This window comes from Lissotriton vulgaris, chromosome 7 (genome assembly GCF_964263255.1).
Source record: "Lissotriton vulgaris chromosome 7, aLisVul1.2, whole genome shotgun sequence".
In the NCBI taxonomy this organism is placed as follows: Eukaryota; Metazoa; Chordata; class Amphibia; order Caudata; family Salamandridae; genus Lissotriton; species Lissotriton vulgaris.
In genome coordinates, this window is record NC_141695.1 from 1732016454 (window position 1) to 1732500697 (window position 484244).

At 44.9% G+C, this 484244-nt stretch overlaps 1 protein-coding gene across 1 annotated transcript; it reads left to right on the forward strand.

Annotated features, from left to right (window-relative positions):
• Positions 1-167913: 167913 nt before the first annotated feature.
• Positions 167914-455280, forward strand: LOC147706487 (alpha-2-macroglobulin-like protein 1). The gene is made up of 35 exons (XM_086929620.1): positions 167914-167996; positions 168179-168371; positions 175192-175354; positions 192651-192703; positions 204119-204139; positions 206948-207107; positions 213921-214005; positions 238023-238134; positions 240655-240772; positions 242142-242251; positions 250675-250842; positions 253992-254222; positions 280043-280106; positions 290339-290484; positions 291557-291706; positions 299349-299519; positions 301004-301100; positions 304098-304221; positions 309191-309416; positions 315867-315993; positions 316100-316212; positions 318222-318273; positions 324291-324374; positions 347655-347831; positions 348629-348710; positions 361302-361461; positions 372796-372870; positions 381700-381862; positions 387648-387862; positions 393337-393552; positions 411609-411733; positions 428898-428988; positions 437865-437933; positions 451462-451564; positions 455234-455280. Exons 1-35 carry the CDS (start codon positions 167914-167916, stop codon positions 455278-455280), a joined length of 4374 nt encoding a protein of 1457 aa, XP_086785746.1.
• Positions 455281-484244: the final 28964 nt, after the last annotated feature.

The window sequence follows — 484244 nt, forward strand, 5'->3', positions numbered from 1 at the left end:
TATTAATTTAATGATTTTCATTCCCTAAATCTATTTCCCTAACTGACTCACTTCACCTAGGAGGGGAACATATAAAGTCATTAGCCCTGTTAATGCTTACATGAATAAGAAGTCCATCAGCATGTCATCGTCTTTCAGGATTCGGGAAGTGCGAGGCACGCACACTTGTCAAGGGGCCATTTTTTATACCTTTTCTAACTAACTAAGTAACTAAATTCTAAATGACACCATAAATCCAGCTTCATAATTGGCTGAGCCATGTCAGTCCACCAACGTGTCACTCGTTCGTGACCAAGTCCGGGGCACAGCATAAGCCCTTATTGTTCTTAGATTCCATCCTTCCAGTTTCCTAAAGTTTGCAACATTAAACTAGGCAGAAGAACATTCACTTCGTGAACTTGGCAAGCAAAGCAGGCTCACTGTCCTTGGCGCACTCCAAGAACACGTAGACTCAACCGACAACAGTCCTGCACATTATTCTTTTGTTCTGGCAGGATACATTCTTTTTCAGCATTTGAGTAAAAGCTTCACTCTGGTCAAGTCTCGTCCTTAACAGCACAGCCAGTCAGCCATTTTCAAGGAAGGCCCACACGAAAACTAATATTTAAACAAACACAAGACAGTAATTAATTAGAGAATTAAGACCCATTCTGTTACCCACCCACCAAAACTAAAGTTAACCCATTAGTCTATGTTGTCTAGCATAAAGCACACTTAAGCAGCGAATATATCTACCATTCTCCTTTTAGATCAGCTGTATTTTTCACAAACCTGTGTAAAAATAAAAAGACATGACACAGACAAAAGCACATATAAAATAAGCACATGCCATTAATTAAACAGCCGCATTAATATAGACGAAGACATTAGACAAGGTTAATAAATTATTTTTCAACATACTTGCAGATGCAACATAAAGCAGGTAATGTTAGTCCCATGTGTTTTTGTTCACATTTTATTCTACGTTGATTAATAAAAATCATGCACAAACACATTAATATAATTAATAGTTATGGAAGTATAACTTCACGAGTCAGAATAAAATTATTTCTGAAACTCGCTCCATCAACTCCCTCATCTGGTGATTTTAAAATCACCAAACAATACCCAAAAATGTAGCAACATTTTAAACCAAGTTTGGAGACATCATTTTTTGAACACTCTCTGTGTTAGTTTCCCTAAACCCCTGTCTCAGCAGTTTGTCTAGTACTCTCATATTGTGCTCTCCGAAACTCTTCTAATTCAATCTCCTTCTCCTGTTCCTTTCTGAGTTTATATATCCTTCTCTTTTCCCTTACATGCTTCTTTCTTTTGTTGATCATGCAACTAATTTGTAACAAAAGTATCACCATGACTATGATTATTACAGGAAGAAGTACTTTGCGAATGATTGAGCTGCCAATTTCTTGAAACCATTCTTTAATTGCTGCAATCTTTTTGCCCAAACGTTCAGAAAAATTCTCATCTTCTAAGGGTTCAATTTCCGAATTAAATTCTGTAATGTGTTTAATAAGCGTTTCTATATTCTGACTCTTATCTGGGATATAGTACAGTAATGCCGGACATGTAAAATCCCACAGACTCCTCCCTCTTCCATTAGCAGAATGTCTAAAGCAAGACGATTCTGCATTACCATGCTCCTAGTGGCAACAAGTTCTGTGTTGACTAATTGGAAACCACTTGCAGTGTCCGTTGACAATCTATCTACAATTGTGGAAACCTTTCTGATTTTGATTGCATTCAGGGTTATTCCTACCATAGGAATGATTGCGCCAAAAATGACTCCCATGATTTCTGAGAAACTTTCCCTCTTGTACCTGTTCAGGTGTTCACCAAATTCAAAAGAACCCTTTGCATTTCTGTCAACATGAAAAATCTTTGGAAAAACTAATCCAAGATAGCACGTCCCATACCAATGGTCTGGGAGGCTAAAGTACGCTTTGTTACCACAAACAAAATAAATTCCAGGAAAAATTGGGTCTTTACCACCCTTAAATCCCCATCCCCCTGTGATAAGGTATGTATCCTCACATTGAATAGCACCCACAAACAAGCACTGGCGTTGCCAATAGGTTTCGCATTTGGAAAGTTGGAGCTATTGGTTTTGTAAATGACATTTTATATTTATATATTGATCTTGACAATGCCAATAACGATATATAAATATAAAATGTCATTTACAAAACCAATAGCTCCAACTTTCCAAATGCGAAACCTATTGGCAACGCCAGTGCTTGTTATCCGTAGAAAGAGCCACTGAAATAGCCTGATCTGACCCGAAGAACTCACACGAGGCAGCTCTGAGGGGCGGCGAGCGAGGAGTGTGTCTGGAGGTGTCACGCTGTGAGAAGGCTGTCCCGGTTTGCCAGGGGCTCCGCAGCCTCAACGTTGCGCTGTTGAAATCGCCTGATTTTTGCCACTAGCTCTGTCGCCTCCCCGAGGCAGTTCTGAGACACGGTGATCAAGGTGAGGAGCCGAAGGGATCGCGCTGCTGGTGAGAAGGGTTATCCCGGTTCACCTCGGTTCCCTCGAGACCCCAGAGGCAACACTGAGGTGCAGTGTTGGAGAATAGGTTCGGGAGGGTCATGCTGCAGAGAGCAGACTGCCTGATCTGCAGAAAGCGAGGAGACGCAATTAGGGGCAAGGAGGAAGGCTTCTGGAGAACTCTCCTGCCTAACTGCAGCTATCGGCGGTGAGGAACAGAGAGGTCGCGCTGCTGGGGGTGGGCTGCTCTTGATCTGAAGAGGGATCAATTGGAGCCAAATTAGAAGGCTTCTGGGGGGGTTTCTCTCGCACAGCAGCAGTCAGAGCGTTAGGATACGGCTGCGCTCTGTCTGAGCTCAAATGAAAGAGTTTTAAAATTGTGATGCAATAACAGTGGTTTGGGTGGTGAGTCAGAGCGACATGACGTGTTTAGCCAGAGCGGTGGGAATTGGGAATGGAGGCGCAACCGGGGAGCACTGGGGGTTGCTTCCTGCAGATGGCAGGAAAATTAGAGTCAGAAAAGAGGGAGAAGAACAAGCAGGTAAATACTGTTTTACAGAGCAACAGACCGAAAGGGCTGCTAAGATTCATTTGGGAAGGACCTGATTTGTTGCCCCAGACATCTTTCCTCCCCATATTACCCTCAAGAAACAAAATGGTGGGGGCGTGGCGTGCAGCCACCGAGAATAGCTGCTGCCTAGGTTAGCTCCAGTCTTCCTGCGTTGCATTCTACAATATCTTATGCCATCTGCACCAAAACGATGGTTGTGCTGGTGTGGGACTACCCCCTCTTACTGGTCGATGCTGGCGATTATCAAGACGGCTGTGCAGAGATTGATGCCCCTCTCTGCAAGTGACGCTGTAAGGGCTGTAGTGGCGGCCTCCTGAAGCGGCGGATCAGGCCTCAGAGGTGGGGGCGGAAAACTGATCCGGGAGTGCCTGGGGGGGTCTGGAGTTGGCGTGGACTGCAACGGAGGCTTGACGGCTGGAGTGTAGTGAGTGGGTCTGAGCCGCGAGCACAGTGGAGGCTTGTGAGGTCTGGGCCGGCCGGCGAGGGCTCCTAATTGAGGCTCCGGCTTGCGGACTGCCGGAGCCACTCTGCGGAAACCGGAGGAGTTGCTGGGCCGGGAGGTGCCTGTGTACAGGTCCGGTGCCCCGGACGCTCGACAAAGCTGTGGGGAAGAAGCAGTAGGCTGGCGGGTGATGCCGCGCAGCTTTGTGGCGTAAAGTGAAGCAAGAGCTGAAAGAGGACTTAGAGGAAGAAATGCAGGGGGTCTCACTGCCCCGAAGGCGCAACCAACTAGGCCCCGGGACCATTGCAAGGAGGCTGCGGTCAAGGAAAAACTGGAGGCGGGAAGGCCAGACGTGCCTCTTTGACTCGAGGCAAAAGGTAGTGTGGCTGCCTGTGATACCTGCGGCCCCAAGTGCAGGAGAAGCGGCACATACAGCAGCTGAAGGCGGGGTCATATCGAACAGCCTGAGGTGTGTGTGATCCTTCGTGGAGGTGGCTGCTGTGTTTTGATATGAACCGGAAGAATCTAGTTGAAACAAGCATGGCTGACGTGTAAGCAATGGCACATATTGATTGTGCGAAGATGTTTAGAAAAGAGCCTGGTGGTGGGGGGGCGGGAATGTGAGCGAGGGGAGGAGAAGTGTGGCAGGCGGAGTAGAAAGATGCACGTGCTTGTGTGGTCACGTGACCCGCTTTTGTGGTCACGTGACTCACATGCACTGTGAGAAAACCGCAGTGGTTTGACCAGTCTATCGAGCACTTGAATTTTCGCATATTACATTCGCAAGCGAATGATAATAGGCGAAACCTAAAAAGTTATCATATAATGTATTATCTCTCCTAATGCAAAAATTTCCACTAACTGGCTCATCTATGTGAATAGCAGCATTTGTATTTACACCATTGATCTTTTGATCTTTAAGCTGCCAAAATTTAGATTTAGCATGTTTCAGCATCTCATTCCTTTTATAAATTGCTCTCCACTCCTCAACCATGTTTAGGAAAGTTTTCTCTTCAGCTCTCATTTTACATGTTAAATTGTTTCTGTAGGCATATTCATATGTTAGCTCATTAGTCACCAAAAAGAATTCCCTCATCTGTTTAGCAGGTCTAACTTTGTTTAAGCTATTTATAACCTTTAGGTTAGCAAATATTTCGTCATAATCAGAGTAAAAGTACTCCAGATGACCTGTTTGATAAAATAAACTAGCTATAACACTGCATGTGATGCCATAAGTAAGGGGTAACATGTTATAAGTAACCCCCTCTGAAACATAAGCAGGAAGCTTTACACAAACATAACAGTCCTTCACATTCATGACTCTTACATATTCTGACAAGAGTCTGGAAAAAGAATTGCTAGAAAAATCACCAACAGATCTATCTTGATGGGTCTCTGGTTTGTGCTTAATAACTCTGTTAGTTTTGCCAACATGTTTATCTTGTTTAGTCTCTACTCTACTTGTCATATTGACCTTGTATTTCTCCCTGTCAATTCCAAAAGGGTAAATGACAGCTAAAATGAACCAAACCAAAATTATTAGAATCACACAAATAGAAGACATTTTGCAACATCTTCTTAGAATAGCACATCTTGAAGTGCCGGAGCTAGGCATTTTTAGTAAAATCAAAAATCAAAACCAAAAATTTTAAAATGTAAGTAAGTAATTAGATAGTACTTATTATAATACCTCCCCTTAAAATTTTTTTTTTTAGTAACCCTCTAACAGCTTTTCTTCAACCTTGCGACACATGAATGTGTTTCTCCAGCTAACACAATTTCTTCGACCTTGTGTCACCTAACACAATTTCTTCAGCCTTATGCCAAAAATAAAACCTCAACTTGTAAAGAAAACAACCTTAATTGTTGTCACTGGCTTCTTCTAAATCCTCCTCCTGATCTTTGTACTGGGGTGAATGTAAGACATTGTTCTGCATTCTGTCCATCAACTGTGTTTTTTGCAATTTTCCCCCCGAGTGGGCTGGGTATGCTCAGACGTGAGTCCCAGGCTCTCCACATCACTGGAGTCAAGCTATCCAGGCTGAAGAAGTATAGTAAAGTGAATAGTGTATTCTTAGAAGAAAAAAATGTTTGCAATTGTATGTTTAATTAATTGGGACATATTCATGAGAAAGTTTATCATGTAGTTGTATATACAAAGGTTGACATTGCATATTTCTCCCTTATGTTGATTCATATTACTGTGGAACCACTCTGTGCTTTTAAACATTTCGCATTTTTAAATGTCTGCATATTGTAATTTTTCATTAAGCGACACATTACCGTTTTTTCACGCATTTATAGGTTATTCATCCAAACACCATAGGTTAATTACCACTTCAAGATGGCCACATCCTCCGTGCTATAGGTTGGGGCCCTCTTTTGTTGTAATTACATCTTGCGCTTTGGGCGCGCTTGATCACACTCGATTGTAATCACACACAATTAAGTACTTGTGCTTTAAGATACAGATACTTAGAAGCCCCATTACTTTCCAATAATAACCGCTGTTCCGTGTCATCTACATGTATATACAAATTATTAAGCAATTATTTACCAATTGTTGTGTTTATTATTTCCTTGAACATCAGTCATTTAAATCTTTCATTTAGGTCCTTACATGTTAAGAATTGACCCAGTAATCTCACAGTTACGACTACATTCAAAGATGGCAGTTACTCCCCTTCAAAATACCTCTACCCTTGATTTTGTCTCGCTGTCTTTAATATCGCGATACCTCTAATGAAGTATCGCACAAAAGCGCGTTCAAGTAGTTCAAATACCCCATACAAACACTTGTTCTGGTGCAGCAGTTCGGGTATGACGGGACTCCGAGACGGCCTTATTCTAAGTAAGTGAGGACTCTACCACCTAAACCTACAGATATGGGCTCCGGCAGTATAGTTATTCTTGCAGATGCTGGAGGGTTTTTAGCCGATGGTTTACATGGCCATAGACTAAGACGTGAGTGGTACACACCAAGTAACTATTGCACACGCCACGAGTAACCGTAGGTATAAATACTTTTTCCTGTTCTTTTACTTGTTATATAGACAGGATTGCACTAGTATTACTCTATGTTGCCTGCTTAACCGGCACAGTTCTAGAATTACTTTTTATTTTCCGAACGTGGTTAATATTAAACTGCCGCTTTGTTGAAGATATAATTATCTGCAAAAGTCGTATACCAGTAAGACATCCTCTTCCAGGAACGATCAAGTCCTTACATTGTGTTTATCTCGTTTTTCTGATGCAGCAATCTGCTTCACTGTGCTATGTAAAGACGTATAGCCACCCGTCTGAGCCGTGACATCCTCATACAAGATTTTCAAGTAGGTGTCATCTGTTTATAGGCTCCGTTTTTAGTGGATAGTATCCCACGGGGTTTAGTATGTTTATATTCCATTTTACATTTTGGCAGATACTCACATATCTCGTCAGAACCTGACATAAGGGGAGCAGCGCATACCATACTTTTGCACGTGACGTGTAATTGAAGGATTCTTCTTCTATCAGAATAGACTACTCTACAGGTACTATTGCTTCATTTAGAGGTTTTTGTATTAAATAGATCAATAGACAGACTCTTATGACCATTGAATTTTCGTTATTTAATTTCTGCTTTAGATTTTAAAATTGTCCAGGATCCTCCTGAGTTGTCGCTATTCAGATACTGCTCATATTTATCACGCACAGAATACCCAGTAGATACTTAAGGTACGATATATTACAATTCAGTTATTCACAGTTAGCTGCTAGTATTCTGCATCATATATTAGGCATCAAACTGCAGACATTTAAAATTAAAATTACTTCAAAATGTGCGCTAAGATTAGAGCCTTTTGAATAAACATGTAATAAGGCACACACAGAGAATGTTGAATAGAAGGATAACATAAAAATGTTTTGTATTTAGAATGTACATATGTAAATAGTGACATGTATATGTTTAATGTAAATATGTAGATATTGATGTATATAGATAGAGCTTGTAATCATCTAGGGTAGAGGGTTTCCGGCACCGGGAGAGGGTGCCCTTGAACATATTACATAGTAGAGATTACTAGTGTAATATAGGTATAACTACTGTCACATGTTGTCTATTATAGATTGTTTCATCTTTGAGAAAATTTAATTGAGTGTTTTCTACTATTTTAGTATCAAACCAACGATTAAGAATACAAAACTCCTGATGAAGGCGATTCGCCGAAACGCGTTGGATCTAGTTTTGTATTGGGCACGGATAATCAGTTGTTGACATATGTATTAATGTATGATAAATCATTGTAATTAGATACATATCTATGCTTAGAATTTTGTATGAATTGTAAAAAAGTACACTAACGATTATTTATATATACAAAAAAAGTAAGAAAAAAAGGGAAAAAAAGCCACATGAGAGAAAAAAACAATAATTAAAAAGAAGTTTTATAAACACATATACCATGGTTGTTCAATCTATTCAATAACAATGTGTGATAGAGTATAAGAAATACACACATAACCCGGTGTACAGGTTAGCTTTCATAAAAATGCATTATCCCTACTAGGGTTCATCCATTTAGGTAGGGGCCCCCTTCTTCCATAATAAGTAGAACGGGTAGCACCTGTATCCACAAGAAAAGTGACATCTACATCATTCACTTTACCATTTACAAATGGACCAGCTTGATCTTCCTCAAGAGTGGCTCCAAGCATACACTCTTCTTCCTCTCTCAGGCACCGTCATGAGTAATCTTTTGAAGAATCACTTCCCTCATTATCTTTCAACCAAAATTGTTGAGAAACATTTGACACATTGACTTTTGGCGACCTGTTTACCTGATCTCCTCTGCAGAAACCTGTTTCAGGGGTGTATCTCTGACCATTCATACAGTTTGGAAAAGGTGCTTGTGGAATCTGGCTCTGCTGATTCACTACCTGTCGCTGTAGCTGTCACTGCTGACTTAATTTGTTTAACTGCTGCTGTAGCTGTTGCTGCTGATTTATCTCATTCTGCATCTGTGGATTCAATGATGTATTTTTAAAATTTCTGGGCGGATTTTTACACTCTCGCTTCCAGTGTCCAATTTTGCCGCAATTAAAACATGGGAGCTTTTGCTTAAGCTCTTCAATATTCACATTAAATTTTGGTTTATTAAGATTATTTCTAAATTTGCCTTGATTCTGGTGTACATTTTTATTTTCTAAAGCTATCTGCTGTTTTGCTACATTCACCTGTGCCCACATCGCTTTTTCCTTGAGCTTTTTCTGCTTCGCATCAACCTCATCACTGCAGTATTTTGCCTTTCTCAGGATGTCATCAACTGAAAGTGATTGCCAACCTACAATCCTGTTTCTAATCATTTCACCTATTTCAGGTCTCAGGCCATAAACAAATCTGGAATTAAAGTGGCTCATGTCCTTTTCACTTAATTTTTCATAGCCACTGTATTGTTTAAATACCAGCAGTAACCTTTAATAAAATGAATGTACTGACTCTTTTGGTTCTTGGTTAGTTCTGTCAATTTTAACCCAATCTACTTCTTTCGGGGGAATTTTGTTTTTCAACCAATAAATTACTTAATTATATAATTCCATAACATCTTTAGATGGGGCACCTGTTATTGTGTCACGAGCAGGTTCTTCTTTGGGCCAACTTACAGAAATTTTACATTCTGTCCAAAGATCTGATGGGACAACAATGTCAAAGAATCCATCCAGATCAATCCACAGAACTTTAGAAACTTTGATAAATCTGTCTACCTGACGATACCATTCTACTGGCTTTTCTCTCAGCCGAGGGAAATCATTTGTGAACAACAGAATGTCTTGTCTTGTCCAAGGGACAGGGACATACCCTCCGCCAGCTATTTCCCTCATAGGAAATTCAGAAACTGTTTCTCCTCTATCTCTCTTATCCTGCTCTTTATTTTTAGACCATTTCATTCTCTATTTGCCTAATTCACCTAATCTTTTCAGGAAAATTATTAATTCTTTAATATGGGTTATCCTTTCTGTAGTATTCAGGTTATCAATGTCTTTTTCAGAAAAATACACTCTGTAATGTTTTTGCAAATGTTTCTGCTTACTTACATCAATTTCTAATTCAGCAGCTATTTCTTCTAACTGATCATACCTGTTTTTCGTTTTCCACTGTATACTCTTACAGATAAATAGTAATTCATCATCCTGATACAATCTTAAACTGTCAGTACCAATTGTGCCAATTATTAATTCCTCCAAGTCAGCTTTTAATTTTGCAACATCAAGCTTTTTAAATTCAGGAGCTTGTGGGGACAGTGAAGTTTGTGTTAAATCTATTTTATTCAAGCTCTTTTCTGAAGAACCAGAATCAGAATCTGCAACAGATGGTGTCTGACAACCTGACAAACTTTGATTAAAAGTTAGATCTAGAATCATTGATTTTTCTCTGTGAATTTCTGTTAATTCTGAATAACATTTTTCAGCTACCTTCTGAATATCTGCATTTAATGGGACAGTCAGAGCTAAGTGTCTATTTTCTCTTTGATCAAAAACTGGTACAACAGGACCAATTGTTACTGGTACTGTCACTGCTTCCATGTTTTTAGTTAGTTGCTGAATTAATTCTTCTTTTGCTCTATTATAATTCGAAATTTCTGGTACATCACCTAGTCTTTCTGGGTTTCTCAGGAAATCATTTCTTTGTTCTGGAATTTGAGGAAAATCTCTGTTTTCTCTTGGTGTATTATTTCTTGTTTGAAGAAAATAGAGAGAGACCCCTTTGTGAACCAGGGGAATAGGGTACTACCAAATAGTAGAATTCAACAGTTTCCTTGGTAAATTGTCTAGAGAATTAGGCCAAAATATTGATCTTGGACACAAGACTCAAATTAATAACAATATAAACATAAACAACATTATATATAAAAAAGTAAAAACCTATAAAAATCCGACAGACACCGCTCAAACAACCCTAACAGGGAGTACAAGGGCAACAGGGAACCTCAAATGTGGGTCATGTTCGATCTGCCCAAATTGTATTGTTGCTAAAAAACTGACATTCAACGAAAAAACAATAGTGTCAAGAAGTCTCAATAATTGCAGGAGCAAAAATGTAGTGTACCTTCTCGTCTGCCCCTGCGGCTTAGGGTACGTGGGCGAAACGGGCAGGGAGCTCCGAACAAGACTCCAAGAACATAAGTCAGCAATAAAAAATAGGAAAGAGAATGCACCACTGACACAGCATTATCAAGAGCGCAATCATGGGTGCGAAGAATTCAGCTGGTACATTTTAGAGAAAGTTATTGTAAACAGACGAGGGGGAAGTGTAGAGGCAAAAAGAAAAAAATGAGAACAATGGTATATCTGCCATTTAGACACCATAGAAAAGGGTCTGAACTCCAGGGAAGAATGGACTAAAATAATATCCTTTATGTAAAAACAAGTAAACTAAAATAAGAGCACCTAGAATGCTAGAGCGCAAACCTGGCATTAAATCTCACACCAACCCAGTGGGATGGTAGATGGTGAGATTGTAATCCACACAATAGTTTGCCTGTGATTTTGATCAACAAGAGGGCAAGGACGCTAATGTCAAATAGTTCAAACAAAACAAAATAAAACCAGTGGGTAATAAGAAAGGGCATCTAATTTGTTTAAAATAATATGAGTCTAACACAGCCCTGTCGAGCAGGGGCAACAAATTAAACATATGATCGGAAAAGATAGGAGACAACTGACAAGACTCGCAGTGCGAGAAACCAAAACGAGGCTTGAATCCGGAAATCAGAAATAAGCACAGGGACTAGTTAGAGAGGCGTGGAACGCGGAAGTAACAGAGGATGCGTTCCACGCGTATAAAGATACAAATGAAACTGACACAGCTGTAATTAGTCAGGACTAGCCAATGGGAAGAGAAATCTCCCGCTAAAAGGACATATCCAACAGCATTGCTAAATCAACACTCCCTGATCGAAAGTGAGGCAGACGAAGTGACGCGGTCGGGTGCAGCGAACATACCACAAACAACTAAGGTAAGGAGTCTGAGGCGAGGGAAATTTAGAACCCAGAAGAGGGGGGACCTTAACAAACGGAGTCCAAACTAACGGAGCCTCCTATTACTTTATTTTTGAAGGGAGGCTAGCCGAATTTGGTTTCAGTACGCAGCACGCCCAGCATTCCACCGACCCACCCCAGGATGCGATAACAACAAAGACCGGGTAAGGGAGCTACCAATGCAGTATCATATCGCAGTGAAGGTCCATAGAAAATATTATAGTAGCAATCATATATTTTATCAAACCAGTCCCTAGATTATAACGTGCGGCTCAACACACAAGCATAAGACGAGGTGCTGAGTGGGGCGGAGTATCGAAATCAACGATCGAATACATTTTTAGAAAAAGGTAAATGGAAAAATAGTAACAGCAGATAGGAGAAGCTGTACCAATCCATATTATAGGATATTTACAAATCATTCAACTATTTCCAGCTGGAGGCAGATACTCGCCTATTATCCTCTTGAAGACTAGAGGTGTGTCTCAAGAAACTAAGGGACGTTTTTAGAAAAACAGGTAAAAAACCAACTCAATAAATCTTAGATTATAGAGAAAACGTCAGGTACAACCACAGGGTTATAATAATTTTACCCCTTAATAACATTTCCAGATCCAACCGCAAACATAAGAGTGAGGATGCAAATATCTTCCCACAACAATCGTATCAGAATGAACTCTAGAAAGACCATGCAATAAGGTAACAATGCAGCGCAACCAGGCCAGCTAATGAGCGGGAGATTTGGGTATGGCTAACATGGGTAGGCAAACTCACAGTAATCTCCACCACTCTGGGGGCGCCATCATAAGATCCTTTGTTTTAAGATATCCCATAGAATGAAAGCAAACTCACAGTAATCTCCACCACTTTGGGGGCGCCATTATAAGATCCTTTGTTTAAAGATATCCCCTAGAATGAAAGCCCACACATTGGTATGAGCAAAGACTCTGAGCAAACTATCAAGAGATGTACTCTAAAAAAGACAGTATCAATGCAAAATGTTGGTAAATAGAGGAGCATTGACGGGAAGCGAAGCTGACAAAAGTAAATCTGAACTGCAACAAGACCATTGATATGTACTGTTGAATAATATCATAAGTGATGTACTGATATAAATATATCTACCAACAGGACCGCAAGGTAGAGGCAACCATCCAGTGCCTTTATAGGAGAGAAGCACATTATAAAGTCTTGAAAAAGATGGCTAACATCCAATGAGTCCATCGAAACGCGTCAACGCCCTTCCTTTGCACAATTTAAAAACCCAACTCATCCCATGAACATTGAAAAAACAAGACAAGTCTGGGTTTGAGCTATATTGCGGGCCTTAATGGTCATAAACTGTATGACAAATTGTGAATGTCTGTGTCTCCCCTTCTCTCCCTTTTTCCTACTATCTCACATTGGATGAATTAGAGCTTGTGTGTAGACTCCCTTTCCCACATTGGTGTAATATTGCTGTTTAGATAGGGTGTGTATGAACTATAGGACGAATATTTAATTATGTCCAAAGGAACAGTGTAAAGAGTGACAAACTCTATTTTAAGTTTTGTGTATGTGGTTCTTTTAAACTTGTGCCAATATTGTTTTAATAAACTTTCTTACTTTTTTATATATAATGTTGTTTATGTTTATATTGTTATTAATTTGAGTCTTGTGTCCAAGATCAATATTTGGGCCTAATTCTCTAGACAATTTACCAAGGAAACTGTTGAATTCTAGTATTATTTCTTGTCCCTACTCTTTCAGGTAATTTTAAAAACCTGAGCGAACCTTCATCAGTTTCTCTAGGAGGTGCACTTGGAGAGGTTCCTGAAGAAACTCTGGGGGTAGACTGTGAGTCTGCTTGATAAGGTGGCGGTTTGCGTTTAGTTGAATACATTTCTTCTAAAACTGCATCATCTAATTCTTCATCAAGATTATTTTTCTTTTGGGTACTCTTTTGACCTGGTGTTTCAGTAATCATTATTCTCACTGGGTACAGACCATCATACATGTCTGCTTTTCTCCAGCGTCTCACTTTATCTTCATGAGTTTCTCTATTTACATTTAATTTTGGACCTCTAACTAAACCTCTGGTTTCTCGATCAAGTTCCATCATTTCAACCTCCCATTCAACTAAAGCTTCAAACTGTGTAGGTCTAGGCTTTGGCATAAGAGCCATCATTTTTTCTCTCAGGTTTCTTAAAACTTTCATATTAAAGGACCCATCTTCCGGCCACGCTAATACACCATCATTTTTGGTATATTGCATCCAATTTTCAAACCAAATGACAGTATGATAACCAAATTCACCTTCCATATATGCTGCGGGTGTCTTATATTTATGAAGTAATTTTCCACCACGCGTTTCAATTATCTTGTCTGGGTTAAATATATTTTTTATTTTCTGATACCATGAAGGCTTCTTTTCCTCTTTTCCATACCAATAACTCATGATTTTGAACTATTTCACTAAATTCGGAAAAGAGCGTAAGTATTTCCTTGATGTTCTGCTACTCTAGCCGATCCGTGCGCGAAAGTCACCAACAAGCCAATCAGGTTAAGCCACGTCACCACTTGCTCAACCAATAGAAATACTATTTTCAGAAAGGACCAATCAGCTATCAGCTCGTTTCAGTCACGTGAACCAATCAGTGCGCTTGCTGTGACGTATGCTAACCAATCACAGTGCGAACCCAGTAACGTACACTGCCGCTGCAGCGAAGCTGTGCGTATCACTCCGTAAACTCACCCCTCCTTTACAAAATATTTTCCCGGCGCCATTCAACAATACTTTTCAATGAATTTCAATTAGTAACTATAGAAAAACAAACCATTTGTCTATTTCGCTAAGTAAAGCGATAGTTTTTATAGTCATTCAGAAATTCTTTCGCATGAAATACACAGCGCTATTTTCACAAAATCATTTATGCATTCAAACGGAAAACCTAATCATACATATATGAAATCTTGGCAGGACTTTAACCAACCATAGAAATCCTGAATCGCCAGTAAGAATAGACGACGCTTCCTTGCCCTTCACTCAAGCTTGGATAAATCCTATTACTCTTTTCACAGAGAGTTTTAAAACGGGCTCCAAGTCCCTATACTCAAAGCTACGATTTCATAGGCAATACTCGCTATTCATTTATCCTAACACACCTATGGTCCCTAAACTTGTGTTGTACGCCCACAACACTAGTGATATATCAATACCACTATTTTGAAACAGAACAAATGCACTGTGTAACTTCACCTGTCACACTGCTATACTTCTGGCCAGTATAACTAGAAATTTTCTCACTGCTGGAAAAGACCTTTCGACAACATGTAACAAGTGAACAAACTTAACATGTTTTAGACATGTATCCTATGTAACTACCATGTAGCATGTTCGTTACCATAGTAACCATCCTCTGCTACAAGAGAAATTGATCCAGCGCCACTAAAGAAATTCTGTCTCATTAACTCTACCTAATACCACAAAACTCACCATTAATCATGAACTCTCACAAGGCCCATAAGTAACCAAGACAGATATTTGGCAACTGAATCATGTGGCCTAATTAATCAAACCTATCTATAAATTATATACACATTATATACAACTGCAGTTTATCATCATTATAACCATGGTAAAATAACGGAAACATTTAATTAAGCCACACAGGTCGATAGAATCAAACTGATGGTAATTAAACACAAACAATCAAGACCAGCTTGACATTTTTAAATCTATTTTATTTTTCAAAGAATGAGCATTTTAATAGGAAACTTTTATTTATTAGCATTAGCTGTTTGCAATTTTATTAAGAAAAGGCACATTGAACATGGCAATTCAAAATCATCAGAAGCATGAATATTAATTAAATGATATTCATTCCCTAAATCTATTTCCCTAACAGACTCTCTTCACCTAGGAGGGGAAAATATAAAGTCATTAGCCCTGTTAATGCTTACATGAATAAGAAGTCCATCAGCATGTCATCATCTTTCAGGATTCGGGAAGTGCGAGGCACGCACACTTGTCAAGGGGCCATTTTTTATACCTTTTCTAACTAACTAAGTAACTAAATTCTAAATGACACCATAAATCCAGCTTCATAATTGGCTGAGCCATGTTAGTCCACCATCGTGTCACTCGTTCGTGACCAAGTCCGGGGCACAGCATAAGCCCTTATTGTTCTTAGATTCCATCCTTCCAGTTTCCTAAAGTTTGCAACATTAAACTAGGCAGAAGAACGTCACTTCCTGAACTTGGCAAGCAAAGCAGGCTCACTGTCCTTGGCGCACTCCAAGAACACGTAGACTCAACCGACAACAGTCCTGCACATTATTCTTTTGTTCTGGCAGGAAACATTCTTTTTCAGCATTTGAGTAAAAGCTTCACTCTGGTCAAGTCTCGTCCTTAACAGCACAGCCAGTCAGCCATTTTCAAGGAAGGCCCACATGAAAACTAATCTTTAAACAAACACACGACAGTAATTAATTAGAGAATTAAGACCCATTCTGTTACCTACCCACCAAAACTAAAGTTAACCCATTAGTCTATGTTGTCTAGCTTAAAGCACACTTAAGCAGCGAATATATCTACCCTTCTCCTTTTAGATCTGCTGGATTTTTAACAAACCCGTGTAAAAATAAAAAGACACGACACAGACAAAGCACATATAAAATAAGCACATGCCATTAATTAAACAGCCGCATTAATGTAGACGAAGACATTAGACAAGGTTAATAAATTATTTTTCAACATACTTGCAGATGCAACATAAAGCAGGTAATGTTAGTCCCATGTGTTTTTGTTCACATTTTATTCTAGGTTGATTAATAAAAATCACGCACAAACACATTAATATAATTAATAGTTATGGAAGTATAACTTCACGAGTCAGAATAAAATTATTTCTGAAACTCGCTCCATCACTGGCATTCCAGCCGTCTTCAGCCCAGCTTGCTTGAATCCAGTGGTGTGGAGTGCATGGGACTCACGTCTGAGCATACCCATCCCACTCGGGGTGACAAATGCAAAAACCACAGGTGATGGACAGAATCCAGAACAATGTCATACATTCACCCCAGTACAGAGATCTGGGCCTAAGTCCATCGTTTTTTTGCACTCCATACCACCTCAGTTCAGACATGGCCATATGCAAATCAGTCTGACCCTGTGCCTCATGGGAACAGTCCAGCCTGAACTGCCAAGCCATGCCTTTCCTGGACCGGAAACAAGCTTCCGAGGACCGGTTTCCGGCATTCCAGCCGTCTTCAGCCCGGCTTGCTTGAATCCAGTGGTCTGGAGTGCATGGGACTCACGTCTGAGCATACCCATCCCACTCTGGGTGACAAATGCAAAAACCACAGGTGATGGACAGAATGCAGAACAATGTCATACATTCACCCCAGTACAGAGATCTGGGCCTAAATCCATCGTTTTTTTGCACTCCACACCACCCCAGTTCAGACAAGGCCATATGCAAATCAGTTTGACCCTGTGCCTCATGGGAACAGTCCAGCCCGAACTGCCAAGCCATGCCTTCCCTGGACTGGAAACAAGCTTCCGAGGACCGGTTTCAGGCATTCCAGCCGTCTTCAGCCCGGCTTGCTTGAATCCAGTGGTGTGGAGTGCATGGGACTCACGTCTGAGCATACCCATCCCACTCGGGGTGACAAATGCAAAAACCACAGGTGATGGACAGAATGCAGAACAATGTCATACATTCACCCCAGTACAGAGATCTGGGCCTAAATCCATCGTTTTTTTGCACTCCACACCACCCCTTTTTTCTACCATCCTGATGTGCCACAATGTTTCTGTACGATGCCCTTTGGAATTGTTGGTGGCGGAGGTCTGGTGTCCGCTCTCGTTGTTGTCGACGTCGTCTTTTGATGCCACCAACCTTGTTCTCGTTTTGCGTTTTTGTTTTGTAAGTATGTCCTCCAGTTATCTGTCTCAGACATGTACTGTCTTTTTGTTCTCTATCTGTTTCTGTTCCTTACTCTTTCATTTCCTCCTCTCATTTTCTTTCCTTTCATTTCTCCCTTTTCTATTCCTCCTTCTCTCCTTCTTTCCTCTTTCATTTCATCACAGATTCTGCATGGTTCCTTACCTTTCGCTCACTTTGATTTTAGCGAGCATAATGTTGCTACTTGCTTTTTCTGGTTCTTAAATTCCGTGTTACAACCTGGAATGTTAAAGGATTAAATAATCCAATTAAAAGACAACGGGTGTTGTCACACCTCGCCAGACTTAAAACTGATGTTGCCCTTCTTCAGGAGTCACATCTCTCCGAAGCAGAGGCCCTGAAACTCAAACGTTGTTGGGTAGGTCATGGTTTCTATTCTCCTACTGTTGAAAAGAAAAACGGGGTTTTGGTTTTGTTTCACAAAAAATTGAATGTTTCTTCGTTTTCTTCTGAATGTGACACTAATGGTCGTTGGGTAATTGTTAATTTGTGTATAGATACATCCCTCTTGTGATTTTTAATATATTTGCTCCTACTGGAATTGATAAATCCTTTTGGCCCCCCATTTCTGATAAGCTAACCTCCCTCTCTAATGACTACATCATCTTTGGAGGTGATTGCAATCAAATTATGGATCCCTTCCTTGACCGCCATTACAAAGTTAAGTTTGCTCCCTCAAAAATGCACTCCCAATTCACCAAGACTATTCATAATACTGCTTTAATCGACATCTGGAGATTATGCAATCCTGATCTCAGAGAATGCAGCTTTTATTCTCCAAGCCATCATTCCCAATCACGCATTGATCCCTATTCCTCAGTAAACCTTTAACTCAACACGCCTTACACTCTGATATAGGCTTCATTTTGATTTCTGACCATGCTCCTGTCCTAGTGGATTTTGACCTTCTTCCCTTTTCCCCTCATTCTGGCAGGTGGAGATTTAATAACGCTTTACTTCTTGACCCCACTTTTTGTTCTGAATTCACTACTTCTGCCAATTAATTTTTCCACCTTAATCATACTCATGACTCGCCTTTTGGTATAGTTTGGGATTCTTTCAAAGCGGAATCTAGGGGTTTTATTATAAACTTTGTGGCACAAAAGAAAAAACTTAGAGAAGCTAAATCTGCCCAAATTCTTGCTGATATCAAACGACTTGAACTCATTTATCACTCCTCTAATTCGGTTTCCTCCCTTAAAGATCTTATTGATGCAAAAATTTCCTTCAATAAAACTACCTCTGAAGCTGCTTCTAACCTTTTGTTGAAATGCAATTCTAGATACTACTGTGGTAAAAATAAAATGGGCAAACTTCTTGCTAACTATTTGAAAATTAGGAAAGAACGTACCAAGGTTGATTCAATTAAGACTGCCTCGGGCGAATCTCGTTTCAAGGATAAGGACATTCTTAATGAGTTTGTCGATTTTTACAAGACTCTCTACACTCCAGAACATGTCCCTACCCCGACAGATCTTCTTTCTTATTTGCAAGCTATTCCTTCTCCTCCTTCTTCCCATGTAGACTTTAGTCCTTTAGACTCAGACATCTCACTAATGGTAATCTCCCATGCCATTTCTAAATTGCGTCACGGTAAAGCTCCCGGCCCAGATGGATTCACTATCGAATTTTATAGTCATTTTGCCTCTCTTCTTTTACCAAAACGTATACTTTTATTTCAATCTTTTACTGCCGCTGGCTCATCAGGTGGCTCCTTCCAACAAGCTTTAATATGCCTAATTCCTAAAGATGACAAAGATCATTCTTTATGTAAGAACTATCGTTGCATTTCTCTTGTCAACACGGATTATAAAATATTAGCCAAGATTCTAGCTCTGTGAATGGACCCTCTTTTACCTGACTTAATTGTACCTGAACAATCAGGTTTCGTGAAAGGTCTTCTGTCTTCAGACAATTCCCGTGTCTTTTTTAATATTCTCAGTAAGGCATCTTCTTTAGATATTCCAATAGCCGCTATATCCCTCGAAGCTGAAAAAGCTTTTGACCGGATTAGTTGGGACTTCATGTTTCAAGCTCTTATATGGGCTGGGTTTCCTCCCAAATTCATCTCTACTATTTCACTACTCTACTACGGCCCCCAAGCGTCCATCTTTGTTAACGGCATGACATCGGATTATTTCTCCTTACAGAGAGGTGTTCGACAAGGGTGTCCATTATCCCCTTTATTATTTGTTCTGGCCTTAGAACCCTTTCTTACTAAAATTAGTCAAGACGACAACATATTGGGCTCTCAACAGGTCAAACTTTCAGTATATGCTGAAGACATCCTTTTTTACTGCTCTGACCCCCTCACCTCTCTCCCTTCTTTCCTTCAACAAGTTTCTTCCTTTTCTGCGGTCTCTGGTTACCGTCTGAATGCAGATAAGTGTGAGATTCTTCCTTTGAACCCCCTATGCCAACAGCATTTCTTTGTCCACTCTGGTTTTTCATGGCAACCCAATAAAATAAAATATTTTGGCGTTTGGTTTGCTCCTCTTCTATCCGATACCCTTAAAATAAATTTTGATTATTTATCTAAGAAAATGGACACTGCCATTACTCGATGGAACCCGCTCTTTTTGTCTTGGTGGGGTTGTCTCAGCTCTGTAAAGATCTCCCATCCTTCTTTATACTTTTTCTATGATTCCAATTCGCATCCCGGTCTTCTATTTTAAAAAAAAGATTGACTCCTTATTACAAAAATGTTTAAGGAATGGTAAACCTCCTCGTATAGCTATTGTCTCTCTACGGAAGGATAAATCTCAAGCCGGCGTCCGTTTCTCTGACTTTAAAGCTTATCATCGTGCTTTTTCCCTGAAACAATCTGCCTGATGGCTCTCATCTGATCTTCCTTTCCACCCCCTATTTAGTTAAACATAGAATCCTCCTTTATTTCTCCTTTCAACTTTCGTGAAATTTTATCTTTTACTTCTAAATTAACTCGTTTCCATACTCCTGTCATTTCTCATTCCCATAAACTTCTTCTCCTCTTTTTATCTTCATCGTATCCCTCCCGACCTTCGATACATGAACAACCGATTTGGTACAACATTAAGCTTAAGGTTCGCAATCGCACCATTTTCTGGAAGTCCTGGAACTCACATGGCCTACGCTGGATCTCCCAACTTCTTTCTCACGATACCCCCCTTTCCTTCCCGAAACTTCGATCCAAATTCTCGTTACCTGCCAGTTCTCGCTCACAATATAGTCTGTTGTATCCTACTCTCATTCTCTATCTTAAGTAATTACCAACTTCCAATGACATTCCTCTTGAGCTGAGATCCATATCTTCAGTACTTGACTCTTCTCCTTCTGCATCATTTCTTTATAACTCCTTTCGCCTTACTGCTGACAGATTAAAAACTAAACAAGAGCTTACCTGGGAATCTGATTTATCTCAAGTCTGGTCGATTCCCCTCTGGGATAAAATTTGGGCTAAAGTTCATAAGATCTCTAGAGCTGCTAATACCACTCAAACCCTTTATTTTATTTACAACAGAATTTTATTTACTCCAAGCATGTTATCATCTTTTTCTCCTGACTCTTCCTCTACTTGCTGGTCATGCCCTCACCCATCAGCTGATTTAAAACATATGCTGTTTGACTGCCCTCCGGTCTCCCAATTTTGAAATTCTGTCTGGTTTCAAATCCAAAATATCTTCCACCTTCAGATTCCCTTTTCTACCTCCAACATTTTTCTAGATTCTCTATCCCCTGATCTCCCTCATCCTCACCAACACTACCTACTCAGTGATCTTTTACTAGGTGTCGCCTTTCACATAATTACCTCTAATTGGAAACAAGCTCCCAATGTCTCATATCGCTCATGGTGGAATGCAGTTTGTTTTCATCATCGTTTAGACACTAATTATATTTCCCCCATCAACCTGGCAATTAAAAGAGACTTGCTCTGGCTCCCTTTAGTAAATTACCTTTCTTCATCTGTCCCCACAATCACCATCCCAGACCCGGATTCAGTAGAAGTACGTAAACCACCTTCAGTTTTCCCCCTTTGCCTTTGCCTTTCCTCTTAAAATGTTCTCTTGTATGCTACTTTACTATGTATTTACTTATTCAATTATTAATTATGCTTTGAAGTTTTTTATTATGCTTGCTATTTTACCTGTTATATGATTATATTTGCGCTATTATTCTCTTTGTTATTTTTAAAGGTAATAATTATTCCCCCTTATGATATACCTTATGCCATTTCCCTTTTTCTGTTTTCTTCATTTCTCCTCCTATGATCTTTTTATTTCCTTAATAAACTCAAACATAAAAAAAAGAACGCATATGGTCCTTATGAAGAAGGTGTAGCCCTTGACTTCCACATCAATAGTTTCTTAAGGAACACTTCTTACAAGTGAGTTTTTACTTATGCATTTCGTGCATTTATTTCCTTTAGAACAAACCTCTGTTTCAAAGATCAAGCAATATCAAATGACAACTTAAATTAAGGTGCTCCCATTGGGTGACGGCACACTGAAAAGTGATGCAGAGAAAAACAGTGCACTGTTGCTATATATCAATACCATTTAAATGTGTCTGACAGGGATAGTATTGTTTTGTTCTTGCATGGGACTAATGCAAATAGGAGTATAGCTAATAGATACACTGTTTTACGTTGATTTGTCGAAATTGTTGAAGAGTGAAAAGTCGTGTTGGCAAGCTGAGAGTTGCAAGTAATAGAAACTGCTGTTTTTCCCTTGTATGGGATTGATGTAAATAGGTGCTAAGCTAACATGCACTGTTTCACATTGATTTATGGAATCTACTGGAAGCCTACTATATTTTATGAAATCGTGGATGGATATATTTTCCATGAGGTCTTAAGGTGAGCCACCTTTTTTGGAATGTGATTATGGTGCTACCTTTTTTGCTTGATGTAGAATAGCTGGTACAGATTAAATTCTATTTTAATCCTTTAGTGAACCCTGGTCGGGGTCCTTGTGCATATTTTGTAACTATTGATGTTGGATACATGTGGTTCCTCTGGTAGGACCCTATGGTAGCTTAGAGGATTTTTGTTCTCGTAAATCACACATCTTTAAGGTGAGTCACCGCAAGGCATCCTCCTTCTTCCTTTGATTTTAACCATTGTACACACAACATACTAATGTAAGGTATTTTTCTCTTACAGGCTGTCCTTTCTTCTCTTTAGTCCTGAGGAAGACCCACTGTGATGCTTAGTCATTTAACACACACACATAGGGTCGAAACATCAATGGTATTGCTAAATGCTACATGTCGTCTGTCAACTATCCTAAAAAAGTTTATAAAACAAGCTGAAAGGATAGTTTGAACCTTGAATCTAAGGAGAACATATATTTCAGTTTTTCTCTTTGTTACTTTTATGTTCTCATATATGTTATGTTGTTAATTATTGTTGTGTCTATATTGTAAATATTCCTTTTTTCACCAAGCACTACAATGTCATGAAGTATTGTTATTTGATTTACAATATATTTAGAATGTGTTTTGGGTAGCTTATAAGAAAAACATTAAGAAAAGTAAATAGGTTTTGCTTGATACAGTATTTGATATATGACATTGAATATACCAAATCAAAAAGGATTTTTCTGTTGTGTTGTGTTTCTTCCAATGAGATGCTGTACGTGTTGTGTTAATTTGATGACAGGGTATTAATAAGAGTAACACCCCTCTTGTATCCGATAAACGGATTGTAATTTAGCCCTTTGTTACAGATGTTGAACGTTCAACATTATACACAATTTTTTTGCTAATTAATTTTGCTATCTAACAGAACATATTGTAGCTTATTATTCTATACCCAGGTTCTGAGGGACACAGGGCAACCCCATTATATTTAATTGGCTAACAGAGCAGGTGCATACCTGCAAGGGTTTTTGACCTTCATACATTGAGCATGTATTAATTGTTTTAAACTATGTCCGAAAGAGGAGCTTTGTCCTATAGTGAAGAATACATCAACATACTCATACAAGACAAAGGAGACTGTGTGTTTTTAGGAACAGGTACGATACTCCGAGATACCACTTTAAATTATAATCTTTTCAAATTGCAGAAACTGGAAAAGAAATTGGTACGCTACATGGCCATCTTTTAACAAAATACTTACAATCGAACAGCATCCCCAAAGGGTTGCAAGTTTGGAATGAACCCACAATTTTTGTGGATATTCCAAAATTTTGGGAGGGTTTTAGCTTTGCGGCCAATAATTGTTCCAGGCATTGGATGGTGTTAGGTGTGAAAACAGCACATGAGTATGTTATGAAATTGACAAAATAAATAGTGGATCTGAAAAAAGAAATCCTGGAAGACAGTGTAATAAGGAATGCTAAGGAAGCTCCAGAGAGGGCAGAATAAACTATCATTGAGATGAACAACATAACACAGGCAAACAAAATTGGACAAGCTAGGGAAAGACTTAAAAGCATAAGATAAAAAATTAAATTACCCTTACCTAGGTGACTAATATTATCAACAATACAATCAGGAATACTACACTAACAGTGGACGACAGGGCCCTAGACCCTCAACACTTTTTCAGATTAATCGGTGGGAAGTGGTTTGGACAGTGATTTAAAACAGTCAGGACAAGCACAGGGGTCGGCTTTTTTAGTGGACGGTTCATGGATGCCCACAGAGGGAAAGGACAAAAGTGGGACGAAACACCTAGATAGGGAGGAGAGGAGCCAGGTTTTTCCCACAAGAGAATCACAGGGAAATAGAAACCCATTGACAGGTTTTCAGATGGGAAGAGCACCTGTCATGATACTTGATGGTGATACTAGTCAACGGGGTAATAAGGCCCTTCCAGAAACAAGACTAATTGACTTAACCAATCCCTTTATCAATCTCTCTTACTACACTCTGACAGAAGGAGAGAAGAGCCTCCTAGCAAAGGATCTCCCTTTCTTACCTACCACACCTCCCAACAGCTTTAATATAAAGGTTGAACTTCAACAGTTCTTTAGAAAGGTACACCTGAGGCACTTTTTCATCAAGAACCCCTTTCGATCCATGCACAATGCCAGACCTCCATCCACTTTCAAACCATCATCACACCTAATGCCACATAAAGTCTTTGCGTTTGAGCAGATTGTACTGAGGAAAGTCACAAACCTAGTGGAAAACAGAGAATGCATTAAATAAAATATTTCCAAGGAAGAGAGAGAGTTTGGAGTCTTCGAAGAATAACTCTGAAGTATTGATAAAGGCAGAAGGTAAGAGAGGATTGATGGTAATACAGAACACTGGAGACTATATGAGTGAGATCAAGGCCCAGTTGAGTGTACAGGAAAGCTATCACAAAGTTAATAAGGACCTGAACCTAGAAGTTGTCAAACTGATATGCAGACTACCACAAGAAGGTTTGGACAAGAGTTTTTGACTGAGCCAGAATACGAATTCTTGAAAAAAAAGTGTATTAGGATCCCCACCATATACACTCTTCCCATTGTACATAAGAGCCTTGAGAAGCCACCAGGGAGACCCATTGTCTCAGGAAGTGTCTCTGCCATGGAGCCCCTTTGTAAATACATAAACACTTTTCTGAAACTCTGGGTGATTGAGATACAGTCATACATAAAAGACACAATGGAGGCCATTTGCATGGTTGAAAACCTTTTGATCCTTCACTTAGTTCCTGGCGACTCTGGACGTAAATTCCCTATACACCAGCATACCACAGGATCAGGCGTTTGATGTGGTTAGGGAGATACTGAACAAGAGGGCCAAACAAGTTTGGGTTCCAACCGAGTTCATAGTTGGCCTTTTGAAGATTGCTATGAGCCAGAACTAGTTTGTATTCCAAAATGAGTTCATTCAAACCAAGGGAGTGGCCATGGGAGCTGGGTTCGCTCCAAATTTAGCGAATCTGTACATGGACAAATATGAAGGAACCCATATTTCTGATTTAGATAACCCATTTTTAAACACTGCCACTATGTGGAAGAGATACAGAGATGATGTACTCATGATTTGGACTGGGAGTGAGCAGATGCTAAACGATTTTTTTAACTGGCTCAATGAAAAATCACCTGATATAAAATGTCCCATGTCTTACAGTCGAAACGAGATTAGTGTCTTAGATCTCACCCTAAGAATAGAGGAGATGAAAATATATAGGGCCATATGTAGGTAAATACTATTTACCGATTCTAAAATACCGAATTTTACCGATTCGGTATTTCAGAATCGGTAAATGGTATGTAGGTATTGATTCGGTAAATTTTACCGAATTGGTAAAATTCGGTAATTACCGATTCGGTATTTACCAATTTGGTAATTCCCATTCATTCCTATGAATGAATGAGAATTACCGATTCTGTAACTACCGAATCGGTAATAGGGGGAAGACTTACAAGGGTGGCAGGGTGTCACATCCCTGAATAGTGCATGGGTGCACATGTGGCACACATACATGTCCTAAGGGCATGTATGTCTGCCACATGGCACTTTTGGAAATGCACAAATTTGCTTTTTCAAAGGTTTTTAATATTTACCACCAGCTTTTAGTTGGTGGTTAAGATCGAATCCTTAACTCAGAAATGCACTCACTTTAGTGCTCCCTACTTTAAGGATTCCGTAATTTACCGAATCGGTATTTTAAGGAATCAGTAATTTACTGATTCCTTAAATTTTGCCCCTACATCTTAAATGCCGAAATTCGGTAATTTCGGCATTACCGACCGGTATTGGGCTACCTACATCTGGCCCTCAGTATCCTAAACAAACAGAAAACCCTGTTAGTGAAATTCATTCCTTAGGTATAGTATTCATCATCCTAGAAACCTTAGGGACAACTTACCCTACAGGCAATTTCTGAGGCTCCACAGGAACTGCTCACGTAGAACAGATTTCTTTTTTTAAAGAATCTGACATACTGAAGAAGAGACTATGGGTCAGAGGGTACCCCCAATGGCCTACTGCACAGGGTGAGAAAGAGGGCTTGGTACTGCCAGAGGGACAGTCTGCTAGAATTACAAGAAAGGACATCGGAGGAAAGGTTGGTCGGCGTCGCCACTTTTTGCACTAAGACCAATGTGATTAAAAAGGTGATCAACAAATACTTAGGTTTGGTGGCAGATGAGGTGGACTCGGTTGAGAAACCTCTTTTTGCATTTAGGAGGGGGGAAATGTGAAAGACAATGTGGTCAGCTCCCGCCTAAAGACCCCAAGCACCCCGGATCTGAGAACACAATTAGGTCTACCCCCCATGATGGGACATTACAGATGTGGTCACTGTACGGCATGTGAATTCAAAGATTTTACCCACCTGAATGGGAAATATGTCTTGCACCATCACACTAACTGGAACAGTGGAGAAGTCATATATGCCGTACAGTGCCCGTGTGACCTACTATATGTGGGTCAGATCACACAGAAGGTGAAGGCACAAATTCTACAGCATTGCGGTAGAATCAGGTGCCAAGTCCACGGAGCGCCTCCGGTTGAGCACTTACACACCATGGGACACCAGGTGGAAAGTGTGAATGGTGGGTGCTTGAAAAAGTGAGCTGGAACCATAGGGGCGGGGACATAACATCCATACTGTCTTTAAGGGAATGTAAATGGACTTATATTTTTTACACAGGGAATCAGGGACTTAATGAATTTGAAGAGATCAACAGGCAGGCAGAAACACTCAACTATGGTTAGCTTGTGGATGTATTGGACTCTGTGGGTCTCAATTATGAGGCTGTGCGACACTTTTACGCCGCTGGTGCGTCACTTTTTAAAGAGCATCAGCAGCGTAAAAAATGTGCCTTGTTGCACCATATTTACAAAGTGACACACCTAGGTAGATGTGTCACTTTGTAGACCCCTGCACTACATTATACCTACGCCAGGTATAATGTATGCAGGGGGGGCGTTCTGATGCAAGAAAAAGTCATAGAAGTGGCGCCGTGAAATCTATAAGATTTCACTCCGCCACTTCTAGGACACAAATACGTCAATTTCTTACGCCTGCCTCACAGCAGGCATAAGACTGACGCAGACCCTTTCACATGGGGCTTGCCCCATGTGAAAGGACACATTGCTGGAGTTGCGTCACTTTTGTGACACAGTCCAACAATGCGTCACTTTTGCGCCATACAGATACGTCAGTATTTCTGTAACTCCTTGCGCCATGATGCGTCATACTGTAAATATGACGCATCATTGGTGTCGCAATGAGGCCCTGTATGTTTTGCCACGTCTGAACATGTATATCAAATCATACAACATGTAATGTTATCTTTTAAATTGCAACATATTTGTCGGGTGGAATGTGAGGTTGAAATATGCTGCAACCTTATAACATGCTCATAAGTACACATGCATTGTTCTAGCACACCTGCAGTCATCTCAGTGCTAAACATGAGTAATGTGTTCTTAATTGCTTCAGTCGCACAGGGAATTCTATGGCTCGTTAGTCCCTCTTTTAGAAGCGAAGTTTGAGCCAGGATTGAGAGTAGGAGCCACACACTTTTTAGCGAGCACCATTGAGACATGTAACAATACCCCAGCACTTTTGAATTGTATATGTACGCGGCGTTCTTACATGTTATTTTATTTCATGATTATTTTTGGCATTTTAATCACGCAACCATCAGATTTTACAAATGTAGAGCGCGTGAATAAGACTCACAGCTGACTGATAGCATCGCAATAAATACAAGGGGGCAGATTTACAAGCCCCTTGTGCCGCTTTTGCGTCATTTTTAACATGGGAAAAATGCCGTAAAAGTGGCGCTAGGGGCTTGTAAGTCTGCCCCAAGGGTTTTGCTTTCGGTTTAAGCTCACACGTAGCCTTGCTCTCCTGTGTTTTCGTTATTGCCTTCATGTCAGGAAAGGAATTCAGGGGCATATTACCAACAAGTAGCGATATTTATCGCTATATAGGCTTAGCGACTATTTTTTTATCGCTGAGCATCGCCGGAATTTATCGCTGAGATAATGTGCTATTAGCAACATTTATCTCCAAAGCGATAACTTTTCCAGCGATAGCGACGAAATGCTCTTGGCCATGTTATCCACCTCCCATTGGAAAACATGGCTAAGAACTGGTCTAAGCAGGCGTTAGTTTGTGGAGGTATTCTCGCCTAGCGTGAATATTTCCAACGCTACGCCTGTGGTGGTAATAGGCGATAGCGATGTTAGCGACGGCTGTCAGTCGCTAACAGGTTGGGAACGCCCACTTTGCATGTCATTAGCGATAAATATCGCTGACATGCAAAGCGGGCCCCAAACCGCTCGCTATCGCCTAAAAGTTGTCGCTAACTGCTGTTAGCGACAGTTTGCTAATAGGCCGATAGAATTATCACCGCTTAGCTGCCGAAAACGGACACTAAAGTGGCGATAATTCACTATCGCCACCCTTGATAATATGCCCCCTAGATCCTGATAGCAACACGCATTTCTAAACATGCACACTGATGCACCAGCTGTTTTAAGGCTGAAGGTGTCCCGGGCTTTGCCAGTAATCCACGACTGAGTGAAGAGTCGTGTTGGCAAGCTGTGAGCTGCATCATAGTTGGTGAAAGCAATAGACACTGCTGGCTTTCTCTTTTATGGGACTGATGTAAATAGGTGCTAAGCTAATAGATATACTGTTTCACATTGGTTTATAGAATCTACTGGAAAGATACTATATTTTATGAAATCTTGGATGGATATATTTCCCCATGAGCTCTTTAAGGTGAGCCCCCTTTTTTGGAATGTGGTTATGGCGCTACCTTTCTTCGCTTGATGTAGAATCGGTGGTATAGATTACATTCTATTTGTATCCTTTAGTGAACCCTGGTTGGGGTCAATGTGAATATTTTGTAACTATTGGTGTTGGATACGTGTGGATCCTCTGCTAGCTCCCTATCGTTGCTTAGAGGATTTTTGTTCTCGTGAATCACACATTTTGCAGGTGAGTCACCACATGGCGTCCTCCTTCCTTTGATTTGAACCATTAAGGCAAATTATGTGGCATAATGCAGAGCACTTTGTGATAGTATTGTCTCATGATTTTGTCATTTCCCTAAATACATCAATAAGCAACAGAAGGATGGCCAGTTAACGCTTGCGAAGGGCTTTCCAGCGTGCAGGAACACGTGTTTCTGCGTTTTTAGTAACATTTTGAGATAGAAACAAAGGGCCTCTTTTATGAGAAATGACGCATCGCTGTTTGAAAGCAGTGATGCGTCACTTCTCAGTGCGCACTCCTTGCGTCATGATTGATGCGCCATATTTACAGTATGACGCATCATGTCGCAAGGACTTATAGATACGTCAGTATTTCTGACGTATCTGTAGGCGCAAAAGTGACGCATTGCTGGAGTGTGTCACAAAAGTGACGAAACTCCAGCAATGCATACTTTCACATGGGCAAGTCCCATGTTGTTAGTGCCTGCGTCAGTCTTACGCCTGCCATGAAGCAGGTGTAAGATTTTGATGCATTAGCGGCCAAGAAATGGTGCAGTGAAATCTCATAGATTTCAGGCTCGGCCGCTGGCGCACAATCCAAACGCATGCGCCAGCCTTAGGTTTGATGTGCGCAGAGTCCATGTGACGGAGCTCTCGCAGACTGACAAGGACCCGGCCACAGTATGATGGACGTCTCCTCCCACAATAAATACCGAGGCCTGGGGAAAGGGCTGCTTTTCAGGAGCACAGTTAGAATTGGTCAACTGTGGGAGATGAGGAGAAGAAGGGGATCTACAGGAGATGGGGCTGTGGGGTGGAGGGCAGCTGGGAAGCAAGGGGGCTTCCATAGATTGAGCCTACGCGAGGAGGCAGCCAATAGGTTCAGGAAGGCAGATCTTGCATTGGAGGTTGGAAGACCAAAAGTGTTTGGTGAGGCACCTGGGGAGTGACTGGAGTGACCTGTGGGTGATGGAAAGGGTCACATCTTAGAGGGGCCTTGAATGTTCCTCTTCTGTCCGGGGCTCAACAAACCCTGGGACGGGCCCGGCTTCCCACCCTGTTCATAGCTGGATTCTAACAGTATACGCTGCACGGCTTCCCTTGTGCTGTGAGTCTATGGTGTGGGTTCACGGGCAGGATGCGACGTGCCAGGTCACAGACTAGTCACAGTATAGAATATTTTCTTCCTTTTTCGTTGAGGAGTAAAAAGATCCTTTCATTGCCAGGATTTTTACAATCCATTCCTGCTGCTACTAAACTGATCTGGGCCCTGCTTAGGAAAATGCCCCTCATTGAGGCATCTCCAGAATGTTTGTCCCTCATCGCTGTCAATTCTATCTCTCTTTCTCTCGCTCTCTCTCTCCTACTCTCTTACTCTCCCTCCCTCTCTCTCTCTCCCTCCCCCTCTCTCTCTCTCCCTCTCTCTCTCTCCCTCCCTCTCTCTCTCCTACTCTCTTTTTCTCCCGCCCTATCTCTCTCTCCCTCCCTCTCTCTCTCTCTCTCTCTCTCTCCATCACGCTCAGCCTCTCCTTCTCTCTTTCACCTGTCTCCTGTGTCGGTCTTTATCTCTTTTTCACTAATATTCACTCAACCTTCTTAAGGCCTGAAAATAGTAGGGTATTAACAAGCTTAGACTATGGGCTGTGACATCACAGGACGTGACATCATAATGAAGTGATGCCACAGTCATATTGTTCCCCTCAAGTTAAATGGCACGGGGGGAACAGCGTTTACAATGCAACTTTTACCACGCAGTATCTTTACCACGCAACTTCTACAACGCAAGTCGTTACAACGACTTGCGCTGGGGGGCGCTGTAGGATAGGGAATAGTTTAATTTACTATCCAAAACCTTCCCTACTATCCACGGGGACTGGAGTTGGAATAGTAAATTAAACTATTCACTATCCAGCGCCCCCCAACGCAAGTCGACTTGCGTTGTAAAACCTGCGTGGTAAAAGCATGCGTTGTAAAAGCATGCGTAGTAACGACATACATCCTGGCACGGGCCTCTTTCAGTCAAATCTGAGAAACAATCTTTGCTGCACAGGATAAATGCATGTAAATGTATGTGTACAAAGTATGTGTCACATGCAAACCCGACACATGTACATTTATTTGTTCTTTGTGAATACAAAACAGCCAGTGCTTCTTGGTAAAAGACGAACCGGCATTGCAATAGTAACGCATTAATTTATAAACATTTCATCAATTGCATATTATGAAATAAACAAAATGACATACCTGCTGTGAAATTAAAAATAAATTAGTGAATGTAGTTCTTACTTAGGAAGTTTTGTCATTCATTTATATTCTGAACCCATCGGGTTGATATCAAGGAGGATAAAAGGAAGTAAATGGCTATTATATGTGGTTGTTTAAAAATATGACATTGTGCAGTACTCTTTGTGGCCTTTTCCCCTCCCTCCCGGGCCATTTTCGTGGAAGAAGAGGCCATTGCTTGAAGGCTTAAAGTGCACTGTCAGGCTGCCGTGCGTGGTATGCAAAGGCACGCGCTGTTTGCACGTGCCAGCAGCCGGATGCAGAGACAGGCAAGGTGAATCCACAAGGCTTGGGCTGACACTCAGAGGGTAACTGGAGCCTGGCAGCACTTGCAAGGGGAGCAGTGCCACACCTCAGACTGCTCGAGCGCAAGGAAACTGGCAGAATGCCTGGCTGCCCTGCAGATACTGGGATGGCTGGGGTGGTCCAAGGGGCGCTGACGTCAGAGGTTTACAGCTGTACAGGCAGCAACCCTCCTGAGATCAGAGACTGAAGACTCAACGGAAGTTGTTTAAGTGATCCCAGGACATCATGTTGCTTCTTTATCACGACTCGCTATGACGGGTCCCTAATGCCCCAGGACAGGGAGATGCTACGAGATCTGAAAATGCACTTCTAGCCTGACCCGTCTTACAACACTGCATCAGGACTGGACGACCCACCAAGCTGCTGGGAAGCACTTCAGGTTTGACTCTCATTGTGATGTTTATGGTGGGCGTCTGCATAGCCTATGTCCTTCTGCTGCAACTGCCCTTTCTAACGCTGTATTGGGTGTTGTGATTGGTGCTGTACTTCTTGAGTTTACCCGCCTCAAAGGCTTCAGCTCTCTCTTTATAATAGTAGTATGGATATGGATTAATAAACAGCTGTTATGCTCGTAGGCAGACAGCGCCACCATGTGGTAGACTGTCATAACAGCCGGTGCAAACATTTAGGTGCCAGAGCCCAGCACTGGAAACCATGCCCATATGGGTTTTTTTGATAACTGAACAATGGCTTTCAAAAAGTTCAAAGGTCGCTTCCGCTGGTGTGTTGAACAGACTCAGTATACTGGTGATTGACAAAATATTCAATTTTAAGTACATGTTTGTCACAAATTAAAAATAATCAGAGGGTGCCGGATACAAAGTGGGACAGACAAGTAAACAACTTCCGCATAGATAGGGACACCTATTTTAATGCAAGTTTACCTATCTATGCTGACGTCTTTTGATACTTGCAACACAATAAGGTTTGTGTGAGGGAGACTTTATCAGGAGCTGACCATGTTGTATCTATTTTTTAATGGACTCTATTAGGTTATGTTTCTTGGAAGCTACGAACACCCTTGGGGAGCCTCTCAAACCTTATTTATAAATCAGTTAAATTGTATTCCTATTTATAGATAAATAACAAGCATTTGCAATGCAATAGGTCTCGCATTAACGAGAGCTTAAACTGTTGGCAATGCAATTGCTTAAACCCTCGCAAATGCAAGACCTTTTGCATTGCAAATATTTGTTTTTTTACGAACGCCCATGCGGCGCCTTCACGTTCACGAAGGCCACGTTCCTTTCTGTAAACAAGCCGCATCTAAAGAAAGGGGCGTGGTCGACATTAAAGTGAAACCGTGGCATGGGGGCTTTGACAAGAAAAAAACCATCTGTTTGTCAAGTTCACAAACAGATGTTTTTTTGGGGTAAACGCCCATGTTGCACTTTCACTTTGATGACGGCCGAGTACCTTTCATTAGACACAGTTTGTGTAAAGAAAGGGGTGCGGCCTCTATGAATGTGAAAGTGCCGCATGGGTGCTGGTAAACTAAATATATAAATAAACATATAAATAAATAAGTAAGCATGGCCACTAAATGCGGACCGCCTGTTAAAATAAATACATTTAAAAAGCGGTGCTATAGTTAAAATGGACTGCCTTTGTTAAAAATTAAAATAAAAGCAGGCGGCGTGCTGCGAGGTAGTGGGTGGAACAGAGGAAGAACATTAAATTAAATAGTGCTCACCGACTTATAAAGCAGACCATGTTATGTCCAGTTGTTATGGGACGTAACAAATGCAGACAAGGCAGTACCAAGGACGGACTAACAAGCCTAATGACGACTCAGAAGCCAGCATTTAGGAAGGACAATGACACAAGCCAGTGAAAAATATGGGCGGAGAGTGGGTTGGGCTTCAATGCCATACTCCACTACTGCATGCCTCGCAGCAGCGCATGCGCTGCCCAGGTTCGACCTAAATATGGAAATATTCTATTTAGTGCCCCCTGCTGTCTCTCTGAGTGTAAAGCATGGAGATCATGCATGTTTATCATTTTTCTATTTGAACCTAACAGTGGGTGGCAATGTTAGGAAATGAGACTCCCCCTCTTGCTGTGATGGCAGGGTGCCTCTAGGGTCTCATTTTGATATTTCTATAGTGTAACCTGACAACCATGCATAGCTCTAATATGAGGCGCTGGGAAACACTGCTGTGGAGATGTAATATGTAATACAATTTAGTAAATATTGATTTGAGTCAACATTTTTACTCAGTTTTATAGAGCAAGTTGTGGTTTTGTCTGTTCACCACTGAAATCAAAGGTGGCTGAGAACTTTTTCATATGCTGGGCCCAGGGAAAGACATGTTGACCACCTCACTGGCTGCAACACAAGCCGGTTAACAGTACAACAACGTCTTTGCCACTTCATTTGCCTTCTGTGGCTGCATTGTATTCCTAAGTCTCCTCACTAGTGTTACCCACTCTGGGCTTGACTTCTCCAACGAGTGGCAAATCCACTTAGGAAGTAGTGATAGAGCGCGCAGGTCATCCAACTCAGTTTACCATACTCACCTGGGCCCATAAAGCAACACAACTTATACGTGAGTTTAATCAGGTAACCTGTGCACTTTTACTCTAATCAGTGATTTATAAATTTCAATTAGGACCTATACCATTGTCATATCAATCCTCATCATTGGTACCTAAAGTCCTAAGGGATCAAGGTGTTAGCATAATATGTAGAAATAATAACATTTGCACTCTTATAATAACCACAAACTCGGGAAAGGTTTAAACTCTTTATCTAAAATTCTTTAAATTGTCATAATCCAAGCATTGAACAGTAGAAAATTCTCAATTACGAAAATAATGATTAGAATGAAAATATGCAGAGATTTTATAAGGCAGTCTTTACGCATTTGTCATTAGGGTGGGAAGAGAGAAGCAATCAATACAATGACGTACCCACATTTACTTATATTTAGCATCAATGGAGTGAAGAGCTAACCCTGGCCACGGGTCAGTCAAAGGATAGAACCCCGAAAGTGCAAGTGCCAGCGAGATAACAGGTGCCGACCAGAAATCAGGACAGGTGCAACCAGATTTGGATCAGGACAGGACAACCACAGGCTAAGACCGGCGCCCACAGTTAAAGTTGCTACGCCAGCGCTACAACCCTTTCTGCAGCTAACAGCCAAAACCCCGATTGGGCTATCGAATTCTCCGACAGAGTGCTCCACCAGCACCCTTACTCCGAACCCCGATTGTGTTATCGAATCTTCTGGCAGAGTGCTCCGCCACATCTCTCCTCACGATCACCTATTGAGTGCGTTGGGTCAGTGACAGGTCAGCTATTCGGACAAGTCAGACAAATTAACTAGCTAAGCCTACTCTAGTTATACTATTTTCCAGGTCAGTGTACCACCCCCCAATGTTGCAAGTGTAAAGATCCCCAATTTTGATTGAACAAAAGGACGGGGAGAGGTCATCACACCACACTAAAATGAAACTTTTCGAGATGAATATTAATGTTTGCATTCCTGCCCATCAATTTTATTTTCCCATGTATGTTTTATTCCACCCAGCAATGAATGTTCCAATATTTGTTGCATTTTAGTCCATTTGAGAATTGTGCTGGCTCCGTAGGAGTCAGAAGTTAAGGTTTCCACAAGCATCTTCTAGCAAGTTGGCTCTTTGGCAGCATTTCAAAGGTCATTCTGCTTCATGGACTTTGTGATTTTTGCGCAGTCGCAGTTTCTCCAAGATGGAGTTCAGCAATAGGCGTCAGGCCCAAAATGATTTACATGTAAGAATAGAAAAGAAACAGCGCGTCTGTTACGTGAGTGTGACAGACGCATGCGCAGTAAGAAATCCCGCGTAGCAGCGGCCATTTTAAGGTAAGCGGATTATCGTTAGTAAAAGCACATATGCAAGCTTCACTTAGATGTCGTGTAATGCAATATTAATAAGACAAACATGTTGATTAGTATATTACGAGTTATTAGAGAGGGTTGATTACGAGCAAGTCGCTTTACATACGCAACCTTGCTCGATCATTAGTAGTAACAAAATGCTAGAGAGGTCCAGCTGCCTTCCTTTATCCATCGGACATGGGATGCGAAGGGGAAACCAGAGGAAACGATTCAGACAAAATGAGTAACTAAGTTTGGAAGGCACTTTTCCTGATGTCCATTCATTATGTATTGCTTTTCCAAAGACTCATAACTGCTAATGGAATAATAGCTACAGTGATGTACTCCAGCTGAGGGATTCTGAGCCCTGGCATGCGATCTCTTGAGGTAATGCGCAATGAGAGCATGAGAAGGGTTTCTGTAAGCTGATATGTCATGGAAGACAACTATATGAGCACTACAGTACGATTTTAGTAAAAAGAATGTTGACAATATATGTTTTGTTGTCTCTTCCCTCAAATCAGAATATTGAATGGTGGGAGCGCTATTGAAAACAATGGAGTGATCTGTGTTTATAATGGCTGGTCAAAGCCCGGAGCTCCAACATTCCAATGTTTGTTCACCCCCTCAGGCTCCATGAGGCCTTTGTTTTATAAATTAGAACATTCTGACCTCTAGGGGTAGAATGTTGTAATAGCCTTAGAGCCCCCCCTTAGCGGGCTCTACCAGTCATCAAAGGCCCACTCCCTTGTTAAAGGTCCAAGGGGAATGCAGGAGCAGGCCTTTAATGTTTAATGTTTAGCCCTACCCAGTGTGTACCTGTGTGTTTTTTGTATAGCACAAACTTGCCAGCAAGTCAGTTTAGTACTGTACAGAGTCCAAGGAAGAGTAACAGAAATCGATTCTAGACGGTGTGTGCTGGGTTCTGGGTGAGATGTGTGGACTATTAACTGTGTTGTTATGTAAATAGTCCACCAACTGCTACAAATGGGAGACAGATACAATGAACTATGCACTAGTCTCTGCAAAGAAGTGTTGGCCATGTTTCTGTTTAATTTCCCACTTTTCTGCTTCATTCTTTTATAAGGCAGCTCTGCTGAAAGGTGCATTATTAGCAATGTGTCATTGAAAGTACTGAGAAGTTCTGGCTTTGTCCATTACTAGTATAACAGCTTTGCTTAGACGAAGCAGTTGTGGTTGCTGCTGGTACTGTCCGTTACTAGCATAATAACCCTGCTAAGAAGTGTTTCCACTGATCTTCACTACACACAGAGCGGAGGCATCCATTACAGGGATTTGTGTTCTATCCCCATGCACACAGGATTGAATAGCAGCAAGCCCTCTCACTCGTTCATCCTTCCGAAGCAAATATTATAAAATGCCATTGAATTTGGTAAAATGCGCCAGGGATGTCCTCTTTCCCCATTACGGTTCCCCCTATATCTTGAACCCTTCATTCAGGCTTTACTTCCTAACACAAATAGTATGCCACAATGTCCAGGACCTAATGAATTAAAAGTTAATGCTTATGCAGATGACATTGCTATTTTACGACAGTTCCAGGTAAATCTTTAGAATTGATCATGCATGAGGCAGGAATATTTGGATCTTTTTCTGGCTATAAACTGAATCCTAATAAAAACTGAGGTGATATTGAACTTTGTACCAGACAACCCTGTAAGGGGAACATGTCCCAAAGTTACTTATTTAGTATCTGCATTTCATCTCAGATTGAACGTATAATTAAATTAAGTTATGATGCTTTACTCCATAACGTTATGAAAAAGCTAAAGAACTGGCATAAATTACCCCTAAGTATAGGTGTAACATTATAAGACGACAATTCTACCTAAAATGTTAAATTTATTTCGCTCAATCCCAATGAGAGTTACTATATATATATATTTTTAAACTGGATGGGGTAGTAAGCAGTTTCATATGGGGGTACAAACATGCACGCCGAGCAATTAAACAACTAAAATCTCAATTTAACCAAGGCGGTCTTCAGCTCCACGACTATAAATTATACTACTGGGCAACTTTTATGAATAGGTTACACAGCCTTCTTTCTAATAGTGGTCAGGATTTTAATCACAAACTTCTGCTAGGCCAAGATTGTTGTAGATTTCTCTATCGATTTCATGACCCGAATTACTTCAAGAGGGTACGCTTTAAGACTCTCAGGGGCTCAGTCTTTATTTGGCGGGAAATTGTTGCTAGCAACTCTTTACCGAGATATTAGAATACATTTCCTCTTTGGGATAATCCACTCCTCCCAGACATCTTTCATGACAGTGTAGCTAAACAGTGGGCTAAACTTGGCATTGACAATTTCGGAGATCTTTATGATTGTAATGGTTTTCAAAGTTTTCAAAATCTGCAAGACATTGTCTTAATGCCAAGCCAACACTACTATAAATACCTACAACTGAGAGATTTATTTTTAGAACACAAGGTCTTAAATCAGTAGAGGTACATGGCTTATTGCCATTTTTACATGAACCTCCTCAGAAGCATGCAATACGCGTGGCATTTAAGCATTTTTGCCGGGAGAGAATTGACCCGTGTCTACATATAGCCTTAAAATGGAGTACTACCCTGGAGATCGAAACTACTTCTAAAATGATTGAGGATGCATTTACAACATTAAAAGACGCTGTGTGGTCTACTAAGCTGAGACTACAACAATTTAAGACAGTGTGTATGCTGTATGACACTCCTGAAAAGATTGCTAGTGGGGCGCAACCAAGAACTCAATATCCAAGCAACAAGCTGAATTGCCCTAAGTGTGGAGTATATGGCGCAAATATTGTACATATGTTTGCCACATTTTTACAGTTAATAGCATTCTGGAAGGGAGGTACACAGGCCTGTAAATCCGTCTTGGATTAGTTGTGGTTTTTACTACACGGGAGATCATGTTGGGTTTTAAGGGAGATGCCAGCCATGCACGTTGTGCATTACTCTCTATAATCTTGGTTGCTGCCAGATTAGCTATTTCTAGGGCATGGATTTCTGCTAGGCCCTTTAATGTTGTGGAGTGGTGGGCTATTGTTGTGGAAGTTTTTGAAAGGGAAAAGGCCTTGGCTAAAATTAGAGGCTTAAGCACTATGCAGAGAGGGCCATATGTATGAACGCATTTTCCCATAGACACAGAATGGGTAAAACCCTTTGATACATATGGCCCTTAATGCAGTTTGAGGAAAGCCTGATCATATATTTTGTGATACACCATTCTAATTTTATGTCTGTATGAACTACACATACTTTTGTTTACTTCTTCTGTGATATGATGTGTATCTGTATTTGAACTAGTATAAGCTGATGTATATGTGTTTGTTTTGACTCCATAGAAAAAAAAATGAATTTGGGAAACTGAGAGATTTGATTGCCTCAAGCAGAATATCGAATTGCTGTGCACTTACCGACAAGTAGACATTGGAAGCACTGCAGGCTGCCGCATTGCCTGATGATGTCAGATGCTCTGGCTGTGCGGTTATTTGCTGCGGCTGAGTATTGGAGTTTGCAATGATAAACAGAGGCTGGGACGGTGCATGAGGATGTTGGTCTGGGTCCTGGAAGCAGGGTGCACACATTACAATTTTCTGGTCTATCCCTCATCAGGGTTCATCATTCAATCAGGGCAAGAAGAAGCTGTAGCACAGCTCAAGATCCTAAAATTATTACTTTCTGTATTGTTGACTATAGTAGGTATTATATACAGTGTGAGGAAGTGGGGTATTACATGGTGTGCTTGTGTGGCCTCACAGTGTAATACACTGCCAACCCCTTTAGGACCCTTACCTTTCGTTTGTCGAATCTTCAGTTCAACCCTAGGTAGCTGTGGCTCTGAGCAGCAAGACTTACACAAAGGAACAAGTGTAAAGCATTTAAACTGCACCAAAACAACTGAAGAAAAAAACAAGGCACCAAATAAATTCCAAACCAAATTGCAAAAATAGACAGTATTTTTAGGACGTTTTAGATACAACAATGAAAAAGCAATGGAGGGTTCCGGAGCTATGGATTTGATAGTGTATAGTAAAACCCAGCATTTCACTCAACCGCAAACAAGCAATGACAAATTCAATGAAAATGACAACTGTAAACTTTCTGAGTAAAACTTGCAGTGCGGTCGGTTAGAGTTCCTTGGGTGACCAACTCCAGCAGGGAGACAGTGAGGGGTCCCGCAGGGCCCTGAGAAACAGTTAACACCTCAGAAGGAGCCGTCTTTAGGCAGTTACAGGTGCTTTATCCTCGTTGAATGGATTCCTTTGGAAGAGGTCTTGAAGCAGAGTTTACAGGATGCTTGGAGATGCTCAAGGATGCGACACAGCTGACGTAGTCTTCCTGCAGAAGCTCCTGGGTTCACAAAAGTGATGAGGGGGTTCTTGGCACAGGTTTCAAAGTCCCATGAGGTCTTCTATGGTCAGGCCATAGATCAGGCACCACTGGACTACCAGTCATCCGGTGTCCCATTCACAGCCAAATCTTTATATGGGCTGAAGTTTACCTTATGGGCAACCAAGCTGTACTCCGATGGCTCTCCCAGGTCCAGTAGACTCAGGTGCAGCTTCTGAGCATCGGCTCCTGGTCCCTGGTACTGCACAACGGGTGGGAGCAGTGATCTGGGCTATCACTCGCCCTTATCAGGCTTCTTCAGCTGTTGTGTCCCTGTGCTGTGAACAGCTGGCCAGTTGGCTAACCTTGGAATACCTTACCAGAGCTTTTAAATGGTAAATGTTGGCTAGTAGTTCGAAACTGCCCTTCCAGTCTGCAATGGTGAACTGGGAGACTCTGTTTACTCTTGTTACCCCCAGAGTGACTCAATCAGTGCTGCAATCCCTTGGGGAACCTCTCTAACTTACAGGTAAACTAAGGACTTACAGCTAAGTCAGCCTATGCCAATCTGGTATAGCCAATGTAACGTACTCGTTTCGGGGCCAGGATACTGGCACTGAGGTCTGGATAGCAGGCCTCAGTACACTCTGAAACAAAAAACCAGCAGCATCAGTTGAAAAACCTAGGGTTGATCATACAAAAAGAGGTATTTCCTTAATTATAGCAATGGGTTCGTACTTCTAAATTCACTTTCAGATTATACCAGAATTTGGTTATAAACTTTCCATACAATAGATTTTTTCGGAATTCTTTGTTTAAAAAATTGTTTCAGGAGAGCAGTTTTGCTGAGCGCATAGTGATTCACTCACTGAGCCAGGGTATTTTAGGTTGCGATTGCATGTGACTGTATTTCCATATGCAATCACAGCTGTTTGCAAATGGGTAGGTAGTTGGTGCACTCCTGACATATCATGACTGCATGTTATTTAAAATATTTTTGATAAATAAACTAGACATGAATCTGCTTTAGCAACTGTTGCGGAATTTTATCAATCTTGCAATTATTGTAGGGGTCTTAACTTTAATGATGTAGTTTAGAGGATGTTATCAAAGTCAAATATCATGTGACATCAACTGCTGGGTAGAAATCGTGCCCTATGATGCCACTTCCTGTGGTAACACTGGGATAAAAAAGTGTGTGATGTAATTTCCGCTACCCCTGGCATTTTAGTGAATTTGACATCCATGCAAACTACCCTCTCCACCAAAGCAAAGCTCTGCCCACCTCATTTAGAATCATGCAGAACTTCAGTATGCAAACGGCAGCGTATCTATCACCTACATACACATCCAATGGCCCAACAAAGTAAGGGCATTCAGAGGTTTGGCCAAGAGTCATTCTTTATGTTCTGCAGTTTCTTTTGGAGCTTCTGGGTGGTGCCGGCATAGAGTGTGTTGCCGTAATTGAGTCTATTGCAGACAAGAAAATGGGTGACTGTTTTCCTGGACTCGGTGGGGATCCACTTAAAGATCTTACAAAGCAGGTGGAGCGTGTGGAAGCAGGAGGATGAAACGGCGATAATTTGTTGGTTCGTTGAGAATGAGAAGTCTAGGATGATGTCGAAGTTTCATGAGTGGTCCATGGGTGCAAATCTTGTATTTTCATTGATATGGCCACCGAATGCCCTGCTTTTATATTAATAACAGAGCTTTGGGCTATACCATTTCATGCTGAAAGGCAATATTTCTCTCCCTGTGTTCCCATACCTGGCGTGTCACGTAGTTTGGTGCTTACTTTCCCTCCATGTTAAAGAACAGTAGATGGTTCAGCACCCAGGCTGATGTGCTGCATAGCTAAATACATATAAGGTCCTAAAGGCGAGACCGATTGCATTGCAAATGCTTGTTTCTTTACTGATCGAAGGTGACAGGTTCTACGTGGATTGGTAAAAGAAAAATTTGATCTGAAAGCGCAAAATAAAAATCGAAAAGGACCATGGGGGTGGCAGGGGCAGTCGAGGAGTGGAAAGGTCGGTAGTTCGTCTAAAAGTGAGCAGTGGAAGATCAAAAGATCATGGCGTAGAGCTATGCTCGAGGAGAAGAATAAACAGGACACAAGCAAGCCATCGGAAAAAAGCAAACGCATGAGAGTGACAATAAGGCCAAACTACAATCATCAATTGGTGGGATGTGAGTTCATAGTAGGGCATTCACAATACACAATTTGCGCGCACTGGCAGGCGAGACCTAAAAAGCGTAGAGCCTCATTTATGAGGTTTTGCCGTAGGAAAGCGCGGCAGGCCTTCCTGCTGCGCTTCCCTACGGCAAAAGAAAAGGGCAGGAATGCGCTGTATCTATAAGATACGAAGCATTCCTCATTTTCCCCTGCGCCGGCGCACAATGGGCTGCCTGCGCCAACTCAGGCACCTTTGCACAATGGTGCTAGGGTGCCTACGTTGCGGGATGATTATTTTTGAACAGGAAGGGAAACCTTTCTGTACAAAAATAATCACAAGAGGCTTTTCCTCTTTCTACGTGTGTTGCAGAATGCAGCACACATAGAAAAAAAAAGAGGAGAAATAAAGATATTTCTCCCTGTTGCGCCTCCCTTACGCCTCCCCTGGCACTGCCTCAGAAATACGATTTCTCATAAACCTGGGGCAGTGTCAAAAGGCCATGGATATTGCTGGGAACGCCCCCAGCTACACCCATTGCACGCCCTTTTAACGCAGGACACTGCGTTAAAGGGACTGATATTTACCAGGCAGCTTTAAGACAAAAAAAGTGGCTTAGTGCTGGCTGATAAATATCGCGCAGGCTTCTGCGCCACGGAACGTCACAAAAAGTGACGTTCCGATGGCGCAAGTGGCCTCATAAATGAGGGCCGTATTTTTCATGAATTATGAACTCAATCCTTCGTTCGCTAAGAATAATCTGGCCTTTCATTTCTGAGCCAACACTGCCACCCAGTGATCATTTTTAGTTACATCATAAATGCAGTCAGTAGATACCAAATATATTGCAGGTCTGCTTCCCGTCGAGGATCCAGGAGAAAACTGAAGTTATCAAAGAAGTAAAATAGTTTATGATGTAAATAAACCCCTTCTCTCACTCTAGTACAAATGCAAGTTTAAGAAGCTTGCACCACGGTGACTCCACCTTTCCCGACGCTAAAAGTGAAACTGTTCTAGGAGCGTGGAGGTGGCTGGGGGCTAGGGTGACCAACCGTCCGTAAATTTCACGGACAGTCCGTAATTTCGGCCGTCTGTCCGTTGTCCGTGAAGGATTCTTTAACGGACGCCATTTGTCCGTAATTTTAACCGGGCACGGTCGCACATCCCTATAGCAGGCACAGCTTCCACTCACCTCCCTTCATGACGTGACATGACGCATTCAGGGCTGTTTGCATCTGAATAGATGCCCCTGCTCTTGAAGCTGCAGCCCCCACCCCTCACACCTCCAGCCCTTGATGACCTGTTAAGAGGTGCTTGAAGGTGACTGAGAGGGGAGGGGGGGGGGCGCAGCTTCAGGAGCAGGGGGCATCTATTCAGATGCAAACAGCCCTGAATGCGTCATGGCTCTGCAGTTTGTGTGAGACATTCCCTTTCTGCCCAGTGCCACAAACATTCTACAACCGTCTGGATTACACCGAGGCAGCACGTGGTTCTCTTCACAGCACAGAGCTTATTTACGTCACTAAATTGTAAACAAACCTCGATTCTTCAAACATGAAGTTTTTCATGTAATAAAATAAAGAAATGGCACAATCGCACCCACACTAACAAAGTATGGAGGATAATCGGTTAAATTAGTTCTCTTGGAGTATCTCCTTTAAGTACTGTACATCACAGTGGCGGATGACAAAAGTAACACTTTGGAAAGAGAGACTGCCTTTCTCATTGTCTTGTCCAGGAGGGGGTGAGGAGCCCTACCCCACCCTGGAAGAGACCAAGATGATACTAGAATACCGCATGCTCACCCCTGTGCCCATCCTGGTGGATCCTGGTCCCCCTCCTGCCTACCCTCCCCCAGTGATGGCTCCTGTCCCTCGCCCACCCACCTGTGGTGGATCCTGTCCCTGCCCTGGGTGGCTTCTGTCCCAGTCCAGGAATGGCTCCGGCAGCTCAAAAAGGCTCAGCTCAAAATTAATATGAAAAGGTGGGCGAGTGAGTAAGTGAAGGGATGGGTGGATGGATTGCTGAATTAGTGAAAGGGTGAATGGATGAATGAAAGATTGAATAGATGGATAATAAAAGAGGATGGGTGGATTGATGAGTGAGTGGTGGAAGGATGGAAGGGAGAAAGGGTAAATAGCTGGATGTATGGGTGGAAAGGTAGCTGGATGGGTAAAGGGTCGATGGATGAGGGAAAGGATGGATGAGTAAAAAGGTGGATGAGTGAGTGGGTGGGTGGATGGATGAGTAAAAAGATGGATGGATTGATGAATTGATAAGTGCAAGGATGGATGGATGAGTGAAAGGGTGGATGTAAGGATGGATGAGTGGGTGAAAGGGATGGTAGATGGACTAAAGGATGAATAAATGAGTGAAGGAGTGAAATGATAAATGGATGTGAGAAAGGATGGATGAGTGATAGGGTTAATGGATGGATTCATGAGTGGATGAGTAGATGGATGGGTGGGTGGATGGATGGAAGGAAGCATGGCTAAGTGAAAGGGTCGATGGAGAGAGAAAGGGAGGATGGATGGATGACTGAAAGGGTGGATGGGAGGGAGGATGAGTGACTGAGTGGATGGATGAGTAAGTGAAAGGATGGCTGGATGGGTGAAAGGGTAAATGGCTGGATGGATGAGTGAATGGATGATGGGTAGAAGAGTGGATGAAGGAGTGTACAGATGGATAGGGTGAAAGGGTGGATGGATGGATAATGGATGGATGAGTGAAAGGGTGGATGGAGGGATGGATGAGTGAATGGATGGATGGGTAGAAGAGTGGATGTATGAGTATACAGATGGCTAGGGTAAAAGGGTGGATGGACGGATAAAGGTTGGATGAAGGGATGGATGAGTGAAAGGATAGATGGAAGGATGCATGATGGATAGGTTTGCAAATGGTTGAATATGTTTGGATATGGCTGGGCTTACTTATATACTATTGCGCGACCTCTGACGTGTCTGTAAAACTTATCCAATTGTCCTGAAGTTTTGTCCTGAATTTTGACCTCCTGTCCTGAATTTGTGTCCTGAATTTTGACCCTTTGTCCTGAATTTTTACACTCACCGTCCTGAATTTGCACCAATGCCAGTTGGTCACCCTACTGGGGGCACACGGGGCGGCAGCTCTGAAGGGCACATGTGGCATCGTGTTTAATGCGTTTAATGCCCTGGCACCCCCCTCGCACCGTGCGGCTGCATTCCATCCCCCCACGCTGTGACTGCCCCTGGCCTGGTGCCCACACACCTGGCCTGGCACTCGGACTGGGCCGTATTCATTCTGCATCCCACCCACCCCAGGAGAAGGAACTCCAATGAGGTTGGCCTTCAGCTTGCAGAGATATGTACTGGCTAAGGACACTTTCATTCACCCCTCTTGTCTTTGCAATGTATAATAAAAGAGCTTCATTCTTTGTGGAAGGTATAAAGGGGTGTGGCCGATGTAATTAAGGGTGTAACCTAAAACACGTAAACTGAAAATCTGTGCTTAGCATAGTGTGCCGCCTGACTGGTATTTTGCTGCTTCTGTCATTGCATCCAGATATATAATACAACAAGTAGCATTACACCTACAGCAAGCCAGGACAATTGGCTTTGTCAATGGTTGTTAGTTGCATAAGATAAATAATCAACCACTATTGCTTTGTTGTGTATAATATTCAAAATGCCTCTGTTCTGCAATGGTGGGACTGTGAAAGAACTATAAGGAATCTCTTTTAAGTTACATCACAGGCAGTGAAGGGTGGTGCTGATGCAGAATTAAGATGTATTTTTTTCATCCTGAGCGTGAGGGCAAAAATGGAGAGCCAGATAGGCACACATCACAAAGCCTGCTTTTTGGAACTGCCGGTTCTGAGCACCGGCAGGACCCGGCCCACTTAAAGCCCTGGTAACTGGACTGTTCGCTCATGCATTTAAGTCAGCTTTCCTAGTGTTGCTGAACCTCAAACTGCGTATGGCCTACACTGTTCATTAGGGGATGTAACTGTTCTCAAGATCTTTGGTTTTTATGAAGAATAACTGCCCTCACACTTCCAAAATTCTTCCAACACCCTCCCTCACCCCCCTCCCTTCACCATCCTTTCTTGATCAACTCATCTGGCACAATGTTTCTATTCTACTTCATAACAAACCCATTTTTTTGAAATCCTGGAGACGACGAGGCCTAATCTGGGTACGTCAACTATACGCTCACAATGAGCTTCTTCCGTTCTCACAGGCCGCAGTTTCCTTTGCTTTGCCAGCCACTTTCCATTCTAGGTATTCTATCTTAGCAGATGCAGTTCACTCTGTTACACGCATATTACAAATTTTCCTCCAACTCTTACCCTGAACATCTACATAGGCTAGCTCTCCGACCTCTGTTATCTCTTGGCACTAGAGCTTCTATAATTTACAAGACTCTAAATGGACCTTCTTTTCCAAGGACAAAATCTAAGGTAGAAACTTTGTGGGAGGAAGACTTAGCAGTAACCTGGCCTGTGGAATTATGGGACAAGATTTGTCTCAAAAAGCGGAAATCATCTCGAGCTGTGAACACAACACAGACACTTTTTTCATTTACAATAGACTTTTGCTTTCTCCGCTTGTTCTTAACAAACGACACCGATCTCAGATCGAAAGACAAACGTCTCCGATGTTTGCTTGACATGCTCTTCAGAACATGCTGATTTATTACACTTGCTTTTTAATTGTGACCTTGTTTAGAAGTTTTATGTTCAGGTTTGGTCCCAGATTAATTATATTTTCTCTTCCAGCCATCCTTTTTCCATTTTCCATATTTGTTTAGGTAGCGCATCTTCTACCTGGGATGATTGTGACTCCAATACTAAGATAATTGATCTCCTTTTAGCAGTAGCTTTCCAACAAATTACTAGGAACTGGAAAGACTTCACCAAACTATCCTACCAGGCATGGTGGTATGCTATTTGCTATAATCATAGATTAGATACAACATATGTCTATCCCCCACATATGGCATTAAAGCGAATAGACCTTTGGACACCCGTCACACTTTTTTATTCATGCCAGTGCCAAGCGTTCTATGTCCCAGACTCCTCTGCAGCAAGAAGTAGCTAAACCCCCATAACTTCCTTTTTCTACTGTTACATTTTGGCTCAGTTTTATTCTACTTATTTTTCTTTTGTAAATTTATCTAATAAGTTAGTTTTTTGATATTACTTTGTTTCTACTTTTTTAACCATGTATTTCTCTGATAAGCCAAAATTGTTTCTTTTTCAAATTTATTGTATAATTATTAATCCTGACTGTTATATTATATTTATTTTCTCCTTTGAATTGATGATGTACTGTATTAGTTCTACTATTCATTTGTCTTAATAAACCTAATTTGAAACCTAAAAAGAATAACTGCCCTCAAAGGCACAGGCTTTTCCAGGGACCTACTTGATTATCTACAGGTTCTTCAGATGTACTAATGGTCACTGGCGTCAGGCTCTCAGGCAGCAGGCGCTCTGAGGCCCCTGAACAACTCACCCACTGTCTTATTGTTGGTGTGTTTCAAATGTAACCAGTCTGCTACATTAAAAAATAAGAGGTGGCTGCAGTGTTGACATGTACATGTTAAATGCTCCTGCCACATGTATAATGCCCATCATGCTGTGTAGTGACAATAGTGCTATTCATACACAGAAGTAGTGAATGACATTTATGTATTCAAATAGAACCAATCTGGTTACTTTTGTTTAGGACAACCAGGGCCTCATTTACAAGCCGACTGCACTGCCGCAGAGTAATTTTGTTTGACGTACCAGCAGCGCAATGGGCATTGTCATATTTACAACGCCACCTAAAGTCACCCTTCATGGCTTTTCATGGCCTGTAAATATAGTCCCCTTTCACTCATTACTCTGCATGGAAGGGGTGTTCCTTGGGTGTTGCTGTGGGTGTTGCCATGCAACATCCATGGAACCGGACACGTTCCCAGATTTATGGTTTGTAAAGCTGAGAATGTGTCCTACTCTTCCCCAGGGGAGGTGTCGGAGTGGTGCAAGGAGGAGAAACACATTTTTTTCTCCTCTTTCAATGCGTGCTGCCCATAGAAAGTGGAAAATGACATAAATGATTGTTTTGTGCAGGAACGTACAACTTCCTGCACAAAAACAATCATCCCGCAATGCAGGCACCCTTGCAACATGACACAAAGGTGTCTGCATTGGCGAACGGCTGCTGTTTCTGCGCCGGTGCAGGCGGGAAGGACAGGAATGTGCTGTATCTTGCAGATCCAGTGCATTCCTGCCCTTTTATTTTGACACATGGCAGCACAGGAGGAAAGCTTGTTGCTCTGGCGTGCGTCTAAATATAGTAAATGAGGGCCTTAGTGCGTCAGCCATCTTGAGCTGCGCATATTTATATAAACTGGACGATGAGTCATGCTCACCATTGTGAGGGTTGCCGGGAGAGAGGAGGGCCCTGCCTGCTGATCCTGCCTAAAAATCCCTGGTCTTTGGAAATTTGAAACTGCTTTCTAGGATTCTGGGGGCGTGGCTTGGCGCCTGAGGCGTATGGCGGCACACAGGTGAGCTCTCCGGTGCGCCTGGAGGTCGTCGCCGAGCCAGCCTGCATTCACTGACAATGGAGACAGGAATGAACATGTAAAGGCTCAGGGCACATTTCCACACTACTGGCCAACTTTTTACTGCTACACTTGAGGAGGAATTAACTGCAGTAAGTCCAAGCGCAGCTTCGTTTCGTCGCGGCCACCATTTTGTTTTTTTGCACTGATGCGCGTTTTATTATCGTTTTGCTGCAATGAAGCTCTCGCTCATATGAACTTTCACATATGCCTTAAGACTGTATATTGGCTGGGGTTGGGATGCATCTTCTGCTAGAAATAATATTTTTTCGAGGATAACTTCAACAGTTGATTTTCCTGAGGCATTTTCTTACACAGTGCAGGACAACCATTTTGTGCTCACCACAACAGAATCCTTACAACGTTTTTCCATATGTTGAATTGCTGCCAGCCCTGCACAGCATTTGCCTTCCTCTCCTCTAAGCATGTTTATGACTTAGTCATTTTTACCTCGTATGCCACTGCCACTTCAGACAACAGTGCTCATCTTTTCTCTCATACCTCATACCTATATGACGCAACGTAACACTTTCTGCTATGACTGAACTCATATATCACACGGCTTGGATTTCATATATTCTTCATTGTACAGGATGTATTTACGCGTTCCATTATTTTCGTCTACTGAAAGAACTCTCACTTATTGGCGCCAAATTGCTTCTCTTTTTTCACGACCTGTATTCACTCGGAAAGGAGCATTCTGAGTGACCTTTATGGGCAGATTAAGAGCGTCAAAATCCTCATCTCTTAACGCAAAGCACAAATTTGTCAAAAACTCAAAGATTTTTCTGAGTTTGCTAGACTGGAAGATTCTTTAGGGTTTTCTTCTCAGCGCTTTGACCTAACAATGAAACCCTCTTCAGCTGTCTCAGGAAAACCTAATACCAAACGGCTGAAAAAGGACCCCCCTCGCCACCTAAGTCAGCCTCGTTTGTATCCATGGAGCTATTACTGGAAGAAATCAGGGTCCTTCGACCCTTCATGGAAGAAACCAACACCAAGCTGCAAATACTAACAGACAACTGATCCCAGCTCAAGACGAGGGTCTCCTCAGTGGAGCAGAGTGTTTCTTCCCTAAAAGAAACATGCGTCAATGTATCTAATTTTCACTCACAAGTCTCCACGCTTCAAAGGCAGGTGGAAGACCTTGAGAACCGCAACAGACGGAGCAATCTTCGTATCTACGGCCTGGTAGAAGGACTTGAAGGGTTGGACTCACTTTCTTCAAGCCATTCCTTCCTTAATTACTGCATATGTCAGAGGGAACTGTCCTTAATATCCAATGTGCACATTGTTTGGGTCGACCCGCATCCCATGCGTTGGTATCACAAAGGCCAAGAGGAGTTATTCTATACTTTCTAGAATACACAGATTTATTGAAGGTGCTATCAGCGGTCAAAGCCTCTCCAACAATTACATGGTCAGGTTCATCTCTGTTTTTGGAGCAGGACCATGCCAAGACCACGGCTAACCGATGCAAGGCTTTTCTAAACATGAGAGCAGATCTACGTGCAATTGGGGCTTGATACGGCCTTTATCACCCATGCCTCTTCAAAGTTACTCTTAACAATAAGACAACAACGTATGAAGATCCTATCCATTTGCAAAGCTTCATAAACTCTTGTAAGACAACTAATATGGAATCTTCAGGCCCCCCCTCTTCATTTCCTACATGAGGCTGTGTCTTTTCCTGTGTAGGTTTTTTCTTTTTTCTAGGTATCGTCCTTTCTTCATAATGTTTAACATTTTATAATTTGCTATGTCTAATTTTTTCAATATTTGTTTCATTAACTGTTATCAGTATGTTGCTGATTTTCTTTATGTAGATTCGTTGTTACCGATAGTTTGTTCCTGTTAATGTACTTTTCCCGTAATTATTCTTAACTTTCATTGTTTTGCTTTCATAGATCCAATAACCATGTTTCGTGGCGTCCTCCTGGTTTTCCGTTGGCTGGATCCCGGTTGTGTCGCTTACTCCATGTGGTTCCACCCCCTCCTTGTGTTCTCCTGATCATATCTCCCTCACTTTCCTTTAGTAGGTATGTTTCCCTTTTGTATTTTTGCTCTTTTTTCTACTTGTTTTTTCCCCATGTAGCTATGTTCCTATCCCCCATGTCTCCTCCTCCCCAGTTCCTTCTCCTCTTTTTTCTTGTAATTTATCCTCTTTTTCACTATTTAGGTGTCATTGATGTTCTCTTTCTTTTTGATTCTTTTTATCACACAATTCTTTATTCTGGGTCTAATTTTGGGATTGCTGTTATTTTTCCCCAATCTCTATTTTTAACCATTTTTATTCTTTCACAAATCCCTTTCTCCCTTCTTCATCACTGTCATGCTCTTTGCTACCTTCCCTTTTACCTATTGCTTCTCTGTTTCTTTCTCTTCAAACTTCTTCTCCTTTTTTTACTATTATTCATATACATTTCTTTGCTCTTTCCAGCTATGATCACTATATGTACGATATTTTGTTTTCCTTATATTTTTCTTCTCGGCTTGATTTTTCTGATTTATTACTGCACGTTTTTGTTATTTCTTGTTTTTTCATACTTTATTATGCCGTTAAAATTGGTTTCATGGAATGTTGGAGGGCATAACTCTCCCATTAAACATCAGAGAGTATTATCTCATTTGGCTAAATTAAATGCAGATATAGTGTTCCTGCAAAAAACTAATCTTACAGCAGATGAGTCATTAAAATTAAGAAAGGGTTGGGTGGGTGAAATATTTTACTCTAGCGGTGATGGTAAACGCAATGGTGTCATGATGCTGTGTCGCAAGTCCCTAAATTTTAAATTCCTCTCACAAGATTCTGACGCAGATGGCTGCTGGCTTAAAGTTAAACTGTTGTTGCAGGATGCTCCAGTCTCTTTTTTCATTGTCTATGCCCCTACTGGTGGTGACGCTTCTTTTTGGTTTTCAGTAACTCAACAGATTACCCTTCATATGGAGGATAATTTTATTTTGGCAGGTGATTGTAACCAGATTTTTGATCCTTTCATAGATCGAAATTCTAAAGTGTCATTTATCCCTAACAACACACATAAATCTTTTATCCATACAGTTGTACAACATAAACTTTTGGATGCATGGAGATTATGTAATCCGACTACGAGGGAGTACACTTTTTATTCCCTGGTGCATCACTCTCAGTCACAGCTCGATTATTTTTTTGTTTCGCATAACCTTTCACAAGCACTTACTAATGCGGAAATTGGCCCTATTTTATTATCAGATCATGCCCCTATTTCAATTGATTTAGACATTTTACCTAAATCTAATGGCCCCAGGAGATGGCGATTTAATAATTCTTTACTCTTAGACCCACAATACTCCTCCTCTTTTAAAACTTTTTTTGACGAATACTTTATTCTAAATCACACCAATTCCTTACCCCCTTCAATGATTTGGGATGCTTTTAAAGCTTCCGCTCGAGACTTTATTATAACTTATGTAACGAAGAAGCGTGCTATTGCTCGCAATCGTATGCGTTCTTTACTCCAAGAGATTAAGAGACTGGAGCATTCTTTTTACACATCCAATTCAAGGGATGTCCTTAATTCTCTTGTAAAGGCTAATTTACAGTTTAACAAGGACTCTACAGATAACGCCTCATTATATTTATTGAAATCGAGTGCAAAACTTTATGGTGGGAGGAACAGGGCAGGAAAACTTGTGGCTAACTATTTAAAAACGAAACAGAATAAAAAGAATATTGATTCTATTTTTGATGATAGCTCGACTTTAAAGTTTAAGGATATGGAAATTTTAAATGAGCTTGCTCTATGTTATGAAAACTTATATTCCTCCGAAACAGACCCCACAGACCATCCGCTCTCGCACTTCTTTTCCTCCATACAAAGACCACGCCAATCTTCTGATGATTTATCGTTACTGGAAACTAAGATAACACAACAAGAGCTATTGGATGCTCTTAAACGTTTAAAAAAAGATAAGGCTCCTGGCCCAGATAGTTTCACTGTTGAGTTTTTTCTTCATTTCTCCCATTTATTAATGCCCAAGCTACACCTATTAATAGAATCCTTCCAATCCCAGGGAAAATCTGGTGGTACTGTTTCAGATGCTCATATATGCTTAATACCTAAAGAGGGAAAGGACCCGAAGTATTGTAAAAAGTTTAGACCCATTTCCCTTGTTAATATCGATTACAAAATCTTCTCCAAAGCATTAGCACTCCGTTTAGATAATTACCTCCCCAATATATTAGACAAGGAACAATCTGGCTTTGTGAAGGGGTGAGTTATACAAGATAATACCAGACTCCTCTTCAACATTTTATCCAAAGCTCCACATTTGAAGCATCCCCTTGCAGCTATAGCACTAGATGCTGAAAAAGCATTTGATAGAGTTGAATGGCGCTACTTATTTTATACCCTTAAATGGTTTGATTTTGGCCCAAACTTTATCTCTTTAATTTCACTATTGTATTCTAACCCTCGTGCTGCTGTCTTTGCTAATGGTTTAATATCACCTTTCTTTGATCTGGGCAGAGGGGTACGTCAAGGTTGCCCCTTATCTCCATTTCTTTTTAATTTAGCCTTTGAACCCTTTTTGTCAAGAATTCGTCAAAATGCATGTATACAAGGCTTTCAGACCTGTACGACTAATATCAAACTTGCGGCATATGCTGATGATATTCTGCTTTTTATTTCAAACCCCAATGAGTCGATTCCAGCCTTTTTAGAAGAAGTTCGATCTTTTTCATTAATATCAGGCTACAAATTAAATAGCGATAAATGTGAAATCTTACCTTTGACTAAATATACCTATAGCGCTGATTTCATTTCAACTAATTTTACTTGGAAACCATCCTCTATTAAATATTTAGGCTTAAATTTTACATCAACAATAAACGGCACAATTGCACTGTGGATGAATAACTGCATTCAAAAGCTTACAGAACTCACCAATAAATTGCACCCTCTTTATCTTTCATGGTGGGGCCATCTGGATACTATTAAGATGATGCTCTCCCCCATAGTTTTGTATACTATCTCCAATATTCCAGTCTCCATACCCACTGAGTTCTTTAAATCAATCAACTCAGTGTTATCTTACTTTTTATGGAATAAAAAGAAACCACGTATGTTTATCTCTAAGTTGTCTCGCCCTAAAGTTGAAGGTGGAGTTAATTTTCCATATTTATTGGCATATAACAAAGCATTTCTATTATGGCAAGCTTCATACTGGGTAACTAACTCTACAGAGAATTCTCCCCTCTGGGCATTAGTTGAACGTTTGTTTCTTTCTCCCTTTTAATTTCGAGAATACCTAAACTTTTCTCGTAAACCCCAAACACTATCCACTCCGTTATTTAAGTTTACTTCTAAATTATTAAGCCCCATCTTCCCCTTATAGTATGATACTCTTGAAACCTTTTTGACCTCACCCATCTGGCATAACAAAAATATACTCATTCGTGCACAACCCTTTTATTGGAAAACTTGGAGGCAACGTGGCATAATCTGGGGGCATCAATTATTCTCTAATGCAGAATTTATTTAGTTTTCTTCGTTGTAACAGCTATATGCTTTACCTACCTCATTCTATTCCAAATTTCAAATTCTTCATCAGGCTGTGCTTGATGTGTATATACAATTATCGAGCAAAACTAGCACCAGTCCTATCATTCCTATACATACTGAATTGTCCAACCTTTTATACACTTGTCCCAAAGCATCAACCTTATATGTTTTTAAGCAATCTTCACCTACACCAAGACAGAAATCAAGCGTTAAGGAGGCTTAGGAGAAAGAATTTAACACAGTATGGCCCCTCACTGTATGGAATAGTATCTGGACCAAAATACGCCAATCTTCACATTCAGCTAGCTTAACACAAACTCTATTTTATGTTTATAATAGGCTCTTATTATCCCCTCAGATTTTACACAAAAGATTTTCTAATGTACCGGACACCTGTTGGTCTTGTACCTCTCTAAATGCAGATTTGCTCCATATGTTGTTTTCATGTCCTCCAGTTTACAGTTTTTGGAAGCAGGTCTGGTCTCAAATTAATCTAATTTTCGGTACTCATGACCCATTTTCTGCAACAAACATATTCCTAGGTAGCCTCTCCGGTTTGGAATACTATCTTAACTAACATTAAAATAATTTACCTACTATTAGCAGTTGCTTTCCAACAAATAACAAGAAATTGGAAGGATTTTACAAAAATTTAATTCAAGGCTTGGTGCTACGATGTCTGTCATAACCACCGATTGGACACGTTTTCCAATTCGCCCACTCCCATAACTATGAAAAGACTCCAATTATGGTTGCCGGTTACGATTTTCTTTGACAGTTGTGCCAAAACACATTCCCTGTTGACACCTTCCCAGCAAGAGGTACTCAAACCTCCATAATGCCTCTAACTTTCCTTTTGTTGATTTTATGATATGTTTCTTACATTTTCCTGGTTTAATTCTTGTAGTAACGGTATCACTTGACTGTTTTCAAATTTTAATGCTGGATTATAAATGTATTTTATTCTTTAAAGATTATTTCTGTGTATTGTACTTTGACACCTCTTTACCGCAAAATAAAGTTCTCTTTCAAAACAAAAAAAAACTGCTTTCTATCCTGACCGTGACTGGATAAGGGCCCCACAGGGCCAATAGGAGATTGATTTGCATATGGCTATGTCTAATCTGAGATGACATGGTTGAGAAATGAACAATGGTTGGAATACTGTCCTAAGTGATTGATGGTGGTTAGATTTATTAGAAGCATCCTCCCATCACATTTTGTGTGTTTGGTGAAATGCTTTAAGTGGTCAACAGTATGCCCAGACATGGGTCCCATGCTCACTGTGCGACTGGAGCCAAACTACACAGGACTGAAGAACACCAACCAGGGCCAAACCAGTCTTGAGTTGTTTGTGTTCCGGTTGACAGAGGACCTTACTTGGGGGTTTGGATTGCACTGTTCCTATTGGAGCAGGGACAAGACTGATTTGTATATGGACGGGTCTGAAGTGAGGTGGCATGGTGGGCAAAAGGACAATGGGTTGGAACACTACCCAGAGTGATTGACAGTGGCTGATCTATTACAATCATCCTGCCATCGCCTTTTGTGTGTTTGATGTAATGTCTAAGTGGCCAAGGATATGCCCAGACGTGGGTCCCTTGCTCACTGTGCCACTGGAACTAAACTACAATCGACTGAAGAGCCCTAATCAGGGCAAACCCGGTCCTTGGTTGCTTGTGTTCCTGTTCAGAAAGGACCAGACTTGGCATATCGGGCTGGACTGTTCCTATTCAAGCAGGGCTGAGACTGATTTGCACACGGCTGGGTCTAATCTGAGGGGGCATGGTGGGCAAAAGAAGGATGGGTTGGAATGCTACCCTGAGTGACTGCCAGTGGTCATTGTGTGTGTTTAATCTAATACCCAAAGTGGCCATGGGTATGTCCAGGTCTTGCTGACTGTGCCACTGGAACCAAGCTACACTCGGCTGAAGAGCACCAGATGAAACCGGTCTTGGGTTGCTTGTGTTATGGTTCAGAGAGGACCTGGCTTGGCCGTTCGGGCTTCTATCCATTTTGCCTAGGCACCCATGCCCGGTTACAAACAGAGACCCAGACGCCCAGAGGCAAACAGGTCCTTAGGATGCGCACTTATAATGCCCCACCTAAGGGCAGCCCTCCGGATGGTGATAAGTTGGTCCCATGGATCTGCCAGTCATCCACCTGACAGGCGGGTTCAGATACTTACTGCACTCTCCTGTAGGGGGATCTCTGTCCCCTATTTCAAACGAAGGCGCTCTGACTTTCAGTGAATATGGTGCCCGCAGGGCAGGAGCGAGTTTGCGGCTGCCCTGGGAGCAGGTATTCATGCTAATAGGGCACAGTATCCCTGTCTACGCCAATCGAATCAATTGAAAGTTGCATTGTGGCCCAAACTGGCACAGTGAGCTCTTTGTAAAATACGGTCAGAAAACATGATAGCAAATCCTTTGTAAAACTTAGTGGTCGAAAGTGTGCGACATAATCCATCGAATGCTTTTGCCTTCCAACCATATCTTTAATAACGTAAAGCAAGTGAGCCATTTAACATCTCTAGTGCCAACAACATGACCTCAGTGTTCTGAACAGGGAAATTCTTCAAACTCCTGTATTGCAAGAGAAAAGAGTCGGGTGAAGTGAAGGTTTAATTAGGACTAATATTCAACTGCCCCTTTGCTGGTCCAAAGCTGTTGGGACACTTTGAAATAATTTTAATTGTCTTGTCTCCATCACTTATACTGGCTCTTACATGTAATAAAATATGTAAGATGAAAATGTTTTTATCGGTATTGCAAGATTATTTTTAAAGGGGTTTATAAGCAATGTCCAATTATGTGTTTTTAATTGTCTCAGCCAGAACTAGAGATTATGGTAGGGCTGTGGAGAGAAACCCTTCCAAGCAGAATATAAATGCTATTGTCTACCGGGCCATGGGCCCGATTCACAAAGGTAAACTTAGACTTTTGATCTAAACTTAGGCCAAGCATCTTTGGGAATTCACAAAGGGCATTTACGAGTGCTGTCTTCATGTCCTCACTCGGGGCGGAGATCCAGCCCGAGTGCGGACATAAAGCTAGTACTCGTAAATGCTGTTTGTGAATTCCCAAAGACGCAAACTTAGATGTTTGGCCTTAGTTTAGACCAAACGTCTAAGTTTACCTTTGTGAATTGGGCCCAGTGTTTATCTGATCTTTGACTTGCTCTGATTGTGTCTCACATAAATTCTGAGAAGCTTCTCTTGCTGGAGCAAGTTTGCATTTGAATAAGAATGTTGATGCCTTCTGTCTCCTAGTGCCTGTGAATGTGCTGTACTTTTAACCCGTTGGCTGCGTCGAACGATCAGCTCCAGTGCTGAAAATGGGTGGGGCATCGTCGGCCAACGGACGTGCGCAGGACTACCAAGGTAGTGCACGCGACGACCGTTGGCCGACGGGTTAAGAACTATTGATGTCTTCTTTACCCTAAGCTGATGGATGGCCTTGCCAGAGGAAGTACCTTAGGTATTCTTTGGCTATCAATGGCTTGGTCTTTCACATGGGCAGTGGGATAGAGGAAATAAATAATTGAGTGGGTTCTGATTCTCAGCTTAGTGATTAATGATTTTTAATCAGTAGGCCCATCTCTCTGTGCAGAGGCATTTTAACATTGGGATTGCCAAAGAAAGACATGAGTATCCGGCAAATAGATGAAAGTGCTTGCATGCCCACACTACTGCTAGACTGCTTTTTTCAGCTTGAGAACAAACCTGTTTGGGGTTTGTAAATCCGTGAAAGGCTCTTGCAGGGATGCAACAAGGAGCTTCCATCTCAGAGTCAGTCTGAGCTAGGATGGCACAGTGCCCCACAGGGCTAGCATCCACTGTGACCTGTGCGGGAAGCTTGTGACTGAAATTGGCCAAGCAACTGATCTCACTGACATGGGATCTGATGGTCTCAAACTCCACAGGACTGTGCAATGATTGGGAGGCCTGACCCCTCATTGTAAGATTTTGTAGGTTTCTACTGAAGGCAGCGAAGTCTGGAGACAATGCGACCATAAAACGTGAGCGCGGTTCTTTGAAAGTCAGACTTCTTTGTTGAGCCATGTATTGCACAGCATCCCTTCACCTGCTGGGCCTCTCGTATCTCCCCAAAACTAATATGTCATCATGGTAATTTAGACAATTCGGGGGCCCGAAACGATGCACTGTATCTCAGGAAAATCCTCAGCTGTAGAAGAAATTTTAAAGCTGAGCAGCTTATACCGGGCCCAGATGTTATGCTAAAGTGATGTATCTTGAACTCTTTCAAGCATAATTCAGAGACAAGTGTTGCTTCGATCAACTGGTGGATCCAGTGTTATCTTACAGATTCTTGGGGCCGGGGGTCAAACATATTTTGAGGCCCCCTGTTTGTTATAACTTGGAATTTTACCACACACTTTTGTGTTAATTCTAGTCCACATGATGCCAAACTACTGGAAACGGGGTTCACACAAAAACATTTGGAATATGTCTTTCCAAGAACCCCCCAAAATCCTTAAGATGACACTGGGCAAAGAGCGAGAGAGAGAGAGGGAGAGTTATAGATAAGAAGAGGGGTTCAGATATAAATAAAGACAGAGGCGAGACAGAGAGAGATAAAGTTTAAACAGGGCCCCCTTGGAAGGTGTGGGCCATGGGAAATTGCCCACTTTGCCCATGTCTTAAAACATCTCAGGGCAGATTGTGTCTTTAACACATGGAGAAAGCGGTCTCTCTTTTTGTATGGTAATCTGTGGCTGGCACATGTCTACACACATGAAGATTCTGTATGTGGATTGCTAATTGGATACAGGCACAATAGGAGACTCCCAGGGAGTCAGCCCTTCACCTGTTCCATGATGTCTTCTTTCAAAACATTGCCCTTGTCTTCTTAGACTTGTTTCTTTATATTGAAAGGTACGCACCTGGATCGCCCCGCCGCCTCACCGCCAAAGCCGCGATCAGACCACCCACCGGATAAAAAGTTTCCTCCTGTGTGGCAGGCTGTTTTTTGGCGGTCCAATGGTGGCGCTTCTAAAAATGGGCACCGCAATGGTAACGGCAAAAACAGTTCCTGCATGGCTTGGACTGAAAAGTCAATGTCGTGCAGGAACTGGGGCACATGCACACTGAGGGGCACATTTTTTGCCCCCTTTTGTGCATCCCAATGCGGAGGAGCCCCAAGGGCCCTGCAGGGCCCCCTTTGTTTCCTCACCGCCACTGTGCTTATGGAGGACGAACCTCCATGACACAGCAAGCGGAGAAGAAACTCGTAACAGGCTTGGCTGGAACACGGCGGTCGAGCCAAGCATATTGCGGCCTCCTGACTGACACAACACCACCAGGGAATGGCGATTCCCTGGCAGCTGCGACGGAGCTGTTGTGGTCCCACTGCCTGACTCATAATTGGGCGGTCGAGAGACCGCCAACACCGCGCCCGTGCTGTGATGTTAATGTCTGTCAATGGAAGCGACGATGCAGCAGTGGATGCCACTACCAGGTGTGAAAGTTGACCAGGTGGACGTACAGGGAGTTCTGATCATATCTGCTCTGCGACCGCCATTGTGCAGAAAAAACAGAGGTGTCAGGGGCAGTAGTGAAAGGAAGAAAATGGGCCTCACTGGCTACAGTTTATATTGAAAAATGAAGCAATAATCAAGATTTGGTGGCCCCTCAAGCCTATGGGCCCCGGTGCCGCTGCACCTGGTGCGTGAATGGAAGCTGCATCCTTGACAAAGAACGCTCTCAGGTCGAAGGTGATGCTGATCCGTTGCAGGTATATGAACTGTCGTCACTTTATAAAAGGTGACAGGATTCCCTGTGTCTGCGTGGCAGAAAAAAGGATGAGCCACCTAGTCAAAGTCTCCTCTGAAGAAGAGGGTCCTCAGTCAATTGCAGAATTTAAGGGAAGGGATCACATACTTCAGGGAAACATCTGTAAAAAGAGTTACTTAGGCCTCAAAATGTAGGATATCTTATAGGTGAGCAAGCCAGCTAATTAAAAGGGAGCAGAGCTAAGGTTTTGGCTCGAATCTTAGAGCCCGTGCATGAGCCGAGCCCTGAACATATTTGCTCTGTTAATCATACAGTAGTCAGCATGTAAAATTTGATAAAGTCCCTTCAAGCGGCCAGTGGCGCGCTCACCTCCCGGATATCCCTTGCACAATATTACACATAATACAGGCTATAATGCATGTAGAAAACAGTGGAAGAGGCAAAGTTAAGATTGTCGTACAATGAAAGTTTGAAGCGCACCAGTATCTCTGTATAATATATGTATTACATTTTTTTCTTTCTACCTATGGTACCCCCCCCCCCCCCGCATTTCAAAGTGCAACATGGCAGGCACCGCGTGGTGCCTGTCATGTTGTGCTTTGAAATGCAGAACGTGCATTTTTACCATTGTGGCGGGCGGCGCTTTCTGCACCGCCCGCCGCAATAGTAAAAATACAGGATGCGCCCGTCAGTGTGGCGGGCGCCAGATGCGCAACTAGAGCCAAATTTCGGGGGGGCTAAGAAAAAATTTCAGGGGGGGCTGAACCTTTATTCAGTAGGCAGAGTGGGGCTGCAGAGGCTCTTAGAAGGGGTGCAAGGCCTAATTAACATTCAAATGGTCTTTTAAAGACCTGTTAAACGTTCGGGTGCGGCTCTGTGTGTGCCCGGGATCTGTCTCATCCCGGGCTGCCACACACGACGGGGGGGGGGGCTGAAGCCCGGTGAGTTCAATGGGTGTTGCGCGCCTGGCGGGCGCATCCTAATGCTCAAGGCGGGACCGCAGCTCCTATGGTGGGCGGTCCCGTTTCGCACAAGGATGGCGGGCGAGCAAAGTCCGCCCGCCATCCTAATGGTGGATCTAAGTGTTCTGCTCCGATGTTCTTCTTTTCGATGAACTGCCTCTGAGCACACCTTTGTGCCGTGAAGTGCCTATAAATCCTCTTTCTCAGGTGTAAAGTGCCTTTGAAAACACCCTTGTGCTTTGAAGTAACTGTGATGACTCCATTGTTCTATAAAGTACATGTAGTCACACCTTTGAATTGTGTGACCTTCCTGTGATAAATCTGTGTATGTGCTTTGGGTCACACCCCTGTACTGTGGACTGCTTTTGACAGTGTGGTCCCCAAGGGCACATGAGAGTGCGTTGAAATCTTACCTCGCTGTTGAAAAAAGCTGGTAGTTGAAAAACAGTGCACCGGACGAGTATATTACGGCTTAATTATTTACTCTTAGTACGTCTTATAGGTTGTGTTCCCTAGTTTTCTGGATTGCTAGTGCCCTTCTCATCACAATGACAAATTGTGCTTTATAAAGCACATAAACACATACTATTAATAGAATGCCCAGTCTTCTCAAATCACCACCTGTTTAGGTCAGGCTATAGAGGAGCTGCTCTTTTATCAGAATTATCATCCATGGTTAAAACAAGTTGAATAGATATACTGATAGTGGGTATCAGGGCTGCGTCCGTCAGCCATTGGGTTTCATATGTTTTTCACGCTTTGCCGTTGCCTGGATTGATTGTTCATAATGGCAGTGGCTTTTCACGGTTCATAATATTGTCCCATTGGATTTTGTTCTTGAAGCAACAAGTAGTCTTTTTGTTAGACTGCAGATATGACAGTTTTAACCCCTCCTATGCTCATGACGAGGTCAGCTCGTCATGACCACGGTGCTCGTGTGCTCATGACGAGCTGAGCTCATCATGACTGTTGGAACGCTCACACTCTGGGCTAATTCCCCTGCCGTGCGAACGTTCCACGAAAAAGGGTGCGGCCGTGACAAGCTCAGCTCGTCATGAGCACACGAGCACCGTGGCTCATGACGAGCTGACCTCGTCATGAGCACGGGGGCGCTGTGCGCGCCCCGCCCCCCCCAATTGCCCCCCAGCACAGCGGTGGAAACAGCCCCACAGCCAAGGGGTTAAGAGCCAGTGGATGCTCTTTGGTGCCTTTCTTTTGCTCACATGACATTTCGATTGCTGATTTATGTTTTTATGGAAATGCATGCTGTTTGTGGGCCTTTGCCTTTCATAAGGACGCATTGCTGTGCGCTAATCACCTTTGCGCATTAATTTCTTTATCTTTGCTCTCATGATATGTTGAATATACAGCTCTTTCTCACAAGGGTGTGCACCCACCTTAGGCTTTAGTGAACAATATGCTGGGTTGCACACTGAAGCCAGAGTTCCCCACCCTCACCACGGCGTTCATAACCGCAGACCTGGATTCTAAACAAGACAGGGACCTGCTGGACCTCCTGCTGACCGCGGCAGTTAAGATGGTGGTCTCCAAATGGAAGGAAACACACAAGGCAACATTTAAGGGGTGGCTCAACTGGGTCACACACCTTAGAGGAGCAGACAGTACAGAGCTACGTAACTCACCCTGGAGACCAGCAACCAGGGGCATGTGGGCAACACTCGACGAGTACCTGGGCCACTTCGAACCCCCTTGACGAGAACCAAGAAGGGCGTGAGCCCATAAGGCACGCTCCTGCTGACTAAGATAGAACCGCAGACAACAGCTCTCCATGTGCCTCTATTGTTTCTTTACCTCTTTATTTCATCCCCCCCCACTCTCTATCATAGTAGGACAGGCTAAAGGGGGTCATCCGACCATGTAGACAAATTACCTGTATACTCTCATGTAAACCTAGAGGTGATGACACCCAGAAAAGTGTAAGCAATGCTAAATGTATATGTAAAAAAAATATATTTTAATAAAATACTTTGAAATAAAAAAATAAAAAAAGATGCAACAAAAATACAGCCCTGGTGTTAATAGTATATACCAGGCAATATTACATATATTTCAACACAAACTTCTGACTTTTTCACAGCCAGCTTCTGTGAGAACACAGTTTAGCACTGCTATGCTAATGCAGTCTGTTCACCAAAGGGGCCCTGCGACCTGCTTCCATATTGTTGTAGATCATAAGGTTGCTTTTAGGAGCTGGGCACAGAGGCCTCGCCACCTGCACCCAACCAGGGCTGCCGGTGCTTGCTGGTTCTCCAAACCACCGTGGGCTGAGGCTTGTGCCCGAGACTGCAACTCCCAGGATGCACCAGGGCGTTGATTGATAGACCTGAACTGGAATGTGGCACCTGTGGGGAGAGGGGGGAGGCTGTCGTCGCTGTCTGAAGGGGGCCGGCCTTTGGCCTGCAGCTGGTTAATGCTGGTGTCTGCCCTCCGATATTAGACAGGGCTGTCATTATTACACATATGTCATATGTGATGCGCCTCCCATGAGTCTGGTAATGTGCTATCATGTCCAGTCTGGAGAGGGCCAGCTCTGCCCTGCAGCTGCGGACACGCCTCTGCAGCACAGATGTTTCTTTCTAAAGATATTCTGGCCTCTCTAGAAGTCTGCTGATGTGCAGATTTTTTCGTGCTACAGATGTGCAAACTTCTTTCTTTCGTCAGATGTGCAGACGTCTTTCTCTCCCTTACATAAGCACCGACCGCTCTCTCCTACAGACATGCAGACAGACGTCCTTCCACAGATGTGCACTTTTTTCATCCTACCTTCGTGGAGAGCCGTTGTCCCATGTACAGATGTGCAGCTCGACCTCGCTCGTGTAGATGTCACATACGCCTTTTCCTAATGAGCTGAGGCATCTTTCCTCCTAGGAGGTAGGATGGCTCACCGGTTTAACGCTCACTGCTGACGTCTGCAGTGGCCAACAGTGAGCAACACAGCCTTCCATCCTTGCGAGGTCTTAACCCGAGTTCAGTTGACTTGTGTAATAGTAATAACAGTTGTGTGCAGCACAGATGTGCAACATGAACTGCCATATTTCAAATAATCACGTTATTCCAGACAAGCATTGCCATAGCCAATAGGTCTCGCTTTTGGAAACTTATAAGTGTTTATTTATGCAGCACAATATCCTTGGTGCAACATCAACTGTTGCATGGCTAAACACTTATAAGGTCTCAAAGGCGAGACCTATTGGCTATGCTAATGCTTGTTTTTTAATGACGAGACTCCCTTGAGAAACAAAACGTGTCCAACACACTGATATCTTCCCCCTCAGGTGACACAACTTTTTACACAACTGATTTTGTCTCAGGAAGTAATATGCCACTAAAGCTACAGAGCTGTCAGCCTCACGCCAGAGACGATTTAAGGCATAGGCAAAGTGGGCAATTGCCCAGGTCAGGGCCCGCTCCCTGTAAGGGACCTCCTGTAATGTAATCTTGTTCCCAACTCTCTTATCTTTGTTGATTTTTCTATCACGTCTGACTGTATTTCTCTTTTATCTATCTATCTATCTATCTATCTATCTATCTATCTATCTATCTATCTATCTATCTATCTATCTATCTATCTATCTATCTATCTATCTATCTATCTATCTATCTATCTATCTATCTATCTATCTATCTATCTATCTGTCTGTCTGTCTGTCTGTCTGTCTGTCTGTCTGTCTGTCTGTCTATATATCTATCATCATTTGACATTGACGAGGCTTGAATTAGCAGAAAATAGGCAATAAAATCCAAAGTAGTTCGGGAAAGAGGCCCCAAAAATGTGTCTGGCCCAGGGCCCCACAAATTCTTAAGATGACACTTGCTCACACCTTACGTTGTACAGCCATACATTGGGGTACATAGCATCTTGTGCACAGGCCACAGAAGTAGAGCTAGATATTGGTGTTAAAAAGCTCTCCAAGGGCTTAGCTGGCAGACTGCAGAGCTATCCCTCAGGTTACAATCTATCTATTGGTGTACACGGACATCCTATTATCCACACCGAAGACAGCAGAGCTATGACAAGGGGTTTACACAGCTCCGTAGGTCTCCAACAGAAGAATCATACTTTGGGGGATTACACAAGCTTGGACTCAGGTGTGTAAGAGATATATCTTGATACAGACCGATTACCCAAGTTCAGGCCACAGTTAGGTGAAGTCTCATGCTCCTACCAAAAGGTCTTGACCAAAATTATAAACCCCATTCATTGGATATTGATGATCTTGCAACTCCAACCAATCTAGCAAATCAATTTCATTCCTCTCAATCCTATCCAAGTATGCAATCACCACAAGCAACAGAAGACCTCAACCATGTCACAAGGGTCCCACAACACTCCTCTCTTAAATGTGTGCTACACAACTTGTAGCATTTTGACCCAGCATTTTCAGAGGATAACGCAAGCAGAACTGATGAACATTATAAATAAACTAAGACCTTCTGTACATTTCTAAAGCTCTGTCCTGGCCGAGACAGTGAAGGACACCGGTCCATCCCTCATTCCATACCTAACAAATGGGACTTGAAAATTGAACAAAACACCCATATATTTAAAACAGTTGGAACCCAGAAGATATGACCAATTTTCAGCCTGTGTCCAACCTGCATTTCCAAGTTGGGGAGTTCTGTGAGCAACACAACTAAATCAGTTAATCAAAGCAAATACACTCCTTGATAACCTCAAGATCTGGTTGCTGTATATAAACTGGTATGCATCAAATAGTAGATGACGCACTCTTTACACCTTCAGCAAAGGTAAGACATGCCTACTTATTCTTGTCGACCTTTCAGTAGAATTTGACACGACAAACCATTCCAAACTTTTGGAAACTACGGAACAACAGATCATAATCAGTCTCACAGACCTGAGAAAGTTAAAATCGTCCCTAACTAATGGCCCTAAACAAGCAAAACGGGCAAGCACCTTTTCACTACCGTCTTCTCAGGAAGTTCCCAATAGTCTATACTGTTCCTGACTCTACAGTTGATATGTAGAGCCCCTCTGCTTCCTTCTGAAATATTCCAGCAAATCCATTCACCACTTTGTTGACACCACACAGCTGTACCTGAAAGTCACCCCATCAGAAGACATTGTTGACCAAATATGTGACCTAAAAGTCCTTATGTAGACAAATAGTGATGTCTGGAATGCTTGATTGATTTAATCTCAGCCACTGGTAAGGACTCGGGGACGCATCCGAGTCCATCATTATTTTGCACACCGTGCCACCTCAGTTTGGGCCCAACCATATACAAATTAGTCTTGACCCTGCTCCAATGGGAACAGTCCATCCTGAACTGCCAGGTCCTCCCTGAGCTGGAATACAAGCAACCTAGGACTGGTTTTGCCCTATTTAGGGCCTCATCAGCTACGTACAGCTTGATTCCAGGGACTTATGGGTTGGATGACTCAGCATCTCCTCAAATTGAACATTATGAAGTTTGAATTCCACCTCGTCTCTGCCTGGAAATGCTTCACTCCAGTTTAAACTTAATTGAATGCTGCAAAGTTGCTGGACATCAAGCCCTCTATTGTGGAAAGGGCACACTCTTTACGCTTCACCTTAGACAAAACACCCAAAATGGACAACCAGTTCAGCACACCAGCCAGAGGAGGCCATCAACAAATCAGACTCTTTTGGATAGCACAGTCAGTTTTCCCAGCAGTTGATTTCAAATCTTTGGTACAGGCATCCGTGTTCTTAAGGGGAGACTACTATGCCCTATCCCGTCTGATGTTTTTCAAACAACAGTGGTCCCTCACAAGCAAAACAATACAGTTCAATAAATATAGCCACAATCGTTTCTATATTGAGGTGACATGTCCAGCCGGACAGAGGTCCAATCTTTACTATTGAAAGATATGTGAGAAAGATCACTTCAACAAAGTGGGGCACAAGCCTGTGCCCTACTAAAACAAACACGGGAAATACAATAGACAACGTGAAACAAAAAGGGCTTTTTAGGCAAAAGCTTGTCGTTTCTTCAATTTACAAAATTCAAATAAAAGAACAGAAATCTCAGCATGCACCTTTACATGTTAAATGACACATAGTACATAAATGTATGAGGTGCGTAATTAGAGTCGACGGCGTTTCGATCCCACTATTTAATCATGGGGATCATCATCAGGACATTTGTTTAATGCCTAAATAATGCAAGCCTCATCTGCCTATGGAAAAAGGGGGGAGAAGAGAAGAAAAATAAGGGAAAATGCAGAGCAGTTTAAGGAACTGGTTTAGAACAGTTGTACCAACCGATTGTGAGGGTGAGCCGATGTGAAGTGCTACAACAAGCAGGCATGTGGTGGTTCGTACACAGGAGCGGCTAGTGCGGCGAAAAGACAAATTTGTCTGGAGCAATGGTTCGGGTGAGACAATGCGACATGCTACAGATGACACGCTACGGTGGTCTACATAGAGGAGTTGCTGGTGCAGCGAAAAGACAACACAGTGGTTTGGTCACCGTGAAATACTGGCTAGTAGCGGAGGTGTGGACAGGATAGAGCTCGTGCGGTATGGCAACGATCAACGACATGCAATGGTCTAGAGCGGCGGCTTCGGCAAAATAAAGGTGTTTGGAATGAGACAGTGGTTCCGGCAGTCCGATCAGTTACAGTGGAGCGGTTACAAAAAAGGACTCGGTGTCCGTTTCAAGAGGCTTACAGAGGGCGCTCTATTAACGGTGATGATTGCAGTGCACGTACGAATGAAGGTATCCTATAAAGAAATGGCTATCAGTAATCGTGGTAATCTGGAATTGATCTTGTGGCAACAAGTGAATCGGGGGCTTACCAGAATCGGGTACCAAAGTGAAGTATCAAGGAGGTTAACGATCGCTTCAAGTTTTGCAAACTTGCCTAAAGGGGGTTTAAAGCAACAATCAATAAGGACCTACGCTTCGTATGGGGTAGCCATAAGGGTTACCGTGTGAATAGACTCACCGGGGGTACTGGAGCAGTGTCAGTCAGTCACGATGGAGTGGTGTGCCGGCCGAGAGCATGCAGCCATATTTGTAAGTGAATGGGCGATTCTGATTGGTTGAGTGAAAAGCAAGGGGTAATGAAAAACATACCTCTAATGTACCGTTTCCACGACCATCCTAAGATGGCCACCTATTCTCCCACACTCTGTGTCCTTTCTCTATTTTCATTACCTCTAGTTTTCATTACCCCTTGCTTTTCACTCAATCACTTTAAACTCCTCCCACCACTCTGAATGCAGACTAGGCCTATTCAGGTGCAAGCAAAAACTCATACCACTACTCTGAATGCAGCTCCGGTCTATTCAGCCCAACCCTGGCTCATTCAGGGAAGGCAGGACACACATTACCCCCCTAGTGGCCATCTGAGGGATTGCACATCCCCAGCCGCTGTCACTCCAAAGCCAGACAGTCAATCCAGGAACCAGTACAGGCACACATGATGGCTAAGCAAGAAAATACCCACTTTCTAAAAGCAGTATTTTGAGGCAAACAATATAAAAGCCATCTTTACTAAAGATGCATTTTTATATTCTGAGTTCAAGCATACTAAACTCCATTTTCCTATCTTGTCCCAATGGAAAGTTAAAAGATGTTATAAATAAACTCCCATTCTATCTTATAAACAGCAAGCCTTTCCATAGTGAATAAACAAAATGAACTGTAATTCACTACCAGGACATGCCACACACAGGGCTACTTCTGTGGGTGGCACAACCAGAGCTTCAGGCCCTCTAGTAGCATTTGATTTACAGGCCCTGACACTCTCCGTGCACTGTACTCGAAACTTACCAGTAAATCATATATGCCAATCATGGAAACACCAATCCATAACGTAATTTACATGGAGAGCATATGCACTTTAGCAATGAATAGCAGAGGTAAGTTCCCAGAGTCCTAAAGCCAACAAAAACAGGGTCAAAAACAGAAGGTCAAAAAATAAAAAGTCTGGGGATAAACCCGCTGAAAAAGCCAATTCTGCTAACAGCATTCAAAAAATTATTCTCTAAATGAAGCTTTTTGAAGAGGTGTCACCAAAATCTAGAACTCGGACCTGCCTTCCCCCTATTAGGACTATTCCCACTTACAACTGAGACAGGAGACAGCTGAAACCTTGTTCTTCCAGCACGGGAAATATCGTTTACAATGGATGCAATACATTGCTTGCCATTACAACGGCTTGCTGTAGGGCGCAGATGGTGTTGAATTTGTTTGATTTTCAATCCAACACCTTCCCTACTGTTGCACACACTGGAGTTGGAAGAGTAAATTATACTATTCCAAACTCCAGTGCCCCCCCCTACAGCAAGTCGTGGTAACGACTTGCATTGTAATGGCATGCAATGTAACAAAAAGTCGTAATGACTTGCGTTGTAATGGCATGCGTAGAAAACACATGGTAGTAACGAGTGCGATGATGGACTGATTCTGGTAAGAGACAGTGATGCTGCCACTCTGTTCTACTATGACGGATGTGAACCATCACTTACCTCTTGCTCTCAACTCCTTGGTCTGTCTACTGAATGAATCCTTCTTCCTCAATACTTAATAGAGCGGTCCACGACTCAACGTGGCTTCTTACCTATGCTTCAAGGTATTGATATCACTTCCACATGATAGTGGTATTTCTTTTTGCTGTCACATCCTATTAATGTATGTACTACTGAAAATTGTGACTTGATTTAGTTCCCTAATGGGTCAGATATGTGTTATACATGATTTGAAAGAATTCATAGAAATTATTGATAGTAGATAGGGATGGCATCACATATTTCAGCAAAGAGTGATTTCCAATTTTTTTTTTTAAAGCACTGGTCTTCAAACTGCAGGACGAGAAACAATTGGGTAAATAAAAAATGGGCAACACCCACCTCACAAGTAACGTAACAATGCTAACATGTTTAACAGTGAAGGGTGTAAAATGCCAGCATCGCTTGAAGGCATTGAGGAGGGTTTGGTAGGTGCTGAACACAAAGACTGCACAAGAAGGAAAATCTTCAGTAGTGTTTGGCCCCTTCCTGATCATCAAAATTTATTATAAAATGCCAAACAGTGTGTAGAGTGCAGGAAGCAGTCAGACCCCCCAGGAGATAGCGGCATGGATTGGCAAATTTAGCGGCACAAAAATGAAAATTTAGCGGCACAAAAAGGGAAATTTAGCGGCATTTAGCGGCATTTTATTTTGGGTTTTGTTCGACAACAAACACAGATATCTTATTGTTTGAGTTATTTTACAACATGAAGCTATGTACATTTTGTTTATTAACAATTCAGCCCATTTGTTTTGGTTAAAAGGCATGTTAATCTTGACCATGTACGTTCAGTTCTTCTGAGCACTCTAAATCTAGACCAGTATTGTGCTGCTGGCCCAGATATTTTGGACAGCAATTGAAATATATATCATATCAATTTAAATTTGTAGTCAGTAGAAACCAATGCACCCCCGGAGAACATTGCAAAACCTGCACAAATTAGAGAAAACATACCAAGATCATGCATCAAATTTCAAGATGTGGTAAATACAAGTCAAGTGTTTCAAAATCAATCCACCTAACACCTACAGTTGAAAGTGGTGGAGAAATAATACTGATAAGCCCCTGCACAGCTAAAATATGAATTAATCTGTGGGCAACCCTGTGACAAAAAGCACCGGTAAGAAAGAAAAATGGACTTTGGGCCCCAAGGAATGCAATGTGGGCCCCCTGGGCCTGCCGCGTGCCCAGTGTGCGGCTGGCCCCACCGGAAATTAAAACAAACTGACTTTGGCCCCCCGGGGACCGCCGCGTGCCCCGTGTGCGGCGGGCCCCACCGGAAAGTAAAACAAACTGACTTTGGCCCCCCAGGGCCCGCCGCGTGCCCCGTGTGCGGCGGGCTCCACCGGAAAGTTAAACAAATTGATTTTGGCCCCCCCGGGGCCCGCCGCGTGCCCTGTGTGCGGCGGGCCCCGCCGGAAACAACAACAACTGTAATTTGGCCCCCGGGGCCCGCCGCGTGCCCCGTGTGCGGCGGGCCCCCACAGTAGCACAGTAGCAGCAGAAAGGTACGTACCTGTACTCGTCGTCGTCGTCCCGGTCCTTGCTCCCTCCTGCGCTCCCTCCTGGCTCCTGCTTGCTCCCTCGCCGCCGGCTGCCGAGGAAGGTACCTGTACTCGTCGTCGTCGTCCCGGTCCTTGGCCTCCTCCTTGCTCTCCCTTGCCGCCGGCTGCTGCTTCCACCTTCACCTCTTCCTGACCTGGGTGTCCCGCCCTGGGAGTCCCGCGAAATCCTGGATCGGAGAGAGAAAGGAGGCAATAAGAAGACGAGCGTGGCCGAGAGCAGAGCAGTTTCTATTGGCTCTCCGTGTGTGCCCAATGAAAACGGTGGATTTCGCGTCCGCTTTGCCAAAAATCGCGGGATTTGCACAAAGCTGCAGATTTCGCGATTTTTTTGCAAATCGCGAAATCGCGATATCCTGGGGGGTCTGAGCAGTGCAAGATTCCCTCACACACAGAACATACAAAGCACAGCCAGGAACTGCACAAGTGACCATAACACAAATGAACAGATACAGCTGGAGCAGCAGAACAGGCACAGCAGAGGCCTCATCAGTGCAGTCCTTGAAAGAAGAGGCAAGGCATGTGCAGCAGGCAGTCAAGCGCGGTTGGGCGCCCACTGTTGGCAGCGCAGAGTGTAGGAAAATAACTTACTTAGAGTATCGGGGCATGGACCTGGTGATGGGGGCTTTCTGTCACCCACTCTGCAGGCGATCTGGTGCTTTGGACTTCTGCTGTCCTCTATGACTCCATCTGCAAGCAGTAATCTTCTGATATATGTAGAGGGCCCTCAGATTGCCATAATTGATTGCCTTTTGGTTCTCTTGATCCTGTAGAAAGCCATTACTTCAGTCAGCCTCAAAGGATCTCCTGCCCTTCATAAACCCCAACTGGCTCTATGACACCATAAGTTGGCCCTTTGTCACCCTTAAACTAGTTGTCAGCCTCCCTTGCAAACCTTCTGCCAGTATTTTTATGTCTTCAGCCAGCTTGCACACGTTCCTCAATAACTAATGTAGGTTTTCAGAAATTCTCAGCTCACACCCAACACTGTCACTGGCCCTGAGGCCCCGCCATTGACCTTGAGGCCTTAGCTTCTAATAGTACCCAGGCTAACTCGATCTGGCCTCAGACTCTGCCATCTACCCTCTACCTGGCCTCAATATTTCTATAGACACTCTAAATGTGACCCCCAGACCCTGCTGGCCTGAGGGAACCAAGCGACCTCGAGTCGATCCTAAGAGACCCTGACCTTAGGAAGCCCTTAGCTCAAGGAATCACCCTACAGTTACTTTAAGCCTTTCTGTAAGAACAGTTAACAATGAGTTACTTAGAGATTGGCAGAGTACCCTGTCCACCAAATTGCCAAATGGTATGTATTAAGGCAAAATAAGGAATCGCAAAATTTGTGATTCCTTATTTTGCGATTGCATTTAAGGAATCGCAAATTTTGCGATTTCTTAAATGCAATTTAAGAAGCACCAAAAAAGTGCAATTTGGCCTTAAGGAATCGCAAATTACCACCAACTTTAAGTTGGTGGTAATTAGCGATTTCTTTGAAAAATGCACTTTTTTTGCATTTTTCAAAGTGCAATGTGAAGCACATACATGCCCTTAGGGCATGTATGTGCGCCACATGCGCACCCATGCTTATTTCAGGGGTGCATCAGGGTGTCCTTTTGACACCCCTGCACCCTTGAAATTATTCTCAATTTGCGATTCTCAAATTGCGAATCGCAAATTGAGAATAACTTCCCATTCATTCCTATGGGCCTCCTATGGGCCTCCTATGAGTATTCCCTAATTGCGATTCGCAATTTGCTAATCGCAATTAAGGAATATTAAGAAATCGCTAAGCAATTGCGGTTTTTTACATACATCCCTATTTCCAATTCTCAAATAGCGATTTCTAAAAAAAAATCGCTATTTGAGAATCGCAAGTCAGGAGGTTGATACATATGGCCCAATATCTTTTGCAAGAAACATGCTGAGGGATTTTGTGCCATTCCTAGCTCCCTCGCCTTGTTTCTAGCAGAGGACGCCAGGGCACCGTAAATCTTCAGTCCCGGTGGCCGGTGCTTATGCCCACGGGCTGTGTCCGCACGTCACACGTGGAAGACTTCTCTTGTTTCAGGGCAGCGGCCTTTTGAAGCGTGAAACGTGAGACGTGCTGCCGTACACAGAGGCGTTCAGTGGAGCGTGCACGCTGCACGGGCGCCCACAGCACACCCTGCAGGGAAATGTGTGTTAGTTTAAATACAGTGATGGTTTGGTCGTAGGGAGAGCAGATAAGTATGTTTGACTGAGCGCATAGTGGTGCGAAAGAGACCCCCACAAGTTGCTGCAAAGACGCCTGGTTGAGGAGCCCCGTGTGCTAATGTTTTATTTACTTTTCCCGGATCTTCTAAGCTGATCTCAAATCGCTCCTCTATCTAAGACACTTTCAGAACTAATACTGTCATGCTCAAGCCCCTCTTGGAAGTTCACTCATTGTAAATGTGTACATTTTTATTTTTTCCCCCTGTACTTTCCTCCCTCCTGCGTGCTTTGTTGGACTTTGTGTTTATGTAACCTTCATTTTTTTAGTTTGTAATGTTGTATTGTGTTTCCACTGTTCTCTTGTATTGTAACTGGCTCTATTGGACAGCGCTCCGACACCTTCGGGTAATGTCTGCGCTTTATAAAAATGCACTAAATAAAATAAAATAAATAAATACTTTGGCCTTGAATTAGCGACATTGTCACTGAAAATGGAGAGGGGGGCGGATTGAGGGGGCAGAGGGAGCAGCAGTCATATGTCAGGAGGGAGAGGGTGGGGTCAACGTGCTTGGAATGATAGGATAGGCCGTCTGCTGCATTTAATCCCCACTACTGTAATTAAACAACATTTGTTTTTATTGAATAACCCAGTGATGTACGGATATAGGCATTGGTGTTGTGACCTTTTGTAATTTTAACCCCTCCCCTGCTGGTGACGGAACCACTCCGTCATCCGCTGCGGTCGCGCTGTGCTGATGACGGAGCGGTTCCGTCACGGCACGCTCAGCACGCCTGCGCGGCGCGGATTCCGCGCCTGCGCTGAGCGTTCCATTGAGCGGGCGGGGTCGTGACGGAACCGCTCCGTCATGAGCACAGCGCAACCGCGGCTGGTGATGGAGCGGTTCCGTCACCAGCATGGGCGCGCTGCGCGGCCCCCCTGCCCCCTTAGCATTGCGGCGGAATAGCCGCCGCAGTGAAGGGGTTAATAGTGCACAAACCAGCTCGTTTCACTGGAGAGTGCAAAGGTGCATTACACAGCGGGTGAATTCGAGTTGGTGAAGAAATGTTATGGCCTAGCATCTCTTCACATTTTCACCTCTTGTGCATCTGTGATGCAGTGGACTGCACCTACAGGCGCATTGCATCAGGCGATGTTCTATTCTGCTGTCATGTGATGTTAAGAACTACATTACTACAAATAAAGCGTTATGAAGTGGTTAGAATTGACAGCATCATAACACTTTTATTTTCTTTACTCTCAGGCATGCTGACAGCGGCCGCACTGCTGTGCAGCATGGTTAGAAACACATTGACAAAACCAAGAGATCTCTTATAGTTGAGGCCTATTGGCTTTGCCAATGCTTATTTTTATGGGGGGACGGATGGACAAGCAAGGACCGGGGAAGGGGTTTGGGTTACGCAAGCAACGAGGATGGGGAGATGGAAGGGACGATGGTAGCAAAACCGGAAAGGGTTGGGATGGGAAGAATGCACTGCGCACAAGGGGAAGTGAGAGGGGTGAAGAAGAAATAGTACCTCAATCCTAGGGCGAGCAGCGGATGGGCTTTCATTTAGTTGCTTCAATCTGTGCTTGGTCTATACGCCACAGAAAGGAAAGGAATTGATGCGTGCCACGCCTAGCCAATTAGGAGGCAGAAGAGCATAGTGACAATGATGCCAACAAATGGTAAGCAATGGGCGGGCAGCAAGCCCTTTATTGTAAACAATACCCTCGCGAGTCAGAGCGCATGCAGCACATGCACTGTCGGAGGCTGGACTTGAAAGGAATGGCTCTAGATGCAGTCTGAATGCATACTTACAAAACACATCTATTGCCTTCCTCATTCACAGTGCTTTCTTTCACAGGTTTGGACCTCTTCGCACAATAAATATATAACTATTCCCCCAGTGCACCCACCACTGTTCAAATCTGTGACCTTCCAGATAATTTAGCCATGCCCGCGAGCTTTAGCTCACACATATATATTCCTGTCACACTTGGGTGCATACTTGGGTCTCCACCTTTAATTCAATTAATTACATCTTGTTTGTCCATGTTGAGGTTTTCACAGTGAGTTCCTTCTCTTTGACTCCTAGATATAATGATTGTTGTGGTTATTGAAGTTGGGGCACATATCTAGTTTGGGTCGTCAAACCTGCTCTTGGACCCTCTTTTCTATATTGAGGTTGTTGATATCCCTAAGACTGCCCCCAAAGAACAGTGGCCTAAACATTTTGGCTGGCACTAATTGCTGCGCAGCTGGGAATGAAATAAAGACCTGGGCACTCAATGTGTCCTTGGAACAAATATGCCCATCTCGCAGTAGCTGCCTGCGCTGATGCGGTGCAGTCAGGAATGAGGTTAAGGGGGCCTGGCACATCTGTGCCCCAATGTTGGAGCGTCCCGCAACGGTGGGTTCGCTCATGGCATATAGGCTTTGTGCCTTCACTGGCTGTTGGCACCAACAACCTGTGCCCAGAAATGCCCCCAAGCCCCACTGCGGGACTTTGTAAAGAAAATGGCCCCCACTTGTAGGAGCAGCCCGCTTCCTGGCGGGACAGCTCAAGGACCGAGAACTCACGCTGTGCTTTGCTTGGTACCAACTAGGGAGAAGCCCTGCTCACCGGGCTCTGAAGACTCTCTGGCGGGACTCCTCTCTTTGCTGCGAGACCTTCGACATTGAAAGGCCTTGAGGCTCCGGTCAGGCCTCTCCAAGCATTGCAGGTCTCTCCATACGCTCAAGGGGGCCCTGCTCAACATGCGCTGACCTTCGTCTTCGGAAGGCAGAAATGGAGCCCGTGAGGCTCCAGCACACTTCGCTTGCCCTGTTCGCAGTCAGGCCAGGCCGCCTGGCTTCCCGGTTGGGCCGACGGCTTGGATTCTTGGCAACTGGACGTGGGTTGGGCACCCGCAAATAAAGTAAATCACAAGCGGGGTGGGCACCCTCCATCGTAGGTAATATTAATGCAGGGTGGGCACCCGTGGGAATAAAGAAAAATGCGGGGTGGGCACCCGCAATCAGAATACTCATAAGACGGGGTAGGCTCCCATAATTGAATAAAAGCACAAGCGGCGTGGGCACCCGCCAACAGCATCACAGAGGAATCCCTACGATGGGTATTCACTCTCAAAGGGGCTGCAGCAAAGTGCTGCGCAGCCCACACACTCTTCTGGGGAAAAATAAAAATAAAGCTCTCACAAGGCGCTATAAGCAGCACAAAAACCTGGATGAATCAAAGACAGGAAAGGTCCAAGCAAGAAGTCCTTCCAGGTCCCTGGGGCATAGCTGGGCCCAGGGCGGCCAGCACACAGGGCCCTCCAGCAGGGAGGTAAGCCCCCATGGCGGTTTCTCCTGGGTCTCAGCAGCAGCAAGCCCCCAGCATAGACCAACTTCATGGGGTCACAGTGACTATACTGATACTCAGGATTCCTTTGTCTGTAGTGCAGGGTATGGGGGAACCAGATGCAACTGGTTCAGGGGGGATTTGGAGCACTTTATTTTGCAAGCTCCTCTTCCCCTTTGTCAGGTGGGGGCTAGGTGATGAGACACACCACAAGGGTCGGAGCCAGCATTCACTACGGCAGGCACCATCCTATTCAGAGTCAGGGGATTACCCCTCCCACTACTCCCAGCCCAGATGTCCTATTCAGCCCAGCGCTGACTCGTCTTGCCCCTCCTGGAGCCACACACACCGCCCAGCCCCTGTCACTGACAAGCCAGACATGCAATTCACATCAGGCGGGCAGACACATAGCACACAGAAATGCCAACTTCTAAAATGACATTTCTCCAACAGTCCTAATAAATCGGCGCACACCACTCCACAGCATTTATTCTCACAATTTCATACATGCCAAATTCGACCTCGCTGCTCCTCCTTTACCGTGAATTACCACAGACACACACTGATCAGGGAATCTCCAATGCATTCCTATGGGAGGGCAGGCCAACCTTACTAAATGTACACAAAGAGCACACACACTTTGCACTGGACCACAGTGCTAAAGTGCCCAGAGGCCTAAAACCACCAACACCAGGTCACAGAAAAGGCAAAATATTTAGGGGGGGACTTGCCAAGAAGGGCCAAGTCCAACAGTTCTGTATTGCATAAGATAAACAAGCAGCAACTAGGATTTCATTGTATATAACATTGGAAATGCTTCTACTATTGTGGGTGAGGTTGTGGCTTAAGGCTAGAGCTGCAGACTTTCAAATTGAGAAAACAGGTTCGAGTCTCACTTCGGCTCACCATCCTGTGATTCAAAATATGAATATGTCCTTGTGTAAGGTAACTTGTTTGCTCCAAGTTTGTGGTATATAAAAATTGAAAAATTAGTCTCTTTGAAGTTACATCAAAAGCAGTGACAGATGGTACTATTACAGAGGTAACTTTTTTTTCTTCCACCCTGAAGGTAAAAATGCAGAGCCTGATAAGGACCCGTCTCGGCACCTCCTTTTAACAACTGTAGGTGCTGAGCACCAGCAGGACCCGGCCCACTTTAATCCCTGCACTTAAGTAAATGACCAGAAAGTATCCAGGGAGCCTCTATACTTTAACAGATCCACACAAGTCAGCAACAATGATGCATTATGAAGCAACCATTTTGGTCTCACAGATCTCCTGCATCGGTGTGACTTCCATCTCCACCGCTTCCTTATCTGCCTCACCCGACAGCCCCAGCCTCCGTTCTATTGCCATCTTTAATCTGAAAGAATGTGTACCAGGTTCACATGAAGGCAGGACCAAACCAAGGTGCTCTTGCAAAATCCTCAACCACTGATCACTGTAAAGAAGAGATCCATCCACATGAAAAAATCTCCCACTCCCTGTTGTAAACTTGGAGCCAATAGGTCTGCCACCGCTCAGGCGGGCCAACATTCATGTACAGCAGGGATGCTCAAATTACGGCTTTGGACGGCTTGCAGCCCTCCTTACCTTTACCTGCGGCCCTCTGGTAAACAGCAGCACTGGACTAATATTTACTTGACAGACCACTAGCACTCAGAAAGCTGCTAAAGTGGCAGGCCTTTATTTACACGTTAACTAAAGTAAAGGGAAAGAAGCAAAGAAGCAAAGATGCAAAGAAGGTGCCCTCCACCTCATTTTTAGGAACACATTCTTTTTTACAGATGTTGTGCAACAAATATGAAAATATGATAAATTCTCTTCAAAATCCAAAGAGTGTATTTCATCAACATGCCTAAGTGTTTCACCGTACTACATCAGATTGTACCACTGCATTGAGAGACATTAATTAAAAGTGATATTTTTCAAACATAAACTTCGATACAGACAAACATTCATGCCTCCACCGCTCCCAACAATGCCATTAGTGAACCAAGAGGTAAATCATTTGTAAAGTCTACCCTCTGGCCCAGGTTGTTATTATATTTGGAACAACATAATAGTTTTGTACAGCGCACATCCTGAAGCCATGTATCTCAAGGTGCTCTCATATGTGATAATGAAGAAATAGAAGGCAAAATAAAACAAAACAGTTACTTAGGATAACACAAGTTGATCAAGTGAGGAAGGCTTTCTGGTTTCAGATTGCTCAATTCAGCCACTAAATGGGTACCTCTTTTCTGATCATGTTTTACATCAAACATTAATTTTTGGTCTTTAAGTCTTGGTGTATGAGTTAGAGCGTTGGTATCACTCAATCAATCAATCAATCAATCAATCAATCAATCAATCAATCAATCAATCAATCAGAACAATTGTAAAGCACACTACTCACCCGTGGGGCTCTCACAGCACTGGAGGGCGGGAGAAGCTGCTACTGCTTGAATAGCCGGGTCTTGAGGAGTTTTCTGAAGGTCAGCAGGTCCTGGGTCTGCCGTAGTAGGATGGCGAGGGTGTTCCAGGTCTTGGCGGTGAGATGGGAGAACGATCTGCCACCGGAGGTCGCTCTATGGATGCGCGGGATGGTGGCGAGGACGAGGTCAGCAGAGCGGAGCTGGCGGTTGGGGGTGTAGAAGGTGAGTCGTCTGTTGAGGTATGCTGGTCCGGTGTTGTGGAGTGCCTTGTGTGCTTGGGTGAGGAGCTTGAAGGTAATCCTCTTGTTGACGGGGAGCCAGTGCAGGTCTCTTAGTAGGGTGTGATGTGGCTGTGGCACGCGATGTCGAGGATCAGGCGTGCAGAGGCATTTTGAATGCGTTGAAGTCGTTTCAGGAGTTTGGCCGAGGCACCTGCTTAGAGGGCGTTTGCATAGTCCCGCTTGCTGCTGACGAGGGCCTGGGTGACCGTTCTTCTTGTTTTGATGGGGATCCACTTGTAGATCTTGTGGAGCATGCAGAGGGTGTTGAAGCAGGAGGACGAGATGGCATTGACCTGCTTTGTCATGGAGAGAGTAGAGTCGATGATGAACCCCAGGTTGCGTGCGTGGTTGATGGGTGTTGGTGCTGTTCCCAGTGCAGTCGGCCCATAGGAGATGATGAGGTCGTGCAGTCGGGCAGCGTGGGCGAGCGGTGCCGTGTAGATGTTAAATTATGTAGGGCTGAGGAATGAGCCCTAGGGTAAACGGCAGATGATCTCAGTGGATTCGGAGCGGAAAGGGGGGTGGCGGAGGCTCTGGGTTCTGCCGGAGAGGAAGGAGGTGGTCCAGTCCAGAGCCTTGTCTCGTATCCCACCGTCGTGGAGGCGTGTGCTTAGGGTGTGGTGGCAGACTGTGTCAAAGGCGGCTGACAGGTCCAGGAGGATGAGGGCCGCGGTTTCGCCATTGTCCATCAGGGCTCTGATGTAATCTGTCACGGGGATGAGGGCAGTTTTGGTGCTGTTGTTGCTGCGGAACCCGGACTGGGACGGGTCCAGGATACTGTTCTCGAGGTAGTGGGTCAGTTGTCTGTTGACGCTCTTCTCGATGACCTTTGCCGGGAACAGGAGCAGGGAGATGGGCCGTAAGTTCTTGAGGTCCTTAGGGTCAGCCTTGGGTTTTTTGAGTAAGGCGTTGATCTCGCATACTTCCAGCTCTCCGGGAAGGTCACTGTCTCGAAGTAGATGTTGATGACTTTCTGGAGATGGGGTGCAAAGGTGGCTTTGTTGAAGATGTGGTGTGGGCATGGGTCTGAGGGAGATCCCGAGTGGATGGTGTTCATGATTTTGACGGTGTCGTCGTCATTTATGTTGGTCCAGGAGAGCAGGGGGTCGGTGTGGATCCTGGCCATGGGGACGGAGGGCTCAGTGGCTGTCGGGCGGTCGTGAAGCTGTCGTGAATGTCTGCTATCTTGCGATGGAAGAAGGTGGCAAGGGAGTCGCACAGGTCTTGTGAAGGTGGGATGTTGTTGGCAGAAGCCAAATGAAGTGTTGGTTTGGTTAGTTTTGGGCTTGAGAATCCAAGAGAACCTCGAGTTCAGCCAGAGCCAGGCATCTGTAGCGTACCTGCCTGTACTACATAATGGCAATCACGGGGGCAAAGGTAGTAGAAATATATAATTTGACCCTCAAAATAACTCCATGATTCATTGTTCAGACTATGTACATGCTTCGCACTCGCTAAGCCAACTTTAAGCCACCCTGACCCTTACCCTGTAGAATCAGTGTGGTGCTCAGCCATGCCATAAGCAATACTTTTGCCCATCGGAACATTTTTGCGAGTACTCATGATGAAAAGGATATAAAAAAACAATGCACTCTCGTGCAAACAGCATGGAACACCAAAATACTACATTAAAGCATCTCCTTTAAGACATCCATATCAAATGCATAGCTTTAGAATTATTCAGAAAATACACCAGGAAAAATAGGAACAAACTTTAATTTTTATTAAATAAAAAAGTGACAAAAATGCAAACTTCATACTGCCAAAGTGCTGGTGAAAATGTGCTGATTGTGTTTCTGCCAGCTCCTCAACCTTTCTTAAGGAAGATCACCAAAATCATCATGTACAGGATACAAACCTGGAAGATCTAGTAGGTCCTGTCACACCATGCTGGCTGTAGATCCACCTGTGAAGGAGGCTAGAAAGGGAGGAAGAACTTTTAGGTACAATGTGGCTAAACTCTGGAACACCTTGCCCCTCTCCCTGCGAACAATTGTTAATGAACTGACCTTAAAAAATGGTTTAAACCCTTTCAGTTTGTGAAGTAACCCCGGGGAGTTTAAACCTAGTCCGTGTTCCTCAATCAGTGCTGGGAAGCCTTTGGGTCGCCAAATGCTATACAAATAGCTTTAACATAACATATCTTCTCAAATTCCCTGCCTTACCTTACCCCTTCTGATCAGTTTTGTATTTCTGTAACCATGCCTATAATATGTCCTCCTTCTCAATGACATCAGTTCTCCAAGGACTCATCCCTCTCCTACTCCTTAGCAACTCTGATACCCCTAAAGGCTCCAACAAATCTGCAGTATTACTGTCAAAACAAATCCTATGTAGAATATTAATTGCAGCAAAGCTATTGTAACTTGCCTCCTCACCAGAGTCGCTCTTATAAAACACCTCGTCCAGCCCTCCACAATTTGCAAGCCCATTTCACCTGCTGCCAACTCTTATTTCCAAAACAATCTATATATATAAAAACGAAAGTATGTCTGTTTGTCCTTTATGTATTACTACACCATTCATCTGATCGCCATGAAACTTTGGGAAGATGTTGAGTACAATCCCGCGAAGGTTTCTGGCAAATAAATAAATAATTTGTTAAAAGTTGTTGAGTACAATCCCGCGAAGGTTTCTGGCAAATAAATAAATAATTTGTTAAAAGTTGTTGAGTACACTCCCGCGAAGGTTTCTGGCAAAAGAAAAAAAAAAGAAACATTTGTTAAATATCGACCCCCCGGTACCCCAGGGCCTTCATAATCTTTCCAATACTGAACGTTTACAGTTTACTGTGAGACTCACTTTTGCAATGACCATCAACAATGCACAAGGACAATCGCCGCAAGTGTGTGGACTAGATTTGGAGAATCTGTGCTTCTCACATGGACAACTGTATGTGGCCAGCTCATGCGTCGGAAAACCTTCTGATTTATTTGTGTACGCACCAGACGGAAAAACAAAAAATACCGTGTATCCACAAGCACTCGAATAAATAAACAGAATTAAAACAACACTTTAAAATGTTTTCCATATTAAAATGAATAAGTTTCAATAAAAATGACACAATGTAAATTGAATGTTATCATAACAAGTTTCCTTAAATTTCCTTTCTTCTGAGATCGCAGCAACGCGCGACGGGTAAGCTAGTTGACCATAAAATGCTATGCCAGCAAGCTTACCAGATATAGTAACATGGGAGAAAGCCATAATGAAGGCCACCATGTCACACTTCTGATTTCAGATATCTCTATCACCCTGAAACCTTCACTTGTCCCAGTCACCAGAAACTCCAATTACACCTGTCTGTAAAATGGCCTAATTGAAGAAGCCAAGGCCCCTTTAATCAACTGTGCCCCTCCTGCATATCCCTCTTGGTGTAAGACCACAGAACCCCCTCCACTGTGAATGAGACAAGCCATCCACAATTTTATTGTAAATTCCCGGTACATGCTGAGCTCAGAACACAATATTGCACTGCAGACAATCCCAAATAAAAACCTGTAACAGCTTAAGTTAGTTTACATCCCTAATGGACTGTTTGTTCGTTCACAATGTCAACTATTTCTATATCATCCTTATTGAAGGTAACTCTCTTGTCGTATTAAATCACTAGTTTCTTGTAATGCTATAACTTTACTTCCATTGCAAAATAATTATTCACGATACCCAAGAGCATCAACACAGTTGCTGGCCCCCCATCCTCTCAGGTGCAAGCAGAAACCTCAAGTCAGCCATCAAACCCCTAAAATTGGCATGCTCTGCCTGGCACATGTCAAACCTCTTTGACCAAATAAAGAATAAATCATCCATATAAGGTGTCGCATCTGTAAACCCAATCAGAAAAGTAGATCACCATTGTGAATATGTACTTAGCAAACAAGAAATGCAACACCCCATAGGTTGGCTTCCAACCTGTTTCCCTTACAAGTTGCACTCACATGGTTGACCTGACAGGTAAGTGAAAAGCTGACTCTGTCACATTTATTCATTAATCTCACAGGGCATGCTGCCTTAACAAGCTTGATTGCATCATCTACAGAAGCTTTGCGAACCATGCCTACTTCTATTGTTATTGAATAATTAACAGACTGTCCCTCCCAGCCTAGACTGGTACTTTATCAAGCAAAACATCTCTTTCTCTTTCTTAGGTACAACGTCTATAAGTAACACTTTTAACCTCTCCAAAGGGCCATCATTAAAGTCCCTTCCATAATACCCTCTGCCACTTCTTTCATCCACTTTGCCCTGCTCCACCTGTGGCGGATCAAGAGCAGAACGCAGGTTCTCAGCAAATCTGCTAGATCTAGGTTCTCGATGACTAAGTTACTTGCCTTTGGTAACGCTCTTTCTGTAGATAGTTTACTAGACTCTAACCTCAGATTCTTTACCTTTTGAATATTCTCCAGGTATCAGACTGGATCTGGAAATGTTTGAGCAGTGCCTCGGCGCACCTGTAGGTGGCACCATGTGGCTCTGCACTGATGCCGTTCTCTCAGAAAAGTATTTGTGGAACCAATAGAGGCGTCACTGGCGCACGCTGACGCCAGTTGCTTTCGAGGCTGTCCATGACCCAGATGCAGAGCCCATCATCTATTTGACTTTGAACAGTGTGTAGTTTCCTAGATTTGGGATCTTATTAATGGATAGAGTCCAATTCACAGAATGGGAAGGATCGATGAGGAATCTGCGGTTAGATAGAGGGGCAGATTTACAAGCCCCTTGCGAAACATTTACGCTGCTGTTGCATCACTTCTGTGACACAGCGGCGGCGTAAACCATGCGCCATGTTGCTCCGTATTTACAACGTGACGCATCTAGGGAGATGCGTCACGTTGTAAAGCCCTGCACGACATGACACCTGCGTCAGGTTTCATGTGGGCGTTCTGGCTCAGGGTGGGCATTCCCTCGCAGGAACACCTTCTAAAAAGGACGCAGTGAAATTTACAAGATTTCACAGAGTCACTTTTACAGCCATGCTGCGTCAAAACCCTGCACCTGCTTGAAGCAGGCGTAAGGAGTGACGCAGCATGTTAGGCATAGGGCGCCCCTGAGCCTTGCTGGAGCCGCGTCGTGCTTGCGACGCGACTCCAGCAATGGGCCGCCTTTACGCCGGGGCATGCAACACACATCTGCCCATCCGTGCTCCACGGCGCGCCTCATTGTAAATGCGGCGCATCTGTGGTGGCGCAAGGATGGTTTTGCGTGTCGCAAGTGTTCTGGTGCATCCCTGCTGATTTGCAGAGATGCTCCAGACCTTGTAAATCCGCCCTAGAGTCTGCACCAGAAAAGGCGTTACTGAACATAAGTAACTTATTCTTCTGATAGACTTCTAACCACAGATTTCCCACCCATTTGACTAGATACCAAAACAGTACCTATTTGGAGGTGTGTCTGTGGAGGGACTTAAACCAAATAGTCCTGCGGAACAGAGAGGGCGAAATGTCCCTCTCAGCGAACTTGGCTGTCCAATCAGTAGTGCTTCATAAGCATATGGAGTGAGGCCCACGCAGCTGCCAAGCAGATGTCTAGGACTGGATCTCCACATGTCAGTGGGTGGAAGCAGGTTTGGTCATGATAGAATGAGCTTGCAGTCCTTTCTGAGGCTGCTTTTTGTCCAATCTGTACCAGATCTCATTGTAGAGTCCGATCCAGCAGGAGAATTCTTTTTTTTGCATGGCCTTGACTATTTTTTCGCTCCCCTGAGCCCCACCATGAGCTGATTGTCCATCAGGTGTGCTCCTATACAATTTATGTAAAAGCTTGGTGCTTGTTTAGTGAACAAGCAATGGAGTCTCTCCTCCTTGGGGGAGTGAGGCATAGTATGTCGGTAGGGTGATATTTTGACCTACTTGGAAAGGGGTCACAACGTTCGGGAATAATGATGCTTGTGTCAGCAGAACCAGTTTGTCTAGAAAGATGATGGTGTTTGGGGGGGTTGACCCAAAGAGCTTGAAGCTGACTCATTTGCTGCACAGATATTATGACAACAAGGTACACTGTCTTGAGTGTGAGAAGCCACATAAGGCACCTATGAAGTGGCTCAAAGGGAGTGCACATCAAATATAATAGGACCAAGTTAAACTCCCACTGCGGCAGGACAAAGGGCGAGGGCCGAAACACATGTTGCAGGCCTTTCAAAAAACGAGTCACAACAGATGACTTAAATATTGAGAGCCGGTCCGGTAACCGTAAAAAGGCAGAAAGAGATTAAATGTACCCTTTAAATATGCCCAAGCAAAGCCTTGCTGTACGAGGGACAAAGTAAATAACAACACTTCTGATAACTTTACCCATTGGGGGTCGATTTGGCATGTGCCACACAATGACACACATTTCCTCAACAACAGGCGTATACTATCTTTGCTGTGGGACACCTGGCTGCCAAGATGACATCAACCAACTCTGGAGGAAGGTCGAAGATGTTTAGTTGTCATTGCTCATTCTCCAAGCATAGAGGTTGATATTGCGAAAGGCCGTATGCAAAGCCCTGCTCCAAAGCTGCGACAGAAGATCCCCCAAGAGGGGCAGCCTGATCGATGGACAGATGCTCATGCCCAGGAGTTCATGATTCCATTCGTTCTGTGCCCAATCAAGGTGCACTAGGATTACATGTGACTGATCATCCTGATCTTCTTCAGAACTCTTCGAGGAATAGGTATCTATGGAAAGGCATACAGGAATCCAGAATTCCACCATAGGCAGAATTCGTCTCCTAGCGCTAGACCCTTTGGAAATTCCAGTGTGCAGAACTGTTGATATTGCACATTCTCGTTGGTGGCAAATAGATTGAACCAAGGTTGTGTCCATTTTGCAGAGGAGCTAGCACCACCTCCAGGTGCATCTACCACTCATGATTTGCCAGGCATCGATGACTGAGTTTGTCCGCCCTGGCATTCAAAGATCTGGTCTGATGATTCACCGGCAGGAAAATTCCTTAATGGCCCAGCAAATTTCCAGGGCTTTAGTGCCTACTTGCACAGGGTCCGTAACCCCACTCCGCCCTGTTTGTTACAGTATCACATGGTAGTGGTGGTGTCCATGAACACTCGTACAAGCCTCTCTTTGATTGATGGATGAAAGGTTTTCAATGCCAAACAGATGACCATCAGCTCCAGAAGATTTGCTGTGGAACCCGGACTCTGTGGGAGACAAGATTCTTATGATCTCCTTCTTTCCCCGGTGGCCTCTGCAACCCAGAAAAGGTGTATTGGTCAATCCTGTCAACTCTAGGGAAGGTGTAGGGTAAGGGGGCTGCTGCTTTTTCAATCACACCCCAGTAAACACCAGTGCAGATCTTTTGCAATTGCGTTCAAACTCTAGATGTGGCCGGAGCAGTCCCCTTAATTTTGGGCCCACTGAGACTTCAGATCCAACAGCAAGAGCCTTCATATGCCACCTGCAGTTCTGTATCGGTAGGATGCAGGAGGTCATCAGTCCTAGCAGCCGCAAAGTTACCCTTACTGAAATCCACGGCAGAGCCTGAAAGATCAGGATCGTACCCTGAATGTCCTGGTCCCACCTTTTCAGGGGAAAGGAAGGAAACTAAACCATGTCCAGAATGTATCAGATGAAGGGGAGCATCTGAGAAGGGGTCAGTTGAGACTGTGGCACATTGAGAGTGAACCCCAAAGATGAGAAGATGTTCACAATAGTCTGGAAGTGGTTGCCTTCAACAGCCAGTCATAGAGTTAGGGGAAGACTGGGACCTCTGACTTGCAAAGATGTGCTGCTACCACCACCATCACTTTAGCAAACTCCAGAGGAGCACCGGTGAGACAAAAGGGAGTACAATGGACTGAAAATTGTCCTGTCCCACCACAAACCTCAGTGCAGATGGGCCTGCAAGAATGGTAAATGGAAATAATCATCTTGTGGGTCCAAAACCATCATCCAGGATTAAGGGCAGAGAAGACCTGAGCCGGGGTGAGAATTCTAAATTTGTTCTTTCAGAGGAAGGCATTGAGAGGGTACAGGTCTAAAATAGGTTGATTGCCTCTGCCCTTATTTGGCACTGGAAAGTAGCGGAAGCCACAACCACAGGCACCCTCTCAGTAGCCCCTTTAGCCAGAAGGGTTTACACTTCCTGCTCTAAGATTGACAGATGGTCCTCTGTCAGTCATTCTGGGGATGGCGGAACAGGCAGTGGAGCGGCCACAGAAGGTACGGCACTGACAATTTGCAGGACCCACCTGTCTGATGCTATTGCCTGCCAATCCGTAAAAATCATTGAATCCTGCCTCTAACTGGGTGGCTGAGTTCCACTAAGGGCAAGGTAAAGGGGTTTGGCATGTGGGGCAACAAGGGCAGAGGAGGGAAATTAACTGACTGGCATGCTGTCCTGACCACAAAACGGCTGGGTACCTTGCTGAGGCTGAAGTGGCTGTCTGTATGGGGTGCCCCCGCCAAAGCCACTAAAAGAGCAAAGGGATCAATGTGATTGGTGTGGTCAGGCAGTCAGGCCCAAGGAGCGAGCTGTGACCCTGCTTTCTTTAACCCTTTCCATGCTAGTGACGGAACCACTCCGTCACATGCCACGGGCGCGCTGTGCTCATGACAGAGTGGTTCTGTCACGCCGCGGCCGCTCCGCCCATGCGGTACTGATTCCCCGGCTGTGCGGCGAATTAGTGAGCGGGCGGAGCCATGACAGAACCACTCCGTCATAAGCAGAGCGCGCCCGTGGCTCGAGTCGGAGGGGTTCCATCACAAGCATGGCGGCGCAACGCGACCCCCCTCCCCCCCAGCGCCGTGGCGGAATTACTGCTGCGGCCAAGGGGTTAAAATGCTCCAGCTCAGATTCTTCTCTGTCACCAAAGAAGCAAGTACACACCAAGCTCTCAGGAGAATGGTGCTGAGACAAAAAGACAAGATCATGAAGGCAAGTTGGAGTCATCTCACAACTTGATGGTTTACTGGTGGCCTCAGGCCCCTAAGAGGGTGTCAGTGAAGATTAGCAAGGGCTCAGTATCAGTTTGCACCAGCTCGAGGACTTCATTCAGGACATCGGTTTTGAACTTTAAGGCAGGGAATTGGAGGTCAAGAACTTCATCCGCCCTCTACAGGACCATTGGAAAGGAAGCACTTTCTTCAGTGGCAGGACTTGGGGGTGAGACGAGATCGGAATCAAGAGAGGTGTCAAGACCGCTGGAATCGAAGAGGTCATCATACCAGTTTTCTTCATTGTAGGGTTCGCCAATTTCATTACCTGCATCGTAGTCATTATATGAGACTGTCCTAAACAGGGTATGTAGTGTGTGACTCCTGCCTTACAGTAATGAGACATTAAGCAATATTCAGATGGAGAAGATTGATTTTGAATGGAAACCTGAGTCGAGGTTAGTGCGGCACCGTCTTGGAGTTGGAGGGCACAATAGACACCTCATCCTCCGTATGTTGGTGGTCTTGACATGAGGGTCAACACTCCGGGATTCGGTGTGAATCGTAATGCTGGAGGTGAGTTGTATGGGTGCCAGCAGTGGACCTGTAATAGGTTCACAGGTTTGAAATGACACCGAGGATGAATCCCCCAGTAGTATCCCAGATGGAGAATCCCTCACCTCCTTTGGAACTGTAGACTTGCCTGAGGGAGTCAGAGAGATTTTATTAGTCAGAGCATGGCCTCGTGGAACTCCTGGGTTTGCCTCAGTGTCACAGATGGCCTTGGAAACTCAGGTTGTGCCGAAACAAGTTGTGGGATGGGCTTCGACATGGACCAATTTCAGGATTGAGATTGAGAGGCATGGTGACACACTTTTACCTTCTCAGGTGCAAGAGAATAGCAGAAAGGGGTTGAGTCCTACTAGGATTTTTAATGTTTTTTATTTCAGCTACTCAAAGATTTAGAACACTACAGCAATCAACCCCAGGAATAACTCCAGTGAAACCTAGACCAGGAACAGGACTGAGACGACCCATGCACCTGTGTTGATGTTGAGTATTCTAATGCTAGGCGACGTAGGGTTTCACCACGCAGTTCCGTAAGGCCTCCGGGTTTTAGAACACAAAGTCACTGCACGTCTCAGAGTTGTGACTCAACTGCAGTCACCACAAGCAAACCGGTTGAGGATCTGTCACAGGTATTTGCTTGCTATACTCCTTTTTAAGGTTTAAAACCTGTTGGTTTTGGAAGTGGCATTTCTCTTGATTGCTGTAAAATTATGAGGTAAAAGAATTAACAGCATACGGAAGTAGTGCCTATATTGGCTGCACGTGTCAGTTCCAAAGCTGAACTGTGTCAGTGCGGAGCCACACAGTGCCACCTACCAGCACACATAGGTACTGCTCAAATGTTTACATATCCAGTCTGGAAAATTTTTAAAGGTGAGGAATCTGCAGTTAAAAGACTCTAACGGAAACACTAACCTGAAATCTGGAACTAATCGTTCAAAAAGTCATGTTTCACCGCTGTGCCTGTGGTAAAACTGCAAACGGTGCTACAAAGCTTCCAAATTAATTTCCAAACAAGCCCTTTCCTGTCTGCTCCTTGCTGAGTCCCCCCCTGTCTCATTGTGATTGCCAAGACCAGGCTTGACCCCGTACCACCCTCCCAACTTGGTAAATACAATGGATAACTGGACACCTGAAGCCCTCAATGTCTAAATTTACAGTATTTCCTCTATTAAAGGCCCAACATGCCCCATTGCATTACATGACCTATTCCTTATCCACCAACCAGAAATGGGTGGCTGCCCTTGAGTCGCAAAATATGACTGGTGCACTGTTTGCTGTATACTCTTCAGGAGCCAGCCTCTGAAAAAGTTATTTGTTTGAACCTCCTTATTTTATTTCTTGTCTTTATTTCCTACAGCCCCGCCCCTCCCTTCTCTACTGCGATCAATCCATCCGACAATTTACCCTCTTCAACCACTGTAATCCCCTTCTCAAACGCAGTCCCTTTATCCAACATTTATCCAAAACTCAATTCAAACAGAAAGGGCCTGAGAAGGGCTTCATTGATGATATGAATTCTTCAAATTCTCTGTGGCCATCAGTGTATTACTATATACAAGATGCAAACAACATTGCTTCAATGAATGTGACAGTATATAAAACATAAATACAAGACACTATACAACCTAAGTCTGATAACAAACCGACCTAGCATAATACTTTGTGTAATGGTGAGTAACCTGTCTCTTTGCATATGAGACAGTGATCTCTCCGGTGGAGACAGGGCCCTGCTTGCACACATTGCTCAATTAGCATAAGCGTATTAGAAGTTTAAACACCATTTTGCCACTTTGCAGCTTTTGCACACAACTCTACATGTAACTGTTTGTGTAAGTTTGACTGCTTGGGTTCCGCGCATGAGAGTGGTCTGTTTTTCCCATCCCTAGACTTACATCGCAACCTCAGACTGTACACTGCGTACAGAAATCTTCAAGGTCACCATAACAATGGATGCTGGCATTCAGGTTGATCGGCCCCCACTCTAGACACAACATGCACACACCTGCAACCAACTGAAATTCTAGTGCCTTTAATATTGCACTGCATGCATGATTTGGGCACTTGGAGAAAAACCTTTTCCAGTGAGAGTGCTTTGCTGATCCTGAGATGTGATTCACCTCTGCTGATCTTGGAGGTATGGGTTCCCTATTCAAGCCTAAGCGACCTTATAATTATAACATTGGATGGAGTGGCAAGCATACTTTACAAATTACATTGATGCCCTGGATGAAGCTGGAAAAATGTCTGCTGCCCAGAAGAAAAGACTGCTTTTACATTCTTTAGGACTTGTAGGGTTCAAAGTATTCAATGAAATGACCGAACCTAACATTCCAGGAGATTTAAAAGTTTATGCATTGGCTCTTATTCATCTTGATAATTACTTCACACCTAAGGTTTGTATAGGAATAACAAGGTTTAAGTTATTTTCTAGGAAACAGATCAAAACAGAAACTGTTGACCAATATGTTTCTGATCTTAAAAGATTAGCCCTAGATTGCAAATTTGGCGCTATACAAGATGATTTGATCAGAGTCCAGGTAGTAATGCATACCTGTAATCCAGTAATACAAGACAGACTCTGGGTTAATGGAGATGCACCATTAACCCATTGCTATTCCGATAACCTTGCTATTGTGCAAAAAGCAGAAAGTTCTAGCAGGTGTGCCAGTGTTCTTAAATAAGACCATGGAGTTAATGAGGTTGTGAGTAAGGTTGGTGTTCACGTAGACAAAAAGAAATCTCTTGCTACTGCCATGGATAACACAAATGTTAAGTTCCTATCTAAGTGTTACAGGTGTGGCAGCGTTGAAGATTTAGCATATAGTAAAAATTGTCCTTGAATACAAATGTAGTAACTGTGGCATCAAAGGTCATTTTGCCAAAGTATGTAAGAAGAGGAGAGCTAATGTTAGATTTGTAACCAGTGCTGATGAAACTGACAGGGATTTTACTGGCAATGAAGACTGTGATGAGAATACAGGTGATACAAACATTTTAATTATGAATGTGTGCAACAACTTGGTGCTTAACATTTGTGATGAAGCGTGCAAAAACAAACCTGTATGCTGGATGGAAATTGGGGGAGTTGGTATCAAGATTTATGCAGATTCGGGCTCGCCATACACTATTATCAATGAAGAGCTTTGGCAATCGTCTTTTGTACAAAGAGTGGGTAACCAATTATTGGAACCGGATATACTTCCGGAAGGGTATTGTGATGAGACTGTTAATTTGTTAGGTTATCGTTGGTTCTCTTTTAAATTCAAAGGGTGAGAGAGTAGAGGGAAATGATATATTGCTGAAACTGGTCCACCTGTTTTAGGATGGTTTGACCAGAAACAACTACACATCGTTTTAGACCCCAACAGCAAAGAACAGGTTTTGGTACTGGATGAGTGTGGCACTGTGGGTGATAACATTTTAAAACAATTTCCTAAAGTCTTCAGCAAAGTTTTGGGTAATCTCCAATGATTCAAACACAGAATAATTCTCAAACACGATGCCACACCCAAGGTACACAAATGTCATAACATTCCTATACTTGTGAGAGATGAAGTTTCGAAGGAATTAGACAAACTGGTTGCTTCACACATTATAGCCCCTATTGAAGCGTCTTGTTGGGATTCTTCCATTGTAGTGGCCATACGGAGCAATGGTAAGAACAGGCTCCGTGTGGACTTAAGACATTTAAATATTAACACTGTGGTTGATAGGTTCCCATTGCCAAAAATCAATGAAATGGTGACATGTTTGAATAAAACAAAATGGTTCTCCATGGTGGACCTTTCATCCGCTTATCATCAGAGCTCCTTGTCACCGGAGTCGATGAAATTCACCTCCTGTATCACTACGTTTGGATGTTTTCAATTTAAGCGGATGCCATTTGGGTTAGCTTCAACTGCCGGGGTTTTTCAGGGGTTAATGTTTCAACTTTTCAGCAGGGAACGAGTGTGTCACCTTCTTCCAAGATTTTAGAAACAACAGAGGTCCCCAAGAGTAAGAAGATCCACAGTCTGATGAATAATAGTCCACAATGGGAACTACATTGGCCACTGTCCAGCCGGACAGGGTAATTTATTTTTTCAATGATATATATACTGGGGTATGGAAGGGCACAGTCCTGTACCGTTTCCAGGAACAAACAGGGGGAGTTTTTAGGCAAGAAGGAGCATATTTGGCCACTTATATTGCAATAGACATTGGAAGTAGTGCCAAAAAACAGTGCTAGACACAGCATGGATTAAACATAATAGTAAGTCTGTGAAAACACTCAAAACAAGTCGACGTTTCGATCCCATATGCTCAGTGTTGCGGGATCATCATCAGGACTAACAATACATATATTTGCTTGCCTGGTAAACATTAAACACACAACCGCCTAATAGGAACCGGGAATAAAGAGACAGGTTGGGAAACAAAAGAAAAAAGAATAATAAATATGCATAAACCCCTTTGGTTGTACTCTAAAAGAAATGACACTGCATTATACTCGGAACCGACTTAACGTGTTCATCTAACGCATGCAGGTGGTATCATTGGCATTGGAACACGTGGTTGTTGTATTGCGTGTCAATAACCTTGATTCATACAAGTGGTGCAGTGCGTGACACATGTATGTGGAAGATCGTACTGTAAAGTAATTATCGGCTTTCTTTAAGATTTATATACATCGGCAGATCCACTCGCATTTCTTCCGTTTTTTGGCCATTATCTCATGCATTTTCATGCTCATGCAATCAGCACCTCCTAATGTGAACACTTACCCATATGGGTCGGAGGGGTTTTTTCAGGGATTTTTATATATATAAGAGCGGGTCCTCGTTTTGATATCAGTATTTGCCTACAGGAGGATAACCAAAGGTAAGCCATAGATTCATTTGACTAAGGTTTAAAAATGTGCATCATAATGGGCTGTTACCTGTATAGTGCAGGTCGCACCGTTATTTCCACCTCGCTGTCCGTTAATAGCTATGGAAATTAAGGTTTGCTATCAGTCAAAGGGTTTACTTTCAAATCAGCCGTTAGTACAGAAAAACGGAGGGTAAAAGCGACGGTGAGCTTACCTCTCGGGGGGGAATCGGCCTGAAAGGTCCGTATGTAATCAAAACGAGTCTGTAATACAAAACTACGTTTTAATATCGGCGCATGTGGCCTGCTTAGAGTTAAATGCCCATTAGTTTATAAGCTTACCGGGGGGAGGAAATGCCTCCGCGGTGTCTCTGGTCCCTGGGTGCCCTGCCGGATCACAGTCACTGGGGCCCGGGGAGTCAGAACGCTAGATATGCGTGCGCTTGGGGAAATAGAAAAAGGACTATGCGCACATGGGCGCCATCTTGGAGTGGAGTGATATTGATTACAATGGGATGCCGGGAATGGTGTGGGACGTGAAATCGTGCACAAGTAATCACAATTATCGGCGCAGTGACAAAGTGAATAGAGAAAATTTTTTAAAAAAACACATAGGTTATTTACACTAAATAAGGTTCGTTGATTTACATGTATACAGACGTTTCCATATACAAAGAATCAGTAGCCATAGGACAAAAACATTTCCTCATTCATAGTTAGTTGATGTCCTGTCCTTTGTGATTTCTGCTTTTTTCAAAATAGAACATTCACAATAAGGTTGTCCAGTCCTCCGCACGGTTTAGGCCATTGCGGATGGTGTTGAATTGAATCATAATACGCAGTTCCTCTCTGTTGAGCATCTGGCTGAGGTTACCACCTCTTGGTGGTGGTTTGACCACTTTTAGCACAGTCCATTTGATATCATTCTCGTTGTGCCCTGCTTCGGTGTAGTGTTGCACCAGCGGTGCATTGGCGGTGTGGCATCTGACTTTACTCCGATGTTGGCAGATGCGGGTCTTCACTTTTTGTGTGGTCTGACCCACATACAGTTTGGGACACGGACATTCAATGGTGTAAATTACGTTCTGCGTATTACAGTTTGACAAAGAACGCCTTTCATACGTGATACTATTGTGGGTGAAATCTTTACCCTCCACCGTGAAGTCGCAGACAGTACAGCCACCACACTTGACATGTCCAATGATAGGCGGCAGTCCCCATAATAGGTCAATGGTAGGATTAAGGGCTGGGGAAGGTAAGGCCGCTCTTACTAGGTGGTCCCTTAGATTTTTACTCTTTTTAAAGGCAAAAAGTGGTTTTTCAATAGTCAGGGTACCTACATTTAGCGTTGGCCAATGTTTTAATACTGACTTCCTGATTTTATTGGAAATAGGTGAGAAGGTTGTCACACATGCAACAATCTCTTCACGGATTTTTTCTTTAGGGAATAATAACACCTCCCTAGGGCAATACCATGCACACTTTAGGGATTGTTTTATGATCCTTTTAGGGTAGCCCCTGTCTTTCAATTTAATCGAGAGGGTTGCGGATTCCCTGAAATAGTCTTCTCTACATGAGCAGTTTCTTCTTATTCTTAGAAATTGCGAATATGGTAGTGCATCCCTCAGAGCTCTTGGATGATTACTTGTATAACTTAAGAGGGTGTTTCTCTCTGTCGGTTTTCTGAACAGTTTTGTAAGAAGCTTGCCTTCTGAATGGTATATGATGAGATCCAGGAAGGGTATAGATTCTTTGTCCCACGTTGAGGTAAACGTCAGACCACAACAATTATTGTTTAGCCAGTGGAGGAACTGGGTAAGTGCTTCAATTGGTAAGCTCCAGATCATAAAAATGTCGTCTATATAACGCCTATAAACCCGGATTCCCGGGTAGAAGGGGTTAGAATCCGACAAAATAGAGCCAGTCTCAAGTAGGTCCATAAAAAGTATCGCCAGGTTTGGAGCAAAAATAGCCCCCATGCTGGTCCCCTTGATCTGTTGGTAATAGGTGTCATTAAAAAGGAAAAAATTCCTAGTAAGGCAGAGTTCGAGTAACTGTAAAATGAACAGGGTCGGTACTCTATGGGGACGTGGTCGTGTGTCAAGAACCTTTTGAATAGTAAGTAATGCTGTAACTTGTGGGATATTTGTATACAATGATTCCACATCCATTGTACACAATGTCTCAAGATGGGGATCGAAATCAAGATTTTCAACTAGATTTATCATCTGCATACTATCGCGCACATAGCATTTGGTTGATTGCACAAATTCTTTAATAAAAAAATCCACGTATGCTCCTAAAGGTTCTAGAACCGAACCACAGGCAGAAACTATAGGTCGGCCTGGCGGGTTTTGCAAGTTCTTGTGTATCTTCGGTAATGTATAAATAACCGGAATGCGTGGTGACTTAGTATTGAGGAAATGGAATTCTTTTTTGTTGATGAAACCATCAAGTAAAGCTTTTGATGTGATTTCACTTATAGTGTCTTGAATTTGTTTGGTGGGGTTACCTGGCAGTTTCTGATAATGGTCAGGGTTGCTCAATTGACGTTGAATTTCAAGTTTATAATTGTCTATCTCTTGGAGGACGATTCCACCACCTTTATCTGCGCTCTTTATGACAAGATTTTTATTGGTTTTTAGTGTTGAAATAGCCTTCTTTTCATCAATGGATATATTGTATGGAATATATACCTTGGTTTTTTCGATGGTATCAAGGTCTGCTAGTACTAGCTTCTCGAAAGTAGTGACTTCGGGAGGGATCATTCCTGCAGAAGGAGAGAATGTGGAAGGTGGGCGAAATGGAGTGTTGGGCAGTGGCAAAATACTTGGGTGTAATTGGAAAAAAGCCTTCAGACGGATAGTTCTGAAAAATCTAAGAAGCTCGGTCCGGAGTTCCATAAAGTTAGGAACAATAGTAGGGACGAATGACAAACCCTTCTTAAGTAACTCAAGCTCAGCGTCCAATAACGTGTGATTTGAGAGGTTAAAAATAGGAATTACCTCTGGGGTAGTATTGGTTACCATTGGTAAAAATTGTTCCTTGTTCTCCTCTCGCCTGGTGGATTTTGCCATCTTTGTGTGCGCTTTACTTTGCCACGTTGGGGAGTGTTGGGCTTGCCTCTGCCTAAAAAATTAGGCTGTCCGCCGCCTCTTTTATTAGGGATACTTGATCCTTCACCTGGATCTGAATTTTCTGATGAATCAGCCGAGGTGTCTGAAAAACCAACAAGATTTTGTCGGCGATTGAATCGGCCCCAAGGTCTATTTGATTGGGGGTAGGAGTAGGCTTTATTAGTGTAATAGTCTTTTTGAAGGTAGGGATAGGTGTTTTCCACGCTATATTGTTTAATGTCCTTTTTTACCTTATTTGCCTTTTTGTTTTCCTCGATTCTGTGGTAATCTGCTAAGCTTTTTTCAAGTTGTTCTAATAGTTTTTTGCACTCACTTGTGAGATCAGATTCACCTAGTTGCTTTTCTATATCTTTGATCTCTATATCCAATGCTTTTAGGGTTTCTATCGCTGTGTCTATACCCAATACCAACCAATGCCTAGAGCAGGTGGTGCTGATATAACTGAAATTGGTAATATACTTAGGATTGTCGGTGAATATACCTGGTACGTTCCTAACTTGGAGCCCCAGAGGGATTACGTCGGCCTTGAGATAGTCAGTGAGCATAAGGACCATCAACTTCAGTCTGGTCTGTTTCTTCCTGAGTTTCTCTAATTGCTCAGGAAGTGGACTGGGGATTGTCCCGGGTGTTTCGGTGGTGTTGGAGAGGAGGGAAGGGCCTAGGCATAATTCTTTAATATAGTCATCAGTATACAAGGGTGCGTGTGCAGACATAACAGAGCACAAACTGTGGGGTAGCTGAAAAGTTTAGGGAAAATAAGAGGAGGGAGAAGTGAGAGTCAAAGGTTTGTTCGTGTTAAGTTGGTGAACAAGGTACTAGGTGAGCCAGCCCTCGGCCGGGGGCTAGAAGCGTTCTCTTGGAACCCTTGCAATCATGCGATTGCGCTAAAGTCTATATACAACAACAAGGGAACCCAAACGGTTATCTGGGGACCGTGGGTAGCTATAATTTTAGAAACAACAGAGGTCCCCAAGAGTAAGAAGATCCACAGTCTGATGAATAATAGTCCACAATGGGAACTACATTGGCCACTGTCCAGCCGGACAGGGTAATTTATTTTTTCAATGATATATATACTGGGGTATGGAAGGGCACAGTCCTGTACCGTTTCCAGGAACAAACAGGGGGAGTTTTTAGGCAAGAAGGAGCATAATTGGCCACTTATATTGCAATAGACATTGGAAGTAGTGCCAAAAAACAGTGCTAGACACAGCATGGATTAAACATAATAGTAAGTCTGTGAAAACACTCAAAACAAGTCGACGTTTCGATCCCATATGCTCAGTGTTGCGGGATCATCATCAGGACTAACAATACATATATTTGCTTGCCTGGTAAACATTAAACACACAACCGCCTAATAGGAACCGGGAATAAAGAGACAGGTTGGGAAACAAAAGAAAAAAGAATAATAAATATGCATAAACCCCTTTGGTTGTACTCTAAAAGAAATGACACTGCATTATACTCGGAACCGACTTAACGTGTTCATCTAACGCATGCAGGTGGTATCATTGGCATTGGAACACGTGGTTGTTGTATTGCGTGTCAATAACCTTGATTCATACAAGTGGTGCAGTGCGTGACACATGTATGTGGAAGATCGTACTGTAAAGTAATTATCGGCTTTCTTTAAGATTTATATACATCGGCAGATCCACTCGCATTTCTTCCGTTTTTTGGCCATTATCTCATGCATTTTCATGCTCATGCAATCAGCACCTCCTAATGTGAACACTTACCCATATGGGTCGGAGGGGTTTTTTCAGGGATTTTTATATATATAAGAGCGGGTCCTCGTTTTGATATCAGTATTTGCCTACAGGAGGATAACCAAAGGTAAGCCATAGATTCATTTGACTAAGGTTTAAAAATGTGCATCATAATGGGCTGTTACCTGTATAGTGCAGGTCGCACCGTTATTTCCACCTCGCTGTCCGTTAATAGCTATGGAAATTAAGGTTTGCTATCAGTCAAAGGGTTTACTTTCAAATCAGCCGTTAGTACAGAAAAACGGAGGGTAAAAGCGACGGTGAGCTTACCTCTCGGGGGGGAATCGGCCTGAAAGGTCCGTATGTAATCAAAACGAGTCTGTAATACAAAACTACGTTTTAATATCGGCGCATGTGGCCTGCTTAGAGTTAAATGCCCATTAGTTTATAAGCTTACCGGGGGGAGGAAATGCCTCCGCGGTGTCTCTGGTCCCTGGGTGCCCTGCCGGATCACAGTCACTGGGGCCCGGGGAGTCAGAACGCACCCAAGTATTTTGCCACTGCCCAACACTCCATTTCGCCCACCTTCCACATTCTCTCCTTCTGCAGGAATGATCCCTCCCGAAGTCACTACTTTCGAGAAGCTAGTACTCGCAGACCTTGATACCATCGAAAAAACTAAGGTATATATTCCATACAATATATCCATTGATGAAAAGAAGGCTATTTCAACACTAAAAACCAATAAAAATCTTGTCATAAAGAGCGCAGATAAAGGTGGTGGAATCGTCCTCCAAGAGATAGACAATTATAAACTTGAAATTCAACGTCAATTGAGCAACCCTGACCATTATCAGAAACTGCCAGGTAACCCCACCAAACAAATTCAAGACACTATAAGTGAAATCACATCAAAAGCTTTACTTGATGGTTTCATCAACAAAAAAGAATTCCATTTCCTCAATACTAAGTCACCACGCATTCCGGTTATTTATACATTACCGAAGATACACAAGAACTTGCAAAACCCGCCAGGCCGACCTATAGTTTCTGCCTGTGGTTCGGTTCTAGAACCTTTAGGAGCATACGTGGATTTTTTTATTAAAGAATTTGTGCAATCAACCAAATGCTATGTGCGCGATAGTATGCAGATGATAAATCTAGTTGAAAATCTTGATTTCGATCCCCATCTTGAGACATTGTGTACAATGGATGTGGAATCATTGTATACAAATATCCCACAAGTTACAGCATTACTTACTATTCAAAAGGTTCTTGACACACGACCACGTCCCCATAGAGTACCGACCCTGTTCATTTTACAGTTACTCGAACTCTGCCTTACTAGGAATTTTTTCCTTTTTAATGACACCTATTACCAACAGATCAAGGGGACCAGCATGGGGGCTATTTTTGCTCCAAACCTGGCGATACTTTTTATGGACCTACTTGAGACTGGCTCTATTTTGTCGGATTCTAACCCCTTCTACCCGGGAATCCGGGTTTATAGGCGTTATATAGACGACATTTTTATGATCTGGAGCTTACCAATTGAAGCACTTACCCAGTTCCTCCACTGGCTAAACAATAATTGTTGTGGTCTGACGTTTACCTCAACGTGGGACAAAGAATCTATACCCTTCCTGGATCTCATCATATACCATTCAGAAGGCAAGCTTCTTACAAAACTGTTCAGAAAACCGACAGAGAGAAACACCCTCTTAAGTTATACAAGTAATCATCCAAGAGCTCTGAGGCTACCATATTCGCAATTTCTAAGAATAAGAAGAAACTGCTCATGTAGAGAAGACTATTTCAGGGAATCCGCAACCCTCTCGATTAAATTGAAAGACAGGGGCTACCCTAAAAGGATCATAAAACAATCCCTAAAGCGTGCATGGTATTGCCCTAGGGAGGTGTTATTATTCCCTAAAGAAAAAATCCGTAAAGAGATTGTTGCATGTGTGACAACCTTCTCACCTATTTCCAATAAAATCAGGAAGTCAGTATTAAAACATTGGCCAACGCTAAATGTAGGTACCCTGACTATTGAAAAACCACTTTTTGCCTTTAAAAAGAGTAAAAATCTAAGGGACCACCTAGTAAGAGCGGCCTTACCTTCCCCAGCCCTTAATCCTACCATTGACCTATTATGGGGACTGCCGCCTATCATTGGACATGTCAAGTGTGGTGGCTGTACTGTCTGCGACTTCACGGTGGAGGGTAAAGATTTCACCCACAATAGTATCACGTATGAAAGGCGTTCTTTGTCAAACTGTAATACGCAGAACGTAATTTACACCATTGAATGTCCGTGTCCCAAACTGTATGTGGGTCAGACCACACAAAAAGTGAAGACCCGCATCTGCCAACATCGGAGTAAAGTCAGATGCCACACCGCCAATGCACCGCTGGTGCAACACTACACCGAAGCAGGGCACAACGAGAATGATATCAAATGGACTGTGCTAAAAGTGGTCAAACCACCACCAAGAGGTGGTAACCTCAGCCAGATGCTCAACAGAGAGGAACTGCGTATTATGATTCAATTCAACACCATCCGCAATGGCCTAAACCGTGCGGAGGACTGGACAACCTTATTGTGAATGTTCTATTTTGAAAAAAGCAGAAATCACAAAGGACAGGACATCAACTAACTATGAATGAGGAAATGTTTTTGTCCTATGGCTACTGATTCTTTGTATATGGAAACGTCTGTATACATGTAAATCAACGAACCTTATTTAGTGTAAATAACCTATGTGTTTTTTTAAAAAATTTTCTCTATTCACTTTGTCACTGCGCCGATAATTGTGATTACTTGTGCACGATTTCACGTCCCACACCATTCCCGGCATCCCATTGTAATCAATATCACTCCACTCCAAGATGGCGCCCATGTGCGCATAGTCCTTTTTCTATTTCCCCAAGCGCACGCATATCTAGCGTTCTGACTCCCCGGGCCCCAGTGACTGCGATCCGGCAGGGCACCCAGGGACCAGAGACACCGCGGAGGCATTTCCTCCCCCCGGTAAGCTTATAAACTAATGGGCATTTAACTCTAAGCAGGCCACATGCGCCGATATTAAAACGTAGTTTTGTATTACAGACTCGTTTTGATTACATACGGACCTTTCAGGCCGATTCCCCCCCGAGAGGTAAGCTCACCGTCGCTTTTACCCTCCGTTTTTCTGTACTAACGGCTGATTTGAAAGTAAACCCTTTGACTGATAGCAAACCTTAATTTCCATAGCTATTAACGGACAGCTAGGTGGAAATAACGGTGCGACCTGCACTATACAGGTAACAGCCCATTATGATGCACATTTTTAAACCTTAGTCAAATGAATCTATGGCTTACCTTTGGTTATCCTCCTGTAGGCAAATACTGATATCAAAACGAGGACCCGCTCTTATATATATAAAAATCCCTGAAAAAACCCCTCCGACCCATATGGGTAAGTGTTCACATTAGGAGGTGCTGATTGCATGAGCATGAAAATGCATGAGATAATGGCCAAAAAACGGAAGAAATGCGAGTGGATCTGCCGATGTATATAAATCTTAAAGAAAGCCGATAATTACTTTACAGTACGATCTTCCACATACATGTGTCACGCACTGCACCACTTGTATGAATCAAGGTTATTGACACGCAATACAACAACCACGTGTTCCAATGCCAATGATACCACCTGCATGCGTTAGATGAACACGTTAAGTCGGTTCCGAGTATAATGCAGTGTCATTTCTTTTAGAGTACAACCAAAGGGGTTTATGCATATTTATTATTCTTTTTTCTTTTGTTTCCCAACCTGTCTCTTTATTCCCGGTTCCTATTAGGCGGTTGTGTGTTTAATGTTTACCAGGCAAGCAAATATATGTATTTTTAGTCCTGATGATGATCCCGCAACACTGAGCATATGGGATCGAAACGTCGACTTGTTTTGAGTGTTTTCACAGACTTACTATTATGTTTAATCCATGCTGTGTCTAGCACTGTTTTTTGGCACTACTTCCAATGTCTATTGCAATATAAGTGGCCAATTATGCTCCTTCTTGCCTAAAAACTCCCCCTGTTTGTTCCTGGAAACGGTACAGGACTGTGCCCTTCCATACCCCAGTATATATATCATTGAAAAAATAAATTACCCTGTCCGGCTGGACAGTGGCCAATGTAGTTCCCATTGTGGACTATTATTCATCAGACTGTGGATCTTCTTACTCTTGGGGACCTCTGTTGTTTCTAAAATTATAGCTACCCACGGTCCCCAGATAACCGTTTGGGTTCCCTTGTTGTTGTATATAGACCTTCTTCCAAGATGACATTCTTGTTTTTGATGCTGATGAGGAGGAACATACATCAAGACTAAGGAGAGTTTTCAGCATTTTGGAGAACAAAGGGCTACCAGGAGAACATTCTAAATGCAAGTTTGCAGAGAGAAGCGTTACTTATCTGGGTCATGTTATTGATGAGTCAGGTGTTAAACCTAAACCTACTGTGGTGCCTGCCATCACTGAAGCCCCTGAACCCACTTGCAAGGAGGATGTTACATTATTCTTAGGGATGGCTGAATTCTGTTCAAAATATGTTCCTAATATGGCAGAAAAGACATTCAACATTCGCAAATTTCTCAAAATGAATTGCACTTTTGATTGGTCCTTGGGATATGACAGTGATTTCAAAGCTATTAAATAGGCTATTGCCAATGCTACAGCCCTTCGCAGTTTGTACCCTTCTTTAGACAGTGCCATCACTACTGACGCCAGCAACAAAGGGTTAGGCGCCTTATTATCACAGATGGACAGTCAACGAAAGGAAAGTTTAATTGCTTATGCTTCCAGATCTCTTCCTCCTTGTGAAGAGAAATACCCAATCATTGAAAGGGAGGCATTATCTTGTGCATGTGTCATATAGCTACTTATTTTCCACATACTGTGTTAAGTTAGCATGAGTTTATTAAATGTTTGCACGCCGTTTTCATTCTTGCTTCACTTTTGCACATGACACATAATTGTTGTTTTAGCTTTCAACCCAGAAAAGCTTCGTGATTTAATAGAGAAATAATATGTTATTGCTCTGATTTCAGTTTTGTTCTGCACTCTGTCTGCACAGCGAGTGCTGAAGGCTACACAGATAACTTAACCCAGTGTTGTTGTAAGGTCTGATCCTTGCACCCCTATATACATAACACACATGTTGCTGCCAAACTCTAGCTCTAGGCGAGTTTTATATTGTTGTGCTGAACGCACAAAAACACACTTTATATGCTTCGCATGCAGAGAGCTGGTGGAAGGTGATGTGATTGTCCTGCCACTGAGACTTTAAGGTATGAGCCCACCCTGCTAAAACCCAAGTGAGACCTTCATAGATATAAAATACTATGCTAAATAGGGAGGTTGTGAATTAGACATTGTTAATTTCTATTCATTCCAGCATCTTAGTATGCTGTCTCCATTCGCCTTTCATGGACTAATAACTATGCTGATAGCTTTGTTGCTTATAATATGTTTGCTAGTATTATACAAGATACTGCGTTTGAGAACCTTGCATTAGTAAATAAATATTTCAAACATGCACGTGTCCTCTTTTACTCCACGTTCTGGTTTGTGATGATTATATAACGAAAGAGTGTTCATGTGTTCCACGATTCCTGAGGTACTCTAAGTTCATGTTCTGGTCTGTCTAAGCATTGGGAGTTTGTTATGACCAATGAGACATTGTAGCTAGCTCGGTAAGGGGATTTTGGGTACTGAGGTGAGTTTTGGGCCATCCTAATTCAACGAGGTTCCAGGTCTCTATACACAGTTCTGTAGGAGAACGGAATTCCCGCTTTCGAGCCTTTCAAGTCTTTCATTTGGCGGAAAGCTTGTACTCTTTGTTGCGACCACAAGCCTTTAGTGAAGATTCTAACTACAGAAGGTGATATTACTGCTTCTGCAAGACTCGCAAGAATTTCTATGCACATGCAAAATTTTGTTTAAGGGATTATTTATATGCCGGGCAAGAACAATGTTGTGGCAGATTTCTTTCCAGGATGCCTGTGATGCTAGAAAAGTGTGAGGATGGAGAATGGAATAATTTACAAGTGGCCCTTATCCATGATCAAGGGTTCTCTGCTGTTGGTAAAGCTGAGTGGACTGCTGAGTACACCAAAGATCAAACTCTCCAAATGGTAATTTCACACGTTTTACTTGAGTGGCCTAAAAAATAATTATTGGGTCCCTCTATCAAACCTTTTTGGAATGTCAGATTTAAATGGGCTGTGTTGGAGGGCACTTTATTAAGATGTGAAAGGGTTGTTCCACCTGAAAGATTGCACAACTGGATTACTGAGTTATGCCACAAAGGCCATTCAGGTATTATTAGGATCAAATCAGTTATTAAAAGGCTGTTCTGGTGGCCTAAGATGGATTCTCTGGTTGAAAGAATTGTACGTGATTGCGGTGCTTGTTCCACATTTGACAAGTCCTTGCGAACCTTTCGCCCACCTACAAGTGAAGGGTTGTTACCTAAGAACCCTTGGGCGACTATTGCAGTGGACATAATGGGTTCTATTGGAGAGTCTCATGAATACTTACTTGTTCTTATTAATTTGTTGTCTAGATGGCCTGTAGTCAAAGTTGTTAACAGCTCTGATATTGATTCTGTTTTGACATTTTTAGATGACGTTTTGGTCTCTGAAGGTATTCCTTCAACCATTCTAAGTGACAAAGGCGTGCAATTTTTGTCTCTTAAGACCAGGGCATATTTTAAGAAGTTAGGCATTAACCATAAAAGAACATCTCTTTATAATCCTAGTGGCAATGGAATGGTGGAGAGGTTTAATCGAGTCGTTAAGGGAACCATTCAATTGGCAATAAAGAGCAACCCGGATTGGGCCACTCAGATTGGCAAAACTGTTTGGGCGTACCGGGTCACGTGCAATAATGCCACTGGTTTACCTCCTTTTGTTTTAATGAGAGGTAGAAAGCCTCAATCCAAGTTGACCCCTGGTTGGTTATTTCCTTCTGGCACGGAGTTTTGGTCCATGGATGAAGTGCGAGGTTGCATGGGGACACTGCACAATAGGAGTAAGGAGTACTATGACGCTAGACATGGTAATAAAATTCCAGAAATCAACATAGGTGACTGAGTGCAAATTAAGAAACCTGGTTGGGTCCCTAAGGGTGAAAGCCAATTTTTTGAAAATTTAACAAGTTGTTGAAGTTTTACTTAATGCGGTGAGAGTGAAAAGTAGCAAAGTGTGGAATTTAAATAGAGTTGCAAAAAGCAAGACTTCTTTTTGTGGTCAACAAGTTATTTGTGATTGGATGTTGGATGACCTTGATAACAACAGCAATGGAATTGTAGAGGGAGTAAATAGGTAATGCTAATTATTTTTTTCTTTTGTTGTTTTAATTTTTTATAATTATGTTTTTTATTTTTTTTATTATTTTCTTTAAGTAATTTTCCTTCTTCTTTTGGAAGAAAGGGGGATGTGTTATGTTCTTCTTTGTAGGCAGCAATTTAGAATAGGCTATGATGACTGATAATAATAATAATGATTTTGGAGCTTCATGACACAATGTTATGTATTTTGTCGCCCTATGCAGGGTCCGCCGTAATTGGGGACCACAAACTTGGGGGCTCATTAGGATGGCCGACAGACCTGCGTCCGTCCGCCACGCCCGAGGTGGAGGGACCGTCCGCAGGGGCAACGGCGGTCCCTGCGGTGCAATTAGGATGTGACCGCCACCCTGGCGGTCACATCCTGTATCTTTAACCTTGCGGCGGGTGCTGCTTGAAGCAGCACCCGCCGCAAGGTTAAAAATGCATGTTTTACATTTACATGCACAAAGGGGCAGGCACGCGCGTTGCCTGCCGCTTTGTGCATGTAAATGCTGGGGGTACCGTGCACGCCCCACCTCCCGACAACCTGGGGGCCCGCAACGGGCCCCCAAACACCAAAGACCACATGCTTTTCCACGGCGGAAAAGCCGCCGTGGAAAAGCATGTTTCAATGCACATCCTAATTTGGCTGACGGTGCCTTGCAGACACCGCCACCAAATAGCCCTCCACACCCCGCGGACCAGCGGCGAACGGACCTGCCGTCCGCCGCTGGTCCCACCGCAATCCCATCGCCATCCTAATCTGGCGGTGGGTGTTTTCTGTGGCTGCGCCGGTGAATCCCCATCCTCTAGGCCGGCGGGGGCTTCTGCCGGCCCGGAGGATGCGGATTCACCACCATCCTAATCGGCCCCTTGATAAGGAGGAATCACTGTATGGAGTGGCTCTGACATTGTAAAGAATCGCGAAATAGAATTGCGAAAAGAACGTGTATTATCGGAGGATACATCTGGAAATTAAGTTCAGGTATATAAATGACCTCAACTTCTTTGTATAAATACTAGCAGCCTGCCCCAGCGTTGCCTGGGGTAGAAGGGGGCTGGGGGCTGCATTTCAGGTTTGTGTGCTCTCCCGCCCAGGCCCCCGCCCGCCACGACATTGTCTGTGTCCCGGACAATGTTGTGGCGGGCGGGGGCCGGGGCGGGAGAGCACGCAAACCTGAAATGCTGGCTTCCCCTACCCCCGGCTGCCCTGACATTCCCCAGCAGCCCGTGCCCCGTGCCCCGCCCCGACCCTGGCTGCCCCGACCCTGGCTGCCCCGGATTCTTACCTTGCCTCTGCTGCTCACACCGCCGGTCCATATTTCTCCGCTCCGCCACTCACCACCTGTCCGCCGCCGCTCCTCCCCGCGCCATATCCGCCTCTCCGCACCGCCGCTGGCCTCACTTCACCGCTCCTCCCCTGCGCGCCATGTCCGCCGCTCCTGGGACGTTGCTCCTCCCCTGCTCCTGACGTGACGACGCACAGTCGCGGCCGGTGCTACTTTGGGGGAACTACTTTTTGTAAAAATGTAACTTTTTATATAACGTTTATTTTTAACATTTTTAAAGCCTATGACCATCTACACACCCTGCCGATTTCAACGGTGTATCGGGTGTGTAGATTGGCGCTGTGGTTCCCGAGTTTACCTTGCCTAAAGGTGCAAGTTCTCTCTTTATAATAGTAGTATGGATGCGAAAAGCCCTGCAGCCCCACAGTCACATAACTCCAGTGGGCCTTCCTATAATTCATGAAAGGCAAAGGGGTGTAAGAAGGGGACTGCTCAGTGACCAAGATCCCCAGAGAGCGAGGCCACCTTGAATCTCCACACTGCTTTGCAGATTGCAACTACCTGCACTGTAGCATGCTTCTGATAAATGTGCGCACACGACTCTGGGTGCCTGGAGATTAATGTTGTCTGTTTGTGTGAGAGAAAACAATTGCATGCTTCCAGTGACGCATCCCTTTTACGGGTAAAAAGCAATTCACAGTGGTCTCCAGCTGGCATGTCCTTGACCCTCCCTGTACATCCCAGCAGAGCCACAGAGGGATTATCTTTCTGCCACCTTTGGAGGGGGCGGGAAACGTGCGCCTTAAAAGGCAGATGTGGGCAGAGAGCGAGGAACGGGAGACCTTTTCTTTAGCTTTTACTTTATTTGACGTCTGAATTTAGACCCGGGCTCCGGACCGTGTGTCATCACATTCGTGCACACATTCTCCTTTAATAATGCTAATGCAGAGATTTCTCCAATCAAAGCTTGGCCGCTCTGATACCTGACGCCAGCTTGCCTGAGAGATTGAGTCGGTCGCTGAGAGTAGCCCTGTCGATCTTGCTCGTCTCCCCTCCCTCCCTCTCTCCCGGTCTCTCTCTAGACCCGGCAGTGGTTCCCAAACTTTTTTGACCTGCGGCTCCCTTGACCTAATTGCCCATTGGCCACGGCTCCCCATCATATCACTTTTTCTTTTAAAGGGATGTAAGCCCTACCTTGGGAGTACTTCCAGTTTTCTCCCTGACATTGTGATGAAGCTGATGAAGGTATTATACATATATTTATAACAAAATAAAAATATTACAGTCATTTAATGAAAAACTTTTAATTGCTTGAGTATGTATGTTATGTTATGTTATGTTATGTTATGTTATGTTATGTTAAATTGCATTTTTATAGCGCGCGGCTACTCTGAAAGAGTGTCCCGGCGCTTTCCACAGGCAACTTACAGTGTATGATCAACATAACAGATAAAAACAGACCCCGATAAAGAAGAAAAAGAAAACCACCTAAACAGAGAGGTTAAAAAGCCACGTCTTCAAATTCTTCCTAAAATGAAGCAGGTTGGGGGTGCTACGCAGTGCCAAAGGGAGCGAATTCCACAACTGGGAGGGCTTGAGGCTGAAAGAGCGCCCCCCAGTGCGTGCCTTCCTCACGCGTGGAACCACAGCAGTGAAAAGGGATTCTGAACGCAGTGAGCGAGCCGGGCGATAGAAAACTAGTCTTTTTCTCAAATATCCAGCGCCTGAGCCAAATAAAGCCTTATGCATCAGGGTCATAGATTTAAAGACAATCCGCTTCCGAATTGGCAGCCAGTGGAGCAACTGCAGCAGCACAGAAGCCCGTGCTCGTCTGTGCAGACCGAAGATTGCCCGGGCTGCCGAGTTCTGTGCCACCTGCAGACGCTGGACTAAATAATCCGGAAGGCCTAGAAAAAGGGCATTGGCATAATCAAGCCTAGATCCGATGAGCGCCTGCACCGTAATCCGTCTGTGCTCCGCAGACAGTAAGGGAAGAAACTTGCGGAGCATTCTGAGGATACCGAAACAGGTGCCGGACAGGCCCAGGATGTGCGCTCTCAGAGATAGTTTGTTGTCGAGCTTAACACCCAAGTTCTTGGCAACCAAGGATGATTGTGCCGGAGGACACATGGCAGCCGGCCACCACTGCCGCCACTCGGGGTCGGAGGCACAGCCAAAGAATAGAACCTCCGACTTGCTGGAGTTGGCCTTCAGACAATTTAGCTGAAACCAGCTGAAGACCCTGTCCAAGCAGTCCCGGATTCTCTCCCCATCAAATGTCTGATCTTTTTCACAAGTGAAGAGGAGTTGTGTGTCATCGGCGTAGGACACGATCTGGGCTCCGTAGGCCTCAACCATAGCCGCCAGAGGGGACATTACGATGTTGAATAATGTCGGGCTCAGCACAGAGCCCTGTGGAACCCCAACACCCAATGGCGGCATCTCGGCTGAGCTCTGGGATACCCAGACCGTCTGGCGGCGGCCCTCCAGGAAAGATGTAAACCATCTGAGCACCGTCCCCCTTAGGCCGATGTCATATAGCCTGGCGAGCAGCGCCTTATGGGGGACGGTGTCGAAAGCCGCCGACAGGTCCAACATGACTAGCATGGCCTTGCCACCCCCATCCAAGGTCTCCCTGATGATTTCAGAGACCTCCACCAGCGCTGTTTCCGTACTGAAATTCGGACGGAAACCGAATTGGGATGGGTGGAGCAGATTGTTAGACTCCAAGAAGTTTGACAAGACGCCATGAACATGTTTCTCGGTGATCTTGGCCAAGGCCGGGAGAAGTGAAATTGGCCTGTAATTGGCCAAAACCTCGGCATCAAGACCAGGCTTTTTCAGGAGGGGGATCACCATCGCCCTCTTCCAGGAGCGAGGGACACTCCCCTCACTCAAGGAGGCATTGAGGATCGGGTTGACCAGGGGATTCACCACTGCCGCCATCCCAGCCAAAAATTTGGCGGGGCAGGGGTCAAGTGGGGATCCAGATTTAAGACTGGCCAACAGAGTCCGGGACATGTCACTGGAGACAGATGGAAAGTCCTCCAGGATAGCCACAGGCGTGGCCGGTGTTCCAAGTCCTGCCCCAGGATCACAACAAGCCTCTACCGTGCTCTCCGAGAAGGAGGCCTGAATAGCCGTAATCTTGTCGGTGAAAAAGATGGCAAGATCACGCGCCCACACATCGGGTGACACAGGCGGGGGTAAATAAGAGGAAGGAGAGGTGAACTCCTTCACAATCGTGAAGATCTCCTTGCAGGAGTTCACTGATGCCTCAATCCTCCTGGCGAGGTATTCCCGCTTGGCAGCAAGAATATCGCGATGATAGGCCTTCACCGCCGATCGGTAGGCAAGTTTGGCCTCCCCATCATATTGATGGCGCCAGGCCCGCTCAGCAACCTTACATAGGCTGCGAGCCATGCGTAGCGCCTCTGTGAACCAGGGCGCAGATTGCCGTTTCACCGAGGACCGGGGGGTTACCCTAGGAGCAAGGTCATCCAACCTCTCAGTCAGCCATTGCTGCAAGGCCTCCGTGTCTCTTTCCAGATCTCCCGAGAGAGAGCAAGGATGTTCCGTGAGCGCCTGCTCTAGCATGGCTGGCGTCACTCTATGTAATGCTCTCGATGCCGGTCTGGGCACCAAGGGGGCGCAGATGTCAGACCGTCCCACCTCTAACACAGAGAACCCAATCAGCTTATGGTCCGACCAGAGCACAGGCCGCGTTTCAATGTCGACAATAGGGACAGAGGAAAACACTTGATCGAGGGTATGCCCTTTCTCATGTGTAGGCCCCGACACAAACGGTGCCAGACCGAGCGGTGATGTAATATCCAGCAATTTTGCCCCATCCGAATCGTCCGTGACATCTAGATGAAAATTGAAATCGCCTGCCAGCAAACAATGCTGTGCAGACAGCGCCAGCTCCGAGATGGCTGTCTGTAAGTCCTCCCAAAAGGAGCCCACCGGACCAGGAGGCCTGTAAACTAACCGACCCTTGAGCGCCTGGCTCGGAGACAGTTTAAGTATAAAAGCGAGGGACTCAGAGCCCCCAATGGAGTTCACGGGAAGAACAGAGCAAGAAACGTTCTTCCTAACCACCACCGCGACTCCGCCTCCCCTGCCCTTTGCTCTGTCTTGGCGGAAGATGTTATAGGTATGTGTGCTTGTCTGTGTGTGCACACACACCTATGCATTTGTGTGTGTGTGTGCATGAACATTTGATGTAATTTCTCTTTCATTCTCTTCTGGGGATGACATAACCTCAGTGTCTCAAAGGTTGAACTAATATGGCAGAACCCCTGCAAATGAGTGATTTAGTTTAGAAACTGAAGGGCCCCACGTTGAAAGAGGAGAGCATGTGCTGAGCAAATTAGTGACTCATCATCACTGTTCATGGCATACTCTTTTTCAGAGTCTGAGGGTCACTGCATGGGCCAAATGGACATCAAAAGTCAAGATAACTATCCCCTTTTTCCCCCGTCACGTGCAAGGCAGAGACTGATAACATTTACCACTGTAAGTTCCCAGTGCAAACAGCAAACAATTCTTAAAGTCTAAGGGTGAGCAGCGGGTCGGGCTTCTGCAGCGATGCCAGTAAGTGCCAAAGAAAGGCAAGCCAAGTGCTCCACCCTGCATTTTAATTTACATGTCATTGAGGAAGTTTCAGTGATTAGGGCCGGCTGCTCGGCTCTGACGATGACAGCTCTAAGAAGTCGTTTACGGCCTAACCCTCTTCTTAGAGCCGTCATCTGTCAGAACCGAGCAGCCGGCCCTAATCACTACCTACGGCAGTCTTCCTCAAACACATGTAAGTTAAAATGCGGGCTGCAACACTTGACTTTCCTGGCTTTGGCACTTACTGGTCTCGCTGCACAGGCCCCGCCCACTGCTCGCCCTAAACATGCTTATGCAGCACGGCCAGCAAGAAAGTGCCAAAGCCAGGAAAGTCAAGTGTTGCTGCCCGCATTTTATTGTACAAGTCATTCATATTTTTTATTTCTATCAACGACGAAGCGCATGGGTGACCTACTTGTTTGTAAAGAAGAGGGTCTCGAGTTGCTTGGCATCTCTGAATGTGCGTCGTAGTATGCCTGGCCCGCCTAAACTATGTGAAGCACGGATGTGGGTATGGCTGTTGTACTGTTTGGGCTAAAGCACGATTCCTGATTTAACAGGGGGCACTTTCAACTCCCCTATATGCTGCGCTGCAGCTGTGCCAAATCAAGCTGTCTCACGGTCCCGGTAGAGCTTTAAATTCCCCCTGTAAACATTACATACTCGGTCCGAAAAAATACAGGATTTTTTAATGCTTCACATTAACAACAGCAGATATTTTCCCTACATTTGAAAGACGTGCGCAGCGCCCCTCGCTGGTCCTAATGGCGCACCGGGGCGCCGCGGCGAGGGAAGTCATATCAGGGTGGGGATCATTAGCTGCGAGCATCCCAGCTGGGATCAGGGCTGAGAGCGATGTGTGGGGAAGGGGAGGCGGCACAGGCGCGGCGAGGAGATGGACGCGCGCGCAGCTCAGGCAGACTACCAGGTTAATGAAAGCATGAGGTGGCTTTGAGGCAGCAGCTGGCGGAAATGTGGACATGCTGGCAGGGGCACGAACGAGTGGTTAACCAGCAAGCCGGGCCTGCCGCTTCTGGAAACCCAACTGCAGGTCACTCACGTTCCTGGACGCCGCTCCTTCCCTCGCTCCTGACGTCAGCACGCAGGATGCGGCCGGCGCTACTTTCAAGGGACTACTTTTTTTTTAATGTAAATTTTTTAAATAACGCATATTTTTATACTTTATATAGCCTATGTCCATCTGCACATCCTGATGATTACAATGATGTATCGGGTGTGTGGACTGGCGCTGTGATTCCAGAGTTTACCTGGCCAAAAGGTGCAAGTTCTCTCTTTATAATAGTAGTATAGATTGTGAGGTGGATATAGGCTTGGGATTGTAATCTATACTACTATTATAAAGAGAGAACTTGCACCTTTTGGCCAGGTAAACTCTGGAATCACAGCGCCAGTCCACACACCCGATACATCATTGTAATCATCAGGGTGTGCAGATGGACATAGGCTATATAAAGTATAAAAATATGCGTTATTTAAAAAATTTACATTAAAAAAAAAGTAGTCCCTTGAAAGTAGCGCCGGCCGCATCCTGCGTGCTGACGTCAGGAGCGAGGGGAGGAGCGGCGTCCAGGAACGTGAGTGACCTGCAGTTGGGTTTCCAGAAGCGGCAGGCCCGGCTTGCTGGTTAACCACTCGTTCGTGCCCCTGCCAGCATGTCCACATTTCCGCCAGCTGCTGCCTAAAAGCACCTCATGCTTTCATTAACCTGGTAGTCTGCCTGAGCTGCGCGCGCGTCCATCTCCTCGCCGCGCGCTCCATCCCCGAGTGCCGCCTCCCCTTCCCCACACATCGCTCTCAGCCCTGATCCCAGCTGGAATGCTCGCAGCTAATGATCCCCACCCTGATATGACTTCCCTCGCCGCGGCGCCCCGGTGCGCCATTAGGACCAGCGAGGGGCGCTGCGCACGTCTTTCAAATGTAGGGAAAATATCTGCTGTTGTTAATGTGAACCATTAAAAAATCATGTATTTTTTCGCACCGAGTATGTAATGTTTACAGGGGGAATTAAAAGCTCTACCGGGACCGTCAGACAGCTTGATTTGGCACAGCTGCAGCGCAGCATATAGGGGAGTTGAAAGTGCCCCCTGTTAAATCAGGAATCGTGCTTTAGCCCAAACAGTACAACAGCCATACATACATATGTGCTTCACATAGTTTAGGCGGGCCAGGCATACTACGACGCACATTCAGAGATGCCAAGCTACTCGAGACCCTCTTCTTTACAAACAAGTAAAGGAAAGCGCGTCACTTAATCCGGGAGTCTCCTGAGGCGGAAGCCGGGAGTGAATCTGCTCATCTTTTAAAATTGTGTTGTGTGATACTCTGTACTTTTAAAACCACCTACCTGTGCACTAAAACAGCGCTCCTAGCGCTGCAACGAACGCTACCTCTTCGCCATTACTGAGGGCGAGGCGCCACGGCGGACACGCCCACCTCAGCTGGCCACACCCCCATGACTCCTCTCACACGGATATAAAAGATGTGTCTTGCTAGGAAGCGCAGCGGACGGGCGTAGCGGGCGCGCCGTCAGCGCGCCGAAGGCGCGCCAAAGGCAAGCCCGTCTGGGCCCGTCCGGGCCTGGACCGGGCCTAGGGCCAGTCCCCCTGCCTCCTCCACTAGCCCCGTCCGCACCTGCTGGACCCGGGCCCAACTTCACTTACTTAATACGCGCCATTGCTCGACCAGCTCTCGCTGCATCCCAAACCACCTGGAGACCGTTCAGTACCATTGCTCGCAATGCAACTTCACCCTTCCGCCCTACCAACCTTGTCATTCCCCATGTCCCCCACTACAGCTACCCTCCTCTAATCAGCGCACCCTGAAAGCAGGTTTGATTAATTGCCGCTCTCTTCCCCGGCATGCCAATGACATCTGGATGTCCATCTCGTCTGATGAATGGGATATTCTCTTTCTCACCGAGTCTTGTATCACAGACTCCTCCTCTCCGGATATCTACCTGGCTATCCCCCCAGGGTATGATATAAAATGCCTGAACCGGGTTGGTGGTAAGTCTGGAGGCGGTCTAGCCGTCATTTTTAAATCCCTTTTCCAGCTGACTCTCACCAAACTCACTAACATTGGTACAATTGAAGCCATGTACTTCTCCATCTCCGACTCCGCGGCAGTTATCCTGACTGGCACACTAGTCTATAATCCCCCCCCGTCACCTCCCCCTCCCTCACTGCCCTCGTTCACCAACTGGCTGATTTATCTCTTAAACACCAATACTTCATTGTCTTGGGCGATTTTAACCTCCACATAGACAACCCGCTCTGTGTGAAGGCAACCAACCTGTTGGAAACTATGGATAGCTTCAACCTCAAGCAATTAGTTGTAGGTCCCACTCATGTGGCTGGCCACACTCTGGACCTCATATTCGCCAATTTTCCACTTATCACTGTCCTCCCGCCTCTCCCTCTTACTTGGACTGATCATTACCTCATTCCATTCTCTCTCTCTCCCAAGACGAAAATCTGCCCCTATGGCCCCTAGGAAGGAGCTGGGAAGAAAATGGCACAAGGTCACATGCGCCACCTTGGACCCGCTATTCCATTTTCAGTCGGAGTACCTCTCCTCGGACATTGATGAAAATGTCTCTAGGTTGAATACTACCCTTGTTGAAGCAATTGATTCTATCGCCCCCCCAGAAAGTTATCACCTCCACTAGGTCGCGACCCGCTGCTCCCTGGTTTTCCACCTCCCTCCGAGAGGAGAAAAGCAGATGCAAGGCTCTCGAACGCAAGTGGAGATTAAACTATGACCTCGAAGCCAAACTTCTATACAAAACGGCCCTAAAAAAATTCCTTAAACAAAAAAAAAGCGCGATGAAAGACCACTTTGCCTCTCAAATTAACAAAGCTAGAAATTCATCTAAAACGCTCTTTAGCATTGTTAAAGACTTTATTAACCCTCCGGCCAGGACCCCCCAGAACACAGCGAGTCAGGCCCTTTGTGAGGGACTCTCAGACTACTTTCTCGAAAAGATCAACAAACTCTGTGTCTCCTTCCCTACAGGGCCTGTCACCTTGCCCTCTCCCACTAATCCCCCAGAGTCACCATCCTTTCCTTCATTTAACAAACTTAGTCAGGAAGAGGCTATCAGACTTCTCATTCACTGCAAATCCGGTGCCCCCTCTGATCCTGTCCCCGCAAAAATCATGGGAGAACTGGCGCCTTCACTCGCCTGCCCCTTCCTTTCCATCTGGAATGCCTCCCTTCACCATGGCTTCTTCCCCACCACTTGGAAGGAGGCCTTGGTAATCCCTATCTTAAAGAAAGCAGACGCAGACCCCACTGTTTTTGCTAATTATGGCCCCATTTCCCTTCTTCCTAAACCCGCCAAAGTTCTGGAAAAAGCCGTGCAGCTACAACTCACGGAATACCTAGAAACCCATTCTCTGCTGCATGGATCACAATCCGGATTAAGAGCCGGATTCAGCACTGAGACGGCCCTGCTGGAGGTATCCGAAACAATTCGAGAATGCGTGGACAGGGGCGAGGAGGCCATGCTGGTTCTCCTCGACCTGTCCGCAGCATTCGATACGGTCTCTCACCCTATCCTCCTCGACCGACTGAAGCAGATAGGCATTGGTGGCACTGCCTTCAGCTGGATCGAGTCCTTCCTCTCATCCAGAAGTCAAAGGGTACTGCTGCGTCCCTTCAAGTCTGAGAAAAAACCTCTGTCATGTGGGGTACCGCAAGGCTCCGCCCTCAGCCCCCTGTTCTTCAACGTTTACCTTGCCCCCTTGGCCGACGTTGTGGAGTCCTACGGAGTCAGGGTGGTCTCTTACGCTGACGACACACAGCTGGTGTTCTCCTTCAGGGACCACTCGGACTCCGCATTTGTCAATTTTCGCCAATGCCTTAACAACATCAGTGTCTGGATGACCGCGAACCACCTCAGATTGAACGCAGATAAAACGGAGGTTCTGTTTTTTAATCAGAAAACCTCCATCCCCTCCTCTTGGTGGTGGCCCACGGCACTTGATCCCGCCCCGTCCCCCGTTCACTCGGCTCGGAATCTAGGTTTCCAATTTGATGACTCCCTATCATGCAAATCCCAGGTTAATAAAGTCACCTCCGCCTGCTTTATGAAACTACGCATGATAAGGAAAATCCTTCCCTATCTCCCCCTGGATTCCCGCCGCACAGTCACCCAAGCCCTCATCACGTCCCACTTGGACTATGCTAATAGCCTCTATGCTGGTGCCCCCCAGTACCTGATAGGCCGGCTGCAGATTGTCCAGAATGCTGCAGCCAGACTGATCGGTAATATCCCGTACCGTCAATCTGTTTCTGCTTATCGGAGGGAACTCCACTGGCTCCCAGTGGCCAGCCGCATTCAGTTCAAGGTCCTTACCCTCACCTATCGAGCCGTCAACGATTTCGGACCTACTTATCTGAAAAATCGGGTTTCGATTTCCCACTCCACCAGATCCCTGAGATCCAATGACCTCCGCCTCCTGATCTCGCCCCGTTTTAGATTATCCAGAACTGGTGGCAGAGGGTTCAGCGTCATTGCTGCCAAATTGTGGAACTCCCTTCCAATTGAGCTGAGATTCTGTCCCTCTGAATCCATCTTCCGTGCCAAACTTAAAACCTGGCTCTTTTCCGGACTTTAGTCTCTCCACTGCTCCCCCTGTTTCACTCCCCCTTTCCCTTGGTTACTCTGGATTTTAGCGCCGGGACACCCCTTCGGGGGTAGCTGCGCGCTCTACAAACTACATAAAATAAATAAATAAATAAATAAATAAATAAGTAGGTCACCCATGCGCTACCTCGTTGATAGAAATAAAAAATATGAATGACTTGTACAATAAAATGCGGGCAGCAACACTTGACTTTCCTGGCTTTGGCACTTTCTTGCTGGCCGTGCTGCATACGCATGTTTAGGGCGAGCAGTGGGCCAGCCTGTGCAGCGAGACCAGTAAGTGCCAAAGCCAGGAAAGTCAAGTGTTGCAGCCCGCATTTTAATTTACATGTGTTTGAGGAAGACTGCCGTAGGTAGTGATTAGGGCCGGCTGCTCGGTTCTGACAGATGACGGCTCTAAGAAGAGGGTTAGGCCGTAAACGACTTCTTAGAGCTGTCATCGTCCGAGCCGAGCAGCCGGCCCTAATCACTGAAACTTCCTCAATGACATGTAAATTAAAATGCAGGGTGGAGCACTTGGCTTGCCTTTCTTTGGCACTTACTGGCATCGCTGCACAAGCCCGACCCGCTGCTCACCCTTAGACTTTAAGAATTGTTTGCTGTTTGCACTGGGAACTTACAGTGGTAAATGTTATCAGTCTCTGCCTTGCACGTGACGGGGGAAAAAGGGGATAGTTATCTTGACTTTTGATGTCCATTTGGCCCATGCAGTGACCCTCAGACTCTGAAAAAGAGTATGCCATGAACAGTGATGATGAGTCACTAATTTGCTCAGCACATGCTCTCCTCTTTCAATGTGGGGCCCTTCAGTTTCTAAACTAAATCACTCATTTGCAGGGGTTCTGCCATATTAGTTCAACCTTTGAGACACTGAGGTTATGTCATCCCCAGAAGAGAATGAAAGAGAAATTACATCAAATGTTCATGCACACACACACACAAATGCATAGGTGTGTGTGCACACACAGACAAGCACACATACATACTCAAGCAATTAAAAGTTTTTCATTAAATGACTGTAATATTTTTATTTTGTTATAAATATATGTATAATACCTTCATCAGCTTCATCACAATGTCAGGGAGAAAACTGGAAGTACTCCCAAGGTAGGGCCTACATCCCCGCACCTTTAAAAGAAAAAGTGATATAATGGGGAGCCGTGGCCAATGGGCAATTAGGTCAAGGGAGCCGCAGGTCGAAAAAGTTTGGGAACCACTGCGGTCTAAAGAGAGACCGGGAGAGAGGGAGGGAGGGGAGACGAGCAAGATCGACAGGGCTACTCTCAGCGTCCGACTCAATCTCTCTGGATTTGCTACATTAGCAGGCAAGCTGGCGTCAGGTATCAGAGCGGCCGAGCTTTGATTGGAGAAATCTCTGCATTAGCATTATTAAAGGAGAATTTGTGCGCGAATGTGATGACACACGGTCCGGAGCCCGGGTCTAAATTCAGACGTCAAATAAAGTAAAAGCTAAAGAAAAGGTCTCCCGTTCCTCGCTCTCTGCCCACATCTGCCTTTTAAGGCGCACGTTTCCCGCCCCCTCCAAAGGTGGCAGAAAGATAATCCCTCTGTGGCTCTGCTGGGATGTACAGGGAGGGTCAAGGACATGCCAGCTGGAGACCACTGTGAATTGCTTTTTACCCGTAAAAGGGATGCGTCACTGGAATTATGCAATTGTTTTCTCTCACACAAACCAACAACATTAATCTCCAGGCACCCAGAGTAGTGTGCGCACATTTATCAGAAGCATGCTACAGTGCAGGTAGTTGCAATCTGCAAAGCAGTGTGGAGATTCAAGGTGGCCTCGCTCTCTGGGGATCTTGGTCACTGAGCAGTCCCCTTCTTACACCCCTTTGCCTTTCATGAATTATAGGAAGGCCCACTGGAGTTATGTGACTGTGGGGCTGCAGGGCTTTTCGCATCCATACTACTATTATAAAGAGAGAACTTGCACCTTTAGGCAAGGTAAACTCGGGAACCACAGCGCCAATCTACACACCCGATACACCGTTGAAATCGGCAGGGTGTGTAGATGGTCATAGGCTTTAAAAATGTTAAAAATAAACGTTATATAAAAAGTTACATTTTTACAAAAAGTAGTTCCCCCAAAGTAGCACCGGCCGCGACTGTGCGTCGTCACGTCAGGAGCAGGGGAGGAGCAGCGTCCCAGGAGCGGCGGACATGGCGCGCAGGGGAGGAGCGGTGAAGTGAGGCCAGCGGCGGTGCGGAGAGGCGGATATGGCGCGGGGAGGAGCGGCGGCGGACAGGTGGTGAGTGGCGGAGCGGAGAAATATGGACCGGCGGTGTGAGCAGCAGAGGCAAGGTAAGAATCCGGGGCAGCCAGGGTCGGGGCAGCCAAGGTCAGGGCGGGGCACGGGGCACGGGCTGCTGGGGAATGTCAGGGCAGGCGGGGGTAGGGGAAGCCAGCATTTCAGGTTTGCGTGCTCTCCCGCCCCGGCCCTCGCCCGCCACAACATTGTCCGGGACACAGACAATGTCGTGGCGGGCGGGGGCCTGGGCGGGAGAGCACACAAACCTGAAACGCAGCCCCCAGCCCCCTTCTACGCCAGGCAACGCTGGGGCGGGCTGCTAGTTGTATATACATTTGTGACCAGCCTTTTATAGATCGAAGACTTGAATACCCTGACAGGAAGATAATAACAGGAAGTCTTGAGTTTATGTCACGGACATCACATAAGGGCACCCGCAGCGGGCCAGTCTTTAATAGTTTTACAGAGGTAATATATTATCATGAATCAGGAGACCAAGAAGATCTAGATAACCGATTAGGGTTTAATGCAAGCCTGGTATTGTTTTATAGACGGTGGCTGTGGTGTAAGAAAACATTTGAAAAACCTTTTTGCGTAGTGACCAAACTCCGGTACTATTCAAGTTTTATGGTATGTGAACTTATGTTTGGATGGATGTTGGAAAGTATGACCGTGGTCTAGACAGAGTGTGCCTTTGTAGAATCTGTTCACAATGGTTATGAAAACAACCACTATAATGCTCTCTAATAACTATGGGGCATATTACCAACGAGTAGCGATATTTATCGCTAACTAGGCTTTGCAACGATTCTTTTATTGCTAAGCATCGCTGTAAATTATCTCTGAGATAACTTGCTATTAGCAACGTTTATCTCAGAAGTGATAAAAATCCTCACGCTAACTGCCAAATGAGAGATTATCGCTGGAAAACCAACGATAATCTCTCGAAGTTTGGCTTTAGCTTGATGATAGGGGCTCACAAACGTACCCATGATATCCACCTTCCATAGGTTATCATGGCTAAGTCAGGAAAATACCAGGTGTAAAAAAAGCAGCGCTAACCGCGGTTAGCGCTGCTTTTTTTTATCACTAACAGGGTTAGCGATATCCTTGATAATAGGAGAAATGTCGCTTAACAACATTTCTCCTATTATTTTTCTCCGGAACGCCCCCTTTGCATCTCGTTAGAGATGCAAGGGGAAGCGTAGAGAAAAAGGGTGCTAACATGCGAATTTGCGTGTTAGCACCCTGTTGCTGATAGGGAGATAATTTTATCTCCGCTTTCTTGGCTTTTAAAGCCAAAAAAGCAGAGATAAATCCCTAAATAATATGCCCCTATATGTTAAAGTGCGAGGATCGTGGGGCAATGGTTAGTAAGATAACGGGCAAGAAATATAGTGTATGATGCAGAAACAATGAATTAGCTGTAACTCTGTCATTTGTTATGTTGAGTTTTTAAAATGTTAATTTTTAACTTGTAGGCTAAAATAATAAACACATTAAAGTGATTATGAGATGTAATGTGATGCAGTACAATGAAGAAAATAGCATGAATAATGTCTATAAATCAATGTGTAATATTGTTTTTATTTCTTGTGTTTTGTTTAGATCAATATAAATCAGAATATTGGTTGAGAAAGAGACATTGAGCAAAACTAGTCTTGACAAAGGTGGTGCACATAGAACAATACACCGAAACTCGTCGACGCCTTTTTTCCAGTTAAATTGAAGGAATGACTTGTCAGGACGGGTCTATGTGATTCTGACCTAGTTGTAAAGATTTCTATGAATTATCAATCCAATGTGTTGAGTCCAGCATTACGGGCTTTCAGTCTCTCTCCCTTTTGTATAGTGTGTATAGCTTTTAATAACATGATGATTGCAGATAATATGATTTAATGTATAAATTGGATCGAAATGAAGAACTTTTTAATGTTGTTTTTATGTTTTTAATTGATACATGATCTAATAATAAATTCATACGTTGTGATAATAGACTTTTCAGGTTTTCTATGATAAAGGGGTGTTTGTATTGATACCCACTGTGCTCTTCTTTGGTATGTCATCACTAATGACAACAGAGGGATGTGTGGATCAATGAACGTGATTGAGACATTGAGTGAATTCAAGGGAACATTTTTTGTTTATCAATTGATGGTACCCTGTCCCTTGGATAGTCAGGCAATCCCCCCCCTGTTTTGCATACACTTACATATGATGTAGCGTGTACTAGAATGTTTTACATGTCATCGCAGAATGTATGTGTTCATGTTGGCAGTGAGTTACGACTTCCATACAGGAGCTTAGGGTCATGCTCAGCCTTTGCTCCTCAACTACAATAAAGGAATTACTTCTAAATCCTGTTTCAGGGTTCTTTACAATAGCCTATCACACTTCTCTCTGATTCACTCCATTCTTCATCTCAGCAACAGTTTCACCAACTCTTCTAACATAGAGCACTCTCCTCTGGACATGCACAACTGACTCACATATCCAGAAGTGCTTTGAAGGGTGGCATGAGGTGCTTTCACTGAAGCCACACACTCACTTTGGGCCTGATTCACAGAACTAACTTAAGACAAAATCCTAAACTTACTACTTTTGGTATTCACCGAAGTTAGGATTTTGTCTTAAATTTGTCTTAAGTCAGTCTTAAGTTTGTCTTATGTTTGTCTTAAGACAAAATTCTAACTTCTGTGAATACCAAAAGTAGTAAGTTTAGGATTTTGTCTTAAGTTATGTTTTAAACAAGACAATGGTTCAATGTTGGCCACAGTGGGTCCAGGGCAAGAGGTGAGACCCCCAGAGGGATACTGAGATTTAAGCAAAAAAAACAAAGCCATTGGTCATACTGGGGAAGAAAGGTAGGGTAACATATATAGTGTAAAATCAATAGTTTATTTCTCACATGATTTTCCTCTCGCTCCTTGGACCGGTTGTCAAAGGCTCTGCCCTCCCTCTATTCTTTTCCTAGTTTGCGTAAAGGCCGGGCCCTGGGCCGGGTGGCACAGCCCAGAGAGGCCGAGGTCCAGGCATTGTTTTATTCGAGCCTCTGACTGGGTCGCCCTGACACTGCTCGGCCGAGGGAGCACTAGAAGAGGGTGGCGGGGGGTGGCATGCCTTTGTGTTTGGGTGCAGGTGGGAGGGGGCCGCAGAGAGCACCCATTGTCCCGCGCGCCATCAAAGCTGGCCACCGTGCCAAGCCAGTGCCGCCCACCCCGCACCTCAGAGCCCCCGGGCGGGGGGAGCGCGTGTGAGGGGCTGACGCGTGCCATCCGCTGGGGGCGTGGCAGTGTGCGGGGGTGTGAAGGTGTGTCCATAAAAGCGCAGCAGGTGTAGACCGATGGACCTTTGAGGGGCAGAGACAGGCGAGCAGAGGCAGCAGAAGGCGACTCAGCAGCTTCCAGCCCTGCCACCCCCAGAGACAAGCCCATCCTCGCCAGAGAAGAGGCGCCCCGCCCCGGGCACCATGCGGGCCCTCTCTGCCGTCGGCGTCCTCCTGCTGGCCTCGGCAGTCTCGAATGCACAGATGTGAGTGAGACATAGCACCGGCGCCTTTACTGTACTGGGTACTGCTGCTGCCTGTGGGTAGGGGGGCGTCGTGGGTGGGCAGCACCAGGCTGTGTATGCAGAGAGGGCATGGAAGGAATGGGCATGCTGTGCCCCTGAGGTACAGCCAGCACCCGTGCGGGGGCTGGCGTTACCATTTGCCCCCTGTGCCAGGGATACTCCCGCACCTGTGCATGAGCTGGCATTAAGGACCCTGCAACCCCTCAGTCAGAGGCGTCATGCATCTGTGTAAGAGCTGGCATTACTATGTGCCCCCTCAGTCACAGGGGCCCCGCACCTGTAGGAGCTGTAATTACCCAATGCCCACCGAGACACTGACATCGCGCACCTGTGTCGGAGCTGGCAATAACTACCCTGTACCTGGGACGTCCCCGCACCTGTGTGATGTTGTCATGCCCCGTGCACCCCCGGGCAGTAATATGCCATACTTGTATAGTAAGGCATGGCATCACCCTACGCCCCCTGATGCTGTGGGGTCCCGCACCTGAATAGAAGTTGTCTTTACCCAGTGTCCCTGATGCGGTGACGTCCCGCACCTGTGTCGGAGCTGGCAATAATTACCCTGTCCCTGTGACGTCCCCGCACCATGTGTGATGTGGTTATGTACCGTGCACCCCCGGGCAGTAATATCCCATACCTGTATAAAGCATGGCTTTACCCTGCTGAGGCATCCCGTACCTGCGTAGGAGCGGTCAGTACCTCTTTCGCAGCTGTCGCTGTGCCTTGCCCTCCAGTAACATCCCGCGCACGAGCTCACAATGTCTCCTTGTTCTGCCCACCGAGGCGAGGGGGCCCGTACCTGTGGCCCCCGAGGGGCAGCGTGCGTCTGCGCCCGTACAGGACCTGGCATTCAATCGCTGTCACTCTTAGCTCCACTGTCTTCCTGTCTGCCCAGCGCACCCCTTCCTCTCTGTCACTGCCTCCTCGTTAGCCTGTCGCGCTCTCTTTATTCCTGTCACAATCCTGTCAGTGGCAGTGCTGTACAGAAATATACGCGTAATAGGAGTGCGCTGGGTCACTTAGAAGACTATGCCCGGTGGCGCTGCACCTGTTGCACGATTGATAACTACACCACTTGCCTGTCACAGACTGCACAGTCACATCGTCCTTCACAGTAACCTTTGCCACCCAACTCTTTTTTCTGCCACCCTCTCCTCAACTCCCCCTCTCTGGGGCATGTCACCTGTACCCCGCCCACTCCTCAGCTCCCCCTCTCTGGGGCATGTCACCTGTAACCCCCTCCTCAGCTCCCCCTCTCTGGGGCCTGTCACCTGTACCCCCACTCCTGGGGGGCCCTTAGCTGAAATGCCTCTGTGAACGTCCTCTTCCCTCTTACAATAAACTTCTATACGCGAAGTGACTTCTGGGAAAGAAAATTCAACACCCCCTAATCCACCAGTGCTGACGAGCTGAAAATCAGCTTTCACGCGCCACATAACTCCATCCTCCACACAGTCACGTCACAGAAATGACAAAAAGATAAACTTCTTCACAAACATAAAATGGTTAATTACTTCCTGCTGACATTGGGAAGCACGAAGCAGAGACATTTCCCTGTCGCCACTGAATAGGTTTGAATAGCGAGCGCGCACAATCCTGTGTCAATAACAAGCGCCTTCATATGTCGAGCTGTGGTACCTGTAGTGCCTGGTACCTGTAGTACCTGGTACCTGTAGTTTTGCATATCTGTAGTAAATGCACAGGAAATCTGCCGTGCTTAATGCACCTTAAACATTTAAGGGCATATTTATGAAAAGTTAGCGTCTCATTTGCGCCCCGCAAAGTGGAGCATGCGTGACGCAAGCCTCTAAGTCAGATTTATGTAGTCACGCGAAGCCACTTCGCCTGGCTTTGAAAATCTGGAATTAGACAGCTCGGCGCTTCAGGGTGTTCCCACGCCACTCCCATGGCTTTTTACGCATTCTCAGACTTCCAAGAACTTCCAAACCTGGGAACGGCCACAATCTTACGCCTCCCCAGGTGAGGCGTAACAAGGAGGAAGAACTTTATTTCTCCTCTTTTCCCTCTTTCTACACGTGATGCAGCACTCATAGAAACGGGACAACGCCTCTCAGGGTTGTTTTTGTGCAGGAAAGTGCCCCTTCTTGTGCAAAAACAATCCTCTATGCAACGGAGACAAGCTTGCAACATGACACAAGGGTTCCTGCGGTGTCCTTTGGCTGATAAAACAACAGCAGTGCAAGGGGACTGGACAGGAAGGCATCGTATTGGATACACACATCCACATTATTCCTGTCCTTTCTCTTCGTTGCACTCACCTGGGGAGGCATACAAGTTCAAGTTTAATTTATTTGCATAGTTAATTAAAACCATTGCAATACAAAAAATATACTCATTTAAAAACTGTCATGTACATAAATAAAACTCTTGTATTTAAAAAGACATATAGTCTGAGTTCTCAAATCATATACTCAGAGTGTTCGCAGACCCCTTGCATTTATACAAGTGATATTTCTGGTTAGGTTCCTGTTGTCGGTATTTCTGGCATCTTGCTGCCGCACAGTCTCAGATATTTTACTGTTCCGCAGTTCAATTGTGGGCCGCTCGGTTCGAAACATGCTAGCAGAGCTTGCCTCCTGGTGCGGACCCCTCGTTGATTGAAAGGTTGTTTTAGAAATTTCTTCCGTTCCATTGTAAGTTCTCTACAGGAGCATAGTAGGCGCCGCATGTCTTCCTGAGCCGATCCACATAGACGGCACGCAGAGCCAGCTTGGATCCGAACCCAGGGAGGGAGATGCCCGGCACAAGGGAGCAGTCCTTGCCTATATTTCATAAAAGCAATTTTTATGTGTTTGTCATAACCCAAATTGAAGTAGGTTTGTGTGCCCGGCTTCGTATATGTATTCAGGATCATCCAGCCGTGGGATCTCTTTGATAGTGAATCCTTGTCCTCCAGCCATGAACGGAGTTTCACAGTCTTCCACACACATTTTTTGAAAGTCGGGGTGGTTGTCGGTGTGGGGAGGCATACGATTTTGGCACATTCCCAGGTGTGCAAGTCCTTGTTAATTTGGGAATGTATCAAAAACCATTGGAGTTGAGTGGGAACTTCCACGGAACACCCGTGGAGGCCTCCCTTGTGCAGAGTAAGGCACCTCAGCGATTTGCACTGCGTTGCCTTATTGCAGATTTTTAAAGGCATTCAAACCCACCAAAAATGGCTTTTTGCGTGGCTTCATAAATTAGACTTACAGGCTTGCGCATACATGTAGCGCTTTGCGTGGTGCAAACGTGACACACGCCTCTCATAAATACGCCCCTTAGTCAGGGGAAGTGAGAGGCAGGATCCACTCAACCATAAGATTATTGTAGTGCCTCCAGCAGGGGGCGCCAGTTTACACCTTTTAGCTACAGAAACAGTCATATTGCAGAGAGGGAGGCAGCATGAAATAGGCAAACCGATATTTTGCCTGACGTGGCAAAAATCCCAGCAGTGCCCTTGCTTAAACTGGCACAGGTGAGCGAAGTGAGCCACAGCACTATGGCAAACCCTTTACCAATGTTGCTGGAAATATGGGTAAAGTAAAAAATGAGTTTCAAAGGCATAGGACAGAAGGCAAAGTATTTCAATTCAGAAACAGAAATGCAAAAACAAATATCTAACATATAACAGCTTGAGATTTATGCTCTATTAAAGGGGCAAAGGGGGATTTAACAGGCACTGACAAAGGCAGTAGGACTGACTTTTGGTCCTTGGGAGATGTGTGAATGTTGTAAATGTTTTTTGATTTTGTATATCATTTATTTTGTGACACCAGAGCACAATTGCAGTAGGAAATGCACAGGTAAAAATACTGAAATTGTGGGGATATTTTTTTGTTTACGATTTTTTTGTATTTATTCTTGCTACAGTGCCATTTTGTGCAATGTGGACTTCTGATCCATATATTTATGCAGCCTTGCAATATGCAGACAATACTGTAATTCTGGAATATGCACAGCCGGCCTTTCAATCTTCATAGTTACAGTGACCTAAAGCGAAACACATCAAAAACCAAAATCACCTCTTTTGGAGCACATATAGGGCAGCGCAACTGAATAATCGATGGAGAGAGAGTGGGAGAAGTCAACACGTGTCAGTACCTAAGGGTCTGGCAAGATGGAATCATGACCCATAGACAGGGCCACTGGAATTATGCGATTCTGTGGCCGCAGAGGTTTTCCCAGAATTACGTATTTGTCATGTAATCCATCATGCATAAACTGCAGATTTTAATTTAAAAAACTTGTTTCTAGCTCAAACGTATCACATTTTAAGAAAAACATATGGCGACTTAGGTTGCTGTGCACCAGAACCCTTTTCCCAAAGTTTGACTGGTCATCTTTTAGTTGCTTATTTCTGCATTTGGCTGTTAAATTGTTACTAATAAGGTGACCTCTATTCCAAGACACTATTTCAAGGTGTAAAAATGGCAAAATAATGAAGTACTACTATCACAAAATGTTCCACATTATGCCGCATTATTTGCTTTTTCGTGTCGCAAAATTTGTTTAACCCTGCCACATAATTTGGTTCACCTCTGCCACATAATTCCAGTGGCCCTGCCCATAGAATGCGGCATAGAGCCACTCTAAACAGAGCTGTTTTTTTTGCCGTGCCAAATCTGCCAACTCTATCTAGAGCTCAGGCGAGTCCATACTGGAAGTTTGAAAATGTAAGTTCTTCTCGGCTGTCTTGTATGTCTCATCCTCTTATGACGACATATTCTCCATATCTTTGTCGAGTTTGTTGGCATAACTTATGGCAACAAACTGGACAAAGATCTGGAGAATATATCGTCAAATGCTATCAGTCCATCTTGGGTCTCCCAAACTGCACTCCAGTCTACCAAAAAAGGCTAGAATTTGTCATCAATAACCAGGGGCGTGGCTTGGTCAGTAAGGTGTGGGGGAGATGGAGGGGGGGGACTCACGCTGACATATCCTGTCAATCATTATTTGAGACAATGTGATATACACTTGCACTCCTGTTTGATAAGGTGTAGTAGTTGTGGCGTGCTTCAGGATCTGCTCTCCGTTGAGTACTTCAATTAAATCATATATAAGCGTGCCCCTTCATTGGGGAACGTCCCCTGGTCACAGCTCTCTCCCCTCCTGGTGTTGAAACAATGTTCTCCCCAAAAAACTTAACACATCACTTTCATTCCAAATTTTTGTTTTATTTCCTTATGATCCAGTTAAATTTCACTCATTTGTTCAAGCCAGACTGCGATGAGAAGAGACGCGGTTTACTTTTTACAAATCATAGTTCCCTGATGAAGGCTACTTGATAGCCGAAATGCATTGGAGACAGGAGAGTGATAATACGATGCATATGGAAAATTAAGTTGAAATGAACAAATGAGTGAAATTTAACTCTGGATCATAAGTAAATAAACCAAAAATTTGGAAAGAAAGTGATGTATTTTTTTTTTTTTGAGAACATTGTTTCAACCCCAGGAGGGGAGAGTGCTGTGACCAGGGGACGTTCCCCCATGAAGGGGCACGCTTATATACGAATCATTAAATGAGAAGCAGCGCATGAGTGGGCTTAAGGGCGAGTGGAAAGGGAAAGGGGTGCGGATTGTGAGGGCTTCTTAAAACACAGTATTTTGTACAATACCCATGTTGTAAGACCTTCAAAACCGAGACAAGTGTGTGTGTGTGTTTTTGTCTGAGTGAGTATTTAAAAATCCCAGGTAAAATCCGAGAGTCACCTTTACGTATCCAACTATTTATTAAATAATACATTTATTAGTGGGTGTAACACTCCCCCTGAAGGTACGCCCCTGTCAATAACTGCGCCAGACTGGTTGACCTACTTCCTATAAAATGCTGCTTAAGACAAACTTAAGACAGACTTAAGTAAATACGTTAATTATTGTCTTCAATAATTAAAATCATCAACAATACAAAGACTGAGAACCAAATCGATTGAAAAACACAGTATAAAGTAGTACTAAAAAACTTATAGAAACATGGATTAAACCCCTTGAGACTGTGGCATTGCGGGGCTCTGCATGATTAAAAATTATGCAGATGGCAACTCGTAGCGCTAGGTGACTTAACAATGAATTGGAAATCTTAACATGGAGCGCTATGCAAATGCTGCATAGGGTGTATCTATAGGAGCGAGTCATTTGCTCATATATTGTGTGCCCTTATAGAGTCCAAGGACTCATCTCCCTAGGTCCTGCTTTTTGAGACTGACTGCTCTGACAACCATTGAGGCAACTACTGCCCGCGTCATGGGCCTCGACGTGCATCTTATTTGCAGACTAGTTACATTTCCCAAAGTGGCACCGAGAGCCTTGGAAAAGGCAACCGTCCAATCCCACGATAAAGACTGTAGGGAAGGCAGATTGAAGGAGCACTACAGCCCAAATCCTACCAAAATTCTTGAGCGTACCATGGGCCTCAGTGAAGACCTGGTCTCCTAGGGCTTCAAATCACATATAATAACCGCAATCTAACGTCGCACCTTTGTAGAACGCACATTGGGGGCCAAGTGAGTGTCAAAATATTACATACTACCAGAATGTTATGCAGTGCTTTTGTGGTATATAGAATCTTAATTTTATGGAATTTGTAGCCTTCTATATGTTCCCAACTTGCATGGAATTTTATTTTGATTTTTAATTATGCAGAGGCCCCCAATGCCAAAGTGTCTAGGCATTTAATCAATGTTTCTATAAGTTTTTTTGTACTATTTTATACTTTGTTTTTTAATCAATTTGGTTATCAGTCTTTGTATTGCTGATAATTTGTATTATTCAAGACAATAAACAACTTATTTACTTGCTTATTAAGTTCATCTCTACTCCAGCATTTTTCATAAATCCCCTACATCATGTGGCAAGACCACGAGCTCAGTTCAATATGCTGATCGATATGAAACATGTATTCATTTGTGGACTGAGTTATAAATATCGATTTTAAAAAAGAGCTGTAAAAGCATGCCTTATAACAGATTATAATCAAGGGGGTTATTTAGAGTTTTGGAGATGGCCCTTATAACCTATTCTGAGGGCATCTAAGCAAAATACGGTGGAGTCGGATCTAGGTTACTCTGTTCTCTGTTCTTGGAAACTACACTTGAGATGATAATTTCTCTACAACTTTTAGTTAGGCCGACCATTGTATGAGGCGATGTGATTACCTGATGTCCTACGCCTTCTGAACCTATTGGGAAAATTGCAGAAGGCTCCTGATTTAGGATTTCTACTCATTCTCCTTGAGATTCTCTCTTAGTCAATATGAAGAAGAATGGGTGTTCTTTTTCTATGTTTCATCCTGATGAAGATATCTAGAGAGAGAATACCCCACTACCACCAGGGATCAGGGTACAGTGACAACCAGTCTGAGAAAAATCCCTGGGTACACACTATCATAAGAGTTCACTCTATTTCCATACCCTATCAGTCTAGGTATTCATACACTCTTGCTCCCTCCAACACAACCCAATCAATCGCAGTGATGGTAAATGGTTAATTTCCACACTAAAATTGAACGTTCACAGTCTCTTTAATAAAAAACATAAAAAGATCTATACGCAGAAACGAATTAAAATTTCAAAGAATAATCTTTGAACATATACATTAAAAAAACAGATATTCATAACAATTCAATATAGACATTAGGCAAGCACAATTTCATTTATCTAAATTAATGCATCAAAGTTGTAAACATGTTAAAAGCAAATATAACAAACAGAAATACTATTCAATCACAAGAAAATCCCCCTACACAATATGGCCTTTGAATTCCTTCGCCACTCTAGTTTCTAGATCCAATGGTCTTTAGTTGATTTACAATTGGTATAGTCAATAGTACCCTAAATGTGTAAGTATCTATTGCTTCCCAGACCCTACTTGGATTCTACACAAAACAAAGGAATGCGTTGACGCGTTTCGGTGCTGTGGACACTTGATAATGTAGCACCTTCTTCAGGACTGCCGTTTCTTTGGGGTCACCGGCTTCAAGGACTACTACTTAACACCCTCTCCTGTGGGTGTAGGTGAATATCCCCTGCGAATGTTTTGTTTGGTCTACCACCTCAGTTCGTGGCTTCTCGTGTGGGGTGAAATTCTTCCTCTTCACTGGTATATGGCTGAAGTAAAAGGTACCTCTCCACTTCCTTGTAGATCTATAGAGACCCTTCCACTCTTCTTATTGGGCTGTGTATGTCTCTTAAAAGTCAGTAAAATTATTTCTGGAGGGGCATATGTCAGCGTAGTTCCGTTGATCAACTGGATATATTCTTGTTTATTCGGCGTTCGCGTTTCTGCCTCGTCGTCGTACCTTGTACGAGGACGAGGAGCAAGAGTGTATGAATACCTAGACTGATAGGGTATGGAAATAGAGTGAACTCTTATGATAGTGTGTACCCAGGGATTTTTCTCAGACTGGTCATCCTGATGAAGACCCTGCATTAACAGAGGAGTCGAAACACTGTTGACTTCATAGACAATTAGACCAGAAAAGTTTGTCTGGAATAGATTAATTGGGCATCTTTGTAAATAGTTGTTGTTCTACATTCCCATGATTTTTTGTCAGTTCTTATGGGTTTTTGACACTTTGTATTTTGCTTTTCAACATGTGATCACATTTGAGCACTCAGCATCATTTTGCTTGTTTTTGTTGAATAAGCAATGCTAATTAAATATATTTTTCTTGTGTTCAAAATCTGTTGTCTGTTCTATGTGACATTTAATTGGTGATTTTTTTAATATGTAAAATAGATGAATCCCATCATTTTGATGACTATGACCTTCTGCGTAATTATCATTTAAATTATGCCATGGTGGGCCATTATTGCCATTCTTAACATTCTTAATTGGGCACTTCCACTGATCTTGGGAAACTGAAGGCTTCCATGACTAACAATTCTGCTTTATTTTTTGATTTCTATCTCTTAAGGAGGCTGGTATAAAAAGAAACGTTGCCTTGGCTAGATGGTGCAATGGTTAATTTATTTTTTATTTGTTATTCAAAGTGTATGCTAAAACGAGCAGCAGGGAAATAAAGGAAATATGTCCCCTCCCCCAAATATGGTGGCTATATCCTTTTAAGAAAGAAGTTTACATGTAAAAATAAATGAAATTTGCATATAATTTTAATTAAACTTTATGGGTACGTCCTAACAAGTTAATTTATGTTTCTTTATAGAACATACATAGTTAAATAAAACTGCTAATGTAAATACAAAAAAGTCAGTAAAATTAATAGTGTCAAAAAGGAGACCTCCAGTGTATGACAAATTACTTTTCAGGGTACATTTAGATAAAAGTATTTCTAGCAATTGTGAAGAATACGATCATATCAAATACTATCTGAGTAAGGCGAAGTCGCTTGCTAGTGCTAGTAGTTGACTATGTAAAGTTTGCGGAAAAGACACTTTGCGCATGTATTGTCAGTCTTTAGAGTAACAATTCCTCCTTCCCTAAGCTATGCTTGGGAGGTAATAAGCATGAGATATTGTATTTCATTGATCTAATCAAAAGACAAGTTTTACCATCAGATGTGCAGTCTGAGCTCCATGGCATTCCCATATGTTTTATGTCTGGAGTTTGGACTCTTGACAACTTCAGTTACAGCCCTAGCATCATTTTTGAGGTGGGGAATTGCCGGCTAAGTGGGGAAGTTGTGTCACTACGAGCCGCTTTGCTGCATGAAACCTTACCTCAAGAAAAGAAAAAAGTGTATTCTCTTGTTCCTTTTTAAAAGCTAGCGATTTTTTTCGGGTTGCATCATGCTAATAGTTTTCCTATGTCTAAATCCTTTTTAAAAAGCTATTTAAACCAATTTTCTTACAAGATAAGTTTGAATCGGATATGTTATTATGTCAGCAACACAATAGAAATGTGTTTATACAAGAAAGCTGTCTATGGAAAAAAACACAACCTTCTCTTATGTAGACTACTCCAAATGGAGTACGGAAAAAATGTATTGTTGAGATTAAACCCAGGCCGGGGAAGCAAAGCCGGACCCAATGAAGGCCCGGGTGAAACGCCGTACGGGGGCGGGAAGCCTCGCATCGCCTCCTCCCCAGCATTTACATACAGGCTAGGCCAGCGGGGTCTAGGATTGGCCCCCGGCAGGTGAGGCAAGCCCCCCACAATCAAGGGGTGAGCTTAGTAGTGCGAGGGGGGGATAAAAAGGGGGCAGCGTCCCAAGTGAAGCACACCCCAAGGCTGGGAAACCACTGCGAGATCCTGTAAACTACCGCCCCATAAGCCTGCTATCCGGCCTATCAAAACTCTTTGAAAAAGTTATCCTCGCCCGTCTCGTGGACTTCGCGACAAGCAACAATCTCCTTGCTAAAGAACAGTTTGGGTTCCGGAAAGACCACTCAACCAATCACCAACTCCTCAGAGTTGTGGACATCATCAGCCATGGATTCAACATCAACAAGTCCACCGGAGTAGTCTTTCTGGATGTAGCCAAAGCATTTGACCGAGTATGGCACGAGGGACTGCTTTACAAACTTATCAAGCTCCAGTTTCCCAGCTACCTGGTCAAGCTACTGTCCAGCTACCTGACAAAACGGACCTTTCACGTGGCGGTGCGAGAAGAATGCTCATCGCCACGCCCAATTCTCGCTAGAGTGCCTCAGGGATCAATCCTAGGACCATTCCTCTTCAACATATTCACAAACGACAACCCCACGGACCTAAAGAAGACTGATCTTGCCCTTTACGCAGATGATGTTGCAGTCATCTCTCAATCCTTCAGCGACAAAGAAGTGGCTAAGAACCTGGAGACATCGCTCTGCAGACTCTCCGAATGGTACAGCGACTGGCAGATCACCTTGAACACAGGCAAAACCACTGCAACATTATTTACCAGGAAACAGAACAGGAAACACCCACAGATCCTCCTCAATGGGGACGAGGTCAAATGGGAAAACAGCAGCTCCTACCTGGGGGTGACTCTGGACTCTAAACTCAGCTGGAGAAACCACATAGAGAAGGCCTGCCAGAAAGCAGCATCCAAACTGGCTGCATTATACCCCCTCCTGAAGACGATGCCCATGCAAAGCAAGGTGCGAGTAATCACTGCAATAATTCGACCAACTATGACATACGCTTCACCAGTTTGGAGTGGCTGCCGCCCACAGCTTCGGAAGGACCTACAAAAACCACAGAGTAAGGCCTTACGGATTGCAGCAGGTGCTCCCATGTTCACACGAACAGCAGACCTCCACAGAGACCTAGGCATCGAGATGTTGGACGACCATCTCCTCACACTCAACAGGACGTTCTACAATGGACTGGATCAAAAAGAAAACCCACGGATCAGGAAACTTGCAGATATCTCTACAAACCCATTTGACCGCTACCCGCGTCCCATTGAAGCGCTAACCTTGCAAAACTGAAACAGCAACGCAGCATCCAAAAACTCATCACTGCCTGAAGGCAAACGCAGGCAGATACTTACCGCTGCCCTGATGGCATAATAGCCTCGGCAAGCAACAAAAACCCGCTCACTGCCCGATGGCATAATAGCCGCGGCAGGCACCCAAACCTCAACACTAACAGAATGTTCTAGATGGACCAAGACGAGACTCTCTGAGGAAACATGCTGACAATTCTGCAAACACTACTGACCGCTACCCGCGGCCCATCACTGAGCTGACCATGTGATACAACCCCAACTGTGACAAAGCGTCACACACCAATAAGACAACCTAAACAGCGACTACAAAATTCTAAATGAATATGGAGTAATGAGGCTATTGCCTCGGTATCCAAAAACTCACCACTGTCAGAAGGTATCTGACAGGAGAAGACAAGAATCAGGAGAAGTGAAGCATATTGACCCCCTCCCACCTCCCCCCTCGCTGTAGGAAGGAGAAGAATCCCACCCACCCACACCTAAGATACGGGGGTCACAGCCGCAAGGGTTCGGGTTAGAGGAGCAATCTCAACAAAACTAGTAAAAAAATACAGAACGTACTAGAAGGTAGATGGAAGGCTCTCACAGTGTCCCTGAGATGCCGCACAACAGGGGCACTAAGGGAGTCAAGGGGCGTCGTGCCGCCATAGAAAATAATAGAGGTAATGCTCCCGCAGGACCCATGGGATGCCCCACAGCAGCGGGACAGAGGGAGAAGATGGCAAGGACTCAGCCTCAAGAAAGATTGAGTAGATGCTCAAGTAAGGTCCTTGGACAGCAGGGACCCCCGGGAGAAGGGAGGGCCCACTAAATGTACGTACCCCCATGGTGGCTGCCTTACTACATGTATGTACCCCCAGGTGACTGTTTTACCACAAGTACGTACCGCCAGGTGGCTGCCTTCCTGCATGTATGTACCCCGAGCTGGCTGCCTCACTGCAAGTATGTACCCCTAGGTAGCTGATGTTCCTCCATGTACGTACCCCTTCGTGGCTGCCTTCCTCCATGTACGTACCCGCAGGTGGCTGCCTTTCTCCATGTACGTACCCGCAGGTGGCTGCCTTCCTGCATGTACGTACCTCCAGGTGGCTGTCTTTCTGCTTGTATGTACCCCCAGGTGGCTGCCTTCCTGCATGTACGTACCCCCAGGTGGCTGCCTTCTTGCATGTATGTGCCCTTAGGTGGCTGCCTTCCTGCATGTACGTACCCCGAGCTGGCTGCCTGACTGCAAGTATGTACCCCTAGGTAGCTGATGTTCCTCCATGTACGTACCCCTTCGTGGCTGCCTTCCTCCATGTACGTACCCGCAGGTGGCTGCCTTCCTCCATGTACGTACCCGCAGGTGGCTGCCTTCCTGCATGTACGTACCTCCAGGTGGCTGTCTTCTTGCATGTATGTGCCCTTAGGTGGCTGCCTTCCTGCATGTACGTACCTCCAGGTGGCTGTCTTTCTGCTTGTATGTACCCCCAGGTGGCTGCCTTCCTCCATTTACGTCCCCCCAGGTGGCTGCCTTCCTCCATTTACGTCCCCCCAGGTGGCTGCCTTCCTCCATGTACGTACCCGCAGGCGGCTGCCTTCCTATATGTAGGTACCGGCAGGTGGCTGCCTTCTTGCATGTACGTACCTCCAGGTGGCTGCCTTTCTTCATGTATGTGCCCCTAGGTGGCTGCCTTTTTGCATGTGCGTACTTCCAGGTGGCTGCATCCCTGCATGTGTGTACCCCCAGATTGTTCTTCCGCTTCTAGGGGGTGTCTGTGTTCATTTAGAAGTTCTGGGCAGATACATATTACGTGAATTGATCTTTCTTTCATTTTGCCACAAAATCTAAAAATGTTGGTGTTATCCACTGGGGTAAAGTGTCCGGAGTGGCCACAGTGCCAGATTGGTGCCCCATGAATTGCTTTTTGAATGCTGTGAATAGCACAAGTTCATATACAATGGCGGTCCACAAGAAGCGGAACTAGTTATGCTTTACCAAGAACGCCGTTTCGCTAAGGTATTCTTTTCCCCCAGCTTTGAGAGCCTTCTAATTACTTTGTGTTATTCTTTTTTAAATTCCTTACTTAAGAGTGAAAAGACCCAGATGTCTGATGCTTGGAGTGTGGGTAAGGAGGCTTTTAAATATTTCCTATACGAGGATTGTTAGAACTGGCTATTTCTGGTAGGCTAAGGCTGACGCCAAAGCCAGGCAGAAACCACCATTCTAGTCAGGGCAAGGAAGTCACACGCCAAGATAACCTCTGCTCACCCCCTTGGTAGCTTGGCTCAAGCAGTAAGGCTAAACTCGGAGGCAATGTGTAAAGCATTTGCGCCAGCGCACAACAGCAACAACATACTAGGCACACCACAGAAGAGACTCCACACAAGGTTATTATAAAAATAACTTTTGTATTGTAAAAACACATCAGATAAAATCACACATATACATGGTGCCAACTGGCACGGGCAATATTCACAGGGATTATGTACACAAGACAGGGCCACAAGGGTCCCTGTCATAGTCAGATATAGCACTTCTAGAATAAGAAATAATAAAACATAAAATGGTAATCACAAAGATAACAACCAGTAACCACTGGTAACAGGAACCAGGACCTTACTAGGACCACCTGTACTAAGAAAGAAGAACCACCTAAGTATCACACAGCATTAGGGGTCTAAGAAAGAATACATTACTCATGATGCAATAAACCTACATTCAGAGGAGTAGAAAAGACAACCACCTAAGTATCACTCAGCATTTAGGGGTCTAGGGAAAGGACGCATTACCCATGATGCAATAACCTACATTCAGAGGAGTAAGAATAGAGCACATGATGCAATAAACTACATTCAGGGGTGCAGCGCAAGAAGACACATGATGACTAAACATTCAGAGGTGCAGCGCATGGAAAGGAAGACACATAATGCATAAACATTCAGAGGTGTTAGGAATAGGGCACATGATGCAATAAAATACATTCAGGGGTGCAGCGCAAGAAGACACATGATGACTAAACATTCAGAGGTGCAGCGCATGGAAAGGAAGACACATAATGCATAAACATTCAGAGGTGCCTAATAAATCAATAGCGCAAAAACACACAGTAGGCAATTACTATTTAAAAGCATAGAAATCACATTGCGCCTACACTACATAAGCCACTACCTGTGGCAGTCCCTAGGCCAACTGGCCTTGATGGGGCAAAGATGCCCTGAGTCCAATGTCAGGGCACGCTGCCATGCAGCGCCAGTCCAAAGTACAACAAAGCCTAAACGTTGCAGCTGCCCACAAAGTGCTGGACAGCTGGGATCAAAAAGTTGTGGCAGGGCTCTCAGTAGCCCCCAGAACAAATCTGCGCCACCTGAGCCACACAGGCTCTAAAAACCATGATGCCCCCACGTTGCAGCCTCTCAGGCTCTTAGAAAACAATTGCCCCTGGGGAGCCTTGTGGGCTCTAGCCAATGTTGGGGCGACCCACTGCCATCCGGGGCCGCCCTAAATGCGCCATAGTTCAATATGCCCCTACGAGCCTCAGGGCTCAAAGAAAGACTGCCCCTGTCGTTGGAGTCTTCCCGGGGGACTCGGTATCAAGGGAGGCCCTCCCCGGCCTCCCAACACCCAGGCACCGGTGCTGGAGGAGAGGGGCGGGCACCGGCAATATGCCCCGATGCCCCCTCTCCCTCAAGTCACTCACCGGCTGTCGGCGGCTGCTGCGGGGGCGGGGAAGCACTCACTGCCGGTCTCTGCTTCGCCCTTCACCCGGTCCCCCATCTCGGGACCGGGACTCTACGTGGAGCCTTCGTGGCTCCAAGGCATTCCGTCTCCTCTCTCGCCAGCAGCGGGGGCCGCCTCGGGTCCTTCACTGCTGCGGTGCTTCACCCGGGCCCCCTCCTGGGACCCGGGGCTCCTCCATACACCACGGGATCCGGCAGCCAATCGGTGCGCGGCGGCGGGCGGGACTTCCTCCGAAAACCGGAAGTCCCGCCCCGTGTCAGGCAGAACGATGCCTGGCCTCCTGATGGCGGCGCGAAGGGGCCGCGGCGGTGATTAACAAGGGCAAACCGAGGGGTGGACACCCTCGAGACTAGAATAAAATAGGTAGGCGAGGTAGGCACTCGCAAAGGGCGCCATAGTCGGGGTGGCACCCGCAAATCCGATAAGAGTGCACACGAAGCACTCGGGCAGTCACAGGGCAGGAGCGCTTTCCCCCACGGGATAACCACAGCGCTCTGCCAGCAATCAGGTTAAGAAAGCGCCCACGAGGCGCTGGGGAGCCCAGAAAGCACCAAAACGCCCCAGAAAGAACCCCCACAGCAAGGAGGGTCCCAGCAGCTGCAGGGCATTACAGGTTAAGGCTTCCAGGGCCAAAACAAAGTCCAGCAAAAAGTCCTCAAAGGTGCAGCCAGGCAGGGGGACAGCCAGGAAGAGTCCCCCAGCAGTCCATCAGAAGTCCAGGAGCTGGGCAGGGCCCAGGGATCCCCCTGAGCCCCAGCAGCAGCATGCCCCTGGCAGATTCGAGTTGAAAACAAGAACAATTTGGAAGGGGATACAACCCCTTTTTATACAGTGCAAAACCTTTGAAGTCCTTTGAAGCAGGCAGTGTGAGAACCAGCTGGACTGGTTTAGAGGGAAGTCCCCTTCAGTATCAGGGACAGAGGTGTCAGTCGCCCAGCGGGAGGTGGAGCCAGCTTTGTAGTTACACAGGAACAGCCCTTCACTATCAGGTGCCATCTCCTCCCACTTCCCTGGCAGCAGATGCTGCCTTTCATCCATGGGCTGACTTCAGACAACCTCCTGGGCTCTCCAGCCCCTGTCATCCTCAAACCAGACAGTCAATCCACAAGCAGGCCCATGCACTCTGGGCCAGGCTCACCAGCCAATCACACGCTAGCAACAACCTACACAAATATGCCAACTTCCAAAAGTAGGACTTCTAGACTAGACACAGCCATGCTGCATACATCATTTTGCAGCATTCATTCTCGCGAGTTCTCTCATACCAAACTCGCCCCTGCACTCCCCACGCATCAGGAACTACCATGGGCATACAGATTCCCCATTCATTCCTATGGGAGGGCAGGTCACTCACCATTCATTCACAGAGAGCTCAAGCACTTTACACTGTACCACAGTGAAAAGGTGCGCAGAGGCCTAAAATCACCAATCCCAGGTTCCATAAATAGGCTAGGAAAACGCAAAAAGTCTAGGGGTGAACCTGCCTAATGGGCCGGGTCCAACACAACCCCCTTCCAGCCAAAACGCAGGGTAGACCAATCACACCACTGATGGGCTTCACTGCTTTGGGCGACAAAACCACGGACACGGCCTCGCACAGCAGGGACACCGTCCAGTTTTTCGCCACTCTGAACCTACATGGTTTCCTCCAAATAATAACTCTCTGACTCAACTAGGGTACCCCACTGGTACACACTAGTCATCCACAGCCAAGACCAGGCCATAGGCCATCCAAATCACAGGTCCTAACTAATCCACAGAGTGGGGGGTAGTAACCCCTGGCATACAATAGCCATTCTCCACTCTCTCTCTCAGTGTAGCTACAACTACCACTGATCCAACAACCTAGGGACCATACCCTCAAGCTGACCAGAGGTCACGGGCAAGAATGCCCCACCCTACCTCTACTTCTGGGTTTCCGCACCCTCACAGAAAAGCACTTCACCAGAACACAATTCTCCTACCAGATCAGGACCTCACTCCATCACTGGTCTACCACCTGGAAACTATTCCACTTCTGAGGTACAAAGCACACAGCACAGTCCCTCTTCAAGCAGGTGGGGGGACACAGCACACAGCAAAGCCCCCTTTCCTCTACCTTGGTGGAAACAACAAACTGCAGGTGAGCCCCAGAACACACAGCAAGGGCAGCCCCCTCAGTCTCTTCAGCTGATCCACTTTGGTAGAGATTCCTCTTGACCTAGAAGTTTCCTAATCTCCCAACCTAAGATCTAAACCCTCAGGTTACACCGGGGTCAGAAGTAAGGACACCGTCCCTCTGCACCCCCTTCCAGTTCCAGTATGTCTCAGGCTAGACAGAGCACACGCCAGCGGCGTATCAGCGACACACTCTCCTCCAGTACTCCCTATCAGGTCAGGCCACACCCCAACCCGGCTTTCCCCCCTCCTCGGGGAACGACCTCCAGAGGCCCCACAAATGGTCAAGCGCTCTAGACGGTCAAATGCTCAGCGAGCCAGGACTTCTGCACCCTCCACTTAGGAGCGGTACTGCCCAACACTAGGACCGCCGGAGTTCTGGTTACAGACACTCCCCGTCCTCTAGACACAGGAAGATCCTCCTCAAATGACCTATGTACAGCTTAGGCCCCTGACCTGGCGCTCCCTTAAGGAACCCTCCAGGCCCTGAGATAGGGTTTCAGGCCAACGTGGGACACACCGTCCCACACTCACTCTGCCTCCACTGAGACAAGGCGTGAGCCCCTACACCCCTACCATACTACTGGGACCAAGCTGGGTTACACATGAACCTCTTCCCCTTTACAGGATCATCAGATACACAAGCCACTCCTTTTGGAACCACTCCCTAATGCCTCTGCAAGACATCTAGCACACCACCAGACATCCACCTTCCTGTCCAGTTCTTCTGCAGGACCTCCTGCACACCACCAGAGGTACACCTCTCATGCAAGCTCTTTAACAAAAAGAAAACTCACACCAACTCCTCCAGTTCAGCACATCATTCGTTCGCACACTCCCCCCCCTCGGACTGGTAAGGCAGTTTCCACCACCCCTGATCACTCAACCTGACCACACGTGACACAGGTACCAAACTCTGGGAGCGGGGAATGGGAATTAACACACTGGACACATTAAAGCTGCCACCACTGGATCCTACCACACTGGGGAATCCAGACACACACACTACACTCAGGGAACAACCACCCTCCTGAGCTAGTCATTTCTCCTCACACTCCCTCTCTTCCATCTACCCACACAGGGACAGGATTTGGGATTGGACACGGGACCCAGCAAGGAATTCCTAATCTATGGGAACCTCCCCCTCTAATGGCGTCCCGCCCTGTCAATTTCTCTCATCTGCCACTAAACATAAAGTGCAGAAACACATTTGAAAATGACACTCTTGAGGAAAAAAATCAAAAACAATAATCCCAAACATGTGACTATCTGAAAAAAACAATTGCAGAGTTTTGTAATGTAGCCAGTTGTCGCTATGGCACTGCGCAAACACAAGTCCAAAATCCGCACCGCTGCCACCAATGTTAGAACTGGCTATTTCTGGTAGGCTAAGGCTGACGCCAAAGCCAGGCAGAAACCACCATTCTAGTCAGGGCAAGGAAGTCACACGCCAAGATAACCTCTGCTCACCCCCTTGGTAGCTTGGCTCAAGCAGTAAGGCTAAACTCGGAGGCAATGTGTAAAGCATTTGCGCCAGCGCACAACAGCAACAACATACTAGGCACACCACAGAAGAGACTCCACACAAGGTTATTATAAAAATAACTTTTGTATTGTAAAAACACATCAGATAAAATCACACATATACATGGTGCCAACTGGCACGGGCAATATTCACAGGGATTATGTACACAAGACAGGGCCACAAGGGTCCCTGTCATAGTCAGATATAGCACTTCTAGAATAAGAAATAATAAAACATAAAATGGTAATCACAAAGATAACAACCAGTAACCACTGGTAACAGGAACCAGGACCTTACTAGGACCACCTGTACTAAGAAAGAAGAACCACCTAAGTATCACACAGCATTAGGGGTCTAAGAAAGAATACATTACTCATGATGCAATAAACCTACATTCAGAGGAGTAGAAAAGACAACCACCTAAGTATCACTCAGCATTTAGGGGTCTAGGGAAAGGACGCATTACCCATGATGCAATAACCTACATTCAGAGGAGTAAGAATAGAGCACATGATGCAATAAACTACATTCAGGGGTGCAGCGCAAGAAGACACATGATGACTAAACATTCAGAGGTGCAGCGCATGGAAAGGAAGACACATAATGCATAAACATTCAGAGGTGTTAGGAATAGGGCACATGATGCAATAAAATACATTCAGGGGTGCAGCGCAAGAAGACACATGATGACTAAACATTCAGAGGTGCAGCGCATGGAAAGGAAGACACATAATGCATAAACATTCAGAGGTGCCTAATAAATCAATAGCGCAAAAACACACAGTAGGCAATTACTATTTAAAAGCATAGAAATCACATTGCGCCTACACTACATAAGCCACTACCTGTGGCAGTCCCTAGGCCAACTGGCCTTGATGGGGCAAAGATGCCCTGAGTCCAATGTCAGGGCACGCTGCCATGCAGCGCCAGTCCAAAGTACAACAAAGCCTAAACGTTGCAGCTGCCCACAAAGTGCTGGACAGCTGGGATCAAAAAGTTGTGGCAGGGCTCTCAGTAGCCCCCAGAACAAATCTGCGCCACCTGAGCCACACAGGCTCTAAAAACCATGATGCCCCCACGTTGCAGCCTCTCAGGCTCTTAGAAAACAATTGCCCCTGGGGAGCCTTGTGGGCTCTAGCCAATGTTGGGGCGACCCACTGCCATCCGGGGCCGCCCTAAATGCGCCATAGTTCAATATGCCCCTACGAGCCTCAGGGCTCAAAGAAAGACTGCCCCTGTCGTTGGAGTCTTCCCGGGGGACTCGGTATCAAGGGAGGCCCTCCCCGGCCTCCCAACACCCAGGCACCGGTGCTGGAGGAGAGGGGCGGGCACCGGCAATATGCCCCGATGCCCCCTCTCCCTCAAGTCACTCACCGGCTGTCGGCGGCTGCTGCGGGGGCGGGGAAGCACTCACTGCCGGTCTCTGCTTCGCCCTTCACCCGGTCCCCCATCTCGGGACCGGGACTCTACGTGGAGCCTTCGTGGCTCCAAGGCATTCCGTCTCCTCTCTCGCCAGCAGCGGGGGCCGCCTCGGGTCCTTCACTGCTGCGGTGCTTCACCCGGGCCCCCTCCTGGGACCCGGGGCTCCTCCATACACCACGGGATCCGGCAGCCAATCGGTGCGCGGCGGCGGGCGGGACTTCCTCCGAAAACCGGAAGTCCCGCCCGTGTCAGGCAGAACGATGCCTGGCCTCCTGATGGCGGCGCGAAGGGGCCGCGGCGGTGATTAACAAGGGCAAACCGAGGGGTGGACACCCTCGAGACTAGAATAAAATAGGTAGGCGAGGTAGGCACTCGCAAAGGGCGCCATAGTCGGGGTGGCACCCGCAAATCCGATAAGAGTGCACACGAAGCACTCGGGCAGTCACAGGGCAGGAGCACTTTCCCCCACGGGATAACCACAGCGCTCTGCCAGCAATCAGGTTAAGGAAGCGCCCACGAGGCGCTGGGGAGCCCAGAAAGCACCAAAACGCCCCAGAAAGAACCCCCACAGCAAGGAGGGTCCCAGCAGCTGCAGGGCATTACAGGTTAAGGCTTCCAGGGCCAAAACAAAGTCCAGCAAAAAGTCCTCAAAGGTGCAGCCAGGCAGGGGGACAGCCAGGAAGAGTCCCCCAGCAGTCCATCAGAAGTCCAGGAGCTGGGCAGGGCCCAGGGATCCCCCTGAGCCCCAGCAGCAGCATGCCCCTGGCAGATTCGAGTTGAAAACAAGAACAATTTGGAAGGGGATACAACCCCTTTTTATACAGTGCAAAACCTTTGAAGTCCTTTGAAGCAGGCAGTGTGAGAACCAGCTGGACTGGTTTAGAGGGAAGTCCCCTTCAGTATCAGGGACAGAGGTGTCAGTCGCCCAGCGGGAGGTGGAGCCAGCTTTGTAGTTACACAGGAACAGCCCTTCACTATCAGGTGCCATCTCCTCCCACTTCCCTGGCAGCAGATGCTGCCTTTCATCCATGGGCTGACTTCAGACAACCTCCTGGGCTCTCCAGCCCCTGTCATCCTCAAACCAGACAGTCAATCCACAAGCAGGCCCATGCACTCTGGGCCAGGCTCACCAGCCAATCACACGCTAGCAACAACCTACACAAATATGCCAACTTCCAAAAGTAGGACTTCTAGACTAGACACAGCCATGCTGCATACATCATTTTGCAGCATTCATTCTCGCGAGTTCTCTCATACCAAACTCGCCCCTGCACTCCCCACGCATCAGGAACTACCATGGGCATACAGATTCCCCATTCATTCCTATGGGAGGGCAGGTCACTCACCATTCATTCACAGAGAGCTCAAGCACTTTACACTGTACCACAGTGAAAAGGTGCGCAGAGGCCTAAAATCACCAATCCCAGGTTCCATAAATAGGCTAGGAAAACGCAAAAAGTCTAGGGGTGAACCTGCCTAATGGGCCGGGTCCAACAAGGATGCTTAGCTGGTGGTGCTTATTTCTTGCCAGATTAAACGGTCCAACATACCTGGCTGAGCAACTTTTAGCCAGTAGCATAACCTAAAAAAGGAGACATGCCTGGCCAGGTTTTGTTTTAAAGGCCAAATATTTTGGAGGAAGAAGGGTGTCCAATATGTTGACGCTATTAATCGGTCTAAAAGTTCTGAGCCTTTCCCTCATTATTTCACTCTCATAGGTTAAGGTGGGACTCAATTTTGTGCCAGAATGGGACGTGTCCTAGAGGTTTATTCCTATCCAGGGCCTTGGTTCCACGACTCTCACACGTCATCCCGGAGTCCACGTTGGCACATCGCTGATGAACGCTAGTGGTTTCTGCCCAGGTGCTATAATTGTGTCCGCTCTTGCGCGTAGCTCAGCGTCCTGTCAAGGTCAGCGTGTCCTAGACCAGCACCCAGGTGCGTCAAGCTCGGACTACAATGGAGCTCCCACCGCGCCCTGGCTCCAAGCAATGGGATGACAAAGGGAGCACTCTTTGAACAGTGCTTTTTGGCATCTTAACAGCGGATCCTCTGGGCACTAGATTGATAGTTATTTGGCCACAGATCTGCTGTGTCGGTTGCCTGTTCACTTACCTGTCCGGGATGTGAACTCGTCCCTCAACAAGGCCCTCCCTTTCCTCAGGGAAATCTTGTATTTCTTTGAGGGACACAGCCAGGATTCGACTGGCCATTAACCTCATCGGACAAATGACCAATAGTTGTTGAGCTGCATAAAAGGCTCCAGAGCTACTTCCTGCTAGTTATTACAATTTTGATCTATGAGTCTCTTTTGTACTAACTTCCAATTATTTGCACTATTATTATGATGTATTTTGTTTTTATTGAATATGTATGATTTTTGCTGTCAAGAAGTACTTGTTTGACTATTTTAATGTATCATATAGTTTTGACTATTGTTCTTGAGTCTCTATATGATTTTTAATTACTGTTAATTAAATATATATTTTTACATATACACTAGTTTCTTTGACAATTCCTTTTCTCCACTGGTCCCAGCCTTCCATAGTCACTTACCTTGTAGATGGCCTAGGATTTTTTTACTCAAATTGGTTTAACCCTGCCCTAGGAATCTGTAGATTGTCGATACCCAGGGGGTCCTTGTTTTCTCACACTTGTGCAGGTATGCCACCATGAGATAAAGATGCTGCAAGTGCTTTTACAGGAGCCCCTGTGACATTGCGCCTCATCAAAATGTATCTTGGGCCTTGTGTAATACTTCTAGCCCCTATTCCCGCACCCAATGCTTCCTTAAATGTCCCATGTACAGCAGGGGTTGACACTATTATTACCCCTACCCTCCAGTGACACTTTACCCGTCATGGGTGGTGGTGGTGGTGGTGGGCATGGTGATGGTGGACGTGGTGGATGAGGTGATGGTGGTGGACATGGTGGTGGTGGACGTGGTGTATGTGGTGGACGTGGTGGTGGTGGACGTGGTGGTGGTGGTGGACGTGGTGGGGGTGGACATGTTGGTGGTGGTGGATGTGGTGGTGGACGACTATTGGGTAGGTGGGTGATGTCAGAATTCAGAAGGAGAGGAGGCACATGGGAGAGCAGAAAGAGACCGAATATTAGAAACATACAAGCGCTGAAGAAAAGAAAAGCGCACGGCTGCCATTGCTCACTATTCGGCTTAGGAAATGCAGCTGTCGCGCTGATTTAATAAACCTTAAAAAGCAGTGACGGAAGAGAGGCAGTGACAGGAGGAAGTGTTTCACTACGTAAACAAGCGGTCTTCACTGTCTTCACTTTTCAAGCACTCGCACTCATGCTTGTGGCGGCATCCTCATTGCGGAAGCGGGGAGTGGCCATATGTTTGTAATTAACGTGGCCGCGCCGCTGCTTGCTCCCGCAAGGTGGATGCCGCCACAAGCACGAGTGCGAGTGCTTGAAAAGTGAAGACCAATGGCTAAAGGCCCTCCTAATGCAACGCATGCGCGCTGTCTAGGCGAGACCTAAATAGGACACATGCCTGGCCAGGTTTTATTTTAAAAGGCCGATTTTTGGGAGGCAGAATGTTATTCGATATGTTGATGCTATCAATCGGTCTAAAAGTTTTGAGTCTTTCCCTCATTATTACACTCACATAAGCTAATGCGGGAATCAATTTTGTGCTAGAAAGGGATGTTTCCTAGAGGTTTATTCCTATCCAGGGCCTTGGTTCCACAACTTTCACACGTCATCCCAGAGTCCACGTTGTCACATCGCTGATGAACGCTTGTGGTTTCTGCCCAGGTGCTATAATTGCGTCCGCTCTTGCGCGTAGCTCAGCGTCCTGTCAAGGTCAGCGTGTCCTAGAACAGCACCCAGGTGCGTCAAGCTCAGACTACAATGGGGCTCCCACCACACCCTGGCTCCAAGCAATGGGATAACAAAGGGAGCACTCTTTGAACAGTGCTTTTTGGCATCTTAACAGCGGATCCTCTGGGCACTAGATTGATAGTTATTTGGCCACAGATCTGCTGTGTAGGTTGCCTGTTCAATGCCCTGTCCGGGATGTGAACTCGTCCCTCAACGAAGCCCTCCCTTTCCTCAAGAAAATCTTGTATTTCTTTGAGGGACACAGCCAGGAGTCGACTGGCCATTAACCTCATCGGACAAATTACAATTAGTTGTCGAGCTGCATAAAAGTCTCCAGAGTTACTCCCTGCTAGTTATTACAATTTTTAGCTATTCTCTTCCAGCAAAAACAAGCATTTGGGTACAGGATGGGTAGGCACATCTCGAAGGATTTACTACCATCCTGGAAAGGTACTTACAAGACGGAGCAATGTCGGCTATGTGGTTACAAAACAGAAACCGTAGCCCATTTTCTCGGTGTGTATGTTCGGCACTTACGGCACAGAGGCTACGACTTCTGAAACCCACTATGAACGAACTAAAGATCCGTTCCTGTAGACAAGCCGTAACAAGTTGGTTGGGAGGCAGTTCTATAATTCTGGCGTGCCGGGGAATCAAATTTCTGGCAGAGGTGAAAAAACTTCTTAGCCAAGGGGAAGGCCAATGAGGCAGGACATTATGGCCATCGTACCTCCAGGGACTGTAAAGGAAATTGTGAACCTGCAAAAACAGACTGAGAACTCTAGACAATTGGATTGTCTCTGGATGAAAGTTTTAAATATTGTTTCATATTATTTTCCAGCTGTGCGCAGTAACAATTTTAGTAAAATGTTTACATTTTGTACTATTATTTTATCATGTGAAAAATTGTAATAATTTTAATTAATTACGCAATAAATCTCTTTGTTTGTTTGTTTGTTATGCTTCTTTTGAACAACTGTATGCATAAAATAGGTGCTGTTATGACACAATAAACTGCAGATTTCTGTAGTAAAGTTTCATATTCATCAATGTGTGGCTCTTTCGTATGACTGTCTGCAGGAATCATCTGATGTTTGCATGACCGATGTAAATCTATTGCTTTCACCCTTGTTGTGGTTTTGGTCTCACGTAGCCCGGTGCACATTTTTTAATTCTGTTCACCCTGCTCGCTTAAAGCAACACAATTGTTTTACTGCTCAAGTCTTCACTGATGTGGTCGGTTGTGCCACCACTGGATTATATCTTCCAGTACATCTTTCCCGATCAAACCCATACTGGTTTGAATTACAGAGGTATATCTTGCAACCCCTTCTCTTTAACTTTTTCCATTACATTTGCTTCGTGTTTGTGCCGCCAATCTGTGTTCTGTAACAGGTTTGTTAATAGTACAAGCCAAGAGATATTTTCTTAAACCGGGGCAGCTTTTTTCCAATGCCAGACAAATTTCAAGGCCAATAACAGTTTGTTGCACAAATTGCAAATAATTTTAATAATAATTAATTAATAATTTTAATTGCATGTACGTACCCCCAGGTGGCTGCCTTCCTGCATGCATCTGTCCCCAGGTAGCTACCTTCCTGCATGTATGTGCCCCCAGGTGGCTGCCTTCTTGCATGTACGTACCCCCAGGTGGCTACCTTCCTGCATGAATGTGCCCCCAGGTGGCTGCCTTCCTGCATGCATGTGCTAATAGGTGGCAGCCTTCTTGCATGTACGTACCCCCAGGTGGCTGCCTTCCTGCATGTACGTACCCCCAGGTGGGTGCATTCCTGCATGTGCGTACCCCCAGGTGGGTTCATCTCTGCATCTGTGTACCCCCAGATTGTTCTGCGGCTTTTAGGGGGTGTCAGTGTTCAGTTAGAAGTTCTGGGCAGATACATATTACGTGAATTGATCTTTCTTTCATTTTGCCACATAATCTACACATGGCACTATCTGCCGGTGTTGTGCACGGGGTAAAGTGTCCAGAGTGGGCACAGTACCAGAGTGGTACCCCATGAATTGCTTTTTGAATACTGTGAATAGCACAAGATCATATATGATTGCGGTCCGCAAGAAGCATAACTAGTTATGGTATGCCAAGAACTTTGTTTCGCTAAGGTATTTTTATCCTCCAGCCTTGAGAGCGTTCTAATTACTTTGAGTCATTTTTTTAAAATTCCTTACTTGAGAGCGACAAGACCCAGTGGTCTGATGCTTGGAGTGTGGGTAAGGAGGCTTCTAAATATTTCCCATACAATACGGGGATGCTTAGCTTGTGGTGCTTATTTCTTGCCAGATTAAATGGTCCAACGTACCTGGCTGATCGGCTTTTAGCCAGTAGCATAACCTTAACAAGCATTGGCATACCCAATATGTCACGCCGTTGGGACCATATAAGTGTTTAGTTATCCAGCACAATATCCTTGGTGCAACAACATCAAGTATTGCATGGCTAAACACTTAAAAGGTCCCAAGGGCAAAACCTATTGGCTATGCCAATGCTTGTTTTGAGTGAGTGGCTTGTGCAGGTATGCCACCATGAGATAAAGATGCTGCAAGTGCTTTTACAGGAGCCCTTGTGACATTGCGCCGCATCAAAATGTATCTTGGGTATTGTGTAATACTTCTAGCCCCTATTCCCGCACCCAATGCTTCCTTAAATGTCCCATGTACAGCCGGGGTTGACACTCGTATTACCCCTACCCTCCAGTGACACTTGACCCGTCATGGGTGGTGGTGGTGGGCATGGTGATGGTGGACGTGGTGGATGAGGTGATGGTGGTGGACGTGGTGGTGGTGGACGTGGTGTATGTGGTGGACGTGATGGTGGTGGACATGGTGGTGGACGTGGTGGTGGTGGATATGTTGGTGGTGGTGGATGTGGTGGTGGACGACTATTGGGTAGAAGGGTGATGTCAGAATTCGGAAGCATAGGAGGCACATGGGAGAGCAGAAAGAGACCGAATATTAGAAACATACAGGCGCTGAAGAAAAGAAAAGCGCGTGGCTGCCATTGTTTACTATTCGGCTTAGGAAATGCAGCTGTCGCACTGGTTTAATAAACCTTAAAAAGCAGTGACGGAAGAGAGGCAGTGACAGGAGGAAATGTTTCACTACGTAAACAAGTGGTCTTCACTGTCTTCACTTTTCAAGCACTCGCACTCATGCTTGTGGCGGCATCCACATTGCGGAAGCGGGGAGTGGCCATATGTTTTTAATTAGCGTGGCCACGCAGCTGCTTTCTCCCGCAACGTGGATGACGCCACAAGCACGAGTGCGAGTGCTTGAAAAGTGAAGACCAATGGCCAAAGGCCCTCCTAGAGCAACGAATGCGCTCTGTCTAGGCGAGACCTAAATAGGAGACATGCCTGGCCAGGTTTTGTTTTAAAAGGCCGATTTTTGGGAGGAAGAATGTTATTCGATATGTTGATGCTATCAATCGGTCTAAAAGTTCTGAGTCTTTCCCTAATTATTTCACTCACATAAGCTAAGGCGGGAATCAATTTTGTGCTAGAAATGGATGTTTCCTAGAGGTTTCTTCCTATCCAGGGCCTTGGTTCCACAACTTTCACACGTCATCCCGGAGTCCACATTGTCACATCGCTGATGAACGCTTGTGGTTTCTGCCCAGGTGCTATAATTGTGTCCGCTCTTGCGCGTAGCTCAGCGTCCTGTCAAGGTCAGCGTGTCCTAGACCAGCACCCAGGTGCGTCAAGCTCGGACTACAATGGGGCTCCCACCGCACCCTGGCTCCAAGCAATGGGATAACAAAGGGAGCACTCTTTGAACAGTGCTTTTTGGCATCTTAACAGCGGATCCTCTGGGCACTAGATTGATAGTTATTTGGCCACAGATCTGCTGTGTAGGTTGCCTGTTCATTTCCCTGTCCAGGATGTGAACTCGTCCCTCAACAAGGCCCTCCCTTTACTCAAGGAAATCTTGTATTTCTTTGAGGGACACAGCCAGGAGTCGACTGGCCATTAACCTCATCGGACAAATTACAGTTAATTGTCGAGCTGCATAAAAGTCTCCAGAGTTACTCCCTGCTAGTTATTACAATTTTTATCTATTCTCTTCCAGCAAAAACAAGCATTTGCAATGCAATAGGTCTCACATTATCAAGAGTTTAAGCTATTGGCAATGCAATAGCTTAAACTCTAGCAAAAGCGAGACCTATCCCTTATCATATATGAGAGCACCTTCAAATGTGAGTTCAGCACGACTGCTCTACAAAAAAAAACGAAGTTCATTTTACAGACCAACATTTTGCTTTATGTATAATAAGAATCTTGCCCCTAGGGGGTGTGGCCAGGAAGGTACAAAGGACGGAAGCTTCACATGGAGGTTCCGCTTCTGGTCAGGCCCAGCATCTTATTCTGCAATTGTCTTACAGCTGTTGACTTCCACGACTGTCCCGGCTTGCTCTACATGCCGGGGGGTACTGTGGGGCCCGCTGTGACTGCTGTGGGAGCTGAGACCTCCGGTGACCACAGAGTGGGGACTGTGGTTGACATGGGAGATAAGCACTGCAGCTTCAGGCCCCAGCACCATCAGAGGTCATTTCCGTGATCCTTGGCACTGTAGGTGCCCAACCATCTGGCAGCCTCTTGATGTGCCCTCGAGTGGCTTCCTGCCCTGAACTGGTGTTGCCGTGATACGCCGGGGCTGCTGCTGAATACATCGACCGGATGTCTGCAGTCGGCGCAACCGTAGCAGTGTGGCCACAGCTAAGAGCCCTGGCATATCAGAAGGTCCTGGCCCAGCGTGAGGCAGCTGCATGTACTGTGGACTCAAGCCTGGGCCACTGACACACCCCTGGGGGGCTCCAAGCCCAGGGTTCCATCCAAGAGTAAGCACACCTCTCCTCTTTGCAGCGTGTGCAGCCGGAACTGCAAGCTCACCTCCGGCCAGCAAGTGATATGCACCGCTGCAGGCCACCGATGGGGGAAGCAGCACCACTGCTGAGCAGTGTGCACCTGAAAGAAAATAGTGCTTACTGACTACATAACGCCGACCGTGTAAAACCGCAAGTAAAAGGTTCAGTTGTTATGGGCGGTCACAAAAGGAGACAGGGCGGTAACAAGGATGGCCTAAGAAGCCTAATATTGAATCAGAAGCCAGTGTTTACCAAAGATAATGACACGAGCCAATGAAAAATATGCGTGGAGAGTGGGCGAGGCTTCCACAGCACTTCAAATCATACCCTACTACAACATACCTTGCAGAGTGAGCAGCGCATGCGCGCTGCAATGCTAGGCTTGACCTAAAAAAGCAAAAGTGTTGCTAAGCCCAGTTGAACGTGATGCCTACAGATCATCTGCACCTCTCACCTACAGTTATCCATGACTTCAGGTCTAAACTAATGCTTCATCTTTAAGTTTACCTTTGTGAATCAGGCCCTTGGACTTCAGGTCTAACCTTAGAATTCAGGTCTTAACTTAGTCTTAAGGACTAGGTTTACCATTTGTGAATTGGGCCCTTTGTGTTCTGTGATGTTGACATCTTTAGTCTTTTCACCAATATGGATTCCACCTAATACTAGTCACTTAGTTGTGTTCTCTAAAGCAAAGTCAGTTAGAAGGGATCTGGTGGTGAAATGAGAGGAGAGCTTCGGAAGGGTGAGAGCTCGGACTGCTTTAAGGAATGAGGAACCTGAGATGAGACCAAAATGGACAGACTTCTAGGCTGCTTGTGGGGTAAGAGTGTTCTGAGCTCAGATCTTTATCCAGGGTTTGCAACAGGGTGGACTGGAGAAGGGCCGGTGCCGAAGGTTCTGGCCAGAAGAGAGGGGTTCAGAGATTGGATGAGAAGCTGGCAGACGCCATCTAAGATTTTATCTTTTGTCAGAATTTCTTTTGATTTCTAAGGGCTTGATTCACAGAACTAACTTAAGACAAAAGCCTAAACTTACTACTTTAGGTATTCACAGAAGTTAGGATTTTGTCTTAAGACAAACTTAAGACAGACTTAAGTTTGGGATTTTGTTTTAAGTTTGTCTTAAGTTTGTCTTAAGACAAACTTAAGACAAAATCCTAACTTCTGTGAATACCAAAAGTAGTAAGTTTAGGATTTTGTCTTAAGCTAGTTCTGTGAATCGGCCCATAGATGTCTAGACGCAAAGGTGAAGCCATCACTGGGAGCCAGGAAGAGGGGGGGGGAATGTATCATGGTTGTATGTCAAGGTTGGGACAGGCATAATCAGGATGAGTTAGTTTAAAAGTAGTGACAAGTGGCATACGCGTAAGCACTATACTCTAGTCAAGGCGCTGTAAAATGTAATGCTTAATTTAGAGAGGGTTGTACATTTCTAACAATATCAGCAAATAGTATAAGTACTACATTAAAAATTATGGTGAACAAAATAGAGGTTTCTCAAATATGTATTTATAAATGGCTCCTTTGGAATCTTTCAGATATATCATGCCTTTGAACAATTGTATGCATCTCATAAGTACTGTTATGACATAATAAACTGCAGATTGTTCTAGTAAAGTTTCAGATTCATAAATGTGTGGTTCTTTCGTATCACTGTCTGCAGGAATCATCTGATGCTTGTATGGACGATGTAAATCCGTTGCTTTCTTTTTTGTTGTGGTCTTGGTCCCACATGGTCCGGTGCACATTTTCAAATCCTGTTCACCCTGCTCGCTTAAAGCAACACAATTGTTTTACTGCTCAGGTCTTCACTAATGTGGTCGGTTGTACCACCTCAGTCATAAAAAAACCCTTTGTATTATTTGACACTTACCACACCACTTATACACGAGGAGCCTTACACCAGTAGGATGACAGGATGTAATCAAAAAAGGCAAATCTAAAAAAATACAAATTTATTCACAGATAATAGGTACCATATATATCACAATGAAATTTAGAACAGTCCCAAGCCAGGAATATACAGTAATATTAAAAACATCAGCAAGAGGACAGAACATTTCTTTTTCTAAAAACACATTTGTACACAAAACTGATTATAGTAAACAAAATTGGGAACACAAAAAAGGAAAGAATGATTCCTATTTCCAGAGAAAACCACTAAATAGAGCATGGATCAATTGTAGCAGCTGTAGATATTTATACAAATGCTTTTGTCCGATACAATTGTCACCACAGATTTTACGTAGTTTTCTTCAAAGGGCATCAACGCGTTTTGGTGGGCACTAGTATAAGCCCAACACCTTCTTCAGGAGAATTACATAAAATCCCAATCATAGAAAAAAGTCTGTTTATCCTGGCTATGCCTGGGCGAAGCACTATGCTATGCTCGCGTAGTTTGCGAAGTTTGCGCAACTTCGCACTATGCGAGCTGCACGTAGCACAGTGCGAACACGCGTAGCGTAGTGCAGCAGTCATTTTTTGCTTGCTCGCCGTCCTCAACGTCAAGTTGGCGATCGCGAGCAAGCAAAATGACATCCTGGCGAGACTTTTTCCTCGTTCGCGATCAGCAACATCAAGTTGCCGATCGCAAGCGTGGAAAATAAACCTCCCTCCGAGATTCTCAACGCGGGGAGGTCTGTTTTCTCATTGCGAGTGGTCGCGTATGCTCGCGATGAGAAACTACCAGTCCGCGTTGAGAAAGTTGCCACTCCAGGAAAAATCTCCTTGAGCAGCAGAAAACTACAGCTCGCACTGTGCAAGATGCCATTTTCAGTGATTGCACAGTGCCGAATGTTGTCCGCACTGTGCAATCATTGAAAACGGCATCTTGCACAGTGCGAACATGCTACTACGCAGTTCGCGTAGTGGTACGCGTAGTTCGAGTAGGGCGAAGTGCCCTTCGCGTAGCTTCGCAAAGCACTACTTCGCAAACTACGCCAACCCTAATCCTGGCACACACAAGCCTCCAGAGCAGAACTGCCAACTGGTACTCCAGACAGTCAGTACCTTCAAGTAGATGTTTGTAACGAGTATCGTATCCTGCTGTAACTGGTACCCAATAGGCAGTCACTATATTTCAGAAAGGTCCTCCAATACCATATGTGGAGGGAGATCTTTAAAAGTTCAGTTCCTCATGCACGCGGTCCAAAGCAAATCCGCAGGTAAATGTTAAAAACAGTCCCGAACAGGATCTGTATTGTGTTGACTGTATCACACGAGGTATATGCCTCCGGCAGTATATGTACCACCACTGGAGCTTGGATGCTCAATTTTATTTTCCAGTACATCTTTGCCGACCAAACCCATACTGGTTTGATTTACAGAAGGTATATCTTGTCAACCCTTTTCTTTAACTTTTTCCATTACATTAGCTTCGTGTTTGTGCCGTCAATCTGTGTTCTGTAACAGGTTTGTTAGCAGACGATGCTAACAGATTTTTCCTTAACTTAGGGCACCTTCTTTTCAATGCCAGCCAAATGTCAAGGCCAAAAATTGTTATAAGGAATGCAATTAAACACTAAGGGGCAGATTTACAAGCCCCTTGCGTCACTTTTGCTCTGTCGTTGCATCACTTTTGTGTTGCACCGGTGTCGTAAAAGTTGCAGCCCATATACAACGTGACACATCTAGAGAGATGCATCACGTTGTAAAGCCCTGCATGACATTATATCTGCGTCAGGTATAATGTATGTAGGGTAGGCATTCCCGTGCAGGAAAGCCTCGTCAAAGTGACACAGTGAAATTTACAAGATTTCACTGCGTGACTTTTAGGACGCCACTGCCTCAAAACCTTATGCCTGCCTGAAGCAGGTGTAAGGAGTGATGCAGTGCATTGGGATTAGGCCACAACACGCATTGTTGGAGTTGCGTTGTGCTTGCAATCCGACTCCAGCAATGAGTGACTTTTCTGTTAACAGATGCGTCAGAATTTCTGACGTATCTGTCAATCCTTACGCCATGGCGCGCCATATTGTAAATACGACTCATCCATGGTGACGCAAGGGATTTGCATGGTGGCGCAGAGAAAGTTATGCATCTAACAGATGCGTCACTTTCTTGTAAATTTGCCCCTTAGGGGCTTATTTACAACCCTCTTGCGCCACTTTTGCGTCACATTTAACATTGGAAAAGTGACGCAAAAGTGGCGCAAGGGGCTTGTAAATCTGCCCCTTAGTGTTGTTTTTAAAAATCAAGTACAATAATTTATAATTTTATGTATAATTTGACTATAAAAGGTTATCTTAAAACATGAAGGAATGAATGCAACAAAACAGCTACCGTCTGGTAATACTCTGCCACATCCTTGCCAAGTACATCACCAATTTCACTGTGCAAAGCACTCCGAAGACTTATTACGTTGAGAATAAGGCCCTTGGACTTCAAGTTTAAACTTAGACTTCTAAAGACTGAAGACAGATTAAGTTGGGAAGGAAGGACACGTTGAGTCTGTAATGATACTAAGGGAAGATGACAAGTATCATTAACAAGAACTTTGTCTGCCACTTACTTTCTTTAATAATCCAGCCATCTCATTCAGAAGGCAAGAATATGAGTCTACTGTTGATGAGAGGGATCAGATTTTCGTACACAGATCAGTTAACCTCTATATGAAAAGTGTAATGATGTTCACACTTTCACACTACACTTGTGTGAAAGGGGTATGCAATGGGTGTTACGGTGGGCGTTCTGCCAGAACATCCATTGGTTTTGACATTGCCCCCTATTTCCAAGGGTGGCATAAATAGGAAGCAGTGCCAAAATTAAGACCAGGTAAAACCTGGCCTTAACACAGCAAAACAAGGAGAAATGTTTCATTTCTCCTCGTTGTTGCTGTTTCTATGTGTGCTGCATTGTGCAGCACATTTAGAAACGGTACAAAAGGGAGTGGTAATGGACGGAGCATCTGAACCAATCAAACACTCACACCCAGTCAAAAGATCTGGGTTTAATCCATCACCGTTCTTTAGCCCACTCTGCCACCGCAGTTCAGACATGGCTTTATGCAAATCAGTCTGACCCTGTGCCTCATGGGAACAGTCCAGCCGGAACTGCCAAGCCATGTCTTCCCTGGACCGGAAACAAGCTTCCGAGGACCGGTTTCGGGCATTCCAGCCGTCTTCAGCCCGGCTTGCTTGAATCCAGTGGCAAAGTGAGCAAGGGACTCACGTCTGAGCATACCCTGCCACACTTATGGTGGCCAAAAGCAGTTTTTGCATTGGTTTTTGCACATTTAGAAACAGCAAATCACCATGAATTTTTGTTCATGTGCAGGAAGGTGTCCCTTCCTGCACATAAACACTCATTTAAAAAACGATGCTTGCAGCACACATAGAAGTTACAATCCGCCATTCAGGATAGTTTATGTGCAGGAAGGGACACCTTCCTGCACATAAACAATAATTTCCCTTATTTTATATTTATTTATTCAATTTTGATTTATAAAGCGTGACTTATCACCCGCAAGGGTATCCGGTCACTGAGAGCCTTCTCGGGTGGCATCAGTTGAATAGCAAGGTCTTGAGTCTCCTGAATTCCTGAAGAGAGGGTGAGGTCCAGAGATGGAGGGGGGGGGCCATCCAGGACTTTGCGGCGAGGAGAAGAGCGTCCTGCGCTGTTGTACGGCGAAAGGGGGGGGGGGTGGCCAGGGAGAGGGAGACGGAGCGCAGGAGTCTGGAGGGTAGTTGTAACTTTGCTTGACTCTGTTTTATGCAGTTAGAAGCTGACCTTAAAATGATCGCAATCCACTGTTTAAATGTGTTCAATCTGATTATCAAGATTAAAGCCATACACATTCAGATGAGGGGACAATACCTGGCATTACCACTGTGTTCAATGAAATGAAATAATGTAACAATGCTCAAACCAACAGCTGCAGAAAAAACAGCACCATAGACACAGTGAGAATGCAAAGCACAAGCCCCAATCTGGTTCTATCACTACTGCAAACTCTGCCATTACTACTGCATGAGGAGATGAGTTCTACTGGTTACACCCATGGCGGTCGACACATAAGAATCTACCAATGGGAAATGCAGAGCACACAAAAAAATAACATTTCCACAGGCATGAAGGAACTGTACAGAGAAGCTCATTCAAGTGCAAGTTACCCACTTGCTGCTTTTAAGTAAATTGTATGTGCGTTTCAAGACTTTTAATTTCACATTAACATTGCATGTGTGACCTTAAACAAATCCTAGCATTCAATGTGCTTTTGGGGCAAAAAGTAAGAACTGGCTAAAGGTTTCACGCCTGGATTGTGGCCACTTACAAGCAGATTTGTGCCTTGTAAAGTTATTTTATTTGTGTGCTTTTTGATTCTAGTCCAACAGATCCTGGACGTCAATGAAAGCATGCCAGAAAAAAAAGAATGAAAGAAGGGCTGAATTTCACCTCCAGAATGCCCTTAGAAATAATGAATGTGCTCTGGGAGACCCTGAGACTGCCCCTACCCCGCTGATCCTTCAATGATCCCAATCAGCCCCCAGAGACTGCCGGCATGCCCTACTGAGACCTGAGCCCGTCTCCAATCACTCCCGGCTGGTCCTAAAACTCCCCAGCCAGCCTTTAGACACCACTCTGAATCCTCGGACAGCTTCAGTTGCCCTGCAAAAGACCCTCATTTCCCCACAGGGAACCTCAGTCGAACCTTAGAGCTCACCTCCAAAAACCAAAAAAACAAGCCACTCTTCTGAGAGCATAAAACCTCCTTATTCAAAAGTTCAGTTGGCCCTCATAGTCCCCCAGAAATTCAACCATCAGTTGGCCAAAATCTTCCTAGTCTTCAGGGATGGAGGTGGGTGGCAGGTTTCTCCTATGCCTTCCCTGCAGTTATTCCCCTGTCAGGATGTTGATAAACCAGTTGTTGAAATCTAACAGTTTGTTGCACCGATTGCAAAGAATTTTAAGGAGGATATTAAGGGTGTCATCTGAGGATATAAAAAATGTGAACCCAGTGAATTGGATGCCGGTGGTCAAAAGTAAGGGGGCTAGTGGGCGAGAGAACAGTTGGCCCCTTCCATTGCTCTTTTACCTTCTACCCTAACTCTTCCATGGGTGAGCGGCAACATGAGGCTGGCAGACCCCTTCTGTGTTCCTTGATGTGAGTGCATGAAAGAGGAATGATGGAGGCCCTACAGTGTCTAGAGCAATTCTTAGGCATTGTAAGTGCAGTAATGCCATTAAGAGTATTTGATGCTGGGAATTTGTCATTATGAACTCCACCACACAATAATGGCTTTACTGAAAACTGGGAAGTTTGGTATTAAACTTCTCAGCACATTAACCCCACACTGATGCCAGTGTGGGATTTAATGAAAAATAAACTCAGAGGGAATCTTAGAAATGCCCTCTGAAAAACAATCTAACTCTAGTGTCCTGGCTGAGTGGCTCCTCGCCAGCTGCCACCCCTGGACATGGACCCCTGGGTCGAGAGCCTACTACTCTGGGGGGACTGGAACAATGCACATCCTGGGACGAGGTGCCAGCCTCCTCCCCCGGAATGGGTAGGGTCCACAAAGGGGAAGCTTCAAAGGCTTTATGCCTTTGTGGGCTACTCCAGCCATTTGCTGCTTCCAGAAACTGGCCTCCACTGGTTCTGACCCCCACTTTGAGTGGGAGAATCGGTGGGAAAACCAAGTGAGGAATGGAGGTGTGCTCACCTTTGCCAACCCCATCCCTCAGGTGGGGAGGTGAAGTGAAGCACAACTCTCAGTCCTTACCATCTTGCAGATGGGTGGACTCAGCCAACCAAAGAGAGGCATTTGCCCCCCTCCCACTAGAGGGTGGCAAATAGGGGGTTCACCCACCCCAAGAAAGGGACCGATTGATCCCGACCTTTACTTACCTGTAACACCCCTAAATCTAGTATTTAGGGGCCATGCTGAACCTTGCCTTCTCAGATAGAGAATTGAGAAGAAGAAGAGAAGAAGAAGGACCGAAGAAGCCGCGCTGAAACTAAGAAGATGAGGGCGCTCACTGACTTGGCCCCAGCCCTACTGCATGTCCCAGCGTAAAACCTGCTCCAGCGATTCCTGGTTTGTCCTGCAGCCACCAGCCTCAAGAACCTGAAGGACCTGCCCTGCCTTCAAAACCCAAGACATTGTCTCCCGTGAGCACCGGATTTGCTCACCCACAGACTCTACTTCTAAATCCGCGAGTCTGCACCACTCTGCACCCGACACCCACGGTACAAGTTCGAGTGGCTCAACAGCACAAGGAAGTCTCCCCAGCGATCCTGGCCTGAGATCTGGTGATCTCTGACCTGCCTTGACTCTCCAAATGATGCATGCAGCCTCTTTCTGAAGGATGTCCCCGACAGCGACCGTAGCTGGTAAGAAAACCTGACGCCTAAAGACACCCCTGCACTCGACGCCCCACGGCCTTTTAGTGGCCCAACCAATGGTGTCCCAGCATCCCCAGGCATCCTAACTTACCTCTCCAACCAGTGGTAACCTCTAGAAGATCTTGGTCCCCGAGCCAGCAGTCTTTGTTGAAACTGGAGAATCCCCATTGAAAACAACAGGTGACCCGACGCTAAAGTAGCAACCTGCACCCAGCGGGTGTACTTTGGGTGCTAATTAGGATCCCCCTTTGCCCTGAGCCTAACAGCAGAAGCTTTGCCTCCACAACCTAGTAGCCTTCTCGTGAGCAGCCGCCAACTGGAGTCCCCCTGTCCCCATTGGATAACATTGGGTCTCAACACTATGCACGCAGCTGCCCTAGTGCCGCTGAGGGTGCATTGAGAGAGCATCCTTGACCCTGGGGGAACCCTGCTGCTAACCTCAGAAGACCAACTCCCAAACCTAAGTACTTACTTTGAAACCGATAACACATTTCTTCCCTTAAGACGGCATTGACTGCTTTCTTGTAAAAATTGTTTAGTGTGGAGTTGGATTTGTATGAGAACTTGAAGAACTACAAATATCTAAAAACTGCTTTACTTACCTTTTCTCTAGGAAATGTCCTAGTGTGATGTCTAGGCTAATCACACTGAGTAGAAAAAGTAATATGTAAAGTTATCAAAAGTAATCTAACAGTAATTTCAACTGTATTCAAAGTATGTACAAACCTGTAACAAAATCATTTTAATTCAGCTTGCTTGTATTGTTCAACCTGCTTTGAAAAGTACCATTTACACTTATCTGTGCTGTGCCAGGCTTGCTTGGTTCTAGGAAATAAATATAACCAAACAATATATGTATACAAACAAATTAGTCTGAGTTCAGACTTTGAGTGTGTGACATCATTTCATGCCTAAGTGTGACCAACTAATTCTTAACACAACTCTCTGATAAAACCTTACTGCTCGCCCACACTACCACAAATAGAGAGTAAGGTGCTATCTACTTTAACTCTTCCTAACTTTGGGCTTCCATTGAACTCTGCGTACACTATACCTCATTTTCATATAGCATATACAGAGCCAGTTTCCTATAACAACACAAAGGGAAAGTGTAACGATCATAGAAATAAGATGGATAATGAACAATGGCCTTCTTGTTGGTACAAGATAACAAATAAGAAAAAGCATGCGTAGAATGAAACAGACCCATGAGGATTCAAATACCAAGTGAGCCACGTTAAGGACAATGTGAGGGTTTGTGCTCCTACTGCCCTACTTCCTTCTTATTTACTTATTTTCCCAAATTCCAGCTGATATGAACCTAAAGAAGGGAATGCAGTAGATGCTTACGTTTTACCAGGTTGGCTGGTGATGCTGGAGGACCTCCAGCTGGCGCATCTGCAAATTAGGCAACTCTGGCTGCACAGATGGGACCAGGAGCAACAGGGTGCAATATACGAGCGGGCCCGCAAGATCAGTAACTGGTAGCACGACTGATGACGAAGATTTAGAGGACGGAGGGCACTCATGATTACAGACTGACTCGACAACGCAATCCCTATCAAGGCTATGTGTCTGTTTGGTCCATGCTGGGCTCCAAGCAAACCAGTCCAGCTATTACCAGGGATTGGCTGAGGTGCTCTGTGAACCAACTAGTTGGTGAATCACTACATCTTGCCTGTGAGGGTCCACACACATCATCCTCTAGTGATGTCGACAAAGACAAACGTTGAGAGAACACCCCCTCAGCCCTCCCTCCCCTAAGAGATTACCCAGGTCTTGGACAAAAAATGGTCATCCATGTCCCCCCTGCAGAGCTAAACAGTTCTCAAATATCCATGAAAACCCATTGAGATACAGTGAGGTGTGTCAGGCTGTGTTTTAATGTCTTTGTAGGATACAGTGAGTGTGACATCCTCCTCAGTTCTTTATCTGATTCGGAACAAGCTTCTCATTCTGGTTAAACTCAGGAGGCCAGTGTTATCACCATCACCCCAAAGAATAGTCCAGTATTATGTCTGAAGAAACTAGCCTAAGCCTGGCTGCCAGAGACTGGTCAGCAACATTGTCCCTGTCATGTGATACACTTCAGATAGACTTTTTCATTGTAAAGGACTCCATGGAGCTATTTCAGGATCTCTCCGGTTTGGTTTTTACATTTTGTTCCCAATGTATGAGATTGGACTGATTATCTATGAAGTTCAGCCCATCGCTAAAGTTTTGGTGGTAGTAGTGCTCTTGTTTAAGACTTATATAAGGTCAGTTAGAGACCCTGAGGACTGTCATACTACAGACCAGGATGGCTCTAGATTATGTCTTTGTGGCCAAAGGTGTGGTGTGCACTGTAATTGGTGCAGAGTGTTGCGTCTTTACTTGTAATAACTCTCTCAAAATCCATGAATAAAGAATCATATTGGAGACAGTGTGAAGGAACTTCATAAAATAAACAGTGGGTTTGATTTATATGGTGATAGTATCTCTTCCTGGTTGGAAGGTATTGTTGGAGGATGAGGAATAACGATTCTTGAAATTGTGCTTGTTGATTTCATCCTCCTGATTCTTATTTACATTTTTATATGAATCTTCAAGTGTTCTGTACATTGTCTCACCAATAATAAAGGTTCTGAGCCTTTTTTCCCTTGACTATTCCTGAAGATGATGATAGCTAAAAGTTGTCATGATAATGAGCTGAATAATGAAGAAAACAGATTGATGCCCGTCAATTTGATATAGGTATTGCTTTAGGTGGTGCAAAATGGTGGGATTGTGAAATTCCAGGAAATTACTTTGATATCACGGTAACAGCTGACCCTATGTTGATTCGTTTGCTGCTATTTTGTTTGGCCATGTTGTGTGTAGCCTTCGTTGTTTTTTTGCCTTTGACATACTTAGCCTCAATCTTCTGCTTGGCACTGCTAAATGAGTATTCACAAATGACAAACACAGCATGTGTAAGTACTTCCCATGAGAAAGGTGTGCACCGGTTAATCTGAGATTCAGGGCCCAATCCACAAAGGCATACTGAGATGAAAGTCTAACTTTACAACTTTCGGAATTCACAAAGGGCATTTACAAGTAGTAAAGTTAGACTTTTGTCTTGGTTTAACATAAGCTTCAGTCTCAGTTAGACTTAAGACCAAAACTCAAGTTTAACTGAGACAAAAGTCTAACTTTACTTCTCATAAATGCCCTTTGTAAGTATTGAAAGTTTGTAAAGTTAGACTTTCATCTCAATTTACTTTTGTGAATCAGGTCCTCAGTGTCTGTCATGTGTACTTTCACTTGAAGTATTTCTGAGGAAAACCTATGCAAATCAGGTACATAAATTGGGGAGGGTTTAGTATTAGATGCTGACAGGTAACTGAGAGGAAATGTTGCCGCTTTACATAGCGGTGTCGCATGTTGCTTTTTATACTTTATAAACTTGTACAAACTTCACGTAGGGACACACGTAGTCCCTCTTATGTGTGACGCACTTGAGGAAGGTGAAGTTCCAATTGTTCAGGTAGCCATTGGCTCATCATTGCCAGGGGCAGATGAAGAGCTAGCACCAGCAGAAACCCTGGCTGATGAGGGACTCGTGCAAGTGGCCCTGGATGGCAAGAAAGGCCCTGTTTCAATCTTGGTAATCCTGCAACTGCAAGCCTTGCAAGTCTTGCATGTGACTACCAAGACACCCATAAACTTCGAATAGGGGGTACTATTGAGGGTGAAAGGGCACACTGCTGAAGGTGTTTGAGTCTTTGCTGTTGCTCATAATCTGCTAGTGACCAGGATTGACATGGAGCTGATGAAACTAGAATGGCAAGAAAATGATCTTTGTACAGCTCACTCTTTCTAAGTTACTTACGGTGTGTGCTTTTAACACACCTACACTTCATCCCGCCTCAATAGCATTATATCATTGTGATCAAAATATCCCTGAGAGCCCTTCTCAGTCAAGGTATAATTGATTTCAGTATTACTTAAATGTTGTTGCTCATTCCTGGGCCAAGGGGGAGGGTGCATAAAGGAAGAATGCTGACAACTAGCATCTCTCTGGAGCTTTATTTTCCCTTTACTTCTCTTGTCCAGCCTACCCAGTTCCCCTTGCTGAGACCACACATCTGCCTGTTTCACCTAATAGTCTCCCCTTCTGAAGGCCTACCAAGTCATGCAAGGTTGCACTCTCTCACATCAAGACGAAGGACCACGCAAATGAGCGCCACTGGTTGCCCCTCGGTCAACATCTCCTTGTCCTCTCTGTGAACTATTGACCATCTCTATCCTTCTGAAAAAAAGAAAACTCCTCCCTCTATATGCAGACCAACCTTGGGCTTCACCCTGATGTGCATGGAGACAACAGACCACATCTGGGCTTCACCCTGATTTTAACAGAGGCCAATAGGGCAACTCTGAGCTTCACCCTATATGCATGAAGACCAACAGAAAAACTCTGGGCTTCACCCTATAAGCATGAAGAACAACAGACCAACTCTGGGCTTCAACCCATGAAGACCAACAGACCAACTCTGGGCTTCAACCTATATGCATGACGACCAACAGACCAAGTCTGGGCTTCACCCTATATGCATGAAGACCAACAGACGAACTCTGGGCTTCACCCTATATGCATGAAGACCAACAGACCAACTCTGGGCTTCACCCTATGTGCATGGAGACAACAGACCAACCCTGAGCTCCACCCTGTGTGCATGTAGACCAACAGACCAACTCTGGGCTTCAACCCATGAAGACCAACAGACCAACTCTGGGCTTCACCCTATATGCATGACGACCAACAGACCAAGTCTGGGTTTCACCCTATATGCATGAAGACCAACCGACCAACTCTGGGCTTCACCCTATATGCATGAAGACCAACAGACCAACTCTGGGCTTCACCCTATCTGCATGAAGACCAACAGACCAACTCTGAGCTTCACCCTGTGTGCATGGAGACCAACAGACTACATCTGGGCTTCACCCTATATGCTTGAAGACCAACACACTAACTGTGGGCTTAACCCTAATGTACACAAAGACCAATAGAAAAGGGGTGCCCGTCTAACCTGAAAAGGAGCAATGTTCCCTCAAATCCTACTGATAATTACCTACTACACTGAGCAGCTGCACCAGGCCCTCCTACCGAATAGAAATGACTGGAGAGAGACATTAGTTATCTGTTGCAGCGGTACAGTTTGTAGGGCATCTTAATATTTCAGTTTGGGCATGAACCAGCGCTGCTTCCTCTACAGAGCATGCTCACACATTAACTGTAGGGAAGATAACTCTGAGTAGCCACAGGAATCATTACTGGTATGCGAGACTGCATTGTGGCCCTCCTTCGTAGGGAGAATAGGTACTAACTATGAGCATTTGGTGGTTATTTGCTGGGTGTTGTGACAGTCCCTATGAGCTGCAGTCATGCACCCACCACCACTGGTTCTGGTGTTGCAGTAACAATGGGCCATCACCTTGGTAAGTGCCAGTGGTAGGAGGTGCTGGCAGTGAACCTTTACAAGCGGAAGCCTAAAAACCTTATTTAGTTTACCTTCATGGTGATGTTGGTTTACATGATAGAGCCGTGTGGCTACTGGAATGGCAGTGATGCTTAATATATCAAAACATTTATGAATACTGGAAGGGCAATGGTGTTTCACATTCTGGCAGGCCATGTGGATGCTGGGATGGCAGCAGTGTTTATTTTCTAGACTTGGTCCAATGAAATGACAAGAATGCTTTACAATCTGAAAGATTTGTTGATAGTTGCTACAATTTGAATTTAAAAACATTTGTAAAGCACGCTTTTACCTAGCGGTTTCTTGGCGCTAAATGTTCATGTTGCTTTACATACTGCTAAACCAAATGGGGCCTTAACTTCTGGGGATTTTATGGATAGCCGCATGACAATGGTGATTTACATTCTGGGTCAGTGATTGTTAATGCCATGAGAATTGCACTTAAAATGCTGAGGGCTGAGGGCAGTGCAGAGCATGGGTTGGCAGTTGTTCATTTTATGCAAAAATATTAGAAGCAATGTGAATGAGTGGCCTGGCAACAGTGTTTTATATATTGGGGCAATCCGATTTCGATGTTTGCATTGGTACTTAATACTTTTGATCAACTGTAAATATTGGCATGATAATGATACTTTATGTGCTTGGGGCAGTGCAAGCCCTGGCAATATACTCCACAATCTAGCGATAATGTAGGAAGTATCTGTGCATGGTCCATAATTACACTGCAGAGGCCACATCCGTAGGATCAGTAATATAAGTGTAATAAGTACCCATGGGCAGTCTGAACAGTTCTCCATACAACACAGACAGCCCATATCAACATCAGTAACCACCCTTCACAGCTTGGCACATTGAGTGGAGTGATACCTTTTTGAGCATCAGGGAAGCATGTTGAATGGTATATTTGCATAACCCTGAATATTTGAGTGATACTCACACATGTTGGAGGTGCACTATTGGGTAGGCAGCGCTTCTCCTTTTGCACAAAAATGTACTTGCTGTCCAACCTATATTATTTTCTAGTGTACTGTGAAGGATCTCAAGAGGGGACTTTACAAGAACAAGTGATGCTGGCAGCCCCGCAGAATCCTCCACAGATGCACTAAAGTGACAGCCACAGAATGCTTGGCAGTCATTCTCTTTGGCTGGCTTATTGTTATGTGAATGCACATGCGGCGGCCATCTTGCAATGCTTTAAGAAAAAAAACATTCCAAGACTGCCGCTCCACATTTTCGCTTCAGGAATGGATTAAGGTCCATATAAAGATGGTCGAGAGAGGAAGCAAGTTATGTGAGTGGGAAACGCAGGGACACATAAAAAATAGTCCCTCATTCAGTGCACTGCAAGTTTAGGAGGAGTGGAAGGATACAACTCATTCAATCAAAACACGATAAACCAAAAATGCATCTTAGGCGAGACAAATGCATGAAAAGGAAATTAATTAAAAAAAAGAGAACCTATATTGAGATTTTGTAAAAGAGAGGTGTTTTCATTGCTAGATATAATTAACTATGACAGTGTCACACATACTTGCTTTTTAACAGTGGAAGTTCTTCAATGTTATAAAAGCTGATAAGAGAGTGTTCCAGGGTTTGATGCCCTCAAAGTGTACAATATGCCAGCTGTGAAGTATTCAAGTGTTAGGTGTGATGTTTATGGAGTGAGGTCAAGCCTCATTTGCATATGCCTGGGTCCAAGCTATGGCGGCATTGTGGGCAAAAGAACGATGGGTTGGAATGCTGCCTCAAGCGATTGTAAGACAAATTGCAAACATGTGTTTGAGGTATTGTTTTGTGTTAACAGAGATACAAATAACCTGTTCAATGTACTATCTGTGCAGCAGTGATGGTGCTTGAGTGTTAGACCTACTGGCTATGTCTCTGCGTGAGAGCGCTTCATGGTTTACTGTAGTTACTGTTTAATAGTGAATTTGTCTCCATTCAGCCATCTCTTTCTTCTTCACAGACAATACGTGGTTACGCTACCAGCCGAGCTCCACTACCCATCCTTAGAGAAAGTTTGCTTCCACGTTGTAAGCAGCGTGGCTTCCTTGCGCTTTGTGAAAGTTGCCATCTCCCTGGAGCGCCAGGGACCCACCCTCAACCTTTACCAGAAGGATGTCGCCCCAAGTGAACCTTTCAAGTGTGTCCCAATAACGGTGAGTATCCAACACCACTCTCAGAACCCCATCCAGAGGTTCAGGGGCAAGCAGGAGTTACTGGGCTCAACAGGGGGGGTTGAGGTCTTCTACTCCTGACCGGCTTACTGTGAATCCTGAACAACTGGGCCAAGCACCCCTTCAACACTTGACTCTTGGTGGTAGCGCTGGTTGCACGGTCCAAGGTTCTTGTCAGGGAGGTAGACACAGGGGGGAAAACAGGCTCACAACTCAAAATACACACAGCAGCAGCAATAAATGACACCTAGTCAAACACTTTTAAGAAAAAAGGAGTATTTATATATGAACACAAAGAAAAATATTACTTTCACAAACAATACACAAAGTCCTCAGAAGTCAGAACTATAGTTTTTGACAGGCGGGTCCCGCAGTCCTACTCCCCTCTAGCTAGTGGTAGTGGTTATTCCCGATTCACAATCGTCTACATTCAGGTTAAGCCCCACTAGTAGTCAGAGTCTCAGCAGTCCCTCTCTGATTCTCGATTAAAGTCAAAAGTGTTCCAGTGCTGCAGCACTAGCTGTCAAACAGGTTCCCTGGGGCCGTCTGGCCTGACAATCAATCTTATGCATACCAGCAGGATCTAAGCGACTAGACTCTCCCGGTGCGCTGCTTTTGTAGATGTTGAAGCTGCAGCTACTGCCTCGGGTGGCCCAGGAAAGCTGCTGTCTGGTATCCTTGATTTCCTCACACGCTCTCTTTCACTGGCCATGGAGGTTCTCGGTACTCCTCCGATGCCTAGAACATTTTTTGGGTTCTTTCTCACTGACTGGGGTCAGGGGTGGAGAGTGCGACAATCCTTGTGCTGGGTCTAGGTCACGGCTTGGGCTCGCTCGGGTTACCACAGTCGCCTCCTTCCTCTGCCGACGGTCTCGACCAGACCATGCTTCTTCCTCTGTCCTGGCGTCCCCACTCCAGCATATGGGGTCACCATTCCTCCACTGCACACAGCTGACAATTTTTGGGGACTCAAGCACCCCTTCTTATAGCTCATTTCCAGACATCACATCTGATTTAGTGTCTGAGTCTTTGAAGATTATGTTGGGAGTATGCTTCCTTTTGAAGTTCCCTTTGTTTTCTCTTCCTCCAGAAAACAGTCTGTCACTGTAGGAACAACTCCAAAGCTGATAACACCACAACACTGGCCATATGAGTGATTCGAGGCTCACACCTGGATGCCAGCCACAGTGATATGTGTATCAACGGTTACCTCAGGGCCTCAGCCCTACTCTTTATGATTCTCTTGTCAGCCCCATCCCCTTCTTGGATGTGGCCATGCCACTTCCTAGTCTCCTCTCTCTGAATCAAAGAGCGCACTTTAAAGTATAGGAAGAGCCTGGTTCTCCTTTCTGACAATGTGTCCCACCCAGCATACAGGAATGTAGCAATAGACAAATGTGTCTGCGGGGATTCCTGTACCTCCTCTTTTCATGCTCATCCAGTCTGCCCTGGGTCTCCCAAAATGGGACTCAGAGACTTCCATGTAGTGTACCATTGACAGGCCCATATCCACACAGCACAAGCAAATAGCATACGCGCATTGCACAGTACTACACCCTCTACATAATATACCATTGCCAGCCCATGCATATAAAATAAATGCACTACTCAGCATTGCATTATCCCTTTGCTTTACCATTCACAGGCAAACATACACCCAGCACATGTATATCACACATGCACACTACACATCAAACCAATGTAGGCAAAGGGAGAGTTTAGCACACAGTAGTGGAACTTTAAAAAGACCTGATGACTCCTACGGATCATGTTGTTGCTACCACCGGGCTCATGCTGCTTAACTCTTGGGAAAGTCAATGGTGCTTTGGGTGCCCTGCCCGGTCTAATAAAACCACAATTCGAGAAACAGACCTATTTTATGGCGTACACTCATGATCCATGTATGTCGATGACAACAAAACCAGCATTAGGGATCCAGACATGAGTACAGTTGGGGTACTCAGAGCAGGAATGTACGTCCATCCCCATGCAAAGGACTTTTCCTTCCCAACAGACACCCTTCCTAGATCAAAACACCCTGAACCAAATCTCAACCTGGAGAGGTTGGGAGTTCATATTGGTAAAACCGGCGGGAAAGTCAATCAACATTCCTGTAGCTCAAGCCAACTTTTGGCTTATAATTTGTTTGTACTAAAAACCTAGGTCCAAAGAAGTAAGACAGGAACTTTCGCTAGGTCCACACTATGGAAAAGCACTTATTCTCAATAGCCACCCAGTTCTATTCTCTGGGTAGTAACATCCTACTGATAAAGGTTACCGGACGCTCTCGACCTTTGTCGTCTATTTGAGCTAACACCTCTCCAACCTCTTTGTCAGAGGTTGGCTTCTGTTCAATGAAAGGCTGATTATAGTCAGAGGCTCTCAGTACAGGTGCAGTGCATAGTGTCTTCTTCAGTTCCCCAAATGCTTTCTGACAGTCCAAATCACTTTCCCGGGCTTTTTCTTGGAGGTCAAAGCAGTCAATGGGGCAACTATACTTCCATAGTATGTGTGAGAAATTTGGGTGTTACTGACTATGGTGTGAGCTCTGGTCAGTAACAGGCATCTGCTTCTTCCAACGTGAATTGCAAAACGTCACAAAATAAACGTGTGCTTAACCCTGGGTAGCATGGCACAAAAAGCAGCTAGGCTTAACTTAGAAGCAATGTGTAAAGTATTACTGCAGCACACAAACAGTAATAAAGTGAAAACACAACACAAGGAAAACCCTAAATCAATTTAGAAAAATAGATACATTTTAATAAAAATTTGGACACCAAAACAGCAAAAATTCAATAAGTTGAACTGGAGTTATAAATATTTACATTTTAAGTGTCAAAATAGCACATAAAAGATCAAAGCACCAACCAAGGACATCTAGTCATGGAAGACCAGGAAAAGTCAGAAGCTAAGGCCTAGTATGATGGAGAGCGGTTCAGAAACACGCAGCGGATTGTGCCCGGTCAGTGCTTACCATTGACCTTAGAATTTTTTTTGAAGAAAAGTGTCAGAGAAGGTAAGGTTTGCGGTGAAGGTGTCTACATTCAGACTTAGTCACATAAATAGAAGTCAAGAAACTCCAGAGGTACGAAGCAGAGGGATATAGACGAAGATAGTTTCACAAGGTCAGATACCCATTTGGCAAAGGACCGGTGAAACATTTTTTTTGCTGAGGAGAAGAATGAAGCAGGGCAAGTCGCAAAGTCAATCTGACATCCGATGCACCTCGGGTGGATAGACAAGCAGGTTGGTCCCCTTCTCCTGTTTTGTCTAAGTTCCTCAGTTTTGGAAATTGACGATCTGGACACATTAAGCACCACAACCAAGGGTCCAGGACTGATGGACACATATTCGGGGTTCAGGACTCACTCAGGCTGGGTCCAGATGTAGGTTCAAGATGGTGGGAGTTTGTTATGTCCCTGTGGCTCTGAGCAGGAGGCCAGCAAACTAGCCTTTCTGGTAGTCCTGGGTGCAGGTATAGCTGCAGGGCTCAACAGTAGGTCTGGTCTCTGAGGGTTGAAGGCATGCTCCAGGCAGCAGAGCAGTCGTCCCAGGTACAGCAGCAGTCTGGTACAGTGCGCAGCAGACCACAGCAGCAGGTAGTCCTCTGGAAGTCCTCCCACAGGTCCCTTGGGGACCCATTCCCCTTTGCAAATGGGTTACCACCTACTTGAAGTAGGTGGTAATATGCAAATGTTTTGCAACTGCATTAACGGTCACAAAACAATCATGCATAACGTTAGGATTCGGTATTTGGAAGGGACCCCCTAAACACGCCCCATCCAAATACTGAATCGCAAACCCATTTTGTGATTCGGTAACAGGTTACTGAATCGCAAATTAGGGTTTGCTGTATCTGGAAAGCCTTTCTTGCAAATTGCCCCATTTGTGAAGGCAAAAATGCATGATGCATGTGCCCCTAAACATGTTAAGTTACATTACTCGTGTTAACACATTTGGTTGGGAGACTCATTTAGAATAATGATTATTTGTTATTTTCCTTTGTAGCAAACATTTTTATTCATGCTTTTCATTACTAATTTGTTAAAGTGGTAAAAGTTTTAATTCATAAAAATGTCATACGCATTGTAACTCAACCTTTTCTATTTCTACAAATCCAACCACACTTTTACAGTGCTGGTACTTTAACTTTAATCAGTTTCAATGTTAGTTTCTAAACGTGAGCAAAGTGCACATTCGTTTTTTGTTTGTCATAATTGTTTTCATGTCATGTAAAGATCAAGCAGCTTTTCTGCTGCATCAGTGGCCTTCTTCATCATAGGGTCCCCACCCAAGATGCCTAGTGCATCTGGGTGTGCTTCAACACCTGATTTACAGCGGAGCGGGTTGGTCTTATATTTTTTTTCTGGGATCAGGATAATTAAAATTTCCTCAAGGTCTCCCAGCTACGGGAGTTGACGTTTAATGATGGGAACGTTAGGTAAGGTTAAAACAAGATTGGATGTGAAACTAGGCTCTTCTGATCTCTCACATCTTTGGTCTACATGTTTCTGCCATTTGTTAGCTTCCCTGCAGGGTCAAATTACGTTCTTCAGGACCGATCGATCCCTTATATCATGTCTCTATCATATACTAGTGTACACATGCGTGCGACTACTTGTGCATCTGTGCAGTTTTCTCATGACTTACGATCTCTGTTAGGATTCAACATAGGGTAGTGTCCTGCGAGTACATGTTAAATGGTGTTGTCCATACCATCACAGATATTTAGAGGTGGGAGGATACTGTAGTCACATTTTTGCCAAGGCATCGTGCCTGTTATATACTTCTTTGGTGTCCTCTCTGGTGTCCTCTGAGCTCTGCAGAGTCACACCCATCTCAGTGGGGAACGACTTGACCTCAACATTCACGCTTTAGCATGCCCCGACTGCCTTGTCTTAAAAAGCTCCACAGTGATACTAAGCGCCATATGAAATAAATCGTAGTCCTTAGAGGTTGACTTTTGGAGCAGGTCTTCTTTGTGTTTCCATAGCTGACCTGGTCTCCCAGACCAAGGATATCTTTATTGCTTCTTCTGACCTTTACTTCTATTTCCATTAACAAGAACTTCTTCAAAGTGACCTTTCAATTGATGTGTTGTGCAGAAGGGAGCAGCTCCATTAGACTGTACATTATAAAACACTTCTTTTGATCAGGGCCACCTCCATTGCATTTACCATCTCCAGTGTGGGACCTTTTTGCTGCTGGAAGGGAGACCCTGGAGTGAACAGTTTTGTTAATTTGCCTGTGATTTTATTTCTGTTTTGCTTAGGGGGCAATAAGACCTCTCAATGATCTAACCCACTCAGCCCTTAGTATATTTCCTGATGTTTACTTTCAGCTCTCCAAAATCACCATGGGAACCAGTTCCCACTGCAGCATTAAATTATATAATATATCAATATTATATAATATAATAATATTAAATATCGGAGGGTCATTATCACTCATCAGGGCAGCTTGTCAAGAATTCTCCCTCTTGCACCTACCCTTCCAAGCTCTTTGCTTGCCATCACTCCACAGCCCTCTCTGGCACCATTACTGCATGAAAGGATGCAATTGTTCTTTGCAACTGTGATTTATCATAGGGACCTCTGTAGTTACACTACTTGCCCCTGCACGCGTGTCCGTGTTTTAGGGTCCATGCTACGCTCATCATTTCCTGTGCGAACAGCCCAGGTAACGCAACTACCAACAGCCAAGCCTGTGCCTGGTGCCAGGTGGGGGTATAGTGAAACAACCTTAACATCCTGCAGGGCAACTGAGAGATCTCCAAAGACTAAATTAGGTTCATCAAGGGCACCACAATTAATCATTTCCAAAACTTTCCCTCCAAAAAAGTGCTAATCTTTGCTACCAAACAGAGCATTGGAATTGGAGCTGCGCAGAAGCTCCAGGCAATACTAGTACACTTGGGGACCATACCACTCCATTACCCTATTTTGTCCTTTCTGTTTACAAGCATCTTTTTCTAGTACTCTGGTAGGCCCACCTGAAGGGATCCATGAGACTTAAATGATTGTTTAGGAAAGGGACAGGATATATCTTGTAGCATGGATTCTTCTGGTAACACTAGCTGTGCCCTGCTAGTGAAATCTCAGCATCCTTGCTCTGTGTGCTGTTGATCAGACCACTTTTTGGGGATTTTTTGCATTTATTTATTTATTTCATGCGTTTTTATATAGCGCGACTTTACCCAAAGGTGTCAGAGCACTTCACAATAGGAACAGCAATGATACATGAGGAGAACATTTCAAGTGAACAAATTATAAAAGCAAACGGTGAGTTACATGAGGCAAAAGTGACAATTGTGAGCAAACAAAATACAAGAGGTAGCAAACGGTACATTACAGGAGGAAAAAGTGATATGTGTGCAAGTTACAAAAGCGTACAAAGTACAAGTAGAGGTATAACATTGCAGTAAATGGCAGACACTCAAACACAAGAACACACGTTACATAGGCAATGGTGGCACTTGTGCAAGTACCTAAAGCAAACAAAATGTAAGAGGTAGCAAACAGTGTGTTACAAGAGAAAAGTGACGTGTGCATGTTACAAAAGAGTACCAAACACAGGTAGAAGGATAATACTGCAATGAATGGCAGACACTCAAACCACAAGAACACACTGGGAAGGCACTTCCATAGTCATGGGGGTTAGAGTTTACTATAATGGAAGGTCTTCCTTCAGATAATAGAGAGGGCTGGAATTAAATTTGGAAGTGTCTTTGAAAGAGGAGAACTTTGAGGCCAGTTAATCTTGTCGCGTTTCTCATACCACCGTCTGCTTTCTTGCCATACAGGTCCCAGCTCCAAATGGGGGTATCCAGGAAGTGGCCACAATCAGGGTATCTATTCTAGGGCCTGGTGTCAACTTCACTGAGAGCAAGAAGGTCTTGATCCGACAAATCAACAATGGGATTTTGGTGCAAACCGACAAACCTATCTACCGACCAGGACAGAACGGTAAGACTGAAACCCGCTTCCTCCAACCTGGACATTGCCCTGAGTATGTTTTTTGGCTTACACTGGAACAGGAATGTTTAAAGTTGATGATTACATACATGCATGTTACAGAGTCTTCCATAATATCCCCAAATAGCTTTAAATTGATTAGACCATCGATAAAAAATTAATTCGCTAAAAGCATTTATTCTATTTGAGAATTTGGCATTAAACCTTTATAAAAAATGTCTTAGATGGGATTGCTTCTGTATTATCTTTTTATTTGCACCTTGGCTAAGAGGATAAAGTTACCAAGATCAGGTGGTTTCAAAAGTCCTATTCAAAATCCAGTAGGATTTTATTCCTGACCACTGAAGTAAAGACAGCTGATAGGATTGACTGAGATCACTTGCGAAGAGATGAATCAATCAGTCAGGTAAGTCCGGTAAGATTTTTTTTGCGAGGAAGAGAAAAAACACCTTCAACTTGCCAGCGTCAAGACACCAGTCTCACATCCAACATTCTAACTCAAGCTCCCACCCAACATTCTAAAGGGAGAGTCTAAGAGGGACAGAGAGGGGGGGGGGGGGAGGAGGGAAGCACCAAGTGGAGAAAATCAAAACAACTTGCCATGAACTTAGGACAGAATAGATCCTGTTTGTGAGCTTGGTGTAGATCTGGTTAGTGGAAATTACATCATAAAAAATGGCTAAAAGACGTTTGAAAGGGTTCATTTTATTGAGATCTTGACTTTTAAGTTTGCAAAACAACATATATTTTCCACCAAAAACCCAAATGTTATTGGCTCTGAAACTACTTTTCTGATCTGTGTGTTCAGGGTTTCTGAACTGGACCAAGCAGTTCTTGAATCGCAAAAAGCTGATTCGCTGGCAAACTTAAACAACTTTGGGCCAGATGTGGGTAGCCCAATACCGGTCGGTAACGGCCGAAATTACCGAATTTCGTCCGTTACCGACCGGTATTAGGCATTTGAGATATAGGGGCCTAATTTAAGGATTCGGTAATTTACCCAATCGGTAATTTAAGAAATCGGTAAATTACCAAATTCATAAATACCGATTCGGTAAATTACCGAATCCGTAATGTAGGGAGCACTCAAGTGAGTGCATTTGTCATTTAAGGATTCGTTATTTACTACCACCAACTACAAGTTGGTGGTAAATATCGAAAACCTGTGAAAAAGCAAATTTGTGCTTTTCTAAAAGTGCCATGTGGCAGACATACATGCCCTTAGGGCATGTATGTGTGCCACATGTGCACCCATGCACTATTCAGGGGTGCAACAGGGTGTCAATGTGACACCCTGCCACCCTTGTAAGTCTTCCCCCTATTACCGATTCAGTATTTACCAAATCGGTAATTCCCATTCATTCCTATGGGCCTCCAGGCCCATAGGAATGAATGAGGAATATCGAATCGGTAAATACCAAATGGGTATTTACAGCATTTTACCGATTCGGTAAAAATTACCGAATCAATACCTACATACCATTTACCGATTCTAAAATACAGAATTGGTAAAATTCGATATTTTAGAATCGGTAAAAAGTATTTACCTGCACATGGCCCTTTGTTTCAGCCGCCAGTACATTATGGATGTGATTTGAAAACTGCAAGTGGTAAACTTCCTAAACAAAAAGTATTATGGGAAGCCTGTGGGATCAAGAGTGTCAACCCCTAAACTTGGGAGGTGGGAAGAATGCGAGGAGAAAAATCAGAAGGGTGGAATATCCCCCTCATCAATATGGCTCTACCCACCCACAGCAAAAGCAGTAACATACAGAGCAACAGCACAAAAAAAGAAGGTGGTGATTATTATCCGCAGACTCATAAAAAGAGGGGAGGAGTTTAACGAGGGGAGTGCGATTGAAGATGTGAACACCTACAAATACCTTGGGGTTTGGTTGGCAGCAGGGGGCGCACTGCTCTGCATTTTCTTGCTCAACAGGCGGGGACAAATGTGGATTTTTAAAGTAAACATGTAGAAAAGTCAGAATTTTATTAAAGACATGGAGGCGAGTATTATGGTTTTCTTTCTTGCGTTTAATTCAATAGCAGCCAGGTAATAATGGTTAACAGAAAGAAAAGAAAAATATATATACCATCAGACTTAGGTGATGGACTACAGATGGAGGCCACACCGGTGTTTCATTATATTCTCTATGGACAGTCCCTTTCATCAGTGTCCTTCCACTTTCTTGCTGCTAGCAGTCAGTCGTTTAAGTTCTTTACGCTGTCATTACATCCGCAAACTCCTTTGGTATTGACATAAAAACCATTAACATGGGTAACGCCCTCATAGATAAGTTGGCAACTTGGTTGGACAGAACACAGTCCATTTATGGTACAAAAGGGGGTGGTGATGGACGGAGCATCTGAATCAATCAAACACTCACACCCAGTCAAAAGATCTGGGTTTAATCCATCACCGTTCTTTAGCCCACTCTGCCACCCCAGTTCAGACATGGCTATATGCAAATCAGTCTGATTTCAGATGCTCCATCCATCACCAGCCCCTTTTGTACTGCTTTTGGCCGCCATAAGTGTGGCAGGGTATGCTCAGACGTGAGTCCCTTGCTCACTTTGCCACTGGATTCAAGCTATCCTGGCTGAAGACGGCTGGAATGCCAGAAACCGGTCCTCGGAAGCTTGTTACCGGTCCAGGGGAGACATGGCTTGGCAGTTCGGGCTGGACTGTTCCCATGAGGCACAGGGTCAGACTGATTTGCATATGGCCTTGTCTGAACTGGGGTGGCAGAGTGGGCTAAAGAACGGTGATGGATTAAACCCAGATCTTTTGACTGGGTGTGAGTGTTTGATTGATTTCAGATGCTCCCTGCCCCCCAGCACAGCGGGGGAATTACCCCTGCAGCGAAGGGGTTAAGCCGGGCCTTGGCTCGAAAAAAGAGCCCTCATAACCTCTTTTCTTTGATCTGAAGAACAAAGGCTAGTTTGAGATCAGCCGAGCGAAGTGACCTTGTTTGAAAGTATGGTAGGAGGACTCCGGCAAGAATGGGAGCTCCGTGTGAATGCACAATCCTATGTGCTATGCACATAGTTTTAAACTGTACACGTTTCGCTATGGGGAGACAATGGAGTTTATGGAGGAGTCCAGAGGCTGGACAGAATTTGGGAAGAGAGAAAAGCAGACTGACTGATGCATTTTAGGCAATCTGGAGCCTTTTTGTAACTGGTTTATTGACGCTCAAGTACAGAACTTGCAATAATCCAGATGAGGCGAGATTAGCGATCGGATTATCGTCTGCCGGATTGCAGGGTCCATAACAACAATGATAGGTTTAAATCCTCTCAAAACACCAAAGCGGGTGCCCACTAGTGATCTGAGTTGGATCTCACAGGAGAGAGTATCGTTCATCCATATGCCTAAGGGGCAAATGTAGAAGAATATGCAGGAGCGCGGTGTTATGCCAAATTTGGCAATGCCCTCTGACATTTTCAAAACACAGGGATGTTCCATATTTACAAAGATATGGCACACCGCCTGTGTTTCCCCTAGCGCTGGTGCTAAAAAAGCAGCCAAGCGCCAGAGCAAGCACCATGCCGCCATGTTGCAAGGGTGCTTGTGCTGCAGGGGTAATTGCAGGAAGGGACACCTTCCCGCACATAAACAAACAGTGATGATGATTTGCTCTTTCGATGTGTGCTTCTGCAGCACACATCGAAATAGCAAAAAACATAATTTCTCCTGTATCACCATTCTAAGGCCAGGTTTTCCCTGGTCTTTGCTTGTGGCATTGGCCCAGCCTTGTAAATATGGAGCAGCGTCAAAAAGCAATGGGTGTTGCGGTTGAACTCCCACTGTGATACCCATTGCACGCCCCTTTGCCGCAAAGGACTGCCTCAGAAAGGGACATATTTACAAGGTAGCGTTACGCCACGTTCAGTGGCTTAGCGCCACCTTGTAGATATGGGGATTGCCGTTTTGCCACCAGAGCGTCAGAAAAAGTGATGCTCCAATGGCGACAGGTGCTTGCAAATATGCCCCTAAATTCTTTATGACCCGTTTGGGCTTGGGAGGAGGCCCAAGGCCTTACGGCCACCAGTGATCGCCCCAAGTCTGGCTGTGCTTTCCCAGCAGGAGTATTTCTGTTTTGCTAGTGTTTTAACTTTAGGCAATTACTATTCATCCAACCACCGACAGCAAGCATGAACTTCTGGGAATTGACGATATCTTGTGTTGTATCAGCTGAGAGCAAAAAAATAAATCAGGTAAAATCAGCGTAAGAAAACAGTGAGATCCCAAACGATTTTACAACCTGAGCTAGGGGCTGAACATAAATGTTAAATAAAGTAGGGCTCAGTGAGGAGCCCTGGGGGAAGCCATGTTTCAGGATTTGCTGATGCGATGCGAACGGAGAGAATATTACGTGGAAACAGCGAATACTGCACTGAATGTCCTGGAGGCACAAAAGATATGAGCAAATAATCTTCCTGCGCCCCTAACATTGAAATTACTGATAAAACAAGCTAAAATAATTTTAAGAGAGAATGATGCGCAGGAACTAAAAGGAAACAGCGCATGGCACTATAGCATTAATGCTCTATGAACCCGGTGTTCTGCCGATCTATCGCTCATCTCTTCGCAAGAACTAAATTACTAAATTTAATAGAAATGGCCATATATCCTACATTGCTAACATCTATGCCTCTAAGGGGAAAGACCCACAATTGTGGTCAGACAACTCTCTCTGACCTTGCTGATAGCATTGGTCTTGTCTTGGGTGAGGACTTCAACCTCCTACTTGACACTGCCCTAGACATTTCCTTAGATACATTTTCATCCTGCCTTTACATTCCAAACAAACCTCACAGGCTGAGGAACCATCTTCTCAAATCACTTAACCTGACATCTCCTGGCATCTCCACAGTCGCAGAGGAAGTCAATTCATATTCTACTCACACAGCCACAACACCTTTACAAGAACGGACTATATACTGACCAATCAGTACCTGACTTCCTCGCTATCAACCCCAAGATTGAACTAATCCTAATTTCTGACCATGCATGCAAATCATTAGATTTGAACCTCACCTACAATGCACCTACTGAATAAATCTGGAGAAGGAACTAGGAAATGCTAGACGATGAGGATACAAAAGAGCTGATCATGTCCACAATTAATCGCTTCTTTGAAGGACATTCTTCTGACAATTTATTCCCTAAAATTCTTTGGAATGTCATGAAGGCCACCTTACAGCGGTTAATGATTGGACTCATGTCCAAGAAAACCAAAATGCTGAATACCAAACTCAAGTCTTTATAAGCAGGGATTGGTAAACTAGAAAAAGACTTAGCACACACCAGCTTTTATTTAAATTGAAACAATTGAAGTACAAATATAACAAGATTCTAAGCGAGGGGTCACACGCTTAGGTAAATAACATAAAAGCAAAAAAATTAATATAACATTATAAAGTGGGAAGGATACTGAATAACTGTCTCTAAGCTAAGAATATAAAGATGAATGCATATTGCAGAAATCATAGACATAACAGGTAATAAATAGAGAATTTAACAAAGAGATGCAGGTTTCAGAAATTTCCAAAGCTATCCTGTTATTAAAAGGTAGGAAAGCCCCAGGCCAGAATACTTTAATCCCCCTTCAGCATCTCCGGGTAAATCAAAGCTACAGCTTCAGAGGCCAGGCTCTAGCACTCCTCAAAGAAGGGTAAGACCCAGTTGATCCAAAAAACTGCAGACCAATATCATTATTGAACATAGATTGTAAAATCTATGCAAGAAAATTATCTTTAGGGATAGGAAAAATCCTCCCCAACATTATTCACATTTCTCAATCAGGTTTCAGGGAAATATGCTTCTGAAAATATCACACTGTTTGCTCATGTCAATGCGATTGAGCGCCTTGCAGCTTTTTGTCACTGATAGAAGCTGAAAGGCTGTCTTGCTGCAAGGCGCTTCAGCAATTTGCGAAGAATAAACATTATGAAGATACATTGATCAAAATATTTTTTCGGTGTTCTATAAGAAATGGATAGACTATGATTTAAAAAACAGGTTTGGATGTTTATGAAAAAATATTTTTGTTGTGATTCCATCACCTCCTAATTGCATCTACTGTTGGTGGTTATGTGCCTCCTAGTCCACCCACCCCTGTTCGTAGAAATAGAAAGAATTCTAAACCTCTAGGGCCTCATTTATGAGGCTGTGTGTCACTTTTACGCCGCCGGTGTGTAGCTTTTTGTGACGCACCAGTGGCGTAAAAAATGTGCCTTGTTGCACCATATTTACAATGTGACGCATCTAGGTAGATGCGTCACTTTGTAAACCCCTGCGCCACATTATACCTGCGCCAGGTATAATGTATGCAAGGGGGGCGTATTTACGCAAGGAAGGGTCGTTGAAGTGACGCAGTGAAATCTATGAGATTTCACTGCGTCACTTCTACGTTGCGTCAAAATCTTGCGCCTGCCTCACAGCAGGCGTAAGTCTGATGCAGGCCCTTTCACATGGGGCTTGTCCCATGTAAAAGGACGCATTGCTGGAGTTGCGTCACTTTTGTGACACACTCCAGCAATGCGTCATTTTCGCGCTTACAGATACGTCAGAAATACTGACGTATCTGTAACTCCTTGCGACATGATGCGTCATACATTAAATATGACTCATCAGGAATGTCGCAAGGAGTGCGCACTGAGATGTGACGCATCGCTGTTTTCACGCAGCGATGCATCACTTTTCATAAATGAGGCCCCTAGTCTTTATAAACACTCTGACTACATTATACGTAAGGGGCCCACACTCACTCAATACTCTAACAAGCATTGGCAATGCCAGTAGGTCTGGCTTATGAATGAAATAGTCTTAAGTGTCATCGGTAGGTGAGCCGCTCAAAAAGTCACCATGCACACATTGTGCCACTCAAATTTGCACTTGTGCATCCATGTATCAATCCTCCGACTCATCCCTCCATTCACACTCATGCAACCTCAATGAAACACACTCAAACTCAAAAACATGTGCAAGATAAATTAAGAGAAAGCAAGTGGAAACAAGAGAACATGCTGCCTTCTAAATATGACTGGTATATGTGTGGAATAACAAACCTAAACATAGCAGCAGATATCTGTCTTGCAAAGGTATTGTAAATAGTCTACAGTTTAAAGATTCAACCACGGTTGCCACATTTGGAGCCAACATGTTGGCCATCTTGCAATGGCAAAACATTTATACACTATGGACAACAGCATTCCACCATGATCACCTGCTATAGAGGAAGTGGCCACGTGGAATGTGTTCCCCTGCAGATGAAATGAGTGGCAAACAATGAACACATTAGCACTGCCTGGAAAGTTATACCATCCTCTTCAGAAGCAACCAAATAAAATCTTTTGTGGTCCAACCAGCCATGATACTGAAGCTCATTCATTCTCAGGTGGCTGTACATATGTGATCAGAAAATTCATAACTACCAGGCCAAAAAAGCCAATGACTGCTGCTTACTGAACCATTACCCAATGCAGTTTGTTGTCATGGATGGAAGAAGAGTGCATATGACACTCAGACAGGCCAAACACAGCACACAATGACCCAAAGACCCTCTGATGTATCTATAAGGTATACATTTATATGTATGCATGTATGCACTATTTAATGTTTTTTTGTTACAAGCAAGATCCAGCCAGGCAAGAAGAGGTTCTAGTAAGAACTATTACAGTGTAAATCTTTGCCCCCTAGCTTTGAAGAAATCAAAAAAAGGTTTCTAGGGGTCCCACTGATACTTGGTCCTTTTAAACCAACAAAGAAGAAATTGGCACAGAAGCTGAAATATAAAAGAACATCTTTTTTAAACTCAAATGAGTGAGACTACGTCACACAGAAGCCTTAGCAACTGAATGAGGCAGTCTGCGGAGTACAGAAAACAGAGGCCTTATATATGCTTAAGGTTACATAGTAAGCATATGACCAAGGGGCAGTCCTGGCTCATGTAAGCATGCAAAATGACCAATATGGGTACACAAGATCTACTTGCTCAACGAAGTGGGAGGAGAGTTACTTCTCCATACAGCAGCAAAAATAGCCTAACAGTTATACTAGAGAAGCAGGTGCATTCTACTAGCTCGGCCCTTCTGTGCATGTGCAAAGGTGGAAGATGCTGAATATAGTTTGTCTCTAGGCAGATTTCAAGAGCAGTTAACAGAAAGGTAGGACAGAGCACATGGCGAGCACATGGCAAACAAAATGGCTGCCAGAAATACAAAATGGCTTTCACAAAGCGGATACGATAACTTCTAAATACAGGATGGCTTCTGCTAATGCTAACCCATTGCTGCCAATTTACAACAGGTTTTGTCAGGGGCTGTAACTAACACCAAAATCATTCCCTAAAAAACAATTTGACATGTTGTGTAACAACGTACACACCTATGGGCTTTAACACAGACAAATAACATCCACTCTCAAATGCCTATTAATTTTAACATATTAATTTGACAATCAGCATATCAAGCTTAATGTATTTATCACATATTTTCATAATAGACATACCAGACCTATGGCAACAGAAATAGTTTTACTAGTAAATCAGATGTGTATCTGTCATTAATGGATTGTCAGAGTAAGCAACTGAGACTTTCTATACTGAAAATAAGCTTACCCACAAGGAAACCATCAGGAAAACAGTCATAAAATTAAAATAGTGTACTTAATCACAAAAAACAGCTTTTTTGTCAAATTTTCCTTAGCTCTCATAGTCCTCAAATGATTAGGCAACCTTGTGCTTGGATTAGAGAAACTTGTAATATATATAGTTTGGACCTACATAATTTTTTTCGTTTTTCCTGTAAAATCTCTTCACTCAATATGTATATACACCCAGTCACCTTCCTTGACTTGGACACTTAATTCACTGCATATTGATGTCACCTGCGTCTATTTGATGATTTTACAAAGATTTATTGACATTACAATTGTTCTGATTTGTAAAGAAATTTTCGTACCCAGCAGAAGCAATTGTTTTCCATGATAAGTCCCTCCCTCAGCAGGACTCTGAATGTTATTTTATGTTGATCACATAAGTTCAGGTCACAGTTGCTCTGTCAAGACAGACCTAAAAATACACATAGGTTATTAGCCTGAGCTCCACCTATCTGTGCTGCAGCCAGAGAAAAAACATAAATTATCTAGTTATCTAAAACACTTTACTAGCATTACAATGGCTTGTGTGCTACTGAAAATGTCCAAGCGTAAGAAACTGGATAAATAAACAAAATTATCACAGCTGTGTGGAGGGCTAGAGATTTTTGAAGGAAACACAAAACTTCTGCTCAGTCAAAATAGGACTCTTGATTCGCGACATGTGGTGGAGTCAAAGCCAATCTCCTGGTGATTCTCGCCTAGTTGTGGTGCGACAGCTGTGCTGTCAAGCCAGAAGGTAAAACGCTTAGTTAACCTGTTTACCACGGCGGCAATTCCGCCGTGGTGTGGGCATTCTCTTGCGCGGGCGGGGCCGCGTCGGCCAACGGACGTTCGCAGCACTACCAAAGTAGTGCTTGCAACGGCCGTTGGCCGACGGCAGCACTTAAGGGATTGTCAAATCTTTAACAATGTTTTCCCAAAAAACTGAGGGGGATCTCTTATGTCCTTATTATTGGTAAACACTATACTAATATAAAATTGGACAAAAAAGCAGAATGCACACAATCAGAGATTTAGCACAGAGGGATGGAGACGACTTTAACATTCACTAAGCTGGAAGATCAATAAAACCTTTCTGATATGGATTTATATAAATTGATAACAATCACTGTTGCACTGGGTAAATTAAATAGTCCTCAAGCCTTGTACTGCATTACAATTTTGGATAAAATATCAGAACATGACCATGTTGGAAGTAGGTGTTATGTAATTTTCGAGGAAGTAAACATGAATCTAAACTCAGATTGTGTTTCATTGTAAACTATTGGCTTTGAATAGATTTTACTGGTGCCCAGAGAGACTCTTCACTCAAGGTCCATCAGATTCATCATCATGCTGGAGTTGGGCAGAAGAAACAGCAACTCTAGACCATATGCTTTTTCGCTGAGGCAATGTTAAAGCGCTCTGGGCATAGATCGGATACACCTTAAACAACATCTTCCATTTAACACTATCTCTAACCCATGCAGTATCATCTTAGACTCATGGTATAGGACACTGTTCCCCAAACTTGCCGAACCTGCTTTTCTGTCACCGGCCTACTTTTAACAATAGGCATTTTCTGATCATATCACACCTGGTGGACCTAGGTATGCTTTACAAGGAGCGCGGATAATGCTGTCTCAAACAACAACTTCAACATCACCTCTTCAACATGTCTTTGGAATAACCTAAGAGGTTTATATACTAAGTTTTAGCGCAGTGTTTGTGTCAGAAAAGTGACACAATACTACGGTAAATCTTTTTTTTTACTAATTTACTCTAAAGTAGCGCAAAGCAGCGCATAGCTCTGCTTTGCATTACTTAGCTCCGAGGGGGCGTACCATGGGTGTTGCAGGGGCATTCCCATGCAACCGCCCAAGGTTTTTGGAGCAAAGCCCTATTTACTTAAAAACGTAGACAGGGTTTTGCTGCAAAAAGCAGCGCTCATGTCAGATAGGCGCTATCACAGAGACATGCTTTTATTTCTCCTTTCTTTTCTGACTTTGGATGTGTGCAGCACTGTGCAGTACACAGACAGAGTGGGAAACGTTTTAAAGTTAGTCTAAGCATAGCTCTCCCGAGACACATTCGCACTGAACCATCCCTTGTCAAATTTCGTAAATGTCTTACATTTTTTCTTTTTCCCAAAGACCCTTAAAAACTCCTGCCCCCCTTAGAGCTTCTTATTTTTGTCAGGTAGCGCTGGGACGCTTACGGGCAGCCATGCGCTTTATAAATCCAATTTCATTTCATTCATTTCATAGCATTTTGTACTGGACTGTTATCCTTCCAGTACTAAACCTATGCTAGACTCACACAGACGCCCTTGCAGCATGGTGAAAGGTGTGTCCATGGTGCACAGCAGCAAATTCCTGTGCCTGCAATAGGGAGAGGGGAGCACAGTGACATATTTCTGTAAATATAGTGCTTTCCTGCTCGCTCCTTCTCAGGCAGCGCAGCATTGGCTGGTGCTGCACTGCTCTGCGTGACAATCTATCTGGCAATTCTGGCCCTAGATCTCTAGCTACAAAAATCTACCCCCCTAATGGCATATATAACCCAGCCTAATCACCACACTGTAAATACACTCTCAGCAATAGCCTCCTTCCCAGCCCCTCTACCTCTCCCCACACTCTGTCTCTTTCTTTTCTTTTCTGATTTGCACTCCACTTCTTGGACTTCTGTCCTCTGTATATACCCTTTCCTTCAAATTATTTCATCGTCCTTTCCTAATATCAGTATATCTGTTTCTGCTGCACCCGTGGTAACAAGGTCTGTTAGCAATACATAGGCAGTCTCATAAGTTACTTATTATGTAATTCTCTAATATGGCGGTACAAAAGGGGGTGGTGATGGACGGAGCATCCGAATCAATCAAACACTCACACCCAGTCAAAAGATCTGGGTTTAATCCATCACCGTTCTTTAGCCCACTCTGCCACCCCTGTGGAGACATGGTTATATGCAAATCAGTCTGACCCTGTGCCTCATGGGAACAGTCCAGCCCGAACTGCCAAGCCATTCTCTAATATGGCTTCATGGTTTTATATGTTCCTGATCGACTGTACTGCTGGTTTTCCATACCAATTCTCCTTTAAAAAATCTGTAAAACCTTTTGAATGCTTTATCCATTTTAAAGAGTTGATCTTAAAAATACCACTCCCCAAGGGATCTACAGTTCCCCTCTATGTAATTGGTCAGGAGTCGAGTTACTACATTATTCAACCCTCCCCGTAAAGCCGTCCATTCAGGGATGGCTCCTCCATTTGAGTGGAGGAGTGTTGCCCTACAAGCCCCAGAGCGGAAACATAAAACAGTGATAAAGTTTATTTATTACCTTTTTATTTTTCAGCAACCCAACCCGAACTAAGGGGCCGAATACGAAACGGCCCGTAAAGGTTCAGAACCCAGATCGTAGCCTTTAGGGTCACATCGTAATCGGCTGCTCAGTTTCCTTTCCGACTGCCTTATTATGTTGGAGGCGGTGGGAAAGGAAACCTATCGGTCAAACTCTATTCAGGAGATTAGCTGGATCCAGCCACCAAGCCAGTTCCTACCTCCTCTTCTCTGACAGAATCCTTATAGACATGTGGTGAGATACAGGATATCAAGGGAGGAGAATGTATTACATCAGTTTGCTCAAACGGAACCTTGACCAAGTTGCCAGGAATAGAGGGGCATATTACCAAGCAATAGCGATAATTATCGCTATTGCTTGGTTAGAGACAAAAATTTACAGCTGAGCTGCGGCGATTTTTATCGCAGATAAACCTTGGTATTACCAAGGTTTATCGCAAATACGATAAAAAACGTCCGCAATGCATGAATATTGCTGAAAAGTCAACGATATTCATGCATTACCGAGCTAATGCTCTTAGCCATGTTATCCACCTCCCATTGGATAACATGGCTAAGAACTGCTCAGGGCAGGTGTTAGCTTTTGGAGATATTCGCGCTTAGCGCGAATATCTCCAAAAGTTGGTAATAGGAGATAGCAATGTTAGTGACTGTTTCCAGTTGCTAACATCTTGGCACGCCCACTTTGCATGTCATTAGTGATAAATATCACTGACATGCAAAGTGGGACCCAAGATGGTCGCTATCTCCTACTAGCTGTCGCTAACTAGTGATAGCGACAGCTAGGTAATAGGGAGATAATTTTATCTCCGCTTTCTTGGCTTTTAAAGCCAAAAAAGCGGAGATAAACTCCCTTGATAATATGCCCCTCGTTATTTATGATTAAGGCTCCCTGTTTTCCGTTTTTATGGATTTTTACAGATAAATACAGACAGACAACAATGTGTTTCCTGTCTGCATTTATTTTTTAAAAGTCGATAAATACAGAAAATGGTGCTTCTTTTAAGTGACTCTCCGTGCTGTTTTTTTATGAATTATAGGCCAGCAGCTGAGCAGATGGACAGCATGGGAAATATGGACAGCATGGGAAATTAAAACAAAGGATTACATTTCTTTAAATAACAGCATATGTTAACATACATTTGTGGTGTAATGGTAGTGTTTACCATTGGATGTATTGTTATATAATATTTGGCAGCATAAATAGCTAAAACACAACAGACATCAAAGTATGAGTGCGCTCCTATCAGTTAAATAAATATGGAAATGTACAGTTTTACAACTTCATTTATATACAAAACACAAAATAAATATTGATAAATGCAGAAAAAATTGGCCAAAAATATATGTGGATAAATACAGACGGAAATGGCCAAAAAATAAATACCATAAAACCGGGAGCCCTATTTATGATAAATCTATGACTTGTCAGCATATTCAGAACCTTGGGTACATGCATTAGCTGAAGAGATTATGCGAGGACAAGACAATCGTCCAAATAAAGTTGGACATATATCCCCTGCTCGGGAAGTAAGGCCATCAACAGCGCCAACATCTTTGTGAACACCTTTGTGATCACATAAGGGGAAGAATTTAGCTCAAACTGTAGGACTTTGAAATAGAAGTGTGAGTCTTATACAGCAAATGCCAGAAATGTTTGATGAGCCGGATGAAAATGCACATGCAAGTAAGCACCCTGTGAATCTACTATAGTCAGAAAGTCTTCATTTGATTACAGAGGAATGACCTCCTGCAAAGTGAGCATTAGAAAATGTATAATCCTTACTCACTAGTTAACCCTCTCCAGATCTAATACTGGTCTGAACTCCCCCCAAAACCTCTTGACCAGAAAGGAAATATATGATTCACCCTGACTCCACTCCTTCTAGGACAGAGGAATGGCTGCCCTTGTTGGTATTTGTGATGAAATTCCTAACTAAAAGGCCTCCCTCCTGTGTAGATCTTTGGGGACAGGAGTAGGGCTGCACCCTGTATTCGGAGGCACTCAGTCAAACTCTATAACTTAACTGTTCTTGATCAGATTCTAAGTCCATCAGATAGAATTCACAGGCATGCTTTATCGCATGCCTCTTGTATGAATATAAAACCTATTTTGTGAAGCATATTCATAAGTAGCCACACAGTCGCCCATTCTTTTTATAGGAGGTCTCTTCTATGCACTTCGAATGTTCCTAAATCCTTAGGCACTGCTTTGTCAATGATAGAAACCTCTGGGGGACTACAGCTGGCGGCTTTTCCGCCGTGGAAATGCATGTGGTCTTTTGAGTTTGGGGTCCCGTTGTGGGCCCCCAGGGTTTCAGGGGGTGGGGGTTGCACATTGGGAGTACCTATGGTACCCTCCTGCATTTACATGCACAAAGCGGCAGGCACCGCGCGGTGCCTGGCGCTTTGTGCATGTAAATGTAAATCACGCATTTTTTAACCTTGCAGCGGGTGCTGCTTGAAGCAGCACCCGCCACAAGGTTAAAGATCCGGGATGTGACCGCCAGGGTGGCGGTTACATCCTAATTGGCAAGGAGGGACCACCGCTGCCCCTGCAGACGGTCCCTCTACCTAATGACCCCCTGAAAGATTACAACTTCAAAATAAAACTTTGTCCCAAGAAAATGAAATGTCACAGCAGACTGTTTATCTTGCCTTCTTGTCCCAGACAACTCTCCCAATGGTCTGAACAAAGAAAAGATCGGTGTTATCTCTGCCAAACAAGAAGTAGGTTACATTACAGATTGGGCTGAGGCAGAAGAGGAATGGGCGGAGGCCGCTCTCAATGACAATGGTCCAGAAATATAATAATAAAGGTTAACCTTCCCAAAAACGATTGCTCAGTTCCATGAATGTTAATGGCCATGTTGCAGAAGAGCTTTTCCCGGAATGAAACATATCAAAGAGGAATGGTAGATACGTTCCCCCAGTGGGAAGAAGGCAAACAATCCCGAAGCATGGTCACCTGAGTTGAATGAGCAGTTCTGCATTACAAAAATGTACTGAGGATGCACCGTTGGTGCCCTGGCATGGACTTGCAAACCAACAAGAGAGTTAAGTCTTGGGACGTTTGCATGGATCCCGATAAGAATGCAAAAAATAAGTTTTGGTCTATGACACCTCTTGAGTAGCCATCTTTTCCATGTCAGAAGGTGTTTCTGGATATTTTAGGCTTGTTCTTGACCAGCAATCTTATATGCAATTTGCTTTAGTATTAATTGACTACCATTTTAAGTGACTCTGGAAGTTAAATTTGTGCAACATGTACACCCAGAATCTGTCATTGAATTTGGGTTAGATGGATGCAAAATGGAAAGTTTGCCTGAGTCCTCAATAATTAGAGGCAGTTCTGTTCCGAAGAAATTAACTTTTTTTGGAGGAGTATAACATTAAACACATAACCTCAGCATTATGTTATCCACAATGCCATGGTCAAGTAAAGCATTTTAAAATGTATCCTAAAGACAGTGTGAAATTAGGCCTAAGTAAGGACCAGGCTTTAGCTCAAACCATCAGAAACAGGTTATTGGCTTATCCTATCAAACCATAGGAAGGGCCTCATGCCGATGGCTGTCATCGTTTTGGGCACAGGAACGTTCGACAAGGAGTCGGCGGTCCCAACCGCCCAATTACAATACGACCCCCATGCAGGCAGTCATAAACATGCCTTTGTCTATTGCGGTTTGTGCTTAGGCCCAGGAAATGGCCGCAGCACAAGACACAATAGAACATGGGATGTTTCCAAACATCCATTCACCGTGTGCCAGGCACCATGTGGTGCCTGGCACACTGGGCATGGATGTTTGGGGGCACCACATGTGCCCCCTCTGCCCTATAGCCAGGCCCACGGGGGACGGGGGCCCTGTTAGGGGTCCTCAAAGTCCCTTTCCATCTGCTTTTAGATGGTATGTGAAGGCTGAGGGAAAGGGACATCCTAATCTCTACGGCGTTCCTCCACAGGCAACGCCCCGTTATAGGGTTTAAGCTCCCACTGTTGACCTGATGGACTCCTTGAGCCTGTTGGAGAGGGCAGTCTTTCTCTAGCCCAAATTGCGCAGACTGACGGCATTGTAATCCGGCGGTTGAATTGATACTCTGGATGTTGGATGGACCGCCACTGACAGCCTGCCAGTCACCGTCCGCCCGACATCCTAATCGGGCCTATAGTCACTGGCACATCTGCCTTTGCTATGTTTAAGGAAAGGATTCCAGCTTCAGTGGTGAATCCCTGGTGGATAAAACAAGCTAACAACTTGAGCAAGCTGAGAGATCATGTCTATTGGAAACAACTAAGATCAAAAGAGCTCTAAGATATCAAGATCAAATTACATCCGGAAACCGTGAAAGTAGATTAGGCTGATGAATGTAGTAAGGTCTACTCTTGTACTTGGAAGGAACTTACAATAAAGGATCTTACATAGACCGTGGACTGTGCATCTTCCTTTACTACAATGTACACAAACCAGGCATGGTACCAAAAGGCATTTCTAACTTTGCCCGTCTAATAAAAGCAGTAGAAGTCAAGAAGGGTATTGTAATAACTTCAGATGGAAAATGTTGGAACATTGGAAGAGTGGGAGAATGTTGTGGCAATGAAAATTCCAACATCAAAAAGGGCAGCACTGAGAATGGATTTGAAGAGGATCACAGTGACATCTTGATCATGTAGAGACAGTTTCAAGGGCATGATTTAATTAATGAAAATGTTAATTATTCACTGCTCCAAGATATTTCTCCACAAGCCTCAGGTATCAGCAGACCAACTTCGAAAGAATGGACGATGCTGATTCTGTAGCATCCAGGAGCGATAGCCATGCTCGACTGCGCAAACCAAAACTGAGATTTGTAGAAGTGTTTTTTCATAGGAGGAAAGATGTATTATATGTTGAATTCCATAAGACTAGGTTAATGTATCTATGTAGTTAGCGTAGCTGTTCTGTATTGTATTCCCTTCATATTACATTTCACCTTTCCCGTGTGGACTCTCTGTTTCCTGTCCCCCCTCCCCCCCCTTGTAGTGTTGGTATGCTCCGAACCTTCTGCCCTGCGGATTCCAAACAAAAGTTTGCCTGCTCCTGAGTGGGTGCTGAGGCCATGAGATTTTTCCTTGGGCTCTCTCTTACGTTAAACTGCAAATTTAGATATGACCAGTGCAGCATCTTTGGTTATTATAGAAACCCATACCATGAGAATAAGAAATAGTAGAAGGACTATTCATCTCAGATAGCAAATGCAGTAGGATTTGACTGATTTCATTATCTTCTTTGTGTTTTCCAGTGAAGTTCCGAATTGTTGCTCTGAAAGAAGATTTTGTCCCCTCGTATGAGAAGGTAAGTGGTTCAGTCTGGCCAAGTGACAAATTGCAATTATTGGCATTTCAGCACGTGACCTTCACAGGTTTCAGCCAGCCGATGACCCCTGTAAATTTTCTAATCGTCACTGCTTGGGGTAACCAGCTGAGTTCATATGGTATGAAAGTATGACATTACAACGTGTACTGATACCAAGCATGCCATTACAACGTGGGTATTACTACGCAAATGCCATTACAATGAACTACCATTACAAACTAAACTTCTACCACGCATATGCCTTTACAACGCATGCCATTACAACGCAAATCACGTCTGGTAAAGGGATACCCGTGGTAAAAATGTTTATGGTAAGAAAAAATAAATAAATATATATGTGACTGTGTGTGTGTATGTATATATATATATGCATGTTTATATACACTCATATTTGTATATGTGTATGTATATATATATATTTTATATACATTAATTTTTTTAACCCCATACCCCCTTAAACCCTAAAATTACCCTTCCCACCCAAAAAACGAAACCCTCCCTGAACCCTAAAATCACCCTACCCACCCAAAAATCCCCATATCCCCTCAAACCCTAAAATGACCCTTCTCACCCAAGAACCCAAACCCACCCTGAACCCTAACATACAAGTGCACTTCTATTTCTCCAACTCAGCTGTATTCACATCCGGGTTCCAGAAAAGCTACAAGCCACATAGCAGTGTTTGAGCAGCGGAGCAGGCCGCTCAGACCAATCCACTGCTGCTCTCGCAGCAGGAGAGCAGTGTCAGGATTGGCTGAGGAGCCGCTGCTTTCCCAGAGACTGCTGGGAGAGCTCCAAGGCAGCCAGAGGCTGCGGCGAAAGGTAGTTAAAAAAATGATTACTTTGCTTTTCCCGTCCATGTTTGCCAGCCCGTCCATTCGTCCCTCGCCACCCCCCCCCAACCTCATGTTGTGGCAGCCGCCACTGGAACAGATTAAAAGCTACAACAGAAGGAATAGAGATAGGAAGATGTATGTGGTGGAGGGAGGCAGGGGGAGGCTCCACCCTCGTTGGGGATGGGCCAATGGATCCACTGGAGCGAAAGAAAACAGTCATAGAGAAAGCAAATAGGTCTGACTGTGGCAAGCGGGTGCACTGATTTTTTTTGTTCTTGGAAGCATATGCTGTAGAATAAAAAGAAGATTAAAAAGAAACTATGCCGCCACCAAATCATGGAGTTCATATGCTTATAGTTACATTTTGCTTTCAAAAGGAAATAAACCATTGTGTATAATGTTAACAAGACAGTGCAGGTGCTAACTAGCAGGCAGGGGTACTCAAAAGATGTGTCAAACCCTTTTTTAGTTTTGATATAAATAACATGAAAATATGATCATTATTGACTCAAGGAAAAAAACACTACTTGGTTTGAAATACAGTATCATGAGGTCCTAGTTTAAACACAAAAGGGTGACTTAAAATCAACCGGAGAGAAAAAAAAGCATTGGTACCAAATAACGCAATCCTGTGCTCTGCCTCTTATTGAGTACCTGAGGCTGACATGACATCCCAAGCTGTCTATACAACAGGCCTACAAAAGAGTAGGAATTGGTCACAGTAGGGCAAATCTGTATTAAGACATGGCCTGCCCAAGCTAATGTTCCATTGTAAACAGTGCAGGAGCTGTGAATCTAGACCTGCATTGGCCTCAGGGGCAGGCGCGGCTGGGTAGGGTGGGAGCTCACAGATGGCAGATCATGGCATCCTTATGCATGCCAGTGCAGCACGTGCCACTCCTTTATGTCCGGAAAACAGTGGGCATGGCCCTGGGCACAGCCATCCACCATGAACAGGAACAGGAAAAAAAGGCAAAGTAGAAAGAGATCCAGGGAAATGTACACTTACAAACAACTGGAGTTATAACCATGATAACACAAATTTAGACAGATGAGAAGTGACTTCTTGCATTCTTAAGGGAGGACATGAATAAAACAATGTATTGTAGTGAGCATGTGAAGGGGCTGTATGCCAAGCAAAAAAGGACTGAGTGGCTGAAATGTGCACAGAAGCACTGAACTGTAGCACCTTGATACCCAGTGATGCTTTATCGACCCTTTTACACTTCCCAGAGGTGTGGGTGAATCTAAGGGGGTCTAACCTGTCTGCCAGTGCACTAATAGAAAAGAGAAAGCATATTAATTAGGTATAAATTACATTAGCCGGAAGCCATTCACCATTGATAACAACGCTTAGCTTATTATTATCGTGTGGTCCTGTGCACCTTTTTGTTGTGCATCCTGAATATTCACTGAGCCAGATCTTGAATGAAGATGGAGAGAATGATGTGGGGGTTCCTATGTTGGAATTATGCAACCTAACAGTCCTCTCTTCTGTATATCTGCATGCTTTCAGCAAAAAACTGAATCTCTCCCCTACAGCAGAACCTATGCCCCACATCCAATGTGTTTGTCTATTTCTGTGTAGTCTATTTCATAGATAACAAAAATCAAACATTTAGATTGAAAAGAAGAGAAGTATTGAAATTACAATTCGCTTCTTCGTTTGAATGTTGTTGCAAACTCATTGACAACAGTGCCACCAAGTGGTCAAAAGGAAAACGGGGCAATTTCAAAAATATTGAGTGGCAAAAAAAACTGTGGGTCACTGAAAAAAAAGTAGTACAGGAGTTCTATTCATGTACTACAACATGTTATTCTAAAGCCTACAAATGGGGACGACTGCCTCCACCATACCTATCTTTTCTGTGGGTAAATCTCCTCCAATGTCTAGGAGCTCGCGGGACACAAGATATACGATTTAGGTGTAATTAGTCAGTCCTGGGTGAAAGTTAAATTATGCTGGTATTATTCGCATAATTTTGAGAAAACTTCACGTTAGTTGGCGTGAGCGGCTGTTGTTCGTGGCACCTTTGTTTAAATGCATCTTCAAGCCATTAAAGTGATACAATGACTCAGTTCGCACTAAAATACAGCACACAATGAAAGATTTGCCTTTTGATCAATTACCCAACTTTTTGTGAAATTTTGCTGTAAGTTTACAACATATGCAAACTTCACACACCTTTAACTTTTAATTACATTTACAAAATATTAATTGAAAATAAAATGCTAGCGAGGGTGGGATTTCTGTATTTTCTTCAAACAGTAATATTTATAATATAAATACACCGATTTAAATGATGTCATTATTTAATAAAAAAAATTCAGAGTTAATGTGCTAATATATTTTATATAAGCTCTAGGTTAAGAACATTTTTTGTACATTATTTTATATTCATATTTTGCAATAAAATATGTTCTTTTTTAAATTAAGAATATTAAATACTTTCCCATAAGGAGTGTTCTCTGCTCCAGTGGCAGAGATCCCCACGATATGTGAAAAGTTACAATAATAAACTTAGTTTTAGATAACTTCACCTCCTGAACTGAAAGGTGGATAGATGTAAGTCTACACTTATTTGCCAATCTACACTTGGAAATGGTGAAGAGCACAAAAGTGTACACTTACACCAAGGTGTAATAGTAAATATACACTTCTATATGTACCTTTGTGAATAGGTTCAATTGTGCTTGGGCAAAGTGCATTCCCTCACACAGAAGGGAGTGAGTAGCTGAGGTGTTTGGCCCACTGCTCCATGCTGTAAGCCGCAGTGGGCAGAACTAAACGTTAATGACATTTAAATAGACCAGTGGATGAAGAGGTCTGACTGAAAGGGGCTGTATATGTGAATGCATCTTGACAGTTCTTTTTAGTGAGAGCAGAAATGCCTTGGTAAAGCCAGAACAGAAATATGGGAGCGAAGAGAGGACAAGCATTTACAATGCAATAGGTCTCGCAACTGTGAGCTTTGGAGCTATTGGCATTCTAAATGGCAATACCTTTTGCCATTGTTATTTACAATACCAAAAGCAACACCTATTGCTTTGCATAGCGCGGTGTCCGTGAAGGCGGTGCTGAGCTCATGAAAGTAAAAAAAAGAAAGAAAAGCAAGTATTCTTTGATACAAAGCTATTTGCTGTAACACTGTTTATATAAGAGCAACTCCTCCATCGACCTGCAGAGTCTATGGTGTTATACAGACATGGGTGCTAACTGTCCCTTCGCATTCCAGCAGAGGCTGCGAATCCTGAGGCGTGCTCTGTGGAGTAGCACTCAACTGTGCAACAGGTGCACTGGCACCGGGCCCAGTAAACCACACATGTGGCTGTAATTACAAGCAGGGGCTGCTTGCACTGGGGTCCAAGGTACGCCCCTGGGTGTGCTCAAAGTCACCGACAGGGCAGGGCAGGTTTGCCTTTTGTTCCACGTGTCCTGCTTTGCTTTGATCTTCTCCTCCACCCCATGAACCAACGAAAAGTGCATATTTCCGTTGAGCAATAAAAATGTAATATTTCCTGCGTGCATAACCGAAAACAGACAAACGAGTAAACTGCATCACTGACAAACCATAAGCGTGAACGATGAGGTCGGAACAAAGACCATCTACTGATGAGGTTCCCTATATCCTATATCCCTTTCATATACAGTGCTTAATTTGTAAAACAAGAAGTGCCAGGGCTCTAGTCAGCAGGCCACTTCCTCTTGCACTTCCCATTGCTGCTGTCAATCACAGTACCAGCATAACTAATAAATCACACACCTACAAGTCTGACAATTCTGACAATTTCAGTACCCCAAAGTTGAAAGAATGGCTTTGGCAGCAGGCATTAGTCATTATTAATGTATATTGAATTAATAAACAGCTGTTGTGCTCATCTCTGAATGTAAAAAAGCGGCGCACCATGGCAGACTGTCATAGGTACCGGTGCTGACAAATAACTGCTGGTGCCGAGCACCGGAAACCACCGACTCAAATTAAGCACAGAATGATGTATCTGTGCATCTTGCCCACTTAGGCGAAAGACAATGCTGATGAGAAAGCAAATACGGAGCCGGAGAGCGAGTAAAGACTAGAATGCTGCACCGTTTCGGAAAAGGACCCCCGGAGGTCGTTAAACAAATGCCATATTTCTTAGGTCTCTAAATATATGCATCTTGACACTGATCGCGTGTGCGCAGCATATATACATATTTTCATCTCAGTAAGCCCATTGCATTTCACAAATGAACCCATAATATCAGTGCAAGTGGGAACGCAGTGCAGTAAAAGCCACAAAATCTAATACTTGCTGCTTTTGAATTTACCATCCCTAACAATCATCATGAGCATAATTTTACTTTCTGCCTCCAGGTTGCCAAATGAAATTCGTAATAGAATATTGTATGAACACGCCCCATATTATCCCTACAAACTGGAAGAGCTTCCACCTTGGCACATGTCTTCCGTTTGTAGGATAGCAACGTGTCTGTATAGTGCATCATGCCCCAAGTGTTGCTTCCAAGCGCTGTAAGTACCGGAAGTTACGATGACTCAATTTATGGCACTCTATACTTGTGTGTCCACTTTGAATACATCTATGCATCTACACAAGGTCCTTTCTTTACACAGGACTGTCTTAATGTCTGGTGAGTACATCTAAGTACCGACGGGCTAATCCTTAAATGCCCACACGTAGCACTCTCTGCTGGCTTCTAGGCACTACAGTGAGCTTGGTGGTTATGGTGACAGTTGAAAATAGGTTATTTAAATCAGAGGGTGCATCTGGCATTATCCCAATTACACTCTGAAGCCGATCTGCATTTTTCCGCACAAACGCCCCTCCAACTTTGCACCAGAATCTCTCCCCACCTATCTATGCAGCTCGGGCGAGGAGCAGCAGGCGCCGGGGGGACTCCGGGGACCATGGCGCCAGGAGGAAGAGAAGCCGGCGTGTGTGAGGCCGAGCGGAGCTTAGAACCTGAGCACCAGTGAGAGGGACGAAGGCAGGCTTGGTCAGAGGGCTTGTGCTTTTGCTTGAGGGGACGGAGAGACTGGGGGTGTAACCTGAAACCCCCTCTGTGGTGAAAACTCTTTTTGGGGCTAAGGGATAAGAGGCGGAGCTAGGTTGGGGTGCGAAGGGTCCGTGATAGGAGTTTGCAAAAAATAATGTAAACTTTCCCAAGTCCACGACCCCGTTCTCCCGCTGTGCTCGCCTCTGTCTTTTGAAAATCACATTAATTTCGCTTCACCACACACCTTAATGAACCTTTTTCCACCAGGACAGCCCGCAGTACACACATATTTATTATGCACCTAAAAAGTAATTCTGCCTAAGGGGTTAACCCTCCGACTGCAGCCTGGCCTGCACGCCCTGGGTGCTGAAGTAAGGAGATGAGGGTGGGTGTTTACAGTGGCTGCCGGCAGACGCTGGGAGGGAGAGCCTGGCCGGGGTGGGTGGGAGTAGAGCTGCACTCCCCGTGACCCAGTGCGCCTCTGTGCTCCGTGCCTGCTTCACAGCTGTGGTGAAGAATGTTCTTATCTGTTTGTTAAATAAACAAGCAGATAAGAAAAGTCTTTCACGACAGCCGCATGCACGTGCGCATTTGCGAGGGGTAGACCCGAGCTATGACAACAAAATGGCGTGGGACTGTCCACTGTCCCACGGACACACGCATGCTGCCTTCATTGGACAGATGGCAAGAGCAGCCAACTTTGTACATGCAGACGTGTGCATGAGCCCACGGGGAGAATTGATTCCAAAGGGTCCTCTCTGGCAAGAACAGCGCATGCATTGCTTTCGCCATGTGCTGCTTTCGCCAGGCGAGACCTAAAATAGGAAGGAAAGGACAAGTTGCAGGATGATGAGGAGAGAGGGAGTCAAGATAAGGAAGGAGAACCTGGCACCAGCTGTAGTGGAAGGGCTGGTGGGGAGATGCTGACTGAGGGTCAAACAAGAAATGGCAAAGGCAATAGGTCTTGCACTGGATGTAAGTAAAAGATCTTCTTTGCTTTGATATTCTTGTGCAAAACATTGTGCTTATGCAAATATCTTGCCTAGACTTGGTATCCACGTCAAAGGTTTGTCTGGCTTTATTTAAGATGAGTTTTAAGAGGAACTGCACACCTTTTATTGTTGCATGCCCAAGGTCCAGAGGGAGCTGCTGTGGAAGGCAAGAGTAGCTGACCAGAACTTCAAGCAAAGCTGGGACTAAGCAATGCTTGTCCGACCTCACTGGGGCAGAGGCAGCAACATATGCAGGGGCGTTGAAGTGTTGGGTGGCTGTCGGGCTGAGCTGCACCTCATTGGGAAAGAGCGGGCAGCAGCTCACAGGGGGACTGCAGAACAGAGACAATATGCAATGTGGCTTTGCGTGGCTTCGTAAATGGGACTCAGTGCTTTGCTTCATGCTTGTTCCACTTTGTGTGGTGCAAATATGGCACAAGGCTCGCAGAAATATGCCCCCAAGTTTGTGTGGTGCTAGCTATTTTTAAACTGCAATGTTCATTGGGCTATTTCTGCTATAAATATGGCCGCTAGACTAACCTACAATATTTCCTGGGTAAACCACTACTGAAAAGAGCACATCCTACAGAAACCAATATAGAAAAGTAAGGCGTCCGGGAGCATCCAATCCCTTGCAACCCCACGTATCCTCTCCCTTGTAGATTCACTCCACGATTGGGAACTTCTTTTCTGCAGCACCAGTGCTTAATTTCTAAAAAAAATAATTGCCAGGGCCCTGACTTGGAGGCCAATGCAGCTTGCACCTCCCATCGCCCCTGTCATCGCTGCCTAAAAACTACTAACCTTCTCTCCCGCTGCAAGTGCGAAATTCAGATTATTCCAGGTCCCCAAAGCTAACGGAACGGCTGGGGAAGCAGGTATTCGTGATTTTAATTGTATATTGTAATCATAAACAACCGTTGTTCTGCTCATCTCTAAATGTGATGAGCAGCATCACCATGTGGCGGATTGTCATTAGTGCAGTGTTTACAATTAAGTGCCGGTGCAGAGCATCAGAAACCACCGGCTCAAATTAAGCACTAGCATTGTCCACCCTTCTAGTGCAGCTATGGACTCATTTTAATATGCAGTAGCCATTGGTTATGCTGTAGTCATGCACTCTCGAAAGGTGTAACTTTAAATGCAGAATCGTCTCCCGAAGTTGCCCATTTAAAATAGTTGTCGATGCCATCTCCCCCTTCGAATCCACCCCGAAATGGAAGTTGTTAGGATCTGTCCCATGCAAAACAGTGCAGCCATCTGCACCGAACTTTTATAATCACTTTGTTAACAACTTAATATTATCAATTGTAAAGGGAGTTCGCAGTACTGTGTTAACTCTAGTTGAATATATATATATATATATATATATATATATATATATATATATATATATATATATAGTTATAAAATATATATATTATATATTTATTTATATATTTATATATTTATTTATATATTTTATCGCATGAACTTTATTGTGACTACAATATATTCTGTTGTGTTCTTTTGCCTAGCAACGTTGAAAAAATATACAAATAGTGAAACTGAAAAACTATGCTTATCATATCCCAGCAACAGACCATTTATTTTTCAAGTTAATAAATTACATTAAAAAAATCTCCACCCTTCTTAAAACGAGTCCAGTACCAAAAATACATATTTGGAATTGTGAATAAAATCTGTGAGACCCTCAAAAACAAATGTATGACTATGCATTCTATTAGACACCTTAATGTGCTCAAGGTGAAGAAATGTCCCAGCCTAATCCTAAAAATTAAAACAACAAATATTCTTTAGGTAACCTTCCGCCAATATAGTCTCATGAGAAAACCATTATTTAACAAATAGTTTTGTGAATGGCACCTCAAATATTCAAATGTCTGGTTTTCAATACAAAAATCATCCAAGGAGTTTGGGCAGAGCCCCCTCTCGCCCTCTGATTCCACCCTGCCAGGTACTAGCTGGGAGCACCCTACACCTTTGGATGATATTGCTGAAACAGCATGGAGTTAAATGCCGGATTATCTGATGTTTGATTCAATACTTATTTTCCTTCTTTTTTTTCTTTCTATCATTCCTTTTGTCTTCCATTTAAGTTCAAAATCATTCTCCTTCTTTCCTCCTCCTTCCTAATCACTCTTCTGCCTTTCCTTTCTTGCTTCATATTACATGCCCTCACCAGGAAAATAAAGTCCTCCTAGTCCACCTAAAGAAAAGACACAATGGGGCATATTTACGAGTGAATGACGAAGAGTGACGTTAAGCAAAAATTTCTAACTTCGGCTCCGCCATTCTGAAAAAGCAGGGATGCACCGTATACAATGATACTGTGCACCCCTGCATTTCCCCTAGCATGGCCTTACATTAAATTAAGCTGCCTAGCGCCAGAGCAGGCACCCTCGCACCGTAGTACAAGCGTGCCTGTGTTGAGGCAATGATGGTTCCTGTGCAGGAAGGTGTCCGTTCCTGCAGATAAACAATCCAGAATGGTGATTTGACACTCCTGTGTGTGCTGCAGGGACAGATAGAAGGTGCAAATCGTCATTTTATAAAAGATTGTTTATGTGCAGGAAGGGACACCTTCCTGCACATAAACAATAATTTGTGTCAATTTGCTGTTTCTGTGTCTGCTGCACAATGCACCACACATAGAAACAGCAAAAACGAAGAGATATCAATTATTTCTCTTCGTTTTGCCATGTTCAGACCAGGTTATATTTTGGTCTTAATCAGCCGCGGCCCGTACAGGTAAAAGCGGTGGGGCGGTGGTGCTGGGTGAGGGGGGATTTTGACACACGATGACCAGGGAAAATGAAATGAATAATTAGTTTGCCCTGGTCATCGTGCGGGCCGCTGCTGGTTTTAATTTTGGTGCTGCCCCACATTTGGGTAAATAGGGGACAGCTTCAAAACGCAATGGGTTTTCGGTGGAATGCCCGCCACAACACCCATTGCCCTCCCTTTCATGCAAAGAATAGCATCAAAGGGTGCCTAATTTACAAGGCTGCGTCAAGCCACTTTAAATGGCTTAACGCTGCCTTGTAAATAAGGCGAAGGGATTATCGCCACAGGAATGTCGCAAAAAGTGACGTTTCTGTGGCACTAAGGGCTCGTACATATGCTCCTTATTTAATTATTCCTACATGAACACAACATTCACAGGCAAATTAATGCACGCAAACAACCAACAGGTGTTGCCATTTTTAGCTGCCAGCATCTGCAGAGCGCAGAAAACATTATGGGCTATATGTACAATAGAAGTTGTGGATTGAGACATTATCCATCATAGCTTAAAGCCTCACTCCGCCACTTCTGAGACGCAAGGCTGCACCATATTTACGAGAATATGGTGCAGCCTTGCCTTTCCCCCTGCAATTGCGCTACACTTAGCAGTGAAGTGCCAAGGCAGGCACCCTTGCACCATAGTGCAAGGGTGTCTGCAGGCAGGGGAAAGATTGTTTATGTACAGGAATGTCCCACTTCCTGTACATAAACAATCTTAAACTGCCATTTTGTCACTTTAATGCAGGACATATGAAAGTCACAAAATTGCATTTAAAAAAAATGTTTATGTACAGGATGGGGGAGCTTTCTGTACTTAAACAATACATGCCATTTTGCTTTTTCCATGTGTGCTGCACAAAGCAGCACTCATTGAAAATGCAAAAACGAGGAGAAATAATAAATTTCTCCTCGTTTCACCAATTTAAGACCAGATTTTACGTGGTCTTAATTTTGGCGATGCTTCCTATGTACATGGGGGGCAGCATCAAAATGAATGGGTGTTGCGGTGGAACGCCCACCGCAAAACCCAATGCCCACCCCTTTCACACTAACCATAGCATGAAAGGGGGCCTTATTTTTAAGGCAGCATTAAGCCACGTTAAGTGGCTTAATGCTGCCTTGAAAATAAGGCTAAGCCCGTATCGCCACTACAACGTAGATAAAGGTGATGTTGTGGTGGTGATGGGTGTTTGTACGCATTCCCCTATTTGTATTAACTGCTGCGCTGTGGCGGCTATTCCGCCGCAGCGCTAATGCTGGTAACGGAACCTCTCCGTCACCAGCCGCGGTTGAACTGTGCTGATGACGGAGCGGTTCCGTCATGGCCCCGCCCGCTCAATAGAACGCCCAGCGCAGGCGCCGAATCCGCGCCGCGCAGGCGAGTCGGGCGGGCCATGACGGAACTGCTCCGTCATCAGCACAGCGCCACCGCGGCTGATGACGGAGCGGTTCTGTCATCAGCACGGAAAAGGTTAAACTGTGTCTGAGAGTTCAGTATCTGGACACACCACTCCCTTTCATTGTATTTCTTTTTTGAATTCCATTCTATTGTTCTGTCCTGTTTTGCTGCATCTTTCTCTGTCCTCCTCCTTCTAGTCTCAACTGGTTCTTCTTTTGTTCCTTCTTTTTTATTTCTTATGACACGTTTTCCCTCCACAGCCGCTTCCTCTTTATTTCCTCTGCCACCTTTTTTCAATTGACATTTTGTGTGCTTTTAAACATGAAAAAGAATTCTGCGCCAATCCGTGTTAACTGTTTTTCTCTCATTTCTCCCCATGTTAAGTATTCCATCATCGAGCTCAAGGTAAGAGTCTTTAATGTTCGTGTGTGTTGTATTGCGGCCCGCCCCTTCCGGTGAGACAAGCAGTTATATAGAAAGTCACAGTGAAAATGTTTGGTATCAAATAAGTCAGAAAGTGCTAGGACGGAGAGATGTCTCTACCGGGATACTCGCTCAGACCAGGAACACAACTGACACACCTATAAACATGGGGGCCTATTTACAAGCCTCTCGCTCCACCGGTACATCACCTTTCCCCATTAAAAGTGACGCACCGGTGGCTTGTAAATAGGCCCCCATGGTCCACAAAGTCCAATATTGAAGAATTCCAAAGAACCTATCAAGAGGTATTCTCTAGTTAGATTAACTCACGTTGTAACCCTCAGTACAGATGTTACAAGCATACTTGTCTTTGCCCTGACGAAATTTGGCTAGGAAAATGTTGTAAAAAGAAGTCCTTGAGCCAGGAGTATGAATAGGTTATCTTTATTCAAGTTGAGTTGCAGGTCAAGTTCTTAAGATGTAAATATGGAAACCCCACCAGGAGTGACCTCCCTGTCGCTCAGCCTGCCTGCCACCAACTGCCAGTTAGCACACAGGCCAAGCCCCCAACATTCCACGATGTCACCAAGCATTCTAGCAGTGACACGATGTGAGCCACAGGGAAATCCCAGCCAGGGAAAAGAGACATAGATCTAATATAACACATCTCCTTTCTTTAGGGAAATAACAAAAGTGAAATTATAGTAAGCAACATCACCATCGGTGTGCACATCAACATCAATGTATACCATACTTTCTGAAAATGAAGCATTTACATTGCAAAAGAAAATAAAGTACATTACATTCTCAGATAATTAGTTTTGACATAAATTCTCAAATAATTAGTCCCATCCCACTTTCTAGGGAAACACAACCGAATACAGACTAATATTGGGACAAGCTATACGTAACAGGGTAAACATCACCCCATGAACTAAATTGAATCTTCTCCATCACCACACATGTAACAGGGTACACATCACCTCGTGAACCAATACTGGGACACACATAGCCCCCAATCAAACATGTGACAGGGTACACATCACCCTGTGAACTAAAATTGGAGCACTCTTCGCTCCGTAACAGGGTACACATCACCCCATGAACAATTACTGGGACACACATAGCCCACAACCGAACATGTTACAGGGTACACATCACCCCGTGAACCATTACTGGGACACACATAGCCCCCAATCAAACATGTGACAGGGTACACATCACCCTGTGAACTAAAAATTGTAGCACTCTTCGCTCAACTTGAATAAAGATAACCTATTTATACTCCTGGCTCAAGGACTTCTATTTACAACAGAAAGATTGCAGGGGTGCGGTGTTAGTCGGAAATCTCACCATTTTGGCATAGCTGTAACAGGAGGTACAACACATTTTGTAAATTCACAGCCGGTTGGTCTGAGGACCATAAAGGTAATTTTGCATGTGTTAAAGATTAGTAGAACATTCCACTGTAGACAGTCTTTCTACAATTTTTTTAAACCATAATGTTGTTGGCAAACAGACCAATATACAAAAGGATCCGGGTGGGCCATAATTAATCCTGGGTGTAGTTCGCAATGTACTGCTATGCGCAGCTACGCGAAGTGCACTTCGCACTACGCGAGCTACGCGTAGCACTACGTGAACTGCGTAGTAGCCTGTTCGCACTGTGCAAGAGGCTGTTTTCAATGATTGCACAGTGCAGACAAGCATCTGGCACTGTGCAATCATTGAAAGCGGCATCTTGCACAGTGCGAGCTGTAGTTTTCTGCAGCTCAAGTAGATTTTTACTCGAGCGGCAGCTTTCTCAACTCAGACTGGTAGTTTCTCATCGTGAGCGGTCGCGAGCATACGCGACCACTCGCAATGCGTAACCTGACCTCCAGCGTTGAGAATCTCACCGGGAGGTTTATTTTCCATGCTCGCGATCGGCAACTTGATGTTGCTGATCGCGAACGAGGAAAAAGTCTCGCCGGGATGTCATTTTCTTGCTCGCGGTCGCCAACTTGATGTTGAGGACCGGGAGCAAGCAAAAAATTATTGCTGCACTACGCTACCCGTGTTTGCTCTGTGCTATGTGCAATTCGCGTAGTGCGAAGTAGCAGAACCTTCGCAAACTAGGCGAGTGTAGCATAGTGCTTTGCCCAGGGTTAGCCATGATCCGACTACCTCAATAACAGTTACCACCTACGTTATAAATTGTGACTCACTCTGACGAATGCACAGGGATGGTGGCCTGGTAGGGCCAGTGGAGCACCATGTCTGTGATTGACTTTAAATAAAGTACATCTAGAAAAAATAATCCAATTTCCTTAAAGGAAGCAATGCTGGTTTTAAAAAAAAAACATTGCTTTTCTTAAAAGTTTCTTTTGAGAGTTGTGACTATTCCCATCGAGCACTGCCTCTTCATATGAAAAGAATGGGTTATCACCTCCTTTGAGGAGTCAGTAGCTTTTGAGTAGTTTTACAACTGGAGTTAAGGTTGCAAATTATGGATGTGATAATGAGTCATTATTTGGTAAGAGACATCCACAACACGCCCCTTCCAAATAACTTTTCATGAACCATTTCAAAACTAATTTATGGAATCTCAAATACTTTTGCGACTCGGTAAATGGGTTTAGGTAAAAACGTTTAAGCGGTTGCAAACCACAACTTTAGCAAATCTCAGGGTTTGTGATTGCTAAAAACGTTAGTGCATCTGGCCCCTTGATAGGCCTTCACCATTAGTTGAGGAGAGGGGTGTGTGGCATTAACTATTTACTTTTCTTGTTCTTTTCCCACCTTGGGCAGGACCCTAACCAAAACCGTCTGGCCCAGTGGCTGCAGGTGATGCCAAACCAAGGCATTGTGGATCTCTCGTACCAGCTTTCGGATGAGCCAGCGCTAGGCACCTATACTATCGAAATCGAGAAAGGCAAGGGCGCGAAGACCTTCGATGTGTCCAAGTATGGTAGGTGTTGCTGCAACAAGAGGCTACACACATCTACTGGGCCTTTGTCCTCCACAGAGTCCATGACTGTAGGCCAGCTCTAACCTTTAATTTATTGGTAGTTACATTTGGAATGGGAAATTGCACACATGCGCGCACTCACACACATGTTATGTTATGTTATAGATTTTTACAGAGTGCACGGCTGCCCCAGCAAAGGGGCGTCCCGGCGCTGAGAGCAGAAAACTGCAAAGCAAGTCACAAACGAGACAGCTTATAACGGAGGGAAAAGGTATGTGTTCACAGCTTTCCGAAAAGGCAGGTAGGACTTTATACTGCGAATGGAGATGGGGAGCGCATTCCAGAGCTTCGAGGCCAACACACGAAAAGAGCGCCCACCAGCACGAGCCCTCTTGACCCTGGGAATGGCCTTGAGATTCTGTCCCATAGAACGAAGTTGGCGAGAGGGGATATAGAAGGTATGAAGATTAGTCAGGATACAGGGAGAAGCAAAATTAAGGATTTTAAAGTAATGCAGAGGGTCTTGAACTCTGAATGCTTGGCCACGGGCAGCCAGTGAAGGCGGCATTAGCGGTAGGACACCTCCTCGGCAGACCAAGTAGAGCTCGAGCCGCTGCATTTTGAACCCTCACGCGCACACACACACAACCACACACACACCATTTAACATAGACTAAATCAGCCAAAACACCATAGTTGACTCTGACCCAAACAGTGACTGTATTAGATCATGTTAGCATATTAATTTTATATATATATATAATATGTGACTATGTATTATGGTCTTATGGGACCGTCTTCTGGTTCTGGCAGCATTCAGGAAGAAGAGCATCTGATGAGGCACATAAAACGACACTAGTTACTTTCCTCCAGTTCTTTATCTCATGCAGTGACTGCTGTGACTGAGCAGCCGGTCAATACCCTTTATAATGTATATATTTAATTTCCTATGCCGGGCCTGGGAGAGCTGCAGGAGATGGCAGCCTGATTCCCAAAGGTTCTGCATCCTATTTCTAATGGGTAGATTTCTAATGTTCCTCTGATGTAGACTTGAAGCTGGGGAAATTAAGAAACACTTTGAAATATATACTTCAGCTTGCAATTTTACATCATAATTCTTTTTTCCTGTTTACGGGTTCTATTTTTTTGTTAATCTGAGAAGTGTTTCAGTGCTTTCTAAACTCAGGAAAATCAACTGGCATCAGTTTTTATATTTTTGTGCCATACAAATTCATGGGAAGTGGGGGGCATATTATCAAGGACCGGTGTTAAAAAAATTATCGCCATTTTATCGGCAGGAAACTGCTGATAAAACGGCGATAATGGGCTTGATAATACGCCCTTGTTAATTCCATAGAAGCCCATGTTCTGGTGTTAACGTGGTCTTCTATGGGAATTAACAAGGACATAGTATCAATCCCATTATCGCCGCTTTATCGGCATTTTCCTGCCGATAAAACGGCGATAATTTTAACACCGGTCCTTGATAATATGCCCCTACGTTTTTCCAGTGCCCCCTTAGGCTTGAATGTCCCTCCTTCTCTCATTCTTTGCTTTTATCAATTCTTCCTTCCTTCTTATTTTCTTCTCATCCCTTCTTACTTCACTTTCCTGAATGTGCTCTTTCAGGAATCTTTTTATTTTCCCTCTCATCTTTCTACCTATCTTGTTTTCCAGCATTCAAACTTCTCTTCCTAGCCGGCCAGTCCAAAACTTTACATTGGAAGATAGGTATCTGCTTATATGGAGCTTTTCCAGAGCAGATACAAGGCCCAAGTGCATCCGAGTGTGTCACATAGAACAGGTTTGTGAAAACTAAGACAGGGGCTTACCTAGAACAAATATGTATATGCAGAAATTGATGCCACTGCAAACATTCCATAGAAGCAATCAGCAAAGAATATTATCAAGGTAATAAAAAGCATCCATGGCTTCTTGTAACCTCCATAAAGGCAAATAGGTACTAATATGTATCAACAAACCCTTTTGCGATTCCTAAATAGCAATTTTTAAGGAATCGCTATTTAGGAATCGCTAAATGGTATGTATGAAGAAATTCGCTTTTTTTTAGCGATTCCTTAATCTTCCTTATTTGCGAATTCGCATTTTGCAAATTTGCAATTAAGGAATAATTTCCAATGCATTCCTTTGGGCCAGGAGGCCCATAGGAATGATTCCGAAATAATTCTCAAATTGCGAATTCGCAATTTGCTCATCGCAATTTGAGAATTATTTCAAGGGTGCAGGGGTGTCTCAAAGACACCCTGCTGCACCCCTGAAATGTACATGAGTACATGAGTACATGCCCTATGGGCATGTGTGTGCATCACATGCCACCTTCAAAAAAGCCAAATTGTGCATTTTTTGAAGAATTCGCAAGTTACCATCAACTACAAGTTGGTGGTAATTTGCGAATTCTTAACCATAATTCGCAGCCCAAAAATGCTACATACATAGCATTTAAGGAATCGCAAAATTGCGATTCCTTAAATGCTATGGCAAAATAAGGAATCGCAAATCTTTGCTATTCCTTATTTTGCGAATATTTCATACATACCAAAACATGCAAAAAGGCCTTTTGCGATTCGCAAAGGCCGAAATTCTGCGAATTTCGGCCTCTGCGATTCGCAAAAGGCTTGATACATATGGCCCTAATTGACTAGATCCTGACAAACTAGGTTGCATAAGGATCCCTCAGCACGAGCTAGGCAGAGTGTAGAAGTTCCCAACATATCAAGCAGCAGCGGCTCCCCCGCTATGGCAGAGGAGAGTCGTCTTACTTGCCAGCACTCGAAAAAATGAAAATCAAACTATTGTTTATTATTGCTTTATTTTTGCTCTCTGAGGCGAAGCTTAGGTGGTGGGGGGGGGGGGGGGTAGGAGGATGACAGGCTGGTGGAGGAGTGGTTGCACTGCCAATCAGTGTGCATGACGGTCTAGCCAGCCATCTCAGGATGGCCAAATTATCCTGCCCACTGAAGCTCTCTCCAACTCAAGCTGCGTTGCTGGTTTGGAGAGAGCAGGCACAGGCCCCCACTCTAACTGGGAGCGCTAATCATCGGCACTCAGGCCAATCGTGACATTCTTTTCAGCAGCATGAAAGCAGCGTCAGGATTGGCCGCAATGGACTCTGGGAGCTTGTGCCTGCAGAGGAGAGGAGAACAGTAAGTGTTTTTGATTTTTTGTATTTGTTTCATCATCTGTCTCTCCTTCTCCCCACCGGCCACTGTATCAACAGACCTGCTGCTGCTGATACCAAGTCCAGTAAAGAGGAGAAGGACATTGCAGATGATAGTCACTGTTGTTCCAGATCAGACTTTAGCCTAGAGTCCAGGAGATGGGAAGCAGAGGTTGCGAGGAAAGAGTTTTAGGTTTATTTCATTCTGGCTGGGAGAATGTGGTACAGATGACTGGAGGAATTGAGTATCAGACCTCTGGTGGGCATTCTGAGAAAGAATGGTTGTAGGTGTGTTTTATGATGAAAGGCGATATTTCAAGGAGTAGTGATAACAATGCATTCTGTTGGCTTCATGACCATTTTTGATGACAGCGGACTCTGCGGCTGTATGGAGGAACAACTACAGTAGTAAACAAAGTTCATAACCTACAGAGACCTTTGGTCATTTTACTGTTAGGGGCTACAATGTGAATGAAGTCAACCAACGTGATATGGGAGGGGAACCTCTGAAGGCAGGAAGACCACCAATCATGGTCTGTGTAATTTTGGCAACTTTTTGTTTCCTTCTCCTCATGTTTAATCTTTTGGACAACGCCTACCAGGTATTGTGCTCACTGGGAAGTTAGCACAATGACTGCTAAAAGTGTATCTTTGCATTCTGTGCAATAATGAGTGCTTAATTTGAGCAGGCATTTTCAGGTGCTCGGCACCGGCACTTAATTGACAACACAGGCACTTATGATGTGGTGGCGCTGTTTGTGTAATTTAGAGATGAGCGGAACAATAATTGTACAGCATACAACTAATACCTGCCACCCAAGTCATTCTAATGGCTTTAGGGACCTCAACCCGTTTAATTTGTTGCCCTTGTAGGAGTCTGATGGTTAGTAGTTGTGTAGGTACTGTCATTGGCAGTGCTGGCAGTCGCAATGGGTGGCGCAAGCTGCAGTGGACTCCTGACAAGGGTCCTGACAGTATAAGCACTGGTGTCCCACATGCACAGTTCTATTGTTTACCTTCGTATGAGGAATCAACAGACAGCTAGCTGTGTTGCCATTTTGCCTAGCAGCGTGCGGGGAACATCCAGTTAAATCCAGATAAGGCGGGCCAGAATCCCAAAATGGCTGAAGCCAGGAGTTTCAAGCAGGCCCTGGGAGCCACAGACATTGGAGATGATCACAAGGACATGCAGGGCGATGAGCATCCTTCATAAAAGGTGCTTAGACGTGGGCGAAACTTACAGCGCTTTTACAGCACAATTTGCCCACGCTACGCCCCTGCAAACAGCACACTATTTACAGGGCCGGACTGGCCGTAGCGGGCACCAGGCGTTTCCCCGGTGGGCAGGTAGGGTGGGGGCCGATGTTGGGCCGCTGGGGGCTGCTCCCAGGGGGGAGGAGGGGGGGGGGAGAGCTCTTTGCCAGGGCCATTATTGGTTCCCAGTCCGGCCCTGACTGTTTATTGAATTGCACCATAAAATTGAGATGTTCGTTCTGCTAGGAAATTAGGAAATGTTCCACAACGGATTCAAGCTCGGATCAAGGGAGATCAAGGAGCCACCTTTCCTAATTTAAAGGGCCATGTCACTCTGAAGTGCACTTTGGATGCCTTCTGTTTGCCAGGTGTTATGTTCTAGGCTGACAGTTACTGCTATCATAGAATTTATCAGTATGCCACCTCTCAGCTGCTTTTTCTTTTATAATGATTAAATGTCCTGGGCTCAGGCTGACCCATACTAACAGGCCAGACACATGCGCAAAGGGCTCCTGGCAACATTGGAAGGCGTCCAATGAAGGGGGACTGACATCAGTGTAGGAGTACCCACCTAGGGGTTCTAACCTGTTTGGGCAGTGGTTCCACTCAAGCCCTCACCCAGCCACTCGCCTACCACAGGCTACACCCCTGGGGACATGCCCTAGGGCCACTCCAGTGGTAGAGGAGGCCCCTCCGAGTTTGACTCGCCAGTGGCGATGCCAGACATAATGGGTCGGTGAGTCCTGCAGGGCATGATCAGTGCCACGTCCCTCGGCTCGCCCACGCCATACCCGCCTTGGGTATGTGGTTTACCCTTTCATAGGCACCCAGGGGACAACACCTTGCCCAATCACCCCGTTCCTACCCAGTATGGGAAGGGTGCTTGTGCCTTCCCACTGCAGTAAAGTGAGAACTGATCCCGAGTTCTACGGTCATGGACAGAGAGTAGGCAAAGACCAGGAGGCAGAACAAAGCTAAACATTTCGGGGATATTCCCCTAAGAAGGCCATGTCCAGCACTCACTGTGTAGTACAGCGGTGCACCTACCATGATTCCTCCTTCATAACTCTCTTTGCCTCAATGTGTAGTGCAGCTGTGTGTCCACCTTGATTGCCTCCTGAAGGCTTTCTTCTTTGCACCGTTTAGTTCTGCTTTGCGTCCATCATGATTCCTCCTTTACATCTCTCGTCTTTGCCTCGCTGTCTCGTGCACCTTTGCATCCACTTTTCTTCCCTCTGTACATCACTTCTACGGCTCATTCTCTGATCCAACTTTGCGTCCACTTTGAGTCCTCCCTATACCTCTCTTCTTTGTCGCATCATTTAGTGCTGCTTTGCGTCAACTATGATTCCTCCTTTGTATCTCTGTTCTTTGACTTACCGTCTAGTGCAGCTGTGCATCCACTTTGATTCCCCCTAAACGTCTCTTCTACGTCTCATCGTCCAGTCCGACTTTGCGTCCACTTTGAGTCCTCTCTATACCTCTCTTCTTTTTCGCATCATCTAGTGCTGTTTTGTGTCTACTTTGATTTCGCCTTTGTATCTCTGTTCTTTGACTCCCTGTCTAGTGCAGCTGTGCATCCACTTTGATTCCCTCTGTACCTCTCTTCTACATCTCATCCTCCAGTCCGACTTTGCGTCCACTTTGAGTCCTCCCTATACCTCTCTTCTTTGTAGCATCATCTAGTGCTGCTTTGTGTCTACTATGATTTCGCCTTTGTATCTCTGTTCTTTGACTCACCGTCTAGTGCAGCTTTGCATCCACTTTGATTCCCCCCTAAGCCTCTCTTTTATGTCTCATCGTCCAGTCCGACTTTGCGTCCACTTTGAGTCCTCCCTATAACTCTCTTCTTTGTCGCATCATCTACTGCTGCTTTGCGTCAACTATGATTCCGCCTTTGCAGCTCCATTCTTTGACTCACTGTCTAGTGCAGCTTTGTGCCCACTTATATTCCTCCCTATACCTCTCTTCTTTGTCTCATCGTCTAGTGCAGCTTTGCGTCCACTTCGATTCCTCCCTATACCTCTCTTCTTCAGCGCATTGTCTAGTGCTGCCTTGCATCCCCCAAGATGCAGCTTTCCATTTACCATGATTCCTCCCTATACCTTTCTTCTTCGCCTCATCATCAAAGTGCTGCTTTGCGTCGACTATAATCCGTCGACTATAATCCAACCTATACATCTCTGTTCTTTGCTTTACTCGCTGGTGCAGTGTGCATTCACTTTGATTTCTCCTCACACTTCCCTTACGCCTCACCAACTAGTGCAGATTTCCATCTACCTTGATTGCACCCTCACACATCTCTTCTTTGACCGTTTGGTGCATCTGTGCGTTCACCTTGATTCCTCTTTCACACTTCTCTTCTTTGCCTCAATGTTTAGTGCTCCCGAAGTTTGAAGTCACTTTTGTGGGACCATTCACGTTCTCTGCCTTGGCGCCGACATTTCAGCTCAAAGTCTGTGGCAGGTGAGTGGAAAGCATGCCTTTGTCCAGCAGTTAAGTAACTAAGGTTTATTGGTTTGCTTCGGTTAATAAAAACGATCACAACTTACAAAATCAATCAGTGTAAAACCAAATAGAATAAAACACTTTAATGGGTCAACATATTCAGCTTAAGCCATAAAAAACAACCAATAAAAATAATGATCATAAATATATTGTAAAAAAATGTCTACCAAAATAAAACAGTGCAAAGTATGTGCAAGTTTATCTGGATGCCCTCCTCTCATCGATTACCAATAAGAAGTTGTGTAAAGTGTATGCAAGTTCATCTGTATGTCCATATCATTTATCCCTATGGGCAATGTCAACTAATCACTGCGAATGGATCACCCACTCCGATACTTTTATCTGCGGTTGAGTGATAACTTTTTCAGGCATGCAGCGGGGTATCGCTTTCCGATCAAAAAAGCATGTGTGTGAGTTTTCAATAAGTACTGCACCGGGGCTGGCCTTAGGCATGTGCAAGCTGTGCACCTGCACAAGGCCGCCAAACCCCAGGGGCCACCACACCAATATATATCCTTAATATAATAATCCTCTGAGGATGGATACATATTTGCGTGGCGCCCCTGGGAAGGATTTGGCGGCCTCCGGCTCAGTTCTACTTCCCCACACACCGACCCCCCGCTCTGCCCCACCCGAACCCCCTCTTCCGGCCCCCTACCTACGCTCCCTGCCCAGGGCCGCCATGAGCCTAGAGCCGCCCCTGAGCACCCCCAGACTTGGAGGAGCATCCCCACTCCCCAGGATTAACTACTCAAATTGTCCTTGTTCAAAAACAATGAAACTCCAGTTGATTTTGATTGATTTTTTTTTCAATGGAAAATTTCTTCATTTTTTAGTATGATCAATCATAAAATTGTGGGATCCCATATGAAAGTGATCAATAAATCAGCTCATTAGACAATTCCTGTAGTTGGAAAGATCCAATGCATTTCGGGCTGGAGTTGTCCTGTATCAAGGGTTATCTGTGTGTGTTTAATCCTGCTGGGTAAATTAAACCGCATCCTGGCCATCCACCATAATGCTGTCGTAAAATAATAAAATATGAGGAAACACATAGGGGCAGATTTACAATAACTGGTGCATCCCTGCATATCAGCAGGGATGCGCCAGTTATTGTGCGTCACAGCTGCGCCACCATAGATGCGCCGCATTTACAATGCAAAAATAACAGCTGATGGACAGAATGCAGAACAATGTCATACATTCACCCCAGTACAATGATCTGGGCCTAAATCCATCGTGTTTTTGCACTCCACACCACCCCAGTTCAGACATGGCCATATGCAAATCAGCCTTGACCCTGTGCCTCATGGGAACAGTCCAGCCCGAACTGCCAAGTCATATTTTTCCTGGACCGGAAACAAGCATCCTAGCACCGGTTTCTGGCTATCAGCCGTCTTCAGCCAGGAAGGCTTGACTCCAGTGGTGTGGAGAGCATGGGACTCACGTCTGAGCATACCCATCCCACTCGGGGTGACAAATGCAAAAATAACAGTTGATGGACAGAATGCAGAACAATGTCATACATTCACCCCAGTACAGAGATCTGGGCCTAAATCCATAAAGATGTGAGTCCCAGTTACATTTTATAAATTTTGTATTAATTGTCAAAAGTATTGAGATGTGTATTCATCTATGTTTTTAACGTATTGAACTCACTTTGTTGCTGTCGGATTCACCCAAGGTGACCTCCCCATGAACCCAGAGTCAGAGATACAGGGTCAGGTAGGTTCTGTAACTCATGCCCGCGCTTATCGATAAACAAATCACAGGTGGGTCCCCCATAAATTACAGCAAACACGAATCCAAGGAAAGCCCAGATCAATTCCACAGATAGATAGTTGGACCACAAACAATCCAAGGTATTTGGCCCCAATAAAACCTGTTTGGCCAAAGGCTCGCATTCCTCAGAAATACCACAAAGCTAGATACCACATGTAGCGAATGCGCGCATCACACCAAACACCTGGGCACATACACACTGGCCCACATTAGCTCTCCCGAGGTCGAGAGCCACCTGTGTCCTTATCAGATGCACACATGTGATTGATTTATGACTAAGACGCACTTTTGGAATGAGGAGAACATTTTATTGTACCTCATGAACTGTATAAAACTGCTAAACTTAAGTTCTACTGCATGGAAATTGTTGTGAATCTCACAGCGAAATACTAACAGACCTGTCTGAAAATACTCAGGTACGAAAAAGGCAAGAGGTAAGAGGTTCTAATTTAACTGGTACATCAAAGTAATAAACTCCTGCAGATTATTATACCGTTATTATACAATTCTAACAAAAGATGGATTAACAAGGCTGTTCTCAAGAGGGTTTTTGTGAAAAGCGTATACAAAATTTTTATTATTAATATTCCATACAGTTTGATTTATCAATACGTTAAAAACATAGATGAATACACATCTCAATACTTTTGACAATTAATACAAAATTTATAAAATGTAAAACCTAATACATAAAACAAGAATCAGAAAAATGTCGATGCAGCGTTTCGGCTTTTTTTCATATAAAAACACCTTCTTCAGATTTTATATAAAAAAAAGCCGAAACGCTGCGTTGACATTTTTCTGATTCTATTTTTATGTATTATGTTTTACATTTTATAAATTTTGTATTAATTGTCAAACGTATTGATAAATCAAACTGTATGGAATATTAATAATAAAAATTTTGTATACGCTTTTCACAAAAAACCTCTTGAGAACAGCCTCGTTAATCCATCTTTTGTTAGAATTGTGTAATAACGGTATAATAATCTGTGGGAGTTTATTACTTTGATGTACCAGTTAAATTAGAACCTCTTACCTCTTGCCTTTTTCGTACCTGAGTATTTTCAGACAGGTCTGTTAGTGTTTCGCTGTGAGATTCACAACAATTTCCATGCAGTAGTCCTTAAGTTTAGCATTGGGACTTGTAGTGTGGGACACCACATGATTTTATTTCCTTTTCCCCTGGTCCCAGACAAACCCAGATAGGGGGCCTCCTAATTTTTCTAGTGGGTTCAGAGGATCCCCTTGAAGGAAAATCTTGGAGGGGCCCCTAGACCAGGAATCACGAGGTAGAACCGCCCTACATAGCTCGGGCGTCTCGAGTGCAGGGGTGTGCCTGGCTATCAGTTGTGCTGAATGGAAAGGTGCTAGCTTTACCAGGTGTGCCAACAAAGCCTTCTTTGGGATGCAAGAACTCAACAACTGTGCCACAGCTGTGGAGGAGGGATGATGCAAAAGGTCCCCTCCATGTTGGGGCTTCAAGTGAAGCAGTTTGTAGTCAGTCAGACCACCAGCAAGCCTTGGTCTCGGCAAAGGTCTCAACTGGGTCAACCTTCATCCATAGGTCCTGGGAAGGCTATAGAAGATTAAGACTCACAGAAGTTCAGGAGTACACTTCCCAGAAGGTACCCAGCTGATTACTTTTGGGCTGGTCCACGCCGGAGCCCAGTGGTCAGTCCTTCTTCGGATCGTGGAAGTGCGGTTTGTGCTGCTGATTGTAGGGATCTGGTACCTCTAGCCCTAGGGAGTCCTGGTGAAGTTATTGGTTCGCAGAGAGGTTCACCTTCTTTATTGAACTGGTCTCTGGTCCTGGACAAGTAGTAGTCCAGCGGGTGCAGGGGGGCTGCCACAGGTGCAGAGTTTAGCAAATTTTTTTGTGTGGAGTCCTGCCTTGTGCTGACAAGGGTCTCATCTTCAACCTTCTTCTTCAGAGCAGATCTCGAGTTCTGGTGTCAGGAGTGCCCCGTAAATCATGAATGTAGGGGGTGTTGAGGGGTGTGAGAGCTAGTAGCCAATAGGCTACTAGTCCTGCGACTAATTGGCCCCTAAGGTGACAACATCAGGTGGGTGTATGTCACCAAACGACCCAGAATACACTATTCTATTAGATTGCCAAGATGGCATGGGCCATCCTTGGCTTTACAGACCCACTAACCCACCCTAGAGGTGTGGCTAGCCTTTGGTGGGTTTACGTCTCTTGAAGATCTGATTTCCCGCCTCTTGCAAATATGAGTGCATGGTAGCGGGTGGGCCTTTGTCTCCACTGGGAGATAAGTCATTTAAATATCAGAGGCAGTGAAGCCTTTGAGGCTCACCGCCCTGATGGTTCTTTCACTAGCCATCCTGGAAGGGTGGAGGCGTGACGTCCTTCCTGCCCAGGCCTTTTGTCCCACATCCTTTAGGAGTGATAGCACTCACCAGCAGGATATCAGACTTCTGTCTTGGTGGCAAAAGGCTCATAAAGTTCGCCACGGCACAAGGGAACTCAGCATCTCGGTGGGCAACCTCTAAGGATGGCACCTGGGTACATGCCAGCCCACCCTCAATTGTAGAATCGTGTCAGGGATGAAAAGGCCCAGTGTTTGATACCAAACGCAGCTAAATTTGGTGGTACCATCATCGATCTTGGTTTTGACTGGAAGCCAGCCCACTTAAACCTATAGACCGGCAGCCACCTACAGTAAATTGGAATTGCAACACTACAATCGAGGAATATATGCCTGAATAGATGTGCCTTCACTTTTAGGATAAAGCACCCTGCCTCCTGGGCTTTAGAAGGCCTACGTTAGGGGTGATTTATATACCTTAAGGCAGTGAAGGGACTCTGCCGCACTTGGTGTGTGCAGAGTCGCACTTGAGCAGAGGAGCTGAAAGTACAGGCTGCAGTAGCAGCCCTGCAGGATTTGTTTTTACTAGGGTCACTCATGGTGGCACAGCCCTGGCAACTCCTTTAACTCTCTTGCCCTGGGTACCACTAGTACAGGGGAGCATCGTTTACAACGCGGTGTTTACACCGCAGTGCATTTACAACGATGCCATTACAACGCAAGTCGTTACTACGACTTGCGCTGGATGGCGCTGTTGGACAAGGAATGTTGTAATTTTATATTCCAACACCTGCCCTATTGTTACGTGGACAGGTGTTGGAATATAAAATTATAATATTCCAAAATCCGCGCCCTCCAACGCAAGTCGTAACGACTTGCGTTGTAATGCCTGTGATGTCAAGTACCGCGATCTAAAAGATCGAGTGGTATTGACATACATCCCTAGTACCATATACCAGGGACTGATGGGGGGTGGGGGGGTTAAAGCATCTTGCCAATTGGGTGTACCAATTCAGATTACCTTTTGAGAGAAGGAGTACTGGCCCTGGGGCCTGGTCAGGGGGTCCCAGTGTTCTTCCAGTTCTAAAGCCACATCATCTGGAGCAAAAGGGGGGGGGGTTGACCATCCAAAAAGGGCACTTTCCTACATGACCTCCCACCCCCAGACGAAAGGTGATGAGCACTAACCTCCATCTTGGTAGTTCCTATTTTCTAAGTGAAGGGACCTGTAAAGGAAATATGCATTGGCATGATCAGTCCCTTGTCTGTGTTCCACTACAAAGTCCTTCACTGTAGGCTCTCTCCTCTAATCTGCATTAACTACCTGAGATGCTTGTGATCAGTTTGAACTTTGAAGTGTGTCGCAAACAGGTATGGTCTCAGCTTCTTCAGGGGCCAAACCTCAGCAAAGTCTTCCCCTCAATGGCACTCCCACGCTGCTCTCTAGGGAGGAGACACCCGCAAATGTAGGTTACTGGCTGTTCCGACCCTCATCATTGGTTTATGACAACACTGCCCCAATCACATGTTCAGGAGCATCTGTTTGAACAATGAACTGTTTCCCGTAGTCCGGTGCTCTTAAGACAGGTGCTGAGCACATGGCTGCTTTCAAGGTGCCAAAGGCATTTTGACAACCTGTGGTTCAAATGACCTTCTTTGGCTGCTTCTTAGAGGTAAGCTCAGGGAAAGGAGCCACAATGGTACTAAATAACAACAAACACTTCTACCTAATACATACTTTAAGGCAAGATAATACATCCAAAAGTACACATATCCCATAGACCAGTTATTTATCTAAATTTAGTATCAAAAGATCTAAATCATTTTAATAATTTGTTTTTTTATATCAAAAATATATAAAATATATAAAAATATCTTAAACTTCAACATTGAAGGAGCCCCATAAATGAGATGAGGAACAGTGAACGTCATGTACACATCAGAAAAAAGAAAAAGAAAGAAAACAGGCATAAGAAAAGACAATACAAATTCTTCAATACAAATAAGCCAAAACTGGACACTGAGAAATGTGGCTGCCCATAGCTTAACAATAAGCTCATCTGCTCTTGGTATGGGGTGAACATCAGTCCTGGTTACTGCATAGAACCCTCTGTAATCCACACAAAATCTCATCTCAGGTTTCCCTCCTTTTGAGTGAGGTTTGGGAACCAGTAACACTGGCCTGGCACAGGGACTGTCAGAGGTCTCAATCACACCTAGCTCTAGCATTTTGCTTACTTCTGCTTTGATGCTGACTTTGACTTCGTCAGACAGTCAATGAATCGTGCTCTTGACAGGGAGGCTGTCTCCAGTGTCCACATCATCGATACACAAGGTTGTCTGTCCAGGGGTCAAAGAGAAGATTGCTGCTTAACAGCTGAGGACTTGCCTGCAGTCAGTCTTCTGCTCTTCCCCTTTCAAAATCTCACCGCAGAAATAAGAAACTCCTTCTCCGCTGGCATGAAAGCCGTCGCACAGTGGATGTCCACCAACTTCCTACAGTGCAATGTCAACAAGACGGAAGTAATGCTGTTTGGAGATGCCAAATTACTGTGGACCCCTGACTGGTGGCCATCTGATCTTGGTACTGTTCCGGAGCCCAAACAAATTGTCAAAAATCTAGGGATACGCCTTGATCACGACCTTTCTCTCAAACAGCACAGTAACATGGTAGCTGGCTCATGCTTCCACATCATCAGCATGATGCGCAGAATATTCCCACTGCTACTGGATTCCTTCAGAAAAACTTTGGTGCAAGCCCTTATATTGAGTCGTATTGACTACTGTAACGGACTGCTCCTTTCTGCCAATGAAGGAGTTCTGGATAGGCTCCAGGTGGTCCAGAATACGGCAGCTCGCCTTGTCCTAAATGCTCCCCCAAGAACAGCATCAAAACCTCTATTACAGAAACTACACTGGTTGAGCATCCGACAAAGAGCCAAATTCAAGATATGTTGCATTATCCATAAATGCTTAAACGGAAATGGCCCTACATATCTGGAGCAGAAATTTACCCCCTACATTCCCTCCAGATCGTTGAGATCTAGTGAGAATTTTCTGTTGGCAGTACCTCGTGCAAAAAAAACAGACATGGAGGGAAAGCTCTATCTGTTGCAGGGCCCACACTGTGGAACAAATTGCCTTTGGCCCTCAGGCGCTGCACAGACCATCTAAAATTCAGGAAGCAACTGAAAACTTTGCTGTTCACTGATAAAATCTAGACCTTGCCCCTCATCCGCATATTTATTTAGACTCTATTTTGGTATCACAGCGCAGAGATACTCTGGTTGGAGTCGATTCCAGCGCTATAGAAGCCCATAAATAAATAAATAAATAAATATAGTGAGAGTGTCAGACAGGGCTACACCTTCCACTGTACCATATTGTGGGTTGGATGATAACAGGTCAGGGAGGGGTTCACTTTCCTCCTCCAGTCCTGCATCAGTGGCCATCAACATGTTCATGTCAGCCCTGTCTTGGTGTGGCTTTAGGCAGTTTACATGGAGTACTCTGTGAAGACTCCCGGGAGTGCCTAGGTCTACCAAGTAGGTAACTTCCACCTTTTCTCTAAAATAGGGTAAGGCCCAGTCCACTTACATTGAAGGGCCCTGGGAGCCACAGGCTCCAACACCCACACCAACTGCCCTGGTTGGTACCCATCTAGTGCTGACCATTGGTCATACCAGCACTTGACAACTGCCTGGCTAGCCTGCAAATTCTTGTTTGCTTTCTTCATGTACTCTGCTATGCCTGAGTATAGGCCTCGCACATAATACACTATGACCTGTTTGGGCTCTTTGAGAGGTGTCTTCCATCTTTCCCTTACCAGACATAGGGGGCCTCTTACAGGATGGGCAAACATAAGTTCAAAGGGGCTAAATCCAGCCCCTTTCTGGGGCATCTCTCTGTATGCAAACAAGAGGCATGGTAACCGGGCATGCCATTTCCTTCTGATTTTTTTTGGGAGTCCCATGATCATGTCCTTAATGGTCTTCTTGAATTTCTCCACCAAGACATTAGCTAAGGGGTGATAGGGGGTAGTTAATGTGGAACTCACTCAACATTCATCCCATGTAGCTTTTAGGAATGCAGACGTGAAGTTTGTCCCTCTATCACTGACCACCTCCTTAGGACACCCCAGCCTGGTGAAGATGCCAAGGAGGGCCTTTGCCACTGCAGGAGTAGTAGCAGTCCAAAGGGGAATTGCCTTTGGGTACCTAGTGGCAGGGTCCACTACCACTAGAACAAATCTGTTTTCAGATGCAGTAGGAGGTTCAAGGGGACCAATCCTGATGATCCCTACCCTCTCAAAGGGAGTCCCAACCATGGGTTGTGGCATTAACACCATCGCTGCTGATGGTATTCTCCTCCTATGCTGACGATGAAGAAATCCCATTGTTCATGACGAGCTTAGCTCGTCATGAGCACACGAGAGGTGTACCTCATGACGAGCTGAACTCGTCATGAGCATCGAAGGGGTTAAAGGAGCCTTTGATTGTGCACCTGTTCTGCCACTGGCCTCACATGTTGCACAGGAGTGAAATCCTTTACTTTCTCAGTCATCTGGGGCAAATAAAAATGGGCATTTGGTTTGTCTCAAATGTCCAGCAAAGGGGATGTCATGGGCTAAAGTTAGAATGAACTCTCTGTATTCCTAGGGGACTACCCCTCTCCTGGATGCCCCTGGTTTGGGGGTCTTTAGCCTCAAAATATAGGAGACCATCCTCTCAATCCTGTGAGTGCCCCTGGCATCTCCCTCTTCTTGCCAGGCAGCTTGCTGCCGTAGGCCCTAAAGAGTAGGGCATCTCTGTTGCTCTAGGCATAGGTCCTCTCTGGAGGACCCCCTGCATTAAGAAGCTCTGCCAGGTCAGGTCAAGTTCCTCAACTGCAGTTCCCTCCTCAGGCATCAGGGCATCTCCCTGGGGAGATTTCTCCCCTGATCCTTTGACCTCGTAGAAGCTGTGTCACCAGTCTTCTACCCCTTCCGCTTGTTTCTTAGGTTTTCGGCCATAGTTTCAGGTTCCAATTCCTCCTGACCTCCCTGACATGTAACCTGTGCCCGAGGTGTCACACATACCCACTCAGGGAGACCCAGAATTTCTGCATGAGCCCTCCTCTCTACGTCTGCCCATGCAGAAGTCTCCAGATCATTGCCTATCCGACACAGTACTGGTATGGTAGAAGACATAACCACCTTTGTCTGGTCAGTAACTCCTCCCCTCTCTAGGTGCACCAAAGCAATTTGATGCAGACTAGTCTCACTATCAGCGATGGTAGTCAGGGGAAACCAGTTAAGTTGCCACCATGGTAACACCGGCACCTGTAGCAATCAGATCATCGGCACAGTCCCATTGATTCTTGGCCTTTGTCTGTACATTTCCAGGCATGGGGAAAGACTGCAAAGGCTCATTTCCCTCCCCTCCCAGGGAAACTAAAGTAGGTTCAGTGTAGCCTCTGGCCTCTCTCGAATACACGTTCACTCCCATCCCAACAATAAATACTTCCTTGGAATGTCCACCAGTGGGGGAATTCTTAGTGCATATTGCATCTACCTTCTTGTGTCCTGGCTGATTACAGTCAAAGCACGTCTTAGCCTTTTTGGTATCCCAATTTTTACCTTGATACCCCTTCCTCTGGAATGGGAAGAGTCTTTGGGACCACACTCCTGCAAAATCTTTTGGGGACATTTAGAGAACATTTGCTTTTTAGCCTTGTCAGTGCTCACCTCCTTCCCCTGTTGGGGTGTCTGTGCATCCTTCTTGGGTCACTCCCACCTTATGTCTTTTTCAGGGATAACCTGGGTCTGACCCATTTATCTACCTGCATTCCAAGCTCTTCGGGAGAGGAAAGTTCAGAACCTACTAGATGCTGTTGCAATAGCTCTGTGGTACAATTAGTCAGGGTGTGCTCTTTCATCAACCGATTATGCAGTCTTATAAGTGTCCAACTTATTACCTTTTACTCAGCTCTCTAGTGCCTTGACTGAGAAGTCAATAACGTCTACCCAAGTTTGGTTTTGGCGTTTTTGGGTCTCTCTAATGTCGACTCTGTACTCCTCTGTGATGAGTCCAAACCCTTCTCTGAGTGTCTCTTTCATGAGCAGATGGGACGCAGTCACATTCGCATTAAGGGTCAGAAGTCGGGGCGGAGCTAGCCGGCGTCAATGGCGGACGCGTAAGAGCGGAGCTCCGAGCCAGCGCCGACACCTATCCGGCATAGATCCTCTAAAAGCAGTGCCACACACCAATATTCAGCGGACGTCGTCCCCACTATCCCTAACGGACCTCCGGCTGCAATTTGGGCGGAATTCGGGCTAGGGAAGCCCTACTTTGCCAGACTACCCTACTGACGCCGGACCAGGCCCGAATCCCCGGCCTTTCCTAACTGGCGAGGCCGAGCGACGTCACCCGACGTGCGGCAGAGGCGAGCGGACGGCTGGGGGTCGGACGACGCTCACCGGAGGCTGGCCCACCGAAAGCCCCACGCCCTGGAACCACGCACCGGAGGTGCTGACTCACACCCGTGAGCCGGTGGGAGCGACGAGGGATGCACCGGTGCGCCTGCAGGGCCGGTTGCGGACCACGTGGTGACCACAGTGCACCCCAGAGATAGGATTGGCCTGGGCCCCAGACAGACTTCCATCCCCACACCTGAATTGAGCTGGGCTTGTTGAGGGAGCGAGCAGCCTCCAGAGAGCTGGGGACTCCCCCCGCGAGAACGGACTTCTGCTGCTGCCCTGGGCCATACTGGAGGTACTGGAGGGCGACCTACCGGCCATACCTGAGGACATCCACGAGCGTCAGTGGCAGCACCGGGCCCCAGCAGGCCGCACTCCTTACGCAGCCCTGCCTACAGCACCACTGCAGCCACTCACTGCCATCGAGGGTGCACGCACGGAGCTCTGGCACACAGTGAGGCCCCCGTCAGAGAGGGCCACTGCCTCCCCAAAAACTTCACGATGGTCAAGGGAGACCGGACGCAAACGAAGCTGACATTCGAGCAGCGTAGGCGGAAGGAACCAGAACAACCGGCAGCCCAGTCTCCGAACGCGGCTAGTGACCAGAGTCCCTCACTGTGCGCCGAGATAAAAGAGATGCTTACCACTATGGAGAAGGGGCTGCAGGAGGGTATGTCGGCCATTGGAAGCAAGATTGATGCGCTGGCATATCGGATGGACCGGATGACAGAAAGAGTGGACAAGCACGCGGAGAGACTGGACATGGCAGAGCGCCGACTCACTGAGGCGGAGGAGGCGCAGACCGAGTGGGACTCTGACCGTAAACAATTTGGTAGATTACTTCAGGTCATCCAGGAGAAGTCGGAGGACTTGGAGGCGCGTTCCCGGCGCTCCAACATCCGCGTCACGGGTGTGGCCGAGTCGACCCAAACGGGCAAAATGGAACTGTTTATTGAAAAACTCCTGAAGACGTTGCTAGGGGACGACACCTTCTCGCCAATGTTTATAGTGGAACGCGCCCATCGCACCCTCGGCCCGAGGCCTCCCCCGGGCGCCAACCCGAGGCCGATTATAGCGAAATTGTTAAATTACAGGGATAGAGACGCTGCCCTCAGAGCGGCCCGTGAAAAGGGCAAACTACAGTACGAAGGAATGGACGTATCGCTATACCCTGACTTCACTTCGAAGGTCCAGGAGGAGAGACGGAGATTTGTTCCATACAAACAGCAACTCAGAGACCTGGGCCTGGACTACGCCATGCTCTACCCCGCGAGACTACGCATCAACAGGCAGGGGCACTCGCATTTCTTCACGGATCCCAAAGAACTGCAAAAATCCTTGAAGGTTTGGATGAAAGACACCCGGGGGAGTCCGAGTCCACACACGGCGGAGCGGAACAGTAATGGGGACCTCGAGGAACAAGACTGAGGAACAGAGGGCGGCATGCAGTGCAATGGCTTTCACCGGTTGCTTCAGCACCCCCGATTCCCCTCGTTGGACTGAAGGGAGATAGCCGCTCGGAGCGCACTGCCGCAGGCCCTGGACTACTACACGTTGAACTGTGGGTGAGATTTGTGTGTTTTGTACTGGGACCTCCGGGGGGTTGCGCTTGTACTACTGGAACTGCCCTAGGCAGGACTTGGCTCCCGAATGCGAGACACAGGAGGGTACTGGAGAATCTGGGTGTGGGGGGGAGGAGGGGTGAAAACTCGCACACATTGGTGAAATGTGGAGCTTCGAAGACACTGCTGGAACTTGTTAACGTGGCGCTGGCGGAGGGGCAAGCGGAAGGACACTGTTTGATAGTCCTAGTAGGGAAGAGGACGACAAAAGGACTACACAGGCTACCTCTGCCCCAGCGCATACTGCGGTTACGGCTCGGATCGAGCTGGTATGGGGATTTGTTGCATGGGCTGGAGTGTGGGTGGGGGGAGGGGCACTGGAACTTCGGTCACACCAGGTTGGGGGTTGGGTGACTGTGGGAGGCGGGGGGAAGCGAGAGTTGGAGGACTCGGTCACACCAGGTTGGGGTTGGTTGACTGTGGGTGGGGGGGGGAGATGGGGGTTATGGGTTCAGAACTGTTCGGGGGGGGGGTCCAAACTGTGCTCTGAAATGTTGCGCACCTCGGAGGGCGTAGGCGGATGCTGTGGACGGAGGGGGGTGAAGTATGGTAGGGCTTTGACACTGATATGCTTCTTTAGGGACAATGGTTGATGCTTCGCATGATGACTTACTGAGTGACACAGAGACTCTCAAGGCTGTTACATGGAACGTTAGGGGGCTAAATGATTACCGAAAACTCCGCAAGGTGCTGCAGTACCTACTCCGACACCACATAGACCTGGCGCTTTTGCAGGAAACTCACTTGCCCGACACCAGCAAGATGCTCGCGCACAGGGGGCTCCAGGGCAACGCCACTTACGCGGGCTTCACCACACACGCAAGGGGGGTCCTTACGTGGGTCAACCCGAAATCCAAGTTGTCTCTCACACTACTGAAAGCAGACCCGGAGGGAAGGTTTGTGTTGAGCAGGTGCGTAGGTAAGGGACACGACATACTAATCATGAATATCTATGGCCCGAACTACGACTCCCCTGACTTCTATGCGGCAGTGGCGGACCACTGCGCTGCATGCCCCGCTGATAGAATGCTTTGGGGGGGGGACTTCAACTTCACATTTAATGCAGAGATGGATAGGTCGGCGGGCCCCCCCCGGCGCCCGGCGGCGGCCGCTCTGCAGATGCAGGCTGAAATGTTGCGTCTAGGGCTGGTAGACGTTTGGAGAGATAGGCACAAAGACAAGGGGGGATACACACACTACTCTGCGTACCATGACATCCATACCAGGATAGATTACTGGCTATCCACACACACGCTGCTCCCCATGGTTAGGGGCTGCAGGGTGCTCCCCCGCACCCTGTCGGACCACTCCCCAGTAGTTCTAGTACTGACCACTCCCAAGCAGAGGATCCCTCCGTTCACGTGGCGCTTCCCGCCATACTCACTACTAGATGAGGCGTTTAGGGCTGACCTGGGGGAGGACATAGATACCTATTTTGCCACTAACGTAGGCTCAGTGGACAGTTTTGGTACAGTCTGGGAGGCATTCAAAGTATACGTCAGGGGGGTAGTCATGGCAAAACACTCCAGTGTCCTCAAAGCGATTAGGAACAGGCTTAAGTATCTTGAGGGGCAGATCGCGGACTGTGAACGCCGCCAGCTACTGGACCCGACGCCACTCGGGAATGAGTCCTTGCAGGGCCTACTGAAAGAGTTTCAGGAGGAGGCGGATAGAGAGGTTAGACATCTAGGTAAGTACGCGACAGCGCGCTCTTATGGAGAAGGAGAACGGCCTGGAGCACTGCTGGCTAGGATAATGAAGGGCACTAGGCGCAGGCAGACAATCCCGGAACTGCAAACCCCGGGGGGGGAGAGAGTCAATACGGAGGATGACATTCTAGCGGAATTTCGGAGATTCTATGAGGACCTGTACACTACCAAGATCACTGGGGTGGAAGACCAAATTGATAACTATCTAGACTACATTAAGATGCCGTTCCTCGAGAACTGGCAGAGGGAATTCCTGATGTCCCCTATACTCCGTGAGGAGATATCGGATGCGCTAGACACCATGAGGTCCGAAAGTGCGCCCGGGATTGACGGACTGACGGTGGCATTCTATAAGGCATACAAGGACAAGCTGTTGCCTTACCTCTCCACTCTCTTTGACGAGATATGCGAGTACGGTGCTATGCCGCCCTCGATGAGAGAGGCGCTCATCGTCACAATCTTAAAGCCGGGCAAGCCTCCTGATCTTCCAGGTTCGTACCGCCCCCTTTCCCTTCTGAATGTGGACGCTAAGCTTTATGCTAAGGTCCTGGCGACCAGACTGGCACTGGTAGCACCGGAGTTGGTAGCCCCGGAACAGGCAGGGTTTATCCCAGCTAGGAACCTCACTTACAACATCCGCACTGTCATGGGAGCCATGCAGCACACTAGGCATGATACTAAAGCCATGGCGGTCTTCCTCGATATGGAGAAGGCCTTTGACTCTGTGGAGTGGCCCTTCATGCGTAGGGTGCTGAAGAAGCTGGGACTGGGGGAGCTATTCCTCCAACTCCTGGGCGCGCTCTACCATATGCCTACGGCGAGGATCAGGCTGGGGGACGCGGTCTCGGAGCCGATCGCCATTAGCAGAGGCACGAGACAGGGGTGCCCCCTCTCCCCGCTACTATATGCACTGGTGGCGGAACCACTGGCGTGCGCAATGCGGGAATACCACTCTTATGAAGCCATCAGCTACCCCACTTACAAGATTGGCATATCCACGTACGCGGACGACACTCTGTTGTACATCAGAGACCCAGTCAATAACTTGTCCTCGGTCTTGAGGGAGGTGGTGAGGTTTGGCGCACTCTCGGGACTAAAGGTCAACTGGCCAAAATCAGTGGCCTTCCCGCTGACCCCTATCACCGAGCCTTTTGAGATGGATTACCCGCTCCAATGGTCCACAGAACCGGTGAGATATTTGGGCATCATGCTCCATACAGATCCTGATGTGATGATAAGGGAGAACTACGGGGTTGCCTACAGTAAACTTGTGGACGACGTGGAGCTTTGGATCAAGCTTCCGCTGTCGCTGATGGGCAGAATAGCTATGATGAAAATGGTAATCCTCCCGAGATTTCTGTTTCTCTTCAATAACCTCCCGATGGTCCTTTCGAAGGCTTTCTTCGCGACCATGAACAAATTACTAGTGAGACTGGCGTGGGCTGGAAAGCAACCTAGAGTGCAATGGAAGGTGTTACAATTGCCATACGAGCAGGGAGGTCTGGCTGCTCCAGACCTGGAGCGCTACTACAGGATTGCGCAGGCCTCCCATCTCCACACCTGGATTCATGGAGACCGGGACATCCCGCATGTGATCCTGGAACGACTGTTCGCGGATCCCACCCCACTTCCAGCGACCATCTGCGGACCCAAGGACCGCAGGGTGGGAGTACTGGACTCTCTCCTGTCCACTAACCATGCCTGGCATTCTATATTGCAGCGGCAGGACAAAGTACTGATGTACGCATCCAACATGCCGATACAATGGGCGCTATGGCTCCCAACATTGGCGGAGCCTGGTGTGTACAAGGCCCTCAACGAATTAGGCGCACGCACCTTGGGTGACCTCTTTGTGCAAGGGAAGGTGAAGACGTGGGAACAGCTCGCGCACGGGGGGAAGCGTGCCTCAGTGCTTCAACGCTTCCAGTATCATAGGGCGAGAAGCGCGCTGCTGGAGCTATTGGGCCCCGACCTGGAAGAACCCCCTGAAGTCCCGGAACTGGTATACATCATAGATACTGAGAACCCGAAGAAACTGATTTCTAGACTTTATAGGATAGGTCATGAGCACACTGCACTACACTACACTAGAGCGCGACTAGCCTGGCAGACTGATCTAGAGACTCCAATTGACGACGGCATGTGGGGGTACTGCTGCGCGGCCTCCAGGCGCATTTCCCTGAACGGGCGGCACCGCTTGATCCACTTTAAATTCTTGCAGCGGGTGTACCACACGCCGGAGCGATTGCACAGGTACGGCCTACGGGACACGCCACGCTGTGAGAGATGTCGTGCTCCAGTGGCGGACTTCCTGCATTTAGCCTGGTGGTGCCCAGGAGTTCAGAAGTTCTGGGCCTGCGTTTTTGCAGAGCTTAGCAATATAGTGGAGTTGGACTTGACACTAAACCCGGCCCTCGCGCTCATGGGATACACAAAGGAGATACCCGTCACGGTGAGGAAGCTGGTGAGCATGGGCATGCTCCTTGCGAAAAGAGTAGTGGCACTGTGCTGGATGAGGGGGCCCCTTCCTACACTGAAGAGGTGGTCTAGCGACATGAAATACTGCAACACTCAGGCAGACGCATACAGCGAGCTCCTCCCGCCCCGTAGCCGCCCCAAAAACTTCTGGGGGCTATACCAGACTTACCTCACCTCCAGAATAGATGAGGATGCATCCACTGAGGGGGAGGGGGAAGACCAAGACAGTGACCCACACATAGAGCCCGGATAGAGCTGCGCACTACACTATAGTATGTCAATGGGTGGGAGACGCTATCACACCCCTACCTATGCGAGACACTGGGAGGCACCCTCTAGGGTGCTGGGAGGTAACGCGTGGCGCGAGCCATAGCCCGTCACCGGGACGCGCACTACCAAACACGAGAAGCACAAACATGGGACCAGTTGTGGGGTGGGGGGGTTCATGGGATGGGGTTTTGGTTGGGAGAAAATGATAAAAATGTACAGTTTTGTTTGTATACACGCAATGCACACTGTAACGCAGACAGGACTAGCGGGCGGGGGTTGCCCTGCTTGATCCGTATTGCTACTGAGACCTAAACCTTGATCTATAGGTCCTGCTGCTTGCTAGATGTAAGTGTCATGATTGTGACGAGGCAGACCACTGCCGGCCCGTGATGGGTTGTAGGCGAAGGGCTCCTCGTACATTGCAATGTGCTGTTATTTTTGCATGATAAACAAATAAAAAAAAAAAATAAAAAAAAAGGGTCAGAAGTCTATCTCTGACTTTTATTGAGAATAACTCCCAAAGTTGAGAGCCCCAGTGTTGACAACCTACTTCCCTCATTTTGCAAGCTCTCTCAAAAGCTGCAAACCATTTATCAATGTCCTCTCCATCACTTTTCTTGGGGACAATCCCTTTGGGGATCTTAGGGTAAAAACACTCCTCTTTGCTTCCACCATCTTTGGGAACTAGGCCCAACGTAGCCCTTCTTACCTCACCTCAAGGGCTAGTCTCCTCCCCTCTAGTTCAAGTTTTTCTCCTCCGGGAAGATCTTGGCAAGCCTGTCCTCGAGGTGTCCTACCACCCTTCCAAGAGGGGGATACTAGGGTGACTTCTGTCACTTCCCACAGGTGAGGGGTTCTGGGGAATGGTGCAGAGTTTTGGTCTTCACCTTTTCCCCCATTGTCTGTTTGGGCTAAGAGGTCATTCAAATCTTCTATCTTGAACTCAGAGGTATGACTCTACCTATCCTGCTCTTCCTTGAAGGCACTGAGTGCCTTCTCGAGATCTTCATTTTTGGCAGTATATCTAACTTTGCAAAGTGCTCCCAGATCATTCATCTTGAGAGTGAAGAAGATTGGAGTGTCGCGATTCTGTCCATCCTCCATTGTGCTTACATTATCTTGAAGTGTATTTTCATATAAATTTAGACACCAGAATGACGTATGTACAGTTTGTATAACCGGAGTTGTAGAAAATACAGTGATAATAAAATCAATACTTTGAAGATCTGTCAAACTTGATCATTGCGGTCAATGGAGAAAATCTCATGACTCTTGATCACTTTCAGGGTGAGTTCAACTGAACCCACTTGGAGTTAAGGACGTGCAGGTCCACAGACCAAGCCTTGACAATCAGAACAATTTTACCCCACCCAGGGAGTCCGTGTGCAGAGGTGACTTGGCTGTCCTTAGTGCTGGATGGGGAGTGGTCAAAAACAGTACTTGACAAAACGGGAGACATCCGTTACATCGCATGCAATACCTCGTAAACCATTACAGCGCAAGTCATTACAACGACTTGCTGTAGGGGGCAGAAGGTGTTGAATTTAAAATCCAACACCTTCCCTACCGTTGACTGTAGTTGGGATAGTAAATTATACTATTCTAACATCCAGCGTCCCCGACAGCACGTAGTTGTAACGACTTGCCTTGTAATGGTATGCAATGTAACAATGCAGTCGTTGTAATGACTGCATTGTAATGGTATGCGATTTATGGCATGCGTTGTAACATTGCATATTTGACAAAACAGTACTTGCTGTTTGAATTCAGAGGAGCCGCTTAGAGGAAAAGCTTGGAGGGGCTCCTGAACCTGGAATCACAGCTCTATCTAGCTCAGGAGTCTCGGGTGCAGACGTGTGCGTGGCTATCCATGGTGGTGAACGAGACTGAATGTGCTAGCTTTACCAGGCGTGCCAACAAAGCCTTCTTTGGGATGCAAGAACTAAACAACTGTACCACAGAAGTGAAGTGGGGGGATGATGCAAAAGGTTCCCTCCGTGTTGAGGCGTCGAGTGAATCAGTTTGTAGTCAGCCAGACCCCCAGCAAGCCTTGGTCCTGGCAAAGGTCACAGCTGGGTCAATCTTTTTCCTGAGGTCCTGGGAACACTGTAGAAGGCTGAGACTCACTGAGGTTCAGAAATATGGTTCCCGAACAGTACCTGGTTGGTTACTTTTGGGCTGGTCCACTTCAGAGCCCGGTGGTCAGTCCTTCTTCGGATCTTGGAAGTGCGGTTTGTGCCTGCCGACTGCAGGGGACTAGTACCTCCAGCACTACGGAGTCCTGTTTAAGTCTTTGGCTCGCAGATGTGTTCACCTTCCTTATGGAACCAGTCTCTGGTCCTGGACTAGTTGTAGTCTGGCGGGTGGAGAGGGGCTGCCAAAGGCGCCAAGCTTTGCACCTTCTCATTGTGGAGTACTGCCTTGTGCTGACACAGGCCTCTTCATTGTCCTTCATCTTCAGAGCAGAACTGGAGTTCTGCTGTCAGGGGTGCCTCCTAAATACTGGATTTAAGGGGTGTTTAGGGTGTGATGGCTAGTAGCCAATAGGCTACTAGTCCTGCTGCTAATCCACCCCCCAGGTGACAACATCCTGTGGTTGTATGTCACTAAACTACCCAGAGCCACTATTTTAGGATCTTTCCAAGATGGCATGGGCCATCCTAAACTGTACAGCCCGACTAGCCCCCCAGAGTTGTGGCTAGCCTTTTGGGGGGGGGGGGGGGGGGTACGTCTCCTGAATATCTAATTTCCCGCCTGCTTTCAAACATGAGTGCCTGGTGAGGGAGCCTTTGTCTCCACTGAGAGACAAGTTACTTAATGGCAGAGGCGGTGAATCTTTGGGGCTCACTGCCCAGATGGGTCATTCACTAGCCATCCTGAGCAGGCGGAGGTGTGACCTCCTTCCTGCCCAAGTCTTTTGCTCATCAATTTTTCCTTATTGCGCCAGTTTTTGGCATTGCTTCTTATTCACGCCAGCCTTGTAAATAGGGGGCAGCACCAAAAAGCAATGGGTGTTGCGGCGGAAGGCCCATTGTCTGCCTCTTTCACGGTGAGAGCGGCATGAATAGGGGCATTATTTACAAGGCGGCATTTAAGTGGCTTTAAACAGCCTTATGAATAAGGCAAAGGGGCAATCACCACAAAAGCATCAAAAAGAGTGACGTTCTGATGGCTATAACCCCTTATAAATATGTCACAGAATGTGCTTGAATGAGTGTGAAAGGGGAGTTTAAATGTGGTAATGGTTGTTTTTGAGTGAGTGTGGGTGTGAAAGATGGATGCTGTATTTTGACATATGTGACTGTTTACAGCGCACATGTTACCAGTCTATCTCTTCCATTTCCAGACCAGCCCAGGTACAGGCTTAAGGGGCATATTATCTACAGATGCCGATAAATATCGATAACTGCGTTTAGCGCGATTTTATTTATCGCCATCTATCATTGTATTTTATCGCCCGGTTAGCGCGTTATTAACAACGCTTATCACCAGGGCGATAAAAAATCCAGCGATAGCGGCGTTTTGGTGGGATATCGCTGGAAATCCAGTGATATAGCTACAGAGATAGGGAAATCCTTGTAGATACGCCATGGTGGACTTAGCCTGACGATCCACTTCCCATTAAGGGGATGTCTAAGTCAGATTTTAGGAGGTGTTAGAATCCGGCAAAAAGGGCACTTAGAGTGACTTTTTCTATCATGGCAGGCCGCATTGTTAATATCGCGATGTTCAGTTAGCGACCTTTTCCGTGATGTTTCCAGACGGAATGCCTACTTTGCAGCTCATTAGCGATGTATATCGCTAAGACGCGTAGCGTCACTGAAATGGCTGCTAACATGCGCTACTGCATGTTAGCGCTGCATTGTTAATAGGGACATAGAATTATTGCCGCTTCAGCGGCAAAATGTGCCGCTAAAGCGGCGACTTAGCCCTTGATAATATGCCCCTTAGTTTCTCGACTGAAGTAATGACCTCGGCAGTTTAGATTCGAAATTTGGTCCCCAATTTACTAACAAGTCACATAACGCAGCAAGGGAACGTGCCGCACCGCGTGACAGGGAGAGAACAGAAACGACCCATTGATGCATTTCTGCAGTCTCCCTGCACTAGCGAAATCTGTGCTGCCTAGCACCCATGCAGCCACGCTTGCGACATGGTGCAGCTGTGCCTGTTACGTGGTATACCTTCCTTCACAAACACTATCTCTAAAGACATATTCCTCCTTCTATGTGTGCTGCAGAATGACAGGAAAGAAGAAGCAACAAGGAGAAACAAAGATATTTACCCTGGTTAAGCTTGGGTCTGGGAGGCGCACCATTTTGATGCACCTCCCAGACCCAAATGCATGATTTTGATCTGGGATTGCATCAAAATCTATTGCTGGATGCATGGGAAACCCCATACTCACCCCATGAAACCCCTCCTTAACGCAGGGCAATGCAAGGCGGCGCTATGTGTTACTCTGAATTTGCTAAACCATTCACAGCCACTCAAGGTGTCTTTGCGTGGCTTAGTAAATCGCAGTTAAGGGCTTCCATTGCCTTGTGTCACCTTACGTGATGCAGGGACAATGGAAGCTCCTTAGTAAATCTGGGCCTAGATGTTTGCAGCAGCATTTCACGTTCCAGAAACCTCAAAGCAGGAATTGCTTTTTTCTTTTCTTGACTGAGAAATTTCAATAGTTTTTTGAGGACTTGTTGACATTTTATGTCAATTTCATTAACACAATATCATCAGCTTTGTGAGCGAATTATGGAGCAGCCTCCCCTAGATGGAGTCCTACAGATTTAAAGAAAGGGGCACTTGAGAGGCCAACCCAGTTTAATTTATTAGGTGGAGCTGGAAATAAATGACCTCAAGATCCCTAAATTGGGGGCTAAGGGACATATTTACATGATATTGGCACTGGGCAGCACCACAAGGCTTCATGCTGTGCCACCATATGTCAATTTGTAAGAACGCGAATGCACCATATTTACAAGATACGGTTCATTTTGTAGCCGTGTGCCAAAGCCGGCCCCTTTGCACCATGGTGCAAAGGTGTCTGTGTTGTTGGCAGGATTGTTTTTGTGCAAAAAGGGCACCTCCTTGCACAAAAACAATATTGAGATATGTTTTCCTCTTAGTATGTGTGCAACAGATTGCAGCGCACATGAAAACATTTCTCCCCTTTATGCCTGCTCTGGGAGGCATAAGGTGCTGACGCGTTCTCATATGTATGCCATGTTGTAAATCTGGGAATGCGAACACCCACCGCAACACCCATGAAACGCCTCTGACTCAGAATAAGGCAAGGGAGTGACTTGAGCTGGTTTGCCTTGCTCCATATCTGCAAGGCCATGCCAAGCCACTCAGGGTGGCTTTGCATGACTTTGTAGATACGGGTCTTCATACTGCGCCTCCAGAGCATCATAAAAGTGATGCTCCGGAGGGGCAATTATGCCGCAAAGGGCTTATAAATAGGCCCGTAAGTGTTGGCAGCAGGTGGTGGGCAGAGTCAGGAAGGGCAGAAGCAGAATCTGTCAGTCAATGTATACATTTATTTTTTATAAAGCTCTGCTTCAAAGGATGTGACAAAAAGGACAGATTGTTATATATATTTCATATCGGTACCCTAATATAGGTCCAGGGAACATCGTACACTTTCCCTACATCATGTCCCCTTCATTTCATATGAACGAGCCTTTTAAGGGCATAACTCCTAATAAGGACATACTGCCTTATAGGAACTGAACACCTTATAATGACTGACGCCTTTTACGGACTAAACCTTCCACCTACGTCCATGCTGAGGGAGGGTTCTTACCAATTGATATTGCTAAGACGTCATCCTTAGCGCATATGAATAATTTATGAGAACGATACCTGTGGGTATACATCACATCTCCTATACACGCACAAGGTTTAATCCCCAACGGCATCCTCATACTAAACAATAGCGAACACATGCACATGGACTGTATAAATACAGCACCTTTTGCTATCAGTAAAGGGGAGGGACCTAGACTTCATGCCGACACACTGACCAGAGACGCTGCAGCTCTGACATTCAATCGCTCCAGCTGACAGTGGTCTCACTATCCCTTTTGAGTCCAGGACGAAGCCCACACTCTCACTATTGCAGGTAATGGGGTTCGACTAAATCCTAGTGGTATTCTTGGCTCTTCGGCTCTTAGGCTTAGGCTCTTTCGCACCTACTCACATTCTAGGTACACTTAGGTACATCTAGACAGCCATCGTGGGAGTACGCACTATCTTTTATAAATGCATTTTATATTCACGTATCTGTTCATGACTATTGCAAAATGGTGGAACTGTACTATTCCTTTTGATTCACTGTACTGCTGATCCTATATCTGCTACTGGGTAACAGTTGTAGCAGCGCATGCATTTAACACAAGAAGAACAATGGTGCTATAAATTCTTATTATAAACACGCTCGACGGTTTCTTTCGTGTATCTCTATGAGAGAAAATGAGCAAGCACAAGTACTGGGTGAAAAGTATTATATTGATTTCACGAGTCTGAGGAATCAGGGTTTGTTGTGTTCTGAGGTTGCCAAAAACTAATCTCTCTGATAAAAGGAGATTCTAGTGGCAATGTGAACTAGCTAAGGCAAAACATGGCTAAGATACGCGGTGGGGGTGCACAGAATCAGTCTAGGACCATACCCACAGTGTATGTTATCCAAAAGGGCAGGTCCTGCATGAGGAAACTGTAGGAACTACACTACAAGATGTAATATTAAGCATTCATTGGGACCTTGTCATTTATTAATTTAAGTTAAACATTTGATGGCTCTCTCAAATTCTAGCAACATTATGTGGTTGTCAAATTGCTTTCTGAATGTTTTAGTTAAAATTGGCAGCCACAAGGACCCCAGATATTGACTTTGTGTGTGTCTAAACACAGAAACCTATGAAGTTACCCATATCTTTTGCCTGTAAAATTGCTGGATTATCCTCTCTTGTCCATATGTCATCTGACAGTCTTGCAATGCATACAAATGTCTTGCATAAATAGCCTGATAAAGTTAAAAACCTAACCTGTACCCAGTTCTGCCCTAATCCCAGCCCCAAACTCCACACCTAGGTCACTTCTCCATTTGGTGAGTGCCTGTACTTATGTTTTTTTTCTTTTGAAAATATTGCCTTTGCAAGTGAACCAGGGTCATGTAAATGAGGTTGGGGGGACCCCAGCACTCCAAATGAATGCTATGTACGACTCCACTGAAGCTTTTTGTGGTGTTCCCTCTGGTAATTGCAGTGTATACCACTTACGGCATGCCTTTCTTAACTGACGGCCTTTTTCTTTTCTTCTTGAACAGATACACATATGGAAAGATGGTGTCTGGCCTAATGACAGTTGGTTTAGTACGCAAAAATTACCTTTTTTATGGAAAAGACAATGGGAATGTCCGCAAATTCTACATAGGCCTGGTAAGACCACTATGGGAAAATTGTGTAGTGGGATTTCTGAGGGGAGTAACAGTGAAGCACAAGAAACAGAAGAAGGGGTTCTGCCAGATGGTTTGCAGGAGACATGAAAACACAGATTCTCCTGTAGAAATGTTGAATTAAACAGGAGAGATTCTTTGATAGAAATCCTGGCAGGCAAGGCCTTTTTTTGGAATTCTCCAATTTCCGCTTTGTCAGAATTTCACGGGTAAATCTCTAATTGTTGTAAACTACCCCCCCTACTTAGAAAATGGGCAGACATACTGACTTGTTCCTCTAGGAGTGCTATGTAAGCTCAGGCATATTTTTTAAATTCTGTTTAGAAAAGCCCTACATTTTAAGTGTATTCGCCACATGTCTGATGGTTATTTCGAAAATTCACCCTCTTTTCGAGGAAACCATTTGAAACAATAATTCATTATGAAATGAGAAATTCTGCAACACTTTTGCCCAATCCCATTTGATTGATCCAGTGTGAGACATTGTCAAAAATACAGAAGGGGTACTTACATCTGAAACCTTGGTTTCCAGTGAATGGTATTGTGGGCAATGGTGGTAATACCCTTAAATGTGAATGTTTGGTCACCAAGGCTAATGAACAAGTGATCCTTAAATCATATACAATTGTCTGTGAGGAATTTTGGGTAATTCTGGGAAAAGTGGATTTGTGACTGCTAGGAAATTGTGGTCCATGCATAAAGTCAAAACATTTGTGAATCTGGTACATTGTCACAGATCTGGGCTGAATCCATCATCGTTCTTTAGCTCACTTCGCTACCCCAGTTCAGACACAGCTATATGCAAATCAGTCTGACCCTCTGCCTCATGGGAACAGTCCAGACCGAATTGCCAAGCCATGTCTTCCCTGGACCGGATGCCCAGACGTGGGTCCCTATATCACTTTGCCACTGGATTCAAGCTAGCCTGGCTGAGGAAGGGTGTTACCCAGAAACCGGTTCCAGGATGCTTGTTTCCGGTTCAGGGAAGACCTGGCTTGGCAGTTCGGGCTGAACTGTTCACATGAGGCACAGGGTCAAGACTGATTTGCATATACCTGGGTCTGAACTGAGGTGGCGAATTGAGCAAAAGAATGATGATGGATTCAACCCAGATCTGTGACTGGGGGTGAGTGTCTGAAAAAAATCAGCGCTTCGTCCATCATCTCCTTGTGTTTGCTTTGTTCGCCCTAAATTGGCAGGGTATGCCCAGATGTGGGTCCCTTGCTGACTTTGCCACTGGATTCAAGCTAGCCTGGCTGATGAAGGGTGTTACCCATAAACCAGTACCAGGATGCTTGTTTCCGGTTCAGGGAAGAACTGGCTTGGCAGTTCGGGCTGGACTGTTCCCATGAGGCGCAGGGTCAAGACTGATTTGCATATAGCTGGGTCTGAACTGAGGTGGTGGAGTGAGCTAAAGAATGATGATGGATTTAACCCAGATCTGTGACGTGGGGTGAGTGTCTCCATCCATCATCTCCTTGTGTTTACATTGTAAGTGATGTCAAACATAATTTTGTATTGAGCGCAAAAGGCCTAGCTCGGAAGTGTTATGGGTAATGCAGAAACACATGGCCATGAAAAATGTTGGTGATAGAATTGAGAGCCTCAGAATGAATAATTCTGTGATATATATGGTTTTTACAAATATAGTAGAACTGTGCATTAGACCATTACGAACTTCATAGTATAGAGACTTAGTCTAGAAATACCATCCAAGAGTGTTGGCGGATTTCAGCTAGCCCATGGTACTACACCCACCCCCTAAACTAAACAGTTTAATAGGCATTGCTGGCATACCCAAACATGACACTTTGATTCTCAAGGAATCCGTGGAAACAGATCTAATCTTTTGGTTTGCCACTCTTGCACATCCAAAGTAAACACAAGAAACATACAACAATGCCTTTTTAAACAATTATTGAAATTATCGTATTCTTACATAAAAAGCATGAACTAGTAATATTAGAAAGATGAGATATGTTACTTTAATCAGCATTGTTAGAATGGCAAACAGAATGAACAATTCAATCATGTTAGTGTCTATTGCAAATATACATACAGCAGATTAACCCAATAGCCGAAAAGTTGAAAAATAGAAAAGTGTGGCAAAGGGCACCACGTGAAAGAGATGTCAGCTTAAGGAGTCAAATATAAAATGGAGAATATATGCAAGCCACACCACATCTGGGTAACACAGAAAAACATGGTGGTAGTGAGTTTCAGCCTTGTATAGAGTTTGGCGGATAGGATACTCCGTCAAAACATTATAGATATGCTGCCCACTGTTTTACAAGTGCCATAGGCTATAATGCACCTGCAATATATTTGGTGGAACACTTGACACATTTTTGACAGTATATCGCATAAGCAAACTTCCAAATAAGGCCCTATGTCTTTTCTAATTTAGAAAGGGGGATTGTGGATCAGATTTCAAAATATGCCTTGTTAAGGACAAAGTTGACTAACTGAGAGCCCCATACATATAATGTGTCTTTACCTGCAGACGGATGCTAATGGCTGCTTCACGCGTCAGGTTGACACTAACGACTTCAACGTTACCTCCCCTGGGTACTTCGCTAACCAGATAGAAGCAACGGCAGACCTGCTAGAGGATGGCACAGGTAAGCGGCAAGCAACTTTGAAGACCACAGAAATTCCCATATCCGACCCTTGTTTATGAGTACAGATGTTAGGCTAACATTTGCCCTCTGACCTATTCAATCCCAGACTCCCTGTCAGCACTATCACCACCTATAGATACTAGGGGTTTATTGACAAAAAGTTTGATAGCACTCGGGTGATCCAACACATGACAAAACATCAGGCCTGGCTCCTACTAAACAGTGGATGGGCCTAGCCATCCCACCCTTTTGGAAAGCATGAAAAGTATCTATCAGGCTGAGCAAAGGTTGGCCTGACAGAAACATCTCTTGTTAGGGTCAGGCAGCCAGGCGCTGTACATGTGCTAAATGCGCAGGCATCTTGCAGCCTAAGCCAAATTTGCCGGGCTGAGATTTTTTCACAGGGTATGACCTCCTCAGCCCGGCAAAGGCCTGTGAATTTCTCCACCTCATGACAAGGAAGGCGTGTCACCAATAGAATCAGACCTGGGTTCTTCAACTTTAAGCCTAGAAGTGCCCAGGGCTGCCTATCACCTTGTCACACTCTCACCAGCGAGTGAAGGTCCTCCTCTCATTGTTTGACCCACAGTAAGGTCAGCCAATGGGAGTCGTTGGCAGGATCTTCTTGTTTTCCTCCCTGAAGTGTCCAGCTCCTTCTGGTGCCTTCTGCATCCCCTCCCGCTGGACCTGCCATCACCACAGTATGTTTGGGTGCTTGCATGCGTGCGTGCAGGGTATGAATTTATGTATATTTGCAAGTGCGTGTTGTGAATTGGTGCGTACATGTGTATGTGCGTGTGAATGCTGGTGCATGAGCTTGTGAATTGTTGGGTGTGAGCGAGTATGCATGTGGATGGGTAAGTGCGAGTTTGTGTCGGCATGTGTGGCCCATCCCACTACTTAGCCGCGATACTAGTCATTGAAAAGAGCTGCAAGTGCATCACAAAATTGTGTTGTGTTGTGTGATCACCCTCCAAAAGGTTAGTAAATATTTTTTTAGGTATCAAGGTTGTGCCAGAGTTGGTCTGATACCTCTAGGATTTGAGCAAGGCCATTATCTCACTGGCCACTGAATGTCACTCTTGCACCTATGCCTGTCTGCTCCCTTCAGGACATCAACCAATGGTAGACTGGCCACTCGGTGTCCCTTAGGTACTTTTGTCAGTGTTCTCACTCAAGAGCTCCAGCCAGTTCCATGTTTGGGTGGCCACCAGGTGTTATTGCTGCACCGACCCCTGTCTTCCACCATTCACACAAGGGTTTTGCAACAGGTCCATGTCCAATCTCCAAAGGTTCCTACAGGTGGGGAAGATGCATGTAAATTCTTGCCATTACTTGTTCTTCATGTTATGCTGTTGTTTCCTTTTAGGGGTCACGCTGTCAGGAACCCAAATATATGATATATCATATGTAGCTTCGAAAGTGACCTTCCAGAACGTGATCCCCTACTATCGCACCGGACAGCCTTACCGCGGCATGGTGAGTCTAAGCCCAGTGGGAAGCATCAGCTTACCTAGCATCTCTCCCTCCTTTCAGTCTAGTCCTGTTTCTACCTTCATTATGAGTGGCCTGGAGATTGGTGTGATATTCAATGCACCTGGGACCCTATTTATTAGGTGAGAGAAACAGTACCTATTAAAAGGGAATAACATGTGGATTTTGGTGTTTACATGCTGGCCAGTTGCCCAGGGCCCCGCGAGCATAGGGGTTCCACGCAGACCAGAACGCAACTCTAATTTTCCGTTAAACATGTTTATTCCTGTGAGTGGTTGTGTAGGCAGGGCCTAGTGCACTGCTTTGCCTGGGGGCCAATAATGCTGTTAAAACGGTTCTGTATTTAATGCAACAAAAATCCACAATCCCCGGTGATTACAGAGCATTTGGAATGGATGGAAAATTCCAGCAGGCTTTACCTGCCGAAATGTTTACTCTCGGAGGTTGGACCTCATCACACCTGGTTATCCCCTGGTAATTATAACGTGTGTCCCCTACATCCACCTGTTGTGCTAGGACACTATCAGCCAGATTCATGAAAGGAAATTGCGCTCGCAAAGGGCCAGATTCTGAGAATCTGGCCCTTTGCGAGCGCAATTTTTGCATTTGGGATTCATCATCCCAAATGCAAAAATCGCTATTTGCGAAATCGCATATTTGCGAGGAATTGCATTTAAGGAATCTCTATTAGAGATTCCTTAAATGCAATTCATTAACCAATTTTAAATTGCGAATTCACAATATTTGGCCGCTATTTACCACGAAGTCTGACTTCGTGGTAAATAGCGAAAAAATAGATAAATGCACTTTAGTGCATTTTTCTCTGTTGCATGTTACACACACACATGTCCTTTGGACATGTGTGTGCGCAACACCTGTGTAAATTTGCATTTCAGGGGTGCTACAGGGTGTCCTTTGGACACCCCTGGCACCCTTGAAATCGCTATCTTATTTGCGATTAGCAAATTGCTAATCGCAAATAAGGAATACTCCCCATTCATTCCTATGGGCCTTTAGGCCCATAGGAATGAATGGGAAGTTATTCCTTATTTGCGATTAGCAATTTGCTAATCGCAAATAAGGAATGTGTAGGAATCGCAATTTATTTAGTGATTCCTACATGAATCCCGTTTTGCAAGTCCATAATAGCGATTCCTTAATAATCGCTATTAAGGACTCGCAAAACGGCTCTTTGATGAATCTAGCTGTATATCTACTTGCAATGAGGGCGTAAGTGTGAAAGGTCTAGATAGCTATGACCCCTTCACTAAGGGCTCTAATGCTTAAGAGATGCATGGGGTTGCAACCAGGCAATGGTCCTTCATATATATCTTCCATTGGTCCCACTCAGGAGCATCTCTCTGCTTCTGATGCCTCTGATAGGGGGAGGCTGGGGTTGAACATATTTGACTTCACTGGGTTTTGAAAATGCAGGATCTATGTGGTTGAGCTGCAGAAACCAAGGCCCAACTTTTCCAATAGGAGTTTCCTTGGACCACTTGGCACATCAAAAGCTTTGTTGGATTTTAAATGCAAATGGAAGTCGCTGCCCATGTCAGCAGAAGTTCAGGATTGTAAAAATGTTTTTTTTTACAGATTAGAATCGCCATTCAGAGTGGCAAGCACCCATTTGACTTGCATTGTTTGGGCCCTTTTTGACAGATTCAATCCAATCGTCTGGGAGGCCAACTTTAGTGTTAGGGGAAATTATTTATTCTGGTCCAGAAAATTGATACAATTGACAAGTTCGCAAAGGTACCATTTAAAAATATACGATTGCTTTTGTTCAGTGCAGAGTTATATTCTCAATAAGGTTGTTTAAATACTTTAAATGTTCAGGGCCTCATGTATGTTAGAAAAACAGGAGCTCTCACTCAGTGTGATGAAATAGTGTCATTAAAGTTCTGCTCTGTTCAACCCTTTACTACTATATGAAGTCAATGACTTTCAGTAACACTTCATGCAAAATAACATGGTTTCTAAAAAAGGCAGAAAAAGCATATTTCTTTGTTTAATATGCAGAATTAATGTAATGAAATATTACCAAGTATAACAGAATACAGTTCAACTAGAAGAATGTCTTGTTTCTGCTGCACATTCTAACTTGCAAGTGATGCATTGGGTTCCTCTTTATAGAATGTACATACAGGGAAGGCATTAATGCCAACCCTCTAAAAAGAATGAATTCAAAAAGAGTGCATGTGGTTTACAGAGCCCACAACATGAAATACCAACAAAGTGCAAAGCACATCGTTTCCAGATTGAAACTTCTCAATGCTGTAGCAAAAATGTCATTTATGTTTAGTTTTTTTTTGTGAGTGCCTGTTCTAGTCAAGCAATCCTGGAGTATGGATCACGTTTTATACATCAAATGTACATAGTAAACGTTGATTTAATTTCTGCAGTAAATGCAGCCCCAACCTCCCACTCCACCACGCCCAGACCACCATCAGCCAATTCACCATCACAAATACACGCGTAATTACCACATCTCTACTCAAGACTCAGCACACTCGTTCACAGTCAGGCTGCTCACCATCTCTCCCCATCATTGTCCAGACAATCTAAGAAATAGTAGATAAGCCAAGCACCACAGATATTTGCAGTGGCAGCCCCTACTGACACAGGGAACCTTTACCACCTCCATATACATGTCCATGCATCTTTTGCATTCCTGCAGGGTTGGGGCATTCCCTGGCATCCCAGTGCCAAGCCATACCCCTTTTTTGCAACATCCAGTCCTAGGTTACAAAATAAGCATTTGGATCTAGGAAGACGGACGCCATTGGGTATCCAGAGCATAATGAATTTGAGTTCAAGCGTTTTGGTTTTGGTATTGAGCCATGTGGTTCGGTGCTCAGAGAGGGACTGGGAGTCTGTGCGTGCTCTCCAAACCAACCCAGGCTGTACAATACAGGCTGGTGGAGAACATGCAAAGTGCGCATGACTGTTTGGCCGGCTCCAGACAGCTTGCCACAACGTCATGCATGCTTAAGAGAGAGCTCACCACTACTCCCCCTGCTCCTCTGTGACAGCCTGGGCCGGACTGGCCGTAGCGGGTACCGGGCAATCCCCCGGTGCGCCACATGGGTGGGGGCCGGTTTTGGGACCCTGGGGGCCGTTTTTGTTACAGGGCCGTTTTTGCAGCAAAGCTGCAAAATCGGCTGCAAACCGGCCCGGCAAAGATCTCGGCTGCAACTCCAAGCCCCGGGGGGGGGGGGGGGGGGGGGAGGGGGCCGATTGAGCACTTTGTCAGGGCCGGTTTTTGTTCCCAGTCCGGCCCTGGTGACAGCCTGGCCCCACCCACCAGAAACCAGTTGAGCTATAGCAAAAAAAACCACAATAATAACAATGCCTGATTATCATTTTATTTTCCCCTTTTTGACCTGCTCACAGAGGAGTGCCCCTTAGCGGAGTATCCACCCCAGTGATTTATGTCAGGGAGACTGCACCTCTACCGAGCTCTTCGGTGAAGAGTCGACCATCTAATGGGGCAAACTCTGGGGTGTCATCTCCTGGCAGCCCTTTGGTCCGCCAGGCATCCCGGAGCTGCACATACTTCCAGAATTTATTATCGTGTAACTCGTATTCATGCTGCAGCTCGGAGAATGATTTTATGACCCCATTACTCAACAGGTCCCCTACCTAGGAGGTCCCGATTAGATCCCAGGTCCCAAATCCCTTTAGTTTCTGTGGCTCAGGGAGCCAGTGTTTCTCCCATAAAGGTCATTCATGAGTAAATCTGCTGTGCCGACCAAAACACTTTATTCCCCTTCCTCAGGCCGCTAGACCCGTTTGCGTGGCAGGGAGGAGGCCTTGTGCTCCCTGCCTCCATAAAGGTAGCGGAGGCATAGTTTTATTCCCATTGTGTTTGTTCCAACCTGAACGTAGAGTGGTCTTGTGGCTCAAAGATCCAGTTAGTAATATAAATTAGATGAGCTGCCTAGTAATAGGCCTCTAAATCAGGGAGGGCAAATCCCCGGTTGTAGGGGTTACGCTGAAGCCTTTTTAGGGCTATTCCAGGGTGTTTCCTGCCCATAGGAAAGTGTGCAAGTCACTCTATCATCCAGCATATACCTCTGGGGGACCCTATAAAATGAGTTTTGTAGCAGATATAACAATTTCAGGAGTAATATTATTTTAAATAAGGCTGTGCGACCCATTAATGTGCTAAGGAGGCTCCTCTACTTCCTCGGCAGGCCCTGGCAACCCGTCCCGGAGTACTTGTGAAACAGAGTACCTTTTTCAATGTTATAAAAATACCCAGGTATTGGGAGCCAGCCACCGCACACTGTAGTTGATGGGGGAGTAGTATTCTGGCCATCTCACCTCTTGGGAGATAGAGCACCGACTTGCTCAAGTTAATCTTATAGCCGGAGTAACTGCCAGACTTCTCAAAGAGTTGGAAGAGCGATGAGAAGGCCTGGAATGGCTTTGTGAGATAGTGAAGGATATCATCCACATAGAGCGAGATTTTTTTCCTCGACCACCTCCAGTTTTATAAGGTCAAAGCTGCGAATCTCCAGGAGGGCTTGCACCATGCAGGCCAAAGATTTTATGGAAAGGGCAAACAGGAGGGGGGGAGAAGGGGCTTCCCTGGCATGTACTTCTTCCAATGGGGAACTCTGAAGACAGCATCCCACTCACCCTGACAGCCACCACTGGGTCGTGATACAGGAGACCTACCCATTTACGAAACTTGGGAGTGAATCCAAAGCGCACCAGAGTTTGCTCCAGACGCCTTCTCGATTTCTAATGCTAGAAGGACATGAGTCTCCGACCAGGTCCTGGCCTCATTCATTCAGTTGTGTGCTCTCCATAGGTTATACCGAGTTGATCTCCCTGGCATAAATCCAGACTGGTCTCTATGAATCAAGGGGGTAATCACATGCAGCAGCCTGGAGGAAAGTATAGTGGCCATCAGTGGCGGCTGGTGACATTTGAAAGTGGTGAGGCGTAAAATGATAATCATACTGCACCGTAGTGAGCGAGCATAGTGAGCGAGCCCGAACCCCCTAAGGAGGTTTCGGGAGGATTTCTCCGCCGAGAATTTTTTTTAAAAAAGAGTGGACAAATGGTGCATTTTTAAGCAAATTTGAGAAAGCAGGAGGTCAATTGTGAAAGTGCAGTTATTACATTAATAAAGTGGTGTCATATAATATAGGTAGCTGCTTATTCAGCATAACCACAGAGCTTCATAACAGACTTTGAAACACAATGCATTGCTGAGTACCTCACAGATGTGTTTTAATAACAAACAAATAAACAGATTATTTTTTCAATTAACAAACAGGTGAGTCAACGTACAAAGGTTTAGGCTCAGCCTTCAGACAATTTTCCACAGCGCAGATACATTTTGTTCTGTTAACTGTCATAGCACACACGTGCACAAAGACACACTTCTCCCTCACAAGCTATCAGTGTGGAAGTTATGGAGGAATACGATAGAACTGTGTCGTCATTCAGCATGGGAAGAGCAAGACTTAAAATAAATAAATGTCTGGTATTTTTTTCTAGCAAATGTGGCCGCCTTGGCAAGGAGTGGAACTCACAAATGCCTCATTTTCACCAATGGGCACTTGTACCTATTGGTACCGGCACATCTCGAACAACGAAGAGCGTCAATTAAAGTGTAGAATTTACACTACGGCACTAGAGTCGGGCAGCAACAGTTCCGCTTACAGTCTAATTAATTTGCACGGTAAAAGTGCTTTAGCTATATGGTGCAATTTGCACCATATAGCTAAAGCACTTGACGGAACGCGCAGAGGCATCCATGTTGGGCTCTGGTATGCGCTGCGCTGAAATCAGCAGTCTCTGGCCCCTTTCCTCAAGATGTGGATCCAAGCCACGACTGATAGCGCCAAGACGGTCAGCCAGCTCCCTCCATCTCAAGGTCAAATGTCAGTCCTTTCAAGGCTGATATTAACAGAGCAATTGAGCAAACGATACCCAGAGCCCCCGTCACAGCCCGACACCCCAGTGAACCATGTGATAAATGATGACGCATACACCTTGTCAAATACACACATACACATCATTAAACTTGAACATCAGCGAATGACTATTGTTGCCAATGTGAAACACGACAGGCGAAAAATGCCTCAGCAAAGCTTCCAGGACTGTGGCGAGACAGATTGGCTTTGCTAATGCTCGTTTCTTTTCCGCCCAGCACGCGGTGAGAGTGCATGTGTTTTCTTGTTCTCTCCCTCGTCTGCGCTCTGTGCTTCCCTTCGCTCCGGCATTGCTGTTCTTCCCGGCCCACCCATCCTATTGCATTCAGGAGGCCAGGCAGGTGCCATTTGCCATTGAACTATTCCGGTCTCTTTAATATGATTCCTCACATAGTTTATACTTTAATTTACCGCTTGAAGATTGCCATCTGTCATTATGGAACAATAAATTAAAAGGTTAAATAAAGAAAAATATGTGAGGCACGTCCTGATGATATTGTGTTATAAATAAGCACACGTGTGCGTCCTCCAGCAGATTTCTGTTTTTACTTGTTTTAGATTGTCAGAAAGGCCTTTTTTTTCTTTTTTTCTTTTCTTTTTGCTGATGTGGAACAGCCCTGGCGGGAGGCATCTGCGAGCCCACACCATAGGGTAATCATAATGCCATTGAAAGGCGAGACGTGCTTGCTTTCCCATAGTTTGACACAAGTCACAACGGGCAGGTGACAGTCAGACACGCACCTACCTGATGCGTCGTCACAGTGTGTACTGTAGTGGTCTGTGGTCAGTATACTACTAATCAGACTCGCAGTATCTGTAACCTCCGTCCCCGTCCTCGAGTCCACGTGCTCTCGTGTGCAGAGAGATGGGGTCGGATGATGTGATGACTGGTGGGCCAGCCCGATTTGCCCAGCAACTGAAGAATGTCCAATCACTGAATGGCTTATCACTAAGCCATTGCAGTGATTGGGCATTGCCACGTTGGACGCTCCCACCCCTGCGGTGCAACACTAGACTGCTGCTGGCAACTTAAGGCAGGCAAGCACAAGAACTCAGCACTAGCCAATCCTGACGCTGCTCTCTTCAGAGGAGAGCTGCTCTCTAAAGAGAGCAGCGTCAGGATTGGTGTGAGCACGAAAAAAACTTTGCTCCTTTTTCAACCACTGGGGTCTGTGGCATGAGGCAAATACCGTACTCAGCGGTGCTTGCTTTTCAAATCCCACAGGCTTCAGTAGTTGAAGAAAGGCAGCCGGTCAAACACCACATGTGCAGAGGTGAGACCGTGCGACCGTCAGTGTGAGTCAATGCTGGCTGTGTCACGTGATCTGGTTTTCATTTAATGACGTGGCGCGCGCCACAGCGCGATGGAGCACAGTTAAATTATTTTTAATAAACTAATCTGTGCGTGCTAAAATTGCCCCTAATTATTAGTGGGGCAACGCCCCACCGCCCATATGGTAAAATCGACACTGGTGGCCAGCATCTTCACTTCGATATTAAAGAGGGAGATGGGACGGTATGAGTCACATTTATCTCTGGGTTAACTCTCTTTATGGATCACCACTAAGAATGCCAGTCCGCGGTCCAGAGGAAGAGTGTCCGGCTTTCCTGCCTCTCGGAGCATGCCTAGGATGTGAATGTGATTTCCTAGCAGGTAGTCCATTGGGTCTTGGGGTCTTATTGTGATGGAGCTCAGCCGTAGCGGCTTGCACTTGCTCCAAAGTAATGTCAGTGTCGGGCATTTCGCGCACACCACCGTCCAGTATTGGGACAGCAATCAATGCTAAGAATTGGATGAAATGCGTAATGTCGTGAAGCTGCCATGCTCTACAGATATCTTCATAATAACGAGCAAAGGCCTCATCAATGGCATGTTCTGTGTTGTAGTTGTCCCGTTTCGGCCCCACGACCTGATGCATCCACCGGGCCTCTGCCTCCTTCCTACTTTGCCATGCTAGAAGTTTCCCGTCTTTATCCCTGGTCTCGTATAATCTATGGAGCGTGGCGAGCATCTGTATCTTAGCTCCTTCTTGTCCAGGGCGCAGTATTCCTCTCTCAGGTGTTCTTATTGACGGAGCTTGGGGGAGCCTGGGTTTGGGCCCAGGGCCTCCTCTAGGGCCAGAAGCCAACTCTCTAACTGCTCGCGAGATCCATACTCGCTTTGGTTTTTCTGGTCAACTAGGTTTTGTAAAGAGCCTCCGAAGACTGCACCACATATAACACTCCTCTAAATACTCGGAGCAGTATGCAAGTGAGATTTGTGGGGAAGCTTACAAAGTTTAAAAAGTAAAACTGTGAAGTTGCGAGTTCGCTTACTTCCCACAGCCCTTCTTATGACGTTGTATTCCTTCAGGAGGAAGGCTCTCACATGCAGCCATGGTTCAGTTCTCTCTCCCTACTTTGACACTCATTGTCTCCATGACTTTTCTTCCCCCCTGCCTTGCATGGTCGCAGATGAAGATGGAAGGCCCCACTGGCGAACCAACAGTGCACTCCACGATCTACTTGGAAATTAAGTATGGTGAAACCAGTCTCAACAAACAGTACACAACAGACAACTTGGGCAGGGTATCCTTCACGCTTGAGACCTCCCTCTGGAATGACAGCCCAGTGGAATTGTGGGTAAGAAGCATCTCTCTATTATCTCCCACTTCCTTTCTCTTAGTGCTGTTCTCGCCCCCATCTCACTCCTCCCACTGTCTCTCACACTCACTCCCCCCACCTTTTCTTGCTTTCTCTCTAGTTAAGTAAGGTTTATTGAACTTATTGCAAAAGAAATGAATGACATGGACAAGATTAGATGGGAAAAACAATGAGGTACACATACAATTCAATAATCGAGATAACAAACACATTAAGATCCATAGCACATCAGACAAAGTTGATTTAAAATTCTATTCGGAGGAACAAAGTGATATGAAAACAACTATTGAGTTGCCAGTGGCTTTTATGGCAGGGGCCTTTGCACTCTTCTAAGAGACCGGGGTGATATTTACAAGTGGATATCGACACCTGAACGTCATTTTTAGAGAGGCTCTGGTGGCGATATACCCTACTCCATATTTACAAGGGACCGTTAAGCCAATTTCTGAGCCTTAACGCCGCCTTGTAAGTTAGGCCCCTTTGCATGCATCACTTAGCGCGAAAGGGGCGTGCACTGGATGTTGCTGTGGGCATTCCACTGCAACATACATTGCTTTTGACACTGTCCCAGATTTTTAAGGATGTGTACATCTGAGACAGCGTCAAAAACAAATGCCATGCATTAGATTGGCAAAACAAGGAGAAATGCTTTTATTTCTCCTAATTTTTGCTTTTTCTGTGTGTGAAGCATTCTGCAGCACACAGAAAAAGCAGAATGCAATTAATTATTGCTTATGTGAAGCTCAGGGTGAGGTGCAGAAGAGGAGCTCAGGGTGAGGTGCAGAAGAGGAGCTCAGGGTGAGGTGCAGAAGAGGAGCTCAGGGTGAGGTGCAGAAGAGGAGCTCAGGGTGAGGTGCAGAAGAGGAGCTCAGGGTGAGGTGCAGAAGAGGAGCTCAGGGTAAGGTGCAGAAGAGGATCTCAGGGCGATGTGAAGAAGAGGAGTACAGGGCGATGTGCAGAAGAGGAGCACAGAGTGAGGTGCGGAAAAGGAGTACAGGGCGATGTGCAGAAGAGGAGCACAGGGCGATCTGCAGAAGAGGAGCACAGAGTGAGGTGCGTAAAAGGAGTGCAGGGCGATGTGCAGAAGAGGAGCTCAGAGTGATGTGCAGAAGAGGAGCACAGGGCGATGTGCAGAAGAGGAGCACAGGGCGATGTGTAGAAGAGGAGCACAGGGCGATGTGCAGAAGAGGAGCGCAGGGCGATGTGCAGAAGAGGAGCACAGGGCGATGTGCAGAAGAGGAGCACAGGGCGATGTGCAGAAGAGGAGCACAGGGCGATGTGCTGAAGAGGAGCACAGGGCGATGTGCAGAAGAGGAGCGCAGGGCGATGTGCAGAAGAGGAGCACAGGGCGATGTGTAGAAGAGGAGCTCAGGGCGATGTGCAGAAGAGGAGCACAGGGCGATGTGCAGAAGAGGAGCACAGGGCGATGTGTAGAAGAGGAGCAGAGGGCGATGTGCAGAAGAGGAGCGCAGGGCGATGTGCAGAAGAGGAGCACAGGGCGATGTGCAGAAGAGGAGCAGAGGGCAATGTGCAGAAGAGTAGCAGAGGGCGATGTGCAGAAGAGGAGCTCAGTGTGATGTGCAGAAGAGGAGCACAGGGCGATGTGCAGAAGAGGAGCTCAGGGCGATGCGCAGAAGAGGAGCACAGGGCGATGTGCAGAAGAGAAGCACAGGGCGATGTGCAGAAGAGGAGCTCAGGGAGATGTGCAGAAGAGGAGCTCAGGGCGATGTGCAGAAGAGGAGCACAGGGCGATGTGCAGAAGAGGAGCACAGGGCGATGTGCAGAAGAGGAGCTCAGGGCGATGCGCAGAAGAGGAGCACAGGGCGATGTGCAGAAGAGGAGCAGAGGGCGATGTGCAGAAGAGGAGCTCAGGGCGATGCGCAGAAGAGGAGCACAGGGCGATGTGCAGAAGAGGAGCAGAGGGCGATGTGCAGAAGAGGAGCAGAGGGCGATGTGCAGAAGAGGAGCTTAGTGTGATGTGCAGAAGAGGATCACAGGGCGATGTGCAGAAGAGGAGCTCAGGGCGATGCGCAGAAGAGGAGCACAGGGCGATGTGCAGAAGAGAAGCACAGGGCAATGTGCAGAAGAGGAGCTCAGAGTGATGTGCAGAAGAGGAGCTCAGGGCGATGTGCAGAAGAGGAGCTCAGGGAGATGTGCAGAAGAGGAGCTCAGGGTGATGTGCAGAAGAGGAGCACAGGGCGATGTGCAGAAGAGGAGCACAGGGCGATGTGCAGAAGAGGAGCTCAGGGCGATGCGCAGAAGAGGAGCACAGGGCGATGTGCAGAAGAGGAGCAGAGGGCGATGTGCAGAAGAGGAGCTCAGGGCGATGCGCAGAAGAGGAGCACAGGGCGATGTGCAGAAGAGGAGCAGAGGGCGATGTGCAGAAGAGGAGCTCAGTGTGATGTGCAGAAGAGGAGCCCAAAATGCGATGAAAAATATATTGGAATCAGGTGAGCTACTTACTGCCATTTTGGAAGACAAAGAAAAGGTTTAGCGTCTCATGTTGAGCGGGCGGGATGCTTCTGTGGGAAGGTGCCACATTTAGGATAGAGTTTTTTGTTCAGCGCCTAAGGCACAATCGCAGAAACAGGTCTATTCAGAAAATAACATTCATATACACTTTCATATACACTTTAAGTTGAAAAATGTACTCTTGTTTTTGCATTGATGACCTGTGCTTTTTCTGTGTCCATATTCTGTTTAAAAAATGGTATCTTAAGTATTATTTTCAGTCCTGCCTTCCTTCCTTCCTTCCTTCCTTCCTTCCTTCCTTCCTTCCTTCCTTCCTTCCTTCCTTCCTTCCTTCCTTCCTTCCTTCCTTCCTTCCTTCCTTCCTTCCTTCCTTCCTTTCTTCCTCCCATTCCCTTCCTCCCTCCCTCCCTCCCTCTCTCCCTTCCTTCCTTACTTCCTTCCTCCCTCCAATTCCGTCCCTCCCTTCCCTCCCTCCCATTCCGTCCCTCCCTTCCCTCCCTCCCTCCCTCCCTCCCTCCCTCCCTTCCTCCCTCCCTCCCTCCCTCCCTTCCTCCCTCCCTCCCTCCCTCCCATGCAATCTATCCCATTCATTCTTCCTCTTTCCTTCCCATGATCCCCAGACTTTAATCCCTGTCCTTGTTGGTTTCCTTCACTAGGGCAAAACAAATCTTGTGGATCCCGCATTGGATTATAGCAAAAACAACGTTTACTTCAGTAATGACGTGCGCGTCATCCAGCCTTTGCAGTCTAAGGTCCAGAGCTTCCTGCAGTTCCAGCCGCTGCAGTCAGTCCAACCTTGCAACGTGCTGCTCAACATCCAGGTGAATTACAAGCTGATCAGGGCAGAGGCCCCGCCCAACGCCAGGAGCATCAACTTCTTCTACATCGTGAGTGACCACAATGGAGACCAGTACCGCTATGTGTTAGTCTTAGAATCCTTCACTCTCACCTAAGACTCACCATAACCATAGCTAATGCTAAATATTCTCTTGACTAACCCTCTACCCCTTCACCATAATTCTGGACTCATCCCCCAACTGGATCCCAAATGCTACCCGTACTTACCTTCAACCCTAACTTGACTAACCCTCTCCCCCTTCACCATATTTCTGGACTCATCCCTCAACTGGATCCCAAATGCTACCGGTACTTACCTTCAACCCTAACTCCTCCTGTAACCACATCCCCTCCTTTTGCTCCTCCGTTGCCATAACCACCCTAGCTTCACCCTAGCCTCTCCTCTAACTGCAAACATTGCCCTACATCTTATTGAAAACCTATCCTTGACCCCCTCACTAGCTTACCATAACCTTTAATTCTTCATGGTATAATGGGTGGTCAAAGAAACAGAGCTCTGTGCTCAAACTGATGTGTTCAGACTGATTTTTATTTTATAGATTACGTCAGTTGATTTGTTTTTTTCTAAAGCAGTTCCATTAAATTGTGATAACTCTTGAATGGCAAACAGACCCTGTACGGATTTGGGAGTATTCTATGATATGGCTTTGAGGCCAGTCAGGCTCATTTGTAAACCTTAAGCTTACCCCCGGGTAGCTGTGGCTTCGAGCAGGAAGGCTTAGACAAAGGAACTTAGTGTAAAGCATTTAACAGCACCAAACAACGAAACAAGAAAGTCACCCTTAAATATTGATTTTTAAAATATTAAATATTTTTTTATTTAACCGCAAACATGCACTGGTCAACAAAAACTTTGCAAAAGCTTAGAAAAGTTTCAAACAGTTAGTTTGGTAACTCTGGCCCAACTTGGGGGAACAAATCTGACAGGAGAGAAGTCCATGATTACAGTAGAGTTACTTGAGACAGTTATTTGGTCACCAGAGACTTTTCTAGTTCAGATCCAGCCTTTAGAAGATGACCGCCATAGACAACAATGGAGTGGTCCTGATGCTGGGGATGCAGGATGAAAAGATGCTCAACAATGGTCCTGGAGCTGTTCGATCAATGAGGGTGAGTTGCGAGCAGTTTCTCTGTAAATAGCTGAGATGGGGCAACTATGACCACTGCACACGGGGTCCAATGATTTCCTCTTTGTGACAGTAGAAGGCCAGGTGCGGCTGGGCTACTGATCTAGAGACACAGTGGTCACAGCGAATTTCCTTGAAAGAAGCTAGTGTCCCTCGTGGGTGACAAATCAAGACTGGGCTAGCATCCCCGGGCCCAACAGATTCGGCTGCAACTTTTGGCTATCTCGGACCAATCTCTAGGTGCGCCCTGTGGCAGTCAGCAGTGATTACTCAAATGTGGCTACTTTTGTGCCGGTTTGGGCATTCTCAGCTTTGATGTCCCTGGTGCTGTCTCAGGGAACACTACTTTAATCTTGGGTTTGGGGATCAACTTTTCCCCAAGCCAGGAGCTACAGGCACGTCCAAACTTCACTCACCCAAAGTGCAGCAGCTGCAGTCCTTCCAGCGATGCAGCCTCTCTTCGTGCAGTTTCAAGAGCTGCAGGGCGGTCCTTCTTCAGTCTCCAAATCCAATGTGTATTGAGGTTCTGGGTGTCAGGGGTGCCCATTTTATCCCAGGAAAGTGCACCAAGTGGACAATATGGCCACTAGCCAACAGGCTAGTAGGTTCCTTCTTCTTTGATGACAAAGTTCTGGTAAAGTGTGGCAGTTGGCAATCCCAGAGTGCAATATTCTTGCCACTCTCAAGATGTCTGAACCTTCCATCGACTGTATGCAGCCTGGCATCCCACCCCAGGGGTGTGGCTACCTAATGGCTACACAGCATCGTAAAAGCCGGTTTGGGGATTGGGCTTCCCTCTCCGGACCTATCTACATGAACAAAAGGCAGCCTGCTCGGAGATGTTATCACTGGCGGCCCTTTAATGATTTGATTAGGAGCACCACAGACCTGTGTATTTAGCAAGAGCATTTGCAGGGAGGCAGTTGAAGATCCAGTCTTCCAGATCCCAGAAATACCCAACCTTAAATGCTCAGGTCACAAGGACAGTCTGTGATAGCTTGCAGTTTTTTACGGTCATACAACCGCTGTAAAGTGCAAATGCCTGGCAATGGTTGAGATCACAGTTCACACTGCAGGGAATATGTATTACTTACTGGTGCCCACCAGTAGGTAGTCATAATTAAGACCATGTTTTCATAGGAAAAGCATTTTTATATTTGCCTATATCTTTAGCGCTGTTTGACAAATCTTCACGAAATTATCCAAAAAAAGTGCGCCGTGATTCTTGTTGCCCGTCCGAACCGATAGATGAAATTACAAGATAATTTGGCAGAAAGGTAGCTCTTGGTCCAGAAAGCACCCTTTTATTAATTGGTGTAAATATGTATATTAGTTTTTGTGAAATAAAAAAACAATTAAGGATATATAAGGACCCAGATCCTCCAACGATCCCACTGTCCCCATGCTGAAATGTGATTGGCTGCCAACACTTCAACCAGGCAGTGTTGGCAGCCATCCAGGGAGACAGCTTCAGCTGACATTTGTAAAAAAGAGAAGAGCAGAGTAAGAATACCCTGACCCCCTTGGCCTCGTGTGGGGGGGGGGAGGGGGGGGAGGATCTCCCACAGGAATGCCTCAAAGCAAAAAAGCATTTGTTTGAAAATTTCGGTGGGAGCTGCGCTGGTTACACAGCTCCCGCCAAAAAATAACAGAGACCTGTGCTTCTGTAATGTCCCAGGGGCATAAGGAATTATATAAAGGAAGGGGCGCATGAGGCCCCCCCTTCTAGGGCTCATGAAAGCCCTAGGGACAGCCCCCTCCCCGGGGAACTGCTTTTAATGTGTGCAGGGGTGTCTGCGTGGCACTCCCACACCTTTTGGTTCGCCACCTTCCCAGGTCAAATCTCTATAAATAAATGCGGGGGACCCTGTGACCCCCACAGTCCTGGGGTCTGCCACCTTCCTAGGGCATTTCACACTAAACTTATGCGGGGGGCCCTGCACGGCACCCCACAGTCCCATGGCAAACGATTTACTATTAATGTGACCTCCCCGGGGCTAATCATAAATTCATGTACGAGGCCCATGGGCCCCCCTCCCCCCTTCAGCACCTGAGACTGCCACCTCCCCTGGACAATTCATTCAAATTAAGGGTGCCACCGGCAGCCCCAGGGGCCACTACCTCCCTGGGCCTAAGCACTAAAATGAAGGGGGGGCCTTACAGCCCCCTCATGAATCCGAGGATGGCACTGGAGGCCGCCACTGCCAAGGGCCGGCGCCTGCTCCCTCCCGAGGTGCCCACCCTTAGGAGGCAGCTGTTTCCTGTTGCTTGGTGGGAGCTCATCAGCTCCCACCAAGCAAAAGCAAAAATAACTTCACTTTCTGCAAGCAGGAGCTGTCAAACATCTCCTGCTTGTATAAATTGAGCTTTCATCTGTTTCCCCGCATGAAAATTTGTGAGCAGGGAAACATATGAAAAGAGTTGCATTTCCAGCAGCTCCCATGTGCAAGAGCAATACTGGCGCCCACAGGTAGCTGTGAGGCCAAATAAGGGTGAGAAATGAGGAGAAAAATGCAGAATAAAGGTGAGAAACGAGCAGAAAAAGGCAAGATGGAGGTGAGAAACTAGCAGAAAGAGGCAGAATAAAGGTCAGCAACAAGCAGTAAGAGGCAGAATAAAGGTCAGCAATGAGCAGAAACAGGCAAGATAAAGGTGAGAAACTAGCAGAAAGAGGTAGAATAAAGGTCAGCAACAAGCAGTAAGAGGCAGAATAAAGGTCCACAGTGAGCAGCAAGAGGAAAGATAAAGGTGAGAAACGAGCAGAAAGAGGTAGAATAAGGGTCAGCAACAAGCAGTAAGAGGCAGAATAAAGGTCCACAGTGAGCAGCAAGAGGAAAGATAAAGGTGAGAAACGAGCAGAAAGAGGTAGAATAAGGGTCAGCAACAAGCAGTAAGAGGCAGAATAAAGGTCCACAGTGAGCAGCAAGAGGAAAGATAAAGGTGAGAAACGAGCAGAAAGAGGTAGAATAAAGGTCAGAAACGAGCAGATAGCGGCAAACAAAGGTCAGCAACAACCAGAAAGAGGCAAATTAGTGGTCAGGGTTGAGAACAAAGAGGCAAAATAAAGGCCCGAAATTAGCGAAAGAGGCAATATAAAGGACTGAAACAAGCAGAAAGAGGCAATATATAGATCATAAACAAGCAGAAAGAGGCAGAATAAAGGTTGTCACTTGCAGAAAGAGGCAAACTAATGGCTCTGGGGCCTCGTCGAGGTCTTAGCAATCCAGCTGTGGGGGACTTACTTGTGGCAAGAATAGGGGTTCTTGGTCCCCAACAACCTTCAGCAGTCAAGGGGAGTACATCCCCCAACCAGCAGTGCACCAGGAGGTGCGCTTGCAATCTGGTTGAGTGGTGATGTATTCAGTGATGTCACTGACCATGTCAGGAGTGATGTAATATGTGAGGTCATAAGTAGTGCATTGCGGGTCGTAAGGTATAGTTAGCTTAGGTAACTATAACTGCTGAATTTTACTGGTTTTGTTCATGACAAGTGTCAGCCCTCACAGCTGGAGCCACCAATTCAACCTGATAAAAGAAAGAATGCACCACATCAGCGAGTCCTTTGCAATAGTCGAGAATTATGTAATCTGCAATATTCATAAGAACAGTTGCAGGAACAGAAGGGATTCTCATAGCTGTCCCAATTCATATTCTGTGGGGGAGAGTCCTGTTCTTTTGCAGGGGGTGCTCCAGATGCTCCTAAGTACTTGAAGGAGTGCATCTGGCCATTTGAGAGTTGGGAAGGCGCATACTTTTGCTATCTTGGCTTTAATCACCTCATTCACCCCCTCTACCATTTCTGGTGCTTCCAGCCTATAATTTGCACAACAGTTAGGTCACTTTGCTTTTAAACTGTCTGCCTTGATCTGAATCAAGATAAACAGGCATGCCAAACCTCGTGGTCAACTCATTTGAGAGCAGCTTGGCCATGCTCAGACTGTGGCATCACCTAGCTGGGTACGCCTCCACCCATCTTGAAAACAAACAACAACCAGGATGTACCGCAGCTGGCTGCAGCAGGTCATTTCCCAAAATTTTATTTGAAGACAAATGAATGGGCCATGTGATTTTCTATGAGACTCATGGTTGCAATGGTTTTCCTTCCTGTGTTTATTTTCTGACACAGAATACATCTTTGACATACATTCTCAGCCATGACACGAAAGTGTGGGTTGTGCCAATGGCAATAGGATTTAAAGATCCGCACCATTGATACCTCGATTGACATGGGTCGGGCCATGTAAATGTCGAACCGTTCCCGGCAACATTTAATTGGGCAGAACTGTTTTCCCATTGGTAGAAACCCAGCTATCGCTGGACTCTTTCACACAACTTGCTCTTTCCCATCTTCTTTTCAATCTCGGGCACCTCATGCTGCAGCTCTTGCAGCTCACTAAAAGTGTGCACAGTGTTTAAAAGCATATTTAGTATAGTCTCACTTCCATCTCTGCATGGTTCATCCAAGTGAAACATGCTGAAATCAAGAGCGCAATACCTGACAATCTTGTCTGCATATATATTTACGGTGGTGCAAAATCGCCTTCACTCTTATGGGCAGCACACTTTGGCTGTTGGTATAAATGATAACTCACAGCCGATCAGATGCAGAGCATACTCTTGCCAGAGCGATTCCCTCGGCTACTTTTGCAGAAGTTACCAGCACAAGTAAGATGCTTTAACAGTGCGATTTGTAGTACAGACTGCAGATGCTGCTGTTAAAATACCACATCTGTCTCGCAAATAAGAGCCATCAACAAAAAATATGTGTTCAGATTTTTCATGTGGTGTGTCCAAAATAATCTGGTTTTGGCATAGTGGATAACTCTATTACATACAAACATTGTCAGACTCATACGTTTCAGTGTCCTTTTCAGGAATGGGCAATTTGTTTAACTGAGGTAGCTCTTTGATGAGACATTATTAGCAGCTAAAATACCCTGTCCATACCTAATGAGGCAGCTTCTTATCATGTATTGAGGCCAGATCATGAGGATCTCAACTGAGTGCGTGAACAATGAAGAAATGACCCATCACAATGCCTTCACTCTGCTGTGTGCACAACCTAGCAGTAACAATGGCATTCAGGCAGCTGGGAAGCAGGGTGACCATTGGATCAAGTGTAGCTGAAAAGTGTGCCACCAGCCGCTTTACCTCCCTCTGAGTCTGTGCCAACACAGTCAGTTTGCGTCCATTATGTTTGTGACAATACAAGGTGAACTCCTTGTTGCATTCTGTCATTCCTAGAGCGGGTGCACTGCAAAGTAAATTGCTGGGCTCTAGTAAGGCTAAGAAGCATTCTTTGTCATATGCTACCGGGTCATTGATATTGTGTGTGAGTATCGGTAGGAGCTTTGCCAAGATGGGAAAAGTTGGGTATCCACTGGTGACAGTAGCCCCCATTCCAAAAAACATTCCTACCTCTCTCTGTGTCGAAAGGCACTTATTTTTTAAGGTTGTGGAAATGTGCTCATGCAACACGCTCCTCAATTTATTTATTTATTTAGTGTTTTATAGAGAGCGAACCAGAACCGTGAGGGTATCAGAACGCTTTACAGTAGTATCGGGTGGTATAACAGGACAAAAAGGGGGGGTGGAGTAGAAGGGATAGGGAACACATAGAAAGATACAGTACATGGCCAGACAAACAATCATAATATTCCTTCTACCTATTGGGATAGGAACAAAATGATAAAATAAGCTAGAACAGCAGTCTCAGCACCCTGGAAGATTGTTCGGAAGAGCAGGGTGGGTAACAAAAGGAGAGGGGGCCAGGGATAATGCTGTATCGATAGGTAAAGTCATGTTACGAAGGAGAATGTAACGTGAGCATTAGGAGAGGAATTTGCCTATTAGGTCTCCTTTTTGAAGTGAGCTAGAGACGGTATTCTTCTGATGGGTAGGAGTGAGTTCCATATTTTTGGTGCAGTCCTGGAAAAAGCCCGATTGCACGTTCTTTTTTTCTTGAATCATGCAGGTTAGAGCAAAAGGGCTCTGGCGGACCTGGAGTTTCTGGCTCCGCCAGATGAAAACAAGTTTCTGTGCGAGAAAAGCAGGGGACTTGGAGTAGAGAGCCTTGTGGGTGATGCAAGCCAGCTTAAATTGGATTCTGGCCTCAAGCGGAAGCCAGTTCAGAGCTTTTAGGTGGGGTGAGATATGGTCGAACTTCTTAGAGCCAGTTAAAAGTCTGGCAACAACGTTGAGGCAAGCTTTCAAGGGTGCCAGAGAGGTCTTAGGTAGGCCAGCAAGGGTGGAGCAACCCTATTCTAGCCTGGAGATGACTAGAGCCTGAATTGCCGATTTTAGATTTGGTGGGTCGAGGAAAGGTTTCAGGTTTCTTAGGTAGTTCAAATGAAATCTGGCAGTTTTGGCCATCCTGTTGGCCCCGCATGTTCAGGTTGACGTCTAAGGTAATCCCTAGGGATTTAGCAGAGTCCACAATGGTAGGAGAGCAGTTTAGCGCTGTGATAGCCTTGATCCAAACTTTAATATCTGTATTGGCGTTAGGTGGTAAGATTAAGAGGAACTCCGTTTTTTTGGCATTGAGTTTAAGCTGGTTTGATGTGAGCCAGTGAACTGTCAGCTTTAGGGCCTCGTTAAGGGAGCGAATGTCGTCTGGGGAAGAGATTTTGAGGTAGAGCTGTGTGTCGTCGGCATACATGTGGTAGGAGATATTGGCAGTAAGCTGCACCTCTGAGAGCCGTTTGAGGTAGAGATTGAAGAGGGTAGGAAACAGGGTTGAGCCTTGAGGGACACCAACTGTGATCGGAGAGGAAGCGGATAGGTTGCCGTTGATCAGGACTCTCTATGAGCGGTTCTGGAGGAAGGACATAAACAACGCCAGAACTGTGCCATCCAGGCCCATCCTAAGTTTGAGGCGATACAGGAGAATTTCGTGGTTGACCGTGTCAAAAGCGGAGGATAGGTCAAGGAGGATCAAGAGGCAGGTTTTGCCTTGGTCAAGGGCTTGAAGGGCATCATCCACAATGTGGAGGAGTGTGGTTTCCTTGCTGTGCCCAGGTCTGAAACCAGATTGCAAGTTGTCTAGAAGGTGGAAGTTGGTGATGTGTTGGCTCAGCTGTTGTTGTACACCTTTTTGTAGACCTTTAGCTAGGAGAGGGATGTTTGAGATAGGTCTATAGTTGTCAGGAGTAGCCGGATCTAGTGTAGGTTCTTTTAAGATGGGGACAACCTGGCCGGCTTTGAGAGAGTCAGTAATCAATCCCTGTAGGAGGGAGGAGTTGATTATTGTCGTCCAAGGGGGGATGATATCCTGAGAGGCAGCGGCAAGGCAGTTTGACCGGAGAGGGTCGTTGAAGTGGTTGTTGGGGCTTAAAGAGGAAAGGATTTTTGCGACCGATTGTTCATCATACACTTTGAAATTGGACCATAATGCTTGGTTTTTAATTTTGTGTCCTAGCTAATCCAAATTCGCTTTGGCAGAACTGCAATTTATTGGGGAATGTGCCCATTCTCAGCAAGAAGAATATGTAGAAAAATTGTGTCTGTCAGCACGCCTCGTGGGTCATAGATGCCTGAATAGATCACTGATGTATTGCCTCAATGGCAACAAGCAACTTTGGCGTGTCTAGATTTTTATTCAGTATCTGATTAAAGAATGAGGGGATTTCTTTATACCCTTAAGGAACTTTACACCACGCAAGAGTGTTATCTTGGAATCTGAACATGAGAAGGTATTGCCTGTCCTCATGTGGAGGAATGGAAAAAAAGCCTGGCAGGACCAAAGACCGCAAACCACCAGCATCTAGGAAAATCAGGAAAAAGATCACAGCAGGGTTCGGTACCACTTTTCCAAAGAGGGCCAAGTTTGGGGCCTCAATCATTATAACAGTTGAACAGTCAATTAGGAATGATATGGGCTGGCTATTTACCTCTCCATCTATATATGGCCTTCTCTGGTCCACTTCTAGAATTGGGCCAAGCACGCAATCACCCTCTCCGTCTCAGGCACCATCGTTGTGACTCACCAAGTCGGTTGGGACTCCTGAACATCATTGGGACCTGGAAAGTTTGATCATTAATCATGAACGGATTTTACCTAACTCTGGGACTGGTCTAAAAATCTGACCCTCCAATCTGCATTTGGACCATGAAGTCTTGAGGTACATTCAGCCTCATGTATCTCTGATTCTGTATGTTTTGCATAAGGGCCTTTGGTAGAGGTGTTACTACCTGCATCACCCCCTATTGTGTCATGACAATTCTGTACCTGAGCATCAAATTGCGAAATGTCAGCATTAAATCGCCATTCTTTCTTCCAGTGTCTGACTTTATTGCAGATATGGCATGGGGTAACCTTCTTCAAAGTGCTAATATTGGTACCAACAACATTTCCTCCACCTCTCCCCTGTTCACATTTCCACCAAAAGCAGGCTCAAGACCTGAATCCATTACAGCACCACTTCTCGCACCACTGTTCTGTGCCAACTTTGTCTCCGTTATGGGGGCGTGGCTTAGCCGGCTGCAAGATGGCAGCACCTTGAGTCGGGTCTGCCGGTCAAGCCAAAAATCTGACGGAATCCTGTGGACTGAGGGCTGCCAGCAGTCCCCAAGCATTGTGAGAGGTGCCAGCAATGTTGGTATTCAGAACGCTGACCCCTCGGAGTCTCACCCTGGCAGGGAACACCCTGAGTGACATAGAAAACGGTGCAGCCTGAGGGAGGTTGCATTCCGGGCCGCATAGGCCCCGTATTCCTTGAGGAGGCCACCGGGCTTCCATAGCTCAGGCATCTGCAGGGCCTAGTCGGTGCATGAGGAGTATCGGCGATCGTGCCAGTGGAAGGTTGCAAACTACATACCATCTATACCCATCTGGATGAAGGGCTGAGGCAGGTGCTGGGCTGGAGAGACTGGACTGCTGCCGACTCCTAACTGGTGGTGCCAAATGGGAAGTGGAAACGTATGCTGGACCCCCCAGGTGAACTGGTCGGGTGGGGCGCTGTTTGGGGGGTGACGCTGTAGCTGCGGAGGTGCAGATTTCTGGGCCAATGATGAGGCCAGGACCGGAGGGTGCTGGGCGGCCCCCCGCCTGCATGGAGTGGGGGGTGTGGCGCCTCCTTCCTGGGTCCTGCTGTGCTTCTGCATGACTACTGAGCTGTTTGGGCACCGGAAGAAAAGATCCAACTGAAGCGCAGTACGGGCCCTCCCGGAACGACCCACTGGAGTCTCTAGGCGACATGGGCAAAGAGGATGCCAAGCAGCCCAAACTCACGTTTGAAAGCAAGCAGCACATTAGACAGGGGGAACTTCCCCTGGAAGCGGATAAACATACAACACAAACGGAGAGTGCTCCTCGTAGGAAGTACGATCTTCGATTGCTTATTTTGGATGTAAAAGCCAGTCTGAGTACAACCGAATCCAAGCTGGACCAGGTAACAACCTGATCAAGTGTAGGCCAGAGTAGATACCCATGATGCCAGAATCACGCAGCTGTAGGCAAGAGTATCGGACAATGACGATGCCCTGGCAGACGGAAACCAATTAATGTTAAAAATGGTATTAGAACTGATCAAAGCCAAAAAGGAGGATTTGAAATCGAGGTCAAGGAGGAACAACCTTGCATAACAAGAATACCGGAATCAACCACAATCTTGTGAATGCAGGACTATGTGGAGGCACTGCTGCGTGAACTTTTTGGCACTGTACTCTCCCCTGTATTCATCGTGGAGCAACCACACAGGTTCCTGGGGCCCAGATGACCGCCTAGGGCTACGATTCGCTCAATAGTGGCCAAACTGCTTAACTACCGTGACCGGGACGCGATCCTGAGCTCTGCACAGGAGATGGGAGAAGTGAGACACCAGGGGAATGCTCTATCTTTTTTCCCGGATTTTAAACTGGCAGTGCAGGCAGCATGCCGCGATTTTCTACCAGCCTTACGTATATTCCAAAAACACGACATACAGTACGCCCTGCTCAACCCGGCTAAATTGTCTTTGTCAACAGGGGAGACTGCTGGAGAGGTCGCACCCCTACTGGATTAATCCCTAAGCACCTTAAAGGGACATCCACGTTGGGTAGGGGAGAAGGGAGGGTAATGTCACAACCTAATTGGGTGGTTGGTGTGGGAGGGGGCTGTGGAAGTTGATGAGTTTGGGGTATTTGCTTCATGGCACATTGTTTGAGCATGGTGAGGGTGGGTGGGAATTGCCTACAAGTCAGGGCAACAAACGCAGGTTACTTGGGCCACAAATGGGCTTGAAAATGGCATCGCACAGTGTGTGGAAAGTGCACACATGTGTGCACCCACCCTTCTCTCTGCATACAGAGGCTCCCTCTCATCGCCACATGCTCATAATGTAGACCAGTCAGCATGGCTAAAATCACCTGTATGACATGGAACGTCCGTGGTCTTCATGAATACCGGAAATCCAGATTAGTGCACGCCTACCTTGTTAGACAAGGGGAGGATGTGTGCTTCCTGTAGGAAACCCACTTGACAGAGACCATGGGGCTAGGCTCCGTGCCCGTTGGTGTGGCGAGATCTATTCCTCCATCTACTCCAACTACGGGAGGTGGGTGGCGATCTTGTTGAGGAAGGGGATTCCATGGTCCACCACACACACGCTCAATGATAAGGAGGACAGATATGTAATTGTTGCAGGGAAGCTTATTCAGCAGCCCATTACTCTGGCAGCAGTGTATGGACCAAACCAGGATGACCCTGGCTTCCAACCGAAGGTCTAGAGGTTAATTGCTAGCCTAGGCCGGGAACGGTGGCGTGGGGGGGAGATTGTAATATTGCACCAGATTGTCAATTAGACCATTCGGAGGCACAACAGCATCACCCACAGGCAGCGGCACCTCGAGAACAATAGCAGAGGGCAATTTGTTAGTAAACCAACGGCATCACACACATGGGGAACAGAAAAATGGCACTTGCTACTCCACATACCATAGCTCTTGGTCTCGCATTGATTTTTGGCTATGACTAGAGACGTGATCAGCTGGACGATGGAACACATACCGCAGGCACTATTGGACCACCCCCCAGTACGTCTGCTGCCGACCATACTACAAATCATCCCATGAGCATTCTCCTGGCGGCTACCCCTGCATGCCCTGCATTATGGCACATTCAGGAAAGAAATACGCGCTGCATTATTGCCTACTTTGGGAGACAGGCGGGTGTCCTGAGGGTGTAAGGGGCACACTGGGTAGAATGGAGGCCGAGATCAGCAAATAGGAACTCGAGCAGGCCACAAACCCAAGCAATACTACGTTGGAAGAAATCAGAGACAAGATATCCGAGTACAAGCCTGCAAAGAAATCAGCAGTTTTTTCTCTGACAAAATCAATACAATCTACCTATAACCCATACACTACGGCAAACTCAATTCACTGGGAGCACCGGACTCCTCACCGATGTGCTACATCCAGCATGGGTAACTTTTATCCCCTAACAGAGGATGAGGTTCTAAAAGCAATGGGGGAAGTGAAATCTGGCTCTCCTCTAGACCCCTGTCCTCACTTTATTTTCGCTCGGATTACAGCAGTGCTATGTCCTTTTGCCACTCAGCTACTTACCCACTCTCTTAATTCTGCCACCTTCCCTGTGGTCTGGAAGCAGGCGATAGTGACTCCCCTTTTGAAGAAAGCAGGAACTGATGTGCACAAACCCAAAAACTATTGGCCAATTTCTCAGCTCCCATACCTCTCCAAAGTTTTGGAGAGATTGGTGAACAGACAACTATCAAACTATCTAAAGATCAATGATTTATTGGACCCCACACAAACTGGCTTCAGAGACACTATCAGCACAGAAGCAACACTGTTGGCGATCTTAGATAACATCAGATCCCGGACCGTCCAAGGGGGGGGCGGTAGCCCTGATATCATTGGACCTGTCGGCAGCGTTCAACACAGTCTCGCACAACCGATTGCTGGAAATCCTGCATGAAAAAGGAATCCACGTCAAAGACCTACAGTGGTTCAGTTCCTTTCTGAGTACCAGAAACCAAACAGTGCAACTAGACCAGCTCTTTTCTAAACCCAGGGTCATTGGCTGTGGCCTGCCACAAGGAGCATCCCTGAGCTCCACACTTTTCAACACATATGTGTCATCTCTAGCGAAAATCAGTAAAAAATGGGGTCTCAGCATTTGCTCCTTTGTGGATGATAGATACATAGTTGATGGTAGCGCTTGAGGAAAAGCATGATGACACCAAAGCAAAACTGAAAAACTGGCTCGCAGAGATGGCAAAATGGATGTCAGAACACTGCCTGAAATTAAACGCAGGGAAATCGGAAATCCTGCTCTTTGGTGGAGCTAACCTGATTTGGGATTCCACTTGGTGGCCACAAATCCTGGGAGACGCTCCAGCACCCAAGCAATGATCTAAAATCTTAGACATACTCATTGATAATGCCCTTTCCATGAAGGACCTTGTGCGGGCCCAAAAATGCTAAGGAGTCTCTTCCCTGGAACCCATTGGAGTGTAGACAAACAGTTACACAGGCCCTGCTCATTAGCAAGCTAGATTATGGCAATGCCTTGTTCGTAGGCAAGGCAGACTACCTCTTTACACGCCTACAAGTACTACAAAACGCTGCAGCAAAATTGGTATGCAATAAAAGCAGACTGAGCTTAGCATCTATGTGCATGAAACAACTCCATTGGCTACCCATGCGACAGAGGGCAGTGTTCAAGCTGCTCAGCCACGAACATAAGGCACTACACTGCAGTGGAACTAGAATTTTACAGAATAAAATCAAATTCTATGCTCCTACATGGTGCTTACAGTTACTTTAAAGCGCAAGCCAGGATAAAACGCATAAGGAAAGTGAGGGCAGGTGGACGCTCATTCTCATATATGGCAGCAAAAAAGTGGAACGAATACCTCAAGACCTAAGTCTTACAGCAGATTACCTGTTTTTTAGGAAAAAGCTCAAAACCCATTTGTTTCCTAGACCTTAATATCTGTAAGATCCACCACCCCCGCTGGTGTCTGCACAAGGAATTCTTGCTACCTAGCACCGTGATATCCTTAGGGATGATTGTTAGTGCTCTATAACTAAATAAATAAAATAAAACAATGCAGCGGTGGGGAGGGAGGTGAAATACCTCAGGGAAGAAGCAGCGGCGTGACGATATGGGGAGGGGGACAGACCGGGCAGTATTCTGGCAGGACTGTTACACAAACCGCACGCTTCAGCATATGTGGCCGAACTCAAAGACAGTAACAACAAGTTAATCACTGCCCCGTCTGAGCTTCCTACGGTTATGTCCTCCTTCTACGCCAAACTGTACACGGAAGGGGCGACTGATAGCCCATTGGTGCTGCAAGACTCCTTTGACGCAATAGAATTTCTGGGGCTGGGCACAAGCCATGGGGAGGACCTGGATGATCTGATTATCACGGAAGAGTTCGCCAGGGTTATAGCTGCCCTGCCGGCTGGCAATGCTCCCAGGTCGGACTGGCTTACGCCCGCATTTTATAAGAAATATGTGGAGGTATTAATCCCACATCTCATTGAAATGTATCATGAGTCATTGACGATAGGAAGGCTCCCTCCATCTCTGCACTAGGCCCTTATTGTCACGATACTCAAGCCGGATAAGCCCCTCGAGCAATGTGATTCATATGTGATTCATATGGGCCCACCTCTTTGATAAACATAGATGCAATCATCTACGCAAAGCTCCTGGCCAACCGTTTGCCGCCACTTATGTCCCTAATCGCTCGCCCGGACCAATCCAGCTTTATACCTGGGCGTGGGACCTCACATAACTTGTACACATTTTATTTTCGATCATGCACCACTTAATCAACTAGTTGCTGGACATGGAACTTCTGGACACCACAAAGGTGTTTGATACGCTGGAGTGGTCGTTTCTCTTCCGGCTATTACCCAGACTTGGGTTCAGTGGGGATTCATCCAAAATGTCCGGCTCTTATACACCCAACCCGCAACATGAGTACATCCGACCGCTCGAGCCTGTACCAGGTGAGGTCGCCCCACCTCCGCTGCTCCTGCCCGCTGTGGCCAGGACCCTGCCCTGCTGAGTGCCGCGCACTGCCTTCAACCACCCCCGTTTTCGCCGCTGTTTGTCTGCTGCGGCGTGCCTGATTCTCCCCTGTGTTATCTGTGCGCATGCTGCTTTGTACTGTCCACTAGCTCCCCTCGCATTTTCTCCTGTTTTCCGCCCGTTTTGTAAGCTTGCCTCCACTCGTATCTTCACCTGCTCCCCCCGTTGTGTAACTTGCCTCCACTTGTTCTTTCTCCTGTTTCCCCCCGGTTCTTAACCTGTCCCCCGTCGCATTTGCTCACTTGCCTCCCCCTTATTTGCCTTCTGTACCCCTTGTGCTACCCTCCCCCACCTGTGCGCTCCCTCGAGCCGCCCTCCTTCCCGCCACTGCCCCCCGGCGTCTCCGCCCCCCTCCTGCCCATTGGCCGCCCGCTCCCGCCACCCAGCTGACCCGCCCTCCCGGCTCCTCACTTATGACGCCCCCAGAGCGATTGCGCGCAGCGGGAGCGCCGATTGAGCGCCGAAGGTGCGCCAAAGGTAAGAACGTCTGCGCCCGTCCGTGCCTGGACCGCGCCCAGCGTCAGGACCCCTGGCCCTCGCAGACCCCAGCCCACCCGCCGGAGGTACGACGCCGCCACCCTCATCGCACTCAACACCGGCCGATTCTCGGGATGCTACCGAGCCACCCCGAGACGCACCCACGGACCCTTCAGCTGCCGCTCCTGCGAGTTCACCTGCATCCGGACCTGCACTACACCCGCACCCACCAAGACCAAGACGAGCAACAACAGCAGCCACCTGAAGTGCATCCTGCTCAACACCCGCTCCGTCCACAGACACGCCGTCGAGCTCTGGAACCTGCTCGACACCACCTCACCAGATGTCGCCTTCCTCACGGAAACCTGGATGAACGCCTCTTCAGCGCCCGACATCGCCATCGCCATCCCAGACGGCTACAAGATCATCCGAAGGGACCGCATCAACCAGACCGGAGGAGGCATCGCCATCATCCACAGGAACACCATCCGCATCACGACAAACTCCGACAACACCCTGACTACCGCCGAACACTTGCACTTCCAGGTCCACATCAACCCCAAAACCACCCTCAGAGGCACCCTCATCTACAGACCCCTGGGACAACGCACACAATTCAGCGAAGACATCGCCGACTTCATCAGCCCGCACGCACTCCTCTCCGCTGACTACATCCTCCTCGGGGACCTCAACTTCCACCTGGAGAACAACAACGACCGCAACACCACCACCCTGCTGGACAACCTCGCTAACCTCGGACTCAAGCAGCTGGTCACCACCCCCACCCACTACGCCGGACACACACTCAACCCCGTCTTCTCATCCAGCAAGGACTGATCCTCCTGGATCCAGAATGCTTCTGGCCTTCTCTACTGCCGCCAGGAGGGCTGTGTCAGTGCCCTGGCCTGGGCGGAAGCCTGTCTGGGAGTTCCTGAGTAAGTTGTTACTTTCTAGGAATAGTGATAGTTTTTTATTCACTAGCTTCTCCGTGATTTTACTGTTTCCTGGGAGGAGGGAGATTGGCCTATAGTTGGCTAGGTCCTGGGGGTCCAGTGAAGGTTTTTTCAGAAGACCTTTAACCACCGCCGCTTTCCAGCTGGGAGGGACTACTCCTTGTGTCAGGGAGGCATTGATGAGGGACGTGAGAGGAGGGATAATAGTGGAGGATACTTTTTTCAGGAAGCGTAGCTTCGCTGGGGGAACCACTTTTAATTGTAGCCATTGTCGCGGCTACCTCTTCCATTGATACTGGGCCGAAAGTATCGAGAAGGGGTATGGGGGCATCGGGGCTGTGGGGAGAGTTGGAGGAGTCCCTGTCTGTGCGACCGGCGTCGAAGGGGGGTAGGGATGCGAGAATTTTTTGAATTTTCTCGTCGAAAAAAGTGGCCAGTTTAATACATTTACTTTCCGCTGCTTTGGGGTCCAGGGGTTTCGCGGGGGGATCTGGGGCATGAAGAAGTTCTTTGAGAATGGAGAAGGTTTCCTGAGCAGAGCAGGACGAGTTTTTAATTCTATCTTCGTAGAATAAGCTCTTGGTTTTAAGGAGCGCGCATTTGTAGGTTTTTATGGCGGCCCGAAACATGTCTTTCTTGTCTGCTGTCTTGTCTTTCCTCCATATGCGTTCATTTCTTTTGCATTCCTTCCGTAGGAGATTCAGTTCGGGGGTGTACCAGGGGGAGGGGTTAACTCTCTTGGTACGTTTAAGGGTACTGGATCTCGGTAGGAGGCAATCCAGTGAATGGGTGAGCCATGTATTAAATTCAGTGTCAGCTCTAATGGGGTTTTGAGTGGGAGGGGGGTTGTTTTCCCTAAGTTTGGCTGCCCATTCTTCAGGGACCAGTTTGTGCCAGCACCTGATAAGCGTTCTGATTTTGGGCGGTTGGGGAGGGGGAATGTTGATGTGCCATTCGAAAGGGACCAGGAAGTGGTCAGTCCAGGGGAGAGGGAGGTGCGCGCGGGTGTTAAGGTCTTGAATGTTTGTAAAGATTGGGTCTAGTAACTGTCCTTTGTCGTGAGTGGCTTGTGGGTTCTTTAGGCAGAGACCAATAGAGGAGATGTCGAGTAGCAGTTCGGCAGCGGAAGTATCGGCTGGGTCCAGGAAGTGAAGATTGAGATCCCCTAATAAGAGGTAGTTTGAAGAAGTTGTAGACTCGAGAGTGACATGGTCAATGAGTTTACTGGGGAACTCGGCGGGTTGGCCAGGGGTGCGATATACAAGCAGCCCCGACAGAGATGTTACTGGGGAGATTTGAATGGTAAAGTGGCGGCTTTCGCAGTCTTTGATGTTGCCATCCCGGATTCTGCAGGTGAGGGAGTCTTTGAATATTATCGCTAGACTGCCTCCTCTGCCCCGCGGTCTATTCAGTGAGCAGATTTGGTAGCCCGGAGGGAGTGCGTTGACAATGTCAGGACCATTGTTGGGGGTGAGCCATGTTTCAGTGAGAAACAGAATGTCCATGGCATGGTTGGAGATCAAGAGGTTTACTTCGTGGGCATGTTTAGCAAGCGACCTGCAATTGAGTAGGCCTAATTGTAGGCCACCGCGTTCAGTTTCTGCGCAGGGTGGATTGCAGAGACTGCAGACGGTGAATGGGTTATCGCCCATATGGATGTAGTTGCAGGTAGGTTGTTTTTTTTAGTTCAAGGCCAGTAACATATCTCGGGTATAGGCAGGGTATTTCTTATGAGAAATGGGCATAGTGGCTGGGCCTGGGACCGTCCGGGCCCAGACGTGCCCAGACGGGCTTGCCTTAGGCGCGCCTTCGGCGCGCAAACGGCGCGCCCGCTGCGCCCGTCCGCTGCACGTACGGTGTAAGCACATACTATCAAGGGAGGAAGCGAGGTAGGGGGCGTGGCCTCGAGTGGGTGTGGCCTCTCGGCTCGCTGTCAATGGCGGCGCGAGTGGTTAAGGAAATTCGATTCTCCAGCCAGCGCTAGGATCCGCTGTGTAGAGAGTTTCCTTTACCAGAGTTCTGTGGTGCCAGGAGAAGAGTGCTTTTAAAAACAACAAGTAAGTGGTGACATGAATTTAAAAATGTTATAAAAAAATTATTCTACAACATGCAGCTTCCCAATGACACGACCTGTACTAGAACAAATATTGTTACAATATGTGTGATTCTGATAATACAGCTGGGTGCAACTGTGGACAGGGACAGTTGTACCAAAGCAACAGTTTAATATGGAAGTCGTTTTCTTACCTGTCTAAAGTACATTCAAACATGATTCTGCTGAGACATGAAAATACAAGTTTATCCGCATGATGCAGATTACTTGGCATTAAATATCACATACAAGATGGAGTATGAAATCTAAAGCCCCCATGTTAGCCAGAGTTCATGTTTCATTAGTACCATGCATTAAAGTTCAGAAAAACAACTCCATCAGGTCAAACAGAATCAAAACCACTTACCTTGCTCTCACTGCATCGCTGACTTGGCAAGTGTTTTTTTTAAATTTTAATTGTACCTATCCTGTCACATGTTGACTCCCCCGAGCCCGCCTCACCGCTCTTACCTGTGCCGGGCACTCCTGCAGCTAATAGAGCATTTTTTGGTTGATAGTATGTCAAAGGCTGCAAACAGATCACATTAATTCAGGGACCTTGAATGCCACTGTCCACTATCATGCACAATTCATCCATCATGGGAGTCACTACTAATTCTTGCTCTGGTTGAAAGCCTTCTGTGGTATCTCCCTCTCTCTGCCTCCCCCGGCGGCTCCGCATGTGATGGTGCTGCTCGCGGTGACATCACTTAGAATGTCACAGCGATCAGCGTTCCAAGGCGAGCGCCGGGGACACTCTGAGGCGACAGGAGTTCGAGAGGCTGTGGCTGAGGTCACGGCAGTGTATACTTTAGAATAAATGGTTTTTGGAGTTCACCACCCTGTGTTCGGGTCTTCCTTTTGGTGAATACCACACTGGCGACGAGGGTGGGATGGCCCGTGACCTCAACACGCCAAGAAAGGAAATCGGAACTGCGGCAGCAGAAACGAAGGATCAAGGTTCACAGCTGAGAATCTTACACGGAAGCAGGCGTCGTTGTGAGCCTCCGTTTGAAGCGACAAATAACTGTGACCCGAGGAACATCTGGTAACTGGCAGCTGTGAGCGGTGTAAGGCGTGAAAAGAAGAGAAATGCCCTGATCTTCAAACAAAGTAAGGTGACTTCCTTTCGTGCCTCAGCGCGCACCCTAGCAGCACTTTGACGGTCTACCTGACTCTAGCGCAGCATTTATAACGCGCTGAAACTGACGGAAATTTAATGTACATCAGCCTGGCTAGCGGGGAGGAAATTATCCCTAAAGGAACTTTCTAAGACATTGGCGCAAGCTCCGCTCGAGCCTCCTGTCATATTTTTGTTGAAGTAAAGGCTGTGATCGCGCGTCCCCCCTACACGCAATTAAAGAAGCGGTTGGCATAAACACCACAGGGGCGCGTGACATCCTTTCAGACTCCGGTCTTCCGCCCATGTGTTGTGTGGCTAACTGTGACTTTTGACAACTCACTAGGGCAGCGTTGCATGTTGTCGCCTCTGGGGCGAGTATAAGCCTGGCCTTCTTTGATGTATCCTCATAGTGGAGTGTGACAATTGGCATCCTGATAAGGGAAGTTCTCACTGGGCAGCGTTTGAAGTGAGGAGTATAGGAGCTTAAGTGCTCTCCTGAAACAAAGCAGTTTGGATTGTCGTTGACGCGTAATTACCAGCGCTGCGAGGAAGAAGAAGGGGTTTTGGCTGCTGTGAAGAACGTGTGTAAAACACCCAGAGACCTTTGGGAGCGCGACGTGGAAGGGGAAAGGAGCCTACGAGCGCAGCAGGACAGGTTTCTTTGTCAGAATAATCCTAGCCTCATGCCTGCATGACTGTGGGGCAGCTGGCAGCGCAGTGTGTACAGTGGAAAAAACATCAGTTGGTTGCACTATTGAGAACACAGCATGAGACTATGTTGATTGGAGTACTGTCCTGACATATTGCACAAAGGAAACATCGCTGTCTCAGAACTTTACAGCACAGTATTGAATTTTCGAGGGGCAGATTTTATCTTTATGTATATGTGAGTTAGGAAGCGGAGCTGCGCAGGGTTGGTTAGGCACTTCCTCTCCTGTGTAAAAGTTCTCACTGGTAGCTCACTCTTTTCTGTAGTCACAGTTATTTGGCTTACATTTCAGGTTCCCGCTGTACGCAGCTAGTTATACGGAGGGTAGGTGCATTTTAAAGTATAAAAGTTTCCCTCTGCTGATTGTGAATTAAATATGCAAAGTGTGACCCCTCCACCCTTTTTCTTGACTAACCCAGGAGATCCCACCATCCTGTGGAAAAAATGGAAAAAGGTGTTCCTCAATTACGCTACTGTTTGTGGGCCCAACTTAGGTCTTGAAAGGAAGGTTGCATTACTAGCCTATTACTTGGGCGCAGAGGGAGAGGAAGTCCTAGACCATCTCCCGGATTTAGGGGCACAGGAGGCAAGAGGTCTGAATGAATTTGAAATTAGTCTCAAGAAGTTAGATTTGCACTACCTCCCCAAGACCAGCACCATAATGGAGAGGTACCATTTTGGCAAGAGGGCACAAAAGGAGGGGGAGTCTATAGAAGATTTTGTGTCTGAGTTGAGGAAGTTAGCTGCAACGTGCAAGTTTGGAGGAGCAAGCGAGGAGAGGATAAGGGACCAGTTTGTTTTGACCTGCAGGATGGAGCGAGTGCGTGAGGAGCTATGGCTTAAGGATGACCCACCTTTGAGAGAGGTCCTTATCATAGCTAAGCAGGTTGAGCACATGTTACAGTGCGTCAAGGAGATTAAGCAAGATGCAGGGGAGAAGAAGAATGATGAAAGGACCAATGTCAGTGAGGTAGTGACTGAAAGCGAGACTGTGTCGGTAGTTAAAGGTCAGAAGGCAGTGGGCAAGGAGCAGAAGGAAGGCAGGCCGGGAGGGTCATACAGAGGTACCTGCTACAGGTGTGGAAAGCAAGGGCACCTGGCCAACGACAAGGAATGTCCCGCCCTCAGGTTCACGTGTAACAAGTGTGGTAAGAAAGGCCATTTTAAGCAATACTGCAAGAGTGGGCAGGGGGCCAGTAGGCAGAGTAGAGACAGAACGAATGTAGTGTGCGACGAGTTAGTTGTGCAAGTAAAAGAGTTGAAGGCGTGTGGTCCGAGAAACCACATGTGTACAGAAGTTACAGCACAGGTTGATGAAGATCAAGTCGATAGTCCTAAAGACACCATAAAAGTAGGGGAGGTTGATCTAGATGCATTGTTTGACTCCTGCTCCAGAATAACTATTATCAATGCCAAGGAGTTCTCACGTGTGTCCAAAGGAAAGATAATTCTTAAGAGGTTAGACCTGAGACCAGGAGGGTATGCGGGGTGCCCCATCTCCATGAAAGGATACTTCCTGAGTAGGATTGAATACAGAAACAGGTCTACCGTGTCAAAAGTATATGTGTCCACTGTAGGAGACAACATTTTGGGGTGGCGTGCACAAAAAGGGTTGGGAGTGTACCTCAATCCCAACAGCAATCCCCAGATTTTGATACAGGAGATACAGGAAGGGGAGGCTGACATCACAAGAGAATTTGAAGAGGTGTTTAGGGAAGGGCTTGGGTGTTTGAGGAACTACTGTCACAAAATAAAATTGAAGGAACACGCCAAGCCCGTTGTGGCTAAAGTCAGAAGACTCCCCATAGCCATTCAGGAGGAAGTCAGAACTGAACTTGAGAAACTGTGCAAGGCTGGAGTTATCGAACCTGTAGAAGCGACCGAATGGTTGGCGCCCATCGTGGCAGCGAAGAAAAAGGATGGGTCGGTCCGGATCTGCATAGATTTGAGGGCACTCAACAAAGAGGTCGTCGTTGACCGATACCCCTTGCCGAACATCACCCAAATGATGAGCATGCTAGAAGGTGCCAAGGTGTTCTCCACCCTCGATCTCACCTCGGCCTATTTTCAGATAAAACTTCACGAGGAGTCTCAGGAACTCACTGCTTTTGTGACACCCATGGGCGCTTACAAGTTCAAAAGGATGCCTTTCGGCCTAGTCTCGGCGGCTGCCGTTTTCCAAAGAATCATGAGCAACATCCTGAAAGGCATCCCTGGCGTCATGTGTTACCAGGATGACGTGTTGGTTTTCGCTAAGAACCAAGTTGAGCACGACGAGAGACTGAGATGTGTGCTAAGGAGGTTTTTGTCCCAGGGTCTTACTGTGAAGAAGAACAAATGTGTTTTTAGCTGTGCTGAGTTGGACTTCCTGGGTCACAAAATTACAGCAGAAGGCATACGTCCCAAGGCCGAACTGCAAAACACCATTGTGAGTCTGTCACCGCCCAAAAGTAAAGACGAGATCAAGTCCTTCATGGGGATGTTGGAGTTTTATGGAAAGTTCATTAGAAACCTGGCAGGCAGGACTTACGCCATCAGGCTATTACTGAAGAAAGAAAGCGAATTCAAATGGAGCCAAGAATGCCAGAGCGAGTTCGAGGATGTAAGGAGAGCTCTTGCAGAAGCCCCTAGTTTGAGGTCCTACCTGCCCGGCCGGGCAACTATCCTCACCACTGATGCAAGCGCAAAAGGCTTGGGAGCCGTCCTCACCCAGGAAGGCGTGGAAGGAGAAGAAACAGTAGCCTTCACCTCAAGGTCGCTCCAAAAATCTGAGAACAACTACTCAGTCATCGAAAAAGAGGCATTGGCGGTATCCTGGGCGGTAGGCAAATTCAGAGACTTCCTGTGGGGTACGCAGTTCACCCTCCGAACCGACCACAAACCGCTGGTAGAAGTGTTCAGCAGGAAGGGGTTGGATGCCATCTCCAGCAGGATAAGGCGTTGGGTGGTCAGTCTCCAGGAGTACACATTCAATGTCGAGTATGTCCCGGGAACACAGAACCTCGCAGCTGACTGCCTGTCCAGACTCGTAAGTGATGTAGAAGCAAGTGAAATGCGAGATATAACAGATGAAGATGAAGAAGGATTCATGGTTGAGAATGTCTGCACCATCCAGAAGGCGTTGGGTGAAGAAACGTGGAGAAAGGCACAGGAAGAGGACAAGATCATGGTAGAAGTTTGTAGAAGAGTGAGGGATGGATGGAAGCACGGTGACAAGCGTGATGAAGACCTATGGCCTTTCCAGGCTGTTAAGGACGAGCTAACCATTGCTGACGGATGTCTGTTCAGGGGAACAAGGCTCGTGCCACCAGCTGCTGTGAGAAGCAACCTGGTCGAGATAGCTCACGAAGGGCACTTAGGTATCACCAAGACCAAGCAAGGACTCAGGGAAAGCTATTGGTGGCCGAACATGGACCTGGTCACAGAAAGAAGAATCAGGGAGTGCATCCCGTGCTGCAACAGCGACAAGGTCCTGAAGCAACAGACACCGCCCATGGTGTGTAGGCCGCCCCCGTCAGGACCATGGGACGAGTTGGCTTTAGACATCGTGGGTCCGATGTCTGGGGAACTGCGGACACCTTACATCTTGGTGCTTGTGGATCTGTATTCTCAATGGCCGGAGATAAAACTCGTCAATGAAGTCACAACAAAAACCGTCATCGGATTCTTGCAGGAAGTATTTATCCGAGAGGGGCTCCCCAGCAACATCCTCACCGACAACGGGGTGCAACTATGCTCGAAAGAGATGGAGGACTTCCTGGGGGAAAGAGGCATCAGACATAAGCGATGCGCATTGTACCACCCAGAAACCAATGGCATGGTCGAGCGTTTTAATAAAACCATCAAGGAGAGCATCCAGCTGGCCAAAGCCAGTGGCATAAGTTGGAAAGAGGAGGTGTGGAGGCGTCTGGAAGCATACAGGTTCACGCCGCATCAGTCGACGGGCGTCACCCCGTTCGAACTGCTCCGCGCAAGGACACCCAACACTAAGCTTACCCCGGGGTGGATGGAATGGCACAAGGGGTGGTCGGACCGAGCCAAAGTAAAGGACAGTCTGAGGAAGCAAGAACAAGCCATGAAGGTGAGAAAGGAAGGTTACGACCAACGCAAGGCCACACGGGAGGTTGGTTTCAAAGTAGGTGACAACATCAAAATCAGAGCTCCCACAGGGAAGGCAAGCTGGTCAGACTACAGCAGTCCCACAAAGATCACAAAACTTTTCAAGAATGCAGTCAAAACCCAAGAAGGAAAAATATGGAACCTAGGGAGGGTTGTAAAGTACCACCCTCCAGCAGAAGGCCCTGAAGGTGCAAGGGGGGGGGGAGAGTGGTCCTAGACTGGATAGCGGTTTCGCCAGCAGGAGGCCGTCAGGCGTCCCTCTCCCAGGTCTCAGGTCTAACAGGAGAGTGATCAGACCTCCCAGGCATTTCAACCAATATGTAATGATGTAACCTTTGACATTGCTGCCTAATGTAAGCTGTAAGCTTTTCCTCCATTTCAGGTTCCTGCTTTTTGTTCTACCTAATGTTTTCTGTTTCTACAGGGAAGGGGGATGTGTGGTATCTCCCTCTCTCTGCCTCCCCCGGCGGCTCCGCATGTGATGGTGCTGCTCGCGGTGACATCACTTAGAATGTCACCGCGATCAGCGTTCCAAGGCGAGCGCCGGAGACACTCTGAGGCGACAGGAGTTCGAGAGGCTGTGGCTGAGGTCACGGCAGTGTATACTTTAGAATAAATGGTTTTTGGAGTTCACCACCCTGTGTTCGGGTCTTCCTTTTGGTGAATACCACACCTTCCTCACAAGAATCCAAGAGAACCTGAAAATCAACACAATCTGTAGTTCTTTCCTTGCTCAAATAATGTAGAGGGCTTTTGTAGTAGTGAAATCAGGCAAGCGTCACCCATGTCTGCTGGGTCTATTCATGGTTTCTTTAAAGCGGGTGAACTGTACCTGTTTTGAGATGGGAAGGCTTTCTTGCTTCAGAGGAGAGCCCAATGGTCAAAAAAGCAAGGCATGCAATGAGTGAAATTTACTTTATGGCAGGAGACTCATGCTAAATAGGTGCACATTTACTAAACTTACACAGGCCTGTCCCTTCCCACCCTCTTAGACCACCTTTCTCTTTTTTTTCAATTGCCATCCAGTTCTTCTCTCTGATCTTCTGACCAGCTACTGCAGCTTCCACAACTGGCAAACTACTTCTTCTGGACGCAGGACTTTAGTGCACCTGAAACTGATGCAGTGCCACAATCTTAACCTAAATATGAATGATAATAATTATTTTGATTGGTATATTAACATGTATGCTTTGAATCTACAGATAACAGGCAAAGGTGGGATTGTTCAGAATGGCCAACAAAATATAGATATCACCAGAAATAGTGGTGAGTGTGTAAATTCTTTTTCTTTCTTTCAGTTGCCTTTGGGGGTGGGTTACAGGAAGCAAAGTAATCCCCAAAGGGCAGTGGAGAACTGTGCATGCAGTAGGATATGTAGCCAAGATACAAGGCTATTGAGGTATATGGATACTTGTAGACCGTGAACTGAGGACAACAGGGCCCACATTTTATAAAGTTATCCAGTGTTGGATTTTTCATATATTCACATGCTTGACTCGTTCCCCGCTGTCAGGTTAGAAATCGTGGCTCGTATATATCCCAAGCTTCCAAGGGACCTTTCAATCGGTATGAGGGTCAAGGCCGACCATATTACTCCCCACGACAAACCAGGTTTGATCAGAAATACACATCCTAGTGGAACCTAAAGCAAGGTTAGGGTAGATTGGCCAGATGAAAGAGGAGCGCTTCTCAATTGCACTCCTGCGACAAAAAAGAACTTCCAGAAGGTGCTCCCCAGCCCACTGTCCCAATCTGAGCAAGTGTGGAGGAGAATTTCCCTTAGGAGTCCATAACATTGACCTGAACCAATGGGTGGTGCAGATGGTACACTCAGGACATACTTTGGAGCTTCTATAGAAATCACCGGCTGAAAAAACCCTCGTTTTCACTTTCATGGATTGAGGAAAGGTGAATTGTCATTAAGGAACAAGAACTGTAGGTTTGGTGTATGTGGAGTAGATTATTTAGGTCACCACATTTCAGGAATGCAGTATCTCCCAAGGGATAGTTTGTTGATACAATTCAAAAACTAAAGATGCTAGAAAAAAGGAATTATTAGGATCATTTCTGGGAATGGTTGAGTACTATTGCAAGTCTATTTCAAAATAGTGTGACAAAACAGAACGTTAGGAAAAAAATGTGGGTTTTCTGGGACGTGAATTGTCAGAAGCTGTTTAAATCTGTAAAAACTGGTCTTGAAAATGACCATGTTTACAAGGTTTTGTTCCTGAGGATGAAACATGTTTGGTAACAAATGCTAGCGCTAAAAGGCTTGGGGTAGTGCTGAATCAGAAGAGGGGATAAGAGGAACATTTGTTTGCCTGTGCCTCAAGGATGCAGAGGAAAACTATTCAGTTATTGCAAAACGGGCATTGGCCATATTTTGAGACCTAAGCAAATTCAGAAATAATATTTGGGGTATGAAATTTAAAGAGTAGCCCAACCATAAACCTTTGAGAGAAGTGTTTCAGAATAAGGGATTGGTTGTGGTTTTCTCTCATATAAGGAGGGGGCATTACACTACAGGAATAAGACTTCGCTGTGGAATATATTCCTGAAGTGAACAATTGTCAGCAGATTATTTATCAAGACTGTTAGAAGTAGATGACATTGAGGAGAGGTCAGAAGCATTTGTGGATGAAGAGGTGAGTGTATGTGAAGTCACTATGGGAACCATAAAAGATGAGGAGTGGAGAACTGAGGTAGATAAAGATCAATCAATTTCCAAAATAATTGAGGAAGTGGTAGCTAGTCAGGGCAAATCATTAGGTAAACCATGGCCCATGCTCCCGGATGAGTTTTTCAGTTAAAAATGTCATACTAATTTGTGGAACAAAGTGAGTACCACCATTGAGTTTAGGTGCCAGATGTCTGGAATTTTCACATGAAGGTCACATGTGGATTGTGAAACCTAAAGAGAGATTACGATTGCACTTCTGATGGCCAGGGATGGACATGGAAGTATAGCGGATAGTAAAGTCTTTATGCAGTGCAAAGTAAGTGACAAAGCATTGGTGTGTAGACAAATGCCCATGGTATTTATTTATTTATTTATTAGATTTGTAAGGTGCGGCAGCTACCCAAAAAGGGTTTCCCGGCACCGGAGCAGGCAAAAGAGTGTTTCGTGAGATTACTGGTAAAAAAGCTAGGTTTTCAAAGATTTGCGAAATAGGGCGAAGACCGTTTCATTTTTGATGGCTAAAGGAAGTGAGTTCCATAGTGAAGGACCCCTTCACAAGATCTCTGCGACTCCCTCGCCTCATTTTTCCACCGCAAGATTGCCGACATCCACAACAGCCTCCGCACCTGGACCGCAGTGACCACCGAAGACACAGCCCGCACAATGAACACCATCCACTCCGGATCTCCGACTGACCCCTGCTCCCACCACGTCTTCAACAAGGCCGACTCCACCATCGCACCCCAACTCCGAGACGTCATCAACACCTCCTTCGACACCGCCACCTTCCCGGAGAGCTGGAAGCACGCCGAGCTCAGCGCCCTACTGCAGAAACCAACAGCGGACCCCACCGACCTCAAAAACTTCCGCCTCATCTCGCTCCTCCCTTTTCCTGCCAAAGTCATCGAGAAGATCGCCAACAGACAGCTTGCCGCCTTCCTCGAGACGAATGGATACCCCGACCCCTCGCAGTCCGGTTTCAGAGCCAACCACAGCACCGAGACCGCCCTCATCGCAGCCACCAACGACATCCAAGCCCTTCTCGGTAACGAGGAAACAGCGGCACTCATTCTCCTGGACCTCTCCGCCACGTTCGACACTGTCTGCCACCGCACCTTAGTCCAACGCCTCAGCAACACCGGCATCCAAGAGAAGGCATTAAAGTGGATCATCTCGTTCCTCGCTGGAAGAACACAGAGAGTCCGCCTCCCCCCGTTCCGCTCCGAGGCCACCGAAGTCATCTGCGGCATCCCGCAAGGATCATCACTCAGCCCCACCCTCTTCAACGTCTACATGAGACCTCTCGCAGCCATCGCATGCCAACACAACCTCAACGATTAAGAAAAGGGGGTGGTGATGAACAGAGTGTCTGAATTAAGCAGACCACTCTTACCCAGTCCAAAGATCAGGGCTTGATCCATCACCGTTATTTATCTCACTGCACCATCCCAGCTCAGAACCTGGCTATATGCAAATCAGTCTGTCCCTGGCCCAGTGCATCATGGGAACAGGGCAGACTAAACTACCCAGCCAATTCTTCACCAGAAAGGAGACAAGCTACGCCGACGACACCCAGCTGATCCTCTCCCTCACCAGAGACCCCGACACCGCCAGAACCAGCCTCCACGAAGGGATGAAGAACAGCCGCTTGAAACTGAACTCAGACAAGACGGAAGTCCTCATCCTTGGACCACCCTCCACCTGGGATGACTCCTGGTGGCCCCAGCCCTGGGCACCGCCCCCAAGCCGTCAGACCACGCACGCAACCTGGGCTTCATCCTGGACTCCTCCCTCTCGATGACAGGACAAGTGAACGCCGTCTCTTCTTCTTGCTTTCACACCCTCCGCATGCTCCGCAAGATCTTCCGATGGATCCCGATCGAAACCAGGAAGACGGTCACCCAGGCCCTCGTCACCAGCCGGCTGGACTACGGAAACACCCTCTATGCCGGAACCACGGCCAGGCTACAGAAAAGACTACAACGCATCCAGAACGCCTCAGCCCGACTCATCCTGGACATCCCTCGACGCAGCCACATCTCCAGCCACCTGAGGAACCTGCACTGGCTCCCCGTCAACAAGAGGATCACCTTCAGGCTCCTCACCCACGCACACAAGTCTCTCCACAACCTAGGCCCCAAGTACCTCAACGACCGCCTGACCTTCCACAAGCCCACCCGCCAGCTACGGTCGACCAGCCTCGCCCTCGCCGCCGTACCACGCATCTGAAGAGCCACCGCCGGAGGCAGATCCTTCTCCTACCTGGCGGCCAAGACATGGAACTCCCTCCCCATCCACCTTCGGATGACCCAGGACCACCTCGTCTTCAGGAGACAACTCAAGACCTGGCTGTTCGAGCAGTAGCGGCCCCCTTCCCCCAAGCGCCTTGAGACCCTTCCGGGTGAGTAGCGCGCTATACAAGTGTCTTGATTGATTGATTGATTGATTGATTGATTGAAGGACCAAGGTAGGCAAACAATCTACCTCCCATCCGAGATAGTTTGATTCTGGGTTCATAGAAATTCCCTTGAGTGGAGGAGCGTAGGCAGCGGGTAGGCACGTAGGGGCTGACTAGAGATTGTAAGTACTGAGGTGCTGTGCCTATTTTGATTTTGAACATGTAGCTCAGGGTTTTGAACTTGATTTGGTTCTCAGTCCTGAGCCAATGCAAGTCCCGCAGATGGTTAGAGATGGAGGAAGCTCTGGGAACCCTGCAAAGTAGTCTTGCAGCAGAGATTTGTACCATCTGCAGCCTGCGAGTCACCACCTTGTTGGATCCGTGATAAAAAACGTTTCCGTAGTCCAGTCTTGAGGTGGTAAGAGCTTGGACTACTGTTCTCTGGGTGAAATCGGGCAGCATCCAGATGATCTTTTTGAGCCACTTCAAGATGGTGAAACAGGTGGCAGTTACCTTGACTGCTTGATGGTGCATAGTAAGCGAGTCATCGATGGTTACGCCTAGATTACGGTCTTGACTAGAGGGACGAGGGAGTGCTTCCATCTCACAGAGCCAATGTTGTGGGACCCAGAGATCTTTGTTTTTGCCAAGGATCAGGACCTCGGATTTCTCCCCGTTAAGTTTTAGATGATTAGTGTTCATCCATGATGCAATTTTCCTTGGGCCTAGCTGAAGGGAGGATGATCTGTCCGTACTTTCCATGGAGAGAGAGAAGATAATTTGGGAGTTGTCTGCGTAGGAGAACAGAGTCAGCCCAACATCTTCCATAATATCGGCTAAGGGTTTTACATGCAAGTTAAAAAGTAGAGGGCTAAGGATGGAGCCCTGAGGCACCCCATAGGGGAGGGATGGATGTCAGAGCTGGCTATTGGGGACAAGATTTGTAGGTATTTCCAAAATTTCCTTAAGATGAAATAGCAAAATACATCATGGGACCTTACCATAGGGGAACATCACATTCCTTAAACTTATAGTTGTCATGGATCTAAATTCTAGGTAGATAGAGTTTACCTGTGTAAAAGTTGTAACATCTGCTAATGTGATGACATTTCTAGATGAGATTTTTAAAAGTGAATGTTATCTCAATTCTATGTTGTCAGATAACAGTCCTTAATTTTGCTCTAAAGAAATGGAGAAGTATTTAATGAACCATGCTATGAATCACAAAAGATGGTATGTGAACCACCCAGAGACAAATGGTGCAACTGAGAGGGTGAATAAGACAATAAAATAGAGCATACAGTTAGCAAGAGCTAAATGTTTAAATTGGAAACACGTACTGCAAGACAGGATACCAGCTTATCGAATGTCTCAACATGCAACTACTGGTAACACATCTTTTGAGTTGTTTAAAAGGAGGGCAGTGAATACTAGGTTAAGTCCAATATGGATGGTTTGGGGCAAAGGTTTGAAGAACAGCAGAATTGGAGAATGGAGAAATACAGAGATGGAGCAGCAAGAGCGAAGCAAGAACTACTTTCACCAGAGAAAATGAGTAACAAGTTAAGAATTTGCTTAAGCGGGTAGAGTAAATATAAAAGCACCTGTAGGTTGTCAACCAGGATCAAAATTCACAAGAGAGAAAAAGCTTGAGAAGTTCTTAAAGACAGATGATGGAAGAATTTGGAACACAATTCATGTTGCAGCTCTTTGGCCTCAGAATAATACAAGTGAAAAGTACAACTTTGTCGGGAAGGAGACTAACTTCTCTCATAAGTACTTGCATACTACCATCTCTCATTAAGACGTGCATCCATGAAGACGTGCATCCTGATGTTTCTAGAGAAAATACAAATTATTTTGACCAGCGATCTTTACAGTGAACAAATTTAAGATGATGTCAGTGATACCTATTTATTAACGGAAAGCTTCACATAAGTCCTGGTGATCAGTAGCATAGATCTTTGCCAAGTGGGTCACCATGTTGGTTCACCAATATCAGTGGTTGGTAGATCATCATGCCCTATATTGAAAGTTACATTCTCTGAGCTACAGTTGGGGTGAAACCCTGATTGGCAGAGTTGGAGAAGCCTTTGGAGATCAAGGTGCTTTCAAAGTTAGTTATCTTTTGTTCTCTCAAAAGCTTTCCCTTAGGAAGAGAGTATGTGTGAAGGAACAGTAAATAAACAGCTCCTCTGGGTCAAGGTTGGATTTTTGAGGAGGCAGTTCATTTGACACATTTTCAGGGATGAGAGGAAGATACCCATGAGGAGAGAGGTGTTGATACAGGGTAGGGTTAAGGGTCTCCAGATGCCACAGTTTAACCCCTTGGGCGCGGCCGCGATTCTGTGCCTGTGCGGCCGTTTCGAAGAGCGGGCAGGTTCATGACGGCCCCCAGCCGTCATCAGCACACGAGCACTGTGATGCATGACGGACGGGGGCCGTCATCAGCACGCAAGGGGTTAATGATAGATGATGGAAGGAGACCACAACCATAGTAGGGTGGCATTATAATAGAGTGTTGGATGGTGTTCAATGAATGCTTTGACAAGTGTTTGATGGGATACCAGGTCATGCAGTGTGCTGGGATGGAATGTACATTTCTTTTACATGGGTAGTGGAATTGTCAATGTGACAATGATTGCATTGGTTTGATTAATAAAACGTTCATTAACGTTCATTGGTTTCTGTAGGGAATGACAAGGACCACTGTCTGAACAATTTGAATAATACTTTATTTTCATTGTTACACTCGTGGATGGTGTCCATGAAGTAGTTAGCCTTGGTGATAGCAATGCATTGTTCACTCTGAATTATGTTATTTTGAGGATTGTGATATTTGCAGTGGATTTGGATTCATGCCATGTCTTTTCAAGTTTGCCAGCGTTTCTTTTGTCGCAATTATGTTTCTTAATATACCATGCGACAAACAGGTTTGCTCTCAGTTCTTTAGGAACCTCCTTTCTGCAGAGCACTTGTGGGTATAACTCAGCATGGGGAGAATCATGTCACCATCAGAGGTGGTGGCAGGACTGAGTAGGATCTGTATTTGGCCTACAGTGTCTGATGGGTCATTCTTAATCGAATATGTGGTTGTCACAGATGGTTTGGTTGCCAATTTAAAGGGGCCGAAGATAGACAATATAAATAAGAATTGATCAGTTTAAAAGGTTGGGATATTTGCAAGTTTGGGTGGGTAGGACAGAGAATACAAGATCAAGGGTGTTTTCTTTGGAATGTGTTGACACTGTTATATGGGATGCCAGTTACATGAGGCAATGATGTTGCATTTTCGCATCATTCATTCTGATCCCCTGGAAGATTAAACTCTCCAGGTTACATGTTGTTTCATTAAAAAACTAAGTTTCAGCAGATGAAATCAAAGAAATCATAAATGAAGTCTTTGCTGTACACAGATGGGTGTTTGATGAGATGATGAATGGTGAGATGTTTGGTGTGAGAGTTTGTCTGTCAGGAGGATGTCGAAAAGAACCACAAGGTGGAAAACCTGTTCAAGATGGTGATGCCTCCTCCAGGTTTGTTTGTGTGTGGTTAGTGGATGATTGTATCTCAGCACCAGGTCAGTGTAATGAAGAGAATGTCTAAGTTTTTATGGATGATCAACTCAGTTGCATAACCAGGTACTAAGCAAATGTTTAAGAGAATAAGGTTTTAAAGGCCAAATGAACAATAATCTTTTTCGGTCGCAAACGGGAAATCGGCCCATTTGCGACTGCAAAATAGGTCTGCCCTATTTACTAACCCTATTTTGCAAGTCGGTAACCTATTACCGATTTGCAAAATAGGGTTTTCAACTCGCTATTAGGAAGGGGCGTGCCAAGTGGGTCCCTTCCTGATAGCGACACGCACTTCAATGTAAGACTGTTTTGCGATCGCAAATGCGGCTGTAAAACACTTGCAGTTTACCACCCATTTCAAATGGCTGGTAAGCTACACACAAACAGGATGGGGTCCCTAGGGGACCCCTTACCCTTTGAGACTGTCATTGAAAATATTTTTTAGGAGCAGGCAGTGGTCCCAAGGACCACTGCCTATGCTTAAAAAATTAAACAGTAATGTTTCATTTTTTCCTATTTAAATGCATCCCGTTTTCCTTTAAAGAAAATGGGCTGCATTTAAAAGAAATGCTTTATTTAAAAAGCATGATTCAGAAAAGGGGGTGGTGATGAACAGAGTGTCTGAATTAAGCAGACCACTCTTACCCAGTCCAAAGATCAGGGCTTGATCCATCACCGTTTTTTAGCTCACTGCACCATCCCAGCTCAGAACTTGGCTATATGCAAATTAGTCTGACCCTGGCCCAGTGCATCATGGGAACAGGGCAGACCAAACTACCAAGCCAATTCTTATACTGGGAAGGAAACAAGCTACCGGGGACCGGTTTCTGGCATTTCAGCCGTCTTCGGCCCGGCTTGCTTGAATCCTGATGGTGCAATGAGCAAGGGACTCACATCTGAGTATACCCTTCCACGCTTATGGTGGACAAAAATGATTCAGAAAAGGGGGTGGTGATGAACAGAGTGTCTGAATTAAGCAGACCACTCTTACCCAGTCCAAAGATCAGGGCTTGATCCATCACCGTTTTTTAGCTCACTGCACCATCCCAGCTCAGAACTTGGCTATATGCAAATTAGTCTGACCCTGGCCCAGTGCATCATGGGAACAGGGCAGACGAAACTACCAAGCCAATTCTTATACTGGGAAGGAAACAAGCTACCGGGGACCGGTTTCTGGCATTTCAGCCGTCTTCGGCCCGGCTTGCTTGAATCCTGATGGTGCAATCACATCTGAGTATACCCTTCCACGCTTATGGTGGACAAAAATGATTCAGAAAAGGGGGTGGTGATGAACAGAGTGTCTGAATTAAGCAGACCACTCTTACCCAGTCCAAAGATCAGGGCTTGATCCATCACCGTTTTTTAGCTCACTGCACCATCCCAGCTCAGAACTTGGCTATATGCAAATTAGTCTGACCCTGGCCCAGTGCATCATGGGAACAGGGCAGACCAAACTACCAAGCCAATTCTTATACTGGGAAGGAAACAAGCTACCGGGGACCGGTTTCTGGCATTACAGCCGTCTTCGGCCCGGCTTGCTTGAATCCTGATGGTGCAATGAGCTAGGGACTCACATCTGAGTATACCCTTCCACGCTTAATAACGGTGATGGATTAAGCCCTGATCTCTTGACTGGGTAAGAGTGGTCTGCTTAATTCAGACACTCTGTTCATCACCAACCCCTTTTCTGTATCGTTATTTAAAAAGCAGTCACAGACATGGTGGTCTGCTGACCCCAGCAGGCCACCATCCCTGGGAGTGCTAGCCATTACCAATGGAGTCGCAAATTGCACCTGCCTAATGAATAATAATGAGGCCGGCAATTTCCGACCTCATTAGAAATTGCAAACAGTGTCTGAGACACTGTTGTAAGTTCCAATTTGCAAGTCGGCAATTCCGAGTTGCAAAACTACGCAATTTGCGACTCGCAACTTGGAAGAGTCGTCGCCTAAGAGCATAAGAGCAAGCCACGGTGAGTGTGGTGGGTTAATAAGAGGGCTATCTGTGTTTTGTATGTATGATACAAACTGCTAGGCTGGTGTTGGGGTAAGGGCAACGTTGGTTTGCATGATGACGAGAGGATGCATATAGACATTTTGAGGACAGAGAGACATGATGGCTATCTAATTTGTCAAGCAGAGAGAACAGGAGCAAGAACCCACACTCAACTAGTCCCAAAATGAAACAAACAGTGGAGTTGCTACTCATGCTTCCCTATGGAGCTTTGGACTTTCTCTTGGATGTCAAGGGATTATCCCTGAAAAAGAGATGAAAAAAGAGATAGGTTATCCAATGAATCATTTTATATGTGCCAGATGCCCACCTACTAGTCACTAGTCATTATCCAGACCTGGGGCCCGATTCACAGAACTAACTTTAGACAAAATCGTAAACTTACTACCATTTTGGTATTCACAGAAGACACTTACTCATTTTGGTATTCACAGAAGGCACTTAACCATTTCGGGCATTTAGGAGTCCTAAAGTTAGGACTCCTAACTTCTGTGAATACCGAAATGAGTAAGTGCCTTCTGTGAATACCGAAATGGTAGTAAGTTTAGGATTTTGTCTTAAGTTAGTTCTGTTAATCGGGCCTATAGTCCCTGGAGTCGTGTGGAGCTACAGGGGCACTTCAAACGTAGTTGGTTTCAATTGTCTCGCAGGGTGGCACTGAATTCAGTGTTAGTAAAATCTGCTTAGAACAGAATAAAACAAAGCTCAGATGTCTCTGCTCCATCATTGTTATTGTCCCATAATGAGGACTCTGACAGTGTTGGAAACATATCTTCTGGGTAGAGATGCTTGATGAAACATAGGAATGCTGTTTGCTTTGTCTTGACAGGCTTGTGGAGTGTGTTCCCTCTCCGCGTGACCCTCAACTCTGACTTTGCACCCTACGCCCGGATTTTGGGATACATCGTGCTCAACAATGGGCAGATGGTGGCTGATGTGACTGGGTTTGAAGTGGCTAAATGCTTCAAAAATACGGTGAGTTGGTTAGGTGTGGGGACTGTTGTGTTGAAGAAAGAAGCAGTGGTCAAGAGTTGCAGAAGGGCAATGGAGTTGTCTTCTTTAATGATACTAGAGGGATGAAAACAGTTATAGTTCATGTATCTGAACATCAGACTGAGGCTTCACTACCCACCTCACCAATGGCAGAAACACACTTTGGAGTGTGAGGCAGTTTGGAAGATGCTTGGCCCCTTTCAATACCTCAACTGGTGGCAAGCTATGCTTGACATCTATGTGCCACTACTCATTTGCTGTTTGTCTTCTTATACCAGGACATCCGTTAATAGCAAACTTGCCACAAGAAGTCCCAGCTGCATCATAGTCTGTCAGATATCTTCCACAGAGACAAAGGGCACCATGGCTACACTTAGGTTGCAGAAACAGACCAGAAATTCAATTGGGAGGGAGATTAAACCCCCGTTCCCACTCCGTGGAGGTGTCTTTTTTATAAAGCACATGAGGGCTGAATTCACTTGTCTTCGCCCATAGGCTATCCTTCCAGGAAAAGATGGAGGCAACAGATGTAGCCACTTGATTACTCCCTTTTTATTTTTCCTAGAAATAACCCCAAAGGCCAATGTTTAGGAACAACTAATACAGACACAAAATAATGGAGAAAAGAATCAACTATGCATGCAACTCCATTTACCTTTTTAAGCACTTAATTAACAAAATCCAGTCATTGTGGCAAAGATCTGGTCATGGCCTACAGTCCTATGTATTTATTTATATATTTTATTTTTAGGTTTATTGAAAAGCACAATCGATTACCCCTGAAGTGGTTCTGTGGCACTGTACTGGGAGCTAACCAATTACACAAAAAGTTGTTTTTAGTTCCTTATGAAAATTTGCCTGGTTGGCATTACATAGGAGGAAGTAGGGGAGCAGGTTTCACAACTTAAGGGCCAGATAAGAAAAGGCTCTACTCTACACTCAGGAATCCTATGGCACCAACAGTGAAGTCTGTTTCCTACAATGTGGTTGGAAGTGTCTTTCTGAATATCAAGCTTTTCTTTGTTGTTGATTCAGGTCTCTTGTTTCTCAACAGGTCACTCTTGGGTTCTCAAAGCAGCAGGATCTCCCAGGTGCCAAGATCCAACTCCAGCTCAGTGCAGCTCCTCGCTCCCTTTGTTCTGTGAGAGCCGTTGACCTCAGTGTCCTTCTACTGAAGCCTGAACAGGAGATGAACGCAGATAATGTAAGTAGTAAGCCCTGAAAAGTCTGTCACTAGAAACAAAACCTGGTAGTCTCAATGTCTGGATCATTCCATACCCATGATAACGCATTCAGAGGGCTTTAATACAGACTCGTACTCACGCTGAGGAAGCAAAATGGGTTTTATGACAAATTTTCATGGAGGTGTATTGAAGCCTCGCTTACATGCCGGGCTTCAATTAGGTAAAGATTGCAGCAGTCCAAATTGGATATAGTGTTTTGGTGGGTTTCCATCTAGATGTATGGATTACTAGGCTCTATGCTGTAGACGGTGCGGATGGAATGACATAGTTCCCATAGATGTTCCAAGATTGTACTGCTCCAGATGGAATTGGTACTGTGGTGTTAGGTGGGTTTCCATGGTCTACCTTCTATATATGGTTTCAATGAAGTATAATATTGCTTCAGTCAGAATGGACATAGGGCCTAAATATAAAACAGAATTTTTTTTCCAAACCCTGTGCAAACCCCTGCTTGCGCACAGGTCGAATTACGAGTTGAGTTATATTTAACACATCGGATGCAAAAAGTACTTACACCTTGGTTACATTTTTGCGGGTCAAACCTGCCGAAAATATAACAGGGGAAAACCAAACAGTCAATACCCAGTCATGCAGGTTTTGGTGTGTCAAACTCTGCATGTTATTCCCCACAAGCTCACACTAAATGCTATTTATCACGCCTGATAAATAACAAACCTTGTGGTATCATTATTTCCCAGTTGTGATAAATACCACCTATGCTTGTACTGAGGCCATTAGTGTTTTGGTGTCTTTCCATAAAGATATATGAATGACTAACTTCTATGCTGTAGAAGGTGCTTCAGGAATTACATGGTTTCCATTGAAGTAAAAAGATTGTAACACTCCAAAATGGTAGTAGTACTAGGGTCTTAGGATGAATTTTGCTGATGATATACAATCTGTCCATGATAGGCAGGGTACGGGTGTTGTACTGGAGCACCTGACGATATGTGGTATTGATTATTGTGTGTTCTGAAGAAGATCCAGATGTTAATATCTATATTAATTACAAGTCTCCAACTCAAGAATGTACTGTAGAAGGAGTGTGGGTCTCAATGGCACTGTAAGAAGGATTTACATCCATTTTGGGGAAGGTGCTAAATAGCTGATATAAAGAAAACATACAATTGTATTAAGTAAACCGTTGCACAGGTGATTGGTGGATACTTCACAATGTATTTGTGTAATCTACGCTAAACAAAATGATTTAATCCTTGCCTTAAATAAAAGTTGCCAATGTAATGGGAGATCTTGAAATGGTCAGAGAGGATTCGGGGAAACATATAGAATTCTAATCATAGAGTTTTATTGATAGGTGTCAAGTTGTAGTGTAGTCCCAAAAAGTACCCTGTTATGCAGGACCTACGACAATTACGGATAACATATACTGTGGGTGGGGTTGCAGACTGACTCAGTACACCCCTGCCGCATATATCAGCCTATGGTTCACATTAGCTAGCGCGCAGTGCCACTAGAATCTCCTGTTATCAGAGAGATTAGTTTTTGCAACCTTAGAAAACAATAATCTCAAACTCATGGAAACAATATATAACTTTTCACCCAGTCACTTGTGCTTTCTTGTTTTTGCTCTCAGAGAGATATAGAGAAGAAACAGTTGAACATGTTTGCAATAAGAATTTATTATCCAGTAGTTCTTCTCATGTAAAATAAGTAAACGGTTACGGCAGTAACACAGTAAGAGAGATATAGAACCAGCAGTACAGTGAATAAGAAGGAATAGTATTGTTCTAGCCTTTTACAACAGTCTTGAACCTATACATGAATATAGAATGTTTTTATAAAATAAAGTGTGTACTCCTAAGATGCCTGACTGGATGTGCCTAAGTGTACCTAGCATGTGAGTAGGTGCGAAAAGAGCCTAAGCCTAAGAGCCTAAGAGCCAAGCATCCGGCTAGGCTTTAGTCAAACCCCAATACCTGAATAGTGGGAGTGTTGGACTTCGTCCTGGACTTGAGCTGGGCACCCCACAAGAGATCGTCAGGCCACTGTCAGCTTGTGCGATGGCATGCCGGAGCTGCAGCGTCTCTGGTCAGTGTGTCGGCCTTGAAGTCTCGGTTCCCTCCTGCTTACTGATAGCAAGAGGGGCTGTATTCATACAGTCTATGTACGTGTGTCATCCATTGTTCAGTATGAGGATGACGTTGGGGATTAAACCTTGTGCGTTGATGGGACAGGTGAAGTGTACCTCCTGGACAGTGTACTGATAAATTATTTATATGTGTTAAGGATGACATCTTAGCGTTATCGATCGGGCAGAATCCACTCTCGTCATGATCTAGGTGAAAGGTTTAGTCCATAAAAGGCTGCAGATCTTATAAGGCGTGATGTCCTTGTAATCATTCTGTCCTTATTTGGAGTTATGTCCTTATAAGGCTCGTTCATATGAAATAACGGGAGCTGATGTAAGGAGACTGTACGATGTTCCCTGGACCTATATTAGGGTAACGATATGAAATATAACAAAGTTAGTGGACAAACAATCTAATACTTTCTCAAATCTCAAAATAGCAAACATCCGCCATGACACTTTACATGGCAGCATTGAACAAGGTATCTCATTATCTGATACATTCTCAATAAAACATTAGAAACCTACTCCTTCTTCTAAACACAACACCCTAGTTTACTCACATCTTAACATACATAGAACTGTGGGAAGAAATACTTAAGGTTCTCTTCTAACCTTAAAAGAAGCTGAGGGCTCACTAATTAAAAGAAACCGAAGACAGACCAGCCCTGGTATTGAAGTACTCACTTTTTACGGTGACTGTGCGCATGTGATCAGGCAAAATGCTGTCACCTACAATACAAGACTGACAGTTGCTGAATTGCCTGACCACTTGCAGCATACTATATGCAGTGTTGGTGGAACTAAATGTCAATAACACTTGAAGAGAACTATGGAAAAAGAAGTGTGACCAAAAACCCCTCTAGACCAGACCTAAAAAAAGCTTAGTATGGTGCACTAGTGACAAGAGCGAACTCCAACCTCCATTTTAACAAGTGGAATTAGTGCACTGATGAAATTCACCCTGTTGATTTATACTGTGGCATGGACAAGGAACATTTCCCTTGACATGTTTTCTACTGAGGCATATTTGAAAATATTTCAGCAAGACAGAAAAGGCTAATGAACCATATACATAAACATAAGCAACACCACACAATATGAACACGTAATAAATATAAACGTACATGGATTGAGTGCTGGATTGAAAGTTGGAAGTAAAAGATAGATTGAATAATTTTACTTACTATTGTGGCTTGTCACTAACATCCATGGAAATCAGACTAATTAAGTTCTAGGAAATTTCACGTCGGAAAGTCACCACCCTATGGAATAACCAAGTAACTTTTCTGCAATGTGTTCCCCACCTACTTTCCCCTGTACCTCCTTATTTTATGACCTTCATACCTAATTCTAACTGTGTTTTTAGGTCTTGCCTGCCAACATCACATGGGCTGTAGCTGCCAGGGTATTGTTTACTATAAATCGGTTGGACCCTACCCGTCCCTTACCATTTGTTGCCATAATTGTCACTCTTCCTTACTTCCTTTCTTTCTGTGGAGCATGGACCAATCACAGATTGATTCATCATACTTAGTGTCTGTCCCCTGCTCGTGCTGTACTATTTCTTCTTCCCCTCCCACCCCTTCTCTATGGTGCTTCTTCCCCCAACATCCACCCCTTCTCCATGTTGCTTCTTCCCCTCCCACCCCAATGTCTAAGAGAGAGTCACCATAGACACTTTTCAACTCTGGAATATCGTTGGTTAAATCTACAGTAATCTGTTCTGTTTGCTTCTTCTCATAACAAAACAATTGTTAATCACTATCATTCTCCATCACAATTGAGTAGTGAGCACTTCTGCTACTGCTGTTTGGAAGAAGGTTTTTAACGTTTGCAGCTCCACAACAACTGCCACCACTTGGCTCCATCTCCTTTGACCCCATCTGGTATGATATATGTTGCCCTCTCGCCCACTAGACATTCTGGGTCTAAAACACATTTATTTGTAAACAAATCAGCTCACACTGAAGCTTTGTAAATACTACTAAGCTCCTGCGTCAGATCAAAGGCATCAGATGTTTACGTAGCTCATAGGTTGAGATAATTGGTAACATATTATATCATAATTGCATTTATAAAGCACAAGACTTTGGTATCTATATGTCAATTCATTGGCAACTCCGGGCAACTTTTCATACCACACAATACCACTCCACTCATTCGAATGCCACTCCACACCACAAAATGCCACTCTACACCATAACACTACACTCAACGCCACACAAAGCCACCACATTCCACACAATGTCACTCTACTCCGCACAGTGCCACTCTATGCCTCACAATGCCACTTCGCAACACACAGTGCTATCCAACACAATACCACTTTACACAACACAATGCCAGTGCACACCACACAATGTCACTCCATTCAACACAGTGCCATTCCATGCCATACAATGCCACTCCTCTCCACTCAGTACCACTTCACTCTATTTCACTCAAATGCCACTCTATTACACTCAATGCCACTCAACTCCACTCCAACAGGTCCACATCACTCCATGCCACCCCACTCAATGCCAATCCATACAGTGCCACTCTGATCCACACGCCACCCCACTCCACACATTGTGCCTCCACTACACAAAATGCCAGTCCGTGCCACTCAATGCCACCCAATGCCACTCCATGCCTCACAATACCACTCTATTCCACCCCACACAATGCCACCCCACTCCACTCAGCTCCACACACTGACACTCCCTGACACAATGCAACTTCATGCTACAGAGTGCCACTGCAAGCCACTTCACTCCACAGAATGCCTCTCCACTCCACTCCATACAATGCCACTTCACTCTACACCTCACAATGCTACTCCACTCCACACCATATAATGCCACTTCACATCACACAACTCATTGCCACTCCACTCCCCTCATGCTACCCCACACCGCACAATGCCACTCTGATCCCTTCCATGTCATACCATGCCCCTCAACTTCATGCTACATAATCCCACTTCACACAATGCCACTGTTGTCTATGACAAAAAATGCCTCTCTACTCCCCTCCACTCAGTTTCGCTCCACTCCACACAGTACCACTCCATTCCACTCCATGCCACACAATGCTACTTCATGCCATTCCTCACACAATGAGACCCCTCTCCATATCAGAAAATGCTACTGCACATCACGCAACACAGTGCCACTCCATTCCACGCCACACAGTGCCACTCTTAACCACTCAAAACAACTCCACTCAGTGCCACTACCCTCATTGCCAATCCACTCAATGCTACTCCACTCCACTCAATTCCATTTCACGCCACACAATGCCACTCCACTTCAGACCTCACAATGCCACTCCACTCCACTCAATGCTACCCCTGGCCACATAATGTCACTCCGCACCAGAGAATGCCACTTCATGCCACACAATGTCACTCGAGTCAGAGCCACTCATTTCCATGCATGCCCCTCCACACAACACAATGCCACTCCACTCCAGTCCACGCCACCCAATGCCACTCCACTCCACAAAATCCCTCTCCACTACTCACCACACAATGCCACTTCACTCCATGCCACACAATGCCATTGTACTCCACAACACACTATGCCACACAATTGCCTTCACGCCAAACAATGTCATTACACTTTACAGCACACAATACACACCCCACCAATTTACATGACACATGGCCACTTCAGGCCATACAGTGCCTCTCCACTCCATGCTACAACATTCCACTTCACTCCAGTCCATGCCACACAACACCACTCCACTCATATTCCTGCTACACATTGTCATTGCAGTCCAATTAATGCCACACCACACAATGCCTCTCCACGCCACACAATTCTACTCTTCTTCCATGCAATCCCACTCCACTCCATGACACACAGTGGTGTGCTACTCCATGCCACACAATGCCACCCTACTCCACAAACTGCCTCTCCATGTCCCAAAATGCCACTCTACACTATGACACACAGTGCCACTCAAGGCCATGCCGTACAATGCCACTCAGCTCAATGCCATACAATGCCATTTCACACCACACAATGCACCACTCCGCATCCAGAGTATCCAGGATACCCGCTAAGGTGATTAGTGCTTTATGCAAATCAACATATCATAATATAACACTACACTACATTTCACACTTGAGTCAATGCCAATCCACTGAATTTGACATCACACAATTCTACTCCACACCACACAATGCCTCTCCACTCCATTCCACACCATGCAATACCACTCCCTGCCACATAATGCCAGTCCACTCAGTGTAATTCCTCTCCACTCCACTCAGTGCCACTCCACACCCACAGAGCGACTCCACTCCATGCCACTCAGCACAATGCCTCACCACTACACTCCATACCACACAACGCCACTACACTCCACTACAAATAATGCCAATCCACTCTACACAATGCAATCCCCACCCCACAAAATACCAATCCACTCCACAAATGCCACTCCACTTCACTCCACTTCCTGCCACACAATGTCACTCTACCCCACACCACTCAAACAAAGCCAATAGTTGTCACATAGGCAAAACCTAGTGGCTTTGCCAATCCTTGTTTTGTTTCTGGTGTTTGCAGCACATTTCTATACCCTCTCCCTAGGGAAAGCGTAGGCAGGACGTGATATCATGCTGCTGTGTGCCTAGCTGTAAGGTCCCTGTATCTGTGTGTTTTTCGCTGAATGACACTCCTATTGTTTTCCCCACCATCACCTGCAGTTGCAACAAAGACCAAGTCAGTGGTTTAGTGTTAACAAACCCGCTCATTCAAATGCAGTGAATTGTTGGCACTCTTGTTTTCTTAAAGCAAGTCTGTAAACTGGATCTCATCTGATCAGCAGAGGCACTAGTGAGAAGGATACTCAGGGTGGCGAACAGTAAGACAGGATGGGGGCAGAAGTGAGTAAAGAATGGTGCAAGGATTAGGTATGGAATGATGTCAGGTAAATGAGGATACTGCATAATGGCGGATATTTCTAATGTCACCTGCAACTTCTTTCATTTCTATATGGTTGGAGTACCTGCATAGAAAGTCATTTGGATTATGGGTGTGGGGTAGGCTGGCACAGAGAAAGACAACATTATCTTTCTTTCCAGAATACTTGGACTCAATGGAAGTGGAGGTTGCACTTTGATAAAGGTGATACTAACAAACATTAAAGTGGTTTAGATAAAGATGCCATATAGGGATTGTGTTTCAGAGCTGCACTCTCTTTGTGGCTTTAGGTGGTAATGCAGCGGCAAGGATGGTTTGCCAGGGGCTGGAGGTATGCAGCGGATTGATCGATGCCAAGTCAATTTCAATATCAGAAAATGGTAGTCTAGTGGTTCAAACTCAAAAAAGGCCTGAAGTGTGTTTATAATTAGCTGGAATATGTGCAAAAAGGCCTATAACTGTGGGGACCATTCCCAGAGTCTTTAAGAGCTGAGCATGGCCTACATAAATGTATCTCTTTGTCTCTTTCTTCAACCTATGCCTATTATTCCCAAAGACAAAAATATTGTTTGCTTCCTGGATGCCTTCTAGGTGTACTCCATGTTCCCATTCACAGACCGGACAGGCTACCCCAGTGAAGTGGATGAGTTTGTGGTGCAAGATCCCTGCTGGTTTCCTGTTATTGAGCCCCTGCCTAGATCAGCCGTTAAGAACTGGATGCCTTACCGTCCCCCGGATATTGATGTCTTCTATCTCTTCAAGGTGTCTTCATACCTCTTTTTATTCTTGATTTACATTCCTCATTGTACATGTTTTTCAGATTGGTCCTTTGATTGCAGAGCAGGATAGTGGAAGCAGATCAGTTAGGGGGTGGAGAGCTTCAGTGGATCATAGTTATGCATGTTTGCTTCACCTCTATGGGTGCATTGTTCAATCCTGAGTCTCACTTTGAGGGATATCAGTTTTACTTCTAGGAAGTAAATAAATACAGGTGATAATAAGCACATGAAAGGTCTAAACAAGAAACACAGTAAACCTAGAGGGGTGTATTACATTGAAGAAAGGGAAAACAGCTGTTAATGTCCAAATGTATGTGTGTAGTAATCTTAGTTTTTGCAGCTGTTCTACAATCTTGCTCAGAAAATATAGGCACATAACACCTAACACCTAGGCGTTAGGTCAAAGGTTGAAGACCTGATTCAATCTTTCATTGTACTTAGAGTACAAGTAGAAACAATGGTAAATGCTAGCACCCACAGCATTCCTATTGTCTGAGCCTGTTTATCAGCATGCCATAATATGCTGATAAACAGTAATGCACCATAAACAGCAAAGGTAAACACTTTGATTAATGCTCTTGGGGTTTGCCAAAATAAGTACATCTAAAAGTAAGTTGACATTGTGGGGCTTTCATAAAACAAAAGGATTCTTTTAAGGGAAGGGCGAAATGGGGTTCCCACCAAAAAGTCAGATATTCTTGCCTCCCTTCCATTGCCACTCCTCTTAAATGGTCACTGGAGGAGGTATTCTGAATGGCAGAGCTTCCTTCACCACTGGAAACACTCATTTGGCAGACCTGCTGTTGATGTCAGAGACATCTGACAAAGCTACCAATGGAAAGTGGTCCATCAAACAAGATCCGACAGTGTCTCTTCTGTCCAAGATTGGCATTGAACCCATAGTGGTAACATAGACAACTTCCAGAGTGTGAGTGACACTAAATATGTGTGTCCTGGAAATGGACCCTTGCTTTTATCACAAAGACTCACACATATGATAGCAGTTCCACCATGACACCATGGCTGGAAGGATCTGCAGCCAAGGTCTTTTCTCCTTTTAGGAGACACCTGCCCTAACAACAGGAGCAGTTTCACAGAATATATTTCCTCCATAATAGGTGGTGTCCATTCACCCAACCCTGGGAATTAGCAGGCAGGTTCTGTGCCCTGCAAGATGGTTCAGCAATGGATTAATATGTCTGAAATTAGTCATGAGATACAGTGACTGCAGTGAGTGAAGGGGTGAGTTTTTTTTAGCTGAACTTGAGGTGATAGGGGAAGATGGAGAGGGAAGTGAGGTTTGAAAGGACTGAGGGTAGGAAAGCAGTTATTTATAGAATCAAACAGACGAGCCATTCTGTGCTGTTCATCATCAAAGTGAAGAGGAGTGGACTGGTTGTTAGAACTTATTTTGTGGTAATTCTACTCCCTGCATATTAACTAACCTGCTTATTCTTTCCGAAACAGCAAAGCGGTCTAAAGATCTTGACAAACTGTGAAATTAAGAAGGCTGTTGAGGAAACAACCCGCAGGCCTTTTCCTTGTCCAATGTTTGCTGAAAGCCGTAAGAAATGCACCTTCTTTATTGCTTTTCTTCCCCCCCAAAGTCTCCTTCTCTGCTCCTCTCCTCCAAGCAAGCTCTCCCTATCCATTCTTTCTTTATGTTGAGATTATGTGATGGTAACCTGTTACAATTTAGTGTACATTGTGATTAGACAACCCTTTGGTAAAATGCATTGCTAACAGCCCTAGTGGGCACAAGTTAGGCTGACTAAGGTACCTCCTTTTACCTACACCAAGGCAAAAACAGTGCCCACATCAATGCTTATAATTAAAGGAGATCTGGGTGAAAACACGCTGTAACAAACCCTTTGATACTTAGTTATTTGTGTTCCTCTGTATTTGAGGCGGCATTGTCTCCTCCTGGAGGACTCTATACTCTAGCCTGTGCCTGAGGAAGGATTCAAGAGCCGAATATATATCCCTCAACCTCTTCCTCTTGTTACTCCCTCTTGCACAGTATTCACACTCAGGCACCTGAACAGTGTTTCAGAAAAAGAATTCTCTTCCAGAGGATCCTCATCAATAGTCATAATCACTGAATCCATACGTGGGATTTCAGAGCAGTTTTGAAAAAATATATATCATCGGATCTCCTCACCGAGGCAATCATTTTATACAGAAAAGGTGACATTTAATAGTAACATAAAGTACAAACAAACTAATAATGCATTTTTTGCCCGAAAGATCAGTGTTCAGTTCATTATTCATTTGACCTCAACTCATATAATGTAGCCTAATGCTGGATATTTCTTACCACCAAAGTGGGCTGATAATTCTCATGTGTTCAGACAGAGTATTGTCCCTGTGGGTTTAGTCTCATAGGGTCAACCTGTAGTGTATTACAGTTTAACAAAATTACCTACATTGTGGTCCACTAGCTTCTCTTCAGTGAAAGCTCCTTATCCTTGTCGAGGTCAGGCGGCTCTCAGCTGTAGTTTGAACCCCTATCTATTACTATCATCCTGCTTGTCTACGTGGAAGTCCTCCGGTAAATAAACAGAGAATAATTATCTGATTAAAAACATATAATGGTCAACTACAATCAGCTTTGTTTGAAGAGATTTCTTATTGTTTCCTGAACCATTTATGCATCACCTTATGTATCAGAGTTAGACAATATTATTTGGTGAATGTATTAAGTAAATTCCAAGTCACTGCGTTACAGATGTCTGCTATGGGTTCATTTATGAGCCAAGCTGTATGAGCTGCTTTTCCACTGGTAGAATGCGCTCCAGGTTTACCTGCTAAAGATTTGCTTGATAATTGATAGCATAGTGTGATACAAGAACCTGGTATAATGTGAAAAAACAGCAGTCAGATAAGCAAATGCCACTCCAAAAGGAATTTCGAAGAGCAGGAACTGATAAAGCTGGAACACGATCAGTGCTCATATCAAAAGGTGTGCTCTCTAAAAAGTCTGTAAACACAAACTTAACACATAGGGGCCTATTAGTATGTAGGGTGATCCGCCCTACATCCTTCTCCGCCCGCCACCCATTTACCCCCGCCATATTAGCATAGTGGGGGTACCGCGGCGGACGGTCTTCCTGTCCGCCGCGGTTCCCCCACCGTGCTAATATGGTTTAATATGGTTTAATATGGTGGATGTGTCTGCTAGACACCATATCCATATTAGCATGGGGGCGGAACATGCCTTTGGGATGCGAAATTCTCTAACGGGCCAGTTGCGGGCCCCCAGGGTATTGGGGGTGCACATGGGGGGCACCTATGGTACCCCCCTGCATTGTCATGGACTTGGTGGCAGGTACATCGGGGTCATGTTCCGATGACCGCTCCTCCCTTCCGGAACCCACACTCAGCGGCCACAGCCCCACCAGCGCCCCACAGGTCCCTGGTACCGTGACCATGTTATCCATACTTCAGATTAACTCAGGAGCATTGCCTCCCTCCTGGATGACCTCACACCTTGATTGTCCGTCTCCTCCAAGCCATACTTAAGGCTTGCATGGTTAATACTCAGGCAATGTATTTTTAGTCCTGATGATGATCCTTTTATTTATGTACAGGATTGAAACGCCGTCGACAGTTTATGTAGTCACACACTAGTTTTCCCATTGTGCTACTCAATTGTGTTTACTACATGAGGTCAGCTAGGCCAATCTCAAATTCTTTACTAGCGTCCCCTCGTTACATAATTGCCAGAAATTACCCCCGTTTATTTTCCTTGGTTTTGTCCTTTATGTGTTATATGTACTGGATACAGGATTGTATCCCACTGTATAGTTGTTCACCTTATCCTATTGAATTTCTTACATTGATTAAATCAGTGTCCGGTTGGACACGCTTTTTTCTATAGCAGACATTGTTGTCTATAATTCATTAATTGTTTTCTGATTATTACGTTAAGTTAAGGACCTTTGTTGCCTGATAAAACTATTAACCCTGGTCCTTGATTACCTAGAGGGTTTCCTTGTCTCCTTGAAACGGGAATGGTGGTGGTGGCATCCTAATCGCCGGTGCGGGACCACCGCACCACTGGCGGCCAGTCCCAGCACCGTTAGTCCGCCCGCCATCCTAATTGGCCTCTTAAGTGGTAATAAATTAATAAGAAAAAGAATGGGACTGAAAAGAACTATCTTGTTTGTACAAGTGCTCCTTGTGATAGAGCAAAATGCAAACACTCAAAGTGCAAGTTCACTGACAGAATATCCATGTAAAAAATATATAGATGTAAAAAATATTGATGAAAAAATATTGACTCCCTGTACTTAAATAGGTAAGTACAAAAATATTGAGAAAAAAAATATCGATGTAAAAAATATAGTTGTACCAAATATCGATTTATAAACACAGCCTTGGAACATTTTTAATGCTATAAAATGAGTACCCTTAAACTGGATAATAATACCTTTTATTACTCATCTGTGGGCTATTTTGTCTTGTGGTCTTTGTAACGATTTAACATAATTATTAATGTTTTAGTTACCTTATATAAAGATTCTTGACAAGTAGGTCTGTTTCTATATCTCCCTTTAAGTCAAGGAGTTAAATGCCCCAGGTGGACCCGTGGAAAGCGTGATGGATGGTGGTGCTGGTGCAGCTCCGCAGAGCGTCCGCTCGTTCTTCCCAGAGACATGGCTCTGGAGTTTGGTGCAAGTGGGGTAAGACCTCGCTTTCTGATCTTTTGATGTTTCATTTCTCACTGGCATGAACACAGTGGGGTTGGAACAATTTTCAGAGTAGGGGTGCTGCAATCAATGCTACATTTACAGACAGCACATTTTTAATTGAAATCACCACTATATATGCACAGATGTACAATGTTACTAATAAATCTATACAGAGAGTAGAAACAATAATGAGAGGAAATTAGGTTCCAGGAATATTTGTCATTTGTACATCATCAAGGAAAGTGTCTTGATTTCATTTGATCCTACTAAAATGTTTGTTTCCATCATCACACTTCAGAATTACAAAAAAGCGCTTCATTTGTGCTTTCTTGCTTTGTTGCGTGTTAGAAAAAGCAGCATCCTACAGTCTTTCCTTTCACACCAGCAAGACTGTCATAGAGATCAGTTTAAAAAATCTTCTCACTTTGCAGTCAGAGAAAGAAAGGTAAGCACCAATCCATTTGTTAAAAGAATAAGCAGCAATTTGTCAGAAGACTACCCTAACATTGGACACCTGTGTGACATCTGACCCGATAAAAACAAGATTTTGAACCATCTTTAATGCCCATTCACCTTAGGAACTGCAGCATGGTTATTTTGAGGGTGCTGCAGCACCCCATGCAGCCGCACATCCAGCAGATATGCATGAACAGTTATGTCAGGACATCTCTAACTTTCCACTTATATGGCCTAATTTTCCTTTCAAAAATACTGTAGGGCAGCGTTGGTTCCCAGTTTCCTCCACTCTCGTAAAATTAATACATTGGGCATGACTTATATTGGATGATCTCAGTGCAGAAGGGGATTTCCTCCTACCAATATTACTGGACCTCAAAATATACACTCAGTAGGGCCCCAATCCTTACCCTGACCGGCCCTGTATGTGACCATGGGTCACAGACAGGGCCGGACTGAGAACGCAAACCGGCCCTGGCAATTGCGTTGGACCGGCCACGGGGTGGGATGGGAAACACTGCAGCTGCTCTTGGTACAGGGGGCCGGAATTGCAGCACTGCTGCAAAACAGGCCGCAGTACCAAAAAAGGCTCCCACTGTTTCCAAACCGGCCCTCACCCTCCCAGCCCACCGGGAAAACGCCCGGTGTCCGCTGCGGCCTGTCCGGCCCTGGTCAGAGAATATTATTCAGAATTTGTAGACCACTTTAATTTAAGGAGCGTATGCAAGTAATGCAGACACAGAACAGTGTGATTGTCTGTTTGGGATATCAAACATGCTATTGTGAGAACCACGGCACTGAAGCCATAGGACTCAGGAGGCAAGTCCTAAATATTAATTGAGTCAAGAGCGGATGATGCTGTATCGATGCAGATGTTGATGGAGTGGTAACATTTAATCTAAAATACTCAGAGATGCAAAAATAAATGATTTACTGAATGAGAAGGAGGCATGTGTGTTAGTCGGGGCAGGGGGGATACTTCTGCACTTATTTATGGGGAACCGCATTTAAAGTTCATACTGACCACAAGCCATTAGTTGATTTTTATCAACTGAAGAAACCAGTAAAGCGACTCAATGCTTAGCAGAGTGGATTTTTCCTTCACAAAGAAAAACACCTGAGAGTCCGGTATGTACCTGGGTTCAGACAACATTAATTCTAATTGCTTATCAAGATAGCTAATCCAGGACATACAGGAGTCAATGGACGATAAATGGGAAGTGGCTAGTATGAAATTGAGTTGTGGAGAAGCGCTGAGCAATGAGAAATGATTGATGAAAGCTTATAAGGATGAGAAACTGCAGTAAATCAGAAGGTACATTTCAAAAAGACTGCAGACAAATGTAGTGGCATCAGGAATTACAATTCAGCATTGTTGCAGTTGTTAGATTCTTGGGTATTGTGAAAAGATCAAATAAACTGGTGGTCCCAGATTTTTTGAGAAGGAAGTTAGTACCATTGTTGCATAAAGGTCACAGGTGCAGGTCTGAGATGAATGTAAGGACTAAATTGCATTTTTGGTGGCTAGGGATGGATAGAGACATTAAAATGTTTGTGAGTGTGCATTACGTGTACTACGAGTGACAAATCGCGAGTTGTTATTGAAACTCCACTTTTTCAACAAGCATGGCAAAAAATTTGTGTGGAAATTATCGCTCTCTATACCTGTCTGTGTGTAAGAGGAATATGCACACTTGTATCATTCTATTGCTATTCGACTAGTGATCGAGGTGCGAGCAACAGAAGACATTACATTTCTCGTTGAAGTGTAGAAATATCCAGAGGAACTAGTGTCTGTAAATGGGCCACAAGTCATGCCTCATGAGATTGAAGAATTATTTTTAAGATAATTGTATCAAACATCAAGCACTGTCTTTTTCATCAAGGAATAATGGGTTGATTGAAATGGAAAACTAATGAAATGATACAGCTAGAAGTACACTAATTTGGATGGAAAGGAGCAACTCATTGCTATATTGTGGAGCAACAGGCATATGCCATATTCTTCTACAGTGAAATGCCCTTTTTGTTTGCTGAGAGATCATATGCCATGCCCTAAGTTTTGTCCTTTTCAATGGCCTTTCATACTTGTAATCGAGTGTTATTACAACACGCGTTATTTTTTGCATGCAGTAAATATCACATGCAGTAAATAGCACATTTGTTAAATAGCCCATGTGGACCACATATGTGTGGTATTTAGCACATGATAAATATGACATGCTGTCTTTAACTCATGATCAGACAAGTCAGTAAATTCATGCACTAATCACCCAACATGCAGTAATTACCACTACACCTGATTGATAATCAAGGCCATAGTGAGTTATTTTATATTGTGTCAGAGAGGATGATGCCTTGTTTCAGGTTTTAATCTGGTCTGTGCATGAGTTTTGCTCACCACTGTAGCTTTGCCTTGGTTACAGTTTCATTACATTTCTAGATTGTAAGATTCTCACTGATAGTCATGAACATAGAATTAGTTCAGTCACCTCAATGTTGATCAGTCCATATGTCTGTGACAGGTCAGCTATAAATACATTACTTTCTGTTGATAAAAATACAGATGTATAATTATAAAATATTACCACATATATAGTAGAAATGTGGTATTTAATAAAATAGCCTAGATTATACCCCCACTATAGCTTTGGTAAAAAAAATCAAGCAATGCGACCAATCAGGTCAAAAGTGCAACAGCTGGATATAGCATACACTTTAACTTTAAGACAGCCAGCAGCTTCCATTACCCAGCATGCACTGTACTGGCAATTTGCCTTGCAGGCTCAGTTCATTTTGAAATGCAGAATATGGCATCCCAAAGGGCATATTTGTACACAATTGCATTATATTCACAGCCGGACAGGAGGTTGGGCTGTTCATGATTTCAGTAAGAAGGATTAGAAGTAAGTAATATTGCCTTTTGCATCATACGATTCTCACTGATAGTCATGAACGTAAACTAGAATAGCGAGTCTTTCCCCATTTTGTGTAAGTTAATGGAAAAAATGTAATTATATACAGGTAAGACTTGCGAAAAGTCAAGAATATTGAGTGGTTTAATTGAATACATTTCACAGCATTGCCTAGCCCACCAGAGCATCATCTTGGGACTCTTCTTCTAGACAATAATGTCTAGAGAAAGTATGAAATCCTTTTGAAGTAGCTGCTTTACATTTTTCTGCATCAGGGGCATTCTTGAACCATGTGTTTGATGTCACTTTTACTGTAATGGCTTGTGCTCCTGGCTTATAAGTAAATATGTACTGGTAGCAACAGGTAAGGAAGATTAGGGGAACAGCGTTTACAACGCAACTTTTACGACGAAGTACCTTTACGACGCAACCATTACAACACAAGTCATTACAACGACTTGCGCTGGGGGGCGCTCTAGGATAGGGAATAGTTTTAATTTACTATCCAACACCTTCCCTACTATCCACGGGGACTGGAGTTGGAATAGTAAATTAAACTATTCACTATCCAGCGCCCCCCAACGCAAGTCGTTGTAACGACTTGCGTTGTAAAAGTTACGTGGTAAAGGCATGCGTTGTAAAGGCATGCGTTGTAAAAGCATGCGTTGTAACGACGTACATCCAGAAGATTACTATCCAGTGAACAATAGTTTGGTTGGAGGATGCTTATCCTGTTCAGAGAGTGCCATATAACAAAGAGATGTGTTGTCTTTTTAATGGATTGAGTTTTGTCTAAATAAAACAAATATTCCTGCTGAAGAAGGGTGATTATGAAAGAATACAAGGAGAAAAATAGCTTGATTTACATGAAAGTCTCACACAACTTTAGGCAGAACAAAGGTTGTGTCCCACCCCATTTATAGCATTTACCACTGTATGCACTCCCTCATAAAGTTTCTATTTCTCTTTGGGCTTCCTCCATTACTAATGTATGGTCTCTGTAACCTGGGCCTTCTTTTTCTCTAGTGGACTGTCCATTCTCTATGGCCATCCCTATTTCCTATGTAGTACCTCTTCTATCCTGGGCTGCTCTCCTTTCTCTCCCTCTTCTGTGCTGTTTAATAGTCTATGGCTTTCTGTTTTTAGCACAGTCTTTCACTCTGGTGGACAATCCTGCGTCCCTGTTTCCTGATGAGTATCCTAGGACCTTCCTTCACCTTCACTTTCCTGGCCAGTTTTTCTAACCTGAGCCATACTTTTCTCTTCCCAACCATCCTTCCCTCTTACATATGACTATCTTCCTACCTGTATAACTGTCCTGTCTGGATAGCATGTGAAAATCCTGTAGAAATATGACATTTGCTGAAAACTACACCATGACATTCTCATGCAGAATAAACTTAGAATATTTCGATAAATGTCAGGGACCAATCAACAATTATTTTTTATAGTTCTGTCTTAACTCTACCAGTTTTAACTCTTACCATGTGCACCAAACCACTGTCTTATTTGAATCTCTAGTGCTTATCCTTCTCCTTTGCTTCATGGTCTTTTTTTCTAATTGTGTGCTTTTCCTGATTTTTTTCCAGCCAATCAGGAAAGGCGAACGTGGCGGTCACGCTGCCTGACACCATTACCAGATGGGACTCCATGACATTCTGCACTGCCAGCTTAGGTTTTGGCCTCTCCACTACAGTCTCAGTCACTGCCTTTAAGCCTTTCTTTGTGGACCTCACGCTACCCTACTCTGTGGTACGAGGGGAGAGCTTTACCCTCAAGGCCACAGTTTTCAACTACCTGAAGCAATGCATTACGGTATGGGAATTTAGTTCTATTTTCGCACACCATCTTAGAGGATAACACTATATAATATTTAAAAAAAACTTTTTTTTAAAGGAGAGCAAAAACAATTAATTGTTTTCTTCTTTTTACATCATTTGAATTTTTCATTGATTTTCAGCTGTTAAATATTCTCAATGTTTTCATATACTAATATGGCATATCAATTGGTTTGTAAACTTTCTGTGATTAATCTTTCTTAAGGTTTGTATTACTTTTACTTTTGTATATTGTCCCCATACCAAGCGGATTTCCGTAAATACACTAGCACCATTGATCAAGTTTTTCATTATATTCTTTTATATTGGAAGACTGTGACATTGGGCAAGGGCAGCCTTTATTCTGCCTTTGCCGATCTACGTGCAGCTTTTAACCTTGTTCCCCGTCCCCGGTTATGGGTGACGGTGAAGCAATTAGGCCTGTTGGATGAGATCTTAACCTTGGTAATGAGTCTACATGATAGTAATCATGCTAGAATCCGTTGAGGGGGTAGGGTCACCACCCAGTTCCCGGTTGAACGAGGTGTACGGCAAGGCTTTGACATGGCACCAACGTTATTCTCACTGTACATTAATGGAATAGTGGACCGTTTTTGCCAGTGAATACAGATTCCCCATCTCTAGCAAGTGTAAAAATTCCGATTTTAATGTTTGAGGATGACACATTAATTATTTCCAAGACTCCAGCGAGCTCTGTCAATTTTTGAAGATTTTTGTGCTGGCCGAAGCTTGAAAGTTAATGTGTCAAAAACGAAATTCGTGGCTTTTAATCCGCATCGAAGTTTTAAGGGGAGGGTTTTTATGAATAAAAAACCACTTGAACTGGTCAGGGCTTTTACCTATTTGGGTATACAGTTAGAGAAGAACCTGAAGTGGGACTGCCGTATATATTTAGCTGCCCTAAAACACCGACAAGTCATGGGAGCTCTAAGTCTAGAGCATAAAAGGTCTCCAACAAAACCAATCAGACCAGTCCTCACAGTTTATGAATCTAAAGCTGTTTTGTTGGTTATATCTAAAGCTGTTAGCCCCGCGCTTTACGGTGCTGAATTATGGGGGTTTGAGAAGCAGCTTCCTTAACTCTTTCTAAAAATAAGTTCCTCCATAGCATTACCAATCTCCCACAAAGCACCCCCCTTAAGCCACTTAGATATGATTTGGGTAGAAAGCTATTACTGATGTCGCCAAGCTGCGTCCAATTTTATATTGGCGCAGGTTGTGGACGACACATTTGCCTCAGGTTTTTTGGATGTAATAATTTCTGATGTCTTCCACAAAATCGGTTGACTATGAGGTGTTAGGAATAGTCTGATTGACCTGGGAATGAGAATGCTATGGGAGAATCCATTAGAAGCTTCTTTTCCCTCTAAAAACATCCTAAAGGAGAAGTATTGGGAGTGGGCTGCTTTTATCGCTTGGAGTAACACTGACTCAAGTCAAGTCAAGTCAAGTCAAAGGATTTGTATAGCGCGCTACATACCCGGAGGGTCTCAAGGCGCTTGAAGAAGGGGGGGGATTACTTGTCAAATATCCAAGTTTTAAGTTGCTTTCTGAATGCAAGGTGGTTCTGAGTGAGACGAAGGTGAGTGGGGAGTGAGTTCCAGGTTTTAGCTGCGAGGTAGGAGAAGGATCTACCTCCCATGGTGGTTTTATTGATGCGAGGTACGGTAGCAAGGGCTTGGTTGGAGATCGTAACTGGCGAGAGGGGGTGTAGAAGGAAAGTCGTGTGTTGAGGCATTCGGGTCCAAGATCGTAAAGTGCTTTGTGTGCGTGGGTTAGGAGGCGGAAAGTAATCCTCTTATTGACGGGGAACCAGTGGAGGTTTTTCAGGTGACTAGAGATGTGGTCTTTACGCGGGATGTCTAGTATGAGTCTGGCTGATGCGTTCTGGATGCGTTGGAGTTTTTTCTGGAGTTTTGCGGTGATACCGGCGTATAGGGTGTTTCCGCAGTCCAGGCGGCTTGTAACCAGTGCATGGGTGACTGTTTTTCTGGTTTCGGTGGGGATCCAGCGAAATGTTTTTTTGAGCATGCGAAGAATGTTGAAGCATGATGATGAAACGGCGTTGACTTGTCTGTTCATAGAGAGTGAGGAGTCCAGGATGACGCCCAGGTTCCGTGCGTGGTCCGTTGGGATGGGTGCTTTTCCAAGGGCCTCTGGCCACCAAGAGTCATCCCAAGTGGAGGGGGAGGTACCTAAGATAAGGACTTCTGTTTTGTCTGAGTTCAATTTCAGACGGCTGTGCTTCATCCACTCGGCTACTTCTTTCATTCCTTCATGTAGGTTGGTTTTGGCGCCGTTAGGGTCTTTGGTGAGTGATAGGATCAGTTGAGTGTCATCCGCGTAGGAGATGATGTTGAGGTTGTGTTGGCGTGCGATGGCCGCGAGGGGGCTCATGTAAACGTTGAAGAGGGTGGGACTGAGTGAGGACCCTTGGGGTACGCCGCAGATGACTTCAGAGGCCTCTGAGTTGAATGGTGGGAGGCGGACTCTCTGGGTTCTTCCGGTGAGGAACGAGGTGATCCATTCCAGTGCTTTTCCTTGGATTCCGATGTTTTTGAGGCGCTGTAGAAGGGTGCTATGGCAGACTGTGTCGAAGGCTGCAGAGAGGTCGAGGAGGATGAGGGCGACTGTGTCTCCATTGTCCAGTAGAGTTCGAATGTCGTCTGTTGCTGCGATGAGGGCGGTCTCCGTGCTGTGTTTGGCTCGGAAGCCGGACTGTGAGGAGTCGAGGGATTTGTTGCTTTCGAGGAAGGCGGCGAGCTGGTTGTTGACGGCTTTCTCGATGACTTTGGCCGGGAATGGAAGGAGCGAGATGGGGCGGTAGTTCTTGAGTTCGGTGGGGTCCGCTGTGGGTTTTTTCAGAAGGGCGCTAAGTTCTGCGTGTTTCCAGCTTTCTGGGAAGGTGGCGGAGCTGAGTGAGCAGTTGATGACGTCTCAGAGGTGTGGTGCTATGATGGAGTCTGCTTTGTTGAAGATGTGGTGAGGGCAGGGGTCTGTGGGGGATCCTGAGTGGATGGAGTTCATCAGGTGGATGGTGTCCTCAGTGGAGATTGGGTTCCAGTCATTAAGGATGTTCAAGGGGGGTGAAGGTCCTGCAGAAGGTTGGGTGGGTTGGTCTCCGGGTCGGTTGTCGAAGCTGTTGTGGATGTCTGCGATTTTGTTGTGGAAGAACTAAGCTAGGGAGTCGCAGAGGGCTTGAGAGGGGGTGATATCATTGGAGTTGGCTGAGGGGCTGGTAAATTCTTTGACGATGTTGAATAATTCCTTGCTGTTGTGGGCGTTGTTGTCTAGTCGGTCTTTGAATGCGGCTTTCTTGGCAGCTCGGATTAGTTGGTGGTGTATGCGGGTGGCGTTTTTGAAGGCGTCCCTGGTGCTGGTGTTTGGGTCTTTTTTCCAGGCCTTCTCGAGGGAGCGACAGAGTTTCTTCGATTTCTTAAGATCATCGTTGAACCAGGAGGCGTTTTCGCTGCCTAGTTTGATTTGACGTTTTTTCAGCGGTGCTAGGATGTCGGCGCTGTTGGATAGCCATTGGGTGAGGTTAATGGCTGCTTGGTCGGGGTTTAAAGAGTGGGCAGGGGGGTTTAGAAGAAGCGATGAGGAGATCTGGTCGATGGTGATTTTGTTCCAGTTTCTTCGCAGAGTAGGTTGAGGATGGTTGTGAGTTGTGGTCTTATTGTAGATAAAGTGTACGCAGCTGTGGTCCGTCCAATGGAGAGTAGTGGTGTGACTGAAGGAGACATGTTTGCTGGAGGTGAAGATAGGGTTGAGTGTGTGACCTGCGATGTGGGTGGGCATAGTGACAAGTTGTTTGAGTCCGAGGTTGGCGAGATTGTCCAGAAGGGAGGTGGCGTTGCTGTCATTGCTCTTTTCCAGGTGAAAGTTGAGGTCTCCCAGTAGAATGTATTCCTCGGAGGGGAGGGCATGTGGGGTGATAAAGTCAGTGATAACGTCGCTGAATTGTGCACGGGGTCCTGGAGGTCGGTAGAGGAGTGTGCCTCTGATTGTGGTCTTGGGGTCGGTGTGGATCTCATCTTCTATGAAGGGAATCTTCTTAGAAACAAAACTCACACCCAGATTAGAATCCTATTGGGACATTATCACTAGGCAGAGAGTTATGAAGCTTTACTTCCAACTCAGGGCAGGCTCATTACCTCTAAAGTCCCTTACGTCCAGGTGGACTCCCACAAGAGATAACATCTGTCCCGCCTGTGGGAGTCATAGCGAAACAGTTGCCCAACTGCTTTTTGCCTGTCCCGCCTATGCAATCCCTAGGCGAGTTTGGCTGATTCCAACGTGCAAATTACTTGGCACATTTAGGAGCGCCAAAGCGGAAAGGCTTATGCCCACCAGCACTTTGCCATTTATTACAATAGCGGTAGCCAAATACCTAGGATGGGTGTGGGTAATAAGGCTGAAATCTAAATCTGGGTAATTATTTGGTGAGCATTAATTTCAGCTTCCCTAGCCTGGCCACTAACTGTGATTGATCATTTTAAAGTGTTTTTATCTGCTGTAATGTATTTCATAATGCAAAGAAAATTGTATTAATGTTAATTTTATCCCTTCCATTTGCTCTGAGATCAAAGTTGTATCGAAACATTTTTAACTATCCAGCCAAGGAATGTTTTAACTGTGTGTATTTAAATGTTGTTTGTTTTGTGCTTTTATGAGTATACCTCGAATAAAGCTTCTTTGGTTTGTATTGGATTTACTCATTTATGTATTTTGATTGATTTATTACATTTTTGTAAATAATGCTTATACTGACTTTGATATGGTCTGGATATAACTTTTTTCAGTTAGTTTGATTACTTTATGTGCAAGTTTTGTAATTTGTGTCCTTTTTATTTTTTATAGTTGTTGATCATTGTTTCCAAATCTTTATTGTTTTAGTATATTTGTTTTGATCATAGATGCATATATATTTTTCTAGTCGCAAGTCTGCATTGTGTATAAAGTTGTTTAATGGTCTGCATATCTTTATTATTTAATTACTATCTTGCAATATTTTCATTACTAATGTATATTTCTATTTATTTTCCACGTTCAATGTTGCACTTTTTATTGTTGAGATAATCTTATATTTTTAATGGTTTCCCTATGTTTTTTATTTCACTATGTAAGTTGCATATTGTTAATCGCATTTAGCTATTTTTGTATTCCTATGCTTGGCTCAGGGTTGTGTAAATTGTCGCATCTTTTTTATCGTCCTAAAATATTTATAATTTTCAATTATTCCATGGATATGTGTTATTTGAAGATATTTTGTCACTTTGAGAATACTTTTAACTGTTTTCAAACAATTTGCTTCTTAAACTAGTTGTGGTCTTGTATTGTAACATTCCATTGCTATCCATCAAGCAATATTCTGATGCCTTTATTTGCTTGACCAATGATTGACAATAACTATAAATGAAAAAAACATTTGCCCTCCAACGACATCCATCTATGTTGAGGCAAGAGTTGTGAGGCACACGTCAGAGGCCGAATCACAAAATGCTAATTTTCTTGCAACAATACGTTAGAGTAAAGTGGAGACAATGCAGCACCAGTTGTAAAAGTAGACTGAATTCCACTGCCAACTACAAGAACATGTTGAGTCAAACAGTACTGTGGGTGATTGAGGTTTGGGCCTATGTCACCTCAGAGTAATGGAAACCAAACTAACTGATCCTCAAAATACCATTTTGAATACCGTTGACCCCAGCTTTTTTGATACTTTGTGACCTTCCTAAAGCTTTCAACACCTTTGACCATCCTACGCATTTGGATAATCTGGGGGGGAGGGTGATCAGGTAAAGTGAAGATATTTGCCACTTACTTTGATTAGAGATTTGAGATAGGGCCTCATGTGGATCAATGGCGAACTGACTTTTTGCAATGGTAATAATGGTTGAGTCACAAAATTCTAAATTGTATTGGGACATAATCCAAGATTCACCTTTTTTCCATTAGGAAAACGGGGCTGCATTTAAACAGGACCACTGCATACTTCCCAACAAACTTTTTTTATTAACATTAACATTTACCAAGGCAGAGAGGTCCCAAGGGGACCCCTTCCTCTTTGTCAATGGGTTACTACCTCCTTTGAGCTAATGGTAAAATATCAGTGTTTTACAATTTCGGAAGGTCGTACATTGATACATATATTAATAAATCCATGTTTAGAGGGACACCCTAAACATGCCCCTTCCAAATAGCAATTCCGTAATAGTGGATGCAGCTATCACCATAGCAACTTTAGGGGCTTTTTGAATAAATTTAATGTGATCTCTTCTTCACTTGCAAATTGAAGTGCAGTAGGTTTTGCCTCCTCTTCTATGATAACATAGACTATGCAGCAGTATTGCATTATGCAGGAATAAGACCCCTCTTCATTATTCCTTCAAATCTGATATCCTATTTGCTTTTTATTCACCCCTAGGTCCAAATAGCACTGGCGCCATCCTCTGATTTTAAGATAAGCCAATGCAGCAACTGTAAGTACAGCAGCTGTATTTGCACCAACATGGCCTTCACCTTCACCTGGAGTATCACCGCTACAACACTGGGTAAGTGTATGATGGTTGAGCAGGCAGGGGTTGGTGATGTTCAAACGTTTTAGAGACACAGAAATACTGGGTCTTAATGTCATACACCACTGTGCTTTTTCATCAGGTTTGGTGAATTTTCTAGTGACCACCACTGCAGACAAGATATGTGGTGGTGTAAACACTCCTCTACCTACGACAGGAATGACCGACGCCCTAAAAAAGCCACTTCTTGTCCAGGTTGGTGAACTGCAATCTTAGGCATTTCTTTCCTGGGCTTGCTTTGCTGGTTCAATGCCTGAAAACCCTGAAGGTCTTATCCATCTGATTTGTGAGATTCAATTACTGTGATATCTGCTGAAATCCGAGTTGAAATTTATGATAGAAAAGTTTGAAGTGTCAAAAAAGCAAGTGAGAAACACATAGTTTGAAAGTAAATGTAGGCTGTGAGATAGTTTTATGTCGTAAAGACTTTTTTTTACTATTTTGACAAGCATACATTATTTTGTTTTGGCACTGATCAGTGCTGAACAATGATCCTAAAAGTCATTCCCATCATTAATGCTAACCCCATAACTGTAAAACGCTCTTCCCTCTGCAAACATCTCTAAGATGTTACGCTAACCCAATCACCTATCACCAAATCTTACTATCGCCCTTTGTGACACATTAATCCACATAATAAATCCAACTATGATTTTTACACTCTTCCCTACTCATTGGTTACCCCTATTATATTTTCAGACTTTTGTGAAAACATTTTTCAGAACATTTACTTTCAAACTATTGTTTTTTCAAATTTTATATTTCAAACCTTTGCGTTTTAAACTATATTTTGAAACTCCTCTCTCCTGAGTTAGTGTGTTGTCTCCAAAGTTCTGAGGTCGCAGAATATGGCTCTTAGGCCCGCAATGCAAGTAGGAGGAAATAGGGTTGTATATACCTCCTATTCTGAATTTTCAAAAAAAGGCAAATGAGGCATAACATGCAGAACAGATTTTTGACGCAACAAATTCTGCATGTCTTGCACTTTTGTCTGGCCTTTTCACGCCAAATAATGTGATCAGGTTTGAGCAAGGTTGTAATAGTTATCATACCTCTTATAATTCTGATCCTTGTGCAAATAAGAGTTTGCACAAGGATTGGAATTTAGCCCTTTACTTGTTATGAGGGCCATAGCCTCAGGATATACTGTGTTAATCCCACACCAATTGACTATCAGGATCTGACCCATTGTTTCAGAAGTTAATGTGCTTTCTCCAAGTCATTGAGCTTTGTGGTTTACTCCTTGTCTCTGGATTTGTTTTGTTAGCTTGAAACATGAAGGTCTGGACTTTAGTCTCAGGATTTTGTGCCAGATGTTCGACCCTAAATTGCGGTCGTAAACGGGCAATCAGTCCGTTTGCGACTGCAATTTAGGACATGACCATGTAAAAAGCCTGAATTTATGAATCAGTAAATTTTACCAATTTGCAAAATGAGGTTTGTGACTCGCTATTAGGAAGGGCGTGCCAATGGCGTCCCTTCCTAATAGCGACTCGCATTTGTATGTATGATTGTTTTGCGTTGGCAATTCCAGTCGCAAAACACTCACAATTTACCACCTACTTCATATAGGTGTTAAACCATTAGGAAACGGGTAGGGATCTCCCCAGGGGACCCCTTCCCATTTGTGAATAGGTCAAAAAATATTTTTTAAGGGCAGGCAGTGATGAAAGGGACTACTGCCTGCCCTTAAAAAAGAAACTGAAAAGTTTAATTTTTCTTTTATTTTAAATGCATCCCGTTTGCCTTTAAGAAAAATGGGCTGCATTAAAAAACTGCTTTACTTAAAAGCAATCACAAACATGGTGGTCTGCCGCCCCCAACAGGCCATCATCCCTGGTCGTGCTAGGCATTCCTAATGGCTTCCCAAATTGCTCCTGCCTCATTAATAATAATGAGGTATGCAATTTACGACCCAATTAGGGCTCGCAAACAGTGTCTGAGACACTGTTGTACATCCCAATTTGCGAGTCGCAAATTGGTGGGTCGTTCATCTGGCCCTTTATGTCATACTTTTCCTGATATTGTGATGAGGGCGTTCACTGAGTTAAATGCACATTCCAATGGTAATTAAAAACAAAAAATGGGATTTCACCTTACTCTATGAAATCTTAAGCTGAGCAGAAATGAATTATTGGTGTCAAATTTTCTGTAGTATATATTTGTCTTACCTATAATTTGACTTACTATCTTCATCTCCACAGCCTGAGGGCATCCCTGTGGAAAAGACACAGAGCACTCTTCTCTGTCCAAAAGGTAAGGCTTGCGAATGACAATGAAAATCAGTCATGGACTGTTTATTGGAATTGTGAGGCTATATCTGATAGAGACTTCTAGCTGCATATTCCTTACCTTAGATTGTTCCCATGGTGTCCAACTGAATAGAAAAACGTTTGAGCAATCCCCATGCGTGCTGGTAGGTGGTGTCTTTTGGTTGTGTGTAGCATCATTGGCATCTTCAGTGCTGGAAGTGACATGCAACTCCACCCCAGGGAGCTCAGTTCCTTCTTGTCTGTGCCATCAGCATGGATCCGGGCAAGCTCCCCTCAGTCATTTTTTGACTTGATTCTTTCGACATTTTGTCAATCACTCGGGTGCATTTTTTCAAGAAACCCTCAGCAGACCCAAAGATACTAGCCAATTACTAACATATTTACCTGCCACCCTGTTGTGGTAAATATAATAAACAAATGCATAGCCTCCCACCTTAATGACAACCACCACTCAACTCTGATTCAGATCCAAGACTTTTACCAACCTTCTCAGGAAATGCTGGGCAAGTGCAGAACTTCACACTTGCGAAAATGTGCCGGTTGCCGGTCAGGAAGCAGTACTGGTGGAAATGATCTCATTCTACTCCACGCTATTTGAGGCAAAACAGCTGTGGGACCCTCCTGATCTCAATACGTCTTTTGATTTAATACAGCTGCTCTGGCTTTAGGATGGGCACCAACGTTATCTAAATAGAGACGTTTACGGAAGAGGAGGTGAGCAATCAGAGCTCTTCCGGAAGATAAAGCTTCCGGCTTAGATGGCCTTTCAGCTGACTTCTATAAAGAATTTATAGCACTACTAATCAAGTACCTCATGAATATGTATGGGGAGTCACTGGAAAGGGGGAGCTGTCCCTCTCACTTAGAGAAGCGCTTATCATCACGGTGCTAAAAACTGATAATGATCCACAGAGCTGTGAATTCTACAGATCGCTGTCCATGATTAATCTGGACAACACAATTCTGCCAAAACGTATTGGCTCGCAACGTCTCCCTTTGCTGCCTCTCAAAACATGGTCATATCAGCCAAGCTTTGTTCCGAGTAGGGCTACAACGCATAACTTACACACCTTCTTGCCACAATGCAGAAAATTGATCCATCAATTCAGGTGGCCGCTATCTTCTTAGAAGCCACAGAGGCACTTGATTGCCTCAATTGGCTGTATCTGTTTGCACTCTTGTCTCGTCTGGGGATCAGTCCTAAATTCATTCAGCTGGTTGCCCTCCTAATTAGTGACCCACAGCGAGGCTCTGGGTAAATTGGGTGATATCTCCCCTGTTCCAGGTCTCTTGGGGGATGAGGCAGGGGTGCCTGCTCTCCCCATTCCCCTTTGCTATGGCCATTGAAACTTTGAAGGCTTGTCTCAGGCAGCACCATGCACACTGAGGTATTTCACACCCCGGGTGATACTTGTTACTTGTACGCGCATGATGTTACTCTAAATGTGAAACACCTGGCTGAGAACCTAGAACCTTTGATTAGAGAATTCATTAGATTCAGAGGGTTATCGGGCTAATTCATTAACTGGGCAAAGTTGGGTATTTTCCCATTAACGGAGGCCACTGTGCAGTTTCGATTGGAGTTCCCTCTCTGCCGGGGTGAGGGTCCGGTGAAATACCTGGGAATACGGCTAAGCCAAGATGTTGAGGTACTTTGGCTATCTAACTATGGCCAGCTGGTGGACTGGCTGGAGAGTCATCTGAAGTGGTGTACAGGATTAACACTGTCCTGGGTGGGCCGTCTGGCCATTGCTAAAATGGCTATTATGCCCAAATGTCTTTTTCTATTCAATAATCTCCTCCTCCCTCCGAACAGCAGTTGCAGGTGTAGACTAGGCTTGAAGAAGATCACATTGGCATTGGGGGGGAAACAATCTAGGGCCTCTCGGGAGACATTGATGCTTCCCTTTGAGCAGGGTGGACAGGGAGCACCAGATATGGATCTTTTTTGTAGTTATGCACAGGCGCAATTTGGATTCCACTGGGTGCATCCCACGCAATTTATGCCGCACACTGCACCAGAACATGACCAAGTGGCACAGCATCCATTACATAAGGTCTTTTACAAGGCGCAATGTAGGCCCCGGTCCAGAGTGGACACATTCAGCTGCACTGCATGGGCCTGACACGAACGGCACCGGAGAAAGCGGTTGGAGGTGTTATTCGGCCCGTCTGTACCATTAATTAGGCATCTTGCCCTACCCTTCCCTCAGACGCAGGAGCCTGTGATAGATTGAGGAGACTTCAGCTTGCCACAATGGAAGATGCATTTTCAGAGGAGTATTTATTGTGCAGCAAAAGGCGCTGGAGGGAACATATTTACCTATTATCAACTCCGACCACCCTGCGTGCCGGCTTTGCTTCATTTGCAATAGTGCCACTCATGCTATGGGTAATGGAAAGCTTCTTGAAGAATCCCTCTCTTCGAAAAATTTTAATTATAAACTGAAATGTTTCAAACAGCACCAATGTGTGTTCTTGGGTGTGACAGGAATGGGCTATCCAGCTGGGTTCACCTGTATCAGAGGAATAGTGGTCATTCTGTTGCGCTCAGGCTAAAGAACTGTCCCCTAACTACATGCAGCACATTCATTCATCTTAAATGTTGGCATAGATTATATAGGATGCCGGAATAGCTGCACAGGGTACGTCTGCTTGAGGATGCTCAATTTTTTAGGTTTATGGCTCCCTGCACGACCTTCCTTCACCGTTCTAGGGACTGCCCAAACATTAGTTGTTTCTGGGGACTATCTTTGATGCAATAGAAGAAATGGTAGATTTGTGTTTGGAGGGCTTCCTTTGACTGCGCTGCAGGGATACGTTGGGAGCGTCCCCGTAGACAACAGGATATTAATTCCACTGCTCCTTCTGGTTGGTAAATGATGCATAGTGATGTGCTGGGGCTGCCGCCAAGCTCCTCTGTTAGAGGATTGACTTTGGGATGCAGTGTTCCGCCAGGGCCAACTGACAGCTTACTTGGACCTTATGCCTGCCCAGGCACGTCCTCAAGATATTTGGGGCCTTTGCAGACCTACCTGAGGCTGCAAACATAGATTGACGGCCGGTCTCCACCCCCTCATTGGCACACTGGTGAGCAGACCTGTTGACAATGGAGCAGATTTTCAGAAGTTGGCAATGAATAAATTGCATAGCGTAAATAGAGGAGGTCAGCTACCCCTCCTCCCCTTTTTGGTTGTTTTCTTTGTTATGAACCCTATGTTTGGCTTATGCACGTGTGACATGATGATATTGTGCTCTTGTACTAGAAGATGAAGTGCAAAGGCTGTATGGAGCTCAGGTTCTTCTCATTAAAACTAAGATGATGATGCTTTGCTGTATTCTCCTGATTGTATTGACTGATATCCTTTTCAAGGTCCTGATAATCACTTTCAGGACAGTACATGTCACAGGCCCCATATATCTCTGAACCAAATTTAGGCATTATGTACCCACTCGGAATCTTAGGTCGTCCAACGCCAATTTGCTGAAGGTTCCAGCGTTCAGACTTGTTTCAAAAGGAGGAAAATCACTTGCCGTAATAGGGTCTAAGGCCTGGAACAAACTCCAATACAAGCTTCGTCAAATCCTATCTGAGACTCTCTTTGAGGAAAGCCCTAAAAACTTGGATTTTCACAACATATGACGCGGTATGCAGAACGCTAATCTAATACCTACTCTTCGCGCCCCCTAGTCATCTGGTATGGGTCCATCAGCCAGGTTCTTTTTGTTGCCCTTTAGCGCCATGATGCTCCTTGGAGTGACAGTTGCACTATATAAGTGCTCAATTACATAACAATAAACAAAGGTAAAAAAAGAGCGACAAGGCACTCATAACACTCGTCTTACATCCAGATAAAGAAGGAGGAAACAAATTCTCAATTTAAGCCCCAATTTAAGAAAAAGAAGGTTGTGGCTATAACAGCAAAATATACCACAAATGCTGAGAGCTCTCCTGCTGAACAGGAGGTGACAAGGACTCTCCTCCACAGCACGGCAGTGGCCACTATAGTGCGCCCGAATCTCCAGGAGTTTCTGGCAGCAACAGCAGCTGATAACTTTGTTGCAGTTGAAACCCCGGACAGGTGCATAGCCCCTCCAGACAGATTATGTAATTTGGATATATATATGTATCAGCGCTTAGAGACCCCTGTGGTTATAACGCGCCATATAAATTAAATAAATAAATAAATATATAAATTCCTGTTTGAGCTACAGGCTACAACAAGCTTCCAGAGGTCTATTCATTGTTTCCAGCTAACTAGTCATGACCTGGTTCCATCTGCTGGCCTCTATGGGAGTGAGTCCTGACCCCCAAGTACTGTTCCCAAGGTCCTGGACCCTTGCATGTGATCGGAGTGCACTCCTCCCTGCCTAACTGAAAGCATTGCAGGACTCGAAGGATGGTTCTGCCAACCGCTTAATATGAAAACCACTGAATATGACAACCCTGATCCCCCAGGGATCGCGATAACAGATATAGAATCCATTTTCCTAGCCATGTGTGCTCTCTTCTTCTTCTCAGAGAAATGTACAAGGAATACACAGTGGGACGTTTTCAATGTTTATTGAACCATAGTGATTCTTGTGTAAAATATATGTGCTGCAATGATTAATAGACAGAGGCAAATGAAAGTGATTAGAAGTACCAGGACAGTGAACAGAATAAAAAGTTCCACCATCATGCTAAGACAATGTATATATATGCAAGCATATAACACAATACAGAAATCTGGCGTACTTCTACTGTGCAGTTCCTAACCTAGGTGTCTAGGGCGTGTGTATGTATTCTGCCCAGAATCTCCATACTCGTTGATCCAACCTTGGTTACCTGAAGGGAAGAATGTAAGTTCTCATCTTGGTCACCAGCTGGACACCCTTCACAGAGATATCAGCTATCTGCTGGGCCGAAGCTTCAGCATGTAGAGACCTTGCCAATGTCAGCAGAGCGGTCTTCTAACTGACCACGGATGTGCTTGTTTATTTATAATGAAAACCATCCTTGCGAATCCTGGTTAAGTCAGTATTTTTATGGTCTATAGATTTGACTTGTGGATGAAAAATAGAGCAGCATTTGCACAATGCGAGTTGAGACCTTGTACATGGGGTTCAAGGAGTCGTGATCATGGCCTCGCAAAGTGGAATCTGTAAGCAATGCAGTTTCAGAGAAACTAATCCAGTATTGTCACACTCAAATATGTGTATAAGGTTATTGTGTAAAAGGGAAAGGCAATGTAAGAAACGTGTACATGATTGAAAATGGCAGCGCTCCTTCATGGACCTAACTAAGACATATAACAGTAGCAGCTCCACATCATCATCATGCCCTTCCTCAGATCCAGTCGGCTTTATGACCCCACTGAAGACTTTCTAATGCCATAAAAGTTTCTAAGTTAAAAGGTAACTTTGTGACTAGGATGAATCTGGTCCTTCTATCTGACCCACCCATCATCTCAGTTGGCCTTAAACCTTACCCTTGTCCCCATCCTGCACAACCAGTTGCCTTTGATTGGCGTTTTGTGCTTTTTGGAGCGAATAAATACACACTATAAAAATTCATAACTCTGATTTTACCATTAGGATTTTTGTCGCTTTGCTGTTCAATATTTATCTAAATTGGTTTGTGTAACTTTATTACTATTTGAGTATTGCATAAATTCTTTACACATTGCTTCTAACTTAAGCCTGGCTACTCTGTGCATTGCTACCAGGGGGTTTAGCACAGGCTTATTTAGTGACTATTGTGATTCATCCTGACAAAGATTGTGATTCTTAATTGAGTTGGGTTCTCACGACCCGCACCTAATCCTCTAATTTCTTATAGACCCTCTGAAAGTTTTGAATAGACAACACATGCACTCAGGAACTGAATGGATGTTGCCCCTTCTTGGTGTTGGTTAAACCTCAATTGCACCCACATATATTCACAAACACTTACCTTTTCACCATTACAATGTGGTTAAGTCTGATGATTTCTTCTTCTCTGCTGCTTCTGTTTTTCAGGCTCTTCTGCTTCTGGAGTTTTCCCTCTCGTGCTCCCTCAAAACGTGATTGCGGGTTCTGCCCGAGCCGAGGTGGCAGTGCTGGGTAAGCATTTTTATAATCTTTTCGGATATACACCCGAACAATTTGCGATTTAGAGGCAGTGGCATCTTCACTTTCATAATGTCACAAATTTATATATCTTTCATGTTTATTTTTCACTGCTGAATGCAAATTGTCACAATAGCATTCTTCCTGGAGGGTTTAGTTGTAGGGCTGAAAGAGCAGTTGTCTCTCTATCTATATAAACCGGTATACAACCTTTACAACGAATCTTTTACCACGCACTACCATTACAACGCAGTCATTACAACGCAAACCATTACAACGCATTGCGCTGGGGGGCGCTCTAGGATAGGGAATAAGTTTAATTTACTATCCAACACCTTCCCTAGTGTCCACGGGGACTGGAGTTGGAATAGTAAATTAAACTATTCACTATCCAGCACCCCAAAGCGCTATGCGTTGTAATGGTATGCGTTGTAAAAACCGCGTTGTAATGGTATGCATGGTAAAAGTATGCCTTGTAACGTCATACATCCATATCAACCATATTTGAAAAGCGCACATTGCCATGTTGAGACTTGTGTCACTCTGGTGTGGCTTTCTCTACCGAGGACCTCATTTTAAATCCTGTTTTAATCCTAATTGAGGTCATAGTGGGGTTTCCAACAAAGTTGAAATTACTAGTTCTGCTTCAGGGGACCCTCATTGATAACAATAAATGAATAGTCCCACCCATGTGCTGGAATCCCAGAGCGCTTTTTCCAAAGTCACACTTTGTGTAGTGTCTTTGCCTTACTTCAGAAAGACCAGGATGTACATGTGACACAAAATTATAATTCTGCAAACTAAATACAGGCTATATTGCCAATTCCATTAATTTGCTATACGAGATGTCAGAAAAACATTAGAAAAGGTCACTGAAAGAAAAGTGGCAGCAGAGCGGCTTTCAGGGATGAAGTGCACAGGCTTTCATCTGAATCTGACTCAGAGTATTCCAGGGCTTCCCCACTTTCCACACCATCTCCTCTAGTCACCATACTGAACTCCTCCACCTTATCAGACACCTGCACAGTTTCCTCCTCTACCTTCACTGGTAATTCCTGTGAAAATTCAACCAGTCGTGCCTACTGGACCTATGCTCCAGTGACTTCAGTGACACTTATACCAAGATGAGAGAAACCAGGGTTTTGTGCAGTGTCTCCCCACTTTCCCCCTCATTTTGACTACTAGATGCTGGTTTTCTGACTCTGATTGTGCCCTTGGCTCTGTTAACCAGACCCTGGGCCAGTGCTCTGTGGAAAAGGAATAGGGTAATTAGTTGTAATTACAATTGATATGACAACCTACCTGTAAGGCCCTAGTATATGGTAGGGCATGTAGGTGTAGAGGCCCAGCAGACTTAATGCACGTATGTATGCACCGCTATGCTGCCTGCTGTCATTTTAACGGCAGTCCTGCTTTGCAGACTGCTTTTAACATTACATTATATGCAAATTAAACTTTGGAATTAAAGGTTCTTCTAAAGTCTTAAACTACCTTACTTGCACATAAGTGTCACCCCTAAAGACTCCTCTATGTGCCCCAGGGATAGGGTGCCTTGTAACTATAAGCAGGGACATTATAAAAGACATTTAATATGCCATAGTGAGAGAAAAACTGCCTATTTCGCTTTTACTCTTTGTAGCACATTGGCTCGACAGGCTACTATGGGAATACTTTAATAAAGTTTAACTATTGACAGGAGTGACCTAAAAATATACTTCAAAATATTAATAAGATAGTTAGAATAAATCCAACAACTTACCAAGGTTAGATTTATTATAACTATCACAGAAACGAAGGAATAGAACTTGCTTTTTCGATTAACGAAAATCCAGCCTGCCAGCAGCCTCTCCTGATTGTCCAGCCTTTGACAGGCCGAGCCAAACTGCACTGATGAGGTGTTAATTGGCCTGTATAGAGACAAAGGACATCTGATGAGAGGAGATCTGCAGCTGCAGAACAAAAGGCACGATGGGGGTGTGGTAGCCACACTAGTCCTCAAAGAGGGAATGACAGGACTGAACAGAGGCTCACCTCCACTTCCTGCATCCCCAGCCAGACAGGAGGTCCAGTAATTAGATTAGTAGAGTGGCTAGAAGGGGAATGTCAGTGTACCTTAGCCATGCCCGTGGGTTGGCTTAGCCAGCTCTTGACCTCCAGGAGAGAGTTTCTTCATGTTGGCATTTAAAAGAACAGTGCTTTCTGAGACAAGACTATGCCGCACTTTGGAGGAAGATGTCATACTTCTAGGTGATACCCTGTACCCCATTGGTACGGGGGGGCCCCTGCTTGTCACCCAAGAACACTGGATAAATATTGGAGAGCTGCCCAGTAACTTAGATCACTGCCTGAAACTACAAGAAGAAGAAGGACTGCCCTGATGTAACCCACACCTGCACCAGGAGGATTGCACTCTGAATGACTGCACCTGCTGCACACATTGGAAATACGGCCCTAAGGACTTTGACTTGCTTTGAAAAGTGAAGGAGTGGTCTCCCTAAAAGCAGCCGGTTAAAAGAGCTCCACCTGCATTATCTCCAGCAAGAAGAAACCAACTGACCACCTTCAGTTGGACTTTAAAGAATTTGCTGAGACGCATTGTGGAAGACTTAGGGCCAGATGCATCAAAGGGTTCTACCCATTCTGTGTCTATGGGAAAATGTGTTGATGCATATGGCCCAATGGCCCAAAATCCCAAGGAGCAACTCAGAGCTTCTGAAACTTTGGACTGGTGTTGTGGACAATTTGAAACCCCAAAAGGACCTACCGGAAGAAGATCCAGAAGTTTGAGAAGATCTGGAGAATTTGTGGCAAAACACTCTAAGTTGACTAGGGGTGTGCGGTGAACTCCTCTCCACCAGTCGAGTTAGCAGAGTTTTGCTACTCGTGCTCTGTTTGGAGTGCAGCAAAAATTCCGCAGGTTGGTGGAGTTTACCAGCGTCCACCCCCACAAAGGGGACAGGTTGTGAGAGAGTAACACTATCATGTGTTCCAAGCCTCGTTTCACACCCTGAGGGAATGTCCCGCCTCTTAAGTCTCTCATTGAAACCAGCCAATAAGAGGGGTCACAGCCTGGAAATGAAGGTATGGAGGCTGGGTGAATGAGTGTTTCAGAAGCGGTGAGTTAAAGGACCCTGTCTGTGTCACTGTTGGGCTTGTGATGTCCCAGCTCCGGCCTGACGTGGAGCCTTGCTCAACCTTAAGAGAAAAATCTCCAAAAAAGTGGCTAAGTCAGAAGGTAACAACTTGACCATAGGTTTAGGTCAAATTCGAGACATCATTGTCACCAATACCATTCTGTTCTCCCATATGGTCTTATCACAATACCACATGCACCGGCCATTACTCACCTACACATGCAGATTCTTCTCTAGTGAGGATATCTGCTCTGGATGACATCAATACCATCCAGGAGGTCCTTATAAGAGATGCCAAGAAGTTGTCTTCATCTGTAATATTTGAGACATTAAATTAACGTCCTGTCTCAAGGCAATGACTTCCTCTGGTCCCTGGCCTCATTGAATTGGCCATTGATCTTTTCTTGACACTGGCCTCTGTCAAGGTGGTGTCTACAGAAGTAACACAGACCACCTGAGCAGTGTCCTTTGTTGGATCCTTCACCTGACTCTGTGATAGTCTCAGTTGCTCTCAAGAATCACCCCACAGCACCATTCAATGAGAGTAAAAAACTGGGTCAGTAGGAAGGGAAGGAAGAGGCACATTCACCGCTACTATGAAAGCAGTGAGCACTTCTGACCTCCTAAGGAGATCTGATAAGTCACTCTGGACTTACTGTGATTCTTCATAGACCTTCCAAGAGACAGACATGAAGACTTTGAATAGATATTCTCACCGAATCCGTAATACAGAATGTCTTCACATTCATTCCTATGGGCCTCCAAGCCCATAGGAATGAATGGGTAGGTATTGGTTATTACCGAATCTCAATTACTCATTCGATAATAACGAATATTAAGAATTCAGGGGCAGATTTATGTTAACTGGCGCATCCCCAGGGATGCGCCAGTTAACATGCGCCACAGTGCGCCACAGCTCCGCCACCCATGGTGCGCCGCATTTATAATGCGGCGCACCATGGTGCAAAAACGGCACAGATGCGTGACGCATCTGTGCCGGAAATGTGGTGCATTGCTGGAGTTGCGTCGCAAGCGCGACGCAGCTCCAGCAAGGCTCGGGGGTACACCATGTGCACAATGCTGCGTCAAGACCTACGCCTGCTTCAAGCAGGCGCAGGGTTTTGACGCAGCATTGCCCTAAAAGTGACTGAGTGAAATCTCATAGATTTCACTCAGCCACTTTCAGGAGGCGATCCTGCGCAGGAACGCCCCCCCTGCGCAGGAACGCCTCCTTATGGCGCAGTGCTTTACAATGTGACGCATCTCCTAGATGCTGAAATGTATTTTGAGGTTAGGATCACTATCCTCTAGACTGGGCTCTCCAAATAGCACGAAAACGCTGTTTTCTCGTTAAGTTATTCACATTTATTTGCAGTTCAAACTTTTCAAACTCTGTTAGTAGATTAAATGTTTACTGTTTATATATCTTTCCAACATAATCGCATCTTATGTTGTATAAACCATAGTTGAATTCATCCAAAACTTTCAACTTTTCACAATACCCAATGCATTTCGGGTCAAACAGACAACAGCCATGACCCTTCGTCAGGGGTCTAAATAAAGGAAAACAAACAGGACCAAATTAGTCACCCGGCCATGTAAACAACGATATGAGCACCTCGCTATGCCTTTCACAAACAAAGAAAACGAAAAAAGTAGTGTCATCAGAACCCAACAGAGCCCAAGTATAACATTCCGAGTCTAACTCCACACTACGAAAACGAGCCGAAGGAGGCTCCACCTTGGTGCTAATGTACAGAGCTTCGCGTTAGTTGTAGGCAGAAGTTTAAACACACTGGCATAACTGAGCGCTGGAGAAAAACTTACGGGTTTAAACGCGCGTAGGCGCTTCAATGGATGTCTGCCGGTTAAGCACTGGCCAACTAACTGCATACTCATAGGAAGAAATACATGTCACGTGATCGCGGTTGCAACCAATGGCGTTGCAACACAGCGGGCACGTGAACTGAGTATGTCAGCTTCAAAACAAACATTACAAAGTGAACGCGATGCGTGAAACAATGCTGAAACATAACAGAATCAATAAACTGGCATAACGGACTGCATCAAAAACAAGTATACAAAAATAACAGGATAAAATGGCAAAGCTCCTGACAAACAAAATCTCGTGACAATTTAACAAGTTATATGGGGAAACAGGGTCTGAGCACAAGTCGATGAATCATAAGACCCACGCATGTTCTATTCGATCGTTCAACCCGATCGGTTGGGCAGAGTTCAGTTTTTTAATCCAAAAAAACTCTGCTTTGAGTCTTTGTTTCACAGGATCCATGTCGGGGCGCTGATGGATGACCTCTAGAACCATGAATTTTAACTGTGAAATTTGGTGGTTGGATTCTTTCCAATGGCACGCTATAGCTGATTTAAGGTTACTGAGCCTGATATTGCTTTTATGTTCCGTGATTCGGATCTTCACTTTCCTCTCAGTTTGACCAACATATACCTTACCACATGGGCATTTTATTAAGTATATACAATTCATGGTATCACAGTTGCCAGAATACTCTAATTCAATGGGAAAGCCTTTGGTTGGATGCGTCAAGGTGTTTCCACAAATGACATTGTTGCAATGAATGCAATTAAAGCATTTAGTCATTCCTTTCCAGTTCTTTTTCTCTTTACTGGGGGTATTCAGCAATTCCTTCAAATTTTTGGATCTTTGATATGCGAAAGTCACATGATCATTGTATATGTCTTTTAAATCCGGCTCATTTTGTACCAAGTGCCAATGTTTATTGATGATTCTTTTGATTTTTGAAGAATCGGTAGAATATTTCAATACACATACAGTTTTTTGCATAGTTGATTTAATCTTCGGTGTCAATAGATCAATTCTCTTTATTTTGTCGACTTTAGATAGGGCTTGAATGAGAATGTCATTAGGGTACCCTCGTTTTTTGTACCTGGTTGTTTGTTGCAACATTGCTTGTTTAGCTTGTTCTTCATCAGATGTTATTCGCTTTAGTCGAGTGTACTGCGAGAATGGCAAATGTTTTTTCAATGGCTCCGGATGGAAGCTTTGGAAAAGTAAACTCGAGTTTCTATCCGTGGGTTTTTGGAACACTTTGGTGGTAATCTCATGATTAGAAATGTTGATGAGTACGTCGAGAAAAGATATTGCATCTTGAGATATAGTGTGGGTAAATTTAATCCTTTCATTTTGATCATTCAGTGCATTGATGTTGTCTTCCAATGTTTCTCGTGAACCACACCAAATTAAAAAAATATCATCAATGAATCTTTTAAACATGGTGAGACCTTCAGTCCATGTTCGGTTGCACAGTATATGATCATTTTCAAACTTCTGCATGAAAATGTTCGCGTATGAGGGGGCCCCCCCAAAACCCATAGATGTTCCGTTGGATTGATTATAGAAAGCTCCATTCCATTCAAAATAGCTATGGTACAGTGCATACTGCATCAGTTCCAATATCAAAACTCTCTGATAGTCTTCTAGGTCACTGTTCAATAAACTCCATTCCAAAGCTTCAATACCCTCTTTGTGTGGAATTGAAGTGTATAATGCCACGACGTCGATCGTGCATAGCCAGTATGTGTCGCTGGGTGATAGTTTGACGCTGTTTAACATATTCAAAAACGAAGTAGTATCTTTGATGTATGTGACACTTTTTTGAACAAGCGGTTGTAGGAATTTGTCGACGAACTTGCCAATGGGTTCCGAGATCGACCCGCAGGCAGAGACGATGGGTCTGAATGGGGGTCTCACGGGGTCCTTATGTATTTTGGGCAACATGTAAAGTTGCGGTCTCCTGGGAAATTTAAGATGAAAGAAAGCATGAGTCTTCTGGCTTATCCATTTCATGTTCAATGCGTGGTCTACAATATTGTACAAAATTTTTTGATATTCTGCTGTTGGATCAGCTGAAAGTGGTAGATAAATGTCTGCATTCTGAACATGCTCATTAACGCTGGTTGTATAGAATTTGGTGTCCATAACTATCAGGGCGCCACCCTTGTCAGCTTTTTGGAACGTGAGATCTTTATCATTGTTGAGGTTTTTTAACGTGTTCCATTCTTTGATGCTTAAGTTTGGTTTCTTGGCTTTACTAAAGGAAATTTTTTGAATTTCAGACATCACTGACCTCTCAAATGCTTCGAGTGTTTTGTGAGTAGTTGGAGCACAGAAGGTGCTGGGTGGTTTGAATTCTTGATCCCACACTGGGATAAGATCGGTTTGACTGGTGTCTTTAAAGAAATATTTCAATTTTAAGTTCCTAAAAAACCTAAAGAGTGAAAGTTCTGTCTCTCCGATGTTCGACCTATAAGTCGGTACGAATGTGGTTCCTTTGTTTAGTACTGCCAGCTGCATGGAGGTTAATGGTTTCTCTGAGATGTTGATCACTAGGTTATTTTCTGTACTTGACTCCTGGTTCGCTTCGCGATTTCCTCTGCTGTTTCTTTTCCTTTTTGCCCTTCTTGTTGCGACGTGGTCGGTGGGGCGTTTGCTGCTGGACTTATGTCTAAAAAAGATGATTGTGACACGTCTGTTTGGCCAGCTGATGTTACTTCCCTTTGTTTGCTGGTTTTCGTTAAGGGTGGTCTGTTTTGCGCAATATCTGCATCGGATACTACGCTTTCTTGAGAGGATGTGGTTGCTGATTGTTTTTGTTGAGCTTGTGGTTGCCATTTCCTTTTATTGTATATTTCAGCCCAAGAGTAAACCTCTTCCAATTTGTAATCTAATGTATCTCGGCGATACTTGCGAATTTTTCTTTCGTTCACTTCCTTAGCGTATCTGTCGAGTTTCGAGTTTGTGTCCTCCAATAGTTTTTCTAGATCAGGAATATTGTTCAGTTGCTCTTTCACAGTTTTAATCTCTTCTTCAATTTCTGTCAGCACTTTCGATAGTTCCTCGACTATTAACAATATCAAGTCTAGAGAACACTTGTTCAAAATTTGGTACCACTTTTCCAAAAATTTTTTATTGTTCGAGCAAAGCATCGGCTTGAGCGCTATCCTGAGTCCCCTGGGGATCCTTTGGTTTTTGTGATAGTGTATGAGGGTGGTTGCATGCAACCGTTGATTTATTTCTTTTTTGCTTATATATTCAAATTGCCTGAGAATTTGCGCGGTGGTCGTTTTATGAGGGGTGATTCGTCTGGTCTCCTGGATGAGTCCATAGATTTCATTGGCGGCTTCTGTTGTGTAAACTAAAGTTTCAGCTCTATTTGTGGTAGAGAGTGCTATATCATCCAGTTGCATATTTAAGATTGGTGCTCAAGGATTAATGAGGCTGAAATCCTGTGACAAACAATGTATGTTATCCTGAGCACTCTGTGAGTTCTTTCAACAAAGAATACTTTAAATTTCCAGGCGGGAGCCCTGGTCGTCGCACGTCGCCTGAACGTGCCTTAGAAACTGAAATGTATTTTGAGGTTAGGATCACTATCCTCTAGACTGGGCTCTCCAAATAGCACGAAAACGCTGTTTTCTCGTTAAGTTATTCACATTTATTTGCAGTTCAAACTTTTCAAACTCTGTTAGTAGATTAAATGTTTACTGTTTATATATCTTTCCAACATAATCGCATCTTATGTTGTATAAACCATAGTTGAATTCATCCAAAACTTTCAACTTTTCACAATACCCAATGCATTTCGGGTCAAACAGACAACAGCCATGACCCTTCGTCAGGGGTCTAAATAAAGGAAAACAAACAGGACCAAATTAGTCACCCGGCCATGTAAACAACGATATGAGCACCTCGCTATGCCTTTCACAAACAAAGAAAACGAAAAAAGTAGTGTCATCAGAACCCAACAGAGCCCAAGTATAACATTCCGAGTCTAACTCCACACTACGAAAACGAGCCGAAGGAGGCTCCACCTTGGTGCTAATGTACAGAGCTTCGCGTTAGTTGTAGGCAGAAGTTTAAACACACTGGCATAACTGAGCGCTGGAGAAAAACTTACGGGTTTAAACGCGCGTAGGCGCTTCAATGGATGTCTGCCGGTTAAGCACTGGCCAACTAACTGCATACTCATAGGAAGAAATACATGTCACGTGATCGCGGTTGCAACCAATGGCGTTGCAACACAGCGGGCACGTGGTCCTTATGTATTTTGGGCAACATGTAAAGTTGCGGTCTCCTGGGAAATTTAAGATGAAAGAAAGCATGAGTCTTCTGGCTTATCCATTTCATGTTCAATGCGTGGTCTACAATATTGTACAAAATTTTTTGATATTCTGCTGTTGGATCAGCTGAAAGTGGTAGATAAATGTCGAATAGAACATGCGTGGGTCTTATGATTCATCGACTTGTGCTCAGACCCTGTTTCCCCATATAACTTGTTAAATTGTCATGAGATTTTGTTTGTCAGGAGCTTTGCCATTTTATCCTGTTATTTTTGTATACTTGTTTTTGATGCAGTCCGTTATGCCAGTTTATTGATTCTGTTATGTTTCAGCATTGTTTCACGCATCGCGTTCACTTTGTAATGTTTGTTTTGAAGCTGACATACTCAGTTCACGTGCCCGCTGTGTTGCAACGCCATTGGTTGCAACCGCGATCACGTGACATGTATTTCTTCCTATGAGTATGCAGTTAGTTGGCCAGTGCTTAACCGGCAGACATCCATTGAAGCGCCTACGCGCGTTTAAACCCGTAAGTTTTTCTCCAGCGCTCAGTTATGCCAGTGTGTTTAAACTTCTGCCTACAACTAACGCGAAGCTCTGTACATTAGCACCAAGGTGGAGCCTCCTTCGGCTCGTTTTCGTAGTGTGGAGTTAGACTCGGAATGTTATACTTGGGCTCTGTTGGGTTCTGATGACACTACTTTTTTCGTTTTCTTTGTTTGTGAAAGGCATAGCGAGGTGCTCATATCGTTGTTTACATGGCCGGGTGACTAATTTGGTCCTGTTTGTTTTCCTTTATTTAGACCCCTGACGAAGGGTCATGGCTGTTGTCTGTTTGACCCGAAATGCATTGGGTATTGTGAAAAGTTGAAAGTTTTGGATGAATTCAACTATGGTTTATACAACATAAGATGCGATTATGTTGGAAAGATATATAAACAGTAAACATTTAATCTACTAACAGAGTTTGAAAAGTTTGAACTGCAAATAAATGTGAATAACTTAACGAGAAAACAGCGTTTTCGTGCTATTTGGAGAGCCCAGTCTAGAGGATAGTGATCCTAACCTCAAAATACATTTCAGTTTCTAAGGCACGTTCAGGCGACGTGCGACGACCAGGGCTCCCGCCTGGAAATTTAAAGTATTCTTTGTTGAAAGAACTCACAGAGTGCTCAGGATAACATACATTGCATCTCCTAGATGCGTCACGTTGTAAATAGGGCGCATTGTTTGCGCTGCAGTTGCGTCAAATAAAGTGACGCAATTGCGGCGCAAAGAGGCGCAACAGCCTCATAAATCTGCCCCTAAGTATTTTTTATCGAATTCTCACCTACATCTGAATTACCGATTCCTAAATACCGAATTGGTAAAATTCGGTATTTAGGAATCGGTATTTCCCAGTTACCTACATCTAGCCCTAAATGCTTAGAAAAAAAGAGGTATGGAAAACAGTGATGGGTGGTGCAGCACTATGTTGTGCTGGGCCACCCAGAGCCGCTGAGCATCGCCCTAAAATCCAGCACTCATTTCAGTGTTTGACAGTCAGAGGTGGGCACCCAGGAGCCTCTGGGCAACTTCTTTCCAGCACTTGACCAGCAGCTCTCTCATACGCTGCAATGGTGGAAAACTCACTCCTTTGCAAATCACCACTGAAAAATGGAAACATCCACAAAATGCCTTGGGCTCATCCAAAAAATGAAAGACACTTTTTTTCAAGCAATGGCTGAATCGGGCCAGACTCAAAGACCCTCTTTCTGTATTGTTTGTTGTATGGCTGATAGTTGTTTCTCAATTTTTTGTCTCCCTTTTTGAAGTGAAGAGGCATAGAAAGTGATATCCAAACGTAGTTTTTTAACTTTTATTTTTTTACAAAAGTAGGGGTCATGCTCTAAAGTCTTGGTATCTCAGTGGGAGCAGTGTGAGGAACACCTGGTAGGTGAAATGTATATAACTAGGCAAATAATTGATATTCTACCCAGTGTGTAATTGGCCGCCATTCAGGAGACTTCAAGACTGGTGTGATGAAGAAAATGTTGCATCGGTAGTTTAGGATGGTAAAGCAGAGTTCTATCAGACTCAGATTCCTGAGCTTACTTGTGGGAGTGGAGGGTACACCCACGGCTTGATGCCTCTCCAGCGGAAGCACCCTGGACATCCGAGTCCAAGAGGCAAGATTTATTTTTTATGTCCATTAGCGCAGAGGTCATTTTGCACCATACACTGATGCACTTGGGCAAGTCAGTCACTGATCGAGCAGTGCCAGTTTGTTGGATGAGAAACCCAACTTAGCTCGACAAAGGTGAGAGCTGAACAGCTGGAAGACAAAATGTAATCACCTAAAGCATTTTTGGCCAAGATGTCAAAATATTGTATCCTGTAATTGAGTTCTTGCCCTTAAACCTACATGTTGACAAATATATAGAACCATTACCCTGACCGCGTCTTATGAGTGCATCTATTTATCCAGTTCTGGTATTCTACTCAAAAAGGAAATGATACCTACAACTTGTGGGTCTCTGTTTACAAAGGGGAACTCAACACCACTGTTCTGAGACCTGAAGTGGCAGGAGACAACCAAGGAAGTGATAAGCGTGGCTCAAATCCACCCGAGTGACTTACCGCACTCACCTATAGTCGCTATATAGGAAGTCAGCCGGACAGTGGAGAAGAATAAACAAAAGTCTTTATTAGGCCAAACAACACTCATATGAGAGGGCCCTGTCCGACCTCACTCCTTGGAGTGCGAACGAGAGGACTGACTCTCTGCATCACAGCAATACATTATAATGCAATACAGTAACGAGGGGTACGCCTCTTGTGGAAAGTTACCGAGCCCCAGATCATGAAACAATGCTCTCATAGAGCAGGCATCTGCACCTGCGAGGGATACATTATTATCTCTACTCAAGGCCATGGAGCTAGGCTTCGGCGTCTCTGGGCATGAGAATATTACTGATAAAGAGACTTGTTAGTTTCGGCCACAGCAAGCTAAGAAATGAAAACTGCTGTCTTAGTACATTTCTGTATTCCTGCGGGAGGGGCATATGAGCGAGCAGGGTCCGCAGGCACAGAGGGTTACACAAAATGGCGGCACACAGGCTAAGCTAAGAAAATAATATGGTCACACATACATTTGAATATACGTAAGGAGCAATGTAGTAATTCGGCATAGGTACATATACGAACGTCATCAGTTAGCCATATGATGCTAACTCATACATCAGCAATAGGTAATTAGGGTGTCGAAAAGTGAACTCTATCAGACCCTCCTTTTAGCATCATTGGCTAACTATGGCCTCATTTATTTGCCAAAAGGTAGTGCCGACATCCATTCTAGGGGCAGGACTGTGTGTTTTTAATCTAGAACATCTTCTGCAATGAACATCAATCAACTTGCATCAGCAGGAATTTCAGTAATCATAGAATTGGCATATTGACCAGGCAACTTCTTTTTCGGGCGTATATTCGCAGCACACATTGAACAACATGGAGGGAGGCAGTATATGCAAAGGCAGCATGTTAGAATTACAGTCACGACACCAACCAGACCCATCAATATTTTCCAACCCCAGGAAGAAAAGGCCCCCCAAAGCCACCCCTGTAGGGACCATGTCCCATTATCCTGATGTAGCTCAGTCGCTAATCTATGTAATTTTTGTACTGCCAAGTTAACCGTCGGGGCTGAGTCAGGTATATAAACACAGCAAGACGTCCCGATGGCGTGACAGGCCCCGCCCCTATCGGCTAGTATGACGTCAAGCACCATCCTGTTCTGGATCGTGAATAATCTCATAGCCTGAATCTCAACAGATATGTTAGTCGTAATGTCAGCCTCAGTTAGAACTATTTATTTATTTATTTATTTATTTTAAAAATTTATAAAGCGCGGCGTTTACCCGTGGGTGTCTTGGCGCTAGCTACCTTTTCCATTACCCTAGACAGTCGTCTAATAGCTCTACTGTTAAATATCGGACCCCAGAAAGGTAGCAAACCCTTAGAAAAATCAGTCCATTGCTGGTACGAGGTGTCCGTCTGATCAACGTCATCTACCTGAAGTTCCCTCCTTTTGCGCTGCTCTAGCGGCTGCTCCTGAGGACTAGGGAATCGACGATGAGTTTTGTGGTAATCAGAGGGAGCCACATACACAGGGGGAATCATGTAGGCTAGGTAGCACACCCCACCCCAACCCTCAGGCAACCATAAGTATCCATTATCGCCGCAGATGAAATAGATACTGGGTGGGGCAATCAAAGAGGGGCTAAGAGGCAGGCGTATTGAAGCAGTCACATTACAAGAACTATTACCAACTTTTATGGGGCCCCTTCCCTCTATACAGAAAAATGGAGAAGGACCCACCACTGCCAGGGGTATCAGGGACTTGGAACTGTCGTTACTCTTTGGAGGGTGTCTGTAAGACAGAGTGGCATTCAATTTCAGGAAACTATCCCTAAGTCTGTCAGTGTCATTTGGTATCAGAAATCGACCCAGCCTTTTCTCACACGTCTCTATAAAAGTCTGGTCAAAACGTCCATCAGTATATATTCGCCCAAGAGAAGATGGAGGCAGAGGGCGTACTCGCATTGTCATTGTCCACCCCCTATTCTGCAGTCGGGGAGTCAGAGAATCTGGTTGTTGGAAATATTTAACGAGACCTATAAGAGTATACCACCCCACACAACTATTTACCGGTGTCAAAGGGAGAGCAAGGAATCTATCTTTCTTATAGGCAGCAGAAGGCAAAAGCCCACAAACCCAGCAATCTGTCATGTTGGTAGTGGCATGTGCATGATGCAAAGTCTTAATAAAAACATTATCTTGGTAATTCTTTCGCAACATTCTTTCACCATAGTCAACAGTAATCATATTGTGTTCAGGAACAGCAGTGGGTGTGGGTGCAAATACATGAACAGGGTAAGCCTTATCCAGAAAAAATAATATTCCAAGAGTCACTATAAAAGCAATCAGAACAATGACGATGACCACTATCTTTCCTCTTCGGGGAAGGGCCAACCAAGGGGAATCAGGCACAGGTCTCGGAGGAGCCGCAAAAGGCTGCTCCTCATCAGGAATGGGACGCCCAAAGGGATACATTCTGAATAATCTGTCAAAAATATCAAAAATCAAAAAAAGAAAAAAATCACACTACTACTAGAAAAAATAGTCCCAGACAATCCTCAACCGGCCAGAGGGGTTCTTCAACCCTTAAAAAGGGATCTTCTCCCTGTGTCCTTCAAAGCCTCACAGGCAGGCTTTTACCGTCCATACCTTGTTCCAACGATGCTGTTCAACAATTTGGAAACAAGGGAAGCACTTAATTCGGGCCCCGCACCACTCTATAGTCTCAAAGAACACAATCTTCGGCTAAACACCAGGGCTCTTATAAGTCCATCCCTACCACTAAATCTTCTTATTCAGAAAATCCACTAAGCCCTTCTTCCGGTGTCTAGTCCATCATTTTCAGCACTGTTACTTGTTATTTCTTTTTCGGGGCCTCAAATTGTAGCGAGTGCTCCCTGGCACTTCGGGGTCAGCGAACAAAACAGGTGTATCTGTGGCAGACGCTGGACTTTCTGATGTCTCTTCACTAGTAGCAAGGGGAGTAGTAGAGCTCACTGAATTCTCTATTCCGCTACGCTCTTCTCCAATCAGTGAAGCATCCGAGAAAGGAGCATACCTCGGTATAGACTCATGCTCTTCGTCAGCGATGCCATCCTGTACCCATTTGTCATAGGGCAACGGGAGCGGGACTCTCTTCACATGTGAGGCGTGAGTCCACGCCTTCCTGCCGTCGATCCGAAGTGCTGTGCGCGTGGTGAGGAGCACCTGGCGCGGCTCTGACCACCTTGGCTCCAGGCAAGACTTCCGCTGATATCTTCTTACGACCACCCAGTCCCCTGGGTGGATGGAATGTCCAGGCCCCTCCGGCAACGGCTTCAGAGTGTCTGCTACCTGCTGATGAATAGAACGGAGATCTTTAGTCAAAGCATACAGATAATCTGTCAACAAAGGATAGGGCACTTCAGAAAAACATTTAGGCCTGGGCACTCCCCAAATATTGGCCGGACGGCCAAATACCACCTCGTGAGGGGAGACGCCCATTTTTGCATTTACAGTGACTCTCGTTGAAAGTAAAGCTAAGGGAAGTGCGTCTGGCCAACGGAGACCTGTACTCTCACATATTTTGGCCATCTTTAGCTTGAGCGTGCCGTTAAACCGCTCCACCAGTCCTGCTGCCTGGGGATGTAAGGCTGAGTGGAACTTCTGGGAAATGTGCAGACCTTTACACATTTGTTTCACTAATTCAGCATTAAAGGACGTACCATTATCACTCCAGATCACCCTAGGTAATCCGAAGCGGGAGAAATACTCCTTTATCAACATTTTTGCAGTAGAAATGGCTGTGCAATCTTTCGTAGCGTACGCTTCCACCCACCTACTAAAGGCACATACGACTACAAGGACGTACTTCAAGTTATTGACCCTTTCCATTTCGATGTAATCCATCTGGATCACCTCGAAAGGGAAAGAAGGGGGTGCAAAATTTCCAGTTGGGACAGGAGTACCTTTTCCAGGATTGTGTCTCAAACACACCATGCACTGGCGAACCAAATTAGTGGCCATTTTAGAGATGTTTTTATTACTCCACACCGGGTCTAACAGCTTACAGATGCCCTTGGCACTCACATGGGCAGGCCCATGCGCCATCGTCACCACTGGAAGAACATACGCATTCGGTAGCAACCATCGTCTCTTGTCTGTCGCATCTGTCCAGCATTCATCCGCATCCAGTCGTCCCTGCCCAGCCTTCCATGCTCCCAATTCCTCGTCTGTTGCTTTGCCCTGTATGTTCTTGACACTCTGTACAGTGTCTGCGAACATATGAACATCTGGGACCCATCTAGCTGGCCCTGCCACAAACATCCGTGGTAATTTTTCTCTAGCAGTTTCCTTTGCTGTCTCATCAGCAAAAGCATTGCCTCTTCCCACATCATCCACTATCGTCTTGTGTGCGCTACATTTTATCACAGCCAATCATTTGGGTAGTGTCAGTGCCGTTAGCAGTCGTAATATCAGTGGACCATGTTGTATGCGTTGTCCGTGAGAAGTCAGAAATCCCCGTTCTGCCCACAGTCGCCCATAATTATGAGCCACGCCAAAGGCGTATTGGCTGTCAGTATAAATATTCACGTCTAGCCCCTCACTCAATTCACATGCTCTCAGTAAGGCAATAATCTCTGCAGCCTGGGCAGAATTGTAAGGTATCCTAGAAGTCTCCACCACCGTCTGTAATGTTGTTATTGCATATGCTGCTGTCGATGTACCGTCTGGTAATTTAAAACAGGACCCATCAACATACAACTCCCCATCTGGTTCATCCAAGGGCCTGTCTGTGAGATCCACCCTCCCCTTTGTCTCTTCTTCAGTCCTGTACAGACAGTCATGTATGTCATCGTCTTGTGTATCTGCATCTGTAGGGATAGGTAACAAGGTGGCGGGATTCAATGTAGCACACCTTTTGATAGTGACATGGGGTGCAAAAAGAGTCATCTCGTAACCCGTCAGACGAGCACTAGTTAAGTGCTGCGTCTGTGTCCTGTTCAGCAAAATGTCCACAGCATGCGGTACCATTACTGTGAGATCAGATCCCAGCACGAGCCCTGCCGATTGTCTTACAAAGACCGCAGCAGCCGCCGTGGCTCTCAGACAGCTCGGAAGCGCTCTCGCCACATTATCGAGCATGGCAGAGAAATAAGCGCAAGGTCTCTGCTTCCCCCCAAAACACTGAGTTAAGACAGACAACGCGCAACCTTCCGCCTCGTGCACGTAAAGAACAAAAGGCTTCTGGTAATCAGGTGTCCCAAGAACTGGCGCAGAACACAAAGACGTTTTTAGTGACTCAAACGCTTCTTGACATGCAGGGGTCCAGGGTAGGGGTTCGCGCACTTCTTTGGTAGTCAGATACAATAGGGGTTTTGTTAGTAACGCATAGTTAGGTATCCACTGACGACAATACGATGTTATGCCCAAGAACGCGCGCACCTCTCGCTGCGTGGTAGGTACCTGCATGTTAGTGATCGCCTTTATGCGCTCTGGCGTCAATCTCCTCCCCACTTTCGAAAGGAGGTGACCGAGGTAGGTGACCTCCGTTCGACAGTATTGGAATTTTGGAAGGGACACTTTATGTCCTCTCGTAGCCAAATGATGGAGTAATTTCACAGTAGCATCCCGACAACCCTGTTCGTCATCCGATGCTATTAGAATATCATCCACGTACTGCAACATAACGTTGCCAGGTGGAAGTTCCAGCTCATCCAATTGTGCCTTCAACGCCTGACTATAGATGCTCGGACTCTCAGTGTACCCCTGAGGAATTCTTTTAAAGCGGAAGCTTCAGCCAGCCAATGAGAATCCGAAGAGATATCTGCTCTCTTCATGGACTGGTATACTGAAGAAAGCATTTTTTAAATCTAGGACAGAGAAATATTTAGCCGAAGGGGGAATCATTGTCAATATTGTTGTAATGTCCGAGACCACCGGGTACTGTGGCTCCACTACCCTATTTACATGTCGCAAATCAATCACAAATCTATAAACATCAGGGGTATTATCAGTAGCCTCAGGTGACCGTCTTTTGAGGATAGGTAAAATAGGGCTGTTGCATATGTTCGAATCAGTCTCTTCCACTACACCAGACCGTATTAAATCCTGTATTATTTGTAACAGGGCCTTCTCCCCCTCCCTAGGAATCCTGTACTGTGGAACTCGGGGCAATTTCGCTCCCACCTTCACTCTTATTGTCACCGGAGCAATATCCATTTTTCCTACATCTGTATCATTGACAGCCCACAAGCTGTCTGGTATGCCTTGGAATTCAGGTGGCAATGGGTCATCCTTCGAAAAACACTGCAATGGGCGGGCAACGTTCGGGCCCAAAGTAAGGTACACACCGTCCGGAGAACAATAGATGGTGGCGTGTAACCTTTTTAATAAATCTAGGCCCAACAAATTTTCCCCACAATTGGATGTCAATAGAAACGGTGAATCAACAGTAAAAGGGCCAATCGTCAACGTGAGAGGTTTAGAAATGGGGCTAATCACCGGAGTTCCTGCGAAACCCACGGAGATGTTATTCTTGCCAGACAGAGCCGCCCCTGGGACCCGAGAACGAGCCACAGAACTTTTCATTGCACCCGTATCCACTAGAAATTTTTGTTGAGACCCCGATAAGTCAGCTTCGACATAAGGTCCCCTCTGATCAACTTCCATAAGTACTGGTCCCATGCTCTGTCCTACGCTGTCCTAGTTGTGGGAAAACCCTGTCAAATCGTCCACTGAGTAATCATCGTTATAATACTGGCCCCCACCCCTTTGCGACTGTTGTCTGTCTGCACCATTGTCAAAGTAATTTCCTCCCGGTCTCCCGCCACCTTCTGACCGTGCAGCCTGTCTCCCAAAATCACCACCACCTCGTCCTCTTCCTCGTCCGGGACCGGTGCCCGACTGAAGCAGTGGGCAATCCCGCCACCAATGCCCTTCCTGCTTACATTTCGCACACTGATTCGGTCCCAGCCTCTCCCTACTTTCACCTCTCCCAAAACCTCCCCCACGACTCGGCGCTGCGACTCTTCCCCTTCCTCTAGCCACTTGCTGTAACAAAACTCTCGTCTTCAAATCCTTAGCCTTCTTTTCCTGTTTGTCCTTACTTTCATTTTCCCTGTGTTCATAATACTGTGCCATACTAAGGATACCCGAAGGAGAGGACGTTGTCCACGTACTCTCCGACGCTTGCAATCTAGCGGATATTTCAGGCAATAAGTTCGTAACAAACCTATTAACAAAAAGCCGCAATCCGCCATCTTGTGACACATCCTGTCCACTGTAATCCATAAAAGTCTCCTCAAACCTCGTAAAGAAATCTGAGACCGCTTCATCCTTTTTCTGCTTACAAGCCGTCAACTTGTCCCAATCTACCTTTTTCGGGGGAATGAGAGAGTGCATATACTTTATTATGCGCCCTGGCAAAGCTAATATTTCAGCCTTCGGCTTCTCTCCTGGCTTACGCTCCTTGTCCCAATCCTGCAACTCCTGCCATGTACCTCCCAGCTCCTCCGTATGATCCGTACCCTTCACTTGCCGCCACACATCAACCGGGACCAAAAGCCCGAAAAACAATTCAACATCAGCCAACGTCATCACAGTAGAAGACGCCGCTTCCGTAAGCTCTTTGTAATAGGCAGTCGGGTTCTTTCTAGAATCCGGTAGCTGGGCCTTCAATGACAATACCTCACTTCTCTTCCATGGCGTATACACCCATTGCTCCTGGAAATGTGCATCGATCCTGTTCCTAGTAACAGCCTTCGTCACTGGGTCTAGCAACTCGGGGACCTCGGGGTGAAAAATAGGGTGCACCTCGCGCATTGGGTGGAGACCTGGGAAATGGGGTGTGCCGGCAGAGGGTAATTCATTCCTGTATTGCAATAGTGTACGCAGACTACTCATCACTTCTTTTACCCCTGTGTTCGTTCTATATGCTCCAGCCTGTATGTCTCGTAAAACCGCCGGAGCCACACCTCCATACCCCTGCTCCCATAGCGGTATCAATACATTTGACATGTGCCACAAAGCGTGCTGCTGCATCAAAGGCTCAAAATCCTTCATAGTGGACCAAATATCCTCAAACGAATAGATATTGTTCCTGGCCCACTGACATGCCTGATTGGCCACCATACTCTTTTCATCTAAACCAACTGTAGAACGCGTGAGCAACTTCCCTACCTGCGAGAGTAATCCTCTACCTGCGCCTCGACTCGGCGTTAGCATCTCCTGACTGGGGGTGGTACTGGCTGAAACACTAGGGAGTGCCAAAGAAAATTGGGAGGGTGCAGGTGAGGTGGTCTGGAGTAGGGAAACGAGGGGTGTCGAGGGCGAAGATTGTTGGGGAACACTCGTTGAAGGACCCGGAACTTCACTACTAGGGGCCGAAACTGGCAAGGAGGGATACAAGGGCTGTGGGGCATAAGGGGGAGGGGGTCGGGTGTTCAAAATGTCTTCCATCTCATCTGGGTCGTCTTCGCGCACTACATAACTCTTATTTTCTTTCAACCTGCAGAGCCTGTCTGCGCGCTCCAAACGCTGCTCATTCTCATTCTTAGTGTGTTCTCTCGCCTTCTGCGCCATAGTCTGAGTGGATTTTTTATAAGCTTCTTTCTCTTCTCTCATCTTACGCTTCCGAGCTTCTTTCTGCCACAATCTCAGGGAATCAAACATGCTCTGTCGGCTACGCCTAGCAAACAATTTGTCCTGTAAATAATCCAATTTTTCTTCCTCAAAAGAACCCGTCAAAGGCCATTGCAAATCCACATTATCAGCAGTGTACCGATGCCATAAAGTACCAAACAAGATCGGGGGCAATCCATGCTTGACATACATATCAAAGCTTGGAGTGCCCTCAGGAGGGGCAGGTTGGCTTTTAGCCAGCCTAGTATCTGAGGGTCGACAACAACATCCAAAACATCGTAACTTGCTAAAACACTGCATCTTTACTTCGATGTAAAAGTAGCACTTCTCCACAGACTACGTTACCTTGAATCACAAACTCGAGCTCGTTCACTCACACATATAGACATACATCAGAAAACCACGTATACACATATACAATATCTCCAAACACGTGTTACCAAATGGGACAAGGCCCGTCGACCAAGTCCTGGGGAACCTGGACTCTACCGCAGACCGAACAGTACGCTAACTGTTCTGAGGACGGGGAACAGATCCGCCACCCGTGCGGCACTATGGATCACTGCGCACTTTACCGCGGGAAACCCAGATCTCACCTCCACTGAACCACCACACTAGGAGTTCAGGGTAAGTACCGGAGTCTGCCCACAATGAGCCACGCCTTCACCACAGTACCATTCGGTCGGATCGCTACAAACAAGTACCTCTAAATGCATCCCCAACCTCGTTAAGTCTGTCAGAGCACCAACTCGTACTCTGAGTTCCCCGGAGCACACTAGCCCCAGGAGCACACCGGCTCCTCAAATCATTGGAGACACTCTAGTCTCCCGGAACACTCCCGTTCCTGCAACAATCACAGGTGGACCACTCACCTTCCGTAGGCGGCACCGACCTCTACCGTTCTCCACCTCCTGCTGCCAGGACCAACACGGTCAGCTTCAAGTTCCGCCTTCTGGACCCCGGCGTAAGATCCGAACCGGGACCTCTCCCGATCAGCAGGGTGGGGCAGCGCTGCGAGAACCAAGCTCGGCATCAGATGGGTACCCGGGCCCACCGTGCCGACCAGCGGGTCCCCGGTCTTCTGCTGCCCACTTACGGGTGAGAAGGATCCTTATCGCGGGGTCCCTATTCGGGCGCCATCTGATAAGCGTGGCTCAAATCCACCCGAGTGACTTACCGCACTCACCTATAGTCGCTATATAGGAAGTCAGCCGGACAGTGGAGAAGAATAAACAAAAGTCTTTATTAGGCCAAACAACACTCATATGAGAGGGCCCTGTCCGACCTCACTCCTAGGAGTGCGAACGAGAGGACTGACTCTCTGCATCACAGCAATACATTATAATGCAATACAGTAACGAGGGGTACGCCCCTTGTGGAAAGTTACAGAGCCCCAGATCATGAAACAATGCTCTCATAGAGCAGGCATCTGCACCTGCGAGGGATACATTATTATCTCTACTCAAGGCCATGGATCTAGGCTTCGGCGTCTCTGGGCATGAGAATATTACTGATAAAGAGACTTGTTAGTTTCGGCCACAGCAAGCTAAGAAATGAAAACTGCTGTCTTAGTACATTTCTGTATTCCTGCGGGAGGGGCATATGAGCGAGCAGGGTCCGCAGGCACAGAGGGTTACACAAAATGGCGGCACACAGGCTAAGCTAAGAAAATAATATGGTCACACATACATTTGAATATACGTAAGGAGCAATGTAGTAATTCGGCATAGGTGCATATACGAACGTCATCAGTTAGCCATATGATGCTAACTCATACATCAGCAATAGGTAATTAGGGTGTCGAAAAGTGAACTCTATCAGAAGTAGACACTGAATTTAACGTTAGTATAATTAAAAGGGATGGTGCCTACAATTCACATCCAAGACTAAAAAATCATGTCATTAAAGTAGCACCTAGATGAGTAGTATGTGTGTGCTTGACCAGACTAAAATAGAAAATGCAGGCCATTTAAATAAAGTAGCTTTAAGCAGTGAACCATTTCAGAGTTGAGACCTCAACATCAACAGTTTCATAGATGAGGAGTATTGCTCTTATCAATTCTCTGTGCCTTTGCCCGCTAGCTGTTACTGAAGTCTCAGTATGGCTTTTGATTGGTTGGCGGCTCTTCAAGAGGCTTTGTGTTTGTCCTCTTAAAAAAGCTGTCAGTGAAGTGCGGCTTTTCCAGTGCAATGTTAAACAAAGCTGTGATGAGCATCTGAGGAGATGAGGCTAAGGGCCACCAGTAGCTGGAACTGGCATCTGAGGTGTAATGGCTCTCTACAGCATCGCCACCAACATCGCTTCGTGTCACTGTCAGAAGGACAAAGAGAAGGCTGGAGGATCCACCGCATCTCTCCTCCCACTGATGCTGCTGAAAAGAGGTACCAACTGTGTACTTCCTGGACTCTCTTGGTGATTTCCTGTGGTGCGTCATGTCTGCCTTGACTCCTCTGTTTATGGAGCCTTTGGATTGCCCAAAGAGTAGGAATATCTAGGGTGCAGTGTGTTGGTCTCTCTGAAGTCAACAAGCATATTTGTAAGAGGAACCTGGTCCCATTGGCTCTCACATGGAAATCCCTGAGAAAAGGTATGCTTAGTAGGATTACAGAAGCAGAGACACTGGTTTGTACTCCTTTAAGTCTGAGGTAAAAGTCACTTTGCTATAATTGCACCCCCCCCCCCCTTAAAAGAGAAAGACAAAAGATTTTGATTAATAGCTTTTTAATGCTGTTGATGAACCAATGACAGGTCTTTTGCCTGACTCAGGATTCTTTTTCTCTAAAGGTGATATCATGGGGTCGTCGTTGCAGAACCTTGGAAATCTGATTCAGATGCCGTACGGCTGCGGGGAGCAGAACATGCTGACGTTTGCCCCCATTATCTACGTTTTGCAGTATCTGGAGAACACGGGACAGCTGACGGCAGCGATCAAGACCACTGCTGTGGGATACATGACCAGCGGTAGGTGGATCATATGGAGCAAGGTGCTTCAGAAGCAAATTGGATACAGGGAATGCTTAAGCAGCAGTGACCATGAAGGATAGATAGATCTACTGTGGGAAAGAGGTCACCAAGAGCCAATGACATTCCATGGAAATCAAGTGAATGTTTTGTAAGTTGAAGGGCTCACCAGACTATGATCCAGCCATGAAACCTGGTACGGGTGAGCTGTGGGTGCTGCTTGGAAGATTTTAACTATGGCCAAACTGATCATTTGTGGCTGATTTACTGGGGCAGTTGGTGGCAGGTCATCCATAATGATTGAAATTTTAAGACAGATTTCCTGGGAATGTTAACATCATTGGCTATAAAAGGTTGTCAGCGTAGATTCAAATATACTTGAGGAATATGATATTTTCTGTCCCAAGAGTACTTTAGGATTTTACACCAATGTACCTGTTGGCAATTGTCAATGTATATATTTTTTATAGCAACATAGATCTATATGCTAACTATTCCCCCTGTTAGGATAGGGATATTTGCTATGAAGAGATTGAGGTGCTCGGTCAGCTGTGGGGGTGAACAGCCAATGTCTTTTTTATGCAGGTGGTAACCAAGTATGTCTCTTAGCAGTGTAGGAATTGAGCTGCACACCTGGTTTGAGTTGAAGACCTGACCTCTCTGCAGTTAGTTAGAAACTAGTTTCTGACAAAATGATGGAATTGTCTCCTGGCAGAGAAGCGCCTTGGTGTGCAACCTCACATCACTGATCTTGCATCCATCAACTACATTTCGATCTTGTTGTTTTATTTCTTCAGGGTATCAAAGACAACTCAACTACAAACACAGAGATGGTTCCTACAGTGCCTTTGGGGAGAGCGATGGAGATGGTAACACATGGTGAGTCTCAAGCAACGAAGGACACTTTGGAGTCACTGGCTACCTACACGGTTTTTAAAATCAGTGAACCCCACATTTATTGCCATTGTCTGATCAAAGAGTTGAGATTCAAGATAAAGACATATGTCAAAATGACATCTAATGACCCTGGTCCCAATGATGGAATCACAAGTAATCCCAGTACATGACATTGGATGCTGCTCATGTGAATATAATAGATAGACTTAAAACACAAGTGACATCATGAGAAATACATTATATGGCATGAATGAATAACTTTGGAGCACTATAGCTGGGGGAGTAACTTGGTCATTGAGATTGGGAGGTGAACATCAGATTTCCTGACAATCATGCTGGCAAATAATGTTAAAATACATACTTGCCATATGTAGGGTGCATGAGAGGGACTTAAGGGGCGGTGGAAAGGAAAAAGAATGCAGTTTGGTAGAGGTTCTACGAGAGAGAAATGCAATATTTTGTAAAATAACCAACATTTTGAGGACTTTCAAAACAGAGATGAGAGAGAATGTTCGGTTGATTTTGTCAGTGTGTGCATGGAAAAATCCCAGGTGAAATCTGACAGACACCTCACCATACCAGACTGAAAGCACCTGTACCTAACTATTCATGAGAAAATACAATTATTAGGGGGGCGTAACACCCCAAACTTGCCCCTGAAGCCACGCCCCTGACTATATGCAACCTTAACTTCACCACTCCATATTTGGGCAGCACACATCTGTTCATTGCAGAATTATCAGTCAGTTAATCTAACAGGTGCTGCAGGCATGTATTTTCAAGGTGCTGTCAGTGCCGGACAGGCCTTTTATTCCACTAGGCATTTCCCTTGTAGGCTGGGGACCTTGGAAGCTGGCTGTGAAAGCCCAGGTCGGCTACATGAGCCTCTGACACTTTTCCTAGGACCCCGAGGATAACTGCAGCAGGCACAGGGGCTTCAACAGAGAGATAGAAAGAGATGGAGGGAAGAGGAAGTGAGATATAGGAAGCATCCAGAGAGGTAGAAGAAAGAGAGGAGAGTGAGAGAATGGATAGATGGAAAGAAAGAGGTTGACTTAAATGGCTTAATACAGAGTTTCCGTTAACACACTAGGATGACTTTGATACAGCTACAGGCTTCAGTTTTCCATGGAAACCATAGGCTACCAACTAAGCCAGTAGGGCTGGCTAATGTGAGCAACCTACCCACCTCAAAGAAAACTGTAACTGTGTTTCAATGAATACTTCCAACAAAGCACCTGAGAGGGAGTGGTAAACATAAACATTAAAGTAGAGAGCAAAAGAGGTAACTCATAACCTGTCACAAATAACAGTACAATTACAATACAAGTTAATTCATAATTGAGTAAAGGTATATCTGTGGTGCACTTCTGCAGAAATTTTAATTATAATATATCCTGTGAGTGTACTCCCCTTTAGGTATATCCAGGAAGACTATTTCTGAAAGGAATGCAACTATTTAAAAAGTGAAAGAAAATTGATAAGACATACTAAGCAACTATTAGCAAATGGAATAGGGCTAGCTTTAATGTGTTAAAGCAGGAACACATGCCAGTGGTTATATATATTAGAATGTTAAATCGAGTTGTTTTTGCCAATACTTGTTACATATGTAAACAATAAGAATATCACCACAATGATTTTAAATGCAACAGCCATCTTTGAATTGGAAAACAGTACAATACTGTTCCAAGCTGGCTATCAAGTTTATTCTAAAGATTGTTTCTTGACAAAGAGGGCTACATAACTACCACATTGAACTGGTTCCTGGATAGTAGGTGTGGAATATAAAACATGTATGAGATAGAGACACTCCAAGTCAAGAATCCAGAAGTTCTCTCACCAGTCTAAGTGACACCCCACATGCTGCCGTTAAAATATTCTGAGATGCAGAGCTTGTGGCCTTGACAGCCAACTTCCCAGAAGGGTAGGGACATTACCTGAAGTATTCTGCAACAATCTGTTAAAGGAGCTGTAGATCTTCTTGAAGAAATGTCTTGCCTGGAATGCTGAGAGAAGGGTGCTGGAGGTATTCTTGCATGGGGAGTCTGCCTTAAAGAGATGGCAACATCACATTATTTTCTCAGTGTGACACCCTGGAGTTTGTGGGGGCTCAACTGTCCCAGTGTGCCACCAAAGCATCCATCAGGCCCGGGGGGTAGTCTTGGCCTCTTTGGCTTGGGAGTGATCAGAAGGTTTGTTGGAGAAAGAACAGAGGGGCAGGAATGAAAGTGGCCTATAATCCCAGTTACAATTGTGCCCATAATTGTGTACCCGACACATCCGTCAGGCAAATCTGGAGGAGTTGAAATTGCATCCCCTGTGTGAGAAAACCTGAGCTCTGACTGCCTCGAGGCAAAGCCTTACTGCTACAATGCTGTTGTGTGTCTCAAAGAGCCAGGGACACATGTCACACCTTCTAGGGATTAAACCCCTTTAAACTCCGGTGGGTAGGCCGTGCTCAATCTTTGGGTGGTATTTTTGAGTTGGGCCTCAGAAACACCTCAGCAGCAGAGTCTGCTCAACATTGGAAGCTTGAACATCTCCAGAGGAGGTGAAGTTGAAGAGAAGCCGGACTGCAAACTGAAACCACCAGCATAAGCTAGGCATCTGTGTTGCTTTGTGAATTTAACAGCACGGTACTGCAAGCAAATCTGCTGTGCCAAGCTGCGTCATTTCAAACACACAGGGAAGCACCATATTACCAAGAATACGTTGCATCCCTGTGCTCACCCCTGTGTCAGCGCTAAAAATGCGGCCTAGCTTCAACGCGGGCCCCCTTGCGCCATGGTGCAAGGGTCCCTTCCCACACATAAACAATCATTAATGGAATTGTGCTCCTTCTATGTGTGCTGTAGAATGGGGGAGCAATGCCCTTCTAAGTTGCCCTCATGTGTGATGAAAGGGAAGTGAACTACCAAGATAAATCTGCCCCTTAAGGGGTTATTTACAAGCCCCTTGACGTCCTGGTATGTCACTTTTTCCCATATAAAAGGGACACACCGGAGGCACAATAGGCTTGTAAATCAGCCCCTTAAGGCCCGAATATGAGTTTATTGGTGCGGGAGCAGACTCCCACACCGGCGGCCTGCTCCCACATCATCAAACCAGTGTGCCCACCTCCCGCCAGATTTCGAGTTTTCTCGTGTCTGGCAGGTTTTTTTGGTGATCCAAAGGCGGTCCCACTGAAAATGTGCACTGTAATGGGAACGCCAAAAACAGTTTCTGTATGGCATGAACTGTAAAGTATATGCCGTGCAGGAACTGGGGTGCATACACACTGGGGGGCACATGTTGTGCACCCGTGCATGCATCCCCATGCACATGGGCATCTTTGCTCCAGTACCACCATCCTTTTCATGGAGAAAAGCCCTCCATTACACCGCTGGTGGTCCTGAAACTCGTAATATGCATGACGGTGCCGCAGCAGCACCACCAGCATATTAGTGAGGCCCTGACCACCACCACTGCCAGGGATGGGCGGTTCTCAGGCAGCTGTGGTGGTGCAATGGAGGTCTGACTACCAAACTTGTGACATGGCAGTAAGACCACTGGTGCAGCGGTGGCTGGACCCCAACATCTGCGCCCCCTCGAGTCTGATGGTCCACAGACTGCCAGAATCTTAATTAAGCCCTTAGTTTCTTGAGCACCCTACGGTGTGAAGTGAAGGTAACATCAAGAAGTCTGTGCCTTCCTAGAATAGTCACATGCTCATAGACAGCAAGAGCCCTGCAGCATGGGTGAAGATGAAGTGGCTACTAAACGTATACCAGCTGAAGCTCTTCTGCATGGGAAGTGGAGGAGGGAGGCAAGAGGGTGGGTTAGCAAGTCATTTTCAGAGAGCAGGCCAGCACAGACTCCTTGCTGGACTGCTGACAGGTCATTTAAATACTTACACTGTTGCGTAGTAACAGTGGCGTAGGGAACCCCCAAATTTAGCAGGTTAAACAGGGCTATTAGGTCTAATGGGCTGGTGTTGTTTAATCATTCATTAGTTGTTTAAGGGCCTCTTCTTTCTGCAGGTAACATGCTCATAAACAACACTGTTAGAGAATAGAATGAAAGAGGATTGTGAGCCTTGGTCAGGTATACACAATGAAGGAAACAGAAAATTAAAATAGGGGAACACACAAAGAGAGAGAAATTGAAAAAAGAGCAAGAGAGCAAAAATTAAGAAAAAAATAAGCACAAGAGAAAAAAGAAATGCAAGAAAGATTGGGAGGAGTAAGGAAGGGTGACAAGAAGGCAGAAAAAATGTAAGAAAAGAAGGAAGACGGTGTAAGGTAAAATGGACGTTTGAAAAAAATGAATGAATGTAAGGGTGAAAGGATAAATGGATGGAAGGTTTGATGGAAGAGTGAAAAGATGGACAGAGAAAGAGTGAAGAAAAGAAGAATGGACATAGTGAGAAGAGTGACTTAAATATCGTTTAAGGGCAAAAGGATGTGTGGATGGGTGCATGGGTGGATAGATGCTTGTATAAAAGTAGGGTTGGATGGGAATGGATGGGTGGGCTGAAAAGTGAAGGGATGGACAGATGAATGGATGAATAGATGGAAGGTTGAATGAATAAACAGGATAGAATGAAGGTGAAAGGTTAAAGGACCTGTTCTAATGCATGTCAGCTGTATTGGCTCAAGTGCTTTGTGTGATTAGAGAAATGTTTCTAGTGGGGAGGGGGCATGTTCATTTTCTAGTCACCTCCTTGCAGAGTTGTTGTATTGTCAACATCACAAACAGTTAGCATGCCCAGGCAGCAGTGTTCTGCAGAGCATGAGCTGCCAGCATCCTAGCAAAAGTCTTGGTCCCCTAAATGAGTGCATATATGGAGGACTGGCAACTCTAGCTTGCCTCTATCCACTATATATTTCACTCTTTTGCACCACTACTACTGGGTTCAAGACCAGTCATTCCACACTATGGTACGGTGAATAATGCATAATTGCCCATCTTCACACAGGTACATGGCGAATACCCTACCTCATTTGGCAGGCTCAGAACTTTAAACTTCTAACTTATACAACAAGTGTTTAGGTAAAGAGAATTACCTGTGGTATCCTCCTGAACCTTGCAGATATTCAAAGATATTTGGAAATGTCACATCATCTACAACATATCATGGCATGCTTCATCATTGGTGACCAATCCACACCAAGGAAAGTAAATTGACCTTGGTAGACCCTTCCAGTCCTGACAGTTCCTGATAAGTTGTTGCTGGATGAAAACAGGGATCCAGATGTGTTATAAAAATATCTTAGGGTATACCCTCAAAGTATTCCTTTTATTTGTTAGATACCCTAAACATTATTAGAGGACATTTTTGTTCAAATGTTTGATAAAGGTCAAAGCTTCATCCATCCGAAATGTATTGGCAACATGTTTCGAACAAATAAAATAGCCATAAAGTCACAGGCCTTCTTTAGGGATCCTATAATTCCTGCCTAGTATGTCTTCATAACCTGCAATACATAGAAGCATAAGGCCCTCATACCTGTGTCTACAAGTCATTCTTGTACTGTTTAAGGGCTGTTCTTTGTTTATTAGTCATGACAGGGGCACTTCCTTATAGTCACACATTCTTCAAAGAGGATGTGCAGTGAGCAGACCTCTGTTACCCCCCAGCTGATCATTGTTGATCTTAAAACCTTGCCTCCAACTACTTTCTGAGCCTCGTCTTTGGAGGCATTACTCTGACATAACACGTTCCTGGCTATGCAGCCTTCCCTCCATGCAAAGAGGCATTTAGATTCCTTTAGGAAGTGTAGGTGGGGGAGGCAGTGTGGGAAAGCATTTTTCCATGTTATGTCCTTGGTCGTAGTGCTAGACCCAAAAGCGGAGCACCCCTTCATAAAAGCATGACTTCCCTCTGCATCAAGAAGTATATTATGGGAAACAGTTAAATGGTCAGCTACAGTAAATGCACTACCTGGCCAAACCAATTGAATAAAACGCAGTTTAGGGTTTCAGAAGCCTAGTAGAAGTAGCAGCATAATGTCCGATTACTGTTTGTCCAAAATTGTCATGTGCAAAATATTTGTTTTGCACAGCAGCTAAGCTCTATCCATTCATGAAGTGATGGCATTAAGGAGTTATTCTCATTGAACCTTAGGGCACAGGCAACATTGCTTGCTTAAGCTGTGGCTTATAACAGAATGAAGTGGTCAGCGCACTCAGTCATTATTCCTTTTGGGTGCACTTGATTAAGTGCCCCTTAACATGATGTGCTCCTGTGGGAAAAAAATATTACTTCCATGAGTTAATTGTTTCTGAACTGCTTGTAAAATCAATCAGTTTGTACATTGACATTCTCCGTTTAGGGGCTACAGGACATACTATCTCTTATGAGCCCTGATTGTGGTGGTTGAGGTTGTTTGCCTCTGGTGTCCATCCTACTAGGCTACTGGAAACTGGACAAAGTACAACCATTTCCTCACTCGCAAGCAGTCGCAGAAGTCTCAGTGAGGAGCAGGAACTCAGAACGCAACAGTCAACCATCAGGCACCACAATGCAATGTCCAGCCTAGTGATTATTTTTTATGGAAAAAAGTATTTAAAGACACAGAAGAACTACATGCTACACAATTAGTGCAAGAAATATACAGGACTGAAAACTATGTAACAATGGAAGAGAGGAAGTACACCTCCTAATCCTGAGGTCTTTTCATTAGCCCCCTTTCCTCCTTAGATGGTTGAGACCACTTCTTAGGGAAAGGTCTTAGCAATTGTGGCAGACTCCACTGTGTATGCTCAGTCGTTAGTGCTTGTGCAGCCTTTGCCCTGCATTTTTACCAATAGGGTTTTGTAGAATATGAGGCAATGCATTGGAGCAACTTGGCCTACAACCGTTCTGCAGCAGCTTTTCCCAGGTACAGGCTGGCCCGCTCAGGATGATGATCTTGGAGATAATTGGTAGGGCGGAACTGCTTAGCAATGGTTCAGTGACACAATAGCAAAACTAAAAATATTCTCCTACAAAAATATTGTGACAGAAATATTGATGTCAAAAATATCGTCATCCCATCTTTATAATGTTAATGACAATGATATCGCTATCACTAATATCATTGTTAAAAATATTGCTTAAAAAAATTAATATATATATATATATATATATATATATATACATATTTATTGAATATATTAAAAAATAACAGTACGATAATATAAATTAAATGTATTTATTAATATTAAAAATAAATATAACTATTATACTAATTTTCAAAAATTAAATATACATATATACTAATATATATATTTATATATATTTACTTACATATATCTAATTAAAAAATATTAAACTAATGTTTTCAATTTATATTATAATTTAATATTTTATTTTAGATGTAATGATATTACATTTAAAGTAAATTATATACCCATATATGTATATATATCGGTATATACACATATACCCAATAACATACAACCTTAAAAAAACATAACAATTTATTTACAAATGAAAAACTAAACAACATAAAAACTACGAGATTTCTAAAAATATATATTACATATTAAAACATTAATAAGCATAATTATTATCATTTTAAATAAATAGAAACATAATAGTAAACATTTAAACAATGGATACTAAACGATAAAATTCTACAAGTGATACATATACTATTCCTACTCCAATTTATACAACAGTAGGGAAAGTGTTGGATTGCGGATCTGTAAAATATACTATTCCCCCTCCAGTCAGTGGAACAGTAGGGAAATTGTTGGATTGAGGAGGGATAACATTTACTATTTCCACTCTAGTCAGTAGAACACTAGGGAAAGTTTTGAATTGCGGAGGGCTAAAATTTACTATTCTCACTCCAATCAGTGGAACAATAGAAAAAGTGTTGGATTGTGGAGGGGTAAAATGTACTATTTCCACTCCAATCAGTGGCACAGTAGAGAAATTGTTAAATTACGGAGGGATAAAATGTACTATTCCCACTCAAGTCAGTAGAACAGTAGGGAAAGTGTTGGATTGCGTAGGGGTAAAAAGTACTATTTCAACTCGAGTCAGTGCCACAGTAGGGAAAGTGCTGGATTGCTGATGGGTATATTTTACTATTCCAACTCCAGTCTGTGAAACAGTGGGGATATTGTTTGATTGTGGAGGGGTAAAATTTACTATTACCACTCGAGTCAGTTCAACAGTTGGGAAAGTGTTGGATTGCGGAGGGGTAAAATGTACTATTCCCACTCTAGTCTGTGCAACAGTAGGGAAGCTGTAGCTAATTAGGATGCGACCGCCTTCACAGCTGTCAGAAAGTACATATTTCCCATTGCTGCTTGTGCTGCGGGCTGAAGCACAAGCTGCAATAGGAAATATGCACTTTTCAAACATTCCTGCACTGTGTGACAGGCACCATGCTGTGCCTGCCACACGATGCAGGGATGTTTAGGTGCGCACCAGAGGTGCCCCCCAGGCCCCATTGAGGAGGATCAGGGGCAAAGGGGGCACTGTTAGGATCTCCAAAGTTCACTTTCCACCTGCCTTTTAATGGCGGTCTGACTGCCCTGAAATGTCGGATAGAAAGTGAAATAGCAAAACCGACAGTGGAGCTGAGGCTGGTTCTGCTGCCATTTGAGGATTTCTTTTCTGGCTGCTGCTCCGATGGGCTTCGCGAGCCCGTTGGAAGCAGAGCAGAATTCCCCCGGGAGTTTCCCTCCAACTGCCAGTATGGTAATATGGTGGTCGGATGAAAACCTCTGATGTTAGACGGAGAGCCTCTGATGAGCTGTTGGATGGCTTTACGCCCGGCATTATAATAAGGCCCTATATTTTTTTTTTTTTTTTTTTTTAATTTTTGAAAACCTTTATTGTGCATGAAGTAAATAACAAATACGGGCCCACAACCATCCGGCCGGCCACGAACTCTCATTTAGCACTATAGCTTGCAGTATGGCGACACAGTAATGTAGCAGAACAGCGGTTATTCAGCAGAAATAGAACTGGAAAACGCCTCAATACCGTGACACAGGAGGAGTGAAGGTTAAATTTTAAATTTTTTTATGCAACTATTGAGTTCAGGCCGTGGTGTTCCGTACTAATAAAATAAGAAAAGAAGAACAAGGTCCATGCAGGTGGGACACGACATTTGCTACAGTGTCAAATCAATTCACATATCGATAATCGAGTCCCAGCCAGGCAGGATGGCCTTACATTATCCACGCTACAGGGCAGCACTCTACACCCCATTCGTATCTCCGCGGCCACCCATCACCCAGTGTGCCTGAACATGGGCCAAGAGAAGGTAAAATCATAGAAGAAACAAAAACAGGTCCCATAGAAACTAACAAAAATAAAATATAACCCCCCACCCTACACACATGCAGAGGCTATGGCCTCCCCCCCCCCCCTAGCTGCGTGCCTGTCGCCCTATAAACCCGAAATATAGGAAGAAAAGAAAAGCCGGAAGAGAAGGGAAGAGACAGCAAGAGAATGTAGGAAGAAGGAAAAAGAAGACAATAAGAAATGAAAAATTATCACTCTTGAATATAGGGAGGAAGAAAAGAACAAGCTGATCTACCACTCCCAGAAGAAGGAGGCGGGGAGGAGCCCACACAGTAACCGATCTCCCGGACTCCCAGCCACTTGCAACCCCAACGCCTTGTTAAACAAATGGTCAGCGCCATGCGGAAGGGGAGGAACAATACTGATGGAACAGGCAAAGGAAGCCAGGAACAGTCCCAACCCGATCCCCGCCCGCCCATGCATCCATCACACTAAGTAAAGACTAACCCTGGCCCGATCTGGGACGTCCCCCTGCGCCCGCCCACCCTGAGAAGCCTGAAACTGCGAGAAGAAAGGGAGATCCCACCCCCACAAGAACAAAGGGACAAAATGGCCACACTCGGCAATAGAGAAAAGTCCGAGGACTGAGTAAAATTCGCCAGTCCCAACCAGAGTCAACACTTAAGTAGAGCAGCATGATGAAAGCCACAACACCACACATCGCGGAAGATAATGATGTCCCCAAAAGAAAAGCACAGTCAGGCAGGATAGGCAGACACTGTAGCAGCGGCCCCTGGAACTCCGTGGGCGAGGTTGCGCTCCGTGTTGGGGAGAGAGACACTGTAGCAGTACACAGGCGGGAATATTGTAGCTCGTCCGCCTTGACACCGTGAAGCTGCTGATTAGTTCCACACATCCCAGGCAACAATGTTTCACTGACCGGGATCAGCGGAGGCTGTTTAGCAGAGCAGGGAGAGAGGATGGGCAGGGTGTATTCCGAACCAGACAGGCAGCCATCGACCTTCTCCTCCAGCTGTAGCAAGTACGTGCGCCATTCACCCCGCAGTTCAGTTAGAGCCAGAAAAACAGAGGCGAGGGTAACTTGAGAGTGCTCCTCCATTACCACCGTGGTATGAGACTCTTCAGTCAAGTCAGCTCCCCAACCAGACGCAAGCCGGAGCTGTCGAGCAGGAGCCAGGGCGCCATCCGCCATTACCACAGAGGAGCCGGCCGTCATGGTCCCACCATCGAGCAAACAGTGATTCCAGGCAGAGCCGGCGCCGGGAGAAAATGATCCGCTCCCTCGAAACAGGACAGGTCCGCAGTCGCAGGCTGCATACAGTGGGGGGGGCTCTTCGCCGATCGACACAGGAGAGGCGAGGCAGTGAGGGAGTTATGGCTGATGAGGCGCCCCCGGCATGCGATAAACAATGAGTAGGTATCCTACCGCTTTTTACAGTGGGAAGGAGCAAGTCAGGCTTACAAACGGCCAGCAGTCCCAGTCACCCGAGCGCCTAACATAGAAGCCAGTTCTCCAGTCGGCCAGCCCAGGATGACTGTGCCGCCCCAAGGTAATCGGCCCCTGTAGCCACGGCAGTCGCAGGCGGCGCTGTGTGGAGCAGGTCCCGGGTCCAGGGCCAGGTCGCCCCCTGCGCGGCTCTCGACGTTTCTCAGGCTGCCGGGCGGGTAGAAACACCGGAGGGACACCTCCGGAATCAGGAAACTTCCCCAGTCACTCCGCCGGTACACAGGTACAGGATAGGAAGCAGGATTGTTATGCGGGAAACAAGGGCTCGGGGAGCCGGGAGATCACACGTCCGTCTCCGCGGCCATCTTGGCTCCTCAGGCCCTATATTTTTGTAAACAATATAAATGATATTGATATTGTTAAAGTCGATATTACTTACCTTAAAGTCGACATTGACAATGATTTTCTTGCACATAATATTTCTGTATGACGATATTTCATACTTGATATTTATGTCTGATGATATTTCAATTTCAATATTTTATCCGATTACCTTCAGCAATGACTGATCTTAGCAGGGGCCGTCCTCTTGACCTGCTGCTGCAACGTCTTGTGGTGGCGGTTGATACCTTTGAGCTGAACACCTTACCATGGTGTATTCTGACAGTTTTGGCCACCAGGTCAACTAGGGCTTCTCACGTAGTGGTGTCTGATCCATTCCTACTACATTAGCAGTGGCAAGACAAGTCTCTTTGCGGAATGGCAAGAGTCATTGTTCAATTACAATCTGAAACACAGCTTGCCTGGAAACTGTGTCGCGCAACTGTGGAAACTCTACATGGCACTGGTCACCTCTGATTTTGCTCTCTGGGGAAAGCCAACTTTCTCTGGCTGACTATTATGCCGGAAACACAGTGATGTACTTAATCGATGTGCCTGGCTGGCATCAGTTTTTGAGAAACAGTAATCAGGAACAGGCATGAGGGCAGGGCCTGCCTAGAAACTCCCTCATCCTGAACAAAAGAAATATAAGTCTCAATCCTCACTCCTACCATCTACCGAATGGCAGTGCGCAGGAAGAGTAATCATCAGTCCTTTGCAAATGAGGTCCTCATGGAATTTCTAAAGGTAGCCCTCTCTCCATCCTCTTCACCTTAGCGTCTGGGTCTCCACCCTCCAGCAACTCCAATTTAGGCAATACTCTTCCACTGACTGGGGTAGCATACCATATCTTCCATCTTGTACCATGCTAAACCAGGATCTCACTGGCCTCAGTACTCAGACTCACACACAGAATCATACTACCATATAAGTGCTACACACACTCAAAATGCACCCGTAATATTTTGGGTTTCACATAACAGCTGAACTTTACGCAAGTGAGTCCAGTAGACCACGGTCCTCCTGACACAGAGAAAATGGGCAGGTCACACTATGGAGCCACAAAGCAAAGTATGTTGCCACCATTGCTTTACATTATGTAGCCAGGGCCTGGGCAGTAATTAACTGCCTACTATAGGGGCATGCTTGGTGTACCACTGCAGTCACAGTACAAGTCCTGGACTTCACTTTAAAAGAGACAGGCCTAGACCACTGTACCAATGCTAGGTTACCATGATGTTGTGGACAACGTAGAAGTCAGTATACCAGTTTCACACACAGTCGGGCATTCAGGGCACAGGAGCACAACTGTTTCGCAAGTAGCGAACATTCATTCACAATCTAGATCTCTTAACTTTGATTTCTCCGTTTATCACACTCAATAACTATTTCTCTTTATCTCTTTCACCTATTTATATCCCCTGATAGATGTTTTCTTCACCAGCCTATTCTGAGTGACCTTATAATTCTTAATCCTCTCTCTGCATTCTAGGCTAACAGCTTTTGTGGCTAAGTGCTTCAGCCAGGTCAAGGCGTACATCTTTGTCGATGACACAGTGATTGACGCTGCTGTGAACTGGCTGCGCCTCCACCAGAACGTGACAACAGGCTGCTTCCAGAGTGTGGGGAAGCTCTTCCATTCATCTATGAAGGTATGGCCCGTTACATTCAACCTATTCATAGCAGGAGCGGCTCTTCTGGTATGGCAGAGGAGAGTCGCCACACCGAAAATTAAAACGAGTTTATTTTCATTTTATTTCAATTACCAGCCTTATAGTGGGGGCACGGCCATCCTGACGGAGTGTCACTCAGCTGCAGTGAGGAGGAGTGGTGGTGGCACTTTAAGTGCCCATGTCGGTTTGGCCGGCCATCTTAGGACAGCCAAACTGACATGCGCACTAACGTTTCTCCAATCCAACTGTAGTGCACAGCCGGGGGGAGAAATGGCATAGGCTCCCTGTACCTGAGCGAGTGTCAAGTCAGCCCGCTCAGGCCAATAATGGTGCTGCTCTACTGCTGGAATTTCCAGCAGGAGAGCAGCACCATGATTTGCCCCTGGAAGAATGTGCGGTTTGCCCAGCATCGCTGGGAGGAGCACTGAGGCGACGGCAGGAGCGGCAACTAAGTTTTTAAATTTATTATTTCCCCCTTACCCCCGCCCCCGGCATTCGTTGCCTCACCACGTTCGTTGACAATAAAACAGCTGCCACTTATTTGTAGTCCAATATCTCTTTATGATGAAGAATGAATTGTGTAGGCTTCTGTGATGTCAGATTTTGGGAGTATTTTGCATTTTTAACCTTGATGTCGAATGGCCTTGCAAGGTGAAGGGGAGGAAAGGGCCTAGGAGCTCCAGTAGAGAGATGCGGGAACAGGAACATTGGTGGATTTCCTGGTTGGCTCATGCTCATTTACCCTGCCTCATTATGAGTTTGGGAACTCTGTTTCCAGCCTTGAAATCTCAGCTGGATACACCAGCAGGCTCAGCAGTAGCCATACGATAGCCCCATTTCAATGCCTGGTTAGGTTGAGTCTGCGAGAGCGCATGCGCTCTCGCAGTAAATCAAGTAACCCAACCCCTCACCGCACTCTCAAGAAGCATATCGGCAGGGTGCGTCGGGGGCATTGTGGAACACATGGTATTTCCCTCTGGATGACAAGTCCAGTTTTATTTCCCTTCTTTACTTATCACAGTGTGCAGGCACCCTTTCCTGCTGAAAAACGAGCACTGGTAAGGGCAAAATCGCAGTTTTCCCGCCAACTTCATTCCCCTCTCCCTGACTGGGACACGCCCACTCGAGGCCACGCCTCTTGCATTGCTCCCTTCCTACAAATATGTGCATTTTCCGTAAGCGCAGCGGACGAGCGCAGCGGGCGCGCCGTTTGTGCGCCAAAGGCGCGCCTAAGGCAAGCCCGTCTAAGCCCGTCCGCGCCAGGACGAGCCTAGGGCCAGGCACCCTGGACCTTTCCACTCAAGCAAGGCTGTCCTACTCCAGGGACTCTCTGTTACAACTGAACCAGCCCCTACAGGCCTCCTGCACCAATTCCCTTATAGGTGAGAGCCGATGTACCCAATGTCTACATTGCCCATTCAAACTTTCCCCAAAATTGAAGAACCAACTACCTCCGACAATCATTAATATGGCTCTATTAAATTGTAGATCTTTACCCAAACATTCCCAGGAAATACATATGCTACTAAAAGAGGAGAAACTTGAAATCCTGCTTCTCACAGAAACGTGGCTCTGCCCAGACTCGGACTATGACATCGTTCAAGCGCTACCTCAGGGCTATCTCCTGCAACATCTAGATCGAGCGAAGGGAAAGGGAGGAGGGATTGCTATTATCTATAAGGACCAATTTACATGTCGATTTCACGACAGTCCTCTATTGAATTGTGAAAATGTACATTTTAACATCCAACTATCTCCATGCAACTCCCTCTGGAGTCCTCATTTACCGCCCACCAGGGCCTCTGGGCCAATTCTGTAGTTCCCTGTTGGAATTTTCAACTATATTGTCTAGCACCTCGTCTAACATGATAGTCCTAGGGGACCTTAATATACATTTCGACAACAGCCATGACAATACTGCATTAGATTTACTTGCAGACCTAGCGACTCTTCAGCTCCACCTTCAGAGCGATCAACCCACGCATATGCTCGGACATTTACTCGACCCCATCATAAGCAACATTGATGACTTTAAAACTAATGTCCCGATCCCTCTGCCATGGTTGGATCATTTACTCATCCCTTTCAGGTGGGAAGTACCTAACATCTCTCTTCCCAATAAACACCCTGACAAACCTAAGCGTCCCTGGGCCAAACTAGACACTGATAAGTGGAAGCAGGCCCTGGAACTCTGCAAACCAACCCATGAAACAGACCCCATCACAGCAGATATGGAGTTCTCCTCTTGGATTGAAAACTCCCTTAACACGATTCTCCCAAAAAAAACGCACCTTACCTCCCGCAAAAAAACGTCTGCCCCATGGTTCACCCAGGAGACTCGCCAGCTAAAGAAACTTTGCAAGAAAGCCGAAAGAGAGTGGCGGAAAGACTTCGACCCTAACCACAAGAAGGACTACAGATTGTCTATTCTTACGTATAAAAAAGCCCTGAAAAATGCCCAGACCGCTTTTTTTCAAGAGAAAATCAGCTCGGCATCATGTTCATCGAGGGAGACTTTCTTAATCGTCAAACAACTTCTCAAAACACCAGAATCCACAGGCTCGATTGACCCCTCAAACAACCACTGTGACGAACTGGCTAGGTTTTTTGATCAAAAGATCCAAAACATTTTACAGCTACTCCCACCCCTTTCCCCGATAGACCACTCATCGCTACCTGTACTGCAGGGCAACTACCTTAACACAGGACTTGACTCATTCACCCCTATAAGTCCTGACACCCTGTCTCCCATTTTCCACTCACTCAAAAGTGGCTCACCATCTGACCCCGTCCAGTTAAAATCTTAAAGCTGGTTGCACCTACCATTCTCGAACCATTGGTAAATGTGATCAATGCCTCGCTGACCAACGGACTGGTTCCCCCTAGCTGGAAGAAGGCGAAGGTTAGGGCCTTACTTAAAAAACCTAACTTAGACCCCCTCAACCTCTCCAACTTTAGACCGATCTCCCTCCTTCCGTGCACTAGCAAGATTACAGAAAATTTCATCTACTCCCAGCTGTCTAATTATCTCGAAACAAATGAATTACTTAAATCCTTACAGACAGGTTTTCGCCGGGGCCAGGGCACTGAAACCGTGATGGTGACGGTGGTCGAGGAAGCCAGGAAGATCATGGACACAGGAGGATCAGTGGCAGTGATCCTCCTGGACCTGAGCGCGGCCTTCGACACGGTCAACCACCAGATCCTAGTCCAGCGACTTAGCGATCTTGGGATCACAGGCACTGCCCTGTCTTGGCTGAAATCGTTTCTTCAGGACCGCTCATTCCAGGTTATAGAGGGCAATTATACATCTAAAGAGACCCCTATACGTTGTGGAGTGCCTCAGGGCTCTTCTTTGAGCCCCACGCTCTTCAACGTATATATGTCCCCCCTGGAAAAGATAGTCACCCCACATGGGATAAAACTCCTGACGTACGCAGATGACACGCAGCTGGTGGTCTCTCTCACCCAGCAGGAAAATCCCACCATAGACCTCTACTCCTGCCTGAGAGACATAGTCAGCTGGATGGACAGATCTCACTTGAAGCTTAACAGCGACAAGACGGAGATCATGGTGATGGGGAATCAGGCCCATTTCCACCCAGACTCTCTTTGGCCCCCCTGCATGGGTAAACCTCCAACTCCCAAGCCCGAGATTAAAAGCCTCGGTCTATGGCTAGATAAAAACCTCACCATGCAAACCCAAGCAAGGAAAACGGCTGGAGTTTGTTTCGGTCTCTTGCGCTCAATCCGAAAAATCCTACCACTGCTCCCTCTCCAATAAAGGAAACTTTTGATCCAAGGCCTTATTTTGTCAAGGTTGGATTACGGCAACGCACTGTACCTGGGCGTATCACAGAAAGTTACAACTAAATTACAGGTAGTACAAAACACCACCGCCAGGATCTTGACCAATACTAAGACCCGCTGCTCGGCCAAACCAGCTATCCGAGAGCTGCACTGGCTACCCGTCATAGAAAGAGTGCAGTTCAAGGCGCTCTGCCTTACGCACAAAATTCTTAACGGAAAAGCCCCCCCCTATACTTAAAGATCTGGTCACTCCTTATACCACCTCCAGACCCCTCCGATCTTCTAATGCCCACCTCACTCGAGTACCCAAGATCAATAGAGCACGCTCAGGAGGTCATTGTTTTTCGTACAACGCGTCCAAATTGTGGAATTCCCTTCCCTCTGACCTTCATGCACAACACAACCTGCTGGCATTTCGAAAATCTCTGAAGACATGGCTGTTCCCGTGAGCTTTCCCCCCTCTTCATTCCATCTGTAATGGTTCAGCGCTGGGACGCTCACGGGCAGCTATGCGCTTTAGAAATCCGGTAACATTAACATTAACAGTGAGCCATATTTGAGTGTGTGCTCCCTGGACAGGGTGTGCCAAGAACTCTGAACCTGTTTGCTTTTCATTGAGTTTATTATAATTTCAAAGCTTGCCACGTACCTAGTGGCTGCTTATGACAGTCCAACAAGTGGTATTTTCGTATGCTTGGGCAGTAGTCATCTTCGACAACTACTCCTAATGTAACCTGTATTTACGTCAAACAAGCATGCTTTGCTTTAACGAAATTATCTTTGGGGCTGTTCTTCCTTATACGCGGTGTTTCAAAGGAGATTTGTGTCAGGATGGATACAAAGATTTCTTTGAAGTGCTTTCTGCATAGGTATGCGCGAGGAAGGGAAAGGCGTTATATCTGTGGCTTGCATTGTGCAACTCCATGCTTCATGGTGGTAGGTTTCTGTTGGGAGAAATGTGATGGCGCATTGTTTGGCTAATTTGTTTTTTGTGGGGGAAGAGAGACACACTACCAGCAGGAGGGAGGGGTGCCAGAAGGGGGCTGAATAGTCTATTGCTGTCTTGTGAAAGGAGTACCATAGCTGTAAAGATTGCTATCGCTATCCTGAACAGCATATGGGTCTTGTTTGGGAACATTCAGTGAATTTGAGCAGTAGAAACAAGCATGTGTAATGCAATAGGTGTCATATTTGTGAAACTTGGAGTCATTGGTGGTGTAAATTACAAAGTCTTTTATCCATGTGTTTTGGAGCGGATGTATGTTGTGGTTTGGATTGGAATTGTTAGTTGTGTAATTGTGTGTGGTGTGGATTTGTGTAGTGGAATTATGTGGATAGTAATTATGACGTATTAAGTGTACTGAAATTATGTGCAATGGAACTGTGTGTTATGGAGTGTAATAATGTGGCATGGTATTTTGTGTTGTGGAGTGGTATGTAGCAGAGTTTATGTGTTGTGCTGTTGAATTTTCTGGCATGATGAAATATGTGGTGTGTATTGGATATTTGTTGTGTCTTGTGTAATTGTGTTGATGAATTGAATTATGTGGTTTGCTATCAAATTATGTAGTGTGGAATGTAAATGTGTAGGTTGAATTGTGTGGTGTGTAAGTGCCTGCACGCGGACAAAATATGAACAAAAATGCACACCTCTGCCAGGACGCCTTGTACGATGTGGGAATGCAATAACAGAGTTAGCGACATCGGACAAAAGCAATATAGCACCAAACAGAGGTGGATGCCAACAGGCCAAAGCAACTGATCACCTATCTGCCAATGCAGGTGACAGGGGTGGCCTTCGGCATGTGCAAGCTGTGCATCTGCACAGGGCAGCCAAACTCCAGGGGCCGCCACGCCAATATATATCCTTAATATAATAATCCTCTGAGGATCAATACATATTTGCGTAGCGGCCCCTGGGAGGGATTTGGCGGCCTCCGGCTCAGTTCAACTTCCAAACACCCTGACCCCCACGCTCTGCTCCACCCGGACCCGCTCTTCCGGGGCCCTCTACCTACGCTCCCTGCCCAGGGCTGCCATGAGCCTAGAGCCGGTGGGTGAGCACCGAATGGAGATTAGGAGAAAGAGAACCCAAGACAGGCATAAATAGTATGATGTTTGCCAAATGTTAAAATGTCCCACAAATTGCGGAAGCCTAGCGGATGCAGAATAGAAGTGGATGTGTTTTTGTTTTGTGTGAGGGAGGCAGCAGACTGCCCATGTGGTTAATAGGAGGAAGGTGGGATGGCATGAGGCCAGTGTGGTGAGTAAACGGGGGCCAAATAAGGCTATGAAAGCTGCCACCACCGTGCTCAAGGAACTGAGAGAGCACTGCACAGCCAGCACTAAATTTGGAGTGCTCAAGAACTGAGGGTACGGAGTGAGGGATAGATACAACTATGTATATCAAAACAATGAGCATGGAATGGGGGATGAGCCACGAAGGGCAAAGTGAGGTATAGAGAGGAGTGAGTAGTAGAAAGAAGGAAAGAGAAAAGTGTGGGTTTGAAAATGCAGAGGGATTGTGTGTGAAAGAATTTGGAAAGGTGTAATAGAGGGAAGGCGTGAGGAATAGAGAAAGGAGTAAGAAAGGAGATAAGAGGGAGGTGTGGGGGTTGAAGGAAGAGATGAGGAGACAATTGGAGTGGGAGTAATGGATAGAGGGAAGCAGTACGACGTGAAGGAAGGGTATAAGAGGCTATAATTTGATTGGTGTGAGAAGTCTCAGGCAAAATTTAAGGACACCAAGGCCGCGTTTGCTTCAGCATCCAATCTTAATGCGTTTGTATCAGGCAGACAAACTATAACAAAAACAGATGCCAGTTCAAAGGGCCTTGGGGCGGTGATGGTACAAATAGGTCAGAAAGGTGAGGAGACCATTGCTTTTGCATCTTGATCACTGAAACAAGCTGAAAAGAACTATTCAGTGATCAAGAAGGAGGCACTTGCTGTATAGTGGGCAATAAATTCAGAAATATCATTTGTGCGACAAGATTCTCCATAAGGACTAACCACAAGCCTCTTACAGAAATATCTATACTACTATAATAAAGTAAGAACTTTCAGGCTTTGAGGCGGGTAAACTCGGGAACCACGGCGCCAATCTACACACCTGATACACCGTTGAAATCGTCAGGGTGTGTAGATGGTTATAGGCTATATAAATGTAAAAAATAAATGTTATTTACAATATTTATATTTTTTATAAAAAGTAGTCCCCCCAAAGTAGCACCGGCCGCGACGTGTGTGCTCACGCCTGGAGCACGGGGAGGAGTGGCGTCCGAGGATCAGTATAGATTGTGCCTGTACGTGTTGCAAAGAAGCTTAGCGACTACATCTATAATAATTCAACCTGTTGGACTGAAACGTGAAATTTAAGAGCAAAAGCATTGTGGCTATCCGGTTTCGCTTCTATTTTTATAAAGTACACAAGTTTATTTTCTCAATGGCAACCATGATGCAATGGTTTTCTCGTGAGATCACTGGAAGCCAAAATACGCAATCCCCGCAGCCTTGTGCCGGAGTCCTGGAGCGATCGATACATCAGCAGCGGCTCGGTCTGACCTCAGAGTCTGGGGATGCAGCCCGACACCAGCAGCTTCCACCGCCGAACACCGGACGTGAGTAACTGCCGCAGCCCCGGAGCCAAACCTGAAAGTCCATGAAAATTCATAACGCCGAGATTTGAGAACATGGGTGATGTCATGATCGAATTCCATTCAGATCAGTAAACCGGCCTCCATTCGGAGTTATGTCTTTTGCAGAAGTTCAGGTCCCAGGCCAGGACCAGGAGTGAAAGAGCGAGCCTGTTTCCTTCCCGAAGCTGCCCGAGTGACAGGGCTGGCAGCCGGAGGACGCCCTGAAGCACGAGCGGCAGAGTGAGTGCTAGGAAAATGAACATTGACAAATTATGCGCAAACACCTCAAAGCTTCAGACCTACATGATGCTTAGCCGCAAACAAAAAAGACTCTGCCAGCCCCTGGCGGGCTGCAACCAAGCTTGAGAGAGAATATTTTAAAAATATTTTTTTACAGTGCAGTTCATTGACAATTTAACCATCTGTCTTGCACATTATAAAAAGCCAGAAAATGAGCCCCCAACTCTAGGTACACTATCATAAATCTTCAAATACATCAGGGTTAATGTTCAAGAGAGCTCATAAGTGAAAAATTCTTCACAAGGGGAAGTATTGTTTTGATGCAGCACCTTTAGAGTATAGAGCAGTTTTGGCAAGTGATGAGCTCAAGAGGATTGGTTAAAATGTAGGATGAAGATTTCTGAAAAATGAAATCATTGCACTAATGCCTTGGCTTAAAGGATGGAATGGGGCCAGGGGCAGCCAGACAAACGTAACTGCGATGAGTGTTCAGGATGGTAAAATGGAACTCATGGGGAACAGAGGATGGAAAGGAGTCCAGAGCACTCTGCACACATTCATCAGAAAGAATAATAGTACTAAAGTCTCTTTTGCATTCCTAGAAAAGAATGATGGGAGAAGCCCAGGAAAAAATCAAAAACTGATGGTTGTAGGAATATAGTCAACATGTATGGTAGAGAATGGTAAACTGAAACATCTATTTCATAATAAAGGAAACTGTGATTATGTCACCAGAAAAGAGGAAGAGAACCAAAGGTTAACCTGAGAAAATAATGTAATTGCAAGTTTCATATCCAGGCTCAAAAATAGAAATATATGAAAGATATCTATCTTTCTATATCTATATCTATACTACTATTATAAAGAGAGAACCAAAACCTTTTGGCAAGGTAAACTCGGGAACCAGAGCGCCAATCCACACACCAAATACATTGTTGTAATCCTCAGGGTGTGTAGATGGACATAGGCTGCATAAAATAAAAAAAAAACGTAAATTAAAAAATTAAACTTTAAAAACAAAGTAGTCCCCTAAAAGTAGCGCCGGCCACGACCTAGCGATGTCCGCAACGTGCGTGATGACGACAGGCGGGGAGGAGCGGTGACGAGCAGCGAGGAGTGGCGGTGAAGTCCGGAGCACGGGGAAGAGCGGCGGCTCAGGTAAGGCAAAGGCGTGGCGGGAGGCGGGCGGGAGGCGGGAGGCGGGAGGGAGGCGGTCTGGGCAATGTCGGGGCGGGAGTGCACCCAAGCCTGAAATGTTGCCCCCAGGCCCCTTCTGCACCGGGCAACGCTGCCACAATCCGGAAATGCTGCCCCCAGCCCCCTTCTGCCCCAGGCAACGCTGGGGCGGGCTGCTAGTTTACTAATAAAGGGTTAGATTCCATCTCGAATAGAATCAGGAGGTGGGCAAAAATATACGTTTGGGGTGGAATATGTACCAAGAGTGAGAAACTGTGTGGCAGATTGCCTCTCTTACCTAGTTGAGAAACAGGAAAAAGTGGAAATGAATGTTACTTCAAAGGAAGAAGATCTTGACTCTCAATTGGAAGGAGTGTGTGTAGTCACTCAAGAGGCAGTAGAGAGGACACAGTGGAAGGAAGAATTGGTGTTAGACCTATGTTACAGAGAGTATGCAGTAACACAAAAGAGGGGTGGACAGGCCAGGACAGACATGATGAGCAACTCAAACCATATTGGATGGTAAGAGAGTACCTGTCCATAGCGGATGGGTGTCTCTTCGGGGGCACCAAGTTAATTCCTCTTAAATCTTTGAAAGACAAACTGGCCGATCTGGCCCATGAATGACATTTGGGGATCACCAAGACAAAGCAGAGACTATGTTTAGACTTTTGGTGGCCTAACATGGATTTAGACATAGAAAGGAGGATACAGGAGTGCTTACCGTGCACTACCAGCGACAAAGTACTCAAACTCCACACGCCTCCCCTGCATTGCAGACTCCACTTGATGGCCTCTGGATAAATATAGCCTTAGACACAATAGGTTCATTCTCAGGAGAAAAACAATCAGCTTACATCCTGGTACTAGTAGACCTGTTCTCCCATTGGCCTGAACTGAAGTTCGTCTTGAAGAGAAACACCACAACGGTGATAAAAGTTCAGGTAGAGGTGTTCCTGAGGGACTGTTTACCCAGCTCCATACAAATGGATAATGCAGTCCAATTCTGCTCACAAGAAATGAAATAATTTCTACATTGCAATAGGATATGACACAAGCTGAGTGCACTCTATTACCTTGAAGCCATTGGGATGATAGAGAGGTTAAACAGACCCATCGAGGGGGGAATCCAACTACCCAAAGCCAGTGGGCCCAGTTGGAGAGAAGAGTTCATCAAACAGCTAAAAGCCTATAGCCTGACACCACACCAAATGACCAATGAAACACCTTTTGAGCTGATGAAAGCGAGGAAGCCCAAATGCAGATCGGTACCAGAGTGGCTGAAGTGGCAAAAGGGGTGGATAGACTTTAGAAGAAATACTAAACAGAGAGAAAGAGAACATAAGTTACAAGCTGAAAGTAAAGCATGATATGACAGAATACATCGAGCTAAAGAGGAGAACTTCAAAGTAGGTGATCTGGTCAAGGTCAATGCCTCCACAGGGAAGGCAAAATGGTCATTGTTCACTGAACCAATGAGAATAGTGAAACTCCTAAAAAATGCAGTGAGAACTCATGATGGGAGAATTTGGAACACAGGGAGGGTTGCACGATGCATCACTGCAGAGGGAGCACGACCACAGAGGAGGTTGACTGAGAAGGGGACCCCGAGAGAGTCAGTGCACCTTCAGAGAAGTGGTCCAATATCCAGTTAGCAGGAGGAGAACGTGCCACCTGAACTTTCTCAATGACTTTGTAGTTACTACTGCATGAATCTTATGGTTTACAGTCTTCCCATAAGGGCCAGCTCGCATATTGTGGTTTTCTCCCTGCCTATTCACTTCTACTTTGTTTCCCCTTTTCAATTCTCTTATAGGAGGGGAACCTGAAGTTTTAAAGAAGGGGGATGTGTGATATCTTCCTATCTACGTGTTTTCTATCTCTTCCTTCCCCCTTCCCTCTTCTTCCCGACCTGCTAATGGTATTGCCAGAGCACCTAATGTCATATGGCTCTGATTTATGTATTTGGAATGTTGATCTTCTTCAGAGGTACTTCCTCTTTGGTTATGAATGAATGAAATGAAAAGACCATTTGTAGAGCGTGATAGCTACCCTCAGGCGTCCTAGCGCTATGGACAACCCTTTCAGGTGAAACAGCTGAAGATTATTCTGTTTTATTGAAGAGAAGGTTTTTAAATATTTGCGGAACAGAAGTAGGTTGGGCTCTGATCGCAGATGGAAGGGGAGGTAGTTCCAGAGTTTGGCCGAGTTATAAGAGAATAACCAGCCTCCACATCTGGATCTCTTGATCCTAGGAACTGTGGCGAGGAGAGAGGATGCTGATTGGAGCTGTTTGTTTGGGTGGTAGGGAGTGATCAGAGAGTGATTGATTACATGGTTATGGTAAAAGATGGCACATTCTGACTAGGGAAACGCCTGCGTTACCTGTTACCCTAGGGGTTAGTTTGAAGGCGTTACCTTTTCTTTCTTTTCCTCCTCCATGTTGCAGGGCGGAGTGAATGACGAGATCTCGCTGTCAGCTTACATCACAGCGGCCCTGCTGCAGATGGGAAAGACAACCAGCGTGAGTACCAGTGGCCTAGCGCTGATGCCTTGGTGGGCCCTAGTGGTAGCTACCACAATAGGGACTGCGGGTGCACACTATGTGCAGCTTTACTGAAGTCCACAGCCTTAATGCACACTTTCTTCACTGTCCCTATAATGCATGTTCTCACTGCATACATCCTGCACTGTCCCTGAAATCCTTGTCCCAACTGCACACCCTACACAGTTCATATCCTGTCTGCACCCTCCCTGAGATCCATTGCCACATTGCACACTCCCTGCACTGTCTCTGAAATCCCTGTCTCCAGTGCACACTCCCTGCACTGTCCCTGAAATGCATGTCTCCACTACACACTCCTGGCACTGTCTCTGAAATCCATGTTACCACTGCACAATACCTTCTGTCACCCTGAAATCCATGTCCCCACTGCACCCTCCATGCACTGTCCCTGAAATCCATGTCTCTACTGTAGACATCCTGCAGTTTATATATATTCTTTGCGCAGTCCCAGAAATGCATGTTTACACTGCACACTCCCAGCACTGTCCCTGAAATCCATGTTCCCACTCACACTCCCTTCTGTGACCTTGAAATCCATGCCCCACTCAACATTCCCTACACTGTCCTTAAAATCTTTCTCTCCACTTCACACATCCTGTGGTCTATATACTCTTTTTACTGTCCCTGAAATGCATGTCTCCACTGCACAATCCCGGCACCCTCGCTGAAATATTCATGCTCCCACTGCACACTTCATGTCCTATCCCAGAAATCCTTGTGTCCACTGCTCACATCCTGCACTGCCCATGAAATCAATCTAACAAAAGCGCACACCCTCCTCATTTCATATCCTTTATGAACTCTCCCTGAAATCCATGTCCCCACTGCACACTCCTGCACTGTCCCTATAACCCATGCACCCACTGCACACATCCTGTCCTGTCCCTGAAATCCAGACTCTACATTACACACAGTCTGTCCTCGCTTGGGCTGAACCACCGCTGTGCTCCTAATTAAAGGGGGTGTTGGTTCAATAGCAGTCCGCCCACTCCTTTTACAAATCGAATCCTCCCTTCACCTCCAGAAAAGGCACTGATGTGTTTCAACTGTATCCACAACCTTGTTTACACAACACAGCACCATCTTCAACAGGATATTTGAAGTGCACATGTGCATATCAATTCCTAAACATAGAAAACAGACTTACAACTATATTAAAGCACTGTTTTACTTCCACCAATGTTCAAAAATGTGCAAATAAATTCATTATTTGAAAAAAAAAACGTTCCATGCTGCTGTAAGTCTAGTCAATATTAACATACTTTACGTAATCGCACATAACTAAGTAAACTTATTATCAGCATTTTTTATCTTATTTGAATGCCAACCCAATTTAGTTTGAAGGTTTTTTCAATGTTAAGCCTATCACTCATATTAGGACAAATGTACCACCTCTCATTATTCAAATATATGGGTTTCCGGCACAATATAACGGCAATTAATTGTTAAACATTTTGTATGCATTTGCAGCTCCCTTTTTATATGGATATACTACATAAGCAAGTGTTGGAAAAGTGTCCTTACATAATATCTGTTGCACATAATTACTGCTATTATGTTAATATGTGTACCTAACAGTAAACTATGCCTTACTGGTTACACATATAACTATTATTGAACTTAATGTTGTGTGTGTATAAAATAGACATGTTATCACTAACAAAAGCTCCTAATACTAAGGGTAAGCTGCTATATGCACTACAGGTGAGTATGTAGCTCTTCCTCCGTATTGAAACCTCATGACATTTTTGTGTTAAGTTACATTTTTTTGCAATCTCCTCCTTGGATGTTCTTGTCGACCGAATCAAACACATATATTGTCACTGCTGTTATTTATTTGCTCAAAGTGACTGGCTATGGGATACGTTTTCTGCTTGCTTTTCATGGCTTTTGTGAGTTTTAATAGCCACTTATGTACTTGTAAGATAGTGCTAAGCACTAACTCACAAGGGCATGTTAAAAAAACATAAATGAGAAATCCACTATTGTAATGGAAAGGATCTCTAATCTTTCTCTGCCTCTTTTCAATGAGCAAGAGGAAATCTTTCTTAATAGTTCCGTATTTGCAGGATTTCTCTAAGCTGCAATTTTAATTTACATGACATCTCTAGGCTACTTTTTAACCAGCATATCCTCGATTGATTTTACTTTCTTGAAAGTAATGCCCAGTTTCTTAGGGATGAGTTTGCCTAAAACATGATCATTCTTGACCAAATGCCAGTGTTTTTGAAGCATTCTCCTGATAATGCCTTCCTGCTTTTTAAAGGTAGTAATCAGCATGCATTGGGACATCTTCCAAATGTTGTCATTTCTTTTCTTATTAAAGAGCATGCTCTCCCACTTCCTCTGATTTGCCCTATACCTTGGCTGGGTAATTATTTGGGTTGGGTACCCCCTTTCCCTGAAGTGCTTTGCCAAGCTGTCTTGGACTATATTAACTTGTTCTATCTCACTGCACTTCCTCACCGCCCTCAAGTTCTCCCCTTTACAACTTGTAATAGCCATAAAAACAAGGACAATCCTTATCCTGTGGCCTGCCACTAGAGGAAGTCAATAACAATGACACAAAGATATGACACTATATGATTGATTGGGTCCCCAAGAACATCAGAGGGGTACATAGGGAAAAATACTGAGTAAATGTATTGCAGCTAAGAGCTACAGAAAGTCCAGCACCATACATGGGCAAACATTGGCACTTCCACACCCTCCCATAATAGATAATGGAGTTAGGGACTTAAACCAAAGCCCCATAGTAAATAATGGTTAATTAAATTACTCAAACTAGTTCAAACTATTAATACATTTAACTTAATTATAAAACATGATCTAACAATAAAACATATTTAATAATGTATTTGGAAATATTTGAATTACCTATTCTAATTAAAAAAGTAATGTAATATTAATTTCTAATAAAATATAATTTAAATTACTTCCAATCAATTATTTAGTCACATTCAATAAGTTTTATTACATATTAAAAAGTACATTTATTACATTAGGTGGGAACGTCAGAAAAATAATTCTAATGTAATATATTCTAAATTATTTCATTTATTTCCTTTTACCGTTAAAATAAATCAAAAGCTCTTTTTTGCACAGAGAGACAAAGTATGCCCTTCATCTCCCTGGGTTCATCCATTTATTTGCAGCACAAAATGTGTCACTGCACACAACACGTTTCGGCCTTTGATCATCTTTGTGGAGTAGTGTGTTGGTAGTTCTCCCACCGAAATACAATTTAAAATGAGATGTAAAGACATAGAAGACAGACAATTAAGTAAGAATTACAGGTATGCGCTACCGAACTTGCCTTGAGACCAGAAATAATACTAATTTGTGGAGATTATAAGGGTATCCAGTCACCAAAAATATATACTACCAAAGAATGTCCTTTGAATGGAAGGCTCAAATTATGCAGTACTATAATTAGACTTTTGCATGTGCTCCATTTAATTCATACATGACAAAATAAACACAATGATAAACCTGGCTTCACCTACTACTTTTAGCCACATAAACAAAATACAATAGATGTATTTTAGGTTGTGATATTGATTACATCCAAAATAGTAATGAATATAATTACGAAACTGTTTTCAGATCATGTGCCCCTTTTTTTTAATGTTGAACTGGCTTTAGTACAAAATCAAATACTTAGATGGGCAATTGGAAAGGGATTATGAAAGGACAGAGTAATGTAGAGATATATGAGCAGAAGTATTAGATTTATTTGAGAATGGGTCAACAAATATTTGTATTGCGTGGGATAACAGCAATGCATTTTTCAAAGGCGAAACAATTAGATATATATCATATAAATCAAAACAAAAAACTCAATAAATGAAACACTGTTCTTGACTTAGAGAATAATAATGATGTTGCTGTGTGAAAATTGTGTTAAGAAGGGAAATGGTATTAGCACATAAAATGAGTGACAAAAATATACAAATAGGATTTCGATCATGTTTGACAAGCAGAACTAAGTAAACAGACCACAGAATTCATTAAGTTGTTCCAGACAAATTATTCTCAAATATATAGAGAATTGTGAAGGGTCTGTTGAGGAAATTATCTCATATTGTAACATTGCATAATTATAACAAAACTGACATTAGAAGAAGTGAATGAGTTTAGAATACCCATTGTCCTAATTGAAATAATTGAAGAAAGAGAATATATTAGCTAATGGGAAAGCCACTGGAGAAGGCTTTTTACCAGCTGAATTTTATAAAACATTTAATTTATTAGCAGCATATTTGTTAGAATTATGCAGAAGGTTGGAGAGGTAGTTCCCATCTTATGGGAATAAATAAATGTAATAGTATTCTTTAAAAAGGAAAATCCAAACTAGAGAAAGATTCATAGCAACCCATGTAGTCTCTGCACATTCTTTGCAGCTGATACTTTCTGCCTTTAATGCAACCCATATCTTCTCTGTTCACTCCTTGCTACCCCTATTCTCTTTGGTCTCTCCTTCCGGACCCCATTTTTCTGCCCTCAGACTGTCATCAATATTCTCCATGAGCAATTCTTTTAATTGCATGATTTTGACGCATTGAAAGCAATTCTTTAATTCTCTCTCAGGGGATCTCCTGAAATCATAAGCACTGAACAGTCCCGCTCACGTGTGGCTATCCCAGAGCACTTCTTTAAAATATATATTTTTAAGTGTATGTGTTCACCTTGCTTCAGGAAGGCCAGGATTAACACTTAATGTATTAAATCGTTTTGCAACCTATAAACGAGGGTATATTGGCCAGTAGCTTTAATTTACATAAAAAAGGGTTAATATATAATTTTAAGAAACAGGAAAATTACCAAGAGTTGAGTAATGAATCCCACTCACAAACCTTTTTTCAAAGGAAAATGGCGAAGAAGGAAGAAGACAATGTAGAGTTTTTGTCTGCAGTTCTGCACATATGAAAAGTGACTCTGCTCATGTAAGGGCTTACAACCCACCAATATCCCATCATGCTTAGCAGGTGGCAGTTACTTCAGTTCGTTTTTACTGGGCAGATGCTAGTATAACTAAGGAAGCAGAATATTAATCTTTTTTTCCACCAGGGAGGAGGGTGGGTTGCTTATATATATTTGGTGCAGGGATTCTGCTTAGAAACAGAACTATGACTTGGACTTCAGAACATCAGTACACAGGAACTGAGTAACCATACCTCAACAGTACCTATTAACCCCGATCCAGACTATCTTATAGTGCACGAAATGTTCCATCTGTATCCCAGCAAAACATCAAAATAACAAAAATATGTGCAGCATATTTGTCGCATAAATGTGTAGCACAAAAACAAGCATACTTTTGGAAAGCAAAATCAGCCTACAACGTGGAGTTGGGCTACGTAAGGGAGGAAACACAGTGGGCCTATAGCAAATATACGACATATGCTCCAGGATCACTGCATTTGAGTGGGAAAATTCAGAGCTTGCAATTTCAATGGAGATTACCCTGAGAGAGAACTAGGATTACAGGAAAGAAACCATCCCTTCTCTTTGACACTATCTGCAAGATATAGCCTGACTGCATTTTCCCAGCTGCTTGTAAATTTCTTGAGATTTTATCCTTCAAGCCCGCCTCGTGCAAACAGTACCTGAAAACAAAATGGAGTGTATTTTGATACTAAAATGACAAAAATACAATCAGTAGGATCAGAGTTCTTCATTTTTTATGTTCTTAGTGAAAACAAATGCCTAAAAAAATCAGAGCGCCAACAGTGGACATATAGTCCAGCAAGACTTGGTCAAAGTCGAAAGTTAAGGCCAACCATGATGGAGTGCATTTCGGATACAAGAAACGGATTGGTCCTGGACTGTCAGTGCTTACCTTCAGATGTAAACAAATTCTTGAAGAAAATGTTCTGAGAAGGTAAAGTTCAGCGTGCCAAAGTTGCTGGCGTTGTTCAGGGAGGGAGCTTTGTCGTGGACGACCTGGGTTGAAGCCATGGTGAAGATTTCTATGTTCGGATTAGTCACTGAAATGGAAGTCAGAAATCGACAGCGGGACTGGGCAGAGGACTGTAGCTGAAGACAGTTTCAGTAGGTTGGATACCTCTTTGGCGAAGGACTGATGAAACAGATTTACTGTGGAGAAGAACATAGTGGGAGAAGCTGCAAAGTAAATCCCACCGGTGATGCACATTGGGCATAAAGGCTAGAAGGGTATTTCTGTTCTCCTCCTGGTTCACAGAACACTTCTGAGCCAAAATTTGTCAAAAGTTCTCAGTTTTGGAAATTGGCCGTCTGGGCACATATGGTACTCCTGGGAGTTCAGAACTAATTCACCCTGGGTCCAGGTGCGGGTCCAAGATGGTGGGAGCCTTTTATGTCCCTGTGGCTCTGAACAGGAGGCCAGCAAACTGGCCCTGGTAGTCATTTCTAGTACTCCTGGGTGTAGAAGAACTTGCAAGGCTCAGCAGCAATGCTGGTCCTTGAGGGTTCAAGGCAGGCTACAGGCAGCAAAAAGCCCTTCAAGGTACAGCAGTAGTCTGGCAGCATGCACTACATGTTACAGCAGCAGGAAGTCCTCTGAGAGTCCTTCCGGAGGTCCATTAGTGAACTGAAGAATGGATTTGAGAGTCCTATTTTATACCCTAGTGCCCTTCTTCTGGAAGGTGGGAGAATCCTCTAGAATGGTTTTTTAAGTGCATGGAATTTCCCAACTCTCTTGTCTTGGCCCCAACCTGGCTGCAGTGACTATACACGGTCTTTAGGCCCTTTGTGTGATGGCAGAGCCCAGGCTATTCAGGTGCAAGTGTGGCTGTGCTCAGCTCCACCCCCATCCTGCCAGCAGATGGCTTATTGAGGCACACCTATTCCTTCTATTGTGTGACTGTCTGAGAGGGAGTCACAAAGTATAACTGTCAATTACACTCAGTCATGTTACCTAAGACAAACTGCAGGCACAAAGGGCTGAGTGAAGGTAAATACCAACTTTATAAAAGTGGCATTTTCAAAATTGTAATGAAAAATCTGACTTTACCATTAAAGAGGGTCCATCATTACCATTTCATAGGTGCCAAACATGACAGATCCTCCTGCTCCCAATTAGGAATTACAGCCTATTAAATGTATTAAGGAATCCCTAATGTTACCCCATGAGAGTGGTATGTCTCACAGTAGTGAAAAACAAATTTAGGAGTTTTCACTACCAGTACATGTAAAATTTTAAACTACACAGAACCCTGCGAAATGGGCTACCTAGGGCCTACCTTATGACTATGTACACTGTGAAGGAAGATCAACTTAAAAATGCATTTGAGAAACTCAAAGACGTGGAAAATTGCTCAAGGCAAGAAAATCTCCACATCCGAGGCTTCAGCGAGGAAATTCTGGACACTAATCTGGAACCCTTTGGGATGGGAATGCTTTCCTTGCTAATACGGGATAACCAGCTCAAGATAATGGCAGATAGTATAAAATCTTCGAAACAAAAAAATATATTAAAACATTGATTTATTATATTAAAAACAAAAACATAATAGTATCAAATATTATGCAAATTATTCAAATCAATTAAATAATTACAAACCAGTAGTCCAATTAACCAATTAACAAATACAATAACTGCCCTTCAGTTTATAAGTATCTAGTAAATAATTTACAAGTAAAACAATTTATGACTGATATTCAATTTAACAGATTATTATTTAAAAAAGGTATTAATAAGCAATTAAAAATAAACATTAAAAAGTCCACCCATTTCCCTACAGACCCAACAATCCAACAATAAATAAAAAAAATTAAATTAAATAAAAAAACTTTACATTTATTACCAAATCAAAAATTATAAAAAATAATAACACACTGTTAACATTAAAAGAATAATAAAATATAACACAAAAACTAATAAAATGCAACAAAATAATTTCAAAATGATATTATATGCAACAATATTTAAAAAACAATAGAGAGTACCTGAAAATGAAAGTCTTACCTGCAATATTCTGCTCTGGAATATTTTTAACAACAAAATAGGGTTGACATAACATTTGTGTCAGTTGATATTTTTGAAACTAAACTATAATAATTTCACACACCAGAAAATTGCTTGCAGGGAATTTGCAAAGTAGATAAAGACAAGCGTGTAAAGTATTGGCTGCAGAAATTGTAGTGTAATCTCTTGAATTTGAAAAGCAGGCAAAATCTTGTTGTGCAAAGCTAAATGAATAGCAGGTATCGTGGTAATACAGTAGGTACTGTGGGGTATATGTGGTGCAAAGAGCATATGATTTGCTGAATGTATGCAGACAGGCTACGGCTTACTGGAAAAGCGCACACAAGATATAGCCTGCTGACATTTCTTCCTTCACACTGTCTTTCAACTGTATCCTCTCTTCATACTCCTTACAATGCACATCCCCCAACACTCCCTGGAAGCCATATCCACTCTGCACACTTTCTCATTCTCTCTCGTCCATATTCCCTGACATCTTTCCCTGCAATTGATATCTCTTTTGTACATTTCCCTCAGCCCTCTCCTCTCTGCAGATGCTCTGTAACTCTTGTCTTCTCATAAAACTTCCCTGCTACCCACATCTTGACTTGACTCTTCCTGCAGCACATGCCCTTCTGCGTACTTCTTCTAAGGCAAAATGCTCTCTCCGCAGACTGCTTGTATTCTGCTCTCACACCCTTCATCCAATGTGTATCCATCCTTCACACTACCTGTTGGTCCTGTCCACCACTCCTCGTGTTTCGCTCCCATGCCTTGACACCTGAGGAGCCCAACCTTCAGAGAAGGGTAATGACATGTCTTTCTCCACCTCATAGGACCCCATTGTAAGCAAGGGCTTGACCTGCCTGAGAAATGCTCTGTCTGGCGTCTCGAGTGTCTACACCAAGGCGCTGCTGGCTTACACCTTCACGCTGTCGGGTGACTCTGCCCTGCGGGCAACCCTGATGTCTGCGCTCAACAGTGTGGCCATCATCTCAGGTATGATGTCACGGTCTAGAAGTTGATTAATTTCATAACTTTTATAATGGATTTCCATTTCACAACAAGGGTGTTCTAATTCCCATTTATCAGTGCTTTGTAACCCATAATCCGAGGTCCTAGTGATATTTGCAGACATGCACAGCCCTTTGTCGTGTGGTTTATTGTCCCTGGAATCCCTTATTACTATGGTGGTGCTATATCGCACAATTTGTTTTTGTTTATTCTCTGTATAATGGAAGTATTTCTCTATGAATTCGGCTGCAGTGGGAGGTAATCTAAGATATCCTCTTTACTTAAAATACAATACATTGAACAATCACTTTCAAATGAATCGTGGTGGCACATGGTAGTCTGCAAAACACCATAAACAAATAAATGTCTTTATACATATGCATGCCATTTAAGTTTTGTCAATCACAGCAACTAAGTATTTATTACCAGTGGTCTAAACCTGGGATGAACCAAATCACCAAAAATCTCTCCCCCAGGTATTCTCCCAAAAATTGCAAATACATTTGAATCCACTCCTTAATCACATGTTCACTCAATTCCAAAAATTAACCACGTGCAAAAATCATATTATTAGCATGTGTATCAAAAAACATAAATGTAGTATATTTCTATAAAAATATGTATCATCAATACAAAAAGCCTATACATGCATCTGAAATGTCACAAAATATAATGAAGCTGAAGGAAAAGTTTTAATTAACAGACAAATGATTTAGTTATTATAAGCATTCACATCTGCCACAATACGTCACTGCACAGTTATGAATGTATTGTTCAGTGCATGCAGATTGTGAAGGAAAGATAGTTGACGCGTTTCGGTGGGTTGAACTTAAATTATCCACCTCCTTCAGGCTATCGTCTTTTTTATTCGTTTTAGCACAAATTGTCACATATCATATGGAGACAATCTAAAGCTAACAACACATGAGAAAAGGAATGATACATGAAGATATATATGCACCTTATTGCTGAACATTTTCAAACATTTCATAAACATAAAAATGTTCATTATATTTAATTCAATGGTACCTGTAGGTGATCACATACAGATTCGCTAAACCTGGGCTGTTAAATGTTGGTTACGTTTCAGTTCTACCGAAATGCATCAAACTTTGTGCCAACTTTTCTCACACAGCTTGCGCAGTCACAGCCTACCAGTAAGCAAAGCCACAGCTTTAAAACCCTTCATCAGGTGGAGTGCCAAAACCAATCATCACACCAATATCTCCATTTATTTCTCTAGATTATCTTTCTATTGAACATATCCATGTATGTGTTTATTTGCAGGATGAGCTTGTAATATATGAAATAGAAACACTTCACAAAGGACCAAGCAGTGGTATTGTGGATGGTACTTAGAGGGAAGGGATAGAAACAGTGAGTATATAGTAAGGTGCCTTTTGGGCACCTCTGTAGGGTTACTTTGCATCTGAGGTTTGCACATTAGAGATTTAGGTCTAGTTTGGGACCTTGTGCGTGGGGAAGGCTTGTAATTGCTAGCATTAGTGGCTCTCAGGATTGAAGAGATATTTATTGAGAGTGACCTTAAATCCATGCAAGGAGGTCTGGCTCTGGGGTCACCCGAGATTGTTCCAGTGTATGGGGTAAGTTCATGGAAGCAAGATGTAGTGCAGTGTAATCGGGGAGCATCTGAAGGCTACAGTTAGTTGCCCACATTGATTGAGCAGGCCAAGAGAAAATCAGCAAGACACATGCAGAGCAAGGTGTGAAGTGCCTCGAAAACAAAGATGAGTTGAGGTGACTGGGCCATAGAGAGGATACACAACTATGCGAAGTGTAACTGGCGGTGAGATGTGGGCTGGTGGCATGGGGCAGTACTTGTGTGGTAAAGCTGAGCCCTGCGTTGAGGGAGAAAAGTAGTATTGTGAGGTTCCTACAACAAGATAGTAAAAAAAATATTATAGACAATGTTTCAAAAACTCCTCTTTACACAGATTCTGCTTTGCTTCAACGTTCAACCTTTGTTCTCTTATGTGTGTTGTCCCTCACTGTGCATGCCCAGGTCTTGGTGTTTCATTGTCTGTTTTTGTTTTTTGCTGCCTTTGCCCCTGCTGGAGATGGATGTGTGAAACAGAACATTCCACTCTGGATCCTTCCCCAGTTCTGGGGTGATACTCAGACTTCAAATTGTAGGAATCTACCTCACTAAAAGTTACTCACTGTTATATGTTTGGATGCACTAACAGGAAAAACACATGGACTAGAAGCGACCATTTCCATTCAGACAGGACCCATATAGATGAACACACATACAGCCAGACAGCACACATAGGGTGAATGAATGTATTATTGACAGGAGATGAAGTAAAGCAAAACCTGAAGATCAAACTCATGTATGGTTAGTTGGAAGCGGATGGCAGAGGCAATAACGGGTGACTACTTATATTTACAGAGTGAGATGAGGGGAGAAGAGGAGTTGGTGTTTTAAACAATTAATGTATTAGCAGAAGACCAAACTGTAAGGAGAATGTACAAAGAAATGCGCTAAAAAGTAAAGAAGCACAGCAGCACTAGACTGCATCTTCTATTTCAGTTCAGCATTTAGAATCGGGTACCGACTTCAGAAGGCAGGAGTGTCCAGGTCTCACAATTAAGGAGGCAAGAGTGAGTATGAAAGGAAGATGCCGTGAAGAAGAGAAAGAGGGAGCAGTGGCGTAGCGAGGGCAGGGCCACAGGGGCGCTAACCCTGGTGCAAAAATCTTAGGAGTGCAACATTTGAAGAAAAAAAAACTTCAGCTTCAGGTCTGCCGAATCTTTTTTCTTTTCAAATTTTGCGCCCCGGTCCGGGTTAAGGGTGCAATACTTGCCTTGCCCCGGGCGCTGGCATCCCAAGCTACGTCCATGACAGGGAGACATTATGGAGAAGAAGGCGGAAGACTGAAAAATGTTTTGACAAATAAATTCATCATGCATTGGGATTACAACAATAACATTAGACTAAAGGCCCATTTGGAACATTGTATTATTAATTCCATGTTTCAAAGATGTTTACGAGATAAATATTGGAGCCTATTCACAAACTGCACTTTGTAATACATCTAGCAGTACTACAAAAGTACTACTAATGTACCACAAAATGCTATTCAGAAAGCTAAGTGCAGAGACCTTAGTCTCTGCCTCTCTTATGTTTTATTTGTGGAGGTCTCTGCCCCTGTTTCTGAGGTCTCTGCACACATAGGTGTACATTTTAGTGGCATATGTCGGAGGAACCTGAGGGAGTGGCTGGAAAATTGGAAATTCTTCTAAATGGAGGCAGGGAGGGGGTAGGGAAACACAACAGCTCACAGAAGGGTAAGCCCATTGAACCACACACCTCAGGAAACATTGTTAAAACAATATAATATATTTCAATTAAAAAAAATAATATATATATATATATATATATATATATATATATATATATATATATATATATATATATATATGTGTGTGTATATGTTTATATATATAGTGTTAAATGGTACAGTAGTCAATTTAACTTTTTCTTTCAAATTAAGTACTGATAATTATTATTATTTTTAATCAATGTGCTTAAACGATTAATTACAAATTGAAATTAAATAAACAAATATTGCAAAAAAATATTTCCTTACTAATAATTAAATATAAAACGATAGTAAGGATTTTTCGTATAATTCTAAGTAATATTGATTATGAATTACATTTATATATATTTATTTAAATATGTATAATACATTTAATGAACTAATGTTTATTATTAGTTTTCGATTAGCATTAACTAATTTGAGTTCATTTTCATTTTTAATGTACAATAAAATAGTGTTTTTAAACAAGTATTAAATATTACTTTTCCCTATACTCTACCAAAGGGAAACCTCTGCCCTGGTGGTGGATGCCTCTACCTATGTGTTAAACGTTAGTTGTTGTAACAATACATTTGTAAATCCCATTGTAGCAAGTTCCACTTGCTATTTTGTGGTTGGGGAGGCATGGTCATCTGCACCTAGTAGTAAAGTTTCCCTCGGAAATGGTAAATAGCAAACATTTGTTGAGTTACTACTAGGTAAGTTTACACATGTTTAAATCTACACACATACATTCTCCTCTGTGATTAGGGCCCAATACATTTAGCTCTTCAGAACACTACTGGTAGTTTATCTGTTTTTCACCTGCTCTTCTTCATCACTCACCCCAAACGTGCTCTAAAGCAGCAAGAAGAGTTTACGGAAGACTAATCAGCAGTGCTTAATTTGAGCAGGTGATTTCGGGTGCTCAGCAACTGACCTTAATTGTCAACACGGCCACTTATGCCAGCTGCCACATGGTCGCACTGCTTGTGCAATTTGGGGATGAGCACAACTGCAGTTGTTTATCAGTTCAATATACATAAAAAATGACTAATACCTGCTGCCCAAGCCAATCTTACAGCTTATGGGGCCTCGAATAGTCACACTTGTAAGAGTGTGATGGTTAATAGTTGTGTTGTTACAGGCACCGGCTGCACTGGCGGGTGAAAGGGTGGTGCAAGCTACAGTCCTGACCTCCTGACTAGGGCCCTGGTACTTATTTATTTATTTTGTTTCCAAATTAAGCAGTGCTACTAAGTATATGTCTCTGAGGTGGTTTGAAAGATGGGTGATCCTGGTTTTACACCAAAAGTGGCTCCGGGAGGAGATAGGGTTTCTTGAACAAACATCACAAGTTATAGATACAGAGCTAATAAGTGATCATTCTAATCGGATATAAGTGTATGAATTAGGCAAAAAGACTAGAAATTTGAAAATGTATGTTTAAGAAAATTAAAGATAAGAAGAACTACATCTTATTCCTGGAGTAGGAGACATTTCCCACTTGGTAAAGAGTGAAATGTACACCAGTTAGAAACTCATTAAAACAATTTTATTGGAAGGCTGAAAACTTCAAGTTCTTTTCACAAGACATGTATTCAGATTAAATAGTTGAATAGGTTGGGTGTACATTCTTCCCAGAAATATTCACTGTAGAATCAACTCACATTCCAATGCAAGTCCATCGGGGGTGTAGGCGGAACTCTTGTTCCTTTCGGAATACCAAAATTTAAACAAATTGCAGGTATTTTTCTGGGAAGATGGCAGCCCTAAGGGGGTGGGTGTTTTAAATGAACCCAGCAGGGGTGCTGCATATGTTCCAGCTGTTAGGAGACAGCTACTGATGTCCCTTTTGAAGAATGTCCAGAAAGACCTATCCATTATCCGCTCTCCAATAGGAAAATAATAGCCTCACAAACCTCTTCATCTTCAGCCTTTGTCCCTCCTATTTGGCATCACCTCTGGTAGTGGTCACACCCAGTGCTTAATTTGAGCAGGTGGTTTCCGGTGCTCGGCTCAGGCATTTAATTGTCAACACCACCAGTAATGATGGCTACCACATGGTGGTATTTTTTGTATGATTTAAAGGTGACTAGAACAACAGTTGTTTATTCATTCAATATACATTGAAAACAACCACTACCTGCTGCACAAGCCATTCTCATGGCTTTGGTGGCCTCAAACAGTCTGAATTCTGACACTTGTATCAGCGTGATGATTAGTATTTGTGTTGGTACTGTCATTGGAAGTGCTGGCGGGGGCAATGAGTAATGCAAGCTGTGGTGACCTCCTGATGAGGGCCCTGGCACCTATTTACTTTTTACAAATTAAGCACTGGTCACGCCTCTTGAATTCTTCTCCCTGCAGCCTTTGCTGGCTCACGCTCCCTCCCCTGTCCACCTCTGACCACCCTGACACACCTGTTTCTTATTTTCCTCTAGATGGTCAGATGCACTGGGCATATAGCAGTGTGCCCCCAGCATCTTCTGACTTCTGGGAAGGGCCCCTGTCTGTAGATGTCGAGACCACTGCTTACGTGCTTCTGGCTCTGACCTCGGTGCCCAGCGTGCCCGGTGCTGACATCGGCAAGGCCGCCCAGATCGTGATGTGGCTCTCTCGGCAACAGAATGCCTACGGGGGATTTGCCTCTACTCAGGTAACCTTTGTATTGAGCTCAGCATCTAGGAAATGTCAAAAATCTAATTGCTGTCCCTCTTGAGAGTGTTTCATCTTCTATTAGAACAGTAGAATGTTGAGCACTCCATTGCAGAAGCCCGCAGAGCAACATTCTAATGTTTTTTTTTCCGTTCACAGCTGCTGCTGTGAAAAAAGGCCTCTCGGAGCCCAAGGGGATATATATCCCCTCGGACTCGAGAGGCCGTTGTTTTATTTGTTAGAACATGTAGTAATGTTTTGTTTTTTTTTCTCTCACTCGGCCCTTGACCAGACGGCGACTCGGCTCACTCCAAGTCAGGTCGACTGCCTCATCAACCAACACTGCACCCCTGGCTGTTCGGAACACGTTTTCTACAGCATAGTTCTGCACGCCTAACCTGGAATAAAAGCCTAGTTACCCGGCGCTGCCTCTTCTGCCACGTGGGACCTGCACCTCACTGTGCCTGCCCTGTCTCAACCTCCCACATCGTGTTTTCCTACATGTTCCTACTACTGCTACGACAATGAGCAATCAGCAAGCCGATGGTGGAGCTGCTGCCGCGACCCCTGCACAGAACCAACCGCCTGCTCCTACTGGTCCCCCGGCCATGGTGCAGCCCCTCGTTGTTCCTGGTCCGGCTCCTGGTGCTGCCACAACCGCTGCTGCAGCCCCCCCCGGGCATGGCCTTGCAGCGCCGCTTCCTCCGTTCAGCGAACTAGCGGATCCACCCACGGCTGCGGCAAGATGGCGTCTGTGGATTGGAAGATTGGAGCACTATTTTATCGGCGTCCGTGAGACCGATGGCAAAGTCAAGCGCTCTTTGCTCATGTGTTATGGCGGAGATGAGCTATATGAACTCTTTGAGACATTGCCAGATCGGGGAGGAGAACAAGACTACGACGCCGCAGTACGGGCATTAAACCTCTACTTCGACCCCAGGGTGAACCCTGACTACGAATGGTTTAAGTTGCGCCAAGCCAGACAGGGAGAGACGGAGCCGATTGATTCTTTTTATGCCCGGTTACGGAAACTAGCTATTGCCTGCGAACTTCCAGACCAGCGCCTAGAGATTCGCGCACAACTAATCCAAGGGTGCCGGTCGGTACAACTCAGACGCCTCATCCTTAGGCAACCACGTATCTCTCTCGACGAGATCCTCGTCCTTGCGCGCTCGCATGAGCTCTCCAACGCCAGAGCTGACGAAATGCAAGCTGCTCTTGACCGACCCGGCGCCCCCGCCAAGACCCCTCATATCAAGGAGGAACAAGTAGACGCTATAAGGCGCCGGCCACAAACACAAAGGGGAGCCTCGCAAGCCACTTCCCGGAACCCCTGTGGGAACTGCGGCATGGAACACCCCGCAAGTGGAAGGTGCTTCGCGAGAGGAAAAGTATGCTCCAACTGCGGAAAAGTGAATCATTTTGCGAAAGTGTGTCGCAGCAGCGGGAACCGCCGTTTTAACTCGAGCGGAAGAAGCCCTACACAGGCGGTGCGGCAACTTTCCTTGGAAGATCCAGGCCCGTGCAGCGATGCCTCCAGATCAGCGTTCCGCGTCGATGACGATGATGATAATGTTTTCTTTGTCTCCTTCGTGGGGAGAGAAGGTTCTAGAAGACGCCCACCCCCGATGTGCGAGATCTCCATTGCTGGCTCTCCCGTGCAAGCACTCATTGACACTGGGGCATCAGTAAACGTGATGGACAGCACGCAATATGAGTTACTGTCTCCACGCCCACCACTGTCTCCTTCAAACGCAAAAATATACACTTACGACAGCGACGACCCGCTTCCCCTGAGGGGAGTAATCGAAGTGACAGCTGCTTGCAATGATCAACAAGTCAAGACCAAATTCCATGTTACCGGAGGCAGGCGTGGCACACTCCTGAGCTGCCACACGGCGGAAGATTTGCAACTAGTATTCTTCGCGCGACAAGTGCATGAACTGCACGCGGAAGCCATCTTGCGAGATTTCCCAACCCTTTTCAAAGGGCTCGGATGCTTAAAAGGAAGAAAGTTCAAACTACACGTTGACCCAACGGTCCGACCCACTGCCCTCAGACACAGACGAGTGCCGTTTCACCTGCGGAAGCAAGTGGAGGAGGAACTGCGCAAACTCGAAGAGTTGGGGGTAATTGAAAAAGTGTCGGGCCCGACGCCCTGGGTATCGCCGCTCGTGATCGCTCCTAAGCCGAAGCAGCCAGGCGCAATACGCCTGTGTGTGGACATGCGTCTTCCGAACAAAGCAGTGAAAAGGGAGAGGCATCTAACACCAACTATGGACGACATCGTGGCAGATCTCAACGGCGCTCGCTGGTTTTCCAAGCTGGACCTCAACGCCGGATATCACCAGCTTGAGCTTCACCCGGACAGTCGCAACATCACGACATTCTCCACCCATGTCGGACTCCGGAGGTACAAGCGGCTGAGCTTTGGGGTGTCGTCGGCGGCTGAAGTTTTCCAAAACGCCATCAGGGAGACTCTCTCAGGCTTGACAGGGGTCATAAACCTAAGCGATGACATCCTTGTCTTCTCCAAAACCTTGGAAGAGCACCACGTCCACCTCCGAGCCACGTTGCAACGCCTTGCCGATCACGGCCTCACTCTCCATAGAGAAAAATGTTCCTTCTACAAGGAATCAGTGGACTTCTTCGGGTATATCTTCTCCAGGGAGGGACTTCAGGTCGATCCGAAGAAAGCGGACGCCATCCGGGCAGCTCCCAAACCGATGTCAGCTACTGAGGTCAGAAGTTTCTTGGGGATGGCCACGTACTGTGGCCGTTTCATCCCTGGATTGGCATCCCTCTCCGAGCCATTACGCACCCTCACCAAATCGAACCAACCATGGGTGTGGACTGCCAAGGAAGACGAAGCCTTCGCGGCAATCAAAGCTGCGCTAATCGACGACAAAGTCATGGCATACTTCAGGCCACACCGGCGCACGGAAGTCGTTGTGGACGCGAGGCCCGTTGGGTTGGGGGCTGTCCTCATGCAGGAGACAGAAGCCCATGAATGGGTGCCGACAGCCTACGCTAGCAGAGCACTGACCGCGACGGAGATGCGGTACGCCCAAATTGAACGTGAAGCACTGGCCATCAAATGGGCGTGCCAGCATTTTCACCTCTACCTGTTTGGACACGAGTTCAAAGTAGTGTCTGACCACAAGCCCCTTGTGCCTCTGTTTGCAGGAACCGCTAGGCTTGCCCCACCCAGGATTGAGAGATGGGCTGTGCAACTCCAAACATACCGGTTCGAGGTCATCTATCGGCCTGGGGCCGACAATCCTGCGGACTTCCTATCAAGACACCCCGGCTCCTCAAATGCAGTCCAAACTAGAAGTGATGAAGACGACGTCGAGGAATACGTCCGAATGATCTCTCAAGACGCTTGCCCAGTGGCCCTGACGCTGGAAGACATCGGAAAGGCCACGGATGAAGACGAGTGCCTCATCAAAGTAAAAGCAACGCTGGGAGATAGAAACTGGAAAAAATTTCTGGATGGAGTCAGCGCTCTCACGCCCCAGGAACAGCTGGCAAGGCAACAACTGTGGAGGGCTCAGAGCGAGCTGAGCATCGGACCCCATGGTGTGATCCTCCGAGGAACAGCGATCGTGGTACCTGCAAGGTTACAGGGGGAAGTCGTGCGCCTCGCGCACCAAGGCCACCAAGGGGTGTCAAAGACCAAAGGACGCCTGCGCAACAAGGTGTGGTTCGCCGGCATGGACGCAGCGGTAGAGAAAGAGGTTGGCAACTGCCATTCGTGCACTATCACAGGCCGGGAACCAGCACCTCACCCTGTGATCACAGAAGATCCCTGTAAAGAGCCGTGGTCAAAAATAAGTGTGGACTTTGGATCATTCCCGGATGGACGGCACACCCTCGTCTTAATTGACTCCTACTCCCGTTTTCCTATAGTGGAAATTGTACCCTCCACAGCGTTCCACCATGTCAAGAAGGCCCTGGAGAGAGTATTCGCCATGGTAGGCCTGCCAGAAGAAGTGAGATCGGACAATGGCCCTCCTTTTCAGGGGAAAGACTTCCAGGCATACCTCGCCGCCCGGGGCATCCACCACAGAAAAATCACTCCACAATGGCCCCAGGCAAACGGGGAAGTCGAGAGATTTATGCGGACCTTAAACCGCGCGCTGCAAATTGGCGTAGAAAGAAGGGAGGACGCTGAAGAGTGCCTGTCACAGTTCCTCAGCGCATATCGACAGACACCCCACTCGACCACCCGCTGCGCTCCGGCGCACTTGGTATTCAAGAAGGTACCCAGAGACTGCGTGCCAGCTACACCTACCTGGTGCCCCCCAGAAATAGACCACGAAGCCACCCAAGATCGACGGAGGCGCACAAACGACAAAGCCAGTCAGGCCAGGAAAGCCCAAGCCAGGTCATTAGTAGTTGGTGACAAAGTGGTCCTCAAGAACCGACACCGACATTCAAAATACGACCCAGCCTTTGAACCGGAAGTGTGGGAGATCGTGAATGTGCACGGCACCATGGTGTCCGCATCCAGAGGCACGCGAGCTGTGACTCGGAACGTGTCATGGTTTAAGCGTGTCTCTCGCGAAGGTGGACACGCCGGCTCTGCATCTGAGGAGGCGGAAGACGGAGACCAGGAGCCAGCACGCATGGAGTCACCCACGTCCCCACGAGGAGAAGAAAGACCGACTTCACAGGGACTCGAACCGGCCGACAACACCAGCCCTGAAAACTCCTCGAGCAATGATCAACATCGCCCTGAGCAACCAGTGGAGACGGGAGGTCTGGAAAGTCGTCAAAGCCAAAGATATCACCTGCGACCCAATCCGACCCCCAACCAACGATTGAAGGACTATGCATGGAATATGAACTGATCCAAGATATCTCATGGCTGGGACTATTGATCTGTGAGTTTGGAGGGATGTAGTAATGGAGCCACCCGGCCCGCACACGTACGCACACACGCACGCATACGCCTCGGGGGCGGGGTAGCCCCTGAGTATAAATAAACGGCCATAAGACCGCTCGTGGTCTTTGGCCCTAACTGTTAGCCAGTGTTGCGTCATTTGTGTCAGTCATAGTTAGGCCCCACTTCGCGGCCTAGGCATTCCCTTTGCCCCCGTGTCTCCGGACACCACAGAACATACAGCCCTTTAGTGGCAGGATGTTCTAATAGCCTTATAGCCCTCCACAGCTGGGCTATACCGGCCATTAAAGTCCTGCTTCCTTGTTAAAGGCCCGAGCCGAGCTGGAGCGAGCCTTTAATGGCCGGTACAGCCAGCTATGGCGGGCTGTAAGGCTATAGTGAATGCTCAGTCAAAAGGCTGAGTCTTGTGCCAGGGCAGAAAACAATGCACTCAGGGTCTAATGTACAAGCCCATGTGCCACCGGTACGTCTCTTTGTCTCATATTATAAGTGACGCTCCAGCGGCACTAGAGTATGGTAAATAAACACCATCCACTTGTGTGTAATTTCTCTCTCTGTTTCCATAGGACACTGTGGTGGCACTTCAAGCCCTTGCAAAGTACGCATCCATAACATACAGTGTCCAAGGAGTGGCTACCGTGTTGGTTACAACCCCACAACGCTTCAGAGCTAGCTTCACGGTGAATAACGCAAATCGGTTACTGCTGCAGAAAGCCACGCTGACACAGATTCCTGGAGTATACACTGTCTCTGCATCTGGGCAAGGTTGTGTTTATGTACAGGTAAGTGAAGCCACCTGGAGGGGTGGGTGGAAACGCGTGACCATCTCGGCAGCAGTAATCATCTACGTATGTCTGGGTTTACCACATAACCTCTAATTATGGATTGCAGTGCACTGGAATTATTTTATTACTTCATGCTCTAAAATTGTTCCTAAACATCAGGGAAAGGGGAATTAACCCATGGTTCCTATTTTTCTGGCAGTAACAACACAGATTCACACAGGATAACACAGGAAACCTATATTCACATGCTGTGGACATGCCCGGGTGTGAGTGCCTTTTGGCGTGAAGTAAATCAGTCTTTAGGTAATAGTAACCGAATTGCAAATACAGTCAACGATACAGATGTGCTTACTGGGACTAATCACCCGTACTAAACACACTAAATAAGTGGAGAAGGTATTAAATCTAGGCCTCACTGTGGCAAAGAAGTGTGTAGCACTAAGATGGATGTCCAACGACTGCCCACATGAAAGCAATGGCTATGGGAATTTGCGAGGTGGGTACGAGCTAAATGTGGTGTACGCATCGACTTGGTTTACTATAGAGTAGAGGGGGAGGAAGGGCCCAGTGGGACTAGCAGATTCCGGATACAACATGAAATGGGAGACCCTGCACTGGGACAAGATGCGGAGGGGACAGTTGATTAAAACTCTTTACATATGTCTGTGATGCTGATCTGCTGTCATTTGATGCAACAGTACCAATTATGCTGTTTAAGTGATCCAGTGTCATGTATGGATTTATATTTATTTGCACAAGGTGCGACTCACATCTCTCTCCTTGTTTAGGGAGGGGGGTGACGGAATGGGATAATATAATTGTAGCATTCTCCTCTTCCTGTTCCATTAGAATTGTTATGGTACATTCCTGTTGTAACATTCTTTATGTGTCCTATGTAACTGTTATGACTTAGCTTCTGCTGGAGGTGGTTGTTTAAGCTGTCTCTCTACAATAACCCTCTTACCATCTTCCTGCCTGCTTGATTGGAATACATCATAATTCTGCCTGCTTGATTGGAATACATCATTAATGTACTGTAATGCTATTTTGTTTTTAAAACTAATAACAAATGTTTAAACATAAACAAGGAAAAACACAGATTCCCCTATTCCATACTGTTTTACCGCATACACTTACCACCAGCTCTGAGCAGATACTCAGACAAACACACACCTGTACAGTACTACATGTGCCTGATTGATTAATGCACAAAAGGCTTTTGATGGCACACACAATATTCATAGAACACAGAGTGAGTCCACCTTGCTGATGCTTTGGGTCATTTGTAAAAATGTCACAAGTTCAGAGAGTGCATCAGGAAACTTGCTGGAGTCATGTGGTGTCCATTGCGAAGTTTGCTTCTCCATTGGTTGTTTCACTTCACTGCTCAAAGTGAGTGCGTGTGAGGCTTTTCAACGAACTGCCTCTGGCCACAGATAATTCTGGAATCCTTCAGTGCAGTAGCAATAAAGCTCTCTCTCAAGTGAGGAGGTGATTTGACGTATTGCTTTGCGCCTGCTTGTCGTCTGTGCTTGGACTGCCTGTGTGCTGCAAGTAGGCCACTGCAGGACCACAGATGATCCCCTGAGTAGTTGCTTGTAGGATATTTTGGGGCAGGTGGGTCATGGGTAATGCATTCCACTAGTGCTGAATGTATCCGGCACGAGCAAGGTGGGAAGCAGCCTTAATAACACGGTCCGAACCACGCATGCCATTACAACGCAAATGTTACCACAGATATTCCTTTACCACGCATGCCTTTACAATGATTTTTGTTGTAAAGGTGGCAAAGGCATATGTGTGGTGAAGGCAGTCAGCGCTCTAGACTTGGAGTAAATGGGTAGGGGGTGGGAGGTGTTGGGAACCTCCTGCTCGGAGGTTCTACTTCCTTCCTTTCAGCCTGCGGCTTGGTGATTAGTTTTTTTGGGCAGGGTTGAGGTCAGAGCAGTATTTAGGGCTGAGACCGACTTTAGGGCTCAAGGTTGGTGGGCTGGGGTATTTTGAGGGCTGGGGTCGGGTGTTTTTAGGGCTGCTGTCCCTTCAGCGTGAATGCCATGGTTTGTAAGGTAGCCAGTGATGGGGTCCGAACAATTGCTGTGGGGGCTATGGGTAGAGACTGTGTAGTACATACACGCGGCTAATTCCTGGTAGTCCATAAGGCCTCCAAATTCTGATTGCATTTGCTCTTGAGTCTATTACATGGTAATCCTTAGGTGTGATCCAGCCTCGTCAGATGCCCTGTTAGGACTCTTCCCTGCTCTTCTTCAGGGTAGGAGTGGTTTTTTCCTTCATTAATATAGACCCTCGGGCCACTAACTTCTTAACTTTCTTCTCAGTGGTCTTTGCAGTCAGGTCAATGGGGCTTCTGAGCTACAGTGAAGGAGGGCGCCATTTTGGAAGACATTGACCCTCCTCTCCTTCAGTGGGTGGCAAGATAATCTGGCGTAGCATCAGGCCACATGTTCTGCATCATAGAGGCGAGCAGCAGCAAGGGGGCCTCCTCTGAGCTTGGATGCACCGACCCTATACCCCACTTCTGGAGACAGTGAACTTTCTCTCTGTATCCCCACTGTTAATGTCTCTACATTTCTAAAGATACCAGGGTGCGGTTCTAGAGCATCTGGCTGAAAGCAATGATGGCACGAGGGTGCAGGGGCTTCGAATGGCCTCCCCTTGCATCCATTCTTTAGCTTGACCCCATTGGCTGGAGTGGAAATCAGGCAGCAGTGCTTGAGCTTCTCAGGTCTGATTGTGGTGTTGCATTCCAAGGCGTGGTCAGACTCATGGTGATGGGGCATGTGCTGAGCTGACACACTGCTGACTTCAGATGATGAGGGGCATTCTTTCAGCCGCCCCTCATTGTGCTAGCAGGCTGGTGGGGCATTCTGGGTCATATATTGAACCTCCTCCCCGTTTGTAGTCACTTTGGGACTGGGATGAAAACAGGCGGTTAGGTGTGTCAGACACTGAGGCTTGAATTTGCAGCTGGTTCAGTGTCTATCTGTTAATTTTTTTTCTTTTTGTGACCTGTCATTATATAACAGTCTGGGCACTGCAGGCCAGTGATGCTGCCTATTACCTGCAGGAGTAGTTGTCAGCTTCATGAGCAGGCAGCCCCTGGCGCACAAGCCATTATGGCAGCAGGAGAGCCCTGAAGGGTAGGTGGGTTGCTTTGGGGTCAATCAATCAATCAGTGACACTTATAGAGCGCGCTACATACCCGTAGGGTCTCAAGGCGCTGGGGGTGGGGGGGTGCCGCTACTGCTCGAACAGCCAGGTCTTCAGCTTCTTCCTGAAGGAGAGGTGGTCTTGGGTCAGGCGCAGGTCGGCCAGGAGGGAGTTCCAGGTCTTGGCGGCCAGGTAGGAGAAGGACCTTCCTCCTGTAGTCGCTCTTCGGATGCGGGGGACGGCGGCAAAGGCGTGGTTGGCTGATCGGAGGTGGCGTTTGGGTGCAGGACAAGTTGGGCTTATTCACTTGGAGGAAATGGGGCATGATGTTAAGCGTGCCCATCATGTGGTGGCAGAGAATGTGATGCCCCAGTGCAGAAGGCATGGGAGGTGGAGACAAGCTGACAGGCATTACTGTCCGTAGTGCCACCTTGTCTCCAGGCCTGGATCAGCATCAGGTGCCCAGTGGCATGGTGAGCAGAAAAGGTTGAAGTAGCGCAAGTGGTAGGAATTGCCTTCAGTGGGCAACTCGATTTGGCCATGCTGGGCTGACCATACTGGGGCAGTGGACACATCACTAGAGAGAGCTCTTTCTCTCCATGGGAATCAGTTTCCCAATCGCCTTCAGGTTCCAATTGTGTCTGTCTTCGACGAGTGGTAGCTGAGAAAGGAGGGCTCCTCTTTGCCTAGCATCGAAACAATGGGCAGAGGCTTCAGTCTCAGCAGGCCCCTTGTTGGATGGTGTGGAGGGCATCCCTCGTTTGCTGGGGAGAGCCATTCTTCACTGCAGGGTGCATGGATGTGGGAGATAACCCATCCATTCACAAGTCCTAGTCAAGGTTGGAGATAACCCATCCATTCACAAGTCCTTGTCAGGGTGGGAGATGACCCATCCATTCACAGGTCTTCATCAGGGTGGGAGATGACCCATCCATTCATAGGTCCTCCGTAGGGTGGGAGATGACCCATCCATTCACAGGTCCTCGTCAGGGTGGGAGATGACCCATCCATTCACAGGTCCTCCTCAGGGTGGGAGATGACCCATCCATTCACAGGTCCTCGTCAGGGTGGGAGATGACCCATCCATTCATAGGTCCTCCGTAGGGTGGGAGATGACCCATCCATTCTCAGTTCCTCCGTAGGGTGGGAGATGACCCATCCATTCATAGGTCCTTGTCAGAATGGGAGATGACACATCCATTCACAGGTCCTCATCAGGGTGAGAGATGACCCATCCATTCATAGGTCCTCCGTAGGGTGGGAGATGACCCATCCATTCTCAGGTCCTCCGTAGGGTGGGAGATGACACATCCATTCACAGGTCCTCATCAGGGTGGGAGATGACCCATCCATTCACAGGTCCTCCTCAGGGTGGGAGATGACCCATCCATTCACAGGTCCTCGTCAGAAAGGGAGATGACACATCCATTCACAGGTCCTCGTCAGGGTGGGAGATGGCCCATCCATTTACAGGTCCCCGTCAGAATGGGAGATGACACATCCATTCACAGGTCCTCATCAGGGTGGTAGATGACCCATCCATTCACATGTCCTCCTCTGGGTGGGTGGTGACCAATCCATTCACAGTTCCTCGTCAGGGTGGGAGAAGACCCATCCATTCACAGGTCCTCGTCAGGGTGGTAGATGACCCATCCATTCACAGGTCCTCATCAGGGTGGGAGATGACCCATCATTCACAGGTCCTCCTCAGGGTGGGAGATGACCCATCCATTCACAGGTCCTCATCAGGTTGGGAGATGACCCATCCATTCACAGGTCCTCGTCAGGGTGGGAGATGACCCATCCATTCACAGGTCCTCGTCAGGGTGGGAGATGACCCATCCATTCACAGGTCCCCTCCCATTCACAGGTCCTCGTCAGGGTGTGGGATTACCCATCCATTCACAGGTCCTCGTCAGGGTGGGAGATGACCCATCCATTCTCAGGTCCTCCGTAGGGTGGGAGATGACCCATCCATTCACAGGTCCTCCTCAGGGTGGGAGATGCCCCATCCATTCACATGTCCTCCTCTGGGTGGGAGGTGACCAATCCATTCACAGTTCCTCGTCAGGGTGGGAGAAGACCCATCCATTCACAGGTCCTCGTCAGGTTGGGAGATGACCCATCCATTCACAGGTCCTCGTCAGGGTGGGAGATGACCCATCCATTCACAGGTCCTCCTCAGGGTGGGAGATGACCCAATCATTCACAGGTCCTCCTTAGGGTGGTATATGACCCATCCATTCACAGGTCCTCGTCAGGTTGGGAGATGACCCATCCATTCGCAGGTCCTCGTCAGGGTGAGAGATGACCATGACCCATCCATTCACAAGTCCTCCTCAGGGTGTGAGATGACCCATCCATTCACAAGTCCTTGTCAGGGTGGTAGATGACCCATCGATTTGCAGGTCCTCGTCAGGGTGGGAGATGACCCATCCATTCACAGGTCCTCCTCAGGGTGGGAGATGACCCATCCATTCACAGGTCCTCCTCAGGGTGGGAGATGACCCATCCATTCACAGGTCCTCCTCAGGGTGGGAGATGACCCATCCATTCACAAGTCCTTGTCAGGGTGGTAGATGACCCATCCATTCACAAGTCCTTTTCAGGGTGGTAGATGACCCATCCATTTGCAGGTCCTCCTCAGGGTGGGAGATGACCCATCCATTAACAGGTCTTCCTCAGGATGGGAGATGACCCATCCATTCACAGGTCCTCGTCAGTGTTGGAGATGACCCATCCATTCACAGGTCCTCGTCAGGGTGGGAGATGACCCATCCATTCATAGGTCCTCCTCAGGGTGGAAGATGACCCATCCATTCACAGGTCCTCGTCAGGGTGGGAGAAGACCCATCCATTCACAGGTCCTCGTCAGGTTGGGAGATGACCCAATCATTCACAGGTCCTCCTTAGGGTGGGAGATGACCCATCCATTCACAGGTCCTCGTCAGGGTGGGAGATGACCCATCCATTCACAGGTCCTCCTCAGGGTGGGAGATGACCCATCCATTCACAGGTCCTCGTCAGGGTGGGAGATGACCCATCCATTCACAGGTCCTCCTCAGGGTGGGAGATGACCCAATCATTCACAGGTCCTCCTTAGGGTGGGAGATGACCCATCCATTCACAGGTCCTCGTCAGGTTGGGAGGCGACCCATCCATTCACAGGTCCTCGTCAGGGTGGGAGATGACCCATCCATTCACAGGTCCTCGTCAGGGTGGGAGATGACCCATCCATTCACAGGTCCTCGTCAGGGTGTGGGATTACCCATCCATTCACAGGTCCTCATCAGGGTGGGAGATGACCCATCCATTCGCAGGTCCTCGTCAGGGTGAGAGATGACCCATCCATTCATAGGTCCCCCTCAGGGTGGGAGTTGACCCATCCATTCACAGGTCCTCCTCAGGGTGGGAGATGACCCATCCATTCACAGGTCCTCGTCAGGGTGGGAGATGACCCATCCATTCACAGGTCCTCGTCTGGGTGGGAGATGACCCATCCATTCACAGGTCCTCCTCAGGGTGGGAGATGACCCATCCATTCACAGGTCCTCGTCAGGGTGGGAGATGACCCATCCATTCACAGGTCCTCCTCAGGGTGGGAGATGACCCATCCATTCACAGGTCCTCGTCAGGGTGGGAGATGACCCATCCATTCACAGGTCCTCTTCAGGGTGGGAGATGGCCCATCCATTCACATGTCCTCCTCTGGGTGGGAGGTGACCCATCCATTCACAGGTCCTCGTCAGGGTGGGAGATGACCCATCCATTCACAGGTCCTCATCAGGGTGGTAGATGACCCATCCATTCACAGGTCCTCCTCAGGGTGGGAGATGACCCATCCATTCACAGGTCCTCGTCAGGGTGGGAGATGACCCATCCATTCACAGGTCCTCTTCAGGGTGGGAGATGACCCATCCATTCACATGTCCTCCTCTGGGTGGGAGGTGACCCATCCATTCACAGGTCCTCGTCAGGGTGGGAGATGACCCATCCATTCACAGGTCCTCGTCAGGGTGGGAGATGACCCATCCATTCACAGGTCCTCGTCAGGGTGGGAGATGACCCATCCATTCACAGGTCCTCCTCAGGGTGGGAGATGACCCAATCATTCGCAGGTCCTCCTTAGGGTGGGAGATGACCCATCCATTCACAGGTCCTCGTCAGGTTGGGAGGTGACCCATCCATTCACAGGTCCTCGTCAGGGTGGGAGATGACCCATCCATTCACAGGTCCTCCTCAGGGTGGGAGATGACCCAATCATTCGCAGGTCCTCCTTAGGGTGGGAGATGACCCATCCATTCACAGGTCCTCGTCAGGGTGGGAGATGACCCATCCATTCACAGGTCCTCCTCAGGGTGGGAGATGACCCATCCATTCACAGGTCCTCGTCAGGGTGGGAGATGACCCATCCATTCACAGGTCCTCCTCAGGGTGGGAGATGACCCATCCATTCACAGGTCCTCGTCAGGGTGGGAGATGACCCATCCATTCACAGGTCCTCCTCAGGGTGGGAGATGACCCAATCATTCGCAGGTCCTCCTTAGGGTGGGAGATGACCCATCCATTCACAGGTCCTCGTCAGGGTGGGAGATGACCCATCCATTCACAGGTCCTCCTCAGGGTGGGAGATGACCCATCCATTCACAGGTCCTCGTCAGGGTGGGAGAAGACCCATCCATTCACAGGTCCTCTTCAGGGTGGGAGATGACCCATCCATTCACATGTCCTCCTCTGGGTGGGAGATGACCCATCCATTCACAGGTCCTCCTCAGGGTGGGAGATGACCCATCCATTCACAGGTCCTCGTCAGGGTGGGAGATGACCCATCCATTCACAGGTCCTCTTCAGGGTGGGAGATGACCCATCCATTCACATGTCCTCCTCTGGGTGGGAGGTGACCCATCCATTCACAGGTCCTCGTCAGGGTGGGAGATGACCCATCCATTCACAGGTCCTCCTCAGGGTGGGAGATGACCCATCCATTCACAGGTCCTCGTCAGGGTGGGAGATGACCCATCCATTCACAGGTCCTCCTCAGGGTGGGAGATGACCCATCCATTCACAGGTCCTCATCAGGGCCACGGAAAGGCTTTGTGCTTATGCATGTGGCACCAAAGGTACAAGGTCACCCTGGGGGGGCAGGTGCAGTGTTTCAGTGTCCAGGACCACTGGCGGCCCTCGAGGGGCAGCACCTGCAGTTCGTGCTGCACCTGTTCAAGGCATGCTGCATGACAACGGTGATGCAAACGCCCCGCCCAAAACAGAACAAACTGCTGTCGGGAGAAGGGTCGCCACCCTAGAGTTTGACCTTTGTGTTTCTTCAGACAAGTCCAGCTGCAGCCCCTCGCAGTGGTCTGGTAAATTATACCCTTTTAACATGCCCATTTTCCAATGAGAGCTATTGTTAGCCCATTAGCAGAATATACTCCTGTTTCTATTTGAAATGCTGGTGCTGACCTCTTACTCTCTAAGCTGTTTAACCAGTAACTGCCTACAAAAAATAAAGACACTAAATTTTATTGTAAGTCTGCCAAGTGGCATTATGGCATGGTGCCATTGGCCATTCCTGTCTTTTCTGCCAACAGCATGTTGCATTCTGGGGCTTGTAGTTTTGCTTTTGAACATGTTCTTTATGGCCTCAAAATCCCAGCAAGTAAAATGAAATTGGCTAAAATGCTAGAATTGGCAGACAGTAACAAACATAACATGGAACAACTTTTCCGCTATTTTTACCATTTTTATAAAGTTGTCTAGACCGCCTCAAAACCTTTTGTTTCCCGCGCAAAACCAAAAGAAAACTCTACTATCAATTTCTTTTAGAGTTCATTCACAACATGCATTAAAGCAAGCATTGACAAAGCGGAGCTTCTTGCCTTTTGTCTAGGGTAAAATGCTATACAGCTTCACAATACAATAAAGGTACAGCACAACCTTCCCTAACACAGTGAACAACTAAAGGACAGGTGGCAGCAGCAAAGGGACATCACAATTCACTCACCTACACAATGAGGCAAAACACAGATAGCTACCAAACCAAAGAGGGAATTTGAGGAGTTAAAGCTGCTGTATGATTTCTGTAAACAAAAATAAATGAAGAAGAAAAAGAAGGAAAATAAAAAACGTCTTGTGGAATTACCATACATTCATGTACTCCCATTGGCTGATGAGCCCTCACCTACCTAGTGTTCAGAGTAGAATGCTTCATCATATGGTTACACATCCAGAACTGGGAAGCACCCGAGAGTATTGTATTTCACTGATTGCACAGTCTTTTAGCATGATATCCCTAGCTTGGGTAAGGTTATGTCCCTTAATTCAATATTATCCCTGTGTTAAACTGTCAATAATATATTAAAAGTATATGTGGTTGAGGTAAACATGGTTTTTACTAGTGGACACGAGATTAAAAACAGAAGGGTCATGAAACAGACCCTATTGCTCCTTTCTGTCATAATTTTTTAGAGCTCGGGTTTATGGCTCGGGGTCAGGTGTTTTCCTAAAGACTATGGGCCTCATTTATGAAAAGTGACGCATCGCTGCGTGAAAACAGCAATGCGTCACTTTTCACTGCACACTCCTTGCGACACCAATGATGCGTCATATTTAATGTATGACGCATCATGTCGCAAGGACTTACAGATACGTCAGTATTTCTGACGTATCTGTAAGCGCAAAAGTGACGCATTGCTGGAGTGTGTCACAAAAGTGACGCAACTCCAGCAATGCGTCCTTTCACATGGGGAAAGCCCCATGTGAAAGGGCTTGCGTCAGTCTTACGCCTGCTGTGAGGCAGGGGCAAGATTTTGACGCAACAGCATCCTAAAAGTGACGCAGTGAAATCTCATAGATTTCACTGCGTCACTATTACGAGGCTTTTTGCGGGGGAACGCCCCCTCTGCATACATTATACCTGACGCAGGTATAATGTGGCGCAGGGGTTTAAAAAGTGACGCATCTACCTAGATGCGTCACTTTTTAAATATGGCGCAACAAGGCGCATATTTTACGCCGCTGGTGCGTCACAAAAAGTGACGCACCGGCGGCGCAAAACTGACGCAAGGCCTCATAAATAAGGGCCTATAGATATATCACATGAAATAAGGAGAAAGACCATCAAAAGAGAGGTCAGGTGGGGCATATCTGCATTGGCCCCACTCTTGAAGAGACCCCTCACGATGTGCCGTTGTTGAGGCTGTGGAATATAGCATGACACATAACGCTATTACATCACGTTCCATTACAACAAGGTCGTTACAACGACCGCATTGTTAGAACGTTATACCTTTACAATGCAGGTCATTAGATCGACTTGCTCTAGATGGCGCTCCAACCTTTGGAATAGTATCATTTACTATTCCAACTGCAGCCTGGGCAACAGTAGGAAAGGTGTTGGAATAGTACATTATACTATTCCTTAGGTCGGTGCACCATCTAGATCAAGTCGATCTAATGACTTGCGATGTAAAGGCATCGCATTGTAACAACACTGTGGTTGTAACAACTGTGTTGTAAAGGTAACTCGATGTAAAAACCACGTTGTGAAGGCTGTTTCCCCCTGCCACTCCTTTATTTAGGTGAGGTACACACTTTTAAATTACAGTGTGGTTTAGATTTACTCATTAAGGGCCAGATGTAGGTCACCCAATACCGGTCTGTAACAGCTGAAATGACCGAATTTTGGCCGTTATCGACCGGTATTTGGCTTTTTAGATGTAGGTGGCATGATTCCTGGATTCGGTATTTTACCGAATAGGTAATTTAAGGAATCTTTAAATTACTGAATTCTTAACATACCAATTCGGTAAATTACCAAATCCGTAATGTAGGGAGCACTCAAGTTAGTGCATTCCTGAGTTAAGGGTTCGTTATTTACCACCAACTATAAGTTTGTGGTAAATATCGAAAACATTTGAAAAAGCAATCATTTTGCTTTTACAACAGTGCGATGTGGCAAACATACATGCCCTTAGGGCATGTATGTGTGCCACATGTGCACCCAAGCACTATTCAGGGGTGCAACAGGGCGTCAATGTGACACCCTGCCTCCCTTGAAAATGTTTCCCCTATTACCGATTCGGTATTTACTGAATCAGTAATACTGAATGGCTTCCCATTCATTCCTAAAGGCCTCCAGGCCCATAGGAATGAATGGGAATTACCGAATCGGTAAATACCGATTCTTAATTACCGAATCCTACCGATTCGATAAAATTTACTGAATAATTATCTACATCCCATTTACCTATTCTTAAATACCGAATCAGTAAAATTCGGTATTTAAGAATAGGTAAATTGAGATTTCCTACATATGGCCCTAAAGCACATAAGAATATATCACAGCACCGAGGGGCCTTCATTAGAATTAGCAAACCTCATCCCTTCTGCCTTGATAAGTTTAATATTAACTCAAGAGGCAAGTCAGTTGTTTTTCTTTCCTCTATATAGGCCTATGGAGCTACATAACAGTGTATTAAAACATATACAAGGGAGATTTGTGACAGTGCTCCTCTGAACTGGAATATTTCAAGGTGCTCTCATGCGTGATGATCACAAAAAAGTAGGTGCAGGGAAGAAAAGTAATTGCCTAGTGTCACAAAGTAAGGTCTAGCTGGGAAGCTGGTATTGAAACCTGGTTTCCTGATTAAACATTGTGCAGTTCAGATCCTGGATGGTTATCGCTTTCTTTCCCCCTTTGGCTTGTTGGCAATTTTATTAGTGATCACAGAGGCAAGTCTGTTGTCCTGTGTCTCCTAAACAAGCCCTTTATTGTTATTCTAGGTGGAGCAACATTACTGTCTATGAAACCATATACAAGAGAGGTCTTTGTGCCGTGTGCATCCTGGCCTGAATTAATTAAAGGTGCTGTCAAATGTGATGTCATATGTGATGCTCACAGAAATGGAGGGAGAGCGAAGAAGAGTAATTGCCCAAAGTTGCACAGTTGGGAAGCTGGGGGTTGAAAACAAGGGGCCTCATTTATGAAAAGTGACGCATCGCTGCGTGAAAACAGCGATGCGTCACTTTTCACTGCGCACTCCTTGCGACACCAATGATGCGTCATATTTAATGTATGACGCATCATGTCGCAAGGACTTACAGATACGTCAGTATTTCTGACGCATCTGTAAGCGCAAAAGTGACGCATTGCTGGAGTGTGTCACAAAAGTGACGCAACTCCAGCAATGCGTCCTTTCACATGGGAAAAGCCCCATGTGAAAGGGCTTGCGTCAGTCTTACGCCTGCTGTGAGGCAGGCGCAAGTTTTTGACGCAACAGCATCCTAAAAGTGACGCAGTGAAATCTCATAGATTTCACTGCGTCACTATTACGAGGCTTTTTGCGGGGGAACGCCCCCGCTGCATACATTATACCTGACGCAGGTATAATGTGGCGCAGGGGTTTAAAAAGTGACGCATCTACCGAGATGCGTCACTTTTTAAATATGGTGCAACAAGGCGCATTTTGTACGCCGCTGGTGCGTCACAAAAAGTGACGCACTGGCGGCGCAAAACTGACGCAAGGCCTCATAAATAAGGGCCAAGGTCTCTGGGTCAGGACCCTGCAACTAGTTTAGTTTTTGGCCCTAGTCCACTAAAGCTTCTAACTGGCCTGGGCATTTTATGCACATGCCTTCAAAATATCCAGTATCCAATATCCAAAATCAGTGGAAACACCCTCCCTTTCTTTATAGCACAGGTAAGCTTTGGGCACTTGCAAGCTTCCGTCCATCGCAGGAGAGTTGTAACTTGGGGAGAAAAAACACAAGCTTCCGTCCATCGCAGGAGAGTTGTAACTTGGGGAGAAAATACACAACTTTTTTCCATCGCAGGATAGGTACAAAGTGGGCACCTGTAGTGCAAGCTTCGCTTCCCTAAAGAACGGATACATCATGGCAGCAGCAAAGCAAGCTTCTCTGTCTCACAGAAGGCAGCAAGTGCAAGCTTCCAATTGCTGCAGACCAAATTCAGCTGCCCAGAGTAGTACAAGCTTTCAACGCTTTCAGGACATGGACCATTAGGCTAAGTGACATGTAGGCTACCAACATATCTCTGGAGTGAGTGCTCAAATCGTTGAGAGGAATGTGTAAGTAGGAGAGTGAATGAATATGTGAGTTCTGACATCATTGGCACTTATGTGAAATTCTCTATTGGAATCCTGATGGTCCTGATGCTGTCACTCATAGCTACGGTCTACCTTGATTCTTTGGTTTTTCATGGATTAAGATGCAGCTGCATGCTAATAGGCTATTGTTATTTGGAGCAGCCCACACACAAGTAACTATGTCCTAGACAGGCACAGAGGTGCCAACCATATCGAAAAGGTTTTGAAGGTGTGCATCAAACTCTGAGCATTTACTGCCTTGGTGCTGCACCTCAGTACAAAAGGGGGTGGTAATGGACGGAGCATCTGAACCAATCAAACACTCACGCCCAGTCAAAAGATCTGGGTTTAATCCATCACCGTTCTTTAGCCCACTCTGCCACCCCAGTTCAGACATGGCTATATGCAAATCAGTCTGACCCTGTGCCTCATGGGAACAGTCCAGCCCTAACTGCCAAGCCATGCCTTCCCTGGACCGGAAACAAGCTTTCGAGGACCGGTTTCTGGCATTCCAGCCGTCTTCAGCCCGGCTTGCTTGAATCCAGTGGCAAAGTGAGCAAGGGACTCACGTCAGAGCATACCCTGCCACACTTATGGCGGCCAAAAAAGCGGTACAAAAGGGGGTGGTAATGGACGGAGCATCTGAACCAATCAAACACTCACACCCAGTCAAAAGATCTGGGTTTAATCCATCACCGTTCTTTAGCCCACTCTGCCACCCCAGTTCAGACATGGCTATATGCAAATCAGTCTGACCCTGTGCCTCATGGCCCATGGGAACAGTCCAGCCCGAACTGCCAATGCCAGAAACCGGTCCTCGGAAGCTTGTTTCCGGTCCAGGGAAGGCATGGCTTGGCAGTTCGGTCTGGACTGTTCCCATGAGGCACAGGGTCAGATTGATTTGCATATAGCCATGTCTGAACTGGGGTGGTAGAGTGGGCTAAAGAACGGTGATGGATTAAACCCAGATCTTTTGACTGGGTGTGAGTGTTTGATTGATTCAGATGCTCCGTCCATCACCACCCCCTTTTGTACCGCTTTTGGCCGCCATAAGTGTGGCAGGGTATGCTCAGACGTGAGTCCCTTGCTCACTTTGCCACTGGATTCAAGCAAGCCGGGCTGAAGACGGCTGGAATGCCAGAAACCGGTCCTCGGAAGCTTGTTTCCGGTCCAGCGAAGACATGGCTTGGCAGTTCGGGCTGGACTGTTCCCATGAGACACAGGGTCAGACTGATTTGCATTTAGCCATGTCTGAACTGGGGTGGCAGAGTGGGCTAAAGAACGGTGATGGATTAAACCCAGATCTTTTGACTGGGTGTGAGTGTTTGATTGATTCAGATGCTCCGTCCATCACCACCCCTTTTTGTACCGCGTTGGTGCTGCACCTGGCAGGGTCCCGGATAGAGATGCAGAGCATGGGCACAATCATGCCCTTCTCAGTCAAGTCCAAGGGTTCAAGGCACACAGGTGTCAGGTTCATGGGGAGAGATGGGATGTCATGGCCCATAGCGTCTGCCATTCTATAATAATGGGGTAACCCAGAAGGTCAATCCGGACCTGGGCACAGTGCGGGAATGAAAAATCGGTCCGTGGCCATATATTATAATGATTTGAATTCAATTCTCAACAATGGGTGCTGTGTAGAGTTACTACAGCACTGTTATTTGATAACTAATTAGAACCACAAATTAATTATATTCTATGCATGTAATAATCACTTTTTATGCATGCATATGACAAGAAAACACACATGAAAATGAAAGCTATAACGTGGACAGGTCTCCACAGTCTGGTCTTAGTTACCAGTAAATCTTTAATATCTTAATGTCTTTATCCTTATCTCCATGATTTGCACTCCCCATTTCCCACCACCACTACCCTACTATCCTTTTACTTTTTTCGCACGCAACCTATGACTATTGAAAAAGCAACTCTGTATTAGTTCTAAATAAATATTAAGGGGCTTATTAGGATTGCGGTTTTTCCGCATCCTCTGGGCCGGCGGAAGCCACCGCCGGCCCGGAGGATGCGGAAAAACCGCTGCGGACCCACCAAAGACCCACCGCCACATTAGGATGGCTGGTGGGTCCTGGTTTCAGTCTGCTGCTTTTCCGCCGCGGTTGGCTTACAACCGCGGCAGAAAAGCTCTAATATGGAGGCGGTGTCTCTCAGACACCGCCTGCCATATTAGGATGGATTAGAAAACATGGTTTTCCACAGCGGCTTTTCCGCCGTGGAAAAGCATGTGGTACTTCACTGCAGGGGCCTGTTGCGGGGCCCCTGGGTGAAGGGGGGGGGGGGGGGGGGGGTGCACATGGGGGGTACCTATGGTACCCCCCAGCATTTAAGTGCAGAAATCGGCAGGCACCGCACGGTGCCTGCCGCTTTCTGCACACAAATGCAATGTGTGCATTTTTACCATTGCGGCGGGTGCAGCTTGAAGCTGCATCAGCCGCAATGGTAAAAATAGAGGATGTGACCGCCAGGGTGGCGGTCACATCCTAATTGCACAGGAGGGACCTCCGCAGGCCATGCAGAGGTTCCCTCTTACTCTGGGGTCGCGGACGGACGCAAGTCCGTCCGCGATCCTAATGGGCCCCTAAGTTTAGAAATTTACCTTAGATTGTGGCGCTTTTTCATGTGTGTTTTCTTGTCATATGCATGCATAAAAAGTGATTATTACATGCATAGAATATAATTAATTTGTGGTTCTAATTAGTTATCAAATAACAGTGCTGTAGTAACTCTACACAGCACCCATTGTTGAGAATTGAATTCAATTCATTATATTATATGGTCACGGACCAATTTTTCATTCCCCCATAGCGTCTGCGCCACCGGTTCAAGCGGGCATCATTTGAGTCACTTGAATTTCAGGTCGTTGTCGCATTGGAATGCCGTAAGGACCAGGCCTGCTTTGGGGATATCAATCATCGGGTCTTGTAGAGCACGGCTTGTCACCCCGGGGGAGTCTCCAGGTGGGGCTATGCCACTGCGACAGAGTTTGGGCAGTGCATGAAATGAGGGCACATGTCACCATCTCCTTTTAATGAGCAGGGTCGCCTGTGAGGCATGGATGTGGGCGAGTGTAGGACTGCCCTCAAAGCAGCACCCCCCTCACTAACTATTACTAACTAACCACTAATTTACTTGAGCTGAGGTGGCAGATCGGCACGATCAGCTCTGGAACACGCAGGACACGGCGTAGGTGGACAATGCACCACTGACCATGAGGTGCCGCAGGTCTGACGGTGCTGTGCATGCACAGGCTGCAGTTCAAGGGTCAGCCACTATTCATGTCATGCTTAATATGCAGGAGTGTTTCCCACAAACAGTAAAGAAAAAACTAAAGAAGTCACAATAGACAAAGATCCCCATTGCCAGTCTCTCAGGGGCAAGGGTGGGGAATGTCATGGGTACTCTGGAATACCAGATCCATATCCCCATGCTTTCCACCCTTCTGGGGGAAGTGGCACACCTAGAGAGAGCTACATCCCCTCTCTCTATTCTACTTTTTCTTTTTTTTTAGGTCTCGCTGAAGAGAGCTTTAGCAGTTTTGGAGAACTCATGTTAGCAATATTGTAAGTAGGAAACAATACAGCGAGAGCGGCTTTGGGTCCAGCCATTGGCTTTCATCAGTTTCCATTGCTTGGATGGGCTGCCAATCAGAGCCATGGCATTTTAAGCTGACAAGCTTACATTGCTGACTTGAGATGATGAGGGGGCCTTCTTTTAGCAGACCATCATTGTGCTAGCAGGCTCAAAGGTTACAGTCCCTCATTTGATTTCCCATTGGTTGATGGTGCCCAATTAGTCCTTTTGTTAGGCTTCAGAAGCAACTTGACGTGTAGTTTGTCATTCGGAGACTGCGTGTGTTCAGTGATGCATTATTTACAGATAGGATGATATCTTAATTTCTGGTTTATGTTTTTTTCTCTTTGGATAAATGTCCTGGTTGGCTTTAATGTCAGGCTTAGGCATTGGCTATTCACTAATGTGCCTTGCAAGTTAATGTATTTTACTTTACTGGCATTATACCATGTTGTCGGATATACGATATACAACTTTTTTGTTCACAAAGTAAAGAAGTGCACACACGTAAGCTTCATACAACTTCATTAAAAGTACTGTACAGGCCCCTTGTCAAAAGTATCCACTAAGAAATATTTGTTTTCTGTTTATACCTTTTAAGTTCACCAACTCAAGCGCCATCTTCGAACTCCTTTTTATATCACTCTTCTTTGGTGGTACAACTTAATTCTGCTAATAAAGTCTGATCAACAATGTGGCCTTTCTGCCAGTTTACATATAGCTGTAGCCCAAACGTTTCCGCGTTATGGTATTTTCTTTCTAGGTTAAAAAATCATTCAACCTTCACCCTGCACTACACCTCAAAAAAAGCCTAACCTATTACTTTTGCCATTGCATGTTTGTGAAAATTGAGACTTGTTGGCCTTGCCAATGCTGGTTTTATGACATTAGCTTTAATAATCAGCTAAAGCTGTCTCTAGCCACACCTAATGACCAGTCTCAAAATTGGTTGCTACTGCAAACCTGGTGTCCAGGCTAGACACAGTGTTTACATTCATAGACTTCTGAAAAATTGAGCTCCTTTTGAAAAAGAAAGATCAAGTTGATCATCCCAGTCAGATACAGATGTAAACTTTGTGCCTAGAGTTGCCATTTATATAGATCTCTCTGTTTACAGATGTGTGCTTTGATGTTTGTTACCTTCACACGTAAACTTTGGATTTCTCTGTTGCTTATTCCTTCGATCTGTAGCTAACCCTGCGGTACAACAAACCACCCATCCTTCGCAAGGATTCCTTTTCTCTTGAGGTGGTGACCACGCCAGACGATTGTACTGGCCAGAACCCTAGTACCATGGAACTGACCATTTCTGTCATGTAAGTAGTGGGGATGGGAGGTGAGTGCTGTAAATTGCTGAACTTTTGCCACTGCACTTGCCTGCCATGGAAGTCTACACTCTCAAGAAGACTGTAAAGCAACGAGACAATTCCCATGTACAGCAAGCTGCACATTGGTAAACAACCTTTACAACGAAACTTTTACAACGCACTACCATTACGACGCAACTTTTACAACGCAAACCATTACAATGCATTGCGCTGGGGGGCGCTCTAGGATAGGGAATAGGTTTAATGTACTATCCAACACCTTCCCTACTATCCACGGGGACTGGGGTTGGAATAGTAAATTAAACTATTCACTATCCAGCGCCCCAAAGCACTATGCGTTGTAAAGGCATGCGTGGTAAAAGCATGCGTTGTAACATCATACATCCCTGCACATTCACCAGTTACAAACCTTGATCCACCTAAAATTCCCTATACTTATCTCTGAACCTAGTCACAGTGTACATTCTGTAAACATATCCATACCTCAGCATCTTACATAATCTACTATCATATGCTGGATCAGGGGCTCCCAAACATGCTCATAGGCCTCAGCCACACAGTGTGGTCATTCATCTAATGTGTTGCAAAAGCTTAGCATGCAGTGTTCAGCTCTTCACAGCTATGGTGTTGACTGTGCCTCTGTTGTGTCAACACTGTACTGCTCAGTGACGTGATGCAAATCACTCTTGCATGTGTGGTTAACAAAAGAAAGAAGGCTTGTGCTATTGCCTGCCCTTGGACGGGCATAATCAAAGAGACAGGGAATGGCACAGATCAATGCCTACACATTAGGCTTTTTTTCCATGCACTCTGTATTTTGTGATTTGAGGAGAGCTATTGAAGCCCTATGATTGAAAAAAGGTAGCAAAGAGAGAACATGGGTTCACATGTAAAAAGTAGTTTTTCAGTCGCAAACACTCCAATTAGGAGTTTGTGATCAAAAAACGTATTTTAGGAAAGTACTACACCCATTTTAGGAGTATGTAACATTTTTACTGACCGCTAAAATGGGTTTAGAAATGGATAAGGAATTGCAATTTGGAAGGGGCGTGTTATAAGCATCCCAAAATAGCAATTCCTATCCCTGTGTATCAAAGGTTTAGGACTGAAATAGTGGTTGAAATCCATTGAAAATTATTGACCCCTAAGTCGGGGTGGTAACCCATTCGCAAATGGAAGGGGATCCCTTCATATGTGTGTTTGTTATAAAAATTGCCAAATTCTAACTATAAAACAAAAGTAAAATTTTCACTTTAACCCGTTGCGTGCTCGTGACGGAACCGTTCCGTCACAAGCCTCGGGTGGGCTGTGCTGGTGACGGAACGGTTCTGTCACGGCCCGCTCGGCACGCCTGCGCGGCACGGATTCCGCCCCTGCGCTGGACATTCCATTGAGCGGGCGGGGCCGTGACGGAACCGTTCAGTCACAAGCACAGCCCACCCGAGGCTCGTGACCGAGCGGTTCCGTAATGAGTACGGGAGCACCGCGCGGCCCCCCTCCCCCTTAGCACTGCGGCGGCATAGCCGCCGCAGCTAAGGGGTTAAAGTTTAAGGAAAATGAGCTGCATTTTTAAAAAAAGTTGACTTTTTTTAAATGCAGTCACAGACATGGTTGTCTGTGGGCACCAGGAGGCAACCATCCCTGTGATGGTATCAAATCTTAGTGAGTAACACTTTGTTTGTGACTCACCTCATCAATTTTCATGAGGTCGGCTGGATTCTGACTCACTATGATTCGAATTTTAAAGAACAGACTTATTTGTTTAGATGTCAGTTCCAGTGGCGGCTCGCATATGGCGTGTTGTGGGGTGGTGAGGTGGGGCGAGGGAGGGGCAGGGTGGTGGGGTAGTAAACTCAGACATACGACTGAACAGAGGAAGGTCATTATTACTTTCCTCCGTTTTGTTACATGTCTGAGTTTACTATCCGCCCCCACAATGGCTCTCCCCCGCCCCAACGCCCTACAGCATACCCTATGCGAGCCGCCACTGGTCAGTTCTTAAATATCTTTACTGGTCAGATAAATAAAATACCATTCTTCGTTTTTAACCAGTACTTTGCAACCAAAGGTGCAAACCAGTAAAGAAAAAAACAGGTGGAAGACAGAGAAAAAGGCTCAAATGCACACACATCCACACATATGTTTGTGTGTGTGATTGTGTGTCTATGTGTATATATTCTTGAATTAATCTCAGCCACTGATAATTACTCGGGCCGCATCCCAGTCCATCATTATTATTCACATTATGCCATCATAGTTTGGACCCAGTATATGCAAATCATTCTTGAACCTGAAACTGAGTTTGCATAGTGTGGAAAATAACGATGGACTGAGATGCAGTCCTGAGTAATTGCCAGCAGCTGAGATTAATTCAAGCATTCCATCCATCACTATTTTGTATACTTTAATATGACTAATATTCAAAAATCATTCAATTTCTGCAATGAATATACTTGTTAAATTTGATTAAGCCCTACTCAATAGAATATATTAACATTTGGTGTAATAGGAATGTTTAAAATAATGTTGAAGATTTTCCATTGCTTTTTCAAGTGACAGTAATCAATGGTGTGAATAATAGACAATTGTTTAGAAATATGATGCTTTTTTAATGCATGGCAACATTTTAAAAGAGGAAAGTGGAGATTTAAAAAATATATATATATATCGGAAGAATGTATTTCCTCCATTGACTTCTATTGAAGCAAAAGCAATTTCAGAGGGGAGACTGCCAAAATAAAACCAATTTCTTGCTTCAAAATCAGGATTCTCCTACCTGAATCAGGTCTATTGGCATGCATGTAGTATGAGCCTCATGTATTTTAATTTTTTTGCTGCACTTAAGATGCCCAATAGCACTTTATAGTTCTACATTAACCCTTTCCATGCTCATGACGAGCTCAGCTCGTCATGATGCACGGTTGAGCTGTGCTGATGACGAGCTGAGCTCGTCATGAAATGATGGCATGACGAAAAAGTCAGCATAGGAGGGGAAAACACCTAGCAGCCAAGGTGTTAATTCATATTCTTGAATGGACTCTAATAACACTTTAATAGGATGCACTTTAAGTCTATCATGGTATTTAGATAACAAGTGAACTATGTGTATTAACCATCGGAATATGCACTAGGTCTTCTTCCTTCTTATGGATAAGATCCCAAATCACATTTTCATGTGATGTTTTCAGATCTCTTCATTATCTTTCATTTTGTTAATGCACTTACCATATCATACAGCACCGCAACATGATTCAATTCACATAAATGCAGGTAATAATATTAATATTGTGATATGTGCAATTACTACTAGATTGTGCAATGAGTTTTAGAATGGGCAGAATTGAAACTATGCACTACTCTTGAAATCTCTCAGAGCACTTTAAGTAAATATAGAGATACATAACATAAATTATACATTTCATGCAGATGTGGTAAATCTCATTTCTGTTAGTGTGCATTCCAGTTGGGTGGAGGGGGTTTAATTACTATGATGAACAATATATAATGTGGCACAGGACATAGTTTGATGAAATTATAAAGAAAAAAAATACACACAATTTGTATAATTTTTTTTATGTCTAAGAATGCCCTTCCTAATTAAATTCCAGTAAAGTGCAAAATATGTGGCTGCTTAAACTGTATGATATTGCACGCAATGGATTTATTTACTACTTTAATTCAAGCAAAGAAGCTTTTACCCCATTGCAGCTGAATTGTCAAATAATGATATATAAACATGTAGATTTAGAGAAATAACAACTTCATTATTTGGAATTACACTGAAAAGAAATGTGATCAAAACAAGAAGGAGAAAGTGAAAATGGTGACCTAATAAAGACGTTTGTGCAGACATGGGGTTGCAGTCTAGCTAATAACTGAAATAGAGAATGGGCTCTTTTTAATCAAAGAAACACTGGTGTATGCTCGTTTCATGGAAGGCTTTGTGCCAAAATGCGTTGACCGTGTTAGTTTAGGTTTTTGCAATCAAAAGAGCTGCCTTAGTTTTGGGAAGGAACTGTCCGGTGAAGCCTGATGAAATAAACACATGTTGGTTTTCTTACGCCCCAGAGTGCATTATCTTTCATATATATATAGAAGATTTGACACGCTGATGGAAAAAGGGAAGGGGATATTTAAATCCCTCCGGACTACATGGATCATAAGGCTATGTGCAGACTCATAGGAGCAGCTGATTCACGGCACGCAATTAATAAAGCAAGCTTTAACACCGCAGGTCCGGCGCAAGCGTGATCTTTCCTTCACCTAATGATGAAGATGATTTGAAACGCGTTAGGCAGTGGTGACGGGGACTGCTTAAGGACACAGCGAGCAGGCGGCTTCCAGATTGAAGATTGGGCTGCTGCTTGAGGCCTGTGACCCTGTTCGAGTTCCTCCCGCTCGTTGGTACAAGCGTGAGCCTGATATATATATCTATATATTACCTACTGGCGGTCGCCAGTAGGTAGTTATAGTTAGGATCTACTTTCCATAGGAAATCCGCAACATTCTATTGGGAATAACTTTGGCGCCGGTGGACGAATCTTCGCGAATTTCTCAAAGTTCGTGGCCCGCTCCTTCCCTGAAAATGTGGGGGGGATTCGTCAAGCGGGGGCCGAGATAAAAGAGGGGTCCCAAAACGTGTTTTCTCCATGTTAATTTCCATAGGGCGGTCGAACTCAATTTTAGCCCGAACGGCTGAATGGATTTCCACCAAACTTGGCAAAATTGTAGGTACTGGTACCCCGATGTGCCTTTGCTATGTCTCAAGATATATGCTCCAGTGGCTTTTACGAAAATTAACTTTGAAAAAATATATATTGGGCTACATTGGGCTATATATATGTTAGAGCCCAAATGTAGCCCAATGTAGCCCAATGTAGCCCAAAGATGGCCACCAGAGACAAAAAAAACAAATGTAGCCCAAATATCAGCCAGATGTAGCCCAACTATAGCCCAATGACAGAATGTCCCAGAGTGTTCTAAAGAACAACTAGAGCGCTAACAGTCTTACTTATGACAAAAGTATGGCACACCTAAAATCATCTTGATTGGAATAAAGTGTTATCACTTAAAACATTTAATTTGCAAAGGAACAAAATGAGGGGGTTCATTTTGCCATAGAAATTATGATTAGTGCTGAAGAAAGAAAAATTAGGGCACATTTTGAGTGACTTCTCAAATCCTATTATATTTCATAAAAAAAATTCTGATATGCAGTCACCCAAGATGGCCACCAGAGACAAAAGAGCCCAAATGTAGCCCAAATATCAGCCAGATGTAGCCCAACTATAGCCCAATGACAGAATGTCCCAGAGTGTTCTAAAGAACAACTAGAACGCTAACAGTCTTACTTATGACAAAAGTATGGCACACCTGAAGTCATCTTGATTGGAATAAAGTGGTAACACTTAATACATACAATTTGAAAAGGAACAAAATGAGGGGTTTCATTTTGCCATAGAAATGTTATATATATATATATATATATATATATATATATATATATATATATATATATATATATATTCACTGAAAAAAACATAGGTTTCATTTGTAAATAAATGTCTAAATGGATGTTTTTTTGTGTAAAATTAATTGGTTTACTGACTTATTAAATGTATCTTAGTGAATACATATATTAGCGAGTAATGTTTAAATATTTAAATATCTGTATCTGTGTCTCACTTTGTGTATAAGTGGCTGCATGGGTTGGTGAGTAGCTACATGAGTGTGTATATGGGTTATTAGTTGTTTTTTTGAGTATCAGTATCAGTGTCTGTATGGTTCGGTGGGGGATATTCCTTAGAGCACAGATGCATGAATGAGTGACTCACTATTTGTATGCATTTTGAAGACAGCATGTGTGCAAGACTGTATGGGTGGATGATTGTGTGTATGGGTGGGTTAGTGAGTATGTGTTTTTATAATTGATTGTTTAAGAGAGTAAATATGTTTCCGTTTCTGTAGAATTATGTGTAGTGGTGTGCATATAGCAGTATAATCAAGTAAATGGTTTTTTGATAGTTTATTTGCATGTGTGAATTTGTGTGTGAGTAACTATATGGATGAGTATTAGTGTGTAACAGGATGTATAGGTGTATGAGTACATATGATAAGTAAGTACATGCATGAGTGACTATATAGAACTGTTGGTGAATGAGTGGATGTGTATGTAGATGTTGGAATTACCTAATAAGTTGTTGTAATTGGTATTGGTTTCTCCTTTTTTAAGAAAATGTTAGTTTCTATTTTTGAATGTGTGTCAAAGGTTATTTTATGCTGATAGGAGGTCTGCCACTTTGTCACAAGGATGTTGTCATCAGTGATGTCATTTGAGATGTCATCAGTAATGTCATGAGTGATGTCACTGACCATGTCATGAGTGATGTAATATGTGACGTCATCAGCAGTGCATTGCACGCGCAAGTTATAGTGAGTCCAACTAACTATAACGTGGGAATTTCAATGGTTTTACGCGAGTAAAATTTCCACCTAACTATAACTGGTGTGAAACCTATGGTTTTTTCAGTGAATATATACACACACACACACACACACACACATATTCATATTGTGAGAAAGTGCCTCTTTTTGCATGGTTAGCCCCACTTTTTGGCTGGTTTTAAGGTGGTTTCATTTGTAGTGCACAGGCTCCCTGCCAGCCAGGTCCCTGGTGCTAGTGCTTCTTACCAAAAAAAATGCCCAATTGGTAATTCTACCCCCTATAAGTCCCTAGTAAATGGTACCCTGACTATCTAGGGCCTGAAAGCTGAAGAGGGTCCCCTTGGACACTCCTCACTGTGGCCATACAACTGCCCTTGCAGCTTGCATGTCCCTGTGAGGAAGAAAATGACAAAGTCAACATTTCACCTTGCCTGCATGCCATGCCAACCAGCACTGCCTGAAGGCATAGGTAAGTCACCCATCTAGCAGGCCTCACAGCCCTAAGGCAGGGTTCACTATACCACAGGTGAGGTCATATCTGTAGCAGCAAATATGCCCCTACAATACTGGGTTCCATCCCTTAGTATTGTAAGTGCCATCGAAGCAATAGAGAGTACATGGGCTGGAAATCAACAACTCGAGTTCCACAGCACCATGATAACGTCACTGAACATAGGAGTGTTTGGTACCAAACTAATCTCCTGATGCCTGTGTGGAATTAATTATACCTTGTACCCAGAGGGAACCTCAGAGGTTCCCCCTGAAACCCTACCCTCCCTGGTGTGGTCTCTCACTGGCTGTTGGCAGCCAGCCACCACCAGACATGTTTCTAGACTCCTGAAGCCTTTCTCTCTGGGACCAGAAACAATGCACATCCTGGGCAAAGGTGTAACACCTCCTACCCCAGGATGGGCCAGTGCTAGACGAGGGAAGCTTCAAACGCCTGCTGCCTCTGTAATTTGACCCCCAGCCTCTGATGATAGCAGCAAATTGAAGCCCCTGGTTTGCACCCTCACTTTAAGTGGGGAAAAAAGAGGGAAAACTTAGAAGAATAGAAGGTGTGCCCACCTCTGCCAATTCCACCCCTAAGGTGGAGGAGGCGAGGTGCAGCAAATCTTTCAGTCCCCACCGTCTTGAGGATGGGGAGACTCCTCCAATCAGGGCTAGGTCTATACCCCTCCCACAGGAGGGTGGCATAATAGAGGGTGTGGTCACTCTACGTAAGGTGCCCATTGGCCCTACCTGCTACTCCCCTAAAAATGCCCCTAAACTTAGTATTTAGGTGGCTCCCCAGACCTGGAAACTAGATCTGCGATGAGCTAAGAAGTAAGAAGACAACCCTGCAGAGAAGACTGAAGATGTCTTGGCCCAAACCCTACTTGCCTGTCTCTAGCTTCTGCAAACCTGCGGCCAGTCTTGCAGCCAGCAACCTCTGAAATCCTTCGAAGGACTGCTGCCTTTGAAAAAGACTCCAATCTCCTGTGGACAGCGGACCGGTTCAAGAAGAAAGAACATCCAAGGACCCTAGATCCAGGCAGATCTGTGTTTCCTGCCCACACTGCACCCAACGCCCATGGCCCAAGTATGAGTGGCTCACCTGTGCAGTGAAGTCTCCCCACTGACCCTGACCTCGTGTCCAGCATTGCCTGACCTCTCCTGATCTCCATGGCGGCACCTGTAGTGTACTTCCAGAGGCTCCCTCTGACTGAGAAAGGCTCCAGAAAGGAACTCCTGCACTCAAACCACCTGGGCCTTGGTGAACTAAACCGGCAGTGCCCTATGACACCATACATCTCTACTTACCTCTTCTGTCATTTTTCTCCCTTCTGCAACCTCCGATGCCATGCCTGCAGCCTGTTTGTCCAAAGAAGAATCCCCATTGAAAAGCATTGGGTGCCGGTGTCGAAATTGTACCCTAAGACTAGGAGCTGCTGGGACCCTATCTGGAACACTGGAATGAGATCAATGTTGGGATGTCTGAATCAACGTATTATGCTGTGACTTTCCTTTCATCTTGCCACGCTTTATGTATCTTGATACTACTGTATGTATCCATACTACTATTATAAAGAGAGAACTGTGAACCTTTGAGGCGGGTAAACTCCAGAAGTACACCACCAATCACGACACCCAATACAGCGTTGGAAAGGGGAGTTCCAGGAGATGGTCATAGGCTATACATCTGGCCAAAATATACATTACAAAGTGCAAACAACATTAGGGGTAAAGTAGTTCCCTGAGGGCGTTGTAATGATGTTAGGCAGTAGCATGGGCGTGTCAAAGTAAACTTGTGGGCGGCACCAACTCATGGGCTGAAGATTGAAGCACACACAAAAGCACTCCGAATTGAGGCACAAAGCACTCCGAATTCAGGCACAAAGATTGCAAAAGCACTCGGCGGTTTATCAATTACACAACAAATCACATGCGACTTACATGGGCAGTGACTTAACTCGCCGATACATTCATGGCGCGTTATCAGAGGGCCCATGAATGCCATAAACAAAGGGGCGCGGCGAGAAGTACAAGAGGCGCGGCACACACACGCTGTCATAAGGGGCGGCTACAACTGAAAGAGGGATGCAAGTTTAAGCCACTCCACATTAACGCACACAAACATTTGCAAAAGCACTCGGCGGTTGCAGGGTGCCAAATATGCAAATAATGCCATTGCTCTTACATGCCCAGGGATTTCAATCACCGATACATTAATTATGCATTATCACAGAGTCCCTGAATGCCATCATCAAAGGGGCGCGGCAACAAGTAAAAGAGGAGCGGAAACATTTGTCACACACGCACGTTATCATAAGGGGCGGGGAGGACCTGTTCACTACGCGTTCCTTCTCACTGTGCTCAATGTTAAAAAAGGGGCGCGGCTTTCAAAAAAACCAATCACGCTACATTTAACACTTTTCACACAGGACTTCCAAAAATAACTATGCAAACCCTTCACGGATTTCTCTAACGAGCACCTTCGTAATAGGGGGCTAGGAGAGGGAAACAACACTCACAAGCTTCGAACGCTACGAAAAAACTCGCATTGACTGACAGTCGCATTGCCATTATTTCAAGCAGTGCCACTCTCTACCTGCATTCTCAGTCACAACACTTACTTACTGAGTGCGGCACATTACTTAGGAATTACAAAGAAAGGCTTGCTCGCAGGGCCACTATCATTCACACCACTTCACGAGAAAAAAAAATAATACAAAGACGACGGACTTTACTTCACAATTACAAAGGAAGGCTTTATCGAACTGCCACTCTCTACTCGCATTTGCATTGACAACACTTCAAGATCAACACCACAATCACTGAGTGCCGACTTTCATTCACTATTACAAACAAAGCCTTTCTCGCAGTGCCACTATCGAAAATTGCATCGCAATACAAAACGGACTTTAAAACATTAAATTACTTCAACAGTACAAACAAAGACTTGCTCAAAGTGCCACTCTATACTATTATTGCGCAATAAGAAACGGACTTACAGCCTTTGGACTACAGAAAACATTCACAGGGGGCTCACACAACAAAACACTTGACGCATTCATTCACTCTATTTACACTTTCACACACACTGTGATGTAGGCTAATTAACACCACTTTCAGCAGCCGCACTCTTTTCTCGCCATAATTGGATAGCTTTCAGCTACACTATTTCCATTTTAAAAAATCAATCAGTTACATCAGCAAATTTAACTTTGACCTGGGGGCAAACACAAAAGCAATACCTGATATAACTCTAAGGCCATTTACACTTTGTAATACTTCGCTAATAGGGGGGCAACTGTAAACAAAATAGCCATTTTAGTAACGGTAATTAAACTGGCACATTCTGGGCTGCTGTAGACTAATTAACTAAGCTTTGTCAATCACACACTTCACTTGCCTTTATCCACTCAACTATTCACACATTTAAGGAACATTAACTCGGCTGTGCAAATCAGACATCTACATAGTAGCTAAACAAGTAGGGGAAACAGGCAGGGACGGATTGGGAACCAAAACTGGCAAAGTGCTCGGCCGGCCCCCGGGGGGGAGGTTGGGTGTTCGACCGAGCTCTTTGTCGGGGCCGGTTTTGCCCGATTTTGTTACAGGGACTATTTTGCAACTTTGCTGCAAAAACGGCCCGGTAACAAAAACGGCCCCCAGGGGCCAAAAACCGGCCCCCACCCTTGTGGTGCACCGGGAGATTGCCCGGTGCCCGCAACGGCCAGTCCGACCCTGGAAACAGGGACAACATCCATATCCATACTGTCTATCTATAGCTATATCTATACTACTATAATAAAGGAAGAACTTTCAGCCTTTGAGGCGGGTAAACTTGGGAACCACAGCGCCAATCCACACACCTGATACACCGTTGGAATCGTCAGGGTGTGTAGATGGTTATAGGCTATATACATTTTTTTTTTTAAACGTTATTTAAAAAATTTCCAGTAAAAAAAAAGTAGTCCCTCCAAAGTAGCACCGGCCGCGACGTGCGTGCACACGTCAGGAGCGTGGGGAGGAGCGGCGTCCAGGAGCGCGACAAGGAGCGGCGGATATGGCGCGGGGGAGGAGCGGTGACGTGAGGAGCAGCGGACAGGCCAGCGGCGGTGCGAGCAGCGGACAGGCGGGAGGAGCGGGTAAGGGGACCCATGTCGGGGCATGCGGGAGTCGGGGCAGGCGGGGGTCGGGGCAGGCGGGGACGGGCCGGGTGGGGGCCCGGGCTGCTGCATAATGTCGGGGCGGGCGGGGGTCCGGGAAGCCTGTTGCACCCGGACAAAATCGGGACGGGCTGCTAGTTTTCATGATACACAACTTGTGTCTCCTATGCTGTTTATTTTCGTGAAACCAGCAAATTAACAAAAGAACATCAAATGCCACTTGTGGACTGCAATACCTATTGTGGCATCCACTATAACGGCAGTGCAAACCTGTCTTCAGGTCTCCTAGGACACACAATAGGCTGAGCTGAATGGACAGAGATGATTCCTCAGAACTGAATAGAATATGTTGAGTGGGGGCTATAGGAATTCTGTTGACACCATATTGTCAAATTATGCCTGACAGGTCTGTTGAGCCACATGTAACACTTCGGTACACTTGAAAGGGTAATAACAGGATGCCAGACAATTCTTGTGTATTTCCTGACTGGTTGCTGAAGGACTCTGAATTTGCCCTACCAGACATTTGCCTCTGGATTTGTTGTGGGCACAGTACCTGCATCAAACTGGATTTTAGTGTTAGATATGGGAGGACACTGGTGAAAACCATAGTGCATTCCCCCACGCATCCAGAACTCAAGTTTAATGCGGCTTAAGACTTTTGTCATCTTCAAAATGCTCTGATGCATGGCAATTCGAGACTGCTTGAAGTAAAATATATAGGAACTACTGAAAACATGGGTACCGTTGCCCATGGGAACTTTAACCACATTGGTAAGGAGTGCCTAGGAGTTACCCCCACTCAAAAACTGATGCCAGCCATAAATGTGGTACCCCAAGACACCTGAACAGAAAACTTTCTGGACTTGTGGAAGAAGGGAAGAGGACTGAACCAGCTGTTACCTGAGAGGAGTCCTGGAGGGATATACCTGCTACCCACTGTTCCCAGGACAAGGAAATGGACACTAGGGGTCAGTTAGCTAACCTCCTCTGTGGCTACAGGGACACAACAAGCTGCAAGAGTCCTTTTCCCTGGATTGCCCGGCTGACCAGAAGCAATTGTACCTCACTGGTGGCCTCTGCAGGAGCGAGTCCTGGCCCTCAAGTGCTGCCCCTGAGGTGCTGGGAGCCTTAGAAGGGAATCAGAGGAGCTGATCCAGAAGCCCTGAAAAGTTTGGACTTAAAAGATCGAGCCTGGTAATGGCAGCCGCAACATTTCTCTTCTTGTTGTGAGTAGCCAATTGCAGTCCTTGGTCCCACTGGTCTGCTCTTGTTTCCACAGGTCCAGCCAAGCAGACTGCTTCATTTGCTGTTCTGTCCTGGGGGCCTCACACAGAACTTACTTAGAAGACCCACAGCACTAGATATCTCTATTGTGTACCTTAATTGCTCTAATATATTTGAACAGATTTACATCACAATTCAAAATGCAGGTTTTGTGAGCAAAGATCTAGCTTTCTGCGAATTCGATGTAATCCTGTATGGGGAAATTGCATTTTGGGACCCCTCCCACCCCCTTTGTCTTAGCCCCCCTTGATATATCACCTTGAAACTTTACAGGAAGGAGCAGAGGGGGATGAACATTTTTATTTGCAAGTTTTGTTAAGATTTGTCAAATGTAGCGAAGGCTATTAGCAAATCTCTGACCTAACTATAACTACTTAGTGGCAATGGCCACTGTGTAATATATAAATATATATAATATGTGTGTATGCTAAGCACGAATAGGGAGCTCTGGGTAGTCCCCAGTATTAGGTGTTGAGCAGCCACAACATTGGACATTCTATTTCTGATCACTTCAAATGTCTGTTTTTCTATCAAAGCATAAAGCATCCTATATTGCTTTTACTTATTCGAGATTGGGTTGGGTTGGGTTGTAATTTACTGATCCAAAGCCGTAACACTGTGCCTTGAATGGGAAACTGCCTTTGTTATATTTAAATTCAGTGTGGATAGCATTTATTCATCCTAAACTTGAAGATTTTTGTAAAGAATGGCAAAAGGCACTATATGCTCCTCCAAAGCTCTCCAGCTCCACACTGACGACGCTTTGGGACTTGATACTCTCTTTTGAGACTGGCAGGTTCATCAATGGGGGGGTTTACAGGGTCCCCCGAAATCCCTTAATGCCCCCTGGTCTGAGCCCAGGGAGGGAAGAGGCCTTCCCGGCTGGGCCTCAAGTCTTGGGGCTGTGACTCCTAGGGCTGTATTACAATAAGTGCCCCGGGGGACTTTGGTATTATAGAAGGGGGCACTGGTGATGCCTGCACTGTGAAAACATGGCGCAGCAGCTTCTTCTTTTCACATGAATGCAGCTGCCCTGGGGACAGGGCATGCAACATAATAGGGCGCATTGTTCTTGTTTGCGCCCGGCGCACCTTTTGAAAGGTGCGCAGGGTGCAAACAATCACAATGCATAATACGGCCCCTGGTGGATCTGGAATCCTACTACACATGGAAACATAGTCCTCAGGGGCATATGGCTCCCACTCCTGCCTAAACCTCTTTTTGCTGCCTGCCACTGACCTCTCCTACACATGAGGATCTCACGTCCTCGTCAGGGACCTCTCTGATCATGCACCAGTTGTCCTTCAGATGGGGAACACTAATGGGAAAGGAGAGAGACAAACCTTGCTCCTCAACACCTGGTTTCTCACTGACCAACAGACTGTCCGGGCAATGAAGGCTAACCTAAAGGTCTTGGTTGACACTAATAACAGGACTGTTGATTCACATGGGGTGCTTTGGGGGGGGGGCATGCAAAGGCTTTATGTGTACTTGGCCGCCAGGTCCACCCGTACCAATGCAACTTTATCCCACTATTTAACTCTATGCCAAACTGCTGGCTAGGCGCCTGCTGCACATACCTGGCCATCTGGTCTACCTTGATCAATGTGGCTTTATCCCCGCCGTAGCGCCAGACACTGTTTCCGTAGAGTCCACCTGACTCTGGCCCGATTTAAGGTGTTACAGTGCGCTACAGCATTGATATTTCTCAACATTGAAAAGTCATTTGATTTCCTGGATTTGAACTTCCTTCATGAAGTGCTGGCCATGCTTGGTCCGAGATCCCAGTATCGCACTTATACCTCGGACTTGTATGCTGAGCCACAGGTGCAGGTAAATGACGCGATCTCCCTCTGACTCCCCATTCACTGGGGCACTAGACGTGGGTGCCCCCATCCCTGCTCCTCTTCACCCAGGCTATCGAATCCCTGGCATCATGGATATGCTGTGACGCCCATGAAAAGGGATTTGACTGGCGGATTGCACTGGAAAATAGGATAGCCTTGTATGCAGACGATGACCTCCTGTTCATAGCTCACTCAGCCAAAACTGAGCCCCTCCTTGTCTCTATCCTTGACATACATGTTGAGGAATCAGTACTGAAGGTAAATTGGCCCAAATCACTCTTGAACCCACTAAGAGGGGATAGGAATGACCGGACTTGGCACACTGCCATGTCAATCTGGTGCCTAATCTTTTGGTACCTGGGATTTCAGAAGACCTGGGAGCCGGACCTCGCCTGAAGCCTCAGTCTCAACCCCTCACCCACACAATTCAAGCAGACCTCTAAAGCTGGGCTAAAATGCCTTTCAATGTGCAGGGCAGGGTGGCCCTTTACAAAATGATGGTACTCCATGGCTCCTTTACGTCCTTCAGAGCTTTCACTACCCCCTCCAACCAATCATGTGCTGCCTTAACCTCCCAGGCATGGAAATTCCTAAGGGCTGACAAACCCCCCACGGATCTCCTCTGATAAACATGTTCATTCTACCTATGATAGGAGTTTAGCCATGTTTGACATCCGCATGTATTACTGGGCAGGGCACATTCTAGTAGTAAAACACTGGGGTTGGAAGGATTTGGCCATTAGGGTGGAGCTATAACTGATCGGGCCCTATAGTCTTGTAGGTACGCTATATGGCTCACCGGTCTGCCCCTCGCTGCGGGAGATCACCAAAACTGTCTTCCTGACTTGAAGAGCGGCGCTGCACAGGACTGGGTGAGACCGATGGGTGACCCTGGAAACCCCCATCTGGGTAGGCTGATAGCTGGGTTGGGTAGCGTGCCTCAAGGGCTGCAGAGGATGGGACAACATTGACATCTCCTGGCTGGGCGCGTTGGGAGGTTGACCACATGAAAGGCTTACAGGCCCTCCAAACAGAATGAGGTCTCCCTCCACAACTCATAATTCTCCTGATACCACCAACTCCGACATGCACCCTCAGGATACCAGGAGGCGCTTTCGGATCTCCTGGACTCGAACCCCCTGGAAGCTTGGATACTCATGGGTCCACTGACCGCCGGAGCCCTGGTTAATCACTCACCATGTTAACTGGCACCAGTGAGAGTACTGTGGGAGTGGTGGCTGTCCCTTTTGGATGAGGTGGAGCAGAGAGAGACATGTATGGTGCATCGCACCCAAGCTATCACTGCCCGACTATGCGCTTTCCATTGAATTATCTGCATGCACCTACTACACACCCAAGCGTCTATGGAGAGCCTGTAGACCCCCGATTCTTTCATGCACTAGATGTTGGCGATTCTATCAAATGGTTTGGAAGTGCCCTATTACACAGCGATACTGGCTATCCATATTTACAACCCTGACAGTGGTTCTGGGCATGAACCTGGAGGCTCCCTCAACGTTGTAGCGGGCAGGACTTGTGGACCTAAGAGAGACTGCACTCTGGTGGGGGTGGAGCTTGGTATATTACTAGCAAAAAGTGAAGTGGCTAAATACTGGAAATCACCATAGGATCCATCATTGAAGGAATGAATGGTGGACATGGACCAATCAGCAAAGCTGGAAAAACCCTTTTAATTAGTCCGAGAATGCCCCCATAAGCATCAGAACATATGGGAGCAATGGGGAACATACTAGGGACTGGGTACGGCAAATGCATGCACTCCAAGGGGTCGAATGGGCTGAGCGTGGGCAACTGCATTGTTGAAGCAACTGGGACTCTCTGCGTGGGTTTTCAATTTTCAGTGCTTTTATCAAAACTAATAAAGTATTGTTATCAAAAAGGCTTTTCACTTTTTTTTTTTTTAGATCAGCATGGTTGGTATTGGGCTTAGCATATGGTTACATTCTTTGCAAGAAAAACAGCATTTGAGGGGGGCAGTTTTCACTGGGTGGATCAGTTTCACACAACTAAGTATCCCAGAGGGGCCTTTGGAGCACTAGTAATATGCAGCTCCACTGTAGCACATCCTGTTATCCTGTTGCCCATTACCAGTGCAGTACTGATGAGATAATCTGATAAGGGTGTGAGGGTAGAGGAAGACTGGTGGAATATGTCAATCTTCCAAGTGGAAATATGGCCAGAGATAACTTGAGATGACAGGAGGAAAATGAGACACATATTGGTTGACTTAGCAATGTGAGAGAATGTGAGGTTGATAGCTAGCCAGAGAGAACAGGGAAGGCATCGAGAGAGACAGCAGTGAAGGTACTAGAGGCATGGAAAAAGACTACGAGTGTTGGTGAGTGAGATGTAGGGCTAGATGTTTAGGATGGAATAGGAATACAGTAATTGGGAGTAAGGGAGATGTCATGAGAAAGAGGCAGTGAGAACAGAGGGGAGGGGACTATCATAAAGGAAATTGTTGAGACAGTGAGGGAGGAGTGAGCAAAAAAGAGATATTAGGGCAAAGCAATAGTCACCGAGGGACAGAGCGATAGTGACTGTGATGGAGAGAGCAAGAGGAAGTAAGAGGGGATGAATAGCAACAAGGGGATATTCACATTAGAGATAATGCTTAATGATGCTGTACAACATGTGTCATGTTTGTGTTTAAGCAATCAATAACATATTTACAGTACAAATGTTGAGATCGTATGAGCTTTGCAATTAGACTATATTGAAATAAATACAAAAATGCCGAGTGTCTAATTTCTGAGTGTTTACCCATTCTTGCAATTTTTTGTGGTTAAAAACAATCAAAAAAGTATAGTGACAAAAAAAACACAACATGGTTCTATAAGCTAGAGTAGGGATTTGTATGATACTTAAAGATTGGCCTTGACACCTCTTTTGTTACAGGTATGCCGGGAGCCGCGACATATCCAACATGGTGCTCATCGAGGTGAAGATGCTGTCAGGATATATACCTGATACTTACACTGAGATAAAGGTAATGGAGCCCCCCCCCCCCCACACACTTTCCCTTCAAACCTCTGTGGGATTTCCTCCCCTGACCAACATCACTGTAAGAATTGTGGGGCGGGGGAAATTGTGTTGTGAATCTGTATTTGGGAGAATTAAGAAGGCACAAAATTGGGTCAGTGAGAGCAGACCTGGTAAAACTGGAAACTTCTTAGGAAAAGGCAAAATCAAGGTGGCACTTGTAAAAATACAGTAAATTGATTGCAGGCAGGCAACAAAAGTGTCTCGTTTCAAAAAGCCTGGGATTCAGAGGTAAATATAAATCAATAAATACCTATTTAAAGATGCAGTCTATGCCTGGGAACAAGGTGTTGCAAGAGGTATGTGAAAAGATGGACCAGATGAGGTGTAACTTTTTCTGTCTTGCTTTGATTTCCTTCAGCATACCTAGTTAACAGTTGAGAGCCTAAAGGCCATTACTGTCTTGGTCAGTTTCCTTTGGGTGTAGGATTCTGATGTACTGTCCACCACACTCCTTTTCCCAAGGCAAGGTGACCGAAGGAACAATAGGCTTTGTCCCAAGTGGTCCATTCAAGGGAAAAGGAGATTAAAGAGGAAAAGAGAGACAGCACTGTAGATAAGTCTTCTTAAGTTTTGGATGGCTATGTCTGACACAGATACCCCAAATGATCGTCTATGTTCAATACCCACCAAATGCATTCCAAACCAGTTGCAGACATGATGGAGTAGTGTAAGATAGACAAAGGAAGAGTTCACTGATTCATGTATACCAGGAAATGCATTAGTCCTCTTCCTCTCCCTTTCCTGCCAATACTTACTAACTGTTCTAGAATGATATTGAATGACAAACTTGAAGGAGGCCTGGATACCCGCTCCAGCAACATAAACACCCAAAGATCTTCTTTGAAAGTTCACCACTCTTGATGCGGAGAAGGTAGAAGATAGGAACTCACACATTAGTTCCAGAAAATCAAGTACTGGTTTGAAAGAAGACTTGCCAAGTTCCCTCTAAAACACCTTGAACAAATCCCAAGAAGAATGGAGAACACAAAACAGTGAGGTGGAGGACAATGAGTGATTAGACTATGAGAAGAAGAACCCTACAATCAGGGCTCGAGTCGGGGTACCACGTGGGTGGACGGCGTCCCCCCACTTTTTTGGGGCGAGATCGGAGCTCATTCAGAATGCTGCTCAGGCGCTGTGTTCTCCGATGCATTCGCATCTAAGGGGTGAGTGAGGGGAGGCAATGAGTCCGATGGTGCAAGCCACCTTTCGTGACGTCACTTCCTGTCGTGACATCAGCGTCCCCCCACTTCTTTTTTCAGGACTTGTACCCTGCCTACAATGATCTCATGATTTCTGCATTCCTTCTCTGTCTGTCTCACTACACCTCCACAACCGCGTTATGATGTTTGCCTTGTTTCCCCTTCGTTCACCTGAAGAATTTAGCAATATCCCTCATTCCATTTAATGATCCTAGGGTTAAAAGAAGGCTTCAGGGGATGTGCTGAATGGAAGACTCAGACCAGGTAGGGTGTTTGCTGAAAAGGTACTGGCTCCCACGACTTCTCCAAGGCTTCATATCCTCTCCACGCAATGAGACATTGCAAGTGGCCGCTACATAACCTAGATTCTGCAACCTCATTGACCTCATGTTGTAGTTGACCCTTAACTTTGACCACGGGAGGAGGGTACCTTCATGCCTGTAGGTTTCACTCTGAACAAGTTTTAAATAGGGTAAAGCCAGCAGTACAAGTTTAACTGTCACCTTACCTGTAGCTAGCTGTATTCACAAAGAGGAACACAAAATAAGTTTTCAAGTTAGGTTAGACTTCAGAATGTACAAATGTGCAGTTAATAGCCAACACTTATTCCCAACTGAATATGAAAGAGGCTGGTAGTCATTTACTGCCTGCAAATCTATTTTACTGTGACTTAACCAACATATGGTTACACATTTCTGAACTACTTACATTCTGCAAGGTGGTGAGCTGTTTCAGCACTGAAGGCACAGAGGCAGGCATGAACTGGGAGGGTCAAATGAAATGATTGAACCCAAATGTTTCATGGACAGGTAAATACCCAGTGAGCCTATGCAGGAAAACTCTGCAAGTGGCATCCATTGCACTCAAAACTCCAGGGGCCATGTTATTCAAAGTACCCCGGGGGCACAAAAGACATGTGTGCCTGTTTCTTCCCCCTTTGAGGCACTTTGGTATTGCAGAAGAGGCTGCAGAACTTCCACTTTTGTAATTTAGATTGTGCCGGCACTACATGAGCGCCAGTATGGCCTCTTACGGCATTCCCTCTGTTGCATAGAGGCTTGGCGCAATGGAAATGAAGGAGCACTTTGCATATTTTACCCTACTTTAATTATTGACATGGGTACAGGGGCAAAGGAGCTTCCAGGATGCACTCAGAGGCTGCACAAAGTCAGAGCATGTCCAGAGGACTTCGTTCAGTCTCTCCATCGGCCCACCTCCTTGCAGATGGTAACTTGTCGGTTTAAAGTTAATGGTAACAAGATGGCCACAAATTGTGCAATATGATCTGTTACTATAATTTCAGGCAGACCACTTAGTCGTACAATGTTCTTGAGGAAATGCTGTGCCCATTCAGGGTAGTTTGGTGATTTTCTTAAGGAATAAAATGTGTCAGTTTGGTGTAGTAATACACTACCACAAATAAGATGGTACTATTACTTGAAGGAGGTAGATCCTCAATGAAATATTTAGATATAGGGGACCAAGGTTGTTTGAGAGTCAAAATTAGATATAACAATCCCTTGGTATGAGCATGATCTGCCAGGACCTAAATATAGGTGCAAAAGGAACAATTGGTGGACAGAAGCCTGAACAATGGCAAACACTAACCCCCAGTCAGAGATCTGGGCCAACATCCATTGCTTTATGAACGCCAAGCCATTCCAGTTTAGACCTAGCCATATGCAAGTCAGTCTTGACTTTGCTCGCCATGTAACTAGTCCAACCAAACTACCAGGCTAGGTCCTCCCTGGACCGGAAACAGGCATCCTAGGATCAGTTTTTGGGTATCACTGTCATCATTCAGGGCAGCTTGTAACTAGTAGCTTGGCAAGCATGGGACCCATATTAGGGCATACCCGTCCCACTTGGGTTGACAAATTAAAAAAGAATACTTGAAGGGCGGAATTCTGAGCAATGTTAAAGACTCACCCCCAGTCAGTGATCTGGGCCTAAATTCATTGTTTATTTGCTCTCCACTCCATTCCAGTTTCTATAGGTGACACAACAATTTACATACAGAAAAGTGTACTTTCTGACTGAGGGGCACACAAAATTCCAGAAAAGGATGTCTTGCGTTCTTCTATATTCAGCATGCCCTAATGTTAGAGGGGGTGACCCTACACTAACACCTGCTCATTTACGGGCTTTGTAGGCACATCCTGATCTACTGCCTCCTGTTTTAGTCACAGACCTTCAGCCACTTCATTCTCAAATTTAGACTGTTAGAGTTAAATGATAGGAGGACCTTTTCTTTCCACCTCTTTCCTAATCCAGTGCCTGAATAAAGCACTATAGGGCATATCATCAAGACAATTATCCCCGCTTCAGCGGCCGTTTTCGGACGGAAAGCGGCGATGAGATGCAAAGTGGGCGTTCCTCCCCAGAATAACAGGAGAAAGGTTGCTTACCGCCATTTCTCCTATAACCTAGCCTCATGCTAACCTGCAGAGCGATAAGAAAAGTAGCACTAACCTCGGTTATCGCTACTTTTCTTACACCTGCTTTTCATCGGACTTAGCCATGATATCCTATGGAAGGTGGATATAGTGGCTAAGTCTGCCCTGCCCTATCAGCAAGCATTCGCCAAACGTTGTGCGATTATCGCTGGATTTCCAGTGATAATCGCACATTTGGCAGCTTGTGCCTTGATTTTTATCGCTGTTGAGTTAAGCGTTGCTGATAGTACACTATCTCAACGATAAAAATCAGCGTTAGCCAGCGATAATTATCCTCACCAGTCCTTGCTGATATGCCCCTATGTCTCTTCCTCGGTCTATTATTGATTTCATTGGAAAATTGGGAAAAGAACAGATACTGCCTGGAATGCCAATCATTTGAAACCTAGGGTCTGATTATGAGGCGTGTGGTACAGAATTATCTCATGAAATTCTTCTCCACCTGATTCCAAGTAGTTAAATTTTTCCACACCTGTTTTTCCAGGTGTGGGAGAACCTGACTCAATTTTGCGTGACTGGTAAAACCGAGTTGAAATATCCTGAGACTTTTGCTGCAGTTGTAGTCATGTTTTATTCAGTTTTCATTCTGACTTGGGGAACCTACAATGCTCCCCCTGCCATTAAATACCTTCCATCCCCTAATCTCCTCATAACACCCTCACTCCCTCCCCAACCCCACCCACGGGGTGAACATACATTTACCAGGTGCTTAGAGCATGCCTTAAATCCCCATGGAAGGACGAACTCTATATGGTGGTATGGCCTGTGAAAAATCAGACCCACATGGTAATTCCCCATTCCTTAAGATTTTACTCATAATTGCATGGTACTGGTGCGATATTACCACACATCCATTACCCCGGTATTGTGCAACTTATAATTGGGGCCTTAGTAAACTATCAGAGGCTGAGGTTTTTATGGTCCGTCAATTCCATGATCACACATGGGGACCCTTTCAAGTAATGCCTCCAGTGCATAAATGTCTCCTTCCTGGCCAACAACTCTTTGACAACTGTGGAATTGTTGTGCTCTATTCATGTCAAGTTATAGGAGTAGTAAATAACCAGGTGATAAGTGTGGGTTTGAAGGTGAAATTGTGATAAAATAGCCCAAGAAACTGAGAATGCCTGCATTTTCACTATGTTATGTTATGTTATATTTAATTTGTACAGCGCACGGCTACTCGAAGTGTCCCGGCGCTTGCTCTAGAAAGTGAATCCCCACTCAGATCAGAAGCTAAAAAAGCTGCGTTTTTAGTTTTTTCTTGAAAAGCAAAGGGTCTTGGACACTCCGAAGAGCCAGCGGTAGCATATTCGAAGCCAAGCCTGCTTTGCGAACAAAAGAGCTCCCACCAAGCCTATGCCGATTAAACCGAGGAGTCTGTATTAGTAGCTGATCAGACGATCGAAGTTGTCTAGTGGGTTTATAAAAGGCAAATCCCTTCTGTAGATAAATAGGGCCTAGCCTATGTAGGGCCCAATGTGCAATGGACAGCATTTTTAAATTTTAGTCGAGATTCGACTGGCAGGCAGTGCAAGTTACGTAGATGGTTGCGGACACTCTGTCTGGATGAGAGTCCCAGTAGCAGTCTAACTGCCGAATTTTGAACTACTTGCAGTTTCCTAACCAGATATTCTGGACTGCCAACCAAGAGAGCATTGGCGTAGTCTAATCGGGACAAAATCAGGGCCCGGACCACAGTCTCTTTCGTGCTAGCTGGCAAGAGAGGAAGACATTTTCTCAAGATTTTCATATACTCTAAATTCTTGTTGACAATCAGGTGGTCATAATAAAGGACTGGTAGTGAACACTCATTTCAAATAAAATAATTCTGTTGTTCTGAGCTCCCCCCACATCAATACATGGCCAGAAGTCTGCATCAGTTTTCAGTATAAAGAAAATGGGAGTCACGGCTGGAGATACTGAGTGTCTGATAAAATCCTTCTCTAGATAGATTTTCAGCCAAGTAACATCCTATTTTGGTGTTAAAGGGAAGATCTGCCTTAGGCATCAAGGACCAAATCAATGGAATGGTTATAATCACAACGAGACAGAAGGGATTGTGCTGCTTTTTCTTTTTTACTAAATGCACCTGCATATTCTTTGTATGTAGATGGGACAGTCCCTTCTGGGCTTTCAGTAGAAAGAGCTACACTTGTTAAATCTTGAGCTAATCATGTTCCTTCCAGGGGTATACAATGCTGATCGCAATGCAACAATGAGTACTTGATAGCTCCACTCAAAGACATTACAGGATTACGGGCCCTAACTAAGAAGTTCCCAAGACTACAGAAAAAGCGATGTGTCACTAACCTCTAATACCGAAGTGTCCCTCGCTGAGTCACCATCACCAGTACTTTTTCCGCACAGTTCAAATCACCAGAGGATAGAGGTCTCCTATGCACCCCTCCAACGGCTTCTTCTTCGGACTTCTTATGTAGGACAATCGCCATTGATTGACTGAACTTTGTGTCCATAAAATAATCATAGCTGTCAATGAGACTAATGTTGGTAACAGGTCTCTGCCTGATGGCAGGATCACAGACAAGGAATAATGGCCCATTCTGTTGGGAAAGATATACCCACCTCAGGTTTGCCCATCTGAGATGAGCTTCCTAGTTCTTTTGCAAGTACGGGCATTTTTAAGATAGCGCCCCCTTCCTGCCAAAGAAAAGGCACAACACTCTTGTTGCTTCGGATATTTTCTCCTCTTGAGAAAAGCATTTTTAAGAGACCCAACTGCACAGACTCTTTGAGACATCAAACACCCTGCAGGACAGTACATTTTATTTATCTCTATTTGTTGTTGCGCTTCTGTCTGCAAAGTCACATTAATCCAAGTGTTGCAGATAGTGGGTCTATTTATTGCTAAGGTTAGAGCACCTTTGGGTTCCTCTCAAAGGCTTTGATAGAATGCCGCACCCGCAGCTTTGCCAGTCCAGCACACATTGCTCTCAAATGCTGAAAATAGGTGGCTAACTCCCAAAATCTTTGGAGCCTTGCCCGCAGGTTAATAACCCCATGTGTCGGGCCTAGTTGGCTTGGCGTCTATACAAACTATGTGTGATGGGCTTTATGAACTTGGTTTCATATACTATTAAAGGACTGTCTCAGTTGATTAAAGCATAGCTAAAACAAGTGCTTCATTGGTTAAATGGGAAAAAATAAACAACACTTTTGCTGTGACCTGAGCAAGTAGGCCATTGACAAAAAATGCAAAAGGCAACGATCCATGAAATCTTGGACAGTCTGTCATTCCCCTGAATATTGTTTAGGAAGATCTTATGGTTTTGACCTTAAAAGGTGATCAACCACCAGACAACAAACTCCACAGGAACAATTGCTGTACTGAGCTGTGTCAAAGCGCTCCCTGATGCTGATTTTGTTTGCCTGTCGCTAGAAAGGGGTGCTTGCTATTCTCTACTGAAAAGTGCTGATTCTGAAGACTTTTTCTTTAACAAAAAGGTGCTCTCCGGATGCACAATCTAAAGGTCCTCTTGGATTTTGGTAATGGCGAGGGCCATAGCATGTAAAGGATTGACATCGGAATCCATGGCAGATTGGTCTAAGCCCCATCAACTGCCACCCCAACAGCCAATAGTCTAGCTTCCACCACTTAAAATGTCAAGTATTTATATTTGTAAAGCGCAAACAATTACCCGAAGGTGTCAAGGCGCTGAGGCCGCTGAGAAGAGTAAGCGAGCTATTGCCCAGAGTCACAAGGTGCTGGGCAGACCCCTGCCACCAGAGCCGGGGATCGAACCGTGATCCCCAGCGTCCACCATCAGTCGCCTTGGCCGCTGCACCACACCCTGAATCCCTTCATACTCCTTCTAGACTACCTCACTGATCTAATAATTGTAAGAGTAGACCTCATAAGAACAAGTAGAGAACAGAGGGTTGAAAGAGTACGTGAGCGGAAGGAAGGCAGAACAATGAGGCAGGTATAGAATCAGCGCGTGAGGATAGAGATTCAGGGCGAAAGAAACATTTGGTTACATATAATGTACTGATGGAAGAATGGATAAGAAAAGAGCAGTGTAGGGAGAGGGAGACAGTGAAGGAAGGAGAGGAGGAGCCACAAATGCATAGGGAGGCACACAGGGAATGAATAGGCAAAATTGAAGGTAAGCAGGAGGAGTTGGAGAGAGAAGGGCAGGCATGGACACTGAAGTAGGACTGAGGGTGGAAATGGTGAGAAAGACAGGTGATGACTATGAGGGTGATAAACAGTGGAAATAAAGCGTGGAGGAAATGTTGAGGCAAATTAAACTGAATGGTATTGGAAGCTGGTGAGGGGGAAGAGTGAAGGAGTTAGAAAGACAGAGAGATGAGTAGACAAATATAGTGAAGGAAGCATTGACAACTTAATGACAAAGAAGCAAAAACACTGGTGATACAGAGAAAGTGTCTAGATATTATGAGGCGGAACCTAGGTTTGTTAAGACAAACGTTCTCCGTAATAATAATGACAAAATCAGGTACATCAGCGACCATGACAGTCTACACCCAAACGGACTCCCACTCAGTTGCATTCCTCCGTTAACACGAATATTCAGTTTCACCCTCACGCATCATCAGATGCCGACACATTCTACAGACATCCTGAGCTATGAAAAGCACCATACCACAACAAGGAATGAGTGAAGAGTGAAAAAGGGAGGTGGGGAGAAAGATGCAACAGAGGTAAGAGAGACAGCATGCATGACATCCAGCAGAAGATAATCAGGAGTTTCTTCTGTACCTAGTTTAAGGTTGATTGGGACCTGACTAAAAATGTTTCTCTCACAGTGGCACAGCCCCTACTTCTGACAAGATGTAGGACCGCAGAAGAGCCAATCGTGTCATGTACAGAAAACACGCAACTGAGATCATAGGGGCTGATTCACAGAACTAACTTAAGACAGAATCCTAACTTAAGTCTGTCTTAAGTCTGTCTTAAGACAGAATCCTAACTTCTGTGAATACCAAAAGTAGTAAGTTTAGGATTTTGTCTTAAGTTAGCTCTGTGAATCGGGCCCTCAGTACCTAATACAATGATTTGACCACAGGCTACTCTCTGTCCATTGGATGTGGTTTTTGACTCTGAATAAGCTGTGCGCCCACATGGCAAAACCCCTGTAACTGCAAATGATGTACTCTTGTGTTATCTCTTTCTGCAGCTCCTGAAATACCCGCTTGTGAAGAGAGTAGATATTAAACCGGACTTAGTCTCCATCTACCTGGAAGAGGTGAGCTCACGGGGACCTGCTTTATTGTTTTGGTGAGAGTTTGTAGGAAATTGTTGTATTAGATTAGGGTGTATCGGTACACCTCAAGTAATAATCACAATCCTTGCCAGGGTGAAGCCACTAAATAAACTTGAGGTCCACCCCGTAGGATCTTGGGTGCAGAGGAGACAGGCTTAACTCAGAGGTACTGTATAAAGTAGTTATGCAGTACCAAAACAGTAATAAGGTCAAAACACAACACAAGGAAAACACCAAACTAATTTAGAAACCATTTTAATACATAAAATGACACCAGAAAAACAAAACTCTAGTCATGAGAAACAGAGATATGAATTTTTAAAGCTTTAAATCAAAATAACACCAAAAAGCATTACAAGGCAAGTGGTCGTGGAAAACTGGGAACTAGGTACGATTTGAGTCCGACAGTGATTTAGCATAGTTCGGCTTCAGAAACCAAGTTTGACTCAGTTGGAAGCTTTACCTTCAGGCTTAGTTTCTGAAATCAAAGTCCAGAATCTTCAACAGGGCAAGACAGCAGGCTATGACCAAGAAGGGCTCCACAAGGTCAGCTAGCCATTGGAAAGGGTCCCTGTGAAGCCACTTACTTTTGGCGGTAAAGCTCTGAGCGGGGCAAATTTGAATTTTATGCTCAAGAATTGTCCATGGCCTGGCGGGTACTTTTAGCACCTTCAACTGTTGAAGTTTTATTTCATGCATTGAGTCCCTTTTTTGGAGCTTGGATTCCTACAATGGGGCTAGGCTGTAAACTGTAGCGGAAGAGGGCTCTACAAAGCCGGATCGCTTCTCTGTGAGGTCCCACTGAATCGTAATTGCTGCTGTACAAATGTTCCAAGCGAGGGAAACCTGAATTGTCAGCGCAGAGAGGATGCACTTTCATCAGATAAGCTCAAATGCTTTATCCCAGTCCTCTGGAGCTCCTTGGAGCAAAGCAGATTTTAAGTCCAAGGTTTCTCAGAATGTTTGGTGGAATACACTTTGATATAGCCCAGGTTTACAGGAACTCAGGAAAAGCACTTGGGGTCAAGACTCCAGCAGAAGCTTCCAGTAGAGTCCAGGGCAGATACAGTTGGAAAGAGTCCGTTGAACACTAGCAGGAAAGGCCTCTTAGTTTGTGGATGCCCTCTAGCTTAAACAGGTGGCCAACTTTATGACCCTTCGAATCCATTTCTTTGCCCTCGGTACAAGAGGGAGAGAAGGTCTCCTCCTTCAGGGTTCTTCTCAGGACCCAGACAGCAGGCTCAATCAGCTTGTGTTCATCCACAGGTCCAGTAGTGTTCTGAGGAGGGTACTGGGGATGCAACATTTATGCCGGCACCAGTTTGTGGGTATGGGTGGCTCCTGGCCCCTCCCTAACCAATTTTATAAAAGTTCCATGGGTAACTCTACCCACTTGCATTGCATTCCATGTATTCCCTAAAGCAAATGTCCCACATATCCCTCCCTACTTAAATCCGAGACGGTGAAATCATTCCACCCTTGTGCATAACCTGTGCGTCCACACCAGAGGATTGCCAAGGCAAATGAGCAATGTCCCCTCTATGGGCTCGTAATCATTCAAGTTAAATAATTAATTTACAGTGGGACTTTTTCACTGCAAGGGAATGTTTAAAATTACATTTGTACCTGTTTTAATTTTAAGTACCTTGCATTCGGCCTTATGGGCAGTAAGGCCTACTTAGGAGTGAATTATTTATATTAAAAAAGAAGATGTAGGACAGTCAAAAGGTTAATTTCGACGGGTTAAATTGCAGCTCTAAAGCTGCTTTAGTCAGGCTCCAAGGGTAGGCGTGAAGCCATGTTTTACACTGTCACTGTAGTGGATAGCACAATAGGTGCTGCTGTCATCTGGTAACATTTAATTTATAGGCCATGGGTACGCTTTGTACCCTATACTAGGGGCTTAAAAGTGAATCATATATGCCAATTGGGAGCACACCAGTTTCATCATGTTGAAAAGGAGAACCGCAGGCACTTTACTACTGGGCGGCAGGAGTAAGGTACACAGAGTTCTAAAGCCAGCAAAAACAGATAAGGCAAAAATCCGGACATACACCACATACAATTTAGTCAATTTCTACAGAATTATATTGGGGCAGACATGGGTCAAGTTGAGGAACCTGATGAGCCTAAAGCTAAGCTAAATGTCCGTGCAGGTTCTGTTGAATTACAACATCAGTGTTTTTTTGTCATCTTTTATCCTTGTATATTTTGTTATCTCCTTTGATGTGTGTTGTTGCATGAAGTCTATCTATACATTACTTACTTCCTGTTCCTAATGTCCATATTGTCTTGCCAGGTATATCTAATTAATTCCCCAATGAATCCATCAAACCTTCTTTATTTGTGCTACTTTCTTAACTTATTGCTAGCATCACTGTTCACCATTCTACTTTACGTCGTTTCCTACCCCATCCCCAATTAACTATTTCCCTTCCCATCTTGCACTATGTTCCCATAACCTCAATCTTCTTCCAATTAATAGTCCCATCTTCTTTCTGGTGTTGATGTGCCCGTCCTAAGTCCAGTTCCACGTGTCAATCCTCTTTTCTTGGAATGACATCATCTTCCTATTTGTTGTGATTGGAACAGTTATTTCTTGCATGTCTTGATTCACCTCTTTACTTGCATCCGTCTGTAAAACTGGCAGGAAAGCTTGGTGATTTGAAATGCTTGCTGGTGACCTCTGTGTGTCACATGAAAATCACATGTTAAAACCTCCACAAAGTCAACTTAACCCTTCGTTCTTCAATGGACCCACAACTTGAGTGCCATTACATTACATTTCAGCCATGTTTATTTCTGTCCCAATGTGTCATCTCCTTCCAGCTCCTGATCCATCTTCTACAAACGTCACAGGGGCTGAATCTCCCCTTCGGCGGTGATGGGTTCATCTTCCTTCTTTAGCTGCTGTCTTCATCTTCTTTCTTTAGCTGCTGTCTTCATCTTCCTTCTTTAGCTCCTGTCTTCATCTTTCTTCTTATTTGCATTGGTCAAGCTCACAGCTCTTTCTATTGCACCAAACTCAATCTTTTCAAATGTGTTTATCTTTACTATTGTTCCTACTTATCCTTTTAATTGACCTTCTTCCTGCCTTCACCTTCTTTGTGTGATAATTTGTTGATTGTTATTGCAGTTCCAGTTGCCACACCTTTATTATTTTCCCATTGTAGCAGCTTCTTCATTTACTAATGAGCTAATCTGCTTTTCCCTTCTACACCTGCTATTGAATTCAATGTATTTTCTTCCTTTGTTTTCATGTCCACCCAGTCCCTCTTCCTCCCTTTCATGGCAGTTACTTTTTCTTCCGGTCCTTGCCCAAGCATCCCATCACAGACTATGGAAGCACATGTGTCTATAACATGTCTTATTGTAGATTCACATGCTGTGCATAACCCCGTCACCTAATGTTCGGTTCTGAAAATTGCAAGGGGTTTTTGTCCACGTTTGTTTGGGGGACATTATCTCTGAGTGAACAGAGTGAGACATTTAGGGGCACATTAGGATGGCAGGCTGGAAGTAAAAAGGGACAGCCCGCCATAAGGGCGGGAGTCCTGTGAGGGCCATTAGGATGCGCCACCACACTGTCGGGCGCTTTTGCATATTTAACATTGAGGCGGGCGGTGCAGAAAGCACCGCCCGCCGTAATGCTGAAAATGCACGTCATGCATTACAATGCACAACGTGACAGGCACCAAGTGGTGCCTGCCACGTTGTAAACTGAAATGCAGGGGGGTACCATTGGTACCCCCCATGTGCACCCCCCATCCCCCAGAATCCCTGGGGGCCCACAAGGGGCCCCTGCAAGAGATTCCCGCATGCCTTTCCGTGCCATTGTTGTCCGCCCCCATGCGGGCGGTGGCGATCCACCCGACATCCTAATGACCACCTAAGTGTCAGACCAAAGCTGACAATGCACTGGGCACAAATTCCTCTTTTCCACAAATGGACTTAGACACCAGACTGTGTTACTTCGGTGGAGAGAGCACCGAAAACTCATCTTGAGCAGTGCAGAAATACTTGGACAGGTGAGAAACAAAAGGTACCATTAAGAGGAAGCACAGAGAAATTCGGGTCATAGGAGAATGTAGCCAGGCAAATGTGGACGCAATAATTATGGAAAATACTTATTTAAGCAAAGCCCACAGTGCAACACACATTTTACCTCGAAAGACAAGTGTAGGTTGTCCAAACTTTGTTCACCCAGCGAGCAAGACCAAACCAAATGTGCTTCGAAAACAGAGATGCTTTGGCTGGATGTGACATTTCAATGGTGGAATCAGATTTTCCTACAGAATTACCCAAGAAGCTTTGAGAATGAGCAGGGTAAATATAGAGCACAAAATGCAAAAAAATATTTGAGAGTTTCTGCAGTTATTGCTGAGGAAGAAGACTCTTATCATTCAGCACAGAGAGATGAGGATATGGTCGGAAGGATGCTTACAACGAGGTATGTCCATCAAAATTACCAACTCAGTGATCACCAATTAATCTCTACCATAAATTCTACAGGGCCAGAAAAATAAAATGAAAGTAGACAAACTTCCATTGAAGCCACACTAACAGAAGTCATATTAACAATATAAACCTCAAAGGGTTCTCTTAATCTGCCCCAAAAATCACATCAAAACCTCAAGTAGAGTAGCAGCCCGTGTCAGTCTGGCTTTGTGCTGAAAGCGAGAATTAGACAGTCTTGGTCTTAAAGTTCTCCAAGAAAGATCACATTGAATCAAAACAGACCTGATGTCCAAAGATCAGCCTTAAGCCAAGCCATGGCACTGAAATGAAGAAACTCAAGCAAATGAATGAACCTCAGCCAAAATTAACAAATGCACCATCCACATAGATGCATAAATAATGCCTCGTGGTCCCGATTATGAGAAGAACACATTTGTAGGGCTCTCAGTAGACATGGTCCAGGTTTTGTGAGTTTATTCCCTATTAGGATGCTCCTTAAAGGACACTGAGAGGTGGCATGCTTCATCATCAGGATTGCTCCTGGCTTGGCAGTAGATGTTGCTAGAGGGTTCACCATCAGCTCCTTGTCCTTACTGTTTTTAGGTACTTTTTCATTGATGTATTAATTGAAGGTTGAAAAAGAGTTATCCCTCCACATAAAACTATTGCACCAATAAATAACTTGTTATACTAGGTGTATGAAATCACCATTACCACCCATGTAACCAAGCAACGATTAAGAACAATGGAGAGTTACCATGCAAGGTGCGGTCTTTATTGGGCTTCATGGATTTCTTTAACAAAGCACTGGTGTGTTGTCATACTTTCCTTTGTTCCTTATTTGTTCCAGTCCTCTACTCCACACACTGATGGAGTGAAAAATGCGGTCTGGAAGTGGATGCATATTATGCAAATATACAGCACATGCATTATCTTCAGTAGACTATTTGATGCCTTTATTCCAATGTAGTTTTATATTAGACCCAGCCTCATTTCTACAAAATAGAGAACAAACATCTAATCAGGTCGCATATTTTACAGGATACAGATATGTTACACAGTGAGGCAGAATGTTGGAGTCTGTTGCCTAATGTAAGCCTCCTCCGCTCTTACACCTTGTGTTATTTGTTCATTGCTTAGTCACTCTTTTGCTCCCCGTTTGAGCGGCAGGCCCCGTGCTGCTATAAACATGAAACCAGTTCTGCACAGGATTGCACAACGAACGAATTTCAGTCTTTGAACTCCGCACTAGGTCTACGGACTACTTACTGACACTATCACCACTTTTTCGTCTTCTTGTATGTTATTCACTGGCATCCTCACAGCCTGCTTGTTATATCACTGGGGCTTTCTCAACATTATTATGTACCCTCCACCTTTCAATATGCCTATGCCTAGTTTTCTTATTGGCACAGCTTCAAGATCCTTCAGAACAGACCATACTCTACATGGCTTCAACTGAATCCCTGCCTGTAACCAGCCACTTACCAAAATAAACTCATTTTAGATCATTTATAAGCCTGGATTCTTGAAATATGCAACATAAATTTTCAAACACCCATTAATCAGAGAATACCTAGAAATGATCATTACTAAGCAATTCTGCCACCCCACAGGTGGTATTATAATAGACCTTTCATGCACATGTCACTCTAGGAAATGCTTTTAAAGAATAACCTGAACGTCAGCCGTAACTCCAAAATTACATGTGGATGGAAAGTAACCTCCATACCCTCTCCTTCCTTTTATGTTAATCTAACAATCTCCACCTTCAGTAATAGCAAAATCATGATCCAAGGCATGGATGAAAAGCTTACAAAATTGGAGGGACACTTCCAAACTCTCCTGTGGTGTCTAGAAAGCCAGTCACCATTGGCACCCCAACCTCTTCATCCTTTCTCGCCCCAATCCTAACCCAATTTACTTCTTCACTTCGCCTACCAAATTATTAACTCTTCTCCAGTTCATAGTACAGTGTTATCAATACCCTCCCATTCCATGCACACCAGCTATTTCTCCTCCACCACATTTCTTCTAACTCCAACAAAGAGACCATCTCTTCTTGCCAACTCCCACATGGTCTCCTCGATCACACCAGCAGACCACTACACTACTGTGAAATCTCTGTATCCCTACCATATTAATTCCTCAGCCCCATTCCAAGGTCCGCTAACTCCTAACCCACCTTGTTGTCACTCCCAAATCCAGCCAGTTTACACCAAGCATTTCTTCCAATTCTGAAGTCTTCTCCTCTCAGAGCCTGAAATTCCCAATGACCAACAGAGCTCCCACTCTTCTCCTGTTCTATTTTACAACACAGCTACAAACATCCACCCGCTGCCTCCACCCTAAACAATTACCTCATTGTTCATCTTCCCACCTCAACACTGCTGAATCCAAAAACTACACAATGATATCACCAACTGTGGCACACTCTCACCAACCTCATGATGAGCTAAGAAAATCTAGCTAGATACATTTTATGACATCTTGATCACCGATTCTAGCACTTCCCCTAATCTTAACAGCCTATAAATTTTGACTCACTACAAAAGAAAGCAAAGCTATTCCTTAACATACTTAAATGCACAACCACCAGTTGGGAAGCCAAATTCAACACCATCATTAATCAACTCACCCTTCTTCAAACAGCCATCCAACCAAACTCACAGTAGATTTTTTTTGAACTTCCAGGAATAGGGAACAAAGACTCAAAAGAACCAGATCACCCTCTCTTTAAGAGTGACATTGAGTATCTATGTAAAGAATATGAATCCAGCTCAGTGTCAAATATCACACACGATACGCACAACATTACAGTCATTCCAGGTTAAAAAAAGGAACAGCAGCGCCTAAGGGCAAAGACATCCACCATGAAAACCTGATTGACATCAAATCTCTAACTGACGTATTCAGCAGATTTACACGTCACCATCAAGGCACGCCTCCATAATTGCAGATCAGCAGTAAAACTCAGCGTGGAGATTGCAGAGCTTATCCACTCCAACCACCTTGATCTGAATTTCTTAATTGAGACTTGCCTTAATGGATCATCTCAGCAGCTGATGAACATCCTGGTGCCCCACTACATCATCCACCTTGATAGAAAAGAAGAAATAGGCTGTAGAAGAACCCTCATCCACAAAAAGAGCACTAGCTTCAAAAGCCTCGAAATGAATAACCAATTTTCTAGCTTCCAATGCCTTGGGCTACAAATAAAATAATTAACACAGAGCCAGTTTAGTCTCTCATCATTTCTTACCTACCAGGAGACAATAAGCTATTTGTAGAACAGCTGTCCAAGCTCATCACCAAGTCTCCTTTGACCTCCAATTTCATGTCATCTTTCAGTGTGTGATGAAAAAGAATTTACCACTTCTCTGGGGATATCTTGTTTTAGCAGGAAGGGTAGGCTATCACTTGTTTAACATTTTATGGGTGTATCCCTCACTGGAATGAAGCATTCATCGTTTTAGAAAAGTTATATGCTAGTGTGATGATGAAAGATTTTATAAGATGTTGGGGAAGAAGAGTATAACTTGTGTCTACGGGGTGAAGATTTCTGGTGAGAGCAATGACATTATGGAAGAGCTTTAATGTGCTCTTGTTAATAAGCTTTCTTGGCGGTACACAGGCGCGGCCACTATAGGAAAGAGCGGCGGGTGGGATGGCCAGGTGAGGGGGGATTTTGAGAGTCGACCACGAGGGAGAATTAACTATTTATTTATTTTTCCCTCGTGGTCGTCTCTCGAAATCTCGAGCCAATAGGAAAATCCCTGGAGGAAAATCTTACAAGTCTTCACACCATCCTTACAGTCATTATACTCAGAGATTTCACCATGCACCCACTTTACCACTAAAACCGACACGAATCCTAAGTATACTCTCAAACTAAAATGTAATGCTTACACTGTTTTATTTATATAGATTCTCTTTTGTCTCAAAATTTAAAATTTCGGAAATAATACCGAAAGGTACATGCAATCAATATATTAAAACATTTTACACAATTTATACATTCCACTGTGTGTGGTGCCAAGGTACAAGACAGTAATAAAAACAAAAGACACAATCGTTAAACAAAGCATAAAATATAAAACCCCAGTAGGAAAACAGTTATGGTTGTCTGATTAAGCATCAGTCTGATCCAATAGCCCTATGTAATTTATATGGAACCATTTGTACAGGAATATCCCTTGTATCTAGAAGTCTCTTGGCTTTTTTTGAATTCCTTAGTTAACACAGGCGTCAATGGGTTTCAGTGGTGAAAACCAATATATACAGCTCCACCTTCTTCAGGACAGAATTTCATATGGGGTCATTCCTCTCATTAGATAACGTTATATTGTAAAACTGGCAGTTACGCTGTAGGGAAAGGCCCAGATATGGTCTTTATCTTTGATGCTCTAGGGTTAGGACTCCCTTTCTTTACATTTACCGATGAGGGTTATATTCGTACTCTGCTCTACCTTCTGGATTAGAAGTAGCCTGTTTCACAGGGGTCCATCACAGAATTTTGTATTGATACAAGGATTGCCTATTTCTTACCGAAACTTGGCTCTCCCCTGCATCTTCTGCAGATATTTTAGCGGCTCTTCCTGAAAACTACTATCTCCTGCGTTCAGATCGTGCAACAGGTAAAAGTGGGGGCGGGGTGGCTGCCATCATCCATTCTAGATGGTCTTTTTTCTTAATGCCTTCCCCGACGATCCCTGCTGTTGATTACTTAGTGATGAAAACCTTATCTGTCTCTCCTCCTCTGGTTTGTGTTTTGTTTTACCGTCCTCCCCAATCTATGCTCGCCTTTCCTTCGTTAGTGAGCGAGATCTTGGCCAACCTGATAGTAAACAACTCGCGGATAGTGATTCTAGGTGACTTTAATTATTGTACTGGTGCTCCCATGGAGGACTCTCATTCTAAGGAGTTTTCTGATCTGCTTACTAATCTGAACTTGATACAACTGGTTCATTCACCTACCCACAAGCTTGGCCATATTTTGGACCAAATTTGGTCGGTCAATTTGGATATCTCTTCACTCTCAGTCTCTCCTTGTTTGTGGTCTCACCATTACTTGGTCTCTTTTTCCCTGCTATTAAAACCTGTGACGAGTTCCCGTTTACCCGCCAATGTCAAAGTGAGAAACTGGGGTCGAGTTAATATTGACTCTCTTTGCTCCTCGCTTTCCACCCTCAGTCCGGCTTATGCTGATAACCCAGACTCCTCTTTCCACGACCTGGCTCTGGCCATTAACTCTTGGCTCATCCCATCTTGTGATGAACTGGTCCCTTGGAGATCGATTCGGCTTAAGTGTCCTCATGACGCGCATAGCTGGTTTACCCCCTTTCTACAAGCCAAGAAACTTCAGCTTTGACAGGCTGAACGAAAGTGGCGCCGGCACTATGACCCCAATTATAAAACCATCTATTTCACCATTCTTAGGGAATATAAAAATGACATCCATACTGCTAAAACCCAATATTTTTCCGCAATGATTTTATCATCCCCTAATAAGCCCAAGGAAATTTTCTCCGTTCTCAACAGTCTTTCTAAACTCGATCGAGTAACCGCTAAACCTCTTCCCTCTCAGGATTTGTGTGATTCCCTCCATGATTATTTTTTCACCAAAATTTCCAGTATTCACTCCCATATTTTTCCTCTGTCCTCCTCTTTCGTTTCTCCCTCTCCCCCTCCTAGTATACATTCCTAATCACACTTTCCGCCCATATTGACAGAGAATTTTCTCAGTTTGGTGATCTCCACTAAATCTGGCTCTCCCACTGATAGTTGTCCTTCACGTATCCTCCGTGAAATTTTTCGATCTGTGTCAATCCACTGCTTACTCTCCTTAATAAATCTCTGGCCTTGGGCGTCGTCCCTAATCTTTTTAAATCAGCTATGATCGTTCCAGTGTTTAAAAAGGCGGGAGCTGATCCGACTATCTCTTCAAACTTTCGACCCATCTCCCTAATTTCCTTTTTTGGTAAGGTCTTGGAAAAACATGACGCCAACTGCCTTAGCTCTTTCATAGAGGCCTCTGACTACTTAAACCCTTATCAGGCTGGTTTAAGTCCTACTCATTGTACGGAACCGGTCACTCTCGCAGTGCTGGATGAGCTGAGAGTAAGTGCCCACCGTGGATCTACTCAGGCCCTTGTACCTCTCGATCTCTCAGCGGCATTTGACACGGTCAACCACCACTTTTTGGTCAGCCGTGTCCAGGCAGCTGGCTTCTTCGATGTGGCCTTGAGCTGGGTTTCTTCATTCCTGGAGAACCGCCAACAGGCGGTTCAGCTTTCCCCTTTTTCGTCTACTTTTCGTACAGTCTCTTGTGGTGTCCCCCAAGGTTCTGCTCTTTGCCCTCTTCTCTTCAATCTTTACATTTTTCCTTTAAACTTGGCTTTACGTAATCGGGAGGTCACAGTGTTTAATTACGCTGATGACTTCAACTTATTTTTTCCTTTTCTTCCTCTCCTCACTCTATTTCCCATTTTCAAAACACAATGATTTTTATCCAGGACTGGATGAGCTTAAACCAACTAAAGTTAAATCCCGACAAGACTGAGTTAGTCTTGTTCGGAGGCTCATCCAATCCCTGGTCTTCTAATTTTTGGCCCCCTTCCCTTGGACCTGCCCCCTCTCCTGTTAAATCGGTAAAGAGTCTGGGCATTAAAATCAGTGACGATCTTTCAATGCACACCCAGATTAGTATGATCGTCTCTTCTTGCTTTTTATGCCTCCGCACTATTCGCAAGGTCTCCCGTTTCTTCACCATTGAGGCTCTTAAGGCTATCCTTATCACCCTGGTTATTTCCTGTGTCGATTATGCCAATTCTCTTTATATTGGTATTCCGGCCTATGAACTACGCCGACTCCAGCTTATTCAAAATCAGGCGGCTAGGCTGATTTATAACCGGTCCAGGTTCCATCATGCCCTTCCGCTGCTGAGGCAACTGCATTGGCTACCCGTGGTTCATAGATGCCTATTTAAATTAGGGTGTCTTATTTTGAAATCATTAGCGGGATTAGCTCTCTTCTACTTTGCTTCTAGGCTTCCAACCTATTCTCCTTCTAGGAATTTATGGTCTTCCTCCAAGAATCTCTTGGTTGTTCCTCGTTTTGTTAGGAAGAAACACGGGGTCGAGTTTCTCCTTCCTGGCTCCCCGATTTCGGAACTCTCGCCCTGACAATCTTCGATTTTCTCAATCCTACTTGGAGTTCCGCAAAGGTTTGAAGACCTGGTTATTCATTAGTGCTTTTGAGGTCTAATTGTCACCCTGTCTGCTGCCGACTGCCTTAGCGCCATGATCCTTTTTGGTATAGGTGCGCTTTATAAATTTCCCTAACTTCAACTTCTACATATACCTTTAGTTTAAGTATAGTTTTCACCCCTGTGGTGTATATCGGGAGATGAAAGTTCCCTCGTGAAGCTATCCTTCTACCCGGTTGACTCTTCATTTGTCTATCACCGGGTGACCGAAGGTTTAAAATCTCTACATAGCGATCTGCTCCATTCCCCTCTTTTTTGATGTGTCTCTCGAAATCTCCCCTCACCTGGCCCCACTGCCCATACTTGCAGCGGCCCCTGCTGGCAGATCATATCTCTTTTATATTGACTTTGCATTGTTGGTTATCAGACTGTAAGGTGGATTTCCACCATCTGTGATCTAGTGAATGCCCTTTTTATGCTTTGTTACAGATAACTTTATCTGTTGTAGTGAGAGGTCTTGCCATCAATATATCATAAATTATATGGAGAGGATGGGTTTTCGCCAGTGCTCCATTACCATTGGCTCTCATGAGTTTTCCACAGATTGCTGCTGTTTAGATGGACTATCCATCAAAATAATGACAATTTGAGGATGGTTGCATCAAGTAGTCGTGTTAAACCTGCAGATGGAACATGCTGTGTAGCTTCAGCTCATCGGTGTTTTCTCATGTTTTTACATTGCTGTTACAACCACATTTCAAATATTGACTCATGGCTTTGTTGATTGCGGTTGGATGCCTACGAGTGGCATGAAGTGAAGTCACAGCGCCAGTCACTAATAGTTTGTGCATGGAGAAGTGTGGCTCACTGATTAGAGCGGCAGACTCTGATGCAGAGGTCTGGCCCGGGACCAGGGTTCAATTCCCGACGCGGCAGGGTCCTGAACCCAAAAATGTCCACGGACTCGATAATTCTCGCCTCGGTGCCTATTCTAATCATGGGGTCCCACGCTGCAACTCTGGGCAATAGCTGCTTAATCTCCACTACGGTGGCCCACCTGCTGCGGGATGCCTGGCTTTCACCTTGGGGATGCCCAGTAGGGGTTATCTCTCAGGGAAAAGCCAGGACGGGTTCCCAAGGCAAGCGCCTTGATGCCTTCAGGTGATACGTGCGCTATATAAGTCACAATACATTTACACATTTACATGTCATTTCTCAGGAAGTGACCCGAGGGTCTGGAAATCTATTCCACTGGTAATCAGGTCAGCAGTCTCCCTTGAAAACATCAAAAGCAAACTCAACCTTACTGTTTCTAGGTCCAGTCCAAACTTGAAAGACCACTCTTAGCGCTCCAAAATCTTTCATATATAATGCGTTCTAAGTTATCACCTATTATGGTTTTATAAATTGGGTCTGCTTTCTCCTTCCTTACTGCCTTGCAAATTAGTGGTTGGAAGTTGTAAAGCACTCTGTAGGTCCTCTGTCCTTTTCTGTGCTACACAAAAGCCACAATAAATACATAAATGCATTGTGAACTTGAGTGTGATGCCTGGATGAACCATTCTAGTTAGGCCTTGAGACGATGGCCAACAAAACACATTTGAACAAAAGCAGCTTGCAATTTTGTGAGGCCAACACTAAATGGTGGGAATGTTTATAGCATGTGAATCTAAAACATGATACAAACATACATGGTGGTTTCAGGTAAGTGACATTTTTTGTATGTGCCAAGGTGGGGGTGAGTGAGTTACAAGATCATAACGCCATCCTTCATTCATCCAATCCATTCTTTTCTTCATTTATCTTCCTGGAGTTATCTTGTGTTCTTTTCATCTGTTCATCTAGCTACCACATAAGGTCCACACAATCAGCTTCTCAGTGATCCAAGACGTGGTCGTCCAGAACATAAAGCCAGCCTCAGTGACTGTGATGGACTACTACCAGCCAGGTGAGCACAGGTCTCTCTTTCACTGTGTGCTTAGCCAGGCATCTCAGGAACCATTTTATAAAGCCAAGTAATCTCATTGCCCGCACTGAACCAGAAAATTGAATGTTAAGCAAGGCCAGATCCAGACTTTCTAGCATATTGAATAGCAGGACACCCACTTCCACTTCCTGGAAGCCTCTCTATCCCACATCATTGGTTCTGTTACTGCAAAATAGCAATGCAGGGAAGGGCTTGCTGCAGGGTTTTAAGGTGTGTCTTGCAAAAGTCATTGTGTAGATTCAATGACAAAGATTGTTCACCGCTGAGAAAATGGTATTTGTAAGTAACGGAACCCTCAAAAACATCTTTGAAAGTCATGTTGCCTAAAGATCTAGGGATGACAACTTCACAGGACACTTCAATATTTTACTTTTTAGATCTCAGCTACAGACAGCTTCGGCTGTTCGCGTTGAGAAAGCTACCCCTCAAGTAAAAATCTACTCGAGCGGCAGAAAGTAAAGCAGCGCCCGCTTGCACTGTGCATGGTGCTGTTAGCGATGATTGCACAGTGAGGACAAGCACCCAGAACTGAAAGTTACTGCGAACAGCATTTTTCTATCGCTCTCCTCCGCTTGTGGGGCTCGTGTAGCGCGGCAGAGTTTTTTTCCACTTTACGGAGTTTCGCGTAGTGCAACACTGTGAACTCCGCCCAGGGTTATTTATATTTAAATTAAATATGCCAATCAGTTGTAAGCCAATTTTACCATGACTTAGAGAGTGAGCACAAGCACTTTAGCCCTGGTTAGCAGTGGTAAAGTGTGCAAAGGCCTATGGCCAACAAAAACGAATTCAGCAAAAATAGGACGGTTGAAGGCAAAAGGTTTGTGGGTGACAATTGAGACAAGATCAAGTCCAACAGTGCCCCACTCATAAATGATATTCCACTGACAATAAATGCTAAATCTGTCTACATTACCCACCCTGCTTACATCATTCGCACCATTCACACAGCATATATCACTCTCATCACTCACACCAACAACAATCACACCACGCACATTGCACACACATCACACTGTATACACCAATCACATAATTTGCATTACCACCAGTCACACCACTTGTCACTCACACCAGTAACACAGCTTATACTACTCGCATCATGCATACCACTCACAGTTTATTTCAATCCCACTGACACAGCCAGGTTCTGTGTCCCCATCGCCCTTGGGATATTAATGTGGCTGTATTCCCCAGCCCTAGTAAACAAACTTCAGTCAACCCCATATCTAGTCAAATGAGAACAGATGCTTCTTCTGAAAACAGAGACACTACATCTCCAGATGATCGAATGTGAGTTCCACATCATGTGCCATTAAATAGTCGAAACTGGTGAACTGAATGGTGTAGGTTTTACGAACCCTAAACTGATCAGCTGCAGCCAGCCTTATCTTGTATGTCAGCTCACTGTTTATGTCAAAAACATTGTTGACTATAGGTGTTCCTTCCTGCACATTAGCAATCAATAATGCTGTGCAGCATTTTGCAGCACACAGGAAAGTAGCAAATTGACACTATTTAACCCCTTCGCAGCGGGGGAAATTCCCCAGCTGCGCTGGGGGGTGGGGGCAAGCGCAGCACCACAGTGCTGATGATGAGCTGAGCTCGTCATCAGCCACAGTGCTCGTGTGCTGATGACGAGCTGAGCTCGTCAAGCCCACGTCCGTTCTTTAGAACGCTCAGCACAGCGGGGAAATTAGCCCCGCGTGTTAGCGTTCTAACGGCCATGACGAGCTCAGCTTGTCATCAGCACACGAACACCGCGGCTGATGATGAGCTGAGCTCATCATCAGCATGGGAGGGGTTAATGATTGTCTTTGTGCAGGAAGAGACACCTTCCTGCACATAGGCAATCCTTAATGGCATTTCACGAGGAGAAACAAAAGTATTAACAGTCGTTGCACCAATCAAAAGCCCATATTTACAAGCGGCATTAATCCACGAAAAGTGGCTGATCGCTGCTTTGTAAATATGATGCACAGAAAAAGTGACGTTCCACTGGTGCAATTACCTTGTAAATATGCCCTTAAGGGCATGTCCATAGACACTGCCAGAAAACAGCAACAGAAAAACATCCCTACTGAGCACATCATAATCACATGGCCACCCAACTCGTGCCCACCTATCCGGGGTGCAGCTTATCAGCAAAAGGGCATGTCCACGAAAAAGGTGCAACCAGTCCAACATAAGCATATTCAAAGTGGCTGTCGCTTCCTTTTTTTCCAGCATGATAGTGCTAAGCTTACCACTTTTTGTACAGCAGTGACCTAACAGTAGAGCTCACAGGTTTGTTTGCCTACTTCATTGGGCCTGGTCGGGCGTCTCTCATGCCCGCCCTTCTCACTGCATTCCTGTCCAGCAGCCCAAGACTGATTTCCACATGAAGGTGGAATTGAGGACAGATCCCTAAAACTGCACCCTTCCAGCCACAAGAGTGACTCCTGATATGGGGACAACTTCTTCCTTCCCTGGCTCCACCCAAGACTTGCAGTATTGCTTTGCTTCCTTTGAGCTAATTAGACTTACACATTTGATAGGCATGGTTTGTAAGTTAAAAGCCCAGGAATAAAAACAGTGGGTCTCATTTATGAGGCCCTGGCTGCACTTTTGAGCCACAGGAGCGTCACTTTTTTGATTCTCCGGTGGCGCAATGTTCCGCAGCATATTGAGAAGGCCACCAAAGCCACTTTACATTGATTTTCATGGCCTTGTTAATATGTTCTCCTTTCACCCAGAACACTGTGTGAAAGGGGCGTTCCGTGGGTGTTGCTGTGGGTGAATTGTAAACCTGGGAATGCGGCATCAGATTTCTATGCCTCCACGGGGAGGCGTAGGAGTGGCGCAATGAGGAGAAATACTGTTTTTCGAGCTCGTTTTTCCTCTTTCTATGCATGCTGCATTCTGCAGCATGCATAGAAAGAGGAAAATGCCTTCAGGGATTGTTTCTGCGCTGGAGCATGACTGCTGTTTGTGCGACGGCGCAGGGGAAAAGGACAGGACTGCACCTTATCTGTAGATACAGTCATTCCTGACCTTTTCTTTTGATGTACGGCAACGCAGCAGGAAGGCACGCTGCGTTGCCGTGCGTCCAACGTTTGTAAATGAGGCCCATTCTCCGTAATGACATGTAGTGAGAGGCTCCCTTTGTTTCCCCCCTTTCACTGTCACTACGTTTAGCATCATCACCATTCCTACCACCATCACTACCACACCATTTGTGCAAGCCTGTGTTTCCGTTTGCATTCTTTAGCCCCTGATAGCCAGATCTATTGGCTTTGCCATGCCTTGTTTATTTTTTAAAGCTCCTTTTGTACTTAAATGATGTCTTCGCGTTACAGTATTTCAAAGCCAATAGTATCTTTCCTGTGTTCAAATTAGAATCAGCCGCAGAGTTTTTATTGCAAGAATATGGCGGCCAGGTTTTCAAAGTACAATGTTTTCTTATGTATGTAAAATAGGACTATCGCACAAGCTTGCCAAGGCCAGGCCTATTGACTTTGGCAACGAGTGGTTAAATAGGCATAACTTTCTTTTGGAGAGTGAAATAGTCATTAGAGAGATCAGTGACCGAACAGGCACGCATGCACTTGTCCAATCATAATCATTATATTTTGTTTGTTTTTTACGCAGAGGAAAACGCTGTCGTTGAATACTCAGCCCCCTGCTCCAAAACGTAAGTCTCCACTTCCTGCCTGATACTCTGAGCCAAAGAAAGGGACTCAGCTGGAGGAGGAAACTAGATGAGAGGAGACAGAGGGAGGATGATGAGGGGAAGGAAGAAATGAATGGTAGTATGAAGCGAGGAGACAAGGGGGCGTGGGAAAGAGAAAGGAGGAGGCGCGAGAACAGAGAACGCAAGGGGAAGAGATGTAAGGATGATAGAAGGAACAGCAGAAAATGGATGAACAAGCATTTGCAATGCAATCGGTCTCGCCTTTGGGACCTTATATGTACTTAGCTATGCAACACATTAGCCTGGGTGCTGAAACATCTACTGTTCTTTAACATGGAAGGAAAGTGAGCACCAAACTGTGTGACACACCAGGTATTGGAACACATAGAGAGAAATATTGCCTTTCAGCAGGAAATGGTATAGTCCAAAGCTCTGTTTTTAATATAAAATCAGAGCCTTTGGTTGTCATTTCACTGAAAATACAAGATTTGAAAAAAATATTATTGTCTACTGGTGCACGTGGAAGACAATTTCTAATGACTGGAATCTAGAGAATGCGAAAGTGGTTCTGGCATTTAACTGACCTCTGCTGGTCATTTTCAATCAAGAAAGTAAATAGAGGCAGTTGCCAGAAAAATTAAAAAAATAAAGTCCCTCAGCAGAAAGCAATTCTGGTATTTTACTGACCTCTGCTGGTTGTTTCTATCAAGACAGTTAAATAGAGGCAGTTAAAAAGCAGAAAGCAATTCTGGTATTTTAAATACCTCTGCTAGTCGTTTTCTATTAGGACAGTTAAATAAAAGGAGTTGAACAGAAGAAAAGTCCCTGAGCGGAAGCAGACAAGTCCCAGGGCTGATCTCCAGAGCCCACAAAGTATATACACATAAGTATATACTAAAGTATATACAAGAGGTCTCGAATGCACGACCTAAAAATGAAAGGGGAAGGAAGGAATACGCGAGGGTGGAGAAAAGGAAGGCAGGCGAGAGAAAAGAAGTAATGAGCAAAGGAGAATGGGATCAGAAGTGCAAAAGTAGTATAGGAAAATAATAAGAAACGTAAAATAAAACCAAAAATACATAGAAATGAAGAAAACAAAGGCAAAGGGGAGAGGGAAAGCTACAACTAAAGGAGAGAAATAGTATGAAAGAAATAGAAAGCTGATAGAGTGATAAAACAATAAAGAAATGACAAAGAGAAAGAAATATATATAGATTAAAGCAAAATAGGATATAGAAGAGAAGGGGATACTGCTAGAAGAACATAAATAAAGAAAGACACATAAGGAAAGGAAGAAAGAAAAAAGGATGAGGAGAAATATGAAGATCAAAAAGAAAGAGAAACTGTGAGAAAAAACTAATGATATTCAAAAAATAATAAAGTAAGAAGGTGGGTTAGGTCCATGGTGGACACTTTGGGAGACAAGTAAGGTCAAGTTTTCTCTTTCTTTTTGTGCCTTTCTCTCTCTTGGCTTTTTATGTCTTTATTTTTTCTCATGTGCTTATATTGTCTTTTTTGTAATATTTTTCCAATGTTTCACTTGCACTCTTCTATTGCTTCTCATATGTCTTCTTTCCTTTCTTTAACTTTCTTTTTTATTCTTTATCTGTCTCCTCATTCCATTTGTAACTTTTGGTATTTCTCTTTTTCTTTGTGTTATTCTTTTTCTCTTATTTGTTCCTTTGATTCTCCGCTCTCCCCTCTGTCTTTTGTTCATTTACATTCTTTTTCCCTAGCCTTTCTGCCATTTTCCATGAAATGGTTTGCATTTCGTTCTTTCAATCTAAATGTTTTTCCTTTTTTCGGAGTACTTTCATCCTCTCATTCACTCTTCTTGCTGATTCTCACATCTCTTTCCTTTATCCTTTCATTTCTTCTTCCTCTTTCTCCTATATTCTCTTGTTCACCCTTTCGATCTTTCTTTTTATGATTAACATCTTCTCTGCCTCGCTAATTCACTCATTTTTATTTTTACTTCATTACTTTCCCTCCTTCTTCATAAATATTCACCACAGAGCATTTCTTATATTCTCTGCTTTCTTACAGTTAGCTATAAAGAACAATGGATAGTACCAAGAAGAACCAGCCTTTTCATCATTGCAAGGGGGTTCTATTGGTGGGGTTCCAGGAAGACAATCTGTCCCCAGCCTCTGCATCTCTTTGCCAGCTTCTGCTAAACCTCTGAGGGCCTTCAGGTCACCAGGATCAACAGCACGTGAACCTGCTTCTACAAGTGGACTATTTCATCACAGGATGTGTAAACAGGAAGTTGGGAGATTTGCTCGCGACCAGAGGCTTGAGGGTCTTGGGAGAATGAGCAAGAGGATGAAAAAACATCTGTCCTTATAACATGTGCTCCTAGAAAGGTCAACAGCTACAGCATGGCTACTCTATTTGCCTAACCTCTTTCCTTACCATACCTCTCTGCTGTTACATTGCGTACCCTCACATCCCTCCATGGAAGTGGCAGTCTCTACCTTTCCTATCTCTATCAAGAAGTGGGTTCTTCTTTCACTGCTGAGTCCACTGTAATATCCTTCAATGCTATTTCGTTAGATGATACTTTTCCCCAATGATGAATGCAGCTTCTACTGCTTTTTGGCCATTATAATTATTTCTGACCATCCTCTCCTTCTTGCCTGACGATATTTATTCCTTAAGCCTCTCCTCTGTAGACTTGCAGTCTAAACCATGCAACATTCTGGCATCCATCTCCAGGCCCTCTCCAATCTAACTTTATCCTTCTGAACTTGACCCAAGAAGTTTGCTCAACACTCCAGATTGGGCTCTGGAAGAGCCCGTTGTGGCATCTTTGACTGGGCCCAATGCTCTCGATGAGGCCTCCAGACTTGAAATGAAAACTCTTGCTGAGGGCCCAGCAAGATCAGACATATGCCTTCATCCACTGATGGTGCCTCCCCCTGTGCATTGTCTTCCCTTCCCCCACTACCAGTTTCCACACTGGACTGTCACTAGCATCTAGTTTGTCAGTCTGTTAGAGGAAATCTCACCTCGGAACAGGACACCAAATTGTTCTCGTGTTACCTGTGTTTGAAAACATACTGTTCATGGTGACTTGCTCCACTGAAGATCTGCGCCAGAGATGAAAGGCTTAAACTGTTGAAGACTAATTGTACGTAAATTAAAAATAATGAGGACCGACCACCATGACAGGTCCATATGGAAGCAGCACCTTATATGAAGAAACTGATATGTCGTTTTTGTGAGTGGTTAATAAGTTCAAGGGATGTCACAGGGGGATACAAAGCAACGGATGATATGAACAGGAGATTGGCTAGAGGGACTTGAGGCAGTGTATGGATAGGCATAGCCACAGGACATGGGAGCGCAGCTGCAAATAAAAATCAGTTGAAAAATTGCATATTTTTTCTTTGTAGCAGCTTATGGATTTAAAATATTGATAATTGGGACTTTCTGATTTCTACTGCTTGCCTAAATAAAAGAGATGCTGCAAAAACTGCTTTGTATGTTTGGTTTGGCTCTTGAGGTCTGAAATGTTAGGCATGGAAAAGTCATTGTTAGAGATGAGGGTCTCTGGGTGAGCGGCATGTGTTTGTCAGGATGGGTTTGTATGCATGATGCACTGTGCAGGAGATACACTAGAAACACTGAGAAAACACAGAGAGATTACACTCATCTTCACTTACAGGAAAATACAATGACACCTTTTTCCACAGAAGTGTAAATGAAAGCACACCAGGAAAATAAAACAATAGAGCTTTACATATTTGCAGGCACAGTTCAATGAAACACAACTGCCAACATCAGATTACTGTACATAGTCTTTAAATGTCATATGTTTCCTTTTAACCCTGGTGATTTATTGGTCAACCCTGAGATCTTGTGGATTTTTCTCAGCATTCTCAGTCAATCATCAAGTTTCCTTCCACATTCTCGTAATTTGCTTACCGATCTTCCTCTATCAGAGAAGGCATTCTCCACCCCCTCCTCGTTCTCTAAAACATTCCTTCTCAGGCTCAGTTGTAAAATTCTCAAAAGTTTACAAAACTTCTTCTCACCCTTGGACCCAGAAGCAATTTGATCCTAACCCAATTACTTTTGTTTCAAACATGAGCCATCACGCTATACTTCTTGGGAGTCGAATTGTTGTATTACACTTGGTTACAGCAAATTCAATTCAGTTCTTACAAACCTCCTCCCTTCTTTCCATACCACGCAGTCAAAACTGAGAAAATTGATACCTGTACCCCTTCAGCAACTCAAGAGAGCTACTTGAGTTGATGTGTTAGATTCAATTCAGAAGGCACACTGCATTTATCTCAAAACTGTTGACAGCCACCATCTTGATCACATGCATTTGAACACACCCCTTGATCCACCTGCTCATCCCCTCCGCCACAGTTTATTGTTGTGGTAGATGCAAAACAGATGTTCAGTGAATCACAGCATTGTCAGCAAGAAAAATCCTAGTCTCGTTTGACGCAAGCGGCACCTCATCATCCATCGTACTCACTAAAAGGAATAACGTCCTACACAAACACATCTTTATGGAATCACTGTCTTAGTGTCCATAACTCTCACACCTTCTACTTCTACCACCTGGGGTACGACCCGAAAAACTATGGGCCTCATTTATGAAAAGTGATGCATCGCTGCGTCAAAATAGCGATGCGTCACTTTTCACTGCGCCCTCCTTGCAACACCAATGATGCGTCATATTTACAGTATGACGCATCATGGCACAAGGAGTCACAGATACGTCAGTATTTCCGACGTATCTGTATGGCGCATAAGTGACGTATTGCTGGAGTGTGTCACAAAAGTGACCCAACTCCAGCAATGTGTCCTTTCACATGGGGCTGCTGTAAGGCAGGCGTAAGAAATTAACGCATTTGTGTCCTAGAAGTGGCGCAGTGAATTCCTATAGATTTCACTGCGTCACTTCTATGACCCTTTCTTGTGTCAGAACGCCATCCCTGCATACATTATACCTGGTGTAGGTATAATGCTGCGCAGGGGTTTACAAAGTGACGCATCTACCTAGATGCGTCACTTTGTAAATATGGTGCAACAAGGCACATATTTTACGCTGCCGGTGCGTCACAAATAGTGATGTACCGGCGGCGTAAAAGTGACACACGGCCTCATAAATGAGGCCCTATAGTTCTAACGCAAGCAATGTCTTAAAATGCACCTTTAAATCAGGTCCCAGTTTCACACATGGATAATCTGGAGACTCATTCAAGAACATAGGAAGTTTTTTTATTGATTTAGTCTTGTAACTTCTAGCCCATTGTAGCCACTCTGTAACCCATTTCATGTGTCTTTCACGAACCAAGGTAAATAACTTTGCTCTTACATCTTCCATAGGTATACTTTCACTACCATTGCAAATTTACTCTTCACCCTCACTCATCTCATCTTCAATATCCTCAAAATCCAACTCTTTGCCAGATAAACTCTGCCTTTCAGGCCAATTCAAAACAACTTGCCCCATCAGTCCCTTTAACCATTGCACCCCCATCGAGTGCCACATAACGCTGCTTGCTCGTTAACAAGGGCTGTACCCTCTATCCATTTCAACTTCTCTTTCATGTTGTACTGTTATCCTCTTCTCTTTCCATTAACACAAACAACAAACACGCTATTTCTGATGCCAACCATCCATTGCAGCATTCAGTGTGGTTTTGTCATTGTTCTACATGAAAACATATCCATGGGTAGAAAATGAACAGTTTTAACAACAAATGGAAATCCCCACAGAAAAAGCTGAAAGACATCTACTGCACAGCAACAAACAATGGCCTCCCTTTTTTTGATTGACATCATCTGGACTTTGTCACCTGGGAGTAGAGCCAACTTAGTATCAATTCTTCAATAACAATTTTGTTTTAACACCTCTCCAAACTGTATGAACCAAATAATTCACTGAACCCACTCACAACTGACATTCCTTTTCTTTTATTGTTTAATGTATGTCTTCTGACTTTTCCAACAGCTTGCATGAAATCCTATTATGTTTCTTCACATCTCTGCTGTCAGACAGAATATTGCCATGAAAAACATCACTCCTTCAGAATATTTTGCATTAGTCTCTGAGATAACACTGCCATAGTACAAATTGAATACTCATAAACCCATCATAAGATTCTGGACTCTTCATGTAGTCCACCTAATGGTAAGCAGATAATACCTCTACACCTTTGATTGAGAGAATAGAGTTAGGGAAACAAATGTTGGGCAGCAGATCTATCCACCTAAGTGCTTTTATTATGTCCCTAAATCCACACATATCCTTGGGCCTCTTCCTGTCTTGGTGGCTAAAACAACGGAAGCCAAACGTCAAGAGTATTTTGTTTGAACTCTTATGCCTTGATGCAGAAGTCTCTTCAAATCCAGATCAAAACAGTCATTAGGCATATGAGGAACATGCCAGGTTATGTACGATGAGAACAGCTAATGTTTTCTAAACTATGTGGTGGTTATGATTTCTTCCAAAAACCCAAACTCTCTCCAAACACTTATGGACATTTGCCTATGCCATTCATGCATTGCAATAATGCGGACACATACAATACTTGTTCCACATCATAGGTATTCAGCTTAATTCAAAGGTCCCTTTATATTGTCTACCTACACAAGGTCTCACCCTTTCTTAGTCTTCAAATCTGGTGCTCATCACCATCGAACCTACCAAGTCAACCTTGGTCCTACAATGCTTCAGGGGATATTCAGGGTATAGTGTGAAGTATTCATGCAATAGCAGTCTACATTTTCTAAGGTGCTAAGGTGTTAAACCACGTCATGGGTGATCTACTGCATCTAGCACCATAATACATTGTTTTTCCATCAAAGCCACAAATGGTGAAAGCTGGTAAAGTTATATTTTGTGAAAATTGTTCACTTCCCAATGTAATAGGCTCCCTAGATGCTCAAGGCACTTGTAGCACCCAGAGCAATTGAACAGATATACCATAATAGATTGGTGTCATATGGTCTACCAATAACTCACTGCTGTTCTCATTTACCAAGATCTAAACATGAATCAATGAACCTACAGCACAAGAGGATACCACATACTTTGTAAACATACTGCTCTAAAGGATATTGTTGGGATTAAAACCACCCCATTTTAAATGATGTTTGTCTGCAGTAATGCAGTTTTGTTAGAGGCTATGTAGCTATGTTGAAAATAGGGTCCTTTATATATTATTCGAATATCTAGTGTATATGAAACCATGTAGTCAAATATGGAACTAAATACATGACTTGCTAAAGAGAGCATATCATAATTAATTTAAGGCTTTTTAACCAATTGAGATACAAGCAAAGTCTGAAACTGGTGCCTTGTCATGTGCATATTGGCATGATAAAAAATCAAAATGTTCTCATTTCTTGTTTCATGCGAGTGATTCAAGGTATCCAGTGTGTGAATGGCTGATTATACCTGTCCATGATCCTACAACTCCATCACAATGAGCATACAATGAGACACATCCAAGGACATGGAATGTGATTGTATGTGCTTTTGGGATGCTCAAGTATCACTTCTGAAATTTGCACCTAAGTGGTAGGTAACTATCATATGCACCAGAAAAGTTGTGTTAAATCATGATTTTGAGCTACATGCAGCATAGGATGGTGCTAAAGCATCATGTACCCCTGCCTGATGAATAAAACCAGCCAAAAGATGGATGGATCAGTAATGAAGAGGGAAAATCTAGAGGTTCAACTGGCCCAACATCAATAGGTACAGAAATGCTGCAACTATTAAGGGCAAACTGTTTGCAAAATATTTTGGACAACATAAATGTTACATTCTTCCATTAAGTAATATTTTTCACAACATATGCTCAATAAATTTCTCGCCCCAGTCCCTGCATTGTTTAAACGCTTTACAAATAGAATCAAATGCCTACAACCCATCAATGTCATCCCCATCATAATTTATTTTATATATATGTGTTTTGCCCAATAAACTTATTGGACTTGTCTCCGTGAGTGCTATGTACTTTTTGTGCAACAGAGCTTTGATCTTAGTGTGACCCGCGTGGTGCAACAGCACCCGGCCGTGAGTGAAGGGGAGCAGACGGACAGTGAGCTTGTGTATATATATATATATATATATATATATATATATATATATATATATATATACATATATATATATATACATATTTATATACACACACACACACACATATATATCCATGACAACCTCACCATCGGAGGCTATAGCATCCAATGCATAGACCACACAAACTAGACAAAAGGATAATTGATCATCACTCATAAGTTGACCTGGCCACGAACCATCAGCAGCCTAAAAACGACATGCCCTATTTATGAGAAACAAAGGCAGCCCAGTGCTGCAAGTCATTTCGCTGTACCACACTGCGTTAGTTTCCAAGCACAGGCATTGTACATATTTACAACAATATGTTGCATCTCTGTGCTTTTCCCTGCACAGGTGCACAAACTGCTGCCAAGTGCAGGTTAAGGCACCCTTGCACCAGGGCGCTTGGCGGGGAGATTGTTTGTATGCAGGAAGGGGCACCTCAATTGAAGTGATTTCCACTTCCAAGGTGTTCTGTAGAATGCAGCACACATTGAAAGAGGAAACAAATGAAGAGAAATGAAAAATGTTTTACTCATTGTGCCTCAGTACACTACCATTGGGGTGGCTTAGCATTCTGACGCATTTCCAGGTTTACGATTGGTCGTAAATCTGGAAATGCATCAGTGGACATGGGTGTTGCGTGGGTACACCCAACAGGAACAGTTCTTATATAGCTGATTTGCTTAAAGCAATACAGCCGCCAAAAGAAATTGGTATAGTCCACTGTGCCATCCCTAAAATTGGAAAACATAAGGTCTTGCTTGAAAACAAATATGCAGACCAGGTGGCCTGATATTGTGCACGTGAAAAAAGAAACTTTGAGATCAAATGATGATTAAAGGAACTGAGCAAATGAAATTGTTATGAAAGGTACAGGAGATGTATGTTTTTTCCTTCTGAATCCAAGTCAGACCTCTATGAATGCATTAAGGGACCTTGGAGAAAGCTCTAGAGAATGAGAAGAGAAAATGAGAAATATTGGGTTACAAAAAGAATTATTAAGACATTTACATAAGTCCTGAGTATAAATATGTATCGCCTGACACAATCTGGAATTGCATGGCTAGGTGTTTACATAATCAGTCACATGAAGGGAGAGATGCCATGACACGCTCATTTAATAAATATTGGTCCAGTTCAAAAGTATTGCAAATGACTTGTGCCAGTGATGCTTCATTTGTTAGAGTAATAATCAAGGTAAGAGGACTACTTTCCTCATGAATCATACTGGCAAATCAGAAGGCCCTTTTTCAAAACGCCAAGCAGATTTCATAGATATGCCGGTTTACAATGGTCTTAAGTACATTCTCATGGTTATCTGCTTATTCTCTAAAACAATCTAAGCCTACCCCACCCGGGGATCAGACAGCCTGATAGTTGTCAAACTCTTGTTAAGGGTATTAATACAATGTTTGGCTTGCTGACATCTGTTGAGACATATTGTGTCTCCCATTTCAAAAATTAAATTTTGAAATTGATTTGTACATTGCTCCAAATTTATCAAAGGTCCCATGGTAGCTATTGTCCTCAATCATCTGGTGTGGAGAAGGAGATGAATAGCACCATCAAAAACAAGTTGGCCAAATTAGTATGTATGTACATCTACCACATTGAGGTGGTCTGATGCTCTTCCTCTTGTCCTAATGAGTATTAGAAATGGGGACTACCGGCTCTACAGTTCATTTAGTGGAGGTTCCAAACCTAATCCTCGCATGAAGAGAAGTCCAAGTTGTAGGTAATACTAATACACGTATTGTTAACCAGGTTATAGTGGAAGTCCCTGTCTACATAGGATCAATGGAGAATAATCCTCACTTCATGCACTGTCAATCGAGTCTTGTCAATTTGTTAGACTGTGTGATTTATTGTACATCGGATGTGCTGCCATTGAAACCCTAAATCAAGATTCTGTATTTCAAATTAAATCAGATGATTCAGGAATTCAGTTGACAAAAATACAAAAAGATTGGTCTCTCGCCCATGAAGTGCTAAAGGGTATACCAATGAAATTGTTCGAGATTACTGCAAAGGTCTGTCTGCTATGGTGAACTCTATATCTCATCAGGTGAATTTGGCACCCGCACCGACCAAAGAAATTCAGTGCTATTCGTAAATCCATGCAATTGGGTGGTCATCAAGAAACATATCTCCAAAAACTGTTTAGAAACAGGATGAAGAAGTGTTGACTATAACCACTGATTCACAGAGGCAAGCTCAAGTTTGCAGCATGATAAGAGATGAGAGGAGTGGAGGAAAATTTGAATTTTAAAATGAAACTGATGAAGAAGTTATAGAAGGGCCTGCTGGTGAGAGTGAATATCCTGGTGAAGGTAGCAGAAGCAGTGGCCAGATTCAAGTCCAGGGTCAGAGTGAAGAGCTTTTACAAAGTCATGAGTGGAAGCAAGAAGAAGTCTGTGATCTCACCATCACCTTATCGGTCAGATTTCAGCTTCTCACTGGAATACCTGTTTGCTTCCAAATACTCCAAGAATGGGTTAAAATGTGGTACATTTCTGAATACAATTGCACAAAATTAACCATAAAACAAACCCCACTAAACGGGAGAATATTTGCAGTTTCAGTGCAGAAGAGCCTGATTTTGGCAGGCAAGATTAGGAGCGAAGAGTGAATACTGTAAAAGAGTGGAAAGATGTGAGGAAGATAAGAGAACAGACTAGGGATTAAGAATAGTTGAGAATGGAGCATGAAAAAAGGGTAAATTATTAATGGTGCGTCATGAATCCACAGGTTTTAGGTCAATTGAATATGAGGGTGAGAGTATGGGGGAAAGAGCTATTTTATAAATGGTGATTATCTGGTTGGTGAAGAACCAATTCTGAGAAGAATTTACTATCTATGTAGTAAGACAGCTTATTTAAACTGTCCACACAATTGTGTTGGTTTGTAGTATCTAGCTTCAGTGTTTCCAAGCGTTTATCACATGCCTTGAGGGAGTGATGCTGTTGGTATAGAATGAAAAGTGGTTTTGGAAAGATAGTATTAGATATATTAGAAGCTATTATCTTATCTGTAGGTGTGGCCATGCATGATGTGAAGATAAAGGCGTTTGTCTACGCTTGTCAATCGGCTTGCTTCTAACATCGCAAGCACTTGAAAACGGATTAAGTCTGGTTGTTATGCGTGCAATGATAATGCAAAACCACTTAGCGCTAGATATCCTTCTAACAAAGGAAGGTGGTGTTTGCAAGGTATTGAAGTTTAGGGAGTGCTGCACCTTCATACTGGATAACAGTGGGGTTATTAATGCATATGTGAACAGTATAATATTTCTCGTGAAGCCCAAGCTTGAGAAGAGCAAGGCTTGTGGGAAGCAGTAGGTTCCTAGGTTGGTGAGATGGGAAAGAGTTTTAGCAAGGTTGGTGAATGGTTTCATAGTCTGGGAGGGGGTATGTTTAGATTAATTTTAACTAATAATTCTATTGATTTTTGCATTTGTCATGTTCCTCGTGTTCAAATGTTCTCAGTATTTGTTTCTAAAAATGTAGGTGTCTTGGAAAAGCAAAATTGTTAAAAAAACAAAGAGACAAAAGTTTGAAATGGAGGATGTCAAGGATCATGCTTACAACCAGTCAACAATTGATAGAGGAATCAATATTAAAGGAGCAGAAAGTGATGTAAACTATGTTAAACATGCTGACTAGATTGATTATTTGTATGTTTAGTGATTATAGAATAATCATGGGGGGGAGTTGTTCCATTTTGTTTGCTCTTATATTGTTTTGCTTCATTAATAGCAAGCAGAATGTATATTTACAATTGATTACACATGTACACACTAATATAGATCTATTGTCTTTTAAATGATTTTCCTAAGGTGAGTTAGTTTTTGGACTGTTGTCAACTAGGCCCTGATTTGGGCACAATTGTCATGATTTCCAAAATAGATGTCAACCTTGTCATTTGTCTTCATCCTGCGCATCTAACTGCCTGTCGCTTCTGCAGCACTTAGTCAAATAGAATATGATTTGTTTTCATTGCCCATGCTGTCTTCCATGAACTTTACCATGCTCAGTCACAAAACTGCAACTATACCTTCAAGGTCTTTCCATTAGATGACTACCAACTATTCATTCATATAACATGCTGTTGATTTGTACCTAGTTTGCTCTACCATCTTTGGATACCAAAAACATTGAGTGGGAAGAAAATTTGCTCATGAAGTGGGATAGTGCTTCGGTGCTAAGGCAATATGTTAAATATTTATGTGTTCTGATTTGCTAATAAAATGATATATTTGCTCACAGCCCAATGGTTCCGCAGTTATCCATTTCATACATGTATAAAGCCTCTTTATTTTGGGAGGGAGCCACGCAACGTCCTACAAGGGATGCTGTCCTTTTCTCTCCTGATTTTCTTTCCTATTTGGGAGTTAGATAAATTTTTGATTTTGCATTTCTTCTTTTTGCCATATTTACAGAGAGCTTTCATTGCATTGAGTCTGTATTGCCTTATTTCTGAATTTTTTAAAATCATTTAACTATTCAGATGTTCTAGAACTTATTGAGTGGAACTTTTCACTTAATTGACTGTATTTATTGAGTCTTAATATGTTGGCAGGTGCCTTACCTTGGGACGCATTTCCTCATAAAATTAAGGTTTAACACTTTCTTTGATTGACTGAAACTGTGGGCGTCTTGTTGATTTCAATTTTGGGTTGTCAAAATTGCAGGATCCCTGCACCCGCATTACTCAGGTTTCAAAGAGCACCAGCCTGTACTTTAGATTGCCCCTTTACTTTTCTTCCTATTGACAGTCAAACTCCAATCCTGTCTTCTGTGTTATGGATATCTTGTTGGACAGGAGCATCATCACAGTGTTGTTGTAGCAACCTTGCAGCGGGAACGCAGATCTTCAAGTGGCACATCCACAATTTGCTCTGCGCCGTGTGATAGTGTTGGGGCTTAGGTGTCATTGAGCCGTGGCCCAAATCTTGAAACTTCTCCATTCTGAAGCATAAAGGGACTGACTCATATTTTGGTGGACGGGTTACTCCATCACAAACAAGACTGATATTCCATCCGCTGAAACATACATTTAATTATATCCTATGAGATTTATATTTTTGCAGACGGGCTATCTGTCACCGTTGTGACAGAGTAACCAGTCTGCCAAACTATAACTCAGGCCCATAGTCTTGGAGCTGCTCTCACACAAACCCATGAGAAATCCTACAGCAGCCAGAGAAAAATGTGCCTTCACAGAAGTGTAAAGGAGTCAACATGCAAAGGTGCTATCTTCCTCCAACATCTCTCAAGGGGAAACACATATGAAGAAAACTCTGGAACAGCATGACATCTTAGAGATTCTGACCAGCTTCTCATGTGAGATCACAATGGTGGAGCACATGCCAGCCGCCATCAGGAAGAAGGGAAAAGAAGTGACGTTGCCAAAAGGTAGCACCCGTGTTTCCTGACTGCCGTCCAGAAGACAGTGGCTGCGGGGGATCAATATGGCTCCTGCTCACTCTTATCATCTCCTTTCCTAACCTCTACAAGATCTACAGGGCCTGGGATAGGATACGGGCAGAGCATTGACATCTTAAAACATATGTGACTCGCTGTTGTGTCCTCTTCTAAACAGTAGTAGGAACGTTCCACTTGTAGCATAATGCCCTTTTTATCAGAATGTATTGTAAACAAATAATTATAATTGGTAGGTCTTGTAACTTTGCCCATTTTACCCTTGCCTCTCCTGCCTTTCCATGAATCCCCCCTTTTTCTTCTTCCCCATGGTTCGGTCCTCCAGACTAGAGTAGAATGTTAGAGAATGTTGACAGTTGGTGATGGGAGAACTTTCCTCTGGGACACTTCTGAACTATTTGTTCCTGAGTTACTTCAGCAGGGAAGGAAATTGCTACTTACCAGTATGCATCTGTTCTTGGCATGTAGAGCTGCAGAGTCCTACACTTAGCAATAGATCGCCACCTGGTGTTGGGCTCGGATGATTGCAGGTTGTTGTCTTCTTGGAAGAAGTCTTTGTAGTCACGAGATAGGTGACTCCTCCCTTGGACAATACTGCGCATGGTCATTGACTCCATCCTTGGATTGTTTTTTGCCATGATGGGAAATGATGGAGTTAGTAGAAGTAAAGAGAAAGGATGTCCATGCGTGTGCATCTAATTAAGATGAGTACTGGAACGGATACAAGTCCCGGGGAGGCGGGAGGGCGTGTAGGACTCTGCAGCGCTACATGCCAAGAACAGATGCATACTGGTAAGTAACATTTTCCGTTCGATGCATATGAGCTGCAGATCCTACACTTAGCAACGATTGTGCAGCAGTGTTTCCCCTAGCGGTGGTCACTTGTATCCGTTGCAGCATACTGAAAAAGTGTTTTAAGGACAGCTTGGCCCACTGCAGCTTACTGCTTGGCTTGCACATCAACACAGTAGTGTTTAGTGAAGGTGTGTATTGTAGACCATGTTGCTGCCTTGCATATGTCCTCTAGTGGTATGTTTCCTAAGAAGGCCATAGAGGCTCCTAATTTGCGAGTGGAGTGTGCTCTAGGAGGAACTGCTAGTGTACGTTTAGCTTTTTTATAGCATATTTCAATACACTTTACAATCCATCTGGCAATTCCTCCTTTAGAGATGGGATTGCCTTTGTGTGGGGGAGAGAAAGATACAAATAGTTTTTTTGTCTATCTGAAGGATTTAGACCTGTCTTAGAGCTCTTCTAACATCTAAGGTGTGTAAAGCCCTTTCTACAACAGAGTCCGGTTTTTCAAAAAACACTGGTAACTCTACTGATTGGTTTAGGTGAAAAGGAGTAATCACTTTTGGCAGGAATTTAGGATTGTGTCTAAGAACCACTTTGTTAGGATGTATTTGAAAAAATGGTTCTTCTATTGTGAATGCTTGTATTTCACTGACTCTTCTGAGAGAGGTGATAGGAACAAGGAAGGCAGTTTTCCATGCTAGAAATTGCAGTTCACACTTATGTAAAGGCTCAAAAGGGGGGCCCATGAATCTTGTAAGGACCACATTTAGGTTCCATACTGGTGCAGGTGGTAACCTAGGTGGGATTATTTGTTTTAATCCTTCCATAAAAGCTTTTATTGCAGGTACTCTAAAGAGAGATAGATGTTGTCTATTTTGTAAATAGGCTGTGATTGCTGCTAGATGCAGGCGTATGGAAGAATAAACCAAATTGGACCTTTGTAGGTGTAGAAGGTAGCAAATGATATTTTGGATGGAAACATCCAGTGGATCAATGTGATTGTTGTTACAGTATATTGCAAATCTTTTCCACTTAGCAGCATAGCATGCTCTGGTAGTGGGTCTTCTAGCTTCTTTAATGATATTCATACAGTCTGGTGGTAAGTTTAAGTAACCAAACTCTAGGACTTCAGGAGCCAGATCGCCAAATTCAGTTGGCTTGGTTCTGGGTGCCTTATTTCTCCATGGTTCTGTGTTAGCAGGGATGGCGTGAGCTGTAATTTCTGATGTGGAACCAGTGAGAGATCCAGTAGCGTGTTGAACCACGGCTGGTGTGCCCATGTGGGGGCCACTAGTATTAGTTTGAGAGACTGTTGTCTGAGCTTGCGTACTACTGGTGGAATGAGTGGGAGAGGCGGAAAAGCATACTCTATGATTTACCTCTACCTCAAGTTACCAGGGCAACAACACAAGAGTCATAGCCTTCTTGACTTTATTTTTCCTGACCAACACTGCAAACCTTTTCCTCTAGTGTTTTTTAAGTGGCAAATGACATACTTTTTTATTGTGTCTGGCTTTGCTCTTGTCTTCCCCAGAGTGTTACAGGGATATTTGTTATAGTTTCTAGTTCCCCACATGAGCAAGGTTTTTGTCAGTATTTCAATAGAAATAGGACTTTGTACAGTTATTGTTACTCGCAAAGGAGCTTTTCTTACAGTCTTTACTGGCATCCATTTATAATTGTTTATTTTCAGCAGTGATATATATACTGCCACTGTCATTAGGTCGAGCCTAGGCAGCGCTCATGAGTGGTCTTGGAAGATCTGCTGTAGTGGGTAAAGGATTTAGCTCCCGCCTGCTGCTTTCCCATTGGTTCAGTACAGTGTCCCTCTTGTTTGTTGGTTCCTGAATGGATCTTGCAGCGATATGTCACTTCTTTTTTTGCAGACAACAGCACCGCCCAAGTACAGTGTCTTTCCGCTCCCATTTATTCCTGTGTTCTGTTGGAGAACTCTTTTTATAATGGTTGCAGCGTAGTATGCTGAGCTGTATTTTTAAGTATAGCGGCCGCACCATGCAAAACAAACAAAAAAAGGCACAGTCGCCCGGGTCAATGTTTTACTGCAGCTCTTTGCCCTATTATTTACATCAAAATACATTGTCCTTATTGGAAGTAACTTGATAATATTAGTACGTCGCATAAACTAACATGCAATTTCGGGAAGGTTCTTGCGCACCTCCAGAGTACTGAATTGGAAAATGTACCAAACATGCATTCATTCACAAGGGAGTATTGGAACATTCAGTCCTGCAGTTTTGTTCAAGTTTGTTGTGTTCGGACGTCGTTAACGTTGATCTGTTTTCTGCCCATCTCACCTTTAATGACTGTCTCCATTGTCTCACAAATATATACAGGTGACACTAAATTAACAAGCATTTGCAATGCAGTAGGTCTCGCATTTACGTGAGTTTGAGCTATTGGCATTGCAAATAACAATACCTTATATATATTTTCGTTTTAAAAACATAAATAAAAGGCAGTCATTTATAATGCTAATAATTTAACTTGTGTAACTGCGAGACCTATTGCAGTGCAAATGCTTGTTTTTGTAAGATTTTGATATTTCTTTGAGTGAAATGGGATTCTGGTCTTTTTCTCACACTGCTGGGTAGAAGGGAGTAGGTGTATTTCTGTTACTACTGTAGTCAGGTGAGGACTAACCTTGCGCTTTGAAATAAAACCATGTGATTTTAGAAGTACATGAAGTGAGCTAAGCGCCATCTGATCACACATCTGACAAGGAAAACGAGAATTTGAGCTATTTGCATTGTAAATAACAAAGCCTTTTTTGTGTTTTGAAACCCTGCAAGCTTGCAGGTTTTCAAAACACATAAATAAAAGGCATTGGCATTTACCATGCCAATAGCTCAAACTTTTGGAAATGTGAGACCTATTGCATTGAAAATGCTTGTTTTTAAAAGTAGTTTATTCTGGTAGGGATTGAATTTTTGATTTTTTCCCCCTCCTTCATCAACACCTTGTATCTGATCTGGTGTCCGCATAATTTTAACACCTTACCATTGCAGTTGCAAGTATATTGCAGCCACCTCCCTCCCTACACGATTACAAAGAACCTACACTACCATGGAATCATTGGATAACATTATTCAAATCTTTTTTTAATCGCCATAGACGGTGAAAAGTTCTCTCCTTTGCACAAACAACATATTTTGCTTCTTAATCAGGGTACCCAAGTATTGGGAATTTTTGACAACTTACCTGACCCTCTTCCTGAAGAAGGAACAGGGGAGCAAGGTGATGTTTTCAAGTTTGCTTTACAGAAACTGGAGGCTCAATTGGGTGATAAAGTTAATGTAGTCTTAGAAAGTCACACATTTTTTGGCCGAACTAAAGGAAAAAATGAGAGCATAACAAGTTATGTTGCGGCTCTCAGATGCCTAGCTAAAACTTGTACATTTTGAGATCTCCATGACTCTCTTATTTGTGATCAAATTGTACTAGATGTACTAACAATCCAAAAATTGAAGTGACGTTGTTGCCTAAAAACCCTAATCTCGAAGACGCTATTGATATAGCTAAGAGGAGTGAACATACTGCTTAGTGTGTCATAGAAATGAAGATGTCTAATGCTCCTGATGTTGAGGAGTGGAAGAAAAATGAAGCCTCCAACAAAATCCACAACTTTAGTTCAAGTAATAGAAATCATTAAGTGACTGTCCCAAACTAAAGTGTTTCAGGTGTGGTAACCTTGGAAATTTGGCGAATAGTAATTTTTGTTATGGTAAAACCGCTTATTGTACGAAATGTGGAAAAAAGGCCACTTTGCCCGTGTGTGCAAGGATCAAACTACAAAGCAAATAAATGTAGATAATTTGGTTGAAGGTATTAACAAGCTTGTTATCCAGATTATAGGCAATACTGAAAATGTGGATTCACCTAAAATTGAAATATTCCGCGATGAAAATGCTGTAGAAGTGTTTGCTGATTCTTGCTCAACTTTTACGATCATTGGAAAAAAAAAGTTTATGATGCATCCCACAACAAAGCAGATAACCTTGAAACACCTGATATCATCCCAGGGGGATACAATAGGGACCTCATTCCCCTCATGGAGATGCTCGGTATGTGCATCAGTTTCAAAGACAGATCCAGGGTTGGGAAGGTGTATATCATGGAACGGGGCTCCAAATTACTTGGGGACACCAAAAGAAATTAGAGATCAAATTAGATCTCAATGCTGATGATCCTGACCTCTTGGTAGAAAGAAGTTTAGGAAGTGAGGCTATATGTAAAGATTTCTCAAGTGTGTTTTCTGATCAGTGAGGTGGATTACAAAACAACGTCAGCACAGGATTATGCCACTCCCTGTGTACATAAAGCATGACACATTTCTTTCTCATGGTGGAACCTCTTGAAGATGAATTGAAAGATTAGTGGATGACGGAGCCATTGCGCCAATTGAATCTTCAGAATAGCTTTCCTCAGTAGTCAAAGGGGGGCGGGGGCACAAAAATGTAACTGTCTGTGGATTTGAAAGATCTCAATACCATGAAATGGGTAGATCAAAACTGATGATCTACTCACCTCTGTGAACAAGGCCACACGCTTTAGTGTGATTGACCTTTCATCAGCCTACCACCAAGTAGAGCTCCATTTAGATTCAAGGCCACTTACCTCCTTAAGGTGCTTATATGTTTAGGCGCATGCCTTTTTTGGCTGTCAACAGATGCCTCCATATTTTAGTGCATAATGCAACATGTTCTAAAACGCATTAATAATGTTGCATACTTGCAGAATGATTTTTAATTGCTTTACGAATGTATGGAGGTACGCCAGAGTAGCAGCCTGGCAAATACCTAGGACAGGGACACAGTGTGAAAATGCAGTGGTAGCAGCGTTGGCTCTGGTAGAATGAGCCTGCAGTCCTTCTGGAAGCTGTTTATTTGCCAATGCAGAGCAGATCTTAATGCAGAGCACAATCCAGCAGGATATGGTGTGTTTGTAGACAGCTTTGTTTTCTTTAACTCTAGCAAACCCCACACAGAGCTGGTTGTCTATCCAGTGTTCTTTGGTAGATCTATGAAAAAGCTTAGAGCTCTCTTGGGAGTCCAAGCAATGGATCTTCTCTTCCTTAAAGGGGTTAGGCAGAGCATAGAACACCAGCAAGGTATAGGTTTAATCAACCGTCGTCACAACCTTTGGCATTAAGAATGCCCTAGTGCGCATGACCTGCTTGTCTGGGAAGAAGATGGAGGATTAACACACAAAACCTGAAGCTCACTCACATGCCATGCTGAGGTGATGCCATCAAGACTGTTCTTATTGACAAAGATCTGCATGGAACAGCTCAAATGGAGAGTACATCAGATAGGTGAGGAAGAGATTAAGGTCCCACAGGACATCACAAAAGGAGAAGGGAAATATGTGCTGTAGCCCTCTAAAAACCATATCACAACAGATGACTTAAACAATGAAAGCTGATCAGGCAACTGTAGCAAGGCCGAAAGATAACCTTTAACCGTACCCAAAGCAAGACTTTACTGGGCGGGTGATAAAACAAACAACAAGATAAACAGTTTAGCATGGAGGGGATCAATCTTTCATGCGCTGCACCAAACCACAAACTTGTCCCAACAACAGGTGTATAAAGTGTTAGTCGAGGGACGCATGGCTTCCAAGATGACATCAACCACCTCCAGAAAAAGATCGAAGGTGTTAAGCTGTCTCTGCTCAATCTTCAAGCAGGTAGGTGGTGAGTGTGAAGACCTGGGGGGTGAACCCGACCCTGTTGCTGCAACAACAGATCCTACCGGAGGGGCTGCCTGATCGGAGGACATATGCTCAAGCCTGATTACTGGATCCCAAACTCTCCATGCCCAAGTCCCTAGGATGACTTGGGCCCTGATTTTCTTGAGAAGTAGGGGCAGGAATAGTATCAGTGGAAAGGCATACAGGAGACCCGCGTTCCACTCGATGCGTAACGCGTCATCGGGATAATAGACTGAATGTCCTGGACTCTCTTTCCTGGGGGAAAGGCACACACCTGAATAGTGCCCAGAGTGATTCAGATGAAAGGGGGGGGTCTGAGAAAGAGTCAAGCGTGACGTTCATAGTGAACCCTATGGATGACAGGTGGTTCGCTGTAACCTGGAGGTACTTGATGACTGCCCTGGGTGAACACACCTTCAACAGCCAGTCGTCAAAGGAGGAAAAGGCTGACAGCCATGATCTCTGAAGGTGTGCTGCCACCACCGTCATCACTTTATTGAACCCCCAAGGGATGCTGACGATATGAAAAGGTAGTGCAGTGAATTGAAAATGCTCCTTTCCCACTCAAACAGAAGATAGTGCCTATGGACTGGCAATACGGGAATATGGAAATAGGCGTCCTGCAGATCCAACACCAGCATCCATTCACCAGGGTCAAGAGCATACAGGACCAGGGACATGGTGAGCATATTTAATTTCTTCTTCTGGAGGAAGGCATTGAGATGATGCAGGTCTAGTAGTCCTACTTGGGCACCAGAAAGTAGTGGTAATAGAAACCGCTTCCTACTTTTGGCTCAGGCACTCTCTCAATAGACCTTTTGGCCAAATGGGCTGTACTGTCTGCCGCAAAATGGAGAGCTGGTCCTCCGTTACTCGTTGGGCAGATGGTGAAATATGCGGCAGGGTAGAAAGGAAGGGTAAAGCTTATCCTTTACAAACAATTTGTAGAGCCCACCAGTCTGATTTGATTCCTTGCCAACCTGGATAGAACAGGTGGGTTTGGCTTCCCACCGGGTGTCTAAGGCCTTGTAAGGGTACACAAAACAGGTTTGGCAGGTAGGGGTGTAGGAGAGGGGAAGGTTGGGAGGCGGCATGCTGGTCTTGGTCGGGGGCACCTTGGCCTCTCCTGCAAAACTGCTGGGTTTCCTGGGGGGGCTAGACAACCTGGCAGCAAGAGATGCCTCTGCCAAAGTCACAAAAGGAACAGTGGAATTGGGGCAGTTGGCGAGGTAGGGCGGGTGGAAAAACCCAGAGAGTTAGCTGTGGCCCAACTCTCTTTGACATGTGTGAGAGCGGAGTCAGTCTGGTCCCTGAACAGTGAAGTCCCATCAAAAGGCATGTCCATCAGGAGGACTTGACTTTGCGTGAGAACCCAGTTGGGCACTGGACTTCGGGATAATACGATTTACTATTCCTACACCAGTCTGCGTACAGTAGGGAAGGTGTTGGAATAGTAAATCGTACTATTCCTTGGGTTAGAGCGCTATCCAGCGTAAGTCGTTCAAACGACTTTCGTTGTAAAGCCCACGTTATAAACCTATTGCGGTGAAACGCCCGTGTAGTAAAGGTCGTCTCTCCTGCACAGTCACATATGGTGGTGAATGGCATCGCTGGCGCCTATGGCGTGCCAGATGGAGTTGGTGGTGTCCAACCACAATGAATTGTGAACTTGCCTTCATCACGACCGTCTTGAATTGCTTGAGACAGTACAGGGCGCATGTCTTCTGGCACAACATGGCAGAATTTACAGCGCTTAGAGACCGTTGGTGATAATGCGCTATACAAATTACAAATTGTGCCACTGAATCCCTAAGGGTATGCATGTAATAGCAAAACAAACAGGAAGAGTTAACAGAACAAATCGGCGGATGAAAATAGCTGTTTTTCAAAAGTTTCCACTTGCTCCGACTCCCTATCGGAGAGTGGTAGGAAAACTGTCTGAATAGGAATGGCTGGTGGAGGCTTGCAGCACAAGAATTTCTTGTGAAGCGTGCTGTGACAGGAAAGCCGGGTCGCCAGAGGCAGGGCAATGCTGCATGGCGATCTGCCTATAGACTGGCCGACCATAGCAACGCTTGGCCCAAGTACCCATACAGGTGTCAGTCATGGCTTCTTTAAAAAGTAGGATGGGCTTAGAGGAAGTCTGGCCCAGCTGCAGGACCTCAGAAAGAACATTCGTTTTTACCTCAAGGGTGGGAAACTAGAAGTCTAGGGCTTGTTCCGCCCTACTCACGGTCACGCATAGGAGGCAGATTCTTTAGTATCTGGTCCAGGAGGAGAGAAAAAGGACTGTCTCTGGGGAGGTGTCTAGCCCACTAGCCTCCTGCAGGTCCTCAAACCAGCTGTTATCCTGACAGGGCTGAGGAAACTCATCACCGGCGTCATAATCATTATCAGTGTCGGTCCCATAAAGTGAACGCCATGAGGTTAGTGGTGTAGGCACCTCAGTTGGATTTGGGTGCAATGCCGGGCAAAGTTGGATCGGGGTCAATCAGCATCAGAGAGAAGAATTGGGGCCCCCTCTTTGGTCAGCAAGGTTGGCATCAGCATTAATGTACCTGCCATGGTTTTAAGCATTGGGGTGGCATCAGACCGGTAGCCAGAGGCAAGACTGACTGAGGGACTAGCTGGTTGCAACGGCGAACCCGCAGAAGTATCCTAGGTGAAAGGTGTCTCAGCTTTTTGGGGCCCAAAGGCGCGCTGGAGGGAGTGTGTAGGAATTCGAAGAGCTAAAGCATAGCTACCCAGAACTCTTCGATATGTAATGTAATGTAACCACTTCTTGTATAGCGCACTGTGACCCAGCGGGTATCCTGGCGCTGTGAGACAGAAAGCCTGTGACAAGGGAGAAAATTAGGCTGACACTCTAGGGTAGAGCCAGGTCTATATGTTCCTTCTAAATGGCAGTAGATCTTTCATCTGTTGCAACTCCGTGGGTATGCTGTCCCAAAGCCTTGCAGCAGCATCACTGAAGGCTTGCTCCCCCAGTCTAGCTCTTTTGATCGGGGGTACCTTCACCCAGTTAGTCGAAGATGACTGAAGACAATGAGTAGGAGCATACCAGCTAAATTTGTTCTGCAACGGTAAAGGCCCCATACCATGCAGTGCCTTAAAAACGACACAGAGGGATTTAAAATGAATCCTCTGCGAGACTGGGAGCCAGTGAAGCTCCGCAAGGGCCTGGGAAGCAGAGGACTGGCAGGGTCTAATCAAGGCCAGCTTTGCTGCTGCATTCTGGATTCTCTGTAATCTCCCAATTAACTATTTTGGGGATTCTAGCAGCAAAGCATTGCAGTAATCCAGTCTGCTCATAATAACGCTCCTGACTACCAGCCCACGTGCCTGAATAGGAAGCATGGGAAGAATTTTCCTAAGGGCCCTAATCAGGGAGAAGCAGCTCCCAACAGCCTTGTTGACTTGTGTTTCCAAGGTCAACTTCTCAATAAAACAGATCCCCAAATTGCAAGCTGTCCTGGATGGTACCAAAGGAGGGTCAGGGAGAGTGTATGGCATTCTCCCACCTCCAATACCTTAGATCTCTGTTTTATCTGCGTTAAATTGCAGAGAATTGTTTCTCAGCCAATGTACTACATCCAGCATACGGACATGGAAATTATGTAGCGTGGTTGATTGATCACCCTCCAGGGAAAGGATGAACTGAGTGTCATCAGCATAGTTCACCAAGCCTATATCGTAAGATTTAATAACCTCCACCAAGGGACGCATATAGGGGTTAAATAGTATGGGGATAATCGCAGATCTCTGCGGGACCCTATAGAGTGTCTTGGTGAACTTTGAGTGGAAGGGGTACTGCCTGACATGTCAGACAGATAAGAATGCAGCCAGTTTTGCGCGAGACCCACAATCCCCACTTCTTCCAACCATTTCAGGAGGACCTTAAGATCGACTGTGTCGAATGCGGCAGACAGGTCTAACAAGATCAGTATAGCAGAATGACCCCTGTCTGCATGCATCCAAAGATCGTCCAACACAGTCAGTAGGGCGGTCTCCGTCCCATGTGCTGGGCGAAGCCAAAATGGACGTCCTTCAATATATAATTTGCCTCCAGAAACTGCAAAAGCGCCTAGCTTACCAATTGCTCAATGGTCTATACCAGGTAAGGAAGGAGAGAGATGGGCCTGTCATTTTTGGGACAAGCTGGGTCAAGTGAAGGTTTTTTTCAATAAGAGGAAAAAACTGCCTGTTTCCAGCAGGACAGGACCATCCTGCTGCACATGGATTGGCTACATAACTGTCTTACCAAAGGGAATAATTCAGTGTCTAGCGTTTTCCAAACCCTATGGGGAAGAGGGTCCAAGGGTGAATCAGAGGAGACACTCAATGCTACTTTATTAAAGTTTTCCACAGAAGGTATATCGAAGTGATCGAGAAGGGGCCTCTGATCCAGTGTTTTGCTCACCCCGGTCCATCCCTCCTTCGAATTCTGTGGGGGACCACAGGCCCCAGAATCAATGTTATCTCTTCTAAACCGCTGATAATTTTGCAGATCTTGTCTTCAAAAAAGACAGACAGGCCATCACACAGTTCCTGCGTGGGGGAGATCTTATTTCTTGTACAGTCAGGGCTGGTGACATCGTTCATGATTTTAAACACACTTTTAGTGCTACTAGGTGTCTTCAAGATTACATCTGCAAAATATTCAGCTTCAGCGGTGGCAATATGTTTCTTATAATTGAGTACAGTCTCCTTCCAGGCAACATTGTCTATATAAAGGTATATCTTCCTCCATCGCCGTTCTGCCTGTCTGCAGCCAAGTTAGAATGTTTGCAGTTCAGCGTTATACCAGGGAGCAGAGGGTTTACCTACTTTTTTTTAAACCAATTTCTGGGGAACAACCCGGTTGAGTTGATCATCAATATGTAGACAGAGGGATATGGTGCTACATGGCTCAAGGAGTGGGAGGGACACAAAGAAGCAGAACCCTGCTTAGATATTTTGTGCTACTTATGCTTACCTGAGGACTTGGAGCGCAATGAATAGCAGTCTCTAGAGTGGTTTTGTCAACTCTGGGAATGGGAACAGGACTCTTATCAAATCTTGGACACAGAACAGGACTTGCAGCAGTCCCGACGCTGGCTTTCCCTATGCTTGGCGGTGGAGAACCATCATGGACATCTGTTTTAGACAGTTCCTGCAGAATTTAAAATGTGTTCTTTTAGGGGGTGACATCCCTTGCACACTGCAGAAATTTGAGAAAATTGAGGTAAAAGTGTCTCTGAGATGAGGAAGCTCCAGATCCATGTCTGATGGTGCGGAAAGAAAGGAACGGACAGCGTATGGGAGTGGCATCTTTGTGGGCCCCGCAAGCCATTTCCGGAGCAGAAGAGTCTGTGCCGAGCCGCATGGCACCACGTTCCTGCACACAGAGTACTAAGAAAAAGCTTTTGAATCTAGTCGAATATTCAACAGGTGAGGAATCTGCAGAAGTCTCTATCAGAATGTAGGTTTACTTCAGTTGTGTCCTCAATGAGAACAAATTAATAAATGTAACACCAAATTGTATGGCTTTTACCATTATATGCTCCAACAGACTAAGGACAAAGCTCTGGTCTGTAAAAACAGCAACTGCCTTGCTTATTTAAAGCACATGTAGGATATCTGTACTTAAAACGCACGTTAGACTTTTATGTGTTATCCCAAGCGTTTGTATTTTCCTTTAGACATCTAATGCAACATGCTTTCTTATACCTTGGCAGGTGAGTTTAGATTGATGGAATGGATCATTGTGTTAAGGCAGTGTTGGTTCAAAACATCTTTTAGCCCTGTACTCTGAAACCAGGATTCTGTAGGTGCTGTGTGACAAGAGTGTTTGGTCAGATTTATTGTGTGCCATTTTGTTCTTGTAGTGATACATACTGTTCTCTTCTGTGCTGCGGTGCTTTTATGCTGCATTGCTGCAGCATGATTTTGGTGTATTGAACTGCACTTTTGTGCTTTATTGTGGAGTGCCCTGTTGGTATATGATTGTGCTGTTGTATTGCTTTGATTATGTTATTATGTTATGTTCAGTTTGAATTTTTGAATTGAATTGAATTTTTTATTAACTGTACAATTAATTAAAATCTTTACAGTCAAGGAAAAGAATACAGAAAACTGTGTTTGTAAGCTGTTTTGCTTGATAAAAGATGCTCTGGTGTGCCAATTAAAAAGGAGGAGGCGGAATAAAAAAAGAAAAGAAAGCAGAGTAAAGTGAGGGGGTGCAGCGCCCCTATCTGAGTCCCCTGTAGATGGCCTTTGTCCAACCATGTGTGCCTTGGTGTTAGTCTTGACGGCGGACATTTCTTTCATTCATGGGTGGGCAATGTCAATGCTACAACGTGGCAATGTTACTTCAGCTATCGTTCGCTTCTTTCGGGCATTGAATTCCGAGGTGTTAAAATGTTTTCGTTATTGGCTTTTAGGGCTAGCCTAATTTGGTGGAATAATTTCGCCAATCTCGCTAGAGTCATTGTGTTGGTAGTAGAGAAACACAAGGCTGATGCTTCGGAGCGGCGTTTTATGCTCTGAGTGAGGCAAATCGGGCTCAACAGTCGCCGTCGATAGTTGTCAAAAAAGGGACAGCAGCCGAGGAGGTGCAACCAAGATTCCCTCGTGTAGTTGCATAACCTACAAGCTGTGGGTTCCCCTCTTTGTTATGTTCAGTTGTTTACTTTTGATATGCCAACATATGTTGCTATATTTCCAGCCAAAAGCAGCACATGCATTGGACAGTCCCGCGACTAGTATCCGGACCATTTACCACACTCTCAAGCGATACAACAGTGCTTCTCCAGCTCTATTTTAGAAATCAGGTAGAAACTGTGGCAAAGACTCTGTCTTAACTTATTATCCCCCCAGTGCTCACTTTTATGTGATACGGCCCTCAAGGTTGTGACCATGAGCGACTATTGTTACCTGCCTAACCAGTCAGTGTGGTAGGATAAAAGGGAAGGGCAGATAGAGAAGCCCTCCGTGTGCGTTATTTGCCATTATGATATACTGTGCAGTGTACACGTTAAGTCTATCATCCACACATGTAAGTACCTTCAATTTCTTTACAACATACTATCAATTATAGGATACATGGTCGCAACAATGAACAATGTGGAGAAGTGTGGCTCACTGGTTAGAGCAGGCAGACCCTGAAGCAGAGGTCAGACCCGGGACCAGGGTTCAATTCCCGACGCGGCAGGGTCTTGAGCTCAAATGTCCACGGACTCGATAATTCTCGCTTCGGTGCCTGACCTAATCATGGGTTCACACTCTGCAACTCTGGGCATTAAGCTTGCTTAATCTCCACAACGGCCCCCCGCGGCGGGATGCCTGCCTTTCACCTTGGGGATGCCCTGTAGGGGCTATCTCACAGGGAAAAGACAGGAAGGGTTCCCAAGGCAAGCGCTTAGAGACCCCTGGGTGATAAGCGCTATATAAATCCAATATACAATACAACAGTATTTTATTCCTATCCTTCTTGATTTTCTGCTGGGTCTGACATGGTGGATCACTCTTTTCTACTTACTCTCTTTCTAAACTTAGAATTTTGGTGCTGCTGTTTTTTTAAATGGTTCTGATTTCATGTCACTGACGGCTCCTTCTGTCTCCTGGAAACGGGCGCGATCCACAGCCCATAAGGTGCTGCATCATGTGCCCCACGACTTGGTGCTTGGCCCATTTCTGTTCTTATAGTCTTGTTTTATCTTCCATGTTCTCTTTTAATTTGAACTTCTATGTTGAGGATTATCCGATCTATTTATCATTTCCCTGCCCCCTACCTTTCCCCCATCCTTTTCTTCGATTCTGATCCTGTTTTCTTTCCTTCAGCTCGAAATTTTGGAATCCTTTTTGGCTCGTCATTGAGTTTTACATAGCAACTCTGTGGTCAAGAATTGTTGCTTTCGCTTATCTAAAATCCGTAAAATCAGATCCTTTCTTCCTTCTTTTAAATTGCTTCTTCGTTGTTTTATTGCTCTTGTATTGACTCCCGCACGTCACTTTATTCTAAACTTCCTGAATGTCTTCCTACTCTGTTTTCAGTGTATTTACAATTCCTGTACCTGCCTTCTTTTCTCTTTCGAGTACTGTGCTTATATTTCTCATTACTGGCCACACCTCCAGTGGGTTCCTTGCCAGTCAGCTCAGATTCTATTATCTTGGTGTTCTATTTAAATGTCAAAAACTCACTTGCTCCATCCTAACTGGGCTCATTGATTTCTTGGTACTCACCTTCTCGATATCTTAGTTCTCAGTTCCATAGTTCTGTCTCTTCTTCACTCTTTTGTTCTCTCACACTCATTGGACCACATCTCTGGAATAATCTGCTCTCTAATCACCCGGTTCCTACTCTGTCAGCTTTCAGAAAGATGTAAAGGAACACTTGGTGGTGGAGAAGTGTGGCTCAATGGTTAGAGCGGCAGACCCTGATGCTGAGGTCTAGCCCGGGACCAGGGTTCAATTCCCTGCCTCGGCGGGTCTTGGGCTCAAAATTCCACGGACCTGATAATTCTCGCCTTGGTGCCTAATCCAATCATGGAGTCCCACTCTGCAACTCTGGGCAATAGCTTGCTTAATCTCCACAATGGCCCCCACAACGCTAAGGATGCCTGGCCTCCACCTTGGGGGTGCCCAGGAGTGGACGCCTCACAGGGAAAGCCAGGACGGGTTCCACAGAGGTATTCGTACAAGCGCCTTGAGACCCTTGCGGGCGAGTAGTGCGCTATACAAGTATCAATTTACATTTTTACAATTTACTTGCTGGTTATGGCTGAGTGCGGGTATGGTATCCGTCTTGAGCCATTTGTCAGTACAGTGATTTGCACCATATAATGTTGTTTGTATCTAAAGTGCATTGGATAAAGGTGCTATAATAAATGAATGAGGACGACCTTAAATCAGCTGCAA

Excerpts from the sequence above, each read along its gene's own strand:
- LOC147706487 (XM_086929620.1), top strand. The coding sequence starts at position 167,914 with ATGGCGGCATTGTGGGCAAAAGAACGATGGGTTGGAATGCTGCCTCAA. Across the intron at positions 240,773-242,141 it reads CCTGCTAGAGGATGGCACAG|GGGTCACGCTGTCAGGAACC; the intron begins GTAAGCGGCAAG and ends GTTTCCTTTTAG. Across the intron at positions 381,863-387,647 it reads CAGTGTGGCCATCATCTCAG|ATGGTCAGATGCACTGGGCA; the intron begins GTATGATGTCAC and ends ATTTTCCTCTAG.